Source organism: Bos taurus, chromosome 22 (assembly GCF_002263795.3).
Source record: "Bos taurus isolate L1 Dominette 01449 registration number 42190680 breed Hereford chromosome 22, ARS-UCD2.0, whole genome shotgun sequence".
NCBI lineage: Eukaryota > Metazoa > Chordata > Mammalia > Artiodactyla > Bovidae > Bos > Bos taurus.
Window position 1 is genome coordinate 22611972 of NC_037349.1, and position 576716 is coordinate 23188687.

A 576716-nucleotide genomic window follows, 5' to 3' on the forward strand; every position below is an offset into this window, starting at 1 on the left:
AATTTAAACCTATACTGAATTTCTCCATCAAAATGTTGTTCTTGCTTAGAACTCCCCTAGCATTTCATCTTTTAAAAAAAGAATTGTCCTTTCCTGTTCTCCACCTAGTTACTTCAATACTTTCTCTCTTCCAGTGGACTAGATCTAAATTCCTTGGGACAGAATCTAAGTCAAATTGAATTTTGATTTCTCACACTGCCTTCTATAGCACTTTTCTCTTCATGAATATTAATAAAGACATGTTGAATGAATGAATTCCAGGAACTGCTATGGAGTGAAAGGCAAAGCCTGCCTTCTAAGGAAGGAGATTCATAACTTGCCACCGTGAGCATTATTTAGCAGAAACATTGTAGTAGACAGTTAGCTACACCTTATATTTTATTGGGCTGTTTCTAGACTTTAGAAATTGGCTAACATGACAGAGGTAACTGACTGCATAATTTGATATATGAAAATATTGTTAAAGATGGTCATTAAAGTTACACATATTGAGTGCCTTTTGTAAGTATAGCAAAACTACACTAGAAATGTCTCTAGAAGTAGAAGAAATCATCCTTGCCCCTAGGGAGCTTCCAGTTTTGTTGGTGAGGGAAAAAAAAGTTATGCTAGAAACTAAGCAAGACTTATGAAGTAATGTGTAAACACGTTTATAGGTCTTCCTTGACTTGGGTGTCAGGTTATATCCTGACAAACTTCTTGTAAGTTTACAATGTCTTAAGTGACAAAATGCATTTGATACGCCTAAACTACTGAACATCAAGCTTAGCCTAGCCTGCCTTACATGTGCTCATAACAGCTTACATTAGCCCACAGTTTGGTAAAATCATCTAACACAAAGCCTATTATTTTTACAGTCAAGTATTGAATACCTCTTGCAATGTATTGGATACTGTGCTGAAAGTGAAAACCAGGATGGTTGTTTGAGTACAGAATGATTGTATGTGTGACAGTTGTTCATCTTGGGATGGCTGGAAAATGATGCCCAGCTCCATGAGAGAGGATTGTTCCACTTATTGTTAGCCTGGGAAAAGGTTGAAATTCAAAATCTGAAATTAGATTTTTCCTGAATGTGTATGACTTTTGTACCATCATTAAGTTGAAAAATGAAGTCAAACCACTGTAGGTCAGGGATTGTCTGTATATAGCGTATACACACTTGATGAAGAAATGTCCGTGTATTTGTGGAGAAAAGAAGTTACCTGAAAGGACAGTCATTCAGGGTTATTTTGAAAGGAGGTGGCGATGTAGGGAACAAGCATTCTGGGTGTTCTCTGCTCACCGCACAGGATCTGCTCTTCACCCTTGTCATCCCATTTTGTGCGCCGGTGGCCCCCTTGATGCATGGCATAGACCCTCTGCCGTGGTGGCAGCGTCCTGTTGTGTTCAGGCAATGAAGGCACTGTCAGGAGCTAGAGAGGCTTGATGGGCGGCGGAGGGTGAGGTTGGGACCCCCATTTCCTTTCCTACTAGGATGCAGGTCGGCTGCATTCTTCTCAAGAGGATGCCAACTCCAATCAGGCAGGACTCTCACAGTATTTATGACTTTAGCAACCTTTTCAGGGCTTCTGAAACAGCTCTCTTCCCTTACCACTTCAGGGCTAGAAGGGGTGTAACTCTTAGCCCTAGAGTGATGGTAAATTTACCTTAAATCTGCTTAGACCTTGTAAACAGCCCTTTTAGTCAGTTCTCCACAATTACTCAGCGTGAGTGGGCATTCTGTTTCTAGCCAAGATCCTGACTAATACACATTTGAAGGCTAGTGTGGTAATTCAGTTCCACAACACTTAACTGAACATCTTTAGGTGTCAGGTGAGGCTCTAAGCACTGGGGATAAAAACAGGATTAAAATAAAATGTCTTCCCCTGAGGAACCTCTAGTCTAACAGAAAAGACAAACACATAAGTTTGTTCAAATTGAGAATGGCTGTTAGAAGAATGCTTTTTCTACCAGGGTGAGACTGAAGGAGGACTTATGAAAGAGATTACTAAAGCTAAAACCAACTGACATTTTATCATCAATATACATTTTGGATTTTTAGAACCAGAAGGCATAATAGCTGCTTATCTGGACCAATGCCTTTATTTTACAGAGGAGAAATTGCAGGGTCTGTTGAACTAAAATTACCTGTCCCCTTTACTGCTAGTGAGAAAACAGGTGTGAGACCCGAGTCTTCTCACTTCTTGTCCAGTGTCCTCTTTCCCTGTCCCTTTAGCATGTAGTCATTGCCAGTTCTAACTTCACCCATGTCCTCCCTGCCTCTGCCTTGGCTCCTTCCTCCTGAACCATTTTTCATTTTGAAGCACTTGAGTATTTGGAGCAAGGAGGGCAAACTTATTGATTTCAATATTCTCATTGTCACAGTCAGAGGGAAAGGTGAAGAGGGCTGAGACATATGGAGGTGAAGTGTGTGGTTAAGGACAGACCACCAATACTAATCCTCCTGCCTCAGGAAGCAATCTGAGAGTCTGCAGGCTTTGAAGTGTTTCCAAGCCTCCTCCCTGTGCTTGTGAGCTTTCTGGATGCTCGAGCCCAACTGGGGCCCTAATAAGCATCCTGTGAGGGGCTGATTCATCCTTCCTTCCACCAGCGCCAGAGAGAAGCTCAAGTGCAGGGTAAAATTTTCCACATGGTATCCTAGGTGATAGGAAAAGAAGTTTCTTTGTATGAAGTAACTTTGAATGTTACAACTTAATTTGTTTAAGTCCTGAAAGACTAGGGTTATTTATGCAAGAAACTGGATAACTTGGAGTCCTATTCAATTTTAGGGTTTTAATAAACACAGTAACTTGTATTTGTGGAGTGATTACTATGTGGCAGACACTGTCCTGAGGGCAACACATGTGCTGACTAATTTAATTCTGTGAATAATACACTGTTATAAATCTTCTGATGATTAATATTAATATATCTGTATTATAGATGAGGAAACAGAGCCACAGACTAGAAGGAACTTGACTCAGTTCAGATATCGTTGTGAGTGATGGGGCAGTGCTACAACCCAGGTACCTGGCCCCAGAGCCAGTCTTGCACATGATGTTAAGATGTTTCTATAGATAGTCATTCAAAAGCTAGTGTGCTCTTATATTTGCTTTTCTTGATTCCCTTCTATTTTCTAGAGTTCCTCTATTTCCAGGCATAAGGATAAGGGACTTTGGGGGTAGGTATGTAACCTCTGGGAGCAGGACCTCAACCCAGGAATCTTAAAGGTTTTAAACAGAAGATCTTGCCTTAATAAAAATGATAAATTTGACTCAAGAAAGAAGTAATATGATATGTGAGGTGATGATGCTTAGGTGTTCCATGCGCTACCTGGCTCAGTGGAAATTCCCTTTATGCTAGGGTGGCTGACTGTGCAGCACTGGTTTTCTGGGACATGGGACTTTTCATGCTAAAACTGGGCAAGTTCTAGGTATACTGGGATGAGTCTATCACTCTGCTTTATGCATTTTTTTGCAGTCAGTATAAGCTCACTTCTTTCCCCAAATCCTGGAATCAACCTTACCTTAATATAGAGTTTGTTTGTTTGTTTTTAATCACATAGAGCACACATTTAATCTAATAGAGCACACACCACCAGCATTTGAGTCACTTGGGACCCTTGTTAAAAATACTGATTCCTGACTTCTCTACAAATTTACAGAAGTGTGATAGGCAGGCAGGGTAGAGTTGGAACTTAGGGAATCTGCATATTTAAAATAAACCTGCCAAATGATTCTTATAAATGTTTTCAAACTACTTACCCGGTCTATAAGGAAATGCAGAAATCACATTTTTATAGCTTAGGTGCTCTGAATCTATCACTCTTGTTGCTATTCTTGTTCTGACTTATCATCTCAGTTCTAGTTGGAAGAATCCGGCTTTGTTTCTCTGTCCTTATTTGGAGCACAATTTCAAGAACTGTGTTTCTGGTCTCTGCCGCATACTTTGCAGTCTAGTCTCTGCCATGAAAACTCATCCAGTTCCCTATTTTCTATGAGGTCAAGGCCCTGCCCTGCCCTCTTCTGTCCTCCTGGAAATTAGTCTCTCTCCTGAAGTCTCACTACCTACAGAGCTCCAGGCAGTCAAACTCTAGTCTGTCTCTTTCCAGCTTCCTGGTTCCACCTTCATATCTTCTGATAAAATACAAGATTAAGAAGTAAAGCAGTTGTTTCTGTAATTCTCATAAGAAACTGCCTATTACATTGTCAATAGCTTGAAACATCTACATTGACTTTGAAAACTGGCTCCATTTGGCACAAGCCAAAGCACATACGTATTTATCTAAGCAGTGAATTTGATCCCAGCCACTGCATAGGTAGGGCTCCATGCTCGCTGGCTTCTCTGTAATCTGATAGTCCACTGTGTTTATTCGCAAGTAAGCAGCAGCCCTCAGGGTTCCCTGGTAGCTCAGCTGGTAAAGAATCTGCCTTCAATGCAGGAGACACTGGTTCCATTCCTGGGTCAGGAAGATCCCCTGGGGAAGGAATAGGCCACCCACTCCAGGGTTCTTGGGCTTTCCTGGTGGCTCAGATGGTAAAGAATCTGCCTGCAGTGCAGGAGACCTGGGTTTGATCCCTGGATTGGGAAAATCCCCTGGAGGAGGGCTTGGCAACCCACTCCAGTATCCATTTTCCTGTTTTGTTTTTTCTCACTTTATTTAATTTTTTAATTGAAGGATAATTCCTTTACAGAATTTTGTGCTTTTCTGTAATACATTAACAAGAATCAACCATAGGTATACCCGTGTCCCCTCCCTTCTAATCTCTCCTTCCATCTCCCTCCCCATCCCACCCTTCTAGATTGTCACAGAGCCCCTGTTTGAGTTCCTGAGTCATACAGCAAATTCCCACGGGCCATCCATTTCACATATAGCATTGTAAATTTCCATGTTACTCTCTCCATATATCTCACCCTCCCCCTCCTCCCCTCCACCCGTGTCTGTTCCCTATGTCCGTTTCTCCATTGCTGCCCTGCACATAAATTCATCAGTGCCATCTTTCTGGATTCTATATATATATATATATGCATCAGTATATGATGTTTATATTTCTCTTTCTGACTTAACTTCACTCTGTATAATAGGCTCTAGGTTCATCCTCCTCATTAGAGCTGACTCACACGAGTTCCATTTTATGGCTGAGAAGCACTCAGTTGTATATATGTACCACAGCTTCTTTATCCATTCATCTATTGTGGAGAAGGCAATGGCATCCCACTCCAGTACTCTTGCCTGGAAAATCCCATGAATGGAGGAGCCTGGTAGGCTGCTGTCTATGGGGTCGCACAGAGTTGGACATGACTGAAGTGACTGAGCAGCAGCAACAGCACTGATGGACATCTAGGTTGCTTCCATGTCCTAGCTATTGCAAACAGCACTGCAGTGAACACTGGGGTACACGTGTATTTTTCAGTTTTGGTTTCCTCAGGGTATATGCCTAGGAGTGGGATTGCTGGGTCATATGGTGGTTTTATTCCTAGTTTTTTAAGGAATCTCCATACCATCTTCCATAGTGGCTGTATCAGTTTGCATTCCCACCAGCAATGAAAGAGGGCTCCCTTTTCTCCACACCCTCTCCAGTGTCTATTGTTTGTAGACTTTTGATGATGGCCATTCTGACTGGTGTGAGGTAGAATCTCATTGTAGTTTTGATTTGTATTTCTCTAATAATAAGTGATGTTGAGCATCTCTTCATGTGTGTGTTAGCCATCCGTATGTCTTTTGTGGAGAAATGCACGTTTAGGTCTTTTTCCCACTCTTTTTAATTACACTCCAGTATTCTTGCCTGGAGAATCTCCATGGTCAGAGGAGCCTGGCAGGCTATAGTCCATGGGGTCACAAAAAGTTGGACATGACTGACTGACTAAGCACAGCACAGCACAGCAGCCCTCCGTAACTCTCCCTGCATTTGCCCAGAGAACACCTACTTAGCTTCGGCATCTGTTGTCATCTGAAGTCTCTCCTGATTCACCAGATAGAAAACCAGTATTTTCTTTTTCCGTATCCCCAGTACACAATGATGGACCGCTACAACATCATCCATAGCACAGGCTGTGGGTACTACATTCCATCCCCTCTTGGCTACTTCAGAGCTTATCTGAATCTGTGATGAATAATTTTACCTGCATGCCAATGCCTTCCCACCTTAAGAACCTGTGTTATTCTGCTTCTCTGCCTAAAGGTGTTTTCTAGCTGATAGCCTAGAAGTTCCAGAGGCAAGCTTCAACCAATGAGGAAGTGTCTAATGGAAAGTTCAGCCCGTCCACCCTTTACTGGGTTGATTCTGAGGTATGCGGCACATGGTTCCTCACAAGACCCATGGAAGTGAACCTCAGCTGCCCACATGGAAAACTGCTCATTTGTGATCCAAGGATCACCTTCCAAATAAACTACCTCTACCGATGTATTTGTTATGACCAGTACATTTTCTTGGCAAAACTCTATTAGTCTTTGCCCTGCTTCATTCCATATTCCAAGGCCAAATTTGCCTGTTACTCCAGATGTTTCTTGACTTCCTACTTTTGCATTCCAGTCCCCTATAATGAAAAGGACATCTATTTTGGGTGTTAGTTCTAAAAGGTCTTGTAGGTCTTCATAGAACTGTTCAACTTCAGCTTCTTCAGCATTACTGGTTGGGGCATAGACTTGGATTACTGTGATATTGAATGATTTGCCTTGGAAATGAACAGAGATCATTCTGTCATTTTTGAGATTGCATTCAAGTACTGCATTTTGGACTCTTTTGTTGACCATGATGGCCACTCTATTTCTTCTGAGGGATTCCTGCCCGCAGTAGTAGATATAATGGTCATCTGAGTTAAATGCACCCATTCCAGTCCATTTCAGCTCACTGATTCCTAGAATGTCGACATTCACTCTTGCCATCTCTTGTTTGACCACTTCCAATTTGCCTTGATTCATGGACCTGACATTTCAGGTTCCTATGCAATATTGCTCTTTACAGCATCAAACCTTGCTCCTATCACCAGTCACATTCACAGCTGGGTATTCTTTTTGCTTTGGCTCCATCCCTTCATTCTTTCTGGAGTTATTTCTCCACTGATCTCCAGTAGCATATTGGGCACCTACTGACCTGGGGAGTTTTGAATATATAGAAGAAATAAGTATTAACCTTTGATATTAATCATATTACACCTTAGGCTAAGTAAATTCTTTCCTTAACTAAAACCCACTACACCCTCACCCTGTAGGAATGTAACTTTATTTGGGTGGCGTCTGTTTTGAGAATAATCAGCCCTGGAGAAATAAGTGTCCGGATTGACTGACCGCTGTCACAAGGAGAGGGTCGTAAATTGTCAGCAGGCCCCCCTGGCCAGAAGATGATGTAACACCCCTAAGACCTCTGTATACATTTGTGTGAAGCACCTGACTTTAATAAAAGTCAGGACTGCTGTCCCCACGTGACTTTTGTATAACATCTTAGTGTATAAAAACAGACTCTGGAAAATAAAGAATTGGGATCAGTTTCTCGAAATACTGGTCTCCCCATGTCGCTCTCTCTCTCACTCTGGCTGAGTCTCCATCTGGAGTGCGGAACCCACCATGCTTACTAATTATGCCTGGGCTTCTAAGATCCGACCGGGGAGGCCTCAGTGCCTCCTCTCCTTCGGGAGAACGGAAGGACGCCTGCGGCCTACGTAAGTGGTGCAAACTTCTTGTCTTGAAGTTTTATTGGTCTCCCGCGTAAACCAAGCTACTCAGCCTCTTTTCTCCACTGAATTTTCCTACTGAGCTATCCTTATTCTATTACTCTTTATATCTTTAATTAATATCTAATTGAAGCTATTGTATCCTGATCCTCGCCTATGCCGTTTCTCCTTCGAATACCCTGGATCAGCCGGGGCTGGTCCCCGGCAAGTGTCCTATCATTTTGCCTTTTCATACTGTTCATGGGGTTCTCAAGGCAAGAATACTGAAGTGGTTTGCCATTCCCTTCTCCAGTCGACCACATTCTGTCAGATCTCTCCACCATGACTCGCCCATCTTGGGTTACCCCACGGGCATGGCTTAGTTTCATTGAGTTAGACAAGGCTGTAGTCCTAGTGTGATTAGATTGACTAGTTTTATGTGAGTATGGTTTCAGTGTGTTTGCCCTCTGATGCCCTCTTGCAACACCTACCGTCTTACTTGGGTTTCTCTTACCTTGTGCGTGGAGTATCTCTTCACGGCTGCTCCAGCAAAGCACAGCCATTGCTCCTTACCTTGGACAAGGGGTATCTCCTCACCGCCACCCTTCCTGACCTTCAACGTGGGGAGTTTTGCCAAGAAAATGCACTGGTCATAACAAACACCCTCTTCCAACAACACAAGAGAAGACTCTATATATGGACCATCACCAGATGGTCAACACCGAAATCAGATTGATTATATTCTTTGCAGCCAAAATTGGAGAAGCTCTATACAGTCAGCAAAAACAAGACCAAGAGCTGACTGTGGCTCAGACCATGAGCTCCTTATTGCCAAATTCAGACTTAAATTGAAGAAAGTACAGAAAACCCCTAGACCATTCAGGTATGACCAAAATCAAATCCCTTATGATTATACAGTGGAAGTGAGAAATAGATTTAAGGGCCTGGATCTGATAGATAGAGTGCCTGATGAACTATGGAATGAGGTTCGTGACATTGTACAGGAGACAGGGATCAAGACCATCCCCGTGGAAAAGAAATGCAAAAAAAGCAAAATGGCTGTCTGGGGAGGCCCTACAAATAGCTGTGAAAAGAAGAGAAGTGAAAAGCAAAGGAGAAAAGGAAAGATATAAACATCTGAATGCAGAATTCCTAAGAATAGCAAGAAGAGATAAGAAAGCCTTCTTCAGCAATCAATGCAAAGAAATAGAGGAAAACAACAGAATGGGAGACTAGGGATCTCTTCAAGAAAATCGGAGATACCAATGGAACATTTAATGCAAAGATGAGCTCGATAAAGGACAGAAATGGTATGGACCTAACAGAAGCAGAAGATATTAAGAAGAGATGACAAGAATACACAGAAGAACTGTACAAAAAAGATCTTCACGACCCAGATAATCACAATGGTGTGATCACTGACCTAGAGCCAGACATCCTGGAATGTGAAGTCAAGTGGGCCTTAGAAAGCATGACTACGAACAAAGCTAGTGGAGGTGATGGAATTCCAGTTGAGCTATTCCAAATCCTGAAAGATGATGCTGTGAAAGTGCTGCATTCAATATGCCAGCAAATTTGGAAAACTCAGCAGTGGCCACAGGACTGGAAAAGGTCAGTTTTCATTCCAATCCCAAAGAAAGGCAATGCCAAAGAATGCTCAAACTACCGCACAATTGCACTCATCTCACACGCTAGTAAAGTAATGCTCAAAATTCTCCAAGCCAGGCTTCAGCAATATGTGAACCGTGAACTTCCAGATGTTCAAGCTGGTTTTAGAAAAGGCAGAGGAACCACAGATCAAATTGCAAACATCCGCTGGATCATGGAAAAAGCAAGAGAGTTCCAGAAAAGCATCTATTTCTGCTTTATTGACTATGCCAAAGCCTTTGACTGTGTGGATCACAATAAACTGTGGAAAATTCTGAAAGAGATGGGAATACCAGACCACCTGATCTGCCCTTTGAGAAATTTGTATGCAGGTCAGGAAGCAACAGTTAGAACTGGACATGGAACAACAGACTGGTTCCAAATAGGAAAAGGAGTACGTCAAGGCTGTATATTGTCACCCTGTTTATTTAACTTATATACAGAGTACATCATGAGGAACGCTAGACTGGAAGAAACACAAGCTGGAATCAAGATTGCTGGGAGAAATCTCAATAACCTCAGATATGCAGATGACACCACCCTTATGGCAGAAAGTGAAGAGGAACTCAAAAGCCTCTTGATGAAAGTGAAAGTGGAGAGTGAAAAAGTGGGCTTAAAGCTCAACATTCAGAAAACGAAGATCATGGCATCCGGTCCCATCACTTCATGGGAAATAGATGGGGAAACAGTGGAAACAGTGTCAGACTTTATTTTTCTGGGCTCCAAAATCACTACAGATGGTGACTGCAGCCATGAAATTAAAAGATGCTTACTCCTTGGAAGGAAAGTTATGACCAACCTAGATAGCATATTCAAAAGCAGAGACATTACTTTGCCAACAAAGGTTCGTCTAGTCAAGGCTATGGTTTTTCCTGTGGTCATCTATGGATGTGAGAGTTGGACTGTGAAGAAGGCTGAGTGCCGAAGACTTGATGCTTTTGAACTGTGGTGTTGGAGAGGACTCTTGAGAGTCCCTTGGACTGCAAGGAGATCCAACCTGTCCATTCTGAAGGAGATCAGCCCTGGGATTTCTTTGGAAGGAATGATGCTAAAGCTGAAACTCCAGGACTTTGGCCACCTCATGTGAAGAGTTGACTCATTGAAAAAGACTCTGATGCTGGGAGGGATTGGGGGCAGGAGGAGAAGGGGACGACAGAGGATGTGATGGCTGGATGGCATCACTGACTCGATGGACTTGAGTCTGAGTGAACTCCGGGAGTTGGTGATGGACAGGGAGGCCTGGCGTGCTGCGATTCATGTGGTCGCAAAGAGTCGGAAACGACTGAGCGACTGATCTGATCTGACGCATGTATTTGTAACAGAGTCTGCTTTGGGGGAAATCCAAATTAAAACACCATATTTAACTTATCACTGGATATATATTTTTTTGTCTGTCTCCTTCTCTCAGACTAGAAGCTCCTTTACAGAAGGGATCATGGATTGAATATCTTTACATTCTAACATGTAGCCTGACACCTAATAAATACTCGGTTGATATTTGTATGAGAGAGTAAGTTGATCTACATTTTAGTGACGTTAATAATGTTTGTGAGGCACTGTAAAATCGTAAAGTATGTTTAAAAGCAACCATTGCTGTTCCATAGAAATCTCAATGTAGTAAATTCTTTAAAAAAAATAAAAACTCTACTAGGATTTTACAGTTTTCTTAATATTACATCCTTTACTTGATTAGCCAGACTACACCATTCCTTTCATTGAACCACAGAAGAAAATGTTTTATACTTTTTAAATTGTTTTATTATCTTTTCCCTAAATAAAAATCCAAGCCTCTTCTTCATGGTCTATAATAAATTTAAAACTATATTGCAAGTAAATCTTTCATCTGTAAATGATGACAATACAATGAGTGATATGGAGAAATTATCAATAAATTGAAGACTCCTTCTTTATTGTTTTACTTAAAAGTCTTTTTAAAATAAATGTATTAGACTTTCAGAAGAATTCAAATTAGTTTATCCCCAAGGGACTACAATCTTTAAATATCTTCAACTGGAGAAGGAACTCACTCTGGTAATTATATGTCATTTTGTTTATTTTCAGATGGCTAGTAGTTCTTGAGCAATATTATTAAACTAATAATTTATTCCAGTTTTCATCTAGAATCAGTAAGATATTCATCATCAGTTCTTCATCTATCATTTAATCTTTTTCCTTCACACTTATGCACATTCAATAGCTTCACCAGTAAGAAAAAACAAATCCTGCAGAATTATGACTATGTCATTTTGCTTCTAGCCAAAGTACTAGAAAGAACTGAAAGAACAATGTGAGCTAAAATAAAGATGCACAGATTGACCAGGAACAAGTTCTAATGAATATTTATGGTTAAAAATTTTTTAATTTTCTATTTATTATCCTTGCTCTAGACCAAAATAAGTGATATTATATTCATAAGAGCAATGAAAGGCTGAGCTTACAAGAGTGTTTTAAAATAATTTATATCAGAAGCATTCCTGTCATGAGATACTATTTTTAGGAAATCACTCTACTAATCACATATTATTGAGTTTGGGGCACCCTGTTTTTCGTGAAAATGTATGCTGAATCAAATAAAGAAAAATGTGACAGGCCTACTATAGCTAGGAATCCAAGCACAAAAGATGTTTTAGGAAGAGCATAAATGTTGATATGGGACTTTTCAACAGCACTAAAAATAGCAAGAAACTCCTTATTTCATATTACAAGGTCCAAAAAGAAAAGGCTAGCATCTCACTAACATAACCAGTTGGATTAAATAAATAAATAAATAAGCTATTAAAATTTGGCAGTAGATATTTATTGTACCATTTTGATTGACCTTAATGTCAATCCTTATTACATAATATTTTTTTAAATTTTATTTTATTTTTAAACTTTACATAATTGTATTAGTTTTGCCAAATATCAAAATGAATCCGCCACAGGTATACATGTGTTCCCCATCCTGAACCCTCCTCCCTCCTCCCTCCCCATACCATCCCTCTGGGTCGTCCCAGTGCACCAGCCCCAAGCATCCAGTACCGTGCATCGAACCTGGACTGGAATCTCGTTTCATACATGATATTTTACATGTTTCAATGCCATTCTCCCAAATCTTCCCACCCTCTCCCTCTCCCATAGAGTCCATAAGACTGTTCTATACATCAGTGTCTCTTTTGCTGTCTCGTACCCAGGGTTATTGTTACCATCTTTCTAAATTCCATATATATGCGTTATTATACTGTATTGGTGTTTTTCCTTCTGGCTTACTTCACTCTGTATAATAGGCTCCAGTTTCATCCACCTCATTAGAAGTGATTCAAATGTTTTCTTTTTAATGGCTGAGTAATACTCCATTGTGTATATGTACCATAGCTTTCTTATCCATTCATTTGCTGATGGACATTATTTTAAGCTCCTCCAGAATAAATCTTTAGCATTGATGAATAAACATGACAGAACTTCAACTATCCATTGAATGGATATTTTCCCTTTATTAAAAAATATATTTTATAGGGAAATCCTTGTGAAAGGACGAAAATAGAAAAAAAAGACATTGCAATTTGTTTTAACAATTCAAACAAACCATCTTTTAAAGCAAACATATGTCATAGATATTTGTCTTTCTCTCAAGAAAAATAAGTTGTTCTATACTAACAGATGGTAAAACCAGAACAACTAAAGACAGCATATTTTAAAAGTCTAGATTTGTCAATTGTTCTAAAGGCAAAATAATATTTTTTTTCTTTATAAAAAACCTACACTTTTCTTTCTGGTAAAGTTCCTGGCCAGTTTACTTCACACAGACTTTAATCTACATGTTAGTCTTCAATCAGTGTGCAATACCCATAAACATTCCTCTTGTGATTATTCAATTACTCTATTCACAGTTGGATAGAAGGTCATCATGTACATTTAGTCCAGGCATTGAGATTCTTGCATCAGGAAGAAAAGTTAAACAACTGTGAGGGAAATTGGTTTCTAAACCTATATAAGCTAGATAATATTTTGATAGTGTTTTGAGGTTTTTAACTAAAGTTCACTTAAAATGGACCCTTTTATTGTCCATTCTCTTGAGCAAATTACTCTTCTCTTCTTTACTGATAAGTGTTCATTGGTGCAGGTAAGGGGGAAGTACGGCAGAAAAGCAGAGAGGTACCCAGAAGTAAGGCACTAAGTCTCAAGACCCTGGGCTTAGTGTTAAAATATGAAGTCCTAAAGGATTCAGAGTGTTATATATATGCAATAAACAATAGATTAGATGAACTGAAATACAGGATACCCTCCAGCATTCTTGGCTTTAAGCTGGAATTACTACAGTGTGAGCTAGGCTCTCTGGGGTAATTAAATTTGAGCAAAGTATTTGATAAAGTTTACATAATGTCCTTGAGGAAAATGTCTGCCAAATGTTAGTGATTTAAAGGGATTCAAAAATTGAGTGGTACAGCAGCATCAACTTTGAGCCAGGTTACTAGTGGCATTCTGTGAGGCTCTGCTGCATTCAAAATTTTAATAATCTAGATAACATATAGAAAGTTAACCAATTAGACTTGAGAGGCTTGAAATTAGGAGAGGGTTGCTGGGAGAATCCCAGGGACGGGGGAGCCTGGTGGGCTGCCGTCTATGGGGTCGCACAGAGTTGGACACGACTGACGCGACTTAGCAGCAGCAAGTTAGCTTAGAAACCACATGAGAAATTTAAATACAGTCGGTCAGATAGGCAAACTGGGCCAGATTTAACAAGATTAAAAATAAACAAAAATACATGTAAAGACCTTGGTTTAGAACTAAAAAGAGCAATGCAAAACAAATGAGGGGCTGGCAAGGCAGTGCCTCAAAATATGTTTCCATGAGCATGACCTGAGGGTCTGAGTTAATTTCACATTCAAGCTGAATGGACAAGGTTTTTGCCAAAAAGGTAGTGTTTCATTGGGTTGTACTGTACTTTGTACTGGTCAAAGGATACCTGGAAGATTGTGCACACTTCTGACTTTTAGCTTCTGAGTTGAATATCAGTGAACTGTAGTATATATAAGGTATGTTGCTAAGATTTTATCAGAAAAAATGTTTCTGAACTCCTCTTAAGTACTAGACACTCTCCTAGGGATATAGCAGCAAACAGGAGTTAAACACAGTGAATCTGGAAAGGGAGTGATTTATTTGGAAATGATATGAGGGTCCTTGTTAGCTGACATCCGTTGAACAGCTGGCATGTGGAAAAAGAATTAGCCTGATACCGTGTGGCTCCAGGGGGATTATGCAGAAGTTATAAGGGTGAAGATTTTGGTTACAGCATCTGTTCAAGTGGAGAGTGTGGACTTGGGTTGGAGAAAGTCTTGTCATTTTCCAGCAGAGACAGAATTGCGTCTGTTAGGGTAAATGATGTAATGTAGAAGGCACTTAGCATAGTACATGGAGGTCTTACTGATGCTTAGTCAGTAGAACAAAACTGTACAGGGTTTTCTGACATCTTTTGGGAGTATGGATAGATGATTCTAGAATTCTAGAGAACAGGAACTCTTACCATATTTTTTTTCCTCTGTGCCCACTACAGAATTTGGCATATGGTTGGTGGTCTTTAAGTATCAAATAAATAAATGAGAGTTTTTTTATCATCTATGACTATACATTAATAATTATGAGTTAAAGAAGTAGAATTTAGAGTCCAGAAATCATTGTTTCCAATTCCATTTTCACTGATGATGCTATTTGACATTACCTTTTTTCAGCATCCTTTTTTTTTTGGCCTGTTACTTAAAGAAAATCTCAGTCATTTTTCAGGAGAACATGGATCTTTTTGTTGTTTTATAAAACATTCAGTGGCTTGTGGATTTACTGAGAATTTACAATGAATCCATTATATCATTCTCCAAATCAAGTAGGTTCCTTTTAAAGTCCAGATTATCTGTTATAACCTGCATTATTCTGAACTGCACAATACATCCTTCTCATTTATGAAGTCCTCTTGCTTCCAGAAGGTTCTCTTTGTATATTTCCTTTCTTCTCAAAAATGAACATTATTATTTTCAGCTTTCTAATCACTCTTCTCTTTCCCTAAACTCATCTGGAAATACTTATTTCTAGTCCTCTCATGAGCTGGAAAAAAGTGTCAATGTTAACTATACTAAGACTCTCTGCCATCTCTAGAGTGCTTACTATGTGCCAGGAGCCCAGCATATCTTATCTCCTTTAAAAAATCTTGCCAATTTTAGGGTGTTGGTGTTATTATTCCCAATTTACAGATTAGGATGTGGAGGAGCTAGAATTTAGACCCCATTCTTTTTCTTAACCCCATGGTCAACTTTTTATGTCAACTAGAATTTTGGATTGAAACTGTAAACATGCTAAAAAGACAAATGGAAAATTGGGCTTTGTTTTGAATGGGGTTTATCTTTGTCAAATAAATTGCAAAGCTCCTTAGTACAACTGACCAAAAACAATGAGATTCAAAGGCTGATGATATCACTCAAAGTACTCTCAGAGTTTAGGGTTAGATGAGCTCCTATCAATCAGACTAGAAAGTTCTTTCCACAAGTTTCACAGCCAACCTCCTGGTCTTAAGACAAAGAGTGAGGCACTGCCTTGCTCAAGGTCAACAACCTGGTTAATAGCACAGAGAGGACCAAAGGCCAAGCTTCTAGATTTCTAGATAGTAAGACTATTTTTTGAGTGAAATCATGGACATTTTTCCCTAAAGAGAGACTCTACTCAAGCATAAGACACACAGAAGAAACGTATTTTGATGGATTCAAGCTAAAAATAAATCTTGATTTATGATCAAGCAAGTGTTTATAAAGCATTTCTGAAGCCCTTAGAGAAAGGTACTTTCTAAATGAAAGTTTCATTTGATCATTTTGAAATGTTTATTTTAGGCAAGCATGCTTTTCATAAAATATTTACACATGCTCCTAATAGCAAATATTCACATTAGTGTGTGCTAAAATATCTGAAATTTACTTAACCAAAATTGTTCGCTTTTCTGGGTACAACCAGCAGGATTTCCAGAAATCCAAAAGAGATAAAGGGATTTCCTTACAAAGCCTGTTAAAGAATCAGATAGGAATTTGGAAAGGGCAATTCTGAAATAAGACTCCTTTAGAATAAGAACTTCCTTAAGATCTTGACTTGAAGAGTCTGCACTAGCTCAAACACCTGCAAAATAAGCAAATAAGGCATAATTTCCCCAAGACTTTAAGCCTAAATTTTGCTAACTTCTTTTCACTGCCAAGGACTCAGTTAATGTTTCAGAGACTGAAACACAACAGGTTTTAGCAGTTTTTCTAGATTTCCAGAAGAATAGAAGAGATATGGGTATTGCCTGATTTATCAAAAGAAAAGCAATAGTGTAAACCTCTGCCTCTATTAGCGGTGATTCTAGAGATGTCAAAATATTCCTAATGTTGGCAGCAAGCCCTGTGGTAGGTGTACTTTGAACGGAAAACAATGCCACCTGTTTCTTTGAGCTTATTTTGAATAAATCTCCTGGGAAATCACAAAGCATAAACTCTTCCTGATAAAAAGGAAATTGCTCTGATAGAAGCCCCATGATGTAGCAGAAAGAGCATGAGGACAAGTTAATAGAGTTTCTAGGTTCTTTTTCCAGTTTGCTGCCTGTCAGATAGTGCCCTGAGGTGAATCACTTACCCTACCTGTGCCTCAGTTTCTCCCTCTGTAGAAGGAGGGCAATGGGCCATTTCTAAGGCTTCACTGGTGTGTTTTCACATATGTTCTTTCTTGATGATTTAGCTTCCTAAGGCCCACTTGACTTCACATTCCAGGATGTCTGGCTCTAGGTCAGTGATCACACCATCGTGATTATCTGGGTCATGAAGATCTTTTTTGAACAGTTCTTCTGTGTATTCTTGCCACCTCTTCTTAATGTCTTCTGCTTCTGTTAGGTCCCTACCATTTCTGTCCTTTATTGAGCCCATCTTTGCATAAAATGTTCCCTTGGTATCTCTAATTTTCTTGAAGAGATCTCTAGTCTTTCCCATTCTATTGTTTTCCTCTATTTATTTGCATTGATCACTGAGGAAGGCTTTCTTATCCCTCCTTGCTATTCTTTGGAACTCTGCATTCAAATGGGTATATCTTTCCTTTTCTCCTTTGCTTTTCACTTCCCTTGTTTTCACAGCTATATGTAAGGCCTCCTCAGACAACCATTTTGCTTTTTTGCATTTCTTTTTCTTGGGGATGGTCTTGATTCCTGTCTCCTGTACAATGTCATGAACCTCCGTCCATAGTTCATCAGGCACTCTGTCTATCAGATCGAGTCCCTTAAATCTATTTCTCACTTCCACTGTATAGTCATAAGGGATTTGATTGAGGTTATACCTGAATGGTCTAGTGGTTTTCCCCACTTTCTTCAAGTCTGAATTTAGCAATAAGGAGTTCATGATCTAGGCCACAGTCAGCTCCTGGTGTTGTTTTTGTTGACTGTATAGAGCTTCTCCATCTTTGGCTAGAAAGAATGTAATCAATCTGATTTCAGTGTTGACCATCTGGTGATGTCCATGTGTAGAGTCTTCTCTTGTGTTGTTGGAAGAGGGTGTTTGCTATGACCAGTGCATTCTCTTGGCAGAACTCTATTAGCCTTTCCCTGCTTCATTCTGTACTCCAAGGCCAAATTTGCCTGTTACTCCAGGTGTTTCTTGACTTCCTACTTTTGCATTCCATTCCCGTATAATGAAAAGAACATCTTTTTTGGGTGTTAGTTCTAGAAGGTCTTGTAGGTCTTTGTAGAACTGTTCAACTTCAGCTTCTTCAGCATTACTGGTCGGGGTGTAGACTTGGATTACCATGATACTGCATGGTTTGCCTTGGAAATGAACAGAGATCATTTTGTCATTTTTGAGATTGCATCCAAGTACTGCATTTCAGACTCTTTTGTTGACCATGATGGCTACTCCATTTCTTCTAAGGGATTCCTGCCCACAGTAGTAGATATAATGGTCATCGGAGTTAAATTCACCCACCAGTCCATCTTAGTTCGCTGATTCCTAGAATGTCGATATTCACTCTTATCATCTCCTGTTTGACCACTTCCAATTTGAGTTGATTCATGGACCCCACATTCCAGGTTCCTATGCAATATTGCTCTTTACAGCACCAAACCTTGCTTCTATCATCAGTCCCATCCACAATGGGGTGTTTTTTTTTTTTTTTTTGCTTTGGCTCCATCCCTTCATTCTTTCTGGAGTTACTTCTCCACTGATCTCCAATAGCGTATTGGGCACCTTCTGACCTGGGGAGTTCATCTTTCAGTGTCCTCTCTTACTTTTTTTTCCCAGGCTTTTCATGAGTCCACATTCCAGAGGCACTATATCTTTATGAGACACAACTTCCATCTACCCTTGCAAATGATATTACAAGGTAAGAGACATTCATATCAATTCTTCATGTTTTAAATCACTTTTATGCATGTTGAAAACTTGTAAAACTTTCTCTGATATAACCTTATCAAAGTTTTTCTTTGTTCCCATCCAACAAAGAAAGTGACAGTCATTTAAAAGTATGTATATCAGGTTTGCAAGGGGAATGTTTGACTCCCTTAAGAAAATTAACTCTTTAAGCATTGCAGCCAGTTGTTCTAATCGTGTGATAACCAAACAACTAAATGGAGTAGGTTTTGGCAAAGGCTTACAGTCTGTTAGCATTAGTTGGATTTGTAAAACATAATTGAAAGTAACGAGTCCCATTTCGTTAAGAGTGGTTTATGGTAGAGGCTTTTTACTCTGTGGTTATACACATAGAACTAATTAGGCCTTGGAATCCAAATTGGCCTATCAAATTGAGCAAAGGGAGAAGAAAAACAATTAGTTACATTTAAAAAAGTATAGACTGCCAAAAAAGTTAATCTAGTTGTACATGTAAATAAATACACTTCAGCCTGTGGATCAAGACAGATTAGCAGGTTATGCGATCCATGCTTTGGTCAGAGACAGCTTTAAAAGCAATAAACAGAACAGAAAATATCAGAGTATATCATAATAATAATTAGTATTGGTTTATGAAATTTAATTTTACTTACACAGAGGGAACACATATACATGCATATATGTTCCTGGTCACAATGTAAATTTTATTTCTCACTCTCAGTCTGATTACAAAAAGGTCAAGTTCATTGAATAGAATTTTTATCCTACTGTTGTTTGAAAATTGTATAAATCTTAATTATGTTGAATTGGTTCATAATGCTTTTCAGGTCTACTATATTCTTCTACTTCTCTGTACATTCATTCTATTAATTTCTGAGAGTTTGATATTGAAACTCCAACTAAAAATCTTACTTTATCCACTTAAACGATGGTAATATATGGTGAACCTATATGTAACTCTGTTCTGTAATTTCCAAGTCTCCTGTAAATGTATTATCATATTTTCATAATTTTAAAAATAAGAAAGATAAAAGAACCCAAAAAGGTCAAGTTCCTGGGGAAAGGTATTGTGAGATGGAGATTTTTGTGCAGAAGGTTTATCAGGAAGAGCAGTGCAGGCACATTGCCTGTAAAGAAGGACAGGGAGGCAGGGTTGGGTGGGAGAAACTGAAAGAGTTGCAGTTATGACAGAGGTCTAGTTGATCCCTATGGGGAGCTTGGAAGGCCAGCAGAGTTGTTCTCAGCTGAGGACGGGGAGCAGCTATATCCCCACAGCTTGATACCTGCTTGTAGGCTGCTCCCAAGGAAGGGGAGTTGCCTCAGGTGACATAGCTTCCTTTGCTGGCCAAGGGCAGTTCCAGCAGAGGAACTCTGCCCCGAGCAGTCAGCAGCCTGCACAGCTGGAAAAGTGAGTGCTGGGTGCTGAGGAGGCATCTTGGAAGCACTCACAACATCCACTCAGCCACTACCTAGATAGAGCCTGACTCAGACCACCCCACCTCCAGTGCAGGGGCTCTTAAAACCTTAGCACTACTGAAATTTAAGCTTGGAAAAGTATTGTTGTGTATTTTTGTCCTGTGTGTTGTAGGATGTGATAAAGAAACTGATTCCATTTTTGATGATCACTGACAACTTCCAAACCCTACCACTTCCCGTTGATTTTTTGTCCCACATCGGAACAGTCCTAAGAAAGGAGAAGGCAATGGCACCCCACTCCAGTAGTCTTGCCTGGAAAATCCCATGGACAGAGGAGCCTGGTGGGCTGCAGTCCATGGGGTCGCTAGGAGTCAGACACGACTGAGCGACTTCACTTTCACTTTCATGCATTGGAGAAGGAAATGGCAACCCACTCCAGTGTTCTTGCCTGGAGAATCCCAGGGACGGGGGAGCCTGGTGGGCTGCCGTCTCTGGAGTCGCACAGAGTCGGACACGACTGAAGCGACTTAGTAGTAGTAGTAGTAAGAAAGCTAAGGTGTTCCTACCCTTGGCTCTAGTTTGATTTTAAACACTATTGTGCACCTTCTACCATCTTGTTGCAGCTTTTCCTTTGTTCTTGGATGCGGGGTATCTTTTTTTAGTGGGTTCCAACATTCTCCTGTCGATGATTATTCAGCAGCTAGTTGCGATTCTGGTGTTCTCACAGGAGATGTGCGCATGTTCTTCTACTCTGCCATCTTGGGTTACTGTTGGCAGTAGCAGGGAAATTCAAATCAGGCAAACCCAGGCCTGGGAGCAGGAACCCTAACTCTAGATTTACTTCCTAACCACAATAAAACCCAAGCCATTTTCAGACTGACTTGGGCACCTGCACTTCTCCAGGAAGCATTATTGTATGAGCAATAAACCTTTCACACCCTCTGGGTTGTCTGTGTGTATATGATCACCAGTCTTGATATCTGAACCAAATTTCAGACATAGGATACCTCACATCATCCCTGTCCTCTATCCCATAGATGCCAGTAGTACTCAACCCGCTCCACAATGGGACAACCAAAATGTACCCAAACATTGCCAGGTGCCCCTGGGGAATCACCCCTGACTGAGAACTGCTGCTCCAGAGCATAAATGAACCTTTGCTAAGTAGGGAACTGATAGCTCATTTGAGTCCAGTGTGCTGTGTTCCAGTTATTCTTGTATGATACCCAGAAAGGTCCTGTGGTCATTCTAAATTCTTACAACAAAATAAGATGGTAGAGGCGGTTTCATGGGTTCTGTGTAAATTAGGTAGGATGTCTGATTTTCTACTTCTGGTCTGGCTGTAAAGTCAGAGTGGGTGGTCTGGTGGGAAAACAGGCTGGAGACTTTAAAAACAATTTGATTGTTTTATTTATGGGACATATTAGCTCCTTCTTTGGAAAGCACATAAAATCATTTAGGCCCTGTAAAATGGGATAATGTGGTGATTTGCATTTGCATGCCATTTTCAAAATCCATTTTATGAAGTGGGAGTGAAGCAGAATGGTATAGTTGGATTTTAATCACTAGAGTTTCGACTTCCCCTCATGGGAGCTATTATCCTATTTCAAAGATTAGAAACTGCAGAGAGCAAGAGAATAGAGGTGACTGAGCTGGAAGGAGTGTTCTTTAAAAGCTAGGAAGCTTTTGCTAACAGTTGTAGACCACAGAATCCCACACCTTATTTTGGCTATCTTAATTTTTAGTGCAAGCTTACACTAAAATACAGGGTTTGAAAATGAGGTGGAAGAGCCTCATAATTGCATTAAACTTATCCAACAATTATTTCCAAATATGTATTTGACAATCTAGAAGAAATCTTCCTTAGCTCTGGTTCAAGGATCCACTTTTGTTCATGTTAACGTATAACACTGTTTTCATGATTTGAAAGTTAGAAACTCTTCTATTTCAGTCATATCATTAGCCAAAACATTTTAGAAGAGTATAGATTAAAAAAAAAAAATTAACTCATTTGTATAGTGCTCCAATCTTGATAAACACTGATGTAAGTTTCAGCTTTGCATATTTTAGTTTGGTGAATTCAAGGTTAATTTTATTAAAGAGAAAGAAAGTGGTTTTTAATGGGGAAATTACTGATTCATCTGCAAGGAAGTCATTGTCTCATTGCTAGGCATGGGTGCCAAAGGCATGCTGGGCAGTGACATCAAATCTAAAGACAGTAGAAGAGCTGGGAACCACCACAGAAATCAGTGCAATGACTTTTTTTCTAGACAAGATTCTTGTAATTGCTAAGAATAGCAATAGTTAGAGCAAGAAAAGAATGGATATTATTAAAAGGATTCAACAGGTTTCATGGAATCCAAGAAGATCACACAGAGCATTGCTTGATCTCACAGGAAACAGAATGCTGGAAGCAATGAGGCCCTTTGCCACCATTTCTCAACTCTGCTTCAGGTTTCCTTCATTTGCTTGCTGTTCACTCTCAGTTGTTTCCCTCTGGCATTCCTCTGATTATCAACAGGCCAACTACTGGGCTGACGACAGGCGTTGACACGACTTTTGCTTAACTTGTCCTAGGTACTGGCCCAGAAGCCCACAGTTCTAGAAGAGGAATCTAATTGGCTCAGCTTGAGTTATCTGTCTATTCTTCATCCTCTACGCTGTCGCCACCTGGGCCAACTTCTTCTCCAGTGTTGCAGATGGGCAAGCATAGCACACCAGGTCTGCAAGCCTTTCATTTTAAAGGTAAGAGAACTGAATGAACACCTTCATGGGGGAAGTGATTTGTCCTTGGTTATGTAACCAGCTATTGACTTGATGGACAGTAATAGAACCACCACACCACTTTTTTTTTTTTTTTTTAATTACCAAAGCTATATTACATCTGTCACACCTTCCTAGCATTTCTTGCTAGCAGAGGGAAGGAGAACACTCTTGGGTTGAGAAACTGGGGCAAAAGGTAACTAGCAAGTTGGAGATGCCTCTAGGTTTTCTGCATAACTATTCTGCAATTTAGTAGGTTGTCTTTTAACTGCTTTGTCTATTCCCTTGCTCTATTGAGATATAATTTACATATTATAAAGTTCATTCATTTTAAGTGTACATGTCAGTAAGTTCTAGTATATTTGTAGTTATACAACCATCTCCACAATCTAGTTTCAGAACATTTCTATCAGCTTATGCTCATGTACGTTAATTCATTACAGTAATGAATTTGTTGTATATACAACACAAATCAAATTCAATATCTTTTTTATTTTTCAGCTATGCTATGAACCAGGCATTGTGCTAAAATTGTTACAAAACATTATCTTAGTCTATCATCTGTGTCTTGCACTTATGCTGTGATGCATATCTAAATAACATGAAAAATGCTGTAATAGATGTGTAGACAAATTGTGATGGTGAAGCAGAGAAAATGCCAGTTAATTCATTTTACTTTAAAAGAAAATCTATCCTTCCTTTTTTACATTCAAAGATTATGATATTTGAAATTGCATATAACTTTAAACCACTTTGAGAAATATTATCTATATACATACAAATCACTGGTAATAGCACTAAAAAAGGAATGTTGTCCTGGCCTTTACAAGGCTAGCAGAGGAAGAATATATTCACAAATTACTATTTTATTAAGGTAGAATATCATGATATCCCTTCAAATAGCTATGAAGTCCTGGCAAAGGGAGAGACTATGACTTATGAAATTAGGGAATTCTCCCCATAAGAGGTAGTAATGCTCTACCTTGAAGAAAGGGAAAATTTTAAACTTAAAAACAGGCTTTCATAAGGTGATAATTTATTATTCATAGTTGAACAACAAAAGAGACAATTACACTGGTTACAGTGATGCAATAGGAATAAACTGGGATTTTTCTGGAAACACTAGGATGTGAGATCACTCTAGTCATTGGAGGGAAAATATAATCGTTGGAGAAGACACGAGCAAGGGCTCAAAGAGGGGAAAGGGGAAGGCCATTGAAAGAAATGACACGTGAAATGATACTGCTATGCTTACCAGTATTCTCCTTTACATGGGCCATATAGAATGGGCTCTGTTCTCTCACACTGTGGCGGGGAATGGGCTCAGTTTCCTACTACTTTCCCACCCTCTGGGGATAACAAGGGATGAAGATCCTGGGATTTGTAGAAAGATGGGGACTTTGGATATTTGGTGTCCAACAGGCTAACCTGTGGAGGTCATCGCTCAGCTCTCAGTCCACTTTCCTTCTCTAGGTATAACCTTTTTTCCTCACTCTTGCTTCAAGTACCCCAGTTTCTCTACTCTGAGTTTTATTTCTAATCTCACCTCCCCACTTCTAGCCCAGTTTTGTCTATTTTTATATTAATAGAAAAGCAAATTCTGCAAACTTTTCTGCCTCTAACTTCTGTCAGCTAATTATTTCAGTCTTTGTTTCTGGTTGAGTCTGAGCTGAGGGAAAATGCTGAGTTACAACACTGCCATACAATTAATCTATCATGGTCGTTACCTGATTGTAACTAAGACAGTGGTGGCAGGACTAGAAAAATTCACGAATGAAGGGCACGTTTATTGTGAGTTCAGTTCCTGTGGTCTGATGTCAAAATGCAGAACCTCACAGAAGTAGAGAAACTCATTTTCAACAAGAAACATAGATAATATCACGTATGGCAAAGGAGTTGGGTATTTACTAGGAAAGTCAAATTAAGACTCTGGAATGTGAGGACAACCAGAAGGATTGGTGATGGATGAAAAGTGGTCCTGGGGGAAAAAAAAACAAACTTTAATACAGTTTTGTTTAGAAAAGGTCCTGTAAACAAAGTAGCAACACTAAAAATTTGGGCCTAATTTAAAGAGTATGTAATTTGAGAGAGCTTCAGCTGTATCTTTCACAGAAGCTGCCCATGCACCTATCTAGATTTCTACTGCTGCTGCTGCTGCTGCTAAGTCGCTTCAGTCGTGTCCGACTCTGTGCGACCCCATAGACGGCAGCCCACCAGGCTACCCCCGTCCCTGGGGTTCTTCAGGCAAGGACACTGGGGTGGGTTGCCATTTCCTTCTCCAATGCATTAAAGTGAAAAAATAAAGTGAAATCACTCAGTCATGTCTGACTCCTAGCGACCCCATGGACTGCAGCCTACCAGGCCGCTCCGTCCATGGGATTTTCCAGGCAAGAGTACTGGAATGGGGTGCCATTGCCTTCTCCATCTAGACATCTACTACTTGACCTTAAACTTGAGGAGAATCATACTTCATTAGCACTTTTTCTCTAAGGATTACACAGGCCCTTCCCATGAAGCATCAAGAGAAAAACTGCACACGAGACACAGCATGGGATATGTAAGTGTGGCATTTGTTTCAAATTGTCTGGAAGTTGAAAGTCTCCTAAAATGAAGACCTGGAGGACGACAGAGGGTGAGATGTTTGGATGGCAACACCAGCTCAATGGACATGAGTTTGAGCAAACTCCAGGGGTTGGTGATGGACGGACAGGGAAGCCTAGCATTCTGCAGTCCGTGGGGTTGCAAAGAGTTGGACACAACTGAGCCACTGAACTAAACTGAATTGAAGGAACTTCAGCTACTTTACTATCTATAAACATTTCACTGTGCATAATAAAATACAGTATTCTAAGAGTTCCAGAACCTATATAACTCTCTAATTTTCATATAAAATATAATATTAAGTAGCCTTAAGGTAAAATTGGATCCTTTTTTCTTGTGCCTCTAGAGCAATTTAATAAGGATGCCATTATAATAAACCAGCAATATTTCAACCACTGAAGAGCTCCAAGATGAAAAGAAGTGGTCCTTATGAACACTGCTGCTAAGTCACTTCAGTCGTGTCTGACTCTGTGTGACCCCAGAGACGGCAGCCCGCCAGGCTCCCCTGTCCCTAGGATTCTCCAGGCAAGAACACTGGAGTGGGTTGCCATTTCCTCCTCCAATGCATGAAAGTGAAAAGGGAAAGTGAAGTCGCTCACTACGTACACTAGGATGATTTAAAACGGACTTAGCAGTTTAGGATTTTCATTTTCATTATAAGTCAGAATGAAATCAAGATACTTGAAACAGTAAAATGAGATACTGATATTTTTATTCCAATGATGCTCCTGTGAGGTGAGGATCAACACATTGGAACCATTATTATTCTGTTAAAAACAAATCACCATTGAGTATCTGTCAAAATTTGTCACGGCCCAATTATGAAGCCACATTAGCTATAGTTTATTTAAGCTGCCAGCACACAATAAGCTCTAGGGAGATTATTATTAAGAGCATAAATCTAGCGAGAAATAAGTAAATCCATAGCATTGCTTCAATAAACAGAGAATGCCTTTTCTTTGTTTCTAAAAGACTGTAGAATTTTACCCAAATAAAAGCACTGTATTTCATCTTGTCCAAACTAATATTTTATGAATGAAAAAATTGAAAATCAGTAAGCTAAATGATTTATCCAAAATCACACACTTCATAGTAATTGATCTAAAATTAGAATCCATGTGTTTCTAGAGTACAAGTGAAATACATTAACCGAAAGTCATGTTCTTCATAGAATACCGTTATGCTTTTTTGCTGGTTAAACCTCTTTAGAGAAAGATGTTTGTTTTAATTAAGGATGAATGGACAAATATCTATCTCTCTCTGCCAGTTTGAAGCTGAGACAAGTCGCTTAGTCTCTTGTCATGATTTACTTATTGGCTAATGGAGATGAAAGTGACAGAGAAAGTGTTAGTCAGTCAAGTCCGACTTTTTGCGACCCCATGGACTATAGCCCATCAGGCTCCTCTGGCCATGAAATTCCCTAGGCAAGAGTACTGCAGTGGGTTGCCATGTCCTTCTCCAGGGGATCTTCCCGACCCAGGGACTGAACCCCGAGTCTCCTGCATCACAGGCAAATTCTTTACTAACTGAGCCACCCTGGAAGCCCGATGGAGATAATCTCTGCCAATAACAATCTTAGGTTTGTTGTGAAAAACAAGGAAGAAATCCATTTATTTATTCTATATTTTAGTGGGCAGTGATATGGTTTGTACCATCACATTAGGTATTAGCCCTAAAGTGAATCAGATTGGAAACTGCCTTTAAAGGTTTGCAGGATAGTGGAGGAGCTAAGATTTGTGCCTGTTTCCTCCACCAGGGGGCTTCTTCCCTTGTGGCTCAGTTGGTAAAGAATCTGCCTGCAATGCAGGATACGCAGGTTTGATCCCTGGGTCAGAAGATCTTCTGGAGAAGGAAATGGCAACCCACTCCAGTATTCTTGCCTGGGAAACCCCATGGACAGAGAAGCCTGGAAGGCTACAATCCATGGGGCTGGACATGACTGAGTGATTAAACTATCACGACCACCACTATTTCCCTGGGATTTAGCATAATATCTGGCATGCAGTCAATGTTCAGTAACCACTAAGTAAATAAATTGACCAATTGAGTATGTAGAAACACCTCTAACATAAGGTAAGAAGTAGTTAAGAGCCATAGGGAACAGTAGATTGAATGCTCCAGGAGTTTACAGATCTTTGTTAGATTCCAAAGATCCTAAACTAAACTGCAGAGGTCTTGGGTCCTAGAGCCAATCCTGATATACTACCTATTTCTGTGACCTTGATCAAACCACACAGACTGTATAGCTTTTATTTGTAAAAAAGAAAAGATTAGACCACAGAGACAGTACTGACAATATAAATGAATAAAGTAGAATGAGAGCAAGGTAATGGGGGCTGGTAGGGATGATACAATCCAGAAAGCTTCCCAGTCTGGAAGTGGGGCACCCCTTCTCAATCCATTCAGGAAGAACCTAATGTTGCAGATCTTCCACATTTTCAAGAGAAATCCATATTTTTCAATTTTTTTAGAGTTTTCTAGCGTTTAAATGTTAGCTACTAATACAAAACTTAAAAAAAAAAAAAAAAGCCAAGTCAAACAAATCTGTCTCTAAATCAGATCTGGCCCATGGGTCACTAGTATTTTATTTGTAGACTAGATGATCATCAATATTCTAATAATCTCCAATTCTTTGTTTTCCTGAATCTCTTTAATAATGTGAAGTTTAGCAAATAATGCAGTTAATGTTGGAGTGATCTGATTTTCCCCAAAATATCTCTCAGTCAGCTTTTATGAAGTTTGTGTTGACAATTTTCCATGTAGATATGATGTATGACATCACAACATAAGTATTGCTTCCTGGAATTTTTGAAGGCTAATTAAAATTTTAAAATCGTTCTAACATCTAGAATTGCTGCTAACCATATACAGAAGGACAAAAGCAAAGGGTTTATCTTTTTTAGGCCCTCTCTGTTCAGTTTATCTTGCGGGGTTTTTTTGCAAACTGTTTTTCCATAGATACGCCCTTAATTGAATGTTGACAGCTTAGAACTAACTGGAAGAGGTTCTTGGCTTTCCCATCATGCATTTCTCTGTAGCTTGGGCATCCATTTACAATGAGCTGACTGTTATAGAACAGTAGATGCCTTTTATTATTGCTGACATAGATCTTGGGTTTTTTCCCCCACATTTGCACCATGTAGATTGATTTCTTTTATATTTATTCAGCTAAAACTTGCATGCCTGAGAGAAAATGAAATGGCATGCCATTTGTCATTTTACCTGACTATGTCCTTAAATAATACCTGTTTTTTTATTGAATATTTGCTAAATTATTTATTTATAAAATTTATATGAAAGCAGCCTGGTAGCATATTACAGTATCTTCCATCTGTTGACCTTACACTGTACTTCTCCCTGTGTCCTTCTGTAAGATGCACTTTTTAGGAGGAGGAATTCATAGACCTCCTTTTACTTTCCCATGACACAATGTACTTTCAGTAATTTATCTTCACATCAGGTTTTCCCTAATACTTTTTGAGCTAAAAATTAAAATAAAATTTAGCATGCAATAGCATGGTATAGCATTGGAGAAGGAAATGGCAACCCACTCCAGTGTTCTTGCCTGGAGAATCCCAGGGACAGTAGAGCCAGGTGGGCTGCCATCTATGGGGTCTTACAGAGTCGGACACGACTGAAGCAACTTAGCAGCAGCAGCAGCAGCATGATACAGACTCTGAGTTAGATAATCTGAGTGTGACTTTCATCTATCTCTACCACTTACTGTGTGATTTTGTGCAAGTTAACTTAACCATGCTGAACCTCAATTTCCTTGTCTGTAAAATGGAGATAATTCTAGTACCACCACATAATGACTGTTCTAAAATTTAACAGTGAAAATTAATAGTACGTGGTACATAATAGTTATTATGCAGTTGATATTTATTAGCTATTATTTTCATTATTATTATGTTAAACTTTCTCTTTGGAGGTATAACATTAGATTACAGATAACCTTAGACCACAATTTAGGGAATGACATTTGCATTGCACTGTTCGCTTTTCCTTGCAAAAATCTCACCTTTTCTCCCTTCCTTTCTTTCTGTATTCCATTGTACTCTCTCCCTGTTTTCTTACCTCTCTCAAGTCATTCATAATTATTGAGTATCCACTAAGTGCATGACATGGGCAAAGACCATGAAGACAAAAGACATTAAAAAATGATCTAAAGAGACTCTGTCCCAGCTCTCAGGGAATTTACAGGATGTCAGGGAAGAGGCAGGAGGCAGTCATTAATTCAACAATGTCATGAATATACAATTACAAACTGTGACAGCTAACCAAAATTAATGAACACCCTCAATTTACCCTTGCTCAAGGAACTGTGATGCATAATAACATTAGCAAGTAATATTTATATGATGTTTTCCTCTTACAAAACACTTGTATTTATTTTGTTTTATTTGAACCTTATAATGGTGGTATGATATAGATATTGCTAATTCCCACTTCAGAAATCATGAAACTGAAAAGTTAGAATGACTTAAGGTCAAAGAGTAATCTTATTAAAAGACTTAAGGCAGCATCTTCTGCCTTAAGATCTACACACTTTTCTAACTTTGTACAAAAGTTTCTAAAAAACTTCTGGAATCGCCAAACTCACCTGGGAGGTTCTAGAAATGGATGTGTCTCTCAAGGGATTGTATTCAAATATTATTTGAGGAGATCCAAGCTCTAGCTTTAATTCCTGGGTAGACTAAGTGACCAGGTTACATCCAGGCTGCGGTTCTAATCCCAGCCAGTTCCTCCCAAAGCCAGCTGTAAATACCAAAGAAAGCCACTGAGGTTTTAACCCTGATTTATCAAGACCCAACACTGCTTTTGGAAAACCCCACTTAAGGTCCAGATAAACATGTAGATTCTTTTGCACCCACTTTGGCTACCAGCCTCTATACCAGGATTCTTGTTGTTTCCACCCCCACCAGTCTGATTTTCTCTCAATTTACAAAGACAAAGAGACAACAGGAGAGAATATCCACATCTTTCCAGCAGAGTTGGAATGAGAGTCACAAAGCTACCAGCCATGGCTTGACCAAGTAGGAATTCCACTTTCCAAGTGTGTGTGTGCGTGCTTCCCTGGCCATAGTGAAGCCCGTGATAGCTCACATTTCCAGAAGAGACATGACACAGGTCCCCACACCTGGGATACGTGCTCAGAGGTCTATCTGGGGAAGCTTGGCACGTATTTTCCTTGTACCTACACCTTTAAACAGTCCATCACATTGACTTGATCACTTGCTAGTAAAGTGTGCCTTTAACAGGTGGTTCTATTTTATTACATACAGGATGGTCACAAGCAGTCATCTAACAATTAGTTTCAGGGGTCAGCCCTGAGCATGCTCCCTGCTCCATCCTTGAGACTTCCCAGTGGTTATACAACCACAACACCCAAACTTACTTTCTATCAGTGGTCCTAGATGAACACCCTCTTCAGACTAGAGATTTTTGCCTTCACTTATAGCAAACTTCATGAGTTGTTACGGAAAGGAAACATGAATTCTAGTTTTGACAAAATATGGCTCCCAGAAGAATTGTGACATTTTGGATTTGAAGGAGCTTTGAAAAGTTCAGTGTCTTCATTTACTGAAAAGCAAACTGGGGCATTGTGGTTGGTAAAATAATCGCCCCCTCAAAGATGTGCATATCACAATTCTCAGAATCTGTGAAAGTGTTACCCTGCATAACAGGATATGTTTGCAGATAACATATCTGCAAACCCTACCCTTTGCAGATGTGATTAAGGTTAAAGACCTTGAGATGGGGAGAAATTATGCTAGATTATCCTGGTGGGCCAATCTAATGATGAGTCCCTACAGAAGTAAAAGGAAGGCCAAAGAGTAGCTCAGAGAGATGAAATGTGAGGACTCTACTCATGGTTGATCGTGTTGTAAGGGGACCTCCAGCCAAAGAATGTATGTCTTGCAGGAGCTGGAAGCGACCCTCCCCTTATAGACAACAAGACAATAGGAACTTTGATCCTGCAACAGCAAGGGACTAAATTTTGCCACCAATCTAAGAGCAAAAAAAATTAAAAAATGAATTCTTCTCTAGAACCTCCTAGAGCACAGCCCAGCTTACATTTTGATATTAACCCAATAAGGCCAATATTGGATTCATGACCTAAATGTAAGTATTATGTTTATACTGTTTTAAGCCACTCAATTTAAGGCAGTTTGTTTTGGCAGCAATAGGAGATGGATACAGTGGGAAAGAGACTTGGCTAATGTCACATACCTAGTTTATAGCCCAGCCAGGAGCTATTCCCAGGACTTCTGACCACTTGTTGCTTTAGGTTTTCCCAGTCAGCCTAGCTTCATTTACTTTCTAACACAACATTGGGTTCTGTCCCTCTTCCTGGTGATCATCCTTCTAACAAGGCTGATATTTTCTTGCTTCCATATCTAGTTTAGTACCATCTGTCTCACTGTCTCAAATGGAAACTCCATAAAGATGGGGACTGTTTTCATTGCTCATTTCTTTACACTTAGTTATCAACACAATGCTGCACATAGAGTAGGGCTCAATAAAATGTGCTGAATGAATGAATGAAAATAAATGGATGAATGAATAAATGAATAAACACTGTGTCAAAATCAGTGCAAAGGGAGCTATCAAGCTAAAAGAAATTTCATAAATTTATACTCAAATCTTCATTTTACATATGAGGAAACATGAGACTGAGGAGGTCACAGGTTCAGTTCTTAGCAGATCCAGAGCAGAGCCTGACCTCCTGACCATCTGAACAGCATATTCCTGTTTTTCATTAGATGTGTGCCGAAATGTCACATTTAAAAGCAGCGTGGAAGTAGGTGGATGTTGTGCAACCAAAGTGTGGTAATTGGAACTGATACTACCTGAGTGTATATATCTCTGAAAATACCCAGGGGCAATGCATGTCTTAAAAGTGTTTGCTTTTCAATTTTTCTATATTAGTTCAGATAGAGCATAGACAACTTAAGCAAGCACTTTCATTCATTCCTGAGAAAAGATTGTAAAGGTCTGTAGAAGGAATAGACATGGCAGTTTCATCCCAATTGTGCTGGTTTGAACTAAAGGAGTTGACTGCCTGGCTGGGTGACAATATATAAGTTTGGCTTTTAAAATTCATTTCCAAGCTGCTCATATGTTCCTGTTCTCTTTTTGATTTTTATACACTCAGTGTCCAACATTTTAATTATCTCCATGTGTCCTAATCAGATCATTTTTGTTTGTGTTTGTGCTTTTCTTGTGTGTGCAAGGAAAAAAAAATGGAATCAAGCAATTTACCTATTAATTTCATCACCAGATATGTATTGAGACTCCTTTAGGATGAAGAGCAAAGATGCCAGTCTAGAGGAGACTTTTAGGCCTTGATCAAGGGCATTCCTGCTGTGACCATCAAGGACTGATGCTTGGAGGATTCTCTCTGAGAGGGTGACAGCAAGGCCACTGACTCGTCGCAGAGCCAGGTCATAGGCCAGTTGCAGTTTGAACTCCTGCATATATTTGACACTATAGACTAAATGTTTGTGTGTCGCCACAATTCATGTGTTGAAACCTAATCCCCTATATGAGGGAGGGTGTTTAGAGGTGCAGGCTTTAGGAGGTACTTAGGTCATGAAGGTGGATCCCTCAAGAATGGAATTAGTGCCTTTATAAAAGAGACCCCTGCGAGCTCCCTCTCCCTTCCCTCAGTGTGAGAACATAGCATAAAATGGTCTGCAACCCAGAAGAGGTTCCTCACTGAAATCTGACCAAATTGGCACCCTGATCTCAGGCTTCCAACCTTTAGAACTGTGAGAAACACATTTATGTTGTTATGTAAGCCAGGCAGTCCATGGCTCTTTGTTATAACAGACTAAAACACTTGATTTTCCTGTTGTAATATTTTCCTTTGATTTACAAATACTCCCTCACTCTCCCCACACTGGCTTCATTTTCTTTTCTTCTGTGAAAAAAAAAAAGACGTTTTTACCCATCTGGGCCAAGGGTTAAAAAAAAATAAACAGGACATTAAAAAATGGAAAATAAAGAGAAGAACAGGTGAAACATCAATTTGTACCTGTGAGTGACCTGAATCATATTGGATTTCTCTCCTTTCTTGTCTTGGACTGCCATTTCCACTTCGGCCAGGCAGTACCTTCTGTTGGGCTGGGAGGCCAAGTCAGCTACATCTTCTGAGCCATCCGAAAGCATGGCTTGTGCCCAGGCTGGTAGTGTGTCTCAGCGTGGCTACCTCTGTGTGCTTCACCTCAGAGTCCCTGGGCCTCCCGCCTGCAATCAGAAAGCAGCAGACGCAGCCGGGCTCCCACGGGTGAGTGCCGCAAATCAAATTGTCGTTCCTTTCATAAACCTGACCCAGCAGTCACTCCCACGAGACAGTCATTTTCCAGGAGAGCTTTTTCTATTCTGACAAAACCCATGAGGCAGCTATTTTGTGAAGAGATTGAATCTAGCTTTCCTATTAGGAAGAAAACTTTCAAAATTATACTTTAGGCAGTGTTGCTGCCAGAGCCAAGTCATAGGAGACTCACAGGGAGTTCAGTCTCATTTCTGCTACAGACCAGCTGGGCCACCTTGGAAAAACATTTTGACCTCTCTGGGCCTTGACTTTCTCACCTGTAAAGTGAGAGTTTGTCTAGGATCAGATATGACAACATGGAGGCCTGGGGTCTGAGTTTAGTCTGCACATGTATTTTATTTATTCTGAGCAGTTTTTCTTTTTTCTTGGACTTCTTTTTGCCTTACACAAGGTCATCAGAGGACAGTGAATCCACAAGTGGGAGCAAAACAGAACCTTGCAAGTGAGAACCACGGGGAAGCTTCCTGACTGCAGTGGAACTTGGGATGGGCATTGATCAGTAGGAAGAATTTGGACAGGCTGAATGAAGCAGAGAGAGCATTCCAGACAGTGCACAGGACTTTTCTGACTGGACTCGCTCTTACCGCTGCATCTCCCTCACCCCTGCCTTTTTTTCCCTTTTTTATTTTAATAGACTTTATTTTTTAAAGATTTTGGTTCAAGGCAAAAATGAATGGAAGGTACAGATATTTCTTGTGTGCCCTCAGCCCCCACATATGCACAGTTCCCCCCACTTTCAACATCCAGCCCCACCATGGTACACTGATTACAACTGATGGGTGTAGTACATGCTATGGGCTTAGACATTTATTTATGATGACATATACTATGATTCCCAGGTGGCACGGTGGTAAAGAATCCATCTGCCAGTGCAGGAGATGCAAGAGATGTAAGTTTAATCCCTGGCTCAGGAGGATCCCCTGGAGGAGGAAATGGCAATTCACTCCAGTATTCTTGCCTGGGAAATTCCATGGACAGAGGAGCCTTGGGGGACAACAGTCCATGGGGTCACAAAGAGTCGGACACAACTGAGCGACTGAGCACAGCCATGATGACATGTATCCACCATTATCGTATCATACAGAACATATTCCTCTTTGTATTTGTCATAAGCAGATAAATCAAATATATAAGCAAAATCCCTCCATTCTACAAAGAAAGCAAAATCCAACTGGGAAAAGAGATTGCAGTAGAAATGCAGGTTTATAAATCCTTTGAGTTTAGGGTTTTTTTTGGTAGCAGTGAACTTGTTCTGTGATATTACGAATTATATCTAATAACTTCATAGGTCAAGGATCCCTCCTCTCTGCTCTCTCTTATTCTTGAGTATGTTATCAGTAATTGTTCCTGTCCTCTGCCTATGACTTTGCTTTCATAGTGTATTAATTCAGCCAAGATTGAGGAATAAGCCAGAAGCTTTTAAGGAAATTACTAGGGCAGGGTAGTGAAGAAAGGTTTGTTTAAAGGTATTAATGACACAGTGTTGTTGAAGACACAGTATGGAGTCACGCAGATTAGAAGAATTGCACAGAATAGCGGAATAAAGTGATAAGATGTTCGGACAAATGATGGGAGTTACGCAGGCTGGAATACCATTAAACCTGCCATGTTCTCCATCTCCAGCATGACAAGCGGGCTTTGTGTTCCTGCCTGAATATTCACACAAAGACAGGAGAACTCACTTAGGAATGAAAGAGGGAAAGAGGAGTAATGAAGGAAAGAAAAGTTAGCTTAGGTTTGAGGGCTTTCTACAAAGCATTTTGAATGTGATTTTTTTTTTTTTTTTGCTCCATTTATTCCTAGTAAATGGATGTGAATTCAGTGTTAGGCTGACTACTTTGGAGAAAGGGATTTTTTTTTCCCCCTTCACCTCAGAACAGGCATAATGGAGAACTTCTCAGAGATCTTCTCTCTCCATATCACTCTTCCATTTTCCTCTGCCTTCAAGAGCCATAGATTTGATGGATGCGTATTTTTAGAGACAAAATTATCTTCCTCTCTGATTTAAATTTGCCAGCCCTGCTTGTAGAGCTCCACCTACCGTGGCAGAGACACATCGGTGTAGCTGGTATTAGAGACATCATTTTGTGGCCAGTGCATCTTCTCTATGCATTTTGCATGTGATCATGAAAAACAGATGTTTTCAAAGGAAGGTCTCTGAGACTTCAGTTGCATCTTTTGAAGCCTTGGGTTTAACTTGGAGAACTTTGTTAGTCCAAGTCTTAGAATTGGCATCCACCTAGACATAATCTGTTTCTCCAACCAGATTTCATCTTGCCTCTAAAAACACCTGCTGCTCTTTCTCCAGGTTACATCCTCCTGCCTCCCCTTCCCACCTAGAAAAGCAAACTGCTTCTTGCTTCTGAGTGCAACAGAAATGTAAGTGAACTGGAGCCCAGTTGGTGTTCAACCTCCACACTGCACAGCTCTGGCCGACTGATTTACAGAAACTTTGCTCACAATGGCTGTCCTGGGGCCAATAAAGACTTTAAAGGAGGGGATTATAAAGAAGGAATGGTCCAGCCATTTCCACGAGAATTTCTCTGTACTCCAGAGAGGGTCTGAGTTTCACAGCATGGCAGGATCAGCTGTGAATTGCAGGTTGCCGGATTATGGAGTGTAGGGTTCACGGCAGGGCGGGAAGAGGCTGGGAAGGGGCAGTTTGACAGAGAGGTTATAACGTCCTCAGGGAGGCCCTCAAACATATGCCTGTCTTCCAGAGAATAGAGTCTATTCTAGATAAGCAGTTAGGACTCAAAAGAAGGGGTGGAAAGAACTTCAAGTCACTAAAATGGTATGTGATAAACGAGTGTCATGGGTAACATCTGTGAATGAATTTTGAGGAAAAAATTATATTTTTCCAGAAGGTTCTGGAAAAGATTCAGAAGAAAAGTAGAATATGATTTGGAGTTCAAAAGAATCAATATCATACCAACTTAAAATTATAATAAACATAATTTTTAATGTAAAAATCCCCCAATAAAACAAAACTATCATCCTATCATGGAACCAACCAAAATAACTACTCTTTATGTTCCCTTTTAATCTGGGGTTGTATATTTCAGAATTATGATATAGTGTACAGACTTGTACTTTTACTCACATTTTTCCTATGTATATTTTGAACTGAATTTGTAGACATTGTGGTAGGTATTCTGAAAATAGTAGTGTATAACAGAGTGATCAATTTGGTGTCCTGCCTTTAATTTCTGTGACTTTCCCAGTTTTAGCACTGAAATCTCTGCATCCAGCAACCCCCTGCCCCACCCTCCCAGCCTCAACAAACTAGGACTGTTGGTCATCCTATAAAAAGACCCTGACTTCATGGAAATTACAGTGCAGTGGAGACAGGACTGTGAGCCTATGATTTTTTATGTGCTGAATGTTACAAGGGAAGTGCGGGGCTAGTATAGTGACTGGTGCCCGGTTAGGCACCTGCTGCTGCTGCTGCTGCTGCTAAGTCGCTTCAGTCGTGTCTGATTCTGTGAGACCCCATAGACGGAAGCCCACCAGGCTCCCCCGTCCCTGGGATTCTCCAGGCAAGAACACTGGAGTGGGTTGCCATTTCCTTCTCCAATGAAAGTGAAAAGTGAAAGTGAAGTCGCTCAGTCGTGTCCGACTCTTAGCGACCCCATGGACTGCAGCCTACCAGGCTCCTCCGTCCATGGGATTTTCTAGGCAAAAGTACTGGAGTGGGGTGCCATTGCCTTCTCCGGTTAGGCACCTAGAAGAAGTTATATTTCATGAAGTCCTAAGAAGAGTTAGTTGGGGGAAGGACCCCCGCCCCCCTTAAAAAATGCTACACCTCGGAGCAGACTCACTGTGGTAAGTGAAATTACATTAACAAAGTTGCTTTTGACTGACTGTAAGGCAAAATCCTAGGAGAATATGGAGTTGATCAAAATGTGAGATGTGTTAGGAGAGGTCTGTCTACACTTGCTTGTGCGTATTAGTAGAACTAGGTATTAGTTTTATTATTCTGTAATAATAAGATCTGTTCATTTGTTTATTTTCTATGTTGGTAACAAATTTTGCAATTTTTAATTCTTGAACTTCAGAGAGAATGCTGATTTATGATTATAGTTTATATAGATGGTTTAATACATTTCTCATCTTTTCCTCATGTTCTTTATAATGACCCATACTATTTATTTCCTCTCTGAAGATTTTGAAACACATGACCTCTCTCTTCCCATTGCCTTGCCATGCTTCAGAAATGATGGCAGTCTTAAAGAATGTCCTTCCTGACCTTAAGATGACTCTATAAGGACAGAGTGGTAGAGGTCACTGCATCTCTATAGGCCTGAATGAACACTTATTTTTATATTCTTTGCAGACCATCCCTGATTCCTATTGATGTGTTCTTTCTTCAGATATGCTAATACTGCTGATTAAGCTACTGCTTTCTTTTGTAGTCAAACTTTGATTAGATTTTCCCAGGTTCTTGTTGTTGTTTTGCTTTCGTGTGAGAAATACTCTACAAGGAAAGTTGCTTTCTAAAACAGTCAAAAATCAGCCATTGCAATTTTACTTGTGAAGCTTTCAGAGATTGTGGGGTATCTTACCAGTTCCGCTATGTTTTAAACATACTGCTCTATTGATATTCCCACCCCCTGCCTCACTCCTCAAAGAGAATTTTATGTGATCTGTGTCCCCTTAGGCTTCCAATAAGGTGCAAACCCCTGCACAGGAATAATGCAGTCAGCCCTAGTGGAAAGCTTAGAGGTCGAGGTCATCCCTGACCCCAGGAACTGTCCCGATGAACTGCTTATTTCCCAATGAAGAATAAAAAGAAAACAAACTGTTTAGTTTAGCAGAGGGAGAAATTTTTGTGTAGTCCAAGAATGATCAGTAGAGGAAGAGACTTGATCTGGGTTTTGAAAACTAGGGAGATTGGAGCTCCCAGTAGAAACTGCTCTTTCCCTCCAGCATATCATCATGAATAATGATAAGATGTGTTGGTATTTTATTTTGCTAATGTGTTTCATACACGATTTGGGGTTTCAGATCAAGCCCACTGACCCTTTAAAAGAAACTTTCAGAATTTCTTCAGACAAGCCACCCCTAACCTGGACAGTAGTAGCCTGGGGTGAAAGGTTTGCTTTCCCATTTTTGTTCAAGCTCATGAGACTGTGGTCAGCCTGGCCACTGTGCCGTTTGCACATTCGCCTCTTCTAAGGAGGGGAGGTTATACAGTGTCTTCTCAGGCAGACATATGATGGGGCATGGGGCTGCAGTAGACAGCTGGGGAACAAGGAAGAAGGCTTCTTAGGACAGAGAACCTGATCAGGTTACAGATCTCCTTGCAAAATACCCAGTCAGGCACAAATACAGCTTTACTACTACATACAATACTACATCATAAAGAAGAATGTGCTAACTTTTTTCCAAATTTAATTTTCATTGATGCCCCTGGCTTCTGAAGAACAAAGTACAGCTAAGACAGATATCTATTTGGTGAAGGCTTAAAATAAAATTTCAACTAAGAAAAAAAAATAATAAAAATGCAAGTTTAATGTTCAACAAGACATACAGTATGTAATTAAACTCAACTTTATCAGCTCCAGCATTCATTAATGAATTCTAAGCCTTGGGAGCTATAAAGTTCTTTGAGAGGCAATCAATAATCTATTACAATTGTGACACAAAATCTGAACCTAATTACCAGCAACAGGATGGTTGTGGCCCATTTAAAAAGATCATTGTATTAGTAGAGGTGAGCAAAGGTGTGTGGAGGTTAATCAACATTGACTTATATCTCACCAAACCTCTACCTTAATTTTTCCTTTATGATACTATTGAGGAAAAATGCTAATTAGCCTTTCCTGTTCTTTCTAACCTTGAATTCTGCATTTGTTCTTTCTGAGAACTTTGCTTTTCAAGTGCTCTGAAGAGTGGATCATTTAATTTTATGGTATTTTACAAGATTTCCACTGAATGGTTCTCATTCTCAGAAGCCTTGTGAATTGCCTTTACCATTCTTTCTTTTAATGCTCTTTAATTTACTCTGATGGAAACCCGTTCTTCCACAGGCATTTTCACTTGAATCTTTGGAGAGTCATTGTCATTGAAAACTATGTTGACTCTTCTCTGTGCCTGCTCAGCTGTAACAGATTTGAAAGAACTGAACTATGTATATACTACCACCTTATGTTATTCATGTTACCTACTTTCTTACTATGAACTCCACAGAAGCAAACACTGGGGTAGCATTTGATGTGAGTAATATATTTGGGTGGCAAATAGAAACCAGTAGGGATTGGGAGAAGTAAGACACTGAAGGAAAGGTAGCCCATAGTGAATGGTGTTTATCAAGCCAGATTTACTATGGGCCGGGGAGTTTTGCCCTACTGGGGAAATTCTGGAGGCCAAGAAAGAATGCACACTTCAGAGTTCTCTATGCGCACACGTGCATGCATGAGGGAGAGAATGTCTGATGTGTGTACATGTGCTGGGAGACGCATCCACAAGACTGTAAATCAGGGGTAATTTGTCTTATTTAGGTTTTGCATTAGGCTCAATGCCGTATTGAAACCCATGGATCCTCATTTGTCTTATAACACTATTCTTCAGAGTTATTTTCAAAAACACAACTTGTCTCTGAAGACCAAAAGACTTCAAATAAATAGTCTTCATTTAATGCAGAAGCAGAAGGACATCTTAGGAATTCAGCTGATTATCCTGAACATAACCCATGAGGCTGTTCTGTGATCTCAGTTTTCTCTTGAAGAGTGTTATTTTGGGGAGCAAAATCAGCACGTGTGAGGTTAGACTTCCAGACTGAGTAAGAGTGAGAAAAACCAGACTTAGCTCTTCAGCACAGATTGCTTAGTTGTTTCTCTTTGGGATTGTTCAGGTGTCTGTCAGTGCCTATGGTGGCAAATGCTGCAATTATGCATGTTTACCTGTGTGACCTAGATAGAGCCATCTGTAGATTCTGCATGTACATACACATGGAATCCTATGAAACATGTTAGACTCTGAAAGTTGCTTTTGTTTTGATTGAACTCTCATCCAAAGCATTTTCCCATCTATTTTCTACTTCTCAAGGACCATTAGTACATCTTAAAACAATTTTATGTACAATCGTCCTATGGATGCTAATTAGAAAATCATCAGCCTTTATAGTCTTTTGGAATCTCCCAGGAAATTAACAAAATTGGCTATTTCTTGCATCCAGAAGTTTCACACACTTGATGAAGGACACATTTATTTTGCATTGATCCCTCCTCAATTCCCCATCCTCCTGTTGTTGGCACCTAATGGGTATTCAATAAGTCTTGGTTGAAATAAACATGTCTTCTAAATCTTTCAAAGTCAATCCTTAAGTCCTCTGTCCAGTTAACCCTCTGGAATATTTCAGAACAGTTAAACTGTCTGTTGACATGTCCCTTTTAGCTGAAATGCCTTATAAATCTCATTGTAAGCTCAGCTTACTAAGTCCCAATGGGAGTAGGTAAAATGATATTAATGCAAACCAAGAGTGGGCTTTGGGATTAGAGTCACTGTTTTGAATTTGGAATCTGTTGTATAGAGTACGTGTCCACTAAGCCTCAGCAGGCTTCTTCTGTGGGTGTCTAGGATGTGTGGTTGTGACTTTGCCTTGATTTTATTCCATAATTAGCACTCAGTGCTTTACTACAACTGCAGCTTGTTTAAGGATCCGGCTTACTCAGCTAGGGTTTTGATACTGTGCTTGCTGCTGCTGCTAAGTCACTTCAGTCGTGTCCAACTCTCTGCAACCCCAGAGATGGCAGCCCACCAGGCTCCCCCGTCCTTGGGATTCTCCAGGCAAGAACACTGGAGTGGGTTGCCATTTCCTTCTCCAATGCATGAAAGGGAAAAGTGAAAGTGAAGTCACTAAGTCGTGTCTGACTCCTAGCAACCCCAGGGACTGCAGCCTACCAGGCTACTCCATCCATGGGATTTGCCAGGCAAGAGTACTGGAGTGGGTTGACATTGCCTTCTCCAGATACTGTGCTTAAGTCATGCTAATTCCTTCTCCAAGGGGCTAAATCATATGCAAATAACTTAAACCACTGTCTGTAGTTCTCCTATGAATGTATTTAGGACCAACAGTATTCTTCCACCACACACTTGACCTAAGGAATTTGATGTCACATCTATGATATTGAATCATGCTTATTAAATTTGATCACCTCAGTTTTCTATTTTACTTAGCCATTCAAACATCTACCAATTCAAATATCTATTCATTGATTTTCTTACCCTTCTGTGAGGACCACTCTGTCCCAAGCACAATTTTGGACCTACATTTTGGACTGTCAACTACTATCCCAGGAGCTGGTTCTACCCCTGGTCACTTCCCCTCAGTCCCTTGATTTTCACCTGTACCAAGCCTCTCCTCCTCATCAGCCCCGTTACAGAAGTCCTTACTTGCCCTGTATCCAAGCCTACCCATCTCACAAGGACTCAGCTAACTTTAGTCTGTATATTTCATCTACTCTTGTGAAGTGTATCACATTTCTTCTGTGTAGCTTGTATGGCAGTTAAGGTTAGGAATTGATTTTATAACCTTAAAGAAAGAATAAAATCATATAAGTTAATCATTTGGACACATATTTACTGATTACTTAGCATGTCTCAGGCACAGTGGGATACAGTGAGCAAGACGGACAAGACCCCTACTCTCAGGAAGGTTATGATCTAGCAAGGGAAGCATTCACTTAACTGGGACAGTCAATCCCTCATTATTCCCAGATTCCATACTTGTAAATTTACCAACTGACTAAAATTTATTTGTGACTCCCAAATCAACACTTACAGCACTTTCATAGTCCTTTGCAGACAGGCACAGAGCAGCAAAGAATTAGAGTTGTCCAACCCTCATGATCCCAGCTGAGATTAAGCAAAAAAAAAACAACACTGCCTTCTTGTTTCAGTTTACACACTGTAAACAAGTAGCCCTTTCACGGTAGATTGAGTGCCCTGGTTTTCATATTTTTGTTGGTCAGTTTGCTGCGTAGGATGCCCCACCCCAACTTATTGCGGCCTAGTGTTCCTTAGCACAGGAGGGCTGTGGTGTGCCTCACAGAGCAAATACTTGTGTTGGATCAGCTTCCTTCAGCCATGACTATAGTGCTGTTGGCTCTGATTTCAGGGCTAATGAATCAACAATATATATTTTAAGAGGCACTTTCAACAGATACACACATAACAAAATTATGGATTGAGCAGTTGACAAAAATGTAATGACCAAAGATTCACAAGAATATAACCCTATATTTCTCTAGGAGCAAACACTTCAGTATTCTTTAATGCAGTGTTCATGGTGACTTTATGGAATATAAATACTATGAATAACCCACCATAATGTAATGAAAACTTCTTTAATTGCTTATAAGTTTTACAAGCTAATGGTGTTCCATACCCTGAGAGTGTATATAGTAGGGGGATTTCACTGGAGAGAGTAAGGAAGACTTTCCTGAAGAAGTTGTATTTTAGCTATGACATGAAAGAAATGTAGGGATTAGCTGTGTTCAGAGTGGGAGGAATGGCACTTAAGATAGAAGGAACAGCTTAGGCAAGCTCTTGATGCACGAAAGAGTATGATCTGTTTGAGGACTAAAGTCAGGCCATGGTGATTGTGTATATGGAGGAGCGAGTGATGAAAAGTAAAACCGTGTACATAGATGGAACCTATAGACTAGGCTAAAGGATTTGAACTTTACTGAATAGCAAGGGGAAAATGCTGATGTATTTTCTTGGAGGACTGATCATTCTTTCTTCTCTAGGAAGAATGGATTAAGACAGACAAAGAAGAAGCAAGGTGACCATTAGGAGTCTGTTTCAGGAATCCACATAGAGAATGATGATGTCTTGAACTAAGTTGTTACAGCAGATATAGCGAGCAGATACATAGAAGGATGCATGGAGATAGACTTAGAAAAGATATCAGAGGTAACAATGGCAACATTCAGTGATGAGAAGACATGAAGATTGAGGGTAAAGAAGGATAATCATGGTAGGACCATCTCAAGTTCGATGATTTCTGAAAGGGAGAACTCTGGAGGAAGAAGACACAGAGAATGGCGTGCATTTTGTTTTCAATGATGGCTGCAGCAAGATCTCCCATCCTGTCTGCTTTTAGCAGTCTGACCTTGCCATGACCTCTTAAAAAGTAGGATTTATTTCCTCTCCCCTTGAATCTGGGCTGGTTTCATGACCAATTTTAACTAGTAGAACACAGTGGAAGTGATGCTGCACAGCTTCTGAGACTAAACCTTAAGAGAAACACAGCTTCTGCCTTCATCTCTTGCACTATTTCTTCTTGGAATCAAATTGCCAACTTCAAGGAAGCCTAGGCAGCGACATGGAGAAGCTCACACAGAGGAGAAGCTGGACCATGGCTGATCACCCCAGCTAACTTCCAGCAAGTAGCTGGCATCAACTGCCATGTGACTTCTAGACCTTCCAGTAGTTGCCCCACACGGAGCAGAAGAACATCCAAATAACCTTCAGAACCATGAGGAAAAGAATATGTACTGCTTTAAACCTTTCAGTTTGGGAGTGATTCTTTTTACAGCATAGATACCCCAAACCGAGAGAGAGAGGATTTCAGTTCGGGGAATTTCCACGAGTTGCTGTGGAACATTTGAGTGAAGATGACTAGCAGGAAGGTGGTTATAATGTCGGGAACTGACAAGTAACATCTGGGTTAGAGATATAAATTTGGGAGTTGCTAGCATATAAATAATGTTTTTAGCCATGGAAGTTGATAAAACAAACAGAAAATTAGTAAGAATGTAGAGTAAAAAAAACAAAGCACAAAATGGAATAAGTGCTTTGAAGAAATCTAACATTTAATAGTTGTGAATGGAGAATGTGCCCCCAGTGAAGATTAATAAGGAGAATCCAGAGTGTTTTCTTGGTATCACAGAAGCCAAGACAAGAAAGAGACTATTTCCAGAAAGACAGTGTACTCAATGGTAGTTTCAATGTGAAGTTACAATAAATGGGTTCAGAATATATCCTTTATTGATTTAGAAGCAATGTGGTCATTGATGAGTCATCTAAGCAAATTTACATGGACCTATGACTGACTTCTCACATTGCTGATAATATTTTTATTTTAACTATTTTAGGTATAATAGCTGACATTGCACACTTAAACATTTTGCAAGGCATTATACTGAGTTCTTCATATATTGTTTCATCTCTGATTTAACCAGTATAACAACCATATTTATTTTTGAAACAACTGAAGCTTAAGGAAAGTGAATGAACTCCCAAAATTATTCAGCTAGTAGGTAGCTACATGTCCCCTGTTCCCATCTCCACCCTCGTATCTCCCATATTTACTGCTCCAAGTCTACTGAAGGAAAGAAAGCCACACATGTAGCTCTGAGACAGTTGCGTCCATAATGAGTAGAAAGGTCACTGTTAAAGTGAAGTTGCTCAGTCGTGTCCGACTCTTTGCGACCCCATGGACACCAGGTTCCTCCACCCGTGGGATTTTCTAGGCAGGAGTACTGGAATGGGTTGCCATTTCCTTCTGCAAGGTCACTGCTACTGAGGTATTATTACTAATTATTTTAGATATAATAATGGTCATTTCTAACAGGCTTTTTAAAGAGTCTATATCTTTTAGAGGTATAAAACAAGATATTTACAGATGAAATTTTATATCTTGCATATGTTTCAAAATAATCTGGTTGAGAGGGGAAGTAGATAAGTATGAATAGAATTAGATTGGCCATGGGTTGATAGGTGCTGAGGCTATGTGGTGAGTAAAACGGGAGCTATTATACCACAGTCTCCGCTTTTCTACAGTTTGAAAATTTTTAATAATAAGGTTAAAAAAGTGTTTCAGTGAGGATCTGAGGTCTTCACAGTGAATATAAAAGTGCATGGGCTTTGTAATAGCTATTTTGGTACTTAGGGCTTTATATCAGGTGTTTTTCCCTAATGTTGGGGATAGCTAGAGGTGCTAGAAAAATGGCTCCAGACATAGAAAGAACTATGTATTAAGAACTCTATAAAATCTGCAAAAAAAATGAACCTTAAATTTTAATTTACTGAATAATCACAAACTGTGACATTCATCATTAGTCTATAAGCTTAGTAGCATTTGCAAGATGACAATTAATTAGCTGGATGGCTTTATAAAATGCATGTTTCTTTTAATTGCTATGGCCCATTTTCCATGTTTAATACAAAACTGGAAGCTCTTAAATGCATCAGAAATCTTTCTGGATTTGCTGTGGCATCGTTCCACAGGCATTTTCCCTGGAGACATGGTAATTTTGCAACTTTTAAATATTCAACACAACTCTAATTATAAATAGTTCTCTTTCAAAAGTGATAGCCAGACTCTTGGCACAAACCACCTTTTGTTTTATGGGTAAGGATGACAGCATAATGACTGATGATATGTGTTAGATTCCCTCATCTCTCTTAATTAGAATTTTCTCTGCATCATCATGCTTTGTAACTAATCTGCTCCTTCCTGACAATGGTTAATGTGATTGAGAATGGCTTTAACTTTGTATTTCAACTGGAGAAACAGCCCAGACAGTCTGTGGGGTCGCCTATGCAAGCGAAGGAAGAAAACTCCTCCAACTCCTTCCAATTTTTCTGTTCTACTTGGGCTGGTCAGGATCTGAAGACAGATAACAAAAAGCAAAGTACGTTCTGTGCTCTTAGAAATGGAGTTATAGATACGGAGGGAAAAAGGATGCAGCCTTGGCATAGAAGGCAATGAGAAGGTTAGAGAAGCTGACCATATGGAGCCATAAATCAGTAGGTACCCGGGCAACAAAGCTGACCCTGGACATCTGGTTCTTGATTCACCAGTTATTTATTGAGCACCTGCTAGGAACACAGCCCTGTGGGGAAACACACACACACAGAATCTCCAGAGACTTTTTCCTTGCCTTCAGTTCCAGATAGAGGCAGGCCATCTACAGTTTAATATACTGCTTTGAAGGCAAAGACTCAGTCTCTTTGGCTCACCACTGCATCCCTTTGCTTGGTACTGGGTATAGCTCACAGTCATTAACTTTAATAAATGATTTGCTAAGAAATGGATGGATGGATGGATGGATGAATGATTTAGTTATGGGGCCACTTACCCAAGGTCAAAATAACCTACTTAAAACTAAATATGTAAATGCTGATGGGATAGTCACAGAATATAGGCATGATCATTGCTGGAGGAGTTTCTGTGAGAAGATCTCAGGCTTCTGAAAATCCTGCCTTGGATCCCATTCCTCCTGCATCCCAAAACAGTATACAGATAAAGGCTATGGGGGTTAAGCTGCCCACCCTCACCACCCTACTCATGGAACTTTAGTGACAGTAGAACTCCTAGGAACTGTCCGGCAGGTAGGTAAGAGAGTGTACAGTAGTTATAACGTGAAACAGTTTCAGCTCCTCAAAGGTTGCACAGACCCTCCTGAGAGAGGAGCTCATGCAGCTTTATCAGAGTACCAGGTGTGCAGGATGTAAGATGTTGGTAGATCTCAAGATTCTTTTTTTGACTTTGTGTTGTGGACGGTCCTGAGTCTTTTGGAGCACAAAGAGACAGTGTCCCAGAGGTCAGTTTTTATGGTGTTGTGCAAAAAGGAGTTTCTGAGCCTCATACACTTGACTTGATGGGAGACCCATGACACTCTTACTGCAACATTCTGGAAGACTCAAAAAAGATAGTATGCTTTGCCTTCAAGCCTTAGATTGGTCCCCAAAATAAGAACTTTGGAATAGGTTTGAAAATATAATTTTTTTTTTGGAATCCTCCCCTGGATTCAACAAAATACCTGACCAGAAACAAATATTTGGGTCATTTTGGGGATTGCTTTATCTATAAATTTATATTTGTCTTTCAAAGTAGTAACCTATATGAAATCAGGTAATTCAACTATAGAATGTCTGATGAATACTCTCCCATCTCCATTCCCATATGCAGACATTTGGGTTCTTTTTTCTTTTTCTTCCAGTGAAGCCATGAAGGTTTTGCTAAGTGTAACATATTGATTAATTATCATCACATGGCTAGACCTCTGCTTAGGAGACAATATCATTGTTATAGACTGAATTATGTCCCCCCCAATTTATATGGTGAGGCCCTAATCCCCAATGTGCCTATATTTGGAAATAAGGTTTTTATGGAGATAATTATATTAAATGAGATCATAAGGGTGGGGACCTAATCCAACAGAACTGGTGTCTTTATAAGAAGAGAAAGAGACACCAGGAATGCACATGCCCAGATGAATGACCATATGAAGACATCAAGATGGCAGCCATCTGCAACCCAAAAAGAAAAGTACCAGAAACCAACCCTACCTGTACCTTGATCTTGGACTTTCAACCTCCAGAAATATGAGAAAATATATATATGTTGTTTAAGGCACCCAGTCTGTATTATGATATGGCAGCCCTAGCAGGCTAATAATCTATAAGTAAATAAATAAAATATGGCTTCACTTCTCAATGATGTTAAGTTTAGCCGAAGAGAAAGGACTAATATACATAAAATAGAGAAGATATACAGTTTATATTGAGTAATTCTGCTCATAATATAACAAAAGTAATAGTCTATTTTCATGGACAACTTTCTGTGTGATCATGTCAACTTTATGTTTGGTCCTTGTTATGGGTTCAATTGTGTCTCCTCCCCCCAAAAGTTATATTAAATTCTTAACTCCCAGGACCTTAGAATGAGACCATATTTGGAAAGAGGGTCTTACAGTGGTAAAACTGTAGTAAAATGAGTTCATTAGGGTTGACCCTAATCCTATATAGCTAACGTCCTTATAAAAAATTTGGACATAAAGACAGATAGGCACAGAGGGAAGATGATGTGAAGACACAGGGAGAAGGAGCCATATAGCTGGAGTGATGCATCTGCAAGGCCAAGATGACCAAGCATTGCAGGCACACACAGGAAGCTGGAAGAGGCAAGGAAGGATTCTCTCTCAGAGCCAACGGAGAAAGCGTGGTCCTGCTGACACATGGATTTCAGACAGCTAGCCTCCAGGACTATGAGACAGTCAATTGCTGCCAGGTTTTGTTTCTGGTAGTTATAGGAAGTCAACACCACCCTGTTCTCAGAGTTAGATGGAGGCAGTTTAACAGGATATCTTCTCAGCTAATCCACAGGCAGTTATAAACTATCACTAGAATGAGTTAGAAATTATAGAACCAGCTAACACAGGTTCCCTCACATAGGGTAAAATGTCCCTGCTGGAGTCGTAGGGTGTTACTAGTGGAAAGAAGAAAATAATAATTTAAAACATCACTTGCTATCACCCAAATAATGCTGTTGAGTATTTTTGTGATGTACACACGATTTGCCTGGTGACTTCCTACAAAGCAGATACGGTTATTATCTCATTTTACAGCTGAGGGAATGAGAGTCAGAGAAATTAAATGATTTGCTTGACTTGCCCTTAGTCACACAGCTGGTAAATCACAAAGCTGGCATTCAGACTAAGGTTTCCTGGAGCTAGATTTTGAAAGGTGAAAGGATTTTGTAAATAAGAAGTAGGAAGTGCTTCTGAGCTGGGAGAATAAACACAGTTATTTCCACTAGAGAGATTTTCAGGTGAAAGAGAGGAAGGAAAGTGACTAGGGCATGAGGAGCCTAACATCACAGGATTGGAGTGGGCCAAAATTCAGGGTGGCTCTTCAGTTCCATATGAAGTCAACTTTTCTCCATCTTTATGATTTCATGCCTCTAAGAATAGAGTAAGAAAAGATAAACAAACAATAGAACTTACCTAAATTCATTTAGTGTGCCCCCTTAACATGAAATTCTCTGTCATCTTCTTGCTTCTTCTCTACCTTCTCATCTCACAAGATTCTTTCTGGTGTGGGGAACTATAGAGATTGTTGATCATACTGATCACATGGAAAATCCTTGTGTCCCTTCTGAGATTTACATAGAAGAAGCTAAACAAATAGTGGCCATTTTCTCCAGAGTTATGTTGTATTTTACAAACACGTAGTAACATTCTTATCTTTAAAATTTCCATTCATGAATCACTGTCCTGAAGTAAAAAAAAATTATAATAAAAATATACCATGGTAAAACAAAATAGTAATTGCAAACTTAGTGCAGATGTTTGGATGAGAAGACCATCCTGCTTTCCTGAAATTCTAAATTGTAGAGTGGTTCACAAGAAATGTAGCTTTGCAGGGAAAGTCTGTGGCCAAATATGGGCCAAATACAAACATAAAGATTTACTTAATAGATAAGAGCAGGAAAAGGGTACAGCATTGTGTGAAAACTCTCATTTGCGACTGGAAGATCTGATTTTAGTTCTGCCGTGATGTTTCTTTGGGGTGTCTCTTTACCTCCTAGGGCCTCACTGTTCTCAACTACAAAATGAGTAGCTTTCATTAAATCACAAGTTCCTCTCAAGCTCTCAGTTCTGCCTTATCATGTACAGGATTCAGTGCTTCTCAATTGCCTAAAGGTACTTCCAAGTATCGTTAATATTTGAACTTCATTAAGATGGGGAATATCTTCTCCAAGCATTATGCTCTGGCTAGGAAAACTGTCTCCTGATCCAATTAGAATGATGATAAATACAAATCATTGATATCTAAATGAGGACAATGTGATCATAGTTGAGCGTATTAGCAGACCTGAGTGATTACACAAGCATAATCTTTCTCTCCTCAGGACCTTCTTACACCATATTTATAACTTATTCCTTGGCCAATGACTAGGGCTTCCCAGGTGTGCAGTGGTAAAGAATCTGCCTGTGTGCCAATGCAGGAGATGCTGAAGACGCACGTTCAATCCCTGGGTCAGGAAGATTCCCTGGAGGAGGAAATGGCAAACCACTCCGGTATTATTGCCTGGAAAACTCCACGGAGAGAGGAGCCTGGGGGGCTACAGACCATGGGGTTGCAAAGAGTCAGGCATGACTCAGCACGCACATACAAATGACTATGCATCTTAGATTCAGAAACTGGCTCTTTATAGTTGTACCGGTGTACAAGCAATAGCCAATTGGTTGAATTTTCACCCCAAATATAGAATACTCATTGAAGTCACTGAACTCTGTATTTCACATATTATTTACATGGAGTTCCTTCAGTATATCCTTTAGATATAAAGTACATAATGACACCATTGATAACTTGTTGGGAAAAGTGTAGTATTTCTTTCTCCTAATTAATCTCCCCATTTAAGAGGGAAGTTCTCTCCCCATAACCTTCCTCCTCATTATTCTTCCCCAAATTAGGAGGAAAACATAATCAGATTGCTAAAAAACTGGGGAAATTCATTGAACCACATTTTCTACAGGGCAGGATGACTAAATTAAAAAGAAAACCCTGGACCATCCTGTGTTTTGTTGTGCTCTGCGTTCTGCTGGTGATGACGTTTCAGGCAGGTCCTCGTCTTCCATTCCTCTGGCTGGGTGGGTAAACACACCTCTTCTGCAGACCCAACTCTCCTTACACAGGTTGACCTCAAGATTCAGGTTTCCAGAGGAAATAAGAAGCACTCACCTCAAATCCAAGCTCAAATCCAAATTCTCCAAAACTACTTATCAGAACCTCTGCTCATTGGGAGCTTGCCCAGCCATGGGTAAAGCTGATGTGTTGTAACAGTTTCTTGTATCCATTAGTTAGGACCCTGGTTAGGAGGAGGAGGGGGTCTTGGCCCCCTCGCAACTTCCAGCATTGTTGTATGTCAGCGTTGTGGACAAGAGCTTGCAAACTCCTGACTCTTCATCTGATATAATCTGCCTCTTCAGAAAGCCTCTCTATCCCAGTTTTTAAGACACATCTGTGTATGTATATATATATGCTTGTATTTTAAAGAAATCCTCTTTTAACTAGCATAGCTGTTACTTTTATGTGTTATTATAAAACAGTGCTTCAGCTGTCAGCATGCTGTTCTCCCTCCATATGTTTCCCTGTGTCTTCTGACACTGCCTTTCCCTGGGCCAGGGGGAAGCAGAGGGAGTCTGCGGCTTGCCCGGAGGGCTGCCTCTGGGTCACAGTACAATTCTGAAGAGCTGTCTTCTCACTTAGTGCTTCTCAACTCCCTTTTGCTGAGTCAGGAAGATCCTCCTCTCTCTTCAGCACCCGGTGGCTTTGGGCATGGAGCCTAGTTCTTAAACCCCAGTCTAATCCAGCAATGAAATTTTGGTTGCTGCTGTTTTATTGTCACAGATGGGAAGATAGATAGGGTTTTTGTACTTTGTATCTCCTAATGGCAAAAACTAACGTGTTCCTTTGGGCTTATAAAAATCCCCTGCATTTATATGTGCTTTATGGTTCATAAGGTGTTTTCATATCTATTAAAAAAAATTTTAGAGGATAATTGCTTTATCATATCTATTTTCTCCATTGAGGTTCACGACATGAAATACTTGCTCAATACTTTTAATCCATATGCCAATTAGAATGGTGACAGATGAGCCAGGTGTCATTTGCGTGTTTTTTATATGTTGGGCATTAGGAATTTGAAGGTGAATTTTTTACTATTGCTATAAATATGAATATTGATATTTATTTATTTATAATTTTGTTACATTTTGTAGATGAAAGTTACAGGCTAAGGGAATTTAGCTGGATTATCTTAGGCCACCCAGATAGTAAACAGTGGAGTGAAATGTTCAAACCTAGACTTTTCCTTTTAAATTTTAGTATTAGTACTTTTATACACCATTATAACTTGTCCTTCAGTTGGGTTCTTTTAACTTAGCCTTTTTTTTTTAAGGTTTTTTTTGTTTGGTTTTGTTATTTAGCTCAAAGGCTAAGAGAATAAGCAGCTATTGACATTTACTGAGTGTCTGATAGTCCCTCGATATTAACATTAATGTTAGGTTATGTCAGAAATGAGAAGGAGTGTCCTGAATAATATAGGTTTAGAGAATCCATAGTAAAGAGATACAAAAAACAGGAAGGCAGCCCTCAAGGATAAACAGAGGTATTTAAATGATCTTTTTTGTACTTTCTACTCTGATGGATAGATGTTGAATGTTCTTTTGGACTGGCCGTTTCACTTCTGGGACATAATGAGAATTAGGCTTCATTTTTTAAAAAGATATGGTTTATATCATAATACAAGTTTTAATCTATGTAAATGTTAAATAGAAGCTAGGAAATTATTGTGAATGACAGGGAAGGAACTTAACTGAAAAAAAAAACTATTAGAGACACTAAAACAAAACTCTAAAATTGTGTTGCATGAAATAAATATTTAAAAAATTAACTTACCTCTGTACCAGTAATGTGCTAGAAAACTTACTAAAATAAGAGATGATATTCAAAATAGCAAGAAAAATATTAAAGTCCTTGGAATAAACTTAGAAAGTAATGTATTATTCCTAAAGAAAAAAAAACTTACGGGATCAAATATTGTGCTTTAACATATGGATAGAAAAACTGAATATTAGAACCAATCAGTTCTCATAAAGCAAATTTCTCATAAAAATATACAGGTTTAATAAAATTTCAGTTAAAATCTTTGAATAACATTCTCTAGATTCTACCATAGTTATTCTGATGTGTTTTGGGGAGGAAAACAAATATAATAAACCAAGAAAAATTTGAGCAAGAAGAGTAGTGAAGGGGAAACTTGACTTCCAAGATACTAAAATGTATTAGGATGTTCCTATAATCAAAATAGGATGCTGTGGCTCAGGCTTGGACAGAAAGCATAGGAAAAGGCTTTGGTGTAAATAAGCAATACACATACAAATGGCAAATAAATATATAAAAGAATTCAATTTGTAATAATAGAAAATCTTAACAAAATATACTATTTTTCATCTATTATGGTACAGATTATTTGGTAGAATTTTTAAAACAATAATGTTTGCTGTCATAATGTTCAAGATGTGATCATAAAAATAGACATGGTAATTGTGGGTGGAAAATAGGATAAGCTATTATTCTTTTTTACTGCTGCACAGGGGTATGAGTTAATATGACCATAGTAGATGGAATCAACAGCAATTAAAAGTTATGACCTTTGACCCAGATTCTTGATTTCTAGAAATGAAAAGAAATAGAGATATATGCAAATAATAACCTATAGGTATATTTATTGCATTATTTATTTTCAGCAAAATCAGAAATGTCTTAATGTTTAATAATGACTAGTAAAAGGTAGGAGAAGGCAATGGCAACCCACTCCAGTACTCTTGCCTGGAAAATCCCATGGATGGAGGAGCCTGGTAGGCTGCAGTCTATGGATGGGGTCGCTAAGAGTCAGGCACTACTGAGCGATTTCACTTTCACTTTTCACTTTCATGCATTGGAGAAGGAAATGGCAACCCACTCCAGTATTCTTGCCTGAGAACCCCAGGGACAGTGGAGACTGGTGGGCTGCCGTCTATGGGGTCGCACAGAGTCGCACGTGACTGAAGTGACTTAGCAGCTGCAGCAGCAGCAGCAATATATGCAAATACCAACTGCTTTGTAACCATCAGTGTATTTTCAAAGGATATCTTATGAAATGAGGAACTAATCAACATGTTGCCTAAGAATGAAACAGAATCCATGATCATATATGTGAGTGAAATATGGATTTAAAAAATCTGCTGCTGCTGCTGCTAAGTCGCTTCAGTCTTGTCCGACTCTGTTCAACCCCATAGACAGAAGCCCACCAGGCTCCCCTGTCCCTGGGATTCTCCAGCTCCAGGCAAGAACACTGGAGTGGGTTGCCATTTCATTCTCCAATGCATGAAAGTGAAAAGTGAAAGTGAAGTCACTCAGTCATGTTCGACTCTTCACGACCCCATGGACTGCAGCCTACCAGGCTCCTCCGCCCATGGGACTTTCCAGGAAAGAGTACTAGAGTGGGTTGCCATTCCACACTATTAATATGTGACTATGTGTGGGAGATAGAACTTAAGATCATTTCAATGTTACTATTTGTATTTTTTCGTATTTTCAAAATTGTCTATAATAAGCATGTCTGATAGTTACACTTTTAAAAATGAATGATATTTATTAGTTCAATAATATTTTATTATTTAATTAAAATAATATTTTATGTATCTAAATCCAGAAGCTAGTTAATTACAAAGTCAGCTAGTCAATAATTTCATTTCCCTAAGTGCTTTCCTTGGTTAATAATATAATTTTACAAATTTCTGCCTAAGATATGCTATTTGATAGTCATAAGTAGTATTTTTGATGTTTTAATTGGTACTTCGTAAGTATTGATAACATTAAATGTAGCTTCTGACCTTTATTAGTCATTAATATTTCTACTAATGCTTTTATATACTAAACTATGATTGCTACACAACTTATTCCATTCATTTATTTGGCTGTTCTTGTGCCACTACCATGTATTAATTATATAATACTTCATTTTAAGTCTTAGCATCTAGTATGGTAGGTCAGTTTTTAAAACTGAAGTATATATAACTTAGTTACTAACAGTGCATTAGTTTCTGGTATACAGCATGATTTCATACTTGTATGCGTTGTGAAATGATCACAATCCATCTAATTATCATCTGTCAACATACATAGTTACACAAATTTTTTTTCTTGTGATGAGGATTTTAAGATTTATTCTTTTAGCATCTTCCAAATATGTGACACATATTATTAACTATAGTCAGTACACTATATATTACATCCTCATAACTTACTCATTTTATAGCTGAAAGTTTGTACCTTTGATCCCCATCAGTCATATAACCCATCTCCCACCTCTGCCTTTGGCAGCTACAAACATGTTCTCTGTATCTATGAGCTTGGATATATATACATATATACATACATATGTATGTATGCATGTGTACATACATATATACACACATGCACACACACATATACACACACACATATATATATACATACACACATATACACATACACACATATATGTATATATATATGATGTGTGGGGTTATTTTTGGATTCCATATATAAATGGAAACATACAGTATTTGTTTCTGACTTATTTCACTTAGCAGAGTATCCTTGATGTCCATCCCTATCACCACTAATGGCAAGATTTCACTCATTCTTTGTGACTGAATAATATTCCACTGTATATGTATAACCAGTTCTTTAAATCTGTTCATCCATTGATGAATGCTTAAGTTGTTTCCAGATCTTTGCTATTGTAAATAATAATACAATGAACATAGGTTGCTTGTATGTTTTCTAATTAGTGTTTTCATTTTCTTCAAATACCTAGAAGTGGAGTTGCTGGATCATGTGATAGTTTTGCTTTTAATTTTTTGAGGAAACTTCATACCATTTTCTACAGTGGCTATGCTGTTTTACCTTTCCAGCAGTAGTGCACAAGCATTCCGATTTGATCCCTGTCCTCATCAACATTTGTTATTTCTAGGCTTTTGTTAATAGCCACTCTAACAGGGCTTCCCAGGTGGCACTAGTGGTAAAGAACCCACGTGCCAGTGCAGGAGATGTAAGAGACTCAGGTTTGATCCCTGTGTTGGGAAGATGCCTGGAGAAGGGCATGGCAACCAACTCCAGTACTCTTGCCTGGAGAATCCCATGGACAGAGGAGCCTGGCAAGCTAGAGTTCATGGGGTCACACTGAGTCAGACACAACTGAAGCAACTTAGCATGCGTGCAACAGGTATGAGGTTGACATCTCCTTGTGGATTTGATTTGCATTTACCTGATAATTAGTGATATTGAACATCTTTTCATGTGCTTATTTATTATCTGTCTTTTTTTGGGAAAAAAATATCTGTTTAGATCATCTGCCCATTGTTTAGTTGGATTGCTTTTTTGCTGTTGAGTTGTACAAGTTCTTTGTCTACCTTGAATATTAACATGTTATCAGATATATATGGCTTGCAAATATTTTCTCCCCTTTTATAGATTAACTTTTCCTTTTGTTGATTGTTTTCTTTGCTGTGCAGAAGCCTTTTAGTTAATTTAATCCTACTTGTTTATTTTGACAAGGAGTTTACTGTCTGAGTTTTATGGCTTCAGGTCTTAGGTTCAAATCTTTAATCCATTTTGAGTTAATTTTTGTATATAATGTAACAGAGTGGTCTAGTTTCATTCTTTTGCATATGGCTATCTTGTTTCCCCAACATCATGTATCAAAGAGACTGACCTTGCCCCATTGTATATTCTTGGCTCCTTTGTTGTAGATTAATCAACTGTGTATGCATGGGTTTATTTCTGAGATTTCTGTTCTTTTCCTTTGATCCACGTCTGTTTTTATGCCAGTACTATACTGGTTTTATTTCTATAGCTTTGTAACAGAGTTTGAAATCAAGGAGTATGAATCCTCCATTTTTGTTCTCCTTTCTCAAGAATTTGTGGCTATTTAGGGTATTTTTTGTTGTTCCATACAAATTTTAAGATTGTTTGTTCTATTTCTATGAAAAAATGCCATTCAAATTTTTGTAGGAATTGCACTGAATCTGCAGATTGCCTTGAGTAATATGTACATTTCAATAACATTAAGTCTTCTAATCCATGAGCATGAACATAATTTCATTTACTTGTGTCTCCTTCAGTTTTTTTTAATTAATATATTATAGAGTTTTGCATACAGGTCTTTCACATTCTTAAATGTTAAATTTACTCCTAGGTATTTCATTCTTTTTGATGCAATTGTAAATGGAAGTTTTCCTAATTCTTTTTCTGATAGTTCATCACTTGTGTATAGAAATACAGCAGATTTTTGTATGGTGCTATTATATCCTACAATCTACTGAATTTATTAACTGTAACAGTTTATGTTAAAGTTTTTAAGAGTTTCCTACATCTGATATCATGCCATCTGCAAATGGTGACAGTTTTACTTCTTCCCTTTACAATTTGGATGTCTTTTATTTCTTTTCATTACCTAATTGGACTGGCTAGGTTTCCAATACTTTGTTGAATAGAAGTGGCAAGAGTGGGCATCCTTATCTTGTTCCTAATCTTAGAGGAAAAGAATTCTGCTTTTCAACATTGAATGTGATTTTAGCTATGGGTCTGTGATATATGGCCTTTATCATGCTTAGGTTCATTCCCTCTGCACCAACTTTGTTAAAAGTTTTTATCATAAATTCATGTTTAATTTTGTCAAATATCTTTTCTGCCTCTATTGAAACAATCATGTGATTTTTATCCTTCATTTTGTTAGTGTTGTGTATCACATTGATTGATTTACAAATGCTGAGACATTCTTACATCTCTAGAATAAGTCCTACTTGATCATGGCATTTGGTTCTTTTAATGTATTGTTGGTTTGATTTACTAATATTTTGTTGAGGAATTTTGCATTTTTATTCATTAGTGATACTGGACAGTAATTTTTTTTTTTTTTTCCTAGTGGTGTCCTTTTCTGACTTTGGTATCAGGTAAATGTTTGCCTCATAAAATGAGTTTGGAAGTGTTTCCTCTTCTAAGTTTTGAAAGAATTTGAGAAAGATTAGCATTAGTTCTTTTTGAAATGCTAGGTAGAATTCACCAATGAAGCCATCTGGTCCTGAATTTTGGTTTGTTGGAGGTTTTTCATTACTTATTCAATCTCCTCACTAGTAATTGGCCTATTCAGATTTTCTGTTTCTTTATGATACAGTGTTTGAGGGTTGTATGTTTCTAGGTTGTTCAATGTATTGGCATATAATTGTTTGTAGTTGTCTCTTATGATCTTTTGCATTTCTATGATATCTTAAAATTTTTTATGGGGGCCATTTAAAAACTCTTTATTGAATTTGTTACAGTATTACTTCTGTTTTATGTTTTGGTTTTTTTGACCACAAGGCATGTGGATCTTAACTTCCTCACCAGGGATTGAACACATATACCCTGCATTGACAGGCAAAGTCTTAACCGTTGAACCACCAGGGAAGTCCCTCTATGGTATCTTTTGTAATATCTCCTCCTTTATTTCTGATTTTATGTATTTGAGCTCTCTCTCCTTTTTCTTAGTGAGTCTAGCTAAAGTTTTGTCAATATTGTTTATCAATTCAAAGAAACTTCTCAATTTTCTTGATCTTTCTATTGTCATTTTAGTCTCTTTTTCATTTAATGTGGCCTCATCTTTGTTATTTCCTTCTTCTACTAACTCTGGGGGCTTCCCTGTTGGCTCAGTAGTAAAGAATCCGCCTGCCAATGCGGAAGATGGGGATTTGATCCCTGGGTTGGAATGATCCTCTGAAGGAGGAAATGGCAACCTGCTCCAGTATTCTTGCCTGGGAAACCCCATGGACAGAGGAGCCTGGCAGGTTACAGTCCATGGGTTGCAAAAGTCCTTTTCGCAACCCATGGATTTAGTGGGTTCATTCATGACTTAATGAGTAAACAACTACAACAATACTAACTTTGGACTTTTTCATTCTTTTGCTTTAAATTTAATTGAGATGTAAAGGTACATTGTTTATTTGAAATTTTTCTTGTTTCTTGAGGGTAGGTATTTATCACTAGGAACTTCCCCTTAGAACTGCTTTTGTTGCTTCCCATGAAGTTTTGATATGTTATATTTCATTTGTCTCAAGGTATTGTTTGATTTCTCTTTTTAGTTATTTATTAACTCATTGCTTTGTTCGGTAGTATGTTGTTTAATCTCCACGTATTTGTGAACCTTCCAGTTTTTTTTCTCTAGTAACTTCTAACTTCTAGGTTTATACCTTGGTTGTTATTAGAGCTGCCCCAATCCAATATGACTGTCTTGTTGTAAGAAGAGGAGATTAGGACACACATAGGTGCAGGGAGAAAACTGTGAAAATGCAGTTTCTTACCACCATCTTCTAGGCAAGACAGGAACCCTCAGAAAAACCAACCTTGTTGACACCTTGATTTCAACTTCCTGGTCTCCCAAACTGTGGGAAAAGAAATCTCAGTTGTTTAAAGCACCAGCCTGTGGTACTTTGTTATGGCAAAGTACTAAGAAACCGATAGAGATGGGGCATTCTAAATGTTTCTCTGTAGAATGCCTTAGAACAGAAAATGCACTTCTGGTCTTCTGACTCCAAGATCCTAGAGTCTTTTCAGGAAATAAAACTTGATTCTAGAAAAGGCTTTGCGCTTTCATCACCTCCTACACTAGGGCTTTTCACAGTGAGCAGGGACTAGGGCCAAACCCACACAAACTCTGACAGAAGCAGTCTGAGGGGGTTGTTAGAAATCCATTACTCTGGGTTCCAGAGGAATTCCTAATGACTCTGTCTCGCCTGCAGCCTTGAGGAGGAAGGGCTTTGTGAGCAGCATCTGTCACTCCTGTGTGTGCTCAGCCTCAAGGTAGCGTGCCCTGCTTGTTTATAGATGTCTAGGTAAGACCAAATGTGTTGGTCTATTGATGATGGCAGTACAAAACGATGTCTCTGGGTCGCACATGTCTTGTATCCATCTTGCCCAAGTTTAGCAGATGAGACCTGAAAGCGTTTTGTTACTCCCCCGGGATAATGAGTGATTTGACCCTGGGGCATCTTGAGAGCAAGATGCTTCTTCCTCTACTCCTATTTTCCCTTCCAAGATAGTCCTGGAAAGTTTTCAAACACACTGTGTTCTTTGTCCTTGTTTGTTTAAGAATGTGAGTCTAGTGAAGGGCTCAGGCTGGGGCTGGGTTGTGTGAGTTCAATTACTGATCTGCCGTCTCCTGACTTTATGACTTTAGGCAATTTATATTTAATCTGTACTTTAATTTCCTTACCTTTGAAAAACCATAGTCCTAGTACCTACTTCCCACAACAGTTATAGGGATTAAATAAGTTAATGCATGTAAAGCTGTTAGAGTAGTACTCGGCACATGCTGCCAAGTCGCTTCAGTCGTGTCCGACTCTGTGCGACCCCAGAGACGGCAGCCCACCAGGCTCCCCTGTCCCTGGGATTCTCCAGGCAAGAACACTGGAGTGGGTTGCCATTTCCTTCTCCAATGCGTGAAAGTGAAAAGTGAAAGTGAAGTCGCTCAGTCGTATCCGACTCCTAACGACCCCATGGACTGCAGGCTACCAGGCTCCTCTGCCCGTGGGATTCTCCAGGCAAGAGTACTGGAGTGGGGTGCCATTGCCTTCTCCACATAGTAAGCATCAAATAAATGTTACCAATGTGGATGAACTACATCAACTGTTAAATACAAGAGTTTATTTTATTTTCAGTACAATAGAATGAGAATGAATCTCATAAAATTTTTGTTGTGTAAATGCTACGATATATCTTCTCCTTTAGACAGAATAAAAACAGTACATTGTTTTTGAGGCTTCCCATGTGTCAGGCACCAGGGTGAATGCTTTATGTGCTTCTTCTCATTTAAACCTCCCAACAGTCTCTTAGGTCAATACTATGTATCTGTCAATATAGGGAAGGTTATATGTAGGAGCGAAGAACACCAAAATCTCAATGTCTTGAAGGAACAAAGAGTTTTTTCTTGCTTACACTACAGTTTTAATGCAGATAAATAGGAATGTTTGCTGATTGCTGTCATTCAGGAAGCCAAGCTGATGGAAGATGATGCTGTCACCTCAACCGAAATCTTTAAGGCCAGCCATGACAGGGGAGAGAGCCAGGAGAATGGAGTGCTAACTCTTCAGTACTACAGCTCATGCAGACGCGTGCCATTTCTGCTTGAATTAGCCAGAGAAAGTCAGATGACCGTGTATAACAACAAGCGGGTAGTATGCCTGGAAGAAGAGGAGAGAGAGAAATCTTGATGAGCACACAATGATGATTGTTCCTACTTCATACATAGGATAAGACTTAGAGGAGAAACTAACTTGTTCAATGTCACACGGTAAGTGGGAAACTGCAATTTCAATATTAGACTCTCTGACTATAAGAGTGTTGCTTCTTCTGACTATAAAAGGGTTGTGATTATTGCCTACCTAGGCTAGTGACAGAGAAGGCAATGGCACCCCACTCCAGTACTCTTGCCTGGAAAATCCCATGGATGGAGGAGCCTGGTAGGCTGCAGTCCATGGGGTTGCTAAGAGTCTGCAGTCCATGGGGTTGCTAAGAGTCAGACACGACTGAGCAACTTCACTTTCACTTTTCATTTTCATGCATTGGAGAAGGAAATGGCAACCCACTCCAGTGTGCTTGCCTGGAGAACCCCAGGGACGGGGGAGCCTGGTGGGCTGCCGTCTCTGGGGTCGCACAGAGTCGGACACGACTGAAGCAACTTAGCAGCAGCAGCAGCAGCAGCAGGCCAGTGACATTCTTGATGAAGCCTATTATGAGTTAAATTGTGTCCACCAAAAAGAAATGTTGAAGTCTAACCCTCAGAACCTCAGAATATGATCTTATTTGGAAATAGGGTCTTTGCAGATGTAAGCATGTTAAGATGAGGTCATATTCTCAGTATGACTGGTAACCTCAAAAGAAAAGAGAACAGAAACACAGATGGATACACAGAGAGAACACCATGTGATGATAAGGCAGAGCCAATAACACCAGAAGCTTGGAGAGAACAAGGACTGATGTTTTCCTAGAGCCTTCAGAGGGAGCAGGCCCAGTTGACACTTTGGTTTTAGACTTCTAGCCTCCAGAATTGTTAGAGTAGCTTTCTGTTGTTGAAAGCCACTCAGTGTCTGGTATTTTGTTATGGCAGCCCTAGGAAACCAACAAAGCCCACTCTATAATCCTGAGTTTTGGATCTTCACGTTCACTTTCCTTGTTTGGCTCATGTGTCCCTTGTAAGCCACCTGGGCCTTCTCAGAGGCTGTCTCCAAGGAGCCTTCCAGGTGGGCCCTGGGTCATGTTTTCTTCTTTGTGTCTCCAGTGCCTCAGATCGTATGTGACAGAGTAGGCATTCAGTAAATGCCCATTGAATGAACACCATAGAGCTGCTTGTTTTCTCTATTTTGTTTTCCTCCGATGTTTGTTTCAGACTTGAGAGATATGAGAGTTTATCAGAGGACAGTTCCTGCATTGGTTCCGCTTTTGAAATTCCTAAGCACAGGACCAACCTTAGCTTCATATACAAAGCCTCCTGTGGTTCAATCCAAGCTGATCTCTAAGACTGGATTCTCCATGAAGCAGGCTTGAGATGGAATTGGGGGCTCAAGATATTTACTGGGTTGGTTGGGAAGATCTCCTGGAGGAGGAAATGGCAACCCACTCCGATGTTCCTGCCTGGGAAATCCCAAAGACAGAGGAGTCTGGCGGGCTACAGTCCATGGGGTCACAAGCATGTATATTTACTGGAGAGCAATGCCAGTGAAAAAAGAGGCAGGCGGAAGTATTTAGCAAAATAGGTGAAGTTGCAATACCCTCCTCGACAGACGTTCAGCCAGCCTGCTTACCAGCGGGTCTGGAGGAGTGCTGCCTATCAGTGTGTCAGGGCCAAACTGACTGGGCCCTTAAACCCTGCAGGCTGCCTTGGAAATAAAACCTCAGACAAAACCACTCTCTGCAGCTGAGGCTGACACTTAAGTGCTGACAGTTGGAGGCTGGCTGCAAACTGCATTCCCGCAGCTGAAGTCCTTCTTTAAAAAGCAGCCTGGGTGGCCTATCTCCGAATCTCCCACATTTACCTCTCTGACTCCATCTCACACCACCTCTCTTCCCACCATCACATCCAAAGAACCTCTCCTCCCCCAACTCCCCTCACATCAGAGTAACCACTTGCAGATCTTAAAAACCTCCTGGAGGTTTCCCACCTCCATGTCTTCACATTACCTTCCCCTCACCCTGGAATATCACTCCTCCAAGCTCTCTTCCAGGAAACTCTTGGTCTCCATCATTCCAGATCCTATCCTTTTAGGAAGGCTTTGCTGACCTCACAAGAAAAGGAGGGTCCCCTTTTCTTCTTTATGCTCCTTGATATTTTATAACCCCATCATTACAGTGCTTATCACATACCATCACGTCAGCTACTCACTGGGCCATAAACTGCCTAGAAAAAGGATGTAGAACGCTAGCATCATGACACCTGTGCCTCATCTGGTGGCTGGCACATATAGGCAATTAGTAAATATTAACTGGTGATGGATGGAGTGAAACATACAGGATGAAACAGAAATGGCCTTGTGATATCAAGAGAGGGATCATTTGGCTTTATTGTAGTAAAACTCAAACTAAACTGAAGTATTTATTATCCTCTTTCACTTGACTCCAGACCAGTCAATGCCACATCCTGTGAAATCCAGCTTCAACAGATAAGCTCCTCACAGACCTGAGAACCCACACAAGAATACTATGAGACAGACAGGGAAGACGCGGAACTTAGGAGGATCAACTTACCCAAAGGATGAGTAGGGCAAACCAGACTCTAACGGCAGAGGGAAGTTGCCCATAGGGCTCTTCACTGCAATAACGTGGCTCCTTAAGCTGCTAAAACGCTCCAAACCTAGGTGCGCATCAAAAGTCAGGGTTTAGAGACACTTAGTTGGTCTAATAGCCATCTTCTGTCTTTGTCTACCCAGTGCCAAATTGCTCCTCTATCTGAAACAGCCCCAGTTATTCTTTTATTTATTTATTTGAAGTATGGTTGATTTACAGTACTTTGTTAGCTTCAGGTGTACAGTAAAGTGATTTCGTTACCTCAGACATATACACATATATATGAATCTTTTTTCAGATTCTTTTCCCGTATCAGTTCAGTTCAGTTCAGTTGCTCAGTAGTGTCCGACTCTTTGCGACCCCATGAATCGCAGCACGCCAGGCCTCCCTGTCCATCACCATCTCCCGTATAGGTTATTACAAATATTGAGTACAGTTCCTTGTGCTATCCAGTAGCCGTGTTGATTATCTATTTTATATATAGTAGTGTTCTTGCCTGGAGAATCCCAGGGACGGGGAAGCCTTGTGGGCTGCCGTCTATGGGGTCGCACAGAGTTGGACACGACTGAAGTGACTTAGCAGCAGCAGCAGCAGCAGCAGTGTATATATGTTACTCCCCAGTTCCTAATTTATCCCTCCTCCCCACCTTTCTGCTTTGTCACTATGTTTCTTTCTATATCTGTGAGTCTATTTCCATTTTGTAAATGTGTATCATTTTTAGATTCCACATATAAGTGATATCATATGACATTTGTCTTTCTCTGATGTATTTCATTTGATAATCACTAGGTCCACCCATGTTGCTGCAAAGGTAATATTACTCTATTATATATAATGATATATATATATATAATTACTCTATTATATGTACATATATATAATGGTACATATATATAATTACTCTATTATATGTACATATATATAATGGTACACATATATAATTACTCTATTATATGTACATATATATAATGGTACACATATATAATTACTCTATTATATGTACATATATATAATGGTACACATATATAATTACTCTATTATATGTACATATATATAATGGTACACATATATAATTACTCTATTATATGTACATATATATAATGGTACACATATATAATTACTCTATTGTATGTACATATATATAATGGTACACATATATAATTACTCTATTATATGTACATATATATAATGGTACACATATATAATTACTCTATTATATGTACATATATATAATGGTATATATATATACGTATATACACCCCACATCTTCTTTATCCATTCATCTGTCAATAGACATTTAGGTTGCTTCCATGTCTTGGCAATTATAAATAGTACTGCAATGAACACTGAGGTGCATGTATGTTTTTAATTATGGTTGTCTGCTCATACATGCCCAGGAGTGGCATTGTAGGATCATATGGTAGTTCTACTTTTAGTTTCTTAAGGGATTTCCATACTGTTCTCCATAATAACTGTTTGCATCCCCACCAACAGTATAGGAGAGTTCCCTTTTCTCTATACCCTCTCTAGCATATATTATTTGTTGATTTTTTAACATTAGTTATTTTGGCTGGTGTGATGAGATACTTCATTGTAGTTTTGATTTTCATTTCTCTAGTAATTTGCAACATAGAGCATCTCTGTGTCATTTTGAGCCATCTACGTATCTTTGGAGAAATTTCTATTTAGATCTTCTTACTTTTTTATTGGGTTGTTTGGGGTTTTTTTTGATATTGAACTCTATGAGTTATTTGTATATTTTGGAGATTAATCCCTTGTTGACTGTATCATTTGCAAATATTTTCTCCCATTCTGTAGGTTGTCTTTTAGGAAACTATTCTTCTCTCATTTGCATCCAATCCTGAGGAGACTGTCAACCAAGGATTCTGCCCACCCCCAAATACAATGAATAGTTTTGCAGAATGTAGTCAAACTAGTGGACATCACTTCTAGGAAGGAGAACTCATATACTGCTGATGATAGGAGGACAGGAGGTAAGATGGGGGCAGCTAGAGGTCATCGGACACCAGGCAAGTAGAGCTGCTCGAGAGGAAGGCAGCACAAATAATACCAGAGACAGTGGATGGGAAGAGATAAGTTTTCAATGACATCATTAGAGAATCAGAACTTAGACTTCCTTGAATGTAGCATAATCATCAAATTTTTAATTAGCAAGTCAGTGAGTCCCCATTTTTCATTAGACACAGTTTTGAATCAGGTTCCTGTTACTTGAAGTTGAAGTTTTCTCATCAGACACAATCTTGTCCTTTCGCTTAAATTTCCAGGTGAAGTGAGTGGGAATCTGGAGTAAGAACCAGTGTTTGGTCCAGTATATCTATGACTAAGCTCTGTACTTCAGAACGGAAACAAAACAACTATTTCATGTCATTTGGAAAATGAATTTTGTCCCTGAAAATGACAAAAAAATATATGAGAGGGTTTTTTTCTTTCCTCAAGCAACTCAAAGTTTAGCCAAAGATACAGACTTAGAATATGAAATTGTAAGTGTGCAAACAGGACAATATAAAGGTTTAAGTCTCAGTAGTCAGGGCAAATGCTCTGCCCTCTGGTGACCTTTGTGCTCGCCCTTTGGTAGGATTAGCAGCAGACTCACAAGGTTTGTATTTCTACCAATATGAGTACCAGGCAACTTAATCTGGAGTGATGAGTGGTGACTCCTTCAACCTGGTAATTAGGTTTTGCCAGCCTGGGGCTAAATGGAAATTAATAAAGTGGTATTTCAGGGTGCTTTGCCTGACCTTGTCAACAGGAGCACAGTTCCTGGGGGATAGATTGCTCATAAAGCCAGGGTTTTCAGGATTGGACTGAATCATTCATTGGTTATATTGTTTAAGAAACAAATAATAAAAACTTGGAAAGCATGGGAAATGGTTTCATTTTTGCAGGACTTTACAGTATAATCAAGAAACTCTAGGTTTGTTCAACAGATTGCATCATCTTTTACAGCTACCATTTATTGTACATTTACATTATGCAAGACAGTGTGCTGAGTACTTTACATGGATTGTTTCAGTTAATTCTCATAATAACCTTATGAGGTATGCAATTCATCCTCTTTGCAGATATGTGAATTTTGGCTCAGAAAGATAAATTCAGCTGCCCAAAGTCACAGAATTAATGACCATGGGAGTTGGGGTTTGGAATCAGGTTTACAGCCTGAGTCCTAACACTGCCTGTCCTCTTCCCTACCTAGAGTAAAGATCTGGGGATCCTAAGGGACTGATGATGAATGTCAGTACACAGAGAGGGGTGCTACACACTGATGAGACCCTGGATTCTGACCGATCAGCTCAGAATTCACTTCCATTATCCCAGAACAAAGTAAAGAAGGGCTAGATTGGTATGATTGCAAGAGGAGAGATGGGAAGGATGACATTGAGAGATTTTGCAAAGGAACATTACAGGATTTTGCTACTGGATAGAACAAAAGAAAGAACAGTGAGTCAAAACATATCAGAGTATCAGAGTCCATTTTAAATGAAGGTATAAAATATAAGCATCCAAAATAGTAGCTGTCAAGAGATTACTTGCAATGTATTCCCGGAATGCACTTAGTTTTCATGGTAGAAAGCCACGTTGAGGGAAAAAAGCTATTCACATACACACTTATTGGAGGCTCATTAGTCTATTTAATGTATTTTTAAATTTTTAAAAGACCATTTGCCGCAATTGTGTCTGGGCACATGTACAAGGACAGGGGAAATCAATGTTGAATTTTACAAATAGACGCCTGTCTCTGCCCTCACTCTATCATTCCCATTAGGCAAATGACAAGTCAACATTGTGCAGAGTGGAGTTGTTACCAGGCTTGAAGAAAGTCCCTAAAACTGAGTCCATTTTAAAAATACAATTGCTTTACCATAGCTCTTCTTCACTTTATTTTCACAGTGACACACAGTGTGTTTATTTTTTTTGAGGTTCATGCTGAGATAGATAAATAGTAAGGATAGCAGTTGTGCTTTCCCATACCTGCAGGCTGGGGTCAGGATATAACACAAAAATGTCCATTAAATACCAGAGAAAAAGTAGCACTCAGGGTCTGGATGGCAATAAACCAGCTATTAGTGACCACAAACCCAGATCACAAAGCCAGGTTGAATTTGCTTCATGGTTCAGAAAGCCAGTCAGTGTAACTCAGCCTTGACACACTGCATACTCCTGATGATGCCCTCAGCGTTTAGTATGAAAAGAGGCATGTCAGACTCTCCGTTTCCTCCCTCCTTTACAGGCACCCCTCTGAGCCATTCCACACTAGCCAGGAAGCTTGCTGAAAGTAGTAAAAGAACCTCTGCTCTTCTGGAGGTCAGAAGACTGAGAGGGAGCCTAGCTGTGTGGACCTGGGTGTGTCACTTTTTTCTGCTGGACATCAGTTTCCTTATCTATAAAATGAACAGATGAGACTCTGACAGTTCTGTGGAGTTCACACCATCTGATTTTACTCACATGGAATACTTCTAAGACAAAAAGAACACTTATAGGAGAAGGAAATGGCAACCCACTCCAGTGTTCTTGCCTGGAGAATCCCATGGACGGAGAAGCCTGGTAGGCTGCAGTCCATGGGGTCGCACAGCGTCGGACACGACTGAAGCGACTTGAAGCAGGCAAGACGCATAAAGTAAAAGAATATGGATTTGGGGTTGGGTGGGAAATAACAAACTTAACTCTTAAAATGAATGAGTGTATGATGACCTGAGATGATTTGGGGTGATATGCAGATAAACATGGCACCCCACTCCAGTACTCTTTCCTGGAAAATCCAAAGGATGGAGGAGCCTGGTGGGCTGCAATCCATGGGGTTGCTAAGAGTTGGGCACGACTGAGCGACTTCACTTTCACTTTTCACTTTCATGCATTGGAGAAGGAAATGGCAACCCACTCCAGTGTTCTTGCCTGGAAAATCCCAGGGACGGTGGAGCCTGATGGGCTGCCATCTACGGGGTCCCACAGAGTCGGACACGACTGAAGCGAATTAGCAGCAGCAGCAGCAGATAAACATTTAAAAATTTAAGTCTAATACACATTAATGTGTGATCTAGCATATGCTTGATGCACTTGATCTAGCATATCAAGCCTGTGGTAACCTTGTTACTGCTTACAAAAATAGTAAACTTATTTAAGGCCCAAAGTGAGTTGATTTAAAGGTGTTAGTAAATATTTTGACTAGCTTTTGTCCCTGATTCCTGGGAAGTAACCTTTTAATCCTTGGAATCACCAAGTGTGAATGAAGTGTTTCTGTTATCCATATTGGGCTTTTCCTAGTTCATACTACAAAGTGACGCATGGTGAACCCCTAGATCATTTCAGGATAGAAGCTGGCCATGCTTGAATCACAACCGTGAAATTCAAGTGTTGGGGCTTTGAGCCAAGGACATCAACCCGACCTCTGGGGAGACTGAAGACTAAATGTAATCATGTGACCAATGCTTCACTGACACCTGTGTACTGAAGCTGCAAGGAAAATACTGATCTCAAAAAACTCAAATCAGGTTGAGTTTCCTGATTGGTGAGACACCCTAACATGCTGGGAGGGTAATGCGTTCTGAGGACATGGAGATTTTGTGTTTGAGACCTTCTCAGATCTCACCCTGTATGTGTCTGCATTTGGCTGGTCCTGAGTGTGTCCTTTATAATAGAACTATAATCATAAATGGAGAAATCTCCTGAGTTCTGTGAGTTCATCCAGGAAATTAGCCAACTTGAAAGGTAGTGGAAATCCCTGAATTTGTGGATAGTCTGAGAGTCCTGGAGCTTGGGGCTGGTGTCTGAAATGAGGTGAATTTGTGGAGAATTCTTCCCTTCACATTTGAACTTTGACCTAGCTCTAGGCAGTAAGTGTCAGAATTGCACTGCAAAAAGGCAATATTAAGTAAATAGCAGTATTAATACTAAACTGGTACACAGGTATATGGACCAACCCTTTACAAGGTATAAAAATGACCAAAGTTTGAGAAACTCTAGTATCATGTCCTCTGTATTGAGGTTAACTGTTTTAAGTCTGTTATATATGTTTATAATTTATTTCTCACAAAACACTATGAGGTAGTTAACTACTAATATTCCCAATTTATAGATTAAGAAACTGAGGCCTAGAGGAATTAAATAACTTGTCCAAGGTCCTGTGACAAGTAAGTGACAGTGCTGGGGTACAGACTCAGGCCATCTGTCTCCTGAATGCCTTGTTTATAGTGTGTTCATCACTACACAATTAAAAGACCTCCCTGTGGGATCACTCTGAAGATTAAAGGAAGTATTATACATGGAGTTGTTTTTTTTTTTTTAAACCCAGTGAATGTCAGCTCTTACTATTCTTGCTGTAATTAGAAATATGTTTTTGCATTAAATAATATCAGTGCTTAAAATAAATTAGGGGATTTTTAATTTGATCATACTCTATAACATTGTCTAGAATCAATTGAAAGTCATATATATGCTTTTTATATATGAAAAAGAGGTTTTATGCTTGTAAGATACAAAACTCTTATCACACACTTCCCTAGGCATAGAGCAGTCCCTTTTCCAGTGAAGGAGTATCATTAAGTCTGAAGGTAGAGTCAGTGTGATAATGAACCTGGCTTTTACAACCTTTTCTTGGTGTTATGTAATTCTTAGTCACAGAGTACAAGACAATGAGAAATTTCTGCTAACATAGCAAAAAAAGGGTTTCAACATTCATTTAAGTGACTATAGTGGCTTAGTTAGTTAGAATGCTCCAGACTGGTAATTTATCTTTATTTGTCAGCTCCCAAGGGTTGAGTTCTTATGAAGGGCAAAAAATGAGTAGGAAGCAAAAATAACTGCTGGTATCTGACTAGTGCTTGTCTCCAGATATGGGGTTGGTACAACTAAAATGCTTTTGTTGGAAGAAAACTTAAATCCACCCTTAATATGTTAAATGTAGAACTTGTCAGGAACTGGGAAACATATTAGTAGTTTGCACATTTTCTTTCACGTAAACACATGATAATAATAGTATTGGCTGGGACTATAATACCTATATACGTTAATTTAAGAAAAAACACAATTTGTTAGAATTAAGGGGCACTGGCATTAAGTAGGAAACATTTTGAAGTGAGCTTTTTTTCTGACTATGTCACTCAGTGAGACAGTTATGATCTTTATGAGACATGCGATTCTGTGAGTTTCCATGAATGGAAAAAGCTTCATCTTTTACCAGATAGGAACAACAAAGGGAAGGAGATCCAATCTCCCTTGCAAATTCATGGATTCCACACAAGAAGGAAACAGTGAAGCACACTGCATTAGCATAGTTGGGGGAAAATAAAATAATTCTTCTGCAGAACTCAAAGGAAAGGGTAAGTAGGTTTCTTCCTGTCAGCCATCTGTATCCTGGATGGTCCATTTCCAGTGGATATAAATTACATGTGATTTTTCTTGTTTTCTGTTATATATAGGCCTGATCAGTTGGGCACTTACTGATTCCATTAATGCAGCTGTAACACTATTTGGTATATTAGAAATTCTGTTTTCTGGTACAGTCAGAAAGGGGTTATGTTCTTTTGGTTAAACATTCTGATTAATAGAGGTTATCATATAGGTGGTGGCAGATGGCAGCTGTGGTCCTTCTTCATTCACTCACCCACCCAGAAAAGGCTTCTGGAGCATTTTCCCTGTATTAGACACCATTTTATTGATTGATGTTGTTGTTCAGTTGCTCAGTCGTGTCTGACTCTCTGCAACCCGATGAACTCCAGCACACCCGGCCTCCCTGTCCTTGACCATCTCCCTTAACTTGCTCAAACTCATGTCCATCCAGTTGGTGATGCCATCCAACCATCTCGTCCTCTGTAGTCCCCTTCTCCTCCTGCCTTCAATCTTTCCCAGCAGTTTTATTGATTGATACTGGGGATATAAGAGGCATGTAAATATGATAGCTGAGATCCCTGGTGTCTTGGGGTCTCAGAGTGGTAAAAAACAATGCATACATTCACCAATGCATATGATGATTTCAAATAGTGAAAAGTGCTTGAAGACGGTAAACAGAGTCCTGGAATTAGAAAGTAGTTGCAGGAAGGTGGGCCTGATTTAGACTGAGTAGTCAGGGCAGGCTTCTCTGAGGAAGTATCATTAGGGTTGAGATACAAACAAGAAAGAACCAATAAGGTTCTGGGAGATCTTCAACATACAGAGAACATCAAATGCAAATGCCCTGAGATAGAAGCAGGGTGAATGGGCTTACTGAGCAGAAAAAAGGCCTTGTGAGGGGGAGTGAGTGCTATGAGCAACGAAAGTAGTGTGGGGAGGCCAAGGTGTTGGCAGGAGCCACATAATGCAGAGCCTGGAAGCTCGGAGGTTTCAAATGCCTGGGATTTTACTCTGTATGTGGAGGGAAGCCACCAGAGGGTTAAAGCAGAGAAGTGACGTGATATGATGCATATTTTAAAGCACCACTCTCTCAGCTATTTGTATGATGGATTGTTGGAGGAGGTCATTGAGAGGATGTGAAGGCTGGTTGATGTTCCAGCTGGTCATGGGCAACTGGAAGTTCCTTAACCCTTCCCTGTCCTTGGAATGTATGCCCTGCTATTACGCCCATGCTAGTCGTCATTTCAAGAAAGTAGCCTCCAAAGAATAAACTGTTGTTGAGATCGTCTGGTTGGTATACATGACTAAACTCAGTTAAGGCCTCTTTATAAACTTCTAAGATTCTATCAGGTGGATGCAGAGATCTGATTCTTCCATGGCTGCTGGAGACCAACCTCCTATGAGAGTTCTTTGCTTCTTAAATCTACCCGTGTGGTATGTTCTGCTTCTTTCTTCAGTTTCTCTGCCCTCCAAGTAGGGTTTCAGATTTCAGATATCGTCCAGAGAATGCCTAAGGTTGTGAGGCAACATGGATTGTATGGAGTGGGGTGGGGTGGATGGAAGAGTGGTCCCATCAGTGCTCCGAAAAGTCAGAGAAAACTGAGAAGAAATGCTATTACCTAGCAAATGGAACAGAGTCTGTGTCTGGCCTGGCTCTGTCACTCCGTTGCCCTGTTGTCTCAGACAAGTTCCTTCCCCCTCTGAGCCTCAGTCACATTAGTGAAGAGGAAAAAAAAGGTCTTTAATGCTAGATTCCTTCCCAAGTGCTCCTGCACATTAACATTATGTGGTTGCGTGATCCAGCCCTCTCTGAAAGAAAGAAGAAAGTGTGCTCAGTCGTGTCCGACTCTTTGCGACCCCATGGACTGTAGCCTACCAAGCTCCTCTGTCCATGGGATTTTCCAGGCAATAGTACTGGAGTAGATTGCCATTTCCTTCTCCAGGGGATCTTCCCGACCCAGGGATCAAACCCAGGTCTCCTGCATTGTAGACAGACACTTCACCTCCTGAGCCACCAGGGAAACAGTACAATTTCCCAGATTGAAATCATAAAGTATAACCAACACCAAATTTGAATGATGGAAACCAACAGGGCAAAATGGATCCCTGAGCTGCCATCAGTTGACTCAGTCTGGTGTATCATGTCTTTCTTTGCAGGAGTTCACACACGTTAACAGGCCTTTATTTGGTGGCTTCACATTGTCCTCATTTGGGTGGTTATCCCTGCTGCCTCCTGATGCTTCTGGTCCCAGCATTGTCCCCGGCTGCATCATAGCTGAGTAGCTTGGGGACCTGTAGCAAGAGAAAGCATATCTGATATCTTTTCACTTCTGATTTCATTAAGAGATATATCATTTTAGTGAGCCTGGGATGTCAGCTTTGACACTTAAAAGTAGGGAAAGTTGACATGAAGTAAACTGTATAGTTCTCAGTGCTTCTGCAAATGTGGGATCATTTGTAAATCCAGAGCAAGCTGAGAGATTAACATTCCTGCCTGACGTCATGGCTTCTTCATGTAGACATCAAATCCTAATTATAGGATGGCACATTAAGAGACATTGCACTACTGGACTTATTCCTCCAACCCTCATCTCCATAGAAAAGAGTTTCTTTTCCCTAAAATTGACACTGTCATGGTTTAATTTCTCTTAAATGCCTCATTAGGATTTATTATTTCAGTGTCTAATTTTGACATGCTTGTACTATTGTATTAATTTTTGAGCATGTAGTGATTTGGAAACTAAAAGTAAAGAAATATTAAGGTGTTTCAGAAAAGAGTATAGATAAATACACCATCAGATCAGATCAGTCGCTCAGTCGTGTCTGACTCTTTGCGACCATACTATTTATCAAATATTATTTGAATATTTCTTGAGTGATAGCATCTGATTTTATCACTAGATTAGACATTTCTGTACTTATTTCTTCACTTCATTTATTGCTGTGTGACAAATTACCACAAATTTAGTGGCATAAAACAATACCCTTATTCATTCATAGGGTTGCAGGTATGAAGTCCAAGTGGGCTCAGCTGGGCTCTCTGCTCAGAGTATCAGAAGGCTGATATTAGTATGTTGGCTGGACTGAGTATTCATCTGGGGGCTCTGGGTAGATATCTGTTTCCACGTTTATTCTCAAAAAAGATGAATTCTTGGGGGAACTCCATTCCTTGTGGCCCTAGGACAGAGGCCCGCGATTGCTTGTTGGCTGTCAGTTCTCGGTTCCTAGAGGCAGCCTATGTTTCTTGCCACGTGGTCCCCTCCATTTTCAAAACAGTGAAGGTGCATATGCTGTTGAGTCATTCTTGTGCATTGAATTTCTCAGACTTCCTCTTGTGCTGTCAGCCAGAGAAAGCTCTCAACTGGCCTCATGTGATTAGGTCAGGGCTGCTAGGTTACAGAAAAATAGTCAGAAGTCACAGCATGGAGGGACCGCTATGCCATTGTGAGGACTTAGTTTCAACTGCTGGCTCACTCAGGCTGGTGTGCGTCTGGCCTCAAAGTTTGCTTCAAAATATAAACTATCTACAAGAAATGTTGAACTAATGGTGTTCAGGTACAGGCAATTCAAGGGGGGTGTTTGTGGAAAACATTTCAAATCCCAGTACTTAGAACTGGAAGAAAGATCTTTGGGATTGTCCTCTGATATTCCATGGGGCTTTAATAGTGGGTTCCAGCTAAACTTGTATTTATTCTGGACCTTTGAGTTTTGGATTTCTTTTTTATTCTTTCATGTGTTTTGATGTTTTGAGGTAAAAATCTTCCTTTAAAAAGAAAATTTTCCAAAGGGACATTGAATGTACTAGCAACATCTTAACCTTCTAGCATCAATTCCTCACCTAGAGATCAAATGATTAAAATCAATTTTTATGCTTTTTGCTACCACCATGACAGGATATTCCTGTCAGAAAGCTCCTCTGGGCTCCACGGTAAGTTTGCTAATGGGATCTGGCCCATTTACAGCTAAAGCATTTTCAGAAAAACAAAATGTAAAGCTCCAATTGCACAAGATATTCTTTTTAACATTCTCCATGGTGATTCTGTTAAATCACATTATAAGAAGATAAATTATATTATTAAAATGACCGTTTGCTTACTTTTGATTTTTTTTTTTCTTTTTGCTGTTGGGAAAAAAGAAAACTAATACCTCCTCAAGATTTTTTCTTTCCAAGAATTTGCTCTAAAATAGTGGATGGCAGGACACCTGCAAAAAACTCTTTGCAAGTAATAATAGAGAAATTTACTGTGTTAAGCAGTATACAAATATTAAATAAGTGAGCTTGAAAGGAATATATGTACTGGGATTGTGGTATAACTGTCATGAGTGCAGCATTTATAAAACATTCATTTCTGTGACCCACCCCCAGAGTTTCTGAATCAGTTAAGTGAGCCTGAGAACTCACATTTCACGCAAGTTCCAAGGTGGAGGCCATGCTACCGGTCTGGGGACCTCATTATAGGTATAACTATGGCTAGGGTCTTGCCCTGCCATATTTCATTAGGTCTCAGATTTTATTGCAGTGGTTACTGTTTGTTTTCAAGGTGATTTTAGAACTTTGCTTTAATTCCTTCTCAATTGTAGCAAGTGTCTAAGACATAATCTTTAATACAGCAAGGTTTTAGAGTTAAATTTGAATAAGGTTGAAATCTTCAAAAAGAACATAATCAGCTGCAACTAATTATTTCAAAACCCATTCTCCACATCAACTGTTTACTTTTTGCTTTGGGAACCCTCACGATACGTCATGGTTTTTCTTATTCTGTTTTCCCATCCAGAAGGCTTTCTACCTTGTTCTCTGTCCAAACAAACCTGGCCAAAAACCTTGGTCAAATCATAACTCTTATGAAATTTTCTGTAATGCAATTTCTCCTTCTTCTGAGACCCCTATAGCTTTCGTTATTCAGACCATTAAGATGGAATGACGAGTGGCCAATGTTTGCCCTAAATCTCTAGATAAACTTTGTATGGTTATCTAACTTTTTGTAGGAATATCTTTGGCCTCTCTAATTATCCTGTAAGCCCCCTGTGAGCAGAGATTGAGGCTATCATGTGGTTGATGTATTAATATGAATTTGATTGAAGGCACAGAGTCTACCAAACTAAGAGTGTACTATCTCAAATATAAGGAAAACAAATAACATATAGAACATTTACTGTTTTTCAGGAATTTGTATTCCCTATAATAACTGTATGATGTTGATGTAGTTATTATCCTTGTTAGACCAATGAGGAAATGAACACTTAAAGAAGTGAAGTGACTTGCTTAAGGTCACACATCCAAGGGCAAGAACAACAATCGGAAGCCAGTCAGGCTTCACAGCCCACGTCTTATCCTTTGCAATATTACTGAACTATAATCCTTTCTCTACCCTCCAGTCTCAGCAGCCCATACCTTCAATTCTGAGGACTACACAGTAAGAAGCTAGCTTCTCTTCTTTCTGCCCCAAATTCACTTGAAACCACAGAAACCGCATGAAAAATGGAGTCTGACCACCTCCAATCTATGGATCCCAGACTGCTCCTTCTGTACTGATTGACCGTCAAGTGCTATAGAAACTGTAGAGGCAATAAAGAACTCTTGTATTGATCTACGTTGAAATTATAGAGGAAAACAAATTATCCTGAGCTTTTCCATTGGCATTGAGTGCTAAGTCCAGACGGATTCTAGAAAAATTTAGCTTTTAAGGTTTGATTTTAAAATCCCTTGCAAACTATGGATGCTGGAAAAATGAGTTATTGTATATTAGGGGATAGAGAGATAATGATGATAAATGCTTTTAAGTTCTGGGTTTTGACATAAGCCCTTCTCTAATAGTTCATTAGAGTTGATTTAGAAGCTCTAAAAAGCTCATTGTGCCCCAGACTGCTAACTCCTAGTGGCCCTTTGGTGGAAAGATTTGCTCTGATAATATCCAAATAATACTTATTATTGAATAGTATCCATTCTATGTTACTGTATTATGTACATGTTAAGAATCAGATGCTGGATAATCATTTCTGCCATCATTATTAAATAAAACATGAATCTAATTTTGTTAGAGATTCAAAGAGTAAAGACATATGTAAAAAACAGTTTGAAATTCTTCCTTCAACATTCTTCTCCCACTTGCCTCAGCCCACCCCTGTTTCCAGCTATAGCCACAGCCAGTAGTTGAGCATAAATCCTTTATCCTCCTGTGCATGCGTATGTGCATGTAGAGAAACAAATCAACTTTTTTCCATGAGTAGAATCATATTATAAAATTTGTTCTATGACTTTTTTTCCACTTGAAATGTTGAGATCTTTCCATTTCAATGTAATATAATGCTTCTATTTATTTCTTTGTAAAATTTTTTAAAGTACCTATAAATACCCTCAGAGAAGGCAATGGCAACCCACTCCAGTACTCTTGCCTGGAAAATCCCGTGGAGGAGGAGGAGGAGGGTGGAGGAGGAGGAACCTGGTGGGCTGCAGTCCATGGGGTCGCTAAGAGTCGGGCACGACTGAGCGACTTCACTTTCACTTTTCACTTTCATGCATTGGAGAAGGAAATGGCAACCCACTCCAGTGTTCTTGCCTGGAGAAGCCCAGGGATGGGGGAGGCTGGTGGGCTGCCATCTATGGGGTCGCACAGAGTTGGACACGACTGAAGCGACTTAGCAGCAGCATAAATACCCTGGTGCTATTTCCCATATTTGATTTAGCATTGCTTTAAAACCATAAAATGGGATATGGTTTTTATTCAGGTGTGGTGAGGTCAACAGATCACTAAATAACTGCCTTTGAACTGATAGGTTGTTACTTGCAGTTCCCAAGAAGAGGGGACACCACACTACACTGTGCAACGCAGGGCCATGTATGGAAGCACCAGGGTTGGTCAGGAAGCAGACGGAGTGGAAGAAAATGTAGTCTTCACTGAGGTTTTTGTGGAAAGGAAGGGACAAGGCAGGGTAGGCAAACTGAGCAAGATTAAGATTGCGTATTGGAATGCTGTCAGTGGGGTCTAGGAGGTAGGATAGTCCCCAGTTGTCTGGCATCTGGCCCTGGAGTGATTTAGGGCAGAGAGAGTACTGACTCAGTGTGAGAGAATCAGATAAAGGAAGTGGTTGAAGTATGGGCTTTGAATTTGTTGGTTTGCGTATGAAAGGCATACTTTCAGTCAAGTTGTTTGTAATCTCCAAGCATAACCCTGGGAGGGGCACTCCATCCCCACATCATAAGGTCCCAGGATATTAAAGCATTATAAAGACAAAAAGTAAAAATATCATTAATACAAATATTTCCCTATTTGCTGAACATTTTGCTGTTTCCAGTTCATAGTTATTCTTTCTGCCTACATCACAAAGTGTGAAGATCAAGCAAGAAAATGGATGCAAAGAGTATCAATTGAAAGTGATATGTACACGTATGGGCTGTTAATATCACCACCATCAGTGGTACCCATCACTGGATATGCTACAGCTGTGGTGGTGGTGGTTTAGTCGCTTAGTCGTGTCCGACTCTTGCAACCCCATGGACTGCAGCCTGTCAGACTTCTCTGTCCATAGGATTTTCCAGGCAGAAAATGAGTGGGTTGCCATTTCCTTTTCCAGGGGATCTTCCCGACCCAGGGATTAAACTACACTTGCACTACTAGCAGATTCTTTACCAACTGAGCTACCAAGGAAGCCCATGCTACAGTTATAATGTTCTGTACATTATCATATGTTATATGCTTTTATCTATATAGTTAGTGAGATGATGGGAGTTTAAGACAGATTTGGGTGAAGTTATGAAGAAAAAATGTCTTATGTTCATTTTATGTAGTCCCCAGAATGATGCTATTTGCTAGTTTTTGATTCTCTTTTTACAGATGAACAGTTGGAGGCTTTGAAATTTTCATTTGTCCAAAGTTTCTCAGTCCCTATGATAAAAAAGCCAGCTATAGTTTTTACCTTAGATTTCTCTGGTTTTGCTGTTTTTACTATGCTTATCTGACCTTACCCAGTTCTAACACTCTTGTTCCTCTTTCTCCCACCTTTAGGAGCTACCTGATCCCCATCTGTACGACAGCCCTGTCTTTGGCCTCTTGCCTCTGTAGCTGAGACAATATCACAGGAACCTGCCTGCCTTAAGAGGCGCTCTAGGGTAGAGGTCCTTATGAGATTTTACAGTGTCCCTGCCAAAAGCTGAGGTCTCTGAACCATTGTCTGTCCCTGGGATCCTGCTGCCTGCCCAGAGATGCCCCAGACACAGACTGCCTCCTGGATTCCCTTTGGTGATTCTTGCCAAGTTTCTTCCCTCTCCCAGAATCCCAGGTGCCTGCTGCTTGCTTATTCCATGACCCAATTTTTTGCTGAGCCCTTTGAATACTCTGCAGTGTCTGCCAGGCTGGGTTTTTCCTCAGTATCGGCAGTTGCTCTGTCTCCTGGTGTCACTCGAGCTCCAGGCCCAGCTCTTACAGCCAAACAGGCTGTGCTCAGCTTTGTCTGTTGCTGTGATCTTGCAACCCACTCCAGTGTTCTTGCCTGGAGAATCCCAGGGACGGAGGAGCCTGGTGGGCTGCCATCTTTGGGGTCGCACAGAGTCGGACACGACTGAGCTGCCATCTTTGGGGTCGCACAGAGTCGGACACGACTGAAGTGACTTATCGGTAGCGGTAGCGGTGATCTTTGTTGTGCTCTCACCTAGACCTTTTGCATTTTCCCCTCCCCTAGTTGCCCTACCTCTTCAGAGGTAAGACAAAGTCTCTTGCTCTTAATTCTCAATCCAATATATTATTTATCTGCAGTCTACTCCCTCAATGGTCCTTTTTTCTTCAGCAGTCCTGGGGAAAACCACACTTATGATATGGATGAAAGTGAAAGTGAAAGTTGCTCAGTCGTGTCCCACTCTTTGCAAACCCCATGGGCTATACAGTCTATGGAATTTTCCAAGCCAGAATACTGGAGTGGGTAGCCTTTCCTTTCTCCAGGAGATCTTCCCAACCCAGGTATCTAACCCAGGTCTCCCACATTGCAGGTGGATTCTTTACCAGCTCAACAGATGAGGCACAGCATATGCATTATCTCGTTTGACTTCACCAGTTTTCCAGGTGGCTGATATTAGCCTCATTTCATAGAAAGGCACTGTGCTTCAGAGAGGTCACCAAGTCTGTGCAAGGGGAAGACTATGACTGTCATTTGCCTTTAGCTGATTCTCAAGTCCTTATTCTTCCAGAAATGTCTCCTTAGGTAGGTACCCTGACTTCTGGTAGTCATGACTGCTGATATGTGTGCATTGTACTGAAGCTGGGGGATGGGGACAGGAATAGTCTTGACTCACTAAGGCGAGCCTGCCAGGATCTATACTCTCAGGGCAAGCGGACTTTGTGCACCTCTCATCACTTTCACTAAGACTAGCTCTGGGCTTCCTGTAAATTGAACACACATTTGGAATATGTGGAATTTCAAAGGCTGTTGCTGGAAAAGAGCAGCAGGGGATCCTCACTGGCACAGGAGAAGGGAGGAGAAGCAGAATCAAGGTATGACGGCACTGAGCTGGGTGTCACAGAACTTGCATCTTAATCTTACTTCTGCATCCATTAATAACTCATATTTAAAAAGTAAGGAGTAGCCAGGAAGGGCATCTCTTGTTGCACATCCTGTTACCTGGGTGGCACTGCCTGGAGTGTGGTGCTAGGAAGGATGCTCAGGCCATATCTAGGTTCAGTGGTGCATCTGTGGGAGTGGGTGCTGTGACAGTGGTATGAACTTCCTTTCCTGGAAGGCCATTTAAACATTTAAACTTCAGAAACTTTCCTTCTTTACTTCATCTCTATGGGGCCCTAACATAGGAGATTCTGCTGCTGCTGCTGCTGCTGCTGCTGCTAAGTCGCTTCAGTCCTGTCAGACTCTGTGCGACCCCATAGACGGCAGCCCACCAGGCTCCCCAGTCCCTGGGATTCTCCAGGCAAGAACAGTGGAGTAGGTTGCCATTTCCTTCTCCAATGCATGAAAGTGAAAAGTGAAAGTGAATTCACTCAGTCATATCCAACTCTTAGCAACCCCATGGACTGTGTAGCCTACCAGGCTCCTCTGCCCATGGGATTCTCCAGGCAAGAGTACTGGAGTGGGGTGCCATTGCCTTCTCCGATAGGAGATTCTATGACATGTCAAAATTGAGAAATAGCATGTGTTTCTTCCACTGACCTCTCCCAAGACTCTGAGCAAATGGCAAGTTAGCTGGTTAACTGTGCTGAAGGCAGCTAAGAAGTCACCTAAAAGGAGGACTTCTGCTTGAAGATCTAAAAGACTTGACATCCTTAAATCCTTGAGGCACAGTCTGTGTTCCAGTTTTCTTTGTCCTAAATCGTTGCCAGTGCCATATTAAGCACATACTAAGACTAGAAAGACATAGATTAGAAAGACAATCCTCTCCTTCATGGGAGAGACAAAGACAGTGGTGGTGGCAAGAGTGGTTTCCTCCCTGTTGTCAGTATTGTTAGCTGAAACCTGAAGCCCTAGAATATGTTGCTGAGTCTTCCCTTTAGCCTTTGTTCAGGCCAAGGGCAAATGTATCCCAGCTTATATTTGCCCTTTGCCTGACCCTGTTTCCGTCTTATGCAGATTCTGCTACAGGGAAGCAATTCAATCTCCATGACCTTGCAAGACATTTGAAGTCCATAACATAACAAAACAGCAGGGAGTAATTATGTTCTGACTGGCTCAGGCACCCCGGGGACACCTTCACAACAGATACAACGGGAGTCAAATAGGGAAGACAAACCATAAGTTATGAAGCCCTCTGTAATCTTCCAGTTAATATGCACCTTCTTTGCGGACGCGTGTCCCTCTCCATTCCTGCCCCTTCCTCTGTATGTTGTGTCTGTGCCTTTGCATTCTAGGCAAATGCTCCTTTCATGATGAGAAACCCACATGTTGACCCTAGCATCCCTTCATGACCCTGGGCTGGCAGTTCTGTTTTGGCCTTCCGACTTTGGCCCTTGTCTAAGACTTACTCCCCCATTGCTGTCACCAGTGACAATCTATCCTATCAGCGCTGTGTTGTCAGTGTTGAACCGTGTGAAATCACACTCTTGTAGCAACAGTAAGAGTTGTGGTAGCGACAGCTGCCACCCAATAGCAGTTCCTTTTGGACCCACCATAAATAATCTGTGGGAACTCGTAGGTGATAAATCCACCTAGGCTTTTGGGAAAACATTTGTGCTTGAACTGCTCCTTTATCTCTGGACCAAAGTCATGGACGATGTAACACTTTAGGTCCCTACGTGCAAGCTGTGGCATGCTTGCATGCTCAGTCCTACCTGACTCTTTGTGATGTTATGGACTCTAGCCCCCCAGGCTCCTCTGTCCATGGGATTTCCCAGGCAAGAATACTGGAGAGGGTTGCCATCTCCTTCTCCAGCGGATCAACCCAACCCAAGGATCAAACCATGTCTCTTGCATCTCCTGTGTTGGCAGGTGGGTTCTTTACCACTGAGCCACCTGGGAAGCCTTAAGCTTTTTTACAAAACTCCTTGTACTTCTCTGTTAAACTTTTTAGTTCCCTCTTGCTTTTCTCTTCCTTATCTCAATTTTTACTGTCAGCGTTTGATTTCTCAGAGGCCCCAATTATGATTCCAATTTTTTGGAAACATTCTCCACCGTCCCACCAATAACTGTTCTGTTGATCCCTGGATCCACTCTGCAGTTTCTTTTATGCATTTTCCTTTATTCTCCTGCTCCTCACTTTCATACCAACTTAAATATCCTCCCCTCTGTCCACTGCCTACTAATCAGGCTGGGGGTTGACCTGGAAAAGAGGCTGCAGTGGAGTCCAGAGCTGTCCTTTGCGTCCTCTTTCACAGCTAATTCCCCTTCTCTAACCTGTTTTCTCATCTGTGAAATTAGAGGATTAAATAGTCTCTATTCTCCTCTTCCATGCTATCTTGTGATTCTAGATTATTCATGAGTACAATAGTAATACCTGAAATTTATTGAATGCTTAATGAGTGTTGGTCACTGGGCTCATTGCTTTTCTTGCATACAAACAACATACATACAAACTGCACAGCATCCCTAGGATGATGATTTTAATAATGGCAATAATAACAGACATTTAGGGGATGTTTCCTATCCATTATGTACTATAAACTTTCTGTGTATTATCTCATTAAATGCCCACAATAATCTTTTATGGTTTTTATTATCACACCTACTTTTCAGATGATAAAATAGAAACTCAGAAACATTTAAAGAATTCATCCAAGAATGTGCAGCCAGGAAGTGGAGGTGTGGGGATTTGAATTCCAGGCAGTTTTACTCCAGAGGCCAAGGTCTTTTCTGAATTAAATGTTTCTAGTACTTATTTCCACAGTGGACAGCAAGGTTGGCCTTTGATTACCACAGTTGAAATGTATTTCAAGAGTGTGCAGCAGGAGGATCCCCCAGAAGTTAGTAAGGGAAAGTATAAGGCACAGAGAAGGAAAGCAAGTAGGGAAGAGGTAGCAGGAGAGGAAATTCAGTTTTAAGCAAAAGCAAACCCAAGAGGAGGCCTTATAAAAGCTTATGGAGACAAGGAAGGAATAATTGAAATTAAGAAGATTATAAATCCTAAGGGTACTAGTGACCGTGAGCCACTCAGCAGGAACCCACAAAGGCTGACATTTCAATGGTCCATGAAATCAAAAGACAATTAATGAATTTAGCCAGTTCTGTGCCTTGGGAAGAGGTAATATAGTTCAAATGTGGTTCATCCCGAGAGCCAATATAATTAGAACACCTCAGAATCAATTCTTCAATTAAAAAAAGTTCTCTAAATAAAATATTGAATCAGGTCTGGAAATGAAAGAGTCAATTAAGTTAATTCAGCACACCTTTGAGTACCACCCATTCCCAAGTTGTTTAGAAGCCCATGCTGTCAGTCTGAGGAATTTGGATTTAACCCTTTTATTCACTGTCTATTTTTAACAAATTCTTAATGCATCACATCAGTTACTCTGATATTTTCAACTTGGGCAATGCTCCCAAAAGGTGAATCATTAGTGAGGGCTAAGAAAAAGTAGACAAGATGCTTTTGAATTTAAGATGCATGAAAATAACAGACAGAAAAGGCAATGGCACCCTACTCCAGTACTCTTGCTTGGAAAATCCCATGGACGGAGGAGCCTGGTGTGCTGCAGTCCGTGGGGTCACTAAGAGTCGCACACGAGTGAGCGACTTCACTTTCACTTTTCACTTTCATGCATTGGAGAAGGCAATTGCAAACAATGGATAAAAATGCAACTTTGTTCTTTGGAATGAGAGCACCTTCATAAGGTGTGTCTCACACTATAGACAGACCACCTACTGCAAAAAGAAGCATCTTCCTGTCTTCTGCCACAGACAAAACTCTTTTATAAAGGTGATGTTGCGGTAGACTGGGGATTATGTGACTGCTTTCAGTAGGACATTTGAATAGCAACACCCAATCTCACTACATTGCTCCCTGAATCTATTCTCTTCAAATGCTTGTGTCATATCTTTTTTTTTTTTTTTTTTTTTGCAGATATCTTCAATGAAGAGAGATGAGAAAAAGTCCTAGTAAATCTTTGTATTAATTATCAATTACACCCAAAAGTTATCCCTTTTTATTCCACCAGTCCTTGTGGAAGTTGATGACCAAACATTTGTTCATACCAAAAACCTAAGAAGTCCTCCTGGATTTCTCCCTCTCCCTCTCCCTCACCTCTCACATCCAATCAAGCAACAAGCCCTAACGATACTTATAGTATCAATGACACTTATAGAATATAGTCCAAGTGTACTCCCTTTCTCTCTGTCACTGCAGCCACCACCCTTGTCTCCTTGATTGCTGCAGTAGCTTCTATTATTCTTCCTGACTTCATTCTTTCCTACTTCTAGTGTATTCTTCAAAGAGCAGACAGAATGAACCTTAAAAAAAAAACCTTATCTCACACAAGTTGACACCCATAAGGCTATCATTGGATGTCTAGGTAGAAACATTGGGAATGAGTGTGAGATGATAAATTCACAGTGCTGAAAGAAAGGAAAAAAAAAAACTGCCGATCAACGGTACTTTCACTGGCAAAGTTTTCTTTCAAAAATGAAGGGGAGATAAAAATTTTCCCAGACAAAAGCTGAGGGGGTTCATTTGATAAAGATAAGTATACAATCAAATTCCCAGGACACTATAATACTGTAATGGTGGTGTATAGTCACGCAAGTATAGTCTAAAGGTTAAAAGATAAAAATATTAAAAAAAAAATAACTATAGCTTCAATAATCTGTTAATGAGTATACATGTAAAAAGATGTATACTGTGATATCAAAAGCATATATGTCTGTGTGTGTGAGGGCGTAAAAGTATGCAGATTTTGTACATAATCAAATTTAAGTGGTTATCAGCTTAAAATGGAATGTTATAAGATGTTTGGTTTATACCTCATGGCTACTACAAAGTAAAAATTTAGAGTGGATGCACAAAAGATAGAAAAGAAATCAATGTGTAGCATTATGGAAAATCAACCAGTCACAAAGGAAGACAGCAAGAGAGGAACAAAGAAACAAGGAAACACTAAGACAGCCAGAAAGCAGCAAGAGGACAATACTAAATCCTACCTATCAGTAATTACCTTAAATGCAGGTACAGTAAATTATCACGTCAAAACACAGACAGCGGCTGAATAGGTTAAAAAACAAACAAACGAAACACAAAACCCAGCTGTATACTGACTCACATACACTTTTACTCACCTCAGAAGCTTTCAGAACACACATATGCTGAAAATGAAGGAATGCAAAGAGTTAGCCTGTGCAAATAGAACCCAGGAGAGAGCAGGAATAGCTGTATTTATAGCAGACAAAATAGATGTTAAGTCCAAAACTGTAGCAGGAGACAAATAAGGTTATTATACAGTGAACAATGGATCAATTCATCAAGATGATATAACAAATCATAAATATATATGTATCCAACACCAGAGCACCTAAATCTATTAAGCACATGTTGGTAGGTCTGAAAGGGGAAATAGCCAACAATGCAAAACTAGTAGGGAACTTTTACTACTTTTTTTTACAGTTATTTGAATTAAAATGTTGTATTAATTACTACTATACAGCAAAGTGACTCAGTTATACAAATGTATATATTATCCTTTCACGTTCTTTTCCATTATGATTTATCACAGGATACTGAATGGAGTTCCCTGTTATATAATAAGACCTTTCTGTGTATCATTCTATGTATACCAGTTTGCATCTGCCAATCCAAAACTCCCAAACCATCCCTCTCCCATCCTACTTCCCTTTGGCAATCAGCAGTCTATTCTATACAATTATGATTCTATTTCTGTTTTGTGTCATATTTTAGATTTCACATATAAGTGATATTATATGGTATTTGTCATTCTTTTTCTGACTTTTTTCACTTACTATGATAATCTCTAATTGCATCCATGTTGCTACAAATGGTCTTATTTGGTTCTTTTTGATGACTGAGTAGTGTTCCGTTGTATATATGTCCCACATCTTAATCCCTTCATCTGTCCATGGACATTTAATTTGCTCCCATCTCTTAACCATTATGAATAGTTCTGCTGTGAATAGTTCTGCATTTGAATTATAGTTTTGTCTGCATATATGTTCAGGAGTAGAATTGCTGGATTGCATGGTGATTTTATTTTTAGTTTTCTTGAGGAACTTGCACACTGCTTTTCACAGTGGCTGCACCAAATTACATTCCAACCAACAGTGTAGTAGGGTTGCCTTTTCTCTGCACCCTCTCCAGCATTTGTTATTTGTAGATGTTTTAATGATGGCCATTCTGACTGGTGTGAGGTGATGACTCATTGTAGTTTTGATTTGCATTTCTCCAAGTAATTAGTGATATTGAGTATCTTTGCATGTGCCTACTGGCCATTTGCATGTCTTCTTTGAAGAAATGTCTATTTAGGTCTTCTGTTCATTTTTCAATTGAGTTTTTTGTTGTTGTTGAGTTGTATGAGCTGTTTGTATATTTTGCAAATTAAGCCCTTGTTAGCCACATTATATTATAAAGGGTCAATATCTGAAATATGTAAGAAACTTATACAACTCTATAAAAACCACAAAAAATAAATCCAATTAGAAACGGGTAAAGGGTATGAAAAAATACTTTTCTAACAGAGATATTATATGAGTAACATGTACCTGAAAAAGTTCTCAACATCATTAATCATCAGTTCAGTTCAATTCAGTCACTCAGTCATGTCCAACTCTTTGCAAGCCTGTGAATCACAGCACACCAGGCCTCCCTGTCCATCACCAACTTCCGGAGTCTATTCAAACTCATGTCCATTGAGTCGGTGATGTCATCCAGCCATCTCATCCTCTGTCGTCCTCTTCTCCTCCTGCCCCCAATCCCTCCCAGCATCAGGGTCTTTTCCAATGAGTCAACTCTTCGCATGAGGTGGCTAAAGTATTGGAGTTTCAGTTTCAGCTTCAGTCCTTCCAATGAACACCCAGGACTGATCTCCTTTAGGATGGACTGGTTGGATCTCCTTGCAGTCCAAGGGACTCTCAAGAGTCTTCTCCAACACGACAGTTCAAAAGCATCAATTCTTTGGTGCTCAGCATTCTTCACAGTCCAACTCTCACATCCATACATGACCACTGGAAAAACCATAGCCTTGACTAGACGGACCTTTGTCGGCAAAGTAATGTCTCTGCTTTTTAATATGCTGTCTAGGTTAGTCATAACTTTCCTTCCAAGGAGTAAGCGTCTTTTAATTTCATGGCTGCAGTCACCATCTGCAGTGATTTTGGAGCCCCAAAAAATAAAGTCTGACACTGTTTCCCCATCTATTTTCCATGAAGTGATGGGACCAGATGCCATGATCTTCGTTTTCTGAATGTTGAGCTTTAAGCCAACTTTTTCACTCTCCACTTTCACTTTCATCAAGAGGCTTTTTAGTTCCTCTTCACTTTCTGCCATAAGGGTGGTGTCATCTGCATATCTGAGGTTATTGATATTTCTCCCAACAATCTTAATTCCAGCTTGTGCTTCTTCCAGTCCAGCATTTCTCATGATGTACTCTGCATAGAAGTTAAATAAGCAGGGTGACAATATACAGCCTTGACATACTCCTTTTCCTATTTGGAACCAGTCTGTTGTTCCATGTCCAGTTCTAACTGTTGCTTCCTGACCTGCATATAGGTTTCTCAAGAGGGAGGTCAGGTGGTCTGGTATTCCCATCTCTTTCAGAATTTTCCACAGTTTATTGTGATCCACACAGTCAAATCAAAACCACAATAAGATATCACCACACACCTGTTAGCATGATTATTATAAAAATATATAAGATAACAAATATTGAGGAGAATATGGAGAAAAGTAAGGAAAATTGCATGGGGAACTTCAAGGTGCATTTTGCAGTGTTATCTTCTGAGTGTTAATTGCAAGAACAGTGAATCCATCTGAATATTCCAAAATATTTCCTCAAGCCAAATGATGACTGATTTCTAAATTTGGCATCAGTGTTGCAAATGGGCAAAAGTGCTGTCCAAAAGAAAAGGACCTGTACCCACACGTGCTCTGAGGAATATGGGGAACTCATAAATCCCCATGACTGGTAGAGTTTGTGTGTGTGCATATGTGTGAGAAAGAGAGAGTTGAGGGACAGGTAGAGGGGATGTATATGAAGGTGATTATCTGGATATCTGGGGGCTTCCCAGGTGGCTCAGTGGTAAAGAATCTGCCTGCCAATACAGGCGACACTGGAGATGTAGGTTTGATCCCTGGGGAGAAAGATCCCCTGGAGAAGGAAATGACAACCCACTCCAGTATTCTTGCCTGGAGAATCCCGTGGACTGAGGAGCCTGGTGGGCTACGGTCATGGGGTCACAAAGAGTCAGGTACAACTGAGCACGAAGGACCAATTGACCTATCAGCATATTTTAGTTCAGGAAGCAAAGTTTGTAGCTGGTGTTATTACCAACAGGATCTTCCTTACCAGTGAGGCTTGCAGGGTAATTTTTAAATTTGAATTTAAAGAAAACACAAACACACAAATGTTTATGTCTCTGTGTGTGGAAATGTGGTATGGTATGCCTATGGAGTGTATTCATGCTTGTTTCTTTTTCTGCCTGTTAGCTTGGGTTATAAATGTTGCTGTGGGAATTGTTACCATGGTTGTTTTAGGAGCATTTGCAAAAGTGTACAGATATTTCCCCTTGATATTTTTTTCATCTCTAAGATTAGCATCAGCACAAACAGAATAGTCAATGTTATCCATTTGAGTGGAACAGTTGGGATGATACATGAGTGTCTGTGAAGTGTTTTATTTTTTGCAATGTATTAAATTTTCAGTCCTAGAGAATATTTTAGAGAAGTACAGGATATATGGGAAAATGGCTAAATTTGAATAAGACCAAGTGTGGGTCACTTTGATTAGAATATGAATTTTGTTTGGGAGAAGGAGCATCCTTTATAACAGATTTCAAGCTGACTTCTACTTGAAAACTTTGAGAAAAACTGTGTTGAAATCTGTGCTTGGAACTTTCTTCATCAGAACTTGAAAGCAATTGCTTAAGAAAACTATATTATCTCTCATGCTTCAGTTGATCCTTGGGGGAAAAAAAGTTAAGAATAAAATTCATAATGAGTAGATTAACTGCTAGAAATTGGGTGATGTCTACCTAACTCAGTGGGGCCCAACTAATCTTTTAGGAAGCAAGTTCCTTAAATATATTGTTAGACCAACTGGAAAATTAACTAGGCTGTTGACTGGAGAGATTTCATTTCTATGCTAAAATTTGCCAAGAAGAAATGGAAGAGGTGTCCGACTACTTGTTTTTCAAAATATGTCTCCTGTTGCTGGGCCTTTTAATGTAAATTATTTCTTTCGGGGATAGAAGAAGAATTTAAAGGGTCATTTAGTCACACACACACACACACACAAATCAAAATATTAAGTCATGGTTGGCTCAAATGACAACTTCTCTAAATAGCTTACCACAATCCCTCTGGCCAAACAAGTTTACTCAGCATTTATTTTCCATAATGGCTTTATACCTCTCTAACCTAACTCAAACTGGCTAGGGAGAAAGTGGGGAAATGTTGATACATATACCTAAAGAATCTCAAGAATGACTGATTCAGGCACAGCTGGACGCAGAAGATCGAAAGCTATTAACTGCATGCAGTCATTTGTGCTCTGTCTCTCACCATTTCCTTGAATTGGCATCTGTCTCAGTGTTCTCCTTTCATTGTACCAAGATGACTTCCAGAAGCAGGTTTATGTTATAGCCTCTCAGCAACCTCCCTCAGAAAGAGACATTTCTTTCGCAATAACTCCAACATAATTCCTAAAATTTAATCTTATTGGCCTGGCTGTGGCTGCGTGCCTGTCTCTGAACCAGTGAGTATGGCCAAAGTGGATGGAATGCTGTCGGTGCCCAGATCTGACACAGATGCCACACTTAGGAGCTGGAGGGTAGGACCAACCACAGGGACCAAAAGTGAAGGAAGGGTGTTTTTGTAAAGCAGAGTTAAGCTGCCTTTTCCGAAAGTAGGAGTGGATACAGGACAGACAGTAAAAGAGATATTTGTTGTGGTTATTGTGCCATCAATAAGCACCTCCTGTATCCCTGAGTTTTGCCATGAGACTTTGTTTTTCCTTCATTGTGAAGGTGGAAAATATTTCCTTACTCCTTAATTCTGAATTCTTGACTTCCTTTGAGAATCAGTTTTAGCAGAAATAATTCAAGGAGGGACATGAAAAATACTTGCCAAATTAACCCGCCTCTTGTACCTGTACAGGCCAATTTGGCCTTGGAGTACAGAATGAAGCAGGGCAGAGGCTAATAGAGTTTTGCCAAGAGAATGCACTGGTCATAGCAAACACCCTCTTCCAACAACACAAGTGAAGACTGTACACATGGACATCACCAGGTGGTCAACACTGAAATCAGATTGATTATATTCTTTGCAGCCAAAGATGGAGAAGCTCTATACAGTCAGAAAAAAAAAAAAAACCAAAAAAACCCTGGAGTGCACTGCAGCTCAGATCATGAATTCCTTATTGCTAAATCAGACTTAAATTGAGGAAAGTAGGGAAAACCACTATACCATTCAGGTATGACCTAAATCAAATCCCCTATGATTATACAGTGGAACTGACAAATAGATTCAGGGATTACATCTGATAGACAGAGTGCCTGAAGAACTATGGACGGAGGTCTGTGACATTGTACAGGAGACAGGGATCAAGACTATCCCCAAGAAAAAGAATGTAAAAAAGCAAAATGGCTGTCTGAGGAGGCCTTACAAATAGCTATGAAAAGAAGAGACTCTAAAGGCAAAGGAGAAAAGGAAAGATACACCCATTTGAATGCAGAGTTCCAAAGAATAGCAAGGAGAGATAAGAAAGCCTTCCTCAGTAATCAATGCAAAGAAATAGAGGAAAACAATAGAATGGGAAAGACTAGAGATCTCTTCAAAAAATTAGAGATACCAAGGGAACATTTCATGCAAAGATGGGCACAATAAATAACAGAAATGGTATGGACCTAACAGAAGCAGAAGATATTAAGAAGAGATGGCAAGAATACACAGAAACTGTACAAAAAAGATCTTCATGACCCAGATAATCATGAAGGTGTGATCACTCACCTAGAGCCAGACATCCTGGAATGTGAAGTCAAGTGGGCCTTAGGAAGCATCACTATGAACAAAGCTAGTGGAGGTGATGGAATTCCAATTGAGCTATTCCAAATCCTGAAAGATGATGCTGTGAAAGTGCTGCATTCAATATGCCAGCAAATTTGGAAAACTCAGCAGTGGCCACAGGACTGGAAAAGGTCAGTTTTCATTCCAGTCCCAAAGAAAGGCAATGCCAAAGAATGCTCAAACTACTGCACAATTGCACTCATCTCACACGCTAGTAAAGTAATGCTCAAAATTCTCCAAGCCAGGCTTCAGCAATACGTGAACCGTGAACTTCCAGATGTTCAAGCTGGTTTTAGAAAAGGCAGAGGAATCAGAGATCAAATTGCCAACATCCACTGGATCATTGAAAAAGCAAGAGAGTTCCAGAAAAACATCTACTTCTGCTTTATTGACTATGCCAAAGCCTTTGACTGTGTGGATCACAATAAACTGTGGGAAATTCTGAAAGAGATGGGAATACCAGACCACCTGACCTGCCTCTTGATAAACCTGTATGCAGGTCAGGAAGCAACAGTTAGAATCAGACATGGAACAAAGACTGGTTCCAAATAAGGAAAGGACTATGTCAAGGCTGTATATTATCACCCTGCTTATTTAACTTATATGCAGAGTACATCATGAGAAATACTGGACTGGATGAAGCACAGGCTGGAATCAAGATTTCTAGGAGAAATATCAATAACCTCAGATATGCAGACGACACCACACTTATGGCAGAAAGCAAAGGAGAACTAAAGAGTCTCTTGATGAAAGTGAAAGAGGAGAATGAAAAGTTAGCTTAAAACAGTATTCAGGAAACTAAGATCATGGCATCTGGTCCCATCACTTCATGGCAAATAGATGGGGAAACAGTGGAAATAGTGGCAGACTTTATTTTGGGGGGCTCCAAAATCACTGCAGATGGTGACAGCAGTCATGAAATTAAAAGACGCTTGCTTCTTGGAAGAAAAGTTTTGACTAACCTAGACAGCATTTTAAAAAGCAGAGACACCGCATTGCCTACAAAGGTCCATTTAGTCAAAGCTATGTTTTTTCCAGTAGTCATGTATGAATGTGAGAGTTGGACTAGAAAGAAAGCTGAGTGCCGAAGAATTGATGCTTTTGAACTGTGGTGTTGGAGGAGATTCTTGAGAGTCCCTTGGACTGCAAGGAGATCAAACCAGTCCATCCTAAAGGATATGAGTCTTGAATATTCATCAGAAGGGCTGATGCTTAAGCTGAAACTCCAGTACTTTGGCCACCTAATGCAAAGAGCTGACTCATTTGAAAAGATCCTGATGCTGGGAAAGATTGAAGGCAGGAGGAGAAGCGGAACAATAGAGGATGAGATGGTTGGATGGCATCACTGACTCAATGGACATGAGATTGAGTTAACTCTGGGAGTTGGTGTTGGACATGGAGGCCTAGCATGATGCAGTCCATGGGGTCGCAAAGCACCGGACACAACTGAGTGACTGAACTGAACTGAACTTGTACCTGTGCTACATGTATGAGGAGACTAGCAACTTTGACTAAACCAACCCATTATAGACGCCCCAGTTGACTGAAAAACACACAACTGGACCCAGCCAAGATCAACTGAATCATATGTCAATCGGGAAACATAATAATCAATGGCCATTATTTAAAGCATGTGCCTTAGAGTGGTTTTCTAGGTGGCAATAGCTACCTGATACATTTATTTATCTCTGTTATTATTATCTACAGGGTTGATAACCAACTGGTGTATACTACTTCTCTGTACCAGTGGTTACAGTATTTTAATACTTTTGAATCACTGGGTAAATATTTTATTTCCCAAATTCTCTGCATATTCTTTAACCCTGGCCCTCTCCCAGCGCCTCTGGATCTCTCTGTAATCCAACAACTAAGTGTAATGCCGCGCCTGACTAGGATCCTCCAACTTGTGATCCAATTCTTTAGAGGAAATCTATTCTGATTGGTCAGCGCCCAGGCTCTACCACTTCCTTCTTTCAGTTTTATTGAGGTATAACTGACATACTGCTCTGCATAAGTTAAAGGTGTGATTTAGGTATATCATGAAATCATTACCCTAATGAGTTTAGTGAACATATATATCATCAGGCTCTACTATTTCTTAAATATTCTGGTCATTTATGGATCTGACTCATCTCCTCATTAGCCTGTTAGCTTCCAAAGGGTAGAATCATCCTGAGTACTTCCTCTGGGCTTTGCACAATAAATATGGCTTTGAATGAATTCTAGATAGAAATATGTACTGGAGGAAGCAGTGTGGTCTCCAAAAAGGCTGAAATCATTTGCCGCACAAGTTTAAGTGTTAGCAACTCACTGAACCTGAGATGAGAGAGAACCCTTTCAGGGCATTTATATTTGTTCCCCTTCTGAGTAATTTCTGAAATAGTGCCTATTTGGATTTTATTTTTCAATATATTTAAAACTGAGTAATGTCGCAAGCAGCATCAACATCTTTCTCCTTTCCCTTAGCCCTTGCTAAAATTTTCATTGTGTTACCAAAGATCTTTCAATCATTCAGGCTCAAAAACTAGAAATAAGTCTTCATGTGTTGTACTAGGTTCTGAGGATACAGAGATTAAAGCAGACAGAAGTGCTGTTGTCATGGAGCTTGTAGCAAAGCCTCTGCCTTCAGGAGGCTACTGTCTTGACTCCTGCTCTGTTGTCTGTCTGCCACCAGCCAGCATACTCTTGAGACTTCGTCCTCTTCAAGGCCTCACATCTGTTCCTTCTTTGACATTCCTGATGCCCCCAGCTTGAGAGGCCCTTGTCATAGTATACGTTGACCTGCATTAGTATTAAGACAACCTCCCCCTAAACCTCTGCAGGACTTGCCTTGTTTCCTGTTCAGGCTTCTACAACTTTTAGATTCCCAAGATGGGGCATAGAAGGAGGTAGAGATTGACACTGAAAAGAAAACCTCTGTATGGAAGCTCTGGGTTTACTCCACATGTGTTACACTCTAGGAAAGTGGCATTGATGCCTAGGGCTCTGTGACTTGTTCCAGGTTGTCTACAATGCTGAGGTGTCTCTTCCCTAGCACCACTTTCCAGTATCCTCATCCTTAACCTTCACTTCCATCTTATATCTGGCCTCTCTTCTCTTGCCCATAAAGTTGTTGCTTCATGGCAAGAATCCCAGTGTCTTAGTTGTAATTACATGCCTGGTGCTTACTCCTCGAGAAAGTGTTTTAGACTTAATTTGAGACTTAATTTATTTATGTTTAAAATGGGCAGGGGTGGGTAATAGTGAGAAATGAGATCATTTATGTAATACCTCTAATATAGTGTTTGGTACATAATAGAATCTAGTATCATTTTCATTATCCATACCATCGCTCCCCTTCATTAATACTTTCTATTTTAGAGAAATCAAAATGTATTAATCATGACTTTACAGAGAAACAGAACCAACAAAAGATATTTAAAGGAAGAGATTTATTTACTATGAGGCATTATCTCCTGCTATAATGGAGTCTTAGAAATCCCACAATCTGGGGACACAGGAAAGCCAATGGTGTAATTCTTGTCCAAGACCAAAAGCTTGAGAACCGGGGCAGCTAATGGGGTGAACCAGTCCACGGGCAAGAAAATACAGATGTCCCAGCTCAGCCTAGCAGGCAGGAAGCAAAGAAGGCAAATTTCTTCTGTTCCTCTTTGGTTATATTCAGGCCTTCAGTGGATCAGATGGTGCTCACTCATATCAGAGAAGGGCCATCTACTTTACAGAGTATACTGGTCTAAATGCTCATGTAACCTGGGAACACTAAGAGACGCAACCAGAAAGTGAAAGTGTTAGTTGCTCAGTCGTGTCCAGCTCTTTGCGACCCCATGGACTGTAGCCCACCAGGTTCCTCTGTCCATGGGATTCTCTGGGCAAGAATATTGGAGTGGGTCACCCTTTCCTTCTCCAAATGTAATCTGGGAACACTCTGAGAGACACAACCAGAAATGATGTTTAATCTGGGGATCCCATGACCACGTCAAAATGAGACCAAAAAAAAGGAAAAAAATTAACCATCACAGCCTGATCCGTTTTGACTGGCTGAATATGGATTTGGAAATCCTAACAGTAGCAACCAACTTTACCTACACTTCTGTGAAAATATGTAAACCAAATCTAGCATTCTGTTAAACTGTTATTTTCAAGTTTGGTCTGCTAGATCAGTGGGCATGTTTATTTGGGGCAGAGAACATCTGCATCACCCTACAAGTCACACTGCAGCCATTTTTTGCTGGTTGTGCATGCCTTGGCCTTACTTGGTAAAAGCTAGCTGCTGGATCAAGACTATTATCCAAGGACAAAACAGAAAACATTGAACATCAGAGTTGGAAGGAACATGGAAAGTCATCTAGATCTAGTGTATCACTCTGTTGGATGTTTGATTCTCTTTTATATCCCTGGAGCAAAAGTCTGTTCCACTTTACTCAAGCACAGACTCCTGAAGCAAAAAGTCCATGTTCTGTCAGCTCTGATGACTGTGGATCATCCTCGTATATTTTGAGTTCAAATGAGACTCCCATTTAGCTTTCTGTCTTCTGCAAAGAACTCTTTCACTATGGTTTGCTGAACAGGAGTGAGAACAGCTTTTGTGCTACAGTGCTGTCCTCCCATTAATACCTTAGCTCTGAGGTCAGCTCACCAGGAAAAGAACTGGGCTCGATAACCATTAGTTATTCTAAAGCGAACAATGCTTTAGGCATGTGGAAATTGTCCAATTAACTTACAGTCAGGAGAAATCTCTAAATAGGTACTCAAACTGAAACGCATGACATTGGGATGGGTTTTGAGCTTGAGTGGTTCCAAACAGTCGTACTTTCTGCTGCTTCGAGTTTTCCAAAGTTTCGTTTTGTCTTTTATGACAACACAGTGTGGTACATGCTTGGCTTCCTCCTGGGAATGTAGCAAGTGGTGTCCATATGATGTATCTGTCCTTGGCACCAGACTTCAAGAAGGTGTGAATGCAGGAGTTGTTCTGAACAAACCCAGAACTCCCTGGAGAGTCAGAGAGAGGCAAATAGAGAATCACTGTGGAACTTACTCACATGGGAGAACTTTGAGCAGGGAGAATGAAACCCGAGTCTAGGCTGAAAAATACTTTCCAATCTTTCACTGGAACTCTGTCAATCTCAGTGGTGGCTGGATAGTCTCAAACTACTTCACACCTCACCTCTGACACTCTGCGTCCAAGAGGCTGGTATCTTGTGCCAAAAAGCCTAGTTGGTCTGAAACTCTTGGTAAATATGAGACCATCATTATCCATCTTTAGCAGTTCATGCTGGGTCCATCTGTGCTTTTAACAGCTCACTGTTTATAGTGTAAAAGATGGATGTCTTAGTGCTGGAGGGACCTAGCGCTTTTAGTTTGTGAAAATTTTTTTTCTTTTGGTTCTTTTGTTTTTGCTTTCAATTTTTTTTCCTACCATGTCAGCCTTAGGCCAAACTGCAAAGTAGATTAACAATACCTTACTTGCATGTTATACTTTACAGATATTAAAGTGTTCCCACATCTATTACTTGATTTTATCAGGTATTGACAAACCAGGGAAGGCAAGACTAGGTGTCTATTATCTGCAGTTTGTGGAAGAGCTCACTGAACCTCACAGAGGCTAAGCAAGCTGCCCGAGAGCATACAGTAAATTAAATGAAAGTGAGAAATAGAAGCCAGGGATTTGCTTTCCTAGTCCACTGCTCTTTCTGCATGGCCCCGTCTTTAGGCTCCCTTTTTCTTTCTGGTTCTGGACACTTCCTACCACTCATCACCAGCTGCATAGCACACTCTCACTGAGGCCAGTTAAACCATCAGGGCAACCAGGCTCTTTTCCTGAGCTTTTTCCCCGTCACAACTTCATGCCAATGAATCATTTCTTTTTGGCCTATTCTCCACTAATAAATGAATTGAAAATATGCAGATACCTAAACAGATATTTTCGGAGAAGGCAATGGTGACCCACTCCAGTATTCTTGCCTGGAAAATCCCATGGGCTGAGGAGCCTGGTAGGCTGCAGTCTATGGGGTCGCTAAGAGTCTGACACGACTGAGCGACTTCACTTTCGCTTTTCACTTTCATGCATTGGAGAAGGAAATGGCAACCCACTCCAGTGTTCTTGCCTGGAGAATCCCAGGGACGGGGGAGCCTGGTGGGCTGACGTCTATGGGGTCGCAAAGAGTCGGACACAACTGAAGCGACTTAGCAGCAGCAGACAGATATTTCTAGAACTAGGCCATCAGAGGTAAAGGATAGCTAGGTTACAGACTGGAATACCTCAGGGACCAGTCAGGACATGCTAGTGAGTAGAATAGTCTTGCTGTCAACTGTGGGGAGTGGTAGGGCCTGTGGCAGACCAGAGAGCTGGTGCTCTGTGTAAAAGGAGCAGTGGCTACTCCACTCTAGCTGACTGAGGCATGGGGAAATGTGGATTTGATGCTGCCAGATCTTCCCATTCTAGTCTTCCCTTGCTGAAGAACAGACACCTGAACTTTACAGTGGGTGAAGTTTCCTATATTTTAAAACACTGGGGAAGCCTCACAAAAGACACTCATGTGTGTAAAAGGGCATGTAGTTAGCCAGCTTGTGTACTCTGGTCTGCAGAGACAGAGGAAGGCCTGCTCTACTTGGCCTCCGTGGGATTTCAGTAGAACAACAGCCAGTCTGGGCACCATTGTTTCAGGGATGTGGACCAACAGGAACATATTTACAGTCAAAGGATCGTGGTGGCCAGGAGCCTCAGACACATGAGAGGAAAGGTGAAGGAGCGGCACATCTGCTCTGGATGAGAGTGTACTTCGGGCTGTCAAATAGAAGATGGGAGAAAATTACCCTGCACAGTCCTAAGGGCTGCTTGGTATGTTAGACCACCCACTGCATTTTTACTTCCCTGGTGGCTCAGATGGTAAAGTGTCTGCCTACAATGCGGGAGACCTGGGTTCAATCCCTGGGTCTGGAAGATCCCCTGGAGAAGGAAATGGCAACCCACTCCAGTACTCTTGCCTGGACAATCCCGTGGATGGAGGAGCCTGGTCAGCTACAGTCCACAGGGTCGCAAAGAATTGGACGTGACTGAGCGACTTCACTTTCACTTTTCACCCACTGCATTTTAGACTCCAGGCTTATGCCTTCCTTCCCTCCATCCTCTCTCCCCTTTTCTTAACCATATTTTATATATTCAGGATATATGGATTTAATTTTTAAAATTTTAGTGTCCTAGGGCAGGAGCAGGCAAGTGCTACTTATAAAGAGCTGGACAGTAAATGTTTCAGGCCTCTGAGCCACAGAGGTCTGCACTGTATATTCTTCTTTGTGGTTTTGTTTTTATTTTTACAATCCTTTATTAATGTAAAACCACTGTTAGCTCTCGGGCCTTATAAAAATAAATCACCAGCCAACTTTTGTTGTTTGCTGACTCCTGGCCTAGGTGGAGTAAATAGCTAAACGAATCAGTTGGGATATTCTTTTAATTCTCCTGAAATATCAATTACTGGACTCTTTTATCATAAATGTCAGTAATATTGTAAATAAAATAATTCTTGTATCATATACATTTGAGAAACATTGAGTTAAGCAAAGTTAAAAGTATTTTTATCTCCCAGGACCTTTTATATGCTAATATGAATTACAAATTTCTAAGAAAAAAATATTTTCAAAATTGACCATGGAATCTTTTTCCAGAATATCTTAACATCGTCCAGGATATTTGCTTGGAAAATGAAACTATTTGTGGAAACCAACCAAACCAAATGAAAACAAAACAATAGCAATAATAAAACATTTTTTGGTTCTTAATTCATCTTTTTAACCCACTCTACCTGAGTTATGGAAAATACATTTATTTAGAACCTCTCATATGCTAGAAGGCATTAGTGGTGCAATTAACATTCTTTGAAGGGAAAGGACAACCAGCTGAGTTGGAGAGAACAGAGGGAATGTTTGGAGTACTTTCCACCTAAAGGGTGATTTCTGTGAAGTGAATTCCTAAATGCTTTAAATTACTCTGTTACTAACCATAAATCTGTGGAGCTCACACAGCCACCAGTAGTCAATTACTTGACCATTTTGATTAAAAACAATTACCAGAAACTTTGTCTATTTGCAAATTTCCTGGGGAAAAGTATCTGCTTAAAATGTAAAGACTCGGCTCTAAGCTTTACAAGGCAGAAGAAGAGAACACCTTGCCTATTTTGCATAAGAGTTAGGCTGTGTATGATACACAGAGACAGCAGGCATGGCTCCTGCCCTGGGAAGTCATCTTGCTTACTGGCACAGCACATGAAAAGTTCTGTGTTGACAAGAGTACATTCTGAGCCAAGCCCCGTCATTTGAGCCTGGCCCCACCTTTTCACCTCTGCATATATGCTTCAGTATAGAACAAAATGGCAGAGTAGAAGGACGTTAGCTCATCTTCTTCTGTGAGAACTCCAATATTGCCACTAGCTGCTGAACAACCATTGACAGGAAAATGTTGGATCCCACCAAAAACAGATTCTGCATGTTTAAGGGCAAAGGAGAAGCCCCAACAAGACAGCAGGAGGGGCAAATTGAATTTAGAATCAAACCAGGTGTCTGCCAGAGACTCTTGCAGGGTTCAAAAAAATCCTTGTGTGCACCAGGACCCAGGGACCCCAAAAGAGACTGAGCCAGACCTGCTTTTGAGTGTTTGTGTCTCCTGCAGAGGCACAGGTTAGCAGTGGCCTGCTGTGGGGACAGGGGCTCTGGCTGCAACAGACCTGGGAAACACACCATAGAGCCACAGAGCAGACAACCCACAAAAAAGAGAGCAATTATACCAAAGAAGTTCTTGCACTGCTGTGAAAGTTCTAGGGCCCACAGCAGATATCCCAACCTGGGGATCCACCAAAGGGACTGAGAACCCCCGGGAATTTGACTTTGAATGCCAGTGGAATTTGATTATAGAACTTCCACAGGACTGGGGAAAGCAGACTGGGGCATCATACTCTTGGAGGGCACAGACAAAACCTTGTGTGCACCAGGACCCAGGAGAATGGAGCAGTGATCCCACAAGAGACTGAGCCAGACTTGCCTGTGAGTGTCCAGGAGTCTCCGATGGAGGACAGTGGCCTGCCATGGGGTCAGGGGCACTGAACAACAGTCCTGGCGTAATTCCTTTTGAAGGAGGTTGCCTCAGGCCAAACTACAGGGAGGTAACGCAGCCCCACCCATCAACAGGAAATTGGATTAAAGATTTATTTAGCAAGAGATGGGAATACCAAACTACCTTACCTGTATCCTGAGAAACCTGTATGCATGTCAAGAAGCAATTGTAGAACCAGACATGGAACAATGGACTGGTTCCAAATTGGAGAAGGAGTATATCATAGCTATATATTGTCACCTTGCTTATCTAACTCATATGCAGAATACATCATGTGAAATCTCAGATTGGATGAAGGACAAGCTGGAATCAAGAAGTATCAATATCCTCAGATATGCAGATGACACCACCCTTACGGCAGAAAGAGAACAGTAACTAAAGAACCTCCTGATGAAAGTGAAAGAGGAGAGTGATAAAGCTGGCTTAAAACTCAGCATTCAAAAAACAATGATCATGGCATCCAGTCCCATCACTTCATGGCAAATAAATGGGGAAACAATGGAAACAGTGACAGACTTTATTTTCTTGGACTCGAAAATCACTGCAGATGGTGACCGCAGCCTCAAAATTAAAAGACGCTTGCTCCTTGGAAGAAAAGCTGTGACCAATCTAGACAACATATTAAAAAGCAGAGACATTACTTTACCGACAAAGGTCTGTATAGTCAAAACTTTGCTTTTCCAGTAGTCATGTACGGATGTGAGAGTTGGACCATAAAGAAGGCTGGGTGATGATGAATTGATGCTTTTGAACTGTGGTGTTGGAGAAGACTCTTGAGAGTTCCTTGGACAGCAAAGAGATATAAACAATCAATCCTAAAAAAAAAATCAGTCCTGAATATTCATTGGAAGGACTGATGCTGAAGCTGAAGCTCCAGTATTTTGGCCACCTGATGCGAAGAGCTGATTCATTGGAAAAGATCCTGATGCTGGGAAAGATTGAAGGCAGGAGGAAAAGGGGACGACAGAGGATAAAATGGTTGGATGTCATCACCAACTCAATGGACATGAGCACATTCCAGGTGTTGGTGATGGACAGGGAAGCCTGGTGTGTTGCAGTCCATGGGGTCACAAAGAGTCGGACAGCACTGAGAGACTGAACTGAACTGATACACTTCACCATTGTAAGACACCTACTTTAAACATATTTGTATCTCAATATTGTCATCTGTATAATGGGGATTGTAAAACTTATTTTACAGAACTCTTTATAGTGTTTTGAGAGTGTGCACAAAGTCATTTGCCTGTTGTAGGCACTCGGTTGCTAGTAACTGTGACAAATATAACAGAACGATACACAAAGTCAGAGAAAGGCAGTCCAGCATTAATCCAGTTGATCAAGGCAACTTCTAATTTTCTACTCCATCATGCTTAACTTAACACTTTCTGAGTCTTGACTGAAAGAGGGCTGCTCTCCATTTAGGCATTTTGATTATGTTCCATGAAGGATGAAGTGGGTGGTTAAGAGATTCATGCCAGCTGAGTTTGGCTTCTTTCTATCAAGGAATCAAGAGCTTTCTCTGAATTCCAAATAGTTGATTCTGCTTATGCTTCCTTGGCCAAAACTGGGTCACAAAGCACGTCTTAGCTGCAAGGGAGTCTGGAGAAGAGAGTAGTCTCAAGAGGCACCTTGGCACTTGAACAGAACTGTGATACAGTCACCTGCCAAGGTTGTGTAGTTTCTAAAAGGCACAATTAAATTTCTTCCCAGGTGGTTTGGATCCATAACCAAAACTCTTAAGCACTGTACCATATTGACTCATTAAAAATAAGTGATCTTATATTTATCATCAGTTGATTTTTATCAAAGGGGCAACAGAAATTTAGTTGGGGAAAATTATAGTCTTTTAAATGAGTAATGTTGAGACAGTTACATACGTAAAGGCACAGAGCAGAATTTAGACTTTTACCTCTGTACACAAAAATAAGATCAAAATGAATCTGACTTAAATGTAAGAACTAAAAGTCAAGCTTTAAAAGAAAATCTTTGTGACTCTGGGTTAGGAAAAGAGTACTTAGACGTGTCATCAAAAGCATGATCTGTAACAGAAATTGATGACACAAATTGGATAAAAACTTAAAATTTTACACTTCAAAGGACACAATTTAAAAACTGAGAAGATAAGTCATAGACTGGAAGAAAACATTTTCAAAGATAGTATCTGATAAAAGACTTGTATCCAGAATCTATAAAGAACTCTTGCAATTCACCAGTAAGACAAATGACCTGATTAAAATTGGAGAAAAGATTTTGATATAATAGACATTTTATCAAAGAAAAAAATACAAGTGAATAATAAACATATGAAAAAATGCACTACATTATTGGTTTTTAGGGAAAAGCAAATTATCATCACAATTAGATTCTACCTTACATTCACTAAAATGGCTTTCATTCAAGCAACAGACAGTAATATGTATTGGTATGAATGTGAAGAAACTGGATTCCTTTACATCTTAGGGATGTAAAATCCTATAACCATTCTAGAACGCTGTCAGTTTTTTAAAAAGTTAAATATATTGTTATCATTTGACATAGCTATTCTATACCTAGATAACCACCCTAAGGAAATGAAACCTATCTTGATATAAACACAACAAAGATTTGCACACAAATATTCATGGCACCATTATTCATAATAGCCAAGAAGTAGAAGCAAGCCAGATGTCTGTCAACAGGTGATCAGGAAAATGTGCTTTATCTCTACAGTAGCACACAACTCAGTAGTTAAAAGAAAGTAAATATGGATACAACACTCTTGTCCTCAGAAATATTAAGACAGATGAAAGAATCCAGAACAAAAGGCTCCATACTGTATGATTCTATCTAGGTGAAATACACAGAAAAGACAACCCTTTAGGAGGAAAGCAGACTAGTGGTTTCTCAAGCAGGGAGTCATTTTGCCTTGACTGCAAAATGGCCATAAGGTCTCTTCAGAGTGATAGAAAAGTTCTGAACCTGCATTATAATGCTATTTATACAACTCTAAATTTACCCAAAGTTTGAACTTGTATACTTAGAACTGTTGAGTTTTATGTTATGTAAACTACCCATCAGTAAAGCTAGTGTTTTTTTTTTAAGTGGTCTCAAAAGAAGAGAGGTTATATTCTAGATATTCCCCTCAGCTTTGTTTTACTAATGAATTTAGAGCTAAATGTATTAAATTGAGCAGTTACTGACAGAATCCAAATGTTGAATTGCATTCTGAACTCATTCACTATGAGTATTTCATTCACTAAGTCTCCATTCAGGCTTCCAGTCCCACAAGAAGTGTATTCCAAGTAAACAATAAGTAGCTCGTCAAGAAGATATTGTCATTAATTTACCCACTTTTGCATTTTGTACAGTGTATGCTTTGGAGTTAGGATTAACATGGACTAGAAATTCTGGGGTGAGTCCTTGTGCCTTGTCCTTATCAAAGCCCTTTGATAGACACAAGGTCTTTTTGAAGTAGTCCTTTATCCCTTTGTCATAAAACCTTATATTAAATTACTTTTAAATGATTTTTTGGTACAGAATCTGACACCATATTAAAAAGTACACTCTGGAAACCGATCTAATGTAATTTAGAAAGATTTTCACAATTGAGACACATAATCAAACCATCCAAATTTGGCATTTCCTTCAAGCTGAAGTTTCCCCATCTCCCTTGCGTAAAAGCTGTATTGTGTACAGCTTTGAAGTATTTGGAAAATATATTTTGATGTTCCAAATGTAACAGCTTTATAGGCCTAGCTGACATTATTCCAAGGATGTAGCTTTTTTCTCTTTTATTTTAAAAATTAAAAACATGACTCTATGCCTTAAAAAAAATTAATCTGTGATATGTTTTCTCTGGAGCCCCTAAAAAGAATCATACTCCTTACATGAGTCTCAAGTTCTGCCTTAATGCCACAAAATAAGATGGGATTTTTGTTTTTAATTATAGAAGCCCTGCATACATTGTTTTGGGCTTCCCTGGTAGCTCAGCAGTAAAGAATCTGCCTGCAGTGCAAGAGCCATAGGAGATACGGGTTCAATCCCTGGGTCAGGAAGATCCCCTGGAGGATAGCATGGCAACCAATTCCAGTGTTCTTGTCTGGGAAATCCCTTGGACAGAGGAGCCTGGAGGGCTACAGTCCATGGGGTCACAGAGTCAGACACGACTGAAGCGACATGCACACCTACATTGTTTTAAGCTTTTGGAAGCAATTTAAATGGCATCAGGCAGTTTGTCCTTACATCTCCATCCATTTCAACTGTGTTACAGCAGCATATAGTTTCAGAGCTATAAAGACCTCACAAGATAGCTCAACCACCCTCACTTTGCAGATAGGGGAAGTAATGCCCAAGGAGCTTCTGTAACTTGCTTCATCCAAAACCACATAGACAGTTGGTGGGTCTCAGCCCAGTGCTTGTTCTACCACACTGCTCTCTTAGCATCTCAGAATTTCAGAGCCTAAAGAGGCCTTCAGACAATGCCAGCCAAAACTGGGCCTCGCAGAGAAGTAGCTGACTACAGAGCTGTGAAATAATGTCTGCAAAATGGTCTCCGAACTCTCTTCCTCTTTGATAGCATCCTTTTAAGATATAGTGCTGGTGTTCTGGAGCATTCTTAAGATTCATACAGGTGGGGCACAATTCTAATAATTCAAATTATTTTCAGTACCTTGCTACTGTAGCAAGCTGCAGAGAACAAAGATTAGTGAAATTGTTTTAGTCTGTACAAGTGACTGTTTAAGGAAGACCTGATGATGAGAGGTGGTTGGGAAGTAAATGCGTTTTATTTTTATTAGGGATGTAATTTATAAATTGATTCACTTTAACGTGTTTCAGGCTTATTTCAGAAAATCCCGGAGTGCTTTTATGTTTATTATTACCTTATCAGATCATCCTAATAACATGATGAGGTTGCTATTGCTATTCCGATTTAACATTTAAAAATATAGAGGGTTACAATCAAAAAACGGGCCAAAGAACTAAATAGACATTTCTCCAAAGAAGACATACAGATGGCTCACAAACACATGAAAAGATGCTCAACATCACTCATTATCAGAGAAATGCAAATCAAGACCACTATGAGGTACCATTTCACACCAGTCAGAATGGCTGCGATCCAAAAGTCTACAAATAATAAATGTTGGAGAGGGTGTGGAGGAAAGGGAACCCTCTTACACTGTTGGTGGGAATGCAAACTAGTACAGCCACTATGGAGAACAGTGTGGAGATTCCTTACAAAACTGGAAATAGAACTGCCTTATGATCCAGCAATCCCACTGCTGGGCATACACACTGAGGAAACCAGAAGGGAAAGAGACACGTGTACCCCAATGTTCATCGCAGCACTGTTTATAATAGCCGGGACATGGAAGCAACGTAGATGTCCATCAGCAGATGAATGGATAAGAAAGCAGTGGTACATATACACAATGGAGTATTACTCAGCCATTAAAAAGAATACATTTGAATCAGTTCTAATGAGGTGGATGAAACTGGAGCCTATTATACAGAGTGAAGTAAGCCAGAAGGAAAAACACCAATACAGTATACTAATGCATATATATGGAATTTAGAAAGATGATAACAACAACCCTGTGTATGAGACAGCAAAAGTGACGCTGATGTATGGAACTGTCTTATGGACTCTGTGGGAGAGGGAGAGGGTGGGAAGATTTGGGAGAATGGCATTGAAACATGTAAAATATCATGTATGAAATGAGATGCCAGTCCAGGTTCAATGCACGATACTGGATGCTTGGGGCTAGTGCACTGGGACGACCCAGAGGGATGGTATGGGGAGGGAGGAGGGAGGAAGGTTCAGGATGGGGAACACATGTATACCTGTGATGGATTCATTTTGATATTTGGCAAAACTAATACAATTATGTAAAGTTTAAAAATAAAATTAAAAAAAAATATAGAGTGTTAAAAACCATTGGATTGCCCAAGGTCACACTGTCATTAACTAAACAGAGAAGGTGTTAAGGCTTGGTCTTCTTATTCCAGACCACATAGGCTTTTCCCAATCTGTCTTACTACCTTTAAGAATTCAAGGTATCGTTTCCCTATAGTTTTCGGTTTCCTGATGTAACAGTTGTTCACAGACTATATCTTTAAGCAGGGTAGCTTAATAAAATTTAATAGACACAAGGGCTGCTGCTGTGACTATGTTGTTGTTGTTTTCAAGCCCTACTTTGTTGTTAGCAGAGTTTAACCTGAGATTGTTTTCTGCCAAAATAGAGAGTCACTAGAAGCATTCCTTCCTCTTAGAAGACAAGACATGCTCAAAGTTGAAATTGCAAAGCAAAGGAATTAGGAATGATTGTGCTTTTCATATGCACTCACTTTATAAAAGATTTACCAAAAGGATCCTATAAGTATGCAAAAGTGTTCTTTATGTATTTCAAATAGGATTTAGTTGACCAAAAAATTTTAATCATTTTGTAATCAGTTTTTCCAAGAAATTTATCTTTTGTTCTTTGTCAGCTATGTTTTCTCATTTCTCAAAACTTTTCTTTTCATCTTCGGACGGTAAGATTGGTCTCATCCTCTGCCTTCAAAATTAGTGATGAGTGAAGAATTCCAAAGAGATCAGGGGAAATACTTAATATTGAACTTCAATATAAGGCAACTGGAACTAACTTGGCATCCCTGAATGACAGACAGAGTGTTATCTAGTCTGCTGTTATTGAAGTTTTTCCTGTTCTCATATTTATAACCCAAGAGGCAGGTCCATGTGGCTTTCAGTTTAGCTGAAGAGTCAGGAGCTTCATTCCTGAGGGAAGGAAGAGCAGCAAAGAACTTCAAGGCTCATGGTGTGTGCGCTAGCGCTCTTTGATTTATTAGTTTATTATTTTTAGTCTGACCATAAAAGCATTTATCTTGCAATTATATTTCTTGCCTGAGACGAAACATTACTGATTTTTAGAAGCTTAGGATAAAGACTCTTCTGAAACATGGAGGAGGCATTGGAGGGGGAGCTGGGTATTTGTGAGTTGTTGAAAGAAAAGAGTTTGGTGGAGAACAGATGGGCTTCTCCAACCATACATATTCATGAGTGCATTTATTTCATTATGTCGTCCCCTGGGAAACCTTGTACTTCAGCTTGTATAAGTTCGTATGGCCATCAAATTGAGCAGTCAGAAGCCCTCTGTCAAAGCCTGTGTTGCAGCAAAATTTGAGGAAAAGTATGTGAAAGCCTTCACTTCCCACTTTTGTCTTGACTTTTCATCACTGAAACACCCGTGATTTCAAGATCTGAGACAAGAATGTCATTGAGCATAATAAATGTTAAGCATTGATAGCTAAACTGACACTCTATGTTAATCAGATAGCTGCGTGTTATGTTTAGATTATCACTAAGCACATTGTTTGCTAATTTTATAAGAAACATGAGATTAAAACATGTCTGCGTGTCTGAGAAGGAAATGGCAACCCACTCCATTATTCTTGCCTGGAGAATCCCAGGGACGGGGGAGGATGGTGGGCTACCATCTATGGGGTCGCACAGAGTCGGACACGACTGACGCGACTTAGCAGCCGCAGCAGCATGTCTGTTACAGCATCTCCAAAGTTCATGGCAGGTCCTTCTCATTTGTAGATCTGAAATGGGTCACCTCATGGTTTGGAAACTGTTCATTATTGAATTCCCTGGGTATCTGACAATTTGGCAGGCAACCACCTGTTATATGCTTCGTTAAATTCCTTTCCACTGGGCCAAGACACAGAGAAGACTGTGAGCAACACAGATTTTTTCCCCCCTTACGTTAAAAGCAAGCTTCTGGTTAGTGCTTAATGAAGGTATCTCAATTGCCTTTGTTTTAAATGTTTTACTCTCTGTATGCAATTCCACATGCCTTTACCTCAAATAAGAAAAAGAACATTTCAGTCTTTTCCCATTGTTGTCTGGCCTGGAGGAACTGTTGATGTATGATAAACTGTTCTAGAGCTCTGTCAAGACTATTACTTGTGCCCTTCTCTGTCAAGCAATAAGTTGTCCTCTGCTCTGAGAACCTATGTGGAAACTGAAGCATGCGTGAAGTCTACCCACTTAGATGAAGCAGGTCATTCGTTTTCTTAAAATCCTTAAAATAGTAATCATGATGAATTTAATAATAACAAGAACATAACCTGATATTTATTAAGCATTACTCTATAGCAAGCTCCATACTAAGACTTTTTTAAAAAATTGATAACATCAATATTATTAGTATTTGCCTTTTGCATTTGAAAATACTGATGTTTAAAGAAGTTGGGTATCTTTTGCATATAGTGTCAAGAAACACTAGGGCTTATCAAACAAAGCATTGTCTCATTCAATTCTTATAATATCTCAATAAGAGATCATAAGAATTTTAAAAAGCTGAATAATCCCATGGACTCTAGGCCTGAGTAGATTTAATAGGAAGAAAAGTCATGTGCAAATGTGTTATTGGGCATCAAAACCATGGGAAAGATGAAACTATTTTGCAGAGGTAGAAAACAAGAGAACCATATAGTCAGGTGGGAGTGACTTGGTCTTTCATAGTTTCAGCTTCTGCCTGCATTTCCTGGGAGCCTCTGACTACAGTTCATTTCTGTGATCTATAGCTTTACAATAACCTTCCCTCAACTTTAGGTAGCTACAGTGGGTTTCTATTCCTTGCAACCAAACGTTTGAACTTGCAAATAATGGAATTAATATTCAAACTCTTGCCTTTAGACTTTAAACCAAAGTCAACACTTGCTCCAAATCATCCTTTGTTTAGTGGCCCTCCACACTGGAAAGAAAGGGCCCCAGTGACTGTGGCCATGGAGCTACACATCTTTATAGAGCTCTCAAGTGAGGAGACAAAAACAAGTATGTAAAGGAGGAAGCTGTGTAGACAATGACTTCTGGTAGCATGGCAATAAATCTAAGCAATGGCTAATGCTAGTTTAAGACTACCTTTATTAAAACACTTCTTTGCAAGGAGATCCAACCAGTCCATTCTGAAGGAGATCAGCCCTGGGATTTCTTTGGAAGGAATGATGCTAAAGCTGAAACTCCAGTACTTTGGCCACCTCATGCGAAGAGTTGACTCACTGGAAAAGACTCTGATGCTGGGAGTGATTGGGGGCAGAAGGAGAAGGGGACGGCAGAGGAGAAGATGGCATCACTGACTCAATGGACATGAGTCTGAGTGAACTCCGGGAGTTGGTGATGGACAGGGAGGCCTGGCATGCTGCCATTCATGGGGTCGCAAAGAGCCGGACATGAATGAGCAACTGAACTGAACTGAACTGAAAATGAAAATGCTTATTAAAAGTTGTTATTATAGTAAAAGTTTATGATAGGAATATATAGAGCAAAGGCTAGAAGCCCTCCTCTTGTTTTCCTCACTCCAGTCATCGGGGACCCGTGATGCACAGTTTGGTATGTCTTTTCTGTGTAACATTTCCATGGGCAGAGCAGATATGTGCATATAATGGGGTTGTGTTCAAACACTTCACACCAGTCATACTTGCCTCTTATTGATTGTACATTATACCATGGATGCCCTGAGGTATGAATGCACTCAGATTTGGTTCATTTATATTCAGAGCTACATGGCCTATCCCATGGTGTACCAGCTCTCTATTGGTGAGCATTGATTGTCTCCACATTTCTAATATTATTATTATTTCTATTATTACATTATATAAACAATTCTTTTTAAACTACCTCATTTGCTCATTTGAGACCATATGTCAGAAACATTGTTAAGAGCACTAAACCTGTGACCATCCACCCTTATACATCCTAAAAGGCAGGTAAATATAATAGGTATTCATATTCATGTATCACCTAATCACTTCACATGACAATTATTAAGGTCCTACGATGCTAACCATTGATCAGAATCCCTCTGTGTTTTAATGCAATTCAGAGCAGTAAAGGATGAGTATAACTGCTATTCCTTCTGTCTATCTAAAAAAGATTTTAAAACACTAAAAAATGACAGTGAATAACCACTCACTCTTAGGGGGTATAGGATATGGAATTGCTCTCTGACTAGTTTACCCTTGACTGCTTAGAAAATCAACTAGTAAGCAAGTATTTATTGATCAACTGTGAAGTGCCCAGTACAAATATAGGAAAATATCTAGGATTATTTTTTTTTAATCCTTCATACAAGAACCCACGCTCTCTGAGCAAGTAGAGCAGGAAAAGATGAATGGGCTTCAGTAATGAGATGTTGTTGCTGATGTTTTAGGATTTTTCATGTATAATTTAAGAAACAGGGTAAATATATACAGCACAGAGGATACAATAATACTGAGAACATTTAGAAAACTTTTGTTAGTGTTTTATGAAATAGAATCTTCCTTATCAAGGATGCAAAATACATCAGTCAAAAGCTGTTTGTTTCGTGAATATTTGCTGCCTTCCAGTGTCATGGCAGATGAAGAAATCTTCAAAATTAGTGAAATGATATATGTGAAAACTATCTCTGTACTCCTTTATTGAGAGCCAGCTAGGTGAAAATTCCATGTTTAACACTTCAGAAGATGTCAAGACTAAGAAAACACCATCCCTATACAAAAGGTTCAGTTCAGTTTAGCTGCTCAGTCACGTCCAACTCTTTGCAGCCTCATGGACTGCAGCACGCCAGGCCGCCCTGTCCATCACCAACTCCTGGAGTTTACTCAAACTCATGTCCATTGAGTCGGTGATGCCATCCAACCATCTCTTCCTCTGTCATCCCCTTCTCATCCTGCCTTCAATATTTCTCAGCATCAGGGTCTTTTAAAATGAGTCAGTTCTTCGCATCATGTGGCCAAAGTATGGGAGTTTCAGCTTCAACATCAGTCCTGACAAATATTCAGGACTGATTTCCTTTAGGATGGACTGGTCGGATCTCTTGCTGTCCAAGGGACTCTCAAGAGTCTTCTCCAACACCACAGTTCAGAAGCATCAATTTTTGCTGCTCAGCTTTTTTTAAATAGTCCAACTCTCACATCCATACATGACTTCTGGAAAAACCATAGCCTTGACTAGATGGACCTTTGTTGGCAAAGTAATGTCTCTGCTTTTTCATATGCTGTCTAGGTTGGTCATAGCTTTTCTTCCAAGGAGCAATCATCTTTTAATTTCATGGCTGAAGTCACCATCTGCAGTGAATTTGGAGCCCCCCAAAATAAAGTCTGTCACCATTCTTGCTGTTTCCGCATCTATTTGCCATGAAGTGATGGGACCAGATGCCATGATGTTAGCTTTCTAAATGCTGAGTTTTAAGCCAACTTTTTCGCTTTCCTCTGGCACTTTCATCAAGAGGCTCTTTTGTTCATCTTTGCTTTCTGCCATAAGGGTGGTGTCATCTGCATATCTGAAGTTATTGATATTTCTCCTGGCAATCTTGATTCCAGCTTGTGCTTCACCAGCCCAGCGTTTCTCATGATGTACTCTGCATGTAAGTTAAATAAGCAGGGTGATAATATACAGCCCTGATGTACTCTTTTCCTGACTTGGAACCAGTCTGTTTTTCCATGTCCAGTTCTAACTATTGCTTCCTGACCTGCATATAGGTTTCTCAAGAGGCAGGTCAGGTGGTCTGGTATTCCCATCTCTTGAGGAATTTTCCAAAGTTTGTTGTGGTCCACACAATCAAAGGCTTTGGCATAGTCAATAAAGCAGAAGTAGATGTTTTTCTGCAACTCTCTTGCTTTTTCAGTGATCCAACGGATGTTGGCAATTTGATCTCTGCTTCCTCTGCCTTTTCTAAATCCAGCTGGTACATCTGGAAGTTCATGGTTCACGTGACTGTTGAAGCCTAGCTTGGAGAATTTTGAGCATTACTTTACTAGTGTGTGAGATGAGTGCAATTGAGCGGTAGTTTGAACATTCTTTGGCATTGCCTTTCTTTGTGACTGGAATGAAAACTGACCTTTTCCAGTCCTGTGGCCACTGCTGAGTTTTCCAAATTTGATGGCATACTGAGTGTAGCACTTTCACAGCATCATCTTTTAGGATCTGAAACAGCTCAACTGAAATTCCATCACCTCCACTAGCTTTGTTTGTAGTGATGCTTCCTAAGGCTCACTTGACTTCTCATTCCAGGATGTCTGGCTCTAGGTGAGTGATCACACCATCATGATTATCTGGGTCGTGAAGATCTTTTTTATATAGTTCTTCAGTGTATTCTTGACACCTCTTCTTAATATCTTCTGCTTCTGTTAGGTCCATACCACTTGAGTCCTTTATTGTGCCAATCTTTGCATGAAAAGTTCTCTTGGTATCTCTAATTTTCTTGAAGAGATCTGTAGTCTTTCCCATTCTATTGTTTTCCTCTATTTCTTTGCACTGATCACTGAGGAAGGCTTTCTTATCTCTCCTTGCTATTCTTTGGACCTCTGCATTCAAATGGGTATATCTTTTCTTTTCTCCTTTGCCTTTAGAGTCTCTTCTATTTACAGCTATTTGTAAGGCCTCCTCAGACAACCATTTTGCCTTTTTGCATTTCTTTTCTTGGGGATGGTCTTGATCCCTGTCTCCTGTACAATGTCATGAACCTCCATCCATAATTCTTCAGGCATTCTGTCTATCAGATCTAATCCCTTGAATCTATTTGTCACTTCCACTGTATAATTGTAAGGGATTTGATTTAGGTCATACCTGAATGATCTTATGGTTTTCCCTACTTTCTTCAATTTAAGTCTGAATTTGGCAATAAGGAGTTCATGATCTGAGCCACAGTCAGCTCCTGATCTTGTTTTTGCTGACTGTATAGAGGGTCTCCATCTTTGGCTGCAAAGAATATAATGAATCTGATTTCAGTATTGACCATCTAGTGATGTCCTTGTTTAGAGTCTTCTCTTGTGTTGTTGGAAGCAGGTGTTTGCTATGCTGTATAATATATAAATAGCCAGAGTGCACACATATTTTTAGTTTAAAAATGTAAGAATTATTATTAAAGCCCAGTTTGCGTCCTCGTTTTCATCATTTTTGCCTTAAACAAATTAAACAGCTGTGTATGATTTTCTAAACCATATTCCTGTGTGCCTGTAACTGCCTACTACCAAGGGTTTGCTTTGTTTTGTTGCTAGGTGAATCCTTGGGATGAGATTTGTAATTGTGGTGAATAACTACAGCTTTCATTTATTGAGTGCTTACTAGGTAGCCAGGCTCATACTAACGAATTTAGGTGGATTTTAAAAATTCTCCCATCAGGTCCTTGTGGGAAGGTTTGAAGAATCTGACAGTTATTAAATGGCTGAGCCAGAGAGTTGGGCCTGTTTCTATAGTCCTCTGTGCTACTGCGCCAGTGTCTACCAGTCGTTCTAAGGACACTGCAGGGTTTGCCTTATCTCAACACCACTCAAATAGTACTTTCTTAATGATTTTCCGAAATCATTTTTTATACCTGGGCCCTTCTAAGCATTTCAGATAATAAAATTTGGGGGTTTATTGTACTAGTTATATGTTTTCTCTAAAAGATAGTCAAATAAATAGAAAACCATGAAAACAGAAATGTTTGTCCATATGCCACCTACAATGATTTTGTTTTATTATAACTGTTACTTGTACCACATGTAGGGAAACTCTTCACCCTGAATTACTCTTTTCGTTTTTTCTTTTTTTTGTATCACCATATGCTGTCCGTATAGATGTTCATTAGAATTATCCACTTCCTTACAAAGGAATTAGTTGTGTGAAATCAAGTCTGATGGAGTATTACTCAGCCATTAAAAAGAATACATTTGAATCAGTTCTAATGAGGTGGATGAAACTGGAGCCTATTATACAGAGTGAAGTAAGCCAGAAAGAAAAACACCAATACAGTATACTAACGCATATATATGGAATTTAGAGAGATGGTAACAATAACCCTGTATACGAGACAGCAAAAGAGGCACTGATGTATAGAACAGTCTTTTGGACTCTGTGGGAGAGGGAGAGGGTGGGATGATTTGGGAGAATGGCATTGAAATACGTATAACATCATATATGAAACGAGTCGCCAGTCCAGTTTCAATGCACGATACTGGATGCTTGGGGCTGGTGCAATGGGACGACCCAGAGGGATGGTATGGGGAGGGAGGAGGGAGGAGGGTTCAGGATGAGAATACATGTATACCTGTGGCAGATTCGTTTTGATATATGGAAAAACCAATACAATATTGTAAAGTTAAATAAAATAAAATTAAAAAAAATAAATAAAGAAACTGTGAGAACCATGGGAAAAAAAATAAAATAAAATGAAGTTTGCATTTCAGTCCACCATGAAAACATATGTTTGTGTGTGGAGGAAATCTCACATGTACTGAATGATATAGAAAATGTGCTTCTAGAGATCATCCTAACAGATAGAACTTTACAATTAAAATAGATACCAGAATATGCCCTCACCAGCAAAGTCTTGTCATGTAGATATGTTATCACCCAATTTTTCTGGATTTTTTTAAAAACTATCTTAAAAGTAGAAAAACAAAACAAAAACAAAAAAACAGTTATGTGTGACCATTTGGATTAATTGATAAAGTGCATCTTTTAATCAAACTAGTTCATTCTTCTTATTATTGCTGTTATTATTACTATTGGCACTATGGGAAGTCAACAGAATATGTTGTTCCAAAAGGTATTCAAAGTCTTCATTCATTTTGCATAATCAGAAGGTCAAGCATTACTCACAGAGCAATATATCTAATCAAAAGAAGCAATTACCAAAAGAGAAATTATTGTGTACCTGCTTGTAATCAACCAAGTTTTGACGTTATAATCCCATGTAGAAAGATTAGTTGAGAAAATCATAATGATATATAAAGATACCCTTTTAGAAAATGAACTTTCAAGACCATACAACAGGCAAAATTAAAATTAATTGACAAAGGGACCAGAAAAAATTTTTACCACATTTTGGACTCCTCCCAATTAGGACAGAGTCCTCATTGCTTATTCTGAACAGGGAAGCCCATTAATTTCTGCACTGTGGGCAGAATATAAAATATCAACTTTCACTACTTTTTGAAATTTCAGAAAAAGGCAGAAATCTTTGTTAATTGTCTCATCTTGAGAGGTAGATAGGTATTACTAAGCTTATTCTCTCAGTAATTTGGAACTTGAAGCACAGTGTTAAATTGCTTGGTTCTGTTTTCAAATTTTCCACTCTGCTTTTGACTCAAGCAGGTGGTCAGTGTTTGCATTCAAGATTTAAGATCATACAGCTCAGGACCTCAATCAAGGGTTCAAAATAGTAGTGTCTTATCTTCAGATTGCTCTAGGAGCAACCCGAAAAAATTGTATAGCTCTGTGCTCAGTGTACCCAGATTTGTACTGGGAAGAAAAGACAAGGTCTCTTTCCAAAAGTCCCTCTTGAGAGGGAGAGCAGCAGTATGGTACAGATGCAAACTCTGCCTTGCCCCTCAGTACACCGTTGGGCTAGGAGAGAGTAGTGCTGAGAGGCTCAGGCCACTAGATCTGGCCATGGGGCTAGCTCCTGAAGTGGTTTTATGTCAAGGCAAGCCTAGGTCTCACCTTGACTTCAATTTAGATCCTACATTTGAGGACACATTTTTTTTTTAAGGAAATGAAGCACCCAGGGAGCCTTTTGGGCATTAGGAGTGTGAAGTAACAGACCTGCAAAGAGATTGTGTTGTTTCTTTTGAATTCTGAGTGTTATTGGATATTTAGCCCCTAAGGCATTTCTAGATAAGAAGATATTTTATAGTAAAAGAAGCCATGAACTTAGAAATGATGAAGGCTTTACGACTGAAGGTTATTTTTGTTGTTTTTTGATGGGGTAATTCATAGCCAGATGGTGAAAACTTTGATTTACATTCCAGCAATATGCTTCTAGGGTATGATGGAAAAGTAGCCACATATTGGACCAAAAATAAAGAAGAAATACACAAACTTAGTGCCAGGCATGGAGGAATCACCAAAGAAATGTTCCTTTTCTTTCTTTGCTCTCATTTCTCTTTTGAGCCTTGAGAGTGGAATATGCTATATTCCTTCTTTTCCTGTCTGGGAATTATTTACTCATAGTAAAATCCTTGCTGGGTTGTGAGTCTCTTTGAGGGCATCACACCATGTCTTATTAATTAGACCCCTCATTCCCAACCTTAGGCAGTAGCACTTAACACACAATAAGTGCTCAGTAAATGTTAAAAAATATCGTTGAACGTATGTAGGAAGTCATTATAGTTGAAGGTTTACTCCCTGTGTTAGCATTATATTTCATTAAAAGGATCTAAATTGTTTGTTTGAGAAAGACTACCTATAGGAGATTCATCAGCGTGGATTCATTTGGTAACTGGAAAAAGTTGACAGGGGCTTCCTGGTAGGCTCAGTGGTAAAGAGTCCACCTCCAACGCAGGAGACACAAGAGGCGAGGGTTCCATCTCTGGGTCGGGAAGATCCTCTGGAGGAGGAAATGACAATCCCCTCCCATATTCTTGCCTGGAAAATCCCATGGACAGAGGAGCCCGGCAGACTACAGTTCATGGGGTCAGAAAAGACTTAGTGACCAAATAACAACAAAACTTGATAGATAGGCTTTATGTGTTAGTCTCTTGGATATTTTTCATGGTACCCCTATTGTGTTACATTCCCACTTTGGATTGAACTTCTCTCAAAGAGAAGTTTCTTGCTTCTTGCTTCCCTAGAATAGCTCTTAACTTGATTGCAAATTAAAACTCTTGAAGGAGTAGCTCAGTCCAGTGATTTTTCAATGACTACACTGTCAGTGGGGGATTTATGGTTATCACCACTGCAAATTTCTATAAGCATTTGCATTTTGAAATGATTAGGATGACCATTCACTGAGATTATGATATATAATTTTTTTCTTTTGGTGTTTTTGAAAGAAGAACAATGAGGAGAGTAAATGGCTATTATTGCCATTTGGATAGAAGCCCATTTAAGGGAGATTCTGAGGACATGGCTCAAACTTTGACTCTTATTTAGAAGCATTTCCACTTGAGTCATTAAATGGCTCTTAGAGCCTCACAGCTTTCCAGAAGATATGAATTCTTAATGAAAGATGAAATTTGACTTTTAGTTGGAAGTATTATTATTAGTGCCGCAATATGAGAAGATATGGGGAGAAAAAAAGCAGAACATACTTTTCTTCCTTTTAAGATTACAGTTGCAGTTCTTTTCCTTCCATCCCATTTTCCCTCTTTCTCTCCCATTTTAATTTTTTTCCCTCACCCATAATTTAAAATAGCAGCTGGGAGAAGTAGTGCTTAAACAGTATTTTATAAACATTCAAAGTGCAGTGATCTGTTTATGATGATCATCAACAAAATTAAATGGGGGTGTTTAAATGGAGGTGTTTATTAAACATTCAAATTCTTGACCATTACTCCAAACCTACCAAATCAGAAAAATCTCCATGCTATGTAATTTTTTTATTTTTTATTAGCAAGAACCTTACCTTATGCTTTTAAAATTTACAAACTATTGGGGCTGTGTGGCTGGATTCAGGGAAGAAAATTCAAGCCCAATTAAAAAAAAAAAACTTTTCTCAAGACCTGAATATGTTATTTTTACAAGTAATTTATATGAAAAAAAAAAACAACTTCATTTTGAAAGATGCGGTTTGTCCTAATGTAGAATATGAATGTTCCTGGCTGGCATTTTGGTGGCAGTCCAGAAGCAATGGGATGGGTACTTCTTAGGCTGCCTTTCAGAGCCACAGTAGATAAATTGATGCAGTTAAACAACAACCAGCAGAGAAAAACCTGAGCATCTTCTGAAGTCTTCATTATGTATAGCAGCATTAGTCGCTTCAGTTCAGTTCAGTTCAGTCGCTCAGTCGTGTCCGACTCTCTGCCACCCCATGAATCACAGCACGCCAGGCCTCCCTGTCCATTACCATCTCCCGGAGTTCACTCAGACTCACGTCCATCAAATCAATGATGCCATCCAGCCATCTCATCCTCTGTTGTCCTCTTTTTGTCCTGCCCCCAATCCCTCCCAGCATCAGAGTCTTTTCCAATGAGTCAACTCTTCGCATGAGGTGGCCAAAGTACTGGAGTTTCAGCTTTCGCATTCCTTCCAAAGAAATTCCTTCCAAAGAAATCCCAGGGCTGATCTCCTTCAGGATGGACTGGTTGGATCTCCTTGCAGTCCAAGGGACTCTCAAGAGTCTTCTCCAACACCACAGTTCAAAAGCATCAATTCTTCAGCACTCAGCTTTCTTCACAGTCCAACTCTCACATCCATACATGACCACAGGAAAAACCATAGCCTTGACTAGATGGACTTTTGTTGGGAAAGTAATGTCTCTGCTTTTCAATATGTTTTCTAGGTTGGTCATAACTTTGCTTCCAAGGAGTAAGCGTCTTTTAATTTCATGGCTGCGTCACCATCTGCAGTGATTTTGGAGCCCCCAAAAATAAAGTCTGACACTGTTTCCACTGTTTCCCCATCTACTTCCCATGAAGTGATGGGACCACATGCCATGATCTTCGTTTTCTTAAAGTTGAGCTTTAAGCCAACTTTTTCACTCTCCACTTTCACTTTCATCAGGAGGCTTTTGAGTTCCTCTTCACTTTCTGCCATAAGGGTGGTGTCATCTGCATATCTGAGGTTATTGATATTTCTCCCAGCAATCTTGATTCCAGCTTGTCCTTCTTCCAGCCCAGCGTTTCTCATGATGTACTCTGCACATAAGTTAAATAAGCAGGGTGGCAATATACAGCCTTGATGTACTCCTTTTCCTATTTGGAACCAGTCTGCTGTTCCATGTCCAGTTCTAACTGTTGCTTCCTGACCTGCATATAGGTTTCTCAAGAGGCAGGTCAGGTGGTCTGGTATTCCCATCTCTTTCAGAATTTTCCACAGTTTATTGTGATCCACACAGTCAAAGGCTTTCGCATAGTCAATAAAGCAGAAATAGATGTTTTTCTGGAACTCTCTTGCTTAGTTGTGTCCAACTGTTTGGGAACCCATGGACTATAGCCCACCAGGCTCCATCTATTCATGGATTTCTCCAGGCAGCAATACCGAGGTAGGTAGCCATTCCTTTCTCTAGGGGATCTTCCCAACCCAGGAACTGAATCCAGGTCTCCTGCATTGCAGGTGGATTCTTTACTGTCTGAACCACCAGGGAAGCCCAGACGCTTCTCCTTAACTGAGATCGTATGTGACTCCATTGAAATGATCCTGCATTTCTCTATCCCTAATGGAGAAAATGGGTTTTATATAGCATGTAAATCATGCTCCCTCTCTCTAAAATCATATTGATGTAACAAAATTTGGTACTGAGCTTGTGCTTAATATGTTTTTAAAAGCAGCAAGGGAATTCAAATTTCAATGCCAAAATCAATTCCTATCATTCCACAGAACTGTTAAAAGCTTTCGTTCTCAAATCACATATCTTTCTACCAAACCCTGACATTTGAGTCAATGAAATTGCTTACCCTTGATTTTTTTTTTTTTAAATCAGTTTACTGACATGTTTTGAAGGATGCTGTATAATCATATCCTCTCTTACCAGCTATTGTTCATGTTTCTTAAATTTGATTTTAATCCATTTTGCACATATTAACTCACAAATGAAAGCCAGTAATGTGGTAATAAAAATTCGACCCCATATGCACCTGGGAATCAACTTTTTACTTCTTTCTACACCCTGTGCTGCTGCTGCCAAGTCGCCTCAGTCATGTCCGACTCTGTGTGACCCCATAGACGGCAGCCCACCAGGCTCCCCCATCCCTGGGACTCTCCAGGCAAGAACACTGGAGTGGGTTGCCATTTCCTTCTCCAATGCATGAAAGTGAAAAGTGAAAGGGAAGTCACTTAGTCGTGCCCAACTCTTCATGACCCCATGGACTGCAGCCCACCAGTCTCCTCCATCCGTGGGATTTTCCAGGCAAGAGTACCGGAGTGGGGTGCCATTGCCGAGTGCAAAACAAAGTATGACCATGAAAAGTGTATCAGCAGCAAAATACTTGATGGCAAGAATGTTACCCATATGGTCACAAATGTATCTGAGGATAATATCAGACATGAAACAGGAAAAAAATTGTTGAGGAGAAGGACACCACAAATTTAAATGACTGTAAGAAGAAGAGAAAATAAATATATGACAAGTAAAAAAAGGAGTGGTATAAGCAAGTGGCGTGAGGTTCAAAGTGTGGTACACAGAAAGGTATTCAAAGATGTCCATGGTTCCAAAACCGAAAATCTGGTTGTATGTTACATAACATAGCAAAAGGGACTTTTCAGATTGAATTAATGTTAATGGCCTTAAAATAACAAGACCATCCTGAACTAACCACATGGGTCCAATCTAATCATAATAGTTCTTAAGAGCAGAGAACTTTCTTTAGATGGAGATAGGGGAAATAAAGCAGAAGGAGAAGTTAGAGCAATTCAGAGTGTGAGAAGGGCTCAACCCTCTACTGCTGACTTTGAAGATGAGGGGCCATAAACCAGGGAATGTAGAGACCTCTAGAACACCCCCTCCCCACCAACTGGTGAGAAAACAGGAACTTTCATCCTACAACCACTTGGAATTACATTCTGCCAATATCCTAAATGGGCCTGTGAGCAGATTCTCCTCCAGAGCCTCTGGTCTATATGAGACCTTGATTTTGTTCTTTTGAGACCAAAGTGAAGAAGTCAATCCAGCACCCTGGCACTTCTGACCAACAGAACCGTGAGGTAATAAATGTGACTGTAAGCTGCTAAATTTGTGGTACTCTCATATGGCAGCAATAGAAACCCATAAAAAAGGTAATGGGGTTGTTGCAGGGGAAATGACAAACTCAGATCTAGAATGCACGTGGGGAGATAGGCAGGATTATTAATGGCTCTAGACTTCAGTATAATGGTGTTCAAATCTCAGCTGACACTTAGTAGCTGAGTGATCTTGCTTAGGAAACCATACCTTTATGACAGTTGATTTCCTGCTCTACAAACTGGGAGTATTAACAGCATCTCCTGCACTAGCTCATGGTGAGGCTTACATGAGGTAATAGATGCACAAACTCTTAACATGCCTGGCAGAGAAATGGTCTGGAGGAGAAAGGTTTTTCCTAAAGAATACAAAATAGTCTCTTGTCCCTAAATTCCAAGGACAGGTGACAATTGACAGACTTTACTAGAGAGGATTTGCAATATAGCATTCTCAAGGCAAAAGCCAGGTTCTAGCCAGGGCCTGGAGATGGAGACATTGTGCTCAGAAAAAGTTCTGGAGCAAGTGGTAAGCCAAAAGTGAATCAGAGCAGCTCCCTCAAATTAAAATATCATAAAGACCACCCAGAGGCAGAAGATTCTGGAAAGATGGCAGAGTAGGAAGCAGTGGGAATTTATCTCCCTACCCAGACAATGATTGCACTGGCAGGATCTTTCTGAAATAACTATTTTGGAACTCTGGAGTCTATTGAAGGCCTCAACTTTCAGGGAAGGCTTGGGTGATAAACTGTGCTTAATTGTGGTCAAGTTCACCTCTTAGCATGCTACCAGCTACCCATCCTCCACTCCTTCCAGGAATATGAAACGAATGAATTTGCATGCAGCTTTCAGGAACCAAGGTAGGCAAAAGAGACCCTATCTTCTGAATATTGGGAACCTGTTCATCGATTGCTGCTTCTGATCACAGAGGTGCAGACAAAGAGGTGGGTATTTGTACTCCCCTGTTGCTGTACCTCCCCGCTTGATGTTGTAAGCCCCGCCCCCTCTGGTTGAAGTGACCTCCAGGTAGTTTAAAGGAATGGCCCCCTTCACCATTTCCTTCATTTTCATCTTTTTCCCCTCTTGGGAGATAAACATTAAAGACCGGGACATTTTAAAACAACTGAACAAATAGAAATATTAGAAAGTGACATGTGCCGTGCATGCCCAGGGAAAGGCTCAGAAAAGACCTGTGAAGACCTTAAGTTAATACCACAGGCTGGTCCTCAGCACAGAGGCATGCTACAACAATGCAAAGAAGACAATAAATAACAACAAGAATAAAAAAATCCCGGCAAACCCCAGGCAAGAGGAAGAATCTGATTTCCAGAATTATCACATTATTATATTCAAATGTCCAGTATTCATCCAAAAAGTCGGAAACCAAGTGAACCAGCATACTCACTGAGGAGTCCAAGAAGGAGAAGAGAGAAAGGTAGAGAGGATATTTGAAGAAATAATGGCTGCAAACTTCCAAAGTTTGAGGAAAGATATAAGTACAAATAACCAAGAAGCTTAATGAGAGCCAAGTAAGACAAAGTCAAAGACACACACACTGAGAGGTACTGTATTCACTTTTCAAAAGTCAAAGACAATGAGAGAATCTTGAAAGCAGTAAGAGAAACAATTCATCACATACTAGAGGTCATAAATAAGATTATCATCAGATTTCTCATCAGAAACTTTGGAGTCCATAAGCTGATGAATTCAAAGTGGTCAACCAAGAATCTAGCAAAACTGTCCTTCTTAAGTGAGTGTAAAGTTAAGATATTTCTAGATAAATAAAAAGTTGAAGGACTTTGTTACCACTAAACCTATCCTGCAAGAAATTATCAATGTAGTCCTGTAGGGTGAAATGAAAGGCCACCAGACAGTAACACGAGCTGTATGACTTGTAACACAGATACCACTGGTGGTAAATGCCTTAGCAATTATGAAAGCTAACATTATCGAAACAATGGTTTGTAGCTCTACTTCTTTTCCTACATGATTTAAGATACTAATATATTTTTTATAAAGCAATTGTTAGCTTAAAAGCTAGTATTGTTATAACTGTGGCTTGTAACTCTGAAGTTTGTTTTTCTACGTAGTTTAGGAGACTAATGCATTTTGAAAAAATTAATAATTTATGTTTCTAGTCATATAATGTATTAGCAAAAGAAAATCAATGATCATAATGCATCACATAAACAGAATGAAGAAAAACCCCACATGAATATTTCAATTGATGCAGAAGCATGTGACAAAATTTGCATTCTTTAATGACAGAAACTCAACAAACAGGAATAGAAGAAGACTACCTCAAGATAATAAAAACCGTAGTTATAAAATCCACAGCAAAAACCCGTCTAAATGTTTCGAGACTGAAAGACAAAGACGTCCACTTTACCACTTCTATTCAACTAGTGCTGGAGGTGCGGCCAGTTTAATCAGTCAAAGGAAAGAGAGAAAAGGCATCAATTGCGAAGTAGGAAGTAAAATTATCTTTTCACGTATATCACATGCTGGGTCATCGAAAAGGCCCAAGAGAGCTCCAGAAAAACATCTACTTCTGCTTTATTGACTATGCCAAAGCCTTTGACTGTGTGGATCAGCAAAAACTGTGGAAAATTCTGAAAGAGAGGGGAATACCAGACCACCTGACCTGCCTCTTGAGAAATCTGTATGCAGGTCAGGAAGCAACAGTTAGAACTGGACATGGAACAACAGACTGGTTCCAAATCAGGAAAGGAGTACGTCAAGGCTGTATATTGTCACCCTGCTTATTTAACTTACATGCAGAGTACATCATGAGAAATGCTGGGTTGGATGAAGCACAAGCTGGAATCAAGATTGCGGGGAGAAATATCAATAACCTCAGATATACAGATGACACCACCCTTATGGCAGAAAGTGAAAAAGAACTAAGGAGCCTCTTGATGAACGTGAAAGAGGAGAGTGAAAAAGTTGGCTTAAGACCCAACATTCAGAAAACTAAGATCATGGCATCTGGTCTAGTCCCATCACTTCATAGGTAATAGATGGGGAAACAGTGGAAACAGTGGCGGACTTTACTTTTAGGGGCTCCAAAATCACTGCAGGTGGTGACTGCAGCCTTGAAATTAAAAGGTGCTTACTTCTTGGAAGGAAAGCTAGACAGCATATTAAAAAGCAGAGACTCTTTGCCAAGAAAGGTCCATCTAGTCAAAACTATGGTTTTTCCAGTAGTCATGTATGGATGTGAGAGTTGGACTATAAAGAAAGCTGAGCACTGAAGAATTGATGCTTTTGAACTGTGGTATTGGAGAAAACTCTTGAGAGTCCCTTGGACTGCAAGGAGATCCAACCAGTCCATCATAAAGGAGATCAGTTCTGAGTGTTCATTGGAAGGACCGATGTTGAAGGTGAAACTCCAATGCTTTGGCCACCTGATGCGAAGAGCTGACTCATTTGAAAAGACCTTGATGCTGGGAAAGACTGAAGGCGGGAGGAGAAGGGGACGACAGAGGATGAGATGGCTGGATGGCATCACTGACTCAATGGACATGAGTTTGAGTAAACTCTGGGAGTTGGTGATGGACAGGGAGGCCTGAGGTGCTGTGGTCCATGGGGTTTCAAAGAGTGGGACACGACTGAGTGACTTGACTGAACTGAACTGAACTGATAACACCATATGGAGAAATTAATTTGAAATGGATCAAAGACTTAAACGTAAGACCTACAGTTATACAACTGTCAGAAGAAAGGATAGGGCAAAAGTTAGGCATGCCCGTGGATTTGGTAAAGACGGTGGATATGACACTAGAGGCACAAGTAAGAAAAGAAAAAATAGACAAATTGGACTTTATGAAAAAGTTAAAAATCTGTGTTACAAAACTTGATACCAATAAAGTAAAAAGAGAACTCAAAGAAGTGGATAAAAATATTTGTAAATCAATTATCTGATAAGGGATTAATATCCAGAATATATAGAGAACTCCTAAAACTCATTAACAACAAACTTGATTCAAACTAGGCAAAGGAACTGAAAAACTATTTCTTCAAAGAAGATATACAAATAGCCAATAAGTAGATGAAAAAATGATAAAAATTACTGATCTTTAGGAGAATGCAAATCACAACTACTTTGAGGTATTTCCATGGATATTAATGGATCATACACCCGTTAGTATGATCAAAACAAACAAACAAAATAATAAGTGTTGGTAAGAATCTGGTGAAATTGAAACCTTTGTGTGTTTTTGGTACAATGGATACACTTGTTATGGAAAATGGTATTGCAGTGTCTCAAAAAACTATATATAGAATTACTATATGATCCAGCAACGCTACTTCTGGGTATAAAAACCAGGGTCTTGAAGAGATGCTTGTGCATTCAAGTTTATAGCAGCATGACTGACAATAGGTAAAATGTGGAAGCAATCCAAGAGTTCATCAACAGATTAATGTTTATGAAAAAAATGGTATATGCACACACTGTAATATTATTCAGCATTAAAAGTAAATTCTGATATATGATACAACATGGATAAACAACACGCCAGTCACAAAAAGACACATACTGTACAGTTACACTTACATGTATGAAATAGCGTTGTTAAAAGACGGAAAGTAGAGTGGTGAGCGCCAGGGGCTGGGGGTCGGAGAAATGAGGATTATTATTTAATGGGTATAGGGTATCAGTTTTGCAAGATGAAAAGAGCTATGGAGATGGATGGCAGTGATGGTTTTAATAGTATTTAATATATTTGAATTGTACCCTTAAAAATGGGTAACATGGGGACTTCCCTGGTGGCACAGTGAATAAGAATAGGCCTGCCAATGGAGGGGACATGGGTTCCATCCATGGTCCAGAAAGATTCCACATGCCATGGAGCTGGCGTGCCAAGACTAGTGACCGCATGCTCTAGAGCCCTCAAGTCGCAACTACTGAGCCCGCTGGCTCAACTAATCCCTGTGCTGAACTACTGAGCTTGCCCTACAGTTAGAGAGAAGCCAGGGAGGGGCTCCAACGAAGATCCCGCCTGCTGCAATGAAGACCGGAGGTCGCCAAAAATAAAAGTTTAAAACAAAAAACACCCAATGAGAAGGGTTTGCTGGGCTGGTTAGAAGCAGGACAGATCCTGCAGGCTGAGCTGAGAAGGCCTCTCCTCTCATTGGCCTTCCGCCCAATCCCGGTACTGAGAATGGCCCCCTGAGGCACAGGTGTGAGTGTCGGTGCATTGTCAACACCTGCAGGCGGACAACATCTCAAAAGCTTCCGTGTTTCCTCATGGCCTCTTTTAAACAGCGCACACTCGCGAGAAGATTCGCGAAGAGGGTCCTGCGGAAGGATTAAATCCAGGCTGTCTTCTCCGTGCCTCAGAGTTGCGGTGGACCCCAGAATCGAAAGAGGTAGGACATCTTACGGCAATATTCTTAGAAAAAATAAATAAATAAATAAGGTGTTGGCTAACTATGACTAACGGTTCCCTGCCTTTTCAGTCATTTCGTTTTACAAGGTACTTTCACCATAGATGGTCTCGTTCTGTTCTGTTTTTTTTTTTTTCTATTAAACTGTAAAGGTAAGTTACATGCAGTATATAGGTATGGTGTTTTGCGTTCTCATCTGAAATGAAATGTTTAAGCGCATTTGATTTCCCTGCGGTCTTAGAACATTAGGTAGTGAGTAAGTCTCTTCCCCTTCCTCTTTTTGTTGTCTTTTAAGTAAGGACGTGTTGTTTTCATTACAGCCTCAAAGTGAGCTTGGTAGAGGAGTCTCAATTTCCACAGCCTTGTTATGGCCTCCAGCCTGAGTAGTCAGGGCAAATATCTGGAGGTTATGTAGGGACAGTAATCAGGGCTTTTATGACTCGAGAAATAAACTGGAACGAAGTGAATGTGATGCGAAGGTTCCAGGAGAGTGGATTGACTTCCAGGTGAAGTCTCTTGACTAAGTCTCCTGGCTAATGCATAAGCTTAAAAAAATTCTTGGGAAAAATTAAGCTTTTTTTGGAGGGTTTAATTTTGGTTTTCTTTCTTTCTTTCTTTTTTTTTTTTGTTTAATTTTGTTTTTCTCCTTTTTTTGCTGGATGTGAAATGTATTGAGCTCTTACTACAGTAAATATTTTATATAAGCTATTCTCATGTTCCTATAAAGCATGGCAAAGTAATAGTAAAAGTACAAGTAGGGAAGGTATATATAAAATTTTAATATATCCATTACTGTTGATGTTTGTGTTACTGGTTTTAAGACTGACTCCTACAGTTACTGACTGAACTTTATGATCTAATCCTCAGGGATGCAATGCATGAGGGGATTTATTAACTTACATGGGTTTAAGTGATTTAATGAAAAATGAATTTTTAAGGGAAAACATGGCAGGTAATAAATATGAGCTACTTCCCACCTGCTTCTGATATATGACCAATGGTAGTTCTGTTCACTTAGGCAAAAGATAGATCACTTTACCCACACCAGGAAGAACCTTTAACTGAACTTTGTGAATGGCAATCAGAGAAAGTAGCCCAAGATCCCTTGAAGTTCCTCACAAAGTTTATTTTGTCTAAAGTGAGATTTTAAAAGTGGGAAGGACTTGGATATTAAAAAAGAGAGATGTTTATTAATATGAAAGAGTTAGACTGTAAGAAATTGCCAGACGAACTAGTGCTTAGTCAAAGTGAAAATTAAGAATTTTGACTCTTCATGATGCTTCTTAAAAGGCAGGTTTGGTACATTCCATTTTATATCCAGAGATTTGTTGCCTTGGATGCTTGTGTAATTTGGGGCAGCCAAGTCTTTGAAACACAGTGGCTGAGCAAAGAGTTCAGCTGTCTTTACTGGTATAAGTTATGTCAAGACATAATTCAGTCAACTACGAAATATTTCAGTGCTTATTGTATCTCAACTAGTTACTGCTGCTGCTAAGTCACTTCAATCATGTCCGACTCTGTGCAACCCCATAGACGGCAGCCCACCAGGCTCCCCCATCCCTGGGATTCTCCAGGCAAGAACACTGGAGTGGGTTGCCATTTCCTTCTCCAGTGCATGAAAGTGAAAAGTGAAAGTGAAGTCGCTCAGTCGTGTCCGACTCTTAGCGACCCCATGGACTGCAGCCTTCCAGGCTCCTCCATCCATGGGATTTTCCAGGCAAGAGTACTGGAGTGGGGTGCCATCGCCTTCTCCGCAACTAGTTACTACTGAAGCAAATTGCCCATGCCCCCCCATGGTGATCGCTGGGCTTTAGGAAGTGGATGATTGGACATGAATATTGATAGGGATAAATGCCATGAAAGAAATAGAGGGGTGTGAGAGGGAATAATGGAGGAGAGGAGCTCTTCTTCCTAAGAGTTAGGAGGGCGAACTCTCCTAACTTGAGATGGTGAATGCACTGCACGGCTGGAGTTCGCAGAGACCCTCTCCAGCCGTGCCTCCTCCTCTTATTCTGGGCGCCCACTTTGAAGAGTTTGCCAGCAGAACAAAACCCAGAGTTTTAGGATTCCCCAAGGTGGCAGTTCCTGAGCCAATGACACTGTCATGCAGTGACTCTAGAACTTGGTTGAATGTGGTAGTCACATAGGGAGTTTGAAAAATAACGGATACCTGATTCCCATCCACAAAGCTTCTGAGATAATTGGTATGGTGTACCAGTGCTGCCTGGAGAGTTCAAGAAGTTCCCCAGGTGATACTCATGTGAAGCATGGTTGGAGCACTCCCCTTGCAGAGGTTCTCAGTCACTCAGGTATATCTCCATCACCTGGAGGGCTTATTAAACACATTGCTGGGCCCACACCCAGATTTCTGATTCAGTAGGTCTGGGGTGGGGGCTTGAGAATTTAACTTTCTAACAAGCTCCCAGGTAATGTGGCTGTTAGTGCAAGTACTACATTTTGAGAACTGTTCCTGTAATCCATTTCCTTAGGTTACTTGGTAGAAGAGTGGCATATAGCTGAGGAAAGTTAAACTCCTGATAGTCACAACAGTGTGCTTCTTCCTCACGCCTCTCCCCTTGGAAAGAAACATACTGGTTAGAAATCCCCACTTCTGTTTCCAAAATACTAGTTTCACTTCCTGTTCTTCCACCATTCTTTGTCACCTAAGAAAATGGAGAACAAAAGCTGTTCCCTCAGTATGAGACCATTTTAGCTTTTTATGTCTTAGTACCCAGCAATTTAATCAGAATTTAATTGCCCAGGTAGAAATCGGGTAATTTCGAGGCAGAGTTTATTAAATTCCTCTCCTGGTGCTCCCTAACACTTTCCTTTGCAGCTTTTCCCTCTCAGATGGTATTATAAAATATCTAGGCCTCATGCTACTCTTGGAAATCCCAGGGAGGTAATCCTCCCTAAGTAAACTTTCTGTAAACTCGTTAACATGTGACTTAAATAATGATGAATGATAGAGACTTAAATGAAGAAGAAGAAACCAGAGGGCTCAAGAGCCTGTGTCTGTGTATGGGAGGGGATTAGGCTTTCTTCACTATTTGGAGATGGGAAAATGATTTAAAAGTTCTACTTGGGAACTCTGTTCCATGTGGTATCGCACCCAAATAAAAAAATCAGCTTCTGGGGTGGCAAAGATGGTACCCAACACTCTGTTTATTCTACCATAGTCACAGCCCAGGGGAAAGCAAGTGCCTCTGTCTCAGTGACGCCAGTATAATTCTCAAGGCTGAGTCGGGTAGTGTTCCATCTGTCCCTCAACTAGGCACTCTAACTGTGATGCGGATGGCATGCTGACTGAGATGAGTGCTAAGGTTGCTCTTAAAGTACAGATGAAAGGAGAGCAAAAGGTATTAAAGGTCAGCATGGGGGAGAAGTAAAGGAAGTGTAACATGTGGGGAATATTACGATACTTGGATAGTGTGGGAACCGTCCAATGAGAACACAGGTCTGGGGGTTCTTGGGACCCAGTGGAGAGAGTTTCTGGATCTGGGACATCCTGAAGCTCTCACAGGTATGGGTGGGAGGAGCTTGGAGTGACAGCAATTTACCAGCCACTCTGCAAGTATTTCACTTTTACAACCATGGTTGCTGTTATTGTGTATAACAGCAAACGTCAGTTCTGATACACACTCAAAATATATGAGTCCCTGCTGTAGGGCAAAAGAACCTTCTCAGAAATCCTTTTGAATAACTGGAATAAAACTGCCTTGAACTTGGAGACTATTTTTTCCTTTTATTGTTCTTTTTGCATGTACAATGTGTTTTTAAAAGTACTCTAAAAGTTAGCGAACAAACATCACCTGAGCACAAGTAGCCAGAGCGGACTACTGAGTGTGCAGCAAGAAATTCAGGTCTCACGTTCTTCCAAAGTTTATATCCTCTTCCTTACTCTCCTTATTGAAATAATAATTTATTTTTTAATAAATTAAAATAATTGTATTTACTCTCCGTATTGAAATAATACTTCTAAGTGCTCCACTAGGAAGAGTATAGTTTTTTTTACTTGCGGTTTATTGGCAAGATGTTGTTTTATTGCATCTACCCGATTATGACCATTGAGTCAAAACTGAACAAATGAAACATAACAGATTCAGTGTTCAGACACTTCTTTTCTGTGTCTTGGTGCCACATCTTTCAAGAGAGCTGAATCATGTAATTATATAGGTATAGATGATGACCGTATTTTTGTACTATATTATAAACTTCAGTAAATTTGAGTTAAAAAAATTCATTACCGAAGAGCCGTGCTCCCAGGTGTTACCCATAGGTAATCAAGTGTAACATGTTCAGGCTCCAGTGGCCGTTCTTAACACATTTTCCAGAGATACTTGTGCTTTGGTAGACTGAAAGTTCTCTCTTGTAGTCAGCCTCTTAGATCACCTCTGGGAAATACTCATGAGAAAAATTTGGGGGTGAAGATAAATGGTGAATTGTGGAAGAGGATCTTTTTGTGGTAAGAACACACATCAAACTATTTAGTTCGTGGGCATCAAAAAAGTCCCAAGTGGTCACTTTGGTTACGTGTAGTTCTGTCACTGCCAGTGATTTGAGTTTAATCTATTCTTATGAAAGTGGCTTGTCTAATCTGTTATTGTTGGTGCTATAACCTTTGACTTTTGTGAATTCCAAAGCACATTTTCTGGTCAGTTACAGCAAATTCATTTTTTGAGTCTTAGAGCTTATACGTGTTCTTCCTTATACATGCACATACACTTGAAAGAAAAACCAAAAAAATGGACTGGCATTAAAAAGCAGTATTTTGTTTATTGTGCAAGGATTTGAGTAAGCTTTGTGAGGCTTTGTAAGGCAATGTAATGGAGTGATTTTTATTCTATAACTTTGTAAGAAATGACATATTTATTTCTCTAAACCAGTATTCAACTCTTCTGAGTGTCTAGTTTCCCTGGCTGGTGGGAAATTCAGTTTTAATCATTATCGGGTTTCTTTGTCCCTTAAAGCTATCTAAAGGTCCAAGAATTTTACATTTTCCCCTTTGAGAGCCCTGTGGGTTTCACAGTGTTTTCTTTATGAATGTCTGTCTTATTACCATCTTCCCCCCACTAGAAAGAATGTCTTCCATTTTATGGGGGGGTGTTTCTTCTCTTTATATCTATCCTCTCTTTCCCTCTGGCCCAGTGAGCATTATCACCATCAATGTTTCCTTTTTTTAGGGAGAGGGGAACGAAAGTGTTCTACTGTTATCACCCACCAGCACATATACTCCTGAGGTAAAAGAATAAAAATGTTAGACTTCTTAAATGAGGCATGGGAAAATGCAAAAACGGCAAAACATAAATTAATAACTTCCAAAATTATTCTGAGTATAAAAAATAAACACTCTTTTTTCCCTGGATATTCTTGCAAAATCAAACTCCTGAGTAGTTATGCTGTGTGTTTCAGTTAGCCTTACATAGCCTTAGGATTTCAAATTATTTCCCAGGGCACATGTATTCTAGCTGGAGACATAGGGACATACATTTTCACTTGATTCTTCAAAACCACATGTGTTGGTAGCTGTTATCTCCCTTCACAGATGAGAAAACTGAGGCTGAAATAATTTAGGACCTCTCCTGGGTTGATCCATTCAGCGAATCATTTGAGTATTACATGATGGACACTGTTGTAGCTACTAGGGATGCATTTGTGAACTAGAATGGCCAGTCTCAACTCGTGGGGAGCTTCTTTTGCTGGGGGGATAGAAAACGGGGACAAATCAAGCACTGAAGTAAATAAAGAATTTCATATTATGGTAGTGTGAAAAGTCTTCTCTGACCTTTGCACTAGAATACCAAGAACAACCCTGCTAGGAAGAGCACATTTTCCTATGAGACAAAGGAAGACCTGGAACACACTCAAGAGGAGATATGGAACATGAGGGGATGCATGTCAATGCCCAGAATCTCTCAGAACCTGAAGTTTTTTTGGGTGGGGTGGAGGAGGTTCTGATAGTTCCAAAGCAGATACCCTGCCTTCTTATCTTGCCATGGGAGAACAAAGTGTCAGGGGTGGATCTTTCCAGGTGGCTTGCTACTCCACTCTCATGAAAGAAAATACCTTTCCCCCAAGTAGGCCTGTGTACATGTTTCTGCCAAAGTCCTAATATTCTAGAGAATACAGCCTCATGAATACGTTTGAACTAGGACGATCAATAATTGACCATTGTCCTGTTATCGTAGTGGTGTAAAACATAAATAGTGGAGGGTAGGAGTGAAGAAGAGCTATGTCCTACCATGGACAAAGGGTGAATCAAACTACGTCAAGTCTGAGGCATCTTCCTTCAATAATTTTTGACTTAGCCTAAAGGTCACAAACCAACACATGCATATGCTTCTAGAGCCTGGGATGGCCCTTAGTCAGTAAGGAAATGGGGACCTCAGTTCTACATGGCATTGAACTTAATTCTGCCAGAAAATTGAATGGGCAAGTACACAGATTCTCCACCTCGAACTCCTGGAAAGAAATAGAGTTTTGCTGACCTGAGATTTTTAGCCTGGTGAAATCCATACCAACTTCTGGCCCATGGAACTCTAAGATTATAATTTTATTTTTTAAAGTCATTGAGTTTGTGGTAGTATATTACAGCGGAAAGGAAAATTTAGTTCAGTTCAGTCGCTCAGTCGTGTCTGACTCTTTGCGACCCCATGAATCGCAGCACGCCAGGCCTCCCTGTCCATCACCAACTCCCGGAGTTCACTCAGACTCACATCCATTGATTCAGTGATGCCATCCAGCCATCTCATCCTCTGTCATCCCCTTCTCCTCCTGCCCCCATTCCCTCCCAGCATCAGAGTCTTTTCCAATGAGTCAACTCTTTGCATGAGGTGGCCAAAGTACTGGAGTTTCAGCTTTATCATCATTCCTTCCAAAGAAATCCTAGGGCTGATCTCCTTAAGAATGGACAGGTTGGATCTCCTTGCAGTCCAAGGGACTCTCAAGAGTCTTCTCCAACACCGCAGTTCAAAAGCATCAATTCTTCGGTGCTCAGCCTTCTTCACAGTCCAACTCTCACATCCATACATGACCGCTGTAAAAACTATAGCCTTGACTAGACGGACCTTTGTTGGCAAAGTAACGTTTCTGCTTTTGAATATGCTATCTAGGTTGGTCATAACTTTCCTTCCAAGGAGTAAACGTCTTTTAATTTCATGGCTGCAATCACCATCTGCAGTGATTTTGGAGCCCAGATAAATAAAGTCTGCCACTGTTGCCACTGTTTCCCCATCTATTTCCCATGAAGTGATGGGACCAGATGCCATGATCTTCATTTTCTGAATGTTGAGCTTTAAGCCAACTTTTTCACTCTCCTCTTTCACTTTCATCAAGAGGCTTTTTAGTTCCTCTTCACTTTCTGCCATAAGGGTGGTGTCATCTGCATATCTGAAGTTATTAACACCCTTCAAAGAAGACATCAAAACACTTATTTAATGATTAAGAAGGGAAATGACAGCAACAAAACTGTGGTGAGATATCATGGCATCTAACTTAATTTCCTTTTCTGTCAGGATTAGGGGGAGTAGCAGGGAAGGTAGGTTGAGGAGTTGATGTACGGATGAGATTTTTCACACTCAGTCTGAATGTCTGCTCTGAATCCCATCTACAGAGGTGCATTGAGACATCATCCACCAAATGGTCTCTGGTAATCATCATCTCCCTTCTTCCTCTGGAGGTGGGAAAACATCTCCTTACATCTGTGTCTCAAACCCTACAAAGACAAACCCAAGTAGCGTTTCTTTAAAGAGTGTCAGCAACAACTTTGACTTTGGGAAATAATCCTTTGAGACTATGGTTTGCTCCTAAAAGCATTTCTGCATAATTGAGGACATCAGCATTTGAATTTTACCACTTTTGAGTCAATTTTGAAGAGGTTATTAGCCCTAGCCCCCAAAATATCAATTTGAAGTAAAATTATGGTGAGAGTATGAGTTATAAAGAAATGAAAGGTCCACTTTGTTATTCCGATTCAAAAGAAAAGAATATCGGGTTTTTGCAGTTTGTTTTGATTTTAATGGAAAGACCTCGTCTGTTACTTCATAACACAGCCTGCTATCTGATGAGTGATGCCATTGATACCGCTTTGTAAGCGTTTTGTTTATTTCTGGAAGCAGAAGCAGTAGGAAAAACAACCAAGCCCTTTAGAGAATTAAGGAACTGAAATGGAAAGTTCAGTTCAGTCCTTAGTGACTAGCTTCCTCTAAGAGCTGTTTGAAGATGAGGCTCTCACTTATAAATAAATAACTTGGAATCTTCTTGTACTGTTGATTGGCTTTCCATGAGGAACTGCAACTGCTCACATTCTCTGGGGGGATAATAAAACCAACTGCTGGGATCCAGGTTGTCAGTTTCTTCTTTGGAAGCCTGACTGCTGATTTTCTCTTCTTCCCCCTGTGAGTGATGCACAGGATGAGTAATGAAGGATGAGAGCTCTGTGATGACTGCTTCCATGCAATGACAGACACAGCCTGCTGGGCTCTAAGCCTCCTTATCACACTTGCTGAGGCCCAGCTACCAGGTCTCAGGAGAGGTAGAGAGAGACAAGCCGTGTGTCTATGCTGTGATAGGACAACAAAGCAAAGGATGGTAATTATTTAATAAACATAGTGCTTAATAAAAAATAGAGCACCATAGAATTAGTAGAAAACTTAGATGTTTTCAAGTCCAACCCGTAGCACAAGGAAGAAGTCTCTTTAGAGTATTCCCCAAAGATTGAACTTAACGGTGACCGAGACGTGTCGCCTGTGTTTGCTAGAAATCAGGTCCTCATTTTAACCTGAATCTGCTGCTGCTAAGTCACTTCAGTCTGGACCTTTGTAAACTTTACCCTGGTGGTTCTATAGTCTTTGGCCATAGAACAGGTCCTGTTTTGTCTCCAGTAGAATTCTCAAGCCCCAGACTGTTCTTAAAAATCATGTTGGTCAAAACTGTCACTTTATAGGTAAGAAAACTAAGGCAAAAGTAGTTCAATATTTTACTCACAGTTACAGAACTAGTTGATGGGCATTAAGAACTCAGAGTGTTTGCCTGAGTTTTCCTCACTGTAATCTGTCCAAGAAGCAGACCCAGTGAAAGGACTGATTATATTAGAATATGCTTTAGACCTGGGTTACTCTTAGTGTTAGGGGAAAAAATGAATTTTGGAATTTAAAAAAATTCTGGGTTCTAGTCACAGGCTTGGAGTTTCTTATCTGTTTGGCCATGGATGTTTTCTTTAAAATTCTTTATTCTCAGATTTGTTAATTATAAATTAAGGATATTGAGAATTATCCTGAGGACAAAATGAGGTCATAGTGTTATGAAGCTCCTATTTCAGTGCCTAAAATAAAGTAAGCATGGACATGTTTTATGGTTCATACTTGTTAAAATTTTTATGAAATACTTTTTGAATGCCCTCTAGGTTCTGTGCACTGATACTGATGCTAGGCATGTTGAACTGAACCAAAACATGATCACTCCCTGCCTTAATGTGAAGAGGGATAATGAGCAAATACACAGATTTATCTGTCAGATATTGATAAATGTTCAAAAGAAGATACAGCATGACTAGGGCATGGAGAGTATCAAGTAACATTTTTTCCATGTAGGTCAAGGAAGGCATTTCTGGGGAGATGCCTTATGAGGAGACACTTGAATGAAGTCAGGCTGTGAATCAGGTGAATGTGGGGAAACGTATTCCCTGTGGAGGGAACATCAAGAGTGAAGGCCCTGAGGCAAGGGTGTTGCTTTAGGTGGTGTGAGGAATAGTGAGGAAGTCAGTGGGGCTGGGGCAGCATTAGGAAGTGGTTATAGATGGGGAGAGAAAGCAGCCAGGGGCTACAGCATGTAGGACCCTCTTGGACAGTGGGAGGGACTTGGGGTAGTTGTGTTGATGTGGGGAATGGTTCTGAGCACAAATGTGCCATCATATACAGATGTTTTAAAACAGTCATCCTCAGCCTTGTCTGCACAGTAAAGTTGCTTGGGGTTATTTTTCAAAATACCAGTGCTTATTGCCAGAGACTTCCAATTAGATGGTCTGGGCTAAAATTAAGCATGGGTACATTATAGAAGCTCCCTGGAAGATGCTGATGGACATCCAGGGTAGGGAAACACTCTTATAAAACATCAGTAGTTAAGAGAATAAGAGGAGCCAATGAGTAGATTGTGTTAAGTGTTGCTCCAGCGCTGTGTGGAAGTCAGTATGATCAGATATCCCCTAATGATGAATGAGTTGAGAGGTTTCTGATTTTGGTCAAGAGTCAAGAAAATTGTGAATAAGAAAAGGGCTTTTCTCACTTTCTGCTGGTTCTGCTGATTCTTTCTGAGTTTATAATACACACACACCCAAAAAACGATGAGAAGGAGCAAAAAACCAGGAGGATAGAATAGATCTATAAGAATGAGCTTCTGGAAGTTTGCTTCATAAAAACATTTTTAACTATAAACCACTTCCTCATGCTTCAGTCTTTGGCTAATGAAGATGTTTAATCTGAGTTATGTGTTGGACTTCAGTTGATTAATTGCTGTGGCTTCCAGTGTGCTGAATCCTTGTGATAGTTTGTATAAGTGAGACAGCAGTTAGCCTTGTGTTGTATCCAGTCTGCACTCTTGTAAGCATTATTTTAACTCACCATAAAGACTGCAAGGTTTCAACAGAACCTTCATGGAAGTATTGTGTTCAGTGGGTACAGTTTTGCTCCTCATGTGACATTTGGCAGTGTTTGGAGACATAGTTTTTACAACTAGAGTAAGGATGCTGCTGGCATCTAGTAAACAAGAGATTAAAGATGGCCCAGGATGTTGAGAAACTCTGCTTTAAGGTCATATTACACCTAATCTGGGAGAGAGGAAAATTCAATTCTACATTGCCTGCTACTCTCTAAACCCAAGGAGATTTTCATTTGAAAATAAGCTGTTGAACTAGGTTTGATGCAATGCTACAAAATATAGATGCCGATTCAGTACCGATCACCATGCTAACCTAAAACACGGAAAAGTTCCTTCAGCTTTGGAAAGGTGTGATGATCTGAGTTGGCTGTAGTCACCATAATGCTGTTGAACAGGCCACATCAAATTTGACTGACTCAAAACTCCAGCATACATCCTCAATTGTGAATTTTCAGATTGTCAGGGCTTCATCCGATGTACACTTAGCTTGACTGCTAGAGAGGGTCAGGTTCTGACGGTCCATGTGACTTTCACCTTTCTAGAGCAGGGTCCTCTCATGGAGATGGCAGAAAGCATAGAGGGGCAAAGAGAAGCATCCAATACCTATTAAGACCAGAGCTCAAAACTGTGTAACTATCCTTTTAAAATACATTCTTTCGGCCAAAGCATTACATATGGCTAAAATCAGAATCAAAGAGATAATGAAATATATTCTACTTCTAGTGGGAAAATTGAAAAAAATCACATGTCAGTGGGCATGAACATAAGAAAATGTGAGAATTAGGAACAATGATGCTATCTATACAGAGAGACCTCTCAATTCAAGTGTGCAAATAGAGAATTCCTCAAAACATTTTATAGAACCATATATGAAAGTCTTAAGGCTATGTTTGTCTTTTTTTTTTTTTTTTTTGGCCTGTCATCGCTTGAGATTTTTAACTTACTGAATTGAATGCAATAATCTCTCTTCATTTTAAAGTTAAACTTAAGCAAAATATCCAATTTGGCTTCCAAGATCCACCTAAACTTACTTTACAACCATTTCTTTTCATACAAGGACCTTCCAGCCGATTTCCTGTCCCCAGTTTTTTTGGCCTGGTGATTATTTCCACCATGGAGGTTTGCTACACAAAGGGGTGGAACTTGAGTGCTGCGAAAGATCATTTATGATTCCCTGGCTGTGAAAGGAAAAAGAACAGATGCTTAGGGTCATCAGGACCATACAGGGTGTCAGCTGAGTGATGTGTCAGGTGTTCTTCCTCCTCAGTGGGTGACGGCTTCCGCTCAGTTGCTGCTCCTCAAATTTGAGCACCCTTCTGTTTCGTATACGGTTCTGTAAAATGTTTTGAGGAATTCTCTAATACTCTGACCATGAGCTAGTTCTTCACAAAGTGTACCTTTTTGCCTAATGACAATGCTAAATCTAAGTGCGCAGATCTAATTTTAAAATATGTATCTTTTTATTATAAATAAGTGTTGGATTTTGTTAAAAGCTTTTCCTGCGTCTGTTGAGATGGTTGTATGGCTTTTGTTGTTCAGTTTGTTGATAAGGTGTATCACACTGATTTGCATCTGTTGAAGAATCTTTGCATCCTTGGGCTAAATCCCACTTGATCATGGTGTATGATTGTTTTAATGGATTCTTGGATCCAGTTTCCTTGTATCTTTTTGAGGATTTTTGTATCTTTGTTCACAGTGATATTGGCATGTAACTTTCTTTTTTGCCATATAATTGTCTGCTTTTGTATCAGGATGATGGTGGCCTCATAGAATGAACTTGGCAATGTTCCTTAAAAAATAAATAAATAGAATGTGTGTCATATAAATGTGTGTTTTGTCAATGCCTAGAAGAGTATCTCCAGAAGGGCACTCATGAATTAGTTAATGGTTGCACCAGAAAGAAAAGTTGAGTGGCTATGGGACAGAGGAAGGAAGAAGAATTTGTTTCATGAATATTCTATTTTACCTCATATATATTTTTTGCATTATGAGCATATATCATCATTCAAGATATTTGAATAATATGAAGGAGGGCACTAGTATCCATGTTTTACAACAGGGGAAGCTGAGTAAGTTATTTTCCTATTGGGAGCCTCAAACTTGTATTCCTAGAAAAGCTGAAGAACTGACTTTTGAATACAAGTCTCTGTAACTCTAAAAAACCTTGTTTTTATCCTACTGTGAAGTGGTTTCACAAATTATTATTTTTTTAATGGATTGCTCTGCAGACTTTTCACTTCTGTTTCGGAGATGTTCATGTATTTACATCAATAATGTCTCCATTAGCATCATCATTAAGTTTGTGCTTGCCAGGAGTTGTGTTTGACAGGCTGTACAAAGCCCATTAAGCAGGCTAGATTACGATGATCTCCAGCCTCAGTGTGGAGTCATCAAGACATAAACATTAGCACAGTATATGAAGTCATCCACTAAGTGAAGCTGAGATGTCTAGTTTGCTGACTCAAATTTTTATCCTCTTCACCTATTAAAACAACTAATAATGACATTGCCCACTAATATTGATCACTTATGTCTTGTGGGAATAAAACTTTCCTAAGGAACTCTTCCTAACCTAGCTAACCCCCGAGACTTGTTGTTTTTCCAACAGGAAATGAACATTTGAAAATTCAGAAATATCATTACAGGAAAAAGTTTTCCAAGGTTCATGAAATGATTTTGCACCAAATACCCATGCAGTCCGTTTTGCCCAGGAGCACATTATGAGATAAAGATTGGTTATTAAACTAAGTTTGAGGAATAGGTAGTGATTTATCTTCCCAAGAGCATTTGCCCTGCTGCATTTATAAAGCTGACTGGTTTTTTAAGAGAAACTTCTATCAACACTTGCAATTCTCCTTTAGTTCCTGGGTGATCTGGGGCATTTTGTTGTTGTTTGTTTTAATCCATCAGTATGTATAAGAGATTTAATCCAACTATATGGATAAGATATTTATCCATGATATCATGGAAAAATCATAGACTGGGAGTTGGGCCCCCTGGGACTTAAATCTCTTCTCCCTTCACCTCAGTTTCTCAGGTGGAAGAGGAGGCGACAGTGTTCTCTGTATGGTCTCTTCTATCGAAAGGTAATAATATCTTGATTATTTTTTTCAAGATATGGTAGCTAAAGACCATGTTTCTTGCCTCAGGCAGTCCTAACTAAAATTGTCTAACTGTTCGAGTTTTCTTTGGGATTTTGTTTCCCTGTTCTGTGTGTCTCTTCCCTTTCCCTGCTTTCTCCTAAGTATATACAGCAAAGGCTTTTGGTATCAGCCAGCTACCATCTAGGACAGGAGAGTGCAGTAGGAAAAAACAGCATATTTTGAGTCAGACAGGAGCTGGTTTTATTTCCTCATCTTTCATGTATTTCGTGACTGTAATATATGTCACTCAACTTCATGAGCAGGATGGCAGAATGATCTAGATCATCTTGGTAATTTCTCCTCAGCTTTAAGAAGATTTATTCTAAACCCTACTGAAGTGGCAGTGTACAATGTTCCTTTCCCTGAACCCCTTACTCAAGCCTAGGTCGTTTTATAGAGTGCATGTTTTTCTCTCTTGATTTCAGTTTATGTATCAAATAGCAAAGAAAGGAAACCCATTGTACAGTTCCTTCACTCTGGCATGCTAACTTTTTTTTTTGATCTGGTTTGTTGGGTTAGGGATCTGATTCACTGTAATACTCAGTGGGAGGGTAAACTTCTGTGCAGTACTTCTACCTGGCGCTGTCAAATCACTGTATGAGCACTTAGTTTAATGTGAGGAAAATCTGTTTTTGGTCAATAGGGTGAACCTCTCTCTAGCTTTGACTCCTATAAGAGGATAGTAAGATAGACCAGCAATTTTGCAAAATATTTTTGAGACCCACAATAAGAAATATATTGTGACTTATTTACACACAAATATGAACATGGATGCAACATTTTACAAAGCAGTGAATATCCTTATTGTACGGAGTGTTCACTATTTATACGTACATGTATTCTATTTTATTTAGTAGGCCACACAAATCCTGACCTACAAAACTGATTTCACAGCCCTCTAATGGGTTTTGACCTACTGTTTTGAAAAAATAGTCACAGCCAATTTACCATTTAGTCAGGATGCCCTAGGGACGCGAAACCATCCTGGCTCAGCTCTTAGCAAAGAAGTAAATAGTACCCTTTAAATAATACACACTTGATTGAGTGTGTACAGTGAGGAATTTCTCAAATGGTAATACCCTATCATCTTCACACACAGGTAAATGGCATCAGAATCCTGGAGTGTCTTATTCGTTATCTCATTCTGCTCTGTGATACATGGTTTCAAGGTATTTCTTGTTATAAGAATAACATATCATGTAACAGCAAGGAAGTTTTCTATCCTGAAAGAGCTTCATTGCTTAAGCGGCTGAAGCACTCCAGGCATACTGCTGCATGTCCCTGTGTTATGGCAACTCCACAATGCTATTTGTGGAGACAAATAGCATTTACCCAGAGAGAAAATGACTGAAGCTCTGACAAACGAGCTGGGAGGGAATTGGGTAAATCATTTAACTACACTGCAGATTAGTATCCATTGATAAAGCAGTTAGAATAAGGTCTTCCACTAAAGTCCTTTGGCATACATTTTTATTAACCTGAAGCTTTCAGTTGGCTTCTAGAAACCAACCATATCTCTTTCTCCCTCCCTCCATCCCTCTCTCCCACATTCAGATGAAATTGGTGTATAACATTATAAAAGTTTTAGGTGTACATCATCAGGTTTAGTGATCATCACCCAAACTCTAGTTACCATCTTTCACCATACCCTTGACCCCCTTCACCCACTCTGCTTACCCTCTAACCCCCTTTAGGTTCCACATATAAGCACAATCATACAATTTTTGTCTTTCGCTTTCTGACTTATTTAAGATAATCCCCTCTAGATTAATCGTCGTTGTCCCAAGTGGCATGACTTCGTTACTTTCACTAGGAGTATCATTCCATTGTGTACGTGTAACAAAAAGTGTTAGCCATTTATTGGTGAACATTTAGGTTGCTTACGTATCTTGTCTACTCTAAATAATGATTAAGTGAACACAGAAGTGCATATGTCTTTTCAAATTAGTGTTTTAACTTTTTTCGATATATACCCAGGAGTGAAATGGCTGAACTATATCTTGGTTCTATTTTTAATTTTTTGAGGAACTTCCGTATTTTCTGTCGTGGCTGCACCAGTTTGCATTCCCACCAGCAATGAACCAATGTTCCCTTTTCTCTACATCTTCACCAAAGCTAGTTACTTCCAGTGTGGATACCTTTTATTTCTTTTTTTGCCTAATTGCTCTGGCTAGGACTTCCAAATTATATCGAATAAAACTGGTAAGAATGGGCATTCCTGTCTTGTTCCTGACCTTAGAGGAGACAATTTCAGCTTTTCAGTGTTTATTATGATGTTAACTGTGGGTTTGTATGTACTCTGTATTACTTTCAGGTATGTTCCCTCTACTCCCACTTTGTTGAGTTTTTTTTTTTTTCTTTATCATAAATGGATGTTGAATTTTGTCAAATGCTGTTTCTGTGCCTATTGAGTTCATATGATTTTTACCCTTATTCTTTGTTCATTAAGGATATTGGTCTCTACTTTCCTTTTTGTGTGGTGTCCTTCTATGGTTTGGATATGAGTAAAGCTGGCCTCATAAAATGGAGTAAGTTTGTGTGAGAGGGCTTCAAGAGCAGAGCCTCAGTTTCCTGGAGCCAGCTGGCTCTCCCGGACCAAAGTCCTAGTGGGGACTTGCCTTTCAGTGTAGGTCCCCTGAGCTGGGGTGCTTGATGTGGGGCTTGCACCCCTTAGTCTTCAGGGAGGAGCTCCATTTTCGTAATACCCTTTCCACTAGTCAGCACACGGGGGTGGGGCCCTGGCAAGATTGTCTTTGTCACTTTCACCTGTCTCAACATGGCTCCCCCTCCTTTTTTGTGGAAGTGCTATTCTATTAATACTAGTCTTGAGGTCTTACTTTAACATGAACCCGCTCATCGTCTTTTGAGATCGCTCTTAAGCCAAAATTCTCATCGTTTTTGTACGTGGAAGTTATTCCTTTGCCTCTTTTGTTAAAATTTTGGACAGAGGAAATCTTTTAAGGCAGAGAGGGCGATGGCAGCCCACTCCAGTACTCTTGCCTGGAAAATCCCATGGATGGAAGAGCCTGGTACGCTGTCGTCCATGGGGTCGCTAAGAGTCGACATGACTAAGCAGCTTCACTTTGACTTTTCATATTCATGCATTGGAGAAGGAAATGGCAGCCCACTCCAGTGTTCTTGCCTGGAGAATCCCAGGGACAGAGGAGCCTAGTGGGCTGCCGTCTATGGAGTCGCACAGAGTCGGACACGACTGAAGAGACTTAGCAGCAGCAGCAGCAGTATTTGCAAAAATGAAGTAGAGAATTGAGGATATGTATGATCATTTTCAAACTGTGGAAAGACAGTGATTCATGGAAAGTAGTTTAGATTTGGGAGTCAGAATAGGGTTTCGATTCCTACAGTTTTGTCAGCATTTTTCAAATACTCTGTCATTATCTGTCCCCTACTGGAAGATTTGATTTTTGATTGCCCTGGATTTTGATATTACTTTATTAAAAACTTGACTTTTTAAGAAAAATGCCCACTGCCATGAGACTATTTTCAAGATATATCATTGACTAACAGAAGCAAGTCCCAGAATTTTAAGTGTCGAAAACCCAGTGTATGAAAGAAGAGATTATATATGCATGCATTTGTGTATGTGTAGTATTCTAATGACACTGATTGAACCACATACAAATACTTTAGGAGACAGAGGTGGATCACATCTGGGGATAATTGACAAAAAACTTGTATCTCTTTTGATGTTTTCACAGTGATAATCTACTGTTGTGGCTTGACTTGGAATTAAAAAAGTCAACAGGAAAAGTGTATGACTCACTAATGATTGATGGGATAAGCTGGCCTGCATTTAGGAAAGCAGGTTTAATTACTACCTCACAGCATACAGAATGATAAGTTCTTCTAGAGTAATAATTACTGAGTGTTTATATTGTGCCGTCACCTCACTCGGATTTTTTTTTTTCTACTCATTAATTTTCACAACCAAGAGAATGTGTAGGGCAGATCATTCCACTCCATGAGAGTGAAGTTAGGAAAGGTTGCATATGATAGAGCTGAATTTCCGGTGCACATGCTCCTTTCTCTTCATTCTTGCCTACTTCTGTCCTGGCTTGCATTTCTCTTAAGTATATATGAAAAATGTCAAACAGTTTTGAATGAAATACAGTGCATCCTATTGATTTTTTTTTTTTAATGTCCTAGGGAAAATTCTTAAATGTACTTAGAAAAGCTAAAAAAGAGAAAAAGCTCATACTGTTTTCCTCATATTGTAACCTTGCTAGTGAAGAGCAGTGTATTTCAAGTCGTCTGGGACTCAATGACAGAAGACGCTGATTACCACAGTCTCCAAGCGGGAGATCTAAATTTGACCCTGAAGCCTTCAATCATGGTGTTGTATGACATGAAGTCAGACTGCAAGGTCATGCAGTGTTCTGCAAATAATCCTGTAATTAGATCTTCCAGGCTCTCTTAACTACAACTCTTTACTCATGTGGTGATTTGTACCAGCGAGCATACCCGAATTACTTAGATTTTTATTATAAAAGTAATGTGTGCCCAAAGTTAGGTGTTTTGATAAGTATAATTACTGTCAACTTCCAGAGTAGAGGGACTTCCTTTTAATGTCTGTCCACTACTTAACAATCTAGGTGGGCGGGGACCAGACCCTGATAGTTTTTTATCACTACCTTTATAGCCAGGATTCTAGTAGTGGTTAAAAAAAATTAAAGTGAAAATTTAGATGATGCTTTCTGCTTTGCTTTTTTACCCTGGAAATATACCAAACAGGCATTTATAAGAAATAGTTTAATTGCATCTGTAATATTTTTATTGTATCTAAGAAATTATTTAACCCTCATGTTAGACAGTTAACACCAAAGACTAATGTCCTTTTTCTGCCTTGCCTGCTCATGACAGAGTTAAGACTTTTCCCTGAATTTTGAGAATTGTGTATCTGTTAAGACAGATGAGAAGGTAATGAAAATAGAACTATAAATCTGAAAATGGGATCAATCTTTACAAATCTTGCCCACTTGCCAGTTGACCTCAGTGTTAATTTCTGTGCAAGTGAAATTTGTTTTATTCACAATCTATCCCAACTTTTCCTAGCGCATAGGAGTAAATTAGACATTGTTGACCTTAAAAAGGAAATTAGAAACCAGTTGTGCTGTGTGTGTGTGTGTGTGTTAGTTGCTCAGTTGTGTCCAACTCTTTGCTACCCCATGGACTGTAGCCCACCAGATTCCTCTGTCCATGGGATTCTCCAGGCAAGAATAGTGGAGTGGGTTGTCATTTCCTTCTCCAATTGTGCCATACATTTCTTATCTAAAAGTAGGTGTAGTTCTTCATTTGTTGTTTTTCATTCGCTCAGTTGTTCTCACTGTAACCCCATGGATGGCAGCATGCCAGGTTTCTCTGTCCTTCAGCATCTCCCGATCTTTGCTAAACCCATGTTCATTGAGTCGGTGATGCCATCCAACCATCTCATCCTCTGTCATCTCCTTCGTTTCCTGCCTTCAACCTTTCCCAGCATCAGGTCTTTTCCAGTGAGTCGGCTCTTCCCATCAAGTGGCCAAAGTGTTGGAGCTTCAGCATCAGTCCTTCCAATGAATATTCAGGGTTGATTTCGTTTAGGATTGACTGGTTTGATCTCCTTGCAATCCAGGGAACTCTCAAGAGTCTTTTCCAGTACCACGGTTGGAAAGCATCAATTCTTCAACACTCAGCCTTCTTTATGGTCCAACTCTCACATCCAAACCTGGCTATGGAAAATCTATAGCTTTGACTGGGCATCCCTCATGGCTCAGTGGCAAAGAACCCGCCTGCCAGTGCAAGAGACACAGGTTCGATCCCTGGGTCGGGGAGTTCCCCTGGAGAAGGAAATGGCAACCCACTCCAGTATTCTTTCCAGGGAAATCCCATGGAAGAGGAGCCTTGTGGGCTATAGTCCATGAGGTTGCAAAAGAGTCGGACTGAACTTAGCAACTCAACAATGGTAACAATACTCTCAAATCCATACATGGCTACTGGAAAAACTATAGCTTTGACTAGACAGACCTTTGTCAGCGAAGTGATGTCTCTGCTCTTTAATATGCTATCTAGGTTTGTCATAGTGTTTCTTCCAAGAAGAAAGCATCTTTTAATTTCATGGCTGTAGTCACCATCCACAGTGATTTTGGAGCCCAAGAAAATAAAGTCTGTCACTGTTTCCATTGTTTCCCCATCTATTTGCCATAAAGTGATGAGACTAGATGCCATGATCTTAATTTTCTGAATGTTGAGTTTTAAGCCAACTTTTTCATTCTCTTCTTTCACTTTCAAGAGGCACTTTAGTTCCTCTTCACTTTCTGCCATTAGAGTGGTATCATCTGGATATCTGAGGTTATTGATGTTTCTCCTGGCAGTCTTGATTCCAGCTTGTGCTTCATGAGCCCGGCGTTTTGCACAATGTACTCTGCATATATGTTTCCAAATGTCTCATGGAGAAATTGTTCAAAGAGGTAACAAATGGGTGAATTCCTTTGAAAAGGAATGGAGCTTTGTCAAAACCCTTGTAAGCAGGCTTGGAGCCTTTTCTGGCAATCTCAACCCCATAGCCAAAGAAGCAGACATTCCCATAGGATACTGAGAGCTATGCCTCAGATGTAAGAGAATCTCTCTGTTGCTACCATATCTTGCTTCCATTTTGAGTCCCCTCAACTCAGACTTTGTGATTCAGTTTCTTTTCTGAAGTCTGTCTCTCCCTCTCTCGGGCCTTTGACTCAGTAAGGTACTTGCCCAGTTCTCCTAGCTCTGACATAAAGTTTAATTCCACTTCCTCCCCAGCCTTCACCTCTTAACAGTTAGTATCTGACAACAGCCTGTCTGTAGCTCCCTCCCTGTTTTCCTGTGCTTCGTTACACCTGCACTCAGGCCAGGCTCCCACACAATATAATCAGTTGTTCTTAAAACTGGGTCCTGTGCCAAACCTCTAGGGATTATGTTTCAAACCTATTTGTCAGTGTGGAAATAATTCACAGAGGATGATGTAAAGAATAGCATCAGTTCCACTGGGACTTTCTTGCAGTGCTGGGCCGGCAGCTCTAGATGTTGAACCAGCCCACATGACAACTTGCAGACCCAGTGAAGCTCTGATTGACCTGGAGTTTGAGCATTGACTTCAGGGGTAGGACACAGTAAATTTATTTACCTCTGAAGACTTTTTGATGCCACTTTTTCTGCCATTGTTACATCTTTGCCACTTAGAGTTCACACCAGTCCTAAAAGAAGTTTAGGTTGTGCCTTTTACCTTTTGCAGTCAGATGCCTTCATTTGATGTTAAGGTTAAGAAACACAGTGATTATTCTTCTTGGAATCAACTTTACCGAAATGTATTTTTTGGCCTATTCTAATTACACATGTCATAACTTAAAAGTATAATCTTTAAGGTGTTTTTTATTTCTTTGCTTCTCTATGAATGCCTTAGGGCTTCCCTAGTGGCTCAGTTGGTAAAGAATCTACCTGCAGTGCAGGAGACCACCTGCATTGCAGGAGCCCTGGGTTCTATCCCTGCTTTGGGAAGATCCCCTGGAGAAGGGAAATGGCCACCCACTCCAGTATTCTTGCCTGGAAAATCCCATGGACACAGGAGCCTGGTATGCTACAGTCTGTGGTGTCGCAAGGGTTGGACATGATTGAGTAATCAACCACTATGAATACCTTGCCTGAGCTTTGATTTTATTATCTATAAAATGAAAATACAGACTGTCACCAACATTTACAGGGGGTTTGCTATGCTAGGTCCTTGCTTAGCACTTTACAACAAAGTTATGGCAAAACTAGAAGGTCTTGTCACATGAGGTCATTATTCCCCCTCCTGACTCTGAAGGGGCATGGGCTAAGATTCAGGATTTGGCTTACCTATTTAACAATATATCAAATCTTCTGACTCCTAGAGCAAAGATGTGTGATCTTGGAATAGCAAAGGTGGACTTTTTAAAGAAACAAGGGCAATAGGGAGAGGCGGGGAAGCAGTGGTTATTTTCCATTTATATTTGTGTTTTTTCATTCCTTCCCTTGTCTGTCCAAATGCACAGTCCCACTTCTTCCATGCCCTCCCAACACAGCCCTGGTACAATAGTGAGCATCATCTGAGATCCCCATACAGCACACAGTTCTTTGCCTGCAGCTCTAGTATCGATGGGGTGAGAGCACATAGCCCTCATATTTATTGAAATTATCTGGTTTTAATCTTAACGAGAAGCTAAAACTGACCAGACCTATTTGTTGACCTTTTTCTTCTTGAACACATATGAGCCTTTATTTCTCTTTTATTAAAGATGGAAATCTCTCCTCAGAGTGAGTCACATGCAGCATTAACCTTGTAATCCTGGCTTAGAAAGTTTTCTCAGAGCTTTGAAGCTGAAGCGTGAATCAGCATACTGACTCTAGGCAGATCCACTCCAGAAAGCCATTTCCTTGTGAAAGTAGCATCACAGGTACAAAGACGATGTTGCTCACAATACTGATAGACTAAAATGACCAAGGGGTCCAAAACTCTCTTCGTCTCATTAGCATTCTGCAATGAACAGTACAGTAGTTGACAGTAAGATACGTTGCTCTATGGAGATCCCTTTGATAATGATCGTAATGGTCCGTTGTATATCTAGATAACTGCAGAGGTGTGGTGTGGGGTGAATAGTGTCTCCTCTAAAAGTCATGTCTAGCAAGAATCTCAGGATGTGAAAACAAATGGTTTCTCATCTTGTTTTTTCCATTAACTCCCTGACTATAAGCAAATCACTTAACCAAGTCATCTATGAAACAAGAGTTTTACTGAGGGAAGCCTATGATGCCTCCTAGTTTGAACATTAAAGACCCAATAATGTCTCTATGTGATTTACAAGGACCTGAAGCTGTGCCTGTCTTTCCTTATTGATTCATGTGAGGACTCTTCTGTCTGGGAGGTTCTGGCTTTTGGAGCAAGTGCAGTGCCAACAGGGCTGCATGTCTCCCCTTACTGGAGCTTGTTTTCCAGAACTGTGAGTGTTGTCACCTTGGTTGAGTATGACTCTTCACACAGGTGCAGGAAGATATTTACAAGCAGTCAATATCAGGAATGGAGTTCCTTCTGTATTTAGAATCCCAGGGGGACTTGTGAAAGAAGAGTTCCTGAAATGCTAGGCTATATAGATGGGAGGAATTAATAGCTCAGTCCTTGCAAAGTAAAAGTGAAGGAAAAGAGCATTAAGATGATCTATAGTCATTTCACTCCAAAGTACAAGTGTCTTATTGCAATGAAATCCGCTCTTGTGATATCATAAATTTCCTCTGGAGTAACCTGTGTTAGGTGACTTTGGATCCAGAAAGAGACTCTTAAAGGAAGCCAAAACAGAGTTGTTGGCTCATCATTTGATATTAACGAAGTGTCAAGTTCATAAGCTACTGTACAGAAACTTTCCCACTGCAAACTTTTTCTATGATGACCTGGAAACACGAAGTACAACCCTAAAAGCAAGGGCATAAAGGAGGAATGTATCATATTTGTCTTCATCTAAACTAAAATATGAAGAAGTAGCTCCTAAGATGGTCTCCCAGTATGTGGGGGAGTGTTGGAGAAAGGGTTTCCATTTTAGACCAAAGACAGTGGGGGGCAGGATTTTCAATTTCAGTGCACAGGATCCATTAGATTTTCCTTAGCAATTTAATGATAGGGTTTAATAGGGAGGAAGAGCTGCAGAACTATGTTCTTTGGGCCTTTTTATATATTGTACAAAGCCATGAAACTTGGGTTGGTAGAACGATAGTATGGAAACTTTAAGGAATTGGACAATAAAAAAACATGCTTGCTGATGTGCTGTGGGAAACTTATGATTCTGTATTATTTGGAGTATGAGGTTTTTAATTGTCTTACTCAAATTAATTGAAGTCTTGGGGTACCTATAAGTGAAAACTTAATCAATATTATTTGCCATTGTATAAAATATATATGTATTGGTTTACATATATTTGTGTTTAATACATAATTATACATTGTAACATGAAGATAATGGAAAGTTGACTCTATTCTGATTTTTCTTTTTTCTTTTTGATGCTTCTGTGTAGATTAAGTCAATCAGTTACCAACCCAAGGGAGACTGGAAGTGGATTCCAGTCTGAATTTTGTTTCCATGGTAACTCACTAGCGACCATAGCTTGTTCTACTTTTTTTTTTCTGGTTGTTAAACTGACTTAAATCTTCACTTTTATGTAGTGAAAAATAATTGACTATTTGTTGGTATTATGCCAATTGCAAAGAATCTGAGAAATTAAAAAAAATACTGATTTCCATAAGGAAAATATTAGAAATACTGGATTTATTGATGCTAGTCTTGCCAAGGATGCCTGATTTAGAAACCAGGGATGCAACTGTCATTTACCAGAGAGTGCAAGAATACCCACATCTCATTTACTGCCAATCAGTGGTCTTCACAAAGTCCTTGAAAGAAGTCTCTAGACAGCCTGAAGTTTGTGATTTGAATTTGGTTCCCAGATCAAAGCAGAGGATTGAAGAGGAGCCCCATTTGGAGCTTCACTTCTTTCCAAGCATCTTCGGACCAAACGATGGCCAGGCCTTCACAGTCTGCATCCAGACCTTGCCCCCAAGCCCATGGGTCAGATCTCAGCACCCTCCTGGGAGAAAAGGTAGAGTTGTTACCCTCATGCTTTGTTAGGAAAACAAAGAAAGTGAGTTTGCCTTCAAGACAAACCGAGGGGGGCTTCCCTGACAGTCCAGTGGCTAAGATTCCATGCTCCCAATGCAGGGGGGCCAGGGTTCAATCCCTGGTCAGGGAACTAGATCCCACATGCTGCAACTAAGATGCGGCACAGCCAAAAAAAAAAAAAAAAAGACAAACCGAGGGGTAGGGAAGAGAGTCTCCATGAGAGATGATCAAGCCCTGGGCTGGTTTATCTTTCTAGTGATGAAGTACAGAAGTAAAATAAAGCTTTCAGTATATGTGTGCTGCTATTTCAGTCTCTTGTGACTTCTCCCACTAGAGGAAAGAGACTGTCTGAACCCAAGAGTCTGAACTGTACAAAATCAGGGTGAAGGGTGATAAGGAGCCTAGATGCTTTTCCTTAGAAGCAAATGAAAATGAACACTCAACTCCTCATTTACCTTCTTCCACCTTGCTACTATTTCCCAGATAGCATAGTTGGTAAAGAACCCGCCTGCAATGCAGGAGACCCTGATTCAATTCTTGCATTGGGAAGACTGGTTGGAGAAGGGATAGGCTACCCACTCCAGTATTCTTGGGCTTCCCTTGTGGCTCAGCTGGTAAAGAATCCGCCTGCAGTGCAGGAGACCTGGGTTTGATTCCTGAGTTGGGAAGATCTCCTGGAGAAGGGAAAGGCTATCCACTCCAGTATTCTGGCCTGGAGAATTTCGTGGACTGTATAGGTCATGGAGTTGCAAAGAGTCAGATACGACTGAGCAGCTTGCACTTCACACCTTGCTGTATCACTCACCAGTGACAAACCAATAGGTCATCCCGAGGAGAGGCCTTCTTACTTGAGCTGTCATTGACTCAGAGACACCCTGAATGTTTCAGCCTGGTGGGACTTTTGAAATCATCAGGCCCACTTGCCTATTACCCAGTTGAGGGAGGGGAGCCAGTGGGAAGACCCGCTCAGGGTCACCAAGAAGTGACAAAGTTAGGAATCCAACTTGGGTGTGAATCCAAGATTCTGTCATCCATGTCTGCCTGTCCCCTGCTCCATTTCTGTCATATCACCAGCTCTTTGTTGCTGTCACTTTTTTCCCCCCCCATGTTCACTTGTTTGCCTTAATGTGACTGTTTTCTCTGCTCAGAGCCCAGCTTGGTTTAAGTTTTATGTTTTAACATCTCAGATTCTGTTTGAAAAAATATTTCCATTTATTATTGTTACTGAGTTTATTCTTTTAAGTGCATGAGGAAAATAAAAATCTGAATTTCAGCCCACGGAAGCTTGTGTAGTATGAGTTTATACAGTGAGTGCAGCACCTTCTTGGTGTGAAAAGGCAAAGCATATATTTAAGTGCTAGTCATCTTTGAGGAGAACTCCCACTTGATCCTTTGTCAGATCAGGTGTTTTCTCTAAGGCCTTCCTAACGCCACTTACAGAGCTGCCACCTTTCCTCTGTGTCCTCACAATATTGTGCTGAATTATAGCACTGGCCACATTGTTGTAATTATCTCTTTCCATGGAAACTGGCCCATGCCATTTGCAGCAGTGGTTCCTCACTATAGTGAGGATAAAATAGATCTTCTTAACCATGCCATGCAAAGCTCCCTGCCGTTGGCTCTCTGTCCACATCTCCAGCTTAATTTAGTGCCACCACCTTTCATATGGTGTTCTGGCCACACTGCCTGTTATTTCTATCATGGCTCTTTTTCTTTCCATAGCACATGTGTTAATTTCTGTACATTTATTTCAATGATTATTGATGCTGAAGAAGGTGATTCTGGAAAGACCATATCCAACAAGATAAGTCAAGATGCTCTGTCCATGGCAACAGCAGAGATGCAAGCAGATTATGCAGAGGTGCTGGTGGGAGCCTGGTGGAATCCTGTCTGATGCCTTCTCTTGGCTCCATGAAGTATAAGACTATATGTTAAAGAGAGAACATGAGGCTGGAGGAGAATGAGTGAATGTTTACTCAGATATAATGCAGTTTCTTTATCCATAAAGTAAATGTAATAATAGGGCCTCACAGAATTTTTGTAAGAATTAAGTAAAGAATAGATGGTATAGCCACAGACGCACAGAGTTAAATACCCCTAGACATGCAGTAATTACATATGCAACACATGCAGATACTACCTATCCATAGACATACAGGTATTGCAAATCCATACACATATAAAGAAAAATAATAGATAAATGGATAAAATCTGGGTATATCTTTGAAGTTTTCAGAGCACAATACACATATATAAGAAGGTGAGGGGCACAGTATTGCTTACTGCTATGTATGTTATTGGTTGAGTTTATATGTTGGGAGTGCTAACCCCCAGTACCTCAAAATGTGACCTTATTTGGAAGTACAGTCACTGGAGACATACATTAAGTTAGGATGAGGTCATACTGGAGTAGAGTTGGGCCCTAACCCAATATAACTGGTGTCCTTATAAAAGCGGGGGATTTAGACACAATCACTGAGACAGAAACAATGTCAAGTGAACCTAAGAGTGGATATTGGGGTGATGGATCACCTAAGAGCCAAGGAATGCTAGTGATTTCCCCACAGCCAACCCTACTGACACCTTAATCATGGCCTTTTAGCCTCCAGAACCATGAGCCAGTAAATTTCCTTTGTTTGAGCCACCTGGTTTGTTATACCTTATTATGGTAGCCGTAGCTAACTAATAGACTATGTTGACAGCAGAGGCTTTGGAGAATGACTCGCTTGATTTGAATCAAGGCTCTATCACTTAGTAGTTATAGAACACTGAATAAGTTATTTATTTCTGTTCTCATCTGTAAAGTTGGGATAACGATAGCAAACATTTGGTAAGAGCTTACTCTGGGTGCTCTTCTCCTGTATCTCATAGTATCTCATCTCATACTAAGTCCTAGGCACTCATATATTCTGTATGTTCTTTGCAGCCCTGGAAGTAGGTCCCCTCAGCATTTTATGGCTGCAGATTCCAACCAGACTTTCTGCTTTTAGAGCCCACCCTCTTAACCACTCCTATTCCCCGCTTCTCTAGTGCCTCCCTCACAAGTGAGCTAGGAGGTGATGCTTTTGAAGTACTAAGAGCAGTGCCTGCCATGTAGCAAGAGGGCAATAAAAATGGAGCTATTTTACTATTTAAGGGGGATGAGGAAGAGATGTGACAGTTGTGTGTATCAGGACAGACCTCCTACTAGTGAAAAATGGGAAGATAACTAGGCAGTGGTCATTGTCCATCTGAGGACAAATGGTTAAGATTGCATAATTTATCTTCAGCAATGCTTATATTTTAGAAGGACTTGTAGTTCCTGTACAAGCCTGGTGGCATGAAAAAGCAATTTCTTCCTTTTCTTTCTGGATATCATATTAAAGCAAAAAAGGTGAATGAAGGAAAAAACCTGATAACTCTGTTTTCAGTGAAAGTAGGTGACAGCCAAGTGTGCTAACTCAGAAGTGCTTAGGGACTGCCAAAAGCAGCAAAGTTTACCACAGAAGCCACATGGAGTGAATGCAACACAAACTTCATCAGGGGAGTAGGGTGGGGAGGTGGGAAATCAAAAGTGAAATAGAACAGGGAAAGAATATATATGCTGATTGTAAGAGCTGAAAATGAAGGTCATGATCATTTTCATAGATGCTTACTACATTTGAGAAACTAAACTGTTTATGAGGAGAATAGATAAATGCATTATTAATGTTACAAACTACATCTATTTCAGTTCTAAAACTGGCATCAAAGTCAATGGGACAACACTAGACGCATTCCCGACTAAAGGAAGGAACAAAATCAGGAATCTATCTTTTACCAGTATTGTTTAACATTTACTGGATGAACAGTTACACAAGAGAGAGATGTTAAAGGTTAATTAATTTTAAAAAGAGGTGGTAAGGATGAATGTTATGGTATGTGAAGTGTATCTAAATATTCCTGTTTTTAATACAGGAATTGGTAAAACTCATACTCTTTTGTAGACAATATAGATAATATTATATATCTGGAAAATAAAAGAGTAGCTAAAAATATAAAACTATCAGAAGTTCCACTGGGTCCTAGACTATGCAATTAATATGCAGATATCAATAGCTTTCATGTATATAACCAGTGAAGTTGCTCAGTTGTGTCCAACTCTTTGCCATCCCATGGACTGTAGCCTACCAGGCTCCTCCATCCATGGAATTTTCCAGGCAAGAGTACTGGAGTGGGTTTCCACTTCCTTCTCCAGGGGATCTTCCTGACCTAGAGATCGAACCCAGGTCTCCCGCATTGCAGGCACACTTTACTGTCTGAGCTACCAGAGAAGCTCTTCATGTATATAAGCAGCAGGCAAAAGAGGCATTTCATAGTGGAGGCAGGATGGTTGCAGTGCAGCTGGTAAAACTGGGTAGTATTCCAGGAAAAAAAAAAAAGAATCTCTTACATATATCTCAAGAAAAAAGGATTTAAGTGAAAAGAAGAAATTACAAAACTGCAGGAAGAAAACATGGAAGAACTCCATTTTAACCTTGGAACAGACAAGCTCTTACTAAATATTTCTCAAAAACCAGAAGCTATAAAATATTGATGGTCAGCTATACTGCTGCTGCTGCTAAGAAGCTTCAGTTGTGCCCAACTCTGTGCAACCCCAAAGACCGCAGCCCACCAAGCTCCACCATCCCTGGGATTCTCCAGGCAAGAACACTGGAGTGGGTTGCCATTTCCTTCTCCAATGCATGAAAGTGAAAGTCACTCAGTCATGTCTGACTCTTCATGACCCCATGGACTGCAGCCTACCAGGCTCCTCTGTCCATGGGATTTTCCAGGCAAGAGTACTGGAGTGGGGTGCCATTGCCTTCTCCAATGGTCAGCTATAGACATACATTAAAAAACAACAACAACTTTTACATAAGCAAGAATCAACATAAGCAAAGTGTAAATATGAAAAAGGTTATAATTCATTTATAAAGACTAATTAATGATTAATTATCTGCCACTTATCTAAGGGCAGGGGTTATATCAATGACTAAAACTGACAAAAATCTCTACTTTATTACACCTTATTTTCTAGTTAATTTATCAATTGTGCCTGCCTCATGTATGGAAACATTAGAAATTAAGAATAAGACTATCAACCTAATAGAAAAATGAGTAAAGGATACTAACAGTAGTTCATGCAAAGAAAATTCAAATCTCTTAACTCTTAATAATAAAGCAAATTAAAATATACTGACTTCATTTATATAGAAAGAGAATTAAACTACATTTATATACTATTTTTCATTTATCAGTTTGATAGTATCTAGAAGCTTAACACAGTTTTCTGGGAAGGCTGTGGAGAACAGACTTACTCAGTCTGGGAGTCTAAATTAATACAGTCTCAATGGACGGCTTGGAGAAGGAAATGGCAACCCAGTCCAGTGTTCTTGCCTGGAGAATCCCAGGGACGGGGGAGCCTGGTGGGCTGCCGTCTCGGGTCGCACAGAGTCGGACACGACCGATGCGACTTAGCAGCAGCAGTGGACGGCAGTTTGGAATATCTATCAAAACTGCAAAAGCAAATAGCTTTTTAACCAAGAGGTTTGTTTTTATTAATAGAAACTTAGACTCATGTTTTTACAGGTGATAAATGTCATATAGTACTAGCTATTGAAGCACTCTTATAGCAAAGGTTAGAATCAATCCAAGTGTCCATCACTTTGGGATTAAATGGGGGTACATCTATCCCAGAGGTCAGCAAATAATAACCCACAGGCCAGGTCCAGCTCAATGCCTGTGTCTATATGGCCCACTAACAAAGGCTCTTACATGTTAAGTGCTTTAAAAAGGCAGAAGGATGATGTTTTGTAACACATAAAAATTATATGAAATTCTAATTTCAGTGTTGATAAAGTTTATTGGAATACAGCCATACGAGTCAGTTTGTATGTTATCTGCTCTTGCCCTCAGGAGCTGACGCTGTGACAAAGACCATATGTGCCTCTCTCATTGCTTACTTCTGTTGCTTGACTCACTGTAAATTGTAGTGATGCAGTTAGAATTTGACAGTGTTTCAAGTGCCATACAACTAATATGTAGAATTTTATGACCCAAATGTAATGATAAATTTAATAGATCTCCACTTATGCAAGTGAAAATTTTATTTGGAGGTAATACATATTCAGGACCAAAGACTACTGCAGACAATAGAGGCAGAAAAATAATTCTTTACCACTTTATTATTTTCTCAAACAACAAAATGCAAAGGATAAAGTTTCACTTTTACTTTTGATTTCTAGACTGTCATTTCAGAGGTATGTAACATACTTCCTAGAGAATGAGGAATTCACTGGAGATTTTCAGTTGATTGGATGGAGTCTTTCTCGACATATTAATGTATGCAGGAACTAACTCTTGGGATTCAGACACTCGAATGGCATTTTTTCACAGTGCTCAGTCTTACAGAATACATTTATATTTGTTGCAAAACAAAGATTTTTCCATTTCTGCCAAATTAAAAATGAGCTCCTATACCTGTTATCATGGCATTTTTATTGAACTTCTTAGCCTTTTCAACATTTGTTACTTTATTTTTACTCTGTGTTTTTCATGGAACCACTCCTAATCGCTCCTGAGTCATATAGTATCTGCCTTTCAGGTGTAACTTAATTAACACTCAGCTAATTTATCAGTGGATTGGATAATTGTTAAATAATTTTGATCAGAAATCCCCCATCCTCTCTCACCTAAGCAAGGCAATCAGAACTATTTATTGGCCTGAACACATCAGTTTCTCTATATGCTTGCTCTTAAGAGGATTTAATACTCTGATAGGGAAAAAAAAATAAAATTTGAACAGGATTCTTAATGAATCAAAACATGCTCAGATTAAATGATTAGAAATTCCCAGTTAATTACTAGGAAGGAAAATAATTTAATTATAGTTCAGCTTTTACGTGGGTTACTGGAGTGAATGTTAAGAAGGACCCTTTCAATCACTTTTCCATTAAAATAAAACAGGCACACTGAGAGATGTAATTCTCCTTTTTTTTTTTTACCCTTTCCAAATTATATCATTTAAATTGTGTTCAATGTCTCAGTTGCTTATACAAACAACTGTGAGCATTGTAATTGACTTGTGAGACAAAAGCTCAACTTATGCATATGGTGAGAAACACTGGGGATTTCTAAGTAAATATTCAGGTTAAAATTTATAGACATCTTGATATCCTGGTTATATTGCCTTAGCTGAGAGTACTTGAGGACTTATAATGGACTTTGGTCATTCTGAAGGGGTCTTTAAGAAACTGCCTGCTCTGTATCTACCAGGATAATCACAACACAGCACCAACAGTTAAATTTTGTTTAGAATAGCAAATACATTTTATTAAACCTAGATATGAGGCAAGTCAACAAAATCTCTTAAAAAAAATCTTACCGTGCATTTATTTCATAATGTTTAAAGAATAAAATGGGAAAATAAAGGTAGAGGTAGATGAAATAAATGTTTTCCCATAGAAATTAAGGTTTTATAAGAGAGCAATTCTCAGAACCCTACATTAGGCCAGCCTCAAACATGAATCACAGAAGTTTATCTTCTATCATGGAGTATAGAGATCTATGACACCCCAAACCCCAGTATTAGAATGTTCAGTTCAGTTCAGTCGCTCAGTCGTGTCCGACTCTTTGCGACCCCATGAATCCCAGCACGCCAGGCCTCCCTGTCCATCACCAACTCCCGGAGTTCACCCAGACTCACGTCCATCGAGTCAGTGATGCCATCCAAACATCTCATTCTCTGTCTCCTTCTCCTCCTGCCCCCAATCCCTCCCAGCATCAGAGTCTTTTCCAATGAGTCAGTTCTTCACATGAGGTGGCCAAAGTACTGGAGTTTCAGCTTCAGCATCATTCCTTCCAAAGAAATCCCAGGGCTGATCTCCTTCAGAATGGACTGGTTGGATGTCCTTGCAGTCCAAAGGACTCTCAAGAGTCTTCTCCAACACCACAGTTCAAAAACATCAAGTCTTCGGCGCTCAGCCTTCTTCACAGTCCAACTCTCACATCCATACATGACCATAGGAAAAACCATAGCCTTGACTAGACGGACCTTTGTTGGCAAAGTAATGTCTCTGCTTTTGAATATGCTATCTAGGTTGGTCATAACTTTCCTTCCAAGGAGTAAGCATCTTTTAATTTCATGGCTGCAGTCACCATCTGCAGTGATTTTGGAGCCCCCAAAAATAAAGTCTGACACTGTTTCCACTGTTTCCCCATCTATTTCCCATGAAGTAATGGGAATGGATGTTACTTTTTAAAGAAGCTTTCTCACTACCAGACATCCTCTTCAGAGTACTAACGTTATTCCTAGGAGAGATAATACTTTCCTAGGAGAGAGATACAAGATTTTCCTTGTCAAAATGGGTAAGTTAGGAATGCTGGCCATATAGGTGGAAAGACCTGAAAAGAGAAGAAAGGGGAACATTGGCAGACAATTCCCTTTTTGTAGCTTTGATGGCATTCAGGTATATTCTTAGGTCCCTTTCTTGAAGTCCACCAGCAAGGTTAAGTAGTAAGAATTAGTATGTAGTATCTTCTATTGGGCTTCCCTGGTAGCTTAGCTAGTAAAGAATCCACCTGCAATGCAGGAGACCCTGGTTTGATTCCTGCGATGGGATGTTCCCCTGGAGAAGGGGTAAATTACCCGCTCCAGTATTCTTGGACTTCCCTGGTGGCTGACATTCAGCTATATTCTTAGGACTGTTTCTTTAAGTCCGCCAGCAAGGTTAAGTAGTGTGAGTTAGTATGTAGTATCTCCTTTTAGAGTGGTTCTCAAACTGTAGCGTGCAGCAGAACCATGAGGAAGCCCTCTTAGTTATAAAGCTCCAGTCCAGAATTTTCAGTGAAGCAGGTTAGAGGTGAGACTCAAGAATCTGAGAATTTCCCAGTGATTCTGCTGCTCATGGTTCAGAGGAAAAGTTGGCAACTGACATGCATCTGGAGAAAAGCAGAAGGGTACACATTCCACTGAAAAAGATAAGGATTGTTGCTAATGTCACCTAAGCCCTCGGAATTTTTTATTGCATGAAGGTTAAATTGAAATCAAATGGGAAGGTTGTGTTTGAGAGAATATTAGCAATTTACAGAAAATGTTTATGCTTCCTAAGGAGGAGAGTGATGGTCCTCATTCTTTGTGCCCATTTCATTGACTAATAGCAAAAGGACTTTCTGTATTCCTGCTGGTATGTACTGTCAAAACATGGTCTTTGCTCATTTCACTATTCCAATTTCAATCTGTGGATGAAAAGATCAAGGTTAGTAATAAACTAATGGCCATCATATATTAAAGAATTCTCCACCTAGTAATACATCTTAGCTTGGCTAGTCAACTCTGTCTACTGTATAGCCTTAAATGAATGGAACATCAGAGTGGCTTCAAGAAGAGGTGAAACTCAAATTTTGAGATACTAATCTAGTGACTGATTCTCAGAGTTTGTGTGAATCAGAATTACCTACAGCAATAAGAATTATAGAGATGATTGAATTAGTATGGGGTCTGAATCTCTTACTTTTTACAGACTTCCTCAGATGAGTGTATAGAAAGAGTTGAGACCCTCTGGTTGGGAGCTATGCTTCTTAAACTATTATAATGAAGAACCAGATTTTTTTTTAAATTCAAACATCATAGACCAATACTTTTGTAAAATACAGTAAAATTAATGAGTAAAAATGAAATTTAAAAGCAAATGCAAAATATAGACACTAGGGAATAATAGATTGAGTTCCTACCTGAGAGTTCCTGCCACAGAAAACAATTATAAAATATAGAAGCATTGAGAAGTGAACAGAAGCAAACAGATCCTGGTGGCGAGTATGAGGTTGAAGGAGGGAAAGTAGGGAGTTACCTAAAGTGAGCCCTTCACTTTTGCAGCTTTCCCCTTGTGCTGGAGATAGTTGGATTTTCATAGTTCTTGTTGTGGGGGAGGTTACATGACTATTCAACTTCCAAAATTCATCAATCTACACCTAAAATTAATGTATATATTATTGTATGTAAATTATCGTTCAGTAAAACTGTTAAAATCCATACAATAAAATAGACTTTAAAAATGAAGCGTTATATTCCAAGGAAGTTACAAAATGATGAAGAAATTAGTTTTTCAGAAAACAAATATGTTTTTGTTATATTTATCTTCAAAATTTAAAATAGAATAAAATATCAACATAAGAAGATATCTCATCTAACATCCTGGTTTTCACAGTTGAGGTGACCAAACGTTGGAATCCTTATAAATTGATCAGTGTTGTGATGAGAAATAATGTAATATTTGGCTTAGTTCTGAGGATTTTTCAAAACTGATGAATATAGGTAAATAAAATATTCATAATTCATTGTTAGTATCAACTAAACTAGTAATAAAATATAATCCTCAATATTTTATTTTTATATTCAGGAAGCATACATTTACATATTCATAAACATCTCTAAATACTTGTTTTTCTCACTGAGGACTAATAACACACAAACCTACCCAGGTTTCTGGACCACATTGTGAGTAACACTGGTCTAGAGAACTGGAGTCAACCAGTTGGCCTAGACAGTAACCAAGGGTGAATTAATAACATCTGCTTTGGAGTACTGCAAGTAATTCACTGTAATTGGCCAGTATCCAGTGCTACAAAATTAAGGCTACCTAATAATTTTTGTGATGCATTCTGTTACTCAATTGAGTACATATTTGTCTCCATTAATAAACTGTAAATTGCTTGCAGGAGGCCATTACCTATTCAACTCTCTCACTTGAAGAATCTAGCACAGTCTTATAAATAGTAGCCACTCAGTATAATATTTGTAGAACTTAATGTTTGTTGAAAGAACACCAGCTGTGTTTTAGATGTTCACACCATCACTGATGAAACTGACTTACACTTAAAGCAAAGTGATATTTTCAACATGTCAAGAGTTTGATGGAGACAGACCAAAACAGAGTCATGGTTTTGACATTAATTATCAAAGAGAATAGCAAAGAAAGAAACCTTATTTGATAATACCTATGAACTGTGATGTAACAAGACAGTGACATGTAAAATTGAACACTGTGGGCTATTGCTAGAGTATATTTGACTCAGTATCATGGATAAGAAACCAAGACTGTGTCAAACAATAGCCTATAAAAGTAAGTTATGTAACTCTTTAACAGAGTAGTAAATTCTTGCCAGCAAACCAGATATTTTGCTGCTTGGAGCATGTCCATACATCAACTTGCTCTTTTATTCAGAAGATACACTTCAGAAATATACACCAAGAAAATCAATAAAGAATATAATTCAGATAGAGCTAAATCAAATGTGAAAATTGAAGGAACACTCAAGGTAAGTCTGGAAATTCACACTTTGGGAGCTGTCTTGTAACCAAGGATGTCCTTTACGTAATATGTAATGATAATATTGATTATGTTATTATATTTAAAGCAAGATTAGTAATCTCTGACAATATTATTTTATTGCTTAATACCATTTTATTTATTCTATTTGGCATAAGAAGGCAATTTTGAAGACCTTTGTGACTAAGATGGAATTGTCAATTGTGCAAGTGCCCTAAAACCAGCTGGCATGGGTTTCTGGAAAAATCAGACAGTCAGGGAAGAGAATGAGAGGTAGTCTGTCACAGGGAGGTGTGGTGATGCTGGAGAAGGAGAAGAGTCGTGTAAAGGCAAGCAAAGAAAACTGGAGTGACACTGGCAAAGGACATCAGAACACTAGCCCTGCCTTATTTAAAGACCCAGGGTTAGATGTATGTTTCATTCCTTCAATTCTTGCTTCATACCTTAGTTTTACCCCTGGGAAAATCTCATAATGCCTCCGTGTCTTAGCTATAAAATATACCTCTGCCTCTGTGTCTGTACTATACCTAGTATATATAAATATACTAATACATTTATATATTAGTATATATAAATATACTAATGCCTCTGTGTCTTATCTATAAAATATACCTTTTTAAGGTGAGAATTAAATAGCATTTAAAAGATTTTAAAGAACGATTTTAAGAATGTCTGACTCAGGATAACACCTACTGAGTGTTGACTTCTTGTATGGGTGGTGTTTACTTGTTTGCTTTAATTTCATTTTGTTGTGACTGGGCACATAGTATACACTAGGCATATTCATTCAACAAATAAAATGAATAATCATGTCCTTTAAATTTTTGGCAAGTTGTATAAAGCAAAGAACTGCTGGGAGAGAAGATGATTGGCATAAAGAACAGACTCCTCTCTCCAGGTATAAATGGAGGAAAACTATAGGGAAGAAATTGATGTCTAGATACTTAATTTAAAAATAACAGAGACTTTTGTGGGAGGGAAGAGGCATTGTTCAATAGAAGTGTTAACTAAGAACCAGAAAAAGTTAAGGCAACAGGCTGCCTTAAGAACCTTCTCATTTGGAAGCATTTGAGCAGTGCAGGGGCAAAATGGGTGGGATGTCTCATAGAAGGGGTTCTGGCATTGAATCAAAGATCCTATTCTCTTTCTTGGATCTTTGATAATCTTGGAGTCTGTGTTCTCCTTGTCCTTCATTTATCTGCTATCTTTTTAACTATACCTCTTTGAATTATTTTTTGTAGGTTTTCTAGTGAATATGCGTGTGTCTGTATGTATACTTGTACCATCAACTCAGATCTGTTATTGTACCACTTTATATGGAATGTAAGTGGTAGCCCTATTTACCCGTTTCTCCTCCTTCCTTTTCTCTATTTGCCATATGTATTTTTTTCATCTAGATATCATCACATTTTAAGCCCCAAACTACAATTTCATGATATTTTAATTAGAAAAGAAAAAGATAATCTGTATATTTACTCGTTTAACATTTAGGTGCTCTTAGTTCATTTTAAAGCTTCAAGGAGCACTTGTCTTCAGCCTAAAGAAGTTTATTTAGCACTTTTTGTGATGTACATTGTCTCATAACAGATCTCAATTTTCATTTAGTTAAAAATCTTTTTTGCTAAGTACAGAATTTTGAGTAGATAGTTTTTTTTCTTTTCCTTCTAGCACTTTAAAAATGTCATTCTACTATCTTCTGGACTTCATTTTTCAGATAAAAAGTCATTAGTGAGTGATAACTGTTGTTCTGCATGTAATGCTTTGTTTTCTCTGGGTGGTGTGAGGTTTTGAAGTGTTTAGATTCCAGCAATTGGATTAAGATGTGCCTCCATGTGGTTTTCGGAGAAGGCAATGGCACCCCACTCCAGTACTCTTGCCTGGAAAATCCCATGGGCAGGGGAGCCTGGTAGGCTGCAGTCCATGGGGTCGTGAAGAGTTGGACATGACTGAGTGACTTCACTTTCACTTTTCACTTGCATGCATTGGAGAAGGAAATGGCAACCCACTCCAGTGTTCTTGCCTGGAGAATCCCAGGGACGGGGCAGCCTGGTGGGCTGCCGCCTGTGGGGTCGCACAGAGTCGGACATGACTGAAGCGACTTAGCAGCAGCAGCAGCCATGTGGTTTTCTTTGCACGTATCCCTCTTAGTATTTGCAGTGCTTCTTAAACCTGTAAATTTATGTCTTCAGCCACATTTTAGACAAAATATTGCCTTTATTTTAAAGTATTTTTTGTATCCCCTTTATCTTCTTTTCTGAACTCCAAGTACCTTTATGTTAGACCATTTTATTTTGTCCCATAGCTTTCTGGGGCTGTGTTTATTTTTTTCAGCCCTTTGCCCCTGCTCTTTTCTTGTGATTAAATGCTCTCTCTATATGTTTATCTTTAAGGGCACCTATTCCTACTTCTCCCCAATCTACTATTTAACCTAATTGAATTAACTCTTTTTTTTTAAAATTTTATTTTATTTTTAAACTTTACATAATTGTATTAGTTTTGCCAAATATCAAAATGAATCCGCCACAGGTATACATGTGTTCCCCATCCTGAACCCTCCTCCCTCCCCCTCCCCATACCATCCCTCTGGGTCGTCCCAGTGCACTAGCCCCAAGTATCCAGTATTGTGCATCGAACCTGGACTGGCAACTCGTTTCATACATGATGTTTTACATGTTTCAATGCCATTCTCCCATATCTTCCCACCCTCTCCCTCTCCCACAGAGTCCATAAGACTGTTCTATACATCAGTATCTCTTTTGCTGTCTCGTGCACAGGGTTATTGTTACCATCTTTCTAAATTCCATATATATGTGTTAGTATACTGTATTGGTGTTTTTCTTTCTGGCTTACTTCACTCTGTATAATAGGTTCCAGTTTTATCCATCTCATTAGAACTGATTCAAATGTATTCTTTTTAATGGCTGAGTAATACTCCATTGTGTATATGTACCATTGCTTTCTTATCCATTCATCTGCTGATGGGCATCTAGGTTGCTTCCATGTCCTGGCTATTATAAACAGTGCTGCGATGAACATTGGGGTACATGTGTCTCTTTCCCTTCTGGTTTCCTCAGTGTGTATGCCCAGCAGTGGGATTGCTGGATCATAAGGCAGTTCTATTTCCAGTTTTGTAAGGAATCTCCACATTGTTCTCCATAGTGGCTGTACTAGTTTGCATTCCCACCAACAGTGTAAGAGGGTTCCCTTTTCTCCACACCCTCTCCAGCATTTATTATTTGTAGACTTTTGGATCGCAGCCATTCTGACTGGTGTGAAATGGTACCTCATAGTGGTTTTGATTTGCATTTCTCTGATGATGAGTGATGTTGAGCATCTTTTCATGTGTTTGTTACCCATCTGTATGTCTTCTTTGGAGAAATGTCTATTTAGTTCTTTGGCCCATTTTTTGATTGGGTCATTTATTTTTCTGGAATTGAGCTGTAGGAGTTGCTTGTATATTTTTTAGATTAGTTGTTTGTCAGTTGCTTCATTTGCTATTATTTTCTCCCATTCTGAAGGCTGTCTTTTCACCTTGCTAATAGTTTCCTTTGATGTGCAGAAGGTTTTAAGGTTAATTAGGTCCCATTTGTTTATTTTTGCTTTTATTTCCAATATTTTGGGAGGTGGGTCATAGAGGATCCTGCTGTGATGTATGTTGGAGAGTGTTTTGCCTATGTTCTCCTCTAGGAGTTTTATAGTTTCTGGTCTTACATTGAGATCTTTAATCCATTTTGAGTTTATTTTTGTGTATGGTGTTAGAAAGTGTTCTAGTTTCATTCTTTTACAAGTGGTTGACCAGATTTCCCAGCACCACTTGTTAAAGAGATTGTCTTTAATCCATTGTATATTCTTGCCTCCTTTGTCAAAGATAAGGTGTCCATATGTGCGTGGATTTATCTCTGGGCTTTCTATTTTGTTCCATTGATCTATATTTCTGTCTTTGTGCCAGTACCATACTGTCTTGATAACTGTGGCTTTGTAGTAGAGCCTGAAGTCAGGTAGATTGATTCCTCCAGTTCCATTCTTCTTTCTCAAGTTCGCTTTGGCTATTCAAGGATTTTTTGTATTTCCATATAAAATCAACACACAGAAATCCCTTGCATTCCTATACACTAATAATGAGAAAACAGAAAGAGAAATTAAGGAAACAATTCCATTCACCATTGCAACGGAAAGAATAAAATACTTAGGAATATATCTACCTAAAGAAATGAAAGACCTATATATAGAAAACTATAAAACACTGGTGAAAGAAATCAAAGAGGACACTAATAGATGGAGAAATATACCATGTTCATGGATTGGAAGAATCAATATAGTGAAAATGAGTATACTACCCAAAGCAATTTATAGATTCAATGCAATCCCTATCAAGCTACCAACAGTATTCTTCACAAAGCTAGAACAAATAATTTCACAATTTATATGGAAATACAAAAAACCTCGAATAGCCAAAGCGATCTTGAGAAAGAAGAATGGAACTGGAGGAATCAACCTACCTGACTTAACTCTTTATTTTAATGGATTCAAAATTCATTTTATTCTTTTGTATACTTGCTATTTCTCTGCTGAGATTGCTTATTCGTTTATTTACTAAGTGCATATTTTCCTTTATTTCCTTATGTAACCTTTAGCATAGTTACATTAGCTATCTCTTTATTTTTCACTGGAGAGTAATTGCTCTACAGTGTTGTATTGATTTCTGTCTAAAATGACGTGAATTTGCCATCAGTATACATATATTCCTTCCCTCTTGAGCCTCTCTTCCAACCCCGCCACCTGTCCCACCCCTCTAGGTCATCACAGAGCCCTAGTCTGAGCTCCCTGTATTATACAGCAACTTCCAACTAGCTATCTGTTTTACATATGGTAAAACATTGCTCATTTTAAATCATAAAAACCTATTTGCCCATATTTTTAAATTTTATTCATATGAAAGTATATAAAAGTAGAAATACAAAGTAGATTTTATTTACTATGTTGCTTGATTTATACCTTTTAAATATTTATATGATATATGGCTTTCCTTTTTTCTGAGGCCTTGAATAAAGGGATTATAGAAAATAAGGTTGAAGGCATTAGCCAAATTATAGATGAATGAAATTTTAGGTCATTCCAGATTCAAATATTATTTTAAGACTGTATTGACTTATGCAAATATTGGAGCTGTTTTGTACCCATATTTTGTAAAGAATGATCTTGTAGGAAGTGTGAATGAAAGATCTGAGAAAAATAGGATTAGAGAAGGAACGAGGGCAAGACACAGTGTGAAATAGTAAAGGATCTGAGTAGTGACAATGTAAATGTGAATTTTAGAAAGAAGAACAAGAAAATGCATTTAAGGAAGAACTTATGTATGTTCCTGAGAAATATGTTATGAAACTTCGACAGTCTGGGCTGGAGATATCATTAAATAAGAAAGTAGATTTTATCAAATTGCTACCATGTTGTAAAGGCATCAGTTCAGTTGCTCAGTCATGTCTGATTCTTTGCGACCCCGTGGACTGCAGCACATCAGGCTTCCCTGTCCATCACCAACTCCTGGGGCCTGTTCAGACTCATGTCCATTGAGTCAGTGATGCCATCAAACCCTCTTCTCTTCTGTCGTCCCTTCTCCTCCCACCTTTAATATTTCACAGCATCAGGGTCTTTACCAGTGAGTTGGTTATTTGCAACAGGTGACCAAAGTATTTGGAGTTTCAGCTTGAGCATCAGTCTTTCCAATGAATATTCAGGACTGATTTCCTTTAGGATGGATTGGTTGGATCTCCTTACAGTCCAAGGGACTCTCAAGAGTCTTCTCAAATGCCACAGTTCAACAGCATCAATTCTTCGGTGCTCAGCTTTCTCTATAGTCCAACTCTCACACCCATACGTGACTACTGGAAAAACCATAGCTTTGGCTAGACAGACATTTCTTGGCAAAGTAATGTCTCTGCTTTTTAATATGCTGTCTAGGTTGGTCATAACTTTCCTTCCAAGGAGCAAGCGTTTTTTTAATTTCATGGCTGCAGTCACCATCTGCAGTGATTTTGGAGTCCAAGAAAGTAAAATCTCTCAGTTTCCACATCTGTTTGCCATCATGTGATGGGACCAGATGCCATGATCTTAGTTTTCTGAATGTTGAGTTTTAAGCCAACTTTTTCACTCTCCTCTTTCACTTACATCAGTAGGCTCTTTAGGTCTTTGCTTTCTGCCATAGGGTGGTGTCATCTGCATATCTGAGGTTATTGATATCTCTCCCGGCAATCTTGATTCCAGCTTGTGCTTCCTCCAGGCCAGCGTTTCTTGTGATATACTTTCCATATAAGTTAAATAAGCAGAGTGAGTATATACAGCCTTGATTCCTTTTCCTATTTGGAACCAGTCTGTTGTTCCATGTCCAGTTATAACTGTTGCTTCCTGACCTGCATACAGGTTTCTTAAGAGGCAGGTCAGGTGGTCTGGTATTCCCATCTCTTTCAGAATTTTCCACAGTTTATTGTGATCCACACAGTCAAAGGCTTTGGCATAGTCAATAAAGCAGAAATAGATGTTGTTCTGGAACTCTCTTGCTTTTTTGATGATCCAGCAGATGTTGGCAATTTGATCTCTGGTTCCTCTTTTCTAAAACCAGCTTGAACATCTGGAAGTTCATGGTTCATGTATTGCTGAAGCCTGGCTTGGAGAATTTTAAGCATTACTTTAGCAATACTTGGAGAATTTTAAGCATTACTTTAGCAATACTTGGAGAATTTTAAGCATTAATTTTAAGCATAGCGTGTGAGATCATATGGTGGTTCTATTTGTAATTTTTTGAAGAACATCCTTAGTGTTTTCTATAATGGCTGTACAATTTGCATTTCTACCAAGAGTGCACAAATATTCCATTTTCTCCACATCCTTACCAACACTTGTGATTTCTTATCTTTTTGATCAAATCATTCTAACAGGTGAAAGTGAAAGTGAACATGGCTCAGTCGTGTCCCACTCTTTGCAACCCCATGGTCTATAGAGTCCATGAGTGGGTGGCCTTTCCCTTCTCCAGGGAATCTCTCCAACCCAGGGATTAAACCCGGGTCTCCTGCATTGCAGGCAGATTCTTTACCATCTGAACCACAAGGGAAGCCCTCTAATGGATGAAGTGATATCTATTTTTTTTTTTTTTTGCATTTTCATAATGATTGGTGACTTTTAGCACATTTTTAGGTATCTGTCAGGTATTTGAATATTTTATTTGGAAAAATAGCTGTTCAGGTCCTTTGCTCATTTTTTAAATTGGATTATTTGTGTGTGCGTGTGTGCTTGCTTGCACTTGAGTTGCTTCTTTTCCCAGTATGTTTTGGATATTAAACCTGGAGAAGTTAGGTTGTTTGCAGACACTTTCCCATTCTGTAGGGAAAATTTTTTTCCCATTCTGCCTTTTCATCTTGTTGACTATTTGTTTTACTGTGCAGAGGCTTTTTAGTTTGAGATATTTTCCATTTTTGTTTCTGTTATTTGCACTTTTGGTTTTGGTTATTTTTAAATGGTTTCCTGCTGATTGGATATTTCAAGCTCAGCCTACATTAATTTCCTTTTCTCTTGATTATGTGCCATGTTTTCTTGTTTCTGTGTATATCTAAATTTTGGATTTTATATTTGATTTTTTCCATGATGGAGAAGCTCTGTGTTCTATTATATTCTGATGAATATTGAAAACAAAATTAGCAGTCAACTTGACTAAACCCCTATCTCTTTTGTAATTTTAGTAGCTGGAATCTCTGTGCAGCTCTTTTGGCTTAGTTGGGCTCCTTGGAGTCTGATCTGTTCATGGTGGAGACTTGGGCAGAGTTTATGCCTGGAATATGAAATTTTCCCTCTCTGACTGTATTTCCTTAGTAGCATTCTCACTGACTTGTGGCATCTCTAACTTTATCCTTTGGGTCTTCTTGACAGTAAAACTGCAGGCTTATATCTGAGTTGTAGTACCTCACATGGTGTTGACTAGGGTCTGTCCTCTGATAGGAAAAATATGTTAATACAAACAGAATCCTTCGTGTGTCGTTACCTTTTTGCAAGTTTATATTCCTTCCTGTTCCTCCTCCCCCTACCCCACCCTCCTTCTCCAACAGTTGGTCTAGGCTTTGCTGTTCTCCAGTGCCTTCAGGTAGTTTTACTCAGAGTTTATAGCTTTTCTCTGTAGTCTAATAGAAACTACACCACTGTAACTGGAGGCAAAATTATCTCAATATACTTGAAAAGATGAGGATAACATTGCTTTATAGTATTGGTTTTCATTAATCCACAAATCTGTGATTGAAGGAAGATTTCCCTCTTTATATTGTCATGGGGGTTACTCAGAATAGAAGAAATATGGATCCATAATCCAGACTGATCAACGTTAAAATGAGAGAGCAAAGCATATGTAATGATACTGCATCTGACACTAATTCTGCCACTTTCCAAATCTGTGATTTGCTTTCATGGTATTGACTATATTTTTACATAAGATAATTACAGCCAAAGTATTATAATGAAAGTGATACATAATGTGGCACTACCATAAACTTCAGCAACCAAGAACAATATGAAATAGTTTAGCATCGACTATTCTGCTTTTATTAAGAAAATTCGTCTTCTGTTATGATTTTTTTTTTTTAGCTTAAAATGGCATCCTAAGAAAATAAATCAAGCTCAAAAGTACTCATTGGTTTCCTTAGGAACATAATGATAGTATAGAAATTTACCTAAATAAGTGTAGGGACTCAGAAAATAATTTTTATAATTACCTGATTAATTCAGAAATTCTTACCATTAGAACATAGCAGGACAGCTCCCAAGCTACATTTAATTTAGAGGTGGCCATTTTGTGGAAAACTGAATCAGCCTCTGTCTGTCACGTGTTTACAATGATGCTAGCTGAGATTTGGAAATAGTGCAAGAATGGAAAAATCTTATGTTACAAATGTCTCCTGGATCTAACTCAGGGACGAGAGATGGGTTTAGCAGTCATCATATCTTTCCTTGATTTTTAAAAAATACCTTAAAGTATAAACCTATAACAAAGTCCATGACAAATGCTTTTCTTCTATAGTCTATTTGACTCCATAAATTTATTTTGGAATGAGGTAGAAAATAGGGGGAAAAAATACATGTTTGTGCTCTAAAGTAAATGGTGATAAGTGGTCCCACTGCACTAACAAAATAAATGAGACTGTGACAGTAGGGGAATTCGAGCTCTTCCTTTTATCTTAAACAAATGCCATTTGAGAGAAAGCAAAAGGGTTTGCTTTTTTCCCTTGTTTTTCTTCTTCTCAGTATAATTTGCTGTGTTCTTAGGACTGATTATTTCAAAATTGCACAAATAGATTTGTAATAAGAATGTCATTACAAAAAACAATCATTGCAATCTGGACAGTCTTTGGCCTCTAGGTTGTCTCCATTCTGACTAGATTAATGACTTCGTATTGATTTTTTTGGTGTGTGTTGCTGTATTTAAAACATGATAATCTGCTGTTACATTGATCATCTTTTTTCATTAAAAATGTGAAATTACTTTCCAGACAAGTTATAAACATAGATGTTTTCAGTATCTTCATGTAAATGCTAAAATCTTAAAGACTGTACTAAATGAGATTTAGAATTTCCTACAAGGACACATTTATTGTTGCTTTTTTTTTTGTTTGTAAAGCCGCCAAACTAAATGCTTTTATCCCCTCTTTTGGGGTAATCCATCTTCATGATAGCTACGCCTTAGAAAAAGATACTGAAAATCAAATGAACAGGCTTTTCTTGGGGAGCAGTCACCAACTTATGCAATGAAAATATTCAATTAAATGATACACTTAACCATTTCATGTTTAGTTAAATGATAGTGAAACATCCAGAAGCAAGCCATAAGCAGTCTGTCATTTGGTTAGAGGTATACACTCGAATTACATTTGTTCAGTCCTGGTTTCATCACTAACTGAATGGCAGTAGGCAACTCCCCCAACCTCCCTGGACTTTAGCTATTTACCTGTGAAATGGGATTAATATTAATACTACCCACCACACAATGCCATTGGGGGGTTAAATACATTAATATATGTAGAGAGCATAAAACATGATGATGATTTATAAATGTTGGTTCTGATTATTAGAGGCAAGTCCAGAAGACAGCTGTGGAAAAACACTGTTCTCTTAAGGGTCAGTTTTCTTTACAAGGATTAAGCATGGGACCTGCTACACAGTCAATTACTTCTAAACATGAGCCAGAACTAACTATAAGTCAGAATGCATCAGTTTCGAATGCATCAGTTTCACTTGGGTCATTAAAAGAAAAAATCACACGAGTTTACCTGTATTATCTTGGCTGGATTTCTTTTGTTTACTTTCCATATCACTGTGATTCTCCTTAGTTTTGACTGTGAGATTCAAGATACAGGTGCTTCAGGGAAAACTTTAACCTTTTCTTTGTCTTTTTCTCTTTAATCCATTCCGTATGTCCTGGAAAATAAAGGACAGTAACCTTAGGTAACTCAGATAGCTCAGTGGTATGAAAGACTGATTTTAAAAATTGTCCTATGGGACTCAAGGCACAGTATTGTACTTTGAAAAAAGTCTGTTCTTTTAAAGAACAAATTGATCAACAGATAAAAGACAAAAGTGATAAAAAGGAATTTTGAAGTTCTACCTGAAAGGATCTGCAATTGTTTAATGTTTAACTTAGAGGGGAAAAAAAAAACAAACAACTCTGTGCCAGGTAAAGTTAGGACTTGAGAAGAAAGAAACCAAGAAGCTATATTGATGCACAAAGACTTTTCCTAAATTGGCTGGATTTCTCTAGAGCCACTTCATTACTTGGCATCCCACATGGCTTATGTATTCAGTGTAGACTGTGTGATTTCACACTTATTGATGTATTCATTTGTTCTCAAGAATATGGAGAGAGAGCTCATCACAGAGGAAAAACTGTGAGTGACCTGTGAAATCCAAGGAGTTTTAGCTCTGCTTCTGATTCTCAAACTTGTTAGTTCAGTTGTTCAGTCCTCGTCTCTTATCTACAATGAGAAAAAAAAATACCTCTCTCTCCCAGATGAGAGGTCTCGATGAAATAGTGAGTGAATAGACGTGTCTCATACAGAGTAGACACTCAACAATTGGATATCAGTGTTCGATCCCATTATCCCAAACTTTTCCCATAAACTGCATCCGGTAAATATTTGAGGCTTTCTGGGCCAAATGGTCTTTGTTATAACTTATCACTATTGTTACAGCATAAAAGCAGCCTTTAGGTTCTATATAAAAAAGTTGGTTGCATCCCAGTAAAACTTTATGGATTTTGAACTTTGCATTTTGTGTCATTTTCACGAGTCATAGAATATTAGTCTTCTTTTGACTTTTTTCAAATATTGAAAATTTAAAAGTCATTCTTCAACAGACAGTATAAAAACAAGTGGCAGAAAGTAGTTTGCTGGCTGCATTACTCAGAAAATTACAGACTACAAAATGAAATTCAGAATTGTAATAGTGGCATATTTTTGTGACACTGAAAATTAAAAGATGCATTTGGGGAAATAATGAGAAATAAGACTGGGTGAGAGAGATCTATAGGCTGAGGTGAGATTTTGAGTAAACATAGAAAACAGAAAACTGTTTAAAGCTTTGAGCAGAGCCCTTTCTGTATGGTGTCTGGGGAAAACAGATCTGGCACATGGCAAGTGAAGAGACCTCTGCAAAGTGAGCCAGCTCGATGGTGCCTGTTAACTGGGCCTTGAGGTGGTGAGCAGCAGGGACGGAGAAGTAGATCATTTTCCAAGCTATCTGTTTTGCCTTTATTTTTCTCCAGAAAGTAGTGTAGAGCAAGTACTCAATTACTGCCTTTTCTTTTTTTTTTTTATGTCAATAAATTTTGTTTTGTTTTGTTTTTTTTCTTTTTTAAATTTTATTTTATTTTTAAACTTTACAATATTGTATTAGTTTTGCCAAATATCAAAATGAATCCGCCATAGGTATACCCGCGTTCCCCATCCTGAACCCACCTCCCTCCTCCCTCCCCTCCCCTCCCTCTGGGTCGTCCCAGTGCACCAGTCCCAAGCATCCAGTACCGTGCATCGAACCTGGACTGGCGACTCGTTTCAAACATGATATTATATATGTTTCAATGCTATTCTCCCAAATCTCCCCACCCTCTCCCTCTCCCACAGAGTCCATAAGACTGTTCTATACATCAGTATCTCTTTTGCTGTCTCGTGCACAGGGTTATTGTTACCATCTTTCTAAATTCCATATATATGTGTTAGTATACTGTATTGGTGTTTTTCTTTCTGGCTTACTTCACTCTGTATAATAGGTTCCAGTTTTATCCATCTCATTAGAACTGATTCAAATGTATTCTTTTTAATGGCTGAGTAATACTCCATTGTGTATATGTACCATTGCTTTCTTATCCATTCATCTGCTGATGGGCATCTAGGTTGCTTCCATGTCCTGGCTATTATAAACAGTGCTGTGATGAACATTGGGGTACATGTGTCTCTTTCCCTTCTCACTCACTGTCTGTTTGACAGTCCATCTGGGTAGATGGTAAGCACAGTGTTGGCTGCAGCTGAAGCCCCCTTTGAATTCAAAGTATTTGTTCATTTCTTCATTGAGTTCGTCTAACATGTTCGGCATCTTACTAAGTCCCAAGATGCAAAAATATATAAAGTGTGCATCCTGTACAAGTCTCACAGGATGGTTAAGAGATCAGTATCTCAGCAGGCTCACCTTCAAGCTGTATAAACAAGGGCAAGTACACCTCTGTAGCTCACGTTGCCCTTCTGTTATAAAGCCATCTGATATAGTAGCTGCTCTTGAGACTTGGGCAAGGTGTTGGACAGGGAGGTAGTGAAGGGGATCAGAAGGCCTGAAGCTGCCTAGAAAGTGAGGGCAGCCTTGCCAGCAGACACCCGGGCACCCTTCAAGGGGGAGGAGTGACAGATAAACAGGAGGACTGCCCATGGAGGGTGCTCTCCATGAGGGAACAAGCCTCAGCTGTCAGATTTATTATTTAAACGATTAAAGGTAATTTGCACATTTACATAATATACAAATAAAATGTAGTTAGGGTTCTGCATTTTATTGACTAAATTATGTAGAACTGATCTCTTTAAAAGTTCAAAGTCTGAATTACTTAAGTTTTAAAGATAAAGCTGTGCCTCATAAATTTTTATTTCCACTAGGCTTCCAACAAGTCTATTACAACATTGGCTAAGTGTCCACGGATAATAGACTGCTTGCTAGTGAAATAATGTGTGATAAGATAGCATCTTTTAAAATAGCATCCTACTTATCTCTGTTTCTACAAAGATATTGGTAATTCTACCAAAATACTGATGAAACAGATTTTCATCTCAGATTTTTTTTTTACCTCTATTAGATAACACATTCAAATTTGCTAAATATTGGCACCTCTATATCTGAGTTTCTCTCAAACATTGAGGGCAGATGTCTTAATCACACATGGTAGTGCTCAAATCTGGCCATAAATTATGTTCTACAAGCTCATGAGACACTGTGTCCTTTTTCTGTCATTCTTCAAATTAGTGACATAGTGGGAACAGTGTACTATAGACTCAGACATGCCTGTGTTCAAATCCAGGCTGTTTTTCAATAAGCTGAGAGCTTGAGCAAGTCTTTTAAACAACTTGTCATGTTCATCTTGTCCAAGATTGGAGTAGCCCAACTGTGCCTAGTGTGCAAGACTATTGTGATGATTCAAGACAGTGTGTGTGAAATGCCTACGGGGCACAGTTTCTAGTACAGAGCAGATTTTCTCGAAATGGTGAGCATTCTTGTCATTGTCATCCTCATTATCGTCATTCACTATTACAAATAGTAATTTCTCTGAGTCATTACAAGTTCATGTTGGCCACTGACCACCTGGTTGAGAATCATAATTTACAGATTCCTTGGTACACACGCTGCTCAAACATTTTCTCAGTCTCTGAGCATCCTGTCCCATGCTACATGGGAGTGAAAGAGGGGATGAGCAAAGGAAATCTTTCTTGTTTCCAGCTGCCGGATTAAAGTTTTCTATAAAAATGTTCAGGTTATAACTAAGTACCTATAAATATTCCCCTATTATGGATGAAGGGATTCAAGGGAGAGATGAGAACCAACTTGATAATGATTATTTTAATCTTCTAGTCTTCCAAATTAGACCCTCCAGTAGAGCATTTTGTCACTTGAAAATAAGGACCACTGCCCTAGACAAAAACTTGACAGAAATTCCTGAAATAGTTTCTCAGTACATTTCTGTCATCTTACTCCTCCCTTTACCAATCCATCCCACACACACCTGCCAGAACAATCTTCCATAAATACTCTTTTCTTTGTATCTCATCCTTGTTCTGTAATCTACAATGCCTCCCTGTTGTTTTTCTGTATAGTAATTCAGAATTCCAGTGTCACCATCAGCCTTTCCTATTCCTTCTTTTCCTACTTTATATCCAATTATTCCTTCATAAAACAAATCAGTTCTAAATAAGCCAATTAATTTGGCCAGGAAACTTCCTGAATCCACCCTTCTCTACATCTTCATAACTGTCCTAACATTCACTTCACCTGTTCCCAGAATCAAATTACTTGTTACTTTCTACAAAATACGAGCCAGAACTTGGGCCCAAGTAGTCATTTTTTAGTTCCTGCCTCTTTCTCTCTGTTTTTCACAACTGGACCCTCTGATATTTCCCTGGTAGGTCCTCACTGGAATATGGATTAATTAATTAATCCTTCCCCTGGAGCATTGGTATGGGAATTTCAAGGTGACAAATCTTTGCATCTTGATCACTTTCAGCTTCGTACCCAGAGTATCTACTACCACCATCCATTTTCAGAGGACTTTTGTCAACGTTCATTGGGAAGAAGCAGGGGCAAATTGATAAAGGTAAAGAATTTCTGATTGCCAACCCTAAGCCACCTTCAGGACCAGAATCACAGTTTCAAGGATGAAGCTAGTTAGCTCCTTAGAGTCCTGCTTACATAAGAATCCATTAGGGCCACAGTAAGTTCCAGGAAGCTATCTAAGGCACTTGACTCAACCTTCCACTGTGTACCATGTTGGTTCTGCTGACTGAACTAAGCATGCCTTGCTTCTCCTCCTTATCTCCTCTCATACACACATCCTAAGAATGGAGCCCTGCCATGAATTCTAGATCTGCATTGGGATTCCAAGACACATAGCTAGTGCTTGCTCATGCCTGTCCCCATTGCTAGATCAGATCCCTTGGCCTTCACTTGCTGAATGCAGTAGTGGTAGATTCTGTCTTTTTGTCCTGTACTAATTGACAAAAAAATAACTTTTTTCACTGTTATAAGCACTCTTTTCCCCAAAGTGTTTAATCTTTGAGAAATCAAACACAAAGTAATTCAGAGATGACATTGAAAATAAAAGTTCTGACAGTTGGTTTGGAGTGGATATCCTAATTTGGTTTTCGTATAATGATCTCGTAAATTGTTCACTTTCATTGAAAATGTACATCACATCAGCAAAATGTCTGGGAAATATAGAGCCCTGAGAATCGATTCATCGCCAAAGATCTTCTACTTTATGAAATTTTGAAAGCACATCTGCCGTTGAATTCTTAGTTTCTTCCTGAGAAGCAGATCTCCATTGCCCCTTTGATGTGCTTTACTTGCTTTCTCAGAAGATGAGAGGGAAATATTAATTCAGTCAGCAAATACTTACTGAGTACCTACTATGTGTAATTTAATTTACTCCATTAGGGAAAACTCTCTTTAGGTCTAAACTAGAAGATTGCCAGTTATTTAATAGTATTTTATGTTTTTATATCCAAATTATGTTTTAACTAATCACAGCCTTGGAATCCAGTAGTCCCTACAGACAAATTAGTTTACTTCTTTCCCAAGTGGATCAAGGAGTCCTGATTTTCCATCCATCCCTACTGGCTCCCTGTTGCCTTAAGGCTAATAAGTAACAAAGATTTCTTTATTCATTAGTTTATCCCAAACCAATTCATGTTTCCAAATCGCAGAACCATAGACTTGAAAACCTGGAAGGTGCATGAAACTATCCCTGAAATTGATATCCAGTGAAGAATAGTGATTTGGCCAAGGACAATCAAGCCTGCTAAACCCTTACCTTTATGTTCCTTTGTCAAACATCAGATTCCTGTTTTCTGAATGTAACTTAATTTATTTATTTTTCTTTTTTTTAAAAATTTTATTTTTTAACTACAATATTGTATTGGTTTTGCCATATATCAAAATGAGTCCACCACAGGCATACCTGTGTTCTCCATCCTGAACCCTCCTCCCTTCTCCCTCCCCATACCATCCCTCTGGGTCGTCCCAGTGCACCAGCCCCGAGCATCCAGTATCGTGCATCGAACCTGGACTGGTGACTCGTTTCATATATGATATTATACGTATTTCAATGCCATTCTCCCAAATCACCCCACCCTCTCCCTCTCCCTCTCCCACAGAGTCCAAAAGACTGTTCTATACATCTGTGTCTCTTTTGCTGTCTCGCATACAGGGTTATCATTACCATCTTTCTAAATTCCATATATATGCGTTAGTATACTGTATTGGTGTTTTTCTTTCTGGCTTACTTCACTCTGTATAATAGAATACTTATTTTTAGAAGACATGATAGAAATTGTCAAGGTATTTCAAGTATAATTTTTTAAATGTAGCTAGAAAGAGAGTGAGTTTATTCATTAAAATATTATATATAATAATGCATGACACCATGTATCTTTTTTCAAGCATTGTGCGATTCAGGAAAATCTTTGTGGCTAGTGATAAGTGACTGTCCAAGGAAACATGCTTCAGTCACACACTTACGGGTTGCTTCCTTTGTGCCAGGCAACGTTCCGGGGACTGAACAGTGTCTCCTGGTAATTAAAACTGTTCTTGGCTTTTGAGTCAGGGAGAACTGGTTACAAATCCCAATTTTCTGGTTGTTTGATTCTCAGCAGTTTACTCAACCTTTGTAAGTTTCCAACACCTCAACTGAATGGTGAAGATAATAATACACTTACCTCCTAGTTGTGGAGATTCACGCATGCAGAGTGCTTAGAATCTTTCCTGAGATTTCATGAACATTCACATCGTAGCTTTAAAAAAATATATGCATACCAAAAGGAAGTACTCAAGTTTCTGTGGAAAACTTTTTGCCACTTTCAGATTGGCTCCAGTTTGTATCAGGGCTGGCACATTCTCTTTTGCAGCACTGCATGCACGTGTTGCTAGTCAAAACTTGTGCTGGGTTCCTTTGCAAGTATTCTCAGGTTGCTATATGGTTGCCAGTGCAACCAGACAGCAAGCGTCATAAAGGCCAGTATTACATTTCTTGTTTGCTTCTTTCTTACTTTACCCCTCCTTCCCTCCCTCTCTTCCTTCTTCTTTTTTTCCCATTTGGTGCTTAATAAATGCTTATTGCTTGTCCAACTGGCCATTTAGAGTAAAATAATTCCTGAACACTGCTCAGCCTTTCCACAGAAAGCTAGGTGACGTAGATATAACAGAACTCAAGAAACAGTAGGAACCACTTGAATTAGTTCCACAGTTGAAGGAAAAGGCATTCCTGAAGGAAAATCCTTTTAAAATCACATGTTTAATCTCACACAAGCCAATTTAAGTTCCCTTAAGCCATGTTTATCTGTGTACTGATTGCTTTCCATCTGAGAATTTAATGTGCAGTCAAAAAGTGAACAGGATGTCAGTTCCTCTGCATTTCTTTGGCATAATGAATGCTGTCATGTTTGCAGGGAAAAAATGTTGGTAAACTATGAGATTTTAATTGTGATTAGGTAGTTTCTCAGAAAAAATTATGGCATGGGGAAGAATACAGATGTTTCCTTCATACACTTCACTCTTTAATCACAATGACAAACTCAGTAGAAAGCTGCCTGTATTTATTAGCCCTTTAATAATGTATGCTCACTCTGGTGGCCACAAGGAGATGAAAGCACTATGTGATTTGGAAGAGTGAGGGGTCAGGAGTGTATGAAGTCTAACAAGTCATCCAGAAGTTGGAAATGAAACCTTTCCATGTGTATTTGTGCCTGAAGTATGTCATTAACTGATTGGAATTTTATACCTGGTGCTAAGATTTTGGGGAAAACGATCAATTTGAGGGAAGTTGATTATCAGAGGCCAAAAGTAAAATTTGAAGACTAGTGCTCAGTGTATATATTTAGTTTGAAAAATTGGCCTGATAGCATATTCAAAAGCAGAGACATTACTTGGCCAACAAAGGTTTGTCTAGTCAAGGCTATGGTTTTTCCTATGGTCATGTATGGATGTGAGAATTGGACTGTGAAGAAGGCTGAGCGCCAAAGAATTGATGCTTTTGAACTGTGGTGTTGGAGAAGACTCTTGAGAGTCCCTTGGACTGCAAGGAGATCCAACCAGTCCATTCTGAAGATCAGCCCTGGATTTCTTTGGAAGGAATGATGCTAAAGCTGAAACTCCAGTACTTTGGCCACCTCATGTGAAGAGTTGACTCATTGGAAAAGACTCTGATGCTGGGATGGATTGGGGGCAGGAGGAGAAGGGGTCGACAGAGGATGAGATGGCTGGATGGCATCACTGACTCAATGGACGTGAGTCTGAGTGAACTCCGGGAGTTGGTGATGGACAGGGAGGCCTGGCGTGCTGTGATTCATGGGGTCACAAAGAGTAGGACATGACTGAGCGACTGAACATTTTTAATGAATTCAGTTCAGTTGCTCAGTTATGTCCAACTCTGCGACCCCATGGACACCACCACAGGCCTCCTTGTCCATCAAAAACTCCTGGAGTTCACTCAAATTCATGTCCATTGAGTCAGTGATGCCATCCAGCCATCTCATCCTCTGTTGTCTCCTTCTCCTCCTGCCTTCAATCTTTCCCAGCATCAGGATCTTTTCAAATGAGTCAGTTCTCCACATCAGGTGGCCAAAGTATTGGAATTTCAGCTTTAGCATCAGTCCTTCCAATGAATATTCAGGACTGATTTTCTTTAAGATGAACTGATTGGATCTCCTTGCAGTCCAAGGGACTCTCAAGAGTCTTCTCCAACACCACAGTTCAAAAGTATCAATTCTTTGGTGCTCAGCTTTCTTTATAGTCCAACTCTCACATCCATGCATGACTACTGGAAAAACCATAGCTTTGACTAGACAGACATTTGTTGGAAAAGTAATGTCTTTGCTTCTGAATATGCTGTCTAGGGTGGTCATAACTTTTCTTCCAAGGAGCAAGCGTCTTTAATTTCATGGCTGCAGTCACCATCTGCAGGGATTTTGGAGCCCCCCAAAATAAAGTCTGCCACTGTTTCCACTGTTTCCCCATCTATTTCCCATGAAGTGATGGGACCAGATGCCATGATCTTAGTTTTTCTGAATGTTGAGTTTTAAGCCAACTTTTTCACTCTTCTCTTTTACTTTCATCAAGAGGCTCTTTAGTTCTTCTTCACTTTCTGCCATAAGGGTGGTGTCATCTGCATATCTGAGGTTATTGATATTTCTCCTGGCAATCTTGATTCCAGCTTGTGCTTCATCCACTCCAACAATTCTCATGATGGACTCTGCATGTAAGTTAAATAAGCAGGGTGACAATATACAGCCTTGACGTACTCCTTTTCCTATTTGGAACCAGTCTGTTGTTCCATGTCCAGTTCTAACTGTTGCATCTTGACCTGCATACAGGTTTCTCAAGAGGCAAGTCAGGTGATGAGGTTTTCCCATCTCTTGAAGAATTTTCCACAGTTTGTTGTGATCCACACAGTCAAAGATTTTGGTGTAGTCAATAAAGCAAAAGTAGAATTTTTTCTGGAACTCTCTTCCTTTTTCGATGATCAGTGGATGTTGGTAATTTGATCTCTGGTTCCTCTGCGTTTTCTAAATCCAACTTGAACATCTGGAAGTTCACAGGTCATGTACTGTTGAAGCTTGGCTTGGAGATTTTTGAGCATTACTCTACTAGCATGTGAGATGAGTGTAATTGTGTGGTAGTTTGAGCATTCTTTGGCATTGCCTTTCTTTGGGATTGGAATGAAAACTGACATTTTCCAGTCTTGTGATCACTGCTGAGTTTTCCAGATATTCTGGCATATTGAGTGCAGCACTTTCACAGTATCATCTTTTAGGATCTAAAATAGCTCAACTGGAACTACATCACCTGCACTAACTTTGTTCATAGTGATGCTTCCTAAGGCTCACTTGACTTCACATTTCAAGATGTCTGGCTCTAGGTGAGTGATCATACCATCATGATTATCTGGGTAGTGAAGATCTTTTTTGTACAGTTCTTCTGTGTATTCTTGTCACCTCTTCTTAATATCTTCTGCTTCTGTTAGGTCCATACCATTTCTGTCTTTATTGTGCTGATCTTTGCATGAAAAGTTCTCTTGGTATCTCTAATTTTCTTGACGAGATCTCTAGTCTTTCCTATTCTATTGTTTTTCTCTATTTCTTAGCATTGATTAATGAGGAAGGCTTTCTTATCTCTCCTTGCTGTTCTTTGGCACTCTGCATTCAAATGGGTATGTCTTTCCTTTTCTCCTTTGCCTTTCACTTATGTTCTTTTCTAAGCTATTTGTAAGGCCTGGTCAGACAACATTTTACCTTTTTGCATTTCTTTTTCTCAGTGATGGTGTTGAATACTGACTCCTGGACAGTGTCCCAAACCTCCATCTGTAGTTCTTCAGGCATTGTGTCTGTCAGATCTAGTCCCTTGAATCTGTTTCTCCCTTTCACTATATAATCATAAGAGATTTGATTTAGGTCATACCTGAATGGTCTAGTGATTTTCCCTACTTTCTTCAATTTAAGTCTGAATTGGGCAATAAGGAGTTCATGATCTGAGCCACAGTCGGCTCCCGGTCTTGTTTTTGCTGACCGTATAGAGCTTCTCCATCTTTGGCTGCAAAGAATATAATCAATCTGATTTCGGTATTGACCATCTGGTGATGTCCATGTGTAGAGTCTTCTCTTGTGTTGTTGGAAGAGGGTGTTTGTTATGACCAGTGCATTTTCTTGGCAAAACTCTATTAGTCTTTGCCCTGCTTCATTGCGTATTCCAAGGCCAAATTTGCCTGTTACTCCAGGTGTTTCTTGACTTCCTACTTTTGCATTCCAGTCCCCTATAATGAAAAGGACATCTTTTTTGGGTGTTAGTTCTAAAAGGTCTTGTAGGTCTTCAATAAACCGTTCAGCTTCAGCTTCTTCAGCGTTACTGGTTGGGGCATAGACTTGGATTACTGTGATATTCAATGGTTTGCCTTGGAAATGAACAGAGATCATTCTATCGTTTTTGAGATTGCATCCAAGTACTGCATTTTGGACTCTTGTTGACCATGATGGCTACTCCATTTCTTCTGAGGGATTCCTGCCCACAGTAGTAGATATAATGGTCATCTGAGTTAAATTCACCAGCCCATTTTAGTTGGCTAATTCCTAGAATGTTGATTTTCACTCTTTGCATCTCCTGTTTGACCACTTCCAATTTGCCTTGATTCATGGACCTAACGTTCAAGATTCCTATGGAATATTGCTCTTTACAGCATTGGACCTTGCTTCTATCACTGGCTCAGTAAATCCTTAATCTAATTTTCTGTTGAAGGCGGCACTGTCTTCCTTCCCTGTTATTTGACCTGAGGCCAAACTGTGGTGGAGGTAGTGAAGATAATGGCGACCTCCTTCAAAGGGTCCCATTCAGGCTTTGCTACACTCAGTGCTCCTAACCCTGCATCAGGCCACCACCAACCCACACCTTCCCCAGAGACTCCTGGACACTCACAAGCAAGTCTGGGTCAGTGTTTTGTGGGCTCACTGCTGTTTTCTCCTGGGTCCTGATGAGTGCAAAGTTCTGTTTGTGCCCTTTAAGAGTCTGTTTTCCCAGCCCTGTGTAAGTTCTGGTGGCTCTATAGTGGGGTTAATGGTGTCCTGTTCCAAGAGGGCTTATTCCTTACCCAGGTCTACTGCTCCCAGAGCCCTGCCCCTGCAGCAGTCTGCTGCTGACCTGTACCTCCTCAGGAGATACCCAAACACAGTTCTGTCTCAGTCTTTGTGAGATCTCTGTGTCCTGTTTGAGCACACAAGGTATGTTTGAGCCCTCTGAGTATCTCTGGCAGATACGGGGTTTGATTCTAAATGTGATTTTGCCCCTCCTACCATCTTGCTAGGGCTTCTCCTTTGCCCTTGGACATGGGATATCTCCTCACTGTTGCTCCAGCGCCATGCCATCACTGCTCCAGCATCGCATAGCTTTTAATTAGTTCCTCACCCCCAAATGCCATGTAACTCCAGAGGTTTTATTTCTGCTTAAAAATGGAGAACTTGCAAGACCATGGGCCTGAGTTGCTCTGTGGTATCGAGTATCACAAGCTAAGTAGCATTTGCCCCCTTTAATTGAGACTCCCAGATTCCTGTTTTCCAATCTTTGCCATATCACATGCCTTTTATCTGTGAACCTGCCCTAATTTTTTTGGGAGGGATGTTAAAGTAAAATCCCACTATTGTCTGAAAATGTTTCAAAACCAAATATAGACCAAGAAAGTTGCATGTGTCAAGAAAAATGGTGGAGTACATATTTTTGGTTAAAGAAAATAACCTTTTCAGGTGTTTTAAAAAACAGCATATACATGTGCTACAGTTGCATCAGTCTGTTTTTTTTATTTCTTCTTTGCCCCTGTATAATCAATGACTGGAATAATTTTTCTTTGCTTTATTGCTTCTAGTTATTGACTAAAACATACTATTTTGATGTTGTGTAGAAAACTTCTGTGTTGAGATGGTGAGTTAGCATTGGCAGTGCTCAGCAGATACTGGATTCTCTGCTGCTGTCTCTTTCTTATTTAGATCCCTGGGAAATACCAGTTCCTCCTGTGGATGCATCTAGCTGACACTGATGCCTCCTGGTCCTAGCCATATTTCTCTACAGGATTCTGATTGTGTCCTTGACATCTGCACCCTAATGTGCCGCTCCCACTACCACTTGCCGTATGTCCACAGCAAGCACTCCCGTCAACACAGGTCCCTAAGCTCCCTCCCCCATCACTGGCTTCCTGTTTGAGTCAGTAGGGTTATCCTCCACAAGTTTCCTACGGCAGAAGACTAGGCTTCTTTCTTGGCCCCCTCCCTCTTCTACCTCATGCAGAAAGGTACTAAAATACATAGACTTAACCTCTGTAATACTTTGAAATTCATCCCAGGCTTTCAAAACCATCGTCTGAGTTAACACCCCATTATTTCCCACCTAGATTATATAACAGCTGCTAACTGACCTTTCTGCTCTAACAACACCTGTCTCTGATACATTTCCTTCCCTGCAACTTGGATGATCTTGTTGAAGTGTACATCTGATCCTGTCCACCTCCAAGTCCTTATTTGTTCGTTAAATTGTAAGTGGAGTCTCAATCTCATGCAGTGGTACCTGAGAGTCACTATTGTGTGTCCCCCGTTTGCCTCTCCTGACTTATATTTCAATACTGTGTCCCAGTTTCTTGCATTTGCACTGTACTGAATGATGCCCTAGCCCAGGCAAGCTGTACTTTCTGTAGCTTCTTCTAATGGAAAATCTTTGTCCCCTCCTTTTCACCTGGCAAACTCTCACTTCCATGCAGAATTCTGCTGAGATACTAACCTTTCCAGGCAGTTGTCCTAACTCTCAGGTCTACACACGCATTCTGGGCAGTTAGCTCTTTCTTCTGTGCTCTCGCAGTTCTGTGTGCTGCATCATAGCTGCATCATAATTGGCTGTCCTCTCTTTTGTTCCTGCTGCTGTAACTAGACTGGGTTCTCGTTAAAGATAAGATCTCCCGCCTTACTTGTCTTTCTAGCTTACCACACATGGCAGAAAATGAACAGTTGGTAACAGTGCATTGACTGTATGAGAGGAGGAATGTTAACCTTAAAGAATATAGAAGGCGAAATTAAGGCCCACAGTTTATTTACTCACTCAGCAAATAGGTATTGAAAGTTTCAGATGTTTTTAAAAAATCTCTTACAGACCTCTCATTGGCATTTATCATCTTTCTTTGAGTAGCACTCCCTAAAAGTTTTGAACATTTTATTAGAAATCGGGGGCATGGATCTTGCTAATTAGGTCCAATTGAGATCCATGGCCGCAGAAAGGATCTCTGACTGTAGCCAGCTATTATCACACTTGAATTGAAATAGTGTCCTTGGCTTATGTGTAGATTCAAAAACTGAGAGACTGGGAATATTCTGGAGGGCACAGTGGAAACACCAGGATGGCTACAAACCAAGGGGTAAACAGAGTAGGACAGAATGAGCTCCAGCGCCAACTTCTGACCTTGGGCCGTAATACCAGCTGTAAAATGAAGGCTGAAGAAGTGCAGTGGTGCATCAAAGAGCTTTTGTGGACTTGGCAGGAAACTCAAAAGACACTTGTGCGATGCGACTGTTAAGATAGCAGTGCGTTCTTGTGACTTGGATATAGCATGGTCTTGGGAGTGAGAGAAAGTACCCTTCTTAGCTATTCCAGAGTGTGAGAGAGTAGTCCTTACACCAGAGCCGAGCTTCTGACGAAGATTTTATGCAAGAGAACTTAAAAATGAGGTCTAGACCAGCAGGAGCACTTCAGAAACATATAAGCATTAAATCTTAGGAGGAGTGACTGAAGAAAAAAGAGGTGCTTAAGTTAAGAAAAGCAAAACTGAGGGGCACGTGATGGTTGAGGAAAATGTGGAAGTCAGGGGCAGAAAGTTTTTTCTACAGCTGGAGCCCAAAATCATGAATATGTGTTTGCCTGTGCACATGTTTTAAACAGAAACATCTTGGTTTAGGCAATGTTAACAATTTGCAGTCACAGGGCATGAGACATTTTATTCACGAAAGATCCCAGGGTCCTTGTGCAGACTGATTCACTTACGCATGAGAGAGTAGTGCTGGGGGGTCTTGTCGGACCACCTTTGTCATGATAGAACAACTTTTAATTATTGTCACCTTTTACTTACACTGCCGAGGGGAGACCACTGAGCGGGAACCTCCCTTTAGAGAGAATGGATCTGTCCAAGGTGGCATTGCACGCCACAGCAGCAGGGAAGTGCAGGCACAGCTTGAGTGATCTAAAGATCCAGTGAAGGACCTGGGAGGGCAATGCCTCTTCACTCCCAGGAGGACTCCTGAAAAGTCTGGGCTGCAGTATTCTATCTGAAGCCCAGCACGCATAATGCCCTGAGCCCGACAGAATACCTGCACTTGAGACCGTGTGCCTTGGCTGACCACCTCATCAGAGAAGAGATCTTTTCAGTTTCTAGAACAGAAAAAAAAGAAAAAGTTTTATTGAATCATTGTTCAGTTAATTTTGAAACTGGACTTACCTCTTCCTTTCATTTGCTGTGTATTTCTTTGCTGTCTCCAGCCCGGTGGCTTTGTTACTTAGTAGAGAAAGAGAAAGACTGCTCTGAGAGTGGATCGTCCAGAGGAAACATGGCTCCTGTAAACCAGTGGTGCTCATGGATAAACAGGAAAACGCATTTGCCTGTTCAGTTTGTGAAATTAAAAATATCTTTTATGAGTAGGAAATGAATTCCTTTTGTCCCATAAGGAAAAGTAGGCTTAAGAAGTTGGTTGTGAGTTGGAGGTAAGGGGAGTGAAGAACAGGGATTTTGTTTTTATTTCTTAGTTATTAATATGTACAGTTAGTAAGTGTGACTTTGCAGATAGGAAGTAGTGCAAAAAAAAAAAAATCCTAGTATTTCTTACCAGATTGCTGTGACGGTGCGTTATCAGCAGCTCTGTCAACAGACATAAGAGTGAGAACTCTCAGCTATCATAAAAAATGTAAGATTTAGAGTGTTGAAGTGGGATGCAGGAGGGCTCAGATGGCTACCTAATTTATGAGCTTCCAGAAAGCTAAGCTGAGAATGGGCAACGTGCTCTTATTTGCCACTGTTGTTCCCTTCAGTTAGTAAGCGTGATTTCCAGCGATTGGCTATCTTCAGTAATCAATTAATTACTGCTTTCCAAAAGAACCCATACATTATTTAATTAGCAAACACACTCATTTTCTTGATCACCAGTAGCAACAATCATACATATTTTGAAAGTACAAGCTTAGAAGTCTTCAACCCTGTAGCTTGACTTCCCTGTTTCATTGTGAGTGTCTGTGTGTTTTCACAATGACAGCTGATAACCCAAATGCATCTGTTTTATGCCTTGTCTTACTTGGTCTTTGTGGCTTCCCTCTTCCCTCCCCACCCCTGAGTCTGCCTTAAAAGGATCTACTGTGCTGTGTTGCTTCCCAAGAGCTTGTCATAGAGAACAGTTTTGTCATTTGCAGTGTGTTCATGATGCCATGACAGATCTGCCTGCATTTCTTCCGGTACAGCGCCTGAGACGTGACATATTTAGAACACCCTTTCCTTTCCCAGATTCCTTCCACCCCAGCCCCTTATTTTAGGATTCTCATTTGCCACGAGGTTTACCAAATCTGAAGACTTTGGTTTAGGAAGTGACCTTAGTAGGGGACTTTATTTTTTAAAATTCTTTTGCTTCTTTATACTGTGTTATTAGTTTCATAATATATAACGAACATCTCTCCATGCAATAGGTAAAACTCAGATTCCCCTGGAGAAGGGCATTGCAACTTGCTCCAGTATTCTTGCCTGGAGAATCCCAAGGACAGAGGAGCCTGATGGGCTACAGTCCATGGCATTGCAAAGAGCTGGACACAACTGAAGGGACTTGAAAGTGAAAGTCACTCAGTCATGTGTGACTCTTTGCAACTCCGGGGTCCATAGAGTCCATGGAATTCTCTAGGCCAGAATACTGGAGTGGTTAGCCGTTCCCTTCTCCAGGGGATCTTCTTAACCCAGGGATTGAACCGAGGTCTCCTGTATTGCAGGGGGATTCTTTACGAGCTAAGCCACCAGGGAGGCCCCTGAAGTGACTTAGCAGTAGCATATAATGAACATCCATGCAATAGGTAAACCTTTCCTGCTGACAGAAACTTAGAGATTGGGTCAGAAGCACAGCATTCAATTAGAAGCTAGTATAGGAGGCCCACAAGAAAGAAGTAACACCAAAAGGTTTACAACATACATCACAAATCTGTAAGTTTAGGAAGCATGTGTCTCCCAGTTAACTTCAGGGAAAACATCAGGATTCAAGGCATAAGGCAAAAGTCGTCATGATGGTCATGGTGAGGGGCTCTGTGCCCACTGCCCACAGTTCCTACTGTTCAGTCACTGAGTCATGTCTGACTCTTGGCGACCCCATGGCCTACAGCATGCCAGGCTCCTCTGTCCTCCTCCACTATCTCCCACAGTTTGCTCACATTCATGTCCACTGAGTCAGTGATGCTATCTAACCATCTCATTCTCTTCCACCCTCTTCTTTTACTTTCAGTCTTTCTCAGCATCAAGGTCTTTTCCAATGATTTGATTCTTTGCATCAGGTGGCCAAAGTATTAGAGCTTCAGCATCAGTCCTTCCAATGAATATTAAGGATTGATTTTCTTTAAAATTGTCTGGTTTGATTTCCTTGCAGTCCAGAGGACTCTCAAGAGTCTTCTCTAATACCACCAACTGTCCATAGTCTGTGACTCAAATGCTTTTCCCTCAGATATTCCATCAGCTTCCTCACCTCCTTCCCAGTCCTTTACATATTCTCTTCTCTCATCCTTATCTGTGGCTCTCCGTGCCTCGGGGTCATGTCCCATCTAGACAGCAGGATAGGCTGCCTAACACGGAACTACCTACCATTTCCTCTAGGTACACAGTGTTCACAGCTCCCAAGGGAGGGCTGGGGGCTCTCCTTTATTAGCATCTTGTCCATTTTCATTCTTTTCTCATTGTCCTGGTTGACATTTTCCATGTTGAGATTTTTGACTGCTTGCTTCTCTTTGGACACCATTGCTCCTAGGCCTGTCCTTGCTATTTCACTGCAGGTGCTCCACCATGCCACTTCAACTCCCAGACCTGCTCCCTCTCACCTCCTACTCTTACAGGCCTCTAGGGCCCACACTCCCTCAGGGCCATGGGGAGCAAGGACTGAGAGGCAAGCAGTGATGAGCAAGGCACATGCAATTCTTGAGCGGGGGGGACTTCGTTCTCAACTTTGTTTGCCGTGGAAATTTATTTTTATCATCACATGAGTAGTCAAGGTGTTTTAAAAGAAACATGATGCGAAAATGAGTCAAAATTTACAAGTCAGCAGTTACTAAAGACATTTAATAATTTACAGTATTCTCAATCATAAACATCACACTTTGCAAAGGATACTTATTTGCTTAAACTTATAAATCTGGCTTCCCTGATGGCGCCAATGGTAAAGAATCTGCCTGCAATGTGGGAGACCCAGGATTGATCCCTGGGATAGGACAGATCTCCTGGAGAAGGAAATGGCAACCGACTCTAGTATTCTTGCCTGGAGAATTCCATGGACAGAGGAGGCTGGTAGGCTACAGTCCATGGGATCACAAAGAGTCTGACATGACTGAGCAACACTTTCCCTATAAACAGGAGTAAAAAAGACGTCACCCAACAAGGTTGACAGTTCCCACATATCATGTCTCAATTTGGAGACAGAAGTCTGGTTCATGCTATACTCTTCTCACACCTCTCACCCACCATGCTGTGACTCTTAGCCAAGTGTGCACAGACCCAGGCTGGCCTATTTTGACTTAATTCAGCCCTCTGTTTGCTTGTCTGTGTTGTCACTGGTAACCATTTCTGTTGATTTGAAGGGTGTAGCTCCAAACAATGGAATGCTTTATCTCTTTTTTTTTTTTTTTAACTGACAGTGCTTTTAGTTCTGCAATATTTTGAGATACAGTTGACATACAGCACTATTTACATTTAAGGTATAGACCATTAATTTGACTTGCATACATCATGAAATGATTGCCATAGTAAGCTTAATGACAGTAATCTAATATATATATATATGTGTGTGTGTGTATATATATAATTAAAGAAATATAAATTTTTCTTGTGATGGTAACTCTAAGGATTGACTGTCTTAACAGCTTTCTTATATGAAACTCAGCAGTAATATATTTACCGTGTGGTAAATACATTATATCCCCAATACTAATTTATCTCATAACTGAAATTTTGTATCCTTTCACTACCTTCATCCAGTTCCACCTCCCCTTGTCCTCCCCCCTGGTAACCACAAATCTTCTTTTTCTATAAATATGTTTGTTTTTGAAGTATAATTGGCCTTCTATACATTTCAGAATGATCACCACAATAAGTCTAGTTATAATCTGTCACTTTACAAAGCTATTAATAACTCTTAACTGTGTTTCCCATATTGTAAACTTCATGACTCATTATTTTCTCCTGAACTTTATATCCTTTAATCTCTCTCACCTTTCTTTTCTCGCCCTACCTGTTTCCACTCTTGACAACCACCTGTTATCTCCTCTGTTACCTATAACTCTTGCTGTTTGCCATATTTGTTCATTTGTTTTGTTTTTAGTTTCCACATATAAATGAAATCATATGGTATTGTCTTTTTCTGACTTACTTCACTTAGCATCACACCCTCCAGGTCCATCCATGTTATTGTAAATGGCATTATTTCATTCCTTTTTATGACTAAGTAATATTCCATTGTGTGTGTGTGTATGCACGTGTATGTGTGTGTGTGTGCATGCCACATCTTCTTTGTCCATTCTCCTATTGATAGACACATAGGCTGCTTCCATGTCATGGCTGTTGTAAGTAATGCTGCAGTGAATGCAGGGGCACATATGTCTTCTCTAATGAGTGATTTTGTTTTCTTAATTATCCAGGAGTGGAATTGCTAGATCATTTAGTGGTTCTATTTTTCATTTTTTGAGGAATCTTTATACTGTTTTCCCTAGCAGCTGAACCAATATATACTTCATTTTATTTCGAACAAAATTCTAGGTCTCCATAACTCCATTTGAGTCATACACAACACATGGGGCCCTTTTCTATGTTATCTTCTCCATGATAATCAACCATTGAGGGAATATTTACTAACTGGGAGCTGAATCTATTAAATAATGATCTCATTTTAACCATGCCACTATCCTCTAAGGTGTAAATGTTTCTATTCCTATGTTGTGATGAGAATTGTAAGGCTGATCAAATTTAAGTAACATGCCCAGTGCTATCCTAGTAGTAGCAGTGAAGTTGGTGTTGATATCTGTGGTTGTATGAACTCTAAGATAGTTCTCCCAATCGAAGTCTTAATCTGAGATTCTGTGGATAGTTTCAGGATCCAAAAATGGGTTTCAGGTCTTTGTTGGCTCCTGAAATTGAATCCCAGGTTTGGTTTGTTACATGCGTTTTATGGTAAAAGCAGCCATGCTCGTTGCTCAGTCATGCCCGACTCTTCTGTAACCCTATGGACTATAGCCCACCAGGCTTCTCTGTCCATGGCATTCTCCAGGCAAGAATATTGGAGTGGGTTGCCATTTTCTGCTTCATGGGATCTTCCTGATGCAGGAATTGAACCCTCATCTTCTGCATTGGCAGGCGGATTCTTTACCACTTTGACACCTCGGAAGATCCTGAGCTTCTTTGCTTCCTCCTGAAATTGCCCAAGTGCTGTCCTCTCCACCCTCATCAGATTTTCAGTTACGCATGTAACCTCAAACAGTATTAGTACCCATATTTTGCATTCCCTCCTTTTATTTTGCTCATTTACATGAAAGTCTATACTCTTATTCACATGTTAGTTTTGTGTCCTTCCTTCCATTTTTATTTTTTTTCCTTCCTTTCTTCTTATGCCTAAGTGTAAAACTTAAACCTAATTTTCTCATATTTAGTCTTCCTAAGTTCAACTTCTTCATATCAGCTCATTTCAGACTCCTGGGATCCTAATTCTTATATCTGGTATTTTTAACACCCATCTCTATTTCATGTCATCTGTCAATTCATATTTTTAAAAAAAAAAGCTAAAACAAAAAATGACAGTTTTCAACAATTCTTGACTATGGACTATTGCTTACCTCTGGGGATCCAGGATGGAAATATAATCTCTTGCTCTCAGGCTTCTGACGAAATTATTCCTTAGTAGTCTCTTGATATGATACTAACCTCTATAGGTCTCTTTTGTGAAGGGTGCAAGTGTGTTTACCAGGGACCAGGCTGGATGGAGACAAGACAACACTTTAGACAGTCCAACTATCTGGAGATACTCCTTGAAGTTGATGTTTTTCAAATATGTATTTAACATTTATTTAATAGACACCAAAATAAAGTGGCTTTTCTATTTATAGGGTATATACATTTTCAGCCAACTTTTTAACTTCGTTCAAATTGTCTTTCAGGGTTTTTTTTTTTTTTTAATAACCCATAATCACAAAGAAAAGTAACTTAGGTAAATGGTGTTACAGTTTGTTCAAATTATAACCCCACATTCTAATTTTATGGGCTTCAGGTTGACACCTACCTTTCACCATTCTTGTTCTCACTTCCAATTTATATTTAAGTTTCTGAAACAAAATACTTCTTAGGGGCATATTCCAAGGGTTGAAATGTAGATAATGAACTAAATCACTTTTTTTAGATTAAAACAAAAAAAGAAACCACTTCACCATGCCTGACTCAGTTTTAGAATGTCAACTGACTCTCAGCCAGCTTGTCTCAAGGCTACTGGAGCAGCCTGTAATGCGGTTTGCGATTATGCTTCACAAGTAACTCAGCAGAGTAAGTTCAGCACCGGGAGAAGTGTTTCCACAATTTCCACTTGAGTGTGTTACCTATTTTTGCCAATTATGTTAGGAGTCTCATGTGGAAAACTGACTTAACTAGCATTGTATTTACATTTATCCTAGGGCTATTTTAATGTGCTTTATGAACTGGTGTCCCAGGCAGCTGTCCAGCTGACTCCTCCTTAATTGAGCTCTATAGACAGAATGAAATAAAGATTAAGTAAATATAGCCGTCAGACACTCTAGGCACACAGTAAATGCAGGCAGTCACCAGAAAGGAGTTTTGACTAGACTAGTTTGAGTAAATCCTTTGTTTCTTTGGAGGAAAAGAAGGTGATTTGTTACATCCTCAACTTCTGGCTGTTTTTTTTTTTTTTCAATTCATGGTGTTAGTGTAGGAAATGATTTAATCAATAGGCCAGAAACTTAGAGTTTACATATTTCTAAGTATTTTTTTCAGTTTGTATGCATAAGTAACCTCTTTGAAGATGCTTGGATACCCACTGTTTCCTTCCCTCTGCCTTAGCAATTAAGATGAGCCAAACACGAATACCTTTTTCTGCCATACTTTGGAGTTTAAATATTACCGTATAGAATTTTAAGCAGAAATGTAAGCAGCGTTTAGGAAAATGACAATGGAGTAAATTGGTCAGGAAGAGAAGGTCCTGAGGGCCAGGACTCCAGGTCCTAAATGACTGCCATATTCCAGATGAGAAAGAATGTGAGAAGAGAGTGCTGATTCCTGAAAAAAACTCCCGCAGCTTCTTTCAGTGGTCAGTCCCCACACAGTAAGAATCACGGCTGAGAACATAGACAGCAAGGATCATAGCAGAAAGCTTTTAATTATGCTTCAGTCTGGAAGAAGACACACTGTTTTTCTAACTGTGCAATAAGAAATAAAAAGAGTTTCCCCAGTTTTACAAGGCTTCCCTGGTGGCTCAGATGGTTAAGAATCTGCCTGTAATATGGGAGACATGAATTCGGTCCCTGGATTGGGAAGATCTCCTGGAGTAGCAAGTGGCAACCCATTCCAGTATTCTATGGACAGAGGAGCCTGGCAGGCCACGGTCCATCGGGTCGCAAAGAGTCTGACACGTCTGAGCGACTACACTCTCCCCAGGTTTACACTGGGAAACTGACACACTCCTTGATTCGAGTGTGTACCCTCAAGGGCAGGAGTACCCTGCCACCATCAGACATTGGACTCCAAACCGAATGACTCTAGCCAACACAAATGATGACTCTCCTACACCCGAGTCCATGAGGAGACAACTCATTTTAATTTTGCCATGCTTTAATGATATTTAAATGACTCAAGTGGTTTTTATAAATGAATATATTACAAAGTTCATGTTCAAGAATTATCATTAAACCATAATGGACTTTACCATTTATTAGTTTCATAAATGTCACCTTGTTATTAACAATACAGGTAAAGCAACTTCACAGAAGTTTCCATTATCATCCATTGAATGAATCTTTGAATTTTTTGAGCTGGAGTTTTAGGCATTCTCATGTCACCCTCATAATTCAACTTTATAGTCAGGCTCATATGCATAAGCAATATGACGTTTTAGACTTTTCAAGATTCCATTTTCATGTAAGGACAAAATTTCTAAATTAAACATTGAGAAATGCTCTTCAGAAAGCAGTGTGGCCAGAAGTATGGTGACTACATACAGACTGCGCTTGTGTCCCCAGCATGTCCTATTCATGAGTGTCTTGTGCCAACCATGGTTTGGTATTTCTCCTCCCAAGTATTTGAAACAGCCACGTCCCACTGCATTTGAATCATTTCACTAATGCTAAGGGAGGAGCTATGTGTTGGCTTGTCAATGTTCTTCTCCTTTTTCAAAATTCCTAAGACCAGGTCATATTTAGACGAACATGCAACACCCCAGCTTATGATTCTGTAAATCTTCAAATGTTACATTAGAAAAAAAAAATTGTCAACTTTTATTATTGAGGAGGCTTTAAGACACATTAATATGTATTTGGCAAGTGAAAAGGTCAAAATTGTCAGGACTGTAATTTCAAGAACATCCTGGAATTGATAGTAAAATAATGAAATTCTTTGCTAAATGTCTAATTGTCTGTATTTTCTTTAACATGGATGAATCATTTTACTCTATAATTTCAGAGCAGAGGTTTTTCTTTTTTATTTTGCAGGATTTTGTTCATGTATTTATAGGGATTATGCATTTTTTAAAACCCTTTTTATTTTGTATTGGGGTCGCAAAGAGTCGGACACAACTGAGCGACTGATCTGATCTGATGTGGGGTATAGAGAGTTAATACTGTTGTGATAGTTTCAGGTGAACAGCAAAGTTCAGTCTGTATTTTTAAAGAAGGTAATTAGCCAGTCTGTATTTTTTTTAAAGAAGGTAGTTCTGGAAACAAATTAATTGCAAATCCAGGATTCAGTTTACTCATGACCTTAACAGACTTTTAATTCACTTTCGCTACACCTGTACGTTTGTTTTATTGTGGGCAGAGGTAGGGGAAAGCGTTGGAGAAGTCTCAGATGGTGTGTGGGATGCAGTTTTTTCATGAAAAGTACGGCCATTGTCTCATTTGCCCACAGCTGTTGAGAGTAGGGGGCCTGCTGGAAAGGAGCCTTGGCAGAAGGCCTCACACAACGCGTTCTGCATGTTTCTCGGGGATGAATACTCATACTTGGTCTTTCCCAAGCAGAGATCTCCAACCGCTACACTACCTTAGTCTGCCTGGTGAATCTTTATCAGATCATTTGCTTTTCAGATTGTTTGAACCTAACATTTACCGTCAATGAAACTTGAGATTTGTGTTCAATTACAAATCCCCAATAATCAACTGTACCTCCTTGAGGATGTATGTTTGGGTAAGAGGCTTGAAGAAGAGGCATGAGCTGAACTGGCCACAGCTACTCAAGAACCCCATCTGGGCATTGTTGGAATGCAAACTGTTGAACTCAGATGGACTTGTCTTACCATCTGGTTGCAATTTTGGTGCCTGAGCCCTGGATGTACTATTCCTTTATATTTGAGTTAACTCAATCCAGTTTTTTTTTTTTTTTTTTTAAAGATGGCCAGAACGTTGTCAATGCATATACTTAGTTTGATTATTTTGCTTGTTTAATTCAACTAACTTTTAAAAGTGCATGAATATATTCCTATTGCTAGAATATAAATATCAGATTGTGTGTTAAGCCTCTTGGCAAAAGATGGAGGTTTTTCTCTTCGTTTTTTTTAATCTGTGTGAGCAAGTCTCAATTGACCATGATTTTCAAGTTCAATAATATTTAGATAAAGTGTGAAAAATAGTTTCCTTATTTACTAAATTTCATTATTAATATAAATAGTTGTGTTGGAATATTTTGAAAGATGGATTTCTTTCTCAGTGGATTTTTTGACCCATCTTTAAAAAAAATCTGTTCCTGTCAGTACGTGCTCATGGGAATGCAGATGGTTTTGATACTGACCAGGGTTTTTGGTCTTCCCCAATCAATAGAAATTGACTAGAGGCCAGACAAGAAATTCAGGCAAGGCTTTATTGAGACTCCTATGCCAGCTATAGGAGGGAGCAAAAATAATTAACAGATTCTCTTGCTAGCCCTATCCTGGGGGAGAAGTGAGCTTCTTCCTTATATGGGGTGAGAGGTGTTTCCAGGGGGTGCACCATAGGGGTGGCTTGGGTGTTTGCCCATCTCTCTAGTGGCATTGACTGCAGGGGGCATGATCAGTACCCTGGTTTTGCTTCAACACCCTGTTTTTGCTCCTGGCTCTTTAGAAATGGGAACCAGGTTTTTTGTTTGTTTTTTGTATCTTTTGTGCAGAATTTGCCCCAACTGTGAGGCACACAGTTATTTTTAGTCCCATATAGTTTCTCTGTTGCTGGAGGAGAAGTTTGTCCAGGTGCAAAAAGCACTGCAGCACTTGCAACAAAGCGTCCAGGTCCCAGCTTGTCTGAGTTTCAGTGGTTGAAACAGAGTAGGTTTGAAGATGGTCTTAAATTGTTTTCCTCTCCAGTGCTGCTGAGAAACCTTTCTGTCCACCTGCTCTAGGCCTCTTCCTGGGTAAGGCTGAGTAGAGGTGCTGAGCTCAGTCAGCCCTATCTTCGTGTTTTTCTGGTCTACAGGAAGGGTACTGAGGCTGTAGTGGTATAAGCTGATACTTACAGAGTATTACCATTGCCACGCGCTGTCCAAAGCACTTTGGACACACTGAGTTAATCTTTTAAAAAATTTGTGAGTTAGGTGTCTTTATTACCACCATTTTACAGATGCAAGTAATGAAGAGTTTCAGTAACAGAGGCTGAGAACTCCCTTTCCCTCATTTCCTGTATTTGCACTCCTATCCTCTCTTGAAACCCTTTCAGGAGCATTTCGTCCTGCTGCCACATGTCATGGGAATAAACACAAGCTGAATTTCCAGTCCCCCAGTGGGAGACAAAGATTCGTTCCCTTCTTACCTGCCTCTCTTTGGGGAGCCCTTCACAAGCTCTTCTGGCTTCCTCTGTACTACACAAGTCAGATAATCTGGTTGAGTTCATGTTAGGATTTGTGTTTCATATATTATGCTACTTACATGTACATCTCTCCATCATAAAGTTGACTTCTGGTTTATTTTAAATTATATAGAGATAAAAGATGTGTATAATAACTATGCAAAGAAGTGACTCATAGGAAAAAAAAAAACCTGATGCTGGAAAAGATTGAAGGTGGGAAGAGAAGGGGACAACAGAGGATGAGAGATAGGATGGCATCATTGACTTGATGGACATGAGTTTGAGTAAACTCCGGGAGTTGGTGATGGGACAGGGAAGCCTAGTGTGCTGCAGTCCATGGGGTCACAAAGAGTCAGACACGACTGAGTGACTGGACTGATAACAGCTATCCTAAGTACTCTTGCCTGGAAAATCCTGTGGACGGAGGAGTCTGGTAGGCTACAGTCCACGAGGTCGCTAAGAGTCGGACACGACTGAGGGACTTCACTTTCACTTTTCATTTTCATGCATTAGAGAAGGAAACGGCAACCCACTCCAGTGTTCTTGCCTGGAGAATCCCAGGGAGGTGGAGCCTGATGGGCTGCCATCTATGTGGTTGCACAGAGTCGGACACGACTGAAGCGACTTAGCAGCAGCAGCAGCAAGGTGTTATAAAAAGAAATCCCTTTGTTTATTTACTAGTTTCATTCAAGTCATTTATTAACCAACTTCCTTTGCTGACAAAGGTCCATCTAGTCAAAGCTATGGTTTTTCCAGTAGTCATGTATGGATGGGGCCACAAAGAGTCGGACACAACTGAGCGACTGAACTGAACTGAAACTGAACAGGTATGGATGTGAGAGTTGAACTATAAAGAAAGCTGAGTGCCTCAGAATTGATGCTTTTGGACTGTGGTGTTGGAGAAAACTCTTGAGAGTCCCTTGGACTGAAGGAGATCCAACCAGTCCATCCTAAAGCAAATCCGTCCTGAGTGTTCATTGGAAGGACTGATGCTGAAGCTGAAACTCCAATAGTTTGGCCACCTCATGTGAAGAACTGACTCATTTGAAAAGACCTTGATGCTGGGAAAGATTGAAGGTGGGAGGAGAAGGGGACGACAGAGGATGAGGTGGTTGGATGGCATCACTGACTCAATGGACATGAGGTTTAGTAAGCTCTGGGAGTTGGTGATGGAAATGGAAGCCTGGCGTGCTGCAGTCCATGGGGTCACAAAGAGTTGGACATGGCTGAGAGACTGAACTGAACTTTGTTACGAGATAAATTTATGTGCAGGAATGAGATATCCCCTGCCCTGGGGTTATCTAAGGCTGAAGGATTTCCTGAAATGTGAGGCTTTTAGTACTAAAAGTAATAAAGTTCTGGGCAGACTGGGGAAGTTGGTCATCCTTTGCAAGAATCAGGTCAAATTAAGTTTACTTTCATATCATGTACACGGGCAAATTGCTTGATGCATAACAAGTGGCTAATAAATATTAATTGAATAATGAATGGGGGCTAGGCTTTGTCCTAGGGCTTAAGAGTAGAATGATTTAAATCCAACAGATGGCATCGCAGACAGAATAGCATATGTCAAGTTCTAGAAGTGGGAAACCTTAGTATATGGTTTGTAAACTCAGAACACCCCATGCAGGAAGACACAGAGCAACAGGGAGGCTTATGCTATAAATGAGAAAGGTGTATATAATCCAGATTATTGAGGACCTTCTATTTAAGGCGAAGGAGTTGGGTTTTATTTTTCGTAAGAGGGAACAGCTTTAGATTTTTAAGCAGGGGCATGATACAGTTACATTGCCACAAAGGTAGCTTTGTAGACAAGATGGAAGGTAAATGAGAAGGATGGAGAGAATGAGTGTGATGGGTGGGTGGAGGGAGCAAAAGAGTGAGGAAGCTGTTGCAAAAATGCTCACAGAAGATGCTCATAGTTTTATTGAGGTTGGTAAAGATAGTGATGGAGAGAGAAAGGGCAAACAAGAAGGTAAAGGTTTGAGAACAAGGTGGATGGTGAAGTTAATTCACCTTGCTCACCTCCTGTCCAAATGGAGACAGAATGGGTAAGATGGCTGAAGGGATGCCCAGATCTCCTCCATGGATGGCTGGTGGTGTGGTGGAAGGCGGATGAGAGGAAGCCTGGAGAGAAAGTGAACTTCCATCCATTTGGAACTGTTTGGAGTTGACCGTGCAACAGATTAAGATGTTTGATGACATAACTGAGTCATCAAAAAGCATGAAGCAGTGTTCAGGATATGAAACACTATCCCCTACATGATAAAAGCTGTTGATGATTACTTCCTGATTGTAAAGATACTTAGTTTTCAATGGGAAATATTTATGAGATTTTGAATTTTTTAAAAAATTTTATTTTATTTTTAAACTTTACAATATTGTATTAGTTTTGCCAAATATCGAAATGAATCTGCCACAGGTATACCTGTGTTCCCCATCCTGAACCCTCCTCCCTCCTGCCTCCCCATACCTTCCCTCTGGGTCGTCCCAGTGCACCAGCCCCAAGCATCCAGTATCGTGCATCGAACCTGGACTGGCGACTCGTTTCATACATGATATTATACATATTTCAATGCCATTCTCCCAAATCTCCCCACCGAATTTTTAAATAACAAAATGAGCATGACAGAGAATCTTACTCCCATATTCAGAAGTAATCACTATTAATGTCTTGAGAAACATCATTGAAGATTGATGCACTGATCTCTCTCTCTTACTATCTAAGACCACAGGGCATTTGCTTAAACTCCCTGTGCCTCAGTTTGCTCATGTATCAGATGGTTATTGGTATTCAATAGAGGGGGTATTAGCTGAGTGAAATGTTAAACCCTCAGAAGAGTGTCTGGCCCATAGGAAGCACGATCAAAGCATCATCGAATATAACATATCCATCTTTTAAAAATAAATGGTTTGTATTTCATGCTGTTTTGTAACCTCCTTTGTTGTATACTATCATTCTTTACTGTTCATTAACTCGTGAACTTCCAGATGTTCAAGCTTGTTTTAGAAAAGGCAGAGGAACCAGAGATCAAATTGCCAACATCCACTGGATCATTGGAAAAGCACGGGAGTTCCAGAAAAACATCTATTTCTGCTTTATTGACTATGCCAAAGCCTTTGACTGTGTGGATCACAATAAACTGTGGAAAATTCTGAAAGAGATGGGAATACCAGACCACCTGATCTGCCTCTTGAGAAATGTGTATGCAGGTCAGGAAGCAACAGTTAGAACTGGACATGGTTCCAAGTACGTCAAGGCTGTATATAGTCACCCTGCTTATTTAACTTATATGCAGAGTACATCATGAGAAACACTGGGCTGGAGGAAGCACAAACTGAAATCAAGATTGCTGGGAGAGATATCAATAACCTCAGATATGCAGATGACACCACCCTTATGGCAGAAAGTGAAGAACTAAAGAGCCTCTTGATGAAAGTGAAAGAGGAGAGTGAAAAAGTTGGCTTAAAGCTCGGCATTCAGAAAACTAAGATCATGGCATCTGGTCCCATCACTTTATGGCAAAGAGATGGGGAAACAATGGAAACAGTGGCTGACTTTATTTTTTGGGCTCCAAAATCACTGCAGATGGTGACTGCAGCCATGAAATTCCTTCCAAGCTTACTCCTTGGAAGGAATGTTATGACCACCCTAGACAGCATATTCAAAGGCAGAGGCATTACTTTGCCAACAAAGGTTCGTTTAGTCAAAGCTATGGTTTTTCCAGTAGTCATGTATGGATGTGAGAGTTGGACTATAAAGAAAGCTGAGTGCCAAAGAATTGATTCTTTTGAACTGTGGTGTTGGAAAAGACTCTTGAGAGTCCCTTGGACTGCAAGGAGATCCAACCAGTCCATCCTAAAGGAAATCAGCCTTGAATATTCATCGGAAGGACGGATGCTGAAGCTAAAACTCCACTACTCTGGCCACCTGATGCAAAGAGCTGACTCATTTGAAAAGACCCTGATGCTGGGAAAGATTGAGAGCAGAAGGAGAAGGGGACAACAGAGGATGAGATGGTTGGATGGCATCACTGACACAGTGGACATGAGTCTGGGTAAACTCCAGGAGTTGGTGATGGACAGGGAGGCCTGGCCTGCTGTGGTTCATGGTGTCACAAAGAGTCAGACACGACTGAGCAACTGAACTGAACTGAACTCTTAGTGAAATATATCTTTCTACCCCTTTAGACCAAAATTAATTTTTACTGCTAGAATTCAAAAGACAACTGAAATGAAAACCAAAACAAAAATAGAAACCCACCATGATGATAACAAAACATTAACAAGGTCAGTCTTTGAAAATGCTTTGACTTGACCTTCAACTATCAACCCGTAGGGACCATTACAAGGGATGGTTTGTTACAGCTAGATCATCTTACTTTCTGATGAAAAAAAAATAACCCAAAGGGTTTTGCTCTTTTCTACTGTCCTTTGCTCTTCTGCCCTCACATTAATAATTCTTCTAACCTTTAATGTCTCATTGATCACCTGTCAGGTGAGATTTCTACCTTTTATCCTGGCAGCATCTGTGCGGTGCTAGTTTTTCATTCATCTTCACTTGTGCTATTAAGGTCTAAATTTGTTTCTGTGACTAAATAGGGCAATTTATACCTTTAATCCAAACCATTTCTTTTTATTTCTGAAAAAGATGGGGAAAAAAATCCAAATGGCTGAAATCTTTTATCAGAGGCACTTGAAAAATCAGTTTTTCTCAAGAGTGAGAGTGAGGGCAAAGAGGATTTTGTCACTGTGTTGGAATTCTAACAAACTGTTCTGTCATCCTCTAGAAGTGTCTTGGTTTAAAAAAAAGTCATGTTATGATAACCTTTAGAAAGTCAAGTGATTGACATGCAGACATTGTGAGAGAAAATATAACCTCTAAAATAATGGTTGTAGGTAAAGCAACTTTTAAATTATGTGGTGAGGAAGCAAAAGAAATTAGCATTTCTTTTATAGCATTTGATGTATCTTTGTGGACATGCTGTTCCTCCTGTTAACTGAGGAATACCTGTTTTAGCACGATTTATATTGACGCTTTGCATTTATATAGTGTTTCGGGCCCTGAGCAGTTCATAAGCATTGAGTGTAAACAGTGTGCCTGCAAGCCAGGTAACTGAATATTCTGAACTCACAGATGGGGAGGCACCAGCACAAAGAGCTGTGTTACCCTGGGCTCTTAGTCACTGGGAGAAAGAGGAATGAGAGCTCTGAGTAGTTTTCCATGTTGAGAAACAATTCATTTGGCCTAAGAGTTTAAGTTGATTCTGCCTGCTTAGAATTTGGTCTTCTGGAAGCAGTAGCCTGAGTTTTCTGAAGACTTCTTCCACTTTCTGTCCTCATATTTTGGGTGAGGTTGATCCCCCAACTCTCAAGGGTGAGAATATGACCCAAAAGTGACTGCCTGGCGTAGTCCATTTTCTTGGCTACTCTACTGAGAGCAGTTCTGCAATAATGGCTAACTGTGGCTTGAGCTGTTACACCTATTCCTCTGGAGTTGCTGAATAACTGCAGTATAGGCCTGGTAGGTCTTGAGACTGTCTGTTGACTCCTGGATCAAACTGTACCTGAAGACAGAGCCATAAAATTTTTCATTACATGAGCCATTACATTATCTATTTCCCCTGATAACGGTAAATTTTCTTTTTCAGTGAAGTAAAGAATCATTTTATAAGGTTATTAGATTCTTTTAAAAATTTATCTTTTAGGTTAGAACATAAAGTGATTCTTAAAGTTTTTATACCCTGATGTTCATTTCAACAAAGTATCAAAAGTTACTTGTCAGGAGAAATTCTGTTGAATAAGTAACAGAGGACAGTTTGGAAGTAGTAAAGTAAAAAAAAAATTGTTGATTTCTGAAAGATACAGAAAATAAATCTCAAGTATATTTTCATAAGTGTACTTTTGTGTTAGATTTTTTTAAAAAATTCATTTTGAAAGATTCATACTGATTTTAATCATGTTGCTCCTAGTGATGTAGCATATCCAGTGCTCTGATGTAGAATCGGAGCTTTCATTGTTTGTGTGTTTAAGCCTAGATTTTGGAGGTGATGTGCGTTCCTGTATGGCTTAGTTATGGTCAGGTATTTGGTAGAACAACCCCAAATGTTTGTCTTTTAAAGGTCAAGGCTGGACAGGGACAGTGGCAAAGAATGAGCTCTGATTACTTCCATGAGTAACTTTTCCCTCTTAATTGGGATGTTTCTGGGCCATCCAGAAAATGTCTCCCCAAGAAACCTGAGAAATGGAAAGTTCATGTTTCTCATTAATCCTAATCTGGTATAAGACTAACTGGGCTAATGATTGATGCAGAATAGCATGAAAAGTACGCAAATTGCATTTTCCATTTTAGTCACTGAAATTTGGTCTTGGGTAGTTTCATTCTCTTTTGTAATTTTCACACAGAAGAGGGAAAAAAACAGTTTACCATTAGGTACATGCAGGTCCCTCAACATCCCCGTCAGGTGTGTGTTAGTGCTATGCTCTCCTGAAAGTCAAGGAAAGTGTGCTGGGTTGGGGAGCTGGGGCTAGGGGTTAGGAGAGAGCTAATACACTGTTGGTGATGGACAGGGAGGCCTGGCGTGCTGCGGTTCATGGGGTCGCAAAGAGTCAGACGCAACTGAACTGAATACACTTGGTAATGCCTGGACCAAGATCAGAACAGTCAGCTTGCAAATGAGGTTTTGTAACCGCTATTGAATGCAATAGAGGCAGAAAAAGTCTTCCCTATAGGTATAAGGATGACAAATCTGAGTTTGTGCTAGTGGCAGCATTCATGGGAAGAGTAATTAATGTAGCTACTTGTGACTGAGTGCTTATAACATGTAAGACATCAGGATTTTAAAGGTGCTATCTTGTCCCACTATCACAGCAATGCCACAGGTCATATAAAGATACTTCTTCAAAATTTTCCAAGAGACCCTTCAGCAGTATGTGAACGGTGAATTTCCAGATGTTCAAGCTGGTTTTAGAAAAGGCAGAGGAACCAGAGATCAAATTGCCAACATCCGCTGGATCATTGAAAAAGCAAGAGAGTTCCAGAAAAACATCTATTTCTGCTTTATTGACTATGCCAAAGCCTTTGACTGTGTGGATCACAACAAACTGTGGAAAATTCTGAAAGATATGGAAATACCAGATCACCTGACCTGCCTCTTGAGAAACCTGTATGCAGGTCAAGAAGCAACAGTTAGAACTGGACATGGAACAACAGACTGGTTCCAAATAGGAAAAGGAGTACATCAAGGCTGTATATAGTCACCCTGCTTATTTAACTTACACGCAGTGTACATCATGAGAAGTGCTGAGCTGGAAGAAACACAAGCTGGAATCAAGATTGCTGGGAGAGATATCAATAACCTCAAATATGCGGATGACACCACCCTTTATGGCAGAAAGTAAAGAAGAACTAAAAAGCCTCTTGATGAAAGTGAAAGAGGAGAGGGAAAAAGTTGGCTTAAAGCTCAACATTCAGAAAACTAAGATCATGGCATCTGGTCCCATCACTTCATGGCAAAGGGATGGGGAAACAGTGGCTGACTTTATTTTGGGGGGCTCCAAAATCACTGCAGATGGTGATTGCAGCCATGAATTAAAAGATGCCTACTCCTTGGAAGGAAAGTTATGACCACCCTAGACAGCGTGTTCAAAAACAAAGACATTACTTTGCCAACAAAGGTCCGTCTAGTCAAGGCTGTGGTTTTTCCAGTAGTCATGTATGGATGTGAAAGTTGGACTGTGAAGAAAGCTGAGTGCTGAAGAATTGATGCTTTTGAACTGTGGTTGAGAATCCCTTGGACTGCAAGGAGATCCAACCAGTCCATCCTAAAGGAGATCAGTCCTGGGATTTCTTTGGAAGGACTGATGCTAAAGCTGAAACACCAGTACTTTGGCCACCTCATGCGAAGAGTTGACTCATTGGAAAAGACCCTGATGCTGGGAGGGATTGTGGACAGGAGGAGAAGGGGATGACAGAGGATGAGATGGCTGGATGGCATCACCGACTCAATGGACATGAGTTTGAGTGAACTCCAGGAGTTGGTGATGGACAGGGAGGCCTGGCGTGCTGTAATTCATGGGGTCACAAAGAGTCAGACACGACTGAGCGACTGAACTGAACTTACACCCATTTTAAGATGAAGAAACTGAAGTTTTGCAAGATAAACTTTATAATAGCAAGATTAGTTCATAATCATAGTTCATACTATTCGTACATGGCTGAGCTGACGGGAAACTCTGGTCTCTGCTTTCTGAACCACTCTACAGCCTCAGTCCAGTTAAGAAAGTATAAGAAGAATTGGGACCAGAGACATTGTAAACTGAGTAGCTTGTTGACCAACCTGGATGAGAAGAAAGAAAATCATAAATGTTTCACAGATCCTCATCACAATCACAGCAATTAATACTTCCTTTTCGTAGCATTTGTTTCACTTTCATATAGTAGACTGGATTTCTTGCACCCCCTTTTACTATGTGTATTATGAAAACATCAAAGATAGATGTGAGCAGGACTGTGGTGCAGGCTCTGTTCACCATTCAGGGGAGCTTTGGCAAGTCTTTGCAGTTCTGACTGTTCTCATCCATAAAGTGAGGGCCTTAAATATGTACAGCTCTTTTGTTCAAACAAACTTTGCTTTGATACCATCACACCATAATGAATAGGAATGGAAAGAGTTTTTCTTCCTCTCTGCTTTTTCAGAGATGAGCTTTAGTAGTTTTTGCTGGATTCAGGGTGGTACTTAAACTGAACTCACAGTACCTCTGGACCCATGTCTGCAGTTGGCATCAATGCTGATTGGTTGCTGCTTAGCTGGGCTTTACCAACTGTTAATATTTTCTGACTCATGTGTAAATATCACTACTTATTTTTTTAAATGTATCACTTCTTTCCAGTCTTTCAGCTATCAATTTTGTTATTGTTGTGGTAAAACATGTAAAATATAAAGCTTACTATTTTAAAATTTTATAAGTGTATTATATTAGTGGCATTAATTATATTCAGAGTATTCTGAAACCATTATCACTATGTCTAAATCTTTTTCATCACTCTAAATAGTAACTCTGTATCTATTAAGCAATAAAACTCCCATCACCATAATCCCTAGACCTGGTAGTCCCTACTTCCTGCCTCTGCAAACTTTCTGGACATTTCATATAAATGGATTCATACAGAATTTGTCCTTTTCTGTCTGGCTGCAGTCTATGGGGTCACTAAGAGTCGGACACGACTGAGTGACTTCACTTTCACTTTTCACTTTCATGCACTGGAGAAGGAAATGGCAACCCACTCCAGTGTTCTTGCCTGGAGAATCCCAGGGACAGGGGAGCCTGGTGGGCTGCCATCCATGGGGTCGCACAGAGTTGAACACGACTGCAGCGACTTAGCAGCAGCAGCAATGGGCTGGATGAAGCACAAGCTGGAATCAAGATTGCCAGGAGAAATATCAATAACCTCAGATATGCAGGTGATACCACCCTTATCGCAGAAAACGAAGAAGAACTAAAGAGCCTCTTGATGAAGGTGAAAAAGGAGAGTGAAAAAGTTGGCTTAAAGCTCAACATTCAGAAAACTAAGATCATGGCATCTGGTCCCATCACTTCATGGCAAAGAGATGGGAAAACAGTGGCTGACTTTATTTTTTGGGGCTCCAAAATCACTGCAGATGGTGACTTTAGCCATGAAATTAAAAGATGCTTACTCCTTGGAAGGAAAGTTATGCCCATTCTAGATAGCATATTCAAAAGCAGAGACGGCCAATAAAGGTCAGTCTAGTCAAGGCTATGGTTTTTCCAGTAGTCATGTATGGATGTGAGAGTTGAACTATAAAGAAAGCTGAGTGCTGAAGAATTGATGCTTTTGAACTGTGGTGTTGGAGAAGACTCTTCAGAGTCCCTTGGACTGCAAGGAGATCCCACCAGTCCATCCTAAAGATCAGACTTGGGTGGTCATTGGAGGGACTGATGTTGAAGCTGAAACTCCACTTCTTTGGCCACGTGATGTAAAGAACTGAGTTATTGGAAAAGACCCTGATGGTGGGAAAGATTGAGGGCAGGAGGAGAAGAGGATGACAGAGGATGAGATGATTGGATGGCATCACCGACTCGATGGACATGGGTTTGGGTGGACTCCGGGAATTGGTGATGGACAGGGAGGCCTGGCATGCTGTGGTTCATGAGGTCGCAAAGAGTCAGAAATGACTGAGTGACTGAACTGAAAGAAAGTGAAAATGAAGTCGCTCAGTCATGTCCGACTCTTTGTGACCCCATGGAGTATAGCCTACAAGGCTCTTCCGTCCATGGGATTTTCAAGGCAAGAGTACTGGAGTGGCTTGCCATTTTCCTTCTCCAGGGGATCTTCCCGACCCAGCGATCAAACCCGGGTCTCCCAAGTTGTAGGCAGACACTTTTACTGTCTGAGCCAGCAGTTAACTGAATGACTAATTGAATATTTTTTTCAAGTGGTTCTTGGTCTTTTGTGTATGTTCTTTGGAGAAATGTCTATTTAAGTTTTTTGCCTATTTTTGAATGGGTTGTCTTTTTCTTGTTCATATCCTGTATATTAAACCCTTATCAGATACATGATTTGCAAATATTTTCTCCCAATCTATTGATTATCCTTTTATGTTGTTGATAATGTCCTTTGATGCATAAAATTTTGTTAATTTTGATGAGTTTTAATTTATCTTTTTTTACTTCTAATTATTTTGTTGTCACTGCGAAATTGAAGGTTATAAACATTTAACATTTTTTTCTAACAGCTCTAAGGTTTCAACTCTTATATTTAGGTCATTGTTATAGTTTCGCTAAAGTTTTGTATACAGTATGGATCAGGGAGTCAAACTTCATTCTTTTGCGTGTTAAAATCCATTTGTTCCAGCATCGTTTGTCGAATGGACTTGGCACCCTTGTCAAAAATCAATTGGTCAAAGATATATGGGTTTATTTCTGTATTCTGAGTTTTATTCTGTTATTCAGTATGTCTCTCCTTCTGCCCGTACTGGACCTTTTCAGTGATTGCTGGTTGTTGCTTTGTATCAGTGATTGTACTTATTCTTAGACTTCCACTGCCTCCTCTTGGATTCGCTACTTCTGATCCATGTGGCTTAAAAAAAACAGTCAAGCAAGCTTATAATACCTTCATATGACTAGAGTTTTGGAGCTTCTCTTAAAGAACAAATTGGATTTGGTACAATGGCTTTGTGATATACAGTCAAAGCCAGCAACCTGCTTTCTCTCTCTCTCAACAGAACCTCAGATAATTAATTCATCAGGTAAAAACAGAAACGTTCAGTTTGAAGGGCAAGGAGGTAAAATCCCATGAGCCCGGTCTCCTGTGAATCTATGTGTTATATAAACTATTAGGGCAGAGGTGACATCCTTCAGAAAACCCTTTAACATCAAGGAATTTCCAGTTTATTTTTCTATTATTTTGCAGGATTATAGTTTTCTAAAGTTCACCCTCTGGATAAACTGTGAATTATGCTATATGAAAAAAAGCCTACACTATTAATGATTTTTCCATTTATTACTAGCTTTAGGAAAAAATATTTAAATATCTATTTACACATAATTATAATCTAGGATTTGCATGCTCCACAGAGTTGACTTCTCCTGAAGGATCTCAAAAGAGAGAAATTCCTGTTTGACTCTGCGGTCAGTCTTGCCCATGAATCGCCTTGAGCATTACTGGATATACAAGATGACAAAACGGTAGTAGTTTGTGCTACCACACAACAGGACCAAAATGACGGTTGTTTCAAATACTGTGAGGGTGTGCTCCGTAAATTCACTAAGGTGACCCAGGAGTGTTGATCTGAATTTATTTTAGCCTCACTTATTGTCACTTAACAGAGTAAACAAGAACTGATGGCTCTTCAAACAGTCATAATAAATTACAGTTATGACGAACACAAATGCCTCATTATGTCTGGTCAAGGTCTATTTCCCTTTTATAGAGCTAACTGGTAGAAAGCATTGTTTTTAATTCACGAATGAATATGCACAGGAATCTTAGTTCTCCTATTTACATAAACCTGATAGACAATTAATCTTCAGCAGAGTACCTAGAGAAGGCTTAGAAAATGTAAGCCGTAGATAATGTTAAAATAGTTCTAAAATATCAAATGCTTTAAATACCAAAATGCCACTTTTATTAGCCTTTTATTACCTCACTTGTAAACACTTAAAACCAGTAACAGTTTAATGTGATTATAAGGCATATGTGCAGTTGGGTTAAATATATTAATAAAGCAATTAGTGTTGGTTAATTAAACACTAGAAAAGTAGTTGAAATGTTTGGACTCTAAAAAGACATTCTTTAGGGGGTTTCTGAACTTAGCTTAAACTTTTCTTGATATTTGTGCTGTTAGGTCAACACAATTTAGAAAGGATTTGTCTATAAGAATGGGGTAGCAGAGAACCTTGGGTGTGATAGAAATTTCAACTCTTGGATTGCTATGATGAGTAGACAGTTGCATACATTTATTAAAACTCATTACATATTTAGGATTTGAGTATTTGTCTATATGTATACACTTTGTCTATATGTATACATATGTGTTTGTCTATCTTTACACACAAACATACTCACAGAAAAGGAGAGTCCTGAACATACCTTTGAAGCCAGCCATCCTTGTAGGTAGATTCACTGTCCTATAATTTGGTTGTACGTATCAATAAACTTCCTTAGGCGTAAGTGTAAGTGTCAATTTGCATAGTGTCTTTGTTACTCTTGTTTCTACCTGGAACCCTTGTGGTGTGAGGAGAGGGGTTACCATCCTTATCGCCATGCATGTGAATAGGACCCATTTACTTCCATGCCCAAGTAGAGATGTACTTGCCAACCTCATTCAGAAGAAAGGGTATGAGGAAGAACCTTGATATCTTGAAGCAGAGCTGTGTTGACCAGCAGTGTTAGGAGCAAGTTTGTATGGGATAAATCCTGTCTCTTAGAGAATTGAGATGACACCCTTTGTGCCAGTACATACTTCACTCTCAGAAGATATTTCCTTCATCCAAGATCACTGGACTGACTCATACAATTATAAGCTTTAGAATGGTGGTATGGGACTTTCTTCACGTCATTCCATGCAGAGACAGACCTTAAGACTACCATTAGCATTGTCTTTCTCCATGTAGTTGGAAACACCATGATACCACAGCTGTGGCCACTTTTTTTCAGTTTTTAAAAAACAAACTGACTCATGCTCCATGGCACATGGTGTCCTAGTTCCCTGACCAGGAATCAAACCTGCACCCCCTGCGTTGGAAGCATGGAGTCTTAACCACTGGACTGCTGAGGAAGTCCCTTGATCTTCTTGTAAAAGACTTGCTCTTAACCCCATGGGCAATAAGAACCGCAGAGACCAGCAGTCTCTGTACAGGAAAAACACGGAGAAGCAGTTCAGTCTTGTCCCTCAGTCTGTTTATCTGCAGCCTCTTTGGTACTTAGGCTTGGGCTTATAAGCACAGGAAAGTAATCAATAGTTGCATTGGTTTCATAACTCAAGTACTTGTAATACCAACATAGAAGCAAGATTTAGTTTAACTAAATTTGAATAGATAATATTTGATTTCTCCCCAGAGGAAGCAAACTAAATTTTAACAAATGTCTACTCCTTACAAGCACAGGGCCCTTATTAATCATCACAACAGCCCTGCAAAAGTTTGATTATTATCCAGTTTTGTAGACTGTAGGTCCCGTGAGAGCAGAGAACGTGTTCATTTTGTCCAAAGTATCATCAAGTATCATTTGTTAACTGATAGTGTCAGAGAAGTGAAGTAATTTATCTGAAGGTCATGGTATAGCATCAACTTTAGGAGAATCTTCTGTATGGGTTAATGTTAGGTTTAAAATTTTTAAGGAAGAGAAGACTGATTTTGGCCTCATCAGCCTCCCCTGTCTTTCTCTCTTTCTGTCTTTATGTGCATTCTCTTTCCGGTTAAGATCTTGGAGGCTTAGTTGTTGCTGTGTACCAAAGTAAGCAGTGTCTCTGGAGACAGGTTGAAAAAGCAGATTACCAGCACTTTGCCAGAACAAAAAGTTTTTAGCCAGAAAATATTATGGTCAGAAAACAAAAAGGAATTTCTAGAATAATGGAGGCATCCAAATAGAAAATAGCTACATAGGAAGAAGGTCAGACTAAATAGGTAGGAACTAGCAATCCAGAGGAAACATAACACTTATTAAGGACATTGTCCCTGAAGGCACAATATCTGCTTTCACATCCTATTTGTCACTTCACATTAAGTGGTATTAGATAAATTACTGAGCTTTCATATCTGTAAAGTGTGGATTACATGCTGACCATTGTTTTTAGGATTAAATAAGATAATCTTTATAAAAATAACTTTATGATATCTGGCACATAGTAGGTACTCAATAAAATTTTGATGACACTTGGACACATAAAGCCATAGGTATGAACAGTTAGTAGAGAAGGAAGCAGTGATTTTTTTTTTAAGAGATTAGCTTTGAGAGTTCCCATTTTGTGCCTCCTAGCTTTGTAAGTGACAGATACAGAACTGACCCTGGAAATCCATCTGATATCTCCCTCTCCAGTCTGTAGATCCTAGAACTATACTGTATTGACCCACTCAATCCTTTTGCACCTCGAATGCTCACATGCTCTTTATCCCTGTCAAAACTATCATTCTCTCAAGGAAGATATGCTGTCAAATAGGTGTTATGGGTAAAGTTCTTGTTAGTTAACTTGATTCCTTCCAGCTTTTTTGTTTTTCAAGATGTGAATATTTCTAAATATCCTTATATTTTGACTGTGCATTAGTGAGACAAGTGAAATATAAGGACTTTCAGATCGTATAGAGAGATGTTTTTCATGAGGGAGGTTGAAATCATATCCCATGTATTTATAGCCAACAGTGCTTTAGTAACTTTCATCTCTAAATTTTCTGGGCAAACAGCTGAACATATTTTTATTATAATCTCACTTCCAAATTACTGTGAAGTCTGAGACATCTGTGTGTCTTTATACACAGCCAGCTGAATCACTTGATTAATTATGTTACTTTATTACTTCAAAGTTATACAGGCCACTTGATGGAGTCCACAAACTAAGTAATCCTCCTTTGGTGATTAGTTTACTGTCTAAGTTAATCTGGCGCTCTCCTAGAACTAACAGTGTAACTGCTAAATTGGGCATGTTAAGCATCCAGCATGATCATTGCATGAAGTTCGTTACACTGCCATGAGAAGAACCATAGTTTTAAACTGTGAGTCTCGCTCAAGACTTGTTTCAGTCAGTGGCCTTCAGCACCATGGAAAGATGTGAGAGACCTGTCATGAGTGATACTCCTTTCCTTCTCCACCAGAGTTGGTGCTTTCTATGTGACTGCGCGCTTGCTCTGTACATTGCAAACTGATTGTTAATGTAAGTTGATTTGCTTGTTTTCTTCTTCTGAAAATAGTTTCCCTGTTTTCTTGATAGCATGTTTTTACTTTCAAACAATCCTTCAGAAGCACAGTTAGGTGTGTTTTTTTTTTTTCAAACAAAGGCAGTTGAATGTGTTCCCATTTCCCTTTTCAAAACCCATTCTTTAGATCAAGAATTGCTTCCTTTTCTTAACAAAGATATTTACAGAGCTGTGGACTTTTTTTAGTCATCCACATCAAATTATTACCATAGAAGTTGCAAAGGGAGTTTCTAAATCTGCCGTGAGTATTTGATTTACAGTAATCGTTCCAGTATTTCTAGTGATGCTTTGCTGGGGAGGGATTTTTAAGTTTTCTTAGTAATTGGTTTATACACCTTTAACAAAATTTATTAATATGTTACATTTGTATTGAATACCCTTGACGTTTATGGACTTAATATAAGTGATTTCAACTATGTGAAAATGATCTGATATCTATGACATGGTTTGATTTGTTTTTGCTGAGGTAAAATATTCAAACTGAGCACACAGACAAGCTGGTGTGCTGAGTACAAGTCATCATCTCAATGCACATTATTCACTGAATATATGGTAATTTCTCTGCAGTAATTTAAACCTTTGTCTTTTTGTGAAAAAATGACTATAAATCACAGAAAAATCTTCAATTAAGTTTAAAACATTAGCGTAGATTGTGAGTGCATGCAAAAAGAAAACCAAAGTGAAATATGATTCCAGATGAACTCAAGAGTCTTTACAAACTAGCATTCACAAAGTGAGGATTTCTGAAAGTAATGATAATACCACCCAGAATTTTAAGGGTTTATTTCAGGAAAGGAAGGCATGATTCAACTCTAATATCAACTCTGACTGACTTATGAGGTTGTTCACTTATTTTATCATGTCTTAATTTGTAATTGTTTGTATGTATCCTTGCCTTTTTCCCTATCATCATGCAAAAATAAATTGCAAAATCAATGTAGAAGCTATTATCATTTGGTTATCCAACCTCCATTTCTTTTCTTCTCGCTGCCTAAGAGAATAGCAGTTTTCTTTATCTAGTCTCCGCTAAACATTATGTTTTTTCATGTGGTAGTGGGGATAATGATTATTCTAAGCCAATACCTGGCATGCCTCCTAGAACGTATTCTTAGCCTAGAGCATCCATATCCAATTGGCCCCACTAAATGAAAGATAAAGGCTTATTTTCAATAATCAGAACTTTTTCTCTCTATATTTTTGTGCTCTTGTCTTCTCCCCGTTCAGTTTCTCTTGCTCCATAGCTCCCCTAAATTTTCCTTCCTTATTCACATATTCACTGATGAATAGTAGTAGCTAACAACAAGAGAAGTTATAGGCCTAATTGTCCTACTAACCACTTGTAACCAAAACAGGAACCTGCTTTAGGGTAGAGATCTGTTGAAGATATCAGGATAAATACTACCAAGAATACCAAATATCTTCAGTGTCATAATTAACTTGCATATCGAATTGCACCAAAAAACTGGTCTCTTTAAAACTCCATTTATGTGAAATGATACATTTTTAAAAATACATTTGACCCCAAATAGTATTTTTGTTTGTAGCAGACAAAAGTTTCCTACTTAATATACTCAGTGAAGATAGGAACTTTCTTTTCATTTTGAGGGCACTTGTATCTAGACCAATGTTTTACATTAAAAATACATTTGTATATAAGTTTGAAATCTCTGTAAATCTTAATTTGGGTACATTAGTTTCTTTATGAATAAACTTACCTCTTCCACCATGCCTGCAGCACATTACTTTACTTCTCCATTCCTACTACTTTACAATAATCCTCTTGACCAGTCCTCCAAAATATCCAGAACATTTTGAGACATATTAATTTTAAATGTGTATAAACAAAGCTTCACAAGGTTAAGAAATTTAGCCAAAACTTAATTACAAATGTGAAAAAAAAGCATTTTGACCATAAAGTGACACATTGAACTGTTGATTTTCATTGTGGTTTTATTCAAGAAATATCCAAGAAACCTATAAATCTCTTCAATTCAATTAAACAACTAATTAATTCACTGGAGAAAAACATTATACCACTTATTTGACTGGATTGATCAGCCAGTTTGATTGAAATAGCAAATTCACCATTCTCATGGAGATAAAGTTGGCTGGACATTTTTTCCCAATTAATAAAAGGAGAGGGTTTCACAAAAATCAATTGAATCACTTACTCTTATGTAGTGGAGATGCAGCCTGATTTAGTATTTGAACACTGTTGCCACGCTTTCAAGCATGGTAAAACCGAAAGGCTTCTGAACGAGAAGATAAAGAAACTGGACTAAGGAGAAAATGGCTGAGACCTAAATTTGATGAAAAGAAAGCTTCTTACACATTCAGGGAAGTTGTATAGGCGGGTCTTGTTTATGTGAAGAAGAACCTTCCCAAGGTTCTTTTCTAGATGAAGACTAGGAAAGGTTTCATCACAGAAGTCCAAGAAGGACTGGTGCACAGCGTAGTCATGGAAGGTATTCAGTAGTCACGTAAATAATACTTCATGGTTGTAGAAAGAATTAAGATTTGAAGTAGAAAAAAAATGCTGATATCTGGAAGCAGAACATAAGAGATTGGGGACAAACAGCTGATGAAGATGCTTTTAACAATATGGACATAAGAAAGACCTGTGTGGTATTTTAACATGTTCCAGATGTTTTATCATTTTACATATTAAGGGCTTCCCTTGTGACTCAGCTGCTAAAGAATCCGCCTGCAATGTGGGAGACTTGGGTTCAATCCCTGGGTTGGGAAGATCCTCTGAAGAAGGGAAAGGCTACCCACTCTAGTAGTCTGGCCTGGAGAATTCCATGGACTGTATAGTCCATGGGGTCACAAAGAGTCAGACACGACTGAGCAACTTTCACTTTTCACTAATCTTTTTCTAGTACTTGGTTCTCATTCAAACCCCACTTTTCAGATATTTTCCGTCTCTCCTCATTTCTCCTTCTCGACAGGTTCTCGTGAAGAGGTATTCTTAAGTTCCAAAGCTGGCTCTGTATCTTCCTGTCCCTTTTGTTCTGTTGCAAGGATTGAAAGTGAAAGTAAAAGTCCCTCATTCGTGTCCGACTCTTTGTGACCCCTTGGACTATGCAGTCCGTGGAATTCTCCAGGCCAGAATACTGGAGTGGGCAGCCTTTCCCTTCTCCAGGCGATCTTCCCAACCCAGGGGTCAAATACAGGTCTCTCATAAGGATTACAGACAGAAATTTTCATAACCACATAAATAAACAAAGTAAATGACATAACCTGATGGGAGACACGAGGGACTTGTGAAGGATCTTTGGGAACTGTGGTGAGATAGAAATTATATTCACCAGATAAAAATATTCAAATATTGAATAGTTGTGTGCTAGCTGAGTATGCACATGTCTTGGCAACAATGGTCAGCACTTTGTGGCTTCTCCTTTTTTAAATTTGAAAGTTATTCTCTCTCCTTTTTTTCTGCCCACAGGACTCACTGAAAAGTAGTCTTCCTTCAGTTACTACTAACTGAAAACATCTCCCTCTCATGGCTGTGTCTGTCCTCATCATTCTTACTTTCATAACATATTTTTTATTTCCACAGTATCATTAATTTGAAAAACAAGCTTAATTGAAAAATACAACGTAAAAACAAGTACTAAAAGCAGTATACCTGACTCCTGTGTATCTGCTGTACACACAATAGGTACTAATGTTTTTCCAAGTTTGATTTTTATAAACTTTCTCTTTGGAAAATAAAACCTCACCCCTATTCTTCTCTTTCCTTTCTTAGAGGTAACCACTAACTTGAAGGTAATGTGTATCATTCCTATATGTTCGTAAAAAGCCTTACTGTGTATGTATAAAATGTGTGTGTGTGTATGTATAACCATAAACAGCATGGTGGTGCTTTGTGCTTTTATCATCTAGATTATACATTTTTTCATGTTGAATTACCCTTCTGAAGCTTGCACAATTGTGATTGCTCCATTTATTACAGTGTATTTATACATTACCTTTCATTCTTACAAGTGAGAATATCTCAAAAGTAGAGTTCTTAGGTTGGAGGGTTTGTAAGTATTTAAACTCTCCTAGATGTCAGCTGTGTATAAAATTCCCTTTTGTTAAATTTTTGCCAACACTTGCTGTTTCCAGACATTTAAAATTTTGCCAATTTGATCTGTGTGAATTTGCATCTTAGTGTTTTAATTTGCATTTTTAGTTGAGAAGTCTTCATGTGTATATTAGCCATTCAATATTCCTTTCTTGTGCATTATGTGGCCAGGGTCTTTCTTTTTTTCTTCCTATTAGTTTATTCATCTTTACTTGTTTGATTTGTAGATCTTAATGTGTCCTATTTCTGCCATTAAGAAATAGATGTGATTTGGATGTGACCTTGGATGACTTACACACTTTACCTATGATTTGGTTTCCTATTCTACAAAATGGAAAGAATGATTTTACTTAAAATTTGTTGTGAGGCTTAAAGGGGTTTTATGTCAGGTGCATGGAACAGTGTCTGGAACATGCTAAGTATTATATAAGTTTTTGCTGTCATATTTTTTATCCTAGATAAATAATCCAGTTTTATCTCTTATTATTACCAAACCTTAGTTGCCGCATAATGTTATAAGTAATAATGCTTAACTTGTCACTTAATTATATTTTATAATTTTTATATAAAATTTTTAATGAAGAGAAACTTTGTGTTCACTATTATGTTTGCACTTTTAGTATAGTGCCTTAAGAAAGTATTTTCTAGTTCAGTATATTCTCTCGCATTTTTTATTCTTTTCATTTGATGTTTAGGTTCTAATTTTAATAAGTTTTCATCTGAAGAGCAGATTTCCCTGGCATCATTTATGGAACTGGTCTTCCTTTCCTCCCTGATCTGCTGCTTCTTCCTTCTCAGGCATATTCCATGTTCCCATTTATTTGGGAATTATTTTGTCTCTTTTGTACCTTTGATCTATTTGTCTATTCTTACAGATTTTCAGCCCTTGATCTTTGCAATTTTCTTTCTTATGAGCCTTCAAAAACCTCTTTTCTTTTGGCAGTTCTTGAAACTTTTTTGCTTTTCAAGTGACAGTATTAAATTCCTTTATAAATGTAGGTTCCATGAAGCTGGAAACCATTTGTATCTCTTGGGTGTTTAAAAATCTTAGCTTGCTTTTTTAAGAGGTCAAATATCTGGGGAAAAATTTTAATAAAGAACACATTTAGCTAAAATTATAGAATGTATGTTATAAGCCTTTAAAATCTTACTCGAGCCTATTAGTTGTCTAGAAAAATTCAAAAATATAACTTTTGGGTATTAGTGATTAAATTTCTTAAAATGACCATGTCACTTTTCCTGTTTAGAGCAAATAGTACCACTCTATTTCACAGTATCATTTATATTGTCATATTCCTATTGCTTTCTGTTATATAAAAAAGTGTAGCACTTTTTTCATGGATTTGAATCTGCAATAGATTGATTTGTTGCCATGGACTTTAAAAATCCATTAAGGATGAAGTCAGAAATAGTGAATTAATTTGAAATCCTTTGTTGGTATGGATGAAGTGAGAAAAGTATTTATAAAACCATTAATCATGCTTCAAAATATACTTGAAAATGAATCAGAGGCAGATGTAATAACTATATTTTCATTTTGCTGTCTGCTTTAAAGTCTTAGCACTTTGGAGAGCCTTATTTAAATGTTGCTGAATATTACTTGTTTTTTCATTTGCTTTATTTTGATAAATATGTCTTGTCATGGAGCCATCTGTGCCACCATGAGAAGTAAATTGTTACCTAATATTAGGGCTGCATCTAGTTTAAGGGAATAAAACATAAAAAAATAATGCTCAGAATCATAAATCAGGTCAAACATAGAATACAGAAGGGCTCTGTGAAATCACAGTTCCCAATTTGTGAAAGTTAATATTCTAGACTTTCTACTAGTAGCATTCTTTGGTTTCTCAAACTGTAGTTACAGAGTTGTCCTCAAAATAAGAAAAAGTTTCAGGATTATATTTAGTTAGCATTTGGTTGAAGTAAATAGAGTAGAAGTCGTGATGTTTGTATCTGAAAAGGAATTGCCACAGAAGTAGTAGTCTTGATTTATTGATTTAACACATGAATAATTTTCTGGAGCATTATTTTTGGTTCAGTTTCCTGAGGGTTGAGCTTGAAACCAGCTTACCATACAAGGGTTAAAATTACATTTGAAATATGGTAATCCAAAATTTAATCCTTATTCCAATTTTTTTTAATCCAAAGAAAAATAGAGTTAGGAGGAAATTTTCTAAATATGATGGATATTGAATAGAAACGTAAAGTGAATGTCCTACTAAAAGGCATTCCTATTAAAACTAGAGCTGTAGTATGGTCACCGTTATCACTATTATTCAACATTATTTTATTTTTTTTGAATCTTTTTTATTTTTAAAAAAATTTTATTTTTTAACTTTACAATATTGTATTGGTTTTGCCATATATCAACATGAATCCGCCACAGGTATACACATGTTCCCCATCCTGAACCCTCCACCCTCCTCCCTCCCCATACCATCCCTCTGAGTCATCCCAGTGCACCAGCCCCAAGCATCCAGTATCGTGCATCGAACCTGGACTGGCGACTCGTTTCATATATAATATTATACATGTTTCAATGCCATTCTCCCAAATCATCCCACCCTCTCCCTCTCCCACAGAGTCCACTAGACAGTTCTATACATCAGTGTCTCTTTTGCTGTCTCCCATACAGGGTTATTGTTACCATCTTTCTAAATTCCATATATATGCGTTAGTATACTGTATTGGTGTTTTTCTTTCTGGCTTACTTCACTCTGTATAATCGGCTCCAGTTTCATCCACCTCATTAGAACTGATTCAAATGTATTCTTTTTAATGGCTGAGTAATACTCCATTGTGTATATGTACCACTGCTTTCTTATCCATTCATCTGCTGATGGGCATCTAGGTTGCTTCCATGTCCTGGCTATTATAAACAGTGCTGCGATGAACATTGGGGTACACGTGTCTCTTTCCCTTCTGGTTTCCTCAGTGTGTATGCCCAGCAGTGGGATTGCTGGGTCATAAGGCAGTTCTATTTCTAGTTTTTTAAGGAATCTCCACACTGTTCTCCATAGTGGCTGTACTAGTTTGCTTTCCCACCAACAGTGTAAGAGAGTTCCCTTTTCTCCACACCCTCTCCAGCATTTATTGCTTGTAGACTTTTGGATCACAGCCATTCTGACTGGCGTGAAATGGTACCTCATTGTGGTTTTAAAAGTTCAGGTTAAGGCAAGAAAGCAAACAGCATACATGAAACAGATGTTTGGAAGGAAAACACATTTTTTGTTACTCACAGATGATATGCTCATATATATACTTCCCAAGTTAAAAAAAATCTATTAAAATAAATAAAATAATTCAGTGAAATTAAAGTATTTTCAAGGTAAATCCCACAACAGAAGCAATACTTTCACTTTATGTTAGCAATAACCAGTTAGAAACTGAAAAAAATAATTTCTAATTTTTATTAGAAAGACCTAAAAATAAACATGGACGGTACAAGACCTAGTTAAAAGAAAGCATAGAATTTGATTGAAGAGTACTGAGATGCACTTGAATAAATGGAGGTATATACCCTGAAATCACAATGTTATAAATATGCAGTCCTTATCAAATTAGTATATGAGTTTACTGTAAATATTTGGCAAATCAATACAAGCATCAATATGTTGAAACCTGATTTAAAATGATTTCACAGGATGGTAAGACATTTATCTTCCCAACTACAGTGCTTCAACTATGATGTCTTTTATGTTAACATGTTCAGAGACTTTGGAAGTTGTCATTTTATAATATAAATGGAAAATTTTTAAGTCTGTAGAGAAATTTCAGTGGCAAACAGTCAATGGCTTTGAATTGTAAGGCAAACATACATTGTGAGCTTTAGCTTTATATGACAAAATAAATCTTTAATTTCTTCTAATGATTAGAATAGCAGATGCTTTAAATAACTAGCTATAGACTAATTTTTTTCATAAGGGAATAGCACATTAATAATGTCTTGAATAAATCTATAGGTTTTTCCCTTTGTTTGGGTATATTTTTTAATTAAAGTTTCAGTTCCCAAAGCTAGAATCATATCACATAACTCCGTGATGACAAATTCTTTGGTACCTTTAGAGCATCTGGAATTGTGTGCTACACAATAGGTATTTAATAAGTTTCCTTGGAATAAATGAATCCATTGTAAAAGAATTTATAATATAGATCAATTGCGGTTTTTATGTCATAATATCTAAAAGACTGGAGCTTCCCAAGTGTTTCAGTGGTAAAGAATCTACCTGCCAATGCAGGAGATATGGGTTTGATCCCTGGGTCAAGAAGATCCAATAGAGAAGAAAATGGTGACTCACCCCAGTATTTTTGCCTGCGAAATCCATGGACAGAGGAACCTAGTCAGCTACAGTCCATGGGGTTGCAGAGTTGGACATGACTTAGTGACTGAGCATGCATGTGTCTAAAAGACTAACTGAAGTATTCAGTGCTCCTGTGATCACTCTATGGAGGTAGGATAAATATCCATTCAACATTTTGTTCAAATATGAGACCAGTGATTCCACACATGCATCAGTGAGGTTTTCTGGAAGAAAGGCAGGTTCACAAGCAGGTATGTAAAAGGCTTGAGGGGCTTACAGTTTGATGAACGTTGGGACAGGGATTGGAATGAGGGTTTCCTCACAAGAGCTAGGGCTTGAGAGCTTAGGACTTCGTACAGGTATTAAATGTGCAGCCAGCTTTCCTTTTTTTTTTTTTAATTTTTTTTTTAAATTTTATTTTACTTTTAAACTTTACACTATTGTATTGGTTTTGCCAAATATCAAAATGAATCCGCCACAGGTATACATGTGTTCCCCATCATGAACCCTCCTCCCTCCCCATACCATCCCTCTGGGTCGTCCCAGTGCACCAGCCCCAAGCATCCAGTATCGTGCATCGAACCTGGACTGGTGACTCGTTTCATATATGATATTATACGTATTTCAATGCCATTCTCCCAAATCATTCAACTCTCTCCCTCTCCCACAGAGTCCAAAAGACTGTTCTATACATCAGTGTCTCTTCTGTCGTCTCCTATACAGGGTTATTGTTACCGTCTTGCTAAATTCCATATATATGCGTTAGTATACTGTATTGGTGTTTTTCTTTCTGGCTTACTTCACTCTGTATAATCAGCTCCAGTTTCATCCACCTCATTAGAACTGATTCAAATGTATTCTTTTTAATGGCTGAGTAATACTCCATTGTGTGTATGTACCACAGCTTTCTTATCCATTCATCTGCTGATGGAGCCAGCTTTCTTATTAGCATGCCCTGGTGAGGTGCAGAAGGGGAAGAGAAAGGTGATGCTTGGAAGCTGTCAACAAACAACAAAAATGGAGTTAATATCTTAATTACAAACACATTTGTATACAGTTTGGAAATGTAGAATTTCTTTTGAACAACTATATATTCATTCTGATATATACTATAGGACATTAAAAGTCTTTGCCCTTGACCGCCTCCTGGGAAGCATAGGTCAAGAACATGGTTTGGCTTAGAGAAAATGTGATTTCTAGGCAGATACACATTTTAGCTGCTGTCTAACTTTTTAACTTGAGGAAACTTATTTGACATTTCTGAACATCAGCTTTCTTGTCTTGAAGTGGACAATGCTCCCTATCTCGTAGAGCTGTGAGGGTTTAACTAGCTAATTTTTGTAAAACATCTAGTACCTGGTATGGCATATTGTAAGTATTAACTATTGATCCATGGCATTTAATTGATACTATTACTATTATTACTACTGTTATTTAGAGAATATTTAGAAAGTAAGATAGGTATTACGAGCATAAGGTCTGAATAAGTAGAAGACCTAAAATCATTAAAATTTAATGCCTCTCAAATTTATACATACATTTAATACATTTCCCAAAACACTCCTAATCAGTTTTAGGAAGGATAAGCGAAGTTATTTCAGAGAATATATTAAAATATAACCATAAGGTTGCCAGGAAATTTTTGAAAATTAGAAATTAATAAGAACTTGTCATAAGTTGCTATGACTTAACATGTAACTAGTACAATCAAAACAATATGAATCTGGCACAGTGGAATGGACTAGGTGGGGTTTTAATGTAAATTTTGGCAAAATTTGTTTTATGTATCTCATTCATTTAAAAAGATTATAATGAGCCTGTTTTCTATAAATTTCATCACATGTCCAAAAGGATACCTGCCACAGTTAAGTTTAAAAGATTAAGAACCCTCTAGAAACACCAAGTGAAACTGATGAACACATTAGTGATCTACTGCTGCATAACAAATTGCTTAAGAACTTAGCGGCTTAAAACATTAATGTTTATTATCCAGCAGTTTCTGTGGGTCAGCAATCCAGATGTATCATAGCTGAGTCCTCTGTCTCAGGGTCAGTCACAAAGCTGCGGTCTTTTTGTTGTTGTTGTTACTATTATAATTGATTTACAGTGTTATGTTAGAATATGTGTGTGTGTGTGTGTGTGTACACACACACACACACACAAACACATGCTTTTCAGTCTTCCATTATAGGTTATTGAGTGAGTGAGTAAGTGAGTGAAGTTGCTCAGTTGTGTCTGACTCTTTGTGACCCCATGGACTGTAGCCTACTAGGCTCCTCCGTCCATGGGATTTTCCAGGCAAGAATACTGGAGGGGGTTGCCATTTCCTTCTCCAGGAGATCTTCCCAACCCAGGGATTGAACCCGGGTCTCCCGTATTGTAGGCAGACGCTTCACCATCTGAGCCACCAGGGAAGCCTCCAAAAAAACCAAAGGTCAGGGCCAGAGACTGCACCCACCCCTGCCTTCCTCACCCTCCCCAACGGGCAGGGGATTATAGGTTATTACAAGATATTAAATATAGTTCCCTGTGCTATATAGTAGGATCTTATTGTTTATTTTATATAAAGTAGTATATATATGTTAATCCAAAACTTGTGATTTATCCCTCTCCTCCCTTTACCGTTTGGTAACCATAAGTTCATTTTCTAAGCCTGTGAGTATATTTGTTTTATAAATAAGTTCGTTTATATCATTTTTTAGTTTCCACATGTAAGTAACATCTTATGATATTTGTCTTTATCTGATTTCACTTAATATGATAATCTATAATCCATCCACATTACCTCAAATGGCATTATTTCATTGTTTTATGGGTGATTAATAGTCCACTGTATATCTGTACCACATCTTTATCCATTCATTTGTCAGTGTACATTCTGGTTGCTTCCTTGTCTTGGCTATTGTACATAGTACTGCTCTGAACAGGGGGTGCATATGTCATTTCGAATTAGAGTTTTCTTTTTTTCCAGATAGATGCCCAGGAGTGGGATTGCTGGATCATATGGTAGTCCTGTTTTTTTAGTTTTGGGTTTTTTTTTTAATTAATTTTTTAATTGAGAGACAATTGCTTTACAGAATTTTCTTTTCTGCCATACATCAACATGAATCAGCCATAGGTACACATAATATCCCCTCCCTTTTGAACCTCCCACCCATCTCCCTCCCCATCCCACCCTTCTAGGTTGATACAGAGCCCCTGTTTCAATTTCCTGAGCCATACAGCAAATTCCTGTTGGCTATCTATTTTACATATGGTAATGTAAGTTTCCATGTTACTCTTTCCATACATCTCACCCTCTCCTCCCCTCTCCTCATGTCCATAAGTCTATTCTATATGTCTGTTTCTCATTGCTGCCCTATAAATAAATTCTTCAGTACCATTTTTCTAGATTTCGTATATATGTGTTCCTGCTGCTACTGCTGCTAAGTCACTTCAGTCGTGTCCGATTCTGTGCGACCCCAGAGACTGCAGCCCACCAGGATCCCCCATCTCTGGGATTCTCCAGCCAAGAACACTGGAGTGGGTTGCCATTTCCTTCTCCAATGCATGAAAGTAAAAAGTGAAAGCGAAGTCGCTCAGTCGTGTCCGACTCTCAGCGACCCCATGGACTGCAGCCCACCAGGCTCCTCCACCCATGGGATTTTCCAGGCAAGAGTACTGGAGTGGGGTGCCATTGCCTTCTCCAATATGTGTTAGAATACGATAATTATCTTCCTCTTTCTGACTCACTTCACTCCTTATAATAGGTTCTAGTTTCATCCACCTCATTAGAACTGACTCAAAGGTGTTCCTTTGAGTAATATTCCATTTTGTATTTGTACCACAACTTCTTTATCTATTCATCTTTCAATGGACATCTAGGTTGCTTCCATGTTCTAGCTATTGTAAATAGTGCTGCAGTGAACAATGGGATGCATGTGTCCTCTTCAATTTTGGTTTCCTTAGTGTATATGCCTAGGAGTGGGATTGCTGGGTCATATGGTGGTCTTATTCCTAGTTTTTTAAGGAACCTCCATACCGTTTTCCTGGAGAAGGAAATGGCAACCCACTCCAGTGTTTTTGCCTGGAGAATCCCAGGGACGGGGGAGCCTGGTGGGCTGCCGTCTATGGGGTCACACAGAGTAGGACACAACTGAAGCGACTTAGCAGCATACCGTCTTCCATAGTGGCTGTATCAATTTACATTCCCACTAGAAGTGCAAGAGCATTCCCTTTTCTCCACACCCTCTCCTGCATGTATTGTTTGTAGACTTTTTGATGATGGCTGTTCTGACCAATATCTCATTGTAGTTTTGATTTGCATTTCTCTAATAATGAGCAGTGTTGAGCATCCTTCCATGCGTTAGCCTTCTGTTGTCTTCTTTGGAGAAATGTCTGTTTAGGTCTTTTTCCCCCTTTTGACTGGGTTGTTTGTTTTTCTGCCATTGAATTGTATGAGCTGCTTGTATATTTTGGAATTTAATCCTTTGTCAGATGTTTCATTTGCTATTATTTTCTCCCATTCTGAGGGTTGTCTTTTCACCTTCCTTATAGTTTCCTTTGCTGTGCAAAAGCTTTTAAATTTACTCAGGTCCCACTTGTCTACTTCTTTATTTCCGTTACTCTAGGAGGTGGGTCATAGAGGATCTTGCTTTGATTTATGTCATAGAGTGTTCTGCCTCTGTTTTCCTCTAAGAGTTTTGTAGTTTCTAGTCTTACATTTAGGCCTTTAATCCTATTTAGTGGAGAAGCATTCAGGTGTTACAGGTTTTTTCTTAAAGGACCAACATCTGCTAGTTCCAGGCTTCTCAAAAAAGATGTTTTTAGTTTTTTAAGGAACCTCCATATTGTTATCCATAGTGGCTGTACCGATTTACATTTCCAGCAACAGTATAGAAATGTTCCCTTTTCTCTATACCCTCTCCACAATGCTGTGGTCTTATCTCAAGGATGATCTGAGGAAGAATTGACTTCTGCGTTCATTCCAGTGTTGATTGATAAAATTTAGTTATTTCCAGACCCGTGGACTGAGGTCCTCACTTCCTCATAGGCTGTTGGCCAGAGACCATGCTCATTTCCCCGCCACAGGCCTCTCCTTTAGCCAGCCTGCTTCATCATTGTGTGTTTAGCAGAGTGATGGCACCAAAAGGGAGAGATAGTAAACTAAAAGTCATAGTCTTTTGAACCTAATCTCAGAAATGATGCCTCTAACTTTTTCCATATTCTATTCATTACAGGCAAAACACTAAGTCTAGCTCACATTCAACAGGAGGGGATCACACACAGCATGAGTATCAGGTGGGGGAATGTTTTTCGAAGCTGCCTCTGACAGTGAAGTGATTGTTGCAATTCGTGGTGTAGTCTTGCTGTATGTCATATATGCTACTTGTTGTATATGATTATGCAAAGTCAGCATGGTTCTATGAAACTTTCACGGATTTCCTATTTCCAGATAGTCAATGAAATTATTTGATAAAACTTAGGTTTCTTCTCATTAAATGACATTGTTCGAATGCCTCTGACTTACGGAGTCAGCAATAGAGCAGAGCCTGAGTCGTATGGAATTTCAGCCTTCGCCTTGCCCAGCCTCCTTATTTATCAACACAGTGACTGAAGTTCAGAGAGGGAGAGAACCTACTCAGGGTGCCCCATCTTGGAGTGGCGGAGGGAATACTTTTAAGTCAGTTTCTGTGACTTAACGCCATTATTTTTACCCTCCTGCTTCTGTCATGGTGGTACTTTTTTTCCTTAAATAGAGAACATGAACAAAAAATGTTACTACATGTAAATGCAATTGAAAGGCAAAACAAACATCCCTGTACCAACCAACCAAGAAATAGTTTATGAGCAGAAGCGTCCTAGATACATTTCCCCCTCCCAGATAGCCCACAGTTAATCACTATCCTGAATTTGTTTATCACTCTCTTGCTTCCTTTCTGGTTCTTAACATTTCTGCATGTATTACTTAAAAATGCTTTTTTGCTTTGAATACTAAAAATGGAATCAAACTGTATACAGTTTCTTCTTGATTCAACAGCGTGTTTCTGGGATGTATCTACATTGATTTGTGTAGCCAGAATTCATTCATATTCTTTGCTAAACAATGTTCTGCTACACTAATATAGAATTTATTTTTCTCTTCTGTTGTTATATGATATTTGGATTTTTTTTCAGTTTTGGTTTTGTGTATGTGTTTGTTATCCCAAGAACAGCTGTAATAGCATTTTGATACATGACTTCTTGTGTGCATAGGGAAGAGCTTTTCTGCCTTTCATACCTAGTAGTGAATTTGCCTGGAAACAGAATGTGAATAAGTTTCATCGTAATGTGTCATGGCGAAGAGTATCCAAAGCAGTAATGCTTTGCTTACCTGCCTACATTTTGATAGTTTCTGTTGTTACATACCCTCACCAATATTTACTACCATCAAAATTTTTAATTTTTGCCAATATCGTCGTTGGGAATGGTATCTTATTGTGATTTTCAATTTGCTTTTCCCAAAGACTTAGGAAGTTGAGCATATTTTCATATATTAGTAGGTCACTTGTACTTCCTTTTCTGTAAAATTTATTTACTTATTCTCAGTTTTCTATTTTGTTGCTTATCTTGTTCACTGATTTAGAGAAGATGGTTATATATTTTGTATAGTAATTTCATAGCCAGTTGTATGTATTCCTAGTGTCTTCTCCTGTTACTTGCTTTTTACTGTAAGAATGTGCGTTAATCAATCTTCAGTGCTAGAAAAATAATACCTATATTTTTTTTCAGAGCAGTAAATATTTATATCAAATGATGATGTGATGTCATGGAAATATTTGGGTGGAATAATGTTTCAGGCTGAGGGATTAAGTGCAAAAACTTGTGGCAGCTGAAAACAAGATAATTTTTAAAAGCATTTTTTTGTGTGGTATATAATTTTTGCACAAAGGAAGAATCATAAATGCGGTTTGGTTTTCTCTTAGCATTTTCCTCTTCAATAAGCATCTTTGAAATAAGCACAGATTAATCATAAAGAATCCATTATAAATGCAATTGCTGTAACAGTTTAGTGTTAACTCACCACTTCAGTTCAATACAAGTTACTGAAATATAATAGCCTGGGTTGATTGAAATTTGCCATTTATACATTCAGCAAAAATACATTAAGCCTGACTCTGGATCACAGATTCTTTTAGGTGATTCAGATAAGATGGCACACAAAATAGGCAGAGTTACTGCTCCGTGGATTGTACATTCTTGTGAAGAAGGTAAACATTAGAAAAATACATAACTATTTAATTGTATAAGTAATTGTATAAGCAGTGTATAATATGAGACATTAGGAGTAAGATCTCTGGAGGAAAGTTAAGTAGTATTTTGACCAGGAACTCGGGGATTGAAGTGAGCAAGTGGCATCATGGGCATACATGTGTGAGGAAAGTGTGTTGCTGGACGAGGATGCAATAAGTACCTTGCCCTTACTTTGTCTTTATTCTAAGTACGATGGATTAGTTGGAGACTTTGAAGTTGGAGACTGTTGTGCTCTGATGTACACTTCTAAAGTGTTATTCTTGGCAACACTAAGAATGATACAGGATACTCAGAAGGAAGTTGACGTAGCACAAGTAAAAGATGATGACGGCTTAGACTTGGATGGTGCTAAGATTGTGACAGGTGACATTTAGTGAGGTAAAGCCAGTTGGATTTGCTAATAAATCTGATGTAAGTTCTGAGAGAGAGGACCACGGATGACTCCTAGGTTTATTTTTTAAAGTAAACAACTATTAAATGTTGAAACCATTAAAAAAAAAAATAGAAAACTCTTAGGAATGTGCGTAGTTGAGGGTGGGCATGGGAATAAAGATACAGATTTGAAATGCTTGTTAGGTATATAAAGATGCTTGGTAGGAATTAAATATGAGTGTGGAGTTTAGGAAGAAGTGGAGACTGAAGATGAAATTTGGGATACTTCTGCATGTAGAGCACATTTAAAGCCTTGCGACTCAATGAGATTGTCAAGGGGGTGAGTGTGAAGTGAAACAAGGATTAATCTCTGGGGTCTTCCCACATTTAGAAATGGGGAGGAAAAGAGGACCTAGAAGAAGTGAAAGAGAAGCAGCAACCAGTGTGTCGGAGGCAAACAGGGCAGAGTGGTGTCCCGGGAGCTCAGGCAACAAAGTGTTTGGAGGCAGATGTAAACACCAGCATCAGCATCAGATACTGCTGAGAGGTCGAGGAAAGTGAGGGCCAGATATGTGTTTCCCTGTCTGGTGACTAAGGCATATCAGAGCCTGACTGGAGTGGGTTGAGGAAAGAATAGTAGGGGTGGGAGGAGACCCAGTGGGAACGACATCTATACAACTGCTGCTGCTGCGTCACTTCAGTTGTGTCCGACTCTGTGCGACCCCATAGACGGCAGCCCACCAGGCTCCCCTGTCCCTGGGATTCTCCAGGCAAGAACACTGGAGCGGGTTGCCATTTCCTTCTCCGATGCAGGAAAGTGAAAAGTGAAAGGGAAGTCGCTCAGTCGTGTCTGACTCTTAGCGACCCCATGGACTGCAGCCTACCAGGCTCCTCCATCCATGGGATTTTCCAGGCAAGAGTACTGGAGTGCGGTGCCATTGCCTTCTCCGATACAACTGTTGGGGGAGCTTTACGGGGAGCTTTACTCTCAAGTTAGCAGAGAGACCATGCGTAGCTGGAAAAGGATATGAATCAAGACGATGTGTTTTGAAGTTGGGAGTTTTTCCAGCAAGTGGATGTGCTGATGGAGAGATAGGGATTGACAGTGTAGAAAAAAAGAGTAGCTGAAGCACTGAGTGAAGGTGTGGGGACAAGTGGGTTTCCTGCACAGTTGGAGGGGCTGCTTCAAGTAGGACCATGAGTAGTGAATGCTTTGCAGTAGTGAGGGGAGCAGACAGTTGGTTTAGAGATGTGGGTAGGTTGAGAGATCTTGTAGTAAGGAGGGGAGAAAGAGCTTCTCTTCTCATAGCTTATAGCCAAATCCAGCTTGGAGACATCATTTACCAAAAGTAATGAGATGAGAAGTCCTGAGTCAGCCATGCTTTCACTGTGAAATCTGGGGTGATACCAGACCTCTGAGATGAAGGCGTGTTCCAAAATTTATAGGACAGACTTGTATGTCTGTCCCACTGGCCCAGGGCGTCACATGTTGCTCCTGCATGTGATGCCCCTGAGGAGGGCTGCTGCCATGCTGAAGGCTCCGCTGTGCCCAGCAGCCTCTCACAGGGGTCTTCTCACTGACCACAGCTCCCAAGGCCAACAGGCTCAGCATCCAGCCTCAGCTGTGACCTTAAACCAGATGCCACCTGAACTCCTTCCAAGTCTGGGTCAGTGTTCTGTGACTGGGATGCAGATGACCGCCCTTCCCCAGACACACGGATCCCTACCACTTCTCTCATCTGTCTTAATAATATTTTTAATTTTGCTTATTTTTATTTCTCCTCTGTGAAAGTATAAAAGTACAATGTGAGAAATACCTAGATTAGTTAACCTAGATGGGTAGTCTGAATGGTGGAGACAGGGGTAGGGCCAGCCTTGATCTCTGTTTCTGGCAGTCCCTATGATTTCAGGCTGCTTCTCTCAGGTGCAGGAAATACTACATGGTTCAGAGCGAGCAGTGTTTATTTACATAGAACAGAGGAAGAGAAAGTCCAGGAATACTCTATCCCTGTTAAGAGTGTCAACCATCTATATCTCTGAGTTACCCAGTAAATGGAGGGTGTGCCAGCACTTCCTTCCATGCATCATACTGTCGTCCCTTCATCGTCCATTCATCAGTTATGTACATCTCTATGCAGCCCAGTGCTCGGTCCTGGGGAGGCCATTGCTCTCAGGGGTCTCACAGTGTTAGAAAGTCATTGACCGAATATGTGACGTCATCAAGCACGAGGGCCTGAAATGAAGGCATGGGCTTCTGCTGCTTGAATGTCTAAGAATATGCTAGTTGGTAACTTCTGTCCAATTCCAAGAAGTATTAGGTGCCTCTGGTACAAATGGAGGAGATTTAAATGAAGCCCTAAAAGTGAGAGAAGTGGAGAGCAATGCATTATATGTAAGAGGGATAAAATGGTAATCAGTATAAACAAGATTAAATTAAAAATTGATAGCAGTAGGAAATGAAATTCTGATTTGAGTATTAAAATCTAAAACCTCAAGGGCAGGTGGTAAGAATTAATTATGATTTCACTTGGAGTCTGTGGTTGTAACATATGCCCTCTCAGTCTTGAATCATCTCTTTGTATTCCCACATGACCTCGCGCATTATGGGCAAATGGTTTAACCTTTCTGGTCTAAACCTAAAATTTTTCATATGTAAAACGGCAAGATTTGAACAACACAAATTGCAAAGTTTTCTCTATTATTATTCAGTAAAGCTAAGAATTTTCTTTTATTTTTAATAACATGCTCATGCATGCTCAGTTGCTCAGTCATGTCTGACTCTTTGCAAAACTATGAACTGTAGCCCACCAGTCTACTTTGTCTGTGAGATTCTCCAGGAAAGAATACTGGAGTGGGTTGCCATTTCCTACTCTAGGGGATCTTTCTGACCCAGGGATCTTTGAACCTGTGGCTCCTGCATTGTCAGGCAGATGCTTTACCACTGTACCACTTGGAAAGCCTTTTTAATTAATTTATCTTAATTTTGGACTTCCCTGGTGGCTCAGCTGGTAAAAAAGAATCGGCCTGCAATGTGGGAGACCTGGGTTGGATTCCTGGGTTGGGAAGATCCCCTGGAGAAGGGAAAGGCTCCCCACTCCAGTATTCTGGCCTGGAGAATTCCATGGACTATATACTCCACAGGGTCACAAAGAGTCAGACACAATTGAGTGACTTTGACTTTTGCTTTTCTTTTCATCTTGATTTTGGGTTTTCCAGGTGGTGCAGTGGTAAAGAACCTTCCTGCCAATGCAGGAGACGCAAGAGACACGAGTTCAATCCCTAGGTCGGAAAGAGCTCCTGGAGTAGGAAATGGCAACCCACACCAGTATTCTTGCCTGGGAAATTCCATGGTCAGAGGACCCTTGCAGGCTACAGTCCATGGGGTCACAAAAGAGTTGGACATGACTGAGCAACTGAACGCACACACACAACTTTAGCTGCATGAACACCTCAGGTGACAGCTAAATTTATATGACCAGACATCAGGAAGAGGAATAGAACTGGTGTTTCTAAGAAGTCCAAGCGTTTCTAGACTTCCATTCTGTGTTGATGGAAATTTGAATCCAAAAAAGTATCACCTTATCCCTGGCTAGTCCTGGGCTTATTGTTTCACAGAGGCACCTGTGAATCTGTTTCATCCTCCAAACTCCTGGCCTAAGGCTGCAGCCAAGGCACGGAAATGTGGAAATAGCCTTTCTAAACATCAACTCACATTACCTGCCAAGTGCTTTGTGATTTCCAGTTAAACATCCTAGCCTACCTTTTGAGTATGTAAGTGTTCATTACATGGTATTAAATAAATGTTGTCTGAAGCTAATAGAATAAAGAATATAAGCAGTTGCATCTTGGCTGTCCACATCTGAAGGTGCTGTGGTGCATGAGAAGGTCTCCTGAAGCGTTCTTGCACATTTGTAGGCTTTGAAGGAAGGGAGTATTAGAAGGCAAGTCCTTTAGGAAATGTAAGTGGAAAGATGTATTTGGAAACATCCATAGATCTTTCCTCTATGTTGAACTTGAGGCAGAAAGGTATTCCCAGCCTTCTAAAATAAGTCAGTTACACCCTCTAAGAAAGTGCTGGCATTTGTTTCACTAGACTTACCAATGTTTAGTGTAACCCCCTTCATTTCTCTGGTGTGAAATACCAGATACATGTCATAACTGATACATCTTGGAGAAATTGTTTGTTCAACAATAGTCACAGTAATTTTTTTTTTAATCTTATTGTAGCCCACATTGGAGGCAGAGTGCTTACACACAAGCACTGCATTGCAGTGTGAACAGAGGCAGCAATGCCCTTTGTCTTATCAAATAACCCAGCTTTATTACCCAATCCCTGGCCATACCATATCCTGTTTAGACATCAGCTTAAGGGAAGACAATGATAAAGATGATAACTTTTATATGCATGATTTGTTCCATTATTTACCTTAATGGATAATTTAATAAACACAAATAATATAGGGAAAATATGTGACTGTTAAAACTGCAGGTTTTCCTGCATTTGTTCTGTGAACTCATAATCAGTGTACACATTTTTGCAACAACAAAAAATATAAACCTGTTTCTCATTTTCAACTGAAAGTTAGTGATTTGAGCTGTGTGTATGTAGGGAGAGAGGAAAGGAGGAAAGAAGGCAAACTACGACTACATTTGATGTATATGGGTTATCAATCTTGGGAAAATGTGGATACATCTTTCTGTTTCATCTGCATTTTATCCTGTTTCATCTCCTCTCCTTCTTCTCACAGAACAGCCTGCTCAGGAACTTCTCTCTTATCAACACTCCAACAGTCACATCTTTCCCACATTCAGGCTACCTGGCTCTCATCTTTCTTCTCCTGTGCCCCTTCCCTCTCCATTTCCAGCCCCCTTCTTCCCCCACCCTACCCCATCAACTCTAATACATCTTCTGATTCCCAGTTTCAAAATCAAGGAACCAGGCTACCGCAAGAGAGTGGGTAAAGCGGGGAAGAGAGTGAACAAAGAACAAATGCTCATTTACCATGAAGAGGGGAAAAAAGGCTGAGTACCTTCACAAACAAGTAGTTTTTACTTGTGAAGGTGCTCAGTTTGTCCACAAATGAAGGTAAGAGAGAGAGATCTCTTTTGGCTCAGAGCATAAGAAAAAGAGAGGAGTAAGGGGAAAAGAATAGTAATCATAGTAACAATACTGGTAGTTATGACCGTAATCAGCAGCGGCATCATACAGCAGTTACAAATGCTTGTTATTGAGCATTTCCTATATTCCAGACGCTGCCCTGAACACACTGATTTGGAAAACAAATTTGGCATGTGAGGGAGAGGAGGCTACTGCCACTTCCATTGAGCTGTTAAACTGAGGTCTGGTCTGCGCTCTTTCCACTAAGCTCCCTTGGTTCCTGAAGTGAGGCATTAGAACAGGGTAGCGTGATTGATGGTTGCATTGGTTGTGGTAGCTTGGTATTTGCACCTTCTTTTAGTGCATTCACTTACTTTCTTTATGGAAAAGAGCCTTCCCACTCCACGTGGTACCTCTGACTGAAACGGAACCATGTGGCCCATGCGTGGCCTATCATAGTGACCTGTGCTAATGACACACAGGTTACTATGCAAGTCAGGCCAATCAGAGTTCTTTTCTGACACACTTATTTCTACATGCTGAAAGCACCCTGTTTTCCAGGGTCACTAAGTTGGATGATACAAGCTTGGGTGTGCTTTGTTTTCCACACTCCCCTTTACTGCCCAGCACACCCTTATATGCAAAGAAGAATGGCCACAAAAGAACAGAATGAGGCCAGTCCACATGAGTATAGGAAAGGAAACAGAGCTGCAAAAGCCTGGAGATAAAGAGCAGATCAGTCTTCACATGAACTGAGTCAGGCTAGCCCTGTATTTCACTTAAGCTGATTGGGTTGGGTTGGTTGACTCATAACTGAGTCATAATTAATACATCTTTTAAGAATGAGAAGACCTGATGGGAAGGACAGTTGAGATAGAGGGAAGAAAGTGAATGGAAGAGGTAGGGGAGTTCAAGGTCATTTCAGGGAACAAAAGGCTTTAGCATTCATATGAATGGATGAAGTGGAGAAACAGGAGTGCTATCTAGAGAAGTAAGTGGGGCAGAGGGTCGCTGAAAATCCCGAGTTGAGTCTTCAAGAAAAGAGTGCTGTCGATGCTGAGTGTGTGAAAATCTGGTGTAAGGTGAAGCTCGGCCTGGAGGAGTTAGGATATTGTTGCAGTTTGGCTGTAAGCCTACAGCTACATCGCCTGTAAAATGCTTTTATGTTTTTATTTGAATGCCTTTAGGCCAGGCTTACAGTTTCCAACAGTCCTCAGCCCTCTGTATTTTCTCAGATATAACCTGCTTCCTTCATTTATGTGATCTGCTATCTCTGAAATTGCCAAGGAACCATCTCTGTGCTCTGTCTCTTCAGTATCCACCGTTCCAGTTAGATGAAATGATGTTGCATTGCTCATCCAAGTCCTTCACGTAATGTCATATGGTGTTTCTTTGCTAGGTGGGTGGGACCCGTTGCTCTTGAGCATCAGTAGATGTATGGTTATGGTGTTCATTTCTCACTGAGGAATGCCTTATGCTCTCCTCTCTGTCTAAGGCCTGCTTGACTTCCAGAGTTTTCTTGAGACACCAGGTCCACCAGGCACCTTCCTGGATTCTATCCCCAGGTCTTTCCACACCACTCCAACCTCCACTTATAGCTGGAAGATTGTTTCAGCAGCTGAAGTTAGTTAACAAATTCAGTGCTTAGTAACACGGTTTATTATGTTTCCTATGTTTAATTTCTGTCTCTTGAAGAATTTTGTTAACATCTTAAAGTTGGAGATTATTTCTCATTTGCTGTGTTTTTCTGTAATGTTGAGGATACCATGGGAGCCCCCAGTAGACTTAATGGTTTCTGACAATAAGCCACATAATCCCATCTGTCAAAAAAAATCTCAATTTTACACATGAATCATTTGGAGAAAATTCATCTTCTCCCGTCTTTTAGTGTTTTGTCCTCATGTTCTGCCATAATTGTAGAATTGAATTTTGGTCAGATTTCAAACTTTCTTTTCGTTAGTCTGAGATAGAGTATTACAGTGAGCACAGCTGACTTCTAACTTGAATGCAACTCCTCCAAGTCAGGACTATGGAACATCCGGAGCTTCTGAGGATGTGAAAAGCCTTAAATTGAGCCAAAGTGAGACATAACTTTGATCTTGTCCTCTATACTCTGTAAGAAGTCTTTATACAATGTTTTTTAAAGCAAAGAAAGTGAGTTTTGATCTAATAAAACCCATCTTACAAGTACTTCTGTCCTTTTCTAGGAAAAACTTTAGAAATGATATCATTTCTAATTTTAATATCTTTGAAATGAAAAGGAGTCTTAAATGTAATATGTTCCAAATAAAAGGGAAGAATTGGTTCTAGGAAAACAACCACTTTCCAAGGTACTTTCTCTCATCTTTTTCCTGTTCACCCCTCTTTAACTGATATTGAGGGCCCGTCTCAAAGCACTCTCCAGAGTATATTTGCATGCACAACGAACCTCTGTAAAGCAGGTTTATTGCTATGAGTGTATCCCTCAAGTGTCAATGACCATAGGTTGGTGGGTTAATTCACATTGTGTGAAAAGTAGCCTAATGCCTGACTCCTCTGATGAGGTGTATTTAATATTCCAAGTGGCGAAGTGCCTCAAGAGGAGTTGGCATGTTGAAATTTTAAGCACCATTGCACATGCACGCAGAAGACATTTTTCTGAGAAACCAGCGTTCGTAACACTTTCTGAGCGCATGGCTGAGGATTATCACTCAAGCAGTTATTCACGGAGCCCCATGGGGGTGAGCACAAGGCTAACAGGAGGAACAGTCTGCATCTGTGGGACAAGGGGCCCTCACACCTCACTGAATCCCTGCACACGTGTTATGCTCTCAAACTCCTGATGGCAGGAATTAGCCTGCGGGTTCCAGAGATCTGCAGGCTTTTGCCCGAGGGAAGCAGAGCTTACAGCTCCTGAGTCCGTAATAAGCTTTTTACCTTAACGCATTTGCTTCTGCACTCCAGCTATTTCAACAGGGACTATCATTTCACACACTGTTGTCCTCCAAAATGTGATACTGTTTGTCCTGCATTTAGATGGAAAGAACTCGCAGCTCGCTCATAAGTCGTAATAGGTTCCTGTATTAAAACATTTGCTTCATCAGTCTGGTGACTGCAGGCCTCACCATCATTTCACACATCGTTGTCTTGGAAACGTCCTGGTGTTTGTGGAGCTTCACTGCTTCTACTCTGAGACGCAGTCTTGTACTCCATCTGACAGGACAAGATGAGATGGGTATGTACTTTTCACTCAGAGTTGATTTGTTATGGACTTTATTTTTGCAACACAGCTTGACCACCTGCAGAGAAAAGCCCTCCAGTGCTCTTAGCACGACTGGTGTGCCTTATCTTCCCATGTATTCTGAAGACAGATGAACAGTTTGCACAGATCCTTTGGAAGGCACCGTGAATATTAATGTACTGGGATGAGCAATGTTTTGGTTTGCAGCACTCAAACGTAATCTGATAATCCTCTATACATAGGTGACTTCTGACACTCTCATCATAATTATAGTTCATGAATTCTTACTATGTGCTAAGCACTATACATTTAATCTCTTCAGCAAACCCAGGAGGAAAGTAACAAAATCCCAAATCTGTCTGGTTAGCAAGGTCATTCCTTTAGAATCAAGCTCTAAACTGAGGGCCCAGACAAAGGCTTTCTACTATATTATATTGCCAATAGCCGTTTATGTTGTTTTAAAGCACCAATTCCTTCTAGAAAATAATCTAAAATATCAGATCAGATCAGATCAGTCGCTCAGTTGTGTCCGACTCTTTGCGACCCCATGAATCACAGCACGCCAGGCCTACCTGTCCATCACCAACTCCCGGAGTTCACTCAGACTCAAGTCTATCAAGTCAGTGATGCCATCCAGCCATCTCATCCTGTCGTCCCCTTCTCCTCTTGCCCCCAATCCCTCCCAGCATCAGAGTCTTTTCCAATGAGTCCACTCTTCGCATGAGGTGGCCAAAGTACTGGAGTTTCAGCTTTAGCATCAGTCCTTCCAAAGAAATCCCAGGGCTGATCTCCTTCAGAATGGACTGGTTGGATCTCCTTGCAGTCCAAGGGACTCTCAAGAGTCTTCTCCAACACCACAGTTCAAAAGCATCAGTTCTTCAGTGCTCAGCCTTCTTCACAGTCCAACTCTCACATCCATACATGACCACAGGAAAAACCATAGCCTTGACTAGACGGACCTTTGTTGGCAAAGTAATGTCTCTGCTTTTGAATATGCTATCTAGGTTGGTCATAACTTTCCTTCCAAGGAGTAAGCGTCTTTTAATTTCATGGCTGCGTCACCATCTGCAGTGATTTTGGAGCCCCCCAAAATAAAGTCTGACACTGTTTCCACTGTTTCCCCATCTAGTCCCCATGAAGTGATGGGACCAGATGCCATGATCTTCGTTTTCTGAATGTTGAGCTTTAAGCCAACTTTTTCACTCTCCACTTTCACTTTCATCAAGAGGCTTTTGAGTTCCTCTTCACTTTCTGCCATAAGGGTGGTGTCATCTGCATATCTGAGGTTATTGATATTTCTCCCAGCAATCACCCAAGGTTCAGAGCAGCACTATTTAAAATAGCCAAGACATGGCAACAACCTAAATTACCATTGACATAAATGGATACAGAAAAGGTGATACACACACACACACCTGTTACTCACCCATTAAAAAGAATGACATAATGCCATTTGCAGCAACGTGGAGGGACCTAAAGATGATCATACTAAGTGAAGTAAGTCCAAAGGACAAATACTATTGATATTTATATGTGAATCTAAAACACAACACGAAAGAACATATCTACAAAATAAAACTCACAGATACAGAAAACAGACTTGTGGTCGCCAAGGTTGGGTAGGGGAGGGAAGAATTGGGAGTCTGGGATTAGCAGATGCAAACTAGTACCCATTGAATGGATTAACAACAAGGTCCTGCTGTACAGCACAGGGAAGTATGTTCAACATTCCATGACAAGCTATAATGAAAAATAATATGAAAAAGAGTATTATGTATAACTGAGTTACTATGCTGTATAGCAGAAATTAAACACAACACTGTAAATCAATTGTACTTCAGTAAAATAAAACAATAAATGCAGTGTCTCCTCTTAGAAATATGAGTTCAAAAAATATGCCTTAAAGAGAACAGTAAAAAGAACTCATGGAATCACAAACCTTCACAGAGACTGGAATACACTTAAAAGATTATCTAATTCAACTTATTTTATAAGGGAAGAAATTGACAAAACTGATTTTGAAAGGTTAGATGATGTGTCCAAGATGACAAAGCCAGTCATGAGTAAATTCAGATTGTCTGACTGACTTTTCAGTGCTGTGTCCTCTACAATTTAAATGAAACTTCCCTTTTTAAGTGTGATTATGAAGCTGGTTTTAGAAAAGGCAGAGGAACCAGAGATCAAATTGCCAACATCTGCTGGATCATGGAAAAAGGAAGAGAGTTCCAGAAAAAACATCTATTTCTGCTTTATTGACTATGCCAAAGCCTTTGACTGTGTGGATCACAATCAACTGTGGAAAATTCTGAAAGAGATGGGAATACCAGACCACCTGATCTGCCTCTTGAGAAATTTGTATGCAGGTCAGGAAGCAACAGTGAGAACTGGACATGGAACAACAGACTGGTTCCAAATAGGAAAAGGAGTACGTCAAGGCTGTATATTGTCACCCTGCTTATTTAACTTATATGCAGAGTACATCATGAGAAACGTTGGACTGGAAGAAGCACAAGCTAGAATCAAGATTGCCGGGAGAAATCTCAATAACCTCAGATATGCAGATGACACCACCCTTATGGCAGAAAGTGAAGAGGAACTCAAAAAGCCTCTTGATGAAAGTGAAAGTGGAGAGTGAAAAAGTTGGCTTAAAGCTCAACATTCAGAAAACGAAGATCATGGCATCTGGTCCCATCACTTCATGGGAAATAGATGGGAAACAGTGGAAACAGTGTCAGACTTTATTTTTCTGGGCTCCAAAATCACTACAGATGTTGACCGCAGCCATGAAATTAAAAGACGCTTACTCCCTGGAAGGAAAGTTATGACCAACCTAGATAGCATATTCAAAAGCAGAGACATTACTTTGCCAACAAAGGTCCGTCTAGTCAAGGCTATGGTTTTTCCTGTGGTCACGTATGGATGTGAGAGTTAGACTGTGAAGAAGGCTGAGCACCGAAGAACCGATGCTTTTGAACTGCAGTGTTGGAGAAGACTCTTGAGAGTCCCCTGGACTGCAAGGATATCCAACCAGTCCATTCTGAAGGAGATCAGCCCTGGGATTTCTTTGGAAGGACTGATGCTAAAGCTGAAACTCCAGTACTTTGGCCACCTCATGCAAAGAGTTGACTCATTGGAAAAGACTCTGATGCTGGGAGGGATTGGGGGCAAGAGGAGAAGGGGACAACAGAGGATGAGATGGCTGGATGGCATCACTGACTCGATGGACGTGAGTCTGAGTGAACTCTGGGAGTTGGTGATGGACAGGTAGGCCTGGTGTGCTGTGATTCATGGGGTCGCAAAGAGTCAGACACGACTGAGCGACTGATCTGATCTAATCTGATCATTTGAAAGTACAGTCTTTTCTCTTCTGGATATATACCCAGGAGTGGGGTTGCTGGATCATATGGCAACTCTCTTTTTAGATTTCTGAGGAACCTCCATACTGTTTTCCATTCTGGATGCACCAAGTTACATTCCCACCAACACAGTTGTAAGACATTTCCTTTTTTTCCATGCACTCTCCAGCATTTATTGTCCGTAGACTTTTTAATGGCCATTCTGGCCCATGTGAGGTGGTACATCACTGTAGTTCTGATTTATATTTCTCCAATGGTTAGTGATTGAGCATCCTTTTGTGCGCCTGTTGGCCATCTGTATGTCGTCTTTGGACAAATGTCTATTTAGGTCTTCTTCCCGTTTTTTGACTAGGTTGTTTGCTTTTTGTTGTTGTTATTTAATTGTAGGAGCTGTTCATTTGTCTTGGAAATGAAGGCTTTGTAGATCATATCATTTGCAAATATTTTCACCCAGTCTGTAGGTTGTCTTTAATTTTGTTTATGGTTTCCTTTGCTGTACAAAAGCTTATAAGTTGATCAGGTACCATTTGTTTAATTTTTATTTTATTTCTATCGCCTTGGAAGACTAAGAGGAGACATTTTAGAGATCTTAGAGCATGGCCTCATTTGCCATTTTTCATGCAAAGAATTTCTCCTTCAGGAGAAATAGGTTAGCCCATCATGGCTAACCTATCTAAAATTCTAAAATGTCTCTTCTCTAGCCTCACTCTCAACATTTCCTGTCCTTTTCTTCACTTTTCTTATAGGATTCTAGACATTATACACACACATACACATATATATGTGTAAAACATTATACATACCTATATATGTACATATATATGAAAATATATATTTCTTGTATTGCATATTATATATTTTAGGTAATTTTCATGTGTCCAACAGTATGTAAGTTCCATGAGAGCATGGTTTTTGTTTGTTATATTCACCACTCTTATCTCTAGTGCCTAGAGCCATGCTTAGTACATGGCTTGTGCTGAATAAATATTTCTATAACAGCAGCTGTGGAGTCTTTTCACCTCTCCCTTAAAATATCAAGCTCCCTCATACCATCTCAGAGAAACATATATTTAATAATAGTTGATATTTTCTCAGTACTATGTTTAACACTAAAAGTATCTTTAGTCAATTTTGCTGTTTTTTACACTTCCTTCAATTTCAAAGCAAAAATAGAAACCTTATAAATAAGGTACAATTATAGATCCTAAGAAATATAGTCAGTATTTTATAATAACTTTAAATGGAATATCATCTATAAAAATATTGAATCATGATGTTGTACACCTGAAACTAACATAATATTGTAAATCAACTACATCTCAGTATAAAAAATAGCATCATTCTGATGCAAACACTGTTGGAATTTCCTAACCTCCTTTCCAGTTAGACTCCAGCCATCATACCCTCTTCGATAGAAATTCTGGAGCTGCTATAGTGAAGCAGTATTTGCTTCCCATTTTATACTTAACCTTGAGAGGAGAAAGGGGAATTGGAGGGGAAGGACCTCTCTGCCACTGTAACACTAACTACAGAGTTAGTGTCATAAAGAAAGTTTCCTTTATGTGGGTAATTCATTGAAAAACACTTAATCGAAGCAAAAATTTACCCTTTAAACCCTTATTTGACTCTCCGAGTTGTGAGTGAGTTCATTCCTACCTAACTTAGAGAAAGTGACTGTAGTCTTGGACCACTAAGTGCTAAGCATTCAATAAAAAATGGTCTCGGTGAACTTCTCACAGTGTGAGCTTCAAATCTTACACATTCCAAGCGAGAAATTATCTTTTGAAAAATGAAAGTCAAGAGACCTATGGGTTTTATAAATTTTTCAAGAGCTTTAGATGGATAATAAAAAAAAAGGGCAGAACATATTTCTCTTTGGTAGTAGGTTCCTCTCCCCCCACCAAAAAAATAGAGAACTCCCAGAAGGGGGAGCTCTCATGCCCTGAGAAGACTGCAGAGCCCAAGAGGAAGAAGAAAGACTTCTCTTCTTTCCTGGCCCAGACTCAGTGAAGAGCCACGGACTCTATTTTCTCTTAGCCTCCCAAACTTCCCTTTCTTTTCTACAGAAGGCTTCTCCTCCCTTTTCCATGTGGGAAAGTTGCACATGGTTTGCCATTGTTTGAGACCCGAATTGCAATTCTATGCTGGTCCCAAATATACCCATCATTGCTGGAGAAGTTGGAGAAGACTCTTGAGAGTCCCTTGGACTGCAAGGAGATCCAACCAGTCCATTCTGAAGGAGATCAGCCCTAGGATTTCTTTGGAAGGAATGATGCTGAAGCTGAAACTCCAGTACTTTGGCCACCTCATGCGAAGAGTTGACTCATTGGAAAAGACTCTGATGCTGGGAGAGATTGGGGGCAGGAGGAGAAGGGGACGACAGAGGATGAGATGGCTGGATGGCATCACTGACTCGATGGACGTGAGTCTGAGTGAACTCTGGGAGTGCTGATGGACAGGGAGGCCTGGCATGCTGCGGTTCATGGGGTCATGAAGTGTCGAACATGACTGGGCAACTGAACTGAACTGAACTGGCAATCTATTTGTTTCTGGTCAACTAGGCATACCTCAGAGTGTAACTAGGTTACACTCTGATTGTAACCCCTTGTTGCCTTGAATATCTATTTGCCATCAGACCCCATAGTTCATTTAGTAGTATTTTTAGTCAGATATTTACTTGGCCTATGTACATATGTCTGTAAGTAACAGAGGTGGACTTGAAAGCTTCCCTTCAAGTGTGTGTGTGTGTGTATGATAATCTGCACCCAAATTTTAGAGTAACTCATTTCATGGATAAATTAAACCTTTGGAATATGGAAAAAAAAATAAAGTATAAAATAGGAATTACTACCCCAAATTGTAGACCAAGTTTTAAGAATAAAACAGCTGTTATATTTTCTTATAAAATCCTTCAAGTTCTGTTGATACTTAATCATTCATTTTTGCTAATTTTACTAGGTAATATGTAAAATATTTTGCCCTCTCAACTGATACCTATTTGATCTAATTCAGAGAAGTCTATTACGTTAGCGTTCCTGCTTTGTGAATAAGAGTAAATCTGAAAATGGTATAGTGGTTTAACACAGTGAAAATTTACTGTTCCCCCAATGTTAGCAGGGTGAAGGGGGAGGGCTCCATTTCACAGATTTATTCAGGGACCCCAGCTCTTCCTCAAAGCTATGGTTTTTCCTGTAGTCATATACAAATGTGAAAGCTAGACAGTAAAAAAGGCTGAGTGCCAAAGAATTGATGCCTTCGAACTGTGGTGCTGCAGAAGACTCTTGAGAGTCCCTTGGACAGCAAGGAGATCAAACCAGTCAATCCTAGAGGAAATCAACCCTGAATATTCATTCGAAGGACTGCTGCTGAAGCTGAAGCTTCAATACTTTGGCCACCTCATGTGAAGAGCTGACTCATTGGAAAAGACCCTGATGCTGGGAAAGGTTGAAGGCAGGAAAAGAAGGGGATGACAGAGGATGAGATGGTTGTATGGCATCACCGACTCAGTGGACATGAGTTTAGCAAAGATCGGGAGATGCTGAAGGACAGGGAAACCAGGCGTGCTGCAGTCCATGGGATCACAAAGAGTCAGACATAACTGAGTGACTTAACAACAACAGCAACAAAAAGCTGGACATTAACCACTGGGGCTCTAAATTGTGTCCCGAGTTTGCTCAAACTCATGTTCATTGAGTTGGTGATGTCATTCGACCATCATGACTGAGCGACTGAACAAGAACAGCTCTTCCTCCATGTGATACAGCCCCACACAGGTGGCTGTAAGGTGCCAGAGGAAGATGAAGAAAGAAAAACGTTATGCAGAGAGACATACAATGGTCCATGCCTGAAAGGGACAAGCATTCTACTGACCAGAACTTACTGATACAGGTCCACCTGACCATAAGGGTTTAAACAAAGCTAGGCTATTGACTGCGGCAGATGGGCCCTGGCACTCACTGGTGGCTTCTGCAACAGTGTAGATTTGTCTATATTCTAAAACTTTGTGGCCTTGACACAAAAGTCCACAAAACAATCTCCCCATTTCTCTAATAGCACTTGAAGTGGTCTAATGCTTAAACGAGAAGAAATGCTGTATATAGTATTGTGTTGCCTTAACCCAGGTCATAGTGGTGGGAAGAAACAACGTTGAGTAAAGAAAAAGTGATTGAATTTAGAGTCAAAATGCTAGATTCTACTAACATTTATTGGCCAAGCCTCTTACCATCCCTGTAAAGTTCTAAGACTGGAGTGAGAAGATTATCCATTACATGACCTGTAAAAGTAATCCCTTCTCTCCTGACTGCATATACAGGCCTGTTTGCATTTTCTGATGCCATTTGTGAAAAGGGTATGTGACATTTGTCTTTAGGATCTGGCCTTTATATGCAATATTACAAAGTATTCTTGTTTAGTCGCTCAATTGTGTCCAACTCTTTTGCGACCCTATGGACTCTAGCCCATCAGGCTCCCCTGATCATGGATTTTTCCAGGCAAGAATACTGGAGTGGGTTGTCATTTCCTTCTCCGGGGGATCTTTCCCACCCAGGGATTGAACCCACATCGCCTGCATAGGCAAGCGGGTACTTTACCACTGAGCCACCTGGGAAGCCCTTAATAAATTACTCCCATGTTTAAATTGCCCCATTCTGTGGCACAAACATTTCACTAATATGGGAGTAACCATTGTGATGAATGGAAACTTTCACTATCCCCAGCTCCTTATGAGCACTGAACATTTGTCCCTCCCTCTCCATTGGGTGGTTCTTTCCAAAAGTCTCGGATAGGCAGTTCTCTCACACATGCCCGGATGACTATTCCGCTGAATACTCACGAGTTTCCCAGCGTTGTCTCTGTGCAGCTCTCTTCGGTTTCTGTCCAGTGGTCTATCCTGAATTCACCCAGGATGTCCACCAGACTCTGCCTATGTCCCCTCCTGTGTCATAACCTGAAAACTGTCCTGGGCACATGGGCTGGCATACTCTTAGGACCCACCTCATTTGTTTCCTGTCTTTCAGAGATCTTTGTCCTTCATTGCCTGATGTCCAGGATCTTAAAAACCACTTTCCTATGTTTTGTCTACTTTTCGATTGTTTCAGGCAGGAGAGTATATCCAGTACCTGCTATTCCATATTGAGTGAAAGCAGAAGTTCCCCAGGTACTATTCAAATATGGTGAGCAAGTTACCTACCTTTTTAGAATTTAGTGGGTTTTTTCCCCTATATCTTGAATATGACACTACTTTATAAGCCTGTGTATGTCATCTTCTACCTGATTGGCTCTTTATTCCTACTAGCTTTTTTCATGTATGAAATTGTCAATTTGAAGCTACAACACGTCAAATAACTTACATTCTCTCTTGTTTGTCAGACACAGTAGTGATCATTTCTCAACCTTTCCTTTAGATAGTAACACATCCTTTGAACACATTTCTGAGAATAACTGAAATAATCGTTTTGGCTCCCAAATGCACTGAGACAAAGGAAAGATGATACAGACAAAGGCAAGTCTTCTCACTCAAGGACTCCCCTTGTGCAAGGGCACCCCCCACAACATAGTTAGTTCTGACTGTCTCCAGTCTGGATGCTGGACAGAGGCCAGAAATAGCCCTAAAGGCTTTTCTGAGCCCAGAAATGTAAGACCAACTGGGGAATATTATTTTTTACTAGATGCCTGCATTACTGATTTGGCCTTACACCCAGAGAAATGTGTTCTTGATGAACACAGCCTGGCAGACAGGCGATGTCGATCAAAGGCCTAGTCACAGCATTGACTACCTGCTTGTAAAAATCTTAGATAGTGCCAACAGAGAGAGTCCCAGCTTCCTGTGAGAGACAGGGGAAAAAAAAAAAAAAAACCTCAGTCTTTGATTTTGAAATAATCCTACAAAGTATCACCTTGGCAAAGTGTATTTAAGAAATTTGTTTTTTCTAACCTATAAAATTTTAACTATGGCTATTTGAACATCACCTTTAGATTCAAAGTGGTTTCATTTCTGCCAAGTCAAAATTGCTATGGGACACATTTAGTTAATTTAAGAAACTATTTTGTTAGGCTGATTCTCAGGTTGGTAACCTGGGAGACATGCCAATTAAAGACACTTAGCTCCATAAAGAATTTGGGTCAGTGTTTCATAGGGGAAGAACTTGAATAACTATCAAGGAACCAGCTCTTTAGTGCAAATGTAAAATACTTTGATGCATAATTTTTTGCAAAGAGCTTTTCCAGAAATATTCCTATGATTTACAGAATAGGATCTTCATTCAAGGCTTTCCACATCTGAATACAAACCTACCTAAGAGCATGTTTCAACACGTCTGGTAGAATCAGATAAATGTAAAAATCCCATGGAAAATAAAATCTGTTGTGCCCATGTCACAGAGAATAGTGATTGGCTTAAAGATAGACATGTGACCCACTTGGGCCAATCAGAGTCCCTCCTCATTTCCCTTGTGAAAGGAACGTCAGGAAGAATCTTTTTCTTCTCTGCCTGGTTAGAGATTAAGATTTACTTTCATGTGAGGGAGCCTGTATACAGACTGAGAGAGTAAGCCGAAAATGCTGAAAGACATAAATAGAAGATAAGAAAGGGTGCCAGCTGTGGTTCAGTCCTTGTTTTCATCCCTTATCCTTGTTTTCATCTCATCGTTCTAGAACTTTGGGAGTAGAAACCAACAAATTACTACATATTATGTTATTTAGCATTGAATTTTTGTCACTTGACTGTACATTAGAATTCTAATACATACAGATGAGGAAGCAACCTAGATGCCCATCAGCAGATGAATGGATAAGAAAGCTGTGGTACATATACACAATGGGGTATTACTCAGCCATTAACAAGAATACGTTTGAATCAGTTCTAATGAGATGGATGGAACTGGAACCTATTATACAGAGTGAAGTAAGCCAGAAAGAAAAACACCAATACAGTATACTAATGCATATATATGGAATTTAGAAAGATGGTAACAATAACCCTGTGTACGAGACAGCAAAACAGACACTGATGTATAGATCAGTCTTATGGACTCTGTGGGAGAGGGAGAGGGTGGGGAGATTTGGGAGAATGGCATTGAAACATGTATAATATCATGTATGAAACGAGTCGCCAGTCCAGGTTCGATGCACGATGCTGGATGCTTGGGGCTGGTGCACTGGGACGACCCAGAGGGAGGGTATGGGGAGGGAGGAGGGAGGAGGGAGGAGGGTTCAGGATGGGGAACACAGATATACCTGTGGCGGATTCATTTCGATATTTGGCAAAACTAATACAATATTGTAAAGTTTAAAAATAAAATAAAATTTAAAAAAATATATGATTTTTTATCTTGATTAAAGGCATCACTTGATTTTTAAATAATTTTTACACAGAAGAAAAGCCATTTATTACTCAAATGTAAGAGATTTGGTATTTCAAACAAAGGAAGATGGATAAACAGTTTTAGAATATTATTGCAAAAAATAAGTGAAATACATGAAACATGAATAAAACCAAATCTTTTACTTACTATCATTTTTATTTTCTTTTATTGATATCAAAAAGACATCTTAGGATATAATGTTTTTTCTTCCATTTTACCTTTTTTTGGTAAAAGGCCTAAAATGGTGTAAAATTTTAGAAAACAAAAATTGCTAAGAGAAATTTTCTTTGCCTGAGGTAGAAATAAAAATAAAATGACGAACCATAGAATGTCAAAGCTTATAGGAGAAGAAACCCTGTGGGCAGTTGAAGGTCATGTCTGCGATATCTTAGTGATTTTCAAGGCTGCATTTCCAAGTTTTCTCCCTCTTTCCTTGCAAAGCCCCTTCACTCCTGCATCTATTTTAGCTGCCAGGCCCAGTCAGTCAGAGGCTTCCCAGACCACCACAGCCGTTGTTTCTTTAACTCAGAGAAATCCCTGATGCTCACTTGGTGGTCATTCTTAGCTTTAAAGTAAGAATATGTATTGACTTTGTCATTATATCATGCCCATATTTTACTTCCTGGCTGAAGAAAAATACTGAATTATATTTCCCCTTTTGTATGAGTATAGATAATAACATAGCTATATAGTCATATATCTGCTAAAACTTCTGTTAATGACTGAAAGTGTTTTTGCAGACTTTTAGAAATGGAATAGACATGGAGGAAAGCCTCATAACATCTTCTATATAATAGAAATTATGAAGAGAACAGAGTATATGAAACAACTGTTGTTTTTTTTAAAAAATAATAGATAATATATCTGCTTTTAAAAAAGGACAGGAAACTCTATTTTTAAAATATTGACCAAGCTTTCCAAGCAGTAAATAAATTTATTCTAATTCTAGTAGAATTTCTGAATTCTGAGATTAAAAAAAAAAATTATACAGACAAGGAAAATAATCAAGTGACATCCAAATTCCAGCATTTAGTGTTCAGATAAGGCAGTATTTGGAGAGTATTTGGTAAATAATGTTCAGAAAAGTAGCTTTTTATTTTAAAAATATAGTTGACCCTTGAACAAAGTGGGATTCACCTGCATGGGTCCACTAAACATGCAGATATTTTTCAGTAGTAAATAGTTCCCTACTATATGCTATGTGGTTTGTTGAATCTGCCAGTGGGTGGGAACTAAGGATACAGGAGGCGGACCATAAATTATGAATGTATCAAATCATCCCATTGGTTGTTCAAAGGTCATGTGTATGTACGAAAAAAAAGGCTTAGGTTGGTTAAGAAATTTAGGTAGCAGTAGATAATCTAAGAAAATATTTTAACATTGGGTGGGGAGGAAGGCTGAGAGAGTCAAAAGATTGCATGATTTGACTGCATAAAAACTGTAAAGTATTACATGGTAAAAAAAAAATCTCACTACATAGTAAAGTAATGAAAGTGTATTTATGAGATACATGACTAAGAGAAAGTTAGTATCTTTAATATATAATAAGGCTATATGTCAATCAATGAAAATGAAACTCCATTCCAAATGAAAAATGGACAAAATAGATAGGCTGACAGTTGAGATAGAAGAGAAGTAACCAATAAATATATGAAAAGAGAAAAAGATAAATATCTTTTAGAAGATGAGAAAATGTCTTTAACCATTCTGTTCAATAAATACCTTTATAATTATATGGCCAGGATGATATTTCTAAAACCTAAAAATAGAGATTCTTAGACTCAACCCATTTCAGTTACTATCTATTAATAGTTGGCTGGCAGTACCTGTATCACTATCTTAAGACAGATGGTTCCTAAGCCATATTTTGAGAACCACTAGCCTAGAGATTTTAATAGTGAGAGAACAGGTCGTCTTCTATGATCTTGGTGAGTGTGTAGTATTTTATAAACTTCTTGGAGAGCTGTCTGTTAATATCTGCTACAGTTTTACACATGCTTATCTTTTAAGATGCTGCTTCTAGAATTTTACAACAGTGTATGTTTAATATTTAAGGAAATTTTCTAATAATTGCATTAAGATATGTATATGTATTTTAATAATATAGTGGTTGTCAGCTCATTGTTTTATAGTAGCGCAGACCTTAGAAACAACCCAAATGCCCAGCAGAAAAGGGCTGCTTATATTAAGTTACAGTGATCCGAAAGGGTTCTAAGCTACTATAAAAGGAATGAGGTAAATCTGCATGAAATAATATTGCAGAAATAGCCATGATGTTTTAAATATGTGTATATTGGTGAGAGGAAGGCAATATAGAATATTTTGGCTTGATTAGAATGAAATATATATGATTTGATTTAAATTATGCTTAAATGTTTAAATATAGAAAAATGGAAAGTAATACACAACATTTACTAATGATTTTTTCTTGGAAGTTTTTTATATCTACTTTACACACTTGAATATTATATGATTTTTTAGAAGTATATGTAATGTGTAAGTAAGCAATAAAATACTTAGTTTGTTTTGGATAGTTTCATTTCAAGAAAAAGCAACCCCAAACTCCATTTAGAGTTGAAAAGAAATATTTGGGTAATTAACAAGTTTGGATAAACTTGTCTCATATGGGCAAAGTCACAGTGAATCTGTAAAGAATGACTCAAACTTGCATCTGTGGATAGAGTAGACTAAATATATTACAAAATTGGTACCTTGTAAATTAATATGATTTTCCTAGAGATAAGCTTCAATCATATTTTTTGACTGAATTTAGAGTGTCTCAGGAGAAAAATATTCAGTTAGCTAAAACTGTAAATCTTAAACCAAGGTTTGTCAGAGATGAAATTAGAACATAGATTACCAGGAAATACCTAAGCAGAAGAGAAGTTTCATAAAAAGAACATCATAATATAGCAAAATTAAACATTGATAATCTTTAAAAAAAGACTGCATGGTGAGATGTAGAAAATTTATTAAAATTTTAAAAAGTACATCAAATTTCATTAAAAGCTACATCTCTAAGTTCAAGAGGAGAAAATGTCTTCAGCTTTTAAAATTTAATTTGGTTTATTATGAAAGAAGTAATTAAAATGTAGTTTGAAATTACTAAGTTTAATTTCCTTTAAGTCAAATAGGAGCAAGATGGCTTGAGGGAAATATGAGGGCTAAGAGGCAAAGACTAGATAAAAAATTATTCTTAAGGGCTTACAGACTCATAAAAACTAACCTTTCTTGGCAATTAGGACTTTACTCCCATTCCAAAAATGAACAGTGTTGAATTTAACGTGCAACTAAATAGACAGGATAATGTGCTTACTTCAATGTATATTACTCTCTGTTACAGTAGAGTTGTGGTAGTGACGAATGAATCATTTAGTTACAAGTGATATATACTCAAGTCAAACTAACTTAAGAATATATAAAAGAGAAGAGAACTTCTGGTGTCATGTAAGAGGGGCAGAGCTTATGTCTTGTAGTAGCTGGATTCAGTTACTCAAATGATGTCTTTTACACAGTATCCCTCCCTTGGTTCTGCTTTTCTCCCCATTGGTTTTATTCTCAAATGGGCTTTGTCCCTGGGGTGGAAACCCAACCATGAACGGCTGTAAACTGCATTGTGCCCCTAACTAGTTTTCTAATGGAAAGCTTTTGCTTAATAGCTTCAACCACAAGTCTCAGGAAGAGCTCTTATTGGCCTGTTGAGGTATCACACTGTGCAAGAAATATATATTTGACCCTCATCTCTGCTTCTTAAACCCTCGGAATTTCTTAAGTGATGAAAGTGATAAAGATGTCTTTTGTTACCTTAATGAAGTGTCATTCAGAAAGCACCTAAGGGGGAGGGTGGTTGCTAAGGGAACCAGCCCTATAATTAGAAGGATAAAACTTTGACTCTCCCAGTCTCCCACCTTTGGGGAGCAGAGAGGAGCTGTAGAACAAGTTCAGTCAGCAATGACCATTGATTCATTAACCATGCATGTCTACTGAAGCTTCCATAAAAGCCCCAAAAACAGAGTTTGGAGAACTTCCCAGATCCGTTAAACACATGGTCAGTGGTGCACCTGAATATTAACTGATGTTGCATGCCCTCCTCCCCATACCTTGCTCAGTGCATTTCTTTGTTACTGAATTATATTCTTTTATAATTAAATCGGTAAGCTAGTGAGTAAAATGTTTCTCTGAGTTACGTGAACCCTCCTGACAAATTAATCCAACCACAGGAGGTGATCATGGGAACCTTCAGTCTGTAGCCTGTCAGTCAGAAGCACAGGTAACAACCTGACTGGGGCCTGATAAAGCGGGATGGGCAGAGGTTTCATGTGACTACTATTAACATGTAGGATCTGACACCATCCCCAAGAAGATAGTGTCAGCACTGAGGTGAATTCTAGGACATTCAGCTGGGGTTGGAGAATTGCTTGATGTGGGTAAAAGCCCAGGAATTGGAATTTAGTGTCCAACCCTGAGTTACAAATGCTGGGGACGTATAAATGACCGCTCCCAGTAGGCAGAGAAGGGAAAGCTTCTCAAGTGAGAAGTTGGTAGTTGCTCTAAAAGTAGTTGGAGTCCAACACACTGTCAACCTTTATGTCTTAAGGAATTTTACTACATACTGGACAGTCTGCTAAGCCCCAAAAGAAAATTGAAAACTATGGTAGGCAAGGTTCAAGCACTTTCTTCTTAGCATTAAGGTTAACAAAGATACCTAAAAATGTTGCTATGTACAAAGTGAGTTGAGAGTTTTATTGAAGAATTGAGATTTGAACCAGAGTTTAACGTTTGAATAATGCTTAAGCAGAAAAGAAAGAATGTCAAGAGCAAAGGTTGGGAGGTTGCACAAAATATTTTTAATAGGTTTGTTTGATAGTTTTGACCGTTGAGTTGCTCTTGGGTGACCCTGGCCCCGTGACTGCCAGTATAAAGGTCGGCTTTACCGTTGAGGACCACTCAGGGATAAGCACTTTAATTTAAAGAAAGGCATGCTGCTACAAAAATAAACTTCCCTTCTGGAAATTACTCACCACACGTTTCAATACATATTTTTGTTTGTTTGTTTTTCAGTGTTTTTTTCCCCTTTAATCCAGTTATTCCACTTTTAGGAATCCATCCAAAAAAAAATCCAAAATGCAGACAGCTGTTCGCATATTTATTGCAGTATTGTTTATATTTTGAAAAATTAGAATGCTTTAAACAGCCAATAAAATGGAAATGTGTAAATTATTTATATATTAGAGTATGAAATTATTTAAAAATGCCTTTCACCAAAAACAAACAAAAAACTTTGTAATGGTGAATTGTTCATCCTGTGTTACACATTAAAAAAAACAGTACTCTTGTTTCATTGCAGAAACCAGTAATTGAGAAACCAAGCACCACACTTGGAGAGTTGGAGAACTCAGGCTTATTACGCTAGCAGGCCCAGAGATGTTAACACTTCAAGCTCTGAGCTCCGAACAAAGGGGTTACAGAGTTTTTCCACCAGGGAAGTTCTTAGTGGGCAACACTAGCTGCTAATAGGCTGGTTTAAACTAAGGGGTTTTGTTGTAGCCACACATTCTGAGAAACAAACTCACTCAGAAGGACAATGCAGATAGTGGAGTGCAGTTTATCACACTGGCAGGCCCAAGGCAGAGTCTCCTCTTAGCCAACGACCCCAGCCAGTTTTTGTGAAAACCTTATATCCCCTAAGTGTACGTGCCCAAACCCACCTCCCCAAATTCCCTGAAAGTAGTCTGAACAAAGGAAAAGAAAGATACAATCAAAGTTAACCCGTGATTCATATGCCTTAGGCCTAGGTAGTTAACACACACACACTTACAGAAGTCGCTCAGTCGTGTCCGACTCTTTGTGACCCCATGGATTGTAGCCCACCAGGCTCCTCAGTCCATGGGATTTTCCAGGCATGAATACTGGAGTGGGTTGCCATTTCCTTCTCCAGGTAGTTAACAGTGGACAATTATAAATAGGCCTGTGGTCATACCGTACTACAGGGTACGCATAGTAGAATTTAAGATTCTATTAGTTGGGTATTCTTTTAGGGATGGAAAGTCTAGGTGCAAGCCCTGGAGCTCTTGCATCCAGTGGGGGGCGGGGGGGAGGGTCTGGTTTTCCAGTTGGTCTGTCGTTTCCACAGATACTGGGCATATACTCAAAGTCCACAGTCCAGCTCAAGATGGAGCCCTGCTTTCAAATGGAGTCTGTTCTGTCTGTTTCCTCCTTCAGTTTCATACACATGGAAGCAGCAGTCAAGATGGGAGGGCCCACTCACCTTTACACAGGTGAGGCATGATTAAGCAGGTTTGCAGGGGCTGGGCAATTGCAAAGAGCAGGACAAGGCTGAGTGAGATAAGCTCTAGTTCCTAGTATTGTAAGTCCCCACTTTCTGACACTACATGACCTACGTAATCCAGACTTTGCAAGGAGCAAGCTGAGTTACAGAGGCAGAAGGAGCAGGAGGTTATGTGAATTTTAACTTTTCCTCTTCAATTTTAACAGGGCTTAGTACAGTTTTATCAAATGAATTATGATCATAAGTGGATGTGTATATGTGTATAAGAGGAGAGGAGGAAAGGGAGAAAGGGAAGGAGAGAAGCAGGCAGAGAAGAAAATAATACTGCCATAATACTTATCCTTCCCATAACCGTTTATCAAACATCTGTTTGGCAGGTACAGTGATTGACACTAGAGGTCAAAAGAACAACAGCATCATAAGGGAAGACAGAAAAGAAAGAAGTAATTAGAAAGCTAACCAGTACAGTCAAGGGAAAATACATGGTCCCAGGAAATTGCATAAGGGGAAGCTAGCCTAGCCTGCAGATCAGGAGAGCCTTCTCCAAGGAAGAGGTGATTGAGCTGAGAATTAAAGGTCATGGAGCTAGAGGTGGGAAAGATACAGGATGGGAGGTGGTGGGGCAAAGATTAAAGTCCCTATGATAGAAACTCGAGATGGGTATGAGTGGGGCACTTGGGAAGAAATGAAGCCAAGCCCTTGTGCCCGAGACCTGGGCAGCAGTCAATGAGAGCTGAAGCAGGAGACAGGCTGGGGCAAAGCCTGCAGGGTCCCCGGGAGATGGGTTATTGTCACCACGAAGTGGGGTTATTGCTGTGGTGTGGTATTAATACTTCTCTTTCACCTACTTTGTAGAATATTTCACCTTCTTGGCACTTAGTACTCACACTTCTGTAATTGGAAGGGAAATAAGTCTTAGGACAATGTAGGGCCATGAGATGCAGGGGAAAGAATGCTGAGCCGGGGGATGGCACGGAGGCACCCGACCTTGCTGAGCCCAGGCTTCTTGTCTGTAAAATACGGGGACTGGATGTGGATTTCCTGTTTTGTTGCCTTTGCAATCTTGTCTTGTGGACGCTAGTAAGCATGCAGGGGGGCCAGCTTCCTAGCCTGCCTCGGTCTCTGGTGTCATTGTGCCCAAGGATCCTGCTAGAATGGCTGGGGCTTTCCTTCTGACTGTGTACACGTGACTCCATAGCATCCTTGTTTTGAGATGGTGATGCCTCAAGCTTAGCTTCTCTGTACACTGTTGCCGAATCAAATCTTGGAGACAGAGTAGACAGCTTTATTACTTGGTCAGGCAAAGGGGGACACAGCAAGCTAATGCCCTCCAGAACCAAGTGTCCCAACTTGGGGAAGATAGTGACAAGTTTTATAATAATTGCTCAAAGAGGGCGTGATCAGCTTGTGGACTTTCTTCTGATGGGTTGCTGATGAGGTAAGTAGGAGTCCACCCTTTGGGTCCAACTGGTCTGAGGTCTACTTGAGGGTAGGCAGCATACCCTTAGTAATCATTAACTTCTTCCATCTGGAGAGGGTTTCGGTATCTGCAAAATAGCTCGAAGATACTATTGTATGTATCTTCTGTTGGGGAAACAGGACCTTGCTCCAAGACTGCTCTTGGCTATTGTTTCTCCTTGGTCCCCCATTCCTTCCCTCCAACTGCTTTAATCCGCCAAGTGGAAGTCAGAGAAGTTCATGGAGGCTGAATGAAGGCTGTTTCCTATAATCAAAGAAATAGAGAGACAAAGACCTTGTGCCCAGGAGCCCCTCAGGCCCAGCATGGCATCAGCGGGAGTCTCTTAAGCTGTTTAAAAATGAATCAGTCAGGCAAACCTGAAGTAGCTGAAAAGGGGACAAAGGGGAAAAAAGACCCTCAAGCAATCAATCATGATGGAGTAGTTTCTATTTAACAAACAGTCTAGGAGTTGTGAGTGAAAAACATTTGGAAAGATGAGTTCTTTGCTCCAAAGAGGTTGATAGTCAGAATAGCAAGACAAATCAGAGACTTATCATACAGTAAGTAAAAATACCACCTAAGGATAAGAAATTATAAATGAGAGAACCAGACAAAGATAGATTGTGAAAGATCATGGGCTTTAGAATTAGGTGGAAGTACCTAAACCAGTTCCAGCTGTAGTAGAACAAGGGCATTGTCTTTTCTGAGCACTCTTTTTATCTTCATTTTAAAGAGAATAGTGCCTTGGTCACCTCATGATGAGAATGAAATTAGACAATATACACTGAACACTTGATCCTTAATGAATATTTGGTTGATGTCAGCTGCTTCCCATGGGGTTTCAGAGGGGCTTGAGAGCCAACTGAAAGGTAAGAATTCTCATGTAGCCACTGGGATTTGAACTGACCCTTTGCCTTTAGGGTGATTAGATGGTTCTAGAAGAGGATGGAAGATACTGGCATCAAGGGTGGGGAAAGAACTGAAAAAGAAAAAGGCAGAGGCAGGAGATGCAGCAAGTGTTCAGAGAACATTTATGAGGACAGAGCATCCAGAGAAATCTTTGCTTTCTTTGGAGAGTGGTGAGGAATGAAGTAAAAGGTGCTCTTAAACAGGCCGTTTGGAGCCTAAGCTTCTGTACAAGCTGGCCCAGTGATGGGAACTCTCTTCCTTCCCTCTGTATTTAAGTCCTTCCTTTTATGGGCCAAGGCGTGAATCTATAGATCTGCAGGGGTGTGTTGTTTTCTTCCTTCCTCCATAGAGGAACATTGTCTAAGTAGCACGCCTGGCACGTGGAAGGAGGCATTTCCCATGTATTTGTTAAGCTGAATTGAAACAATACTTAACATATTTGTTGACTGAAAAAATTGATTAAAATGCAGTTACATAAAAAAAAAAAATTACTTCTTGGTGCTTACATACTGTTCACTTTCTAGAAGCATTTCTATAGTTATGTAAAAGAACAGAATTAAAACTGTGCATTTGGACTGTTTCCTTCAGAGAGAGCCTTCCAGAGTACTTTAATAATAAGAGAGGGAAATGAATTAGGTCTGCACACTTCTGGCAGGATTCCTGAGTGTTAATTTCTTTTCAGGCAGCTTCTCCATGTTGAGAAAGTTGTGACATGACACTGCATTCTGTGAAGTTCTTTCTTCACCCTCTTGCTTAGATCACGTCTGGTAACTGTGGAACACTGTGACCGTTCGTTCCCACGGGGTTTCCATGGGATTACAGTCACTGCCTCCCACTGAAGTGTCACAGTCATAGCTTAGTTTTTTTTTTGGTTTTCAGTCCACTTTTTAAAAAATTACATTTTAAGGAGTCATACACCACATTGACCTAGACATAGTGTGTCAACCCAGGCCATATGCCCCAAGTGCCTCTAACGTGTCGTCAGTGGTCTTAACTTTCAGGATCCTCCCCAAATCCCTAAATCCCGAAATGAATCTGTGTTCTGTGACCAGAGAGGACATGAAGCAGAACTCTCTAGATTGCTTTTCTTCTTTTTTCCCCCCATTCTAGCATGAACATGCTGAGCTCTGGGGCCTGATGGAAACATACATTAATCTTTTCCTTCTTACTATGCTGGGCCCAGTGATAGGTTGTGGACAGTAAAGTAATAAAGAAATCTGAAATCCATGAGATAGCTTAGCTCAGGGCTGAGATTCTTCTGAGGGTTTCTTTAAATGAAAAATGGGAAACGGGGAACAGCAGAAAGGGAGGAGCTAATTTGTATGGCAGGAAATAGGATTAATTATAAGCCACACTCTTAAGAAACCCAAAATATAATTAAACTTCTGGTTAAACAAGTTAAATCACTGAATTGATAGCTTTAAAGAATCTATTATTATTCTCAAAGGGACAGAATTATAATGATGAAGTGGTTGCAGCAGTTAGGGTTAAGGAGGGGACTGTGACTAACTATTAAGGGATAATAGGAAAGGAATTCTTTGTGGTGATAGATCCGTTCTGTACAGTGAATAGAATTTATGTATGAGATAAAAATTCCCTAGAGCTATACATTATGAGGGGAAAAGTGTGCGCAAATCTGGTGAAATCCGAATACTGAAAGTGAAGTTGCTCAGTTGTGTACTGAAAATCTGGTGAAATCTGAATACTGAAAGTGAAGTCGCTCAGTTGTGTACGACTCTTTGTGACCCCGTGGACTGTAGGCCACCATGCTCCTGCATTCATGGGATTTCCCAGGCAAGAATATTGGAGTGGGTTGCCATTTCCTTCTCGAGGGGATCTTCCCGACCCAGGGATTGAACCCAGGTGTCCCGCATTACAGGCAGATGCTTTAACCTCTGAGCCACCAGGGAATCTAAGGTTTACATATAAGTTAGTCGTATTGTAACCTATTTCAGTTTCCTGCTTGTGACCACTTATCATGGTGCTGCAGGATAATTTCTGTAGGGAAGCTGAGTGGAATGTATACAGGAACTTCTTGGGATTCAAATTATTTCAAAATTTTTTAAAAAAGTATTTTCTAAAACCCCACTCTTTACCCATGATAAACTATAAAGCTCATCTGTTACCTCATATTTCTCACTGGAAAACTGAGCTCAGTTGTACATGTAAGCTATTCAAAATCCCTCAGAATCTAAGTCTGTGGCCCCATCATTATGCTCATCTTTGTGTCTTGAAAGACTTAACATTAAAATAGATTCTGATGATATTTCCTCCCCACCAAGCATTGGGAATGGGATACTAGACAGGAGGTAGTTGTTCTCCTTTAATAAAGAATAATACTTTCTCGTGTATCTTTGCTAGAAGACCTAGAACCGACAAATGTAACTGTTATTTTAGGAACTATAGGTAATTTAGCCTCAGTCAATAGATTATGTTCATTTTGGCTTGCTCTAGTTTTTCACAAAGCAACAGGCAATGCTGTTAAGCAAGATTATCAAAGGCCATTTTGAGTTTCTTCTGTTCTATTTCAGTGTGTGGCACAGTGCCTGGCAAACAGAAAATGTCAATAAATATTTGAGAAGGGTATGGAACGAAAGCTCCATGAGGTCAGGGAGTAGGTATTATGTACTCCAGAATCAGCAGCACCTGGACATGGGTTTGGTACACAGAAGGAACTCGTAGACACATTTCATGTGAAGAATTGTACTCTGGTCTTTATGCTCTTTCAGCCAGATAGCTTTTATTCTGAATTTGGAATGACCTTAAGAGTACTGGTAATAAGTTCAGGGCACTCAGAAAGAAAGAAACCAGAAACTAGCCAACAATCAGTAAGTCATGCCTGTGACTTTTACTCAAGATTAGGTATAACTGTTAGCTATGGTCAATACAGTGGAGAGGGGAAAAAGGACTTGAATCAGGATGTACAGTACGCCTGTTCCGCAAATCTGAAGGACGACACCAAAGCCTGAGCTTTCCCAGGGGGTCTGTCCATAATCAGACCCTCATTCTTCTTTTTTCTTTTTTCTTGAAGTAGAGTTGATTTACAGTGTTGTGTTAATTACTACTGTACAGCAGAGTGATTCAGTTACACGTGTATATACATTCTTTCCCATATTTTTTTCCATATGGTTTATCACAGGATATTGAATATAGCTCCCTGTGCTGTACAGTAGGACCTTGTTTAATCCATTCTGTAGAAACCAGTTTGCATCTGCTAACCCCAGACTCCCAATCTGTCCCTCTCCCACCCCGCCACCCATGGCAACCAGCAGTCTATTCTCTATGCCCATGTTTCTGTTCTGTAGATAGGTTTGAGTCACATTTTAGATTCCACATGTAAGTGATGTGGTATTTTCTTTCTCTTTCAGACTTAATTCACTTGCTGTGATAATCTCTAGTTGCACTCATGTTGCGGCAGATAGCATTATTTTGTTCTTTTTATGGCTGAGTAGTATTCCATTGTGGAGAAGGCAATGGCACCCCACTCCAGTACTTTTGCCTGGAAAATCCCATGAATGGAGGAGCCTGGTGAGCTTCAGTCCATGGGGTCGCTGAGAGTTGGGCACGACTGTGCGACTTCACTTTCACTTTTCACTTTCATGCATTGGCGAAGGAAATGGCAACCCACTCCAGTGTTCTTGCCTGGAGAAGCCCAGGGACAGGGAAGTCTGGTGGGCTGCCATCTATGGGGTCGCACAGAGTCAGACACGACTGAAGCGACTTAGCAGCAGCAGCAGCAGTAGCAGTATTCCATTGTACATACGCTCCACATCTTTTTTATCTGTTCCTCTGTTGATGGACATTTAGGTTGTTTCCATGTCTTGGTTATTGTGAATAGTGCTGCTAGGGACATAGAGGTTTGTGTATTTTTTTGAATTATAGTTTTGATTGGATATATGCCCAACAGTGAGATTGCTGTATCATTTAGTAATTGTATTTTTAAATTTCTAAGGATCCTTTATCCTGTTTTCCACACTGACTGCACCAATTTATATTTCCACCAACAGTGGGATTATCTTTTCTCCACACACTCTCATCTTTGTTATTTGTAGCCTTTTTAATGATGGCCGTTTTGATCAGTGTGGGGTAGTACCTCATTGTAGTTTTGATTTGCATTTCTCTGATAATTAGTGGTGTTTGGCATCTTTTCATGTGCCTTTTGGCCATCTGAATTTCTTCTTTGGAAAAGTATCTCCTTAGGTCTTTATGTCTATTTTTCAATTGGGTTGTTTGGGGTTGCTTTTATTGTTGGTGTTTTTTGTTGAGTTGCATGAGCTTTTTTGTATATTTTGGAAATTAAGCCCTTTCTGGTTGCATCATTTGCAAATATTCTCTCCCATTCAGTACATTATCTGCTCATTTTATTTGTGATTTCCTTTGCTGTACAAAGCCTTGTGAGTTTGATGAGGTCCCCTCTGTTTGTTTTTGCGTTTATTTCTATTGCCTTGCAGGTGTTCGTTCTTCATCTTACTCCCTGGCTCAGTATCTGGCCTCTCTTGATAGTCTTTTCCATTCCCCCTTTTATCAGAGCCTTCAAAATAAAACCTTCAAAAACCAAATCCTTGTGACATCAGAAAAACTCAGCTCCTTTTTTTCCCTAACAAATTGACATTGCATTGTGTTTAGGAACCTTGTCTCACTTGTCTGAAATGGCCACCCAGCTGTCGTGCCTAGCAGGAGAGCTACCTACCCCTGGGGTGTGTGCTGCCTCTCCCTTAGTGTGCGGATATTTTCAGGAAATACCTTGTGGAAAAGATACAGCAGCACAAAGAGTCTATTATGTCTTAGAAACCAGGAGGTAGAATTGATGAAGGGAGAGTGCATTCTTTGGCCAGAAAGGTTGGTCAAGAAGAGTTGAGTTAGAATACACGTGAAAAGATACTAAGATCAACCCATTTATGGAGTGCCTTATAAGGCACCACCTGGTCTGAATCCTCCCTTCTTTCCAGTTTCATTGCCCACAACCCCTTGCCTTTCTATTCAGACAACACCAGGCTTCCTTCATTTCCTCTTACTTGTCAGACTGTTCCCACTACATTTTTTTTTTTTTTTGGTCTAGTTCTTTTATTATTGTAATACAACCCACATATCATAAAATCCATCCTCTTCAAGTACACAAATGAATGATACTTAGTATATTTACAAAGTTACACAACCATAGCCACTAATTTCAGAGTATTTATCACCCCCAAAGAAGCACTGTACCCCTCTTAGCAGTCACTCTCACTCCTCCGGCCCCTGGCAACCACTCACCTATTTTCTGTCTCTGTGAATTTACCTATGATAAATTTTTCATAGAATGCAATCAAATGATAAGTGACCTTCTTTTATTTCATGTTTCATTTCATTCATCTATATTGTAATATAAGTCAGTACGTCATTTCCTGTTATAACTGAATAATATCCCATTGCATAGATAAGCCACACTTGATTTATTTATTTCTCAGGTGATGAATGGAGAAGGCAATGGCACCCCACTCCAGTACTCTTGCCTGGGAAATCCCATGGACGGAGGAGCCTGGTAGGCTACAGTCCATGAGGTCACAAAGAGTCAGACACGACTGAGCGACTTCACTTTCACTTTTCACTTTCATGAATTGGAGAAGGAAATGGCCACCCACTCCAGTGTTCTTGCCTGGAGAATCCCAGGGACAGAGGAGCCTGGTGGGCTGCCGTCTATGGGGTCGCACAGAGTCGGACACGACTGACGAGACTTAGCAGCAGCAGCAGCAGTTGATGGACATTTAGGTTTTCCTTTTTGGGCTATTAGGAATAATGCTGCTATTAACATGTATGTGCAAGTTTTATGCAGATGTGTTTTAAATTCTCTTGGATGTTGTCCAGTTAACTCATTCACTCATCATTCCTGGGCTGAAGCCTCTTCTTAGGGCAATCTGATTCTATGTATTACATCACTCTTCTTACTACGTTCCCTTGAGGTGCCATATACCTTTCTGTTAGGTATTCATCACAACTGTGCTTTACATTATTTAGTGGGTAGATGATCAATACCAATAAATATTTATTCAGTTAATTCAAATGGTGCAACACTGAAAGCATGAACACTAGCTTGCCCCTTTTTATAGCCACCTAGTCTAACATAAATTCGTGTGTTTAATGACATCTCTCAAGACATTGGCAGTTCATAAAATTAGCACCAGTGAACAAGAGATTCTTGCCTGAGTTCATCTGTAATCTAGGGCTGCTCGAGGAGCTTTCTCCACTTTTGCTCTGGTGTTAAAAATTTTTATGTAAGAAGAGAAAAGCTCTAAGTGGAAGTGGGGAGAAAGTTAACCACGTATGTAATGCTTCCCACACTTTTGTATTTATTCTGAAAAAGAAAAGAATTAGATGCCATTAAAATGTATTCTTGACAAAGGCATTTGTAATAAAATTGTAACTTTCACCTTTTGCATTTCTCTTGGAATTGAAACAAAACCATCTGTGAAAGTTAACCCAGGAAAAAATGCAATAATTTTTTCTATACAGTTTATATCTTAAGTTCTGTATCGTATAACCGAGTAATCAAAACTTCTCCCTAAATGCTCAGAACATAAAATGAGCTTTAGATATGCCTTTTACCTTCTAATTTGGATTATATCATAGCCCAAATTACTGACCATGTGAAAGAACTAGTTACATTTTTTTTTTTTTAAATACTAAAAGGTAATCCAGTGTACCAACTATAATTGTATCTGGCAACTTGAGAAATCTGAAGCCACAAAACTTTCTTGGAAGTTTTCTTTTCCTACAAATTATTTCATTGTGCATGTGTGTGGATGTGTATACATTGAATTATTTTGTTTTTGTCTTTCTTTTCCTTTACAGCCTTTGCATCTGTCCTCTTTAGGTAGTCACACTTGTCCTAAACCACAGATCTTAATGTTTTTCAAGACTTACTACACAGGACAGCTAGCAGTCTCTTTAGAGATGTGGGAAAACCTGTTTTGCTATGACTTTGTTTTGTTATTATTAGTTTGACCTTTTTATTTTCAAGTAATTGCAAACTCATAGGAAATTTCAAAAAATAGTTTTAAAAATATTTGAAATTTAACATTTCATTGAGATTATTTAAAACTATATTTTTCTAAGGATGTATTAATGGCTTTGCATCCATTTAACCAATATTTATAAAGCACCTGCTCAGTGCTAGGCACTTTTTTCCTTATTGGGGATATAAACAGTGAGCAGTTTAACACAAACTCTACAGAATTGCAGTATCTTCCGGGTATGCAAGGAGATCCAACCAGTCCATTCTGAAGGAGATCAGCCCTGGGATTTCTTTGGAAGGAATGATGCTAAAGCTGAAACTCCAGTCCTTTGGCCACCTCATGTGAAGAGTTGACTCATTGGAAAAGACTCTGATGCTGGGAGGGATTGGGAGCAGGAGGAGAAGGGGACGACAGAGGATGAGATGGCTGGATGGCATCACTGACTCGATGGATGTGAGTCTGAGTGAACTCCGGGAGTTGGTGATGGACAGGGAGGCCTGGTGTGCTGCGATTCATGGGGTCTCAAAGAGTCGGACACGACTGAGCAACTGATCTGATCTGATCTGATCAGGGTATAATCAACTAGTTTGCCTTAACAGTCTGGTGACCTACCTTGGTAATACTGTGTTCTTTTTAAAGATAAACAAAATAAGGCTCTAGAGGGTTAGTGGTGATGTCTGTGTTACATCTGATTTGGCAGAGAGCCAGGAACAGGTCTGGGAAGTTCTGACTTCCAGGCCCAATTTGCTACTGAAAGCCAAATGACCAAGAAGATGGGGGAATAATGTCCCAAAGAGCCATCTTGCCCAAGTTAGCATTCAGGCTTTTTTTTTTTTTTTTGTATATACTAAAATGGGGAGGGAGTGTGATTGATAGTTACAAACTTCTTAGAGTCAGAATCCTTAGTTCTTATAGCTATGCACATAGGTCAGTTCATGATGTTTCTGGAAACTGCCAACAAGACAAATGTTATTCTTTGTTCTGTAACTTTATATCTCTATATGAATGGAAAAGTGTCATACCTTTAAAGGTCAGAACCTTGAGAATGGGCTATCCTGCACATTTTAGGCTGTAGGCAACACTCTTGCAGCGAAAGCAATAAAATACAAAGGTCAAAGTAAAAGAAACAGATCCTGTATGGAGTCAGATTTGTCTTTCCCTGTTAGACTACCACAGCTGAGCACTGCCTTCTTTGCAAACACTGTTGACTCAGCCAATGAAAAGCCCAAGAAGACTTAGAGGTATACATTTCTCTGATTGTGAGAAAGCAACAGCAAGCAAAAAAGTTCACTTTTCAAGACTTTTAGAAACATTATTTAAATAAAATAATTAGAAAACCATTTAAAAAGTATATTGCTGTATTTGTTAAAGAAGCATCCATTTCATCAACAATTTTATTTAACCCAGTTCCGGGTGAATATATACTGAGTGAATAAACATAGCCACAGGGATTGAATCCAGTTCAAACTTTGTGTACATTTATTTTTCCTTTTTTTTTTCCTCATACTGATTCGCCTACCTTCCAGTGACTTGGGAAATAGTAATGCTTTGTACCTTTCAGAAAAATTCAACACCTCACTTGGCTTGCCCTTTTATTAGACATTAAGAAATCCGTGGACATAAGAATAAGGCCAAGCCAAATGAATTCATCTGGTGATAGGGCAAAGTAGTGGACTGCAAAATAAGAAAGTCTTAGCAAAAGGGCTGAATTACAGCCTGGTCACTGGAGTGAAACACTTTCTGTTCAACTTTGGAGATTTAATAATAGCTTTATGATAGTCACTACCTGTGGCATGGCTGAATACTCTGGCCTGGGAGCCATCAGGGAGTTCACAAAAAATCAAGCACTTCACGGTTAAGATTTTTAATAGAAATTGAAAATGGATTCTGTTAGGAGTTGAATTGAGCCCCTACCCCTGAAAAAAAGATATATTGGAGTCCTAATCCCCAGTACCTCAGAATGTGACCTCATTGACAGGTAGTGAAGTTAAATGAGATCATTCGGGTGGGTCCTAGCTCAGTAGGACTGGGGTCCTTATAAAAAGGGGAAATTTAAACATAGAGGCACACGTACACATAGAGGGAAAATGCTATGTGAACAGGAAGGAGAGAGGCCTGAAACAAATTCTTCCTGCACAGCCCTCAAAAGGAACCGACCCTACCAATACTTCAGACGTCAAGCCTCCTGAATTATAAAACAGTAAATTTGTTATTTAAGCCATTCAGTTTTTGGTACCTTGTTACAGAAGCCCTAGCAAACCAATGCAAACTGCATGTTCCTTGCTGCCTTTCATAAAATGACCCACCTGTAAGCATATATTTAATGAACCCCTACTGTGCACATATCCCTGGGGTAGGAGAAATACTAAAGAAACAAAAAGCACAATCCCTACCACCCCGAACTAGGTGGTATAGTTTGTGTCAAAAGTGCTAGGAAAGTGCAAAGTAAAAACATAATGCAATTAATATGCAAACAATATTTGATTCATTAGTGAAGTTTAACTGTACACTTCTGTCCCTCAAGCCCAAATGATATAGACTTGTTTTGCTGGTTGTTTAAAATAGCCTTCAGTTCAGTTCAGTCGCTCAGTCGTGTCCAACTCTTTGTGACCCCATGAATTGCAGCACGCCAGGCCTCCCTGTCCATCACCATCTCCCAGAGTTCACTCAGACTCACGTCCATCGAGTCAGTGATGCCATCCAGCCATCTCATCCTCTGTCATCCCCTTCTCCTCTTGCCCCCAGTCCCTCCCAGCATCAGGATCTTTTCCAATGAGTCAGCTTCTCGAACGAGGTGGCCAAAGTACTGGAGTTTCAGCTTCAGCATCAGTCCTTCCAATGAATATTCAGGACTGATTTCCTTTAGGATGGACTGGTTGGATCTCCTTGCAGTCCAAGGGACTCTCAAGAGTCTTCTCCAACACCACAGTTCAAAAGCATCAATTCTTCGGCGCTCAGCCTTCTTCACAGTCCAACTCTCACATCCATACATGACCACAGGAAAAACCACAGCCTTGACTAGACGAACCTTTGTTGGCAAAGTAATGTCTCTGCTTTTGAATATGCTATCTAGGTTGGTCATAACATTCCTTCCAAGGAGTAAGCGTCTTTTAATTTCATGGCTTCATATACCATAAAATTCGCTTCCCTTGTAGCTTAATCGATAGAGAATCTGCCTGCAATGCAGGAAACCTAGGTTCAATTCCTGTGTCAGGAAGATCCCCTGGAGAAGGAAATGGCAACCCACTCCAATATTCTTGCCTAGAGAATCTCAGGGACAGAGGAGTCTGGTAGGCTCCATAGGGTCATAAGAGTCGGACACGACTAGTGACTAACCCACCACCACCATAAAATTCATCTATTTAAAGGCTTCAGTGGTTTTTAGTTGTGGAGAGTTGTGGAACCATCACCACTACGTAAATTTAGAATGTTTTTAGCACTCCTGAAGAGACCCCATATTTACTCATTAGCAGTCACTTCTCAAGGCTCACTTCTCTAGCAGCCATCCATTAACCTGCTTTATATGGAATTGCCTATTTTGAACATTTCCACATGAATGTGATCATTTAACATATCTTTTGTGAGTGGCTTTTTTTTTTTTCAATTAGAGTAATATTTTCAAAGTACATGTTTCCCCACACTATCTGTTGACTTCATTACTTTTTATTGTTGCTTTGTTGCTAAGTCATGTCCAACTCTTTGCAACCTCATAGACTGTAGCCCACCAGGCTCCTCTGTCCCTAGGATTTCCCAAATAAGAATACTGGAGTGGGTTTCCATTCTTTTCCCCAGGGGATTTTTCCTGGCCCAGGGGTTGAACCTGTGTCTCCTACACAACAGACAGATTCTTTACCACTGAGCCACCAGGGAAGTCCATTCCTTTTAATAGTCAAGTAATATTCCATTGTATGTCTACACGTATTCATTCCTCAGTTTATGACAGTTACTTCTATTTTTTGGCTATTATGAATTGTGCTGCTATGAACTTTCATGTACATATTTTTGTGTGGACATGTGTTTTTATTTCTCTTGGGTATATACTCAAGATTCTCCTGAATCAAGATGGCTGGGAGAAATATCAAGAACCTCAGATATGCAGATGACACCACCCTTATGGCATAAAATGAAGAGGAACTAAAGAACCTCATGTTAATTTCTTGTTCTGGTTATCTATACCATGGTTTTGTAAGATGTTAACATTAGAGAAAGCTGGTGAAGGACTTACAGGAACACTATACTCACTTGGTAGTGCTTCAAAACTGCAAAGCTTTAAAAATTGCTTACTAATTTTATAACTGTATATATTCTACAGGGCTTAGAATTTAAAAAAAAAATAAAAAAATAAAGAACCTCTTGATGAAGGTGAAAGAGGAGAGTGAAAAAGCTGGCTTAAAACTCAACATTCAAAAAACAAAGATCATGGCATCCAGTCATCACTTCATGGCAAATAGATGGGGAAATGGTGAAAACAGTGACAAATTTTATTTTCTTGGGCTTCAAAATCACTGAAGATTGTGACTACAGCCATGGAATTAAAAGATACTTGCTCCTTGGGAGAAAAGCTATGACCAACCTAGGCAGCATATTAAAAAGCAGAGACATTACTTTGCCAACAAAGGTCCGTCTAGTCAAAGCTATGGTTTTTCCAGTAGTCGTGTATGGATGTGAGAAGAAAAGAAAGCTGACTGCTGAAGAATTTATGCTTTTGAACTGTGGTATTGGAGAAGACTCTTAAGAGTCCCTTGGACAGCAAGGAGACCCAACCAGTCAATCCTAAAGGAAATCAGTCCTGAATATTCATTGGAAGGACTGATGCTGAAGCTGAAGCTCCAGTAGTTTGGCCACCTGATGCGAAGAACTGACTCATTGGAAAAGACCTTTATACTGAGAAAGATTGAAGGCAGGAGGAGAAGGGAACAACAGAGGATGAGATGGTTGGATGGCATCACCGACCTAATGGACATGAGTTTGAGCAAACTCTGGGAGGTGGTGAAGGACAGGGAAGCCTGGCATGCTGCAGTCCATGAGATCACAAAGAGTCAGACGTGACTGAGCAACTGGACAACAATAACGTATACCGAGGAGTGGAATTGTTGGGTCAAAGGGTAACTCTTTATCATATCGGGGACCACTTTTAAAGGAAAAGTATTGTTTCCACTGTTGTCTTTAATTATTTTTATTGTGCTGTCTACTTAAATATGTTTTTAGACAGGCCCACCTGTCTGCAACAGCTCCTTCCTCCCACAGTCACTGTAACATAACATCCTGTTTCACCTTGAGGACATTTGTCACTATCTGACATTTGCTTGCCTATTTATTTCCATCACCAGATTGTTATCTATTGCTCATTACTCATCCTTCAATAGAATCTGAACTACATCAAAATCCTTGAATGTTTTGTTCATTTCTCTATTCTCAGGACTTATCAAGTCTGGCTCAAAGCGTTAGTACTTAATGACAAAATATAAACCTTCCTGGATAATTTTAGGAATGTAAGGATCCTTAAGTTTCATTTTGAGAATTCTTATTGTATAGTATTTCCTGTGTAAGAGGTTCCCCCAAATGGAGGAAAGACGCTCATAGAAGAAACAGGATTTAGGTTGGAACATTTTTTTATGGGCAGAAAAGGATTTTGTGAGAGCGAAAGGAGAGCAGCTTGACCAAAGAGGTAGATTTGAGAGTCCACCTAGAGCATTCAGAGCCTCACTACTACTACAGTTTTCATAAAACAGGCAAAGTATGGATTATTGATTAGACCTCTTAGTGTTGCATGTCACAGGATCTGGTCAAATTCACTGAAAAACATAAGCTCGTTATTGGGTCACATGCCTATAAAGTTCACATTAACTGAATCTCCAAGTCCCACTGTACACAGAGACCTATATGACACCTTCAGAAGCTTGACTCTTCCTCTCTTTCTCAACTCTGCCCACCTCTGTCTGATGACTTCATTTTCTGGCAGGTTTTTTCCACCTGTAGGGTGATAACCTGATAACTCCAAGCCTATATGACTACAGCTGATGATGATGGACGGGATAGATTCTTTCTCCAAGTGTCCATATTGCAAATCTCTGGGAGGCTTATCATTGACAGGGTGAATCATGTGCCCATCCCAGCACCCAGTGGGATGGAGGTTCTGGTGGGCTGGGCTTAGGTCACGTTGGAGATGGAGTCTGTCTTGCATGTCACTTGGTGGAAAGGATTTAGCCTCACTCAAACCAGATGGGATACATTTCCTATTCCAAAAATGTATATTTGTTCTTAAGAAGTGTGGATGGTCATGGAAAGATTAGTAATAACCACAAAAATAACGATGACAATTATAACAAAAGAACAATTATTTGGTAAAATAGGTAAATAAAACTTTCTGAGCTGGAGAATTTTTTTTTTTTTGAGAGTGTGTGACTATGTTAGGAAAATATTCCTTAAGATTTCTCTTTAAAAATAGATTCCTAAAATCTAGCAGCAAGTTTTTTTTTTTTTTTTTTAAGATGAAAAGACCTGCTCGTGTGCTGCAGATTTCTGATTGAGCACAGGAATTGGTAAAAGAGTTCTGTGTTCATTTTGTTTACACATTTTTTAAAAATGTGAATCTACCTAAAGGAGCTCATTTTTAGTCTCTGTGGGCCTTGAACATAGGAACATCCATTTCTCACGGGAAGGATTCACAATTGCTTTTCCCTAGTTTCGTCCATCTGAGAATCGCTCCCTGGAGGAAACTGGCATCAGAATCTAGATGGCTTTGTTCTGTGTCTCTTTTAGGTTGTTTGTTTTTCTTTGAGAACCAAAACAAGAAACACCATTAGTGAGAGCACCAAATTAGGAAGCTCTCGTGAGCAAAGACATTAAAAAAATAATACCCATTCTGAATATGTACTTCCATTAGCCTCCTTCTCTCTTCAAACTGTTTTCTTAGCTGGAGGTTAAATAAAAGGCCTGTTTTGTTTTTGTTTTTGTTTTTTTTTTTTTTTTAGATAGCCCAGTGAGCAGATTAAAAAGCAAAAATACTAAAAGGTAAACAAAAAAACTTAAATATTTTTTTCTAAATTTTTGAGTGGCTGATCATAAGAAATCATGACCTGTAGTAGTAGGCAAGCAACAAAGCTTTGGTTTGGATCTGTCACCTTCTTGATCTCAAAAAATGCATTTATCCCAGCATCTTTAAAAAACAGACATGAAGCACTGCTTTCCATATTAAAGGATTAGCACATTATTTTCTTTGATTACTCAGACTTTATCACAAGGGATAATTAATAGCAGAGGAAATTGATAAGATAAATAATACAGGTGTAAAATAGAAATTGCTTAGTAGAGATATAGGTGCCATGATGTAGAAGCATAAGAGCAAATACAAATGAAGCAAATAACTTTGAAGATGATTGAATAAAACTTGGCTAAGTGGATGGCATTTGAGCTGGAATTTGAAAGATAAATCGGTGTATAATAAGCAGAGAAGTGACTGGTTTTTCTTCTTCAGTGTTCTCATTCATTCCTGGCTTTCCTTAAACTGTTAGGTATAATCATGAAGTTTTTTTTTTTTTTTTCTTTTTTCTCGATCTCTACGACTCAGTTCTGTTGATTAGATGTGCCTCCTCCATCAAATTTGGCAGCCCTTCTTGTAGCCGAAAGAGTTCATGGGCACCATCTATAGCATCTGCCAAGTCAGAGCTTCTCCCTGTGTGAAGACGCTTCATGGCAGCTGCCCCTGCAGTCCAGGCACCAGCGTCTGAGTCAAGGAGCCTTTCATCTTTGTGTAAATAAGGGCCCTAATTTGTCATTATTCTGTAGGGCAGCGTGTGACCAGGCTACAGGGTGATGCCTCCATTCGTTCAGACTCAAAGTCCAAGGTCCAACCTGAAGGTTCTTAAGTAACAGATTGAGCCCAAGAAACATGTGTCCCTTGCTCCCCAGCCCCTCCAAGCCTGGGCATGAGGTGGGCTGGGCCATCTGCATTCAGGCCAGTGGTCAGCATATCATGTTAGGAGTTACCCCTTGGGTTTCCTTCCTGTTCATCAGTAAAGCAGTCTCGAGACTTATAGTGAGGGGAGATCCAGGCCCAGCTCTTCCACTGTCCCCTGAGTGGCTTATTCAGAGATGCATCCTTGTGATAGCGATGGTCATCAGAGAATGTTTTTAGTCTGGCAGTATAGCCAGTCTGGGCCACATTTTAGTGTCATTAATGAGATTTTTCTCAAAATTTGATGCAGTAGCCTATGAAGTAACAAAATTTAATATTTTTCATCTCTGCCATTCATGGGCTTGGCACCGGTCCTCTGCTGAGGTCTGTCTGCACTTACATTTTCTCCCCTGGTTGTTTAAAATGACATAAGATGCTCAGACACAGTGGATCTTCTGCTAGTGCAAATATGTTCTTGCTTTCCTCATGATTAAGTTGCTTGTGCCCGACAGGGTCTATTGAATTTCGAAGGTCACCGTAATTGGCAGATGGAAGAAGTTCCGTCCTATCAACTTTGGGGAAGTCTCTGGCTGCCTTCCTGCTTGACGGAGCAGTGAGTGATGAATTCTGCTTAAAATGACAGCAGGCTGCATAACAAACAGCACAAGCCATCAAGCGGTATTTTTAACCAACATGCATTACTCCCTTTAAAAAGCAAAATCTCCGCTTGATGTTTTCCCTTCTTCAAAGAGCACACTTTCCTCTCCCTGGAAATGACTCTTCTTCCTCTCCTAGGTCTCAGCCTGGACAGTTATTTCCCTAAGTGATGGATGAACTCACCCCCTAGCATCCCTTCTCGGTCCCTCGCCAGCAGTCCTTAACAGGCTGGCAAATCTCTTCTGGCGTTGGGGTTCTCAGAAACCCACCACTGGCTCCTCTCAGCTTCGCTGGAGTTAGAGCTCTTGCCCCTGCTGGCCTGGCCTCAGCCGTATTCTCTCCTTTCTTCATTGCTGCTTAGCCTTCCTTATTTCCCTGAAGACTCAGTTTCTTCAGAAAGTGCCAGTGCCACTTCGGGCCAGCTGCTGCCAGCATGTGGCTGCTCACAGCACAGCATGTGTCCGTAGCTGGTGCTACCAGGATACACATTCTGTTCCTCAGCAGAGCTGCATTCTATAAAGGAATTGTGTTCTCAGTCCTCACATAAAGAATAAGTACCACTTAGAGTCAAACCGAACTCTGAAAATCTCACATTGGAGACCACACAGCACTCTCAATAGGTCCAACTCAACCGTATTTTCCTCCAGGGTTGAAACAGATTGCTATTTCCTCATTTGAACACAAGAGGAATTAATTTTTTTTTTTTAATTAGTAGCCATCACGTAAAATTGCACCTAGGATAGTAAGAAACTCACACTGCAAAAGGAGGAAGAGGAAATGAAACTCAGCTGCAGTACCAGCCTGGGGACGCTTCACCCTCACGCTCACCTGGGACACTCGCTCGTGCCGTGCCGTGGAAAGGCCACTGGGTTAGCTGACTGACCTGTCTCTCCCCGCGCTCTCTCCTCCCCTTTTCCTGGCTCCATCTCACCGTCTTCTCTTCTCTCTCGTCCTCCTCTTTCTTTTCCTTCTTTGTCTTCACTGTGCTCCTCCTCTCTCCCTCTATTGTCTTTCACACACACACACACACACACACACACACACACACACAGCAGTCATTGGATTTAATCCATTTCTTAAATCATTTAAATCATTAGATTTAACCCCTGTCTTTTTGTGCAAGAATTAAAAAGTCAAATTGCCCCTTGCTATCCCACCTCGAGTTCTTAGTGCTCGTCGCCGAAAGTTCTACCTTAACTTGCTCCACTCTTTTCCTGTTTTCTTCATTTCTACAGTCCCTTGTTCCTCCCTCTTCCCTGTGGCCCACCCACATCAGTCTTACTTTCCATCTTTACTCTCAGAGGTCCTGATCTCCTTTCCCATTGTTCACGCTATTAAAACACTTGACTGACACACTTGAAGTAGATTATTAAGTGATTCCAGGGGACAGTTTGTCTTCTGTGCCCCACTGCCCAGGGGTTAAATTCTGTTTGACAAATATTGGCTGAGCATCTGGAGCGGAGGAGGCTTTCCTTCCAGCAGAACCTGCTTCCTGCTCCCCTGCTCTGGCACAACACCATCTTCTCTCCATTTAGCATCTCCATCTGCTTCAGCCGTGCCTCACCCTGCATCCCATGGAACTTAGCCCACGTGTGGTGTTTAACAGACTGTAAGTTCCAAAGATGACTTTCTACAGGCTGCGGTGGTACTGTTGTCCTTTATTTTCCCCAACTTGATGCATCCACTCACCTCTCTTTGATCGCTTGTAAGATGTCCTGCTCATTCCGGTTAGTTACAGCTTTGTCCCACACATCTTTCCTTTCACCACAAAGACCCCGTTTCCTTCTGTTTATCTAAAGATACTCATGTCTCAAGAGCATCTTAAGTACTAACCTCTTATCTCAAACTTTCTGTGACAAAATCATTCATTATTCTTCTCAACTTTTCCAATACATGAGGTCTACATTAAGCACGCATGGTGGTTAAATGGTGTCATTTATTCCGTAGGTCCTTTTATATCCATGGACCAGATTTACTTAAGGAATGTGTTCATTTTCCTACACTTTGTTTTAAAATTATTCAGTGGATCTCCATGGAAGGATTTCTCATTTAAATGCCAATGTCCTTCTTCTCCCCACTGTGAAAAGGCAGATCTGCAACACTGAATCTGTATCCCACCCACTATGGGTAGAGTGGTGGCTCCCCAGCCCCTACCAACTCAGCAGAGGCATGAGCCTCCAGGCTCTGTCTGTCCCATGCAGCTCCTTTTTCTCATTGTATCATCTGGCCTCCAGCTGTGTAAGGAGTTTGAACCATGTCTGGCAATAACTCACTGTGTGTGGTACTGACTCATATCTTACCTTCTAACAGAAGTATGAGTTCCTTAAGAACATGGACTGTGTATACAGAGTTAACCAAACTGTTTTTTCCACCCCCCGGGGGAAAATTGGGGCATACTGAAATTGGTAGGGGATTTTTTAAAAGGAATATAATGTCACTTGAGGTGTTTTAGGGGAAGCTGGGGTGAGGGAGATGAACATGCTCCTGAGGGGGAGGTATTTAGGAGCCCCAGTAGCCAAAACAAGAGAAGAAGTGTATCTACATGGTACTCTTTCTCAGAAGGAAAACATGGTGGTTTAAATGAATGAATGTGTCTAAAGTCAGACTGCTTCCATTCAATTTCACCATCTGTCAGAGAAGAAACAAGTTAGCCCCTGATGTATAACATTATATGGCATTTGCTGTACTAGGTCTTGGAGATGCAAGGACACAGAACACACAGAATCCCTACCATTATGCTAAGAGTTTAATGAAGAAAAGAGGATTTTTTCCCCTCAAATTTATTGAAATACACCTTTTGATTTATATGTATTGTTTATTCTTATTTCCCTGGTTTCTGATAGAAAAAAATCCTTCAAAATTTTAAAAGGTTGGATAAACAAGATGATGTGGGAGCAAACAGAGAATCTCACAAACAGGAATCGCCATACTGCTCTCCAGTTGGTAACAGCTGTACCACTTTACATTCCTACCAGCAGTGTATAAGGTTCCCTTTTCTTTACATCCTTGCCAATGTTGTTATCTCATGTGTTTTTTTTTTTTTTTTTTTATAAAAGCCATCCTAACAGGTGTGGTATCTCATAATAGTTTTAGTTAGCCTTCCCCTGATTAATGATGTTGAGCATCTTCTCATATATCTGTTGTCATTATGTTTGTCTTCTTTGGGAAAAAATGCCCATTCAGTCATAGCCTTTGAACCAGCACGTGGCCTGTGTATTTCGCCCATCAGTTCTGTTTCTTTCCTGGGAGGAAACAACATGTGGTTGGAGAAGTACCATCTTTTAGAGATAAACAGACCTAGATTGAAAACCCAACTATTGTATTTATTAGTAATAGTTGAGCTGGTAACTGAAAGTGAGGGAGGAATTGACTGAACAGAAGCTGGGGAGACATCAGTAATGAAAGGATCAGGATGTGCAAAGGCCCTGAGGTGAGTGGAAGCAGAGCTCCTTCAGGAAACCTAAAGAAGGTCACACTGATGGGAGTACAGAGAGTAAGTATGCAAGTGGCATAAAGTAAAACTAAAGAGTAGGTAAGGGCCAGGACGTGCTGAGCGGTACCATGTGGGTGTTTTTATCCCAAGAATGATCACAGAAGATTTAACGTGGTTGGACTTCGAACAAATACAGGGGCAGGGGTCAGTAAAGAGAGGCCAAAGGATCTGATTTACCAATTAAACTTAGCACTTCTGCTCCAGTGGAGAGAACCACTACAGAGGGCCAGAGTGAAGGTGGAGATACCATTTAGGAGACAAAGGTAGAGGAAGATGGTAACCTGATACTGGGTGGTGGTGATGAAGACAGAAAGAAGTGTGTTGATGGGAAAGACATTTGGGAACTTCATTCAACAGGATTTGTTGACTGGGCACGGGAGGGTCAGAGTAGGTGCCAGGTGCATTGTTGTGTACCTGCATCGATTGTTGTTAGGTCCTGTGCTGTGCAGAATACTTGGGCAGAGTACTTATATTCAGTATAAGTGCCTATTGAATACTTGCCGTTTGATGGAGGGCAGAGAGTGAGCTGGAGGCTTTCTTCCCACCAGCCACCAAAAGAAGAGCATTTCCAATTCACCTCACCTCACCAAGCTGGCAGAGAAGGAAGAAGCAGGTGTGTGCCCCAGAGCAGAAGCAGTCTTTCTGGCAAGAGAAGACATTGTGCTGGGGCTCCAGATCCATCTTACTGACCTTCTACAATATGTTCTCCTGAGCAGAGGGGAAGAAATAAGGTCATGGGATGAAAGCCAGAAATGATGTAATGACAAAACCTCTTCAGACACCAGTCTACTCTGGCTAATGGCAGTGATCAGAAAGGAAACTTAAAAATCAAAGAACAGTTTCTCTTTTTATCACATTCTTATGGCTGAAACCTGGTTTACTCAAAGCCAAGTTCCTTTATTCAGCTGTATTGAGTGCCTGCTCTGTGTGCCAGGTACTGTGGATTTATGGAGCTGACCTTTGTTTAGGGGAGAGAGACATTAATCAGATCTTCCCACAAATAATATATAATCGCAAATTTTGAAGTGCTGGAAGGAGAGGTATATGGTACTATAAGAACATCAAAGGGAATTCTTGATCTGCTGGAGCAAGAGGGTGAGCTCTATAGAATAAGATGCTGTATTTCACTTGATTAGGTGGACATGACACCACAGAAACTGTGAGTGAGGAGCACTGTAGGATCAAGGGTATGAATGAATAACACCTTTAGATTCCGCAAATGTTGCTGTGAATCTTGAGAACTACCTCGTGCTTCCTGCCATTGGATAGTAGCTCAGCAGGGACTGAAATTATGGCTTATTTTCTTAAGAGGTCACAACATGGCTGACATGAATGTTTATAATGAAGAGAGGCAAAGGTCAGCAGCCTTCATTCTGTAGCCCAAGGTAACACACCTATTCCCACCCCCAAGTATGTAAGCTTCCTGAGGAAAGACACAAATAATTGTCTCCTTGATTTCTGATTCTTAATTACCAAAATGCCAGACCCACAGTTGATATTTAATAAAAAACTCTGTTAGCAAATACTGATATTTTGAATCTTATCACTATTTTAGTATATATAAAAGAAAATAAATAAGATAATTAGAAATCCTTTTTTAAAAGTTTGTTCTTTTTGTGAGACTGAGCGAACAATTTGTTTGCACTGTTCATTTTTACATTCCTGCACATAGCACAAAGTGAGGAGTACCTGTATTTTATGTTTTTACAAGAAACGTTACATTTGTGTACATATCTATGAATGTAACCCTAAGCCCACCTAAATAAAAAAATAGAACCTTACCTGTGTCCCATAAGTTTGCCTTGTTGCCCTTACCCAGTGATGAATCCTGTCCTGATTTCTGCCATCATAGATGAGTTTAGTCTGTTTTGTTGTTTTATTGAGAGACATTTCTCCATGGGTCTCTCTGAAAGACTTGCAAACAAAGACACTGACAGCTTTCTTCTAGACTGTCTTATCAAGAATGTTTGGACAACTCTGGAAGGTGGAGATAATATTTCCCTCTGGAGCAGAAGGCAGATTCAGTTACTGTTTATTATACTGTATAATAATAAATATTTGTCTTTCCTATGCAGAGATCAAACAGGTTTGCTTGCACCCCATTATAAAAGATTGGGGTTTCCTAAACGTGAGGATCTTCAGCTGGGATGCAAATCCCCTCTGTGAACAGCATCTACCTAGGCTGCCTTGGGTTACCCCTGTGCTGCTTGGGGGCGAGGGCAAGGGGAACTGATGCAAAACCAGCTGAATTGCTGACTGTCAGCAGTGTTAAAGTTGCTTTGTCTCTGGTCCAGAGTTCTCATATCTGCCAGCATCCATGAGCCACGGCAGGCTAGTTTTCCAGCTAGCAAGGAGGGTAAAATTTTAGATCTTGAGTTTGTGAGTTTAGTCCGTTTTTGAACTTTATATAAATGGAATCACTAAGGACGTACTACTGTCGTCTTTCTCTGTTGATGACCGTTTGTGATGTTCCCACCTTGGGGCTTAAAATGGCTATTTCAGTACACTTCTTTCTGTGCACATATGCACACATCTCTTGTGTGTGCGTACTTTGAAGTGAAATAGATCAGATATTTTGCACATGTTCGGTGTTCAGCAAGTGGTTTCCCAAGTGGTTGTCCCAATTTTTATTCCCACCTAAAACAAACAATTGCTCCATATTCTCGTCAACATTTGATGTAGTCAGTGACCAAGTCATTCTTGGTCACTTGTTTTCTTTTTGAAGGTTATGCTAGTGGATCTAGAGAGATAAGTCATTGTGATTTTATTTGCATTTTTCACTGACTATTAAAATTGAGCACTCTGTCATTTGCTTATTGGTCATCAGGTATGTTGTGGATTTTAAATTGGATTATCTATCTTTTTCTTAAATATTTGTTAGATTTTCTATTATTTATGGATATCAGTCCTTTGTTGACTATTTGATCTTCATCAGTTTACTAGGACTGTCAATTTTATTAAATCTTTTCAAAGAACCACCTTCTGTGTTAGAGTCTAACAAATTAAGTATATCAATAAATTTTTATGCTTTGTAATTTCCTTCCTTTCCTTATTTTTGAAGGCTATTGATAGCTGTCCCTTTTCTTATGATTTTCCTTCTCTTCTAATATAAATAGTTCAGGATATACATTTCCTGTACTCATGATTTTAACTGCATCTCATAATTTTTATATTTTATTCAAATCAAAATAGTTCCTAATTTATATGATTCCTTGTTTTACTCATTGGTACAGTTTAAAGCTTGCTTTCCAAATATTTTGGGAATTCCTCATTGTCTTTTTTATTGACTTCTAGTGTAATTCTGCTTCAGTCAGGGAAAACATGCTGTAGGTTTCCGTCCTTTGAAATGTGTTGATTCTTGCTTTATAGCCCATCATATGTTCATTTTGGTGTGTTTGGCACATGCTTTAAAATAATGCAGATTCTGCAGTTTTTGGAGAAACATTCTGTACATGACAGTTAGATCTATTTGTAGTTTTGTTACTTAAATATGTTATACTTTACTCATTTGGGGATTGCCCTATTATATACTGATGGAGATGTGTTAGTCTCTCACCATGACTGTGGATTTTTTAAATTCCTCTTTTCTGTCAGTTTTCTTTACTTTGAGGCTGTTTCATTAGGTGCCTAAAAATTTAGAATTCCTGCAATTTCCTAGTGGATAGACTCTCATGATTATGAAACGCCCCTTTTAATTTCCACTAGTGCTTCTTCCCTTAAAGACTGTTTTGTCCGCAGCAGCACTGTTACGCTTATGGTTACGTATAGCGCTTTCTAAACTGCATGATAGCTTTTTTGCCATTCTTTCACTTTCACCCTTTTTATATCTTGATATTTAAGGCATGCTCTTGTAAGCTGCTTGTAAAAACTTGTTTGTACTTGTAAAAACTCCATTTGACAGTCTTGTCTGTAAAATGGTGCTTTTTAATAAAATTTACCTTTAACGTAACTACTCATACACTTGAGTTTAAATGTGCCGTCTACTGTTTGTTCTCAGTGTGCATATTGGGCTATCTTTTCTTTCTTGCCTCTTATATTAATTACTATTCCATATTCCCCTCTATTGGCTTTTTAGTCATACATCATATTATTCTTTTTAGAGACTGTACCAAAAATATTACCATACTACTGTACTTATATTGACTTCTTAGAGTCAAATATAGATTGGAAATTTTGCCGTATTCAGACAAGGGCCTTTTACCCTCTTAAACATGTATACTATTGTTTTCATGGACTGACTTCTAGAAGTATTCTAAACCCCATAAAAACTGTGCTTATATTTTATTATACAGTCCACCTACCTGTGTATTTATCCTTCCTGTTTCTCCTCATCCCCTTCGGTATCTTTGTACTTCAGTCTGAGATAATTTTCCTTCTGTTTTGAAGAACTCCCCTTAGTATTTCTTTCATTGAAGGCATGATAGTGACAAATACTTTGAAGTCTTGTTTGTCTAAAAATGTCTCTCTTTTTCACTTTGATTTTTGGGTATAGGGTTTTATGTTGAGAGTTCTTTTATTTTAGCATTTTGAAAATATCAGTCCATAGTTGTCTAGCTTCTCTTGTTTCTGTTGAGAAATCAATTATAAGTCTGTCTTATTATCCCTTCTTTTCAGATTGTGTTTTGTTTTCCTTTCACTGTTAAGGTTCTGTCTTGCTCTTTGATTTTTAGCAGTTTCACTATGCTATGACTAGATAGTTCTACTAATAGTGTATTTTTTTCTATTTTAAAAAATTGTCAGTCATTATCCTTCTTTAATATTGTTTCTATCTTATTTTGTGAAAGTGTTAGTCACTCAGTCATGTCCAACTCTGACCCCATGGACTGTAGCCTGCCGGACTCCTCTGTCCATGGAACTCTCCAGGCAAGAATACTGGAGGGTAGCCATTCCCTTCTTGAGGGAATCTTCCCGACCCAGGGATCAAACCTGGGTCTCCCACATTACAGACAAATTCTTTACTGTCTGAGCCACCAGCAAAGCCCCTCTTATTTTCTATTAGAATTCTAAAGACACATATTAGATCTTCTTATTGTATTCCATTTATATATATACACACACACAGAGGATGAGATGGTTGGATAGCATCACTGACTCGATAGATATGAGTTTGAGCAAGCTCCAGGAGTTGGTGATGGACAGGGAAGCCTGGCGTGCTATATTATATGTATATATATATATGTATACACACACACACACACACACACACACACACACACACACACACACATATATATATATATCACACACACACACATTATGCTTTTACTACATTTTCTATCCTTTATTCCCATTGTGCTTCATCCTAGGCATTTTTTCCTTACCTACCTTCTTTAATTCTGATTCTTCTGCGTCTAACCTGCTTGTAAACCCATACTTTGAGTTCTTAATTTTTGTATTTTTAGTCGTGGGATTTTTATTTGGCTCTGCTTTATAGTTCTCACTGTTCATAAATAAATCTTTTCCCCTGTTTTTGAATAAATGTTGAACAGCGTATATGGAAAGAGATTAAGATATTTGAAGCTGGCAGCCACAAATTGGCACTTGCCATGGGTGCTTGCCATCTACCTCTACAAGGATTAAATCGTGTGTGGCTGCAGCTGCTGACCTCCAGCACTCTCTGAAGGAGCTCAGGATGGAGAGCAGAAATGAAGCACTCTGTGCTCCAGAAAAACTGACAGGATAGGTCTTCAGATAGTTAGATATTATTAGGAGCTGATTTTATGGGCCCAGTTCTTTTATCTCATCATATCTGTTGTTGTTCAGTCGCTAAGTTGTGTCTGACTCCTTGCAGCCAGCATGGAGTGGACTGCAGCACGCCAGGCTTCCCTGTCCTTCACTGTCTCCCTTAGTTTGCTCAAACTCATGTCCACTGAGCACTAAAATCCTTCATGGTGATGATCATTTCTCGTGACTAGCAGAAGCTTCATGAGATAAGCAGAAATGGTCTACAAAAAAAAAAAAAAAAGAGTATGTGCTTGATTGCATATATTTCCCCTTTACTGAAATTACATATATACTGTTCTTCCCCCAGCTACCTCTTTGGAGCAGTTTCTCAGAGCTATCTGAGGTACTGTCTCCCTGGCTACAGTCCTCATATTGCCCCAGATAAAATTTAACTGGCAGCTCTCACATTGTACTTTTTTTTTTTTAAGTTGACAGTGGTTTGTGTGATAGTTAAAATCTTCCAGAAAGAAAATAAAAAAGGGCTGTGGGGCAAATATCAAAGCCAGAGAACTTTCAGTAAAATGTTTCAGTAAAAATAAAATGTGTGATTAAAACAACTTCTTAAGAAAATGGAAAGGTATAAATTGTTATTTCATAGATTCTTTTAAATGCAACTTCCTATGGATTTTAAGAAAAAACCCTTTCTGCAGACAATAGGGCTCCTAAAAATATTAATTGTGTTTTTCCATGGCAGTCCCAAAGGGAACCAGTAGAGAGAAACACTTACTTGAGAGAGATTTGTGACTGTAGCTTTTGTTAAATGGAATGGTTTATACATGCATGGGCAGGAAGGCCATCATACTTTTAAAGTTATTATAATGGCTTGTGTAAACACAGGCCATTTATAATAAAAAGAGAAGGATTGCTAGGAACATGAATAAAAAAATCCATGAGCAGAGTAAAGATCTGTGAAAAATCAGTTCAGTTCAGTCACTCAGTTCTGTCCGACTCGTTGCAACCCCATGAATTGCAGCACGCTAGGCTTCCCTGTCCATCACCAACTCCCAGAGTTCACCCAGACTCATGTGCATTGAGTCAGTGATGCCATCCAGCCATCTCATCCTCTGTCGTCCCCTTCTCCTCCTGCCCCAAATCCCCCCCAGCATCAGGGTCTTTTCCAATGAGTCAGCGCGTCGCATGAGGTGGCCAAAGTATTGGAGTTTCAGCGTCAGCATCAGTCCTTCCAATGAACACCCAGGACTGATCTCCTTTGGGATGGACTGGTTGGATCTCCTTGCAGTCCAAGGGACTCTCAAGAGTCTTCTCCAACACCACAGTTCAAAAGCATCAATTCTTTGGTGCTCAGCTTTCTTCACAGTCCACCTCTCACATCCATACATGACCACTGGAAAAACCATAGCCTTGACTAGACGGACCTTTGTTGGCAAGTTATGTCTCTGCTTTTGAATATGCTATCTAGGTTGGTCATAACTTTCCTTCCAAGGAGTAAGCGTCTTTTAATTTCATGGCTGCAATCACCATCTGCAGTGATTTTGAAGCTCTATGAAAAATATCTGAGTCTAATTCAAGGAACTAGAAATATGTATCTGATTGGATTTCAAAATTGCTATGGGCCAGAGATTGTTTTCATCTACTCTTTTCCCCCTTTTTAAAACAGGATTATATATAGCAGTTATCCTATGTGTGCCTATAAGTGTATGTAATAAGAGTTGGGGGGCAAATAACTTATTTCTTTAATTGGTAGGTTTTTTTTAATCAAGATAACCCATTCTCAAGGAGTCATACCTAAGGACCCTTACCCACAGTAGGCCTGACTTAGATGACAAGATCCTAGAATTTAAGTTGATGTCATAATAAGAGGAAACTTTGGGAGTCTAAGTTAAGAGACAAGTATATTTTGCAAGTGACAGGATGTGTATAATTGTTAATCTCAGAGGGAAGATTATTATTTTTTTTAAATAGCCTTAGATTCTTTGATAATTCTATTGAGTAGTAGGCTCTTTGTCTCCTCCTTTTGAGTCTGGGCAGATTTGTACTACATGAGCCAACAGATTATAGTAGAAATGACACAACTAAACCAAAAAAGGCTTTCTTGCTCCCACTTGGTTCTATCGGGACACTCACCATGGGAGAAGCTAGTTGTCATATAAGAAGTGTGATTACTCTGATACCATTATGCTGGCAAAGACTAAGTTCCTTCCAAGTCAGCATTACTTGCTATCTATGTGTGTGAGCCATATTCAAAAGTCTTGTCCAGTTGAACCTTCAGGTTAGTGTAAAGTCAACACTTGATTCTAACCATATGAAATACTCCAAATGGGAACGTCCTATCTGAGCCTTTCCTAAATTCCTGATGCACAAAATAGTAAGCAAAATAAAAATGATTGTTTTAAGCCACTAAATTTTGTAGGAGTTTATGTAGCCATAGTAGCCATTACCCTGGATGTAGGGCCTGGGAATCTACATTTTAATAAGATATGTCAGTTCTGCTTTTGTATACCACAGTTTGTAATTTGCACTGCTCTACATTTATTTTTTTCTCTTCTCCTTAACACATAATAGAAGAGGCTAGAGAGCAAAGACATCATCCCAACCTTAGCCTCTGGAAATGAAGCACACACCATCCAATAACAATTGGCTAAGGAATAATCTCGTGTCTAATGGAGACGGCAACTCTCCATAATGTTCTGGGAATAGATAGTTTTCTCTCACAGCTTGGATCCCCTGCTATACCTTGGAATATCTAGAGCAGAAAAAAATTTTACTTCTTTCCATTTCACCCCAGCTGCTTTCTTGGGCCAGTGAGAGAGCAGAAAACAGGCTTTGAGTCATTCATTATGCAAAAGCAGTGCTGTGTGTATTTCTGGGGAAAAGGCATTCATGAATATGAGTTAACATTAAAATAGTCTTCTAGGTATATGAGATGTTGAGATACATGAGCATTTGCATGCAGAAAGTTCTGTTTTTTTTTCTAATGCTTTATAGTCATATGTTGGTTATTCATAGTCATGTGAATTATGTGTTACAGTCATTCATTAGTTCTTTGTACCTGGTACCTTTCAATCCCAAACCTCACTGCTCTATTTGGTCTCTGCCAATCATTGTAGATGAGAGGGAAACTCAGGGGAGAGAACGTGTATGTCAGATAAAGAGAGACCAGATGCAGTTGGTGATGAGATATGAATTACACACGTGGGCTCATTCGTCCCCTTCCCTTCTGACTTTAGGGGAAAAATAAAGTTTAAAAATTTAAAGGTGTTGCTTCTTTTCAAAATCTCTAATTCTCTGAACTGGTGCTAATTTTCTTGAATGACAGGAGGAAACAAGACGGGGAATTGAGCGTGTTAACACTACCTAATATCTTCAGTGTGACACCCTTATTAGTGAGTAATTTGCTGTATTTAACTTTCCATCTCTAGAGAGTTGAGTATTTATATAAATCTACCGAACTACTTAAGTGTGCGGAAAACAGTCTAGGTTCTTGTAAAAGCACTGAGATATTCAGTTTAACAACTCATACATAGTTGCATTTGGTTCCTTTTTTCTTTTCCTCCCAAGATATTTAGTCTTGTCATAATCATACAGAAATAAAGAATACAGAATTGGACATGGAAAAAATACTGCATTGGTGGAACAAACTTGTTACTTATTGCAGTTTTTAGGAATAACCCTCTACTTTCTAGTTTATTGATTCTGAAAATACTTAAACAGAATTTTAAACAGAAAATGATGCTATAAAACTGCTTCTCATATTTACATTCAAAACTTAACTGTGACTGATAGGAATCAAAGTGTGGGAAAGAATGTCAACTTTAGAATTTTTTTGGAAACTCATTGTTTTTCATTATTTTTAATGTATATTGTTAAATATAGTAAAATGTCTATATTATGAAATATGTCCTACATAGTTAAGACATCAAGTCAATAAATAGTTGGTTTTGCTAATTGTTTATTCAGCAATAAGAAGAGGAACATTTCAACTTTGGGGATCCCCCACCTTCATAACTTGGCATTTTCCTATTTATAAAGATATTTATCTAGGATTTTCTAGATCACAGAACTACTTAGTTTACTTAATGAACTCTGAGCATTACAAATCTGCCCACAAGTGTGAAGGCATTAGGGAAAATGATTTGTGCTCTTGTCAGTGAGCTTTCTGATCTACACCTGTAACTATCCATTCAGATTTTGCACAAATATAGAAAAGGAAAATGAGAGAGTGATTATATTTTTGTATAGAGTAATTTAAAAATCAGAAGAGAATTCCACATCCACAGAAAAGGTGCAATGTGTAACAAATGCCCCTGAGAAGATTACAGAGAAAAGGGAACTGGATCATGATAAATAGATACACCACCTGATTCTACACGGATGGAAGAGGGTAGTATGCTATAGGAGGAAGACCACTGGACTAGGAATTAGGACACCTGATTCCCACTAGTCTAACTGTGTGACCTTGGACATATCACTTCAGGCTCTTGCACCTTGTAGTCTTTATTATAAAACTACCAATTTGAATAACATAATCTATCTCTTCAGTAGCTTTTTGTATATTGATCCTAAAAAAACACACACACACACAAGTTCAGCAGTATAATTATTTAGTTTGCAGGACACTTTGTAAATAATTCTAGAAAGCCAAGTAACAGGTCCAGTTTGGACATACAGATTGAGGCCAGCTTAAAATGAGACCCTTAGGGTGTGACTAAACAGTGGATTGTAATAGGCAGTCATTTTTTATTCATCTCTTGATTAATCTTGTACAGAGGTGGAAGCCAAGCTCACTGCCAAGATTAGGATAGGGACATATGACAAGCACATTGTTGTAGAAAATGTTCTAGTCACGTATCTCATTTATCTGCATGGTAAAAGTACATATATAGGGTCCCCAAAGTTTAGAATTTTAGATAATAGATATACAGAATGTGATTTATACTTATGATGAAAAAATCCTACCATAAGAATAACTAGTATAAGAAAATATGTTTATAGAAGGGAATATTTATATCAAGGAAACAAACTTTTTATATACTTTAAAACCATATATTTGTTTAGCCATAATGATAAATCATTCTTAACCATAATTTTATTCAGTTTGTTCAAATCCAGTGGAAGATCTTCTGGCATGAGTTCCATGATTGTTTAACTTGTTGGTATATTCTCAGCAACAATAAATTGCTAGCAAAGTGCTTGACTTGAAAAGAGTTTCACCAGCTGAGCAACATATCCTGAGTTGAAACTCATGCATATCAGTTAGCTGTTCCTCTTCAGAATCTCAGTTTTAAATTTTAATGATAATACAGTTTATAATTCTAAGGCATTTGAGGGAGAAGAAAGCAAAAAAAAAAAAAAACAAAAACACACCACCTATCATTGGCCACAGGGCAAGTTCACAGATTGCATTTAACAAAGCTTTGGACAGTTGCTTCAGAAAGTCTGCCTTGACATCAACTTTATCCTTCCAGAGCTCTCAAAAGAATAGAAAATTAATTTGACCCCCTGAATCCTATTACTCTAATTTCTAGACCCATTACCAATTCTCCTCACTTAATCCTAGACTGCTAACTCCCACACTAGTATGTTAAAGCACAGAAAATTGGAAGAAAAAATATTTCCATTTTTCTACTACCGAGATAGTAATTTTAACATTTTAAAGATTTAATTAATATAATATGCATAATATTCCTAATGAAGAGGAAAATCTTCAAAAGTCATTTTCTCTTGGTATTTTTAAATCCAGTTATCTTTTTCCTGCTGAATGCTTACAGTGACCGTCTTTTCAACTAGAAAATAAATTACTCTAAATGTTTTTCCTGGGACTTTAAGAAGACAATATTAAATCAACACCTTCATATTGTACGCTGTCCTGTGTTTAGTTGCTCAGTCATGTCCGACTCTTTGTGACCCCATGGGGTAGACTGCCAGGCTCCTCTGTCCATGGGGATTCTCCGGGCAAGAATAGTGGAGTGGGTTACAATGCTCTCCTCCAGGGGATCTTCCCAACCCAGGGATCAAACCCAAGCCTCCCACATTGCAGGCGGATTCTTTGCTGTCTGAGCCGCCAGGGATAGGCAATCGTAAAAAAGCAAGTCTTTCCTTTTTGATCCGCAGCCCCATGGTCTGTGTCACCTTCACCGGGCCTTTGGAAAGAAGAGGTTAGAGGACAGAGAAGCATATCAGGAAAATATTAAAGGACTGAAATATTTTCACTGTGTTTTTTTCACTTGAAATAATGGTCATTTGGACATTTTTATCCAAGCTCTGAAATCTCTCTTGACATTACTAAAATAGATTACAAAATGAGAAGCAAGTTTTAGTAACTAAGCCTAAGCCTATTGAACAATGTTTCTGCACAGCCAGAAAGATACTTTTGAAAATATTCCACAGTGACCATGGATTCCAAAAGCAGTGTGTGATTCTCAGAAGTCAGGGTCAAATCACAGGAAAACTGTTCTGTACTGAAGTAGCAAAACTTCATCTCCTATATCCAAACTGCTATTATCTGCTTAATAGAGCTATAAATTTTGATCAGCTAAGGTTGGCAAAAAGTAGGAAGAAAATTGGCTTGGTTGAACTTGTATTTAATCAACTGTAGAATGAAACAACAAGACTGTTCCCTCCAAAATGAACAGATTACTTAACATTGGTTGGTATTTAGTAAAGTTGTGTTCAGGAACAATCATAGACTAGTTTCTGGATGCTACATGATTAAATAGGTAAAGCCTGTTTACACACCTGACCCCACCCTTTGAGGGAGGGTAGAACCTGTTGGAGAGGAGAATAGTAACAGTGATGATGGTAATTGTGGTGATATTCACCTTTATTGTGCTTTTATTACGTGTTGGGTATTTTGCAAAGATTTTCATGTTAAGTATCTCATTTAATTGCACAGTACTATGCATGTTCTGCTTGAGGCACAAAAGTGGTGATTGATTCAATATCGCACAGCAAAAATGTATGAAATATTGAAAAGATACAACAAGTCATTATTTTCGGAAATATAAACTAGAACAAAGGCACAGTGCCTCAGCATTTCATTTTTCTATATGATGTTAACACATGTGCATCCATCAAGCACACAGTCTTTGTCAAACTGTGTTACTCTCAGTTGTGTGAGAAGTATGTACCATAATACAATTAGATATGCAAGATATTTACTAGGCAAACATCTGAGAGGGAAAAGGGAGAAACATACCAGGAGAGACAGAAGATGATGATTTAGGTCTGGCCCTTGTGAAGGACAGAGGGAAGGAAGGTGATATGGTAGAGTCTGGCAAGAACCATGGGGAGTCCTCCAGTCACTGCTCCTGTCAGAAGTTATTTGAATCTCCTGAAAAGAGCTGCCTTAGTATCCCTCTCATAATCATCCAGTGGCTCAGAACCCCTGGAAGAGGCATGACCTCGATGCAAACACAGTGAAGGCTTTCAGAGCCCAGCAGTTAGGGCTTTCCATCAAATATGCCCATAGTCAAGGGCTTCCCAGGTGGCACTAGTGGTAAAGAACCTGCCTGCCAATGCAGGAGATACAAGAGATGATGGTTTTATCCCTGAGTTGGGAAGATCCTCTCCAGGAGGGCCTGGCAACCCACTCCAGCATTCTTGCCTGAAGAATCCCGTGGACAGAGGAGCCTGGTGAGCTATAGTCCATTGGTTCTGCAAAGAGTCAGACATGATTGAAACAACTTATTTAGCGCAGGACCATAGTGAAGGGGCACATTGTCATGGCAGCTACAGAGACCAAATGCAGATAGCAGCTTCAGCTTGCTATTTACCACAGACTTAAACATAGCACAATTCATTTATTCTCATGTATTCAACAAATATTTATTGTATGTGTATGTTGAAGAGATCATGCCTATTTAATAGTAAAGTCAAAGTGTTAGTTGCTCAGTTGTGTCTGACTCTTTGTGACCCCGTGGGCTGTAGCCTACCAGGCTCCTCTCTCCATGGAATTCTCCAGGCAAGAATACTGAAGTGGGTTGCCAAGGTAAAGTCAAATACAAATCAAATAATGGCATAAGTAAATGTAAAATTAGAGCTGTGAAGAAGGGTTATGAGGAAGTTTTGTCTTATTAGAGGTTTATAGGAACAACAAACCACACCCCCTTCCCTTTTAGTATAAAAGAAGCCTGAATTCTAACTCAGATAAGATGGTTCTAGGCAATGGCACCCCACTCCAGTACTCTTGCCTGGAAAATCCCATGGATGGAGGAGCCTGGTAGGCTGCAGTCCATGGGGTCGCTGAGGGTTGGACACGACTGAGCAACTTCACTTTTATGCATTGGAGAAGGAAATGGCAACCCACTCCAGTGTTCTTGCCTGGAGAATCCCAGGGACGGGGGAGCCTGGTGGGCTGCCATCTCTGGGGTCGCACAGAGTCGGACACGACTGAAGCGACGCAGCAGCAGCAGCAGCAGGGACTAGATGCCCCTAGTCCACCATCTCCTCAGTCAGCTTGCTTTCCAAATAAAGTCCATATTCCTTGTCCCAACAATTCATCTCTCAATTTATTTTCCTTTTGTGTGGCAACAGTACAAATTTGGACATAGTAAGAAACTTTACCATTCTATTTATATTACATAATTTGTAATAACCTCTCAAATTTTCTCTATATAGTCAGAAATGTGAATAAAGATCAGCCAAATGAGAAACATTATACTAAAAACGTTAGTAGCAAAATTCTCCTTCTGGAGTTTTTCTTTTCCCAAATTTAGAGGTTTTTTTTTTTTTTTTTTTTTTTAAATTTCCTATACCAAGTTCATGTGTGGAGTCGCATTCTGGTGGCCAAATAAGATGTGAATGATGACTGCTTACCCTTTGATACATTGTTTATACTTAGGGATTTCATGATGAAAGCTGCTGTCACCATCTCAGTGTATTAAGGGACAGTTATGTGCAGATGGTATACATAGTCATGGAGCCTGGAGTAAGTTGATTCATGATTTAATGATTTTTATCAGAATGAAATAAGCATTTGATTTTTGAATTTGATCAGCCTCTATCTGCAGCTGTGCCCCAACTAGCAATTACTTCCTCCCCGGGCTCTTTGCCCAGGCAAATAGGGTTCATCCTTGTTTCATGTCTCACTGACTTCCCTGGTAATAGACATGGTAACTACTTGAGCTATCGCTGCCTCGGAACTGCAAAGCTCCAAAAACTCAACAAGACATGTTTTCTCCTATCATTTTATTTATTTATTTACCCGGCATAATAAAATGCTTCCTTTAATCATACGCTTTTGAGAGCCAGTTAATTTTCTACCCATCAAAACTTAAAAGCAAACTTCTAAGGATTGTCTTTTTTATGAGGTACCACCAACTATCACAATTTTATTTAAAAAAGAAAGATTCAATTTCACTTTGGTAGGAGTAACATTCCTATGTGCTTATTTGCCTCCGTTTTACTGAGATCATTTTGGTACGCATGGTTGGCATCAAACATCTTCTCTAGCTGCCAAGCATGTTTGGCTTAAGGCAGACACCAAAGTAATTTTCCTGCTCTTATTACTTCCATGATTCCTTCTTATTTGCTGCTCAGTGATTGAGAGCACCATTTCTGTTTGACAGTGTACTGTTTTGCCTTTCTGTGATTGTTTTAATGTAATTGTGAATGAAATAGGGCCTATGATTCAGCATTTTTCATATGCATGTGGTGGTTTCTGATTTCAAATGGGACACATTAAGTAGATTTAACTTTGCTGGTAGAAAAATTAATAAAGTACATGCAGTATTTATCTGCTCTTTGAATGCTTGCTAAAGCCTGTCTGTATTCTGAATGGCTTAATTTCCCAACCTTCTTCATTAAAAAGATAGTATAATTAAAATGATAACTACCCAATCACAACAGATAAATCTGTTGCCAGGTGAAATCTTACATGTACTTAGTTGATAAAATGATTGTATTTACTAAACCTTATTAGTTATCTGGTAAAATGACTCTTAACTGCTGTCCTTGTTTCTATGTAGTTAGCAGATTAAGGCCTGGATTCTTTAATCTCAGAAAATTAAATCTGCCCCGATTGTCATATTGATGGAGCATCTGTTGTTTCTGGTGCTTGCCCAGGTTTTCAGGGCTGTGAAGTGAGCTATCACAATTCACCTGCATAAGTGAGAGTCTTCCCAGAGATGCTGTGCTTGAGACTCCAATTTGATGTATTTGTTAGACTTGCAGAGGGATAGTGAGCCATGTAGATATGTCACATATACAGACTACAGGTGTTTTAAATGCATGCAAGATGGGATATGTTTGCCATGTATTTGCCAACCCAAGCAAAATAGTCATTTTACTATCCTAGCAGGCTGATAGAAAAACACAACAGGAGAACCAAAAAAGAGTTTCATAGGTCTAAAAAAGATCTCTGATCAGTAATTGATGATCACTGATAATGTTTTAGCATAGCAGAAGGAGACTAACTGGGGAATATTTTATCATATAATAAAGTTAAAAAAAGTAAAAGGTCTGATAGGTTGGATTTTTGTAGGGTATTATTCAGGACATAAAGTTCAAAATTTCAAAATTAAGTATTCCTGTATTTTAGTGTAAAATTTATTGAACTACATGTATGTGTCTATACGGTTTTATACACACACACACACACACACATACGTGTACAGCTCAATGACTGTTCACAAAGGGAACATATCCACAGAAACTTAGGAAATCTCTCAGCTCACCTTCTAGTCACTGTCCCCAGCCGTAAGATTAACCCTGTCTGAACTTCTAATAGTTAATCTACTTTTGGGGGGGGGACAGGAGTAGGAAAACATTTTTGAACATTTTATTGAATGGTTAAATAGTTGTATGAAGTATGAAAATGAGGACATAGTTCACATTTTCAGAAACTGAACATTCCTACAAATCCAAGTCAAGAAATGTTACCTCTCAGAGACCCTTTCACACCCTTAGCAAGCTCTGCTCCCCACCGAGGGTTACCCCTTTCCTAACGTCTACCGGTCGCACTTAGTTTTTCCTGCTTTTGGACTTTACATGAATTGAATCACATGGGTCTGACATCCTTCACTAAATACTGCACTTGTGACATTCGTCCACATTGTCGCACACAGGTGTTAGGATAAGCGGTATATTTTCATCCCGTAGTGTGTCTGTACCACAGTTTGTAGACCCATTCCCTTTTGGGGCCTTTGGGTGATTACAGATAGTGAAAACTCCTCTTTTAGCCTTTCTCTGAAGTCAGTATGAATTTTATTCCTATGTATTTTCTGACAACAGAGGAGGAAAAAAAGTCTTTTTTTTTTTTTGGCCCATAAAAGTCTCTCATCATTCTGGGTGCTGCCCTTTGTCCTCTATAATGTATACTGAGCTTTTGCTCCCTGGTTAGAAGAAGGTCCAGTCCTCTGATACTGGGTTCTGAGAAGAATTAAATATTTCTCTAGTCATTTAATTGGAAAATTATCAATAACTGTAACACTTTATAACAATTAACTATCACTCGTGTGTTGAGTCAGTTCAGTTTAGTAGAATATAATCAGGGAACACCTTTAACTTCTCCATTATTGCCTTCAATAGTTAGATCTTTCTTTCCCACTCTTAGATCCCTGCCTTTTTTTTTTTTGACACAGAGATGTTAAAAAAAACCTGGGCCAGTTTAAATCAAAACTTCAATCTCTTGATCAGTTAAAGCCTCTCTCCTCCGCCAGCATAGCTTAACTCCTTTGCTCAGAGATAGAATTGGAAGGAGAAGGACACTGTCTGTTCTTTGATGTTTCTTGCCCCTCAGCTCACTCTCTCTCTGGCCCTGAATCTTCAGTGGTTGGTTTATTGGAGTATTTGGGAAAGAGAAAAGAAGAGACAAAGAGTGAACAAATGTTGGAAGGAAAAAAAAATAAGAGTTTTTAGTCAAATGTGTTTATAGTTCTCTCTTGCTTGTTGAATTCTGTCTTGGTAAATCCTGGATTTTCTTGTGGGTATATAACTGTGTTCTTTAGATATTCCAATGACTTCTGATCCAGGTGCTGTATTCTGCAGCTGACCTTTTGAAACATCCCCTCCTACGATACACTCACAGTTTTAATTCTATGAGGTCCCCTCATTTTGGCGGGCAGCAAGGTGGGATTCACTTGGTTCTCAAGAAGTCATACATTTTTGCCCCTCTAAACCATAGAAATAAGCCTGCTGGCCCCTTTCTTCTGCCTGATACAATGGGCTGCAGTGGTGTACTCACTCACCAGAGCCAGACATCCTGGAGTGTCAAGTCGAGTGGGCCTTAGGAAGCATTATTATTAAAAAAGTTAGTGGAGGTGATGGAATTCCAGGTGAGCTATTTAAAATCTTAAAGGATGATGCTGTCAAAGTGCTGCACTCAACATGTCAGCATATTTGGAAAACTCAGTAGTGACCACAGGACTGGAGAAGGTCAGTTTTCATTCCAGTCCCAAGAGAGGCAATGTCAAAGAATGTCCAAACTACCATATGCTGCTGCTGCTGCTAAGTCACTTCAGTCGTGTCTGACTCTGTACGACACCATAGACGGCAGCCCACCAGGCTCCACTGTCCCTCAGATTGTCCAGGCAAAAACACTGGAGTGGGTTGCCATTTCCTTCTCCAATGCATGAAAGTGAAAAGTGAAAGTGAAGTCGCACAGTCGTGTCTGACTCTTCGCGACACCATGGACTGCAGCCCATCAGGCTCCTCTGTCCATGGGATTTTCCAGGCAAGAGTACTGGACAGTTGCTCTCATTTCACATGCTAGCGAAATTACAATGGGCTGTGCCAGCCAGTGAACAAGCTGCCCTTCTCACAAGTACTCCAAATACTACAGAAAAGATAGCAAGTACTTCCATCCCCAAGGCCGAATTTGCCTGTTACTCCAGGTGTTTCTTGACTTCCTACTTTTGCATTCCAGTCCCCTATAATGAAAAGGACATCTTTTTGGGGTGTTAGTTCTAAAAGGTCTTGCAGGTCTTCATAGAAGACCTTCAAGAAGACCTCACCTTTCAACTTCAGCTTCTTCAGCGTTACTGGTTGGGGCATAGACTTGGATTACTGTGATATTGAATGGTTTGCCTTGGAAATGAACAGAGATCATTCTGTCGTTTTTCAGATTGCATCCAAGTACTGCATTTCGGACTCTTGTTGACCATGATGGCTACTCCATTTCTTCTGAGGGATTCCTGCCCGCAGTAGTAGATATAATGGTCATCTGAGTTAAATTCACCCATTCCAGTCCATTTTAGTTCGCTGATTCCTAGAATGTCGACATTCACTCTTGCCATCTCTTGTTTGACCACTTCCAATTTGCCTCGATTTATGGACCTGACATTCCAGGTTCCTATGCAATATTGCTCTTTACAGCATCGGACCTTGCTTCTATCACCAGTCACATCCACAGCTGGGTATTCTTTTTGCTTTGGCTTCATCCCTTCATTCTTTCTGGAGTTATGTCTCCTCTGATCTCCACTGGCATATTGGGCACCTACTGACCTGGGGAGTTCCTCTTTCAGTATCCTATCATTTTGCCTTTTGATACTGTTCATGGGGTTCTCAAGGCAAGAATACTGAAGTGGTTTGCCATTCCCTTCTCCAGTGGACCACATTCTGTCAGATCTCTCCACCATGAACCGCCCATCTTGGGTTGCCCCATGGGCAGGGCTTAGTTTCATTGAGTTAGACAAGGCTGTGGTCCTATGTGATTAGATTGACTAGTTTTCTGTGAGTATGGTTTCAGTGTGTCTGCCCTCTGATGCTCTCTTGCAACATCTACTGTCTTACTTGGGTTTCTCTTACCTTGGGTGTGGGGTATCTCTTCACGGCTGCTCCAGCAAAGTGCATCCGCTGCTCCTTACCTTGGATGAGGGGTATCTCCTCACCGCCAAATGAAGCAGGGCAAAGAATAATAGTTTTGCCAAGAAAATGCACTGGTCATAACAAACACCCTCTTCCAACAACACAAGAGAAGACTCTATACATGGACATCACCAGATGATCAACACCGAAATCAGATTGATTATATTCTTGCAGCCAAAGATGGAGAAGCTCTATATAGTCAGCAAAAACAAGACCAGGAGCTGACCGTGGCTCAGATCATGAACTCCTTATTGCCAAATTCAGACTTAAATTGAAGAAAGTAGGGAAAACCACTAGACCATTCAGGTATGACCTAAATCCAATCCCTTATGATTATACAGTGGAAGTGAGAAATAGATTTAAGGGCCTAGATCTGATTGATAGAGTGCCTGATGAACTATGGAATGAGGTTCGTGACATTGTACAGGAGACAGGGATCAAGACCTTCCCCGTGGAAAAGAAATGCAAAAAAGCAAAATGGCTGTCTGGGGAGGCCTTACAAATAGCTGTGAAAAGAAGAGAAGCAAAAAGCAAAGGAGAGAAGGAAAGATACAAGCATCTGAATGCAGAGTTCCAAAGAATAGCAAGAAGAGATAAGAAAGCCTTCTTCAGCGATCAATGCCAAGAAATAGAGGAAAACAACAGAATGGGAAAGACTAGAGATCTCTTCAAGAAAATTAGAGATACCAAGGTAACATTTCATGTAAAGATGGGCTCGATAAAGGACAGAAATGGTATGGACCTAACAGAAGCAGAAGATATTAAGAAGAGATGGCAAGAATACACAGAAGAACTGTACAAAAAAGATCTTCATGACCCAGATAATCACGATGGTGTGATCACTCACCTAGAGCCAGACATCCTGGAATGTGAAGTCAAGTGGGCCTTAGAAAGCATCACTATGAACAAAGCTAGTGGAGGTGATGGAATTCCAGTTGAGCTATTTCAAATCCTGAAAGATGATGCAGTGAAAGTGCTTCACTCAATATGCCAGCCAATTTGGAAAACTCAGCAGTGGCCACAGGACTGGAAAAGGTCAGTTTTCATTCCGATCCCAAAGAAAGGCAATGCCAAAGAATGCTCAAACTACTGCACAATTGCACTCATCTCACATGCTAGTAAAGTAATGCTCAAAATTCTCCAAGCCAGGCTTCAGCAGTATGTGAACCGTGAACTTCCTTATGTTCAAACTGGTTTTAGAAAAGGCAGAGGAACCAGAGATCAAATTGCCAACATCTGCTGGATCATGGAAAAAGCAAGAGAGTTCCAGAAATACATCTATTTCTGCTTTATTGACTATGCCAAAGCCTTTGACTGTGTGGATCACAATAAACTGTGGAAAATTCTGAAAGAGATGGAATACCAGACCACCTGATCTGCCTCTTGAGAAATTTGTATGCAGGTCAGGAAGCAACAGTTAGAACTGGACATGGAACAACAGACTGGTTCCAAATAGGAAAAGGAGTACGTCAAGGCTGCATATTGTCACCCTGCTTATTTAACTTATATGCAGAGTACATCATGAGAAACGTGGACTGGAAGAAGCACAAGCTGGAATCAAGATTACCAGGAGAAATATCAATAACCTCAGATATGCAGATAACGCCACCCTTATGGCAGAAAGTGAAGAGGAACTCAAAAGCCTCTTGATGAAAGTGAAAGTGGAGAGTGAAACAGTTGGCTTAAAGCTCAACATTCAGAAAACAAAGATCATGGCATCTGGTCCCATCACTTCATGGGAAATAGATAGGGAAACAGTGGAAACAGTGTCAGACTTTATTTTTCTGGGCTCCAAAATCACTGCAGATGGTGACTTAAAAGATGGTGAAATTAAAAGACTCTTACTCCTTGGAAGGAAAGTTATGACCAACCTAGATAGCATATTGAAAAGCAGAGACATTACTCTGCCAACAAAGGTCCATCTAGTCAAGGCTGTGGTCTTTCCAGTGGTCATGTATGGATGTGGGAGTTGGACTGTGAAGAAGGCTGAGCGCCAAAGAATTGATGCTTTTGAACTGTGGTGTTGGAGAAGAGTCTTGAGAGTCCCTTGGACTGCAAGGAGATCCAACCAGTCCATTCTGAAGGAGATCAGCCCTGGGATTTCTTTGGAAGGAATGATGGTAAGCTGGAACTCCAGTACTTTGACCACCTCATGTGAAGAGTTGACTCACTGGAAAAGCCTCTGATGCTGGGAGGGATTGGGGGCGATGAGATGGCTGGATGGCATCACTGACTCGATGGACGTTAGTCTGAGTGAACTCCGGGAGTTGGTGATGGACAGGGAGGCCTGGCGTGCTGTGATTCATGGGGTCGCTACGAGTCGGACACAACTGTGCAACTGAACTGAACTGAACTTCCATCCCCTCTTTCTGCTCACATAAATTTATTTCAAAGAACCTCTGCCTTCAGTCTCTTGCCTTCTTTTTTCCAACTTGTGGTGGCAGTCATCAGACTTGTTTTGTTCTCTTTTGTTATTATCTCACAGGGCACTACCAAGAATGTGTGCTTGTTTCTGATTGAGCTTGGGTTTCAGGCCTTGGCCAAAATTTTAGTAATAAAAGACCTAGGTAATATCTTATTATTTGACAACAGAGTCAGGTTAAAATTGGTCTTATTTATGGAGTGTCTACACTGCCTGGAGCCACCTCAAATACTTTGGGAAATAAGATGAGTCTAGCTGCCTGGTTAGAGAGGTTAACTTTATTTCTACCCCACACTTTCTAGGCCATATGGGGGATTGAAAACATTTGGACTATCAAGGAGCTCCTCATCAAGTTTGAAAGGCAAGATTTCCATTCTTCAAACATTAAACTCATCATGATTGTGCTCTGTAAATGGCAGCATGGAATGGTAACAGATAAACCATTATCCAGACGTTAACCTGAATCCAGGGGAGCATTAGCCATCTTGCCATCTCATTACTGAGAAGCTATTGCTTTGTCCCATGGGTATTGTCTCAAACGGCCAGAACAGCTGGCTGGGAGCAATCCCCCATCAGGGCACCACTGTTTCCTATATTGAAACACCAGAAAGCAAACAGTCAACTCAACAGGAGAACCACAGTATTGAGTTCATGGAGGAAAACCTTCCTGGGTTTCTGATTTAATCTGTACCATGTAGAACTGCTGCTTTTGAACTTTTATTTGATCTACCTCAAACTTTTTCACCAAACTATAAGAACAGAAAAGTTCAATTGATTGATTACCCCCTCACAGTTCTGGGGACCTAGCTTACAGTAGCCTGTAACAAGTTTGATACATCTTTTTTTTATATCTAAAAAAATAATCTGAGCTTTATATTCAACCTACAGTGTGTGTCTGTTTTAGTTTGGAAGCTATGGCAAATTTCCATGATATAAGATGGTATCTCTGTTTACTCACAGGCACATTCCCACATACAGGAACACCTTGATTTATTGAGCTTTACTTTACACTGCTTCTCAAATATTGTGTGGCCTTTTTTTTTTTTTTTTTTTTTTAACCAGTTGAAGGTTTGTGACAACCCTACACTGTCAAGTGACAGTTAGCATTTTTTAGCAATAAAGTACTTTTAAATTAAGGTTTGTACATTGTTTTTTTAGATAAAATGCAGTGCACACTTACTATAGTATAGAAGGCTCTATGGTAGAGAACATGTCTGCCAGTGCAGGACATGTGGGTTTCATCCCTGGGTTGTGAAGATCCCCTGGAGAAGAAAACAGCAACCCACTCCGGTATCCTTTCTTGGGAAATCCCATGGACAGAGGAGCCTGGTTGACTACATTCCATGGAGTCACAAAAGATTTGTACATGACTTAGCAACTACACAACAACAGATAAATATTTTTATATGCATTTAGAAACAAAAATTTTCATGACTCACCTTATTGAGATACTCACTTTATTGTGGTGGTTGGAAACAAACCTTCAGTATCCCTGAGGTATGCCTGTACCCTAAGGAGTATGCTTAGTCCAGTTCAAGAGATAAATAGTATTCTCTGGGTTTGGGATAAGTGTCTTGGCTTCTCGTAAATCTAAATAATTCACATTATGATAGTTATGAAACTTCATTGCTTTTAAAAATGATCCAAGGAGGCTCAATCCCAATAATCTGGAAGCACATTTTAACCATAAGGAGTGTAAATATGACTGTCTCATGAAGAACAGTATAGTATTACCTAATATTTTAAAATATTTTACCTTTAATTTTTTACTTTTAAATATGTTTACCTTTATTGAGGTATAAGTGACTAATAGAATTGTAAGATATTTGAAGTGTATATTGTGATCATTTGATGTAGGTATACATTGTGAAAGGAGTCCCCCAATCTAGTTGAATAGTATGTATGTAACCTCACGTATTTATCTCTCTCTCTCTCTCTTTTTTTTTTTTTTTTGGTGAGAACATACAGGTCGTCATCTTTTAACAAATGTCAGTTGTGTAATAATGTTATCAACTATAGTCATCGTGTTATACATTAGGTCCTCAGATTGTATTCATATTTTAGGTGAAAATTGGTAACCTTTTACCAACCTCTGTATTCCCACCTACTAGCCCCTAGCAACTACTTTTCCACTCTCTAAGTTTAGCTTTTTTTTTTTTTTAGATTGCAGTTATAAATCATGGCCATGCTGTATTTGTCCTCTGTCCAGTTTATTGCACTTACCCTCAAGGTCCTCCATGTTGTCATGAATGGCAGGATTTCCTACTTCTCATGGCTAAATATTGTGCCATGAGAAGAATATTATTACACATAATATTGTGTGTACATAGACATAGATGTCACATACATATCTGTAAATATCACATATATTTGTGCACATATATGCCTAATTCCTTATCTACTCATCCATTGACCGACTTAGGTTGTTTCCATGTTCTGTCTCTTATGAGTGATAATGCAATGAACATGGGAGTGCAGCTTTCTCCTTAAGATCTTGTTTTCATTTCTGTTGGATGTATTATACCCACAAGTGAAATTGCTGGATTCTATGGTAGTTCTAGTTTGAATTTTTGAGGAATCTCCATACTGTTTTCCATACTGGGTACAGGAATTTGCATTCCCATGTGTACACAAGGTTTCCCTGTTCTCCATATGCTTGCCAATAATTATTATTTCTTGTCTTTTTGATGATACTCTTTGTGACAGGTGTGAGGTGATATCTCATTGTGATTTTCATTTACATTTCCCTGATGACTAGTGATGTCGAGCAACTTTCATGTACCTGTTAGCATCTGTTTCTCTCCTTTGGAAGAATGTCTATTCAGATCTTCTTCTCATTTTTTAACTGGATTTTTTTTTTGAATTTGTTGTTTTTCTATAATTTTTTGTTTTTGCTTTTTGCTATTGAGTTATGTATGTATTCTGGATATTAGCTTCTTATCATGGCTATAGTTTGCCAAAAAAAATAGATCTATAATTTGCAAATGTTTTCACCCATTCTGTAGATTACCTCTTCATTGCATTGATAGCTTTCTTTGCTTTGACTTATTTATTTTTCTTTTTGTTGCCTTCATGTTTGGTGTCAGATCCAGAAGGTCATTGTCAAGAGCCATGTCAAGAAGCTTACCATCTGTGCTTCCTTATAGAGTTTTGTAATTTCAGGTCTGAAATGTATGTCTCTAATCCCTTTTGAGTTTATTTTGCTATATGGTGTGAGATACATAGTTTCATCTTCTGTGTGTGCTGTCCAGTGTTGCCAGCACTATTTATTGATGAGACTGTCATTTTCCTGTAATATATTCTTGGCTGCTTTGTTGTAAATTAATTATCTGTATATGCATGGGTTTATTTCTGGGCTCTCTATTCTGCTCCAGTGATTTGTGTGTCTGTTTTTGTACAAATATCATATTGTTTTTACTACTATAGTTTTGTGATATAATTTTAAATCAGGATGCTTGATTCCTATAGCTTTGTTCTTGCTCAAAATTTCTTTGGCTATTTGAGGTCTTTGTGGTTTCAAACAAATTTTAGAATTCTTTCTCTATTTTTTCAAAATATCCCAATGAAATTTTGATAGGCATTGCATTGAGTCTGCAGATTGCTTTGATTTCTATGGACATTTTAACAGTTTTGATTGTTCGAATCCATGAGTGTGAAAACTCTTTCCATTTATTTATGTCTTCACATCCTTTCATTAGTGTCTTACTGTTTTCATTATGGAAAACTTTTACATCCTTGGTTAAACTTACTCCTAAGTATTTTATTCTTTTGGATACATATTTTAGCAGCTGATTTTCTTTATTTCTCTTTCTGATAATCATTATTAATTATAGAAAAGCAGCTAATTTTTATATATTGGTTTTGTATCCTACAATTTAAGTGAATTTGCTTATTTGTAAGGCTCTAGCAGTTTTTGGATAGTCTTTGGGTTCCTCCATACAGTTTTGTGTCATTTGCAAATGGCAGCAGTTGTACTTATTTTCTAATTAGGATGCCCATTATGGCTTTTTCTTGCTTAACAGCTCTGAGTAGGACTACCAGTAGGAGGTGAATAAGCGTGTTGGTAGTGGGCAATGTAGTCTTGTTCCTGATCTTACGGAAAAAGCCTTCAGATTTTAATCCTGATTATGATGCTATTAGCTTTGGGTTTGTCATAAGTAACCTTTATTATGTTGAGGTATGTTCCATCTGTACCCACTTTGTCAATAGTTTAATTATGAATGTTGAATTTTGTCACATTTTTCTACATCTATTGAGATTATCATGTACTTTTTGTCCTTCATTTTGTTAATGTCGTGTATCATATTGAGCAATTTGTGTTTATTGGCCCATCCTTGTATCCTTGGAATGAATTGCATTTGATCATGCTGTGTAATCCTTTTAACGTACAGTTGAATTTTCTTTGCTAATATTTTATTGAGGATTTAGTATCTATGTTTTTCTTTTCTCATGGTGTCCTTGTCTGGTTTTGGTATCAGGGTAATTAATACTGGCCTTATAAAAGGAATTTGGAAGTGTTTCCTGTACTTCTATGTTTTAGAAGCACTTGAGAAGAATTGGTATTAATGCTTCCTTAACTGTGTGGTAGAATTAATCAGTAAAACTGTCTGGTCTGGGACATTTATTTGTTAGGAGATATTTGATTACTGATACCATCTCCTTACTGGTAATTGGCTTGTTCAAATTTTCTGTTTACTCATGATTCAGCCTTCTGAGGTGGTATGCTTCTAGGAATTTATCCATTTTTTCAGGTTGTCTGATTTGTTGTTTTTAATAGTAGCCTCCGACTTCACTTTCACTTTTCACTTTCATGCATTGGAGAAGGCAGTGGCACCCCACTCCAGTGTTCTTGCCTGGAGAATCCCAGGGACAGGGGGAGCCTGGTGGGCTGCAGTGTATGGGGTTGCACAGAGTCGGACACGACTTAGCAGCAGTAGCAGCAGTATGATCCTTTAATTTCTTTTTCAGCTATAATTTATCCTCTTATTTCTTAGTTTGAGTCCTCTCTTTTTCTTGGTAAGTCAAGCAAAAGATTTGTTTATTGTTTTTCAAAAAAATCAACTCTTGGTTTTACTAATTTTTTTTTCTATTTTTCTTCTTGGTTTCTATTTTATCTATTTCTACTCTAAAATTTATATTACCTTCATTCTATTATCTCTCAGTAGGAAAACAAAGGAAAGGGCAGAAATCTCACTTGAAGAAAGAGTGGTTGAATACTTCTGTAACCTGAATAAGGACACATAGATCCAGGAAGTTTACAGAATTCCAAATAAGATGAACCTTAAGAGACACCCCCACCAAGACACATTTTAATCAAAATGTCAACCATTAAAGACAAAGAGAGATTATTAAAAGGAGCAAGGGAAAAGCAATTTGTTACATGCATGGAACTCCCATCAGATTAATAATAGATTTTTCAGTTAAGGCCTGAATGTAGGCTGGTGGGAGGTTGGATCTTCATGCCGCAGCTGGGAAAGTGTGTAGTGCCAGTTACAGCACTTCCAAGGAGATAGACTTTTGTTCTCGCCCCTCTGCATTGGACCTGGGTATGTAACTGCCAGGGTGCTCCTGCACCTATTAATAACTTCTCTGTTTGCTAGTCCTGTGAGACTACTGAGTTCAAGCCCCATTGGCTATCAAGTTAGGTGATCTAGGGACCCATCCCTTGGTCAGCAGCTTGAAAGCTGAGGTGCTAGGCATGTGTAAGAGCTCTTTCCAGGGAGACACTGGCAGCAGGCTCAGGTAAGAACATGGAGGTGGTGTCTACTGGCTCTCCGTGTCTCTGGTAAGGATTATGGTCAGCCCCTGGACACCTGCTAAATTAGAAGCCAGACCCTCAGGCAGTAACTTTTAAAGTGTGCAAGTAGGCATCTTTCAGGAAAAGATTGCAAGATAAGCATTTTTGTCCTGTTCTCTTTCAGAGCTAGGTATTTGGGGAGCCCATCCCTCAGATGGCTGTCTTAAAATTAGGGATGCTGGATCTGGTGTCCATACCCTTCATTTCTCGGAAGAAGCTTGGAATTCAGAGTTCCATCCTGTTTATATGGCACTGTGTCAAGGGTGGGGTTTATGGAAAGAATGTAACTGTGCCTTTCCTACCTGCTTCACTTCAGTTCAGTTGCTCAGTCGTGTCCGACTCTTTGCAACCCCATGAACTGCAGCATGCCAGGCCTCCCTGTCCATCACCAACTCCCGGAGTTCACCCAAACCCATGTTCATTGTGTCTGTGATGCCATCCAACCATCTCATCCTCTGTTGTCCCCTTCTCTTCCCACCCTCAATCTTTCCCAGCATCAGGGTCTTTTCAAATGAGTCAGCTCTCCGCATCAGGTGACCAAAGTATTCGAGTTTCAGCTTCAACATCAGTCCCTCCAATGAACACCCAGGACTGATCTCCTTTAGGATGGACTGGTTGGATCTCCTTGAAGTCCAAGGGACTCTCAAGAGTCTTCTCCAACACCACAGTTCAAAAGCATCCATTCTTTGGTGCTCAGCTTTCTTTATAGTCCAACTCTCACAACCATACATGACTACTGGAAAAACCATAGCCTTGACGAAATGGACCTTTGTTGGCAAACCTGCTTCAGTGTGGATGATAAAGGTATTTTCTCCTTTGCCTGATGGGTAGGAGTTGATTAGCTAGTTTTCTGGATTTCTTTGAGAGGGAGTTGCTCCGTGTATAACTATAGTTTCATTGTGTCCATGGGAGGAGGTGTATTTAGAAAACTTTTATGTTGCCATCTTGGACTGGAATTCACCTGACATTTTTAATGGACTTAAATTTCCACCATAGCCTCATCCTACTCCTCAGAAGTATATCTCATATTTATCAGTATAGCCCTGATAAATAGAATAGGAATTATCATCCCCATTTGAGAGATAAGAAAAATGATGAGTAACTAATGATGAAGTAACTAGCCTGTGCTTACAGTTGAGTAGCCTGTAAGTTCTATGAAGGCCAGGAATTCATGTATTTTGTTTATCACTTTATCTTCAGTGTCTAGCACAATGTTTGGAAAACAGTGGGAGCCCAATAAAATTTTCTTAAATTGATTAATATTTAGACTTTGGATTCTAACTTTCTTTCCCTATAGAGCATACTAATTCTTACCAGAGTAAGATGGCAGATAGAAGCCAATTGTGAAACAAACAAAAATCAATTTCAGTTTTCTGAAGACTTGCCCTGAAATCTTTTTTTTAATAAAAGTAAACAAAACTGTAATACTCCCTTTCTCTTCTCTAACAGCTTTTTAAGCTGAGTTTGTTTCCAGTCTTTCTTTTAGTGGCTTCCCACATCAGTGACACAGTTCAGTTCAGTCACTCAGTCGTGTCTGACTCTTTGCAGTAGTTAGGACTAAAGTATATTTGCCAGCGTGGGCATGAGAAAGGATGATTTTGTAAGACTGAGTATTTCTTAACACTTGGAGTTCAAGGAAGGCATTCAATACAATAAACTCAGGCCTGCATCAGGGTCAGCTTTGGGAGTAAATATTCCAAAGTCTAAACTGCTGATTAACACTGAACTGATAATGTATAGCACAGAGAAGTATATTCAGCATTTTGTAATAACCTATACTGGAAAAAGAATCTGAAAAATAATATATAACTGAATTACTTTGCTATATACATCAAACTATGATATATTGCAAATCATCTATACCCCAACTGAAAAATTTTTTAAAAACTGAATTGAGCAACAAACTCAAAGTATATGACAGAAAATCAGCATAGATTATGCTTCTGTGTCCCAGATTTGTCACTGTCATCAGGACCATAACTGTAGCATAATGGCAAATGTTGAGGTGGAGTTTTAAAGAAGAGAACAAAAGAGCATATGGAAAAAAATGATTAAAAAAAAAAAAAAAGATCAGAGAGCAGAAGGAAATGAGTTTCTTATTACCATGGAGTAAAGGAAATGAAATTTTAAAGTTTCGTTCCCAAGTACTGAACAGATGGTTGTAGATTGTCTCTTCCACTGAGTAAAAGAAAGAGACATTGCCTCAGCTTCTTGGTTGAACATCAACATTACAAACTGAACAGTGGAGACATTATGGTCCCCATTGGTACCACCAAGCATCTAGTCATTCATAGTTTCGTGAAGTACATTGTAACACAGAGTCCTGGGTCCAGAACAGAGACCTGGGTTTTTCAGACTTTGACTCTGCCACTCACTAGCTACTGTGACTTCTGGCATATCACTCAAAAGTTAAACTTCTCCTTTTCTCCACTCGTGTCCGTGGGAAAAATAAACCAGACTTCACATGCTGTTGTGAAAAATTCAATTAGGAGATACAAAGGAAAGCTCTTTGTAAAATTTGTGAAACACCTCAAGTCTGAGATGATATACTTTTGATGGTCTCCATTTCTAACATTAACCACTTTAGACAGGAACACTCAAAGGCAAGGATCGGCATGAGAATGGTATAAAATAAAGCCAGTTCTGCCCAGGTATTACATTGACTCACATTGAGAACATTTTTGTAGATGGATAACTAAAGTAAAATTGCACTCGTCTGATGTGCCAAGCAGTCGCTAAGTGACTTATTTCATTTCATCCTCTCAACTTCACTATACTCATCTGACACATAAAGAAATAGAGACACAGGTTAAATTACTCAAAACAGCCACACATTTCTTAGGAGACAGCTGGAATTTAAACTCAGGCATCTAACTCCAGAGATTTCTCCTTGAGTTGCTATTGGGTTTGCACCAATGGCATTAGGTGGTATAGATCAGTTAAGTAATACTAACATTTTTAAACCTTTTTATTGTGAAATACAGACCAAAAATACATTAAAATACAGACCTTAATGAGTTATAATAAAGGGAAAACTCATGTACCTACTACCCATATCAAGGAATGAAACATTCTCACCAGCCCCAAAGCTATTTGTTTCCCTGTTTTTGCACCCCCACAAAGATAATCACTGCCCTGACTTTTGGAGTAATTTTCTTAAAGATTTTACCATGCAAGTTTCAGTTCAGTTCAGTCGCTCAGTCGTGTCCGACTCTTTGCAACCCCATGAACCACAGCACGCCAGGCCTCCCTGTCCATCACCAACTCCCAGAGTCCACCCAAACCCACATCCATTGAGTCGGTGATACCATCCAACCATCTCATCCTCTGTCATCCCCTTCTCCTCCTGCCCTCAATCTTTCCCAGCATCAGGGTCTTTTCAAATGAGTCAACTTTTCACATCAGGTGGCCAAAGTATTGGAGTTTCAGCCTCAAAATCAGTCCTACCAATGAACACACAGGACTACTCTCCTTTAGGATGGACTGGTTGGATCTCCTTGCAGTCCAAGGGACTCTCAAGAGTCTTCTTCAACAGCACAGTTCAAAAGCATCAATTCTTCTGTGCTCAGCTTTCTTTACAGTCCAACTCTCACATCCATACATGACCACTGGAAAAACTATATACTTAACTAGATGGACCTTTGTTGACAAAGTAATGTCTCTGCTTTTGAATATGCTATCTAGGTTGGTCATACTTTCCTTCCAAGGAGTAAGCGTCTTTTAATTTCATGGCTGCAATCACCATCTGTCGTGATTTTGGAGCCCAGAAAAATAAAGTCAGCCACTGTTTACCCATCTATTTGCCATGAAGTGATGGAACCAGATGCCATGATCTTAGTTTTCTGAATGTTGAGCTTTAAGCCAACTTTTTCTCTCTCCTCTTTCACTTACATCAAGAGGCTCTTTAGTTCCTCTTCCCTTTCTGCCATAATGGTGGTGTCAATGGCACCCCAATCCAGTAGTCTTGCCTGGGAAATCCCATGGACAGAGGAGCCTGGTGGGCTGCAATCCATGGGGTCGCAAAGAGTCGGACACGACTGAGCGACTTCACTTTCACTTTTCACTTTAATGCACTGGAGAAGGAAATGGTGGGCTGCTGTCTATGGGGTCGCATAGAGTTGGACACGACTTAAGTCACTTAGCAGCAGCAGCATCTGCATATCTGAGGTTATTGGTATTTCTCCCGGCACTATTGATTTCCAGCTTGTGCTTCCTCCAGCCCAGCGTTTCTCATGATGCACTCTGCATAGAAGTTAAAAAGCAGGGTGACGATATACAGCCTTGACGTACTCCTTTTCCTATTTGGAACCAGTCTGTTGTTCCAAGTCCAGTTCTAACTGTTGCTTCCTGACCTGCATACAGGTTTCTTGAGAGACAAGTCAGGTGGTTTGGTATTCCCATCTCTTTCAGAATTTTCCACAGTTGATTGTGATCCACACAGTCAAAGGCTTTGGCATAATCAATAAAGCAGTTCACATCCAATAAACACTATAGATTGGGTCTACCTGTTTTTGAACTTTGTATAAATGGTCATATAGTGTGTAATATTTTTTCTGATTTCTTTTGATCATATCCATGACAGTCATCTGTCTTATAACTAGTTTGTTCATTTTCTTTGTTGTATATTCATTATAGAAACATATCACCTCTATAACTATTCTGTTAATTAGTTTATAGTTAAGGAGTGTTACAAAAATGTGCTGCCATGAGTATTCTTGTGTCTCTTACTACACATGTATATGGATTTCTGTTGAATATGTGCTTAGAAGTGGAATTGGTGGGTCCTTGATATGTATATGTTTAACTTTGATTGATATCACCAAACCATTTCCAAAGTGATCATACCAATTCAAAGTTCTGTATGAGTTTCTATCAATTCATATTCTTTATTTTTTCTGGTGAATTGTGAGGTAGCAGCTCATTGTGGTTTTAATTGACACTTATTTTACTATTAGTGGAGCTGCATGTCATTTCATATGTTCAGGGTCATTTAGGTATCCTGTTTTGCCACTTGTCTGTTCAAATGTCTTGCATATATTTATTTGGTTGTCTATCATTTTATGATTGGGAATATTTATATAATCTGTATATGAGTCCTTTTCTGTTGTATACTTAACAAATATCTTCTACCATTCTGTGATAGTTTCCTTCTCCAAGGTCATGAAGATATTTGTTTAAATTATCTTCTAATTTCTCTGCAGAGTAATGAGGTAAGGTGTTCTTTTCAATAGTAGAGGTAGGATTAATGGATATAGTGTAGGGGGAAAAATCCTTGACCTCTGCCCCATGCCATAAACAAAAAATACCTATAGTGAATTGCTGATATAAATATGAAAGATAAAACAGTAAAGATTTTAGAAGATAATGTTGATGACCATCTTTATGACTTGGAGAAGGGAACTCTTTTTCAATAAGCAGATAAAAAGTGCTGCTGCTGCTAAGTCACTTCAGTCGTGTCCGACTCTGTGCTACCCCATAGACGGCAGCCCACCAGGCTCCCCTGTCTCTGGGATTCTCCAGGCAAGAACACTGGAGTGGATTGCCATTTCCTTCTCCAGTGCATGAAAGTGAAAAGTGAAAGTGAAGTCACTCAGTCGTGTCCAACTCCTAGCGACCTCACGGAGCCTACGAGGTGCTTCCATCCATGGGATTTTCCAGGCAAGAGTACTGGAGTGGGTTGCCATTGCTAATCAACAAGAAAAATGTCGAAAGATTGTACTACATTAAAATTACAAATTCTATTCCTAAAAAGACAGTAATTCTCTTTTTAGAGAGAGAGAGAAGTCGTTCACTTATGTCTGACCCTGTGCGACCCCATGGAGCCTACAAGGCTCCTCCATCCATGGGATTTTTCAGGCAAGAGAAATGGAGTAGGTGCTGGAATTCTGGAATACCGGAATTCTCTTTTTAATGAGTATAATCTGTTAAATGTTTCCAATAAATTCTTAATTTTAGTTTTTTTTTCAATTCTAGAATTTCTATTTGATTCTCTTCTTCATCTCTGTGATTTATGTAGTATTGTATTGGCTGTTAATATAGTCCATTTTTTAGGTCCTTGAAATAATAAGCATAGTTGTTTTAAGTCTCACTCCAGGGTCTGAAGACACTGTGGATTGCTTTCTGTTTTCCTTTCTGCTTTTCCCCATATTATCTTATTAACTTGTATATCTTCTTATCTTTGATTGTATGCCAGAATTATTGTTACTAAGAATTATAAAAATAATGCATGACCCATAGTGATGTTATCTTACTCTATAAAATATTTTTGTTTCTGCTGCATGTATTGAGGCTCTAGTTAATCTGAGATTACTTTAACTCAGTTCTAAGGTTAATTTTCTAGATTATCCATAAATATCCTGGCTTAGATCAGTTTATGTGAGAAACGTTTTACTTGCAATTTACCCTTTATCCTATGATAACAGATATTCAGGATCACATCACAGATTGCATTTATAATAACCCACCTCTGTAGACAGCCCTGGACTCTATCCCTCCCAAAAGCTTTCACATATATGGCTCAGACTCTCAGCTTCATCCTCCAGAAGAGCACATTCTGAACACATCTCTCATGTACTGGCTTCTCCTGTCTATTTTGGCCCAATAATTCTTCCCTATTTTATTAGTGTTGCAGTATCTTTGTTTTGTTTTTCTGTTTTTTCCAGCTTTAAGGGTTATCCTTAGCAAAGATTTTGTCCATATTCAGTTCAGTTCAGTCGCTCAGTCATGTCTGACTCTCTGCGACCCCATGAACCACAGCACATCAGGCCTCCCTGTCCGTCACCAACTCCTGGAGTTTACCCAAACTCATATCCATTGAGTCGGTGATGCCATCCAACTATCTCATCCTCTGTTGTCCCCTTCTCCTCCTGCCTTCAGTCTTTCCAGCATCAGGGTCTTTTCTAATAAGTCAGTTCTTTGCATTAGGTGGCCAAAGTATTGGAGCTTCAGCTTCAGCATCAGTCCTTCCAATGAATATTCAGGACTGATTTCCTTTAGGATGGACTGGTTGGATCTCCTTACAGTCCGAGGGACTCTTAAGAGCCTTTTCCCAATGAATATTCAGGACTGATTTCCTTTAGGATGGACTGGTTGGATCTCCTTACAGTCCGAGGGACTCTTAAGAGCCTTTTCCCACACCACAGTACAGAAGCATGAATTCTTTGGCACTCACGTTTCTTGATGGTCCAAATTTGATATCCATACATGATACTGGAAAAACCATAGTTTTGACTAGATGGACCTTTGTTGACAAAGTAATGTCTCTGCTTTTTAATATGCTATCTAGGTTAGTCATAACTTTTCTTCCAAGGAGCAAGCGTCTTTTAATTTCATGGCTGCAGTTACCATCTGCAGTGATTTTGGAGCCCCCAAAATAAAGTCTCTCACTGTTTCCATTGTTTTCCCATCTATTTGCCATGAAGTGATGGGACCAGATGCCATGGTCTTCGTTTTCTGAATGTTGAGTTTTAAGTCAGCTTTTTCACTCTCCTCTTTCACTTTCAAGAGGCTCTTTAGTTCCTCTTCACGTTCTGCCGTCAGGGTGGTGTCATCTGCATATCTCAGATTATTGATATTTCTTCCAGAAATCTTGATTCCAGCTTGTGCTTCATCCAGCCCAGCACATCATACGATGTACTCTGCATATAAGTTAAATAAGCAAGGTGACAGTATACAGTCTTGACATACTCCTTTCCCAATTTGGAACCAGTCCATTGTTCCATGTCCGGTTCTAACTATTGTTTCTTGACCTGCATACAGTTTTCTCAGGAGGCATGTAAGGTGGTCTGGTATTCCCATCTCTTTCAGAATTTTCCAGTTTTTTGTGATCCACACAGTCAAAGGCTCTAGCATAGTCAGTGAAGCAGGAGTAGATGTTTTTCTCGAATTCTCTTCCTTTTTCTGTGATCCAACAGATGTTGGCAATTTGATCTCTGGTTCCTCTGCCTTTTCTAAATCGAGCTTGAACATCCGGAAGTTCTCAGTTCACATACTGCTGAAACCTAGCTTGAGGAATTTTGAGCATTACTTTACTAGTGTGTGAAATGAGTGAAATTGTGCAGTAGTTTGAACATTCTTTGGCATTGCCTTTCTTAGGGATTGGAATGAAAACTGAACTTGTCCAGTCCTGTGGCTACTGCTGATTTTTCCAAATTGGCTGGCATATTGAGTGTAGCACTTTCACAGCATCATCTTTTAGGATTTGAAATAGCTCAACTGGAATTCCGTCACCTCCACTAGCTTTGTTTATAGCAATGCTTCCTAAGGCCCAGTTAACATTGCACTCCAGTATGTCTGGCTCTAGGTGAGTGATCACACCATTGTGGTTATCTGGATCATGAAGATCTTTTATGTATAGTTCTTCTGTATATTCTTGCCACCTCTTCTTAATATCTTCTGCTTCTTAGTTAGGTCCATAATGTTTCTGTCCTTTATTATGCCCATCTTTGCATGAAATGTTCCCTTGGTATCTCCTATTTTCTTGAGATTTCTAACGTTTCCCATTTTATGTTTTTCCTCCGTTTCTTTGCACTGATCACTTAGGTAGGCTTTCTTATCTCTCCTTGCTATTCTTTGGAACTCTGTATTCAGATTAGTATATTTCCTTTTGTCCTTTGCCTTAGCATCTCTTCTTTTCTCAGCTATTTGTAAGGCATCTTCAGACAACCATTCTGCCTTTTTTGCATTTCTTTTTCTTGTGGAATGTTTTAATCCCTGTCTCCTGTACAGTGTTACGAACCTTCGTCCATAGTTCTTCAGATGTTCTGTGAGATCTATTCCCTTGAATTTATTTGTCACTCCCACTGTATCATTGTAAGGAATTTGATTTAGATCATACCTGAATGGCCTAGTGGTTTTCCCTACTTTCTTCAATTTAAGTCTGAATTGTGCAAAAAGGAGTTCATGATCTGAGCCACAGTTAGCTTCTGGGCTTGTTTTTGCTGACTGTATAGAGCTTCTCCATCTTTGGCTGCAAAGAATATAATTAATCTGATTTTGGTATTGACCATCTGGTGATGTCTCATAGTATAGAATTGGACTAATTTCATAGAGGGATTTTAAATATTTTAGCTATTTAGCTAAAACATGGTATATTCATGTTTTCTGATTTCCAAGATAGAAAGGCTATTTATTTGACTCTGTCTGAAAAGGGAAGCTTTTGGAACTATTTCAAAGTTTTAGGATTTAGGGAACCAAAGTCAATAGCCCAATTAATAGATTTTTACAACTATATTATTTAAGATTCTTTTTTTTACTACAGCAGAAACTCAGTTCTCACTGGGTTTTTTAAATTATTATTGTGAGGATTCTATTAGTTTCTTTAGTTCAAAGGGATAAAGCTTCAGAAAGGTTTCTCCAGTAGCTCAAATAACACCATCAGGTCTGGTTTCACTCTCATTTCTCTTTTCTGCCGTATTGGCAGAGGTTCTTGCCTTCTCTGTGGTGGGCCTTGGTGACTCTCCATTTACATTCTTACCCTCTTGCGGCCAGCAAAATATATATAAGTATCCTGGAATTCTAATTATGTCTCACAGGCTCTGTTGTGTCATGGGTCCCTTCATGAACCGATCGCTGTGACCTGGAGAATGGGATGTTGTGATGTGTCTCACCTTGGTCAAGTGTTCTAACTGTGGAGTTCAACCAGAAACAAGATCTGAAAGTGGCAGAGGATATGCTTTGCCGGGGGAAAAAAAAAGAAGGCTATTTTTCGCAGATGTGCTAGAAAACGATTTTTCTAGAAGATTCTAGATCAAAGAGAACAACAAAATGTCCATTAGAGCAGCCCACTGGAAATCAATGTTGTCATTTTCCTTTGTGGCCTACAGGTCTCCCGTCACCTTAGAAAGCATTTTATTGTTTAATTTATTATGCTGTCACAGCACACAGAGGTCTGACTTTGCATCTCAGATGCGCTTGATGCTAATCTCTTTTGCCTATTAGTTTTGAAAAATTCTTAAGGTTCTTGTGCACTTGGGCAATGGAAAGGAGCAGTGGTCTGCCATGAGCTGATTTCGAGAGAAAGAGCATAATCTAAACACAAAATGCTGGATGCTTGGGGCTAGTGCACTGGGACAACCCAGAGGGATGGTATGGGGAGGGAGGAGGGAGGAGGGTTCAGGATGGGGAACACATGTATACCTGTGGCGGATTCATTATGATATTTGGCAAAACTAATACAATTATGTAAAGTTTAAAAATAAAATAAAATTAAAAAAAAAAAAACCTGCAAAAATAAATAAATAAATAAACACAGAATGCCACCTTGATGCGTGTCCTGTGCGATTAAAAGGGTGGAATGGGAAACAAGCATAGGTGGCCAGTTTAGGCTCATGCGTCAGAAAAAGGCCTGGTGTTATCTGTTCTGAAACTCAATGAAAATGAATTGATGAGCAGACAATAGCCCGGGTGTCCAGCTGATTGATCTGTGCAGCCCCGAGCGTCCCCAAGCTGTTTGGCAGCAAGCCGTCTTTCTTCTCTTCGTGCCTTATTAATTCAGGCTATGATAAATGGCTATGCTGACAGCCCACTACAATGAAAATAAAATCCTTGTCAGGGAGTCTTCCATCTTCCAAGAAGCAAAGAAAATCTTGTCCATAACCCTCTTGCGGTGGAATTTTCTCACATAATCTTCCTGGCAGTGAGTGAGTATAACAGTGCATGTGTCTATGTATATACATATCCTGCGAATGCTGTGAGTTCCCTTCTAGGTTAGAAAAAACACACACTAACATTAAAATAGACTCCTGCAAACAGAAACCACCAAGTTATACTTTATGTATATCGTAAGCAAATGTGAGGAAATGCAGAACTCTCAGAAATACATAGAGTTCAGCAACACAGAGAAGAAGAAAATTAATGCTTCTCCCCCCACCCTTGTAGTCTTATAAAAGTAGGTAGCAGATGCAAAGTGTTGAAAGAATTGTTTAAACATTGATCATTCATGGCTGGGGATATTTTATACTAATCAATTTACCTCCCCTAACTTCTTAAACCCTTCTTTTTCCTGATCAGTGTTTTGTGTTATATCATAAAACACTGCAGAAGCTGGCATGTTTTAACTGAGATCTTTTCTCAGTCAAAAAAGGTTTACATATTTTAATGTTTCTGGAAGAGGATACTCTATGAAGAGAGCTAACATTAACAGAGTTACAGTGGTCCCCAGAAATAATCTGGTGAGCAAACCAAGACAAACATGGAGGTAGATATGTTTGCAGACATCTGTCTCACAGGTACAGTCACACACATATACAACAATAAGCATATTTTTATAGTACTGCTTGTAAGAGCAACAACTCAGGAACAATCTATATGACCAACAGTAAAGAACCTAAAGTAAGACACAAAAACTCAGTGGAATTAACCATTAGAAAGAACAAGGAATCTCTGTATGTGTCAGTAGCAACAGTTTTTAGGGAAAAAGTGTTACAGGAGAATGATATGATTTATTTTCTGTTTCAGCAGAAGAGAATAAGAAACGTGTAAACATGTAAACGATTTCTGGAGGAAATAACTGAGAAATATAAACATTTGTTTGCTCTAGGAAAAAACACTTGGAATAAGCGGAAAATTCTTGTAGGTATTGTGTGCAGTTTGAGTTGCACTTTAACCATTGTTTACATTATATCTTCATTAAAGTGTAATACCTATTCTAAAAAATTTTTTTTCTGATTCCCAGTCCAGTGTTTTAGTTTGTTAATCTGCCTTCTGCAGGTGTATAGAAATATTGCCTGGTTACAGGCTAAGATCCCTTGGGACAGTCACTCTCCATGCTGTCAATTGTTCCAGGGCTCCTGGGACAGAGAGCTTATACTTCTCATCAGTGATGCTCTCAGCATGGGCTGCACTGTAGCCCCCATCGTGCTCCTGTGGTAGCATGAATAAGCAGCACCTGGAGACCCCGATTAAACAGATTCCTAAGCCCTTCTTCAAGCATTCAGAAGTCCCAGTTCAGTAGATCTGAGTGAAGCCTATGAGTTTGCATTTCTAAAAAGCTCCCAGGCTGTGCTCATGCTGCTGGTCTACAGACTGCATGTTGAATGTGTATGTCTATGGCATAAGTGTAATTTGAATGTTTCAAAAGAAACTGTCCCTCCCTCATAAAAGTTTATCTAAGGAATCATCATCATCATTGCTTTAAGTACTTTAAGCTTTAAGTGCTTTAAGTTGGGCTGGAGGGGAAGCCGTGGAGATGGACTTGGGTTCCACTTTGGAGGCTGTGTTAGTTAGACTTGCTATAGGTTTCTAGTATGAGCAGCTGAGTGGATAATGATGATGATGACATTTATCGAAATGCTTGAAATAAGTGAGGTGAGAGAGTGAGGAAAACAGGTTAAGCTGCAAGTTAAGAGTTCCGTTTGAGACTGACTGATGACAAGATGCCAGGAAGCCACCCAGAAAAAATACTATCTAAGCAGTTAGAGACGAGTATCTGAAGCTCAGGAAGGAGGTCTGGGATTAGGGATGTAAGTGTGGACTGGCCATAATGTAGACATATTTAAAGCCATGGGGAAGAATTGAATCACACTGAAAATGTGGAGAGAAGACAGAGGAATCTGAGCAGACCATGAGGAACTCCCACATTTAGGGGTCTTAGAGAAGAGAAGCAACACTAAGGAAAATAGCAAGAAGCATCCAGTGGGGCACCCTGAAAACAGAAAGAATGCCATGTCACAAAAGGCATGAGAGGAGATGTGTGGAGACAAACACAGGAGGATCTCTGCATCCGGCCCTCAGTTCCTGACCTGTCTCCCCCATCATTGTGAATGTGGACAGCATTCACTCATCACTACTGTTTACTGAGCTGTTACTCTCTGCTAGCTGCTATACTGTGTTTGAAATATCTTAGCTCTTTGATTCTCACGAAAATCCTTTGAAGTAGCTATTATGGGGTTCCCAGTTTAGAAATAAGGACACTAAGGCTCAGAAAGGTTAAGTAACTTTGCCATGGGCCCAGGAAATGGCAGCAGCAGAGTTCAGGTGGCGGTCTCTCTGATTCCAGGTCTAGCTCCTGATCATTGTTATTCTGTCTCTCCAAGGCATTTAACATTTTATTACCTTACCTTCCTCATGTGCAAAATGAGGTTGTTGGTATAGATAATTTCTGAATTGACTTCCAACTCTTCCTTCTGTGAGTCTATGAGGTAAAAGCTAGCCAAACTTGAAAGAGGGCATGTTTGCTCACACTATCAGAACAATGTGCAAAGAAAATATTTCCTCATTTTTGTCTACAACTGATTTGTCTTTCTCACATGTTCACTTAATGTTTTATCCCAATCTAAGAAGTAGTCCAGTGTAATACATTAGAAAGTCCTTTATAATCTCTGAGTCCTCTCTTCTTTGCTTCTCTCTAAAATGGTATCTGATGATGAGGTTTACAGAGAAGGCAATGGCAGCCCACTCCAGTACTCTAGCCTGGAAAATCTCATGGGTGGAAGAGCCTGGTGGGCTGCAGTCCATGGGGTCGCAAAGAGTCGGACATGACTGAGCGACTTCACTTTCTCTTTTCACTTTCATGCATTGGAGAAGGAAATGGCAACCCACTCCAGAGTTCTTGCCTGGAGAATCCCAGGGACGGGGGAGGCTGGTGGGCTGCCGTCTATGGGATTGCACAGAGTCGGACACGACTGAAGTGACTTAGCAGCAGCAGCAGCAGTGAGGTTTACTTGACCTTGAGGATTTATGAAAAACAGTTCTCTACCCTTACAGCTCTCTCTGGTCATGTCCCCTCAGCTGCCCAGGCTGTTGGCACTGGAAGACTGGCACACACTCTCTGCTTGGTCAGGGTCCCATAGCCCCTTGACAGTGAAACGTCTCCCCCACCCCCACTGCCGTGATTTGGCTGTGACTCCAGCTTGGCACAGGAGCAACTTGGGCAGCTGCTCTGCAAGGACTATTGAATGCAGAGTCTCCTTGATCCCATTACAGAGAATTCCCAAGTGTCTCAGCCAGATTCCTGTCTACTTCTGGGGCCCCTTGGTGTGGACTTAGTGTAGCTGGGAAAGCTGAGTATCATAGCCCTTCTCCTAACAGGGAGTCTGGTAAGGTTTACTCTGCTGTGGCCTCTTCCAGGCCAGTATGGGCAGAGCCCTTGAGGTTCCTCAGTCATCTGTTTCTTATGCACTAAACTATTCTTATGTATCTAGCAAACTCAATGTACAAACGTGGTGAACTTTAAGTTATCTTAAGTGTTCCCTGAAGCTGGGAAAGACTGAAGGCGGGAGGAAAAGGGGACAACAGAGGATGGCATCACTGACTCAGTGGACGTGAGTTTGAGTAAGCTCTGGGAGTTGGTGATGGACAGGGAAGCCTGGCGTGCTGCAGTCCATGGGGTTGCAAAGAGTCAGACACAACTGAGTGACTGAACTAAACTGAAGTGTTCTCAGTGCTATATAAAAATGTGCATGATTTGAACTTGAAATCCCAATCCTACATAAGCTGCTGGACTGAACATGTTACAGTGGAATTTTAAAGCTAACTTAATAGGACAAACTCTCTTAAACATTACAATTACATAAAATTCCAAATTATATAAAATGCCAAATGCACAGACTTCTTAACTCAAAACTATTAATACTTTGGGTCTTATAAGCATATCTATACTTTATTTGAACTCTTCTAAGTGTTGAAATAAGCCTGCCCTCTAAGGATGCTATAATTTGATCCCACGCCTTTGGGAAATTATTTGAGGTAATATGATGATTAGTAATTTTACCTTAGCCTCCTGACTGAGTTCTACGGGCAACTTAGATGGGAAACACAAAGCACTGCTGTCCATCAGTGACTCTGTAAGTCAAAAGCATGTGTGGATGTGTAGCCCATGGTCTGGAGTGAAGTATAATAATAACCTACCTGATAATTCTTTTTACAGTGAAGTGAAGCTCACCCAAGCTGGTCACTTTGTTCATTGGCTTGAGCATGTCTCTAGTGTTCTTTTGACTGGCATTTTCTTCCAACTCAATAGTCTGTGCACCAGGTAGAACAGTGCACTTTCTCATACTCTTAGGAGCTTACAGATTTTTTGAGTATCATCATATAATGTCCAGCCTCCATTTTTCAGAACAATGAAGTAGCTATACTCTGGGAATTAAAAGATCTGATTTCTAGTACAAATTCTCCCAACTAGTTAGCTGTGTAACCTTGGATAAGTTACTTCACCTTTTCAGGCACATATGTCTGCAGGAATCCTTTTTTGTTTTGTTTTCTGCAACTTGCACTTTTTTGAGTGTCTACTATGTGCCAGGTCCCATACTAAGACTTTATGTGTATCGTCTCATGTAGTCATCATAGCCGTACTGTCAGCATTCTGGTTTTTAAACTCATTTTACAAGTGAGGAAACTGATGCTTAGAGAATTCAAATAAGTCATCCTAGGTTAGCTGTCTAGCTGGGAAATGATCTAGACTAAATTAAAACCCAGATCTGCTGACTCTGCAGCCCTTGGCCTGAACCAGTTATCAGTTGCCTCCCTTGAGTCTATGTTGAGTCTATGAAACATAATTTACTGGTCTGTTTCAGGAGAAATACCTTAATATCTGTTGAGATATTAGGGCCCATTGCAACTGAGCCACATTTTTAAAAACACAGTCCTGCTCAGGATTTAGAATTGCTATGGAAACTATAGGTTGAAGATTTTAGGGTTTTTGCTGTCTTTTGTTTAAAGAGTATTGAATCACCTTTAATGCGTGGCTCTGAAAGGCTCAGAAGGTAAAGGATGTAGTCACTTTAAGCTTTTGAGCTCAGTAATTGTATAAAAAGCCCCCAGGGAATCATGTTAACAAGCAAACCTCAACTACAGCCCCTAGCTCCACTCAGAGCATCGCAATACATGTATTGCACGTGGTGCTTTCAAGAGCGTAGAGGATGCAGAGAGAGAGTTGAGGATAACAAGAGACTCATTTAACAAGATGTGCCAACAAGTTTCCAGCTGAGCTGCAGTGACATTTTTTCTTTTTCTCTCTTTAGGGCAGACAACAAACTGATGGGTATGGGGTGGCTTAATTCCTGCCTGCCCTCAAGTGAATTTTAACCACATTTCTCTGTTTACTGACTGTTCATTTTGCAATAAAATAAGGTGTCCCCATCACATTCCACCACCTGAAAGGGAAGAAATTAGTTGGTGAAAACAGTGGATGTATTTAGCTTGCAGAAAATGTTTGCAGGCTTAGGGATTGTTCAACCTCATTTACAGACAAGGGTGAGAAATTCCACAAGGTTTATTTTGTGGCTTCAGGGGCTGTGTTTGCAGGAATAAAACAAGACCATACATTGCCCCACAACTCAGCACTTAGTGCAGAAGCTGACCTGGACCCCTGGGACTTCCAAGTGTAGGAGTTAGAAAAATGAAAACCAAAACACACTCTCTAGCAAGGCACCCCCATTAAACCAGGCTCTAGTTAGCTTCCAGGTAAAAGATAAGAAAGAGAAAAACACGGTGATCATTGTTTGCAAAAGACCCGGGTTCATCTGTGGCTCTCCATCTAATTTGCTGGGTAAACTTGGACAGGCCATTTCGTCTCCTTGAGTCTGAGTTTGCTTCTATATGAAAGAAGATAAGAATAATACTATCTGCCTCAGAGCAATAATAGAAGAGTAGGATGGAATTAATTATTTCTCTTGCTATCTCTCTCATGTTAACGATTCAGAATACATTGGCAGGGAGAAAGAGAAATATATTACTTCCTGGATTCAATTAAGGAAGGGCTTTAGAGAGTGGGCAGGATTTAGAGAGGAGTCTTTTGTAGTATTTATGTTTGGAGGTAGGGATTAATCTCCTATAAGGATGTAGTGTTTGCTATTAGTTCAGTTACTAAGCGCTAAAGTCTTTGGTAAAATTAATGAGAGTAATAATATTGGGCTTCCCAGGTGGCGCTAGTGGTAAAGAACCCACCTGCTTATGCAGGAGACATAAGAGATGCCTGTTTGATCCTTGGGTTGGGAAGATCCCCTGGAGGAGGGCATGGAAATCCACACCAGTATTCTTGCCTGGAGAATCCCATGGATAGAGGAGTCTGGTGGGCTACAGTCCATAGGGTCGCAAGGAGTTGGACATGACTGAATCGACTTAGCATGCAGTAATAATATTGGCAGTAATAATAACTAGGCACGTAAGCTCTCATGATGAAAAAAAAAAAAAAGATCTCATTTAGCCACTAACTAAAAAATCCTTTCATGTATCAGGGTCTAAGCTAAGCTGTTTGTGTGCAATATCTTATTACAACAGCAATATAAATTGTTACTTTAGCCAGCCTCCAAGATTTACAATGATTTCTACCTTTAGGTATTTATATCCTTGTATAGTCCCTTTTCACAGTGTATTAGCATTGGTTGTGTGACCAATAGAAAGTGAAAGACATGATGGTATGTGACTTCCAAAGCAAGCTAGACCATAAAAGATATTATGGCTTTCATCTTGTTCTTTCTGGGATCACTTAGTCTGGGGAAAGCCAGCCGCCATGTCATGAGGATGCTCAAGCAGCCCACTGGAGAGGTTCTCATGGTGAAGGAATGAAGCTGAAAGAGGAAACAGACAGAACAGGCTCCATCTTGAAAGCAGGACTCCATCTTGGGCTGGACTGTGGACTTTGAATATGCCCAGTATCTATGGAAATGACATACCAACTGGAAAACCAGACCCCCAAGATGGAAGAGCCCCAGGGCTTGTACCTAGACTCTCCATGGCCTAAAAGAATACCCTAATTATCTGTGTAAGCAAATAGATCATAAATTCTATTATGCTTATTAGGATATGACCACAGGCCTATTGATAATTGTCCACTGTTAACTACCTAGGCTTAAGGCATACAAATCATGGGTTTAAGGTATACGAATCATGGGTTAACTTTGATTGTATCTTTCTTTTCCTTTGTTCAGACTAGTTTCAGAGAATTTGGGGAGGTGGATTTAAGCACGTACACTTAGGGTATATAAGGTTTTCACAAAAACTGATCAGGGTCCTTGGCTAAGAGGAGACTCTGCCCTGGGCCTGCCGGTGTAATAAACTGCACTCCACTCTCTGCATTGTCCTGAGTGAGTTTGTTTCCCGGAATACGTGGCTACAGCAAAGCCTCTAGCCAACAGCCTTATGAGACATCCATTGTGGAAATGGATCCTCAGCCCTTATCAAACACAATCCCAGTCTACACTTTCAACTATAGCCTCATTAGAGACCATGAGCCAGAACAATGCAGCTAAGCTGTTCCAGAATTCCTGACTCTGAACCTGCCTAAGAAAATACACATATTTGTTATTTTAAGTCTCCAGGGTTTGTGATCATTTTTATGTAGCACTCAGTAACAAATGAATTTCCCTGTAACTCAGTGGTAAAGAATCCATTTTCCAATGCAGGAGAGGTGAGTTCAGTCTTTGGGTTGGGAAGATCCCCTGGAGTTAGGAAATGGCAACATGCTCCAGTATTCTTGCCTAGGAAATCCCATGGACAGAGGAGCCTGGTGGGCTACAGTCCATGAGGTCACAAAGAATTGGACATGACTTTGCAACTAAACACCACCAACAACAAATAACTAATACATGATATTTTACAGAAATGGAAACCAGAAGCTCAGAGAGGTAAATTAACTTGTCTAAAACCATAATTGTAGGAAGTGGCAAGCCAAATATTAATACAAACCCAGGCTCCAAGGCCCACTTGGCTCCAGGGCTCAGGGTCTTAGTCACTGTACTTTGTTGACTTTTCACAGGGGAGAAAATGATTGTAAGAGCCTCTTGCTTATACTTTATACACAGACCAGGAACGTCCCTCCACTTAAGTTGTTATTAATTCTCCATAATTGTTCTAAACATTCTTATTAACAATAAATATATAATGGCAGCCCAGTCCAGTATTCTTGCCTGGAGAATCCCAGGGATGGGGAAGCTTGGTGAGCTGCCGTCTATGGGGTTGCACAGAGTCAGACACGACTGAAGTGACTCAGCAGCAGTAGCAGTAGCAGCATACTATATACTTAGGCTTTTAAAGTGTTTATAAACTGGAACTATTTTCAAAATTTGGGGAGGGCTCGCTCAACACATACTTCTATTACATATTTCTCATTTTGAGGCTGCATCGTTTTTTTAAACTTTTTATTTTCTATTGGAGTATAGCCAGTTAACAATGTCATGATAGTTTCAGGTGGACAGCAAAGGGATTCAGCCATGCATATAAATGTATCCATTCTCCCCAGTCGCTCCTCCCATTCAGGCTGCCATATAACCCTGAGCAGAATTCTATGTGCTATACAGTAGAAGCTGCATCATTTTTCCAAATTTCATCCTAACAACCACACTTTGTCTCCTCTGTAATCCTTTCTCCTAAGGATTCTGTTGTAAATACCCAATGTAAAACTTTAATAATTTCAGAAATGTCTTGAATAAATTCAAATAAGTTCAGAAATAGATTATTCACAGCCTTGCTCTCTTTTGGCTGCTCCCCCCTTCTCCTTTTTTACCCCATTTCTTATCCTTTTATCTTAACAATTTACTCAAAAGTCTCTTAGTGAAGGCATTGTTGCTAACCAGAAAACCAAAGATTGATCTGTGAGCTGCAGCATTCTAATTTACAGTAGATACCCAATGAATAAAATATCATATTCTACTCTCTATGGCATACCCTTATCTTTATGAACTTAATTAGGAAAAGTAAGTTATTTTTCAAAAACCTTCAGAGAAAAAAGCAAAAAAAGTTTGTGTTTGTTAATTATCTGAAGGAATATTTCAGTGGGGCATTTAAAACCTCAGTAGTTACTATGATCCTCTTATCTTTTACCTCCGGACAGAGCTTAGTAATATCTTAAACGTTTTAACTCTGTCAGTCATTACAGCAACTGAGTATAGCACAGCTTTCTGTGCAGCACTTCAAAACCAGTCAGCACAGCCTGATAATCTGCCTTTGGCATCTTGATTAGATTCCAGAGACACTGAAGGCTCCTCAGATTATCTGCATACATCTGGATTTAAGTCATCTCATTCCTTTTGTGTTAGTTCTTATTAGTTGCAACTGCAAAAGGAACCCACTTTATGGTCTCTTTCCCCAAATCAGGTCTTATAAGGGATCTTTGGGTCACCCTATTTTCAACTGATTATGTAAAGGACTATCTTGTCTTCTACTAGGTCATCTCAACAATCATCCAGAGGGACTCAATTGTATATGGGCTTCCGTGAGAACTCTCACATTTTAAGAAAAAGCTGAACTTCCATGTGAATTGGGAAAAGCAGCGGGAACTTATGTTAGAAGAATTACTCCAAAACCCTACTGCCAAATATCTTACACATCTTGTCTGAAACCCTTACTTTATAATGGCAGTTTTTATTGAGTAAAATTGTACCAGATACTCTGCTAGTTGTGTTACGTATGTGTTACATTTAATCTTCACAAAATCTGCAAGATGAGTTGGAAGGCCTTTTTTTAAGGGAGAAAATTGAAGATTGGAAAGAAAGAAATATGTCCACAGCCACAGTGGAAGAAATTAGATGGAATTGGAAGGTTCTGTGTCAGTCTGACTTCTAGAACTAGATTCTTTCTTTCACTGCACAAACCTACTTTACATTCATTGGGTTTGCTTGAGTATTTTTAGCAGGCCAAGATACTGATTTACTTAAAAGTAACTACTTGTTGAGGACAATTTCCCACACTGGTGTGACTCAGTATTTATTATAGTTTTTTTCCTGTATAGAATGACAGAAGCCTTATGGGAGAGGTAAAATTATTACCATTTTGTGAATGAGACTCCAGCTGAGTGTGAGGAGTCAGGTGGCTCTTTAGAGATATAGCAGTTATGGAGCTCAAGGCGACAAAGTAACTAGCTCTTCCGCTCCTTTCAGAATACCATCCTGCATCTCTTTGAGTGTCTTCTTCCTCCTGTTTTCATTTTTTCCCTCCCTTCTTCCTCCTGTTTTCAGTGCTTTTTGTTTGGTTTTTTGTTTGTTTTCTGCCTTGTGTACTGTTGATTATTGGAGAACATCATCAGAAGCAAGAAAAGAGCTGTCATTTATCACAAAGGGGTTGAGCTGAGCTCTACCAGGGTGGAGGGAGGTTGTGGACTAGGGCTGGGGTGGAGGGGTTGGAATCCTGAAGAGGACAGGCAACCCTTCACCCTGAGCACACTTAATCCCACTTGAGTTTAAAATGAACTACATCATAAGTAAATTTTGATCGAGAAAAGATAGAGGGACCTTTCATCTATAGCACAGGCTATTTCCTTTGGCATGGTGAAAAGGCATATTAAGAAATAACCACATTAGAATACAGGGGTCTTTGCTTATACTTCTTTCTATAATTCTTACAGCCCTTTGAAGTAGATTAAATAATTCTCTTGTTGTAAGTATAGGAATGGAAGTTCAAACAGTTTAAGTAATGTGCCCTTGCCCAAGTTGGTAGACATTTAAGAGCAAAACCAGGATTTCAACTCAAGCCTTTGTGTCTAGAACCCATGGCCCCTCCACCACCCTCTGGGAATGAGAGGAAGGCTAGGCAGACCATCCATCACCTTCTCAATTTCACCATGAATTATTTGTACATTGAAACACTTTGCCCCTTCTTGAAAGGACATAGTCAAAGTAAGAGATTTCCTCTTAACCTGTGAGTTACTTTCAGAAGGTTTGTTTTAAAAGATAAGGAAAAAAGAAGAAAAGTTACAAAACTTTGTTGTGACAGAACAGTTGCATCAGAAGTACTATTTCCTATTCTTTCAAGGAAAATCACTTATTTTGTTCAGTACATTTGAAGTGACTTTTGTACATCAAGAGCCCCTTCAGTTCTGCTTCAAATAGAGGATATCTTTTTTTCCCCCCACTTTGCTAAAAGCAGGTGCCGATCACAAATCTTTTTAGGTCTTTAGCTTCTACTTCCTGAACCACGCATAAGCTGATTTTTGAATTCTCATAATATTCTACATAAAATAGGTCTCCCTTGAACGTAAAACACAAAGGGAGCGTATTTGGATTCCCATTCAATTAATCTGTCAAGACTAGGTAATGAAGTCTTCTTGCGAGAAAACAAGGCTTGCCTGTGCGTCAGTAACTGTTGTTTCATTGTTTCCTCATCTATCAAATTTTGTCTTGGTTGTCACATAGCAGCGTAACTTAGCATTAATTATGATATATGAAGATTTCATAATACTAATATATATGAATATGGTATGCTATTAAGTACAACATACAGTGTTTCTCTTTCATACAGCTGTGGAAGTGGCAGCATTTACTTAAGTTATTTTCTCACTGGAAGTCTAAAGATACATATGTTTGAATCATCTTTGTTTGTATTGACACATTTAGGGCCTGAATTTCATGGTGGATGGATGGGTGGATGGGTGGATGAATGAAGGAATGGACAAGAGAAGAGGGAATGAGCATATTTTATGTCTCAAACACTGTTAGAAGCATTTTACAGTTTATTATTGAATTACTATACTTACTGATAACCAGAACCTTAGATTTTAGCCTAGAGGTAAGACTATTTCATCCTTTCGCATCCACTCAGGATGTGAAATAAGGCTCTCTCCTAGTGCTTTGGCACTATAGTTTTTAAGCATGTTAATTTCATTTCAAAGGAATGATCCTTAAGAAGTGGCATTTTGAAAGTTCATATAAGTTATATACTCTGTAATGCTTTAGGAAATAGACAGCTAAATTGTATCAGCCATGATGACTTCCCCTGTTAAAATTAGGAAAGAAGATGCCAGTGCTTGTGTGTGTGTATTCATGTGAAGTGAACCATTCTTTGTCGTTTCCAGAAAATTAGAATGCCTATTTCCTCATACAGTTGGTGAAAATAATCATACTTCGGGGATTTTTTGAAGGCAACTGATAGTAAGCAAATCATGTTGTCAAACTTAAGATGTTTTTGTCAAAGTTGGCAATAGGGAAAAGAAAGTACCTATTACTATTATGACTGCTGTTGATATGACTGCTATTGTTATAAATTATAATAATGATAGTAGCTATCATTTATTTAACACAATATGTGCTAAAAATAGGGCTGAGTATTTTTCATCCATTATTTCATGTTCTACAAAAATAAAAGCTAAGGCTAAGACATTCAGTGATTCATCTCAAGTTGCACATATAAGAAAAAAGGAGAAAAAGCAAATAACAATTCCAGTATCTTCTGTGTCCTAATCTTGGGACTTGAAGTCAGGGATCTTTTAGGTGAAAGAAACTGAAAACACAACTCAGATTGGTTTATGCAAAAATGAGAATTTCTTGACTCGTGTAACCGAGAAATCCCAGACAGCTATATCTTTAGGTAAAGCTGTATCCAGGAGCTCAAATGATGTCTCATTCATTCCTTTCTCTTCCCCTCCCATCCTTCCCTCTCTGCCCTTTCTCATGTTTCTTGATTTGTCCATACTTTGGCTTTGTTTTCTTATTCATTATCTTTATTCTCCAACAAATGTATAGCCACCAGCAACTCTAAGCTAAGTCAGCCAATGGAAATAGCATTTTACCCCAGTGGTTCCAGAAAGAAGTCTCAGAACTGAATTTTATTGGTCTGCCTTGGTTCACATGCCCATGCCTCAACCAATAAGGGACTGGAGGTGGAGTGCTGTGATAGGCCAGGCTTAGGTCATGAACCCAAATTCATTCTCATGGGATGGAACTAGCACTGCTTAAGTCAAATGGACTAAGAGCGGGAGAGGGTTGTTTCCCCAAAGTAGAATAGTGTTTTTCTGTTGTGGTTGTTATCAGAATGGGCAACGGATGTTGACAAAGATAACAGAGACCTACTACAACCATTTAGACACAGATAATGCCATCTCTCAGATTTGCGATAACACCAATCAGCCTCATTTAGGAGGCTGGTAGCTCAGTGACATCCACCCCCGGAGTCATCCTCTCAGCAGGTTATCTAACTTACTCTTTTAGAAAAGTGTTGAAATGCTTTCAAATGGCAAAATGCATAGCTAGAAGGCATCTTGCTTATGTAAATGACTTCTTTCTTACAACTCACTAAAGCTTCCAGAATCATGAATCTGAAAGGACTAGGACTAAGGTTAAGGTAGTTCCAGCCTAAGATTGTAATTACAATGGGTATTCGGCCAGTTCTGATATGTTTAACAGTACAGATTCAAGTCATATTCAAATCTACACCAACATAAGGACAGGACTTACTTAAAGGGTCCAGTTAGGAACTGGTGATGAAAAGATAATGTAAACAATTTTAAATAAAAGGTTATCTGCTTTTATACCATTTGCTTTTATGTATATTTCTTTTTCCTGAACTGGCTCACTCCTGAAACAGCTGCTTCTGGAGTTTATAACAGCACATGGTTGAGGAGGGATAGGACTGGCAGCTAAACAAATGGCAGAATAATGACTAAATGGAAAAACAGCTGAGTGCTGTAATTTACAGATGATGTGACCACATCAAAACCAGGGAAATGAGCTCTCTCCACTTAATCGTCTCCAGCCTGCCATGTCTGGTGATGCATTCTGACTTTGCAAGCCAACTCTGCAGCATCCAAGTCCAGCCAGAAAGAAATAAAGGGAGGAAGGAGGAAAGACCTCGCTGTCCTATTGTATTATCTGTGGTGAGGCGTCTCTGGCTTCCCCATTCAAAATTTAAGGCAGTGGCAGTATATCTATAGAGAGACTGGCTTTGCCGCTAAAACCTTCAGCCAGAAAATAAATAAAATAATAATAATAACAGATGCTTAATGGACAAGAATATAACTTTTTAAGTAGTAAACATTAATAACTAAAGTCTCTGACATCCTGCAAAAAGTCAGATGAGACATCTTAAAAAAATCCACGTGTCATTGTGATTTTCAGATTGAAAGCCACTGCTTTGTCACTCTTTCTTCATCTACTCCAGGGACACTTACGGCCACAGCATAATTTTTTGGTATTTAAAATGCAGGAATTATTTCTACTTAACACCTCTAGAGCAAATGTAGCTGCCTCAAATTCCATTTCTATTCCCTATCAGGATGCTTTCTCTTTGTGTCCCTCCTGGCAATTTCCAGTCATAGACAGTTTTAATATTTCATGTTTGTGTCATTATGAAACTAGCAAGCCCAGCTGCTGTTTCTTGGTGAGATAACTATTTGTATGGATGTTGTTTGAGTTGTATTTTATGCTTGTCCTAAAAGATACTATTATATTTCTTGTAAATTTCCAGAAACATTGTTAAGGCAAAATTATATACTTGCCACTTGATTTCATTTAATTTAATCCCCATAGAATTGTTAAGAGGTAGGCACTATTTCCTATCTCTCAATTCCACAGATAAGGAAGAAAAAAGTGAGGCTACCAGAAGTTAAGTAACTTGGCCAAGGTTATGTTGCAGTGACAGAGAGGATTCAAACTTCCTTCTCAAAACAAAGCCTATACTTTTCCCTGTCAGATTCCCAGCAACCTCCCCTCTTTCCATTGACATTCTGAAAGCCTTCAAACTATTTCTAAACTTCCCTCAATCAAAACCTGCTCTCTGGGCTGTTTCATACTGAGATAGCAATTATTACTAGCACAATCTTTGGTGGGACTTACCTTCAAAAAAAAACACTTTATTTTGTATTGGATTATAGCCGATTAACAATGTTGTAGTTTCAGGTTAACAACGAAGGGACTCAGCCATGCATATGTATCCATTCTCCCCCCAAATCTCCCTCCCATCCAGGCTGTATGTGGGAGTTACCTAGTTTAATCCAGGCATAGTCACATTTTAATATTGCTCAGATGTCTAAGCCATTGGTCCCCAACATGGCTGTGTATCAAAATAACTGCAGGGAGATTGATTGCTGGGTTTGTTTTCAGCAGAAATGCAGCAGCCTCATCCCTTTGAGCTTGCTAACTCCGTGAGGCTAGAGAGGGTCCAATTTCTAAAAGAACAAAGGTGATCCTGATACCCAAATAGGGTTGAGAATAATTCTTTTGAAGAGGATCGAGTTTCATTGGTAGCCTATAACAAAAGGAAATTTGAGGAAGCTGTTGATCCAGAAGTTAACTCAATGTTGAGTACAAAAGTTAACTAATGTTTGCTTATTCTGTGTTATTAAGTATTCTGAGCTGGTAAAAGATCTGCCTGCAATGTAGGAGACCGGGATGCAATCCCTGAGTCTGGAAGATGCCCTGGAGGAGGGAATGGCAACCCACTCCAGTATTCTTGCCTGGAGAATTCCATGGACAGAGGAGCCTGGTGGGGTACAGTCCCTGGGGTTGCATAGAGTCAGACACAACTGAGCAACTAACACTTTTTGCACTAAAGGATATTATTCTAACGATACCATTAATCACCATCAAGGTAAGAAACGTCCGTCACTGCCAAAACTTTTCTTGTATCCCTTTATTTTGTGTGTGCACATGAAGCTAAGAATACTTAATGTAACATCTACCCTCCTAACAAATTTCAAGTGCACAATACATTATTATAACTGTACATCTCTACAGTTGTACTACAGATCTCTAAGACTTATTCATCTTGCATAACTATAATATTATACCCATTGAAAAGCTTCTTATTTCTCCACCCCTCCTATCTGGTAGCAATCAGCACTTTAGCTTCTGTTTTTATAAGTATGACCATTTTATATACCTCACGTCAGTTGAATTATACAGCTTATTTCACTTATTATAATGGACTTTGAGGCCCATCTACGTTGCTGCGTATGGTAGGGTTTCCTTCTTTTTTAAGGCTGAATAACATTCCTGTGTGTGTGTGCATCACGTTTTCTTTACTTATTCATCCACTGAGGGACACTTAGGTTTTTTCCTATATCTTGGCTACTGTGAACAATGTTGCAATGAACATGAAATGGCAAACATCTCTCCAAGCTACTGATTTATTTTGGATGTACATACAGAAGTGGGTTTGCTGAATCATATGATAGTTCTGTTTTTAATTTTTGGAGGAACCATCATACTGTTTTCCGGAGTGGCTGCACCATTTTACATTCAACCAAATAGTGTAGAAAGTTTCCGGCTCCCACATAGACTCACCAGTACCTGATGTCTGTTTTCTTTGTTCTGTCCTATAGCCATCCTAACTGGTGTGTGACAATACTTCATTATGGTTTTGACGTGCATTTCCCTGATGATTGGTGATGTTGAGCACCTTTCATATACCTTTTGGCCATTTTTATCTGCAGAGGAATGTCTATTCAAAGCATTTGTCCATTTTTTAACTGAGTTATATGGGAGTTTTTGGCTTTTGAGTTGTAGTTCCTTATGTATTTTAGAAATAAACCCCTTATATGATTGATTATGGTTTACAGATACTTTCTCCTATTCAGTGGATTTCCACCTCACTCTGCTGATTGTTTTCTTTACTGTGCAAAAGCATTTTACTTTGATATAAACCCAGTTATCAAGTATTGTTTTTGTTGCCTCTGCTTATGGTGTTATATCCATGAAATCATTACCAAGATCATCAACATAAAGCTCTCACCCCATGTTTTCTTCTGAAAGTTTTACAGTCTCAGGTCTTGTCTTTAATCCATTTGAATTGATTTCTCTGTATGATGTAAGGCAGAGGTCCAGTTTCATCCTTTTGCATGTGAATGTATAACTTTCCCAACACCATTTCCTGAAGAGAAGCTCCTTTCCCCCTCATGTATTCTTGGTGCCCTGTACCATCCATTGACCATACATGCATGGGTTTATTTCTGGGCTCTCTGTTTGGTTCCATTGGCCTATATGTCTGTCTTTATGCCAGTGCCAAACCCCTAGTATCATACTGTGTCTTTGTAATTCAGTTTTAAGTCAGGAAGTTTTTGAGTTGTTTGTATACAAGAGCACTTTTCGATTTATCTTTCATAAGATACTACTTAAAACACTAAAAAAGAGGGGAGATTTTATGGCCAGTTATGTTTGAGAAATACTATATATTTTGTCTCCCTCACGGAGAGTCATAGCATTATAATTTAAAAGAATAACATACTATTATGTACGTATCATAAAATTCTGAAAAGCCTTAAAGTAAAGAAATAGGGAAATTTTGAGTTTCCCAACTATGATCACTTAAGAGCATATTCCTTTAATACCTCTTAACATTCTGCATTGCCTGTATTTTACAAATACACTTTGGGAGTACAGTAGTGAAGTCGTTGTGTCCCAAAGAAATTGATATAAGTGTATTATAAATATTATATCCCACATTTACTTATACTGTTCTAAGTCACCTCTTTAACAGGTCTAGATAACACTCTCACGGACTCTGGAAGATGAAGAAGAAAGTTGATGTGTTCTTTTCCTGTTACGCATGACCCTCCAAAGTGTTTACCTGGCATCTGCATTCCGTCTTGAGTACCTCTCTGCCCAATGCCATAATTTTTCCTCCTCTGAAATAACAATAGTGCTACTTTATTATAACCATTATATATTTTTTTCTGATTATAAAAGTGATACGTGTTTATTAATAAAAATTTAGTAAGTCCAGAGAAGTTCAACAAGGAAATAAAAGTACTGAAAGCCTATACCCATATAAACATTGTTTGTATTCCTATCGATATGCTTTGATTTTACACACATACACACACACATGTAAATTTACACACACATTCACCCATAAAGGAAATAGGTAGTACTCTGACAGGCTGAAATGCGTTCCCCAAAATTCATATTTTGAAGCCCAATGCTCAGTGTGACTGTATTTGGAGACCAGGCCTTTAAACAGGGATACACATACATGGAAAAGACCATGGAAGGGCTGAATGAGAAGGGGACCGTCTGCAAACCCAAGAGAGCAGCCTCAAGATAAACAGACTAGTCTATTTTAAGGACAGCTGATTGGCAACCTTAATTCTATCTGCAACCTTACTTCCATTTTTGCTAGGTAAGGTAACAGGCATAGGCTCCAGGAATTTGAATGAGGACATCCTCAGGGATTGGTGCGTTATTCTGTCTATGACATTGGTATCTAAGTTGATACTGAATGAGATCCCCTAGCACATGAGTGTGGATAAGAAAGAAAAGCAGTTTGATGCCTGAGGTTGGGGAGATAAGGTGGGACCAGCAAAGAAGACTGAGTAGAAGGCAGAGAGGAAGGAGTAAAAATAAGGAAATGGGGTGGAGTCCAAGAAGCCAAATGAAGAAAACCTTTCAAGAAAGAAGGAATGCCCTGACATTCTAATGCACTCATAGGTGGAGTAAGCAGGGGCTGAGAATGGACCATTGGCTTTGACGTGTGCAAGCCAAAGGTAACTTGGACAGAAGGTGTTTTATGAATTTTGTGGCAGTCTGTTTACCTACCACCTTGCTCACTAACACTATTCATATAAAGAGTTTCCTAATCAACTGAATGGAGTGAAGTCTTTTATTCTTTATAACCAGTATCTTCCATCATTATTTACATTATTCCTTCCTTATTTAAACCATCCTATCTTTCTTTTCCTCTGCCAGCAAAACTTCTTTATAACACCATCTTTGCTTCCTGGCTTCTTATTCTCTCTGGCACCCATTCCACTGAAGCTTATGTACCCACCTTTCCACCAAATTAAGTTTTAAGTTTCTGAGAGTGGAAGATCGCTACATGTTGCTAGGGGCTTGTTAAGAAGCACAGTGTGGCAAAAATCAGGCTGTACCTTAGATGGAAAAGCCAAGTTGTAAGGCAAAGAGAGTGATTTGTCCTCTCGTAAGTTCACAAGGTGGGAAGTTTTATCCTGATTGAGAAAAATAGCAGAAGTGTAGTTCTGAGGCCTTTGCACTCCTAATGACATCTTCCTGCTTTGTAGCTGTTATTGCCATTGTCTTGCTTTGTTAAAGCTGTGCTGAAGGAGGGAAGAGGATATTCCAAAGACAGGGGAGTTAGAAAGACACAACAGCTTCTCTGAGATTAACTTGGAAGGAGTAAGGAAGGGCACTCTTGCTGAAGTAGCTGAATTATTGACTACTGAGATGTAAGCAGGCAGGGAAGAGCTTTGATGCCAGGAGCCTGAGTCGTGGACCATGTGGCAGGCTCCCAGCATCTGAATTCCAGTGTGTGCTGTGATCTGTTGGGCTGAGTTCTGTCGCATTCACAGTACTTTCAAAATGCTCAGAAGAAAAACCCAGGGCAGAGCTCTTTCAATAACATTGCTACCTTTAATATTTACATTGAATGCTTTACAGTGTACCAAGAAATTTTGCAAAGCTAAAAAACAGAAAAATCAACTGTAAAAAAAAAAAAAAACTATACTAAAATTTTTTATTGACATATAGTTGACTTACAGTATTGTATTACTTTCCAGTGTACAACAGTGATTTGGTATTTTTGCAGATTATTCTTCATATAAAGTTATTATAATATATTAGCTATATTCCTGTGCTTTACATTATGTTGACTTAAAAAAATGCACAACGTGAGAGTTGTGAGTGAAGTTTTATTGGGGGCAATATGAAGACTGCAGCCCTGGAGACAGTACCTCCGATAGTTCTCTTTGAGAAACTGCTCTGAAGAGCCAGTGGGGGAATATCAGTATATCTGTGATTTTGGTGAAGGGCGGGGAGTACATGCAGTCAAGCACGTTTATTTTTTGGAAAGCTTCTGCTGGTCTTGTGAGACTTCTGCTAGTCATGAGAAACAGTCATCACCATGAAGGATTTTAGTGCTTTTCTAGGTATGAGGAGATAAAAGAATTGGGCTCATAAAGTCAGCTCCTGAGAATACCTAACTATCTGAAGATCTGTCCGGCCAGTTCTCCTGGAGCGCAGAGTGCTTCATTTCTGTTCTGCACCCTGAGCTCCTTCGGGGGATGTGGAAGATCAGCAGCAGCAGCAGCACATGATTTAGTCCTGTAAAGAGAGAAGGGAAGTGCCCATTTGTGGTTGACTATTAGTTCCTTGTAACTTACTTATTTTATATCTAGTAGTTTGTATCTCTTAATCCCACTCAGCTATTGTGCCTGTCCACCACCCTTTTATCTATAACCAATATTTTAATGCCTGCTTAGAAAGGAGGAGACAAAGAGTTTTTACCCAAAATTTCACATCTATCAAATGACTACCTTGGACAGATTAAGCTTTTCTGAAGCTTGAAACTAAAATTGGAAAGAAATAGTAATTGTTCAGCAGTTTAATAGCATAAAGGTTAGGACTCGAGATGACGTTAAACATGCTATTAGAGAAAAATAATAATAATTTAAAGGGAAAAATATGGCAGCCATAGGTTGGTATGGAACTGCAAAACACCTTTCTCTGACTTGGAGAAATCATCATAAAGGGTAGTATTTGTTGTATGGCTGGCTGCCATATCTGCATTCTGAGGCTTAGAATGACTAAACTAAGAAGATCTTGACTCTTACTTCACACTACGTTGACACAATACTTCAATTGTATCACAGATCCAAATGTAAGGTAAAGCCATAGCATATCTTCAAGAACAAAACAAGAGGAAAATCTTTGTAACTTTCAGTTAGGTAAAGTCTTTTTTATTGTTAAGACTAACAATAATCTTAAAAATATTTAGAGGGGCTTCCCAGGTAGTGCTAGAGGTAAAGAATCTGCCTGCCAATCCAGGAGACACAAGAGACGTGGATTTAATCCCTGGATCAGGAAGATCCCCTGGAGGAGGGCATGGCAACCCACTCCAGTATTCTTGCCTGGAGAATTCCATGGACAGAGGAGCCTGGTGAGCTATAGCCCATGGGGTCACAAAGAGTAAAGCCATAGCATATATAGAAAAACAAAACAGGAGAAAAACCTTTGTAACTTTCAGTTAGGCAAAGTTTTTTATAAAGTTAAGACTAACAATATAAATCTTAAAAATATTTAAAACTTCCACTCTTAGAACATTGAACAGACAGGCCACAGACTGATAGAAAACATTGAAAAGATATGTATTTGATAAATAAATTGCATCTGTAATTCCTAATCTCAATTTAAAAAAAAAGGAACTCAGTAAAAATGTCAGAAGATTTGAATGAATACTTGTCCAAAAGAAGTATGAGTTGCAAATGAGCTGACAAAAAGAACCTATCATTTGCATTAGGGAGATGCAGATTAAAACCACAACGAGGTAGCACTATATGACACAGAGTGATTGGAACAGCATATGCTACAGGTGGGAATGCAAGATGGTGCAGTCACTTTGGAAAAGAGTTTGGCTGCCTCTTATAAAGTGAAATATACACAACATATGACCCAGTAATTTTCCTCCTGGTATTTGCCCAAGAGGAATGAAAGTATATGTCCACCAAATAACCTGTACACTAGAGTTTACAGAAGCTTTCTTCATTATTGCCCAAAATTAGGAAAAAATATAAGTTCCCATCAGCAAGTAGATGGTTTAATAAATTGTGGTGCATCTGTGAAACATAATATTATAAAGGAATAAAAAGGAAAAAGTTAAAACCTTCAACAACATTCTGGAAAAGGCAAAACTGGTGATAAAATGTAGACCAGGTGTTCTGGAAGCTGAGGGTATGTAGAGGGGCACCAGGGAACTTCTTGGGGTGAAGGAAATGTTCTATATTTTAATTGTAGTGGTGGTTACATGATTATACATTTTTGCCAAAACCCATCAAACCATACATTCAAAAAGGATGATTTTTGATGTGTGTAAATTATACTTCAATAGACCTGACTTTGGAGAAGGAAATGGCAACCTACTCTAGTATTCTTGCCTGGGAAATCCCGTGGACAGAGGAGCCTGGTAGGCTGCCATTTATGGGGTGACAGTGTTGGACACAACTGAAGTGACTTAGCAGCCGCAGACCTGACTTAAGTCAGAGGAGAGATTGAATGTAAAGTAGAAGAAACTTATGGGGACAAAAATGGGTAGGTTCTATTCCAGATAACAAAAATAAAGAACAGTGAGTCTTTTTAAAAGAAATTTTCCAAATAGCCACCCATGGATTGTGATTCATCCTGCCGTCATCTTGTGGTCAGCACTGTATTCACTCACACTGTGTAGAAGTGAATGCTTTTAATGACATGGCAGTGCCTCAAACATACAGATTTCACATAAAAAGCTACATTTTTTACCCTTTTTCTAAAAACCAATCTGAAGATCTGGTAACATTGAGTGAGATTCCAATATGGAGTAACTTGGCTGAGCCAGGGGGGAGGAGGTGAGGGGGTTGCTTCTCTCCTTTGCCTGTCTAGCTCCCACAGGCATTTCTGTCTGCACATATGGCTTTAAATCCCTAACAGCACCACTATGCTGCTCTCTAAAGGCCACCCTGTTGAGTAAATGGAGATAGTAGATTTGGTGTGTGCAGCCAAATGCCGAGTCTTTACACCACCAGGAATCTTGAATATAGAATTTCATTTTTAAACATTTACCTTGGTTATAAAGTACTCTGCTGCTGCTGCTAAGTCGCTTCAGTCGTGTCCAACTCTGTGTGACCCCATAGACGGCAGCCCACCAGGCTCCACTGTCCCTGGGATTCTCCAGGCAAGAACACTGGAGTGGGTTGCCATTTCCTTCTCCAATGTACCTCCTAGAAGCACCTAAAGAAATCCCAGACCTAAGGCCTAAAAGCATTTGAGCAGAATTTAGTGTATACCTTGCGAAGTCCGTATTTGTCAGTAATATTCCAAGTCACAACTAGCAGTCACAATTAGAAAGGAACATTTAATTAAAACTGGAACTTTGGGTAACTGATAACACTTAAAAGATGTAGGAGAAAGAAAAAATCAGCTATCCCCCCCTTTTTTCCTTCATATGTTCCACAGTAAAAACTATCTTCTTATGGTTAAATGTTGTTAAAGTTGAGATGTTTTAATACAGACTTGTGTAGATGAGGTTAATGTAACAGTTTACAGAAAAAGGTCAGAGTTACCTTATGGATATAGTGACTAATCATAGGAGGTTTCTAATGGAAAAAAAAATAGCAGTTTAAGGAAGGAAAGTTCCCTTCCCCTCACCCTAGGTTACAATAGAGAGTATTTTCCTGCAGGGTCAGAGTGTTGTTTTGTGGGTGGAAAGTTAGAGATTACTCCTAGCTTTTTTCTTTTTTTTTTTTTTAACGTGAACTCAAGCATGCCTATGGCTATCATCACATAGCTGTATAATAATGAGGAAATCATACATAAAATAAGGAAGAATGTTTCAGGAGAAGGCATAGATGCTTTTGATAGATTTTTTTCTGAAATCCAGAGTTTAATGTTATGACTCTTCTTATAGGGGAAAAAAAAAGAAGCACCTGTGGTCTGTGGACCCACCCTCATATCACACAGCTTTAAAGCAAGTGATCAAATAAACTCTATAAAAATTTAATGTAAGGAACTGTCAACCTACTAACATAAATTCTGCTTTCTGGTTTAAATCCTGCTGTTTGCCCCACAGACAACACACACCCTGTGAGTATCATGAACAGTGTTATTGTCAATAGCTGAGTTATTTTCAATAGACAAACAGATGCTCATAATTTAGTCTATCGGCTTTTTTATTGTCTTTGTGACATAGTACAGAGTTACTAGGCTTCATACAAAGATAAATGCATATATGAGCCTTGCAGTTATCCCTCTTTTTACCAGCATTTTATTTATGCTTGCATACCAAAGCACAGTATAATATGTATCTGTCAAATGTTGCCGAGAGTCACTTCAAACACATGAGGTAGAGGAAAACAAGAGGATACCAAGATTTGTTACCAAGACCCCATCTGGTTCACAGAAGTCATTGCCCTTTTCCTGGTGGATAGAGAGCTGCAAACATTAATAATTCATTAAAAAGGTCAGATTCCAAAGCTGCTCCTCTTGAAATCTGTTTGAACAGTTTAATAAACTGCTCAAAATGAAAGCGTACACAGGCCTTGCTTCTGGAGTATGAAAGATTTAGGAAATGGAAAACCACGACTTAAAAGAGAAAATCCTAGCAAATAGGGCTCTCCTCAGGGAACACTTGGGTTTTCTACAGATCTGTCTCCTGACCTACTCACCAGGAGTACTCATGTAATTAGTTTTCCAGACAAGCGAAGGCAGCCAAAGGTGCCCCTTCCTTACGACCAATATTACCAGGTTAAGTTTAACAATGCTTCCAAGCGACCAGATTTACCAAAATAAACTGTCAAGAAGGGCTGTCTGTTTCTTTTTAAACTCCACTTCATAGTATGAGCTGAATTGTTTGCTCTTCTCTTCCTGCCACAGTCTCTTGACTCTGTGCACTTTCCTTTGGTTGAAATGCCTTTCTCATCCCATAATCTAGAAACTTCCAGGAGACCTTCCTTGACGCCTGAGACTGAATTATGGTTCTTGTCTGGACTCCCATAGCACCCTTCAGGCATTGATTAACTCAGCCGTCTCCACCAAAATATCGCTACTTTAGAACTGTAACCGTAGCATTTGATGTATGTTTTGTATTAGTACTTGAATTGATGTACAGAGTAGGCAGTCTGGAGAATGGAAGAATAAAACAGAAGCCACTTCAGGAAGCTACCACATAGGTTTGTTTGTTAGTCTTTGTACAGGATCTGTGAAATCGCAGTACATGCCTATACTTTTAACAGAGTAGTTATGCCTATGCCACATCCCCACGGCAACTCCTGCAGAAGTTACGTGGATAACAATAGCCTGCTTACCTTGTTGTTCCCATTTGTAAAAAATTATTCAGACACAAGTGAAAGTACCTCATAGTTCCAAGATATTTGCAGCATGTTTTGATGTTTAAGAAGACAACAGCATGAAACCATTACAAATCTCTCATTTTCCATTAAGTTGGAAACATAATCATATTCCTGAATTAACAGATTAATAGTTCTGGAATAAAAGAAAAGGAGATGAAAATGTTCCTTTGTTTTTAAGTTCTCCCCATCCCACCTGGTAATCCGAAGTACTACTGAGACACAGAGAAGGAGGGATTTCTGTGGTTTTGATGCTTACTGTTGACCAATTATTTAAGAAGAGGGGACATGAGAAGGTGATCTCTTAATGCTCTGTTTCGAGTCTTTATTCCTGAGATGAAAGAGCAATGCTCGGTAGCACAAAACTTTGTATTTAAAAGCTAAGTATGACCATCAGCTAATTGTCTGCATAAGTGAGTTTTATAAAATTGTAGAATATTCCAGCAACACTCAGAACCTGAGGTGGAGATTGGCAAGCAAGGTAAGAAGGATGCAGGTGGTGGAGGTCACATGAACAATGGGAGTAAGACATCTGAAGTAATGTGTTGGGCTGTTTCTTCAGTTCTAAAATTTGTTCTTTGAACAAAATTATCTTTAAAGGATGCTTTTAGCTATAAAATTATACACTGTTGCGCTTCTAAATCAGCCATTTTCTTCAGTAAGAAATGAAAATCATCATGCCTCTCCTTTCCTCGGTACCTTACAAAGAGTTTTTTCACATCCTTTGCCAAATGCAGTCAACTCTTAATGTTGAAAAGATGTGCGGTTTTTTCTTGAATAACGTTTAGATGCAACACATTCATTCACTTTCTTATTCCCCAAATGGGTCATTGGTTTCCACTCTGTCTGGTCCAGTGTGCCAAGAGATTGGGAAACAAAAGTGAGCATAATTTAAGCCTTGTGTTTTTGGAGTGTACGGTCTAATAAGACAAAGATATTAAATATACATATCGAATATATACTTACTGATATATATCTAGAAATTATACATTTTATGCAATTGTATATAATTACATGCATAGTTGTTTATGTAATTTGATTTACTTGCATATAATTAGAATTGCAAAAATCACTTAAAAGGAAGAGTGAAAACAGCGAGTTGAAATATTTTAGATAGGGCTGTGCAGGAGGGTCTGAGGGGCTAACATGTAACTGAGACCTGAAGCTTATAAAGGAGGCAACCTTCCAAAGAACAGGGAAGGAATGCTCTGGACGGGAGGAATGGCACAAATTAAGGCTTCAAGGAGGAAAGAGGGGAGCATGTTGACCTCAGTGAACGCAGGCTGTGAGGCTGGAGCAGGGTGGGGAGTGGGGGGCAAAAAATAGGGCAAAAAGTGTTTGCAAAGGTCATGTCCTCTAGGCCATAGTAAACAGTTGAGATTTTCTTCAGAGTGCAAAGAGAAAACAAGAACACATTTTGCACACAGTATGACAAGATCTTATTTATTTAACAGACTTCTCTGGTGTCTGGGTGGAGAGTGGGTTGTAGAGAGGAAGTGGGAGGGCCATGGCTGGGTAGAAGGGGTGGGAGAGGAGCATATTCGGGGTACAGATTAGAGGTTGAACCAACAGGGCCCACTGGTGCTCTGGATACAGGACACCAGAGAGGAGGTGACACTTGGTTTCCCTCTTGAGGTTGGCTTGATTTGTCAAATGTCTCAGTCATTTGCTAAGACAGCAATGATGGAGGGAGAAATAGGAGGAGGAGGGGTGTAGAAGGGTGTGGTTTAGGTCCTGTTAACTCTGAGGAACCTGTGAGACCTGCAGGTGGGCACCTCCAGCAAGTGACAGGATGCCATCGTCCAGGAGCTCCTAACAGAAGTCAGGCCAAGAGATAAACCTTGCAGGTCATCAGGGTATAAAGAGGACTTAAAGTCCTGGAGTGAAGGGATACAGAAAGCTCTAAGGAGGCAAATGGTTCTGTTCTTTGTTGGGAAGCTACGTAAATCAAGATTTTTCAGCCCGTCTCATTTTTTCCCTGATTTTTAAAATTATGGTAAAATACACATAACAGAAAATTCACCATCTTAAACCAACTTTTATAAGAATATCTGAGAAAATTCTTTAATAAAATATATCATTTTGCATTATAGCCATTAGAACTTTTTTCCAATTTTTTATAAAAATGTGGTAAAATACATGTAAGATAAAATTTACTGTCTTAACCATTTTTAAGCTTATAGTTCAGTGACATTAAAACATTTATATTGTTGTATAACCACCACCTCCATTCATTTCTGAAACACTTTTCATCTCACAAAACTGAAACTGTGTACATTAAACACTAACTCCCTAACCTTCCCTCCCCACCAGCCCCTAGCAGTCACCATTCTATCTTTTGTCTCCATGATTTTAACCACTCTAAATACCTCATATAAATGAACCATTTGTAACTGGTTCCTTTAGCTTCATTCCTTCAAGTTTCATTTATGTTGTAGTGTAAGTCAGAATGTCTTTGCTTTTTAAGGCTGAATGATACTCCACATTTTGCTAATCCATTTATCTGTTGAAGGATACTTGAGTTGCTCCCATGTTTTAGCTGTTGTGAATAATACAGCCCACCTCATTTTTAAATTCCTAAACCTCACATAATCATCGGTCTGCCAAAAGATGTTTATTAAACACCTACTACGTTCACAGCAATGTGACATGAGCAAACCATGAACTGCTGATCTTAAAATTAGTGATTATTAATATTCTGATATGCCATTCAATGGCAAGTTAAAACTGTATTTGGTATTGTCTGAACTGATTTTGCTTTGTATTTTATATGTATTCATCAGAATCACTATAATGTTTCTGGAATTGAATTAGATTATACTACTTATAAAGTAATTTTTATGGGTTAAAGTCAAATTCTGGTTCCTTTGAAATATTTATGAAATAGAGTAATACAAACAATTTTAAAAATACATATGAATATAGCACCTATCACATTTAAGGTGACTCATTTACATGTATCCTCCCTTTTTATAGGAAAGGAAGGTAGAGAGAATGTGTATAATCAGTAGGTTTTCTCTGAAAGAAATAGGTCTATTTCGCACAAATAAAATTTACTGCAGAATTATACATGAAAAATTGTAATGAAAGTGTTCACAATTGAAACTTTACTGTAGGCATCTATTAGGTAGAAATGTTAGTTAGGAACCAAATTTCCTTATAAAATAACAGGAAAAGCAACCGGCATTTCTAATAAGCAAAGCCTCAAAGTTGCCACAAGCCATATTTTGTTCATGAATGCAGATTTAGTATATGCTTTTGCCTGCAGGGAACGTTTACAGAAGGAACAATGCTCTAAGCAGTTTGGTGCATAGGGAGAGATTGTGTTTGTGAAAAGGAATATGTAAACCTCAATATAAGCAGACATTAAATATATATTAAATGATTGTGGTGACTCTGGAGAATTGTATTTACTATGCCTTTTTTCCTCTTTCTTGAAAATTGTTATTTACAATGTCTTTTGCTGAGACACTGTTTTATACTAAAAAATCCATACTTACTCCATATTGGAATGAGTGAGCACTTTAGGCAGTATTTGTATAAAAATGAGTGTTCTCTTATGTCAGAAGGCTGTTCCTTAGCATCCTCCAGTTGGTCACAAGTCACAAGCTGATTAATCCCAGAAACAGCATCTCCGAAGTGGAAAAAAAAAGCTCCATGGCTTCATTTATTGATGAAAAACATCAAAGTATTTTCTCCACAAGGTCATAAATGCATTGCTGATGGGTTTTCAAATCGAAATATGATAATATTATGTTCTCCCCTCTTTGGGATTTCAACACACTTCCAATCAAAGCATCGACCAAATCAGCTGTATTAGAGTGGTGTTTGGTTTTCCTTCCTCTCAGAGATTCACTGGGACAGATTCTCACCTCGCCACACGATCACACCAAAAATAACTTCAGAGGGGGCACCAGAGTAGGAAAACAATGAATAATATTGTTGATATCAGTATTGATCATTTGAATGAGATCATTAATTTTTCAACACAGAACAGGCCATCAGTATGTACTTCACTTTTAAGTTTATAAGTCATGGAACCCAGAAAAATCTGCAGATGGTCTGATAGGAGGGTTGCAGCATAGGGATTTGCATTGGGCACAGAGGGCAAGTTAGCTCTGTGAATCACTGTTTCAGTCCACAAGTGCTTGGTAAGCCAGCCTCACATCTGCTCAGCTCCCTGATTAGTAGGTCTTCTCATTGCCCATAGAGAGCATCTCCCCAGAAGCTGGAGCTGGGATGTGATTTATTGAATTTTTTAAAATATAAATTTATTTATTTTAATTGGAGGCTAATTACTTTACAACATTGTATTGGTTTTGCCATACATTGACATGAATCTGCCACAGGTGTACATGTGTTCCCCATCCTGAACCCCCCTCCCACCTCCCTACCTATCCCATCCCTCTGGGTCATCCCAGTGCACCAGCCCCGAGAACCCTGTATCATGCATCGAACCTGAACTGGCAATTTGTTTCACATCTGATAATATACGTGTTTCAGTCCCATTCTCCCAAACCATCCCACCCTTACCCTCTCCCACAGAGTCCAAAAGACTGTTCTATACATTTGTGTCTCTTTTGCTGTCTCGCATACAGGGTTACCATTACCATCTTTCTAAATTCCATATATATGTGTTAGTATATTGTATTAGTGTTTTCCTTTCTGGCTTACTTTACTCTGTGTAATAGGCTCCAGTTTCATCCATCTCATTAGAAGTGATTCAAATGTATTCTTTTTAATGGCTGAGTAATACTCCATTGTGTATATGTACCACAGCTTTCTTATCCATTCATCTGCTAATGGACATCTAGGTTGCTTCCACGTCCTGGCTATTATAAACAGTGCTGCGATGAACATTGGGGTACATGTGGCTCTTCCATTTCTGGTTTTCTCGGTGTGTATGCCCAGCAGTGGGATTGCTGGGTCATGGGTGACTGCAGCCATGAAATTAAAAGATGCTTACTCCTTGGAAGAAAAATTATGACCAACCTAGATAGCATATTGAAAAGCAGAGACATTACTTTGCCAACAAAGGTCTGTCTAGTCAAGGCTATGGTTTTTCCAGTGGTCATGTATGGATGTGAGAGTTGGACCGTGAAGAAGGCTGAGCGCCAAAGAATTGATGCTTTTGAACTGTGGTGTTGGAGAAGACTCTTGAGAGTCCCTTGGACTGCAAGGAGATCCAACCAGTCCATTCTGAAGGAGATCAGCCCTGGGATTTCTTTGGAAGGAGTGATGCTAAAGCTGAAACTCCAGTCCTTTGGCCACCTCATGCGAAGAGTTGACTCATTGGAAAAGACTCTGATGCTGGGAGGGATTGGGGGCAGGAGGAGAAGGGAACGACGGAGGATGAGATGGCTGGATGGCATCACTGACTCGATGGACGTGAGTCTGAGTGAACTCCGGAAGTCGGTGATGGACAGGGAGGCCTGGCGTGCTGCGATTCATGGGGTCACAAAGAGTCGGACACGACTGAGCAACTGAACTGAACTGATGGCAGTTCTGTTTCCAGTTTTTTAAGGAATCTCCACACTGTTCTCCATAATGGCTGTACTAGTTTGCATTCCCACTAACAGTGTAAGAGGGTTCCCTTTTCTCCACACCCTCTCCAGCATTTATTGCTTGTAGACTTTTGGATAGCAGCCATTCTGACTGGCGTGAAATGGTACCTCATTGTGGTTTTGATTTGCATTTCTCTAATAATGAGTTTTTAAGAGACTAATTATAACACAGCTAAATGGAGCCCCTTCCCTTTCTAACATTTTCTCCTTTTTCTAAGTTTACATAATTCCACGCAATAAAAATCATACATCTTGGCCGTCACAGACGGGGTCTGTATCTTCCCAGGCAGATATGATTTGCACTAAATCCCCTATGGATTTGGTTTCTCAGGTGGCAGTCTCCTTCTACCGTCTTCCCTCCAATCCTCTTGACAGTTCCTGCAGCATTTTCTCCAACTCTGATCCATTTATTTAATGTTGCATCAACATGGAAAGTTTCACGTATCTAATGCACAGAGAGGTTTCAGTAAATGAAGAAAAATGCACACCCTGAATAGGATGGAAGGGCAAGGTTACTATGGTTACTTCAGATATGGGGCTTCTACATATGTAAATTGTCTTCTGTGGAAGAGTGCAAAAGAAGCTGGCCTCTGAAGACACTTAAACCAATTCCTCAAAAGACTTCATTCAGAGCCTCATTTACAGCTGAATAAAACCTTGCCTGCTTTTTTTCTCTGCTTCCCCAGTTATCTTTTTAAGTCTCTTTGTTTATATTTGAATATTCTCCTTCTCCTATTCCTTCTCCGTTTGTCCCCTGTGTGAACTGGTGATATGGACATGATTGAATAACTAGAAATCTTTTTGTATTCGATGGAATGTTACCATAGTCGACTGACAGTTGATCACTGTGCAGAAGTTGTAATGGACAAGCTCCACATATGAAATGAGTACCCAGAAGTCCAAATGTATAAATTAATGAGTAATGTGGCCATGATTTCTTATCAGTGAATTAAGGAGTGTTAATTTCACTACTAAGACTGTCAGAAGTCATACCATTCAAGTTGTTATTTTCTATTAAGTGTTTCCATGTTTGCCAGAATTATAGAAGAAAAATACCTTTAGAAATATATAGACCACTTGTGAAAAACAGGAGAGAGAAAGTAAGCCACAGTCTAGAAGATATTAGGCAGATAGATTAGATAGACGAATAATCTGACAAAGAGTTCATATTCAGTATAAACAGTTCTTAAAAATCAATAAGAAAAGTCAGAAAACCCATTTGTAAAATGGGGAGAAGACTTGAACTGTGTGTCAAAGAGAGATTGACAAATGGCAATAAATAGGTAACACCATCATTAGTCATTATGGAAATGCAATTTAAAGCCACAGTGGTATATATACCATTACACACACACCCCCATGGTTTAAATGAAAGTCAGCACCAGGAATTAGCCTGAATGTGAAACAACTACAACACTTAGGCACTGTTACTGGGAGTAAAACCATTGTTTTAAAACCATCTGCCAGTATCCATTAAAGCCAAAAAGAAGCACATCCCATGACCCCAAAATTCCTGTATATATACTGAACAGAATCGTAATTGTAAACCAGCTTTACAACAAATGCTGTAGCCATGTTATTTATTAATAGCTCTCAACTAGAAATTGCCCAGGGCTTCCCTGATAGCTCAGTTGGTAAAGAATCCACCTGCAGTGTAGGAGACCCTGGTTTGATTCCTGAGTTGGGAAGATCCACTGGAGAAGGGATAGGCTACCCACTCCAGTATTCTTGGGCTTCCCTTGTGGCTCAGCTGGTAAAGTATCCACCTGCAATGCAAAAGACCTGGGTTTGATCCCTGGGTTGGGAAGATCCCCTGGAGAAGGGAAACAGTAGCTATTTTGGTATTCTGGCCTGAAGAATTCCATGGACTGTATAGCATGGGGTCGCAAAGAGTCGGACATAACTGAGCGATTTTCATTTTCAGAAATTGCCCACCTATCAGCAGCTGATTAGGTAAAATGAGTTATACATTGAAGTACTATACAGCATTGAAAACAAACTCCTAATGTTTTTATGAATTAATTTCATAATTTTGAGTGAAAGAAGACAGGCACAAATGAGTACATACTGCATAATTCCAGTGTTATAAAGAAAGTTCAAACATAAACGAAACTGATTCGCCCTGTTAGAAGTTAGAATATGCTTATTTGTGGATAGGTTTAATCTCTGGAAGAAGATAGAAAGTGGGCTTCTAGGGTTTGAGTAATAACATTTTTCTTAATCTGGGTGCTGGTGAGTTGGGAATTAAATACTTAACATTTACTCCTTCTACTAATAAAAGAGCCCAGTCTTTTAATTCCCAGTCTGACCAGAAGATTATACCGGAGGAAAGCTGATCAGAAACCAAGGTGGACCCTTTAAAGGGAAATGCAATTATTTAGGAGAGTAGGGTGAGATAGGTATGCAGATCAGACAGAATCACTTAAGGTAAGCAACAGATGTTGTCACCATCCCTAAAGTTTTGTTGGCTTTGAATGACCTGGTGCTCTGCTGTGATTGCCCTTGAAATCAATCATGACGGTTTCTGTGGACTTCCTGGGTAGCAGCTCAGGTCAGAGTTGGCTTTTCCTCCTCCTCACCCTGTTATTCAGTTTTCTGGTCATAAACACAGTTCACTTTGGCCATAACACAGTGAGTTTGAGATACTGGCCAGACCCAAGTATGAGGGCTTTGCCAAGTGAGTTTGGAAAAGTAAAGAATCTGATTGATTGTGGCTACTTTTAAATTTCTCTAGGGTGCCAAAATAAACTTGTCTAAGTGACAAATCAGACAAGATCTTTTTAGTTCAGCAACAGATTGACTGAACTTCTGAAAAGCAGGAGTTAGAAATGGTAGTAAATGGCAATCACATGAGAAGAGAATCTTCAATGATGCCATTTGGTGCAGAAATTCCACCACTAGTTGTAAAGTTTTCTTTGAATATGTTAGACTGATAAGGATGACAGAAAATAAGTGTATTTTTTTCCATCACTTTCCTTTAAACCCTGCTTGAAAATGATTTTCAAGTGTGGTCCTCAGACAAGTAGTATCAGCGTCATATGGGCACTTGTTAGAAATGCAGATTCTCAGGCCCCACCTTCACCTGCTAAATCCAAAATTCTCGGGGTGGGGCCCAGACACTGGTCTTCTCAGAAGTCCTCCAGGTAAGTCTGACCCATGCTAGAATTTGAGAAAGTTATATGTCAGCTTCATTCTTCAGTGTCTTTGTTGGAGGGAGAAGAACATGTGGCTTACATAGTCTTCATGTTGGGCTTTAGGAAAGAAATATCTATTATAAGAAAACAATTAAGGTTTTTCAAAGAGTGCTGAAGGCACCACAGGGTTGAAAGGGGCCTCTGCTGGGAAGATCGGCAGTTATTAATTCTGGGTGCACACTAGAGACACCAGAAGAGATTTAAAAAAATAATATATAGGCCTCATCCCCAGAGATTGTGATTTAACTGATCTTGAGTGAAGCCCAATACATCAGTATATTTTTTATAAAGTGTCCCTAGCCTAACAAAGGGCTTCCCAGGTGGCTCAGTGGTAAAGAATTTGCCTGCCAAGCATGTAGACATGGGTTTGATCCCTGGCTCGGGAAGATCCCTTGGAGAAGAAATGGCAACCTACTCCAGTATTCTTGCCTGGAAAATCCCATGGACCAGAGGAACCTGTGGACTACAGTCCATAGGATCTCAAAAGAGTTGGACACAACTTAACAACTAAACAACAAACCTTACAGAAAGTTGGAGTTGAAAACCAGCAATTTCGTTCACCAGACTCCTATGTCTGATGATACAGTTATTCTTTTTTTTGAAGAGTTGCTTCCCCAGGCCACAGATTCAGTTTTCTGTTCACTTCAGTTTTCTGTTTATCTTCATGTCTAATCAAAGTCTCTCTTTCTGTGGTTTGACTCATTTGACTCAATTGATTTTAAAATACTTGTTGATTACCTGCAGTGCAGCAAGTAGGACTGTGAAATGAGTGGTCGTCCATCTGCCCACCTGATTCTCATCTGGTTCTTCAGAAATATCAAAGTGTTTTTGTGTATAGTTGAGTAGGTGGGGCTCTGGGCTCCATCTGATATGAATTTGAATGCCAGCCTCAACCCTGATTTTGAAAGAAGACCTCTTTCAAAAAATCTCTAACAATCTTGGTTTAACTTTGTCTCTAAACGTGTTGGTTTCCTCATTGATAAATAAGGATAGTCCAGTTGTGACTCACAGTACTTTATTGCAAGGATTAAATGAGACAGTGGAACTCTTAACACAGCACCTGGGATACTGGTAAGGTCTCAGCATCCAGTCTCCATTACTGAAGGCCCATTTCTGGCTGGCTGTCGCATCTCAGCCACTGCTCTGGAATTGGAGTGTCAGATTTCAGTCCCAGTCTACTTGCAGAAGCTAACTATATGACCTTGGGTACATCATGTAACCCCTCTAAGCCTCAGACTCCTCATTCATAAATCGGGGATAATTTTAATACCTCATGTGAAAACTGCATAAAGTAAGCACCAGAGATTATTTAGCCCAATGTAAAGCATTTCCCAGTTATTACAGTAGCATAATTTCATAGACTGATACGGATTTAAAAATCTTTTCAGGACAGTTATTTAAGGGCTTTCAGGATTTACACGCCTAGATAATTGATCTTCCATTCAGTTAGTATTTGGGTTGGGACTGGGTTTGGGTTAGCATTGCAGTGAGTATTAATTTAAACACAGTTCACTGTGTGTCCAGGGGGTTATGGTACAGAAGTAAACAAGCTGGCTTTACCTCTTCCCAGTTGCCAGTCCTCCCGGAAGCCTCCTATTTCCTCCAGAGCTTCTCCCTCTAAGAGCCCTCCTTCCTACCATCACACATGCAGCTCTCACAAGTGGGGCCGAGGCCTGGCCTGACAGAGGAGCAACCTGATCCATAGTCTAGCTTCAGTCTCCCTTTCTCTTCCCCCCACCAAGGACTAAATTCTCCTGATATTCAGGAAACATACCACCTTCCCTCAAATGTGGTTAAGTCTTCAAACCCACTAAAACCTTCCCCTTCCTAATGGCTTCTAATTTGAGAACCAGTACCAGTCATTCTTCCATCTCCGGTGCTTGGAGACTAAACTATTTGTTATGCCCATCTGTGAGGGAACCAATTCAATTAAATTTTGAGATAAGTGCACATGAAGCATAATTGAGAAAAGACAAGAGAAGCTTGCCTTAAGAAATGACGAGTTCTTGGTGACTGTACGACTGCCAGTGTTGTGATTCTGTGCCTTCCAAATGTGCCTGCTATGCATGAGTCATGTGGTCTTATGCCAATTTGTGCAAACCGTTGTCAGTGCTTCCAGGCTGATTTCCCTGTCTCTGTGTATAAACGATAGTTCAGGATAGTTAATGGCAGTTCCATGTGTTCACTGATTGGAGAAGCACTGAGGGAGGAATTAAAGGGATTATCCGAAGTGCTTCCATTATGATTTGAAAGAATTCAAAAGTCTTTCAAAGGAGCAACCTGATACACAGTCAGACAGGAACCAATTTTTTCTTTTATTCCCAAAGTATACTAGCAATGTATTAGAAAGTATTTCATTGATAATCAACTACTAACTAAGCCAATTGGGTATTGTCAACTTCCTGGGTGTCCATCAAAAACTGTTCTGTCTTAAAGGAGCCTCCCCCAGTGGTCCAGTCCTTACTAGGCTTCCTAAATTAGTTGGATTTACTGAATTTGTAGGACTTTTGAAGGTCATGAAGCCCAGCTCTTGGCTAAGCATGTTTCACTGTCTGATAGCTCTGTAAGTAAACATCTGGGCCATTCTGGAAACCTGGTTTGGCCAACTTTATCTGAGGCCTTCAGTTCAGTACAGTTCAGTCGCTCAGTTGTGTTTGACTCTTTGCAACTGCATGGACTGCAGCATGCCAGGCTTCACTGGACATCACCAACTCCTGGAGCTTGCTCAAATTCACGTCCATCAAGTTGGTAATGCCATCGAACCTTCTCATTCTCTGTCGTCCCCTTCTCCTCCTGCTTTCAATCTTTCCCAGAATCAGGATCTTTTCCAGTGAGTCAGTTCTTTGCATCAGGTGGCCAAAGATTTGGAACTTCAGCTTCAGCATCAGCCCTTCCAATGAATATTCAGAACTGATTTCCTTTAGGATTGGCTGGTTTGATCTCCTTGCAGTCTAAGGGACTCAAGAGTTTTCTCCAACACCACAGTTCAAAAGCATTTTCCACAGTTTATTGTGATCCACACAGTCAAAGGCTTTGGCATAGTCAATAAAGCAGAAATAGATGTTTTTCTGGAACTCTCTTGCTTTTTCCATGATCCAGCGGATGTTGGCAATTTGATCTCTGGTTCCTCTGCCTTTTCTAAAACCAGCTTGAACATCTGGAAGTTCATGGTTCACATATTGCTGAAGCCTGGCTTGGAGAATTTTGAGCATTACTTTACTAGCGTGTGAGATGAGTGCAATTGTGCGGTAGTTTGAGCATTCTTTGGCATTGCCTTTCTTTGGGATTGGAATGAAAACTGACCTTTTCCAGTCCTGTGGCCACTGCTGAGTTTTCCAAATTTGCTGGGATATTGAGTGCAGCACTTTCACAGCATCATAGCACATGTGTACTGAGTCTTGTCTGTCTCTTTTGCAATCCTTTGGACTGTAGTCTGCCAGGTTCCTCTGTCCATGGGATTTTTTAGGCAAGAATACTGGAGTGGGTTGCCATTCCCTCTTCTAATGGACCATGTTTTGTCAGAACTCTTCACATGACCCATCTGTCTTGGGTGGCCTTTGCACAGCGTGGCTCATAGTTCATTGAGTTATGCAAGCCCCTTCACCACAAGGCTGTGATCCATGAAAGAGAGTGTCTATCATTAGTGGATGCTTTATACTTACTCAGTGGTTGAGTAATGGATAGATAGATAGATGGATAAACAAATGGAACCACAAAATCTGGATAGGTGGTTGAAAGGCTTTGAAATTGAAAGTGTTAGTCATTCAGTCATGTCTGACTCTTTGTGACTGCATGGACAGTAGTCTGCTAGATGCCTCTGTCTATGGAATTCTCCAGCCAAGAATACTGGAATGAGTTGCCATTCCCTTCTGCAAGGGATCTTCCCGACTCAGGGATTCAATCCAGGTCTTCTGAATTGCAGACAAATACTTTAGCAACTGAGCCACCAGGGAAGAGCAAAAACAGTGAAAGTGTTAGTTGTTCAGTCATGTCCAACTCTTTGCTACCCCATAGACTGCAGGCTTCTCTGTGCATGGAATACTTCAGACAAGAATACTGGAATGGTTAGCCATTCCCTTTTCCAGGGGATCTTCCTGACCCAGGGATTGAACCCGGGTCTTTTGCATTGCAAGTGAATTCTTTACCATCTGAGCCACCAGGGAAGCCCTAAAAGGCTTTATATAATGTATATTGAGCTAGTGGTCAGGAAACCTGGTTTCTAACCCCAAATGTTTAGTTAACTTGCCTCTAATATTGGATAAGACCCTTCTCATTTCTTGTTCTGTTTCTTCATTTGCACAATGTCTATGAGTCCATTAGATTCAAAATATAATTGAATATATGATTCAGCTCCCTCAATGTGGACTTTAAATATGCCCCCACCTGGAAAAGAATAACTTTTCCCATGTACCATCTGTCTCTCTACTCCTAGTAGTAAGACCATTCAGTCAGAGCAGTTGAGTCTTGGACAATAAGATGGCACTGATTGAAGTTATTTACCGTGGGGCCTAATGGTGAATGGCAGGACTTCCCTGTTGCCAGTATTTTTATTTTCCTTCTGCTGTTGTAGTTGTTGAGTACTTGTTCATTTGCCTGAAAGTTCTAGATTCATGCTCAAGGAGTAGTTAAGAGATAATGAAGAAGAGAGAGGGCACACTTGGCTCAAGAGCAGTGAATTTGGGAAGCAACATAAGCCATTATCACTTTATCATTGAACGTGGTTGTGAAGAGCAGGAGCCCTGCTCAGAATTAGAAAGATTCATATCCTGGCTCAGCTACTTGCTCTCGTTCCTTGGGCAAGTGAGTATAAATGAAGAAAATAATGAAACCTTCCTGAGATTGAGATTATTATGGGAATTAAAAGGAACAATCTGTGTATGTAAAGGATTTATCATAGCGCCTAGCTCATAGTAAGCTTCTTACAAACATAAAATGTCAGCCTCATTACCATCATTTTCCACGATAAATTGGGGTGGGTGTTACTAGTTTCCTAAGGCTACCATAACAAATTACCACAAACTGAATGGCTTAAAACAACAGAGATTTATTATCTCACCAAATTTATTTTGGAGGCCAGAAGTCTAAAATCAACTTGTTGGCAGGGCATTGCTTATTCTGAATACTCAAGGGGGGAATCCTTCTTGCCTCTTCCTACCTCCTGGTAGTTGCTGGAAATCTTTGCTTCCTTGGCTTGTAGCTCAGTTTTCCTAATTGCTGCCTCCATATTCACATGGAAAATTCTGAAAGAGATGGGAATACCAGACCACCTGACCTGCCTCTTGAGAAACCTATATGCAGGTCAGGAAGCAACAGTTAGAACTGGACATGGAACAACAGACTGGTTCCAAGTAGGAAAAGGAGTACGTCAAGGCAGTATATTGTCACCCTGCTTATTTAACCTATATGCAGAGTACATCATGAGAAACGCTGGGCTGGAAGAAGCACAAGCTGAAATTAAGATTGCTGGGAGAAATATCAATAACCTCAGATATGCGGATGACACCACTCTTATGGCAGAAAGTGAAGAGGAACTAAAAAGCCTCTTGATGAAAGTGAAAGAAGAGAATGAAAAAGTTGGCTTAAAGCTCAACATTCAGAAAACTAAGATCATGGCATCTGGTCCCATCGCTTCATGGCAAATAGATGGGGAAACAGGGGAAACAGTGTCAGACTTTGTTTTTTGGGGCTCCAAAATCACTGCAGATGGTGATTGCAGCCATGAAATTAAAAGAAGCTTACTCCTTGGAAGGAAAGTTAAGATCAACCTAGATAGCATATTAAAAAGCAGAGACATTACTTTGCCAACAAAGGTCCATCTAGTCAAGGCTATGGTTTTTCCAGTAGTCATGTATGGATGGATGTGAGAGTTGGACCGTGAAGAAAGCTGAGCACCGAAGAATTGATGCTTTTGAACTGTGGTGTTGGAGAAGACTCTTGCGAGTCCCTTGGACTGCAAGGAGATCCAACCAGTCCATCCTAAAGGAGATCAGTCCTGGGTGTTCATTGGAAGGACTGATTCTAAAGCTGAAACTCCAATACTTTGGCCACCTCCTGCGAAGAGTTGACTCATTGGAAAAGACCCTGATGTTGGAAGGGATTGGGGGCAGGAGGAGAAGGGGACGACAGAGGATGAGATGGCTGTATGGCATCACCGACACGATGGACATGAGTTTGAGTGAACTCCTGGAGTTGGTTATGGTCAGGGACAGTTGGTGATGGACAGATGCTGCAATTCATGGGATCGCAAAGAGTCAGACACAACTGAGCGGCTGAACTGAACTGAACTGAACTGAATTCACATGGTATTCTCCTTTCTGTATCTCCATGTCGCTTTCTTATAAGGACAGCACTTACTGAATGTAGGGTCAACCCTAATCCAGTATGATATCATCATAACTAATTCAAAGTCCTATCTCCAAATAAGGAAATAAGTCACATTCTGGTGCTGTAGGTAGACATGAAATCTGGAGGGACACTCTTCCATCCAAATATTCTTGTGGTAACTTCTTCATCTCTCCCACCACATTTCCACTTATATCTCATGTATGTACTAGAACCTCCATATCATTCTAGAAACTTCCAGTGCTATTGAGAGTTGAAATAGGAAGCATTGTCATCAATATTCGAAATTCAAAGAAGTTTTTCCCTTTTCATTTGTAGAATAAAAGAGTTAGAACTATGACCGTGAAATCCTTTCCAACTAGCCAAGTGTCAAATGATCTTTTCTTCACTCCAAATACCTGTGAGTATTCAGAGGGACGCTAATTTGAGTAGTGTTGATCATGTGTGAAAGGAACAGGATTGCAAATACCAGGTAAGCATTTTCAATTTGTTGATAAATGTGTGAAACTCCTATGGCAGGTGCAAGAGAAAGTGCCAATTAAAAATTAGCCGCCGTCCACATTTGTAGATTGTGTTGTTGACTCCAGCAGTTTGCTGGTGCCTATTAAAGCAGGAGCTGACAGGTAAATTTCCTCTGCTGGGCTCTTCTGTAGGTCAGGAAACAGTACTGCACAGCTTTTAGAATCCATCCAAACCATTTAATGAGTCCTTCCTTGGCTGTAGATGCTGTAATTCAACCCTCTTGCTTTGTTAAAAACTGTTGTTAAAAGTGTAAATGTGACTTTTGGTGATGTTCAGGAATCAGAGAAGTACAAGCTTTCCATTGAAAGGGAAGGTAAGGGTTACCTGATCATTCTGGTCTTAAAGCTTGTATCCTTGCTACACTCTTGTTATTGTGTCACCTGAGATGCTGTAAGAAACTCACCTCTCTAGGGGTGGTTCTGCTTTTCAGAAATGTCTTTCTGTTAATAGAATAAAGGAAATATGTTTTGATCTGGTTATGTCAGTCTCAACTCATTTTTAGGTATTTGAGCACCATCTTAAAGAATCTTGAAGTTCTGACAGCTGCAAGATTGTTGCCGTTTATACATTGCACCTCTCTAACATGTGTTGAGATTCTAGTTTGAGAGATTTTTACCTGCAATGTAGCTCCACCCTCAGGCATTGCTGGGGCTCTAACCAGCCTGTTGGGCTTCTCAGGTGGTTCAGTGGTTAACAATCCACCTGCCAATGCAGGAAACCCAAGAGACGTGGGTTCAATTCCTGGGTCAGGAAGATCTGGCATAGGAAAGGGCAACCCACTCCAGTATTCTGGCCTGGAGAATTCCATAGACACAGGAGTCCAGTGGGCTACAGTCCATGGGGTCACAAAGACTTGGACACGATTGAGCATGCACACATACGCCAGCCTGTTATGGAACACTTGTCCTCCAAATAGTGAACCTCACACCTTCTGACAAGTGAGAAGCAGCTTCTAGTCAAAAGGCTAAATCTTTTAGATCATTAAGAGCAGTGATACTCTTAACTTGAAAGTATTTATGAATTACCTCTGATATTGGTAAATTGCAAATTCTTTTTCTGGAGATAGAACCTGAGATTCTTTCTTTTTTTTTAATTGAAGTATAGTTGATTTACAATGTTGTATTAATTTCTGTTGTACAGCAGTGATTCAGTTTTATATATATATATATACACATTCTTTTTATATTCTTGTACATTATAGTTTATCATCAGATCAGATCAGTCGCTCAGTCGTGTCTGACTCTTTGAGACCCCATAAATCGCAGCAGGCTACGCCTCCCTGTCCATCACCAACTTCCGGAGTTCACTCAGACTCACGTCCATCGAGTCAGTGATGCCATCCAGCCATCTCATCCTCCGTCGTTCCCTTCTCCTCTTGCCCCCAGTCCCTCCCAGCATCAGAGTCTTTTCCAATGAGTCAACTCTTCGCATGAGGTGGCCAAAGTACTGAAGTTTCAGCTTTAGCATCATTCCTTCCAAAGAAATCCCAGGGCTGATCTCCTTCAGAATGGACTGGTTGGATCTCCTTGCAGTCCAAGGGACTCTCAAGAGTCTTCTCCAACACCACAGTTCAAAAGCATCAATTCTTCGGCACTCAGCCTTCTTCACAATCCAACTCTCACATCCATACATGACCACAGGAAAAACCAGAGCCTTGACTAGACGAACCTTTGTTGGCAAAGTAATGTCTCTGCTTTTGAATATGCTATCTAGGTTGGTCATAACTTTCCTTCCAAGGAGTAAGCGTCTTTTAATTTCATGGCTGCGGTCACCATCTGCAGTGATTTTGGAGCCCCAAAAATAAAGTCTGACACTGTTTCCACTGTTTCCCCATCTATTTCCCATGAAGTGGTGGGACCGGATGCCATGATCTTCGTTTTCTGAATGTTGAGCTTTAAGCCAACTTTTTCACTCTCCACTTTCACCTTCATCAAGAGGCTTTTTAGTTCCTCTTCACTTTCTGCCATAAGGGTGGTGTCATCTGCATATCTGAGGTTATTGATATTTCTCCCGGCAATCTTGATTCCAGCTTGTTTCTTCCAGTCCAGCATTTCTCATGATGTACTCTGCATATAAGTTAAATAAACAGGGTGACAATATACAGCCTTGACATACTCCTTTTCCTATTTGGAACCAGTCTGTTGTTCCATGGCCAGTTCTCACTGTTGCTTCCTGACCTGCATACAAATTTCTCAAGAGGCAGATCAGGTGCTCTGGTATTCCCATCTCTTGAAGAATTTTCCATAGTTGATTGTGATCCACACAGTCAAAGGCTTTGGCATAGTCAATAAAGCAGAAGTAGATGTTTTTCTGGAACTCTCTTGCTTTTTCCATGATCCAGCAGATGTTGGCAATTTGATCTCTGGTTCCTCTGCCTTTTCTAAAACCAGCTTGAACATCAGGAAGTTCACGGTTCACATATTGCTGAAGCCTGGCTTGGAGAATTTTGAGCATTACTTTACTAGCGTGTGAGATGAGTGCAATTGTGCAGTAGTTTGAGCATTCTTTGGCATTGCCTTTCTTTAGGATTGGAATGAAAACTGACCTTTTCCAGCCCTGTGGCCACTGCTGAGTTTTCCAAATTTGCTGGCATACTGAATGCAGCACTTTCACAGCATCATCTTTCAGGATTTGGAATAGCTCAACTGGAATTCCATCACCTCCACTAGCTTTGTTCATAGTGATGCTTTCTAAGGCCCACTTGACTTCACATTCCAGGATGTCTGGCTCTGGGTCTGTGATTGTACCATCGTGATTATCTGGGTCATGAAGATCTTTTTTGTACAGTTCTTCTGTGTATTCTTGCCATCTCTTCTTAATATCTTCTGCTTCTGTTAGGTCCGTACCATTTCTGTCCTTTATTGAGCCCATCTTTGCATGAAATGTTCCTTTGGTATCTCTGATTTTCTTGAAGAGATCTCTAGTCTTTCCCATTCTGTTGTTTTCCTCTATTTCTTGGCATTGATCGCTGAAGAAGGCTTTCTTAGGTCTTCTTGCTATTCTTTGGAACTCTGCATTCAAATGTTTATGTCTTTCCTTTTCTCCTTTGCTTTTCGCTTCTCTTCTTTTCACAGCTATTTGTAAGGCCTCCCCAGACAGCCATTTTGCTTTTTTTGCATTTCTTTTCTATGGGAATGGTCTTGATCCCTGTGTCCTGTACAGTGTCACGAACCTCATTGCATAGTTCATCATGCACTCTTATCTATCAGATCTAGGCCCTTAAATCTATTTCTCACTTCCACTGTATAATCATAAGGGATTGGATTTAGGTCATACCTGAATGGTCTAGTGGTTTTCCCTACTTTCTTCAATTTAAGTCTGAATTTGGCAATAAGGAGTTCATGGTCTGAGCCACGGTCAGCTCCTGGTCTTGTTTTTGCTGACTATATAGAGCTTCTCCATCTTTGGCTGCAAAGAATATCATCAGTCTGATTTTGGTGTTGACCATCTGGTGATGTCCATGTATAGAGTCTTCTCTTGTGTTGTTGGAAGAGAGTGTTTGTTATGACCAGTGCATTTTCTTGGCAAAAGTCTACTAGTCTTTGCCGTGCTTCATTCCATATTCCAAGGCCAAATTTTACTAAATATAGTTCTCTGTGTTATACAGTAGGACCTTGTTGTCCATATATTCCATATATAATAGCTTCCATTTACTACCCCCAACTTCCCACTCTACCACTCCTCCAGCTGCCTCCCCCTTCTCAACCACAGTCTGTTCTCTATGTCTGGGAGTCTGTTTCTGTTTCATAGATAAGTTCGTGTGTGTCATATTTTAGATTCCACATGTAAGTGATATGATATGGTAATTTCTCTTTCTGACTTACTTCACTTATATGGTAAGCTCTAGTTACATCCATGTTGTTTCAAATGACATTATTTTGTTCTTTTTTATAGCTGAGTAATATTTCATTGTGGTTATATATAACATCTTCTTTATCCATTCATCTATTGATGGGTTTTTAAGTTGTTGCCATGCCTTGGCTATTGTGAACAGTGCTGCTTTGAACATAGGGGTGCATGTGTCTTTATGGATTAGCATTGTGTCTCAGTATATGCTCAGGAGTGGGACTGCTGGATCATATGGTGGTTCTAATTTTAGTTTTTTGTGGAACTCCCCATAGTGTTTTCCATAGTGGCTGTGCACTGTGGGCACTGCTATGTGCCCATCAGCAGTGTAAGAGGGTTCCCTTTTCTTCACATCCTCTTTAGCATTTGTTACTTACAGAGGTTTTGAAGTTAGCCATTCTGACCTGTGTAAGTTGGTGCCTCATTGTAGTTTTGATTTGCATTTACCTGATAATTAGCAGTGTTGAGCTTACTGGCTTTTTTTCTTATTTGAAGAAATGTCTATTAGGTCTGCTGTCCTTTAGGTGTGTTTGGGTTGTTGTTGTTGTTATTGTTGTTTTTTGTATGAGATATTTGCATACTTTGCAAATTAAGCTGTTGTCAGTTGCATCATTTGAAAATTATTGTGTTACCTTAACATTCTGTAAAATGTTATGGAAAAAGCAGACGAACTTTTGGCCAGCTCAAGTTTTTTTTTCGTCCATTAGTTTGTCTTTTCATTTTTCTTTTCTGTTTTTTGATGATTTCCTTTGCTGTGCAAATAGTTGCAAGCTTGATAAGGTCCCATTGGTTTATTTTTGCATTGATTTATATTGCCTTGAGAGACTGACCTGAGAAAACATTGGTATAATTTATGTCAGAATCTTCAGCCTATGATCTCTTCCAGGAGTTTATGCTAGCATGTCTTATATTTAAGTATTTAAGCCACTCTGAGTTTATTTTTATGTATGATGAGAGGTTGTGTTCTTGGTTTATATGTAGCTGTCCAGCTTTCCTAATGCTGCTTGCTAAAGAGACTTTTTACCACTGTAAATTCTTGCCGCCTCTGTGAAAGATTAATTGACCATGGGTGTGTGGGTTTATTGCTGGGCTCTCTGTTCTGTTCCATGGATCCATACATGTCTGTTTTTGTGCTAGTACCATGCTGTTTTGATTACTATATCTTTGTGGTGTTGTCGACATCTGGGATGGTTATGGTTCCTACTTTGTTCTCTTTCTTCAGGATTCCTTTGGAAATTTTAAGATTTTAATGGCTCCATATAAATTTTAGGAGTACTTATTGTAACCAGTGAGAAATGTCATGGGTAATTTAATAGGAGTCACATTCAGTCTGTAGATTGCCTTGGGTAGTATGACCATCTTAACAATATTCTTCTAATCCAAGAGCATGAGATATCTTTCCATTACTTTAAATAATATTTAATTTCCTTTATTAATGTTTTATACTCCTTAGAGTATAAATCTTTCACCTCCTTTTTCAGGTTTATTTCTATGTATTTTATTTCAGAGGGTACAATTTTGAAAAGTGTTGTTTCCTGGTATTCCTTTTCTGATATTTCATTGTTTGTGTAAAGAAATGCAATCAATTTACATTTATTCATCTGTATCCTGCTACCTTGCTGAATTTGTTGATCAGTTCTAGTAGCTTTTTGGTGGAGTCTTTAGGGTTTTCTACAGATAGAATCATGTCATCTGTGTATAATGATAATTTTACCTTTGTCCTTCCAATTTGGGTACTTTTTATTTCTTTTTCTTGTCTGATTGCTGTGGCTAGGACTCCCAATACTGTGTTGAATGGAAAGGTGAGAGTGGGCATCCTTGTCTTAGTCCAGATTTTAGCATGAAGGCTTTCAGCTTTTCACCACTGAGTACTGTATTGGCATGGGTTTGTCATAAATGGAGCCATGCTCCCTCCATAGGCTCTAGAGAAAGATCTGTTCTGCCTCTTCCAGCTTCTGGTGGCCACTGGCATTCCATGGCTCTTGGGCGTGTCACTCCAGTCTCTGTAGCCACAGTCACATTGCCCTCCTCTTCTGTTTGTCTGAAATCTCCCCTGCCTCGTTTTTATAAGGATATTAATGATTGCATTTAGGATCTACCTTGATTATCCAGGACAATTTCCCCACTTAGAGATCCTTCATGTAATCACATCTGCAAAAATCCCTTTTCCATAAAAGATATGATTTATAGGTTGAAGGGATGAGGACTGCATACCTTTGGGGACCATTATGTGGCCTAGCACAATATTCCTTTTGCAAAATGCAAACCCCTGAATAGGTCTTTGGTAATGATAGCAAAAATTGTAGGTACAGGTAGATTCACATCAGACCTAGAACCCTGTTTCATTACTGTCAGAAAGCCAGGGAGTTGCACGTTCCGAACACATTTAAGTTCTCAGGTAAAGATTGTCGAACAGAAAATTTCAAGGAGGAGAAGGCCTATTTCTGCTGCACTTGAGATAGCACTACTAACAGATTAATATTATCGGATAATAATTCTTATATTGAGTAGAAAACTGTTAAAGCTACGTTGTTGCATGATATTCATTTGGTCACACAATTATTATTCACATATCACTAATTCAGTGACATTTGTACTAGACATCATGTTAGGGGCAGTGAAGACCAGAGATATGTCACAATATAGCACCTGCACTCAGGATGCATATATATAAGCAAGACAAAAGAACAAATTCAGCCACCAAAAGGTACTAGGGTTTTTTTTTTTTTCTTTAAAGTATATGGAAAGTTTGGAAAACCATAGCAAACCTTCAAAGAAAAAAGGACCATGTCAATTCAAAACAGCCACTTAAGCATAGTACTGTGTGGCATTAATATTAAAATTCTGTTCATAGTATCTGTTGTTCATATCTTCAATTTTCAAAAGGCATCAATATTTTCTTCTTGACCAATGATTTAGAATGGGGAAATGTTATGGTCTAATAAAATGTACACTATCATATGTATCCTGGAAAGCAGGGTAGAAAAAAAGAACTTTTAAACATGATCTGAGTTATGCTCATATGCATGTTTATCAAACTCTGATATGGCCCCCCTCCGCCTTTTAGTTTGATGCCTATAATTATTTAAGGTCTGCTAAACTCCAGTTCATCCTGAAAGCATGGAGAGTGTAATGTAATCGTCATCCAGCAGTAATTAACAATCCATCCTTTTGGAGATTCACTGTCCAAGTGTACTCACTGGATAATTGCAACACTTAACTCCTTGTACCTTTCTGGAGTCTTGAATAAGACGGTCTTACTTTCATTAGCATAAAACTTAAGCTAGATGGAGACATCCCAATGCTAAAAACTGAGGCAGATTTTTTTTTAAATAATAATAAAATGTGACTAACCAGCATCCACCATATTGACTAACTGATAATATTCCTTATGTTTTTTAAAGTATGTATGGGAAAGGTAGTGGCTCGGAATTTAGTCTTACTACTGAAAGACCCACCCAGGGCTGGATGTATAGAATCCAAGGGCAATTACAGGATGAGACACTGAAAATGTGAGAAATCTCTGACAGTTTGGGTTGTTTGTTCTGGTTTTTCATAGAGTAAAGCAATGTTAGAGGTCTTGAGCATGACACATCCAAAGACAAAGAACAGATTTAAAACCATTAGTTAGATTTTCTCTGATATGAATTCATATATTCAAGAGATATATAATGATAGTAATTGATGGATGATGGATAGATAGGTATTGCTGCTCATCTTCTTCCTGCGTGCCCTGCACTGAGCTAAGCATTTACGTGTGCAGTTCTCATTTTATAGTTATAACAATATTACGAAGCAGGTTATTTTCATTTTATAGATTAAACAGAAAAACACAGCTTACCATGTAAATTGCCTGAGAAAGGTTAGAAAGTAAGGTTCTGGGGTTTAAATACAGGTAATGTCACTCAGGAGGTGAAGTTCTTGTGTATTCATTCAATCGATATTTATTGAGAACCTCCTATGTGTCAGGATCTGTGCTAGACTATTGACATAAAAAGCAAACGTGTAAATGGGGAAGGAGTTAAAAATCATGATAGCGTTGGGAGAGGAAAAGACCAGTATTGAGATGCAGAATGGAGATGGGCTTCTATGCTGACAGGTGGTCAGATGAAGCCTCTCTGGCAATGTGCTTTTAAAGCTGAGATCTTGAAAATGAGAAAGAGTTAACCACAGAGAAGAAAATCCCAGACAATGGGAACAGTTTATGTAAACTCATGGATCTGAGGAGGCTTCATGGAGGATAAGAAAAGGGAATTGTCCATGCCTTGGAAGATATTTAACAAGCACAGAGGGTTTTCTAGGTGAGCAGGACCTATTGAACAAAGACTTGGTAGGTGAGAAAAAAGTAAGTAGAATATTTTTACTTATAGAACTGTGGCTAGGACCTTCTCCCAAACACACAGTTCTATTGTAAAAGACTTTAAAGGATTGAAAGTCCTTTTAACGTTCTCAGGTTTGTACTGATATTGTGCTTTCTTCCTGTCTGTGTGTTGTGGGGGAAAAGAGAGCTTCGTGTTACTGAAATACAACTAAAACGTCCATCTTCTAATTAGAGATCATAGTGGTCTATCCCACTGGCCCATGTGAGGACCATAGTGGAACAGAGCAGGTGGTTAGCTATGGAATCTGAGGTGGTAAAGCTTAAATTCTCCCACACAAACCAGGTGCCCTGCTTGGACCCAGATGTGTCAAGATGGGAAGTTCCCGAGGGGAGATTTTAGTGCAATAGGGTTTTAAAAAGCAAGTAAACAAATGAGAGTTTAGGTCAGAAATCAGCAAATTCAGCCCAAGGACCGAATCCAGCCTACCATCTCGTTAGTTTACAGCTAGGAGTATTTTTATATTTGTAATGGTTTGAAAACAAGTGACACATGAAGATGAAATGATATTCAGATTCACTATCAGTAAAGTTTCATTGGAATGCAGCCACATCCAAGGCTACTTTTGAGCTACAGTGGCAGAGTTGAGTAGTTGTGACAGAGGCCTTATGTGTGCTGCACAGCTGGAAATATTTACTATAGCGCGTTTATGGAAAATCTTACTTAACTCCTGGTATAGGTAGTGGAGGGGCCATGAGAGTATCATGGAGGGTATTGTAACTGATTCAGAGATCAGGGATGTTTTTCTCAGGCTAAAGTTGGAGCTGGCAATTCGTGATGGAAATTGAGCTAGATATAACAAAATTCCAGAGATGAAAATAAGTTGTGTGTGTGTGTGTGTGTGTGTAGAGAAAAGAGTTTGCCAACCCCAAACATAAGCAGAGGTAAAGATAAGGCCATTCAGGATATAGCAGTGTCCCAACACCCCAACTGTACAGCCAACCCCTTCTCCCAAACAGACAGTGTTGGTGACATCATATTGCCAAGGCTCAGTTCATTACCAAATAAGTGGGACAAGGATCAAAGGTTGTGAGTTCAGAGTTCAATCCTGGAGGCTATAGAGATCTGGGAAGGTTCCATAGAGAAGAAAGAAGAAAAGAAAAAGGAAAGGCGGGAATGTGGAGCAAGCATTATTCCAGACTTCGAAAAATTTGAACAAGTAGATGGGGTTCCCAGATCATCAGAGCTACCAGAACAGACTCCAAGAAATCAGGCTATTTTAACTATTTGGAAACTCTTACCTCAAACACACGATCCCATCACACAGGATTTTACAGGATTTTAGACACTCTTACTTAACAGTGTTCTCCAGTTTGCAATGAATTTGTGCTTCATTGTTTTGTGAGTTGGGTTGGAAGCAGCCTAAATTAAACCCAGTCTTGTCATTTTCTCATAAAATACAAGAGCAGCACAATCCCACAGGCCCACATAAGGACCACAGTAGACAGAGCAGGTGATTTGCAGTTTTCAAACCATGAGGAAAATGCCCACAGTTCATGACTTATAATTAATAACTGCTCTGCATCTAGTCACTTAACTCAGGAATCGGGGAAGTTGAAAAGTCTCCATCTCCCCTTAGCTCTGGTATACCTATTAAGGTTAGGGATGAGCATGGCTAGTGTAGAAGTTAATTATGACTGCCAGAAGTTACTGAAAACCTCGTATTTTATTACACACACCTTAAACCTGAAATCAGTATAAACATCCAGACCTTTAGAGCATTCTGGAAAGTAGAAACAAATATCCTGAGGAGAAGGCATCCAACTCTGCCTATCTTTGCAAAGATGAGAATTCAGAGTTTCACCAAGCATCCCAGGGTGAGAAGGATCTCGGCCCCTGGCTGTGCAGCTGAGGGAGCTTCTTTCTCCCAGGTCCCTGGACTCCTCTCTTCATCTGCAACAGACATTCAGTTCTCTTTTTGTCATTCTTACATTGAAGGGAAGGTTTCAGGTTAATGCTGAAATATCTGTAAGACTTGCTAATCTCTCTTTTTATAAGGGAAAAAAAAGTAGCCTTAAACTAAAGTCTAGCAAGTTTAGCAAGTGAATATGCAAATAATCTCACATCAAAGAATTCTTGTTTAGGATATGTATTATCCTGTATCCCATGTGGTATTTGTTAAATACTAAATTATTTGTCACTTATCTGAAATTCAAACTTTAACTGAGCATCCTGCATTTTATCAAGAAACCCTACTTCTGCAGGCAGTGGCCACTGAAAGTTTAGATTGTTTGGTTTTCATCATACTGACTACTGCTTTTCTGCATGTGGTGAGTTAGAGTCTCGTTCAGCAGATACTCACTCTTTGCTCCCTCTCCGCTGCCTGGAGAGTTCTTTCCCCACCCCAGCAATGCTGGGATTGGTTGTGTGACTTGCTTTGGCCAGTGGAATGTGAGCAGAAGTGTCCAGTGCCAGTTGCAAACCACAGGCAGCCTCTGTCCCTTTGTTCTAGGCCCCAGAATGACACGCGTGGAGCAGACCTGCACCCAGGAGCCTGATCAACGCAACTTGCTTAACCGAAAGAGCAGCCAGATGGCAGCCCCTCTGCGGTGCCATGCATGTGAGGGTAAACTCAGATTATTGCGAGCCACCGAGTTAGGCGAGGTTTAGCAACAAGATTATTGTGAACATTTATATACCTCCGGTTTAGGTAGTAACAAAAAGCTTTCTTTTCATATTAATATATTTTATGTAAAAATTATGCATCAATTTAAATAAAAGTATTAAAAGATATCAGTTTAGATGTTACAGGAATATGTTAAAATTTGTGAAGGTGGAATTTAAATGATTGAGCTTTAAAGAATGCCTCACGTGAACTCCCAGACCTCTCCCAGTCTAGCCTTTTAGGCACAGTGGGCACAGTGGGGTGGAAGTGAAGTCAGACTCCTTTTCAGATGGGACCTGGACCTAGTCACAACTCAGACTGGGACTTGAACCCATGGGATGGGACTAACACCTACTGTCTTTTAATTGAAACCACTCATCCGATGTCAGAACTTAATGAAACTCAGGCTCTTTTGTGTTGTTGCAGAAAGAATTCATTGTGAAGCAAATGATAGGCATTGAGTGAATTTATCAGCATAGGAGACTTGTGAGAGATATAAGCAGACACGCAAGGGAACACATCCCTGAGAGCAAAGAGAGCTACATTTTTATACCCACGAAAAAGTGAGGAGGGAAGAAAACCACCTTCTTCCTCATTTTTGGACAGACATCATGGCTTACATCTTTAAAACATAGATATTTTATTATATGTCACCACCCTTCTGCTTATATACATATGATTTAAACAGTGCCATGACAGTCCTGGTTGGATCATCTAGAGTCAAAGGAGAACTAATGATGTAAGCCGTGATGTCTGCCCCAAAATGAGGAAGATGGTGGTTTTCTCCCCTCCTCACTTTTCTGTGGTTATAAAAACGTAGCCCTCTTTGCTTTCAGGGATGTGCTCCTTTGCCTGTGGTTTTGGTATAATGTAGGCTTCCCTGATAGCTCGTGCAATGCAGGAGACCCCGGTTCCATTCCTGGGTTGCGAAGATTTGCTGGAGAAAAGATAGGCTACACACTCCAGTATTCTTGGGCTTCCCTGTGGCTCAGCTGGTAAAGAATCTGCCTGCAATATGGGGGACCTGGGTTCAGTCTCTGGGTTGGGAAGATCCCTTGGAGAAAGGAAAGGCTACCCACTCCAGTATTCTGGCCTAAAGAATTCCATTGATTCTATAGTCCATGGGGTTGCAGAGAGTCGGACATGACTCAGCGACTTTCACTTTCACTTGGTATAATGTCCTATTTCACCTATTTTTTCCCCTTGCACTTACATTCCTGTCTTGGCTACATGCAAAAATGCTACTCTTCAAGGACCGTTGACTCCCTGACTTCATGTCACAAGATTCATGCCCCGTATCTTCTGTCTTGTGTTTTTAACTCTCAAAATGGTGGCTGAGCATGCCTGGCACTTGAATGTACCTGGTCTTCCTTCAGAGAGTATGGATTGTTGCTAGGTTACTGGTTTCTTTTCTTGAGTGGTCATTAGCTTATAATGGTCTCTCAAACTCGCTCAAAACTCTCTTTTTGGGGAGCACATGTATACCTGTGATGGATTCATTTTGATATTTGGCAAAACTAATACAATTATGTAAAGTTTAAAAAAAAAAAAAAAAAACTCTCTTTCTGTATTTAATCCCTAGTTGAATTTTTAAACTCACTGTTTAATTAACCTACTCTATCCCCGTCAGAAGGACCTTGAAACTTGCAGTGAGATGGGTCTTAGCTTTCATTCTGGCTCTTACTCCACCTGTGTAACCCTACTACTACTACTACTACTAAGTCACTTCAATCGTGTCCGACTCTGTGTGACCCATAGACGGCAGCCCACGAGGCTCCCCCATCCCTGGGATTCTCCAGGCAAGAACACTGGAGTAGGTTGCCATTTCCTTCTCCAATGCATCAAAGTGAAAAGTGAAAGTGAAGTTGCTCAGTCATGTTCAACTCTTCTCGACCCCATGGACTGCAGCCTACCAGGCTCCTCCATCCATGGGATTTTCCAGGCAAGAGTACTGAGGTGGGGTGCCATTGTGTAACCCTAGGAAGTCACTAAGTGACTTGGGTAGCGTGGGTCTGGACAGGCCCACTGATCTCCCCCAGTTGCCTCATTTTTAATATTGGAATGATAATGGTGCCAACCGTTAAGGACCACTGTAATTTTTCAAAAAGAAAATTCTTTGAAGTGCCTGGCCAACTCTAGGTGCTCAATATTGCTCCCTGCTCTTTCCCAATGATTGGTAAAGGTACAGATCCATAAAGAAGATTTTAAAAGTTTCTGCAGGGTCCAACCTATGGTTAGTGTGTGGAGTGGAAGGAAAGGGGGTAGATGTAGGCACGTGTTTGCAAAGCAAGACAAGAGACACAGGACATCAAAATTTTTTCTAGTCCCTTAAGTGCAACTCTGGTTTTTAATTTCAGGGGCACTGTTGGGAGTCTTCTGGTTCCTTAACAACCAGAAACTGTGGGTTTTGTAACTCAAGCATCGAAGCCCTTTGGCCATAAAGGGCTTCACTAGCCACTTCATATTTTGTCTTCTATTTTTCCTAAGCATACAATGACTCAGAATGGTATAAATTAAAATTTAGGGATCCTAGACAAGTTTGGGGGCTTGGATGGCTAAACTGGGAAGCTCAGCATCCTTCTCTCCTCCGGTGGTTTTAGGGTCTGGCTTCACAGGACCTGGCCATCTGATGTCTGAGGATAACCAGGATTTGGGCAACCTGCCCAGGAAATGTGAAAATCACACAGGCTACAAAGAGAAAAGGCTCAGCAGACACTGTGCCCAGGCACAGCTTAAATGATTGGAAAGAATGGGCCTGTGTCATTAGTCCTGCTCCGGTAGTTACTGACTGTCACTGAGGGACAGGCTGAGAAGAACTCTTTCAAAAGCAGTGGAGTAAAGGAAAAAAGTAGAGAAGATCAACACAATTAAAAGTTGATTCTTTGAAAAGGTTCATGTAAATAAACAAAAACAAATACAAATTTCAGTCCAGAAAAGGCTTATCTATAGAGATAGCATGTGGACTAGTGGCTGCCCGAAGCTGTGTGAAAACATGGCTCCCCACCCTCAAAGTGGGACCATTTGGGGGTAATGATAATGTTCTAATGCTGGATTGTGGTGATCATTTCACAGCTCTAAAGTTACTCAAAATCCTTAGACATACACTTCAGTGTATTTAAGCAACTGAATTTTATGCTATTTAAATTTTATCTCAGTAAAACTATTAACAAACACAGGATATAAAAAGAAATAACCATAGATACAATAGACATTTATAAAGACTGATAGGCTTATCAACAGCTATATTGTATTGGTTTTGTGTGTTCAATGGAAGTGGATCAATTCCTAGAAAATTAGAAGAAGAAATGGATGTCTTGATGAGTTCAGTTATTTTTAAATGGTAAAGTCTGAGGCAATTGCACGTCCAGATGTTTCCACTGGTAGTTCTACCAAACATTCAAGAAAACGTTGATTCTTTGTTATGTAAGTTGTTCAAGGAAAAAAAAAAAAAAGAGCAAAAGCTATGCAGATCATTTTGTGGAGCTAGAGTAGTCTTAATTCCAAATATAAAGAGAAGAACAGGAAAAAATTTATAGTAATTATAGGCACATTCTATTTATGAAAATTTGTATAAAATACACTAACTTAATTCAACAGTGTACAAATATATATATTAGTAAACTGGAATCTATCTCAGAAATATAAAGTACTGCTAAACAGTGGAAAACTCATATGATTATGGCAAATGATGTCCCAAAATTTTTTTAAATGGTTTATGCATCTTCAGGATGAATCTGGAAAGTCTCCACCTTGGAGTCTTCCCAGGTAACCCTGGTCTGCATTGCCAGGGTGTTTGGATTACTGAGGATTTGGAGACAATCTGGGTGTGCATTTTTAGAACAGTGGTAGGTTAGTCATTTTGGACACACGTTCAGGAGGATTTTGCAGCAGAGGAAGCAACAGAACATGGAGAGATCTTTAAAACAGTAAAAACAGAGGAAGAAATTATAGGATACATAACATTACCATGTACAGAAATTGAAAATTCATGCACATAGTACAACAAAACACATTTTGTAATAAGGTATCAAATAGAATGCACGCTAAACATTGAAATGTTGAGGGAGGGAAGCATGGCGCATTGAAGGAATTAATGATTCAAGGAAACAGCCCAATCAGAAATCATTTACTATCAGCTGAAGACTACAACTAACTTAACCCCTTTTCAGGGTCTTACGGAAACATGATCTCTTTCACACTCTAAGTAATTCTCTTCACAGACTTTAAAGCTACTTTCTTTGTTAAATATTTGACAAGACTCATTTTACACTTGGATTGAGTTGTCCATTGTTCAAAACAGTGACTCACAGGTTTTCGTATAAAATAAAATAACCAGAGGCATTTTTATAATGCAGATATCAACAGAGTTATTTAATGTTTACTTTGCACAGAAAGGAAATATCTCAAAGTTTAGGTATTATCCCAAAAGGGCTATTAGCAAAATTGCATGCATTATCTGTCTCCCCTATGCTATAGACATGTATACATACATATACAGTAATATACACGACCCACTTTACTTTGGGCTGGGAAAAACATCCTGTAAACCAGTGTTTCTCAATCTTTTTTCATTCTTTCCCATTCCCCCATAGAGTCTTTTTAGACATATTTTCCTAGTCAACACACTATCGTGAAATTTTAATGTAACATATGTACTATATACTTACATACTGTGGCCTTTGGGAGAGTCACTAACTGTTGTAACATCTTAGAATATTTTCAGCCTCCCAAGAACCAGTTTTCACCTTCTTGGGGACAATATCACTCCCACTGAGAATGCATACCATACACTAAAGCCAGTTTTTAAACCAGGATTCAAATCCAGTCTCATAGGAGGTTAAGATTCCAATAACTATTTCCCCACCTTTCCATCTGAAATCCTTCCTTCATCAATTCATTCTTTTGTGTTCATCATTTTCTATTCTCATCCTGTCTGTTTTCTAAGTAGCAACCATTTTGAAGACACAACGTATTAGGAATACAAAACATCATTTTAAAAATTAAAACACAGGACACCTGCTAAGAGCAGTATGCTTTGCTGAACATTGGAAAGAATTGAGAGTTGAGTCAGCTGCAGGCTCATCTCTCAGAGGAGTTCAGAACTGGTGGGACTAGAGAAATGGGTACAAAAGAGAGAAGGAAGGTGGATGGGGAGATAATTAGTGTGGGTTGAAACCTCAAAGTGAAAAACTGGAACACTCTGTTATCACCATATCATTAAATTTATTCAGTCTTTCTTCTGGCAAGAGGGGAGAAAAAAAGGACAAAGCAGATAAGTTTGGATAGGAGAGATGTTCATTCATTCATTCATTCATTCATCCAACAAACATTTATTGAGAACATGCCATTTGCCAGGTCCTGTGTTAGGGGCTGATACAGAGACTCATTGTACGCATTGAGTCTTTCCCTGTGTGCCTGTCCTTCTCCTGGGGAGAGTTAACATTCCAGCGATAATAGCAAAAACTCCTCTGCCATGTCAGTCACTGCCACACTGGCCCCAGCATCTCCACTCTGGAAACAAGTGTTGTTTCCTGTCTCAGCCTGGGCTGTCAGCAGCACAGTAATGAGTCCAGCACATAGTATAGCAAGCAGCCCAGGCTCCCCTGCGACTGCCTGACAGTGCTTAGAATCATTTGTCACACAGCCGAACAGTGAGCTCCAAGCCTTAGCAAGGTGGCAATTAAGAAAATTCAAGCATATCTTCATTTACCCAGTGGAGTTCTTTATTCTTGACAGTTTGTGAAATTGCAGTGTTAAGTAAAGAATGTTCTTAGCTTATTTGAAAACTCGTTAACTAGAAAATAATGCAGTAAATTTGTACACGTAAATGATGTTTATAGTTCTGTGCCACATCTGAAATTTCTTTCTTTTCCTTTTCTTTCTGTCATTCTCTGTTTTATTTTGTTTGCTCTCTGAATTTCAGGAGTTTTGTTGTGTTTTGCTTTTATCTTTGATTTTGAAACCATGTTATGTTTGGTGCTGTGTAAGATAATTCACCTCCTGCATAGTCTGAAAGAGATGGTTATGAAAAGTTTCAACTTTGGGTCTAGGCTTTGTTGAGGAACTTTGCCTTTTAGTATTCCCATAATTGCAACTGATCCATTGTGGGGGTAATCTGCAAAGCCTTTCCAATTAGTTTTGGGATAGAACCTAACATAAAATATTTAAACCAAGGCCTCTATGCCCAAATGTTGTATGTTATTCTTTGTGTAACTGAATTATATTTTGTTCATTTTGTACCAAAAACCTGTTCTCTGAATAAGGACTAGGGCTTAAATCAGCTCTTTTTTTTTAAAATTTCTGGGTGATTGCATCAGTCAGTATAGGCTGATGACGCTGCATTTATGAAAGACCTCACATGACAGCTTACAAAAGCAAGGTTTATTTCTTGTTTCAGTTCAGTTCAGTCACTCAGTCGTGTCTGACTATTTGCAACCCCATTGACTGCAGCACGCCAGGCCTCCCTGTCCATCACCAACTCCTGGAATTTACTCAAACTCATGTCCGTTGAGTCAGTGATGCCATCCAGCCATCTCATCCTCTGTTGTCCCCTTCTCCTCCCTCCTTCAATCTTTCCCAGCATCAGGGTCTTTTCTAGTGAGTCAGTTCTTCACATCAGGTATCCAAAAGTATTGGAGTTTCAGCTTCAACATCAATCCTTCCAATGAATATTCAGTACTGATTTCCTTTAGGATGGACTGGTTGGATCTCCTTGCAGTCCAAGGGACTCTCAAGAGTCTTCTCCAACACCACAGTTCAAAAACATCAGTTCTTCAGCACTCAACTTTCTTTATAGTCCAACTCTCACATCCATACATGACTATTGGAAAAACCATAGCTTTGACTGGACAGACTTTGTTGGCAAGGTAATGTCTCTGCTTTTTAATATGCTGTCCAGGTTGGTCATAACTTTTCTTCCAAGGAGCAAGCGTCTTTTAATTTCATGGCTGCAGTCACCATCTGCAGTGATTTTGGAGCCCAGAAAAATAGTCTCTCACTGTTTCCACTGCTTCCATATCTATTTGCCATGAAGTGATGGGACCAGATGCCATGATCTTAGTTTTCTGAATGTTGAGTTTGAAGCCAACTTTTTCACTCTCCTCTTTCACTTCCATCAAGAGGCTCTTTAGTTCTTGTTTGCATTGTTCCAAATTGGGTGTGGCTCTGCCTTGCTTCATCCTGAATCTGGAACCTAAACTGAATAAACAGTTCCTGTTCAGGATGCTATTTGCTTCATAGAAAGAGGTATAGAACATGATAGAACCACCTGCAAGCTCTTCAAATTTCTGCTGGAAAGTGGCACACACCATTTCTACTCATGTTTCATTGGCCAAAGCAAATAACATGGTGAAATACTATAGCAGAGGAGTGAAGAAATAAAACTGTTCTACAAAAGGCTGCAGCAAAAGTATCTTGAAGAGTAACAATCTAAAAGTAACTATGGAAGGTGTTAGACTTCAGCTTCCTTGTGTAAAAATGGGAATATGAAAGTGAAAGTAGCTCAGTCATGTCCAACTCTTTGCAACCCCATGAACTGTACAGCCCATGGAATTCTCCAGGCCAGAATACTGGAGTCGGTAGGGATCTTCCCAACTCAAGGATCGAACCCAGGTCTCCTACAGTGCAGGCAGATTCTTTACCAGTTGAGCCACCAGGGAAGCCTAAAATGGAAGGGTAGGATTGGTTATATCTGAAAACCCCTTGCTTCTAATAAAATGAGTGTGTAATATTTGAGAAGCTGGGAAAGGTGCATGTTGGGAAATCCAGTCTGAGATTGGATTGCCTCATAATCTGAGGCATGCTAAATCCTTCCCGACAGAACCTGCCATTGTCGATGGACTAAGGCAGAAGGGAAGATCATATTGCTTCAGGACCTTGGGAACCTGATGACGGGTTTGTAGGTAGTTTGCTTGCTCTACTGTTTTGGTTACCAGCAAAGTGGTCATTGTCCACTTTGTACAATATGAAACAAAGCATACGTTGGATTTCTTGAGGCATAAACAAGCCATATTTGGGCATGTGTTGCATTGAATTTTAGCACATCTGTTTAACGACCCTGCATGTGAACTCAGAGTCAGGGTAGTCAGTGACTCTGGGCAGCGCCTAGGGCCCGGGTTTCTCAACCTTGGCGGTGTTGTCACTGGGCAATTCTGTGTCCTGAAGTAAAGTGAAGTGGTAGTCGCACAGTCGTATCTGGTTCTTTGCGACCCCATGGACTATAGCCTGCCAGACTCCTTTGTCCATGGGATTCTCCAGGCAAGAATACTGGAGTGGGTTGCCATTTCCTCTGTGCCCTAGGGGCTCACTTATGTGTTGTAGAATAAATATGTGGCAGCTTCTCTGGTTTCTACCTGCTAGATGCCAGTAGCATCCATGCCCCAAGTTGGGACAACCAAGAATGTGCCCTGCCGTTGTCAGATGTCCCCTTGGGGACAGGGTCACCTTGGGTTGAGAAGCACTGATCTGGAGGATGTGAGTTTTGAGCCACTTGAGCCAGCTGACTGTGGCTCCAGCACACTGCCTGTGCCTCGCAGTAATGAGTCTCTGTGTACTTCATGCTTAAAAGTGTTCAAGGATGATCAAGAGTCTGGCTCTCCCAGGTTAGTAATTACCTCAGCTGTTATTAATTTTTCAAATCAACCCAGTCAAATGAGTCATTTTTATCTCAATCCCTCCGCCATGGATGATTGATTCCGCTCCCATATTATTTCTAATTTCATGTAATGTCAGATTACAATAAAGAAGTGTTCAATGCAAGTCTTATGTAAGAGTCATTACAAATAGGTTTATTCCTCAGCTCTAAATAGGAATGGGTGAAGGGTTTTATATCACTTTATTGAAATAAATGTCTCACCAGAAGTAAAATGCTTGAGCACTCCCCAAATTGATAGAACAATATGAAAATCCCAAATAAGTCAATACGAGGGCCTAATCATTTTTAAATATGCTAACAATCATATTTATGATTTGCTTTAATTTATGATGTACAAATTAGAGCACCAGTTCATTGGAAAGCACCCTAAGTGTTAGATATAATTCTTCTCACTGGAATTCCTGGACTGTGTTTGTTGGATTTCTGTGGTATTTGCTCCTATTTGAAAATATGTCAAGAGTTCCCTGCTGATCTTGGGGACAAACCTTGGCAGATACAAAGTAGTGCAAAAGGAACGGGCTTTTAGCCTAGCGAGTATTTGAATCCCTGGCAATAAATGAGGCCTGCGGATGGCGTAGCCCCTTACTCGGCTTCCTTGGGGTCCTCCCCGCTGCTGTGTGCCAGGAGAGCAGTGGGGAACTGGAATGCTGCCTTGCTCATCGTGTGATTCCACTGCAGCATGACTGTCATAAGCTAGTCAGGGAGAGACAGTGGTAGCGCCTGGGGGAGTCAGGGGTGGGCGAGGAGGTGAGGAGACCGCTGACTGCACCACCGGGCGGCGTCCAACTCCAGGGACAGGGATCGAGGTTCTCTTCAAGATCAGAAGTGCTCTTTCCCAGAAACTGTGCATTGGTTTTAAGGGCTGAGCCAACAGTTAAGCACTAGGATTCACTATGTTGAAAAAGCCATGATGAGGTGTTTTTCTTAGTCACCACATGACCACAGTCCTCACCTGGCACAACTACACTGTCGTATAGAGCGTGGATTCTGTAACCAGACTGTATTGGTTCAAATCCTGGTTCTGTCTGTTACTGGCTTGTCATCTTGGGCCAATTACTTAACATCTCTGTGTCTCAATTTCTCCCTCTGAGAAAAAGAGGATAAAGTAATAAAGCTTTCCTTAAGTTTTGTAAGGATTAGATCAAATTGTGTCATTTGTCTAAAATCGTAAGTGCTATGTGATGTTGACAAGAATATCTGTAATCTCTATTTTTTTAAAAAGGTAAGCTTCTGCTAAGATCCTTTTAAATAGAGTTTCCAGATTTAATCAATGAAAATGCAGGATGGTGTGGTGAATTTTAATTTCAGTGCCCTAAATTATAATCTTTTAGTGTAAGTTTGTTCCATGCAATATTTGAGTGTCAGATCAGATCAGTTCAGTTCAGTTGCTCAGTCGTGTCCGACTCTTTGCGACCCCATGAATCCCAGCACACCAGGCTTCCCTGTCCATTACCAACTCCCGGAGTTCACTCAGACTCACGTCCATCGAGTCAGTGATGCCATCCAGCCATCTCATCCTCTGTCGTCCCCTTCTCCTCCTGCCCCCAATCCCTCCCAGCATCAGAGTCTTTTCCAATAAGTCAACTCTTCGAATGAGGTGGCCAAAGTACTGGAGTTTCAGCTTTAGCATCATTCCTTCCAAAGAAATCCCAGGGCTGATCTCCTTCAGAATGGACTGGTTGTATCTCCTTGCAGTCCAAGGGACTCTCAAGAGTGTTCTCCAACACCACAGTTACTTTCACTAAAAAAAAAAAAAAAAGAACAACTACTACTGCTATTGTTTGTCAGGCACCAATTCTTAAGAGAGTGTTCTAGTCACTTCAATGGTACTCTGGATGGTGTAAAATGATATATTCTTCAATCATGTCTCATAATGCTTTTTTTCTGGCCCTCATTTATAAACAGCCTCCTTCCATCCTTACTAAAAAAACATGCAATTCTTCAAATACTCCAGAATACAGACATAGTCCCTACCTTCTAGAAAATCTCATGGTAAGGCTCAGTTCTTCGAATAAGCTTTTTCTTATTAATTCCATCTAGCTCATTCTCTCTCTGCAATTTTTATTCTATTTGTTGTATCAATTAGCAGACAGTTAAATGTTTTCTTGAAAAGTTTTCTTGTAACTTCCATGGACTTCCAATGTTTTGTTTTACAACATGAAGCAAGAACTGTCCTATAAATATAAATTTGGATATTCTCCAATTTCACAGACACTGCGTGTTCCAAGGGCTGATGAATAGGGCACACGCGTATGCTGACACAAATGCCCATCAGTTCAGTGCCTCCTAATTTGTTCATGTTTAAGTTACAGTGGCCTGAAAGGCTTTGAATAAAGTGGCAGAATGCAGATGATCAATCAAATTGCAACCCTTTAAGAAGGAAGGATTGAGATGAATTTTTTTCACATAAACTTATATTTTGCAGAGTCAGATTTGCTTTTGGAAACCAGAAAGATGTCTACAGTTCATAGCTTGACTCCTGGGCACATTATACTGACTTAATGCCCCATCATTTATGGTAAAATTACAGTGTCATTTCCCTAGAGAAGCTGGCAGTAAAATGCATATGTGGATCTCTTAACGCTGTTTCAGTTCATCTTCTGCTCCTTTTCGATAAAGGATCTGTTGAGAAGAATGAAGTGATTTTCCTGTGCTTGTCAAGTGACATCGAAAGATTCTCATATGAAGTAGAATGAATTTTCTCCCTCGCTATTTGTAGACAATGGTATTCAATATCAACATTTTATTTTGGAAAACCGCGCAGTCAAGACACTCATGATTTCACATTATGCCTCCCAGTCTCATGAATGTCAGATCTGAAACTCCTGCCTCACATTTCTCCCTCTGTTTTAGCACTTTCGAAAATGGTTTCTCTGAGATGTGGGATGACTTCCTAGGGTTTGCACAGCTTGGGAGGAGTATCTGTTTTCCTTCCTTCTTACAGGAACAGGGTGAAGAGAACAGAAACATATGCTAGAGTCTTTGGCATCTTTTAAAGAAAACTCCATAGAAATGGAGGCCTTGTTATTAATAACAGTTTCTGTACTATGCTTGCAGTGGTGTGTGGGCTCGAGATTCACAGTAGCTTCAGTGCAGTGCTGTGGGTGGTTCTTTCTGCCCCTGAGCTAGGTACTGACAGAAAGATAACACAGCACAGCAGGAAGACTCAGGGAGTAGTCTCATAAGGAATGTGGGACAGGCTGGATCACTCAGCACCCTTTCAGTTGTGACAGTGTATGTTTCAAATACGCTTAAGTAGGAAATCCAAGTGTCAGATTCAGGATCCGTGGGCTAAACCCACGTCATCCAGACCGTGTGTCTCTGTATCTAGACTCTGCTTTCTTCTCAGATGGGTTCTCTCCATGCAGTGACCAGGTGGTCACCAAAGCCCCCAAGCTCACATCCTTCTCATGATTGCATTTGTTATTTAATTGCTCAGTAGGGTCTGACTCTTTGCAACTCCATGGACTGTAGCTCCCCAGGCTCCTCTGTCCATGGGATTTCCCAGGCAAGAATACTGGAGTGGGTTGCCATTTCCTTCTCCAGGGGATCTTCCTGACTCAGGGATCAAACCTGACTCTCCTGCATTGGCAGGTGGATTCTTTACCACTGAGGCACCAGGGAGGCCCCCATAAATGCTGAGGGAGGCTATTTACTGGTACCACCAGGAGAATTCATACAGGAGTCTCTCAATGACCTAGCATGGTGCAGTTTCATATCTCTTGGTCAATCACAAAAAAGATGAATGGAGTAATCTGATTGGCTAGACTTGGGTCCTAGCCCTGGAGATATGAAATTACTGCCAAGAGCCACACATGCAAAGAAAAAAAGATTGGGGCTTCCCCTAAAAGATGGGACAGTATACAAACCACAGATGTTTTGTCTATTTATTGATTTACTTACACACAGACTCCTATCGCTACTATACTTGTTCTTGATTGTAGCTTAATCCAATCCATGGATTCAGTAGCAGACTCTAGGGTATTTATGGATGGTGCTTAGAGTCAATTTCCCATCTCTCTCAAGATTCTTTAGCTCCATAAAGGTCTGTTTTCCTCCTATAGTCAAATAGTGAGGAAAATCTGTTCTGTGGCTTTTAGTTGAGGTAGTCTTTACATACAATTTGTTTCCAACTGGACAGCTGCAAGATTCCCTTGGTCTTGTGTAGTTGTTTCTGCAAAGGGAAAGGAGGATATAGGATTCATGGAATTAATCCTTAGAGTCAGAAAGCTTGAGACCTAGAATCCCAGCTGGATTATTATTTTTTTTCTAGCTGGATTATTAAAACCTAAAGGGTGCTTTTGTTTTTAAGAGAGTCTTGGAGACCCCTTCATTTATTTATCAAATATTTCTGAGTACACTATGCACCAGGCATGGTTTTGGGCATCAAATTCAGGGAAGGAAATAAGGCAGACTACAGCCTGATTCTCATTGAGCTTGCATTTTAGTGGAAGGAGGAGAATATTATGACATAAAACAAATCGGAAAATCAGAACGAGGGGATATGAGAGTCCCTGAGAGGGTGACTCTTAAGAGGAAATTGAGGGAAGAACTCTGGGGAGACCAGTCTTGAGCCGGCATTTGAATGACAAGGGGGAGCCACAGGCTCAAAGATTTGGGGAAGGAACATTCCTGGTCAAAGACTCTGAGGTGGGAAGAAGGCTGAGTGATGAGCAATGGAAAGAAGGAGGAAATCAGTCGGCACATCCAAAGCCATGTCCAAAAGACATCATAGTCCATTGTGAGGGATCAGGTTTTTGTAATGAGTATAAATGAGAAGGTAGCTTATTTGGAAGGGTGCTTCTTGGTCTGACTTGAGTATAGAAAAGACCATTCCTGCTGTTACAGGAAAACCAGACCATGTATAGCAGTGGTTCTCAAAGTATGGTCCCTAGACCAGCGGCAGCAGCATACCTGGGCACTTGTTACAGACGCAAATTCCCAGACCTGTTCCAAAAACTCCGGGGTGGACCCTGAAGTCTGTGCTCTAATAAGGCCTCAGAGGACACTGACACACAATCAGGTTGAGAACCCCTGATGTTTAGGTGAGAGCCACAGGAGGAAGACTCCTTGGGAAGGACTGCAGCCATCCAGGCAGGGACAACGTAGTTTATCCTAGACCTGGGTGTCAACTGTGTAGATCAAGAAGGACAAATCCAATGCAAACTTGATAGGAAACAATAAGAGTACCTGCTAATGGATTGGAGGCAGGGAGATGAGAGAAAGAGAGATTAATTCCTGAGTTTATGGTTTGAGTTGCTGCCGGACATAACCGTTGCTTCCCCCATGCCGTGGCAGCATAGGCAAAACAACAAGGACATGGATGTCCGCACTGGGAAGGGTGACAGGAGCCACACAGCCCAGTTACATCCTGGCTCTGCGCTTAGTACTTCTGTTTCCACGGTAAAGTCACTTCCACTGAGTCTTAGTTTTCTCCACTGTGAAATAGGGTTATTGATAACCTGCTTCAAAAGCTGAACACTAGAGTAAGCATGGACTTCGTGATCAATTAACCACCCTACACATGGAAATTGTTGCCATTAACGTTGTTCATCCTGGAAGATGCGGGTGATAAGGCAGGACCATGGAGTCACACACTGTTTTTGAAACTCTACTACACAGCCGCCTTTAATGATATCTGTCAATCATCATGATGAATTCCAATTTATAGATAGCGTGTAATTCTAGCAAAATTACAAGGTCTTCTAGCAAAGTCTTCTTTACCTTGAGGGGAATGTGTGATTAATTTCTGTATTTAGAAGATGTTCTTCCACACACAGAAACACACACACATAAGACCCCATGCTAAATGTTCAGTGGTGGTGGTGGTTTAGTTGTTCAGTCATGTCCAACCCTCTAGACCCATGGACTGTAGCCTGCCAGACTCCTCTGTCCATGGAATTTCCCAGGCAAGAATACTGCAGCCAGTTGCCATTTCCTTCTCCAGGGGATCTTCTCGACCCATGGATCAAACCCAGGTCTCTTGCATTGCAGGTGGATTCTTTAAGGACTGAGCCACCTGGGTAGCTCCAAACATTGGTAGAACACAAAAATATGTAAAAAATACCTGCTATTCTTGGAGAGCTTACAATCTAATAAAAGATTAAGTGTATATGGAATAACAGAAAGAACATAATCACATTCTATACCATTCAGAAAGATAAAGACTTCCAAAGGCCACCCCGTCCTCCTTAAAACTTGCTTAGAATTTGTAATGTGTTACCAGTGCACCAGAAGTCCTAGTTGGAGTCCATACTCTAACTTCCATTTGAGAAAGAGAATCTGAAACATCACAAGTCTCAAAAGAGAATAAACAATGAGGAACCTCTTTCAAAACCTAAAGATGAGCAGATCTAGCTGTGAATTTTGAAAGAGAAGTAGAAAAGTACCTTCTGTGCACCCCAGACCATTGTGTTAATTATAATCTCAGGCAGTTTTCTAGACCGTAATATCAAAAGAAAGCTAAGGCAGGTCTGAAACCATGCTGTACAGAAGCAGTCCATGCTTGACAAATTTATCTTAGATTTACCCAAATCTGGCAGTGAACACTCTGAACTGTGCTGGGACTGTTTTCTATTAATTAATTGCACCTGGTGAGTAGGTGGATTATGGCCAAAATCTTAAGGGCAGTTGGAAGGCAAGGAGGATATAACGACCTTTGAGAAATGAGATTGTGCAGGCTTCTTGCTTGTGAAGGACGCAACACTGCATGAATCACGTAGCAGCTGGAGTTTCTGTAGACAATCCAGGGACCCCTAGCAAGCCAAGAGCATGCTCATTACCTCCTGCTTTGAACATCACCTTAAAATGGGTATATAAATGTCGTTATCCTTTGCAATGAAAGAAACTTTGCAGCTTTTTGCTCTGTCTGTTGCTGTCTTTCCATGCATCGTGTCCATCGCAACAAGCCACACAGATGGCTTTGGAGCAGTTGTAAACGGAAGGAGTTATCGCAGCAGCCAACCACTAGGCCTGACCAAACTTGTTTTCCTTTGTTAAAGGGCTGCCAGAGCAGAAGATAAATGTAGAGGAAGCACTGTATTGAAGTTCTAGAAAAGCATTGACTAGTTATTTCATCATGTGAATAACTGTCCATCACCTGTCCATCACCAACTCCTGGAGCCTACTCAAACTCATGTCCATCGCGTCAGTGATGCCATCAAATCCATCTCACCCTCTGTTGTCCCCTTTTCCTCCCACCTTCAATCTTTCCCATCCTCAGGGTCTTTTCCAGTGAGTCAGTTCTTCACATCAGGTGGCCAAAGTATTGGAGTTTCAGCTTCAACATCAGTCCTTCCAGTGAACATTCAGGACTGATTTGCTTTAGGATGGACTGGTTGGATCTCTTTGCAGTCCAAGGGACTCTCAAGAGTCTTCTCCGACATCACAGTTCAAAAGCATCAATTCTTTTGTGCTCAGCTTTCATTATGGTCAAACTCTCACATCCATACATGACTACTGGATAAACCACAGCCTTGACTAGATGGACCTTTGTTGACAAAGTAATGTCTCTGCTTTTTAATATGCTGTCTAGGTTGGTCATAGCTTTTCTTCCAAGGAGCAAACGTCTTTTAATTTCATGGCTGCAGTCACCATCTGCAGTGATTTTGGAGCCCCCCAAAATAAAGTCTGCCACTGTTTGCATTGTTTCCCCACCTATTTGCCATGAAGTGACGGGACCAGATGCCATGATCTTAGTTTTCTGAATGTGGAGTTTTAAGCCAACTTTTTCACTCTCCTTTTTCACTTTCATCAGGAGGCTCTTTAGTTCTTCTTCACTTTCTGCCATAAGGGTGGTGTCATCTGCATATCTGAGGTTATTGATATTTCTCTCGGCAGTCTCGATTCCAGCTTGTGCTTAATTTAGCCCAGCATTTCTCATGATGTACGCTGCATATAAGTTAAATAAGCAGGGTGACAATATACAGCCTTGACATACTCCTTTCCTTTTTTGGAACCAGTCTGTTGTTCCATGGCCATTCTAACTATTGCTTCCTGACCTGTATACAGATTTCTCAGGAGGCAGGTCAGGTGGTCTGGTATTCCCATCTCTTTAAGAATGTTCCACAGTTTGTTGTGATCCACACAGTCAAAGGCTTTGGTGTAGTCAATAAAGCAAAAATAGATGTTTTTCTGGAACTCTCTTGCTTTTTCCATGATTCAGCAGATGTTGGCAATTTGATGTCTGGTTCCTTTGCTTTTTGTAAATCCAGCTTGAACATCTAGAAGCTCACAATACACGTACTATTGAAGCCTGGCTTGGAGAATTTTGAGCATTACTTTGCTAGCGTGTGAGATGAGTGCAACTGTGTGGTAGTTTGAGCGTTCTTTGGCATTGCCTTTCTTTGGGACTGGAATGAAAAATGACCTTTTCCAGTCCTGTGGCCACTGCTGAGTTTTCCAAATTGGCTGGCATATTAAGTGTAGCACTTTCACAGCATCATCTTATAGGATTTGAAATAGCTGAACTGGAATTCCATCACCTCCACTAGCTTTGTTTGTAGTGATGCTTCCTAAGGCCCACTTGACTTCGCATTCCAGAATGTCTGGGTCTAGGTAAATGATCACACTATCCATCGTGGTCATCTGGGTCATGAAGATCTTTTTTGTACAGTTCTTCTGTATATTCTTGCCACCTCTTGTTAATATCTTCTGCTTCTATTAGGTCCATACCATTTCTGTCGTTTATTGTGCCCAACTTTGCATGAAATGTTCCCTTGGTATCTCTAATTTTCTTGAAGAGATCTCTAGTCTTTCCCAGTTTATTGTTTTCCTCTATTTTTTGTATTGATCACTGAGGAAGGTTTTTGTATGTCTCCTTGCTATTCTTTGGAACTCGACATTCAAATGGGTAAATATTTCCTTTTCTCCTTTGCCTTCTCCACACATACTCGCAAAATCAAAATGCAAATATAGACAGAGACAAAAAGCTTGCAGTAGAGAACAGAACACATTGAGAGCTTCATGAAGTTGTTGAAAAGCCAGTGCGTTTGGGTGCAGATGAATGGACTTTCCCTCATGCCAAGCCCGTGCTTGTGACTTTGTACAAGATGATTTATCCAGTGTCATAGGACAGGAGGGGGCAGTTTCAGGAGACACGCCAACTCAACACCAAGCAAGCAAAAATGAGCAATAGTTTGGTTCTGTGAAATGGGAGGCAGCATCTTGCATAGTAGTTTTACAAGTGAGAAATCAAATAAGATACATCGTGAGGTACTCCAAGCTAGTTCACAGGGAGCCCGAGTCTAAAGACCAAGGGTGCAGCATCAAATGTACAAGAATTGGCAGAAAAGAAGCAAGGTTTGATCAAACAATTGGTCAAGAAACAGACCCAAACACATTTCTTGGTGCCCCAGACAACTTTTAAATTTGTCTGTTTAAAATTTATTTTTATTGAATTATAGCTGAATTACAATGTTGTGTTAATTACTGCTCTGCAGCTAAGTGACTGTTATACACATATATATCCAGGCAGGTTTTACCTGGACTCTCTCATGTGGCAGGTCTTTCCAGGGGCACCTTAAAGGTGCTTTAATTGGGGGAGGGGATGTCCTGAAGTGAGAACCCAATAGAGGAGTAGAGTGGCTAGTCATCTCAGGTTTTCTGACATTGAGAGACCTTCCTGGGATGTGGACTTTCACTTTTAAAACCAGGATAAGTTGGTCACCCTAATAATAAAGGGACTCAAAACCATGTCACATGAAGACATATTGCATATTTTTTCACTAGAATCATAGTCATAATGTCAGTAATAATAACTAGCAGTTACTGAGCACTTGTCATTTTGGCAAGCTGTCTGTTAAGCACTTAGGTTAGTGTCTTCACTTTAATCTTCACAGCCTTGCTCATAAGGAGGAAAGTGAGGCTTGCGTGTGTACTGTGTACTCAGTTGTGCCCAGCGCTTTATGATCCCATGAACTGTAGCCCACCAGGTTCCTCTGTCCATGGGATTTCCCAGGCAAGAATCCTGGAGTGGGTTGCCATTTCCTTCTTCAGGGGATCTTCCTGACCAAGGATTGAACCCACGTCTCCTGCTTCTTCTGCATTGACAGTTGGATTCTTTACCACTGTGTCACCTGGGAACCCCAACTGAAGCTTAGAGTGTCTAAATAATTGCCCAAGGATGCTTCTGGTAAGTGGTAGAAGCCTGATTGGAACCTGAGCAGTTGAATTCCAGAACCTGCAGTCTTGAACCTTTCAGAGAATTGGAAAGGATTCCAGTAGCTGCTTCATTATTTGAAGGGATACAATGGGAGAAAGACTGGGCTTATTTTATGAAACTGCATTGTCAGCATGTATGTAAAGTCAGAGAGTGGAAGAGTTCCAAATACCTGAACTTTCCAGAGTGAAACAAGCTTCTCTAGAGGAAAGAATGCCCTGCATTTGGTGGGACTGCTTAGAGAAAGCTCAAACATTGCATAACTGGCTTCATCTTTAAACTCCCTTTAATGATTGGATGCTGCTATTTTTCAATTTATATTTCTAGCAAGGTCAAAATCAAGAAAGGACTCCTCAACACATACTCACAAAATCAACTTTAAGAACACAATAAAAAGGCAACTTATTTTACAACAAAACTTATGATTTATCATAAATCCCCATGCTTTGTTAATAAATGCTGATGTGCCATATGCCCCCTTGCGTTTAAGTTTGAGTGTAAATCATAAAAAGTCCATAATATCCAAAACACTTGATGTGTTTTTATGATCACAGAAGGCTGCCTTGCCTTCCATTCGTGATTAATTTTTTTTGATGGCTCCCTCTAGATCTTAGAAAATAATTACATCTAATGAACGATCTGCAGTGGCAATAAAGCAATGAGCATATTGTTTCCTGTCTGGGCTCCAAGCTTGATCAAAGGGAAGACTCCCTGAGAAGCAACTCACTGATGTTTTGTTCTTCACTTCCTGACCACCCACTGAGACCACGTGACAGCTTTGGGGGAAATCATGCATTAAGATTTTTTTAACACTCAAAAATACAATTAGTCAGTATAAGTGCTGTATCCCCAACAGAGAAGGATTCTAAGATCTGCACTTTTATTTTCTCTTACTAATCTTCCTGTATCAATGAGATCCTGTTTTCATTAAACCAGATCTGCTAATCACAAATATCAAATAAAGCAGAGCGACTGATGTGCCAAGGCCTTCCTTGGTGGTACAGTGGTTAGCATCGCTGTCTTCTAGAGGGGCCCACGTTTAAAAAGCAAGAAGGGCACTCGTATTCTATTGTATCATATTTTTTCCAAGATAATTGATGTGTTTTAACAGATATTATACTGAATATTTTATTCAAGGTTTATCTAGTCAAAGAAAAGTAGAAAAGCAGACTTCAGGTTAAATAAATCCTTTGGAGACTGGAAGGTTGAATTGTGAGGTGTTTCTGCAGAAAGTAGAACAGAAGTGAAAATCTGGGGGAGAGTCAAATTTACTTGCATTCATTCTCTATTGTGTATTCTGTGTCTGCATCAACAAAAAAGTTCTTGACATTTTTGGCTGGCTTAATAACTCTGTTTAATTTGACCCAGTCAAGCAATTAAGAAATCATAGTCAATCAAAATAGAAGCTTTGTCTTCTTTTGCTTTTCTTCTGCAAATGACTTTTAAAAAATAAATTGCATACATTAAAGATACAGCCAGAACGAATTAGCTTTTAGCATCGACCTCAGTGGGGATTTAGATGATAATAAAAATACAGTCAATTCTTAATTGCTTTGAAGCTGATTACATTTGGGGCCTTCTAAAGAGTTTCTTCCTTCCTTCATTTCCTGTTTTTCTGTTTATAGGCTCCAAGTGGGAAGGAAGAAACCACAGATGCTCCAGAAGCACTTTTAAAAAGACTTTCATGTAGAAGAGTTGTTGAGAGTTGGTTAGATTTCAATCATCCAGGTTCATTGGTCCAGCAAATTGAAAGTTGCCGATACACTTCCAGAAACTAAAGTTAGGAAGCTTCTGTGTATTTGCTGTCAGTATTGACTTCTCTGATGGCTCAATGGTACAGAATCTGCCTGCAATGCAGGAGACAAGGGTTTGATCTCTGGGTCAGGAAGATCCCCTGAAGGAAGATGTCTCATATTTTTTAATTGAAGTATACTTGATTGACAGCGTTGTGCCAATCTCTGCCACTGCAAAGTGACTCTCTTATCCACACATATACATTCTTTTCTGTTTTTACACCCTTTCCCATTATGGTTTATCACAGTTACCGAATATAGTCTTAGTGCTGTACATTAGGACCTTGCTGTCTATCCATTCTAAATGTAATAGTTTTCATTTACTAAACCCAAATTCTCAGTCCATCCCTCACCCTCTCCCCCTCAGCAACCGTGAATCTGTTCTCTATGTCTGTGAATCTGTTCCTGTTTCAGAGATCTGTGCCATATTTTAGATTTCACATATAAGTGATACCATATGATATTTGTCTTTCTTCTTTTGACTTACTTTACTTGGTATGATAATCTGTAATATGATATTCTCAAATGGCATTGTTTCATTCTTTTTTTTATGCTTAAGTGGTATTTTATTGTGTATGTGTACCACATCTTTATCCATTCATCTGTTGATGGATGTTTAGGTTATTTCTGTTTTGGCTACTGTGAAGAGTGCTGCTATGGACATAGGGGTACATGTATCTTTTTAAATTATACTTTTGTTCAGGTATATTCCCAGGAGTAGGATTGTTAAATCATATGAGAATTCTATTTTTAGTTTCCTGAGGAATCTGTATACTGTCCTCCATAGTAGCTGTATCAGTTTACTTTCCCTCCAGCAGTGCAAGAGGGTTCTCTTTTCTCTGCACCCTCTCCAGCATTTGTTATTTGTAGACTTTTTAACGATGGCCATTCTGACCTGTTTGAGGTGGTACCTCATTGTAGTTTTGATTTGCATTTCTCTAATAATTAGTGATGTTGAGCATCTTTTCATATGCCTACTGGCCAGCTCTGTGTCTTCTTTGGAACTGGACTGACAATACAAACAGAGGCTTGAAAAGTTCTTACACAGTTGGGCTTATCCTCTCTGCCATCTCTGCTGTTGACATGAGAAAGTCATGACCCAGTTGACCTGCTGATTCCAGAAGGAAGATGATAATTATGGACAGTACAGCCAGCTTGACTCAGCCATCCTGAAAGGACCACCCCAGTCAGCCTGCAGACTGATGAGAAACCAGATGTGACTGGTGTCTTATGTCTTCAGGTTTTAGATGGTTTGTTACACAGCATAAATCATTTTAGTGAGAAAAAATAGCTAATTAAATCCAAATAACACTCCTCAAGTATGTTTATACAATATTTTTCACTGAATTCAAGATTTTTTTTCAAGTAAGTTATTCAGAATTCCTAACTCCAAATTTCCAAATGTTTTCTTTCTCTACTTCCACTCACCCTTCTGACTTTAAATCTTCTTAAGCCATTTCTCCTGTAAGCTCCACAAGCTTCTCTATCAGATAGAAACAAGGTGTTTTGCCTTGCCAGTGAAAATTCTCTTTGGGATTCTCTTAAAACTCATCTGCCATCAAAGGGCACCACAGGTGGTTTGCATAGCCATGGAGGGTGAAATCAATTTCCAGACGTCCAACTCAGTGGGCTTCCCATGGGGTCTGCAGAGAAAAGGAATGGAGGGGCACTCTCAGTTCTACAGTATTTGTGAACTGGAGGTATTTTCCTTCAGGGGACAGACAGAATGAAACAGGTTTAGGCACTCATATATAAACAAAGGTTCTCTTCAAAGGGAAAGCTTTTTTATAGAAATCCATAAATTAAAGCTGAGAGTAGACATATAGGACTGAAATAGTGTGTATAATTGCAAGTCAAGATGTTTAGCCTTTGATCCCAGATGGGCTTGTTTTCTAAATGGGCTGGGCAGTCTGGGATCAGGCTGCAGTTTACAGCCAGCTGAAGATCATATGAAGAACTGTCTTCTGAGAAGGGGTACTGACCAGCATCTACTCTTCTACCCTGCCTTCTTGGTGGCCCTTTATTGCCCCATGTCTCTGAAGCAGCAGTGTGGAGCAGTGGTTAATAGTGCTAACCCTGGAGCCAGATTGCCTACATTCAAATCCTTTTTCTAGTAGTTAGTGTATAACTGTATAACTTTGGGCAAGCTGCGCAGCCTATCTTCTCATGAGGTGATACTGAGGATTAGATTAGTTAAGACACTAGAAGAATTCTGAGCACATATTAAGCACCCTGTAAACATCTACTGTTGCTATCATCCTTGTGTTACACCTATAACTATTAATGCTGTTTTGGTGCAAACCCTGATTGTCTTCTAAGAACCCACCCCTTTCTATTCTTGAGTTTATAGCTACAAATGCTGGCTCCACCCTGCTTAGTCCTGCCTCTCCAGTTAAGAGTTGTCATTACCTGGCACAGTGATGCAGTGAGGTTTGAGTAAGTGACTCAGTCTAACCAGCGAGTTAAAAGCTTTATTTTATTTTATTTTTTTTGAGGTGGGGGAACTGTTATTTATTTATGTATATTTGGTTGTGCTGGGTCTTCATTGCTACCTGCAGACTTTCTCTAGTTGTGGCAAGTGGGGGCTAGTCTTCATTGTGATGCTCAGGCTTCTCTTATTGCAGAGCACAGGCTGTAAGTGCGGGGACTTCAGTGTTACAGCATGCGGGCTCAGTAGTTATGATGCATGGGATTTGTTGCTCCAGGGCATGTGGGATCTTCCTGGATCAGGGATCAAACCTGTGTCCTCTGCACTGGCAGGAAAATTCTTATCCATTGCACCACCAGGGAAGTCCCAAGCTGTAAACTTGAGGTTTGGTGGGGTTGTGAGAGAGAAGTATGCTTTCTGTTCCACTGGAAATCAACTCATAAGGAAAAATATTAGATTGGAGCCCATTACAAAGAGCAGAGCCAACAAATGGAGCAAGAGCAGGTCCTGATGACAATGTTTAGACCCCTAGATTATGCCCTTCCTCCTATCCATGGAGTTTTTTTTCTTTAATGTGAGGCTATGAATTTCCTTTTGGTTTAAATGAGTTTAAGTTGAGTTTAACAGAAAGAGACCTTACACTGCTTAAAATTATTTTTTTCAGGAAGTTTTATTGAAACTTTGGTTCCTTCTTAGAAGCTTTTCTTGTAGATTCAAGGTCATTTCCGGCTTCCTAGGTGGTGTGGTGGTAATGAACCCACCTGCCAATGAAGGAGACATAAGAGACACACATTTGATCCCTGAGTCAGGAAGATCCCATGCGGGAGGAGATGGAAGCCCACTCCAGTATTCTTGCCTCTAAAACTCCATGGACAGAGGAGCTTTGTGGGCTACAGTCAATGGAGTTCCAAAGAGTCAGGCACAACTGAGCTATGGAGCATGCATGCACTGACAAGGCATTTCAGGTCAAACTTGAATAAGCAAACATTAATTAATCAAAATATGACAATTTCATTGAGATTGAACTACGAGGAAGTCATTTTAGGGTTCAATTCAATTTAGTCGCTCAGTCGTGTCCGACTCTTTGCGACCCCATGAATCGCAGCACACCAGGCCTCCCTGTCCATCACCAACTCCCGGAGTTCACTCAAACTCATGTCCATCAAGTCGGTGATGCCATCCAGCCATCTCATCCTCTGTCGTCCCCTTCTCCTCCTGCCCCCAATCCCTCCCAGCATCAGAGTCTTTTCCAATGAGTCAACTCTTCGCAGGAGGTGGCCAAAGTACTGGAGTTTCAGCTTTAGCATCAGTCCTTCCAAAGAACACCCGGGTCTGATCTCCTTTAGGATGGACTGGTTGGATCTCCTTGCAGTCCAAGGGACTCTCAAGAGTCTTCTCCAACACCACAGCACAAAAGCATCAATTCTTCGGTGCTCAGCTTTCTTCACAGTCCAACTCTCACATCCGTATATGACCACTGAAAAAACCGTAGCCTTGACTAGACGAACCTTTGTTGACAAAGTAATGTCTCTGCTTTTGAATATGCTGTCTAGGTTGGTCATAACTTTCCTTCCAAGGAGTAAGCGTCTTTTAATTTCATGGCTGCAATCACCATCTACAGTGATTTTGGAGCCCCCCAAAATAAAGTCTGCCACTGTTTCCCCATCTACCTGCCATGAAGTGATGGGACCAGATGCCATGATCTTCGTTTTCTGAATGCTGAGCTTTAAGCCAACTTTTCACTCTCCACTTTCACTTTCATCAAGAGGCTTTTGAGTTCCTCTTCACTTTCTGCCATAAGGGTGGTGTCATCTGCATATCTGAGGTTATTGATATTTCTCCCAGCAATCTTGATTCCAGCTAGGGTAGTTTTACTTTTATAGGGTTTGGGGGTATAGCAGCTTATAGTGGAAATCACTGCCTTGTAGCTCTGCCCTGGGTTGTGTATTAAACCTTGTCAAATCTAAGAATTCATGGAATATAAAACTGGCAAATAAAGCAGCTGTGATCTCCCGCCCCCACCATGAGATACATTCTGGCAGTTTGCAACTAGATAAAATAGTGGAAGTCCCTTGTCAGTATAACTCAGTTTAAATGTATTGTCAGATTAATAGACTTAGTTATCCACTTTACTGAAGGAACATAAAAGGTAAGGCTTGACATTATCCCTTCTCATTAACATGGAAAAGGATTAAAAAGTATTTCTTTCTTTTATTAATTTTTGTCACACTATAGTTGCTTTATGATATTGTTTTATCTTCTACTGTATAGTAGCGTGAATGAGTCATACATATACATATATCCTCTCCCTTTCAGATTTCCCTCCAAGTTAGGTCACCACAGAGCATTAAGTAGAGTTCCCGAGGTGTACAGTAGTTTCTCACTACTTAACCTGTTTTGTGCATAGTAGTGTTTACATGTCAATGTCAGTCTCCCAATTCCTCCCACCCCACCCCTTTCCCCTTTGGTATCCATGTTTGTTCTCTATGTCTGTGTCTACATTTCTGCTTCACAAATAAGGTCATCTATACCATTTTTCTAGAGTCCACATGTATATGTGTTAGTATATTTGTTTTTCTCTTTCCAACTTACTTCAATCTTATGATTTTATTTAGGTCCATCCATAACTCTACAGGTGACCCAATTTCATTCCTTTTTATGACCATGCAATATTTCATCATATATATGTACCAAATCTTCTTTATCCATTCCTCTGTTGGTGGATATTTAGGTTGCTTCTGTGTCCTAGCTATTGTAAATAGTGATGCTGTGAACATTGGGGTGCATATGTATTTTTAAATTATGGTTTTCTCGAGTATATCCTCAGTTGTGGGATTGCTGAGTTGTATGGTAGTTCTTTTTTTAATTTTTTAAGGAAACTGCATGTTGTTTTCTATAGTGGCCAACAACAGTATAAGAGAGTTTCCTAAAAAGAGTTTCTAAGGAGGGGTGGGGTTCCTAAGTACATGAGATTGTGAAATGGCAAAGTTTGCTTTCAGTGAGCTATTTCCTACTTCCCCTTCTTAGGCATGGATTATTTTTCCTCTTTATTCTACATCCTCCCTTCTGAAATGTTTGTGTTTATACAGTTAAAGAATTTCTGTTGTCTTTTCTACTAATGGTCCCATTTATGTGGCCCCGAAGGTGTATGCATAGTCCAGGCTGGAGTAATTCCAGTCCTCCCCCTCCATAGCCATAGTGATTGATTAAAGGTTTGGGCATGTGAAACAATGTTAGCCAGTCACAATCCTTTGGCAGATTTTTCTTTTTAATTGAAGCTGAAGAGGAAGATTCTTTGCTTGTGTGGTAACATCTATTAGGGTGTGAGTCCATAGATGCCTGTAGCCATGGAGAAAACAGATCAGCAATAGTAACAAGTTATTCTTGGAAACATTCAAGGCCTCAGTCCTGTTTACTCCTGAGGGAAGCTTTATCTCTGAAGGAAATGGCAACCCACTCCAGTGTTCTTGCCTGGAGAATCCCAGGGATGGGGGAGCCTGGTGGGCTTCCGTCTATGGGGTCGCACAGAGTCGGACACGACTGAAGTGACTTAGCAGCAGCAGCCCATGAATTTGTTATGTAAGTAAATAAATATGTCTTCATTTTTTGAAACAGAGACTTTGGGTCTCAGTTCTGACATGTAAAGAGCTGGGAGACATCTTCTCATCCTTAAAGTAAGAAAACCAACTCAACAAAATGAAAATCAATTAATTTCCTTTGGCTTTTATTCCCAAGAAGCAACAGGCTTTGGAGAATCCACTCTTTTATGAGCATAACTCTCAGGAACCCCATTAGATTCTCTCATGGCTCTGGAAGAGGCAGGGGAAAATTAATCACAGTAAAATTCACCCAGAACTTGTATGTAACAAAGATATCCTCTCCAGGAAAAAAGATTTTGCCAGAGCCTTATCCCAGTAGGGGAAAAACATTCCTCTACCTCGAGACCCTGAAGCCTTCCTGTCTGTCCTCTGGGGAAGTATCGGGGCTGGAGCAAGGGGCACATTGAACAGGGGTCAAGATTTCAGGGAAATTGATAGCAAATGCTATAGGCAAGGAAGGGAGTAAAAAGCAGGTAGAAAATTTTATACCCCTGGAGAAACTAGTGAAGGTGACAAGTCTGAGTTTCAGGCTTCTAAAACTGCGATTTAATCAGAGTATAATACTCCCGTCTCTAACAGCTGATTTTTCAATAGAAACTCTTCAGGCTAGAAGGGAATGGCAGGATATATGTAAGTGATGAAAGAGAAAAACCTACAACCCAAATTACTATAACCAGCAAGGATCTCATTCAAATATGAAGGAGAAATCAAAAGCTTTACAGACAAACAAAAGCTGAGAAAATTCAGCACCACCAAACCAGCTCTTCAACAAATGCTAAAGGATCTTTTCTAGACAGAAAACACAGAAAAGGTTTATAAACTCAAACCCAAAACAACAAAGTAAATGGCAATGGGATCATACTTATCAATAATTACCTTAAATGTAAATGGGTTGAATACCCCAACCAAAAGACAAAGACTGGCTGAATGGATACAAAAACAAGACCCCTATATATGCTGTCTACAAGAGACCTACCTGAAACCAAGGGATACATAAAGACTGAAAGTGAAGGGCTGGAAAAAGATATTTCATGCAAATTGGAGACCAAAAGAAAGCAGGAGTAGCAATACTCATATCAGGTAAAATAGCCTTTGAAATAAAGGCCGTGAAAAGAGACAAAGAAGGACACTGAATAATGATCAAAGGATCAATCCAAGAAGAAGATATAACAATTATAAATATGTATGCACCTAACATAGGAGCATCTCAATACGTAAGGCAAGTGCTAACAAGTATGAAAGGGGAAATTTACAGTAGCACAATAATAGTGGGAGACTTTAATACTGCACTCACACCTATGGATAGATCAACTAAACATAAAATTAGCAAGGAAGCACAAACATTAAATGATATAATGGACCAGTTAGACCTAATTGCTATCTATAGGACATTTCACCCCAAAACAATGAATTTCACCTTTTTCTCAAGTGCACACGTAACATTCTCCAGGATAGATTACATCCTGGGTCATAAATCTACCCTTGGTAAATTTAAAAAAATTGAAATCATTTCAAGCATCTTTTCTGACCACAATGTGGTAAGAGTAGATGTCAACTACAGGAAAAAAACTATAAAAATGCAAACTATATAAAAATGGAGGCTAAACAACATGCTTCTGAATAACCAACAAATCACAGAAGATCAAAGAGGAAATCAAAATATGCATAGAAGCAAATGAAAATGAGAACACAACCATCCAAAAACTATGGGATTCAGTAAAAGCAGTGCAAAGGGGAAGATTCATAGCAATACAAGCTTACCTCAAGAAACAAGACAAAAATCAAATGAATAACCTAACTTTACACCTAAAGCAACTAGAAAAAGAAGAAATGAAGAACCCTAGGGTTAGTAGAAGGAAAGAAATCATAAAAATTAGGGCAGAAATAAATGAAAAAGAAACAAAGGAGGTGATAGCAAGAATTAACAAAACTAAAAGCTGATTCTTTGAGAAGATAAATAAAATAGACAAACCATTAGCCAGACTCATCAAGGAAAAAAAAGGGAGAAGAATCAAATCAACTAAATTAGAAATGAAAATGGAGAAATCACAACAGACAACACAGAAATACAAAGGACCATAAGAGACTACTATCAGCAAATATGCCAATAAAATGGACAACTTGGAAGAAATGAACAAATTCCAAAACTGAACCAGGAAGAAGTAGAAAATCTTAACAGATCCATCACAAGCATGGAAATAGAAACTGTAGTCAAAAATCTTCTAACAAACAAAAGCCCAGGACCAAATGGCTTCATAGATGAATTCTACCAAAAAATTAGAGAAGACCTAACACCTATCCTACTCAAACTCTTCCAGAAAATTTCAGAGGAAGGTAAACTCCCAAACTCATTCTGTGAGGCCACGATCACCCTAACACCAAAACCAGACAAAGATGCTACAAAAAAAGAAAACTACAGGCCAATATCACTGATGAACATAGATGCAAAATTCCTCAACAAAATTCTAGCAAACAGAATCCAACAATATATTAAAAAGATCATATATCATGACCAAGTGGGCTTTATCCCAGGGATGCAAGGATTCTTCAGTATTCATAAATCAATCAATGTGATACACCACATTAACAAACTGAAAGATAAAACCATGTAATTATCTCAACAGATGCAGAGAAAGCGTTTGACAAAATTCAACATCCATTGATTATAAAAACTCTCCAGAAAGCAGGCATGGAAGGCACATACCTCAACATAATAAAAGCCATATGTGATAAACCCACAGCAAACATTATCCTCAATGGTGAAAAACTGAAAGCATTTCCCTTAAAGTCAGGAACAAGACAAGGGTGCCCACTCTTCACCACTACTATGCAACATAGTTTTGGAAGTCCTAGCCACAACAATCAGAGAAGAAAAATAAATAAAAGGAATCCAGATTGGAAAAGAAGAAGTAAAACTCTCACTGTTTGCGGATGACTTGATCCTCTATATAGAAAACCTAAAGACACCACCAGAAAACTACTAGAGCTAATCAATGAATATAGTAAAGTTGCAGGATATAAAATTAATACACAGAAATTCCTTGTATTCCTATGCACTGACAATGAGAACACAGAAATGGAAATTAAGGAAACAATCCCATTCACCATTGCAACAAAAAGAATAAAATACTTAGGGATATTTACCTAAAGAAACAAAAGACCTATATATAGAAAACTATAAAACACTGATGAAAGAAATCAAAGATGACATAAATAGATGGAGAAATATACCATGTTTGTGGATGAGAAGAATCAATGTAGTGACAAAGAGTATACTACCCAAAGCAATCGATAGATTCAATGCTACCAACAGTATTTTTCACAAAACTAAATAATTTCACAATTTGTATGGAAATACAGACAATCTTTAATAGCCAAAGCAGTCTTGAGAAAGAAGAATGGAACTGGAGGAATCAACCTGCCTGACTTCAGACCATACTGCAAAGATATGGTCATCAAAACAGTATGTTATTGGCAAAAAGAAATATAGATCAATGAAATAAAATAGGAAGTCCAGAGATAAATCTGTGTACCTATGGACACCTTATCTTTGACAAAGGAGGCAAAAATATACAATGGAGAAAAGACAATCTCTTTGACAAGTGGTGCTGGGAGAACTGGTCAACCACCTGTAAAAGAATGACACTTTCTAACACCATACACAAACATAAACTCAAAATGGATTAGAGCTCGAAATTGAAAGCCAGAAACTATAAAACATAGGCAAGCACACTCTAATGTATATCACAGCAAGGTCCTCTATGCCCCACCTCCCAGAGTAATGGAAATGAAAACAAAAATAAATGGGACTTAATTAAACTTAAAAGCTTTTGCACAATGAAGGAAACTAAGCAAGGTGAAAAGACAGCCTTCAGAGTGGGAAGAAATAATAGCAAATGAAGCAACTGACAAAGAATTAATCTCAAAAATATACAAGCAGCTCATGAAGCTCAATACTAGAAAAATTAACGACGCAATAAAAAAATGGGCCAAAGAACTAAATAGACATTTCTCCAAAGAAGACATACAGTTGGCTAACAAACACATGAAAAAAAGCTCAACATCACACATTATCAGAGAAATGCAAATCAAAGCCACAATGAGGTACCATCTCACACCAGTCAGAATGGCTGCTATCGAAATGTCTACAAACAATAAATGCTGTAGAGGGTGTGGAGAAAAGGGAACCCTCCTACACTGTTTGTGGAAATGCAAACTAGTATAGCCACTACAGAGAACAGTGTGGAGATTCCTCAAAAAAGTGAAAATAGAACTGCCGTACAACCCAGCAGTCCCACTGCTGGGCATACGCACTGAGCAAACCAGAATTAAAAGAGACACGTGTACCCCAATGTTCATAGCAGCACTGTTTACAATAGCTAGGACATGGAAGTTACCTAGATGTCCATTGGCAGATGAATGGATGAGAAAGTTGTGGTAAATATACACCATGGAATATTACTCAGCTATTGAAGACATTTGAATCAGTTCTAATGAGGTGGATGAACCTGGAGCCTATTATACACAGTGAAGGAAGTCAGGAAGAAAAACACCAATACGGTATATTAAGGCATATATATGGAATTTAGAAAGATGGTAACGATGACCCTATATGCCAGACAGCAAAAGAGACACAGATTTAAAGAACAGACTTTTGGACTCCGTGGGAGAAGACGAGGGTGGGATGCTTTGAGAGAATAGCATTGAAACATATATATGACCATGTGTGAAATAGATCACCGTCCAAGTTCAAGGCAGGAAACAAGAACTAAAAGCTGGTGCACTGGGATGACCCTGAGGAATGGGATGGGGAGGGAGGTGGAAAGGGATTTTGGGATGGTAGGGGATACATGTATACCCATGGCTGATTCATGACAACGTATGGCAAAAACCACAACAATATTGTAATTCAGTTCAGTTCAGTTCAGTTGCTGAGTTGTGTCCGACTCTTTGCGACCCCATGAATCGTAGCACGCCAGGCCTCCCTGTCCATCACCAACTCCCAGAGTTCACTCAGACTCACGTCCATCGAGTCAGTGATGCCATCCAGCTGTCTCATCCTCTGACGTCCCCTTCTCCTCCTGCCCCCAATCCCTCCCAGCACCAGAGTCTTTTCCAATGAGTCAACTCTTCACATGAGGTGGCCAAAGTACTGGGGTTTCAGCTTTAGCATCATTCCTTCCAAAGAAATCCCAGGGCTGATCTTCAGAATGAACTGGTTGGATCTCCTTGCAGTCCAAGGGACTCTCAAGAGTTTTCTCCAACACCACAGCTAAAAAGCATCAATTCTTCGACGCTCAGCTTTCTTCACAGTCCAACTCTCACATCCATACATGACCACTGGAAAAACCATAGCCTTGACTAGACAGACCTTTGTTGGCAAAGGAATGTCTCTGCTTTTGAATATGCTATCTAGGTTGGTCATAACTTTCTTTCCAAGGAGTAAGCGTCTTTTAATTTCATGGCTGCAGTCACCTTCTGCAGTGATTTTGGAGCCCCCAAAAATAAAGTCTGACCCTGTTTCCACTGTTTCCCCATCTATTTCCCATGAAGTGATGGGATCAGATGCCATGATCTTCGTTTTCTGAATGTTAAGTTTTAAGCCAACTTTTTCACTCTCCTCTTTCACCTTCATCAAGAGGCTTTTGAGTTCCTCTTCACTTTCTGCCATAAGGGTGGTGTCATCTGCATATCTGAGGTTATTGATATTTATCCCGGCAGTCTTGATTCCAGCTTGTGCTTCTTCCAGCCCAGCGTTTCTCATGATGTACTCTGCATATAAGTTAAATAAGCAGGGTGACAATATACAGCCTTGACGTACTCCTTTCCTGATTTGGAACCAGTCTGTTGTTCCATGTCCAGTTCTAACTGTTGCTTCCTGACCTGCATACAGATTTCTCAAGAGGCAGGTCACGTGGTCTGGTATTCCCATCTCTTTCAGAATTTTCCACAGTTGATTGTGATCCACACAGTCAAAGGCTTTGGCATAGTCAATAAAGCAGAAATAGATGTTTTTCTGAAACTCTCTTGCTTTTTCGATGATCCAGCAGATGTTGGCAATTTGGTCTCTGGTTCCTCTGCCTTTTCTAAAACCAGCTTGAACATCAGGAAGTTCACAGTTCACGTATTGCTGAAGCCTGCCTTGGAGAATTTTGAGCATTACTTTACTAGCATGTGAGATGAGTGCAATTGTGCGGTAGTTTGAGCATTCTTTGGCATTGCCTTTCTTTGGGATTGGAATGAAAACTGACCTTTTCCAGTCCTGTGGCCACTGCTGAGTTTTCCAAATTTGCTGGCATATTGAGTGCAGTACTTTCACTGCATCATCTTTCAGGATTTGAAATAGCTCAACTGGAATTCCATCACCTCCACTAGCTTTGTTCGTAGTGATGCTTTCTAAGGTCCACTTGACTTCACATTCCAGGATGTCTGGCTCTAGGTGAGTGATCACACCATCATGATTATCTGGCTCGTGAAGATCTTTTCTGTACAGTTCTTCTGTGTATTCTTGCCATCTCTTCTTAATATCTTCTGCTTCTGTTAGGTCCATACCATTTCTGTCCTTTATCGAGCCCATCTTTGCATGAAATGTTCCCTTGGTATCTCTAATTTTCTTGAAGAGATCTCTAGTCTTTTCCATTCTGTTGTTTTCCTCTATTTCTTTGCATTGATTGCTGAGGAAGGCTTTCTTATCTCTTCCTGCTTTTCTTTGGAACTCTGCATTCAGATGCTTATGTCTTTCCTTTTCTCCTTTGCTTTTCGCTTCTCTTCTTTTCACAGTACTTAGCCTCCAATTAAAACAAATCAATTAATTAAAAAAATAATACTCCCTTCTCCCTAATAGTATAAAAACAGTGGATTATAGCTGAAAGTGGTACAAGATGCAGACTCTGAGGAAGTATACTTGGGGGAGTCCAAAATCTATAGATGAAATAAAAACATGCTCAATAAATACTGATTTCAACAGGAAACCCTGGAAGCGAACAGATCATCTCTCATGCTAGGTATTTGGAAACCTCTGGGTATAAATTGCGGATGCTTACTGTGACAGGTGTCCTTCAATTCAGATGATGTATATCAGGCTGCTTTCTGAGACAAACTCTCATCCAAAGTTCAGTTCACAGGCTCATCTTCATGGTTAATCTTTGCCCTTTCTCTGTAGCTCCAAGCTGGAGTTAAACTTAACATCAGTGGTGGTGAGCAAATGGATCATCTTCTTGCCAATTAAGTCTATTCAAGTCCAGGGTTGTATGTATGGGAGTGAGGTTGTATGTATGGGATGGTAATCTATTTCACATATGGTTGTATGTAACTAAGGGCAAGTTTAGCCTTTACCCACCTAGCATACCCCCACAAACAGGAAAAAGTCTGTTAACAGACAAGTCATGCCCTTTATAATGTCAGACAATTTTAGTATGAAATTTTAAGAACTAGTGAAGGAATTTGGGGGCTTCCCTGGTGGCTCAGATGGTAAAGAATCCACCTGCAATGCAGGAGATCTGGGTTCAATCCTTGGGTTGGGACGACCCCCGTGGAGAAGGGAATGGCTACCCACTCCAGTATTCTGTCTTGGAGAAGTTCGTGGACAGAGGAGCCTGGCAGTCTGCAGTCCATGCGGTCACAAAGAGTTGGACACGACTGAGCAACTTTCACTTTCACACTTGGGAATTTTCAGTCTCTGCAAAACGGATATGTTCCATCACTAAATTAGAATAATTGCTGGGTTTTTGCAATTTTCAGAAAATATAACTTACTGGATAAAATTTTCTCAATTTTAAGCTTTTCTTTGGTAAATTTTTTCATCTTTTCTGCACCTGCTACTGCTCATCTGCTGGTGAGTTCTAGCTGGTATCAAATCAAATGAATAAGTAGAAAGCAAACATTAATGCAAACAGCCAATCACTCTTAATTCAACAGCATGTTTTTTATGGATGTGTGTTTATGGTTATGATTTTATATTGTAACATACAATACAGTCATATTTTCCATGTGAAGTTGTTCCTGGAATTAAATGTATCAATATTTCATGGTTTTCTATGAAGAACATAATAAGCTCCAAGTGTTCAGTCATTATGAGCGCTTTTTAAAAGATCAAGAAAGTATTATTTTTGTAGGTCATATGCCAGATATGGAAATCACATCCTTGGACATATATGGCCTGGTAATCCGAATCTCAGCTCAGTGAAATAGCCGGAAGAGGGAGCACTACAGCTGGGCCCCTCATCTTACATTTCCAGGTTATCCACAGGGCAAAATCATGAGGCAGTGCTAAGAGGAGGAAGCCAGCAAGGGAGGAACATTTATGTGGGGTGTTCATGCAGCCATTTTTTATTAGTAGCAGCTGTCTTAGCCTGCTTGGGTTGCTGTAACAAAATGCCATAGGCTTGTGGCATTGGAGAAGATTCTTGAGAGTCCGTTGGACTACAAGGAGATCCAACCAGTCCATCCTAAAGGAGATCAGGCCTGGGTGTTCATTGGAGGGACTGATGTTGAAGCTGAAACTCCAATACTTTGACCACCTGATGCGGAGAGCTGACTCATTGGAAAAGACCCTGATGCTGGGAAAGATTGAGGGCCGGAGGAGAAGGGGACAACAGAGGATGAGATGGCTGGATGGCATCACTGACACAATGGACATGGGTTTGGGTGAACTCTGGGAGTTGGTGATGGACAGGGAGGCCTGGCATGCTGCGGTTCATGGGGTCGCAAAGAATTGGACACAACTGAGCGACTGAACTGAACAGCAGGCATTGATTGATGTTCCCCCAGTTCTGGAGGCTGGGAGGTCCAAGATCAAGGTGCTGGCTGATACAGCTCCCGGTAAGAGCTCTCTTCCGGCTGGGAGCCATCTGTCTTGCTGTGCCCTCACATGACAGAGTGCAAAAGAGAGAGTAAGCTCTCTACTCTTTTCTTTTTTTTTCCATGTGAATAAGAAACCACTCTTTTTTTATTGAATACATCTGACATAAAACATTCTGTCTACTCTTTTCTTATAAGGGTATGGGACCCACCCTCATCTATCCAAAATTATTTCCAATAGGCCCATTTCCAAAAACTACCACACTAAGGAGTTAGGGCTTCAACAGATGAATTTCAGAGAACAAATTCAGTCCACGGCAGCAGATATCTGTGCCTTGCCAGAAATGCAGCCACTCTCCACTTTCCTCCGGAATTCCTGTCCCAGTTGTGTGAGGACATTCTGCCCATCACCTTTTTTTTTTTTTTCCTATTTCTTTTGTTTTTTTTTAATTACTTTATTTATTTTAATTGGAGGATTATTAGCTTTGTCACGTGAGTTGAGAGCTGCCAGGCTCTCCCTCATCTGGCTCTTCCCTTTTGACTACTTGTCTGTGATTTCCTGTAGCTCCATGAATATAGCGGGGTCGTCCTCATGAGAACCATCAGAAGATCTCCACAGAGATCAGGTTCCTGCAGGTCTCTGCCATCACACCCCTGTATAAGGCCCTCTAAGCAGAGTCCAGGCATTCCTACTCCTGAGGGAATTCAATGGCCATGTCCTCAAAGGTCAACCGTTCCTGAGAAAAAGCCATTCCAGACTCCAGTTCTTTCCTTTTCCGTAGGCCATGTGAGTCTTTGGAAATTTATCTTGAAAGTGAAAGATGTTGTTTATTGCTTAGAATCAGCATACCCCTTCCTGTGCCACAACCACACGTACATGGATGACCTCACCATGTGGAATAGACAGTCCCCTGCTGCCCACAGTCACAAGAGGGATTCAGCATGGCAAACTCCCTCACAGAGACCAACAAGTGAGGTAACACTTCCCTTCAGATCAGGCTTGCCCGGGAGTTCCCTGGTGGCCTAGTGAATGGTTAGGATTCTGGGCTCTCACTGTCATGGCCTAGGTTCAATTCCTGGTGAGGAAACAGGTCTCGCCAGCCAAGAAACTTTCCACTATATAAGAAGAGGAGAATAAGGCACTCAGGCCTGGAATAAATCATAGCAGTAATGGCATTGTCTGATTTACTTGAGGTGGAGGACCAGGTGCTGGGATTTGAGGTCCCTGGAGGGTTCCACATCGACCTGAAGTATAGTGGGGTACCATGCAGCACAGATTTACATTAGAAGCCCTCCTTAAGAGTTTTATTCCGTATTTTCAGAAATGTGCCAAAAGCAAAACCAGGATGTGTGGTTATTTTACCGAGAGTAATATTAAGGTGGTGTTAACGAGCCATGGCTTTCTAATATCCCTATCTGCATGTCATACAAAATGTTTTGTTGTTATAACAAGATTTAAACATACTGCAGGGCAAATCATGTTTTCTAAAACACAGTAACTACTTTTAGTAAAGAAGCCTGACTGGATACATCTTATTTCAAGATGTTCTGTTCCTCCTCCACTCACCTCAGCTTTATTTAGAATTTCTGTTACTTTTAGTTTCTGTAGGGCTTCCCCGGTGGCTCAGACGGTAAAGCATCTGCCTACAATGCGGGAGACCTGGGTTCGATCCCTGGGTTGGGAAGATCCTCTGGAGAAGGAAATGGCAGCCCACTCCAGTACTCTTGCCTGGAAAATCCCATGATGGAGGAGCCTGGTAGGCTACAGTCTATGGGGTTGCAAAGAGTCGGACACGACTGAGCAACTTCACTCACTCATTAGTTTACAGTATTGTGATGGTTAAATGTCTGCTTCTGTACAATAGAGATGAGAAGCTTAAGTCCAAGGACCAGGCCAGATGTTCAGATGCATGCTCCAGTTTGTGTTTATCAAAGAGGCCACCCCTTGGGATTCTGTATTTGCCAAGTGACTACTAAAGTTATACTTCATTCCCCATTCTGTGAATTAGTCTTCCTTGGATGTAAACTTCTTGCCTGAACAACCCTGGTGGAAAAGAGGTGCCAAGGCAGGACTCAGTTCCCCAAGTTCTTAGCATCAACTGTTTACTTTCTTTTTTTTTTTTTTAATCAGAGGATATTATATAATTTATGTACCAAGTCATGGCCTCCAACTTTAATTCAGCCATTTCTTTGTTCTGTGTTCTAGTAAATGTTACTGGTGACCTCCTGATTACTCAATCAATAGACTCCTTAATTGCTTATATTATTTGAACTTTCTAGGTCACTTAGTCAGAGAAGGCAATGGCACCCCACTCCAGTACTCTTGCCTGGAAAATCCCATGGGCAGAGGAGCCTGGTAGGCTGCAGTCTGTGGGGTCGCTCAGAGTCGGACACGACTGAGCGACTTCACTTTCACTTTCCACTTTCATGCATTGGAGAAGGAAATGGCAACCCACTCCAGTGTTCTTGCCTGGAGAATCCCAGGGACGGGGGAGCCTGGTTGGCTGCCATCTCAGGGGTCGCACAGAATCGGACACGACTGAAGTGACTTAGCAGCAGTAGCAGCAGGTCACTTAGTATTCTGGGCCGCTCCCTTTACTAAACCTTTTCCTTCTCCATTCATTTGCAGCACGGCACTATCTTTAGTGTCTTCCTGATTTATGACCACCTAGCATGTGCTTGCTGGGTTCCTCTTTTTTTGTATTCCCTTTTAAGACACTGCCTATCGTTCTCTTTCTCTTCTCCCTCCACCTGCTCTACCTGTGTACTCTTCTCCAGTGCTGTGCGTTCATCTGTCACCTGCATACACATGGTCCCAGAACAACATCGGCAGCTCCTAGCCAGTTTCTCCGTTTATGCCTAACTAGATGACCCGCAGGTGCCCCAGAGGAGATAGCCCAAGTGGAACTTGTCTCCAGTTGACTTAACGTGCCCTGAATTCTTGCTACATTCTCAATATGGCGATGGGGTTATTAACAAAGATGAAGGAGAAGTTGGAAAGAAGAAGAAAGCAAGTAATTATAAACGTTCTCTTCCAGTGCAGTTCTGAGTGCTATGCGTATGTTAAGTCATTTAGTCCTTACATTGTTTCTATGAGGAATGTGCTCTCACTGTCCTCATTTTACAAATAAAGAAATGGAGGCAAAGACATGGGGAGTAACTTGCCCAAAAATATATAGCGAGTGGTGTCAGTGTCAGAATTCAAACCCAGAAAGACTGGCTCTCAGTGCCACCTTGCATACTTCTTCTCCCTGTCTCTGAAGATAGCAGTGGTGCCCATCTGGCCACCTGAAAATGAACCTAGATACGCCCTCTTCCTCAGTATCCCATCAGCCACCAGCAGGGAACTTGATTTGAATGCTCAGGATGGAGAGTTGTAGAGAAGGGAGAGAAAGGCCCTTCCATTTTTCTGGAGTTCTGCAACATGGTAAATAGATGAACAGGCACTAAAAATCACTCATAATTGTGAAAATTCCTCATAATGCAATGTGGAATGTCATGTCCTTTTTCTGGCTATTTTTCAAACATTTATTCTACACAAACATGACTAATATAAGAAATGACTTGAAAATGATGCTTCAGTGGCAAAGTGAAATTCAGAACTTGTGCCTTTGTAAGATGAGATGTGTTAGTCTCATTCCAAAAGCAATTTTTGCTTAATATGGAATCAAAGCAATGGGTGGAGGCTTTGGGTGTCTAAATTCCATCACTGGTGGGCTCAGTATGGTAGGATTATAACATAGATAACATGGCCTTATCAATAAAATCTGTTTGGTCCATAAATCATGGGCCATGGGCAGGAGAAGCCTGTCTTCACTTGAACTTTTCTCTGGGTGGAGAACATGAGCAGACTGTGTAGTATTCTTCACAATTTCCGAGTTGAACATTGGGAACACTCTATGCATGTTGATTCTTCTAAGTGTAACAGTAGAGAGAGAGGAGTGAGCTTATCTGAAAGTCATTTAGTAAAGACTCTTTTGTGAAGTTTTCCCCAATGTTTGAGGAAGGTAAACTAATCTAACTACTTTATCTTTTAATATAGCTGTTTTCCTTTTTGAGCAAAAAAAGGAAATATGTCCTTTTGACATATTTGAGCAAAAGCACTATGCCAGGCAACAAAGTAGGTGCTAAGAATACAGCTGATAAGACAGATGTGAACTTTGCCCTCAAAGAGCTGAGAAGCAGTTGTAAATAAATAAGTAAATAAGTAAAAGCAGAGCAGTGAAATAATTATGCCCTAAGAGTGTTATGAAAAAAAACAAAAAGAGGTCTAATATGAAACACAGTTCACAAGATCTCTCTATAAAAGCTATCAAGGAAGACATCTCCAAGGAGGTGGTATGCAGACTTAATCCTGCCCTCTCCATCCAGCTCACCCCCTGCTCCAGGATGAGGATGAAATGCTTGACTTCTCCTCGCCCTCTCCCTTTCCATTTATCTTCCTGTTACCGTTTATCATGCAGAGTGCGTTTCCTGGCAGTAGGTAGTCGCTCCAAAACGGGAGGCCACATTCTGTTCACCAAAGGGCTCTTGGCACTGCTATTGAAGTGATACCACTCAGTTTAAAAATGGGCTAATGATATGAATAGACATTTCTCCAAAGAAGAGAAAAATATGGTCACCAAACACATGAAAGGGTACTCAACTTAATTAGCCATCAGGGAAATGCAAATCAACATCACAAGGAGATACCACTTCACATCCTCTAGGATGGCAATAATCAAAAAGAGACATAAATATTGGCAGGGATATGGGGAAATTGGAAGCTTCACACCCTGCTGATGGGAATGCAGAATGGTGCAGCCACTTTGGAAATAGTACAACAGCTCCTCAAAAAATTAAAAATAGAATTACTATATGATCCAGCATTTCTATTCCTTGGAACATACCTTAGACAAACGAGAACATATGTCCACACAAACACTATACATGAATGTTTGTAGCAGCTTGTTCATAGTAGCGCCAAGGTGGAAACAACCCAGATGCCCATCAGCAAATGAATAAATAAATGAACATGGTGTATCTATACAATAGACTATTATTCTACCATAGAAAGGAATGAATACCTGAGTGGATGAACCTTGAAAACATGATGCTAAGTGAAAGAAGTCCGTCACGAAAGATCATGTAATGTAGGTTCCATTTAAATGAAATTTCAGAATAGGCAAATCTATATAGACAGGAAGCAAATGAGTGGGAGCCTAGGGCTGAGGAGAGGGGAGAACTGGAAGATACCTGCTAACGGGTCTTTTGGGAGTGATTCAGTTCAGATCAATTCAGTTCAGTCACTCAGTTGTGTCCGACTCTTTGCGACCCCATAAATTGCAGCATGCCAGGCCTCCCTGTCCATCACCAACTCCTGGAGTTCACTCAAACTCACGTCCATCGAGTCGGTGATGCCATCCAGCCATCTCATCCTCTGTCGTCCCCTTTTCCTCCTGCCCCCAATCCCTCCCAGCATCTAAAATTGATTGTAGTGAAGGTTGCACAACTCTGTAAATATGCTAAAAACCACTGGATTATACACTTAAACTGTGTGAATTACACAGTATATGAATACATATCTTAATAAAGTCATTACTTAAAAAAAAAAAAAGTGACAGGAAACGGAGACTTTAAATGGAGGGCGGGATACAAATGTAGAAGAGGATTATTTTTCCCCATGACATCTCATCACCTTTAAAGAAACCTCTTTCTGCCTTTGTCCAAGAGGAAATTGCTGTATACAGAGTCTGTTATGGCAGTGATAGATGGTGACATCCTAGCTCTAACACTGAAAAACAATCTTCTTCCACACATGGGGGAAAAAATGGCCTCTTGGCTAACTTCACCCTAATGTAATTTTTATCTCTCTTGCAAAAAAAAAAAAAAAAAGGAAATGTGCTAGGAGTAATCATTTTATATACTCTGGAATCAGAAATCTAGCATGAGTCATGCTTAGGTATGGGTCAGAGTACAGTGGAGATGTTTAATTGACCCCTTCATTGAAATTGCATTTGTTTAACTGTATTCAGTCAGTTCAGTCACTCAGTCGTGTCCGACTCTATGCGACCCCATGAATCGCAGGTCGCCAGTATTAGACCTCTGTAATGCAACAGAAACCCAACCCAAACCAGCTGCCTGAAGGAGTGGAGGGAATGAAATAAATTAGCATGTGCACCCTGGGAGTCCCAAGTGTGCGTTTAGCTCCTGGCCTCAGGAACGTGGAGTATGAGTGTTCGCTGACACTGTCCGTGTTGTGTCTCTCTGAGAGCCCTAGCCTATGTGTTCACAACTTATGAGCTAAAACTGAGAGCATGCTGTCTGTCTGACTAATTTGATCAAGTTTGAACATGAACTCTAACGATCTGACTTTGATCACAGGCCTGTTCCTGAGCCCGTCACCATTTCCAGAGGGGAAGTGTACTGCTTGGCCCAGCTTGGTCTTTGTGCCCAGTCCGGTCCACAGTGTTGAGGAGTAGGCCATGATGCTTGACAGTCTCAAAATGACCACCTGTGGTGATGGAGGAGTTTCTCAAAGGAAAAGGGGGTTCTGTTACCAGAAGGGAGATGGGAATACATGCTGAGCAGATAGAAGCCACCACCACTGCAGTGCCCATCACATAGGAGGCTTTAGTGCTAAGTTGTGGAGCGCAGTGAGGCAGGAACACCATCTGAGAGGGCTGCCCAGCCTGGCCTGCAGGATCGTCTACCTGCCCCGGCTGGCACATTCAAGGTGGCAGCTCCCGTCTCCACTGTATTCCACTCTGTATCCTCCCTTTCCCTTTGGAAATCCTCTCTCATCACAGGGGAATGGCAGACATTTGATGAACTGCAAGCACAAATGAGGTGCATCATCTTGCTGCCGCCTGAGTACAACTAAATTAGGTATCACAATACACTCTATCAAACATTTTAAATGGCGCAATCAGATGAGAGGTTTATGGTTCCAAAAGCACTGATGATACATCTATACTTGCTGCAAATTGTTGTTTAATGCAAAGAGTTTGTCATACCAGCTGCTGTGTTGTATGAACTTCTCCTTTTTATCTTTGACCTAAAGGTACTTCAATCAAAGATTCATTGTACTATAAATGATGACTTGCCACCCACCAAGATTGGCCATGGCTTAGAAAGTACATGTAAGAATAATTGCTTGAATTGGGTTTCTTTTGGTCCCAAAAATTCTTTGTCAATCTGGTTGAAGAGAGTTGTGTTTTTTTTTTTTTTTTTTAAATTATTTGCAAGATCCAGATGTGTAGGAAAATGGCAAGTATTTCTGCAAGTCAGACTTAAATATCTACGCTGTAGTAGTTAAATGTAGAGGTGGTTCTGTTTTCGCTTGTTTTTAATGAACTCAATGTCTTGATCATTAGTTGTCAAATATAGTACAGTGAGCCCAGCTGGTATCAGGAATAAAGGAAAAGAACTGCATTATTCACATGTTATATGATAGTCGGAGCCATAGAGCAAATGTTTATTATGTTCCAAGTGTGTTTCCACCCTGTGCTCACAAAGAGGTCTTGTAGAAATTAATTCAGGGAAGGAAAGGCCATTCTTTATTGTCTAACTCTGTAGAGGCCTCGGTGCCTTTGGTGGAAATAATGAGACTTCAGAACACTGATCTCCATGGATCTCCATCATGGAGACCATCTTATTGCTATTAGTAACCAGAAGACTGAGATAGAAGAGTAGTTCAAGGAAGCTACAGATGCATGGAGCCAGGGGCTGTGCTGGAAGACAGGATAACTTCAAAGACATCAAGGCATGCAATGTTTCCAAATGCCACTTAGTGAAGGAAAGATGAGGCAACCTGAAACATTTATAACTAACCTTGAGGGAAATGGTGGGCTCACAGGGGGAGGCACCACTGCGCATTCTTTGTGAGGTTGATCCACCAGAGTAGAAAGTGATCCTTCTCCATGTGGACCCTCTGAAATTCCATCTGTAAATGGTCCTAACAGTACTCCAATCATTAGATTGCTGAGGCAAAGAAAATTGGACTGTGGTTATGTAGATTCTATCTCTAGGTGAACGCCTTTCCTTCATAAAGCTCTGCAGAGTTACAAAACACTTCCATAGGCAGGGTCTCATTATTTTGTTGTATAGATAACAGATTTTATTTCATTGTTAAACATTTTTAGAGTATAATTGCTTTGCAATGTTGTGATAGTCTGTGCTGTACAATGAAGTAAATCAGGTATGCATACACATACATCCCCTCCCTCTTGGACCTCCCTGTCTCCCACCCGCCCCTCTCGGTCATCACAGAGCGTAGAGCTGAGCTCCCTGTGTTTACAGCAGGTTCCAGTAGCCGCCTATTTTACACATGGTAGTGTATATATGTCAATCTGAGTTTTACCATCCAGTTCACAGGTAAAACTAAACCTGCATAGATAAAAACCACACACCAACCTAACGGCAAAACCAGGGCTGGCAACATTATCATGTGTTCAGAGTCCTCTGCTCCTTCCACTATCATATCAACATTGATCTCTGACTCTCACTCTGTGTATTCTTCTTCCTATCTAGTCACCATACCCTGTCACTTCCCTGTCTTCCGATTGCCTGTTTATCAGTTTGGACGACTGTCCCTGCATATCAGCATTAGAATATTGCTTATCCATTAACCACCCTGTTTTCATCTTGCTCCCTTCATCCTTCACACAACAACCAGGATTATCTTTGAAAAATCCAAATCAGATTATTACCATGATCTTGCCCTTTGAATCAAGTTTAAACTCCTTCAGGATCTAGACCTTGCAGTTTCCTCTTATTTCATTCTCTACTCCAGTCACTGCTGGCCACTGTCAGTCAGTCCCTCCTCACTCTGTCCTCCAGGGCTTTGCACATTTTTTTTTCCCCCTCTGCTTGAAATGCTTACCTTCCATCACCCACTTTCTGCCAGCCCCTTTCACCTTCCATGGGCCCTTCACCTTGGTATCCACTCATCACCGAGGTGTTGCTGGATGCTTTGTCCTAATTGAGATGCTTCCTGAATCTTCCTTATCCCTCTTCTAGTATCTCATTCCATTTAACACTTCTCTGTTGACCTTAGCTTTTGTATCACAAGTCAGTCTTACCTTCTGTGATATACAAACACAAAAATGTCAATGGCCACTAGGATATATTATTTTTTACTGAAACCACATTCTGTTGAATCTTAACAGTGCAGGTTTCAACAAAGCAGCCTTTCCTGGGGATTCAGGAACCCAGGCTCCTTCTGTCTTGTAGCTTTGCCATCTTCCATAGTTATTGCCAAAGAGAAAAAAAAGACCTATTTTTTTTTTTTTGGACCTACTTCATGACTTAGCTTAAAAATGATACACATCACATCATTTACATTTTATTGGCAAAAACTCATCATGAGGCTGCACTTGAAAGCAAGAGGGGTTGTGAAACATCGCTGCCAGGACAGCTGCTCCCTAGCAGCAGTGCTGCTCTATGGAAAAGGAGCATGTGTCTTTGGTTAACTGACCATCGATGTCATTCTTTGTTTTTTTGTCTTCCTTGATAGCTTGAAAGTAGGAGCTGTGTCCCTTCACTGTCACCTAGGCAATATTTGTGAAATTAATGTCATGTATATATAATATAGATAAATATTATTATTTTGTGGGTCGCAGACACCATTGTTTATATATCACATAGTCATGTACATGTTCACCTGAAACTATCAAAACATTGTTAAACAGCTATACCCCAATACAGAATTTAAAAAGTTCAAAAGAAAAATTAGTCATGCACATTTTTTTTAGGGGAAAAAAAAATGCAGATTCATGACATTTTACCTATAATTTCGTATCTTCCATGTCACAAGATAGGTAAACTCGTCACCTGTTCTCAGATAGAATGAAGGCAGGCCCAGTCGAAAATGAAGCCCACTCATGAAATCTGTAGGGGGTTCCTGGACTCCATGTGAAGAACTATGGTGTGGGATACATAGTATATTTGAACAGGTTATTTGTATCTGGCTCAAACATAGGTTTTTATTCCCGGGAAATGCCATATAAGGTGGCTGTCTTGCTCTCATGATTAGGCACTCTCTCTTCAGTGTTCCCATTAATTTCCTATATCCCTGTATCAGTGCCCAATGTATTTTGAGGTTGGTCTCCCATCAAAGTTGATTAACTCCATCTTTATCACCTTAGGGCCCTAACACACAGTAGGGCACACCAAGCATATCTTGAATAGAATGAACTGGATCAGTTGAGCACCAACCCTCTATAACGCATGTCTCACAGAAAATCAGCCTAAGGTCTACCCTAGAGAGAACACCAAGCAGAGCCCAAGTAGCGACTGAAGGGACAGTTACACACCAGAGTGACTCATCCGCAACTACAGGGGAAGGCGGGATCCATCTGGAAAACAGATGGACTGCTCCCTTTTAGCTGCACATAAATTAAATCTCACTATCTGCCAAAACAGAAAGTTAACATTGATTTTTGTGGGCTTTTTTCTCCTTAAAGAAAAAAATCCATTTGTTTATGAGTTAAAACTTCATGACGAATTTTCCTTCCATATTGTGATTATAACACCTAATTTCCTAATTAAGTATGCTAATTGCAAGTTACCTCACAAAACTACAGAACACAGAAGTATAATTATGTAATAAAAAGCTTTTATGAAACTTTCGAGGGGAAGAGGGCTGGATGCAGAAGCATCTGCTTAGCAAGAACTAGAATGCTGTTACCTACGGGCCCCCTGTGTCTGAATTACCCGTGGGTAACAATTACAAATTGGCTCCTTGCTTGCATTTCTCAAGTTTTAAGTCTGAGAAACCTCTTTCTGTAATGGAGGGCATGGCAATGAAGCTGCTGTGTGGTGAGAAAGGAGAAACCTCTTCATGGAAAAAAGGGATTCTTTCACTTCCAGGTTGATTCTGGAACAAGCCACAAGCTTCTCTGTGGTGTTTTAGGAACATGGGATTGTTCCCTGTGCCCCCTCCCCAAACATACACACGCAGCTTCCTCTGTCATCATCTATACCCACTTAGAGAGTCTTAATGACTCCAGTTTCCTGATCTTTTATGAGACAGAATCACAAGCAAGAAGATCAGGGGAGGGCCGAGCAGAAGGGTCAAAATGGCAGAGTGTGAAGACCCTGAGCTCCTCTTCTCACAGGGAAACATGAAAATCACAAGAAGCAGATCAGAGGCAAGAGGACGGCTAGTAGAATGGACCTACATGATAAAGAACTGGGGGAAAGGAAGAAGACTAGAGGAAGAAAACCCCTGAGCTTAGGCTTGAGAGTGTTTGGTGACTTGATATAATATAGGAAGGAGGTTTGGAGAAGTGCTGCTGATCAGTGTGCATGGGGTTCCTCTACTGTTTTCAGGAGGCACAAGTAAGGAGTGGGGTTTCATTAAATACCCCACAGGGCCACGACTGTGCTTCTTAGGGTCCACCTTTGCCTGGATACCAGACCATGTGAGGCCCACAAATGTATTTAGACTCCTCATTATTGTCTTATCCATATTCATTCCTCAGGAATATCTTTTATTTCTGTTCTTTTTCTCCCCTATATAACCTATTCACCTTCAGTGTGTGTGTGTGTATGGGTATATATACACATACACACATATATATATACACACCTTCTAGCTGCATTTTTCCTTTTAGGTTGTCATTTTTTTAATTTTGTAGTTGCATACAATTTTAAGGGTTACTTTCCATATACAGTTACTACAAAATATTGTCTGTATTCGCTGTGTTGTATCATACACCCCTGAGCCTGTCATTATTCAATCGTTTCTGCCTCCCGTTCCCAACCCCTACTCTGCCTCCTCCCAACAGTGGTAACCACTAGTTTGTCCTCTAACTAACTGGTGAATATTTTAAAAAATTAGAAGTAGATTCACAGATGTAGCTGCTCTTTAAAAGAAATCCTTATTATTATCATAATTGTTGCATCCACAGTTATTTCCAATTCCTGTAAGATCTTACATTCTTCCTGTTCTCTTGGCTCTTGGGGTTTTTGTTTGGTTGTTTTATTTCATAGCTCACTGCTACCAAATCTGTCAAGCAGGCCTTAATTTTTCTAATCAGCAGTCCAAAGTTCAAGGCAAGTAAACACTTGAGCTGTAGCACTGAAAAGAAACTTGATAGAGAAAGGTTGAAACTATGTCATGTCAGCTGAGTGAGCTGCAGCCACTGTAAGGTCCCATAATTGTGTTCCTGTTACTCACTGCAAGATGCTGTGTAATCCTCTCATCAAATCGTGCGTTTGGGATATTATCCCTGAGCACAATTATCAGGTTAGATTGATTTCCCCAGCCCATCTTATGTACATAATTGAAGCTATAGTCTGGCATCCATAAATCAAGTCACATCACATTGAAGTGACCTAATTCATGGTGGGATGTGGGAGGGACACTTTGATGGCACCTTGTCAAGATTCTGCTCCTGGTTCTTTTCTCCTGTGATGTGAGAGGCCAGCTAAGCTTAACCTTTCCCAAGCTGAGCGTTGAGATAGCGTGTTCTCATTTATTTACTGAGGGAACATACAGGCACTAAAATTTATTGTTCCAGAGTAGAATACAGCAAAAATTTCCTGAACCCTCACATAACCAGTGGCATCAGAATAACACTTGGAAATAGAACCACCAGCAGCCACCTAGGGCATCTTTTGGTGGCATAAGTTGACCAGAAACAGTTTCTCCAGAAAAAATAGATAGGCTTATGTCTAAAAAATTCTACTTCATACCACAGAGAGATTTTAAAGTGATGGTCATACTTATAAAAGAAAAAAATATATATTTGTGATAGCATATTACCTAGCTCATAGTGGGAGATCAATAAAGATTTGTTGAATAAATGTTTTTAAGTTAACACATGTTGGTGGTTTAATTTTTCTTTAAATTTTTGTGTTTATTTTGATAAATTCCATACACAATTCCATTAAGTTTCATGAAAGGGGGAAAATGTTTTCTTTGCATGCCATAATGTAGAAAACTCTACTGGGCTTTGATTCCTAAGTTCATTTTTTAGAACTTTTATTTTGAAATAATTTTAGACTTAGAAAAAAGTAACAGAAATCATGCAGAGTTCCCACATTCCCAGCTTCCCCTTGGGCTAACCCCTTACATATCGTAAAACAACGATCAAATCTAAGAAAGTAACCTTCTTAACTACTATTAACTAAACTATGGAATTCTTTCAGATCTCAATAGTTTTCTACAGTTGATTATTTTTTTCTGTTCCAGGATCCAATTAGGATCCCAAATTGCATTTAATTGTCACATTTCCTTAGTCTCCTCTTATCCATGACAACTTCTTTATCTTTGTCTTCATGACTTGGTCACTTTTGAAGAGTGCTGTGCCTTTGTTTTAAAGACAGCCCTTCCCTTTGTGTGTGTTTGATGTTTCTTCGCTGTTAAGTGGGGATGCACAAGAGAAAAGGATGCCACGCAGGTGATGCGCTTTTCTCTGGGTGTTAGATCAGGGGGTACCTGATCATTGCTAAGTATCAGGGGTGATCTTAACTTGGTCACTTACCTAAGATGGTTTTCCAGATTTCTTGACTATAAAGTTACTTTTTCCCCTGTGTGTTATTTCTAAATATTTGAAGGAGAACCTTTGAAACTATCCAAATACTCTCTACTTAAAATTCCATCCATCCATGTTAGTATCCATCGGTGTGTCATCCCAGTGGCACTTCTTACTGTGGTATGCTTAAGATGATTTTCTCTTTCACTCTGTTTACATTTATCAATTGAAATTCTTCTTAAAGAAGAGTCATTGGTTCTCCCTCACTTTTTTGCTCCCTCACTTTTTTGCTTTTGTGAGCTCCTGGGTGTTTATTTTCTTCTTGGGGTTATAACCTGTCACTTATTTGGTGCTCACATTGTTCCACCTTTAGCTGTTCAGAACTCTGTCAGTGTGTGCCCTTGTAATATGCCCACATCCTCTGGTCTTGTTTTGTCTTTGGGTCCTCCCTTACTACCTTGCACTCCACAGTGCTCCAGGCTCATCTGTTTGCACTGCCCGTGCCCTAGAATCAGTCAGTTCACCAAAGAGCCCTTAGTTGCTTCTGTTGGAGAATGGTGTTTAAAATGGTGTTATTGAAGTGTCACCAACTCATTGCTTTTAACATTGATTTCAGGTCAGTGCTTCAGGAAGCCTGTTACAGAATGAAAGTGTCCCTCCAAATTCATACGTTGAAATCCTAACCCCCCAGTGTGATGGTCATAGGAGGTGGGGTCTTTGGATGGTACTGCATTCTGAATGTTTGTATCTTCCTCAAAATTCACAGATTGAAATGTTAATGCCATTGTGATGTTGTTATTAGGTGGGGTCTTTGGGAAGTGCTTAACTCATGAGGGTGGGGCCTCTTGAAAAAGGTTAGTACTTTGATAAAGTACTCCCTCATCCCTTCTGCTAGGAGAGAACACATGAGAAAGTGATGAATCAGGAATAGGGCCTTCACCTAAAACCAAATCTGCCAGCACCATGACTTTGGAGTTCCCAGACTCCAGAACCTTGAGAAATGAATGTTGTTTAAACCCCTCAATCCATGGCATTTTCATTATCACAGCCCAAACAGACTAATACAGTCTCTGATCCCATCCACTTAGAAAATGAAGACACAGACCCTCAGCCTTCAACATGTATAATACATTGACGCATAATCCTGTTGACCAAGAGTAATATGTTTTTTTTTAAATTCACAATCATTGTGGCAAGGATAGCAGCAAATCAAATTCTATGCCAGCCTTAACCCTGGGGGAGGGTCCAGGCCTGCCCCCCATGACGAGTATTTAAAACCCATTGCTTCTAGGTCTCGAGGCTATACCACAAAGTAGAGCGTGTAAGGGGGGCCCAAGGGAGGAGCCCTGGCAGCTAAGACCAAGGGACAGGCACACAGGGGACTTGGCAGTGACAGTCTCCCACGTGTGGGATGGTCTCTGTAGTTTAAATGTTGGTAGAGCCATCGTGATATTCTGATTCATAATGAGAAATATATATTTGGTTTTCATCTCCATTTCTGGCACACAGTTCCTAAAACCTTTCAAATTTCAGAAGTTTGAGAGTGATAGACGCGTCTCTTTCTCTATTATGAGTTGAGTTTGGAAAAGCACCTGAGACGGGGGGCTGGTCCACAGGGGACCCAACCTTGTGATTAGACGGTTCAAGCTTTCAGTCCCACCCGCTCCCAACCTCTTCCTCCTGGGCAGGGGAGAGGGACTGGTGATTCAATCAGTCACCAATAGTGAATTACATAAGAAGCCTTTTTGGGGGCCAGTGTGAGGCACTCCGCCCATGGCAAAGGTCATGAGGAAGGAGGCTCGATATACGCAAAGGTGGGATTGAGCCTCAGGAGTCCCCCTGGAAATCCTCGAGCATCTACCCCCATAACCAGAGCCTGTCTACTTTACTACTTTGTGCTCTCCCCTACACCTCTGACTTTACGGGAGGCTGTCCCCCACCACCTCTTTCGGAGAAGGAGTTAACTTAGAGCTCCAGTTAATAATAATTCCTGGGCGTGACAGGAGTGTTTCAACCTACAAACTCCTCTGAAAGTTCTCTAGCCTGCCTGACAGGCGTGTCCGGCCACATGTGATTGCTCACAGCCTTCCAACCGTGAGAGGCACGAGATGCTTTAAACCTTCTAAAAACAGGTTCCTTGGAAAAGTTAGAAAACCATTAGTATAAGTATAGTGGGCTGATTAGAAATTGTACTGGTGAAGGGTTTTTCATTTGTTGAGCCAATGTTTGTTGCTAAGACTCCACATCCCCTGCCCTTACACACATTAATGAATATATAGAAGAAATAAGTATTAACCTTTGATATTAATCACGTTGGACCTTAGGCTAAGTAAATTCTTTCCTTAATTAAGACCCACTACACCCTCACCCTATAGGAATGTAACTTTATTTGGGTGGCGTCTGTTTTAAGAATAATCACCCCTGGAGAAATAAGTGTCCTGGTTGACTGACCGCTGTCACAAGGAGAGGGTCATAAATTGTCAGCAGGCCCCCTGGCCAGAAGATGATGTAACACCCCTAAGACCTCTGTATACATTTGTATGAAGCACCTGACTTTGATAAAAGTCAGGACTGCTGACCCCACGTGACTTTTGCATAACATCTCAGTGTATAAAAGTAGACCATGGAAAATAAAGAATTGGGATCAGTTTCTCGAAATACTGGTCTCCCCATGTCACTCTCTCTTTCACTCTGGCTGAGTCTCCATCTGGAGCGCAGAACCCACCATGCTTACTAATTATGCCTGGGCTTCTAAGATCTGACTGGGGAGGCCTCAGTGTCTCCTCTCCTTCGGGAGAACCGAAGGACGCCTGCAGCCTACGTAAGTGGTGCAAGCTTCTTGTCTTGAAGTTTTATTGGTCTCCCGCGTAAACCAAGCTACTCAGCCTCTTTTCTCCACTGAATTTTCCTACTGAGCTATCCTCATTCTATTACTCTTTATATCTTTGATGAATATTTAAATAGTTGCTGAAGCCGTCTCCCCCTTCGAATACCCTGGATCAGCCGGGGCTGGACCCCGGCAAAGCCTCCATTAAAAAACCATAGGATGGGGTTCCGAGAGCTTCCAGGTTGGAGATTCTAGGAGAGCGGTGCACTCCGAGGGCATGACAGCTCCATGCCCTTTCCCCCTACTTGCCCTGTGCATATTTTCCAGTTGGCTGTTTCTGAGTTATATCCTTTATCCTTTCTGAGTTATATCTGAGTATGTATATAGTATATAATAAACTACTAATCTAGCAAGCAAAATATTTTTCTGAGTTCTGAGTCACTCTAGCAAATTAATTAAATCCAAGGAGGAAGGCATGGGAACATCAAGTGTACTACCCAATTGGTCAGAAGCCCAGGTGGCAATCTGAACTTGTGACTGGGATCTGAAGTATGGAGGGACAGTCTTACAGGACTGAGCCCCTAATCTTTGGAATCTGATGCTGTCCCAGGTAGATTGTGTCCGAATTGAATTGAATTATAGGCCACCCAGCTGGTGTCCAAGAATTGCGAAACATACACAGACAAATAAGAATAGGGTGACATAATTTTTAGCCATTCATGTGTATAGCAGCTAAATGTCAGGCTCTCTGTTGACACCTTACAGGGCCAGTCGTCTACAAACTGGATGCTAATCCTGACTGGTTATACTGCATACGAGTCACTTTAACCTTCTAGCTGAGGGCCAGGACTTGAGTCAGCTCAAACTGCATTTGAATCCCATTTCTTCTACACACCACCTGTGTAATCCTGGGCAAGTTACTTGTCCATTTTAAGCCTTTGTTTCCACAGTAGAAACAGATAATGAGGACACCTACCTCACAGCATTGTATACATGATATAATTGACATGGAACATGGCATAGTGCCCAGAACAGAGTATTTGTCTGACAAACAAGAACATGTTACTGCTACTGCTATTATAAATTATAATGTTAGTCATTATTTGATCTATAATTCAGTTTACTTTTTTCTACTCTCCGTAGAGCTTGTGAACATTGCAAAATATTCTCTGCACAAGGGGAGGGACTGTGCAATTTTGTCAAGATGATGCCGCAACAATGAGATGGAGCATCTTACCTCCTGTTGTTAATTACCTGGCATAGTTCACAGAGCTGATCAACTTTGCATGGTGTGGTAAGATAATGAATTTTTGCATTAATTTGTCTTTACAAAGCCAGAAATGGTAATTGCATAGAAATTTATTCTCTGTTGGCATGATTAGGTAGATTTAATTAGTCTTAATGCTATAAATATCTTGGACACAATTTTAAGGATTGCACCACCTGTAATTATACTCATAGAGCACTAGAGGCAAAAGTACTCTTAATGAAACTTTAGTTTTATAAACTCACTGTGTACAAAAGAAAATTGACAACCAGAACAGTAAAGTGACTTTCTCAAGGTCACACAGCAAGAAAATGTATTTGCCCCAGATTCCAACGCTTTCTTTCAGATACAAAATACCATTTTGCAGATAATTAATTAGCACACACTGCTTAGAGGTGAAAATTGTGCCCTGATGAGTCTAGTTCTTAACTGACTTGTGTTGTGTCCTATGGCTTTAAGCTGGAAGCATCTAAAGAGGTGAGCAGAGAAAGTTTCATGATAGTGATAGCAATGTTGTTTCAGATTCCACAAACGTTACCTCAGTTTATGGTCAGTGCATCCCTGTGATCACTGTAGTATAGATAGGGAAACTTAAGCTCCTGGATCTCAGATTTGGAATAATGCAATCCTCTTATGTAGTCAAGGAAGACTTTGTGGAAGAGGTGCTGTGGTAGTGAGTTTGGGCTGCTAACACAGAATACCATGGACTGGGTGGTGCAAGTCTCACAGCGCTGGAGGCTGAAAGCACAAGTTCTGGGTGCTAACATGGCTGAATTCTTGGTGAAGGCCCTCTTCCTGGTTTACAGATGCCTGTCTTCTCATTCTATCCTCATGTGGTAGAGAACAGAGAGAGAGGCGGCAAGCTCTCATCTTTTCTTATTAAGGGCACTAATCCCATTCATGAGGGCTCCACCCTCATGACCTTAGTACCTCCCACCTACCTACTAATTAGGTCTACCTACTAATACCATCATATAGGGTGTTAGAGTTTCAGCATATGAATTTTGGGGAGACATAAACATTCATTCCATAACAGATGGCATTTAATCTGGGACTTGAAAGATAAAGTAGAATTTTACTCATTGAATCATAAAAAAAGGGAGGGAGAGATTCCAGGCAGAGAAAATACAGTGAGCAAAAACAAGTGGTATAGTGCGCCCCTGGTGGCTCAGTGGTGAAGAATCCAGCTGCCAATGCAGGAAACATGCATTCGATTCCTAGTCCAGGAAGATCCCACATGCCACAAAGCAACTAAGCCTGTGTGCCATGACTACTGAACCTGTGCTCTGGAACCCATACTCTGCAACAAGAGAAGCCACTGCGATGAGAAACCGACGCACTGCAGCTAGAGAAAGCTTGTGCACAGCAACTAAGACCCAGCACACCCAAAAAAAAAAAGCAGATATACAGTGGTATATCAGGGTATTTGTTAATGAACTCCCTCTTATGCCTTGATTTAATGTATTAAATTCTACATGGGAGGTACCAAATGAAAGAGATATTTTTATTGGTTATAGAATTTCAAGGGCTTATCAGTTAACGAGCAAGAATTGTGTACATTTCGTGGTTACAACTTTAACTAATAGGCAGAAGGGGAATTTGAATTTTATCTTCCAGTGTCCATAAAATAACATCATGGCACTGTAATTATTAACATAATCATTAAAAAACAGTTTAGTTAAATTTAAGAAAACCTAGAGACACGAAGACATAGTGTCTTCATCAAAGCAGTTCCAGTCCAGATAAAGCAAGCCTTCTAAATTAACTTTGATGCTTTGAAATAAAATCCTTGGAGCACCAATTATAGTGGGTTCTGAAAAGCAATTATTATCAGCTGCCACAGCTTTTCACCACGACTTCTAATTTAATTACATCTCCTCTGTTTAAAATGTGCTGTACTTTGAGGTACAGCAATGGGAAAGGAGTTTAAGTTACTAAAAAAAATAATAATAGAGGTATTTTTTCCACCTAAGGTAATTAGTCTTGGACATAACTGCTTCCAAGAGAGACACAGGATTATGAACTCATTAATTTCGAGTGGTCATTGCTACAAAGGAATGTTCATCTTCAGAGGTGGGGAAATCGCTATCCTGGATGAAACGAGTATAGAGGGAAAGAGACAGAGCTTGTCCATCTACTCACCCTACCAGCTGCTCATTGCCTTCCAGGGCTCTCTTTCACCCAGGTTTCCTTATTCCAAGAGAAATGAAGTTTGAAAATTTGTCTTATTGATTGTGAATAGTTAACAATTGTGTTTGGCTTCCAACTCCTGTCGATGAAACAGAGATTTTGCACAACTTGTGAATTCACTTTTCTCATTTGTGATGTTGAGAACAAAAGTGGCTGTGCACTTCTCTGGCAGAAAACCAAGCCATCTTGACTTTTTACAGAAAATGTTTTCCCCATCATTCTGACAGCACATTGCTTATCTGGTTGCATGAAAATTCTGCCTGTTTCTAAATTCACCATCTCCCTGGATGGTGGCGAGGAATCATTGCATTTTGTGGGTGGGAAGAGTTCTTTTGATCAAGGGCTCACTGATTTATTATACAAATGAGGTGATAGAGAGCTATGGGCTTTAAATGGACTCCTCAAGGTCCCCAAGATGCCAGGCAGAGCAGGGACTAGATGTCAGGTCACCTGTCCTTCAATTTCATTGAGGTAGATAATATTCTATGGGAATGAAATTGACATTTGACCTTGACCTATAGAATGAAGTTCATCTCCACCTTACCCCGCATTTTTTTTAACTATGATTAATCACTGCTTCTCACAGTCTTCCTAACAGTGTTTTAAATCCCCTGTATGAACATTCCTTTAAGACAAATTTTAATTGCATATGTCTGGGTTCTATGATAGATCTATTCAATCAGAACATATCACAGTGAAGTTTTAAAATATTGCTCTTCCCCAGTAGCTCTTAACCTGGGATTCCCTGGTGGCTCAGTGGTAAAGAATTTGCCTGCCAATGCAGGAGCTGCGGGTTCAATCCTTGGGTCCAGAAAATCCCCTGGAGAAGAAAATGGCAAACCACCACAATAATCTTGCTTTGAGAATCTTCATGGACAGAGGAGCCTGGGAGGCTGCAGTCCATGGGGTCACAAAAGAGTTGGACATGACTAAACAACAACTGGGTGGAGGAGCTTGATGTAAAATTCAAGGAACTTCTATTGAAGTTCCAAGAATTCCCTTTATTACTATCCCTGGTAATATACCTAAGAATGGACTCTGAAAAAGAATATTCCCCCGTATGAAAACCATTACTCTGAAGAGCACCAGGAACAAAAATATACGATGTGAAATATCCATCTGGCATTAGAATGAATGTTTTCTGTGTACTGCTTATAGTGAAAGACACAAATAGAATGACTAAAATCAAAGAAGAAAAAGAAAAGTCAATGAAATAAAAATGTCTTGGGACAGAAAAACTGTGCAGAAAATGGAGGTTAATGCAACTAACTAATACAGAGCTCATAGCAACTTCTGAGCTTCCTGGCAACCAGTGCAAAAAGGAAAATACAAAATGCTCCTGTGCTCTCATAATCTTACAGCTGTCCAAGGGAGTACTGGGTTTTTCTAAGCATGAAATTCTGAAAGAATTTAATGAAATAACATTGCACATCTCAGGAGCAATGTTTGTCCTTTTGCATGCTTATTCTAGCACTTTCTGAGTACTGTGAGCCAGAGCAATAAGACTCTGATCCCTACATATCCCTTGGTCTCATCTCATTGCACACCTTGGGGAAATAAGAGAAGAAGAGGACATTTTGGAGGAGTGATAACAGCATACCTGGGTTTGCCTGCGTCATGCAGATGTAGATTTTCCACATGAAACTTTTGCCAGGCGCAGGGAATTGGGCAGCTGCCACATCAGCCTCAAGCTAATGACTCCTGTAGAAATCCAAACAGGGCGACTTTGCATTAGATGCAGCACTGCAGCTCACAGGTGCTCCAGCCCCAAGGACGCAGCCTTAAAGACTCAGACATCCAACCAATCATATACTGTGGAGAATTGGAGAATTTGAGCTCTGGTTCACCCTAGGAGCTTACTGCAGCACCCCTTAAATTACCACCTCCAGTGTGTCAGTATGAAAACCCAGCTGCCGTTGCCTGTGGCTGAAAATTCTGTGACTTGAGGGGTGTTCTGTCAAAATATTTCTCAGAACATTTCTTGAGGCTATAAAAGAAAACTGAGCCAAAGAGCTTATCTACAGGTCGGTCACTCTATGGAGAGCCATAAAGATAATTTTTGGTTATGTAAAGGGGGAAAAAATGATTAAAAACAAGACCACAAAACCTGGCCTACAGGTTTTATCTGAATCCTTTTGAATGCTCTGATGGAACTCTAGAAGATAGTAAGTTTGCCCTTCAGAGGAAGAGACTATCAAAAGTACTGCAAATAGTCTGTTTTAGTCACATTTTCTTGAACAAGTAGGACTCATGTGATTTCATTATTCTCATAGTGAGGTGCTGTATTTTTTTTTAAATCTTGTTTTTAAGCATTCAGCCTATCACACCAGGAGGTGGAGGCAGCAGGCAGCTTTGTTTGAGGTGCCAAGTGCTCTGGAAAAGAGAAAAGTCACCCCCTCACCAGGGGAATTTCACTCTGGACCGTGACTCATTGCTAATTGCTCGTGTGCCTGAGTCTCAGGTCATGCTTGAAATCATCCAGTTCAAAGTGGAGCTCCTCGGAGATTATTTTTCTTTTGCAGATTTGACACTCAAAGAACAGAAGTTGCAGGTCTCTAGGCTTCTCCTTTCTTTACCCCTCTTTGCGAAGACTACTCCTCCCCTATTCCATCTCAGCCAGAGAAGACCGAGACCCGATGTCCGTCTCAAAACACTGAAGATTCCCCTCTCCCCCACCGCCCCACCTGGAAGTTTGTATACCTGAAAGCTAGGCCTGAATTCTGTGTCTTCACTCAGAGTTTAACTGATTGGAGAACTAGATGGTTGTCAGAACTTTTGGGAGTAGGAGGAGATGGATTCTGAGTAATGCTGAAGCCTGGATCTTGTAATCTAGTCCCCTCTCCCCAAATCATCTGGGGCTTCCAGGTGGCACTAATGGTAAAGACCCTGCCTGCCAATGCAGGAGACATAAGAGATGCGGGTTGAGTCACTGGGTCTGGAAGACCCCAGAGGAGGGCACGGCAACCCACTCCAGTATTCTTGCCTGGAAATCCCACCAGGAGCCTGGGGTCTCAAAGAGTCAGACACGACTGAAGCAACCTAGCATGCACCTCAAATCATAGAATCGCTGACCATGCCACTGATTGTCCCAGATAAGAGCATTGTACTCTCTGATGACCCACGTCACCTGTCAGAGACACAGAGAATTTCTAGAGAGGATTCTAATGATTCTTAGCATCATTAGATGCTAGTGACAGGCAGAGAGGAGAGAGCCCTGTCTAAATACACTGCCCCCATGCTTTACCTTGGACTGGAAATGCAACTTCCTACATTCATTTTGAAATGTAAATAAGTTCTTATTCCTTCCTGAGAGCAGGCTTGTGTCAGAGGACAAAGGACATCATGACAACAGAACAGAAAAGTGGAGGTCCTGTACCCAAAATCTGGCTTTTGTATCTCAGTACCGAGTTGAATCTCTTGGGTGAAATATTGTAGAAAAGAATGCTTTATTGCTTTGCTAGGGAAAGGTGGCCACAGTGGGCTGATGTCCTCAAAACTGTGTCTTCCAACCTGGAGAGAGGAGCGAGGAGCTTCATAGTAGTGGTTCAACCGGGAAGGTGTGATCAGATTGTGAACAGTTTTTCTTACTGGTTCATGGTGAGGTAATCAGGAGTCAGCATCATCAACTTTCTGGTTTCAACTATCTGGGGTCTGCGTTTCTTATAAGCAGCTTGCAGTTACCATCTCCCACCTGGTGGGGGTTTCACTATCTACAGAACAGCTCATTGTTATGCGTATCCCTTGAGGGGGAACCAGGAGCCTGCCCCAAGGCTGCCTTCTCCCTTGTCATCCCCTCTCTTCCTGGATTGGCCACTGTTTGTACCTGCTTGTTGGAACTCAGGGAAGGCCCAGGAGGCTGAATGAAGCCTATTTCCTGTCATCACGAAATGGGAGACACAGAAAGAATTTTACACCCAGGAGCCTCACAGTGTCTTGCTGTGTTTCAGTCTTGAGTGGCACAGAAATTGGAGGCAATATTTACCCAAAGAAAAACTTCAGCTTTTAAGTATTTTTGCCCTAGGCCCCAGTTGAGCTTCGAGACCACACACACACACACACACACACACACCTACCTATATATCTAGTATTCAGAATAGCTAAATGTCATCCTCTTATTATACATTTTACTAAGGATTTCCAAGGGCAATAATTTATTTGAGTTTCCCAGTAATAAGACTAGTCAATATTATTATCTTCTTTTTTTATGAGAGTGCTGGCATAATTTTTACTTCATTCCTTTATGGATACTGGGAAAAAAAAAAACTCATCAAGCCAATATTAATGGAAAACATTAAAGTTATAACAGGATGGAAGAAAACTGAAATTTATTGATATTAGGGGAATGGAAGAAAAAGCTAAGACACTCAGAGTATAAGAAAAAGGAGGTCATAAATGGGATAACCTCTGAGCACCTTACTGCTCTCAGCAGTCCAGGTCAACATTTTCCAAAGTGGTGTCCTACAGACACAAGTGTTCCATGGTCAAACATGTTTGGGCAACTATCAAAATAAAACAGAATTCTTCAGTGAAGGTCTTCCTTAGGGTTATTGACATGTATAAAGTGACTCCTAAAGATGGATGGATAGTAGGCGTAGCTTACCCACCACTTTTCATGTTTTCGTAGGCCACTTCCTTGCTGCTTTTTGTTGGGCTGGTTAAAAAGTTTGTTTGGGTTTTTCTGTAAAATGTTAGGGAAAACCCAAGGAAACTTTTTGGCCAACTCAATACATCAGGAATCCACGATCTGTGGCTCTGAGCTATTTCCATATGATGATGGCATCATCAACTCAATGGACATGAGTTTGAGCAAATTCCAGGAGATAGTGAAAGACAGAGAAGCCTGATGTGCTGCAGTCAGTGGAGTCACAAAGAGTCAAACAATACTGAGTGACTGAAAACCAACACTTCCATACAGTTGATGAAGTATCTCAAAGCACTAACAATGGGTTGTTGCATCGTTGCTACAGTCTGCTCTGAAGGACTGTGGATAAGTGACACCTGTAAATAATACAGGAAAGAAAGAAGAGCCAATTGCAAATATGTGGGCTAAATCAATGTTCACAGCCATCCTAAAAATGCAACTTCAATCTAATTCATGTTCAAAACAGAAGAAAAATCTGTGGTCTGTATCAGCCAGTGATATTTGGGTCTGAGGCATCGTCATTGGAAATTGCACTTTACCATAAGGAGCCAGTGATTCCAAATTAGTAGGCATTAGAAATCTTCCATCCAACCCACTCCACACAGAACTTGAGTGATCATAAAAAACAAATGTCAGAATTGTATTACAAACTCACAGATGTGATTTTAAGAAGCTGTTCTGTAGGTTTCCCATACTTTATTCTTGGCTTAACTAACTTCCCCTAAGTTACTGAGAATCAGCTCTCAAAACCAAACATGGAACTCCAAGGTTTCTGTGCCAAGAAGTCACCAGGGTGATAAGAAGTAGTAATCAAAGCAGGTGGGAAGGGATTAGTGAGATGTTTTCACACTTTCTAGGTGAGCTTCAGTAGTGATCATCAATGCAATGTTACTGAGCAAAATTATATCAGGCAGACCAAATGGAACAATCCTTTAAACAAGAAGAAATTGTTTGCAGGTGCAAACAAGCATGAAATAGAATTCTACTAATGAGTTTCCATTACTAGTTAAATATATAATCAAATTACGTAGGCTCAACTCATGACAGTGAGAAATCAATTATTCATCATAAATCTGGTGCTGTGTATTGACCATCTTGGTATGTGTCTAATCTGGTCTGTAATGAATAAATGTTTCAGTTTCAGGAGTATGTTGTCATTAGCACATAGGTAATTAAAAATCAAAACCAGTTGAAAAGTTCTGAAGTGACAAAAAATCAAAATAACTAAAGAGTTTTCCTTCAAGGTCTTTTAAGTAATAAATATATGAGGATAAAAATTGCATTTCTTCTTTTCAAGAAATGGTCCTAGAACAATTGGCTATCTATGTTCAAAAAAATAAGCCTGAACCCAGATTTGTTAAATACAAACTTAGCACAAAATGGATTATAGATCCAAATGTAATACATAAACCTATAGAATTTGTAGAAGAAAACATAGAAAATATTTGTGACCTTGAGTTAAGCAAAGATTTATTAGGACACAAAAAACTTGTTTCATAAAAGAAAAACAGTGATAAATTAGATATCATTACAATTGAAATCTTATTTTCAAAAATACTGGTAAAGAAAATGAAAATAAAAGCCATATGCTGAAGGAAAGTATTTGCTAAATGCCTATCTGATTAAAGACTACTGTCAAGAATATATAAAGAATTCTCAAACTCAGTAAAAAGAAAATAAACAACTCAATTTTTTAAATAGGGAAAATTTCAAACAAACATCTCACAAAAGAAGGCGTATGATGGCCAAAAAAAAAAAAAAAAAACAAAACCACAAAAAGATGTTCAACATTATTAGTCATTAGGGAAATATGATTTAAAACTATAATGAGCTATGACTGTAAAGCCATTAGAATGACTTAACTTTTGAATTGACAACTGCAAGGAGATCCAACCAGTCCATTCTGAAGATCAGCCCTGGGATTTCTTTGGAAGGAATGATGCTAAAGCTGAAACTCCAGTACTTTGGCCACCTCATGCGAAGAGTTGACTCATTGGAAAAGACTCTGATGCTGGGAGAGATTGGGGGCAGAAGGAGAAGGGGACGACAGAGGATGAGATGGCTGGATGGCATCACCGACTCGATGGACTGAGTCTGAGTGAACTCCGGGAGTTGGTGATGGACAGGGAGGCCTGGCGTGCTGTGATTCACAGGGTTGCAAAGAGTCAGACATGACTGAGCGACTGAACTGAACTGAACTGAACTGGTATGCCTGTGAGGTTGCAGACCATGCTTGGCAGAATAATACCTCACCCCCACAACCAAAGAAGTGCATGTCCTAATTCCCCATGCTTGTGAATATGCAATGTCACATGGTGACAAACAATTTCAATTGCAAATAGAAATAAGTTTGTTAATCACCTGACTCTAAAATAAAGAGAGTATTATCCTGGACTAGCTGAGATTATTATCCTGGACTACACTGCATAGTGTAGTCACAAGAATCCTTTAAATGTAGAAGATGAAGGTGAAGCATATGTCAGACTAAAGCACAGCGAGAAAAACTCCACCAGCTATTGTACTGAAGATGGGAGGGGCCACAGGCCAGAGAACTCGCACAGCCAAGAGGAGCTGGAGAAGGCCAGGGAACTTGCTCACCCTACCTAGAGCCTCCAGAAAGAAAGCTCAGCTGGCCACACACCTGAGTATTAGCCCAGTGACATGTTTTGTGTATCTGACCCCCAGAACTACAAAGTTATAAATGCATGCAAGTGAAAGCCACCAAGTTTTTGGCAATTTGTTATAAAAGCCATAGAAAACTAATATGTAAACCAATCAGAACTCTCCTAAATGTCTGATGACTGCAAAATAAGTACAAAAATTGTTTTCACTGGAAACAAAATGTGGCAGTATCTAATACAGTTAAATACATGTCTTCCATGTGACCCAGCAGTCCCATTCCTAGATATGTAAACATTTATCCACTCAAATGTTTATTGCTGGTTTTTGGGTTTTTTTTCGTAAGTCATCTCTGGTTAGTAGATGAACGATTCACAGTGGAATGCTCAGCGATCAAAAGGGGTGAACTCACTAATAAAAAGGGGATACAGACGATAGCAAGGATGACTCTCAAATGTAACAGAGTGAAAGAAGGCAGACCCAAGTCTCTGTATACTCTGTGAGTGTATTTATATGACTTTCTAGAAAAGACAAAACGATTGGGACAGGAAACAGAGACTGGTTTGGGGACTGGACGGGTGAGGAGAGTGATGGCAAAGGGGGTGACGAAACTATGTGATTGTGGTGGTGAGTCCATGGTTATATGTTTGTCAAAATTCATAGAGTTGTGTACCAAAAAAGAGAAAACTTCACTGCTTGTAAACTTTACCTGAGTAAGCTTAAATATATGTATAAACAAGCTGCCTCTGAAGTCAAGGACTCTAAGAAACTCTGTTTTTTGTATGTGTTCTTTATAGTTGTTTTGTTTTTCCTATAGTTGACATCTAATCTTACAGTGTTGTGGTCAGAAAAGATGTTTGAAATGATTTCTTTCTTTCTTTCTTTTTTTAAGTTTACCAAGGCCCAAAATGTGATCTGTTCTGGGGAATGTTCTACATGCATTTGAGAAAAAAGTGAAATCTATTGTTTTTGGATGAAATGCTCTGTAGATAGGTATCAGTTAGATCCAACTGGTCCAGTATATTATTTAAAGCTTGTGTTTCCCTATTAATAAACCCTGTCTGTTGAGTCCCCTTTCTGTTGTCTCATGAGAGTTACTTTTTAGAAAAAGGAATTTTAGAAATAGAATTTTAAAGATCATCATTCAAATTCCCTTTTGTTTCAGAGTCTTGTCCCCACATAGTATTATTAAGTAGATACTGTATGCCATAACACTATAGGTAGTGCTTGACTTCTTTTAACCCATAAGACATTCCTATAAAAAGAGTAGTTTTAATAGTAAAAAATGTTAATTATAGAGGTGTGCAAGTGGAAGGTGTTACTTAACTTCACACAGCTGCCAGTGGTAGAGTGGACATCCAAGCTCTGTCATTTGGATTCTAGAGGACACTCTTGGAACCATTACATTGCACAGTCATTTTTAAAAATGAAATCCTTAAAAAACAACTACATGTGGAGCTGCTCTGGTTGCTTAATGTGTTTGTGTGTATGTAGTGGGAGTAGGGGGTCTGGATCTTGGTGGTGGTTTCACAATAACAGTATAACTTAAACACTACAGATCTGGTCCAATGATATGGTTATGTAAGAAGGAGTTTGCAGCCCAGAGAGGTCAAGTGACTTGCTGTAGGTCACACAGCTGGTTAGTGACCATCCTGAGTCACTCTCCTCACACCTGGTCACTCATTCCTTCCTCAGTTCACAACAGAGGCCCCATTTTTAATACAAATATCTATCCTTTTAACCCATGCAAGACCAGTCCAAAGAAAATTTATCAAGTTGGATTTCCCCTCTTGATGCCATGTTTTTCCATTTAAAAAATAAATAAAAGCACGTTCAAAGGAGGAACATTGCTCCCAAAGAGATGAGTCAGAGGAAGCTAAATAAAAACCCACCTGATTCTAAAATCTGGGCTTTGCAATCTTCCATTCTTCTCTTTCTTTTGGATGGTGTTTACTACAGGTTTTACAAGCCCAGTAACCTATATTAGATTTTATAAAGGAGAACTGAATTGAATTTGCATTTCAGAGGCAGCAGTTGCTTGCAGTCTCCCTTTTGTTCAAAGCCTCTTTCTGTCCCCTTGAAGCCTGGACTGCATTGGAACCCCACATGCACATGATTTCCGCTGAGAACTGCACAGCAGACCCACCTAGGAACAAAGACCCAGCTGATCTTCCTCCAAGTAAATCCCAGGAAAATACTACAGCAGTTGATAAAGAAACACAGACCAATTAAGAGCTCAATATAGTAAGGTGCTAAAAAAAAAAAAAAAATGAAGAATGTCAATTTCACTGTACATGTTCTCACATTACAGAAGAACAAATGGATTTCTACATTATTTCATTATACAGGGCAAAAATAAGGATCGGTGGCTTTAAGTACCTTTCGACAGAAGGTGGGTGCAGTATGGACTCAGTTAATTATGTCTGAATTCCGTTGGTTCCACTGACCTTCTGGGATCTAGTCCAGAATATCCAGTCAGCACATCTTTTGTCAGTGATGTATAGTGGAGATGTACTTGCTTCATTCATTCATTCAGTATTTTATTGAGCACCTACTATGTGCCAGAACCAGGCTTAATGTTTTCCATCCATTATCTCACTGAGTCCTGTGTAACGTTCCTAGATGCAATTGTCATTCTTGGTTTTGTTGTTTTATCTTTTCATTTTTACTCTATTATGATTTTAAAGATGCTAAAGAGATTAAGTATATTGCTCAAACTCACATGTTTATTAAGGAGTGAAATCAGAATTAAGCATGTCCTTAGTTACTCACTCGTGTCCAACTCTTTGAGACCCCATAGGACTGTAGCCTGCTAATAAGCTCCTCTGTCCATGGGATTTTTCAGGCAAGAATACTGGAGTGGCTTGCCATTTCCTTCTTCAGGGGATCTTCCAGACCCAGGGATCAAACCTGCATCTCCTGTGTCTCCCTCATTGCAGGAGGATTCTTTACCTGCTGAGCTTTCAGAGTATTAAACACAGGACTCTCTGATTCTAAAAATGAAGGCTTTTTTCTGTAGATTACATTATCTTCAGAAGAATAGCAGAATAGCAAAATCAAAGTAAGCTGACCAAGAATATCAACTTTGCCACCCAAACCTGAACTTGTCTTACTCCTTAGTCATTTCCAATATGTATATTTGGCTTGGCTAAGACATTAAAAAATTATTAATATCCAAATAATACTAGCATCAGCAAACTCTGAAACCATCCAGTCTAACTCCCTTATTTTGTAAACTAATTCTTTATTCCACACATGTTTTCTGAGAATCTGTTATCAGATGCACAGTGCTGAGGGTATGCAATCTCCAAGCCCTTGAGCAGATTGCAGTGTAATGGAAGCAAACAACAGGAATACAGATCATTTAGAGTCCTAGCACTTTGAGAGATGACTGGTAGGGGGTTTAGTAGAACACAAAGAAAATAACCATGTGGTATAGATTTGGGGGGTCTAGGAGAAGGTTATGTCTTTGCTGAGTTCTAGGAAGGACACAAAAGAAGATAGCAACTCAGAAGGATTGGCATTAAGGCCTCAGGGAAAAGGGGCTTGAATTAAACATCTAGGAACTGTACTGTCTGAATTTAACCTCTCCTTCTTCCCAGTCCCACAGAGGAAGAGAGGATGGTGGCATTAGACACATGCAGCCAGAACTCTGGGCCAGGGCTCTAGGAATCTAGACAGCCACAAGGACCAGGTGAGAAGGATAAACATACATTAATACAAGCAGTGTTCTGTGGGACGGGCTGTGGTTTGTGTGGTATAGTTTATACCTGTCATAAAAATTGAAGAGAGGGAAGCCTCCTACACTGTTGGTGGGAATCTAAACAGTTACAGTCAGTATGGAGAACAGGATTTGTTGTTACTGATTTTTAGCTGCTAAGTCTTGTGAGATTCTTTGTGACCCCATGGAGTAGTCTGCCAGGCTCCATGAGATTTCCCAGGCAAGAATACTGAGTGAGTTGCCATTTCCTTCTCCAGGGGATCTTCCCAACCCAGGAGTTGAACACACATCTCTGCGCTGGCAGACAAATTCTTTACCACTCAGCTATCACGGAAGCCTATGGAGAACAGTATTGAGTTTGCTTAAAAAGCAAGCAAAAAAAGAGAGTTATCATATGATCCAGCAATCCCATTCCTGGGCATATATCTAGAGAAAACCATAGTTGGAAAGGATACATATACCTCAGTGTTCACTGCAGCACTATTTATGGTAGCCAGGACGTGGCATCCAAAATGTCCTATTAGCAGAGGGTTGGAAGAAGGTGTGGTACATGTATGTGGTGGAGCATTACTCAGCTGTCAAAAAGGATGAAATGATGCCATTTGCAGCGACCTAGAGTTTGTCGTACTGAGTGAAGTACGTTAGAGAAAGACAAATATATGATATCGTTTATAGTGGAATCTAGAAGAACGTTACAAATGAATTTTCCTATGAAACAAAGAATTACAGATATAGAAAATAAACTTACGGTTACTGGATGCGTAAGGGATTAGAGGAGGAATAAATTAGAATTTTAGGATTAACCCATATACTGTACTATATAAAAAAATGGATAATTAATAAGTACCTACTGTATAGCACAGGGAACTCTACTCAATACTCTATAATGGCCAATATGGGAAATTGAAAAAAAAAAGAAAGAATGGATATGTTATTTACATGTTATACGTATCTGTATGTGTATAACATGAAATTAAAAGGTGCTTTCTCCTTGGAAGGAAAACATTGGAAAATCTAGACAGTGTATGAAAAAACAGAGATATCACTTTGCCAACAAAAGTCTACATAGTCAAAGCTGTGGTTTTTCCAGTAGTCATGTACAGATGTGAGAGTTGGACCATAAAGAAGGCTGAGCATTGAAGATTTGATGCTTGTGAATTGTGTGCTGGAAAAGAGTCAAACCAGCCAGTCCTAAAGAAAATCAGCCCTAAATATTCCCTGGAAAGACTGATGCTGAACCTGAAGCTCCAGTGCTTTGACCACCTGATGTCAAGAGCTGACTCATTGGAAAAGACCCTGATGCTGGGAAAGATTGAAGGCAAAAGGAGAAGGGGGCGGCAGAGAAAGAAGATGGTTAGATAGCATCACTGAATCAATGGACAAGAGTTTGAGCAAACTCCAGGAGACAGTGAAGGACAGGGAAGCCTGGTCTGCTGCAGTCCATGGAGCTGCAAAGAGTTGGACACGACTTAGCAACTCAACAACAATGGCAGCAACATAATTGATTCACTTTGCTGTACACTTGAAACTAACACAACATTGTAAATCAACGTAGCCCAATAAATTTAAAAAAGAAAAGAAATAGGCAAATGGGCAAGGACACTTGACAATTATTTTAGGTTACCTGATACATTTATCCTCCATCAAACTTACTGGTGTAACAGAATCTGACTCTTGACACAAGGATAGGTGCATCAGTTGCAGTACTTGGTGTCCTGGACACAACTATTGACTCAAGCAGAACCAGCTACAGCACTTCTCTGGGACTGATACTCAGAAATCGGAGAGAGACCTTGTCTTATCAGTGAGGTTTCCAAACCAGAAGGAAGTGAATCTAGAATAATAATAGCCATTTATTCTCCTTGCCTTACAGAGAGCCTGCCTTCAATCTGGATTCAAGCAGAGACCTGGAGAAAAAAGACGTGGAGTCTTAGCAGCACGAATTTCCTGATCCAGCCCGTAAAGCTCAGGTTCCTACAGTTCTTCCTCCAGTTTTCTGAGGCACCCCGCGTCTCATCCAGCTGGTGAGTCAGTACATCCCTTTCTTGTTGACTGACATGTTTTAGACGAATTTGAGATGGATAACTTGTAATTGAGAGTCCTGAAAAATAGAAATGACTAAAGAAGAAATTCACATGTCATTGTGTGTATATGAAGTTCTTTATTATGCTAAGAATTTAACAATTGAAGTGAAACAGTTAATATCATTAGTTCTCTATCAAAGAAAAGACCAAAAGGCACAATGATACTTGGGACTAGTTAGGGTACAGGAGGTAAACTCATAAAGTCGTGGTGCGGGTCTAACTTGAAAAGCTATGTGTGTGTGACAAGTACCTTCCTTTTAATCTAGCAATTCCTCCTCTAGTAATGGATTCTGAAAAAGTAATTGTATAAGCTTACAAAGTTGTATGTACAGGAATATTTATTGCAGAATTGCTCCTAATAGCCAAAAATTAGAATAAATCCAAATGTCCTTATTTGGGTTTTGCCTTTTTTTTTTTTTTTTTTGAGGTAACATTTGATTTGTAACATATGTTTTATGTAGACACCATTATATTTTTACTGCTGTATACCCTAGAGTACGCTCACCACAAAAATTTTTTCTCTGTCGGCCACCATACAGTGATTCCTCACTCCCCCTACCCCTTCGCCTTTGGCAACCGCTACTCTGTCCTCTGTGTCTACTTGTTTGTTTTTGCTTGGTTTGGTTTGTTTTTTATCAGTTGTTTATTTTGTTTTCTTTATTAGCTCTTTACTTCCACAAATGAGTGAGACAATACAGTATTTGTCTTTCTCCATGGGACTTCTTTCTCTTAGCCTAATACCTTTAAGGTCCATCCAGGTGTCACAGCTGGCAGGCTTTTGTCTTTTTATAGCTGAGTACTACGCCATCGTGTCTAAGTATGTATGTGTATTTCTCACATCTTTATCCACACATACCTTGATGGGCACTGAGGTTGTTTCAGAATTTTGGCTTTTGTAGATGCCTTTTCAGATTAGTGTTTTCTTATGATTTGGATGAAGACCCAGCAGTGGGACAGCTGGGTCAGGTGATAGTTCTGTTCTTATTTCTGAGGAATCTCCGTATTGTCTTCCATAGGGACTGCGCCGGTTTACATGCCCACCTGCAGTGCATGAGGGTTTCCTTTTCTCTACATCCTTTTCAAAATTCGTTATTTCATTTTTGCTTTTTAAAATAACCTTTCTCTTAGGTATGAAGTGACATCTCATTGTGATTTTGATTTTCATTTCCCTCATCATCAGTGATGGAGAAGGCAATGGCAACCCACTCCAGTACTCTTGCCTGGAAAATCCCATGGATGGAGGGGCCTGGTGGGCTGCAGTCCATGGGGTCACTAGGAGTCAGACATGACTGAGCCACTTCACTTTATTTTTTTACTTTCAGGCATTGGAGAAGGAAATGGCAACCCACTCCAGTGTTCTTGCCTGGAGAATCCCAGGGACAGGGGAGCCTGGTGGGCTGCCGTCTATGGGGTCTCACAGAGTCGGACACGACTGAAGCGACTTAGCAGCAGCAGCAGCAGCATCAGTGATGTTGAACCTCTTTTCATGTACTTCTTGGCTATTTGTGGGTATTTGTTGAAAAAAAAAAAAAATTCATCTGTTCATTTTTCCCCCCCATTGAGTTAGTTTGATTCTTTTGCTGTTGAATTGTATGAGCCCTTTATATATTTTGGGTAGCAGCTCCTTATCTGATACATCCTCTGCCATTCAGTAGGTTATCTTTTCACTTTATTGATGGTTTCCTTGCTGTGCAGAAGTTTTTTAGTTTGATGTAATCCCAATTGTTTATTTGCTTTTGTTTCCCTTGCCTGAAGAGACACATATACAAAGATATTGTCAAGACTAATGCCAAAGAACATATTATATATGTCTTCTTCTGGAAGTTTTATGGTTTCAGGTCTTATATTCAAGGTTTTAAACCATTTTGAGTTAATTCGTGTGTATGGTGTGAGGTAGTCGTCCAGTTTCATCTGTCTGCATTTGGCTGTCCAATTTGGGGGAGGGGGATTGACTTTTTAAATGATGATGTGATGATAGGGAGAATGCTATTCAATGATTTTAATCATTAAGGCAGATCCTTCTGTAGTGACACTGGAAGATGTCTTCAGTGTGCTGTGATGTGATCAAAGCATAATATAGAATAGGAAATATAGTGTGACCTATTTTCATTTAAGATGTATATGTTTATATGTATGTATAAAAAATCTGGAAGGTCTGATGACTGAGGATAAGGAAGGACATTTTACATCTGAGTTGTTTAAATATTTCATAAAAAAGACACTATTTAAAATACAAAAATATGTTCCCATATTCATATGGGAGGAAAGGATATACGAAAAGGATTAGACCAGTAACCTTAGGAATAATCACATCATGGAAAAAGTGAGCTACTTAGGCTTTAGTTAAGCCTTCTGCAAATACAGAGTAGCTACATACTGACAGACAAGATTTGGAAGTAACCTGTCGAATTTTCATATGATCCAAAAAATAGGGGCTAATCTGGAGCTGGGTTAAATCTCTACCCCTTCTCCCCCTTCTGTGCCAAGCACACCACCATTAGAAGTAGACCCGGAGGCCCAGCCCCTGCTGCACTAACAGCAGCTTTGATTTACTGAATTCCATTAGTGACTCCCTCATTGGGACTTTGAGAACACTGCCGTCTTTGCTTAGAGGACAAAGAGGGTTTAGGTTTCCCCACTTTTAGGTTGAACCATTTGAAATTGCTACCACTGAGCCACTTTGATTTATAGAAAGGTCAACCTATAGTTCATCAAAACACACTCTAATACAGAAGTTTATAGTTTATACATTCTGTATGAAATGATGTCTTCAGTAGCTCATAACTACTAATCAAGAGTATATCTGGTCTGAGTGGGTATCTAGTCTTCCAAGTTTGGGTGATGTGAACAGTCATGGTTGCACAATCTGAACTGTGTACACATGTTACGTTATTTTGGAATGATTGGTAGAAACTCATTTAAAAGCTCTGCTCCAGCCACTGCTGCCGCCCTCCACCCACTCCCTTACCTCCACACCACTCCAGGTCCTATCCCAGCTCTCTTTTTCACACTTACCAAAAGAAGCTTTAAGAGTATCTGGTTTTTATTTCAAAGGACTATTAGATACACAGGCAAGGCATAGAAATCAAACTGTGGAGGTTCTCAGAAGCTAAAGTATGCTCTGTCAAAGATGTGAGGGCAAAGCTAAATCAAATAATAACTTGTACATTTTAGGTGGCCTAAAATTATAAATTGCAAGGCAGCAAAGATAATTAAGAATAATGTTCAAAAAGGTAGATCAACATAAATCATATAAAAAGGATAACAAGTTTTATCAACCAAACCGATTTTGAGGCAGGTTTTAAGTTGGATGTGTTTGGAAGGCACTAAAGCGGATGATTAGATACAATATTCAGCTTAATGTGCAGGAAAAGCAATTGGGATGAAGCAAATCAGCTTCCTGACTCTAATGCAGGGAATGTGGAGGGGTTTATTAAATATAAAATTAAATTTAGATTTATAGCCACTGTTGATGCACTAGAAAGAAACTGACATTATCATATCATTATTTTTTAATTTCTAGCTTCAGATGCCTTATTAAACAAACAAAAAATAGACTGAAAGACAAAAGTTGGCATCAGTTTCAGAATAATTTTTGCCTTTTTCCCTTAATTATTTCAATCTATATTCATTTATTCCCTGCATCGGTGTCACAGAGAGCACACTGCAAATATAGAACATTATGTTAAGGTGTAGATGAGACACGGGGGGACGACATTTTCAAATATTAACCTTTTTATATAAATAAGCCAAGTTATTAACATTTTAAAAGATCTTTCCATGACCGATGGTGTTAGAGGCAATAGAATATGTCTAGACAGATAGTGCTGGGTGTTAGTTTCCTAGGAGGAGGTTCCTAAGCAAATCGAGAAGCACTGAGGCACAAGGATGAGCGGAGAGGACAGACGTGGAGTTATTCAGTGGGTCGTCATTGCCAGATACCGGGGTGACTAGAACTCAGCTGCCTCATTTGGAAGATGCTGCTGAGTCCGGGTGTGACAAGGCAGTGTCCCCCTTTTCAGAGGGCTTCGCCTTTCTGCTGCTTTCTGCTGCTGTCAGCCTAGAAGACCCAGCACAGAGTGCAGATGAAATCAGTGTAAGGTAGAACCCTGGAGAGGAATGTTCCTTGAGTTTCGCCATGTAATAGGAGGTAGAAAAATCAGCTTAAAAACCTGAAATGTGATTAGGTCATGAATGTAGAGCCAGCTGGAGAAACTGAGGAGAAAAGAAGAGCTGTGCCCTAAACTAGAATGAGCCAGCTACTGAGTTTCCCTGAATGGTGAGTTTATTGTCCAGAGTCATCTACCAGGAAGCCACCTCGCCATTGCTCAGGGCTGTCAGAAGTCCCAGATGCTCCATTCCCACCACTGTATGGGGGCAGACCCATCTGTTGCCTCTAATCGAGCCCTAAACCCTCATTCCCCAGGTGTGAATATTGTTCCCTGGTGCCATTCCCACCTGACTGAACTGACAAGGCGTCATGCCTTGACCCCCGACTCAAGATTCTCTACAGATCCCCTCCGCCTAGCACACTTCTAGTCGTCACCACCTCAAGGCTGCCTTGTTTCGCCACCTCCAGCGTGTCAGGGAAACAGCTCAGTCCTCCCCTGATCTGGGGGTCACAAGAGAGCTCTTTCTTCCCTGGAGAGGTTGGAATGAGAATGGTTTAAGGCAGATGGGTGGGGATTGGTGTTTTATCTTGACCATTTGCTAAGATTGTTAGCACTAAGGAGAAAAGCGGTTTCTGGTCCCTTTCCGACACCTCAGCCCCCGCTGAGGAGGCCTCCACGGCTCCAGTGAGCCCCAGGCCGCATACACATAATGGCAGCATTTGCTACATAGTGTGCATGTGATACGCTGTGATAAATTGACAACTAAAGATACCCAGGATAGTTTTCAGTGGGAGAAATATATATGTGATGACTATTTGAGTCACATAGCTATCACATTGCATCAAACTCATGAATTTATGGATCGTGTAGGATGAGGCTGTGGTAGAAGTGATGAGTTTATTTGAAGAGTAAAAGTACAGGAGTTATGTGTGTGCGCCTGCGCTCAGAGTCGTGTCTGATTCTGCGACCTCATGGAGTATAGCTTACCAGGCTCCCTCTGTCCATGGGATTCTCCAGGCAAGGATACTGGAGTGGGTTGCCACTTCCTTCTCTAGAGGCTCTTCCTGACCCAGGGATCGAACCTCTGTCTCCTGCATTGCAGGCAGATTCTTTGCCAATGAGCCACTGGGGAAGCCCCCACAAGAGGTACAGAGATATTGAAAAATACTGAAGGGCTACACTAATGACTCCCGGAGAAGGAAATGGCAAACCATTCCAGTATCCTGGCCTGGGGAATCCCATGGACAGAGGAGCCTGGTGGGCTCCCGTCCATGGGGTTGCAAAGAGTCACACATGACTGAGTGACTGAGCACACTCATGACTGGAGGTCAAGAACGCGCACAGTAAAGGATTTAATGAGCATGGGTGAGACACAGCTGGCCCGAATGGTTTCACAAGGAGCCTTTTGTGCAGTTGGGTCCTTGATCTTATATACTGCCCTAGAGATTGACGTGATCTAGGTTGAGGCAAACTTTCCTTTGTCCAAAACACTCAGCACATCCTACTTCATGAGCCAGCACTAGAATGCAGGATAAAGATGAGTTCCAGTTGTGTTTGCCAACTTGGGACCCAAGTTCAAGCTTCTCCCTGGGCCCCACAAACATGAAAGGCTTGAGGATGCTTCTCCCAATATCATAGTGCCTTGGGGCCCCTCATTCTAGGGATGGCTCCGTGGACTGCTGCTGCAGAACCTGGTGGGGGAGGGATTCATTGAGGGACTCAAAGATGAGTTCCCCCACCCACTCCAGTGGGGGATCAAGGCAGTTTGGGAGGACTGTCTTCTGTGGATCCAGAGGAGGGAAAATTTTTGGCAATGGTATCATTTGGTATCAATGGACATGAACTTGAGCAAACTCTGGGGCATAGTGGAGGACAGGGAAGCCTGGTATGATGTAGTCCATGGGGTTGCAAAGAGGTGGAACAACTCAGCAACGGAACAACAATAACTATCTGTAATATTAATACTAGGTGTCAACATTTAGAGCGATCTTCTGACTGAGGATCTGTGGAGTGATGTGTGAAAATATTCATGGATAAACATCGATACAGATACTCAGAAAATTTGCTTGTTTTCTTCTTGGTTTTGGACTTTGTTAAAACTGCTCGGTGTTTTATGTCTAGTAAAGTGAGGAGATACTGAGTACTAATAGACAATACCTGTGTCTTAAGTGTATTAGTTTCCAAGTGCTGCTGTAACACACGACCACAGGGTTGGTGGCTTAGAATAATAGGAACAGAGACTTCTCTGGTGGTCCAGAGGCTAAGACCCTGCACACGCAATGCAGGAGGCCTGGGCTTGATCTCCGGTCAGGGAACTAGATCCCACACACCACAACTGAGGATACCGCATGTGCTGCAGCTAAGCCACGGGCACCGCTAAATGAATAAAAAATAATAGGAACATAATCTCTCACCGGAGAAGGCAGTGGCACCCCGCTCCAGTACTCTTGCCTGGAAAATCCCATGGATGGAGGAGCCTGGTAGGCTGCAGTCCATGGGGTCGCTAAGAGTCGGACACGACTGAGTGACTTCCCTTTCACTTTTCACTTTCATGCATTGGAGAAGGAAATGGCAACCCACTCCAGTGTTCTTGCCTGGAGAATCCCAGGGACAGGGGAGCTTGGTGGGCTGCCGTCTATGGGGTTGCACAGAGTCAGACACGACTGAAGCAACTTAGCAGCAGCAGCAGCAATCTCTCACAGTTCTGCAAGTTCAAAATCAGTGTGTCATTGGGACTGTATTTCCTCTGGGGAGAACCCATGTCTTGCCTTCTCTAATTTTCTGGGTAGTTTTTGGCATTCCTCAGCATTCCTTGACTTGTGAGAAACACAGTCAACAGGATGTGTGTGTGTGTGTGTACACAGAGATGCATATGCCCACACACAAAGGGGAAAGACACATAGAAGAGAAGCCTTCAGTAAACTGTAGTAGTAACATCAGACATCACTGATAACAGATTGCCATGACAAATATGATAATATTGAAAATGTTGGAAATATTGTTAGGGTTACCAAAACATGACACAGAGACATAAAATAAGCAAATGCTGCTGGAAAAATAGTGCCAATAGACTTGCTTGATGTACAGTTGCCGCCAACCTTCAATTTGGGGGGAAAAATGCAGTATTTGTGAAGCTCAGTAAAGCAAAATGCAATAAAATGAGTTATGGTATGTCTATGTATAGATATATGCATATATGTGTACGTGTATATACATATACATATATATAGAGAGAGAGAGAAAGAGAGATTGAGAGATTTATTTTAAGCAGTTGACTGATGCTATACTGAGGGATGGTGACTGCAGCCATGAAATTAAAAGACGCTTACTCCTTGGAAGGAAAGTTATGACCAACCTAGAGAGCATATTCAAAAGCAGAGACATTACTTTGCCAACAAAGGTTCGTCTAGTCAAGGCCATGGTTTTTCCAGTGGTCATGTGTGGATGTGAGAGTTGGACTGTGAAGAAGGCTGAGCGCCAAAGAATTGATGCTTTTGAACTGTGGTGTTGGAGAAGACTCTTGAGAGTCCCTTGGACTGCAAGGAGATCCAACCAGTCCATTCTGAAGGAGATCAGCCCTGGGATTTCTTTGGAAGGAATGATGCTAAAGCTGAAACTCCAGTACTTTGGCCACCTCATGCAAAGAGTTGACTCATTGGAAAAGACTCTGATGCTGGGAGGGATTGGGGGCAGGAGGAGAAGGGGACAACAGAGGATGAGATGTCTGGATGGCATCACTGACTCGATAGACGTGAGTCTGAGTGAACTCCAGGAGTTGGTGATGGACAGGGAGGCCTGGCGTGCTGCGATTCATGGGGTCGCAAAGAGTCGGACACGACTGAGCGACTGATCTGATCTGATCTGATACTGTGGGATGCTTGGTGAGTCCAAAATCTGCAGGGTGGGCCAACAGGCTATAGACTTAGGAAGAAGCTGTAGTTCTACTACTACTTTTGTAGTCCAAAAGTAGTCTGCAGGCAGAATTCCTTCTTGCTTGGAGAAGATAAGTCTTTGTCAATTAAGACCTTTAATTTGCCTGGATAAGACTCATCCACATTATGGAAGGTAATTTGCTTTATTCAAAGTCTGCTTATTTAAATGTTAACTCATCCAAAAACACTTACTAGAAAAATCTGGAATAATGTTTAACCAGATATTGGGCACCATGTTCCAGCCAAGTTGACCCATAAAATTAACTGCTAATTTCACACAGGGATTCAGATGTGGATATACCTTTGGGAGCCATTATAAGCCTACCACAGTCAATAATAAATTCTAGGCACTGTTCTGAGCTTTTATATATATATTAACTCTATATTTACAACAACTTCTGAGGTACAATTGATTTATTATCTCACTTTACCAATAAAGAAACTGAATCAAAGAAAATAAGGAATTTGATGAAAATCACACAGATTATAAGTAACAGAGTCAGGCTTTGGACTCAGAAAGTCTGATTTACTCTGTCAAGTTTGGATTAAGAGGTCATCTTTCTGGTAGATCGCCATCTTTGTTGGGTCATGGATCTTTGAATGACCTTTGGTATTGCGTACTTCTGATGGATTTTTTTTTTTTACTGGCTAATTCATGACACGAGAATGAGAAATACTAAGGGTAAGACAGTAGTGCTTTCTCCTTTCCTCTCTTCTTTCTCTTCCTCCTCCCGCAGTGATGGCCTTCCACGCTGTTTGGCTTTTCACACCTGCCTTGATCGTGGCTCTGTCTTCCTTTGATGTTTGATGAACACGTACCCAGTCTTGTCTCATGTCAGGTGCTGGGGGCACAGTGAGAACTCTCTGTTTCACTTCAGTGCTAGTAGCTTCCTCCACGTGTCATTCCATCATCTCTCCACCCCCTCCACCAGCAGCTGCCGGAAAGTGGCTCAGAGGAGCTAAGAAGAAGCTGGCCTCTGATTGAGTTCAGACCTGAAGGGGTCAGTGAGATGCTTTGAGTATCTACTGATCTTAGGAGAAGATAGCTAGGGTGTTAAAGTATTTATAATCATCCAGGCCTTTCCTTATCTCAAAGCCTGGGCATGGCCTGGAAATCTAGCACGTGACAAGTATCAGCTGGACAATGCAAGTCAAGATTCAGGGAGAGCTTAGGCAGCTTTATGCTGCTTCTCCTTCTCAGGCTTCCAGCAGCACAAAGAGAAGCTCCATCTTCTTAAACTGAAACTTCATGAAATTAAGGAGTTTTCAGTATCTGTTTCTCTTTTCCTAAAATCTTCTTTTGAAACATTGAGATTTTAATAGCTAAGTGTTTTAGACTTTCTGTTAGAATTAAAGTTTAATGAGAATCCTTTTTTGTTTCAGTAGGGCTTCTGTTTTCCAAGTGTTTTCACGCATGTGATCTGTTTCAGCCTCACAGCAACCCCAATGGACAGATAAGACAGGAAGGTGTCTCATTTTATGGATGAGGACACTCAGACTGGGAGGAGTGAAGTGCCCAATAAAATCTGAACAGTCACAGCAGGCACCTCTATTTCAGAAAGATAAGAATTGCCATGGTCCCTTAGCATCTCTCCACCATCTAAATGATTTTCTAGAGCTGAGTAAGTCCAAACAGTTCATTGAATAAAAGTCAGATTATTGAATATGGCCTGACACATTCTATGCAAAAAATTAAGTATATAATTTCAGTTCATTATAACCTATTATGATACAATGAGGGAAACTTAAATTAATTTTTATTGTTCTTATTTTACCTAGTGCAATCTGATGACAGGAAGTGAGCCACTTGGGTAAAACTGCTGCAACCTGACCTGAATTATTGGTCAATCTTTAAGCCATAGCTACAGATGAATATAAAATGTGCCCTTTTTACCTGGGAAAGTGTGAATACATATTCTAAATGGAGTGTTTTAGAGTTGTGTTTTTACTATCATATTATTTATGCTAACAGTTTTTTAAAATCAAGTTTTCCCAGAGCTTCTAGAGCGTGTGTATCACACATATGGAGATACTTACATAGCTACACTCTACACAGCTAAAAGTATAAGCTGTGGTATTTGTACCACGTGCATATATCAGCAATAAACTCTGTGACTGTGGGTAAATTACTTCATCTCTCTAAAAGTTGCCTTCATTTCCAGAGATAGGAAATGAATCATTTGATCTGTCTCCTGGACTTGTTTTGAAGATTAAATGATACAAGAACTGAAAAATGGTAGGGATAGTCACTTGCCCACGGTTAAGGCACAGTGGATACTACCTATCATTATCATTCACAGGACAGTCTCACCTACCCAAAGTGGCCTAGACAGCAATACAAACCATATAAAAGACAACCAGAGGGAGAAAATCAAAAGGCCTGTGTATTCCTTTCCTTCTGTTGCTGTAACAAATTACCACAGATTAGACACAGAAAGCTGCATAAATTAACTTACAGTTGTAGAGATCAGAAACCTAAAATCAGTCTCACTGAGTTCAAATCAAGGCGCCAGCAGGCCTCATTCCTTCCGGAGGCTCTAGGAGAGAATCTGAGCCCTTGTATTTTCTAACTTGAAGGCTGATCCTTCTTCCATTCCTTGACCAATAATGCCTGGTCAAGTTTCACACTGACACTCCTCTCCTGTGGTCAAGTATCTTTCTGCCTCCCTCTTATGATTACATTGGGCCCACCCAGATAATCCAGGATAATCTCAAGATTCTTAATCATATTTGCAAAGTCCCTGTGTAAGGCAGCTCATAACTTCTAAGGTTTAGGATATGGACGTCTTTGGTGGGAGGGGGCATTATTCAGCCTCCCAAAGTTAATTTCAAATATATGCCATAATAGCCATATGTTAAAAGTTCCTGGACTCCATTCATTGGAGAGTTCTAACTCAGAGCCTTCTTTCTTTTAATTTTGGTCCTGTTCTAATCAACTTGGGGCTCGAGTTCCTAGTAGCCCATTGCCAATTACAAACAGTCAATCAGGGAAACAAGGCTTCCCTGGTAACTCAGTCAGTAACGAATCTCCCTGTAGTATAGGAGACTGGGTTCAGTCCCTGGGTTGGGAAGATCTCCTGGAGAAGGAAATGGCAACCCACTCCAGTATTCTTACCTGGAGAATCCCATGGACACAGGAGCCTGGCAGGCTACAGTCCATGGGGGTCACAAAAGAGTCAGACGTGACTTAGTGACTAAACCTCCAATCATCCTGTATCTGGAAAAGACCTGGAATTAGGACCTGCCTTTGCCCACCTTCCAGTGACCAGATCACACTCACATGCCTGCCCTCCTTAGCAAACTCAAAGGGAAATATTGGCTGATGCCCAAGGAGAAAAAGAAAAAAAAAAAAAGTTTCCTCCATTTATACCAGCATCTGTCACATTCTCCAGCTATTGTAATAATCCAGTTTAGAAATGAGGACAGAGAAGGGTCCAAGAGGGTAATAAACACTGAAAAGGAATCGAGACACAGCTAAGATAAGCTCCCACTTTATAGTCTGCCAAAGACCCATAGAGAAGAGTAGGGAAGGCCTGAGCGTCTGACCATCAGTGACTTAGCCTGACTAGGCTTAGACAGAGAGCCTTGGAGGCCAAGCCAGACTGTCTACTGGAAGAACTCACAATGAATGTGGAAATCCCAGAACCAGTGTACTAAGTTATGCTGACTATGCATAGAAGTGTTCCCTCTGAGACAGTTCTCTCTGATGCAGTTCTCTTAAACTTACACTTTCAAAAAAATAAAACGAATACTATTTTTTTGGCCTGGACACACAGCTTTTGGGATCTTAGTTCCCTGACCAGGGATCTAACCCATCCTCCTTGCAGTGAAAGCACAGAATCCTTTGGACTGCCAGGGAAGGACCAAAAGGAATACTTTTTAAGTGAAGGAAAACCTTTCCGTTTTGCTTTTCTGTAGCCAGTTGTTGCTGCTGCTGCTAAGTCGCTTCAGTCGTGTCCGACTCTGTGCGACCCCATAGACGGCAGCCCACCAGGCTCCCTCGTCCCTGGGATTCTCCAGGCAAGAACACTGGAGTGGGTTGCCATTTCCTCCTCCAATGCATGAAAGTGAAGTCGCTCAGTCGTGTACGATTCTTCGCGACCCCATGGACTGCAGCCTACCAGGCTCCTCCATCCATGGGATTTTCCAGCCAAGAGTACTGGAGTGGGGTGCCATTGCCTTCTCCTTGTAGCCAATTAGCAGATATCAAAAGCAGAAATAAACTAGAAATCTGGGAATTGGCCTCAAAGGACACATTCAGTCTAGGGAGGTCTTAGGAGGAACGACTCATCTAGGCACGTTTCCTAGCACCTCTCTTTTCTCATCACGAAACTTCCCTGCTGCTTTTAGAGGCATACTTTTCTTCCATACTTTTATGATTCGTTTTAGGTATGATTTGGAGTATCAGATTGCTTTATCTCTAGGTTTGGGCAGTAGGAAGATAAAACTTAAAAGCAAAGTTGCCTCCAAGTTACCAAGTATTTTGGGAAAGTAAAACAGTGGGTGAGGAAAGAAAGAATCCAGACACTCATGTAGAACATCAGGATAGGGTGTGGATTGTAAAGCCTTGTGTAATCTTTTCAGCATGTCTGAATAATTTGAATCAGAATATTAGAACCCATTATCTTCTATAGTATTAAAATAGCCATGAAAATATTTACTAGTCCACAGCCCAAGAGAAAAGTACCAGGTAGAAATCACAGATTATGTTTGATGAAACGTGTGTACTTAGGAGACATCTACATTTTAAAAAAAATTCGGCTTTCATGGAATTTTGAGACTAGAAAAGTATGAGCTTGTCTCAGTTTGAGAATTAAATCAGTAATAAATGAAACACAGTGATACAAATAAAAACCTCTCCCAGCCTTGGCACTGCAGCTTCAAGTTTGGAATGACCAAAGAACACACATTTACACTGGAATGACCCCCTATTGCCAAAGTAAGTTAACTGGATGAGCTAAATATCTGTGAATCTCTGTGTAAGGTATAAGTCACCCTCTGGAATCAATGAGCTGCTTTTCTGCGAAATGGGGGTTTGTAAATACAAATGAAATACTGGCTGTGAAAATCTTTTGAAAGGGTCTAAAATACTGTGCAAATGCAGACTGTTAACATTTTCAGTAGATTTGTTCGCATTCCACAGAGGCCTGTTTGCTACCTATGAGGTATAACATGCCCGTTTTAGGATCAGATGTGGATTCAAATCTACCAGTTGCTAAACATCACAGCTTGGGCAAGTTCCCTGAGCTTTCCGTTCATCATTTTTTGGGGGGAATGAGAGGAACTTCACAGTTAAGAAGATTAAGCAAGGAAGGTCTGGCACAGTGCTTCAGTGGTTGTCAGTTTTATTCACTCACTGCCTCCCAGCATGAGGGTTGGCTGCATCCCTCTATGAAGGTGAATGTCCTCGGTGTAGGATTCTACACGTGACTACCAAATGGCTCAAGAGATAATGACTCTATCTGCAATGCAGGAGACGTAGGAGATGCTTGCCAATGGTGATAGGAGACGTTGAACCTTACCAGAGGGACTGTTTGCCTATCTAGCAGGCAAGCCCCTGACTGAACCTCACAAAGCTCCTGAGTCCAGGAAGAAATTAGAAATGTTGAGGGCAGAGCTCTCCTGTGACTGTTCTACACTGTGATAATTCAGAGAGAGATAATTTGAGAGAGAGAAGGGGCAGGGAGGGAAGGAAAGAGTTTTCACTTCCAGAAGATACTGACTGGCCCTGGAGACTCAACATCAAAGACAGGCTGTGTTTTTGAGAAATGGCACTTTTCAAAAGCATTGTGTGCCAACAACATTCCAAGCTTGCTGACTACTCTATGTCGATTAGCTCATGGAACTGTCAAATGACAATTTTATGAGGAGGTACAGTTATCATGGGAAATAGATGGGGAAACAGTGTCAGACTTTATTTTTTGGGGCTCCAAGATCACTGCAGATGGTGACTGCAGCCATGAAATTAAAAGACGCTTGCTCCTTGGAAGAAAAGTTATGACCAACCTAGATAGCATATTGAAAAGTAGAGACATTGCTTTGCCAACAAAGGTCCATCTAGTCAAGGCTATGGTTTTTCCAGTGGTCATGTATGGATATGAGAGTTGGACTGTGAAGAAAGCTGAGCGCCGAAGAATTGATGCTTTTGAACTGTGGTGTTGGAGAAGACTCTTGAGAGTCCCTTGGACTGCAAGGAGATCCAACCAGTCCATTCTGAAGGAGATCAGCCCTGGGATTTCTTTGGAAGGAATGATGCTAAGGCTGAAACTCCAGTACTTTGGCCACCTTGTGCGAAGAGTTGACTCAGTGGAAAAGACTCTGATGCTGGGAGGGATTGGGGGCAGGAGGAGAAGGGGACGACAGAGGATGAGATGGCTGGATGGCATCACTGACTCGATGGACATGAGTCTGGGTGAACTCTAGGAGTTGGTGATGGACAGGGAAGCCTGGTGTGCTGCGATTCATGGGGTCGCAAAGAGTCGGACATGACTGAGCGACTGAACTGAACTGAACTGAACAATTATCACTGTATCTAGGTCACTAGGCAGGTCATCCAGGTTTGAAGTCCATGGCAATAACCTTGTGTTATACCCTGTCCTCAGGAACACCTCCTTCAGCTAAGTCCACAGATAGACAAAGAACATGTTCTTCAGAGTGTGGGATGGTTGTTTGACCATAATTTTAAGTTGTTCATGATATCAGGTAGCATTGATTAACATAGGAAGAAAAGTACTCACTTCCCTTTTTTTGTACCACAGGAGGAAGGAATCTCTCAGCCTGGTGTTCACATCTCAAATCCTGTAGCACTTGTTAATCCCCCAGAGGGCAGACCTCAGGCTGATGAGATTCCTGTTGTCAGTGCCATCTTGCTAGAAGTTAATAGCTTTTCTGGCTTTCAGTATGTATTTTTAATTAATTTCTAGTTACTGTTGCACTTCTGTTTATGGGAATGGGATACATGTTCCCTTTTTAAATAAATGTATTCCATTTATTATAAATGCATTGCCATTAAAAATAGCTTTAAAGTGTACACCTAAAAGTAATATGTCATATGCCAATTATAAATAAATAAATAGAAGGAGGAGGAAGAGTATTCTTACCAGGAAAATGGGAAGTAGCGCTTTCTTCAACTCTGTTTATATGAGGCTCTGCCCATGTGAAGTCAGGGTGAGAAACAGTTAAAAGGACAGCTGATTGGAGGAGTGAGGGAGATGGAGCTGACTGGCGTGGCTGCCAAGTTTTAGATTAAGTTCAACTTTTCCCAGCTGAGATTCCTGGAAGCATCAAAAGCTCTGATGTACAGAGGTGTCTACTATATGTAGTGAATGAATTCACTACCCTCTGAAGCATCTAGAATGGTTCTATCTATGTGCAAAGAAAAAAATAGCTTTAAGAAATATTATTGAGTAATAGTACAGGTAGCTTAAAAATGATCAAAAATGGTCCCAACAACAATGCTTAGAAACCTAAATGTGGCATATTCCAGACCAAAAGTTGAGACATTATCCAGTGAGGTACAATAGAGACACCAGACAGGAAGCTGGGCTTTCCTGTTGGCTCGGGGAGTAGAGAATCTGCCCTGTACTGGCTCAGAGAGTAAGGAATCCACCTGCAATGCTAGAGAAACTGGGTTTGATCCCTGGGTTGGGAAGATCCCCTAGAGAAGGAGGTGGCTACCCACTCCAGTATTCTGGCCTGGAGAATTCCATGGACTATACAGTCCATGGGGTCGCAAAGAGTCAGACAGGACTGAGCAACTTTCACTTTCACTTTTTTTTTTTTTTTTAAGAGAAGTCACTGTAAAAATGGTGAGTCCTACCACCATCAAATAAGAGCCACAGCTCCAGTGGTTTTCCACCAAGAGCAGCTGTGGCCCCTGGGAACATTTGGCCGTGTGGACACATTTGGTTGCTGCAGTCTGCAGGATGGAGATGGGTGTTGTGCTCCTGGCATCTAGTGGGTAGAGAGCAGGAGTGTTGCTCACCGTCCTCCAGGGCACGGGAGTGCTCACACATTTCCCCATCATGTGAGGGGAGGAACCCTGTCTGCTGCCTGCAGGTGATCGGGCTGCTGCCACCGACCCGATCTGAAGGGCAGGTTCTGTTCAATAAAGTTGGCGTATCACCTTACGGTTGACCATTCTTGTTGGGTGATTTGACCTTTGGCTGCAGTTTTCTCCTTTGTCTGAACATATGATTTCATTATAGTGTCTTGATTTGAACCGTTAATTCAGAGGGTGGCCCAGCCGGGAGCTGCAGTTTGCCCCTGGTCATGTTATACTTAGACGTGCCAGTTAGAACATTGCTAACTATTTTTTAATCATTTCAACTTCAAAAGAAACCTCACGTGGGTGGTTCTGATCAAAGGGATGTGATAGTTTTTATTTCGGCTGTTTGGACCATTTCTTTGCAGATTTTCTGACAATTTTTATCTTTTGGCTTATTTTTACCCTTTTACTTGTAATCTGTATTTTACTTTTTAAAACCTATAATGACATATAGTTCACAGCATGCAATCAAACAGGTGTCATGTTAGCATTCTAAACCTCAGTTGCTATTATTGAAGAATGCACAGGAGCCTGGTCTGAAACTGCACCCCCCTTGGTCCATACCCAGAAATTGGATTTTTAGACTCATTACATGAGCTCATTTTCTTGTCTATTTCTCCTCAATATAAACTTCAGAGAATAACAATTGGTTCATTTATGATTTCTATCACTGAGGAGATAAAGAAAAAAATCAGAATTTTTCTATAATGACATTATCCTGTGTTCAGTGAAAAATACTAGTTTCATTCACTAAAATGGAAGAGAATCATGTAAAAGGCTATAAATTCATTTTCTGAAAAGAATGAAAGAAATATTTAATTGCTCGCTTTTTATCCTAAAATTACTTGAGGGTGAGGAATCTTGTAAGTACAAAATATTTACTGATAATTAACCCTTTGTAAGGTTAGTCCCATCCCCAAACAGAGACTATTTGTCCATGTTGGGTGGTACCTTATTGACTGAATATTTGTCAATTCTTTGTTTCAGCAATACAAAGCAATTACAAAATAAAGTTCGACAAATCTTGTCTCCAAAATGTGGGATTTCAGAAAGCCTATGATAGAGAAGGAAAGCTCTTCTAATTGAACACAAAGCCATTGACACATAAGGGTCTAGGAGAGTTAGACAGCTAGCAATTAAGAGAAAATCGACAAGAATGATTACAAGATAAATGCTTCAGAACAGAAAGATTTAAATATCAAAGATAAAGAGAGACCCCTGGAAAACTGATGAAACCTTCAAACACTTTTACAGAAGTGACTCTCTTAATTATCACACTGTGAAAGTCAAACATGAAATAAAGAGTACTGTTTCACTCTACCATTCAAATTGGTCAGAAAAAAATTATTCTCACCCCCAAATAATCAATGTTTGGTTCCAGTTGTGTTCATTCTGACATTTTATACATAGCTGCATTTATAATTTAAAAGTTGTTAACATTGCAAAAAATTTTGCAATTTTGATTTCATTTTTCATATCATTCCAATCAAATATTTCACTATTTGCTGTGGATTTTTGGTTCACATTTTAATTGCATTCATTTTGAATGAGCTTTTGACAGTACCAATTATCCTTGGACAACTATCACCTTTTGTAATAGAATATCCTAAAATAGTAAAGTTGAAAGAACTTTCAGAAGCTATCAAGTTCAACACCCTTTTTCAAATAAAGAAAATAAGACTGAATGATAATGTCACCTGTCCCAAGGTTACAAATTATACAGAACATTTTAACAAAGCAGAAAAATTACCATAGGCCAATGCATTAATTCAACAAAAGGATCATTCTTTTGAAGACCCTTTGATGGTGCTTCTGAATTTGAAATTGTTTGTTTATGTGAGAACAATAACTATTTTTCCCATTTTTTTCAGTCCCTGTATGTTTTCAGTAAATGGATAAGAGAATAGAAATTCTTTCTTATCTACCACTTTCTCTGGGTTAGTCTTTCTCTGCTCCTCCTGAAAATCTATGCCAGCTCAGTGTTTATTTTTATTTTCTCCTTCACTTACTGTAATCTGTGATGGATCACTATGCAATTAATTCATATTACCACCACATCATTACAATAATCTTTTCAATTACCTTGAATTGAATATGGTCCTGATTTGACAAGTTCTCATGTCTTCTCATAAGAAGTCATATGAATGCATCTGCTTTTCTCAGCCTCTGAGGACGATGAAGTGACCATGTTCTTACAGGGTTGTTTTTTTCCCCACTTCCACCCTCATTCCATTTAGCCTAGGCATCTACAGCTAGTGATCTATGAGCCAGAGGTGGCCCAAACGTATTTATCCCTAAATGTATGTCATTTAAAAAAAAATTTTGTATTAGTGGCCAGCCTCAAAAACTGGATTGTTTGCATAAATCCAAATGTCCTGTTCCTGTTTTTAAAAAGGGCAAATGTTGAAGTATCACTTTGCCATCTGCACCAGTCAGCCGAGGCTTGGTAACAACTGGCCTCTGTTTACAGAACAGCCGGTTTGCAGCGCGCTGCAGTACCGTCAAGTCCTACGGCCTCTGTCGAGTCAAAGCGTCAGTTTCTATTTTGTATTTGCACGAAATAGAAATTTGTATTTCTATTTTGTATTCGTATTCTATTTTTATTTTCTGTTTGTATTTTCTTCCATTGGAGCTGAGATGAACTACTTCATCTATCTGCATCCCTGGAGAATGAGGGAGAATGAAAAAGGCAGAGAGAGCTGGATGTCTCAGCAAAACTGGGAGGGAGGCTTCTTACCCTCAGTTGTTTCCCCCAGGACTCCTGTCGACACTTGAGTTGGCATTCTGTGATGTAACCTATTGTTCCACATTTTTTAAAGTTTGTATTATGGTTCTCAAGAGAAGCAGTATCTTTACTATATATATGTATATATACACACACACACACACACACACATACACACATATACATATGCATACGTGCTAAGTCGCATCAGTTGTATCGGACTCTGGAACCCTGTGGACTGCAGCCCTTCAGGCTCCTCTCTCCGTGGATTCTCTAGGCAAAAATACTGGAGTGGGCTGCCATGCCCTCCTCCAGGGGATGCTCCCGTCCCCAGGATCGAACCTGCATCTCTTAAGTCTCACGCATTGGCAGGCAAGTTCTTTACCACCAGCACCACGTACATGTGTATACATATATGCATATGTCTATGTATATGATTTATTATAAGGCAGTTCCTGTGATTATGGAGGCTGCCATCTGTAATGTGGAGAGCCAGGAAACCTGGTGCTGACCGAGAGGTGGGGACCAGTGGTGTATTTTCCAGTCCAGCTCTGAAGACTTGAGAATTGGGAGCATGAAGGGCAGGAGAAGATTAATGTTACAGCTCAAGCAGTCAGGCAGAGCTAATTCAAACTTCTTCTGCTTTTTTGTTCTATTTAGTCCCTTAACAGATTGCCCCCTGCCCCTGCCCCCCACAGTGGGGCGAGCCATATGGTTTGCTCAGGACCTCGATTCAAATGCTAATCTCACCGGGACGTCCTCACAGACACACACAGAAATTGTGTTTAACCAACTCTCTGGGCATCCTGTGGCCCAGTCAAGTAGACAGATAAAATTGAACATCACAGTGTTCATGTTGTGGGCATGCAAAGTATGAATCAACACATGAAATCGGCGCAGAGGAAAAGTAGGTGTGTGCTTTACGGACCGAGGAGGCTTGTCCCTGGAGAGACTCCACCAGTGTTGGAAAGTGTATACTGCAGATCTTAAAACCGAAAGTTTTTTTTGGATACTGGATATATGACTATTAGATTTTTTATGCCCAGTCCCATTCCTTTTCCAGGCAAGTTTGATTTCTACCAGAAATTTACATCAGAAGAGGATGAGAAGGCCTAACCTGGATTTCACTTTTTTTTTTTTTTACTTCCTTCCCTCCGCTTTTTATAAGATGATTGTAAAGAGGACTTGTGCTATCTTAAACTGATTTCAACTTGAATGGGAACATTTGCTTGCTTACCTTTTTTCTTAACTGAACTATAACTGACATACATGTTGTATTAGATTTAGATAAACAGTATAATCATTGGACTTTTGTATACGTAGTAAAAGTATTACCACAGTAAGTCTGGTTACCGATCACCATATGAAGTTAGAAAATTTTTACTTTCGAATTTAGAATACAGTATTACTGACTGCAGTCGCCATGCTGTCTGTAATTACATCCCCATCAGTTGCTAAGTCATTTCCAACTCTTTGTGACCCCATAGACTGCAGCATGCCAAGCTTCCCTGTCCTTCACTATCTCCTGGAGTTTGCGCAAACTCATGTCCATTGTAGCGGAGAAAGCAATGGCACCCCACTCCAGTACTCTTGCCTGGAAAATCCCATGGATGGAGGAGCCTGGTATGCTGCAGTCCACGGGTTCGCGAAGAGTCAGACACGACTGAGTGACTTCCCTTTCACTTTTCACTTTCATGCATTGGGGAAGGAAATGGCAACCCACTCCAGTGTTCTTGCCTGGAGAATCCCAGGGACAGTGGAGCCTGATGGGCTGCCATCTATGGGGTCGCACAGAGTCAGACACGACTGAAGCGACTTAGCAGCAGCAGCAGCATGTCCATTGAGCTGATGATGCCATCGCACCATCTCATCCTCTGTTGCCCCCTTGTTCTCCTGCCCTCAGTCTTTCCCAGCTTCAGGGTCTTTTCCAGTGAGCCAGCTCTTTGCATCAGGTGCCCAAAGTACTGGAACCTCAGTTTCAGCATCGGTCCTCCAATGAATATCCAGGATTGATTTCCTTTAGGACTGACTAGTTTGATCTCCCTGCAGTCCAAGCGACTCTCAAGAGTCTTCTCCAGCACCACAGTTTGAAAGCATCAATTCTTCAGACCCCAGCCTTCTTTATGGTCTAACTCCCTAGTAGTCTAATTTCTCCCTCCCTCCTTCTACCCCGCCCCACCATTCCCATTTGGTAAACAGAAGTTAGTTTTCTATGTCTGTGAATCTGCTTCTGCTTTGTAAGTGAGTTCATTTGTATCAATTTGATTTTTAGATTCAACCCATAAGTGATACCATAGGCTACTTGTCCTTCTCTGTCTGACTTCACTCATTTTCTATGATTATCACCATGCCATCTATGTTGCTGGAAAAGGCATTATTTCATTCTTCTATATGGCTGAGTCACACTCCATTGTGTGTGTGTGTATGTGTATATAAATATACCACATTTTCTGTTTCTGTTTGTCTACAAAAGCTTATTATCATTATTTACATGTAATATGCAGGTAGAGGAAATTGAGAACATGGCCATTCACTGTCCTTGTATTTTTGACCAGGTCACCTCGGCATTCACCTCCATCTCTGGGTAACTGAGTGTTTCAGGGGCATTGCTGTGCAGGGCAGGCATAACGGCTTGGAGAATGTATGAATGAATGACCTCTTGCTTGGCTTCCATTGTAGACCATGACTTGAGAGGAGGGGGCACTTCTTACTGATTATTGCTTCCCAAGCATCTGGTGTAATGCTTGCACATAGTTGGTGCTAAATATTTTTGGGAAGAAAGAAATAGGAAGAACACAAGGGAAAATAAAAAGGAATAATTGTAAATGTTCTTATCTAGATGCCTCAGTGAAAAGAAATGCTTGGTAAGTATGGGCAGTTCAACTTTTGACCTTATTTAAAGCCAGTCCATGCTTATTTTTAATGAGTGAAGTCAAGGGAGAGTCTCATGATAGCGATTACCAATCTATCCATCCATCCGACGATGAACCCTGTGGCTGTTTCCATGTCTTGGGAGGGTAAATAGGGCCACAGCGGACGATGGGTGCATGTGCAGTTTTGATCTGTGGTTTCTGTCTACAGCCAGACTCAGGAATGAGATGGGTGGGTTGTGTGATAGCTTTGTTTTTAGTGTAGTAAGGAACCTCCATGCTGGCTGTTACCAGCTTACATTCCCAGAAACAGAAAAGGACGGTCCCCTTCTCTCCAAACCCTCTCCCATATTCACAGCTTCTAGGGCTTCTGAGGATGCCCCTTATGAATGGCCTAGGGATACCTCATTGTAATTTTAATTTGAGATTCTTCAATAAATACAAATGAGGAGCATCTTTTCAAATGCCTTCCGAAAAAAGAGAGATTGCGAGGCAAACAGAGACTGAGAGCCTATCTGTTGAGACTGTACTCTTGATTCACCCAGGTTAAATTGCTTTTTGATTACCCACCCTAGGAGATTGCTTAAGGGCAGGTGTCTCTAGAACCCCGGTTCCGTGTGAATTTGAAGTGCCCTTCCGCAGAGGTTTTCAAGGTGTTGTTACAGAAAATGTCCACAAGGCGGCAGCACTGCTTTATGCCCCACTCAGGTTCCTCAGGTAACCTGAGCCCCAGAGTAAGTCCTGCTCCTGACTTGTAGCATAAAGTGTAATGTGCCGGAGCTGGTGTCTAGTTACTTCTTCCCCCTTACTCTGCACCCCAAAGACAAATCCCAAGCCCTGGCCAAACTGGGATACTGACCGTACTATAGTGCTTAGCTGGGGCGACAAGGAGGAAGGAGACAATGGGTGGGAACCTCAGCACTGGGAGAGTAGCAGACCAGGCGACTTTTCAGAGCTTTTATCCCAGAGGCTCCACCTTCTTTTGAGTGCCCGAGGATCAGTTGTCATCTATGAAGTACTACCTGTGCTTAGAGATCGGGGCCCATCCACAGTGGCCTGGGTCCTCCGGGATGCAGGAGGACCCTTTGCTGCACACCCTCACCAGTTCCCTAGCTCCACAACACTCCAGCCTTGGGACCCACGGCTTCACATGCACCAGCAATGTGATGGCAGCCCGGGTCACCTACGCCTTTGGGGAAAGCCATTGGAATTTCTTTCCTTTTCCTTTCTTTTTAAATTTAATTTTTATTGTATACTGGAATAGCATTGATTTTCACTGTCCTCTTTGTTCTGGGTATATGGCTACCTGATTCAATTATACATATACATTTATCAGTTCTTTTTATGGTTCTTTTTCCAGATGGCTTACTACAGATTGTTAAGTAGGATTCTCTGTGCTGTACATTCTGTCCTCTTTGATTACGTACTGTGTGTATATACTGTGCATATTTTAATCCGAACCTTCTAAACTATTCCTCCCACCATCCCACATTGTCCTTTCACTAAGAAGAAAAAAAAAAAGCCTTGTTTTCTAAGTCTATGAGTCTGTTTTTCTTTTGTCAATGAGTTCATTTATACTGATTTGATTTATAGAAAGACACTTACTCCTTGGAAGAAAAGTTATGACCAACCTAGATAGCATATTGAAAAGCAGAGACATCACTTTGCCAACAAAGGTCTGTCTAGTCAAGGCTATGGTTTTTCTAGTGGTCATGTATGGATGTGAGAGTTGGACTGTGAAGAAAGCTGAGTGCCAAAGAATTGATGCTTTTGAACTGTGGTGTTGGAGAAGACTCTTGAGAGTCCCTTGGACTGCAAGGAGATCCAACCAGTCCATTCTAAAGGAGATCAGCCCTGGGTGTTCTTTGGAAGGAATGATGCTAAAGATGAGACTCCAGTACTTTGGCCACCTCATTCGAAGAGTTGACTCATTGGAAAAAGACTCTGATGCTGGGAGGGATTGGGGGCAGGAGGAGAAGGGGACACCAGAGGATGAGATGGCTGGATGGCATCATTGACTGGATAGACGGGAGTCTGAGTGAACTCTGGGAGTTGGTGATGGACAGGGAGGCCTGGTGTGCTGCGATTCATGGGGTCACAAAAGAGTCGGACACGACTGAGCGACTGAACTGAACTGAACCCATATGATATCATAAGTCTTATGTCTTGACCCATCTGACTTCATGCACTTACTGTGATCCCCACCAGGTGCATCCATGTGCTGGAAAAGGCATTATTCATCACTTTTCTGGACTGAGTCATACTGCGTTGTGTATGTAGATAATTGCCTCTTCTTTATCCGACAATCTGGTGATGCACATTTGGGTTGCTCCTACGTCTTGGCTAGCATAAGTCATGGTGCAGAGAACATTGGGTGCGTGTGTCTTTTCAAATCATGGATTCTCTCTGCAGTGAGGTTCATGAGTGAGATGACGAGATCACGTGGTAGCTCTATTTTCAGTGTTTTAAGGGGCCACCCGTGCTGTGCTCCATCATGGCTGTGAGCAATTTCATTACCCAGGTCTCCCACATTGTAGGCAGACGCTTTACCATCTGAGCCACCAGGGAAGTCCTAAACAGGGCAGAAGGGTTCCCTTTTCTCCAGGCCCTCTCCTGCGTTTAGGGCATCTAGGCTTTTTGAGGATGGCCATTCTGACTGGTGTGAGGTGAATCCTGGTTGTAGTGTTAGTTTTAATTTGCAATTCTTGAATAATTAGCAATGTGGAGTATCTTTTCATGTACTTTCCAAAAAAGACTGAGTAACGGAGAGACACTTAGAAACAGTGCGTTTTTTAACTACTTTGAGATTGTTTTTTTTCCAAGATCCACCCTGGTTTAAACTGTTTTCCATTGCCTACTCTAGGACATCACTGGAGGGCAGATGTCCTTTACAACCCCTCAGGTCTTGTGAATTTGAAGTGCCCCTAAGCCGTGGATTTCAACTTGTAGTTACAGGGAATGTCCACAAGGCGGCAGCACTGCTTCATGCCCTGCTCTGGTTTCTTTGGCTACCAGAGCCCTAGCTTAGGTCCTGGTCCTGGGTTGTAGACTAGATGGAATATGCCAGAAGAGGCTCATTACTTTATACCCATTACACTAAAGTTGGCGGATAAATTCCAAGTCCTAGCCAAACTGGGGTTTTGACGGTGCTCTTGTACTTACTTGGAGTGACAAAGAGGGAGACAGCAGGTGGGAACCTCAGCACTGGGAGAGGAGACCAGCTGACTTCTCAGAGCTTTTATCCCAGAGGCTCCACCTTCTTTTCGGTGCCCAAGGATTGCTTGTCGTCTATGAGGTGCCACCTGGATCTAGAGATTGGGGCCCATGCACAGTTGCCCGGTCCCTCCAGGTCCAGGGACCCGTCCTTTGCTACACAGCCTCACCAGTTCCCTAGCTCCATACCACTCCAGCCTTGGGACCCACGGCTTCACATGCACCAGCAATGTGACGGCAGCTCAGGTTATCTACACATGCGGGGAATCCTGTTGAAATTTCTTTCCTTCCTTTTCAAAATTAAGTTTTGTTGAATTCTGCAATAGCATTGATTTTCAGTGTCCTCTTTGTTTGGGGGATACAGCCACCTGATTCTGTTGTACATTTATCTAGCTTTCTTTCGATTATTTTTCTGGATTGCTTATTATGGTCTATTGAGTATAGAGCTCCAAATGCTATGCTGTTGGTCCTCATTGACTCTGTACTATGTATAGATACTGTTTGTTAATCCAAATCTCACAAACTATTCCTCCCACTGTCTCACCTTGTCCTTTTGTAAAAGCGAGTTTGTTTTCTATTTCTGGGGGTCTGTTTCTGTTTTGTAAAGGAATTCATTTATACAAATTTGATTTACAAATTCTACCCATAAGTGATAGCATAGGTTATACGCCTTTGTCTCTCTGACCTTATGCTCTTATCCTTGCCAGGTGCATTCATGTTGCTGCAAAAGGCATTATTTCATTCATTTTTGTGGCTGAGTCATGCTCCATCGTGTGTATAGATATACCACATCTTCTTTACCCATCTATCTGATGATGTACATTCTGGTTGCTCCCACGTCTTGGCTCATGTAAACTGTGGTGCAGTGAACGTTGGGATCCATGTGTCTTTCAAATTGTCGTTTCTCTCTGCATCCGTGTTTAAGATGAGATGACTGGATCATGTGGAAGTTCCGTTTCAGTTTTTAAGGAGCCTCCTTGCTTTTGTTTATCACGCATGTGTGCATGCTAAGTGTCTTCAGTTGTGTCCGACTCTTTGCGACGCCATGGACTGTAGCCTGCCAGGCTCCTCTCTCCATGGGCTTCTTATTGCTGGAGGGCGGGTGTCCTTTACAACCCCTCAGGTCTCATGAATTTCAAGTGCCCCTAGGTGTGGACTTCCCTTGCAGCTCAGCTGGTAAAGAATCCCACCTGCAATGCAGGAGATCTGGGTTCTGTCCGCGAGTTGAGAAGATCCCCTGGAGAAGGGAGAGGCTACCCACCCCAGTATTCTGGCCTGGAGAATTCCACGGACTGTATAGTCCATGGGGTCGCAAAGAGCTGGGCATGACTGCGCGACTTTCAGGAGGTGGTTTTACAAGTTGTAGTTACAGGAAACGTCCACAAGGCGGCAGCACTGATTTATGCCCCACTCCAGTTCCTTCAGCAACCTGAGCCCTAGAGTCAACTCCTGTTGCTGGGTTGTAGGATAGATGGAATATGCCAGAGCCAGGCTCGTTACTTCTTCCCCCTTACACTGCATCTGGCAGACAAAACCCAAACCCTGGCCAGAGTGGGTTGCGGATGATCCTCTTGTACTTAGGTGGGGGACAACGAGGGGCCCAGTGTGGACCCCACCTCTGGAAGAAGTTGAGACCTGGTGACTTTTCAGAACACTTTTAGCTCAGTGGCTCCATTGTCTCTTGAGTCTCCTAGGATTGGTTGACATTTATGAGGTACCACCTGGACATGGAGACTGGGGTCCCATCCATAGTGGACCAGGTACTCCAGTTTCAAGGGGGCAGTCATTTGCTGGCCCACCCTCACATTTTGCCTAGCTCTGTAGTCCTCCAACCTTCGGACCCACGCCAGACAGGCTCCAGGAAGGCAGCAGCAGCCCAGGTCACCCAGGCCTGAGGGGAATACCACTGGCAGTTCTGTTCTTTCTTTTCTTTTTAAATTTAATTCTTATTTTATAGTGAAATAGCATTGATTTTCACTGTCCTCTTTTTTGGGTGTATGGCCACCTGATTCAGTTATTTTGATACACACACACATACATATACACACACAAACACACACATACATATACATGTGTTTATGTATATATACACACACATACATACTTCTTCTGATTCTTTGCCCTGATAGGTTACTACAGAGCATTGAGTAGGACTCCCTGTGCTATACTGTAGGTCCTCATTAATTATCTCTTGTGTACGTGCTGTGAATATGCTAATCCAAACCTCCTAAATTATTCCTCTCACCACCCCAGGCTGCCCTGTTGGTTGAAACAAGTTTGTTTTTTTTGTTGTTGTTGTTTGTAAGTCTGTGCATCTGTTTCTGTTTTGTAAATTAGCTCATTTATACTTATTGATTCATAGATGCAGCCCACAAGTAATATAGTGGTATGTCTTGGTGTGATTCCATGCACTTAGTATGATCATTGCCAGGTCCTTCCGTCTTGCTGGAAATGGCTTTATTTCATCCTTTTTCATGACTGAGTCATACATGTATTTCCCTTATCTATCCGATAATGGACATTTTTGTTGCTTCTATGTTGTGACTAGAGGAAACATTGCTATGATGAATGTTGCTGTGCATGTTTCTATTTTAATTAGTGTTTCACTTTTCTTCAGAGAAGTGCCCAGAACTAGAATTTTTAGATTGTATGGTGTTTTTGTTTTTAATTGTTTTGGAACATCATTGCTGTTTTCCATACTGGCTATACCAATTTGAAGTCCCACCAACCGTGCAAAAATATTGTTTTTTTTTTTCCTTTGCTTCCTAGCTAACCCTAGTTATCTCTTGTCTTTTAATAGCCATGATAGTGAGTCTATGAGGTGTGAGGCCTATCTTATTGTCATTTTGCTTTACATTTCCCAGTGAGGTTCAGAACACCTTTTAGGCAGAATTGCTATCTTTAACATCTTTGTTACACCCGTACTACACACGGTGCAGGCTGTTCAGTTCAGTCGCTCAGTCGTGTCCGACTCTTCATGACCCCATGGACTGCAGCACGCCAGGCCTCCCTGTCCTTCACCAACTCCCGGAGTTCACTCAGACTCACGTCCATCGAGTCAGTGATGCCATCCAGCCATCTCATCCTCTGTCATCCCCTTCTCCTCCCACGTTCAATCTCTGCCAGCATCAGGGTCTTTTCTGAGGAGTCAGTTCTTTGCATCAGGTGGCCAAAGTATTGGAGTTTCAGCTTCAGCATTAGTCCTTCCAATGAATATTCAGGACTGATTGCCTTTAGGATGGACTGGTTGGATCTCCTTGCAGTCCAAGGGACTCTCAAGAGTCTGCTCCAACACCACAGTTCAAAAGCATCAGTTCTTTGGTGCTCAGCTTTCTTTATAGCCCAACTCTCTCATCCATACATGACCACTGGAATAACCATACTTTTGAGTAGACGGACCTTTGTTGACAAAGTAATGTCTCTGCTTTTTAATATGCTGTCTAGGTTGGTGATAGCTTTTCTCCCAAGGAGCAAGTGTCTTTTAATTTCATGACTGCAGTCACCATCTGTGATGATTTTGGAGCCCCAAAAATAAAGTCTGTCTCTGTTTCTATGTTTCCCCATCTGTTTGCCATGAAGTGTTGGGACCGGATGCCGTGGTCTTAGTTTTTTGAATGTTGAGTTTTAAGCCAACTTTTTCCACTTTCCTCTTTCACTTTCATCAAGAGGCTTTTTAGTTCCTCTTCACTTTCTGCCATAAGGGTGGTGTCATCTGCATATCTGAGGTTATTGATATTTCTCCTGGCAATCTTGATTCCAGCTTGTGCTTCTTCCAGCCCAGCATTTCTCATGATGTACTCTGCATATAAGTTAAATAAGCAGGGTGACAATATACAGCCTTGATGTACTCCTTTCCCAATTTGAAACCAGTCTGTTGTTCCATGTCCAGTTCTAACTGTTGCTTCCTGACCTGCATACACATTTCTCAGGAGGCAGGTCACATGGTCTGGTATTCCCATCTCTTTAAGAATTTTCCACAGTTTGTTGTGATCCACACAGTCAAAGGCTTTGGCATAGTCAATAAAGCAGAAATAGATGTTTTTCTTGAACTCTTTGCTTTTTTGATGATCCAACGGATGTGGCAATTTGATCTCTGATTCCTCTGCTTTTTCTATATCCAGCTTGAACATCTGGAAGTTCATGGTTCATGTACTGTTGAAGCCTGGCTTGGAGAATTTTGAGCATTACTAGCGTGTGAGATGAGTGCAATTGTGCGGTAGTTTGAGCATTCTTTGGCATTGCGTTTCTTTGGGATTAGAATGAAAACTGACCTTTTTCAGTGGTTATAAACTTAGGTTGAAATTAATTTGTTAATACTCAAGTGTTTTGGGCTTCCATGGTAGCTCAGTTGGTAAAAAGTGTGCCTGCAGTGCAGGAGACCAGGGTTCAATCCCTGGGTCAGGAAGATCCCCTGGAGAAGGAAATGGCAACCCACTCCAGTATTCTTGCCTGGAGAATCCTACGGACAGAGAAGCCTGGCGGCCTACAGTCCATAGCGTCACAAAAGTTGGACATGACATAGTATAGTGACTAAACCGTCACCAGTGGCTAATGGTATTGAGCATTACATATATCTGTTGATCAAATGTTTTTCTTCCTTGGAGAAATGTGTATTCAGATCCTCTGCCCATTTTAAAGTGAGACTCTTTGGGTTTTTTTTTTTTTTTTTTTTTCATTTTGTTAACTGAGTTGCATAAGTTATTTATTTATATAACCAGAGATTATCTTCTTCTTGGATATAAAATTAACAGATATCTTCTCCAGTGCAGTAGGTGGACTTTTCACTTGTTGATGGTTTTCTTTGTTGTGCAAATGCTCTGTAGCTTCATGTAGTTTTGTGTGTTTATTTTAGCTTTTGTTGTCATTACCCTTTTTAGAAAATTTTTATTTATTTTTGACTGGACTGGGGCTTCCTTGCTGCAGGTGGGCTTTCTGTAGTTGAGACAAGTGCGGGCTTCACCTTGTTGCAGAGCGTGGGCTCTAGGCTAACAGACTTCAGTAGTCTTGGTGCACAGGCTTAGCTGCTCCATGGCATGTGAGATCTTCCTGGATCAGGGATTGAACTCACGTCCCCTGCATTGGCTGGCAGATTTTTATCCACTGTGCCACCAGCGAAGTCCTGCCATTGCCTTTGGATTCAGATCTAAGACTGGTCAGAGAGCTTTCCATCCATTTTTTGTTCCAGAAGTTTCACAGTTTCAGGTTTTACATTCACATGTCTAATCCATTTTGATTTAGTTGTTTTGTACAGTGTAAGATAGGGGTTCATGTTCATTCTTATGTATGTGGCTGTTGCGTTTTCTCAGTACCACTTGTTGAATAAACTGTCTTTTCCCCACATATATTCTTGGCTGTTTGCCTTGCTAAGAGTAGGCTAATGCCTCTTTTCTGTTCTTCAGTTCACACAGTTGAGTTCAGTCGCTCAGTCTTGTCCCACTCTTTGCGACCCCATGGACTGCAGCACGCCAGGCTTCCCTGTCCATCACCAACTCCCAGAGCTTGCTCAAACTAATGTCCTTTGAGTCGGTGATGCCACCCAACCATCTTATCCTCTGTCGTCCCCTTCTCCTCCTGCCTTCAATCTTTCCCAGCATCAGGGTCTTTTCTAGTGAGTCAGTTTTTCATATCAGGCGGCCAAAGTATTGGAGTTTCAGCTTCAGCATCAGTCCTTCCAATGAATATTCAGGACTGATTTCTTGAAGACAGCTCTAGTCTTTCCCATTCTATTGTTTTCCTCTATTTCTTTGCATTGATCACTGAGGCCGGCTTTTTTCTCTCTCCTTGCTGTTCTTTGGAACTCTGCATTCAAATTGGTATAGCTTTCCTTTTCTCCTTTGCCTTTAGCTTCTCTTCTTTCTCAGCTGTTATTTTTTCTCTTCTTAAGTAAAGAAATTTCTAAAATATGTGAAACTGTTGATAGCAGATCCCAGTTCCCAAGAGACAGTCTGGTCATTTAACATTCTGCTTTGGGAGCTACTGTGAGGAACTTAGCAGTCAAGACCCTAATCAAAGCTCTAGTGGAATATTTTAAAATGCAGTCAGTAACCATCCAGGTAATGGCCGTACAAGAGAGGTAAAAGCTCTTTGGCATGTTTATATCTGACCTCATCTGTTAACCTTGAGGAAAGGTAATGAAACTTATACTCAAGAGATTATATTATCTACTTCAAGAAAAATCTGCTCCTGACTTTAGAGGAAATGCTTTCAATTTTTCACCATTGAGGATAATGTTTGCTGTGGGTTTGTCATATATAGCTTTTATTATGTTGAGGTATGTTCCTTCTATTCCTGCTTTCTGGAGAGTTTTTATCATAAATGGGTGTTGAATTTTGTCAAAGGCTTTCTCTGCATCTATTGAGATAATCATATGGTTTTTATTTTTCAATTTGTTAATGTGGTGTATTACATTGATTGATTTGCGGATATTGAAGAATCCTTGCATCCCTCGGATAAAGCCCACTTGATCATGGTGTATGATCTTTTTAATGTGTTGTTGGATTCTGATTGCTAGAATTTTGTTAAGGATTTTTGCATCTATGTTCATTAGTGATATTGGCCTGTAGTTTCTTTTTTTGTGGGATCTTTGTCATGTTTTGGTATTAGGGTGATGGTGGCCTCATAAATGAGTTTGGAAGTTTACCTTCCTCTGCAATTTTCTGGAAGAGTTTCAGCAGGATAGGTGTTAGCTCTTCTCTAAATTTTTGGTAAAATTCAGCTGTGAAGCCGTCTGGACCTGGGCTTTTGTTTGCTGGAAGATTTTTGATTACAGTTTCAATTTCCGTGCTTGTGATGGGTCTGTTAAGATTTTCTATTTCTTCCTGGTCAAGTTTTGGAAAGTTGTACTTTTCTAAGAATTTGTCCATTTCTTCCTCGTTGTCCATTTTATTGGCATATAATTGTTGATAGTAGTCTCTTATGATCCTTTGTATTTCTGTGTTGTCTGTTGTGATCTCTCCATTTTCGTTACTAATTTTATTGATTTGATTTTTCTCCCTTTGTTTCTTGATGAGTCTGGCTAATGGTTTGTCAATTTTATTTATCCTTTCAAAGAACCAGCTTTTGGTTTTGTTGATTTTTGCTATGGTCTCTTTTGTTTCCTTTGCATTTATTTCTCCTCTAAGTTTTAAGATTTCTTTCACAAGACAAGGGTGCCCACTTTCACCATTACTATTCAACATAGTTTTGGAAGTTTTGGCCACAGCAATCAGAGCAGAAAAAGAAAGAAAAGGAATCCAAATTGGAAAAGAAGAAGTAAAACTCTCACTGTTTGCAGATGACATGATCCTCTACATAGAAAACCCTAAAGACTCCACCAGAAAATTACTAGAACTAATCAATGACTATAGTAAAGTTGCAGGATATAAAATCAACACACAGAAATCCCTTGCATTCCTATACACTAATAATGAGAAAACAGAAAGAGAAATTAAGGAAACAATTCCATTCACCATTGCAACAGAAAGAACAAAATACTTAGGAATATATCTACCTAAAGAAACTAAAGACCTATATATAGAAAACTATAAAACACTGGTAATATAAATCAAAGAGGACACTAATAGATGGAGAAATATACCATGTTCATGGATTGGAAGAATCAATATAGTGAAAATGAGTATACTACCCAAAGCAATTTATAGATTCAATGCAATCCCTATCAAGCTACCAACGGTATTCTTCACAGAGCTAGAACAAATAATTTCACAATTTGTATGGAAATACAAAAAACCTCGAATAGCCAAAGCAATCTTAAGAAAGAAGAATGGAACTGGAGGAATCAACCTACCTGACTTCAGGCTCTACTACAAAGCCACAGTTATCAAGACAGTATGGTACTGGCACAAAGACAGAAATATAGATCAATGGAACAAAATAGAAAGCCCAGAGATAAATCCACGCACATATGGACACCTTATCTTTGACAAAGGAGGCAAGAATATACGATGGATTAAAGACAATCTCTTTAACAAGTGGTGCTGGGAAATCTGGTCAACCACTTGTAAAAGAATGAAAATAGAACACTTTCTAACACCATACACAAAAAAAAACTCAAAGTGGATTAAAGATCTCAATGTAAGGCCAGAAACTATAAAACTCCTAGAGGAGAACATAGGCAAAACACTCTCTGACATACATCACAGCAGGATCCTCTATGACCCACCTCCCAGAATATTGGAAATAAAAGCAAAAATAAACAAATGGGACCTAATTAACCTTAAAAGCTTCTGCACATCAAAGGAAACTATTAGCAAGGTGAAAAGACAGCCTTCAGAATGGGAGAAAATAATAGCAAATGAAGCAACTGACAAACAACTAATCTCAAAAATATACAAGCAACTCCTACAGCTCAACTCCAGAAAAATAAATGACCCAATCAAAAAATGGGCCAAAGAACTAAATAGACATTTCTTCAAAGAAGACATACAGATGGCTAACAAACACATGAAAAGATGCTCAACATCACTCATTATCAGAGAAATGCAAATCAAAACCACTATGAGGTACCATTTCACACCAGTCAGAATGGCTGTGATCCAAAAGTCTACAAATAATAAATGCTGGAGAGGGTGTGGAGAAAAAGGAACCCTCTTACACTGTTGGTGGGAATGCAAACTAGTACAGCCACTATGGAGAACAGTGTGGAGATTCCTTAAAAACCTGGAAATAGAACTGCCTTATGATCCAGCAATCCCACTGCTGGGCATACACACTGAGGAAACCAGAAGGGAAAGAGACACATGTACCCCAATGTTCATCACAGCACTGCTTATAATAGCCAGGACATGGAAGCAACCTAGATGTCCATCAGCAGATGAATGGATAAGAAAGCAGTGGTACATATACACAATGGAGTATTACTCAGCCATTAAAAAGAATACATTTGAATCAGTTCTAATGAGGTGGATGAAACTGGAGCCTATTTTACAGAGTGAAGTAAGCCAGAAGGAAAAACATCAATACAGTATACTAATGTATATATATGGAATTTAGAAAGATGGTAACAATAACCCTTTGTACGAGACAGCAAAAGAGACACTGATGTATAGAACAGTCTTATGGACTCTGTGGGAGAGGGAGAGGGTGGGAAGATTTGGGAGAATGGCATTGAAACATGTAAAATATCATGTATGAAACGAGATGCCAGTCCAGGTTCTATGCATGATACTGGATGCATGGGGCTAGAGCACTGGGACGACCCAGAGGGATGGTATGGGGAGGGAGGAGGGAGGAGGGTTCAGGATGGGGAACACATGTATACCTGTGGTGGATTCATTTTGATATTTGGCAAAACTATAAAATAAATATTTTGGCAAAAATAAAATAAAATTTAAAAAAAAAGAAAAAAAAGAAAAATCTGCTTAATGAATAAGTAATAAGCACATTTTTAAAGAAAATGAAATTCCTGGGGACTCTTCTGAAAAAGCTTAAAATCCCAATTTGGGAATGTGCTTACCATTTGACTATGTACATGATAATTAGCTCACAATTTCTGGGCCAGAAAGTTTTGTTATTACTAAGTAATGCACTAGGAAAAAAGCCACTACCTAAAGGTCTGCTGTGACCAACACTGATTTAATACATATTTCTAGGATCCTGTTGCAAATAGCTATATTAAAATACCATGCAATAATATCAAACAGGATAAAGATACCTGGAAGGAGGGTGAAATAGAGATGAAACAGCTGTGATAAAAATTACCTTTATCTTGAGTGATCTGTAGAATTAAGGAAGGTACAGGAGATGGTTATCTGGGATGAGGGAGAATAATTTGTGTTGTTTGCGTAGTTACAGGGCTGTAAGACAAAGGTTAAATGAGAGAGCTTATTAATGCTTTGTTTAACCCTTTTCAGACCCTTCTCCGCTCCTAACCATTACTGTCCAAGGAAATCTGAAACTCCTTCTGGCATCCAAGTTCCTTCACCATCTGGCTTTTGCATCTGTGTTTTAAACAGATTTCCTTCTACTCCACTCAGAAGGTAGTAAGACCCAGGGGTATGGGTCTGGGTTTAATTTCTAATTCTAGAAATTAGAATTTGTCTCCATGGGGCTTTGAATGAGATTACTCCTTTTCTCTTAGCCTCAGTCTCTCTCTGTAAAGGGGCTCATTCCTCTTAGGCTTAAATGAAGATTAAATGAAATAGTCTATGTCGTGGACTTAATGTCATGTTTGACGTAAGGTAGGCATACCAGAAATGTTAGCTATTAGACAAAGATAAATCTAAATCCTCTCTGGCCGCTAGCGGTGACCTCCCTTCCAGCTCAAAGGCTCTTCTCACCCCATGTCTTCGGTCTGAATCCTTCCTTCACGCGCCTTTGCAGAAAGCTTCCGACTCCCCTTTGGCGCTCCTGCTCCCTCCTCTGTTCCCTGGGAGGCGCACACTCAGCAGCGGGGCAGCACCTCCCTGAGCTCAGGGGGCGGGTCCTGGCCATCTTCATCACAGTGCCGGTGCCCACGCAGGGCCCAGGGAGTGTTAGAGACACCGCTGATGAGCGAGGCAGGGAGAAAGGGAAAGGTGACCAGAGGGGAGAACGGTGGGAATCAGAGAGAGGAGGCGATGTGAGGACACAGATACAGACCAAAGACGCCCCCGCCCCACCCCGAGGGTGCGCTGGGGAGAGGGAAAAGCCGATCAGAGGCACGTGATCACGGTTTTCCCTCTGTGGTGGCTGTTGCCAGCTAGTAAATGGCTCCTCCAGCTCCTCCGTGGGGTCACTGCTAGCATAAAGCTGCTCTGTGTTAACAGGATCCCTGTGCAGTCATCAGAGAATGTGCAATAGGCGCTCTGTGTGCGGGGACATTATAATAGACTCTCTGAAGCTGCCGCTTAGACCCCTTGCTCTTTCTGTGCACAGCTCTGATGGAATCTCAGAATGTGTGCAAACCAGGGCCGCTGGAGTTACACAGTTGTCCTGGATGGAGGGGGAGAGAGTTAGACTTTCTGAAGCCGTGGGCTCTAGAATGATGACTTCACCATCGCCCCTGGGTGCAGCCAGCCCCAGCCTCCCTGGTGGTAATTCTCACCATGATGCCTGCTCACAAATCCGGGTCTACCCTCGCCTACCTGCTGCAGCTGCTCTGCCTGTTGTCTCAACCAGGTAGACTTGGGGGATTTCTGTCTATTTTCGGCCATCGAGCTGGAATTTAATAATCTTCTTCCTGGTGCGTGTCTGCCTGAGATTTCTCCAGACTTGTGGCCGGAGAGGTCTTGCTAGGGAAGGTGGAGGCCGAATGTCACTGGGGGCAGGAGGGCACTCCAGGGTTCTCCTCCCCAAAGGCCAGCTATTCGGAGCTCAGGGCCAGGCTGGCCAGCTTCAGAGATGTGTTCATGACGTGTGGTGTCAAGGGCTTCGAAAGGGACCTTGCTCCCAAATTCTCCCACGTTGGCCTCTGTTATTTCAAGGACCGTGAACATAGCATACAGATACCTTGAGATCATAGAAGTGGTTTTATGTCCTACTGTGTGCTCATTCTCACACTGCACTTTACAGGTATTATGGGCTTTAAGTTAATCTCTAGACCAGTTGTATTCATTTATATATTCATGACATTCACAAAGCACGTATGATGTTTCGAAATATGTTAACAAAAACAGTTAACAAAACAGTCTCTGCTCTCCTAAAGCTTACTGAAATAAGCTAATATATATATATGTCAGGTGGTTACCTGTGCTCTGATGAAGATGAACAAAGCCCAGACAGGGAGAGGGGAAGTCTGTTGTTTTACATAAAGGTATCCAGGAAGCCCTGCAGGATGAGGGCATTCTTGAGCAAAGATTGGAAGGAGGGAAGGAGGAAACATGCCGGAAAGAGTGATACAGGCCCAGGGGCTGGAAGTGCAAAGGTCCTGAGGAGAAGTGTGTTGACTCTTCCCCGGGATCAGCACGGGGGAGGTGTGCTGAGAGCGGAGTGAGGCGAGGAAGCAGCAGGGATGCAGCAGGCAGGGAGGGAACAGCCCAGTCACGTGTGGTGTGTCGCGGTTAGAAGTTTGCGTTTCCCTGAGTGAGATGAGGGGCACTGAGCAGGAGCCTGCCACGAGGTGAGTTGTGTTTCACAAGACTCATTCCTCCTGTTGTACCACAAACCACGGGAGAGAAAGCGGAGGGGGCAGGGGTCTGAAGAGGCGATGGCTTGGACTATGGTGGTCAGAGTGGCGAGAAGTGGTTGAGTTCTCAGGATGGTTGTCCATGTGCTGAACGTGGAACATGTATAACAAGAAAGAAAGAAAAGCCAACAAACTCTCCAGAGCTTTCAAGCCGAGTCACTGGACCAATGGAGCCGAAATGGGAAAGGCTGAGAAAGGGACAGATTAGCCTACATTGCTGAGGTAGAGGTTGTTGCCCCATTTTACAGATGGAGAAACTGTGGCATGAAGTTGCCCAAGATCACATAACTAGAAAAGTATGGAGTGGATTTGACCCTAACCTTATTTGATTCTCTCAACCTGAATTCCACAAGGCAGATATACATTACAAAATATGTATCCTGTGATAATATGTATTATATAATAAGTTACATAACCCGGGATTCTCTTAGTTACAAGTGGCAGGAATTCTAGAGAAGCTGAGGTGAAGATACAAAGTAAAGCAGAGGGTAGTCGGCTCTGCTGATTGGTGTGGTGGGATGGCTACTGGGTAGGTGACTCGTAGAACCAAAGAATGCTCTATGGAGCCCAGGGCTCAGGACCTGAACTGAGGGGTCTGAGTCAGTAGGGTGACTCAGTGCACCTGGCCTCCCCTTCCTGCCTTCTTCTTTTGGGGGTTGAACCCAGTGTCTCCCGTGACTATGCAGCTGAACTGAACCCTTGACAGGCGTCTTCCACAGGGTGTCAGACATGCATGTTAGCAGTTACAGCTGTAGATTACAGGCAGAATGTAACTTCTTTCCCCCAACATTTATGTACCAATCCAAGGGATAACATTTATGTTATTATTCAAAATAATTATTCCCCCATCCCTCTAAGAGGATTGAGCCTCCCTGGCCACTGCCGTGTGGCTTACCAGCCCTCCCATGGGACAGGCATGCATCGCCTCATTGGCTTTGCTTCTGGTCATCTGACATGCCTTGGTGACTGAGCTGAAGGTGAACGGTGCATAAGGAGGTAAACCCCAGGAGGCACCGGGGGTTTCTGCCAGCCCTCTTGCTTTTCTCCTCTGTCGTTAGACCAGGTGTACCCCCTCAGGGACTCATGCATTGGCCTGGGCCCAAGAATGAAAAGACACGAAGAGTCCCAAACCCAACATAAATCTTCTAGGTGTAATGTGAACGAAAAGATGTTTGCTGCTCTGAGGCACCAAGCTACTGAGGATGTTTGTTATCAAAGCACAGCTGCGGGGGGCCATGGAGCCTCTCTTTGGTGGCGTTTATGTCACGGGCCCTCCCTGTGACACACCAACTGATGTGCTAGGGGAGGGTGGCACCGTGTCACTAAAGGTGCCCAGGCTGCACTGTGGTGACTGCCCGCAGCTTCGTGGGTCTGCAGACCAGACTTCACTTCTAGTCATACAAATACCAGTGTGCACCCATAGGGCAGTCCTCCGTCAGATAACTCAGTGGTCCAGACTCCCTTCTTCTTGTAACCCTTGATCTGTATATCTGGCCTCCAGGGTCTTGAGCCATGGAAGAAAGCTGAACATTTGTAAAGAATGTCTTTAAGGGCCATCATGGGAAATGTCAATACGATTTTCATTCATATCCCACCAAATAGCAGGATCCCACCTAATTGCAAAGCAGGCTGGAAATTACAGTTTTCCGACATGCCCACAAAGAAGGAAACAGAATTGAATTGGGTTATCTTGTGGCACAGTCTCTGTCATAGAACTGCGTTTGCCCATCTTAAGGCATGCCCCACCTCTGTGGTCTTTATTACCAAAGGACAACAGGAAAAGTGAGAAATCCCAAACAGTGGTAACCACTGTCCACTCTGAGATAACACTGTGGCAGGTAACTAAGTGCAGTGACTCAGGAACCAGGGACCAGCTGTGGTCCTGTACCTTCAACTTACAAAGAGTAACAGTGGACCCTCTAGCCATGAGTCTACTCTCGTTATATATATATATGACATCAAAATTAACTTTAAATATGATTTTTTGGGAGCTTCTTTGAAAGTTTGACAAAAGTCAAGGACACTGCAATTGCCCAGATGCAAGAAAGATTTAATGGGTTCAACATCCTTCAAAGCTTGTATGCTTCAGGCCACAATCCTCAAAAATGATCTATCAGGCCCCTTCCAACTTTGACAGTTTATGATTCAGTTGGACAGATCTGAGGAGGAAAAGATGAAGGAAGAACAGGAGAGCTGCTGGGCAGTGGAGAGGAGACCTCACCTAGGGGCGATGTGCTCGGAAGTCCTGCTCAGGGCCTGTCACCCTCTTCTTTCCATCTGCAATAAAACTTAACCCACAGACAGTTTTATCATGTCCTGCTGGAGCTGATCAAAAAAATATATATCAGATAGATTTATTTTCACACATTTTCAATGAGTTGACAGTCTCTTATCCTGAACTGAAATATGGTTTCGGCGATATCATCTCATTTGCAACACAGCCCACTTTGTGCATCGGAATGACGAATGGCTGATCTACAGGTTGGTAAATAAGGAGACAGCCATCAGCCATGCCCTATTCACGATTGTTAGCATGAATCAGTTTTACATGATGCGTCATATATCTCAGAGCGGAGCAAGGAGCCTCTCTGGAAGGCAGAGATGCGAGGCCATCCTGAGTACACCACTAACTTGTCTGGGTATCTTGGCACTTGTACTGTCAGCCACTTGTCTATAAGAAATATGGGTCTCTGTCCCTTTCATTAAAATTGTATTCTTAAGAAATAGACATACCTTGTTGTACCCCCACAGGATTGGAGCACTGGGGAAAGGGAGGCAGCTAGTCTGCTTCTAGTCTGTGGCCATAGCTGAGGTCCTTGCCTTAGGATAACCATCTTATAAATGTCCAAGGTGGAGTCTGTGACAGAGACTGGATGGGGCAATTTGAAGATAAACTCCTAGAATTAAAAATAAAAGAAAACGTTTAAAGGGCCATTCCTAAGTGTGACATCTTCACAATTGAGAGTTTGTTCATCCCCTCATTCAGAAGACAGGTCCACTGAGCATTGTTCTGCAGTGACAAAGATCCTCTTTCCAAGTCCAGAGTCCTATTCGAGTTGGGGAGATAAGACACATACCAGAGTCATCTAGTTAACAAGGAGTCTCTAAAGCCTGCACAAGAGGCCCACAGTCAGCATTCTGCATGAGGCCCATGGAATGGTGTGGGCCGTGTTGAGGACCAAAGTGTCTTGCTCAATAAGCCCCACAGAGCCAATGTTTCTAGTAGGTAGGACAGATCATCAGTTCTTTGACCAAAGTGAGGAGTTTCCTTCCCAGAAAGAGGAAGATCGAGTCAAAGTCGGTGATCCCCAGTGCTGCCTCTGCCTGGGGATCTACACCTGGTCTCGCCCAGGCCATGAGCCCACCTCTGCAGTCAAGGTTTCCAATATGAACCTCTTAGTAAACTGTATGGGACTAGTGTTCAAAAATACATACTTGTCAAACTTATGGTTGCCAGAGGGGAAGGATGAAGGGAAACGATAGTCAGAGAGTTTGGGGTGGATGTGCACACACTGTTATATTTAAAACGGATAAGCAACAAGGACCTGTATAGCACACGGAACTCTGCTCCGTGTTATGTGGCAGCCTGGATGAGTGGGGAATTGGAGGGAGAATGGATACATGTGTATGTATGACTGAGTCCCTTTGCTGTTCACCTGAAATTGTCACAACATTGTTAATCAGCTATACCCCAATGTAAAGTAAAAATTAAGAAAATACATGTTTGTATTCCTGCACACACTAAAAGCAAATCCACAGGGACTGGGACCCAACGTTTATTCTTATCTCCTATCTTGGGTTCCTCCCAGGGCATATTACCATTAAATGGAATGGCATGTAAAATAATCTACTGCATGTAAAATAATAAACTTAAAACACATCATTTATCATTCTTTTATCATCATGGGCTTAATACCTTTTTTTTTTTTTTTAGTTAAAATAACTTCTAAAAAATGTTTACTTTTTACACGTAAATATATTTCAAGCTAGTGTGTGGAAACAAAGATAAGGCCAATCAAATGCTGCTGGTCATTTAAGACAAAGGAGTGGTTACTTGCAGGTGACGTTATTGAGATTGAGGTCATGCAGGAGGAGGAGTTTGAGTTGATTGCTAAGGATGGTGAGATTTAAATATTTAGAGGTTGGCAGTCTGACATTCCAGCTAGAGAAATGATCAGAAAAAGGCTAGAGGTGGTTGTGCTTGCGTGTATAACAGAGGCAGCCATAGGTAGTGACAGAAAATAATTTGGAGCAGAAAACTGCAAGGCTTGAATGCCAGGTTTAGGGTTTTGAGGAGGATGTAGGGAGTCAGGAAGTTTTTCAAGTGAAAATAACATCATTTGAGTGATGGTGGCAGAGCGTTAAAGCACTGGAAGTGGAAAGTTTGGAGGTTTGAAGGACGCTTAGTAGACAGGCGTCAGTCCAGAGGTGTGAGTCTAAACTAGTCAACATGTAGGAGGGGCGGGTAAAGAGGAGGGAAACATAACCTCTGAGGGCCAGCTGTATGAGTTTAGCAGTTACCTTCATAAAGGGATGAGGAGAGAATGAAGAATTAGAGATGGAGCTTCCTCTGTGTGTGTGTGTGTCTGTCTGTCTATCTCCCCAACTAGACTGTGAAGTCCTGGAGGAAAAGGATTCACATCAGAATCTCAAGTATCCTTTGTCCAAAGTAGAAGCTCAGTAAATGCTTGCTGAATTTCACCCTGCCCCCGCCCCCAACATTTTTGCTTTCTATTCCCAGAAACTCTGCTCCCTAGCGGGTGGAGAGTCCCTCTGATAAAGCAGACCTAGGACTTCCTGGGGCAGACTGGCATAGTCCTCTCAGGCTTAGACAGAGAATGGAGCCAGCCACTGGGAATGGACTGGAAAACTGATGTGCCGTGTGGCTAACAGCTAGAAGGATATCTACCCTTTCTGTGGCTTTGTTGATTATCGCTTTTCAGTGATTTGGAATAACAGGAAACTCAGAAACAGTCCATTAGTGTGGTGCTTCTTACACTATAAAACTCCTCACTGCTCTTGCTAGACCTTCAGACTCCTGCTTGAAGATTTCCAGTATTAAGAGATCAGTACCCTGACATTATTGGATGATTCTGTATCTGTTTCCAAGTTCTAGAACTCTCAGCTTTCTATTCTATGGTTTTTATGTCACAGCTGTGGGCTCTTATGTCCATGTACACACCAGCCTGCCCACTGCCATTTTTCTTATGGTTCTGAACCCTTCAGGTCTTAAGATTTCCTAAAAATAATGTAGAAGACTATTTAGAAGGATCTGGAATTTCAATGTAATAGGAATCATGCTGCATTCAAACTCAGGTGCACTTGAGGAGGAAAAACTTTCACAAAGATTTTTAAGCTGAAATGCTGTATCTGCAGTAGTTTTCCTCAATTACCACAGCATCCTAGATAGCAAAAAGGATGTGGGTAGAGATTCTGATTAGGGCCCTCATCTCATTGTTGGATTTTCTTCGATTAATAATATCAGATGAACTCACCTCCTTATGATTTGACAGTCCAAATTTTGCTTATTATTGGAGTTGTCAGGGAGAGAAGGAGAGAAATACTATAGAAAATAGCAGAGATACTCTAAGGCATTTAGTTGAAGCAACCGGAAAGGAAAACACATCAAGAAGCCATTCAGTGAATGTACATCAATTCATGAAAATCCACTTATGGTCCTTTTGCCTTGAGAAACATCACACGTCTTTGGCAGACGATAGGCTGAAGGGAACGTAAGTTTTCCCACTATCGCATAGCGATAATCTGTACCCACCAGCCCTGTCTTTTTTTCTTCTAGAGAAAGCCAGCTGCTGCTTCCACATTACAGCTGTCACTGCTGCATGAAGCCTTTTCTTCATGTAGGTCATTGTGTACTCACTTGTTCCAAGCAACCAGCTACTTGGGGATAGAAAGATGACCAAGACCCAACCTCTGCCTTAGAAAGTTCACATTCTCCAAATTTCAGGGTTTCCAAACCCTCCTTCCCTGCCTTTCCAAGAGTCTCTTCTACACACTCTGTGCCTGCCTGCTATGTCACTTCAGTTGTGACCGACTCTTTGTGATCCTATGAACTTGTAGCCTGCCTACTGGAGTGGCTTGCTATGCCCTTCCCAGGGGGTCTTCCCAACCCAGAGATTGAACCCACATCTCTTATGTCTCTTGCACTGACAGGCCGGTTCTTTACAGCTCTACTCTATGGCTTATCATTATTCTAGGAAACATGGCATTGGGGATCAAAATTAGTTGTGTTTATCTGGACCGAGCAGTTTGGAAGATAGTGGGATAGTAGCCTTCTAGGTATGTTAAATAGCCTACATTTGTCAATGAAACCTAAGAACCTGCCGGCTCACAATGAGCACATTGTTAACTGGAGGTCTCTGGTCCAGAGGTCTGTCATGCATTTGTGCACCTTGCTTCTTTGAACTTTAGTAAAAAGCTATTTATATGTGAGAGTTGAACTTTGAAGAAAGCTGTGCGCTGAAGAACTGATGCTTTTGAACTGTGGTGTTGCAGAAGACTCTTGAGAGTCCCTTGGGCTGCAAGGAGATCCAACCAGTCCATCCTAAAGGAGGTCAGTCCTGGGTGTTCATTGAAAGGACTGATGCTAAAGCTGAAACTCCAGTACTTTGGCCACCTCATGCAATGAGTTGACTCATTGGAAAAGACTCTGATGCTGGGAGGGATTGGGGGCAGGAGGAGAGGGGGACGACAGAGGACGAGATGGCTGGATAGCATCACTGACTCGATGGACGTGAGTCTGAGTGAACTCCGGGAGTTGGTGATGGACAGGGAGGCCTGGCGTGCTGCGATTCATGGGGTCTCAGAGTCGGACACGACTGAGCGACTGAGCTGAACTGATATATATGTGTGTGCATTCCCATCAGATTTATCCTAATGGTTTGGATTCTTGATCTGGGGTTTCTTTCCTTTCCTTTTTCCTTTTATTATCATTTGCTTATTTTTGGCTGTGCTGGTTCTTTGTTGCTGCGTGGTTTTGTCTCTAGCTGTGGTGAGCAGGGGCTGCTCTCTAGTTGTGGAACACGGGCTTCTTATTGCAGTGGCTTCTCTTGCTGTGAAGCACAGGCTCTAGGGCATGTGAGCCTCAGCGGTGGTGGCATGGTGGGCTCAGTAGTTGCAATTCCCGGGTACATGTGGCTCACGGGCTTAGTTGCCCTGTGGCATTTGGGATCTTCCTAGACCAGGGATCGAACCCATGTCTCCGGCACTGGCAGGCAGATTCTTTACTTCTGAGCCACCAGGGAAGCCCCTGATTTGTGGTTTCTTAGCTTCAAAATTCTTTTTTAGATGCCGGCTCCAGGTTTCTTTCTAAGCAGAGAGTAATTCTCTAGCCCACCAAAGGTGACCCTACACTATAAGAAGTTAGGCACTGTCCTTCCCAAACCCCTCGCCATGGAGTGGTCTAGAAAAGGAAACAAGAGTTAAGGCTCAACACCGAAAAGAATACCTGCAGCAGTCTCTGCCTTCATAGGGAAAAATAAATAGAGCTCTGTATGAAGACTTTGAACATTCCCATTCAAACTGTTTTAAAGACATAAATCTAAACTCATCCATAAAACGCTGAATGGTTTGCTTAATATCTGGCACACCAGCTCTCGGGCTCACTCCCCCATGCCTGCGTGTGAGCATCACATCGTCTGGAAGGAAATGGTGTTTCCATGAGCTCTTTCAGGGAATTTAGTGCTCCAGAAGGAGCTGTATTTTTCAGGGGCTCCCAAACTCACCCCTGAGGTACCATAAAAGATTAAGCTTGCCTCATTCGTGGGAAGTAGATTTTTTTAAATCCTGATTTATTTCAAATTTCGGTAGTAAAGCATTCTGATCGACCCCGTGTGGATAAGAGAAACAAAGAAGATAGAAACCATGACACAGAAAACATTTTCTGAAAATTGTTTCCTTTTCCCATCAAGATGCATTTCAACAATATGCAAATTAGGTGGTGCCATTGTGCGATAATTATGTTTTCCTAATGTTTCCACAACAGCCCTGCTTTTGCCAGACTTCAATATTGTGGCAGCATAATGGTCACTGTGGAAGGGATGAACACCCACTATATCTGGGTAAGGAAGACCTTGGAAAATCAAATTCAGATAATGCAAAGAATATACTTTCCATTGCTAATTTGTTTCACAGTTATCTTAGCAAGGGTGAAAAATAGTGTTCTTTTCAGAAAAAAAAAAATTGGATAAAATGCAAGTGAATTAGAAACACCCTGAAGTGCACACCCCTCAAATTCTAAACATATTCTTTAAAAGCTTCCCGGGACCATCAGATACACAGGCTGCGTTGATCCCAATACAGCTGATTCATCAACGTGCAAGCCACTGGAGGAAAGTTCTGGGCAGTTAATAACCACTGTCTTTTGTCAAGTCAGTCTGCAAAATGCACTAGATTAAACAAAGTTATCCAAGTTTTATTCCTATAGAAACACTCTGATGTGGTAATATTGAAGAGTTATTGTCCAAACCCAGATAAAAGCATTTCCAATCTGTGTGGAAATGGAACCCTGTTTTCACAGAGACTCAAGAGATCAGAGTGCCAAGAAGTAGTCTTTGGGGAACTTTGGCTACCCCAGTACCCACTGTTAAACTAGAATTGTAGTCCAGTTGACCGAAGGCCAAACTAGAAATAAAATCTCAGATTCCCAGATTCTCAGAACAGCTCTCCACTCCCTCTTGTTTGTTCACTGTCTGCTTGTTTGGCAGAAGCTCATCTGATATTGACACATTTATAACTGCTTACTTTTTATAAGATTGTAGAATTTTTCTATAGGTAGCGGTAGATCAGTAATATCGTAGTTTATGCTTACTCCTTGGAAGGAAAGTTATGACCAACCTAGATAGCATATTCAAAAGCAGAGACATTACTTTGCCAACAAAGGTCCATCTAGCCAAAGCTATGGTTTTTCCAGTGGTCATGTATGGATGTGAGAGTTGGACTGTGAAGAAAGCTGAGCGCTGAAGAACTGATGCTTTTGAACTGTGGTGTTGGAGAAGACTCTTGAGAGTCCCTTGGACTACAAGGAGATCCAACCAACTGAGAGAGAGATGAGATCCAACTGATCCTCTCATCCTAAAGGAGGTGAGATCCAACTGATCGTCTCATCCTAAAGGAGATCGGTCCTGGGTGTTCATTGGAAGGACTGATGTTGAAGCTGAAACTCCAATACTTTGGCCACCTGATGTGAAGAGCTGACTCATTTGAAAAGACCCTGATGCTGGGGAAGATTGAAGGCAGGAGGAGAAGGGGACAACAGAGGATGAGATGGTTGGATGGCATCACCAACTCAATGGACATGAGTTTGGGTGCACTCCAGAAGTTGGTGATAGACAGGGAGGCCTGGCATGCTGCAGTTCATGGGGTCACCAAGAGCTGGATGTGACTGAGTGACTAAAATGAACTGATGCTTTTCATATCCTAAATGAATTTTATAGTTTAAAACATGCATATCTGCCCCTAGGTAATTGTTTAAATAGATGCATCCCTTTATAGCAGGGGTCTCAGACCTCACTGCTTCTGAGGCCAGGGCAAAAATGGATGCATGGGCAACACCTCAGCTTAGCTGACTACTGCTTTGTGAAAATCTGAGCACTCTGTTCACTGGTTTTGATTTTTTTTTTAAGGAAAAAGCCAAACATGGACCTTTTTTATGTGAAACTCATTAATGTGAAATTAATGTAATTGTAGCAAGTGGCTCAAAAAAGAAAATGTTGGCCAACACAATGCATCTACAGGTAGAATTTGGCCTATTTTTAGGCTGCCAGTTTTCCATCTCTACTTTACATTTTTAATTAGTCCAGTTGTCTCCCTTGAGGAGAGAGAATTCTCTCCCTGTGGGAGCAGAACGGCGGGAGAGAGACTCTGGGGGTGGTGGGGGACAGGCAGACACTGAACAGGTTGGAGCTGTTCCAGCTTCTGTCCTCTGTAGTGACCAAGTGACACAGAAGCCCCAGAGAGACGGCCAGAGGCAGAGAGGAGACAGCCAGGCTAGATCCTGGGCTACTCTTTTATCCCTTTGTCTTCTTTTGGGTTTTTAAATGTATTTTTGTAGAGTTTATTTTTTAGAGCAGTTTTCAGTTCACAATGAAACTGAGCGGACAGTGCAGAGCTCCCCTGCACCCAGCCCCCACGCAGCCTTCCACGCCGTCAACGCTGCGAACAGAAGCAGCGTATCTGTTTCAGTCAGTTCACCGCACTGACTCCTCATTAGTCCATGGTGTACGTTAGTCAGTCTGGGCGTGGGTGTGTTCATTCTATGGGTTTAGACCCTTGTATGACATTTTCACTCTGTGCTTTGCCCTTCATCACTCCCTCCCCCCAGCCCCTGGCAACCACTGATCTTTTTGCCTTCTCCATACTTTTAGCTTCTCAAATGGCTGGAATCAGACAGTATGCTGCCTTCTCAGATTGGCTTCTTTAGCTTAGTAATAAGGATTGAACTTTCCTCTGTGTCTCCTCATGGCTTGACTGCTTATTTTTTAGTGCTGAATAACATTTCATGGCCTGGGTAAACCAGGGTAAACTATTCGCCTATCAAAGGACATTTGGTTCCTCCAGGTTTGGCATTTATGAAGAAAGATGTTATTATACACATCTGGTGCAGGTTTTTGTGTGGACATGAATTTTCAGCTGCTGCTGCTGAGTCACTTCAGTCGTGTCCGACTCTGTGCGACCCCATAGATGGCAGCCCACCAGGCTCCTCTGTCCATGAGATTTTCCAGGCAAGAGTACTGGAGTGGGGTGCCATTGCCTTCTCTGGGATTTTCAGCTGCTTTGACTAAATAACAAGGAATGAGACTGCTGGATTGTAGTTACGTTCAGTTTTGTAAGAAATTACCAAACTGTACCGTTCTGCACTTCCACCATCAGTGAATGGAGTTCCTGTTGCTCCACCGCTCTTGTCTTTCTTTTAATACCTGATATAATGCATTGTTCTCAGCCTATGGATGGATATGCACCCACCAGGTGACTTGGTCCATGACGTTGCTGCTTCAGGAGCCGGGTCTCAGAACACCTGGAGGAGGAGAGCCCTTCTTCTGGGCCTCGTGGGTTTGGTGCGTTGTGAAAGGTGGACGCCACCCGGCAAAGCAGTGTCTCGCCAGGGTCCGGCCAAGGCACCATGCCCTCAAGCTCTCTCCCCGCGTTCTCTTGCTTTGTAAATTTTATTTATTTATCTGTGGCTGTGCTGGGTCTTCGTTGCTGCACACAGACTTTGTCTACTTGCAGCGAGTGGCTACTCCCTCACTGCGGTGCATCGGCTTCTCTCTGTGGTAGCGTCTCTTGCTGCGGAGTGTGGACTCGACGGCGGGGAGATTTCGGTAGCTGTGGCACGTGGGCTCAGTTGCTCCTTGGCGTGTGGGATCTTCTCAGACCAGGAACTGAACCCTTGTGCCCCGCATTGGCAGGTGGATTCTTAATCACTGGGCCACCAGGGACATCCTCTCCCTACATTTTCACTGGGATAAATCCATTTCCTCACTACTATTCCCGGAGGAGGTTGGGCAGCATAGACTGTTGAAGATTTTTCCCTCAGGCTTTTAAAATAGCCCAGCCTTTAGTCAGAGCTGGTAAATTGAGCTGAGTAGAGATATGGATAAAATTAGGAAGCCCTAAAGCCTGGATGGTAGCACACTCTTAGTATTCTAACTTCTGTAATCATTTTCTTCCATAGCTGGGCTCAATATCATGCAGGCAGAAGACAACTTCATTGTCTCCCATTATGTGTTCAAATTCACCACTTGGATGAAATCTTGGTGGAATCTTAGAACATTCAAGAGTCATGCTCAGCTAATTATAAAATCTCCCTATGACTTTTAATTCTCAAAACAGTCTCAAATCAAGGAATTAAAATCTTCTTGCCGGAGTAAGAATCTGTAAGTCTAAACTGTTATCTGATAGTAAAGATTCTCAGCACCTTGCTCAGTACTGCCTTGGCCTTTTAGTTTTGTTGAAGCTGGAGGAGGTGGTAGGAGCCTGCTGCTTTCCTTCTTGGTCTCCTGGTCCTCATCATCTGGCTTACACTCCAGGCCGGGACTAGGGGGTGGCAAGCAGGTGAAAAGGGCTCAATCTCATGGGACTGATGCTGCCATGATTTGGCATCAGGACCCTCTGCACTTGGAGGATGTTTAAATCTGTTTCTCTTTGGCACATTTTTTCCCCCTAATTGGGTTCTTTTGTATGTTTCTCAGTGATTCTGCTCTAAGACCCTCCAGCTGCCCTTCAGGGATATTTCTCTTCATCCAGTACCCTCCAGCTGCCCTTCAGGGATATTTCTCTTCATCTAGTAGGATTCCCTTCCTTAGGCTCTGGAATCAGATCACAGGAGTTTACATCACTAATAAATTACCCAGACCCCCATGTCTCAGTTAATCCACCCTTGAAACAGGACAATAACAGAATCTACCTCATAGGGCTCTGAAAGTGATTCAATGAAGTTATTAATGTAAAGTGTTTAGAGGTTGTCATATGGTAAGATACAGTAATAAACATTGTTATTGTTAATGTAATGTACTAATAATTTGAAGGCAATGTCTAGAAGATTATTACCAAAGACACAAATTCAGTGTCAAAGAGACTGGGAACTAGTTATGAAGAATTCTGGCATAGAGAAATAAGAAATATGTTTTCAAGTTACACGTGATGTTGTGGTAAAGTAGAGAAACACCAGACTCACTTTCACGAGACCCAGATTTCAGTCCTAGATCTGTTATCAGCTGCTGTGTGTTCTTAAAAATGTAACAGAACCACTCTGTTCTGCATCTCATGTCCCTCCCTGCATTTTGATTAAGGAACATGGTTTTCTGTGGATCTTTTCTTTTTGCTGGTTTGATACCAGCCAAATTGTATAGTCTTCAATGTCTTCATCTTGAAACTGGAATCAGGAGCCTAGCGCATCCCAAAGTTTTGGTAAAGATCAAGTGAGATGCTCTGTAAATGAACACACCATAAACTCTAAATCCTTCATTCAGTCCCTCAGCAAACATTTATTGACCAACCTCAGTCCCAGATGCTATAAAACTGTAAACTATTGCCAACATTACCATTAAGGAACTAGGTCAACTCCAGTGTGTCTTCTCGCCCTAGACTTCTTGGAATCAGATCATATGAAAGAAGGAATCCTTCCCATTTTCCATGAGTGGCCTGTACCTGGTAGCACAGAGTAACTCTGTCCAGTTGCAGTTGCTGTGGTGATGGAAACAAGCTATGTCTGCAGTGACCAGTATGGGAGCCACTGGCCACATGTGGCTACTGAGCACTTTAAGTACAGTTAGTGCTACTGGGGAGTTGAATGTTTAATTTTATTTAATTTTAAACGACGTATTTAAATAGCTGTACTTGACTAGTGGCTACTAGTGAAATACAGTTTCTAATACATGTTGGAAAATTAAAAATTCTAGCTCCCTAAGCACAGGGTTCTGAAGGAAGGAAAAAAGAAATGCAGACCAGAAATGCAGTCTGATTTGGGAGATATATTTGCTGCTTGGTGGGAGTATGTGTTTGCAGATAGTTCATTTTATTTTGTTTCAGTATTGAACTCTGGAACTTGAATAACTGTGATGCATCAGGAAGAGAGTCCCGCTTAAATTGTAAATGTCTGATGATTACTTTGCCCTGAAAATGGAGTAGGGGAAATCCTTAAGCTTTCTGTTCTGACAGAATATAATTATGTGTGTTTCATGAACTCTGAAGAATCAGGGATTTATTAGAAATTTCCCACTCATTGGTCCTTAAAACAGGCATAAGATTTAAGAGACACTAAATACAAATGTTTTTCCTCCTAAGTGCATCATTGATAGGGATATAATAGTGAATGATTTAGAAAACATATAGTAAGTGCTTCTGCTTCTGTAAATCAGATACCGCTGGATGGTATTTAAGACAGGTAGTCTTGCGAATTAACACCCTGAGCAGATGTTTGGCATGTCTTTTTGAAAACAGATACTCGGAGATGCCTGGTATGGCCACAGGCAGGACAGACTCCAAGTTCATTCTCATGCCAGACCTGGCCTTTTCCCTATTTCTGCAAAGGCGGTGGAATTCCCCAAATCTATTAAAATGAGATAGATAGAAAAACTCTGTTTCTCCTCTACTGTTCCCACAGAACACTTCTGTGACCTCATATGTCAGCTTTTTCTCACACCAATCAGTTCTCTGACACCAGCAGGCTGTCCTGCACTTCAGTTCGGTTGTGACACTGACAGCCTGGCTTTAGGACAGAGCCCCCAGGTTAAACGTCCGGACCAAGGCTGCCCCACTTCCGACGTCAACTGCAAGTCTCAGGTTGTCACCTGTGATCTGGCCAACCAGCTGTAAATCCAGGTTCCTGCAACCCTTTGGTTTGATAATTTGCAAGAGAATGGCTCACATAACTCAGAAAAACAGAATTCACTGCTTTACTGTAGAGGATGTAATCAAGAATAGAGGGGACAGCCAAATGGGAGAATCTGTTTCCTACCTTTTCCTCCTCCTACATTCCCCTTGGTTTCCTTGGCCCGTGGCCTGTTTCCTCCATTTTTAAAGCACATTCGTTTAACCTCTGCTTCTGTTGTCGTATCTTTTTTTTCTCCCTTTGACTTTCTTGCCTTCCACTTAGAAATATGCTTGTGATTAGATCAAGTCCACCCAGATAATCTCGGATAACCTGTCATCTTGAGATCCTTAAACCAATTACATCTGCAAAGTCTCTTTTTGCCACGTAAGGTAATATATTGATAGGCTATGCGGATCAGCCTGTAGACTTGTTTGGGGGCCATTATTCCATCCCAGAGTTCTAAGCAGGTAGCAAGCAACCTGAACGGTGAGTGTGCAGCAGCTGTCTGCTCTGCTTGGACCAGTGGTTCCTTGAGTGCTTCCTGGACTTGTAGCATCAGCAGCACCCAGGAACTTCATAGAAAAGTACATTCTTAAGCCCACCTCAGACTTGCAGAATCAGACACTCTGGGAAGTGGAGCTCAGCAGTCATTTTTTTAACAGGCCCTTAGGATGATCTGAGCACCGCTGGAGTTTGAGAACCACTACCTAAGGAATCGGAGAAGGCAGTGGCAGCCCACTCCAGTACTCTTGCCTGGAAAATCCCATGGATGGAGGAGCCTGGAAGGCTGCAGTCCATGGGGTCGCTGAGGGTCGGACACGACTGAGTGACTTCACTTTCACTTTTCACTTTCATGCACTGGAGAAGGAAATGGCAACCCACTCCAGTGTTCTTGCCTGGAGAATCCCAGGGACGGGGGAGCCTGGTGGGCTGCCGTCTATGGGGTCGCACGGAGTCGGACACGACTGAAGTGACTTAGCAGCAGCAACAGCCTAGGGAATGATGTAGGGCACGGACTCATACTCTGTTCATGCTCTTGGGAGCAACTGTCTTTCCTTTACTCTATTTTTTCTTTAATTTTACTATTTTTATTTTCTGTTATGCTGGGTCTTTGTTGCTACACGGGCTTTTCTTTAGTTGCAACGAGCAAGGGCTGCTCTCTAGTTGCGGCGTGCAGGCTTCTCACTGTGGTGGCTTCTCTTGTTTCAGAGAACGGGCTGTACGGTGCACAGGCTCCAGTAGCTGCAGTTCCCAGGCTCGACTGCACAGGCTCAGTAGTTTGGGTGCACAGGCTTAGTTGCTCCATGGCATGTGGGATCTTCCTGGATCAGGGATCGAACCCATGTCTCCTTCATTGACTGGCGGATTATTTATCACTGAGCCACCAGGGAAGCCCTTCTTCACTCTTTGTCAAGAAGAGATGCCTTTAAGTTTTTTAAAGGTTAAATTTCTATAAGATTTAATGTCATCATGTATTTGTCATAGTTATTCTCTGCACTGCAGAGGTTTTAAGATGGATTATGAAGTCCAGTTAAGTCCCCTTTTAAGTAGGTGAGGTTTTAGTCCAGTTTTGTTATCACTGGGGATTGGAGGAAAGGGCAGTGGAAGGCGTTGCTCCTCTCCCCCTCACTCCCTTTTCCTTTTTACCACCCCGTCCCCACTCCAGCAGAGCAGGCTTGCAGGTATTAGTCACAACTCAACAAGCACCTTGTTGGAGGAGGTTGGTAAAGTATCAAGCCACTGATTTACAGAATTAGAAAATGATAGAATCAGAAGAGGTCTGCAAGAGCATGTTTCCAAGGCTCTCATTTTACAGGGGACTCTGAGGCTGAAAGAGGTCACACACAAGGTCACATGATTAATGTGTGGAAGTCAGGATCCAGGAAATCAGCCCAGATCCGTGATTTTATGCTAGTCAGGTAGCATCTCCAAGACACATAAAAAGTATGAGCTGCTTTCACCCAAAACAAAGAAACTTGACTAAAACAAGGTGAATCTGACCAGCTCTCATTTTCATTAAGGCTCCACACTGTGAGGAGAATCAGTTAGCAAAACACGAGGATTGAGTTATTGGCTGTAATGCCGCAGCAGAATGAAATTGAAATTTATCTGAGGTGTGACCAGAGCAAGAGTAGATATAAGAAATCATTATAGTCCTATAGAAATAAAAATACTTTGAAGGCAGAAATAAGAATATTAGAAAATCAATGGGGGACCTGAGGTTTATGAAGCCAGTTGCTGGAGGAGGTGGAGGGGACTGAGGAACTGCCAGAACAAAGGGGAGGGGTTATTATGAGGATAATGTGAAAATCCAGATATGAAAATATAGAGCCAACCCAGGAGTTCTTGATATTTATTTTTAAGAATGAAAATATATAAGAGCTTGCTGAAGAATGAAGGGCAGGATTTCTTTTCCTTTAACCCAGAAGATGAAAATGATGATGACTTAAACAGGAATGTGTATAGAGATATAAGTGGGGCAGGACAAGGAGGGGAAATGGAGATCCAGTGAAGAAGCAGGAGAAAAATTTAGAAATTTGTCACCATGGTCTAACACATTAAAATGTGGGGCTTTGAAAATAACCAAGAGAATATTTTCTTGGTTTTTATTTTCTCTTTTCTTCTTTTTTTTTTCTCCTGTGAGAGGGAATAAGGTTATTCTAGTGGTAAATATGTTTTGGAAACTGATGAATTCAAATTATTAGCATCAGTATGTAGAGTCAGACCTCCTCCCAAGAGGGGCTACCAACCCACTTATTAATTTTCACAAAAATAGGGGACATTTTTTTATTTAAAAAAATTAGTTGAGCATTTTTAATGCCTTTCTTTTCCCATCTGCTTTTGTTTCTTTATTCATTATTAGAAAGAGAGAGGCTGTGTGTGTGTGAGAGAGAGAGAGAGATCCAATTTCCCTCCATGCACTCTCCGTAAATGTCAACTACACCATCTGGTGGTGACTGGATAATGTGCACTTGGCTTAAAAAATGAAAAATGAAAATCAAATTCGAAAAATACCTGGGCTTCCTTGGTGACTCAGACGGTAAAGAATCCACCTGCAGTGCAAGAGACCTGGGTTTGATCCCTGGGTTGGGAAGATCCCCTGGAGGAGGGCATGGCAGCCCAGTCCAGTATTCTTGCCTGGAGAATCCCCATAGACAGAGGAGCCTGGTGGGCTACAGTCCATGGGGTCTCACAGTCAGACACAGCTGAGCGACTAAGCACAGCACAATATCATGATTTCTCATTACCTTCAGTCGTTAAATTAAATACCAGTTCTGATGCCATGAATATTAACCAGGATTCAAAGTAAAAATTAACTAGATGCTTGTAGTGGAATATTTGTTATAAAATGAAGGGCAGTTAAAACTTAATAGATACAAAGCTCTTACCAGATTCTTATTCATAAACAAAGCTTGAGAAATTTCCAAGTCTGTGATGGCAGTTGTAAAGGGTTTCATTTTGTACCCACATTCAAGGGGGTTCCCTGAAACCCTTATCCTTCTCTACTTCAGCCCCTTAGTATTTTTTTCAGATTTTTAAAATAACCTTTTGTTATTTTATTTGCTTCTTTCCTCCAGCATTGCTTTTAAAATGAAGTAACTTTCACAAGAGTAGAGATTGCTTTTGTGTTTTTCCCCATGGCATCCCCCATGTGTATAGTAGACACTCAATATAAATATTTGTCCAATGAATTTAATTGAATTTAAAATACTTTATACTATGTGAAAATTTTTAAGCAGTTATATGAACAGTAAAATTAGAGTAATCTCTCTGAGTGGTGTGGACTAACATTTTTTCAAGAAATTCAGTCAAACTGGTTTGGATTTGTCTCTGGTAGTTTTAGAAACTGCAGTTTTTGAGGCCATGCTTCTGACAGTATAACCACTAGCATGCATTCATTTTTCCGTGGGGTGACATTGGTTTTGAAAAGCCTCCTTATTTAGGCTGGGGTCTTTAGGACTAAACAGGTGCCTTTCAGAATCACCGATCAACTCAAAGAACAACTTAGAAATGCACATTTTGACGTTTGCCAGCCTGATGTTTATATAACTGCTTTAAGTAGGCCCACCACTGGGAGCTTCGTAAGTCGCCAAGCTTGTCGATGTCAGTACACTGGAAGCACAGTGCTCACCTCTGCTTTGTTGGACGTGAACTTAGTCACGTCACAACAAGGATTCAGTTTCGATCATAGTGCCACGTTTGTCCTTTGACTTCTGACAAATGCCAAGTGTTTCCTGACGCATATTCTAATCATGCAAAACCTACTCAAACAGCAGAAGAAATGGTGGCCAGATAACTGAATTGCACATGGATTTGAGTTGGACACTGCAGATTTTATGTGCAATTGAGTTCATTCAATTTAGAGAGCAATCTTGTGGGTTCCCAGAGATTCTTCTAGGGGGATTGTTCACTTTACTGAGAGATCAAGAACCCCGCAAAGGAAAATGGGGTGTAGAGGGATTAACCACCGTAGTAGGGAAGTCTTGGTCGTATTTAGGGGAGGGGATGTGCTCTGGTTGGCTCTTTTTGCTCCATGGTTGGTATGCAATGGACAGCTTGTAGGTGGGAATGACGGATGGGTGGGTGGATGGAATGCTGGATGGAATGCTGAAAGATTACGTAGGTTCAGGAATTTAAAGGCAGGGTGAACAAGAGTAGAAAAGAGATTGGTAAAATTGTCAAGATCCCCACAGATTCTCTGAATTTATCCTAAATATTCTGATACATCATGTGTTGTATTCGCCCCCTGATTTTATTTGACCTTTATTTAAATATCATCTCTCTTTAGCAACAGAGTAGTTTCGTCACTTGGGATTAAAAATGATATTTTTGTAAAATGGCAAACCATCTTGACATTTCATTACAAACTTTTTTAACAAATTCCTCTTCTCATTCAAAACTCTTCTTCCAAGTAGGACAAAGCTTCCCATCAGTGGTTTTATTTTTATTTTAAAATGCTTCTTTGCAGTGTGAATCCAGAAGAGCCACGAGGAGTGGTGCAAGAGGGTGGGCTGTGAGCCAGGAGGGCTGGGCCCCACCGGCAGCCCCTCCTCTGTAATCCTGTGACCTTGAGCAAGTCACACCCCTGTCTGGACAATGTTTCTTTGTCAGCAAAGTGAGATATTTAGCCGAATGAGATCCTGTAGGCTATACATATTTTTTAGAATCACTTCGAGGTTTTAGATTTATCGCCACACCGCCCCCCCCCAACAATGCCTCATTCTTGGCAGCAAAAAAAGAAAAAAAAAAGACTTTCCTGAAGGCCTCCCTTGAATATATTGAGGGAGGCAGAACAATGCCCCCCACCAAAGATGTTTGTGCTTGATCCCTAACCTGTGAATGTGCTACCTTATGTGGGGAAAAAAAAAAAAAGGATTTTGCAAATGTTATTAGATTAAGGATTTTGAGGTGGGGAGGTTAGCAGGGATCATACAGGTGGGCTTGGCCTACTCACTGGTCCTCAGAATCAGAGAACACTTCCTGACTGTGATCAGAGAGAGATGTGATGATGGAAAGAGGGTCAGAGAGGTCGTTGGTGGTTTGAAGATGGAGGAAGGGGACCAGGAGCCAGGGAGTATGTGCTGCCTTCACAAGTTGGGAAAGGTGGCCAAAGAGTCTTCTCTAAAGTGTCCAGGGAGGGCTGCGACCCTGCCAGTGTTCCTCTGGCCTCGATTTCAGCCCAGTCAGACTGACCAGGACTTACAGAACTGTAAAGTAATACATTTGTACCATTTAAGTTCAATGGCAACCCACTCTAGTACTCTTGCCTGGAAAATCCCATGGGCAGAAGAGCCTGGTGGGCTGCAGTCCATGGGGTCGCTAAGAGTCGGACATGACTGAAAGACTTCACTTTCACTTTTCACTTTCATGCATTGGAGAAGGAAATGGCAACCCACTCCAGTGTTCTTGCCTGGAGAATCCCAGGGACGGGGGAGCCTGGTGGGCTGCCATCTATGGGGTCACATAGAGTCAGACACGACTGAAGTGACTTAGCAGCAGCAGCAGCAAGTCACACACATATATTCAGCCAGAATAATTTTTCAGCAACTCTAGGAAAACTATTGGACGGTCTACAAACACACTGCATAGTTCATAACAAATGCCACTCAGGCTCAGCCAGTTGCACGGGCGTACACCCAGTATAAATAGTAAAAGAACCGTCAGAGACAAGTAGCATCTGCCGTGTAACTCTGGAGCATAAAGGTAATTGATCTGGTGTGAAAAACCTGGAATCAAAAGCAGCATCCAGATAGGTGTGAAATCACAGAGCAGAAGGGGACTGTCCATCTCCCAGGCTGCCTCCTTCATTCCGAAGATAACTAAACTGAGACTCAAAGGAACAGAAACTGTCCCCAAATAAAACCTGAAGTCCTTTCTGCTACAGGAGAAAGTTCTCATCATTGAGAAGAAAAAAGAAGTTCCCATCATTGAGAAGAAAGCAGGGTTTAAAAGTAAACTTCCATCATGGTATCTTAGAATCCTCATTGCCTGGGGGGGCTGCGGCCCGGCCAATGTTCCTCTGCCTCGATTTCAGCCCAGTCAGACCTAGTGGGACTTCTGACTTACAGAACTGTAAAGTAACTTGCAAATCAGCGGGTGCATCACCTTCCGAGGTCTGGCTTCCCAAACCGGGAAACTGACCCCAATTTGAGGCGGCACCGATGGAAGGGAAGGTAGCTGTAATATATGAACTGACACTTAAGCAGTCAGCTCAGGCCGATGCATCTCCACATAATAAATAGAATCTCTGCTTTAACGTGGTCTACAGTACACTTTGTCCTAAATTACCTGGAAAATGTGGATATCGTCACTAGTTTGTTTGATCCCTTAACATGATGGTCACCAGTGAGAATGTTAGAGGTAGTTTACCCCTCAGTCAGTCCAGTCGCTCAGTCATGTCCAACTCTTTGCGACCCCATGAATCGCAGCACACCAGGCCTCCCTGTCCATCACCAACTCCCAGAGTTCACTCAGACTCACATCCATCGAGTCAGTGATGCCATCCAGCCATCTCATCCTCTGTTGTCCCCTTCTCCTCCTGCCCCCAATCCCTCCCAGCATCAGGGTCTTTTCCGATGAGTCAACTCTTCACATGAGGTGGCCAAAGTACTGGAGTTTCAGCTTTAGCATCATTCCTTCCAAAGAAATCCCAGGGCTGATCTCCTTCAGAATGGACTGGTTGGATCTCCTTGCAGTCCAAGGGATTCTCAAACACCACAGTTCAAAAGCATCAATTCTTCAGCACTCAGCTTTCTTCACAGTCCAACTCTCACATCCATACGTGACCACTGGAAAAACCATAGCCTTGACTAGATGGACCTTTGTTGGCAAAGTAATAGAATCATATAAATGGAAATAGGCCCCAGAGGTTAGGGGCTGCATCCTGGAGGCAGAGGCAGCATTTCAGCTCCATTCATCCACCCCCAGGCACTTTCTCTCGCCCTCTGCTCACTGGAACTTATGGTGCTTTCCTGTGAGTGAAGACCCTTGAAGTATCATGAAAAGTGTTTTTAGTTTCAGCCCATGTATTACCCTGTCAGCCTGAAAATTGTGCCTCTTAAGGTCAGAATTCATGTACTCTGCTAGAGGGGAAAAAACCAAACTTGTAATCCCAACTCTTTGGTGAATTAATAAAAGACATTCCACTTCTAGAATGTCCAAGAAGCTGAGGACACAGCTTCTTGAGGGAGATTGGAACAGAAAGCACTCATTATTGGCCTCTCTTGCTCTAATCAGCCGTGTTCGGGAAAACCACAGACTCCTCATACTCCTCTCATCCAGGTAGCACCATGTGGACAGGACTATTATCCAGCAGTTACCCAGATGCTCAGCTTAATATACTTAGCAGTAGATAAAGACGTCCATCCAGAGCCATTAGGTAACCTGGGATTTGATGTGAAACCTAATTGGAAGTTAATATTCTAATACTTCAGACCTCAGGCCTCTGCTCAGATTGCTGAGATCATTATTCCTGATTTCTCTAAATTCATGCTCTAACAAAGAGGCACACAAATTGCTTACCTGTCAAGTGCTACCATTTTAGGAGAATCCACTGAACTGTTAATGCTTAAGGGACCAGGGGGTTTCAGATTTGGGGTATCTGCTTTCTATTTTGATACTCGATAGGTGTCCCTGTGCTAGTTTGAGATCTCATCCTAGAAATACAATGCATATGTGAGAAGAGTCATGTTCAGTGAGCCCTGGACCTGGATTCTCCATTTGCAAAGATTGATAATGCAGTAAAATACTCTTAACTTGGAAACTGTGAGTAATAAAATGTAATCTTTCTTTGATAGTTCCGAATGCACTTTAAAATTATGCAGTGCCTTGGAGTCACTGCAGAGAATATAACTTTTTATAGATCACAGAACTATAGAAGTTTGGGAGTCAATGGAACTTTATGCCATTCAGTAGAGGCTTAATAACTAAGTTTTGTATAGTTGCCAACTACAGTCAATCGGTCTGCCTCTGGTGTGCCATGCTGAGAAGGATTTTTTCGTTACTCAGACTCAACAGATGAGTGTAATGTGATCAATTAGCAATGTCTGCCATGGGTGGGAAGAAAGAAAAGTCACTGGCAGAGCACGTATTTTCTGTCCTTAAGAATTCCAGCCTCTTCATTTTTGGCTCAGATGATAAAGAATCTGCCTGCAGTGTAGGAGACCTGGGTTCAATCCCTGGGTCGGGAAGATCCCCTGGAGAAGGGAATGGCTATGTATTCCAGTGTTCTTGCCTGGAGAATCCCCATGGACAAAGGAGCTTGGCGGGCTGCAGTCCATGGGGTTGCAAAGAGTCGAATATGACTGAGCTACTAATCTTTCACTTTCAGCCTAAGGACAAGCAGAGTTCATAGGACTGGCCAGAATCAACCACCTGGTCTGTGGTTGAACTGGACGGGCCACTAATATTTTATCATAGCATACCACCTCTGTAATATCAACTCATAACTTCTAGAAAATAGAAAATCAAGTAGTAGTTTCTTGGGTATCTAAAAACTTCAGGAATGAAAAAGCACAAGCAGGAAAGGTATTTGGATGGTGATGTACGTTACCTAGGAAACTGATGACAATTCATTAAATAGTTCAAAAGAATTTGAAATTAATTTTCCAGTGAGGCATCATGTGGTTTTAACAAATATAATTGTATTTTAAAATTCAGTTTAGACACTCAGGAAATAAGTTTGGATGCCTTCCCAATGCAAGGGACTATATTGGAGTGGCGAGAACAGTAATGAGACATTCTAGGCAAAAATCCCCCAGGATCCATTCAGGAGATACTTCCTGAGCACTTGCTTGAGTCAGACAGTGTGCTCAGTCCTGGAGATTCAAAAGTCAAGTAAAACTCTGCCTTGAAATGGTTTTTCTCATAGTAGGCAATATCTGGCAGCATAACCAATGGTTATAACAGCTGTTTTGCCTTCTAGGTTTTCAGAGGATTCCAAGAAGCCCAATCTAGAGATGAGGCTCTAAAGCAAGGTAGAGTGTAGTAAGGGATAAGCTGGTGATTTTTCAAAGTAAATATCCCGTATAAATGGGAAACTTCAGGCTGTAACTATTTTAATCTTTTATTGAAGTGGATTGGATTTATTCATCTTCTGTGTATTGTAGCTGTGGTTTATCATTTCTGTTACTGTATGATATCACCCTATGTAAGTAGACCTCAGTGTCTTTATCCATTCTATGGTTGGAGGATATTTCTGTTGATTTCAGATGGGAATTATCACCAAAAATATTTCTACGAACATGCCTTTTTTATTGGAGTGTAATTGCTTTACAGTAGTGTGTTAGTTTTTGCTGTACAATGCAGTGAATCAGCAATATGCATACACATGTACCCTGCCTGTTGGACCGCCTTCACATCCCCCACCATCCCGTCCCTCTGGGTCGTCAGCGTGCGTCAAGCTGAGCTCTGTGCAATATGCAGCGCCTTTGCACTATCTAAAATAACCATTTTACACGTGGCAGTGTGTTTATGTCAAACCTAATCCCCCAGCTCGTTCCACTCTCCCCTTCCCCTGCTGTGCCCATGTGTCCGTTCTCTATGTTTGCATCTCTGTTTCTGCCCTGGAACTAGGCTCATTTGTACCATTTTTCTTGATTCTACATACATGCATTAATGTATGATATTTGTCTTTCTCTTTCTGACTTACTTCACTCTGTATGACAGACTCTAGCGATCCACTCCAGTACTCTTGCCTGCAAAATCCCATGGACAGAGGAGCCTGGTGGGCTGCAGTCCATGGGGTCGCAAAGAGTCGGACACGACTGAGCGACTTCACTTTCACTTTCAGGTCCACCCACATCTCTACAAATAACCCAGTTTCAGTCCTTTTTAGAGCCGAGTTACAGTCCGTTGATTATGCATTGCATCTTCTTTATCCACTCATCTGTCGATGGACCCTTAGCTTCCATGTCCAGGCTATTATAAGTAGTGCTGCAGGGAACACTGGGGTACATGTATCTTTTTGAATTATGAAAGTTTTTAAGAAAGGTTTAAGAAAGGGTTTTAACAGAGGTCCGTCTAGTCAAGGCTAGGTTTTTCCAGTGGTCATGTATGGATGTGAGAGTTGGACTATAAAGAAAGCTGAGCACTGAAGAATTGATGCTTTTGAATTGTGGTGTTGGAGAAGACTCTTGCGAGTCCCTTGGACTGCAAGGAGATCCAACCAGTCCATCCTAAAGGAGATCAGTCCTGGGTGTTCTTTGGAAGGACTGATGTTGAAGCTGAAACTCCAATACTTTGGCCACCTGATGTGAAGAGCTGACTCACTGGAAAAGACCTTGATGCTGGGAAAGATTGAGGGCAGGAGGAGAAGGGGACGACAGAGGATGAGATGGTTGGATGGCATAACCGACTCAATGAACATGGGTTTGGGTGGACTTCGGGAGTTGGTGATGGACAGGGAGGCCTGGCGTGCTGTGATTCATGGAGTCGAAAAGAATCGGACATGACTGAGTGACTGAACTGAACTGAACTAGGGTATATGTCCAGTAGTGGGATTGCTGGGTCATATGTAGTTCTATGTTTCGATTTTTAAGTAATCTCCATATTGTTTTTCACAGTGGCTGTAGCATTTACATTCCCACCAGCAGTGCAAGAGGGTTCCCTTTTCTCCATACCCTTTCCTGCATTTATGGTTTGTAAATTTTTTGATGATGTCTATTCTGACTGGTGTGAGGTCATACCTCATTGTACTTTTGATTTGCATTATGCTTACCCCTTGGAAGGAAAGTTATGACCAACCTAGATAGCATATTCAAAAGCAGAGACATTACTTGCCAACAAAGGTCCATCTAGTCAAGGCTATGGTTTGTCCAGTAGTCATGTATGGATGTGAGAGTTGGACTGTGAAGAAAGCTGAGTGCCAAAGAATTGATGCTTTTGAACTGTGGTGTTGGAGAAGACTCTTGAGAGTCCCTTGGACTGCAAGGAGATCCAACCAGCCCATCCTAAAGGAGATCAGTCCTGGGTGTTCTTTGGAACGAATGATGCTAAAGCTGAAACTCCAATCCTTTGGCCACCTCATGTGAAGAGTTGACTCATTGGAAAAGACTCTGATGCTGGGAGGGATTGGGGGCAGGAGGAGAAGGGGACGACAGAGGATGAGATGGCTGGATGGCATCACCAACTTGATGGACATGAGTCTCAGTGAACTCCGGGAGTTGGTGATGGACAAGGAGGCCTGGCGTGCTGCAATTCATGGGGTGGCAAAGAGTCCGACATGACTGAGCGACTGAATTGTACTGAACTGAACTGAATAATTAGTGATGTTGAGCATCTTTTCATGTGCCTCTTGGCCATTTGTATGGCTTCTTTGGAAAAATGTCTGTTTGGGTCTTCTCCCTATTTTGTGATTGGGTTGTTTGTGGGTTTTTTGTTGTTTTTTTTTAATTAAGTTTCGTGAGCTGTCTGTGTATTTTGGAGATTAATCCTTTATCCATTGCTTCATTTGCAAATACTTTCTCCTATTCTGAAGGTTACCTTTTCATCTTGTTTATGATTTCCTTTGCTTTTAAGTTTAATTAGGTCCCATTTGTTTTTGTTTTTATTTTCATTACTGTAGGAGATGGATCAAAAAAGTTCTTGCTGTGATTTATGTCAAAGAGTGTTTTTCCTATGTTTTCCTCTAAGAGTTTTATAGTGTCCAGTCGTACATTTAGGTCTTTAATCTTACGCATGCATCTCTACTGGGGCTCTCCCTATGATATAACAGCTGGGTCACCTGTGTGAGCATTATGGAAGACCTTCCAACAGTTTACAAAAGTGACTGGAACCAATTTAAATCCCTACTAGTAGTGCTGGAGAGTCCCCATGTTCCATATCCTCATAAGATTTGCTATTTTCAGTATACTTAATATTAATCAGTCTGGTAGGTATCTTAGAGTTTTAATTTGCATTTTCCAAAATTACTAAGAAAGTTGAAAGTGAAAGTGAAGTGGCTCAGTCGTGTCCGACTCTTTGTGACCCCATGGACCATAGCCTACCAGGATCCTCTGTCCATGGGATTTTCCAAGCAAGAGTACTGGAGTGGGTTGCCATTTCCTTCTCTAGGGTTATCTTCCTGACCCAGGGATCCAACCTGGGTCTCCTGCATCTTAGGCAGACACTTTACCATCTGAGCCACCAGGGGAGTCCTAGAAAGTTGAAGACATTCTCAAATTTGGTGGGCTTGCTTTGGTGAAGTATGTGTTCAAATGTTTTGCTTATTTTTCTTTTGAACATTTTTAAAAAATTTTTTGCACCTTCCTTGATAAGTTGAATTATATTCAAAGTAACAATTTCTTACAAAAGACCCCACCAGAGTGCTTCCCTTGGGGTCTGGTCAGGAAACAGAAAATCCCCAAGTTACCTGGAAGGAGAGAGTTTAATACAAAGAATTATTAGCTAGATACCCAACTGTCGTCTCTGTAAGTAAATATCAGGCCAAAAGAAACCACTAAGGTCTTCTGGAGTAGCAGCTGCAGGAAATAGTTACCCGGACCCGCCTCCAGGGACTGGAGGGAAGAAGGGAAATGTAAACTCAGAAGCCCAGAGAAGGGGCCTGCGCCCAGACTGCTGAGCAGGAATTTGAGTCTCTGAGGAGGAGACACAGCCAGCTGGTGTTTGGTCTCTGAGAAGAGGCGATAAGGCTACTCTCATAAGTGCTGGGAAAGCTCCATACTGGATCTGATTGTTGGTATGAGAACAAACTCACCCTGTTGCAATGAAGTGCTTGGTGTCTTAGAGACCGGAAGCCGTCTTAAAGGCTTAACGCCTCCTCTTCCAGCCTCGCAGGATCCCGCTAGCGCCCCCTATTGACGTCTGTCAAGCAGAGTCGGGTTTTCCTGTCTGGTGCCGTCATCCCAAATGGGGGAAGAGTGAGGTCAGAGCTGAGAAGGTGAAGGTTGTTCAGTCGTGTATGACTCTTTGCGACCCCATGGACTGCAAACCCCCCAGGCTCCTCTGTCCATGGGGATTCTCCAGGCAAGAATACTGGAGTGGGTAGCTGTGCACTTCTTTGGGGAATCTTCCCAACCCAGGGATCGAACCCAGGTCTCCCACATTGCAGGCAGATTCTTGACCGTCGGAGTCACCAGGGAAGTCCTAAAGGAGCTTAGTACTTGTCAAGAGAACATGAAAACAAAGGGTGTGGAAGGTACAGCCAACGAGGGGCTTGGATCTAGGCTGGAGATGTGTAATAGTTCAGAGCAGCTAACCTTTAGGAGTTCAAGTAGCTGACCTACGAGTGTACTTACCACATGCCCACTGCGTAAGGCATCACCTATGCTACATCACAGTTGCAATCCACGAGACCTCAGTGTTTTCCTTCGGCCTAATACTTAGTTACAGACAGGACACTTCTGATCCTCACGCCTCATCTCACAACGGCCCCTTAGGATGAGAGCTCTCACTACTCCCGCTGAAAAGGTGAGACCATAAAGGCAAGAGAGTTGAAATCATCTGCCCAAGGTCATACAGCCAGGAGATGCAAGTAGACTAAATATGTGATTCAGATTCATCTAACTCATTTTTATCTTCATATTCAAATCCCAAAATAAAGGGGATTTACTGTAAAACTATACAGAGTTATGGTAGATGAGACATGAAAATTAATAGCAGGTGTCCTGACTTCAGAGAACTTTTACAGTCATCAATATTTTCTGGTCATATTAGCTCATAAAAATATGGCAGATGGCATCAATATCTTTCCTTCTTTACTTTTTTTTTAAGTCTTTATCTGTTTTTAGCTGGTATTTTCAGGCATCCTTGTCACTGCGGTGAAAAACCACACATTCTATTGATGTGTCTGAAATTACTTTCACTGACTGGTGCTTTGATTTCTATACTTTCGCAGATGGTAATTGGGTGAGAACAGTCCTTCTTTGTCTTTCCTAGATTTGAAACCTAGACCCAAGCTGCTCCCAAAGCTATAACCAATAAGAAAACTTCCTGGTTTGTTCCTTGGCTGCACGGGATTGAATGCAGTTGAAGTACCTGTAGCCCAAGCGAAGGCACTTTCTTTACCTTGGACTCTTCCTCTACATGCTGATCAGCTCTAGGTTTGGAAAAACTATGAGAACTTGTCTGTTTATTCTGAGACAAAGTGTCCAGTGTGCTAAAAATCTGACTTCTTTTAAAAGATGAACCTGTGCAGCAGTCTTGTGGAGTTAGGGAGCCTAGCTAGGACTCCCTGGACAGCCTCTGACCTCGGATGCTGTGCAGTCGCTCCCAGCCACCTCAGCAGTGTCTCCTGGCCCCGCCCTCTCCCACTAGCTGGCCCTCCCCCTGGCAGCCGGATGCCGGTAGAAAGGGCAGACCTGCTGCCAGGGCACCTGGCTCTGGGGAAGGAGGGCCGCTCAGCCGGCTCCTCAAGGTGCTCTCTGTGCAGCCTCCCCTCAGTCTCTGACTTGCCAGCAGCCCGCCCTGCATTGCTCTCCTCTCCCCACTGCAGTGAACCGCCACAAACTCGGCGCCTTCAAGGATACAGATTTATCGCCTTACTCTTCTGAAGGTCAGACATTCAAAATCAGTCCCAGTGAGCTAAAAGCAAGGTGGTGGAAGGGCTGTGTTCCTTCTGGAGGCCCTGGGGAGACTCTGCTTCCTCTCCTTTTGCAGCTTCTAGAAGCCCATGAGTTCACTGGCTGGTGCATCACATCTTCTCCTCTGACTCCGACCCTCCTGCATCCCTCTTATGAGGACCCTTAGATCATATTGAGTCCCCCAAAGAGGCTCAGGTGATTCTCCATCTCACGATTCTTAGTTTGACACATCTGCAAAGTCTCTGTTGCCACATAATGTAACATACTCATAAGTTCCACAGACTGGGCATGGACATCTTTGGAGGACCACTATGGTACCAGCCTGTGCCCCAATCCCCACCCCAGTCTCTCTGCTTTCCTCCTGTTTCTCAGGACTAAATGCCCGTTGTGTTTGCCAAGGCTTTCACCACACTGGCCTCCCTTCTGCTCGGCCTGCTCTCCCACACGGCATGCCTCAGCTTTGGGCAGATCATGCCTTGCCCTGCCTTCAGCTTTAGTGACTGAGTTCTTTTGGGAAACAAACTGGCCTGGGTTTGAAATTCCAGCTCTGCTGCTTCCATACTGTGTAGGTTTTGTAACCACACTTGAGTTTACCCCTTTCCTTTGTCCTTATTGGGGTCTGGAGGCCTATACTACTTTTTAAAATATTGAAATATAGTTTTTGTATTAATTTCAGGTGTATAGCAGAGTAATTCAGATATATATAGTGGTGATTTAGTTGCTGAGTCGTATCTGACTCTCTGAAGCCCCATGTACTATAGCTTGCCAGGCTCCTCTGTCCATGGAATTTTCCAGGCAAGAATACTGGAGTGGGTTGCCATTTCCTCCTCTAGGGAATACACACACACACACACACACACACACACACACACACACACACACATGCATACACACATGCATATATCTTCCCTGCTGGCTCAGACAGTAAAGAATCTGCCTACACTGCAGGAGACCCAGGTTTGATCCCTGGGTCAGGAAGATCCCCTGGAGAAGGGAATGGCTACCCACTCTAGTATTCTTGCCTGGAAAATTCGATGGACAGAGGAGCCTGGCGGGCTACAGTCTGTGTGGTTGCAGAGAGTTGGATACAACTAAACGAGGAACACTTTCATATATATGTGTGTATGTGTGTGTATCTATATCTGTATCTATACATCTCCAGTTTTTTCAGATTCTTTGCTCTTATAGGTCATTCAGAGTATTGAGTGGAGTCCCTTGTGCTGTACAATAGGTTCTTGTTGGTTGTCTGTTTTTATATACTAGTGTATATATGTTAACCCTGAACTCCTGTAATTCATCCCTCTCCCCCTTCCTCTTTGACGTAACTACAAGTTTGTTTTCTGTGTCTGTGAGTCTTTCTGTTTTGTAAATAAACTCATTTGATTCTTATCTTTTTAGATTCTACCTATAAGCGATAATCACATGGTATTTCTCTGTCTGGCTTACTGGACTTAGTATAATAACCTCTGGGTCCATCCATGTTCCTGCAAATGGCATTGTGTTCTCTCTGTAAGCCATGCCTCTCACAGGATAGACTATGACTAGCTAGGCAGGGGCTGGACTTTTCTATCTGTCATGTTCTTTTTCAAGTTGAATCCAGTCCAGCCGTTGTTGATCAGCCCCATCCCAGCACAGGGCACACAGAGGCGAGTGAGGCATGGTCCCTGTCCTCAGCAGACACGCCACAGACCAAGGGACACACAAACACATTTCAAAATAAAGTGGCAAATGCCATAGTTGCTTGGTGAGATCAGGAAAGATTTTTGGATTTAGGGACACTTGAGCTGAGTGAGGTAGGAAATACTGTTTCAGGAAAAGGGTTTTGGCTTTTTCTATTCATCGATTACATCACCACCCAAGGCATTGGGCCAAACCATCATCAGCAGAATTTATGCTTGAGTGTTTCAGAATAATAAGAGCTTCAGCACTCCGTTCTTCTAAGCCCAAGCCTGGCACAGCGAGAGCTTTTTCTGGGGGCCTGGCTAATCCCAACATGCTCTGCTCTTCCAGAGACAGACCTGACATAAATTTAAAGGAGCTCCATGACTTTGCAGCCCAAGCGTCTTGGCCAACACAAGGGGACTCCCGCCAACAGGACAACAGCCGTGTGATGAAGCACAAAAGATGTCAGGCTGGACTGTAGATCAGCGGCTTTCTGGCTTTTTAGATCTTGACCCCTTACAGCAGTGTTAGAGTCCTACCTCTGTCAATCCTGTGTGTTCAGGCCTTCTAGAACAAAAGAGCCCCGGGATGGCGAAACCTTGGGGTGAACACAGTAACAGTAAAATCTCTGAAGGTGCTTCAGTCAGCCGACGTAATGGCCAGTAAAGGCAAATCCCAACACAGTTCCTCCGCTACACTAATTCATGCATCAGTAGGAGCGACAATCTGGGACCAAGACTGACGAAGACAGCACGGATGCAGTCATGTAATGTGGACTCATCCCGGGAAAGCTCTGGGGACCCTGCATCTCCTGCGCGCACATTCTCAGTAGAGGCTTTGCGATGCTGCCAAGGCACTGGGTGGTTGCCAGACTTCTTGATGGAATATAAAGTTAAAGCCCTGAGCAAAGTCTAATAATGGCCTGATATTTTAGCTTATGTAAATCAAGTTTTAGTTACCCTTATTTTTAAACTGTGTTTATAAATAGTCCTGGTTGTGTAGCAAAATGAAAATCTATGGGCTTGTGTCTGCTGTCTCCAAAGACAAGACTTTGACCCTGGGATTCATGTATAATCCATCCAGGAAAGCCCCTGCCACGCGCGTATAGTGGACTCAAGGCCACACCCTAAGAAACACTGCTCCCGAGAAACCAGTACCCATGCCTCGCCTCCCCGCCCCATAGATGTGCTTCTCCAGGCCCTCTGTCCTGGGCTTCCCTGGGGGCTCAGACAGTACAGAATCTGCCTGCACAGAAGCTGGGCAGTGTCTAAAGAAGAAAAGAATAGTGCTCCAAACTGTATGAAAAGGAGGAACCTGGAGGCATATCCAGGCAGTGGAGGGACAGGGTCCCGGAGAATAGGACGAAGGTTAAGGTACATCCTGTGAACTAAGATCTGAGTTCACAGAGTGGCAGAAAATGAAAGCTCATTAAGGCCCAGGAAATCACTCAGCCTTGACCCTCCCCCTTCACAGAGAGAAAGTGACTTGTCATAAAAAATAGAGACGATAGCACCTGCCTCTCAAGATTGCTGTAAATTCAGTGAGAGGATATGCGCAAAGCATGTGTATCAACCGGGCTCAGAGAAAGCATTAATATGTGCTTTCTGGTCAGTGACAGAACGAGAACTAGGTCCTCTGACTTAAAGGAAGTGCTCTGTCTGGCTGCCAGGAAGCCCAGGCACACAGGAAACTCGTAACAAAGCATCAGCCAAGTCAAGAGTGCAGTCTTAGACCCAAGCTCTGGTCCACTCAGAGCGACTGTGTGTGTCTCTGTTTGGATAGCAGTGATTCTCAAGCCCAGTGTATGACTCCATCCTCTTCTTGGGTCCTTAGTTTTGATTAAGCTTTCGGATGGCTAATGTTAAGTCCATAAGTAATTTTCAAAAATGTATTTATTTATTAGTTTTGGCTGTGCTGGATCTTCATTGCTGTTCGCGGGCTTCCTCTAGCTGCAGTGAGTTGGGGCTACTCTGGCAGCGCGCGCACTTCTCACTGTAGTGGCTTCTCCTGTTCAGAGAGCAGGCTCTGGGGCACGTAGGCTTCAGTCATTGTAGACCAAGGGCTCAGTAGTTGCAGATTCTGGGTTTAGTTGCTCCGAGGCATGTGGGATCTTCCCCCAACAGGAGTTTAACCCATGTCTCCCATGTCTCCCTCATTGGCAGGCGGATTCTTATTCACTGTTACCCCCAGGGATGCCTCTGTAAGTGATTTTTGTGAAGGGCGGTGAGTGAGTAATACATCCCTGCAGTGCTTGCTGAAACGTGTCCCCTCCTTCCGGCAACTGTCATTGTTTACATCAAAAATGGGCACTTTGTCAGGTTGCCTATGTCCTTGGTTCTCCCACCTCTGCCTTCAAACTGGAGCACAGCCATGAGCAGATGTTACGTTGCAGTCCTCGTTCTGCCTCTCAGTGGCTCATTATCCTGCTGCTCTTAGTAGGATTAAGCTCCCCGAGGACAGGTTCTCCTGTGTGTTTTCTTGTACCAGCAGTTTCCCCGGTTCCTGTAACATCACCTTGCACACGGCACACAAGCAGTGGACATGCTTGTTAAACTGAGTTTGAAGAAAGACAAGTGATTCACAGTCTGGAGTCTGAGAATGCTTTTAGTCTCTGAACACAGTCAAGTTCTCTTCTCAGCTCTGGCCCGGGCTTGCAAATCATCTTAGCCTTTTTCTATCTGCTTGGCTTTCCAGTTATTAATAGTTTCTCTACGGAACACATTATTAGATTCTTTTATCCACCATTCTATTTTTCTTTCATTGAAGTTCACATTTCTTGTGCACCCATTGATAACTTTATATGACATATCTTTCCCAATTAACACCCAATTTTTTCGCTGCTTTTTGATGTGAGTGATAAACTGAATTCAGTGGCAGCTAAGAGTTTATTTACTAGAATTTGGGGACCTGGATCATCTTCACACTATTGAAATCATATTTATTCAGACCCTCATTTGATCGGTTTTTCCTCTCTTTTCATATCCCTCATGAATTGCTTGACTTTCTTACATAGTACAGATGCTATGAGATACTTTATTGTCATTATATCTCCTTTGGTCATTGTTCTGATATCTTATTTTTGAGCTGGTAGCTTATGGAGTTACTTGATTCCTGGCCTTGGGTCACATCACGGTGTTTTAGAACTGTCCAGGGATTGTCAAACCACAGTCCCCTTAAGTGTAGAAGAACAATGAGAGCTAAAAGCATAAGCCTCAGCTGCCCCACTTTCGTTTGTTGTATTTATTTATTTACGCATCTGGGCAAAGTATTCTGAAACATATATATGTGTATATTTCTGAATATGTGTATGTATGTTTGTATACATACGTGCATTCATGTACACATACACGGGCTTCCCGGGTGACAACAATGGTAAAGAATCCACCTGCCGGTGAAGGAGACAAGAGACGCAGGTTCGATCCCTGGGTTGGGAAGATCCCCTGGAAAAGGAAATGGCAATCCGCTCCAGTATTCTTTTCTAGAAAATCCTTTGAACAGAAGAGCCTGGTGGGCTATAGTTCACGGGTCTGGAGAGAGTAGGACAAGACTCAGTGATGAAGCACATAAAAACGTGCATACACACATCCTCAGGCGTCCACGAAAAACTCTGATTTGGTTCCATCGTGTGGCTGATGTTTCTCACACAGCCAAAGGCAGAGTGTTTTGAAGGCGCACTTGGATTCACTTTGCCAGTGAAATGTGTGTGGTGGGGGCAGGTGTCACGGGCAGGCAGGAGCATTTGAGAGGCAGCGCTCAATTTGTCAGGCTTTTTTCTCTGCCACAGCAGCCAGTGATTATCGCCTGCATAAGATAAAGGGATGCCACAAGATTGAAGCAGACTGGACTGGGGACCCATCTCGGAGAAGCACCAAACCCAGAAGAGACCTGATGTGGGCCAGAAGCACACTCGTGTGAAACCACTGAGATTTTGTTTGAACGGCCAAACTTCACACATCCTGGCCGTTACCCTTACAACAGGCAAGGCCAAGAATAGAAGGCCAAGGAGAAGATGTTGAAATGACCCAGTCTAGATGAGCTGGAAACAAGGCGATGACCAGAACCCAGGACTCCGTGCTCCTTGCTTTGCGTTCATCCTCCCCCATGCTCCAGGTGCCTTTACCTGCGGTAGAAACAGCACGCTGCAGTGGGGGAAGCTCCTGGATGAGTCATGAAAACAGTAAACAAGTTTAAAACCATAATTTGCCCCACATTTTACTGTCTTGCAAAATCGCCCCTCCTTTACCTGTCAAGTCAGAGATGGATGGGATGGAAGGAAGTCTTAGTGAATTGCAGCTCTGAGTATCATCACCCATAATCATTTTTGCAAATAATCCAACATGCTTGGGACTTGAATAGGCTCTGGTGTCTCTGGAAATACTACCATCGCAGTGAAAGATGTATATAAAGGTATTTCTTCGAATCCCAAATTATTCACCATATTACTGAAATATGAAAGTGAGTAGTTAATAAAATTGTCAACATTTTGAAGGAGCCATGAAATATTCTTACTCCATCTGGTTTTATGCCTGCTCTCTCCCCTCGAGGTCTGCATAAAGCAGACAGGATCCATCTTTCATTGCCTGGTAACTCTGGGATTTACAGGATAATAGATGCCCAACTGCACATCCCTTGACAATGGTTGCTAGACCCAGCACTCAGAAGGAAGGGCTGCAGAGCAGGACTCAGTATTTCTTTCCCTGATACTCAAGAGTCCTCTTCAAGTGGAAAGAAGATCTCTCTGCTTGGACAAGTTTTGCAAACTCTTTGTGGTTAATGGAAATTAGGAACATGAGAATTAATGTTCTTAATTAATGTTTTAATTTCAAAGATTTTTTTTTCTTAAGTTACAGCACAAATAGAATAGTTAAAACAAAAAAACTCATGAAAACTATGCCCTTTATGACTGAATCACAGAGCTACAAAAGATTCAAGATCCCTAATTTGAACCCTTTCTTGTCAAATGCACAGCTAAACATGAATATGACTCCTCCACACGGGTTGTTGAAGACTGTGTAGACCCAGCACGATGCGCCACGCTCCTCTGGGCCATATGATTCATCGCACAGATGGGCACACTTTGGGGAGTGGAGCAGGGCGGTGGGTGCCCTGGTTGACTGGACACACACCACGGCTGTCCTGGGCCGGTCAGGGCGTGGTGTCGCTCTCCCGGTACACACCATACGTCAGGTTGCAAACAGTGCTGGTGGATTCTGGCTGGCACTGCTCTGGCTGGCTGGGGTCTCCGGTGGGTCTGTGGGATTTCTTAGTTGCCCTGTAGCATGTGGTATCTCCCTGGACCAGGGATCGAACCCGTGTTCCCTGCATTTAGATGGGCCACCCCATGTACAAGGGCAGCTGCTAGTTTTGGTTTAAGACAGTGGTTCACATGCATGAATCGAACCCTCAGTTGCCAGATCTTCCCATTTTTAAAAGGAAATGGATAACTACATGTGCCAATTCCTTCAAAAGCTCAAAATACCATAAAGACCAAACACATCCGTAGAATTCTCACTTGGGGTTCACCAGTTTTTGACCTCTGTCTTAACGGCAGAGGGAACTGTCATACCGGAACACGCGAAAGGCCTCTGGGGGTGAAGCAAACCTGTTGCTTTACACGCGCTTTTGCATAAAAGGTAAAGAACTGGAAGATTTACACAGTTCCAAAAGTAATGGATTCCTCACTACATTTTTAAAAATTTATTGATGCATTTAATTTTTTAAATGATTTGTTTTTTGAAATGTTTGGTTGCACCAGGTCTCTGTTGCTGACCACAGGGTTTCTCTAGCTGAGGTGAGCGGGGCCCACTCCTCATTGTGCTGAATAGGCTTAGTTGCCTCGTGGCACTTGGGATCTTCCTGCACCAGGAATCGAACTGTGCTCCCTGCATTGGCAGGCAGATGCCTATCCACTGAGCCACGAGGGAAGTCCTCATCCCTTCAATTAAAAATGACAACAGAATATGCCTAATAGTAAATCTAGCTGTGCTTTTTCTGAAGTTCATGATTCTTTGTAAAATCTCTTAGGTGTTTGTACTTGCTTGGCTCATTTTATTGGGCAAACCAGCATGGACCTTAATCTTCATTCCTGCAGGAGTGTATAGGAATGAAATAGTTGTCTTTAATCATATAGAAACACCTTTCCCTTCTCACCGTTCTCCCTGGCTGCCAGGACGACTTTCTCTGCATTACATCAGCCAGAGTTGTGTCTCCTGGCTCCCATGAGCTGCAGATCATGGGGGAGGGGACTGGGGCATGATGACTGAGAGCGGACGTGACCCCACGGGGCTGGGTACACCATTGCCCCAAACCAAAGGAGGGGTCTTAGTCAGGGAGGAGAGAGGAATTGGTGCTGGATCAATCAGCAGTGTCTCCCATTAAGGGTGCCATTCATTCATTCACTCTGTAAACATGTTTTGCGCACTTACTAGCTCTTGGGACACAGGATTAAACACAAGAGGCACAGATCTCTGACCTCTCCCACTGAGCTGACACTCTTGCAGTGAGGAGGATTTTTAAAAAAATAATTTTATGTATTCATTTATTTTTGGCTATGCTGGGTCTTCGTTGCTGTGTGAGCTTTCTCTAGTTGTGGCGCGTGGGGGCTACTCTCTAGTTTGAGGGCACCGGCTTCTCACTGAGGTGACTTTTGTTGCAGAGCACGGGCTCTGGGGCACGTGGGCTTCAGTAGTCACAGCTCCTGGGCTCTAGGGCGCAGGTTTAGTAGCCGAGGTGCGCAGCCCTGGTTGCTCCAAGGCGCGTGGGATCCTATCGGTTAGGGATGTGGCCCACATGGCCTGAGTTGGCAGGCGGAGTCTTTACCACTGAGCCACCAGGGAAGCCCAGCAAGGAGGATATTTTTAAAAAGTAAGCCAGAAGGAAAAACACCAATACAGTTTAATAACGCATATATATGGAATTTAGAAAGATGGTAACAATAACCCTGTATACGAGACAGCAAAAGAGACACTGATGTATAGAACAGTCTTATGGACCCTATGGGAGAGGGAGAGGGTGGGAAGATTTGGGAGAATGGCATTGAAACATGTAAAATATCATGTATGAAACGAGTTGCCAGTCCAGGTTCGATGCACGATACTGGATGTTTGGGGCTAGTGCACTGGGACGACCCAGAGGGATGGTATGGGGAGGGAGGTGGGAGGAGGGTTCAGGATGGGGAACACATGTATACCTGTGGTGGATTCATTTTGATATTTGGCAAAACTAATACAATTATGTAAAGTTTAAAAATAAAATTAAAAAAAAAAACACCCCCCCCCCCAAAAAAAAAGTAAGCTTCACAGTATTTTAGAAGTTGATCAATCCTCTGGGGAAAAAAAAAATAGATAAAACAGAGGAGGATAGAGGGTGATGAGACTAGGGGTGGGGTTGCAGTTAGATGTTGGATAATCTGGGAAAGACTCCCTAAAGAGGGACATTACATCAAAGACCTGGAAGATGTAAGGGAGCGAGTCGTGGATCTGCACGAGCAAAGGGCATTCCAGGAAAAGGGAAGGGCTGGGGCAAAGGCCCTGTGATGGGAGTGGCCCCCTGCTTGGTTGTAACACAGAGGCCAGAGCAGAGGGAGAGCCTGGAGGGTCACAGGAGGTCAGGACTCGGGGGCCACTGGGCGGAAGTGGCTTACAGTGAGATGGGGAATGGAGGCGTGGTTCTGAGCAGGGGGTCACGTGGTCTGACCTGTGCTTTAAGGGGCTCACTCCAGCTGCTTTGCTGAGGATGAACTGTGGAGACCAGTAGTGGAAGTTGAAAAACCATTATTCAAGCTACTGTAGTAATCCAAGTGACAGATAATTGACTGCTTAGACCAAGGTAGTAGCTTTCTTTAACACATTAAAAATATACAGTATATGCAAATGATAAAAAACAAAAAAAAAGCAGAAAGGAGCCAAGAAAATTGTCTTCCAAGTCTGTACATCCCTTTCTACTAACATAGTGTAGAGACACCAGAAATTAAAAGTACAGTGGGGACTTTTTTGATTTGTATTTTCTCTCATCTAATATTAGCCTCAATTTTATCCTATTAAAGGTAATTCTTGAACTATAAGACAAAGATCTTGTAAGTTTATCTTATAAGACAAAGCTATAAGTTTCCTTTCCCACTGGTTTGCCGAGCTTCTTATCAATGAACACATTTCACAGAAGCAAGAAGAAATGTGAGCTACTCTGTGTGATGGCTCGCTTCAGGATAAAGTTACCCAATTAAAAATAAATGGTGAATGATCATGTTTTCCTTTTTGGTTTTAATAACCAGGGCTTAATCCAAGAAACCTGCTTGCTGAGATGTTTTTGTTCAGTAGTCATTTGTTGTTGCCCCTGTTGAAAGACATAGCTATGGATGACTGGGTAGACGGGGCGGTGGGCGTAGGGAGGGATGAAATGAATGTGGGAGCAGATGGTGAATGTGAATGAAGGCGAGGAAAAGGAGGCAAACGGGGAGCGAAAGGTGCACAGATGGCAGCGGCGGTGACCCGGGGGCCGAGCACAAAAGAAGAAAGAGGCGTGAGTGCCTCTCCAGCCACATCTGCCGACCCCGCCAGGCTCACAGCTGTCCTCTCTTCCCCACAGGATGCTTGGCTAGCCCAGGGGCACGGTGCTGGTGCCACCTCTGGGCAGGGCCCGGGGAGGTCAGAGCTTCCTTGTTTAGGGGCCAGGTGCTTCCTGGGTAAAGAAACTTCTGTTGGAGGTAAGCACAGTTCTTTGCAATTCTGTAGATCATAGAACTATATAATTCTATAAACCGAGACTGATAATGTATATACGTGTGTACTTGTAATCACCCTTTTCCCTCCCTTCTTCCCTCTCTCTCTCACACACACGCACGCATGCACACACACACACACACACACACACACACACACACACCTTTCTCTCATAGGTCTATCATTCTCTCCTGTATTTTCCTTCACCTGTCTAGAGTGACCATCTTACTTTCAATAACCCATCATGACAGTATATCCTATGTAGCTGTTATTAATCTATAACCTGTAGTGGTTCTATATAGTCATAAAAGGCAATGCTGTCGTGAATACTACAGCCATTATTAGCTAGAACAAACCTGAGACACTGCTTGGCCTACTTTCATTTGGCAAATGGATAAACTGATCATGTTTTATGGCTAGAAGCCGTAAAAGAATTGATCAAGGTCACAGAGCGGTGTTCGGGGACAGAAGGCGGAATGACACTGAAAGGATCCGTCAGCCTCTCTTCCAAGCTTTTTGGCTTTTAACTTCTCAGCGAGCAAACTTTGGGAACAAACGTATTTTAAACTGTTCGATTCATTGTTTTCTTCAGAGCAGTGCTGTTTCTTCCTCTCACCCTTCTCACCATGTTTAGGTATTCTATTTCATCACTGAAAAGAGTGAAAAGACACTAATAAAGCTTTTGTCCATCATCCAAATAGCCCTCTGTGCACCAGTGCGGACAGAGTTTTGGAGGAACAAGGAAAAGTAGCTTTATTTTGTTGCCAGGCATAGATGGAACACCACAGGCTAGTTCCTCTGAGACTGTGCCCGCCTCCTGGGGAGTAGGGAGACGTCTTATAGGCAGGCTCATGGTCTGGGGTCGGTGAGCAGGATCAAAGCAGTGAAGGTGTTGCGTTCTTCTTTCTTCTGTAAAATTTCGAATGGCCACAAGTGGCATCAGGCAGCTAGGTAACTGGGTCTGGTGGGCTTCTGGTTTATTGCCTATGACCTTTCTGAAATGAAGAATGCTCCAGGGGAGTGTGGGCAAATATAGCTAATTTACTTCCTTGTACAGCAGAAACTAACACAACCTTGTAAAGCAGCTACAATCCAATTAAAAAAAAAAACATGAACGCCAGGTGACTCGGTGGAGTATATGATTCACACAGACTCAGACAGTGATTGTGGAATTCTTTTGTGAAGGACAAGTCTAGGTACATGCACTTTGAATAGTAAAAGTTAAAGTAAAACTAGGGTTGCTTAACTTATAGGCCTGTTTTGCCATTCACTCTTCCCTTTGTTATTAGGAAAACTCCATTTTTTATTTCTCTTGTAACACAATGACTCATTTTAGTTGAAGTAATAACGAGTAAGCTATTTATATTGACAATCTCACTTGCCAATCATAGGCCTTTCTCTGTTCTCTTACCATTTCTAGTATTTGTTTCAGACCAATGCTTATTAATTTTGGAAAATATATATGAAAACTACTTTTGATTGTTGTAAAGAAACTCGGGTATAACCCAGCCGGCTTTGGAATAACATGCATTTTCCCAGTCTTCATGTATACAGTTTTTATTTTAAGAATTGGAGCTAAGGCTGTATAAACGGGTTCCTATTTGCTTCCCGTCTCCCTTGTCAAGAGCAAGGTTGAGACTGAAGAATCTGAGCCTGTTTCCGTATGTGTGTGAAATGTCCTACCAGGGACGGGAACAGGCGAGGGCTCTGTACCAAGCGCAGCGAGCACGAAGGGCAGCTGACACAGCGCTGAGTCCCCGCGGTGCCGGCCCTCCTGCCTTTCCCGGCAGGCCAGTGCGCTGTCCTCCCCGCGGGCGCCGCAAGGGGGAGCTGTGGCCTGGGGCGCAGCAACAGAGGCGCTGCACCGGCCCTCCCCCGGCGGCCCGGGCGCCGCCCTGTCCCAGGCTCCTTTGCGGGTAAACAGACATGGCCGGCGAGGGAGACCCGGAGGACGCTGCGCACAACATGGGCAATCACCTGCCGCTCCTTCCCGGTAACTGCCTGGGGCCTGTTCCTGGCAGCGGGAGAAGGCGAGGCCGGAGGCGCAAGGGGCTCGGCGGGGCCGGGGAGGCTGGCGGGTGGTGCAGAACCTGCTCGGGGCCGCGGGCCCGGGACCGTAGTGTTTCTTGCTGCAGCTCGGCTCTCCCTACTATGGGGACGAGGGTTTGGGGAGGGAGGAGGCTGTCCCCAAAGGCAGGGACTCCGTGCTCTCCATCCTCTGTGTGCCCAGAACTTGGCTCCAAGGAAATGGCTTGAAACTGGGTGGGGAAAGAGGGAGACTGGGGCCGCCCAGCATCCCAGACTTTTCTGGGACTTCATCCCCCGCCCCCCATAAGAGTGACAGCTAATTTATTAATTGCTACCGTGTCACTGGTCCTGCCCCAGGCATTTTGCGTGCATTTCCCCATTTTATCCTCCCCACGCCACTGTTGTAGTCCTGACTTGGTGGGTGAGAAATGAATTGGCAGGTTAGTGTGTGACTTGTCCAAGGTCATACAGTTACAGGGCCAGGAGTCCTAGTCAAATCTGTCTGTCTGCATAGCTGGTGTCTCTTAACCACCCAGTGCCGTGCCGGTGTTTGGTCTGTTCTTAGGCCTGTAGTTCAAGTACATGGTAGAATGCGCCTAATTTTAGATACTTAGAACTGGGATATTAAATTTGGGATTCTCTTTCCTTTATGTTTTGTGAAAATTTAGACCATGGCCTTATGTTGGAATAGTGGGCAGAAAAAAAGTCTGGAATAATTGTACAGTTTTGCCATGGAATGCTGTAGACAAGAGTTGCCTTGCAAGAGGCGTATCAGCCAAACTGAGACTTAGCGGAGTCACTTCACTGTGTGCCAGAAAGTGTGTTATATATCCTGAGGGTAAAAAGAGGTATAATGCAGTCTGATACTTGAAGAAGTTTATCGTGTAGCTATGGTTCCTGAAAATATAACTAGCAGAAGGTCAGTGATGTAGGCCAGATAAGTAAATCGTCAGAGGGAGGGATTGACTGTGGCTGAGAAGGACTGGGGAAAGGCCCTGTGAAGTGAACTGCAGACATCCAGAAGCATTATGACCTAGGATAGATTCGCAGAAGATAAGGCCTGGAAGGTAGGTTGGGGCGGAGTGTTGGAAAGCTTGCATCTCTTGCCAGTGGGGTCGTGAGTTTGTTCCATGGATTGAGAGAAGCAGTTGTGGATTTCAGACCTAAGGGAAGCTGTGCTTGGAGGATGACTTTGCCCACTGGGAGGGGCGTGGGCCAGAGGAGGAAGAGACTGAAGGCATGCCCCTGCTGTATGGAAAGGACCTTTTCCATGAAAATAGATTAGAATCAGAGTCAGTGGTCCATCTGGAAGCAACCTAGCTGAATTGAATTTGATCAAAGAGCTGAGCTGTTTTTTCAGAGACATCAGCCCAACTCTATCCGTGCCAAATCCAGTGTGTTAGGGAAGATGCTGATGTTCTGTTGGTATCCACATGGTGCTCCTGCATGAGATGAGTCATCACACTTCACCCTGGTAGCTCTGAACGGTGTGTTTTGTCAAAAAAAATTGAGAGTGCGAGGGGCTCAGAGAGACTGTCAGTACAGTAGTCATGCTCCTGCAAATCATGTATGCCTTATTTTTAGAAACAGTCATTTGTCCATACTTCCGTGGGGTATGAGTTGTTTGGAAGAGTAATTCCCTTTAAGTGCTTAAGTAGTTGCTTAATATTTAAGATTTGAAGAATCTGTCCCAGCCAAAAAAAAGCATAAAATAATACATAAACAGCCAAGTAGAAGGAAGTGGGTTTCAGCCATATATAGGAGAAAGGCTAGTTTATATAAAGGAAATAATTTTGAAATGAAGTCAGAATAGTTAAAATGTAAATTTAAAAATTAAGAGTTCTAGCCTTTGAGCTAAAAGTTGACCTTTAAAACTTTGCATAATAGAGCAGTAAAGTGTCAAAAGAGCACGATGAAAGCCATGCCGTCAGAATTGTGAATGCAAGGAAGTAGATGCAGTATATTTTTGTCATTGGTTTAGATTTTTCTTTGTTATCTCTTGGTCTCGTTGAATTTTTTTGTTCTTAGGAAAATTTTGTATGCAGTGTTAAATCACTGAACATTTGAATTTAAGTTGAAATAATTAGGTTGTTCTCTTTGACAAACCCTTATATCTAAGGACTTTGTAAGAATTAATAGAAAGTCCAAAGCAGTTGCCATATTGAAAAACATTTATATTTTCTTGTCAGGAACCTAGCTGGAGGTGGTTAGATTTAAATAATGATATGCACAGCAGAAAGTAACTATTTTGCAAAGCCATTTTATCTATTTAGAAGTTTATTTAGGAGCTTGTTTGCTTTTTAGTCCCTTCCTCTTTCCTTCCTTCCTGTCTTCTCTAGAAATGCTTTAAATGCTTGAAGAAACTTTATAGAGATTGTCTTGCTTGAGTCTGTCATTTTTCAAATGAGGAAACTAAGGTTTCATCTCGTGGGATGAATTGTCTGCTGTGTCAGAATCGGCTCCTAGTGAGGGAGAAGAGCTCCATCTCCTGTGCAGAAGAATTTCAAATAATTTATGCAGGTGGTCACCCTTCAAGGAAGTGGGACACAATCCCTACCCCTTAGATGTGGGTTGTGCCTCATGGTTTGCTTCCCAAGAGTACAGTGTGGAAAAGAGGGGGAAAGGAGCTTTCCAGTGGAGAAGCCTGACCCATACCACCCCACCAGGTGATCCAGGTCAGCCTCAGCAGTTCTAAGACACGTCAGTGGTGTGCACCCTTGATAAGACATGACGAAAATGGCTCTTCACCTCTCTGGGCTTCCTCCCCAAGAAAATTCTGACTTGAGGGACATTCTACAAAGCACCTGACTAATAGTCCTCAAAACTGTCAAGGCCATCAAAAACTTCCTTGGAAAGTCTGAGAGACCCTCCCAGCCCAGAGGAGGCTAAGGAGACCTGACGACTAAATGTAACGTGGTGTCGTGGGCAGGGTCCCGGAACAGAAGTAGCATAGTTGATAACAACTCAGGAAATCCGAATAAAATGTGTTTAGTTAATGGTGCTGTGCCCACACTGATTCCCTGGTTATGGCAGGTGTGCCACACTAATTAAGATGTTACCTCTTGAGAAACAGATGTGAGGTATAAGGAACTCTCTACCATCTTTGCAACTTCTCTGTAAATCTTAAACTATTCTAAACTTAAACATTGGTTTAAGAGAAGTAGTTAGAGTCAGACCCAGCCTAGACGCCCCCTCTGGCCTCCTCTTCACAGTACTGTCGAGATTCCCAAGTGTGGATGGTGTCCATAAGAACTCCTCTTCCCACGGGCCTGGAATCCCTAAGAAGGAATTACGTATTTGAACGGGAACGTAGCTTTTATATCCCCATTCCTCTGTTTTTTGGTTTTTGCTTATAATACTGTACTTTTACAGCAGAGGAAGAGGAAGAAGATGAAATTGAAATGGAAGTTGAAGACCAGGATAACAAAGAACCCAAGAAACCAAACATCATAAATTTTGACACTAGTTTGCCGACATCACATACAGTATGTAACTTTGTATTAGATCTAGTATGAGAGATGTGTACATTTAACTGTAGATAAAAGTTCTTGAAAATGAATGACTGCTTTTAGCATTACCTGATATTACTTCATGCTTGAAATCGTGGATGAGGATGTGGGCTTCTTGCCAACTGATAAATAGTGTTAAGCTTTAATTTTTAAGCAGTTTGGTACTTTGTCTATTACAAGTGATTCTTTGCACACTTGGCACCCTCCTTATATCTTGGCTAGTTATAGAACGGTTAAAGTACTGCTTATTCTCTGTACCGCAGGATTCCAGGGTGTTATTTAACATACTAGCATTTTATACTCATCATTTATACTTTTCAGACATAGAGATGCCGAGCTTAGTCAAAATCAAATGTTTTGAGCTTAAAAAATGCTCTGTAATTTGCATATGAGGTTCTTCACAAGGAGTTGAGACTTCCGCCTCCAGGAGTCACAGACTCCCTGTGGGACACCTGATCCGGCGTATTTACTATTTACACGGGGGTACCTTCCATGTGCGCGTCTTTATGTCCGCTTGCGCGTGGCCTCTTGAGCTTGTGTTCTGTTGCCGTCCGTGACGACTGAGCCTGTGCGCCCCCCGCAGTACCTGGGCTCCGACATGGAGGAGTTCCACGGCAGGACTCTGCACGACGACGACAGCTGCCCGGTGATCCCCGTGCTGCCACAGGTGGTGATGACGCTGATCCCCGGGCAGACCTTACCTCTCCAGCTCTTCAGCCCTCAGGAAGTCAGTATGGTGCGGAACTTAATTCAGAAGGACAGAACCTTCGCAGTGCTTGCGTACAGGTAAAATCTCAGGGTCAGCTGACTTTAACACTCTGTTGTGCACTCACAGGAGAGGTGGTTTTAAGGCAAAACTGACTACTGTTTTGCCTGCACAGAAGTTGGGACAAGGCTGTGAAGTAAAACACTCTCATAAAAAGCTTGGAAGTGGAAGTTGGAATATTTTGCTGTGATCATTACCATCTAAGTCAAGCTTTAACTTTCACACACAGTTAACTTTCTAGTATGTGAAAGTTTTAAAATCATTAATAGATAATGAAGAACAGTTCTAGAACCTTATTTTCAAGCGCTGTCTTCAAGAAAAAGAGGGCTTTTACACTGTTTGTAAAGGATGGTTTTTGCAAAGGAGTGACTGGTTATTTTCTGTCTCTCCAAATTCCCAAGTTGTCCTCTCATAGACAAGTGGTAAGTTGAAGCTAAGTGTCAAGTGTCCCATAAGAACTAGAGGAAATCAGTGGCGGGGGCAGGAAGTTGATACAGGAAGTCCCCACTCCCCTCCCCCCTCAGCCCAGTGCAGAGCTGCTGATAAGCGGCAGAAAGGATGATCTGCTGAATAAAAGAATGTTTAGCTTGGGAAATGACAGTTTAACCCCTGTCAGCTGTGGGTTATTTTCAATGACTAGAAATCTGTTCTTCTGCTACTGGGCTCTAATCGTACTTCCTGAGGCCCTCTCTATATATATCAGTTCCCCATGTGATTCTAAAATTAATAAAATTAAATAGCTTTGCAGCGAGAATGGTATAAATTGTTTTTCCATGTGTATTGCTTTTGTCAACTTTGCATATTTGAAAATTAAATGTTTAAAACTGTTTCCTTTTAAAAATTTACCTTGGAAGTAATGTACAGGAAAGGGAAGCACAATTTGGAACAACAGCAGAGATATATGCCTACCGAGAAGAACAGGATTTTGGAATCGAGGTTGTGAAAGTGAAAGCAATCGGAAGACAGAGATTCAAAGTCCTTGAGATCAGGACACAGTCAGACGGGTAAGAAACACTGTCTGTCTATCTTAAAACTCCTCAAACATCATAAAATGAAGTAGTTTTCTTATATTCTGTCTGTTTTGCTGACATTCACATTTTATAGCTTTGAACTAGTTCTTTTCCCTTTGAAAGTGCAGTCTAGGGTTTCTAACTTTGCTGTGCATCATGGTGACCTGGGCAGTAACACTACAGACATGTGCGTTCCTGCTCTTCCTCCCATCCCTAGAGAGCGACCAGTCGGGGAGGAGGCCGAGGCATCTTTTCTGTTGATGTCCAGGTGACTGATGCCCCTCTAGGTTTCGGAGCACTGATGTATCCCCAACAGGCAGTGTCATTTGGGACAGGGCTTCTTTGGGATCGAAGACCTCTCTTCAAATTGGGAAGGGTGGGAAGTCAGGGCTCTGCGAGCTGTGTGCAGCATCAGGGGCTGCAAGGGCTGCGGTGGTCACGCTTGCCACCCGCTCTGTCTGGGTGTTGGAGACCATGTACCCTGTGTGCCCATCTCCACCGCAAATGTTCTCTCACTGCAAATGTTCTCTCACCGCAGTGGATCATATATTTACTAAGTGGTCAGGAGGTGCTTGTCACCCCTGTGCCTTATACAGTTGAGAAATTCTCTGAGTGTTCTGTTTAGCACTTCCATTTTGGTGTGACTCTCATGTTAGGGTTTTTTTTTTTTTTTCCCACAGATTTAAGGAATACCTCATTCCTTAACGAGGAATGAATACCTCATTCCTTAACGAGGAATGAATACCTCATTCCTTAACGAGGAATGAATACCTCATTCCTTAACGAGGAATGAATACCTCATTCCTTAACGAGGAATGAATACCTCATTCCTTAAGGTATTCCTTAAGGAATACCTCATTTTAAAAAATGCAGTTCACTTTGCAGACCTCCAAAAAAACCACAGAGCATTTGTCCTCATCACTGTGTGTTTCCTTTATAGGAATGGTTCTTAACTCTGGAGCATATAAATCACCAGTGAATCACTAGTGAAGTCTTAGAAAGATCCAAATTCCTGGGTCCTCCCAGCTTTAGGGAATTGGTCTCTTTTATCTGTAGTCACAGTTGAAAGTCTTGTCAGACCTCTGTGTTGGACAGGTAATGTCTTCTGAAATCAAGAACGTTCAGAGGGTGGTGGTGGTTTTTTGTTTTTAAGATTTAAGAATATGAACTGCGGAGGGCAGTAACTTTTACGTGTTTCCACATAGTGGGCATTCATAAATGTGAGTGTACTCAGCCCCCCTTCGGGGCTTGAGCGAGCATAGGAGCAGGAGGGGTGGAGTGCCAGAGCCCGTGGGGTCCGTGCTCCCGCCTGGTGCTCCCTAGAGCACTCGCTCCGGGAACTCTCACCGCGCTGAACACAGGTCGTCAGTGGCGTGTGTGTCTGTCCCTCAGGATGCAGGCTGCTCAGGCCAGTTGATGCGACTCCTGTGTGTTCTGCGCTTGGGACCATCAGTGTCCACGGATGAGGGAGCATCCCCCCAAGGGCCCTGTGCTGAGACAGCAAGCTGTTTGTGCTGTGCATTTTACTGACAGTTCCATTTTAAAAGTACTTCCTACCTTTGTGCTTATAAAATTTTGAATATTTGTGAGTACTATATTCCAGAAACCATAATAGCAAATTGACTTGGGGAAAAGTATATTTCTGAGGCTGTCGACATCAGTGACTTGTGATTGTGGAAAATTAGTTTGAACACAAGATGGCAACAGAGCCTTGACTCTGAAAGCAAGTAAACAGATGTGCGTGGACTCAAGTAGAGATTAGCATCAAACTCATGAGGCGGGACAGGACTGGGAAGGGCCTGGTATTCCTCAGACCCACCACCACGGCTTTCACAAAAATGTCTGTCTTAAAAGACCTCCATGGAGTGAGAATTCTCTGGGCCCACTGCCCTTCTGGCCCTATGACTACCTTCAGTGGGAATGGTGAGGTGGCAGAGACTAGAGAGGATGTGGTGCAAGCCCCTCTTTTTTCAGAAAGGGAACCTGAGTGCGATGGAGATAAGAAGTTTGCCCAAAGCTGTGCAGCTCGTGGGCACCACTGGTGAGTTCTAGGCCCCGGACTTCCAAACCAGTGCTCTTCCCACCAAACCAGAATCCCTCCCTTGCACATCTGCAGCTCAGGCCGGTTTCCTTGTGTCTGTAATGCAGGACCAGACGGTAGTGATCTGTCTTATCAAGACTCGTCACGTATACAGGCGTGCTGCTGCCTGCGGACCCTTCCACGTCGTGTCTGTATTTCTTTGACATCTTCTGAACAGATCGAATTTTTTTTTTGAAAAGTGAATAAAAAAGTAGAAATGTATCATTGCATCTCTGTAGGACTGTTTTAGAAATTCCTGAATATTTCTTACATGTAGAGAGGAAGGGGAGATTAATACTCTATTTGTAATTTCAAAAGAAGCCCTTGTACTTACCATAATTGAGGTGAGTAATTTTTAGTCAAAAAGGTGATTAAAACTAGAACTCATAAAAATACATACATATATATCCTAAACATTTTAACTTAAAATATGTAAAAGCCCCTTCATTCGTTTTACACTGATGGTAAGACAGGTACTGTCTTTATGTTGGGTCTGCAGATAGAGCTGACAGTCTGTCTTGCATCAGTTGCTTTCACCGCGTCATCTATCTGCAGTGCATACCTGTAGTTTTTCTTTAGAGATTCTGAAGATACTCACAAGGGCTTTGATGAGCACAGAAACCTTCCAGATTCATACACTTTTCTCCCTATTAGAATTGTCCGAACCTGATTTGAAAGCCTTTTTTGGTCTCAAGCTAGTGTTTCATTAAAGCAGTTTTAATTTTGTAATTATTTTCCTGGTTGCCAAAGTATTTACATAAGTTACAGAACAACAGGGCTCTACTGTATAGCCCAGGGAACTATATTCAATAACCTGTCATAAACCATAATGGAAAAGAACATGAAAAAGAACGTACATACATATACAACTGAATCACTTTGCTGTAGACCAGAGATGCACACAACACTGTAAATCAGCTATACTTGAGGAACATTTTGTATAGAGCTCCTTCTACTTCAAAAATATTTATATAGATTAGGTAGCTATAATAACTGCCACAACAGCTGCCACAAACAGGTTGGGAAGAAACAAAACTAGTTTATGTTAAAACCAAAACCCAGCTGCTGGGAGAAGCAGCAGCCGTGTGTGCAGCAGACCCTGGGGGTGCCTCACAGAGGAAGACAGGGCAGTGTTCACCCTTTGAGGCGATTTACACAGCCTGTGTACACTAATTATTAAAACGATCTCTAAGCTGATGTTTCTGTAGCATTAATGTTAGTATCATAATAAAATCTTAAGAATTAGGTGAGGAAAACATGATTATTTAGTTGTTTTTGTTTTTAATGAACTCTGATAACGTAAGAACATTTGAACATAGTCAGATTTATGTTACCATTTTCCAAAGTCATGTAGACTTAAATTTGAGCTTGCAAGAAAGAAATGAAGTGAGTGGAGTGTGTCTAATATTATCATGACAGTAAACCTACATATTTTCAGACACGTTTAGCTATTTTCATTTAATAAATCAGAAGAAGTATTAAAGTGTCATAAGTTTTTGTGGATTGAGACAGTGGTCACAATGAAAGACCACTTTAGACCTCCTGAACATGGATAATAGTGAAGCAGAGACTTGTAATATATTTGACTTCTTCTGACTGATAGTGTTTTTTGTTCCAGCATTTGGATTGTTGATACTTTCTGCATTTGAAAAGTTACAATAGGAGATAATTCTTTCAGTGCCTCATAAGACAGTGGCTTGGACGTACAGCCTTTTTGGCGTTAATTCATGAGAAGAAACTTGCAGTTATGATATTCTCAAGTAGCATTGTTGAATGTTGACTTTACTATATGAGCAGAAATAATTTTTAAAGATAATATGGATTTTGATTCTTTGCATATTCAGGGTAAATGTTTAGGAATGAGAAAAGGAACGCACAGAGAAATAAGGCTACATATAGTTCTCCATGTAAAAGGGTTATCCCTTTTACAAGTCTTATCCATGTAAAAGGGTTCTTGATTTTCTCTTCCTTTACCTACCTACTTCTTAGGATAGGTGATTCGTGAGAAGGGATAGATGTAAGAGTCAGGCAACATAAAGAAGTGAGGGGAGGGGAGGGGATGGATGGGGTGTCCAAGAATGAGAAATTTTTATAGAAGTATCAGCATATCAGGGGTTGGTGGTATACTGATTTTTTAACTTGATTTCATTTACAGGCTTTGTCTGAAATGTAGAAATAGCATTTTCCATTCCACAGTGAGATAGAAAAATCTTTGGTTACCTTTGGTTTTAACTTTGGTGTGATTTATGAAATACAATATTTTTTGAAAATTTCTTGTATCTTAATATCAGGATTTGATGAATATGTTTAAAAAAGAAAACCTTGAAAATCTTAGTACTTGAAGCTGTCCATAATGGTTAGAAATGTAGTGATTAGAGTTGGTTTATCCTAAACATGAACACCGCGCCTGGTTCTCTTTATTTTAATGAACACCGCGCCTGGTTCTCTGTATTGTAGAATCCAGCAGGCGAAGGTGCAGATTCTTCCCGAGTGTGTGCTGCCTTCGACCATGTCTGCAGTTCAATTAGAATCCCTCAATAAGTGCCGGATATTTCCTTCAAAACCTGTCTCATGGGAAGACCAGTGTTCATATAAATGGTGGCAGAAATACCAGAAGGTGAGACACTGATTTTTTTTATGCATGTTCAAAAAGCAAAGACAGGTTGCTTTTTTCTTGTTTAAAGAAAGAAACACCAACAGCTCTCATGATTCCTTCCCCAGACATCATCTGAGCAATACTATAGTTGGCATTTGTTCATAGCCGGAGTTTCTAAAATTTCATAGGCAGCTGTTATGTAAGAGCAGTTTGCAAAATCAAGTAAAATGTTACAATACTGTGAGGTATTCCAGCTATTATGCCTGTAAGTTATGAATTACTTCGCTGTAGCTCTAAATGCTGCAGGAAACGCTTACTAGACTGGTCACAGGAGGCGCATGGCTCTTGAGTCATACGCACCTAGACTTGGGGAGAGAGTGTGGGAGAGGACACAGTGGCAGTTGCTTCCTCCTTGTGGGCTTCTGAAAGGAAGCTGTTTTTGTGCAACAGTATGGACATCACCAAAACTGGCTTGGGACTAGGCGCTCTTTAAAAGTATTGCCTCTAGGGCCTTAATTCCTGAGTATATCCTTTTGACTAGATCATTCTCGTAGGACAAATACCAGTGAAACTTGTTTGTACTTATCTGTGAGATGTATCAGTTGTGAGTATAAAATACCTAATATTTATGGTTTCTCCCTAAAGGAAAAAAATTTCTAGTGTCTAAATTTAAAATTACTTTCTGAGATATGTCTTTTAAAAATACAGAAAGACAGTTTCTATAGTAACCTGAAGAATCCTGTACTAATCATCCTTTACTCTTCGTCGAGTATCGACGGTTTTAATTTTGATGTAGATTATCCTAGGGTCCTAATTTGAAGTAATAGCTCAGCGGTAAAGAATCTGCCTTCCAGTGCAGGAGTTCAGTTAACCGCTCAGTCGTGTCCGACTCTTTGCGACCACATGGACTGCAGCACATCAGGCTTCCCTGTCCATCACCAGTTTAAGGAGCTTGCTCAAACTCATGTCCATTGAGTCGGTGATGCTATCCAACCATCTCATCCTCTGTCGTCCCCTTCCCCTCCTGCCTTCAGTCTTTTCCAGCATCAGGGTCTTTTCAAATGAGTCAGATTTTCGTATTAGGTTGCCAAAGTATTGGAGTTTCAGCTTCAGCATCAGTCCTTCCAATGAATATTCAGGACCGATTTCTTTTAGGATTGACTGGTTGGATCTCCTTGGAGTCCAAGGGACTCTCAAGAATCTTCTCCAACACCACAGTTCAAAAGCATCAGTTCTTTCGTGCTTAGCTTTCTTTATAGTCCAACTCTCACATCCATTCATGACTACTGGAAAAACTATAGCTTTGACTAGATGGACCTTTGTTGGCAAAGTAATGTCTCTGCTTTTTAATATGCTGTCTAGGTTGGTCATAGCTTTTCTTCTAAGGAGTAAGCATCTTTTAACTTCATGACTGCAGTCACCATCTGCAGTGATTTTGGAGTTCAGTGAAATAAAGTCTGTCACTGTTTCCATTGTTTCCCCATCTATTTGCCATGAAGTGATGGGACTAGATGCCATGATCTTTGTTTTTTGAATGTTGAGTTTCAAGCCAGCTTTTCTACTCTCCTCTTTCACTTTCATCGAGATCTTCAGTTCCTCTTCGCTTTCTGCTGTAAGGGTGGTGTCATCTGCATATCTGAGGTTATTGATATTTCTGCCGGCAGTCTTGATTCCAGCTTGTGCTTCTTCCAGCCCAGAGTTTCTCATGATGTACTCTGCATGTAAGTTAAATAAGCAGGGTGACAATAAACAGCCTTGATGTACTCCTTTCCCAATTTGGAACCAGTCTGTTGTTCCATGTCCAGTTCTAACTGTTGCTTCTTGACCTGCCTATAGATTTCTTAGGAGGCAAGTAAGGTATCCCATCTCTGAAGAATTTTCCACAGTTTGTTGTGATCCACACTGTCAAAGACTTTGGCGTAGTCAGTAAAGCAGAAGTAGATGCAGGGGATGAGGGTTCAAACCCGGGGTTGGAGAGACTCCCCTAGAGGGGAAATGGCAACCCACTCCAGTATTCTTGCCTGGAAAATCCCATGGACAGAGGAGCCTGGCGGGCTACAGTCCGTGAGGGTCACAGAGTCTGACGTGACTTAGCGACTAAAGAGCAAACAGCTTAAGTTCACAGTAACTTTGTATAGCTGTGCAATACTTTTGTTTTCAGACTTGATACGGATGCTTTTTTTTTTAATCTAATTTTCTATTTCGTTAGCTGTACTGGGTCTTAATCGTGGCGTGCAGGATCTTTCATTGCCATGCGCAGGATCTTTAGTTGCAGCGTGAGGGATCTAAGTTCCCGACAATGGCTTGAACCTGGGCCCCCTGCATTGGGAGTACAGTTGTACTCTGGACCACCAGGGATGTCCCCAATACAGATGCTTTACATACACTTTAAATCATGTTTATTTGACCAGTAGCGCAGTGGGAAGTTTTTCTCTTACTCATTTAGTCCCAGCAGTGTGTCGGCGCTGGGTGGTGCTGAGATGCTCTATGGCGAGGTCACCGTGTCAGGATTACATCGTCTCTCAGGATTTAGATAGCTGTGGGTTTCAATCATTGGATATTTTCCAGGAGGTATTAGGTATTTTATTTATATAATAGTTCTTCCACAACAAGATTTTTTTGTTAAAAATTCCTAACCATTTAAAAATCCTAAGTTACTTCTTGGCACAGTTCTGAGGATAGAGTGAGAGTCTGTGGAGTTAATTCCTGACTTAAGTGCTCTGGACAACTAGTTCTGTGTTTTCTCTGTAGGATCTTGACATTTTAAACCTGAACTTGGGTTAGACAAACAGAACTTGTGAAAAATCTTTTGTGTGAATTACTGATTAACTCCTTCCTGTTCTGTGGCCAAAGCACCTCAGCTTGTTTGTGTTGAATTCAGACGTAGGCCTCTGCAGCCGGGCCATCAGGCATTAGGAGCCAGATCCTCTGACCTGCCTGTTGTCTTATTTCTCCAGTAATTGTGGATTCTCAAACACTGGCCCTCAGTTTTCTTCATGTTCAGAACTGCTGAGGATTAAACAGAAGGTGCTGAGGAATGAGCGAGATATAAAAGGTGTTCAGAGCTACAGATGCCTTCATCTGTGTGTTTTTTCTGATCGTTCTGTTGCTTACACTTTGGGTAGTTTCTTAGGTTCTGAAATTTGGATCTAGATCACTAGGCCAAGAAAAAACAGCAGCCGCTCTATTTTGGACTCCAGGCGTCCTGCAGACTCTGCCTCACTTTAGAGAGCCCACTGGGAGCCATCCTGCCGGCATGCCAGCCTGGCGGGGAGTGCAGGGAAGGGCTGGCGGAGGCACTGGAGGCGACTCCAGGGGCCCTGGACCCGCCTCAGGGGTTGTTCTGCTGTACCTGTAGCAGACGCTGACTTGTCACAGCGCTTGTCTTCAGGCCGACCTGGGGCTCGGGTCAGCCCTCCGTGGAGTTCACTCACATCTGACTGCGGCGCCTGCCACGGCCCTGGCAGGGCCTCTCGCGTCTTTGCGTCTGAGAAGCGGTTCACGAGGCCAGAACTGGGAGAAGCTTAGTTGATTCTTAAATAACTCACTCTAATCGGGTTGCCACCCACTTTTCCACCAGAAAATGATACTTAAAGGATCTAGGAGTGGAGTGGAGTCTTCCTGAAGTGTATTCAGTTGACCTTGAAACTGTGTACGTAACCTCTCAACATTTGGCATTGAAAACAAAACAGTTGAAATGAGAAAAGTATTTACGCTTCGGTTCTCTTCCATTCTGACAAGGGAACACTGTCCCTAAGGACTGAGAAGTTAGGCTAGTATAATCAGGCAGTGCTCTTCCAAACCCACTTACATCTGGAAACCTTTCTCATTCAGTGATTTGATCTTTAAACTCTTGTTTCTTTATTCCCTCTTCTCACAGTGTCTTTTTCTCTTCACTGTTTACTATAGTGAAATTCTCTCAAAACGAGGAAAGTGTTGTTTCAGCCTACTTAGAATACAATGTATATGTTTCTAAGGACACTGCCTTCTTGCCCACACTGTTTGCTCATTTATAAAGCCCTCGCACGTTCCTGAGAAAAGAGTATGAAGTACAAAAAAGTAAATGTGGAGACGAGATAAGAAAGTGACTGAAGCTCAGCTTTCTGGTCTCCGCTAAATTCATAAGCTCCTGCTTCTCATACGGAGCAGGGAAGAACTGAGCGTAACTCAAGGGCGGGACCCACAAACAGCAGCTCACAGGTTAGCTTCTCAGTCTTCTTCCAGAGTTTGTGTAAAACACAGATAAATCTTCTTTCCTGTTTCTTATGTAGGAGGATCCATGCTGTCCTGCATCTTGTTTTAAGAGTGCAGGAGATTCTTCTGTCTCTAGTTTTCAGAGCAGTTCTTATTTTGAAATCTGCGCAGTATTCTCTGTATTAATGACGTTACTGGACTCAGTTATGTATGACCTTTCATATAGGCCAGTATTTGAGAAGTGAGATTACTGGATGTCAGGGCAACTGCATTTGTAATGTTGACAAGTATTTTCAAAGTTTCTTACTTGAGATTGTTCCAGTCTGTACTCAAGTGTTTCACTAAGGCTGTGTAGTATCCAGCTTAATTTTTGCTAATCTGGTTAAGTGAAATACAGGAGCTTGTTGAAGGTTTAACTTGAATTTCTCTGAATGTGAATGACGTGTGACGTGTGACGTGTTGTGTTTAAGAGCATGTCTTATTTCCTTTAATTCGAATTGTCTCCACCCGCACTCTGTTTATTGCTAATTCTTTACACACTTATCTGTGTGTAAAGGAAGCTTATCCCTTTATCTGCAGTTAGTTTCAAACATAACATAGTTTTGTCATGTTTGTCTTTTAACTCTATTTTGGTGGTTATATAGTTGAATTTTTTTTTAATACTTCTGTATTCTGAATCATAGCTAGCGATACCTCCCTGTGTGAAGGAATCTTCATCAAAGAAACATGTCGTCTTTTCCTTTTGACTTCATTTTTTCTTACTGACGTCAGAGTGTAAGCTTCAATCCGTGTGTTTCTCTCGGTATGACTCCAGCACCCGTCCAGGTAGCTGCACAGTGTCCTTCTGCCGTTTTCTGAAAGGCCCCCGTGTTCACTCAGCACACCTGTGCTGCCTTATAGCCCGGATTCATGTGTTTTACTTTTTCTTCTGCTCTGTGATCAGTCTGTTTATGCCCCAGCAGGATGCTGTTATGTAACTGTTGACAGTTTGTATTTTGTAAGTAAAAATATGACCACTAACGCCATCACAGCTTTTCTCTTTTCAAGATTTGTGTGGCTACTATTGCTTATTACCTTATCCATGGGAACATTAGAGTCTGTTTTTGTCTTGTTCCAGAGTAATAATAGGAGTAGCAGTGAGAGCAGTAGTATTTATGTACGAAAGAGACGTCTTGAAATGGTAGGCTGTGTGTAGCGTAGGCAGAGACTTCCTCGAGCAGAGGAATGGTTTCCCGGCATACACTGTGAACTTGTGGTTGTGTATCTTCCATTAGGAGCTCGCAAGCCTCAGAATCTAGAAAAAGCTCACCATTCCATTCCAGTTCTTACAAGCAAGTAGGATTTGATAAATGAGGAAACAAAAACTTGTAGTGTTTCGATTACTCAGGTAAGTTATTTTCATCGTTTACATTGCTGACTGTGCTAGGCCCTAACGCAGCAAGCGACTCCCGTGGTCACTAAGCCGCCATCTGGTCTTGCAGGCACAGCGCCCCTTCCCCACCGTCGTGTGCCGCCCTCCGTCAGTGAACGGCTTCTGTACACAGTCAACATGTCTGTAGATGTGCAGGCTTTGTTCTGTGTATAGAGAAGTGTGATCATTCTTTATATTCTGTGCTTTTTTGGGTCAGGTGTAGCACCTCTCTAGTGTAAGCATATCACACTGAACTGCCGTTGATAGCTGGCTGGGCTGTTTCCAGCCTGTTGCTCTTCCCAGCACTGCTGCAGTGCGTCTTTGTTCTGTGTAACACTTCTCTTTCCAGATTTTCTTGGTTGCTTTAACACATCTGTTCTTTCAGATGAACTTTAAACTGCTTCTGAATTCCAATTCATTGGTATCACATTGAATATATACTCTGAGGACTAATATCTTACTTATTGAGTCTTGCCATCAGTTACTGAAGTTTTACAGGAATTAAGTAAAAACATCTTTGTCAAATATAGTCATCTCTTATGGGATTCTCTGCAAACTTTTTCATCTTTTTTGAAATTAGAATGTCTTTGTGGGCCAAGATCGGTTTTTAAATGTGGTTCCTTCTACCCTAAGATCTTGATTCTATGCTGTTTAAGTGACTTTTGTTTTCTTTTCAGAGAAAGTTTCATTGTGCAAATTTGACTTCCTGGCCTCGCTGGCTGTATTCCTTATATGATGCTGTAAGTAACTTACACTGAAAGTTTTGCTTCCAGGAGAAGCCATGTCGTGAGGGTCATTAGACGGAACAAGTGCCATTCATTCAAGGGGAAAGGCAGCAGTCATACTGCCGGACAGACCTGACTTCTAACGAATAGACCTTCAGTCTTCTGTCCGTGGACAGTGGCTTATGACTTCAGGACAAGATGCTCTGGCAGCTTTGGGTGTATTAAGCAGTTAAAATTTTGTTGTCAAGTTACAGTTACATTTAGAAAAACAGAACCCTTAACAGTGTTTTAGTTCTCTTATAAACAGGTATGTCCACTTCTGTTTCCTGCTTTTAGGGTACTAATTGATGTATACAACAGTGCTTTTGCAGTTCAAATTTTTTATATTAGGCATCATGACAGCTTGAAAAATTCAGTAAGATACTGTCGGGATAGTTCATAGAATGTAGGAGCTGGAGCTCTGGGCTTACTGAAGTGGTAGGTTGTGAGCACTTAGCACATGGGCAACACCGAAGGGAATGGTTCACTCTGCTCTTCAGCAGCTTAAGAGGCATTAGAAGTATGTAATAGACCAGAGTATTTTTTACATCCACTTGCGAAAAGACAGTGAGCACTCTGATGTGGTAAACACGCACCAGGTGAGGTGTGTAGGTAGCAGCTGCTAGTGCAGCTTTTTCCTGGAGAGGGCAAGGAGAGAGGCCCTTGAGAAGCCAGACCCAGGGGACAGAGGCTGGAAAGCCAGCCTTGTGCTGGGCTAAGCACGGGGTGCAATCATTTCTGTGTAAGAAAACAGACATGTATATACTGGAACTTCACTAGATAGTAACTACTTACATTGCTATTAATATGTCAGATTTATTGAGTTGAAAAGCTGACAGTGAAGTGTAGAAAGTGTGTGACCCTTACTATGGCTTGTTTCAAACAAGGAAACCTTAATGGATAGAATCAAGAAACAGCTACGCGAATGGGATGAAAATCTCAAAGAAGATTCTCTTCCTTCAAATCCAATAGGTATGAAAAATCAGCTTTCTTCCCATGATGTTTTACTAAAATTGTTTTGTAAGTTTTCTGTTAAGTGAAACAAAAACTTTTTTTATTATCCTGAAAAAGCATTTGTTTTCATAAATTACAGAGAAAACAAATGAGTATTTTTTAGTTAATTTTAATTCTGAGCATTCCTATTTTAGACATAAAAGGCTCAGGTTGCAGTAAATAGCTTGCATCCAGAAATGCTATCTGGGTATAAAGACTCCTTTCCTTGGTCTTCAGGGTGCCTTTAAAGGTGACCTTAGTTCCAAGACTTACTGTTGTGTTTACATAGCTGTCAATTAGGTACAATTTAACTATTTTTCTCGTCTCTTAGTAAGTGACTTTTAATAACATGGGTTTGATTTCACGTATAAGACATTTACAAAAACAAGTATGGGAAAAGAAGTTACGTCCTTAAGAAGATATATACACACACGAGAGCTGATGCATGTTGGTATTGTTTATAACTGTGTGAAGTGTGTTCTCTGGGAAGGGTTTATTTGAAAAGGATGTTATGGCATTCATAAGTTATCTGATATGTATCTGCTTCGTAAGTTTGAGAAAACCTATCCTGTCTCTAAGATTTTTCTTACAGAGTAGCTGCTTGTCTTCCTATTGATGATGTATTACGAATTCAGCTCCTTAAAATCGGTAGTGCAATCCAACGACTTCGCTGTGAACTAGACATTATGAATAAAGTGAGTAGTGAACGCCTGGACGCTCACATTCTGTTGCTCTGGGGTTGGGGGAGTTGCATTGTCGGGACCTACAAGGCTGTCTGTAAGGTGTTGAGTCATGTAGTCAAATTGTGGTTTGCATTACCAGTATTTTAAAGGATTATTTAAACATTTCATTTGCGATCATAAGAGAGAAAAATTGTTTTGCATTCCTCTGTGTATCCTAGAGGGTCATTAGTTTAGTGAGTATGTCAGCTTGTGTCTTCCTCGTTCCATCTTTAAAATGACAGTTAAAGTAATCAACACTTTGGAGCATTTCCCCCACTAATTTTCTCTTAAATATTTTAGTGTACGTCACTTTGCTGTAAACAATGTCAAGAAACAGAAATAACAACCAAAAATGAAATATTCAGGTGAGCTCTTTATTACATTGTTAGTACACATCTGAGTACATTTTCCCAACTGCACTAACAGAACAACAGCCTAGACTGTATTTCTGTTCTCCATAGTTTTCCCTCCATTAAATTACAAATACTCAGCAAATGAAATACGGGCTCCTGCCTGGGTACCAGAACAGCAGTGGTTGTGGGCGGGATTATTCACAGCAATGAGCGAGCCTGGGGAAGGAAACCTCCCATCACCCCAACCTTGTTAAAAATCTATCAACTGTATCTTTCTCGGTACCTACGGGGTTCTATGCACTGCTCCACTCAGATATCAGTTTCACCACGTAGGGTCAGAGTTTCGCAGGACATGCTTCTGGACAGGTACTGATGCTGTGTGATACACAGTACTGTTTGCACAGTACTCAGATGCCCAAGAACGACCCCATGGAACCTTTTATTGGACTTCCCCTCTCACCCTTTTTGGGCAGCTTGAGCTCCCTGTATATTACATTGTGTATCTTGAAGAAGATTAAAAAAACCAGTACTACTTTCCTTTTTGTCATCATGAAAACCAGTGAAAGTCACTCAGTTGTGTCCGACTCTTGGCGACCCCGTGGACTATACATATACAGTCCATGGGATTCTCCAGGCCAGAATAGTGGAGTGGGTAGCCTTTCCCTTCTCCAGGGGATCTTCCCAACCCAGGGATAGAACACAGGTCTCCCGCATTGCAGGCGGGTTCTTCACCAGCTGAGCCACAAGGGAAGACATACACCAAATAAAACTGGGCTGCCAGCCTCTGGTTGGTTTTAACTGCACTATACAGCTCTTTCATCCTCGTTTCTTGGTGAACTTTGTAGGATTTTCCCCCCATCTTGACTCTGCTGATTCTCTGTTTTAGTTTATCTTTATGTGGGCCAATGGCAGCTTATGTGAATCCTCACGGATACGTGCATGAGACGCTTACCGTGTATAAGGCTTCCAACTTGAACCTGATTGGCCGGCCTTCTACAGACCACAGCTGGTTTCCTGGGTAATGCAGTGGCGTCCCCTGTTGGGTTTGTGTGTGTGCCTTAATTGAGCAGTAAAGCTCAAAAGAGTATTAAGGAGAGTTGCTAGAATTTATCATCAGAAATAGGCAATGAAATAAATAGCTATTTAAATGTTCATTTCACGAGTGGCTAGAAAAAGTTACTCTTGCACAGTCTCATTGAATGTAGTCAGGTGGCTGCTGCAGTTCTTAAATCAACTATACCGCTGATCCACACGCCTTCAGAATGAGCTGACAGGAAAGTGAAATATCAACTGTTTCATGAGCCAGTAAAACTAGACCCCTTGAACAGCATGGTTTTGAACCGCTCACTTCCGCTTTCCTCTTAGATGCAGGGATGTTTCAGTAGTAAAATACTACAATACTGGCTGCTTCTGTGTTGGCTGAATTGTTAGATGCAGAGATGAATTGCAGATACAAGGACCAACTATAAAAAATAGGTGGATTACCCCTTGTGTTGGTCAAGGGTCCACTGTATATCTGTATTTTATAATTTGTAAAATTAGCGACTGTTACCCTAGCAGTGATAGACACAAAACCTGCAGAATCCAGCTTTTCTTCTAGTTTGTAGGCTTTGGTTTTTTTGGCTTAGCCTATTGACCTTCAAAGTATGACTGTGGGACCTACGACACTACCTGAGAACTTGTGGGATCCCTTCAGCCAATAACGCTGGCTCAGCCTTTTTATTTTGAAAGAGGCAAGCTGAGCAGGGCTTAGTGGCTGTATTTGTTATTCTGGACCTAGAACCATGCCATTTGGACTGGCCAATCTTATGTGATAGCATTCTTAAGGACTAAAAGTAGAATTAACTGGTTAACAGAACTACTAAATATGGATCCCTGAAAAAAAAAAGTTTCATTACATGGTTTGGGTGACTTCTGGTTTGTTTGGGATTTTTTTCCTCTAATGCCAGGGCTTATATTTTTGTTAAATTATGTGGCAAAACCATTCTTCTTTTAGAAAAGCAGTTCTTAAATCTTATGTGAGAGAAACACTTAACTTCTTCCATCCCCAGTTTTAACTCAGAGAAGAAGTGTGTATTTCTACAGTTGATTGTTATTTCCTAACTTGACTTCAATGCAAAACAACTAGGAAAATGCTGCTACAATTTACAGTGTGTTCCTGGCAACCAGCAATTTGTATAAAGAAACCTGTATTAATAAGATAGTTTTTTTCTTCTTTGGCATTGGAGAAAAAAATTTAAGCATGGCTTAAGAGCACAATGAAGCAACTTTATAATGCATTACCATGATGATACAAATTAGAAAATCTTTTTTGTGAGATCTGTTTCAGGGAACTTGTATAAATCAAAGCTCTGAGTTTTCTCTTCCCCATCCTTAGAACTTGGCTACGAAAAGATGTGTCTTTCTAACAGGTTTCTGAGGTGATAGGCTGGGATACAGAGATGCAGTTCCTGAGCTGATTTACCTTTCCTTAATCTCGTAGGTATGCCTGGACAATTGCCCAGTGTAGGATCTGTGCCAGCCATATTGGATGGAAATTTACAGCCACCAAAAAAGACATGTCACCTCAAAAATTCTGGGGTTTGACTCGATCCGCTCTGTTGCCCACCATCCCAGATACGGAAGATGACATAAGCCCTGACAAAGTAATACTCTGCTTATAAACGAATACAGTAGGGATAAGGTTACTTAACACATTGGCATTCTAACACCAGATCTGCTTTGGAAATTACTGCTTTTGATGCATACCTAAGTAAAAGCAACATTACATGGAAGGTTGCAGTTTCTTAGTCGAACAACAGGATTTCAAGATTTAAACTAAGATGTTCTATTGAAGAGGATGAGAAGCAGTCTAGAATACTTGGTTTTCAGGAATACCTACTTTAGGAGCTTGGTGCTGTTGTCCTGTGGACTCTTGATATGCCTGGTAGTGTTATCACTGAGCGGACATGAAGACATCTGTGAAACTGGTGAGCATGCTTTCTGCACAAAACAAATCTGAAATTCCTATCAATTGCTGTAATTAACGCAGTTCATCATTTATTTGATCCTGACACACGGAACAGAATGGCGTGTTTGCATCAGTGCTCCAAAGGGCAGACGTTCCAGAAGGGAGGGTGCCAAGCTCTAGTACTGTTCCTTTTTGAAAGAGGCGAGGAAATGTGTAAATGTTAAAAGGGCTGTGTTCCTTTTCTTTAGTTTCTGAGATACTGATTTGTAAATTTTGAAAATAAAGAGTTGAATATGCAGTTTGAGCCCCCAAATAAAAGTTTTCCTAACATGTTTGTTAGTGAATAGTAGTATCTGGTGTATTTGCTCAGTGTTTGGTTATTCTGTTTCAAAGTTGAATCTGAACTTAGACTCTGTGGAGCACGGATGCTAAAACACGTTCTCCTTCCTACAGGCTGGAGGTGATGATGTATTTCATAGGCTATTTTTGTTCAATGTAAAGTGAGAAACTCTGTAAGGAAACTATAAAAGCAAAGCTAAACATGTTTGTTTAAATAATGTAAAATATCTACTCGGATGCAGATACTTTAGGTGTAAGAAATAATTTTTAAGATAAACTTCTAGACAGACAGATTTGCCACCTACCTCTTTGCTTACACATTCAAGGGGTTTATTGGATCCTTTCACATTGGTGTCATTTTGATACTTCTCCACTGCTTTACATAATTCACTGGGAAAAGTTCAGCTAATTAGGTACAATGTATGTGGCCAAAAATGAACTGTTGAAGTTTCTTACATTTTAATTTACCAATATTTTATTCTTCCAAAAATGCAATGGTTTTGACTGCCTAGACTAGAAACCTAAATTGAGTATCATGTTGCATATTTATGTAAAGAGAGTAAACGAAAACCCACTTTAAGAATGCTGTTGATTCTTTAAAATATGCCTTTCTTTGCCTTTTTACAACCAACAACCTTGGGTTTTTATGACGTTACTATTACTACCTTACGGTTTGTTCATGTAGTCTTACACTGAACCAAAACTTCCTCTAAAGGGATCCCACAGTGTTTTTTTCGGTAGCACAGCACCTCTCTATGTCCACCCCAGCTGTAGTAAGGAAACACTGCTTTTACATTTACCCTGGAAGAGTGTCAGCTCAGAATGTTCTGTACTGTTTACTGACTCTTGCAGATAAAAGATTCTGGTATATAAAATATGCATATAATACTAATCTGAGGTCTTTTAACCTGACAAAACCAGACCTCTACTAGCTCAATCTGCATACGTCCTATATAGAACAGTAGGAATTGTAAAATGTTGCGCCAATACATATCTTACTAGTACTTATATATCTTAAGCGTTACTTCATAAGCATTCAATTACTGACCTGTGTGCAGGTGTTTCTGAGGCTCCCTTTCTCGCAGCATAAGCCCCCATTACACTGAGTGAGTGTCACACTTCCTCTTATCTGGGTTTTAACAGAAATGTGCTTTTCTGTGTTATCAAGTCCAAAAGTGCTATTTGCCCAAAGCGCACCAAGATGCTCTGACTGGCTACACAGAAAGGAAAGTGAGTTATAAAATGTCAGTACAGCAGCCGAAATACACAATACTTCGTGCTGTTTACCTCTTAACCTACTGAAAGCACATAGGCTCAAATCTTTACAGAGCAAATATGTAGGCCATGACCTTTTTTTTACTTTAAAGCGACAGGAGTGCCGGCACTAAGTACATACGGCACCTGATATATAATGTCAGAGACCACATTCATCTTCCAGTATCAAAGGAAATGTTTATTAAAATAATGGGCACAAGAATCTTAAGCTAAGCTTTCTCAGCTTACCAGGAAGTTAGGGAAATTTCATTTTGACAGAGAAAACTATCAACTATGCCCTAAACTACGCTCCCTACAAACACGTCCTGGGTATAGGAACGCCAGCCACTTGGGACACATCTAGTCTTCAACTGTATATGTTATATTTTATGCAAAATTCTCAGCTGTATTCAAACACAAGTTTATTCTGGAATTCAGAAAAAAACTGACACCATAGACAATCCTTGTACAAAATTAACCCAGTTATTTCAATTGCAAATACAAAGAAACGTGTTTTTCAAGACACTTGGCACTTCTTAGGAACAATCTCAGCACTGCCACATGCAACAAAACCAACCAAAACTCCTCCTTAAAAAGCCTAGACAGATTGAGAGGTGCCAACTGTACTTTTCTCAGTAGGACTATTCCAAGAGAATTACAAGCTTCAGAGACAAATCAGATTAAGAGGAAGTAGACTTGACTTTAGTGCCTGAAATACAGTTTTCATAAAATAGGACCTTTATTCTTCTGAAGAGAAAGCTGGCTTTCATTCTGCTATATATTTGAGTCTCTTAAATCGAGTCTCTTAAATCTCACTAAGAGGGAGGGGAAAGAAAACTAGTCTTACCAAAAATTTTCTGCTTTTTAGTAGTCAGCTCTCGTCAACTTTAGGTCTTCTTTATGTAACTCAGTAGTTCATCTTTTTCCAGTTGGTAACCACTTTTCTTCCACTGTTCTCGCAACTGCTGTAAGAGCACCCCAATTTCTTTTCCGGAAGAAATGCCCACTTTCCTGATGTCATGGCCACTTACAGGAAACGGGGGAATGGACCACTGCTGCATCTGCTTCAGAAGACCATGCTCGCCTTGGTACTTGAGAAGCTCACACACACGAGCCGTCGCATCAGCTTCTCTAGACTGAGGGCCAAAACCAAACATCACCACACTTGCAATGATCTTATGCTGACATTTAAATAAATGCAATGTGCAAATTTTCATTTAAAATAAAGGAAATTCACATAATACACTGTGGGTCCTAGTATTAATGAATTGGTTGCAATTAGTGGAGATGATCTATACTCGAACCAAGCTGTGAAAATACTTACGTCTATGATGAAGTCTTGATAGGGTTTCAGTGGTTCTGAACTATCTACTGCCTTAATTAAATCTTTCCTATTTTTAACAATAAATAAACCCAGATTCTTCTCTTCTTTTGAAATCTTCAACCTCAGATCCAATTTCGTGACATCATCCTGTACTTTGAACAGTGAGGTCAAGAGAGTCATTGGCTTTGGTGAAAAACCTTCCACATTTTTACTGACTTTGTTAAATTCTTCTAAACTTGCATTAGCAGGTAAGCCTGTAGGGACAAAAGCATTTTCCACCCATTTTTAGATACATTTTAAAAGCTCCCATCTTAAGCACACTGTGTCCTCATATTCAGAAATGTCCTGGTACCAGGATCCACTGCTTGTGCAGTCTTACAGGTGAACCGCTGCCCACTACTGCTCTCCCCTCCCACATCTCAAACCAGCACTGTGGCTCTGAGTATTATTCTGACACCTACTGAACTGTCTGTGTAAGGCCCGCCTTCTCCGTGCTCTGCATGTGTTAACTCCCTGAAGCTCTCAGCTCTTCCATTAGACAGCTGCTATTATTTTCATATCCCTTTTTTAGATTTGCAAACAGGAAATAACCCAAGTTACAAAGCTGATAACGTGGTGAAGCTGCACTCAAAGCCCCGGTGGACCGACTCCAGAGGCCCCTTTGTCCACCCTCACATGCTGCCCTTGTGCTGTCCCCTGCCTGGAAAAACTCCTCCTCCTGGCCACTCCTGGCTCAGAGTCTACCATATTTTAAAGTAGTCCATTTTTCCTTTTGGAATTAACTACATTCACTTTTTTTCCTTATGAAATTTTAAACGAGATATGTTTCATTGCCAAAAATGCAAACGTTTTACAAGTTGGACTCACCTATGTAAGGAGCCACATCGAGTTCATAGATGAGATGAATCAGATGGTTCACATGGTCACCAGTAAGTATTTTTTTCAGTTCCACCCAGATCCGCTCTCCTGATACTCCTGCCAAGCCTTTTGCATTTTCTGCAATTGCTTCCAAAGTCTCAGGATCATGGTCACCAGGTGTGTCAACAATTTTCCCGTAAAACCTACAAAGTAAACATGTCCAGAAGCACTGCCTTCATGCTGGCATTTCACCAGAAAACTGTGCTCTTCATTTTCCTGATGCTACTAGTGAGGTCTAGGAGGGACCTTAGAAATCATCTGCTCATCTACCTTCTCTTTTTTTCTCAGCTCAGAAAACCTGAGCTCCAAAAAGTGTAAGTTTGAGTGGCCTTCAATGAAGGTCTATTGATTGGTACTGACAGTGGACGCATAAACCAGAGCAGTCTTGGGCAGGCTCTAAAAAAGGTCCAAGATATCGTCATGGAGTAGTCTTGCTTCCTCAAAGGTTGCCTGTCTGTACACATCAATGCTTTCAATTAAGAGTTTCACATGAAACACATCTCATTGCAGACATGGGAGTGTATTTCATGGACTCTTAGAAGCATTAAAGTATACCTGCTTTCACCACTCATTTCTTCACAATGCATTGCTCAGTTCGGTTCAGTCACTCAGTCGTGTCCGACTCTTTGCGACCCCATGAATCCCAGCACACCAGGCCTCCCTGTCCATCACCAACCCCCAGAGTTCACTCAGACTCACATCCATCGAGTCAGCGATGCCATCCAGCCATCTCATCCTCTGTCGTCCCCTTCTCCTCCTGCCCCCAATCCCTTCCAGCATCAAAGTCTTTTCCAATGAGTCAACTCTTCGCATGAGGTGACCAAAGTACTGGAGTTTCAGCTTCAGCATCATTCCCTCCAAAGAAATCCCAGGGCTGATCTCCTTCAGAATGGACTGGTTGGATCTCCTTGCAGTCCAAGGGACTCGCAAGAGTCTTCTCCAACACCACAGTTCAAAAGCATCAATTCTTCGACGCTCAGCCTTCTTCACAGTCCAACTCTCACATCCATACATGACCACAGAAAAAACCATAGCCTTGACTAGACGAACCTTTGTTGGCAAAATAATGTCTCTGCTTTTGAATATGCTATCTAGGTTGGTCATAACTTTCCTTCCAAGGAGTCAGCGTCTTTTAATTTCATGGCTGCAGTCACCATCTGTAGTGATTTTGGAGCCCAAAAACATAAAGTCTGACACTGTTTCCCCATCTATTTCCCATGAAGTGATGGGACCGGAAGCCATGATCATCGTTTTCTGAATGCTGAGCTTTAAGCCAACTTTTTCACTCTCCTCTTTCACTTTCATCAAGAGGCTTTTGAGTTCCTCTTCACTTTCTGCCATAAGGGTGGTGTCATCTGCATATCTGACGTTATTGATATTTCTCCTGGCAATCTTGATTCCAGCTTGTGTTTCTTCCAGTGCAGCGTTTCTCATGATGTACTCTGCATAGAAGTTAAATAAGCAGAGTGACAATATACAGCCTTGACGTACTCCTTTCCCTATTTGGAACCAGTCTGTTGTTCCATGTCCAGTTCTAACTGTTGCTTCCTGACCTACATATAGGTTTCTCAAGAGGCAGGTCAGGTGGTCTGGTATTCCCATCTCTTTCAGAATTTTCCACAGTTGATTGTGATCCACACAGTCAAAGGCTTTGGCATAGTCAATAAAGCAGAAATAGATGTTTTTCTGGAAATCTCTTGCTTTTTCCATGATCCAGCGGATGTTGGCAATTTGATCTCTGGTTCCTCTGCCTTTTCTAAAACCAGCTTGAACATCAGGAAATTCACAGTTCACGTATTGCTGAAGCCTGGCTTGGAGAATTTTGAGCATTACTTTACTAGCATGTGAGATGAGTGCAATTGTGTGGTAGTCTGAGCATTCTTTAGCATTGCCTTTCTTTGGGATTGGAATGAAAACTGACCTTTTCCAGTCCTGTGGCCATTCCAAATTTGCTGGCATATTGAGTGCAGCACTTTCACAGCATCATCTTTCAGGATTTGAAATAACTCAACTGGAATTCCATCACCTCCATGAGCTTTGTTCCTAATGATGCTTTCTAAGGCCCACTTGACTTCACATTCCAGGATGTCTGGCTCTAGGTGAGTGATCACACCATCGTGATTATCTTGGTCATGAAGATCTTTTTTGTACAGTTCTTCTGTGTATTCTTGCCACCTCTTCTTAATATCTTCTGCTTCTCTTAGGTCCATACCATTTCTGTCCTTTATCGAGCCCATCTTTGCATGAAATGTTCCCTTGGTATCTCTAATTTTCTTGAAGAGATCTCTAGTCTTTCCCATTCTGTTGTTTTCCTCTATTTCTTTGCATTGATCGCTAAGGAAGGCTTTCTTCTCTCTTCTTGCTAGTCTATGGAACTCTGCATTCAGATGCTTACATCTTTCCTTTGCTCCTTTGCTTTTCACTTCTCTTCTTTTCACAGCTATTTGTAAGTCCTTCCCAGAGAGCCATTTTGCTTTTTTGCATTTCTTTTCCATAGGAATGGTCTTGATCCCTGTCTCCTGTACAATGTCACGAACCTCCATCCATAGTTCATCAGGCACTCTATCTATCAGATCTAGGCCCTTAAATCTATTTCTCACTTACACTGTATAATCATAAGGGATTTGATTTAGGTCATACCTGAATGGTCTAGTGGTTTTCCCTACTTTCTTCAATTTCAGTCTGAATTTGGTAATAATGTATTGCTATAGTGATCTAATTAAATGACTGTACCTTAGTCCATGTCCTGTGATTTGTAAAGAGAGACTGTTTGCAAACACTTAAGTCTAAAGGAATAGCAGTTATTGACAAAACGTAAAGTCTGTCAAAGAATATTGTGAGCATGATCCCAAGCTGTAAAAAATTAACTATTAATAGATACAAATTAGCCAGTTACAATAGTTTGCCTGTTATAGTTCAACATTGAAGACTGCTACCCACAAAACCATCCAGGTGCATTACACACCTTCCAGATTCATCTAACACATTTCCCATGACCACCTAGAACTGTAAGCCACATGAAGGCACACTGCCACTCGTTACTCCAGGTTCAAAGCACCTAGGACAGTAATAAGCACTCAAATACCCGTGTGATGAATGACTGGTGCAGAAAATAAGACTTAAAACTGCATTAAAGATCACCACAGAAAGGAGTGAATAAATGATCCGGAGAATGCAAAGATGGGGCGTCTCAAAGTCACAGTATCCTGTCTCTTGGAGACAGAGACGTGAGGTGGTGCCACGGTGCACGGGGCTGTTGCGCATTTCCCATGACGAGAGAGAACCGCACTTTGGTAAAAATAATATTCAAAACTGTATTATTATAATTTATAGAAAGGCCTTACCTGAAATACCTTAAAATTCGAAGATAATCTTCTTGTATCCTCTGTTTAGCTTGTCCAACAAATCTAACTTTCTTATTTTTTAAATCTTCATAACCATTAAAGTAGTCAAATAAAGTACCATCAAAACCTAGTCATTAAAAGAGGGAAGAAAAATCACTATTAGCAAATAAGAACTGGAAAACACTGGCCCATACATAATAATCATTCAGCCATTTAAAAAAAGAATGAAATCTTGCCATTCGCAACAACATGGATGGATCTTGATGACATTGTGCAAGTAAAAGAAGCCAGACAGAGGAAGATAAATTATATGATTCCATTCTTATATAGAATCTTAAAAACAACAAGCTGATAGAGAACCGACTGGTGGTTGTCAGAGGCTAGGGTGGGTACAATGAGTGACCAGAGTCAAAAGGTACAAACTCCCAGCTATAGAACAGGTCCTGAGGAGGCTGAGTACACCATGGCAACTAGTTAACAACGTGTGTGTGTGTGCGTGTGTGTGCACTCAGTTGTGTCTGACTCTGCAACCCCAAGACTGTGGCCACTACAGTTAACAATACTGTATTACACATTCGGAAGTTGGTAAGACAGATTTTAAAAGTTCTCATCACCAGGGGAATAAAATTCTGTAAGTACATATGCTGTCAGATATTACTAGACTTACTGCAGTGATCATTTCTTGATATATACAAATATCAAACATATTTGTATACTGAATCTAATGTAAGGCTGTATTTCATTACCTCAATTTAAAAAATTAAACAGAAAAAACTGGAAAACTTAAAATCTGCAAAAAAAGTATCACAAACAGGAAAAAATTCGGGAAAGAGATAGACAGTGAAGTACTGATACGAGTAACATTCATCTGTATCCAGTACCAAATGGAACATACAATGGAATAAAAGGCTGCATTTACAATAGCAATAAAAAGACATCACACTAAATAAACAAGATGTATGCCAGTATGAAATGGGCAAAAACAATAAAACAAGCGATTTTCAAGTTAATAATGGAAAATAAACAAGAACACCCAAAATAACCTGGAAAGAAGAAATGATAGTTAAAACTATCTAGAAAAATGTAAAAACTGTAATAAACCATAGGGAAAAAATTTATAATCCTAACGCAGGGAAGACCTTTCAAAATATGATTACCAAAAGAAATGAAAACACGACACCAAAGCCTTCAAAGAAATTATTAGTAAATCCAACTACATGAAACATTAGATATTCATTCCTGGATAGCATGAAAATGACACAATATGAAATTGCATAAGGTAACATACTGGGGAAAACATTTACAGTTAGTATCACAGAGACAAATGGCTTTCTATTATCTACAAAAACCTCCTAAATAAGAAAGACCATATGTAGAAAAGTTAAGGGAAATGTTAAATTGGTACAGCCACTGTGGAGAACAGTATGGAGGTTCCTTAACAACTAAATACAGAACTCCCACGTGTGCCCAGCACTCCCACTCCTGGCACACACCCGGGAAAAGCCATAGTGCAAAAGGACACACACAGCCGTGTTCTGGCGCCGCTCCTAACAGTCGGGACACGGAAGCAACCTAAATGCCCGTCGACAGAGGAGCAGACACAGGTGATGTGGTAGATGCGTGCGATGGGTGTTACTCGGCCGTAACAACAAAACCGGGCCATTGACCGAGACGGACCTGGAGACTATCATACAGAGTGAAGCAAGAAAAACACCCTGTATATTAACATGTATGTGGAATCTAAAAATGATATAGATGATCTTATCTGCAAGGCAGAGAGAGACCCAGAGGTAGAGGACAAAACACGGACAACGGGGGAGGGAAGGGGTGGGATGCACTAGGCGACTGAGATTCAAATATATACACTACTGGACACTGTGCAAAACAGAAAACTAACGACAGACTGTATACAGCTTGGGGCACGGCACCCAGTGCTCTGTGGTGACCTAAATGGGAATGAAATTCACAAAAGGTACAGCTGATTCACTCTGCTGTACAGCAGAAACTTGCAACACTGTAGGTCAACTATACTCTAATAAAAATTTTTTAAAGAGGAAAAAAAATGAACTAAAATATATATGACATATAAAAACCTTTAAAAATGAAGATTTTCAACTTCAGTTGTAAGAAGTGGACATTTATGAGATAATCATTTTTCAGACCTCCATCAGCTCAGCAAGGACCTAAGTCCAATTACATGTTAGCCAGGGGACAGTGAAATCTGAAATCTGACAAGGATACTTCTCCGTGCAGCCTTCTGAACTTGGTGAATTTTGAACCATGTGAACCTAACATCTGTTCAATATGTTATACATATATTTCTAGCACAATATCCTCTCATGTTGAACAAAACAAAACAAAAAACTTAACGATTTTAATATAAGGCACATAAAACCTCAGGTATGTGTGAAGTGACCAAGTCCTCCCAGCTATCCCAGGACTTCCCTGATTTAAAAACTGAAAATCTCCTGTCTCGAGGATACCTTAGTCCAGGCAAAATGAGACAGGTGGCTGCTCTGGGAACTAAGATGGAAAAACAGAAACACCTGGAGCAAAGACACAGATGCCAACAACCACCCAAATGGGGAGCTCCGTGGGCCTGAGACAGACCTCAGCACGTGGCATCACAGGAAGGCGGGAAAGGAAGAAAGTAACCACTCGTCATGATTATGGCAAATGCAGCCACACTCTAAGCTCAGGCTTAACTCCTGCCAAACTCTTCTTGGCATTTTGACACTTACAGCCAATTTATAAGGCTCCAGATTCAGAAAGATACAACAGGAAATGACAACAAACAAAAAAACTTAGACAATATGATTACAACGTACATGCGGTACACCTATCTCCTGTTACTTCTCTTACTGAACAGACACAACTCCATGAGGACTGTGGAAACCAGATCTTTTTCAGTAAAGGGAAGATCAAAATTTGCAGGAAAAAACAGTGTTACAAAAGGGAAAATAAGAGTTTGAGAAACAAAGTGACCATTATCACCCCTAGAACTAGGAATGCTTTGTCTGATAAGGTTTGAAAAAAGTCTGGATGGGAAAACGGGCTGAAGGTAAAGATAACTGAGTAGTATCTGTGTATATTTTGTTTTGCTCTGAATATCCTTTGAAAAATGATGAGTAGAAGTTAGAAATAAAGTTGAGGTGCTGAGCGTAATGCAGTGGTTAAGGACCTAACCTCTGAAACCAGGCTGCTTAACACATTATTGACCAGGAAACTTTTGCAGACGCTAGCTATACATATTGAAACACTCTAGTCAATAACATTCAGGTAATGAAAGATGTATTAATATGTCTCTGGTCAATAAACTGTTGAGTTGGAATCCTAATTCAGCAGTTTACTGGCTGCAGGACTTTGAGCAAATTTTCCTTAGTTACACACCAAGATCTGCCTCACAGGGTTGGTGGGAAGATTAAATTTCTGTGATGGGCTGAGAACAACGACGGTCACATTTTATAAGGGCTCAGCAAATGTCAGCAAACAGTAGCACCGATAAGAGCTTTTATTTTTATAAAACAGTATCTTGAAAAAGAATATTAGTTTCTCTTTTAGTTATATCTGATTATGAGACATTAGTTATAAAGTTTTCATACACTGAACTAGTTGGAGCAGTTTAACGCTAAGTAAAAATGATATAAGAAGAAACTAACACCTGGAGTTCGACCCCATAATGGAGAGAAAACATGCCTCCAACTAGGCTCCCTCTGGTCATAAATCACCCAGGCTCTGGAAACCCGGGCTCCAATCAAAGCTCTCCGTGACTTGGGCTCAATTACTTAACGTCTCTGAGTCTGTTTCCACATCTGTTGAATGAGTTTAATACCTACTTTATGGAGTCTTCCTGAGCATTAAATGAGCTGAAGTACATCAAGTGAGCACTGATGCACCTCAAGCCAGGGAGGCATGCTAGAAATGTTACTGGGCATTAATGTAATTAGCAAAGTGTGCCCACTTGGGTCTACAGCCCCCTCTCCATCCCACAAAGTGGGTACCACTGCTTCATCCTTTCACTATTACTGTGCCACAGGTAAGAGTGGATGCCCATCTTTTCTAATCCAAAGACTTAACTCTGAAGAACTTGCCTAAAATTTAAAGGACAAAAAACGATGCTTCAACTGCACACCAAAACGCTAACCTAATTCACACTGACTCCCATTACGATCCTCACTGCTTTCTTTCCTGAGCAAAATGTTATGCTCAGATGATCAACAGGCTTCCTCTCACATGCCAGGGCTGAGTAGAGACGGTCCATAAGCCATGGTGCCACGGAGGACTGTGAGGCAGTGCTGGGCACATGGAGCAACAGAGGAAGTGACATCACTGACCATGTCCGCCACAGGCACCAGCAGAGAGGGAAGGTGGGGCGTGTGTGTGTCCAAGACAGGAAGAAGGGGCAACGCGCGCGTGTGCACGGTCCTCGCCTGAAACCTAACATCTTCTGATGCGATTCATAAGGAGCCCCTGGCTGAACGTGCACCAGGGACTCGCCACGACCAACTCCTCTAACCCTCAGGACAGCCCTGCAGAGGAAGCTGCTATCCACGGCCTCGAGTTACAGCGAGAGCGACCGAGGCAGCGGAACCCAGGAACCTCAGCTCCACAGTCAGTTTTAACCACAGCCTGTCTCTTCACAGAAACTGACACAAGCCCTCCAGTGGGAGAACACTGCCAGAAGACACGTTTCACGTGAAAAGGAAGCATTCGGACTGAAGGAGTTAGAACGCGACCCCCAGGCGTTACCTAAAAACATGGAATTTATGGTGAGATCTCTGCGCTCAGCATCCTTCTGCCAGTCAGTCGTGAATTCAACCTCGGCGTGTCTTCCGTCAGTGGCTACGTCAATCCTCAGTGTAGTAATTTCAAAATTTTCTTCATGAAGCTGGAAGTAAATATGTTTTTCAAAAATTAGTTTTCAGTATCACTGGATGGATTGAAAAAAAAAGTAAGTCCTGACAAGTATATATCTTCTTTTCTTTTTAAGTCAACTAGTACACATATCGGAGAAGGCAATGGCACCCCACTCCAGTACTCTTGCCTGGAAAATCCCATGGATGGAGGAGCCTGGTAGGCTGCAGTCCATGGGGTCACTAAGAGTCAGATACAACTGAGCGACTTCACTTTCCCTTTTCACTTTCCTGCATTGGAGAAAGAAATGGCAACCCACTCCAGTGTCCTTGCCTGGAGAGTCCCAGGGACGGGGGAGCCTGGTGGGCTGCTGTCTCTGGGGTCACACCGAGTCGGACACGACTGAAGCGACTTAGCAGCAGCAGCACACATATACCTTGAAATACAATGACACCCACAGTATTCAAAGATACATCCAAACAACATTTTTAAGAAATAATAAACCCCTCTTAATTTAAAAAGATAAGTTTGCATAGAAAAAATGGCAAGCCTGACAAATTATGTGGCAGAAAGTAAGATCCCTTAAAATATTCTGGTTCTTCAATACAAAACCAGGCTACTCTTTTAAATATTTTTTTAATAGCTCCAATTTTCAAAGAGCTGAATATCAATTTATAGAATATAATCCACTGAGCAAAGGCCCGACAGAGGAAGAAATATAGGCAACACATCCTGCAGCTCCTCTGCTGGTTACCTTCAATTACGTTACAATAAAGTGCCCTGTGCATCCTGGGAAAAGAGGTACCCCCTGCTGGGAGAAGCGGAGTAGCTCTGTTACAGTCATGTGTGAACTTAGCCTGAAAAAGTAAGTGAGCTCTGGACATGCAGATGCGGAAGAAGAATAGTTCAAGATGAGCAAAGGCACAGTGGAGAGAAGACGGGTACATGCAAGAGCAAGTTCACAGCATACACGGGGCATCCACATCGAGGGGCAGACAGCAAAAGGTTTCACATGCCAAGCAGGGGTTCAGGATCTTTTCATTAGGAACTGAAAGCCATTAATGATCGGTAAAGTCGGTTCTGGCTTCCCTGATGGCTCAGTGGGTGAAGAATCTGCCTGCAATGCAGGAGACACAGGAGACGTGGGTTCAGTCTCTAGATTGGGAAGATCCCCTGGAGAAGGAACTGGCAACCCACTCCAGTAATCTTGCCTGGAAAATCCCACAAACAGAGGAGCCTGGAAAGCTACAGTCCATGGGTTGCAAAGGGTCGGACATGACTGAGCGACTAATACACAGAGTCTGTTCTGGAATTCCTCTCAATCTCATGTATTGTTTTCTACAAACTGGTTCTCACTGGGGAGTTCCAGAATTAGGAATTTGAGGCACAAGTTAACTCAAGAAAAACAGTGTAAATATTAAGACAGTTGAAATCTACAGAAAACAAAGAGACCCCCAGAGTGCCTCCCTCGCCCAAGCAGAGAACCAGAGATTGACTAGAAAGGATGACCCCAAATAATAACAACTTGAGGCACCATATACAAAATCATGGGAAATGAAAATGAAAACAAGGTTGTGAAGAAAACCCAACATGACCTCTATCCCTTTCTACAGTCAGTTTTCAAAATGTTAATCAGCAGCCTTATTCCAACCTGGGTAATGCTAGAGGATTTCTCTGGTGTCCCCGGATGAAAAGCCCTCCCGATACTGATAGCAGGGTCCCGTCACTAACAAGGCTGCTGCTTCCACACAAAACTACCTAAACTGCCCAGGGCTTTCTGCATGCACTCCATTACTGCAACAAAGAGACACTGAAAAGCTTCCACACTGAAGGAACGCCAACAGCAAAGACAGAACAAGCTCAAAGGAAATAAAGACATCATCCAAGTACCTAGCCCCTTCACGGATCACAGCCTTGTTGTGGCGAAGGGGCCTGGAGAACTCAATGACGCTATGAGCCATACTGTGCAGAGCTACCCAAGGCAGATGGGTCACAGTGGAGAGTTCTGACAAAACGTGATCCACCGGAGGAGGGGATGGCAAACCGCTCCAGTATACCTGCCGTGAGGACCCCATGAGCTGGATGAAAAGGCAACGAGAGATGAATCGCCCAGGTCAGAAGATTTCCAACATGCCACTGGGGAAGAGCAGAGGACAACTATTAACAGCTCCAGAAAGAATGAGGCGGCTGGGCCAAAGCGGGAAGAAGCTCAGCTGTGGATGTGTCTGGTGATGAAAGTAAAATTCCACGCTATAAAGAACAGTACTGCATAGGAACCTGGAATGTCAGGTCCACGAATTAAGGTAAATTGGATGTGGTCAAGCAGGAGATGGCAAGAATAAACATCGACATTTTAGAAATCAGTGAACTAAAATAGACTGGACTGCAATGGGTGAATTTAATTCAGATGACCATTATATCTACTACTGTGGGCAAGAATCCAACAGAAAAAATGGAGTAGCCCTCATAGTCAACAAGAGTCTGAAATGCAGTACTTGAGTGCAACCTCAAAAACGACAGAATGATCTCGGTTGGTTTCCAAGGCAAACCATTCAACATCACAGTAATCCAAGTCTATGCCCCAACCAGTAATGCTGGAAAAGTTCTGAAGCTGATCAATTCTATGAAGACCTACAAGACCTCCTAGAACTAACACCAAAAAAAGATGTCCTATTCATCACTGGGGACTAGAATGCAAAAGTAGGAAGTGAAGAGAAACCTGGAGTAACAGGCAAGTCTGGCCTTGGAGTACAAAATGAAGCAGGGCAAAAGCTAACTGAATTCTGCCAAGAGAATGCACTGGTCATAGTAAACACCCTTTATCAACAACACAAGAGACAACTTTACACATGGACATTACCATATGCTCAATACCAAAATCAGATTGATTACATTCTTTGTAGTTGAAGATGGAGACACTACATACAGTCAGCAAAAACAAGACCCGGAGCTGACTCTGGCTCAGATCATCAGCTTCTCATAGCAAAATTCAGGCTTAAAGTAAAGAAAGCAGGGAAAACCACTAGGCCAGCCAGGTACAACTTAAATCCCCTATGAATATACAGTTGAGGTGACAAATAGTTTGAAGGGATCAGATCTAGTAAACAGAACGCTTAAAGAACTATGGACAGAGGTCCATAATGCTGTACAGGAGGTGGCAAACAAAACCTTCCCAAAGAAAAGGAAAGGCAAGAAGGCAAAGTGGTTGTCCGAGGAGGCTCTACAAATAGCTGGAGAGAGAAGAGAAGTGGAAAGCAAGGGAGAGGGAGAGGTACAGCCAAGGAAACGCAGAGCGCCAGAGAACAGCACGGAGAGATGAGGGCTTCTTCCATGGACAACGAGCAGAAGCACAGGAAAGCCACTGAATGGGCCAGACTAGAGACCTCATCAAGGAAACTGGGAATGTCAAAGGCACACTTCATCCAAAGATGGCTCCTAAAAAGGACAGAAGCTAACAGAAGAAGAGGTCAAGAAGAGATGGAAAGAATACACAGAACTGTACAAAAAAGATCTTAATGAACCGGATTACTATGATGGTGTGTGTGGTCAGTCACCCAGACCCCCACATTCTGGAGTGTGAAGTCAAGTGGGCCTTAGGAAGCACTGCTGTCAATAAAGCTAGTGGAGGCGATGGAATTCCAACAGAGCTATTTAAAATCCTAAAAGATGATGCTGTCAAAGTGCTTCACTCTATATGCCAGCAAATTTGGAAAACCCAGCAGTGGTCACAGAACTGGAAAAGGTCAATTCTCATCCCAATTCCCCGGAGAAGGCAATGGCACCTCACTCCAGTACTCTTGCCTGGAAACGCCCACGGACGGAGGAGCCTGGTAGGCTGCAGTCCATGGGGTCTCAAAGAGTCAACAGAACTGACTTCACTTTCATGCATTGGAGAAGGCAATGGCACCCCACTCCAGTGTTCTTGCCTGGAGAATCCCAGGGATGGGGGAGCCTGGTGGGCTGCAGTCCATGGGGTCACACAGAGTCAGACACGACTGAAGCGACTTAGCAGCAGCAGCATCCCAACTCCCAAGGACAGTACTAAAGAATGTTCAAACCACTGGACAACTGTACTCATCTCCCATGCTAGTGATGTTACGCTCAAAATCCTCCAAGTTAGGCTACAAAGTACATGAACCGAGAACTTCCAGATGTTCAAGCTGGGTTTAGAAAAGGCAGAGGAACCAGAGTTCAAATTGTCAACATTTGTTGGATCATAAAGAAAGCAAGGGAATTTCAGAAAAACATCTACTTCTGTTTCACTGACTATGCTAAAGCCTTTGACTGTGTGGATTGTAACAAACTGCGGAAAACTCTTAGAGAGATGGGATTACCAGGCCACCTTACCTGCCCCCTCAGAAATCTGTATGCAGGTCAAGAAGTAACAGTTAGAACCTTGTATGCAACAACAAACTGGTTCAGGATTGAGAAAGGAATATGACAAGGCTGCTTATTGTCCCCTTGTTGCTTTAACTTATACACAGAGCACATCATGAGAAATGCTGGGCTGGATGAAGTACAAGCTGGAATCAAGACTGCCAGGAGAAATATCAACAACCTCAGACATGTGAATTACACCACTCTAACGGCAAAAGCAAAGATGAACTACGCAACCTCTTCTTGAGAGTGAAGGAGGAGAGTGAAAAAGCCTGTTAAAACCAAATATTTAAAAGACTAAAATCACAGCATCTGACCCCATTACTTTATGGCAAACAGAGGGGAAAAGGTGCAGGTAGTGACAGCCTTCTTCTTCTTGGGTTCTAAAATCACTGCAGATGGTGACTGCAGCCATGAAATTAGAAGATGGTTGCTTCTTGGCAAGAAAGCTGTGACAAACCTAGACAGTGTGTTAAAAAGCACACACGTTGCTTTGGTGACAAAGGTCCGTACAGTCAAGGCCATGGTCTTTCCAGTAGTCACGTGCGGTTGTGAAAGCTAGACCATACAGAAGGCAAAGTGCTGAAGAATTGATGCTTTTGAAGTGTGGTGCTGGAGAAGACTGTTGAGAGTTCCTTGGACAGCAAGGAGATCAAACCAGTCAACCCTAAAGGAAATCAACCGTGAATACTCATCAGAAGGACTGATGCTGAAGCTCTAATACTTTGGCCACCTGATGTGAACAGCTGACTCACTAGAAAAGACGCTGATGCTGGGAAAGGTAGAAGGCAGAAGGAAAAGAGGGCAGCAGAAAATGAGACGGCTGGATGGCATCACTGATGCAATGGACCTGAACCTGGGTGAACTCCACGAGACGGGGAAGGACAGGGAAGTCTGGCATGCTGCAGTTCATGGCGTGGCAGAACCGGACACAGCACAGCAACTGAACAACAGAGTAGCTAGAATGGATACTCTCAGGGAGTATCAGATGATACTGCATCTGAAACAAGAACAGGACGCTTTCAAAAATATTCAGAAAAGACCTCTTGGAAATATAAAAAAGACAGCAAAAGTTGCCAACAGAAAAACTGGATGATCAAGTTAAGGCAGTTTCACAGAAATTAAATGAAAATATAAGAGACAAAAGACAAAACTAGAGGATCAGTCCCTGTGGCCCAACATCCAGCATTCACGGAGGTTTCCACAGAAGACACCTGCCAAAGGGGATGGAGTCGGGAGAGGAGTGAACACGAGAAGGCCCACTCAGCGCCTGACGCCGAGGCAGTGCCCGATCCAAGCCAAGGCACGTCCTCTTCAAATTAAAAACACCAGGGATAAAGTGATCAGAAAGGCTTCCAAAACGGGGAGGGGGGAATCCGTTCTCGAACACGGGAGAAATCTGAACAAGCTCAGGCTTCTCAGTGGCAACTCTGGGAGACAGAGAACAAAGCCTTTACATTTCTGCCTGAGAGTGATTCCCAGCCTTGAATTCCACAGCCAACCAAACTATCCGATCAGCGTGAATGGAGGCAAAATAACAGCGTTTTCACTCATGCCAAGCTCTCTCAGGCCACTAACATGAGGGCATAAACCAAGACAGAAAGCACATGGGATCAGTAACCAGGAGGTCTAATAAGGAAAGGGGCAAGTTCACTCCTGGATCTGACACACGGACCTCCCAGGGTGGGCCCGGGTGGGAGGAGGCAGACAGCAGCAGGTGACCCGGCTCCAGAAGGCCCCAGAGGACGCGCACAGCGGGGCCCAGTGGGAGCGAGCGGCGGCCCAGAGCCGCGTCAGAGACACACTACCAACTGCAGGGCCCCCCAAGCATGAAGCGCAAGGAATGGAGTCACAGCGCACCACGCCATCTAGCTGCAAACAACGGGGTTGGGGGGGGGAGCATTTGGCCAGAAATTACAGCAGAAATGCCCTGAGGCAGCCAAGTCGCCTGCCTTGCAGGAAGTCAATAAACAACATCTGAAGACTGGAAATTTAAAACGAAAACCAAACGCTGAAGCATCAGAAAGGTCTGTTTTAGAAACGCAGAGGGAAAAGGTACCGACCATGAATATTAGCTGAAAGGGGGGGCAACAAAGGAGGGTGCAGCGTTTCACAGGAGGCAGAGGAGACTTCTTTTTTTAATGAGGCTTCTTTGCTATTAGGTTTTTAAACACTAGAAATCATCTATAAATTTTTTTAAGTTTTCAAAACAGGCAACGCCGCTCCTGCCAGACTCTTCACTCACCCTGGCAGTGATGGTCCCGTGCTTCTCTCCTTTGTTGTTGATCATGCGGATGCCGACCGACTGGAACAGCTCCTTCATCTGGGCTGGGGTGGCCGTGGTGGCAAAGTCCACATCTTGCGGCTTCACCCCACTCAGCAGATCCCTCACGGCTCCTCCCGCGATTCGCAACTCATGATTTTCCCTGACAAATAATTCTGAGACAAAAAGGAACGTTTTTTATTTCAGTGGGTTTCTGTCAAGAATCACAGAAGCACAAGTTCTTCCATCTATTTGGCACAGCAGAGATAACTGAACTCAGTCTTTTTATATAAAACTGGGAGAGCAGGGGTGGGTTGGGGTGGGAGGTGGGAGCCGTGGTATACTCTTGGCTGATTTACACTGTGGTATGGGAGAAACCAATACAACATTGTAAAGCAACTATCCTCCAATTAAAAATAAGTAAATTAAAAAAAAAATACAAACTGTGAAAACAAAGCCCACAGCAATGAAGGGACCTGCCTGCAGCAGAACGCCTTCAACAATCATGAGAAGCAGGGAACTTGCAGGATTCTCCTTAGGTTAATTCAGAATATCTAAATGCCTCAAGGTTATCAATGTAAATCTGAATTACTACCAAAAAGTACAGGGAATACTCTAGAAAGGTGAAGTGTTCCTGCACATCCTCGGTGTGTTTTCTCTTGAAGCAACAGCATGCTGACGCAGGAAGCTATCAAATGTTATCTATCACACCACATATGGTGAACACTGCAGCTGAGCATCCTTTCAGAAATAAGCCACATATAAAACCAGCTCATAGCTCTGCTCCAGAGAAGCCACACATGCCAACTACCATGAGGGCTGAGACCAGGAGGCCCAGAGCTGACTCCTCTGCAGGCGGAGGACAAGTCTGAGTCCACCGTAACCACCCACGTGACTGAGGGACCCACATGGAATCCCGTGAGGATGAACCAGGGCCCGGCCTGACTGCCCACCCAAGCCGAGCTGCTGCTACATGCTGGACTCACACGAGAGGCCTGGGTATCCTCCTGTGAACATTATCACGTCAGAGAACATCCACACGAGACAAGGCCTCTCTGTGACCAGCGTGCATCAAGACACCTAGTAATCATGTGTGAAGGAAGACGAGACACGCACACTGCCGGACAGCACCCTCTCACAGTTAATACACGCGACTGTGCCTTAGGTACCAGTTTAATCATCAAGCTGTGTTCCCACCTTCCAGGTAAGGATTATTAAGACCATCAGACTAACCCCTGCTTCTTGACACCCGAATCCACAGCAAAGCCCCCAAATCATGTGATACAAGCCCAAATCCTACAAAAAGTCCTTTCTACAATGGTTTTTCTCAGAGGCCTCGAGGTTCTCCTCGGTCAGCAAGCCCCACTCTGCCTGGACTTGCTGAGGGGTGTTCTTACTGGTCCTTGGCAGGAGGGTGCATCAGAGCTCCAGCACCACAACACAACTCAAGACGTCACCCTCCAGCCCGTGCCAAGCTCTGCGCTCTGCCATCCTCCTCCTCTACCTGTCCTTCCCAAACCTCCCAGCTCCACACCTCTGCAGACTCCCCAGAACCATCTGCTGCAAAACAACCAAGGCTGCTCCCTCTACCTCCCCGCTTGACTAAAAGCTCCTGCACACGGAAACCACTTCCGGAAGCCCCTCCCAGAGGGACTGCTTATACTCCTCCAGCCCCACGTTTCCAGTCAAGTCCCAGTGATTCCTTAATATGGGGTCCATGGTTCCTTAAATAAAACACTAAAATCATCTGTTAGTGCACAGTTTTCATGAGACTCAGACAGGAAGGGTAAACAAGAGTTTCATGAAATAGCACTCACCCTTACTGTAAGTACCATGCAATCCAACCTGTTCTATTCTTTATCTTCTCTCTTTTTCCTCTATTTTTTAACACTGGTCATGACCACTAAATTGATTTTATTACCCATGAACAGGTCACACGAACTCTGGTGCTAGACAAAACTCCTGAGAGCCCTTGGCTAGCAAGGAGACATTCATTGGAAGGACTGATGCTGAAGCTGAAGCTCCAATACTTTGGCCACCTGATGCAAAGATCCAACTCACTGAAGACCCTGAACCTGGGCAAGATTGAGGGTAGGAGGAGGAGGAGGCAACAGAGGATGAAATGGTTGGATGGCATCACCGACTTGATGAACATCAACTAGAGCAAACTCCGGGAGATGGTGAAGGACAGGGAAGCCTGGCGTGCTGTAGTCCATGGGGTTGCAAAGAGTCAGACAGGACTGAGCGACTGTACAACAACAATAACCATTTAACTTACACAAAAATTATTACATTTGGAACTTTAGCCTCATGTATAGAATGAGGGAGGGGCTTCCCAGGGGGCGCAGTGGTAAAGAATTGGCCTGCCAAAGCAGGAGATGTGGGTTCGATCCCTGGCTCAGGAAGATCCCTTGGAGGAGGAAATGGCAACCCACTTTAGCATTTTTGGCTGGAAAATCCCATGGACAGAGAAGCCTGATGGGCTATATATAGTCCATGGGGTCACAAAGAGTCAGACATGACCTAGCAACTAAACAACAGGATTATATGGCTATCCTTAAGCAAAAGGAAAACAAATTACATGAAATAAATTGACATAAAATTCTATATGAGCATCGTACACTATCCTAAACCTTCCAAATTCTTGCACACTGAAAACTAATTTTACATTTGGCAAAACAGCTATCACGATCCAACAACTGGTACAGTATTAAGCTGCACAGCAGCGCCGTACAACGGCCATCTGTTTTCCCTTGTTGCTTCTGTGCATGGTTTTCACACAGTGCACTGTATTTTAGCAAGACATTCAAGTCTTTAGAAACTAGCAGAGATCATACAGAAGTAACTATTTGATTTTCTAACTGCTGGGTACTGCACGAAAAGATTACACCCTTGCCACTTCCACTATAACCGAGAAAACCTGGGTTGGTCTTTCAGGGCCAAGGCCACGGGCCAAATCCCACCTCTCTCTACCGCACTCTTCGCTTTCTCACTTGCTAGGACTTCACCTCTCAAGGTAAAGCACATTTGGCCCTTGAAGTCAGGGTTAGGAAGCCAAACGCAACTGGTAAAAACTGTTCAATATCCACGGTCTTGTTTCCAAAAGAGAAACACAGAAGGGGCTTCCTTGACGGCTCAGTAGTAAAGATTCCACCTGCCAGTGCAGGAGACGTGGCTGCAATCCCTGGTCCGGGAAGACCCCACATGCTGTGGAGTGACTAAGCCCGTGTGCCACAACTACAGAGCCTGTGCTCTGGAGCCCAGGAACCACAACTACTGAGCTCACACACCACAAGTGCTGAAGGCTTCGTGCCACGTAGCCCATGCCCTGCAACAGAAGAAGCAACTGCAATGAGAAGCCCCCACTCGCCGCAACTCGAGGGGAAAAAAAAGGCACAGCAATGAAGACCCAGCACAGCCAAAATAAATGCATTTTCTACATCCAGTCATTTGGCGGCTATCTTCCAAGAAACCTCTTACAATGAAGACAGTAAAAGTGGGAGCTGGGAGAGACATATGAAGAAAGCACAAACTCAAATTCAACTGTAAGTCAGAACCTACAGATATGAGCTGTACACACAGTAGCCACATGTGGTTCCTGAGCACTTGAAATGTGGCGAGTCTGAATTCAGATGGTCTATACTAAACGCCAGATTTCAAAGATTTATAAGCAAGAGTGGGAAATATGTCACTCGTAATTTGTACACAAATATGACTTTAAAATGACGGTATCTTAGATGTACTGAATTAAATGAGATGTACTAAAAAGTTATTAAAATTAATTTCACCCATTTCTCTTTTTCACTCTAATTAAAATTCAGAGTGAAGTATCTACTTTAGGCCCCCTACTTCAAGACCATATGAAACTATGGTCTATAAAACTATAAAACTCAGGTAGTTCTGGACCATTTACTTCTAACATATACCTAAAAGTCACCTTATTTCAAGAACAGGAAAGTAGCTTTGTCAATAAGCTAATACAGGGACACCCCCCGTGGTCAAGTGATTAAGAATCCACTTTGCAATACAGCATACAAGGGTACAATCCCTGGTTGAAAAACTAAGATCCCACACGTCACAGAGCAACTAAGCCCGTACCCCAGAATTCCTGAGCCCATGAGCCAAAACCAGGGAGCCTGTGTGCTGCAGTGAAGATCCCACATGCCCCAACTGAGGCTGGCGCAGCCCATGAGGATTAAAACAAAAAATCAGCTACTAAAAGGCCAGTCACTTTAAATCAACGTTCCTTCACCTTCTGGGCATCAGAATTAATGGAACAGTTTTTATAGAAATTTACAAATGCCCATACTCCTCAGAAATTCCAGTCAGTAGGGCAGGAGTGGGACCCTAGCATCCGTAAGCTATAAAAGCTCCTCAGGTGAATCTAAAGGACAAACCAACATGTAAGGTCATGTTTCTACATATATACACCTTAATATACTTCCCAAATCACTGACGGTGACTCTAGCCATGAAATTAAGACACCTGCTCCCTGGAAGAAAAGCTACAACAAACCTAAACAGTGTATTAAAAAGCAGAGACATCACTTTGATGACAAAGGTCCATCTAGTTAAAGCTATGGTTTTTCCAGTAGTCATGTACGGATGTGAGAGTTCGACTATGAAGAAGGCAGAGTCCCTAAGAATTGATGCTTTTGAACTGTGCTGCTGGAGAAGACTCTTGAGTCCCTGGGACAACAACGAGATGAAACCAGCCAACGCTGAAGGAGATCAACCCTGAATATTCACTGGAAGCACTGATGCTGAAACTGAAGCTCCAATAGTTTGGCCACCTGATGTGAAGAGTTGACTCACTGGAAAAGACCCTGATGCTCGGAAAGATTGTGGGCCGAAGAAGGGGACAACAGAAGAGGAGATGGTTGGATGGTATCACTGACTCAACGGACACGAGTCTGGCCAGACTCCAGGAGATAGTGAAGGACAGGGAAGTCTGGCGTACTGCAGTTCATAGGGTCCCAGAGAGTTGGGCATGACTGAGCCACTAAACAACCCATTGTATTTATAAAGACATGACTAGGAGACCATAAATTCTGCAGTGCAACTGTGTGCACTGTAACAGCGATAGTTGATACTGAGTTGAGAACTGCGGCAAGCAACACGAAGCGCCTGTGACCAGGCACGTAGCTAAAGCCATTTCCTGTGTCCCTTCCAGATAAGGGTTGTATATGCACAAATGGAGATGACTCCCACTTACTTCTGCTTCTGGTTCTCTCGGAAAGCACTGATACCTGGGCCACAAATATAGCTTAGTGGTGATAAGCTGGGTTCTCAAATCAGACTGCAAAAGTTCAAATCCAAGCTCTTCAGTTATTAGTTATAAAAATGGTGCCAAGGAATTTCACATTCCTAAGCCTCTGCTTCCTCAACAATACAACAAGAGAAAAAGTATCTAATCCTTAAGTCAGTAGGCCTAATTCTGTGATGCATATAAAGTACGTGGGGGTAACACAAAAAAGCCATGCTTTTTACTGCAATCATTATTTGCCTCTTCTCATGACTTGGCTATAGTTTTGGATTATTCATAGTAAACCCTGCTTTCACTAGCTCAACATTCACAAAACAACTATGAATGTTGGCTTAAAAACATTACCTCTCTGCCTCTCCATTTATACAAACTTCCAAAGCAAGAAGAGGCATCCGACTTCTCACCTGTCAGACTCTTCAATCCTTCTGTGAAAAGTGACTGGAATTCTGGAGACTGCAACTTCATTGTAAACATAGAGTGCTTCAGAAGGCACAGTCTACTCCAGCTGCAGCTCAGTAACTGCCTGCGCCAGGGATCCAGGCACCTCAGCATCTGGGGAGAAAGTCACCACCTCGCATCTACAAGACAAGCATGCACACACCACGATGAAATTTACAAGCGCAGGACAATGAGGGGATGCGCAGTGATTTTATCAACAGAGACACAGTCGTCTCCTGATCATGTGAGAAACGGAAAAAACTGACAACGTGAGGGAGAATTACAACTGGGTCTACCCCTGCAGTTACCCGGTTTTGCCCTCCTGAAGCACTTGCTACTATGTTAATACCGCATTCTACTGTCGGGGATGCTCTCCTGGGAGACCGGTCTCAGTTAAAGCCTGAGGTACAAGGCTGCCACGAACAGTGGTTCCAGAAAATGTAACTCAAACACTTGCAGGGACACTTGCTCTTCTCCAGAATAATTCACAGTCGTGTGCACATCAGCATACTTGCTCACACACACCTGAGACTCATGACCCCGGGATATGTCCTACTCACTGGAAAACAAGACGTTTTCCTATCATCTGTCCTTGCTGTCCGCTTCTTCATTCATCATCCGCCTATCCCATCAAGTCTCCTGAATCCCACCCATTCACACTCTGCCATCTGTCGTCCATCATCATCACGCTCCGTTTTTCATGTAGGGTAGACCTCTGGGAGGCAGCAACAGATCGCAAACAAACCGAAAGAAACCCCAGAGAAGAACCATTCCTTTCCTTGGAAAAGCAGGTTTCAAAGAGCGGCGTTTCCCGCCAGGGGGCGAGTTCTCCTTATCCAAAGAACTGGGGAGGAAAAACACTGCACTTCCTTCCACGCTTCAACACAGAAAACCCAGTGGGAACCCAGGCCCTGAAACTGTGTGGCCTGTCCCCCACAGCAGGTGCTGGACCTAAAAGGGAGGCCAAAGGCCCGGCCGCAAGGAAGGGAAAGCGCCCAGGGGAAGCCCGATGAATCAGCCCGCAGTCAGTGAGATGTAGCAGAAACGCGGTCCCACGACCTCGACAGTGGGCTCTATTCCCGAGGGCGGAAGAGGCCTCTCACCGCCCCGGCACCCGCCTTCCCCAAGACCAAGCCCGTGGGACAGTCCCAGGGTCCTGCCATCGCTGCCGCTCGCCCCCCAGCAGCGCGCACCCGCACGTCCCCCGCACGCCTTCTCACCGTCCCCACGGCTCCGTCGCCGTCGCGTGCACTTCCGGGCAGCAGGCGCCGTGACGTCACCAAGGCGCGCCGGTTGACCGCAAATGGGAAGTCACGGAAGGGAGTGGGCGGTACTTTACCAAGCTCTCTCGGTCTCTCCCACTTCGCAGCCGGCAGCGTACCCTACCTTCAGCAAGGTTCCTGAGTTCTTCCCAGTCCTGCACAGCCAGGCTTTGCTCCTGGGGGGACCCTAGGGACCAGTGGCTGTACATTTATTTTAATTATACCTCACCGCACCTTTCTCTTGGAGAGGAAGTGGCAACCCACTCCAATGTTCTTGCCTGGAGAATCCCACGGACGGAGAAGCCTGGTAGGCTGCAGTCCATGGGATCGCACAGGGTCGGACACGACTGAAGCGACTTAGCAGCAGCAGCAGCAGCACCTTTCTCTGGCCCTGGGGTTGTTAGACACCCATCTGTACTGCATACCCGTGTGACCCTGGACAAGTGACACCGACTTCCTTTGTAAAATGAGACTATCAATAGAACCTATCCCAGGGAATTGCCAGGCTTAAATGTCATGTTATCCCCTAGTAAAGGGGAAGGGCTCAGTAACTGTTGACTTGTTATTCTTGCCTGCTCCCTGGTTGGCACTTGACTCACGTTACTATTCTATACACTAATTGGTGTGGCAAACAATTTGATATTGTAGATGAAATAGACAAATCCTTTGAAAAATACAACTTACCAAAATTGACCTTGGATGACATTTTAACATCTGAATAGCCCTTTGCTATTAAAGAAATGGAGTTTAGTTCAACAAACTTCTTACAAAGATAATTCCAGACACAGATGGTTTCAGTGGTCAAATTTATCAACCACTTGAGAAAGAAATGACACCAAATTTGCAGTTTTTGCTCAGCAAATAGAGGGAAAGGTCTTCCTTTCATCTGAGGCCAGAATACACTGATAACAAACTTCAAATAGATACTACCGAAAAAAAATTTACATATTAATATCCATATGAACACAAAAACAAGTATCTCTAGTATTAGCAAATTGAATCCAAGTTGGATAATGTTGGGTTTATTCAGTAATGCAAGGTGGATTCAACATTTAAAAAAACAATCAGTGTTACTTATCATATTACAGGCTGATAAAAAAAAAAAAAAAAACTATGATCTATCTAGTTGCACAATAAGTGAAACAGAGCTGGACCCTGTGGGGCTCCTGGACACAGAAACCTTTCAAACAGTTGTCAGTCAGGTAAGGGAGGGGATGCAGAGGCAAGTGAGGAGCAGGCAAGACACAGAAGTGTAGCCTCGGACAGGGTCCTGGTTCCAAGTCAAGGGATACAAATAACAGTATCTTTGCGGTCTTTTACAGAAATAAAACCCCCAACAAATTAAAGATATTAACATTCTTTATTGTAGACTAAAGGACCAGAGAAGCTCTTGAGGAGAACATGTGAATCCTAAACAGCCAGTGCAATCTTGAGAAAGAAAAACAGAGCTGGAGGAATCAGGCTCCCAACTTCAAAATACACAACAAAGCCACAGTAATCAAGAAAGTATGGTACTACCATAAAACCAGAAATATAGACCAATGGTACAGGATAGAAAGCCTACAGATAAACCCACCCATCTATGGGCAATTCACATATGACAAAGGAGGAAAGGATATGCAATAGAGACAAGAAAGACTTCAATAAGAGGTGCTGGAAAAGCTGGACAGTGACATATAAAAGAATGAAATAAGAACAATATCTAACACTATGCTGTTGTTCAGTCTCTTAGTTGTATCCAATTCTTCATGACCCCATAAACTGCAGCAAACCAGGTTTCCCTGTCCTTCACTATCTCCCAGAGTTTGCTCAAGCTCATGTCCATTGAGTTGGTGATGCAATCCAACCATCTAACCCTGTTGCTCCCTTCTTCTCCTGCCTTCAGTCTTTCCCAGTATTAGGGCCTTTTCCAATGAGTCAGCTCTTCACAACAGGTGGCCAAAATATTGGAGTTTCAGCTTCAGTACCAGTCCTTCCAATGAATATTTAGGGCTGATTTCCTTTAGGATTGACTGGTTTGATATCCCTGATATTCAAGGGATTCTCAAGAGTCTTCCCCAGAACACAATTCAAAATCATCAATTCTTTGACCCTCAGCCTTCTGTATGGTCCAACTCTCACATCTGTACATGACTACTGGAAAAACCATAGCTTTGACTATAAGGACCTTTGTTGGCAAAGTGATGTCTCTGCTTTTTAATATGATGTCTAGGTTTGTCATAGCTTTCCTTCCAAGGAGTAAGCATCTTTAAATTTCATGGCTGCAGTCACTGTCTGCAGAGATTTTGGAGCCCAAGAAAATAAAATGTCTCTGTTTCCACTTTCCCCCCATTTATTTCCCATGAAGGGATGGGACTGGATGCTGTAATCTTTGTTTTTTGAAGGCTGAGTTTTAAGCCAGCTTTTCACTCCCCTCATTCACTCTCACCAAGAGACTCTTTAGTTCCTCTTTGCTTTCTGCCAATAGTGTGTTATCATTTGCATATTTGAGCTTGATATTTCTCCCAGCAATCTTGATCTCTAGTCTTTCTCATTCTCTTGTTTTCCTCTATTTCTTTGCATTGATCACTTAGAAAGGCTTTATCTCTCCTTGCTATTCTTTGGAACTCTGCATTCAGATGGATGGATCTTTCCTTTTCTCCTTTGCTTTTTGCTTCTCTTCTTTTCTCAGCTATTTGTAAGGCCTCCTCAACTACTTTGCCTTTTTGCATTTCTTTTTTCTTGGGAATGGTTTTATCACCACATCCTGTACAATGTCAGGAACCTCTGTCGATAGTTCTTCAGGCACTCTGTATATCAGATCTAATCCCCTGAATCTATTTGTCACTTCCATTGTATAATCATAAGGGATTTGATTTAGGTCATACCTGAATGGCCTAGTGGTTTTCCCTACCTTCTTGAATTTAAGTCTGAATTTTGCAATAAGGAGTTCATGATCTGAGCCACAGTCAGCTCCCAGTCTTGTTTTTGCTGACGGTATAGAGCTTCTCTATCTTTGGCTTCAAAGAATATAATCTTGTATTGACCAACTGGTGATGTCCATGTGTAGAGTCATCTCTTATGTTGTTCGAAGAGGGTGTTTCCTATGACCAGGGCACTCTCTTGGCAAAACTCTGTTAGCCTTTGCCCTGCTTCATCTTGTACTCCAAGCCCAAACTTGCCAGTTACTCCAAGTATCTCTTGACTTCCTACTTTTGCATTCTAGTCCCCTATGATGAAAAGGCCATCTTTTTTGGTGTTAGTTCTAGAAGGTCTTGTAGGTCTTCATAGAACCGTTCAACTTCAGCTTCTTCAGCATTAGTGGTTGGGTCATAGACTTGGATTACTGTGATACTGGATGGTTTGCCTTGGAAACGAACAGAGATCAGTCTGTCGTTTTTGAGATTGTATCTAAGTACTGCATTTTGAACTCTTCTGTTGACTATGAAGGCTACTCCATTTCTTCTAAGAGATTCTTGCCCACAGTAGTAGATATAGTGGTCATCTGAATTAAATTTGCCCATTCCGGTCCATGATAGTTCACTGATTCCTAGAATGTTGACGTTCACTCTTGCCATCTCCTGTTTGACAACGTCCAATTTACCTTGATTCATGGACCTAACATTTCAGGTTCCTGTGCAATACTGTTCTTTACAGCATTGGACTTTCCTTCTGATGTATAATCATAAGGGATTTGATGTAGATCATACCTGAATGCTCTAGTGGTTTTCCCTACTTTCTTCAATTTAAGCCTGAATCTTTTAGTAAGGAGATCATGATCTAAGCCACAGTTGGCTCCAGGTCTTGTTTTTGCTGACTGTATAGAGCTTCTCCAACTTTGGCTGCAAAGAATATAATAATCTGACTTTGGTATTGACTATCTGGTGATGTCCATCAGATAGTACAGAGTTGTCTCTTGTGTTGTTGGAAGAGGGTGTTTGCTATGACCAGTGTGTTCTGGTGGCAAAACTCACAAAAATAAATTCAAAATGGATTAAAAACATAAATGTAAAGCACTATAAAACTTAGAGAAAAATATAGAGAAAACACACTTTGATCTAAATCACAACATCTTTTTTGATCCACCAACTAGAGCACTGAAAATAAAAATGGGACCTAATTAAACCTAAAAGTTGAAGTAAAGGAAATCGTAAATAAGAAGACAACCCTCAGAATGGGAAAAAGTATTTGCAAACAAAGCATCAGGCAAAGGAATAATCTCCAAAGTATATAAACAGCTCATGCAGCTCAGTATTAAAAAAACAAACAACCCAATCAAAAAATGGTTGGGACACCTAAGTAGACACCTCTCCAATGAAGACGTACAGATGGCGAAAAGGCACATGAAAAGATGCTCAACGTCATTACAGAAATGAAAATAAAAACTACAATGAGGTATCACCTCGCACCAATCAGAATGGCCATCAGTAAAAAATCTATAGACAGGACCTCCTTGGTAGTACAGCGGTTAAGACTCCAACTCACAATGCACGGGACATGGGTTCAATCTTTGTTCCGGGAAGCCTCCATGTGCCTTGGAGCAACTAAGCCTATTCACACGACTACTGAGCCTGAGCTCTAGTGCCTGTGAGTCACAACTACTGAAGCCCAAGTGCCTTGACCCCATGCTCTGCACCAAGAGAAGCCACCACAGTAAGAAGCGTGCACACTGCAACCAAGAGTGGCCCACACTGCCACAGCTAGAGAAAACCTGCCGAAAGCAAAGAGGATGCAGCACAGTCAAAATACAAATAAATATTTTTAAAAGATAGTAATTTCAAAAAATCTATAAATAATACATGCTGCAGAGGGTATGGAGGAACCTTCTTGCACTGTTGGTGGAACTATAAACTGATACAGCTACTGTGGTGAACAGTATGATCAGATCAGTCGCTCAGTCGTGTCCAACTTTTTGTGACACCATGAATCGCAGCACGCCAGGCCTCCCTGTCCATCACCAACTTCCGGAGTTCACTCAGACTCATGTCCATCAAGTCAGTGATGCCATCCAGCAATCTCATCCTCTGTCGTCCCCTTCTCCTCTTGCCCCAATCCCTCCCAGCATCAGGGTCTTTTCCCATGAGTCAACTCTTCGCATGAGATGGCCAAAGTATTGGAGTTTCAGCTTTAGCATCATTCCTTCCAAAGAAATCCCAGGGCTGATCTCCTTCAGAATGGACTGGTTGGATCTCCTTGCAGTCCAAGGGACTCTCAAGAGTCTTCTCCAGCACCACAGTTCAAAAGCATCAATTCTTCGGCGCTCAGGCTTCTTCACAGTCCAACTCTCACATCCATACATGACCACAGGAAAAACCATAGCCTTGACTAGACGGACCTTTGTTGGCAAAGTAATGTCTCTGCTTTTGAATATGCTATCTAGGTTGGTCATAACTTTCCTTCCAAGGAGTAAGCATCTTTTAATTTCATGGCTGCAGTCACCATCTGCAGTGATTTTGGAGCCCAAAAAAACAAAGTCTGACACTGTTTCCACTGTTTCCCCATCCATTTCCCATGAAGTGGTGGGACCGGATGCCATGATCTTCGTTTTCTGAATGTTGAGCTTTAAGCCAACTTTTTCACTCTCCACTTTCACTTTCATCAAGAGGCTTTTGAGTTCCTCTTCACTTTCTGCCATAAGGGTGGTGTCATCTGCATATCTGAGGTTATTGATATTTCTCCCGGCAATCTTGATTCCAGCTTGTGTTTCTTCCAGCCCAGCGTTTCTCATGATGTACTCTGCATAGAAGTTAAATAAACAGGGTGACAATGTACAGCCTTGACGAACTCCTTTTCCTATTTGGAACCAGTCTGTTGTTCCATGTCCAGTTCTAACTGTTGCTTCCTGACCTGCATACAAATTTCTCAAGAGGCAGACCAAGGCTCCTTAAAAAAGTAAACCGTATGACCCACCAATCCCCTACTGGACATATATCCAGGACACATGCACCCCAATGCTCCCTGGTGCACTGTGCACAAAAGCCAGGATGTGGAAACAACCTAAATGTCTAACAGCAGACGAGTGGGCAAGGAAGATACATACACACAATGGAATACTACTCAGCCACGAGAAGGAACGGAACAGGGTCATTCGTAGAAACATGGGTGGACCTGGATGGAGTCTGTCACACAGAGTGAAGTAAAGTCAGAAGGAGAAAAACAAATACTGCATATTAATGCATGCATGTGGAATCAGAGAAATTGTATAGATGAACCTATTTCTAAGGCAGGAATAGAGACACAGACTTAAAGAATGGACCTACAGACATGGGGTGAGGGTGACAAATTAGGGGGAGATTGGGATTGACCAATATACACTACATGTATAAAATAGGTAGCTAGTGGGAAGCTGTAGTATAGCAGAGAGACCTCAGTTTCACGCTCTGTGAAGACCTAGGGGTGGGATGGAGTGGGTGGGAGCTCCAGGAAAGAGGAGATGCTGTGCTGTGTTTTGTCACTCAGTCATGTTCGACTCTTTGCAACCCCATGTACTAAAGCCCGCCAGGCCCCTCTGTCCATGGGGATTCTGCAGGAAAGAATACTGGACTGGTTTCCATGCCCTCCTCTAGGGTCTCTTCCCAACCCAGTGATAGAACCCAGGTCTCCCACATTGCAGGTGGATTCTTTACCATCTGAGCCACCAGGGAAGTCCAAGAATTCTGGAGTAGGTAGCCTATCCCTTCTCCAGGGGAGCTTCCCAACCCAAGACTAGAACTGGAGTCTCCTGCATTGCAGGTGGATCCTTTACCAGCTGAGCTACCAAGGAAGCCTGACAAAGGAGATATACATGCATATGATTGATTCACTTCACTGAAGGGCAGAAACTAACACAATACTGTAAAGCGATTATATTTATTAAAAAAAAAAAAAAAAAAGATCAGCTGAAGCCCAGATTGAAGGAGTGCTGGCCCTGCACACACCCAGATCCTTACCAGCATCTTCACCTTTGCTACATAAAACTCCTCACAAAATCCTTCTGGGTTGAGACATTTGGTTTTGAAGTTATGACACTGCTGTGTCCCCCTTTGCCTGGCAAAGCAATGAAGCTATTCTTTTCTCCTTCACCCAAAACTCTTGTCTTCAACATCCCATTCAGCACTGGGGCACAGAGGCTGGATTTTCAGCATCAAAAGCACTAGAAATTCAACATATATTCATGATTAAAAACTCTGAAAATTAGTAGGACAACTTCTACAATCTGGCAAAGAGCATCTATGAAAAATATACAGGTAATACCATACTTAATGATAAAATATTGGCCACTTTGCTGCTAACATCAGCAAAAAGAATGCCCATTCTCAGTATTTCTTTTCAAAATTTTACCACAGTTCAAACTCTTAACATAAGGCAAGGAAAAGAAGTAAAAGATATGATAGAAAGCCCAGAGATACACCCATACACATATGGTCACCTAATCTATGACAAAGGAGGCAAGAATATACAATTGGGAAAAGACCATCTCTTCAATAAGTGGTACTGAGAAAAATGGACAGCTACATGGTAAACAAAAGAAATTAGAATACTCCCTCACACTGTACACAAAAGTAAACTCAAAGTGGATTAAAGACTTGAACACAAGGCCAGACACTATGAAACTCTTAAGAGGAAATCATAAACTCTTAAGAGGAAATCATAGACACAACATTCTATGATATAAGTCACAGCAAGATTCTTTTTTGAGCCACCTTCTAGAGTAATGAAAATAAAAACAAAAATAAACAGATAGGACCTAATGAAACTTAAAAGCTTTTGCACAGCAAAGGAAACCATAAAAAAGATGAAACAGCAACCCTCAGAATGAGAGAAATATGTGCAAATGAAGCAACTGACAAAGGATTAATCTCCAAAATATACAGTGAATGCAGCTCTATGTAGACAACTCAATCAAAAAAATAGGTGGAAGACATAAGTAGACGTTTCTCAAATGAAGACATGCAAACGGCCAAAAAACATAAGAAAAGATGTTCTACATCACTAATTACTAGAGAAATGCAAATCAAAACTACAGTGAGGTACCACCTTACACAAATCAGAATTGTCATTATTTAGAAATCTACAAACAATAAATACTGGAGAGGGTGTGGAGAAAAGGGAACCCTCTTGTACTGACAGTGGAAATGCAAACTGATATAACGACTATGGCGAACAGAGAAGATTCTTGAGAGTCCCTTGGATTGCAAGGAGATCCAACCAGTCCATCCTAAAGGAAATCCGTGCTGAATATTCATTGGAAGGACTGATGCTGAAGCTGAAACTCCAATGTTTTGGCCACCTGATGCGAAGAACTGACTCATTTGAAAAGACCCTGATGCTGGGAAAGACTGAAGGCAGGAGGAGAAGGGGACGACAGAGGATGAGATGGTTGGATGGCATCACCAACTCAATGGACAAGAGTTTGAGTAAACTCTGGGATTTGGTGATGGACAGGGAGGCCTGGCGTGATGCAGTCCATGGGGTCACAGAGTCAGACATGACTGAGCGCCTGAACTGAACTGATGGAGAACAGTATAGAAGTCTCTTGAAACACTAAAAATAGAACTATGATATGACCTAGCAATTTAACTACTGGACATACTCTGAGAGAAAACCATAATTCCAAAAGACACATGAAGCCCAATGTTCATGGAGCACTATTACCAACAGCCAGGGCATGGACGCAACCTTAGTGTCCCACGAATAGCCAGAGGAATAAATAAAGATGTGGTGGTTGCTGGTGTTCAGTCACTACGTTGTGTCTGACTCTTGCTGTTGACAGTCCACGCAGCCCCATGAACTGCAGCACACCAGGCTTCCCAATCCTTCATATCTCCTAGAGTTTGCTCAAAAAGATGCGGTACATATGTCCAATGGAATATTATTGTTGTTAAGTCACTAAGTTGTGTCTGATTCTTTTCAGATACCATGGACTGTCGCCCACCAGGCTCCTCTGTTCATGGGATTTCCCAGGCAAGAATACTGGAGTGGGTTGCCATTTCCTTCTTCAGAGGATCTTCCTGAGCCAGGGATCAAACCTATGCCTCCTGCACTGGCAGGCAGATTCTTTACCACTGAACCACCAGGAAAGACCACTATGGAATATTCCTCAGCCATAAAAAGGAATAAAACTGGGTCGTTTGCAGAGATCTGAATGAACCTGGAGACTGTCATACACAGTGAAATAAGTCAGAAAGAAGAAAACAAATATCATATAGTAATGCAAACGTGTGGAATCTGGGGTAACAGTATAGATAATCTTATTTGCAAAGCAGAGGGAGAGAGACAAGGACTTAGAGAACAAATGTATGGACACCAAGCCGGGAGGGTTTGGGATGAAGGGGAAGACTGGGATTGACAAATATACAGTACTGATACTATGTATAAAATAGGTAACGAATGAGAACCTTTTGTTTAGCTCAGGGAACTCTACTCAATGCTCTGTAGTGACTTAAACTGAAAGGAAATTTAAAAAAAGAGGGGATACATGTATACATACAACTGATTCACTTCGCTATACAGCAGAAACTAACACAACATTATAAAGCAACTATACTCCAATACAAATTAATTTAAAACATTAAACAGTTGTAGTATTTGAGAAGGAAGCAAAACTGTTCCGATCACATAGTAGTTCACACAGATACCTTAGGAACTGACGAAACTATTAGAACCAGTAAGTGAATCTGACAAGGTCTTAGGATTCTAGGTTAATATATAACAATTATTTGCATTTTTATACAGAAGCACATAGTTATAGATTTTAATTTATATAATAAAATAAACTCAAATATAATAGTAGCTAAAGTATATGCAAACACACACAGTATAATGCAGAAATAAATGGAATGATAGAAGCTATATGGCTGGCAACCAAGCATATGTAAACGAATTGAACATGAACAGACATTAGGAAAATGCAAAGCAAAACCACAATGAGATGTCATTACATTCCTAGGGAACATTTTAATTAAAAAAACAAAAACAGTAATATCAAGTACAGGTGAGCATGCAGACCAGCTGGAACTCTCACACGCTGCTGCTGAAAACACAAACTGGGGCGGCCACTCTGGAACACAACTTCCTGGGTTCTGATCAAGTTCTGTATATATCCACCATACAAACCAGAAATCCTAGTCCTAGATATTTACTCGAGAGAAGAAAAAACTTATGTTCATGCTTAAAAAAAAATGTATGTGGATTGTTACAGTAGCTTTACTGATAATCCTTCAAGTCTGGAAATAAGTCAACTTTACTTAAAAAATAAATGGATTCGTAAACTGTGGTCTGTCCATACAAAGAAATATTACTCAGCAATATAAAAGAATTAACTGCTGATCCAAACAATATGTCAAAAACCTCCCGTCAAGAAAGCCAGACTCAGGAGGCTATATATAGAATGGTTCTACTTATGGGACTCCCTGGAGGAAGCAAAAGTATAGTTACAGACACAAAAGGCTCCAAATAGCCAAGACCATCTTGAAAAATAAAAACAGAACTGGAGGAATCAGGCTCTATGACTTCAGCCTATACTACAAAACAGTATGGTACCGGCACAAAAGCAGGAATACAGATCAATGGAGGAAAGATATAAAGTCAAGAGATAAATCCACATATGTATAGTGACCTAATCTATGACAAAGAAGGCAATGATATACAATGGAGAAAAGATAAATCTATTTAATAACTGGTGCTGGGAACACTGAACAGCTACATGTAAATTAATGAGATTAGAACACTCCCTAACACCACTACTCAAAAATAAACTTTAAATGCACTAAAGACCTAAACATAAGACCAGATACTATAAAACTTAGAGGAAAACATAGGAAAAACACTCCTTGACATAAACAGCAGCAATATCTTTTTTGATCCATCTCCTAGAGTAATGAAAATAAAAACAAAAGTAAACAAATGAGACCTAATTAAACTCAAACGCTTTTGTACAGCAAAGGAAACCATCAAAAAAAACCCCACAAACAACAACAACAACAACAACAAAAAAAAACCCCACAGAATGAGAGAAAATATTTGCAAACGAAAGAGACAAGAGACTAGTCTACAAAATATACAAACAATTCACACAGCTCAAGATCAAAGAACAACAACAACAAAAAATCAAATCAAATGGGTGGAAGATCTTACTAGATCTTTCTCCAAAAAAGACCTACAGACAGACAGCCAAGAGGCACAAGAAAGGGAGCTCAGTATCACTAATTACTGCTGCTGCTAAGTCTCTTCAGTCGTGTCCGACTCTGCGCGACCCCATAGACGGCAGCCCACCAAGCTTCCCGTCCCTGGGATTCTCCAGGCAAGAACACTGGAGTGGGCTGCCATTTCCTTCTCCAATGCATGAAAGTGAGAAGTCAAAGTAAAGTCGCTCAGTCATGTCTGACTCTATCGACCCCATGGACTGTAGCCCACCAGGCTCCTCCGTCCATGGGATTTTCCAGGCAAAAGCACTGGAGTGGGGTGCCATTGCCTTCTCCGATCACTAATTACTAGAGAAATGCAAATGAATAGTACAATGAGGTGCCACCTCACACTGGTCAGAATGGCCACCATCAAAAACATCTACAAACAATAAATGCTGGAGAGGATGTAGAGAAAAGGGAGCCCTCCTACACTGTTGGTGGGAATGTATTAGTAAGTTGGTTCGGCCACTATGGTGAATAGTATGCTGCTGCTGCTGCTGCTAAGTCGCTTCAGTTGTGTCTGACTCTGTGCGACCCCATAGACGGCAGCCCACCAGGCTTCCCCGTCCCTGGGATTCTCCAGGCAAGAACACTGGAGTGGGTTGCCATTTCCTTCTCCAATGCATGAAAGTGAAAAGTAAAAGTGAAGTTGCTCAGTCATGTCCGACTCCAGCGACCCCATGGATTGCAGCCTACCAGGCTCCTCCGTCCATGGGATTTTTCAGGCAAAAGCACTGGAGTGGGGTGCCATTAGAGGTTCCTTAAAAAACAAAAAACAGAATTACCGTTTGATCCAGCAATCCCACTCCTGGGTATAAGTCCAGAGAAAACCACAGTTCAAAAGGATATATGCACCCCAATATTCACTGCGGCACTATTTACAATAGCGAAGACATGGAAGCAATCTAAATGTCCATTGATGGAGGAATGGCTAATGAAGATGTGGTACGTGTATATACAATAGAATACTATTCATCCATAAAAAGGAATGAAATAATGCCATATGCAGCACATAGATGGACCTAGAGATTGTCATACTGAGTAAAGTAAGTCAGACACAGAGAGAAAAATATCATGTATCACTTATATGAGAAATGTAAAACAAAAATGGTACAAATGAACCTATTTACAAAGCAGAAATTGAGTCACAGATGTAGATAACAAACTTAAAGTTACCAAGGGAAAAAGGGGCTGGGATAAACTGGGAAATTGGGATGAACATATATACAGTATTGTATTTAAAACAGATAACTAATAGGAACCTACGTATAGCACGGGGAACTCTACTGAATACTCTTTAATAATCTGTTAGGAACAGAATCTTAAAAAGAGTGAATATATGTGTATGTATAACTGATTCACTTCACTGCAAAGTAAAAATGAAAATAAAACTAACTCAACTATACTCCAATTAAAAAAAATAAACAGAAGAACTAAAACAGGATAGATAGTAAAGCTGCAGGATATAAAATCAACACACAGAAATCCCTTGCATTCCTATACACTAATAATGAGAAAACAGAAAGAGAAATTAAGGAAACAATTCCATTCACCATTGCAATGGAAAGAATAAAATACTTAGGAATATATCTACCTAAAGAAACTAAAGACCTATATATAGAAAACTATAAAACACTGGTGAAAGAAATCAAAGAGGACACTAATAGATGGAGAAATATACCATGTTCATGGATTGGAAGAACCAATATAGTGAAAATGAGTATACTACCCAAAGCAATTTATAGATTCAATGCAATCCCTATCAAGCTACCAACAGTATTCTTCACAGAGCTAGAACAAATAATTTCACAATTTGTATGGAAATACAAAAAACCTCGAATAGCCGAAGCTACCTTGAGAAAGAAGAATGGAACTGGGGGAATCAACCTACCTGACTTCAGGCTCTACTACAAAGCCACAGTTATCAAGACAGTATGGTACTGGCACAAAGACAGAAATACAGATCAATGGAACAAAATAGAAAGCCCAGAGATAAATCCACGCACATATGGACACCTTATCTTTGACAAAGGAGGCAAGAATATACAATGGATTAAAGACAATCTCTTTAACAAGTGGTGCTGGGAAATCTGGTCAACCACTTGTAAAAGAATGAAACTAGACCACTTTCTAACACCATACACCAAAATAAACTCAAAATGGATTAAAGATCTCAATGTAAGACCAGAAACTATAAAACTCCTAGAGGAGAACATAGGCAAAACACTCTCTGACATACATCACAGCAGGATCCTCTATGACCCACCTCCCAGAATATTGGAAATAAAAGCAAAAATAAACAAATGGGACCTAATTAACCTTAAAAGCTTCTGCACATCAAAGGAAACTCTAAGCAAGGTGAAAAGACAGCCTTCAGAATGGGAGAAAATAATAGCAAATGAAGCAACTGACAAACAACTAATCTCAAAAATATACAAGCAACTCCTGCAGGTCAACTCCAGAAAAATAAATGACCCAATAAAAAAATGGGCCAAAGAACTAAATAGACATTTCTCCAAAGAAGACATACAGATGGCTAACAAACACATGAAAAGATGCTCAACATCACTTATTATCAGAGAAATGCAAATCAAAACCACTATGAGGTACCATTTCACACCAGTCAGAATGGCTGCGATCCAAAAGTCTACAAGCAATAAATGCTGGAGAGGGTGTGGAGAAAAGGGAACCCTCTTACACTGTTGGTGGGAATGCAAACTAGTATAGCCACTATGGAGAACACCAGAAGGGAAAGAGACACGTGTACCCCAATGTTCATCGCAGCACTGTTTATAATAGCCAGGACATGGAAGCAACCTAGATGTCCATCAGCAGATGAATGGATAAGAAAGCTGTGGTACATATACACAATGGAGTATTACTCAGCCATTAATAAGAATACATTTGAATCAATTCTAATGAGGTGGATGAAACTGGAGCCTATTATACAGAGTGAAGTAAGCCAGAAGGAAAAACACCAATACAGTATACTAACGCATATATATGGAATTTAGAATGATGGTAACTATAACCCGGTGTACGAGACAGCAAAAGAGACACTGGTGTATAGAACAGTCTTGTGGACTCTGTGGGAGAGGGAGAGGGTGAAAAGATTTGGGAGAATGGCATTGAAACATGTAAAATATCATGTATGAAACGAGATGCTGCACGATACTGGATGCTTGGGGCTAGAGCACTGGGACGACCCAGAGGGATGGTATGGGGAGGGAGGAGGGAGGAGGGTTCAGGATGGGGAACACATGTTTACCTGTGGTGGATTCATTTTGATATTTGGCAAAACTAATACAATTATGTAAAGTTTAAAAATAAAATAAAATTAAAAAAATAATAAAAAATAAAATAAAATAAAACAGGATAGAAAACTATTGAGACAGAAAACAGGTCAGCTGTTGACTGGAGATGGAGGGAGGGAGTTACTACAAAGGAGCAGGAGAGAATCTGGGAGGGCAGGTTACGGAAGGGTTCTGTGTCTTGATAATGATGGCAATCGCATGACTATGTCTTTGTCAAAACTCAGAACAGTACACTAAAAAGGGTAAACTGTATGTAAGTTATACCTTAATAAACTCAACCAAAATATTCTCTTCCCACAAATTAGCAAAAAACAGCTAGACCATGAAGTTTTTTAAGTATATATTTTAAAAGACTCTCAAGTAATGCTTAGTCAAACGAATTCAATTATTAAAGCATTTACATGTAAAGGTAGAAGAAAGAACTTTGAGGCTAAAACTAGAAGGGGAAGAACTTTATACATGAAATGCCCCTCCTTGGTACAGTGAAGATGACCATAGGCCTACAGAATTCCTTCCTCTTCCACACAGTATGTTTGCTACTATCTCGTAATATAAGCTGGTCCTAAGAGACGTCAAACTTCAGCTGCCAAGGAACTGACATTTACCATTCTGCAACCCGTAGGAAATTTTCTCTTTGTGTAGTATATCGCGCAGTCATGTTTGTGTGTGCTCAGTCGTGTCCTACTCTTTGCAACCCTATGGACTGCAGCCTGCCAGGCTCCTCTCTGCATAAGATTTTACAAGCAAGAATACTGGAATGGGTTGCCATTTCCTTCTCCAAGGGATCCTCCCGACCCAGTGATCAAACTCACATCTCCCATACTGCCTGCACTGCAATGGATTCTTTACCACTGAGCCACCAGAGAAACTGCAATATAACCGAAAGCAAATATTATGAACAGAGAGTATTGTTAGAGGAGGGCAGGTTTCTATCATATTTATAAAAGCACCACATCCATGAGTAGGCAACATATTATTAAAAGTAAATGTTAAGAATATGAGATAAGAACAAATATGTATCAGTAATTATCATATGTACCAACATTAGGTCTTAACAGTTAGCAATTCTTGTCTGAAAACTCACTAATGCTGGTTAGACTATAAGTTTAGTGTTGTTAAAGATTCCCTCAAAAGTGGACAGCTTCCATCTTTCTTCACAAGAAATCACATCTTTGATCCAGTTTATATATTTCAGTGCCAAAATTTGGCTCCCAAGTGTGTAGCTGTCTCTTCACTCATCTAAGTTATGATTGTGTTCTTCTGAAACTAGAGATTCATTTCTGCAAAGTAGAGAAAGAAGCAATTGAGTATGTATAGCACGTGATGGAATTCCAACTGAGTTATTTCAAATCCTGAAAGATGATGTTGTTAAAGTGCTGCACTCAGCAAATTTGGAAAACTCAGCAGTTGGCCACAGGACTGGAAAAGGTCAGTACTCATTCCAATCCCAAAGAAAGGCAATGCCAAAGAATGCTCAAACTACCGCACAATTGCACTCATCTCACATGCTAGCCAAGTAATGCTCAAGAGTCTCCAAGCTAGGCTTCAGCAGTATGTGAACCAAGAACTTCCAGATGTTCAAGCTGGATTTCAAAAAGGCAGAGATCAAACTGCCAACATCCAC

The 576716-nt window shown here is 40.6% G+C and overlaps 2 protein-coding genes, 6 long non-coding RNA genes and 1 pseudogene across 13 annotated transcripts; 4 read left to right on the forward strand and 5 right to left on the reverse strand.

Annotated features, from left to right (window-relative positions):
• The first annotated feature begins 18408 nt into the window (after positions 1–18408).
• LOC107131666 (uncharacterized) lies at positions 18409–28950 on the forward strand. The gene is made up of 3 exons (XR_001494721.3): positions 18409–18624; positions 22623–22790; positions 25300–28950. It is a non-coding gene; the product is annotated as an uncharacterized lncRNA (long non-coding RNA).
• A 101-nt stretch (positions 28951–29051) lies between these two features.
• On the forward strand, positions 29052–44746 carry LOC132343493 (uncharacterized). Its single transcript, XR_009492356.1, has 2 exons — positions 29052–33702; positions 34142–44746. It is a non-coding gene; the product is annotated as an uncharacterized lncRNA (long non-coding RNA).
• An 81844-nt stretch (positions 44747–126590) lies between these two features.
• LOC112443450 (uncharacterized) lies at positions 126591–434919 on the forward strand. Its single transcript, XR_003031821.2, has 3 exons — positions 126591–126972; positions 419511–419661; positions 434680–434919. It is a non-coding gene; the product is annotated as an uncharacterized lncRNA (long non-coding RNA).
• On the reverse strand, positions 160419–180138 carry LOC112443449 (uncharacterized). Its single transcript, XR_003031820.2, has 4 exons — positions 179748–180138; positions 173058–173205; positions 161278–161398; positions 160419–160666 (listed from the first exon to the last, which is right to left on the reverse strand). It is a non-coding gene; the product is annotated as an uncharacterized lncRNA (long non-coding RNA).
• LOC107131672 (protein BEX1-like) lies at positions 189616–190625 on the reverse strand (annotated as a pseudogene).
• On the reverse strand, positions 379086–472219 carry LOC112443448 (uncharacterized). Of its 2 annotated transcripts, none has more exons than XR_003031818.2 (6): positions 470853–472218; positions 470067–470273; positions 469489–469583; positions 423425–423525; positions 421777–421903; positions 379086–379473 (listed from the first exon to the last, which is right to left on the reverse strand). It is a non-coding gene; the product is annotated as an uncharacterized lncRNA (long non-coding RNA). The 2 variants fall into 2 exon arrangements; XR_009492357.1 differs by lacking the exon at positions 379086–379473 and adding an exon at positions 411371–411607 and having other exon boundaries at positions 470853–472219.
• A 1669-nt stretch (positions 472220–473888) lies between these two features.
• On the reverse strand, positions 473889–476988 carry LOC112443451 (uncharacterized). Its single transcript, XR_009492358.1, has 3 exons — positions 476907–476988; positions 474626–474789; positions 473889–474180 (listed from the first exon to the last, which is right to left on the reverse strand). It is a non-coding gene; the product is annotated as an uncharacterized lncRNA (long non-coding RNA).
• A 36553-nt stretch (positions 476989–513541) lies between these two features.
• CRBN (cereblon) lies at positions 513542–535326 on the forward strand. Its single transcript, NM_001075527.1, is given in 11 exon segments — positions 513542–513613; positions 517021–517133; positions 517741–517943; positions 518778–518927; positions 523471–523630; positions 529892–529954; positions 530866–530950; positions 531551–531666; positions 531994–532058; positions 532933–533064; positions 534529–535326. Coding segments are annotated over 11 exon segments (1335 nt in total). The 5' UTR covers positions 513542–513546; the 3' UTR covers positions 534710–535326.
• A 1668-nt stretch (positions 535327–536994) lies between these two features.
• TRNT1 (tRNA nucleotidyl transferase 1) lies at positions 536995–560650 on the reverse strand. 5 transcript variants are annotated; one of them, XM_015459501.3, is made up of 8 exons: positions 560593–560628; positions 559339–559486; positions 553652–553845; positions 546925–547063; positions 542176–542302; positions 538781–538974; positions 537914–538167; positions 536995–537725 (listed from the first exon to the last, which is right to left on the reverse strand). In XM_015459501.3, exons 2-8 carry the CDS (start codon positions 559484–559486, stop codon positions 537477–537479), a joined length of 1305 nt encoding a protein of 434 aa, XP_015314987.1. In that variant the 5' UTR covers positions 560593–560628; the 3' UTR covers positions 536995–537476.
• Between the last annotated feature and the right edge of the window lie 16066 nt (positions 560651–576716).

Bases quoted from the DNA above. Each gene is read 5' to 3' on its own strand.
- TRNT1 (XM_059879464.1), bottom strand. From the start codon at position 559,983: ATGAAGAAGCGGACAGCAAGGACAGATGATAGGAAAACGTCTTGTTTT. The intron at 553,846-559,338 runs GTGAGAAGTCGG...TTTTTGTCTCAG, and splicing joins AGGATTGAAGAGTCTGACAG to AATTATTTGTCAGGGAAAAT. The intron at 538,168-538,780 runs GTGAGTCCAACT...TTGTCCCTACAG, and splicing joins CGATGTGGCTCCTTACATAG to GCTTACCTGCTAATGCAAGT.